The following is a 454014-nucleotide window of genomic DNA, read 5'->3' on the forward strand; positions in this document are numbered from 1 at the left end:
AATAGGAGTCAAATTCTGACCAGTATACAATATTTAATTACAGTGTCAGTTAACAAAAGTATACAAAAGCTTGGAGGCCAAACAGTAAATATAATTTTTTGATGGGGGATAGAATACAGATATTGATAACATGGCCTATGGTTAACAGTACATTTTTCTGACTTTAGCTAATGACAGTTTTGAATATCAGATTACGCTTGAGACTATTCTATAATCCAGACTAGCTTTAAACCCATGGCAATCCTCCTGGTGGCTCAGATTGCAGCTCTGAGCCCCTACATCTGGCTTAGCATTTTTCTTCACTGAAAGAGACCTATAACTTATCAAAGAAGAAATATTTTCACCATTTCTTGAGATAATAGTCAGCAGAGAAGAAATTAAGTCAGAAATTTTAACATCTCATAGGAATTATCTTAATTTTTTTTTCCTGTGCTCAGAACCTCTGTGCTTCAAGGCAGCAAGTTTACCCATTGTGGCTCCTAGTCAGGTTTAGGAACTCAGATTCTCTTAGGAGCACAGCTCAGCAGTCTTTACTCAGCCTTTTCTGTGTCATCCTTGCCCACAGTCTTATCTTTAAGAATCCAGTTTTAGCCTGTCTGCAGGTCTTAATCTAATCTGGGCGAAGCCTAAGGCAAAGCAACTAAATCTTTCCTTTTTAATGTTTTAAATGATCTTAAGACCATGTAAAATTTGAAACTCATTAACAGTCTGGATCTAGTGAAAGACCCATCCAAATTGCCTCATTTCTTCTGAGGAATTTCCCACTACCAGTATTCGCTCCATAGAAGCCAACTTCTGCTACTCAGTGAATGGCTCTCTATTTCAGTCATGGTGGATTGGTGGATCCAAAAATCAGTATCACATGGTGGAGGCTTTCCCTTTTGTAGGGAGAAAGTGGGTAGAGGTGATGTCATTCATTTCTCTGGCTTTAAATTTCCCATATTTATATCTCCAACCAGACTTTTCACTGTAGTTCAAGCTTCTAAATTCAAATGCCTACATGAAGAACTCTCCTGGTATTTCAAATTTAACTCTTCTGAAATTAAATTCTTCCTGCCTCCCCACCCCAACCTGCTTCTTCTGCTCCTCCTTCAGCCTCCAACTCCCAATCTGTTCCTGCTTCAAGCTCCCCTTTGTGAGCCAATGCCTTCATTAGCCTCACTACTCAAGGCTGGAACCAGACAGCCTTCTACGACACTCAAACGCCTTTCCATGTCTGCACATAAAACCCAGTGTGTTCATTCACCTGCTTTGCTATATGTTAAGGATTTTGTAAGCAATAAGTATCCTTTTGTAAGCAAAAGGAGACTTTTCTTGGCGGTAAGTTGAAGATCAGGATGCTGGCAGATTTGGTGTCTAGCTTTATGTTCAATCTTCACAGGAAGGATGCCTTAGGACACCAAGTTCCATCTCTGTGCTTATTTTTGTCAACTTGACAAAAACAAGACTCATTTGGGAAGAGTGGAGCTTCACTGAATAATCCTCTCCATCACATTGGCCTGTGGTGATGGATGTTGGAGAGTCCAGCCCACTGTAAAGAGTGCCACCCCTGGGTGCTGGTCCTGATTGTATAGGAAGGGAACTTTACTAAGGAAGTAAATAGGTTTCCATTGTAGTTTCTTCTTTGTGCCCCATGCCTTGAGTTTCTGCCTTCACTTTCTTTATTGATGGACTGTATTTGGGACATGTAAACCTAGTAAAGCCTTTTCCAAGCTGCTTTTGGTCATTGTTTTTGTCACAACAAAGGAAAAGCAAAGTACGAGAGTTCTCATCACTGAATTTTCTCCCAAAGGCAGAATCTTCAGGTGCTATCGCTTTGAATATAAAAATGAATTACATATGATGTGTTTGGAGGGCACAGGCATTCTTTATATTGCTATTATAAGACCTGTTCTACAGCTAACCATCTTTCCCTCCCTCCACCTTCCAGGTAACATGAAAACCATGATATTTCATGCAAGCTTCTTCAACACATAGAAGTTTCCAATCTGGCCCTCCTTTTTTTTCATGCACAAGCCCTATCCATCCTTTCTCCTTCAAGGAACCAAGGAGACTCACGAAAACTCCACATCATATAATGGTCATGCTTGAAATGGCTTTTTTGGTTTTCGGGTTGGACCAATGATAAAAGTCCATCTCCCAGTTATGACAAGCACTGCCCTGCAAGAGCTAGCTGCCATAGATGATGGCAATATCATATTATGCTTTCCTGTTTCCTGGTCAATGAACTGCTAAGTGAAAGACTGTTGGAACATTTATGTTCATGTCTGTAAGCTCTGAGTCCCTCTTCCAGTTTTTTCTTGCAGCTGGTTGTTGTGTATTATTGTTTCTCTCAGGAAGGATGCTCAGCTCCACTTGCCAAGGCCTCCCGCTCATCATTAGAGTCTCCTGTACCACCATTGTCCCCCCCCCCCCGTACTTACCTCAAGGCCCAACTATTTCCCAGTTTACTGTCTGTTTTCCTGAGAGGCGTTCAAGTTCAGTGAGATGAATGAAGATCATGCATACATAGCCATCCTTTTTTTTTTAAACCCTGAAGCAACTGAACTGATGTTCATGATTATTTGTTGAGTCCACCTGTAACTCAAATGCACTCAACAAAACTTGTTTTATTCTTTGAGCTCTGATCCTATGTTGCTGTCCTTACTATCATTTGCTGATGAGTCTAGTGTTCCAGGAAATTTTTGGTTAATATATTAAGTGCAAGAATTTTTACAATATATAAACTGACCACAGGCCTAAAAGAAATTTAACTTCTGTGACAAAACCATACTGATTTTTGGCATTTTATGGCTAAAATTTTGGCCATTATAAATTTAAAAATATTTTCCATACAACCACCTCTATCTTCTTCATTATTTACTTTCTCTAAAGCTCAGCCTATTACAGACTTGGTGTTACCATATGAAGTGTAAAAATCTCTTTTTGGTAAGGTAAGGTGTATACAGGACCAGTCTGAAAAGTATCACTTAAACCCAAGGCAGCTGATTCAAATGAACCCTATAGGTAAAGAAGAGGCTCAATCTGATGCTCACAGCAGCACTGGAAGACAAAGCCCAGGAGAATCTAAAAGGCGGAAGATGAGTGCGGGGTAACTGGTTGAGAATGGGTTTAAATTTGTTAGAAATTTCACCTGAGATGCATAAGATCACTCAAGCGTTTTTGTTTGTATGTTTTTATTTTGCCTCAGTTTCACAACCAATAATGTACACAGATCTAGAGCAGATGCCGTTCCTGGTTCCATCACCAACAATAGGACCTGGGCTTTTGGAAGATTAGACCTTAAATTCATTTGTTCTCATCTGAACAGTCTTCCAACATTTATTCATTTCTTCTTTCCCTGAAGAAGTATAGAGTTTGCATTGCCTACTTCAGGATTGGGGTGGGGGTGGGGACACTTTTCACTTCTATAGTGAATCTAATTAATGCAAATTAAGGTTGATTTTGTACTTGTGCACTGTCAGTTACTTCACGTTGTAGTGCTCCAACGCTCATACCTAGGGCGTCATATATGCTAGTAAACACAGTGCATATGTGCATGTGGTACGGTTCCTGACATCTACTTAAAGGAGGGCCCAATTCATTCAAGCCACTCACCAAAGTCATCAGAAATAGACTGGGGTAGCATATGATAGCTTCCTTCTCTCTTCTCTGGCCCTCTTCCTCTCTCTTCTTTTTCCCTCCCCTTCTCTTCTTGTCCCCTCTTCTTCCCCATTTCTTCCATCCCTCTCTGTCAGGGACCTGGTGTGTAGCTTTGATTGTCTGGAACTCACAATACACGCCAGGTTTAGCTCATACTGAGACCAGTCTTTATTTCTCTACTTCCTGAGCTCTGGGATGAGAGGCCTGAGTACCAGTCTCACCTTCAACACCCATTTCTTAGGCACTTGTCATGTAGTTTATCCATCAGGTCAGAATTATTTTAGATAATGAGAGAATATGACTTTTATGGTTCCTACAATCAAAATTCTCATTGAACACAAAGACCACATGTAAACACTTAGGCACAACACCAAGCACAGAGGGGTTTTTATGACTCAACAAAATGTTTTCAAATTCTAAGTTGCTTTTATTCTCTGCTGTGTCAGAAACCACATAAATTTCATTGATATTATACAAAGTAAAATATTTAGGGAGAATGGCAAATATCAGAGTACTATATACATTATATATTTTCATAATTTTGAAGTAGAGATGTAACGTATGTACTGTATATCACAGGAAGGTATATGTCTTAGTATAAAAGGACTTTAGAATCATTATTAAGAGAGTTTTGGTGGGAGACAATAATTACATTTGAATGGTGCTTCCTGGTCCTGAGAGTCCATACAGGAGGTTTTTTAGAATAAAGAGCTATAAAAAGGAACATACAGTTATGGACCAACTTATATCTATGACACGGTCAACTCTTTAGAACTAGCTTACCCTTGAGTAAATGAATACCCCAGGACCAGGGACGTCTAGGAAACAGACTGTATACAGCAAAACCTACATCTCTCAACTTGGAATCATGCCTTATCTTAGCCACCAGAAACAAAACTTTCAGAGCTGTTCTTGTGAAGGATATTTCAAAACATTCCTCCATTTGGTCATTCCATATATTGGTGTATTTAAAATATTCGAGTATTTTAAAACAGTAAAGACAAACCGTAAAACCAATGAACTGAAAGTGATAGCCCCTCACTCAGAGGCAGTAGTTTTATTTGTGACTACTGTTTGACAGCAAGTGTCTCTTAGTTCTACTGAACTCCTATTTATCTGGCAAAAATTCAAAGACCCAGGACAACCCATTTATTGTACCATCCTTTGATGCAAAAGGGAAAAATAAAAAGAATAAAAGCAGTAAGGGTGGCTTCAAGAGAAGCATAGTTGTTGTAGTAATCTTGCAAGTTAATGAGAATTCACCCGGGACTCCAGAGCGACTGAGAGGGAGAGAAAGGAGACAGAGGGGCGGGGGCAAACCTCTTCCTCTGCAGCTGGCCCTGTCCCTCATTTGTTGCTCCAATAAGCAGTAATTAGGTCCTGAGCTAATGGTGTCAGCTGATCTGCTGTTTTTAGGCTAGACCCAGAGGAAATCTCCATGGAAACCCTGCTGGACTCGTGTCCCCCCCCCCCCCCCCACCTGGATGCTTCTAGCTCCTTTCCGCCACCTGGCTGCCGCCTGGCCCCGCTGCTACCTCCTCCTGCCTCTAACCTGCAGCCTGCAGCATGCGCACTGCCCCCGGGATCCCTAAATGGGACAATTCTGCCCGTGACGTCAGCGCCCAGCCGTCTCCACAGAAACTTTTGTCCCATTGGCCAATCAGAGAGCTTGGAAGGGGCCTAGGGGTGGGGGGTGGGAGGAGAGGGGAGTGGGAGGGGTGGGGGGTGAGGGGAGAGGCGAGAGGTTTAGTGTGTGGAGCTGCTCACGCAGCGCCCGGGCTGTCAGTCCAGGCTGGGGCCGCCCGGAAACCTTTCGGGAGACGCGCACCCCCGCATCCCGCACCCCGCGCCCCGCACACCCTTGCTCGACCACACACACGCACACGCTCAGCCTGGCCACGCCGGAGTCACTGAGCAGCCCGAGAGCTTCAGGACCCGCTGCAGGCGTAGGACCTAGCGGCGTTCCCACTGGGGCTTTCGCCTGGGAGACCGCAGCGAGCCGCCAGGGCAGGGTCGGACCCCTCAGGAACCGGGCGCAGAGCGGGCCACCGGGCTGGCTGAGCCCATCTTTGAGACTCGCGCGGGCCTCGGCAGGGAGTGCAATAAAGAGGAGCGGCTGCACCAGCAGGACTGGAACTCCCCTGGTTCCAGCGCCGCTGTGACACCCGGCTGGAAATCCTGATGGAGGGATCGCTGACTTCCTTTGCTTGGGAAAATCTTCAGGAGCAACTCCGATTTGGCTCCTTTGAGCAGCGGAGGGGGGTCCATGACGTGGTAGGGGGAAAATAGACAACCGAAACCTCCCGCGTGAACTGAAAACTATAACCTAGGGAGGGGGAAGGACTGCTCTCTGCATTTTATTTCCACGGAAAAGGCAAGTCTCTGTGCGGTAAACTTATTTCCATGTCTTGCACCCACTTCAGGAGAACACAGAGGGTCTTATCTTGGGAATACCGTCATCACGAAGAGCCCCAGCCAGCGGCCTGTCATTCAGCTCCCACAGTCCCCAGACTGGATCCTGGATCCCTGTTTGGGGTACTCCATCGATTCTGTAGCGCTATAGTCAGGTGTCTATGAATACTGAGCGAATTTTTGAAAGCTAACTCTTACAACCTACCTGCGAGGTTGAAATTTAGCTCAATACATCCGAAAAAATAGCATTTTGAGTCGGTTTTAGGATACCTTGGTTGTCTTTAAAATTTAAAAAAAAAAAAAAAAAAAAAAACCAAACCAGGATGTGATAGGCTTGCCAACATGACAGGTAAGAACTTTCTGTCTCTCTAGTCCTGTCGCAGAGAACGCCAAGGTTGAGCAGGACCTAGCAAGAAAGAGTCCAGGAACCCCTGCGCCCTTCGATGCTCGGCCGGTAGTCAAGGGCTGTTTCCACTAGAGGCGAAGCCGTGGCCCTTGGACCATTCGCTGGGGAAGCTTCTAGGGCGCGCGCCAGGAGGCTGTCTTGCGCCCCACCTGCCCTGCCCTGGACACAGCCCTGGGGCTAGGCTTCAAGGGGCCACCTTAAATCAATATTGTGATTTTTAAAAAGCCAAGGAATGGGATTTTAATTATTTAAAAACCCAGCTCCTCTGGGCTAGCTGCTGTTGGGATGGTGCTGGTCATACAGTATTAAAGGGACCAACCGCTAAGAGCACTGGAAAAGCGTCCGAGACATCCTTTGCAGTTACGAACGAACCCGACTTGGTAGCAAGGGGCATTGATTGCTGGTGCCCATCCGGACCCTCCTCCTCTCTCCCTGGGCCTCCCCCCACCCCACCGGAGGCAGGCTCCCGCGGCTTGGCCGGGACCTGGCGTCCTTGCTTCGTGGTCTGGGCTGCATTTTTCATGAGCCCAGGGTGAACAGGTGCGAAGTGCGCTGGGAGCATCCGGCCCACCGCGGGGAAACATGGAGAGCGAGCGCGACATGTACCGCCAGTTCCAGGACTGGTGCCTAAGGACTTACGGGGACTCAGGCAAGACCAAGACAGTGACCCGTAAGAAATATGAGCGGATCGTCCAGCTACTCAACGGCTCCGAGTCAAGCTCCAACGACAACGCCAAATTTAAATTCTGGGTCAAATCAAAGGGTTTCCAGCTGGGCCAGCCGGATGAGGTCCGCGGGGGAGGCGGCGGCGCCAAGCAAGTGCTCTTCGTGCGGGTCAAGACCACGGTGAGCCGCCTTCTCTGTTATTTGTCTGCTGAAGCAGCCAGGAAGGGAGGGCAGAGAGAGGGAAAAGCAGGGGGGGGGGAATGCTGGAGCTGTTGGCTTCTACCCCCCCCCCCCAAACCGTCCCCAAATGCAGTGGCCGGCCGTGATTTCCCTTCTAGAAAGTCTTTGTGGCCCTTTATTTTAAAGCGTCAGGGATCCTGCAGAGCTGGAGGCCCTCCCAGCCTCGGGGCAGCGCTGCTGGACGGTGGCTGGAGCTCTTCTTCACCTAGTCGGGCGGCGCCTGGTGTTAACCCTGCCAGGCCATTGTCCCATGTCCTTCTCTGGGTGTCTGGCGCGTGTCCTACCTCTGCCAGGCTGGGAGCCCAGCCACACGCTCTGATAACATACGATGCTGATGGATAGGCTACTGTGTCTCCTCATTGGCACAAAGCCCGAATGTGGCGGTTGAGGTGGATGTGGGGCTTTCCCCAGGACATTATGGAGTTTTGTTGTGAGTCTGCCAGCGGGGAGACACAAGACAACTCCGAGCGCCTTGGTTGCCCCCTGAGATGCTGACAGCGACTGTTTGGTTGGCAGATAAGGTCCTGGACATTCCTCCTCCCCGCCCCCCATCCCCTCACCCCCTTCTTTACTTGTACCACTGAAGCTTCCTCAGCTAGGCTACGCACAACAAAGAGAGTCGGTTTTGTGCGCGATGATCAAACGGTGTATTTGTTTCTCTTTCTGGGTCGGTTCTGGTCTCCCACCCAAAAAGCTGTACTGAGTGGAGAACTGGCTGTGAGAGACCGGACCAGTATATCTCATTCTAAAACGCAGATGCCCGTGGGGGAGGGGGGTTGGCAGGCTGCTGCAGCATCCGCTTCTTTTGCAAGAAGATGAAAACAGGGGGATCCAAGTAAGATCTCAGATAAGGTATATAACACCTAGCTGCCTCATGAGGGGTACTCACCTTGAGTAGGGGTAGAGGAGCTATCTGGCACCCTTTGTATTTTTGTCTCGCTTTGGGATTTCTTGAGCTTTGCTCCTTACCCCCCCCTCCCCCCCCCTTTTTTTTTTTTACTGGCGACTGTTTCCCTGTGCACAGCTCCCTGAGGATGAAATAAAGGAAGCAGAACGCGTCTGGAGGAGGAGGCTAGCTTTCTCTAAGGTGCATGATTTTGGAGATGTATGCATGAAAGGCTCTTTCAAGCTCCGTCTGGAGGACTCTCTCAGGTTTGGAAAGCAGACCTTTTTTGATTTCCCAAGATTAACTGGGAATGGTTGCTAGAAAGGATGGATACTCCCTTTGGATTTTTTATGGAAAATGTCAAAACAAAGGTGAACCGGGAACACAGAAAAGTTTTCTTTTTTTTTTTCTTTTTCTTGACCTGCAGTCGTTAAACGGTATGTGGGAGGTGGATATACTGCTTTTGCTTTCTCCCGTAGCCCTGAGGGGTGCTAAAGACAATGGTGAGGTGTTTAGCTTGCCTTGATGGAAGAAATTGACTAGGCTGGCATCAGTTGGAGTAAGGCTTATTTACATCTGCCCAGGCAGAAATGTGTTGCAGAGAAGGAACGCTTTGTTTCATTTGGATAGAGACTAATGCTAAGAACTGGACAGAAAAATAACTTATTGTTAAGCAACGTGAATTAGAACTCTAGCTGAGTGAGTAAAATAGTTATATTTATTTGAAGTACTGCATAACTCTGGCCATATAAAATAATATATATATATATTGTGTTCTGTATTATTGCTAGCCAGAAAGTTTTTCAATTCTTCATTCTTTGTGTGTGTGTGTGTGTGTGTGTGTGTGTGTGTGTGTGTGTGTGTGTGTAAAATTTAGATGCTGTGTTTGGGACCAAGAGTTCATGCTTGTATAGATTTAATCACAACTATTATATGTGTTAGAATATGTGTCCCTTTTGAAGACTAATTAAAATTACAAATAACCTAAATTCTATAAAGGTTGTAGAGGCACCATGACAATCGTAGGTGTGAATTATTCAAACCAGCATTCACCTGCTGTGATACCCATATTTTCATGTCAAAAAAAAATACCAATGTGGGGCTGCTAAAGAATTACTACTAAGACATCTAATAGTGAGTGACAGCTGCAGGAGGAATAGTAACGCGGCACGTGTTTCTCTTGTCAGTAAAGATTCCATATATTAACAGGAGACAGCATGATCTGCCAGGTGATATTGTTAAATGATTTCCATGTAGTGTTTAAAGCTCTCAGTATTCCATTCAAGCCTATTTTGAAATGCTGAATAGGATTTTAATTCATGAGCTCTTCTACTGTTCTTGATGAAAAATTTTTCTGTGCTCCTAACACAGAATTATAGGCTCCACCTTCTCTGAGAGACAGCCAATCACAGTTTCAATCAGTTAAAAATAAACAAAATAATATCCCTTTTATCACCTTTCCCAATGTATGAAGGCATTTCCCCTTAAAGACCATGGTCATTTGTCCTCATCGTGGCATGAATACAATCACCAAAAAAGAGAGAAATAATGTTTTATTCTCATCCAAAGCATATGCTTCATACACTGGGTAAAGTGAGGAACTGCCTTCGAATGGTATTTTCAAGTAGTCTTCTTAGCTCCTTGGGGTCTGAGGGATGCTGGCTAGCTTTTCTGTTGGTGAGCTGCACTTGGCTCCTGATGCTGTATTAATCCACTGCTGCTGATAATTAGACATCATTACTACAGCAAAAGGGGAAAGAGAAAGAAGGGAGGACAGGCCTGAGCTAATTAACTACTTTCATTTAATGAAAGAGAGACAGAAAGCAACTGGGAGGGTACATAAGAGCCGAATAGACACACTACATAGGCTTAATTGCAGCAGGACTGCCAATCTCACAGTTAGAGGAGCTTGTTCTTTCTGTCTCCTATTTTTTTTTTCCAGAGAACAGATTCAGCTTTGCAGACACGTTTGCCTCCAACCCTGAACTTTAAAACTGAGCATGCAAAAGAAGAAATGATTTAAAAATAAAAACAACTGGGATGGGATAAATCTGCCCTTTAATATTTACCCTGGCCAAGTCTTATTCTGAGGGAGCTTTCTGTCACTGATGTTTAGATAACTCAGTGGCCTAAATGACACTATTTGGTCACCAAGCAACATCATCCAGTAACTCAGCCATTTTAGGTCTGAATTGGGATCTGGATATATACTCATAGTTGGCTTAGCATCCCATCTGTTTATTTTTTGTTTGATTCTATGCAACCACTTTTAGTACATTGTTGTTACTGTTGTTTTTATTAAAGGTGTAGGAAATTCTGAATAATGAAAGGATGGATACTCTAAAGCTCTGTAAAAAAAAAGACTTAGCAAATATCTGACAGTGTTTGTAACAAACTCAGTCAGAGATAATTTCAAATAAGCAGGAGTGTGGCTGTTTTCTTTATTGTTTTGAAAGTTCATTGGAAACATTTGATCATGAATGGCATTTTGTTTTTTTTTACAACAATGACTGAAACATAGTTACAGTATAAACTGCTATGATAGATTCTACCATTTGATTATATAAATAAGAAGTTTAAAATAATGAGAAAATGTACTTAAATTTTCTTTCTGCATTATGACTAACCTCATTACATTGCATAAAGCACTGGTGAGGATTTGGCAATCCCATGTTTGCAATCCTTCTTTTAGCCTTAGAGTAGTGAATACTGAAGCTGAACAGTCAAATCGTAGAATACTTTGACCTATATTTGTAAGGGAAGACACCAAGGTGTAAATTTTACCTCCCTATATAGTGTCATCTATATTTACTTTACTGTGGAGCATAAAATACATTTTCTCCCACAAAGGAACATGCAGTATCTTTAGTGATGTGATTTAAAAATAATGATTTATTCAGTCTTGCAATCTGTAGCCTCAGAGTTCATACTGTTCTTGCTGTGCATACTACTAATTGGTGACTGTAAAGTGATTATAATGAATATTCATGGACAACATCATAAACAACATTGTGTTAGTTCTCTGACTATGGTCTGGGTCATACATCCTTTATTGTAATCAAAAGGAGAGAAATAACAACTTATGAAGACTTGGCACCTACTTCCTCTTCTGACATCATGCTTTTGGAAACATAGTTTATACTAGAGCTTGATCTAAAATTTGCTAGGAAATAACAGATATCAGAGAGGAGGAACTGTGCTCTTAATCATCTATACTTTGAGTCTATAAAAGAGGCATAAGTTTCCATAGTGGCCATGGTTTTACTAATATATTCTTAGATAGAACTGGTTGCCACTGACAGCCAACACATAGCGTATAGTTTATAAACCATCTGTTTGGAAAGTTAAATAGGGCCCAGAAGTAGTGCCTCAGCAGTCCCTTGTGGCACTGTCATGAGGAACCGGCTATCTCCTGTATGTTTCTTGTCCAGTGCCTGTGTAAGCTCTTTGAGACACTGAGGACATTCAGTGAAGGCCACTTGAATGAGCATCAACTGGCAGGATACTTAGAAATAAACAAACATGAATATAAGGACGAGGCATGTGAAGACTACCCCAGATGAACATCCTCAGAAAACAATTCTTGGCTTTTCTACATGTTCTTCGCCATCTTAATAGTAAATACAATGGAGAATAGGGTGGTCAACACTCAAAATTTCCCTGTTTTCTCCTGTAGACTTCCTGTGCTGCCTGAGTACTTTCCTCAAGATTTTATTTTGTAGACTCACTATACAAGATAGGGAAAGGTGAAGACGCAGATGTCGGGGAATGCAGTAAAACTTTCAAGACCTTCAATCCTGTCTCAGTATCATATAACTATTGTATTTGCTAAATCCTCCTCCTCCTCCTTCTTCTCTGTCTAAATAAGAAAGTTCAAGATGAACTCAGTGTGGTTTAAGTTATATCCACTTCCAAAATCTCTGTATGACAATATATGACTAACAGAAACTAGCTGGCAGGAAGCAAGGCATTGTGGGTGGGGTATAAATCTTTGGGCATCCTTTGATCCTTTGCTCTGCTATTAGTAAAGCTGCCAGTCAGGTAAAGTCTCATAATTGTAAAATGTCAGGATTATGACTTGTCTGTTTTTGCAAAATAACTAATATAACATACTCTACATAATCCATAGTAATGTTGGTTATATCTGATATATTGGTTTATATGTTAGAAGCATATGTCTTAACTAGCATATTCTTGGTACATAGCAAATGCTGGGGAAAAAACCAACAGAAATTGTTATAGATATTAACAAAGTAAAGAACTCCAAGGTATAATTATAAATTAGGCATGTTTTATGAATTCAAAAACATACTGAAACATAGAATTAAAACAAAAGGTGTGTGTGTGTGTGTGTGTGTGTGTGTGTGTGTGTATGTGTATTGTTTGGCTATTTACTGTTATTTTTAAACAAAAATGACATAATTTTGTGAAAATCCTATGCATTCTTGAATTTTAAGATATTCCAATGGATAAATGAAAGAAAAAGACTTACTGAATGTCCAATCTAGACAAGCAACAACAACAACCAATTATGTTGTTTCTTAAAGTGCATATAGCCAAGTCAATTTGGATATATTGATTGATAATTGTATAGGGACAAGCAGAAATGATATTACCAAACTAGAACTGCAACATTATGCTTATCCAAGTAAAAATATATAATATTACCAAAATGTAGCAAAATACATGAAACTAAAATAATTGCTATAGACAAAAATTATGAATAAAACAAAGTGGTTGAATTAATTGCCCTTTTAAGTGAAAAGTTCAGTTGACTATGTCATTATTAACTTTCTCCCATTGTAAAGGGCAGGCATAATTTTCCCTTCTTCAGATCTCTTTGTCACTTAGCTCCCAGTTTATATTGCATTATTAGGTTAAAGTTATTATGTGTTACATATCAAATATTTCTTATATAGTGTAGTTGTGTTCATGCTGTCAAGGTTTTGGCTTTCACAATGTTTTCCTTTGTCCATGTCTACAAGTTTTTCATGGGTTTTTACCTAGTTCTCTTTACTAGTTTCTCATGTTTGGCTAGTTTTTAAACCTGTTACCACTCTTTCTCCAAAGAATAGTTTGTGTGCTGTGTGTCCTTTGAGGCTTGTGTTAATTGGAAGTATTTTTTCTTGGCCTCTGCACTTAGATAACAGCTTAATGATAGATTCTTCCAGTTTTTTCCATCAGAACTTTACAGATCTCTCTTCTATCTTGTTATGAGGAAAATCCCCCTTTCTAGCTTCATAAATTGTATAATTCTTTGGCCTTGCGATGAAGTAATTACTCTAAGAAGCACCAAACTCTTTATCTCTCTGTAATTTCATAGGTGATCTCACTCACGCATTTTCTGTGTTTCCTGAAAATCTGTGTTATATATTCTATTGGGCACTTTTTACAAAATATTTCAAGGTATCTCAACTGAAAATACAGAAAATGATCTTTTTTCCTCATATCCCACCCCAACCTAGGTTCTATAAACTACAATCTCTCTTTGAATTCTCATTTTTTTCCCATGTATAGCAACACTGTTAAGTTTCTATGTAAGCCGGAAGTCTGTGTGGCCTGGTGGATTGTCTTACTTTCTTCTAATAAGCAATTCTCAACCAACTGTTCCTACCACCGGTTTCATAGCTCTTGTAGCTGTGATTCCCACCAGTTACTTATGCACTACAGGAGGTACAAGTTGCTTGGTGATTTGGCCATTTCTCCAAAAAACTGTTTGAAGATAGAGATTCAAAGTGAAGTAATGTGGGATGAATGTTGTTTCCTAGTCAGCTGTTTTGTGACTAGGCATTCCTATTTATGTTCATATGAGAGGGTTTTTTTTCTCCCCTTTCTATATATACATGTCTGAACATTTGCCCATCCCCTCAACTGTGTACTTATTAAAATATATAAATTTAAAAATTTAAATCATTTTATCTGTATAATTAATTAGTGTTAAGCATATTAACACTCAATTGTCTGTTTGAAACATTCCTTTGGAACAGTTCATATGCTTTATACCATTTCCTCCTCCACTTTCCCTCTGACTCCTGGATTTGCCTTTTTGTATCTGTTATTGTGCTTGACACAGTATATTTTATATTCATCTTTGAATGCAATATTTAACCGTATTTTCTTCATTTTTGTGGTTGATAATATTCCATTGAGGATGTGTGCCATATTTTGCTTATGCATCATGCCAATGATTGTGTGAGCTGCTTCCATTTCTTGGTTATTGTGAGTACCACTGCTATGAAATTGGAATACAAATGTTAAAGAAAGCATTGAATAGCAATATATGATATAGATATAGATATAGATATGTGACTGTTGCATCATCTGGCTATTATTATTACTATTAGTAATAATAGTAATTTTTAATGGCATGTTTAATGACAGTTGTAGCCTCTTTCACTTCTACCTCTTGTCAAAAATGAATACTCTTTAAGGCCAAGAAACTAGTGACTTTACTTTCTCTCAGGAGATCTTCAGTGTTGAGGCTAGAGAGATGGCTCAGCAGTAAGGAGAATGTGGAGGACCCCAAAATCAGTGCCTAGCCCCCACAATAGGCAGCTTAAAAGCACCTGAAACACCATCTCCAGGGAATCCAATGCCCCATCTGGCCTCTGGAGGCCTTGAACTCTCTCATGCACTCTTCCATTCACACATTTACACATATGAAACATTAAAATAACATCTTTGAAAACTTATCAGAGATCATATATCTTATTTGAGCAACTGAAAAATACTGAATGTTAATGTGATTAATGATATTATATTGATACTTTATGCTTTCAAGTTCTTACATTAGCTAGATATTTAAATAGTCATTTAAAAGGAAATGTCACCTTTAATCTTCACAATAGTCCTGTAGTGCTATCACTTTCTTATCCATCTATGAAAACTAAGGTCTAAATTAAGGTAGATTTATCAGAATCACTCAGTTTTGGGTAAGAAACTATTAAGTGGGATCTACAGTCCTTGAATTAAGATACTTGTTTCTAAATTTTTAAGTAGAGTACTCTAATATCTAAAAAATATAGAATAGCTCCCCAATATTAGTAATTGCAGATTAATAACTTATACTAATATTTAACACACATTAAATTTGTTTAAAAAAGTGATATATAGAGATGAGCTTTAGATCTCTCATCTCTCTCTCTCTCTCTCTCTCTCTCTCTCTCTCTCTCTCTCTCCCTATGTATCTATAATCTATCTTTCCATCTATTCATGCAAGTTTCAGTATTTTTCCTTATTTTGATAACTTACTTTTCACACTCCCTTGGATACACATGTGACAATTTCTGCATGTATCTGTCATTCTGATCCTTATTTCATAATTGCTTCATCATAGAACACTGTGATTCACACTTTACACTTCAACTAACATTTTGCCTCCTGCTGAATTAGAGGTGCCCTTGTACTTAAAAACAACATCACTAAGCATAACCCTGTAGATTCATGGCATACATAAAACAATTGTGAACAGTTGATGTTTATACTATTAGGGAAATAGCTTCAAGGTATTTTTAAAGGATGCGACATAATCTAGAAAATGTAGGATACAGTAGAGATGATGTTGCAAAGTCATCTGGAGTGAGATTATGAGGCACTTCTAGTGTTTAGATTTTATTCTGCAAGGGATGACAGCTGCCCAAAATGGTATAGCAGTGATGCAATGACTTAAGTAGGTTTGTGGGCACAACTGGATGTTCTCCATGGTTTGTGAATATTTAAAAATACAAATTAAATGAATAAAACAGTGAAGTCACCCAGGTCAACACATTTTTTGAAATAACATTACAGGTAATACATATCATTATTATGTTTCAAACCAATACATTGCAATAGCTGATTACTAATGAGTAATGAAGTGAGGCTATTCACATACCAGATGAAGTGAGGCTATACACATACCAGATTTTTATTAATTTAATAAAATATTTAAAATAGGAATCTGTTAAACTTAGGGAAAAAACAGATAGTGTCAAGCTACTTCATGGTAAATAGAACTTTTGACTTGAGATATATCTGTTAATTGCAGATGTTATGACCAAAGAGCTTCCGGATCTCTTAAGACATTAAGTTTGTGCTTTCAGGCAACAATTCAGATATATTCCTGAGCTGTTTCTTGCTTACATGCTGACTTACATTACTGTCTGGGCCATGGAAGGTCCTATAGGTCTCCAATTTTTGTGAACTGTGTCAGGAAATATTTAGGACATTTCTCAAGTACCTTTATTCTTGAGTAACCTCATCTACTTGGGTGTGAGTGAGGCAGAACCTACACATACACATACTCACAGTCAAGGTTAACCTTAAGACAAGCAGACTTGAGATGTCTCTGGCCTAATAATTTCATTCTTTTGATACCTAGGATTATGGCAAGAAAACACAAAAGAATCTTGTACCATCTCCCAGGCTCTCTTCTCTCTGTTGGTTTGTCTTGTCCAACTTTGATATGATAGTTTTTGTTTTATCTTATATTTTATTTTGTTGTAATTTTTAAGTGGATGAATGAATGAGTGAAAATATAGTCACTAGAGTAAAGGTTAACAAGTGAACTTTCTTGTACACCTGCTGGGAGAGGCAAATCAGTTATCTCCAATGGAGTGGCACTGGGTATATCAAATCCTCCAAGATGAGCCTCATGCTCAGTTGACATATAATTGACTCCACAGGTTTTTATGTGCTTTTCTTTGGTCACAGTTTGTTGTTTTGTTTTTTATTAATCTTTGGGAATTGTTTTCTTGGTTTGGGGGGATTGATTTACTTTTGTTTTTTGAGAAGGAACTTAAAGTTGGGTGGATAGGAAAGGGTAGAGTTTCTTGAAGGACTTGGGGGAGGGGACTAATATGAGCAAAATATATTTAAATTAAAATTTGTTTAATAAATGTATAATAAAATGAAAAATACTGAAAAGTAAAACAGGTTAAAAATAAATAAAAAATTAGCTTGGGATATATTTGACTCCATGGAAATCCTCCTCGGGAGATACAGAGGGAATGGGTTGCTAAGAACTGATATATTTTAGGTTGATTCCATGTCTTGGCTGTTATGAATAGACCTGCAGTAAACACAAAAATGCATGCATCCATTAAACATTCTGTATCATTGCCCTTGCAAATGTATCAACTTAAAAGGGTGCCATTTTTAATATTTTGGAAACCCTATATATCATTTGTTGCATAGATAATATACATTCTCATCATCTATTGGATACATGTATGTCTTTTTTCAAGAAATATCTGTCCAATTGATGCAAAAATACTCAATAAAATACTCACAAACCGAATACAAAAACAAATCAAAGATATCATTTACTATGACCAGGTAGGCTTCATCCCAGGCATACAGGGATGGTTTAATATGTGGAAATCCATCAATGTAATCACCATATAAACAAACTGGAAAAAAACACACATGATCATCTCCTTAGATACAGAAAAAAAATTTGACAAAATACAATACACATTCATGCTTAAAGCTTTGGAGAGATCAGGGATACAACACACACAGACATAAACATAATAAAGGCTCTATACAGCAAGACAATAGCCAACATCAAATTAAATGGAGAGATACTCAAGGAAATTTCTCTAAAATCAGGGACCAGGCAAGACTGCCTACTCTCTCCATATCTCTTCAATATAGTTCTTGAAGTTCTAGCTAGAGCAATAAGACAACAAAAGGAGATCAAGATGAGATCAAGGGGATCCAAATGGGAAAGGAGAAAGTCAAATTATCTCTATTTGCAGATAATACGATAGTTTACATAAGTGACTCCCAAAATTCCACCAGGGAACTCCTATGGCTGATAAACACCTTCAGCAAAATGATGGATACAAAATTAACTCAAAAAAGTCAATAGCCTTTGTAAATACAAATGACAATCATACAGAAATTAGGTGAACTACGCCCTCGCAATAGCCACAAGCAATATGAAATATCTAGGAGTAACTCTAACCAAGCAAGTGAAAGGTTTGTTTGAAAAAAAAAAAGAAGCTTCAAATCTCTGAAGAAGGAGATTGAAGATGACACCAGAAGATAGAAAAGTCTCCCTCATTTGTGGATCAAGAGAATTAATATAGTAAAAATGGCCATCTTACCAAAAGCAATTTACAGGTTCAATGCAATCCCTATCAAAATACTTACACAATTCTTTAAAGACATTCAAAGACCAACTCACAACTACATATGTAAAACCAAAAAACCCAGAATAGCCAAAACAATTCTGTACAATAAAAGATCCTCCAGAGGGAATCACCATACCTGATCTAAAGCTGTACTGTAGAGCAACAGTAATTAAAACAACATGGTACTGGCATAGGAATAGGATGATTGATAAATGGAATAGAATCAAAGACCCAGAAATAAATCCACACACATATGGTCCCTTGATTTTTGACAAGGGAGCCAAATCTATTCAATGGGAAATGGAAAGCATCTTCAACAAATGATGCTGGTCTAATTGGATGTCTACATGTAGAAAAATGAAAATAGACCGATATTTATCACCATGCACAAAACTCAAGTCCAAGTGGATTAAAGACCTAAACATAAAACCAGAGACACTAAATTGTTAGAAGAAAAAGTGGGGAAGAGTCTGGAACTCATAGGCACAGGAGACAACTTCCTGAACAGAAAACCAACAGCCCAGGCCTTAATGTCAACAATTAATAAATGGGACCTCATGAGGCTGAGAAACTTCTGTAAGGCAGGAGACACTGTCAACAGTACAAAGTGACAGCCTACACTGGGAAAAGATCTTCACCAACCCTACATCTGACAAAGATATAATATCCAAAATATATAAGGAGCTCAAGAAATTAAGTATCACCAAACCAAATAATCCAATTGAGAAATGGGGCTCAGAACTAAACAGAGAATTCTCAACAGAGGAATATTGAATGTCTGAGAAACACTTAAAGAAATGCCCAAAGTCCTTAGTCATCAGAGAAATGCAAATCAAAATGACTCTGAGATTCCATCTTACACTCATCAGAATAACTAAGATCAAAAACTCAAGTGACAGCACATCCTGGTGAGGGTGTGGAGAGAGAGGAACACTCCTTCATTGCTGGTGGGAATGCAAACTTGTACAACCACTTTGAAAATCTATTTGGCGCTTTCTCAAAAAACTGGGAATAGGGCTTCCTCAAGATCCAGCTATTCCACTCCTTGGAATATACCCAGAAGATGCTCCAGCACACAACAAGGACATATGCTCAACCATGTTCATAACAGCCTTATTCCCAATAGCCAGAACCTGGAAACAACCTAGATGCCCCTCAGTTGAAGAATGGATAAAGAAACTGTAGTACATTTACTCTGTGGAATATTACTCAGCTATTAAAAACAAGGAATTCCTGAAATTTGCAGGCAGATGGATGAAACTAGATATGATCATACTGAGTGAGTTAACCCCAATGCATAAAGACACACATGCTATCTACTCACTTATAATTCAACACTAACCCGAAAGGGATGCCCCATGAAAGTCTCCACTTAACAGGAGTTTGGAGTAGATGTGGGGCCATCCTATTGGGACTCTAAGTGATAGAAGTATGAGAGAATGGGGAAAGAAAAGGATCCAGAGGGTCCTAGAAACCTACGAGAAGATCATGACGGGTAGATCTGGACCCAGGGAGGTCTGCTAAAACTACTGCACCAGCCAAGAACAATACATACAGTCAAAATTGAATGCCTACTTAGCTCTTGCCAATGGACAGGAAATTATCCACAGTTGTGTGGAGAGTGGGGACTAATTCTGACATGAATTCTGGTGCCCCATATTTGACCACTACCATGTGGTGGGGAGGTCTGGTGGCACTCAGAGAAAGAATAGGCAGACTACCAAGATGAGACTTGATAGGCTGTGACTATATGCTGGCGGAGGAGGTCCCCTTTTGTCACAGACCTAGGGGAAAGGAATAATGTGAAAGAGGGAGGGAGGGAGGAATGGGAGGAGACAAGTAAGGGGATAATAATTGTGACATAATTTGAATACATTAATAAAAATAAAAAATAAATATCTGTTCTGTTATTTGGTCCAAATTTTTCATTTGGGACATTTATTTGCATTATATTGAGTTGCTTGGGTTCCTTACATATTTGAAACATTAATATTGTGTCATATATTTAGTTTTCAAATATTCTCATATTCTATAGGTTATCTTTGTATGATGTTGAGTTTCCTTGGTAGTTTGATAGATATTACATCACAACATTCTATTTTTGCTTTCATTATGAATGCTTGAGGTCATATCTAAAGAATGCCAATGCTCAGACAAAAATTCTGGATTTCCCCCACCCATGATCATACTCTTCTAGTACTTTGAAATTTTTTTGATGTTGAATTTTTATTTCATTTTTATGTAAGTCAGAATGTACCCATTCATATATATAGTGGTACAATGTTTAGCCATGAATAGTTATTTGTGACAACTTACCTAAACCTGATGTCATGACTTTAAGAAAAACGAGATAGACAAAGAAAGAAAAATACTGAATGATCATATTCATACATGATATTGACAAGAAAACAAACAAAAAGGCAAAATAAAAACTATGGCTTTGTGGAAGTACAGAGGAGAATGGGGGTTTACCAGAGGTTTGAGTTATTCATGCTAGGTGAAAACTAGGAGCTGCTCTTTGGAGATACATAGCCACCTAAAAAATAGGATGGAAGAAGAGTCCAAGAGATCTGTTTGTTCTGAATGGCTGCAATGGTTAAGAAGGTGTGACGTATTCATGAAAAATTCAGAGAATGGATTGTCAGTGCTCTTACCACAAACACGGCAATGGTGGTCGAATGCACTTGTCAGTTGACTGGATTTAACCATTCTACAGTGCATGCATACTTCCCGTATTATACATGCACACTTATATATTATATCCTATATAATAAATAGATATATTTTCATCTGCCAAGTTGACGAAATTAAAAAATATAAGAGCAGAGGGCACAGCAGCATGTTGAGAGTACACTTGGAAAACATCTGACAGAATCCTGGGAATTGAAGTCCCACAATTTCAAAGAAATACTTGGTTGGCCAGAGGTGACCTATCCCTTGATTACGAGCAGGGATATCTTTAGTATTCAAATATCAGTGTCCCATGGTGTATCTTTTCCTTGTGGTTAGTGGAAGGAGAGTCTAGTTACTATGTCATAACCATCTAGAAGCAAGTGACATCTTTGTTGGAAGTAATTTTGGGCATGGATTTTTAAAAGCGGTTTTATGCTGCAAATATACTGATTCTAAGCACAAAAAAATGGTACTGCAGATTAAGGCACTTCTGAGTTTGAGTCTTGAAACTTACCTCCCTTCCTACTAACAGCCTTATGGCATAAGCAATAGAATTGTTTCTGTTCTAAAACCAAAAGAAAGAAAGAAGTGGATTCTGCTGGCATCCAAGGGGGGCTTGGAAGAAGGTCTTTACCTAGAGGGGCTTCCTGAGGAGAGACGTATTTAGCATCATAAGAAAAGAAGCAGAAAAGCCAGTTAAAACTTGTTTGCTTTCTGGCCCACAGACATTAGATAATGTATAGGACATTTTGAGGCATTCAGTGGGTAATAATTTGTTATTCAGTAAAAGATAATTAATACATCCACCTTTCATGTAACATTTCCCGAGGCATTAGTGTAGTTAAAACAGTTAGACTGATTACTCATCACTGAAGAAGCAGGTAGAGATAGTTTAAATGCTTATTTACTCTAGTGCTTAAGCACTAACTGTTTTGTGGGTGCTGGTGCTGATGGTCTATAGAAAATACTCTGTAATAAAACAAATAGCTTATAATAAAGCATTTGAAACATTTTTTTAATTTTTAAGTTTTATTTTATTAAATTATTCTTATTACATCTCAATTGTTATCCCATCCCTTGTATCCTCCCATTCCTCCCTCCCTCCCATTTTCCCCTTACTCTCCTCCCCTATGACTGTGACTGAGCGGGATTTCCTCTCCTTTATATGCTCACAAGGTATCAAGTCTCTTCTTGGTAGCCTGTTATCCTTCCTCTGGGTGCTACCAGGTCTCCCCATCCAGGGGACATGGTCAAATATCAGGCACCAGAGTACTTGTGAAAGTTATACCCCACTCTCCACTCATCTGTGGAGAATGTCCTGTCCATTGGCTAGATCTGGGTAAGGGTTTGAAGTTTACCGCCTGTATTGTCCTTGGCTGGAGCCATAGTTTGAGTGGGACCCCTGGACCCAAATCTGCCTATCATAATGTTCTTCTTGTAGGTTTCTAGGACCCTCTGGATCCTTCTACTTTGCCATTCTCCCATGATTCTCTCATCTAGAGTCCCAATAGGATGTCCTCCCCTCTGTCCCAGTTTCCTGGCTAGTGAAGATTTTCATGGGACATGCCCCTTGGACTAGTATGCAGATATAAGTGAGCATATACCGTTTGACTCTTTCTGCTTCTGGGTTAGCTCACTTATTATGATCATTTCTAGTTCAATCCATTTGTCCACAAATTTCGGGAATTCCTTGTTTTTAATAGCTGAGTAGTATTCCATAGTGTATATGTACCACAGTTTCTTAATCCATTCTTCTACTGAGGGACACTTAGGCTGTTTCCATGTTCTGGCTATTTTGAATAAGGCTGCTATGAACATGGTTGAGCAAAGTTTCTTATTGTGTGCTGGAGCATCTTCTGGGTATATTCCAAGGAGTGGAATAGCTGGGTCTTGAGGAAGCCCTATTCCTAGTTTTCTGAGATAGCATCAGATAGATTTCCAAAGTGGCTGTACTAGTTTGCATTCCCATCAACAATGAAGGAGTGTTCCTCTCTCTCCATATCCTCGCCAGCATGTGGTGTCGCTTGAATTTTTGATCTTAGCCATTCTGATGGGTGTAAGATGGAATCTCAGAGTTGTTTTGATTTGCATTTCCCTGATGACTAGGAAGGTTGAGCATTTCTTTGTGTTTCTCAGCCATTTGATATTCCTCTGTTGAGAATTCTCTGTTTAGTTCCAAGCCCCATTTCTCAATTGGGTTATTTGGTTTGGTGGTGTTTAATTTCTTGAGTTCTTTATATATTTTGGATATTAGACCTTTGTCAGATGTAGGGTTGGTGAAGATCTTTTCCCAGTCTGTAGGCTATTGCTTTGTTCTCTTGACAGTGTCTCCTGCCTTACAGAAGCTTCTCAGCCTCATGAGGTCCCATTTATTAATTGTTGACATTAATGCCTGGGCTGTTGGTGTTCTGTTCAGGAAGTTGTCTCCTGTGGCAATGAGTCCCAGGCTCTTCCCCATCTTTTCTTCTAACTGACTTAGTGGCATTTGAAACATTTAATGCCAATGACATTAAGACATACATTTATTTTTCACATCTAAATACAGCTATGTGAGTATATAGTATTCACATATATTTGATATACATACATGTATACATAGTATTTCTGCATCTATATTTATATTTCTATTAAAGCTAGTATTTAAAAATTCTTTCATATTACCAGATCCATACCTAATAAATGCAATGTGACATACTGTTTTCCACAGGAAGAGGAAAACAGAAATGCATGTTTAAAAATGAATTATTATTAACATAATTATAAGTTATATCAAAGATGTCTCAAAATATTTTAGCAAAATGTAAACATTTCTTATTAGAAAGAGCTATTTTGCAACTTAACATAGAAAACATATTTTACTATAAGGTAATATCTTTTAAAATAACCTACCCATTTAACAGAATATAGAATATACCAGTATAATATATGCATATAGTTGTTATTAGAGGGAGATAGAAAGTGGGTTTTCATCTCACTCTTGAGTTTCTTCTGATTTCCTCCCTTTCTCATCATCTGGAGTTTGCTCAAGTGTTCCGTTCTTCCTAATTTGAATCAAGTGTCCATTTAGTGTTGTTATCTCCACAGTTATAGATTTTCAAGTGTGTTGGAGCCATTAGCAAACTGGGAATAGAAAGATTCATTATTTACTTTCAGGAAGATGTAAACTTCATGTGCATAACAAGGAGACACTTAATCTCAGAAAACTAATCTTTCTGGTGTCGGCTAGTTTTCTTCCTTTTAGTTATGTTTTCAGCAATAAAGGCAATTTCATTGAATACTAAATCTCTTTGTTGTGTACAAAGCAGTAGTCATGGAAATCATTTGAAGCACTGTCATTTAAGTTTTTTCTTTTTCTGTTGGCAAGTGGTCAGTGGGAGAGTGAGGTTCTCCCAGACCTGGGTAAGACGGTGAGATACATGGGCCTTTCTGCTAATTTTTGCTGCCAGATGGATGGAGAATTTTAAGGGTTTAATCCAGGGACATGGGGCAAAGCTGACTGGTCCATATGGGGAGCTAATGTCTTGCTTGATCATATCCATGGCATGGTCTATGCAATTGGCCTAATTAGAGGAGATTTTCAAATATACTATCAAAAATTTGCTTGAATATCAGATATGGGTCAGAGTTCTTTGTGGCGTCTGTGCTTATTTGCCTGTTGGTGTTTGCTGAGGTCAGGACCACGAGTTTTGTTATGCTTGCTTCAGCACATTCTTTATAAATCTATTAGTACAAGACAATTAATTTACATGTTGGTCTCCTTAATTTGAATTATGTTAACTTAGAATTAGTGGCAACTTAAACAAGGGTAGGGTGAACTTAGTTTGAACTTTGTAAGAAGGCAGTGTTTTCTAATTTTTTAAAAATAAATTTGTAATTAAGTTAGCAAAAGAAGCATGCTCATAGTGAGAAAAATCTGCCTTAAACTACCTCTATCCACTAATAAAACATTGAGATGTGTATTCCATTATGCCTCCCTATTTAGTAAAGTGTTAGGAACAAGTGCCCTTTACTCATTCGCATTAGTTTTGTTATTTAGCTTCTTTTGGTCTGTGGATTGAAGTGTGATTATCCTGTACTATACGAATACTTTCTCAGTTATAAGTGAGTATATACCATGCATGTCTTTTTGAGTCTGGGTTACGTCATTCGGGATGATCATTTCTAGTTCCACCATTTGCCGGCAAATTTCAGGATTTCCTTGTTTTTGATAGCTGATTGTGGAAATATACCATAGTTTCTTTATCCACTCTTCATTTGGGAGATTAGGTTGTTTCCAGATTCTGGCTATTACAAATAAGGCTGCTATGAACATGGTTGAGCATTTGCCTTGTATGTGGAGCATTTTTTGTGTATATGTCTAGGAGTGATATGCCTGGCTCTTGAGGTAGAATTATTCCCAATTTTCTGAGAAAAGATCAGATTGATTTCCAAAGTGGTTATTACTAGTTTGCATTCCCAACAGCAGTGAAGGAGTGTTCCCCTTTCTCTACATCCTCGCCAGCATGTGCTGTCACTTGAGGTTTTTTTTTCCTTTTCCTTTTTTTTTATTAATTTATTCTTGTTACATCTCAATGGTTATCCCATCCCTTGTATCCTCCCATTCTTCCCTCCCTCCCATTTTTCCCTTATTCCCCTCCCCTACGACTGTTCCTGAGGGGGATTACCTCCCCCTGTATATGCTCATAGGGTAACAAGTGTCTTTTGGTAACCTGCTGTCCTTCCTCTGAGTGCCACCAGGTCTCAGCTATTCCACTCCTTGGACTATACCCAGAAGATGCTCCAGCACACAACAAGAAAATTTGCTCAACCATGTTCATAGCAGCCTTATTCATAATAGCCAGAAAATGGAAACAGCCTAAGTGTCCATCAATAGAAGAATGGATAAAGAAACTGTGGTACATATACACTATGGGATACTATTCAGCTATTAAAAACAAGGAATTCCCAGAATTTGTGGATAAATGGGTTGAGCTAGAAATGATCATAATGAGTGAGTTAACCCAGAAGCAGAAAGACTCAAATGGTATATACTCACTTATATCTGCATATTAGCCCAAGGGGCATGTCCCATGAAAATCTTCACTAGCCAGGAAACTGGGACAGAGGGGAGGACATCCTATTGGGACTCTAGATGAGAGAAGCATGGGAGAATGGCAAAGTAGAAGGATCCAGAGGGTCCTAGATACCTACAAGTAGAACATTATGATAGGCAGATTTGGGCCCAGGGGTCCTTCTCAAACTAAAGCACCAGCCAAGGACAATACAGGCCATAAACTTTAAACCCCTACCCAGATCTAGCCAATGGTCAGAACAGTCGCCACAGTAGAGTGGAGAGTGGGGTATGACTTTCTCACGTGCTCTGGTGCCTCATATTTGGTCACTTGAGTTTTTAATCTTAGCCATTCTGATAGAAGTAAGATGGAATCTCAAAGTCTTTTTGATTTGCCTTTCCATGATGACTAAGGACGTTGAGCATTTCTTTAAGTGTTTTTTGGCAATGTGATATTCCTTCATTGAGAATTCTCTGTTTAGCTCTGTACCTTTTTAATTGGATTATTTGGTTTGTTGGTGTTCAATTCCTTGAGGTCTTTATATATTCTCAATATTAAAGTAGCAAAAGGACAAACACAGCTACAGAGCTTCTTATTCTACTATTGTTTTTTATTTGTTCACTCTTAAAAATATTTTATTAATTTATTCATATTACATCTCAATTGTTATCCCATCCCTTGTATCCTCTCATTCCTCCCTCCCTCCCATTTTCCCCTTACTCCCCTCCCCTATGACTGTGACTGAGGGGGCCTCCTCCCCCTGTGTATGTTCATAGGGTATCAAGTCTCTTCTTGGTAGCATGTTATCCTTCCTCTGAGTGCCACCAAGTCTCCCCATCCAGGGGACATGGTCAAATATGGGACACCAGAGTTCGTGTGAAAGTCAGACACCACTCTCCGCTCAGTTGTGGAGAATGTCCTGTCCATTGGCTAGATCTGGGTAGGGGATTGAAGTTTAGTGCATGTATTGTCCTTGGCTGGTGCCCTAGTTTGAGCAGGACCCCTGGGCCCAGATCTGCCCATCATAATGTTCTTCTTGTAGGTTTCTAGGTTCTAGGTTTCTCTGGATCCTTCTATTTCTCCATTCTCCCATGCTTCTCTCACCTAGAGTCCCAATAGGATGTCCTCCTCTCTGTCCTACTTTCCTGGTAAGTGAAGACTTTCAATGGGACATACATCCCAAGGGACAGGTCCCATGAATTTGTTCACTTTACATCCCATTATAGCCACTCACTTGTCACCTCCCAGTCCCACCCTACCTCTCTGACACCTCCCAACCCTGTTCCCTAGTCCTTAGAAAGGGGGAGCTCTCCTCCCCTATCATCTGTCCTCAGCCTATCGAGTCTCACCTGGACTCCTGCATCCTCCTTCTCTGTGGCCTGGCAGGCTCTACCACCTTGAACATGCCCAATCTCATGTGAGCAAAAGTTTTTTTGTCATCCATGCAAACACTGGCTTCTCAGGCATGAACAAACATATTTAGAAAAAGAGAATAAAGAAAAAGCACAGAGGGGACCAGGAGGAAAAGTGATAAGTGACGTTTGATGAGGCATAATAGTATGTACGGAAGGTTAATAAAAGCAACTAGAGCATCCACAGGATGATAGTCACTGTGGTGGCAGCCTGGCGTTTTACAAAGGCTTATCCTGACTGTGGAGGAAAAACCTTTCCTACTGATGTGCCTGGTGCCAGCATTTAATCAATGCCTAGAATTTATCTTCCTTAAGTCCATACTTATAAAGATCCTATTATTTTGGTCCCTATTTGACTGTGGAAGGAGAAAGCACGTGCTGGTTGGACTTCTGTCAATGGTGGAAATATCTGCTCTATTTATCAGTATAAATAAACAATCAGTTTGTTTTTTTAGATTTTAATATTTTGTGAGTTTTGGTTGAGTGTGAAATCTCTAAATTAAATTAACGTGTGCATATCTCCAAAATCTTACTGCAAGGCAGAGAAGAGCGGCAGAAACAATGACTATTAAGGGGGTAAACTATTGGAGTTCACTGTTAGCTGACTGTCACAGAATTGTGCCATCTGTTTAGCCTGTTTCTCTTGTTCTTCTCTTCCCCTAGTAGATTATTTTCTAAAGCATGCTATCCTTTTTTAGTTATAATGATGTGATGATTTAATGTAACTTTTGATTCATCTCTTTCGATTTTAAATCATTATTACTAACATTTTCAATATGCAAGCATATCATCTCATTAATTATATGGCTCCACAAATAATCAAGTAGCCAACATTTTCTCTACCATTTCCAGGTAATGTTATTCTATTCATTTTCTTTTCAGGCCTTCCTTCTCACAGAATTATGGTGATTACTTATTTTAAAATATATGTGAGTGAAAACAAACATTGAACACCAGGGTCTTTGGTAAACACCAGGACCTTGTGGATGAAAAGTGAGTTTTGTAACCTGGAAAACTTCTTTCAGCTCAGGATATCTAGTTTTTAAGTGCTTGTCAATCAACCATGGATCTTGTTAAATCAAGGCCACCTGAATCTTTGTTTTCGTAAAATGGCCATGTCAGTTTCCCAGGGTGGCCAGATAGCTTGAAATCATCCCATTCTAATAATAACACTAAAAGTCCTGAAAATAGTATGAAGGAATGCTCCCTGTTAATTGTGAAAAGAAATTATTGTCAGGAAGACTACAGAGGGTCCACACATGCGCATCCATGGGCTGGTTCTTACCTTTCATTTCTTGAAGTTAAAGCAGAGATTAGACTTCCTTCTGGATGTGCCCAGTGAGAGAGAAAATATAAAGACTGTCTGCAAGGGAAAAGACTACTGCTAAGTGGGAGGGGTTGGGACTCTCTTTCCTCTCCCCCTTCCTCCTCCTCTGCCTCTTCTCTCTCCCTTCTATCTTCAATGACAGCCTATTGGGATTGCAAGTACAGGTTCTGGAGCCATGTGACTTCTGTTGGTAGTGCCAGCACCAACAGAAGGAAGGAAAACTCACATGGAGGAATCTGTCTCTTTAGTCAAAAGAACAAGAGAAAGGGACAAAAGGGTGGATGTAAGTGTCCGATTACCGAGCTGGAGAGATAGCTAAGTGGTAACAGCAGTGGAAATTCTGAGTTCGCTTCTCAGCTCCCACATACAATCTTGGTTTAGTTGCACTTAAACCTGTACCTGCAGCAGTGTAGGGACAGAGACAGACAGATGATCTCTGTGACTTTCTGTACTTCAGCCTTGCTCCAGATTCAGTGAGGGTCCTGGTCTCAAGGGAAAAAGATGAAAAGGACTTTTCTGGACTCTGCTTTTGCACGCTTGTGCACATGTGTGCAATGAACACACACACACACACACACACACACACACACACACACACACTACCTACTACAACTCCCCTTTTTATGTTTTTCCTTTTCTGATGTGCTTTTCTCTGTGCTATGTTTTCCTGACAATGGCTGTAGAACCTTCTGTTCTTGCCTCAATACAGATTTAAGATTTTTAAGAGAAGCCAAGGTTCTCAGGTCAAGGAATCAGAAAACTGTGTGTGTGTGTGTGTGTGTGTGTGTGTGTGTGTGTGTGTGTGTGTGTGTGTGTGTAAAGGGACCTACACAGTGCTAAATCCCACAGAGAATCTCTCTGAAGTCTAGGTGTAAATCTAATTCATATTCACATTATGAGTCTGCAGAACATATGCAAGGCAGAACATCAAAGTCTCGGAAATGATATAAACCGTTGTGTAAGTTCACAACTGTCCCCCCCAAACACATAAGCAGGATAGATCCAAAGAAGAGAACTTTGAGAAGTAAGCTGAAGTTGAAACTACTATTAAGAAAGCCAGAGCAGGACACCCAAGTTGTAGTAATTTATTGTCTTCCTTCATATGAGGGTATTTTAAATATTGTCTTCTTCCTAAATAATGGCATATGATGACATCAATCTGAGATCACCACAGTGTCACTAAAAATTTGAGAGCTCCCCCCTTTTCATTTGTCATGTAGTCTTCATTGTTATGGTATGAGCCAGATATGATGGCATCTTCAGGCGTATATATCTGACAGACACTCTGACCTTAGATGCATAACATTTACTGCAAGTAAACATTTTAAGCTTATAGTGAAAGTTTTGAGCATTTTTAAGGGGTCTCCCCTATGACTTAATTTAGGTCAAGGGCCAGGGCACACCTGAAAGTTCCAATGAGTGCAACTGGTTAACACTTCAGGGTTTCTCCAGGTGCATGCCAAACAGGAACTGTGAGCATGCCTGCTGTGCATGCCTGAGAGAACACACCAGCTCCCAGTAGTTAAGAAGCCAAGGACTCTTGCTTTTGCACTCAGTATCACCATTTATGCCCTATGACAATAGGCACACACCTAAAGAGGTGGATACCATCCACCTAAAGATGATGGAATGATACAGTAGAATTTATCCAATTTCCCATTAAACTCTTCAAATAAACAGTATTATTGAGGAGACGGTTAGGCCCACGGTGCCCGAGTGGAACACAAACCACCAAGGGCAGGACGAGGACATGCTTGTGTGGTTACTGATATGGTAACATTTATAAGGCTATCTATTACTTTCTTTAGATTTTTTGAGAGAGGGTCTTATGTAGTCAAAGCTGTCACTGAATTTCTATTCCTCCTGTCTCTACTTTTTAAGCACTAGGATTATAAGTAACCTTTACTGTGCCTAGAATATTCTTTCTTTCCTGTACCTATTTTCCAAAGTAAGTTTCAACCAAAATTTACCTTAAGATCCAATTTATGACAACCGAGTGTTTATTACTCTCATCGTGAAATAACATTAAAAATGATAGAAGTACAAAGATGTATGAGCCTCAGGAGGACAGTGAGAGATACTGGAAGGCCTGACCTTGTCCGACAGGTTGCCTTGAGGACTGTTGGACAGAGCACAACGGCCAGTCCTGGCTTGTCCTGTTTGCAGTAGGAGAGCCATAGCTTCTTTTTTAGAGTTTCATCTTCACACTTATTATGAGGTATCTTATTAGGCCAAGGGTGAAATAGGATAATATACTTCTATAGGCACATGCTGTTGACAATTGTTTTGGAGACAAATGATGAAGGTGGCTTCAGATAATATAGGCAGTACTTGTAGGAAACTTAAACAGATCCTATGATATATAAAATAACTTATAGTATATTAGTTTCAAAATATGATCTTAACGTTTGTTAAAACTTAACATTAAGGCTTAGGTAGTGTCAGGCCAATATGGTGGTATCTAGACTCCTGTATTTCTGTGGATCATCTTCAACAAATAGATTCCATCCTTCATCCCACTTGGTGCTTGAAGCTGCTTTAGTTATAGAAGACACACTACCCTGTTCTGTTTTCTAGATAGAACTGTGTGTGTGTGTGTGTGTGTGTGTGTGTGTGTGTGTGTGTGTGTGTTCATTCCGGGGGATGGGAGGCTCTATATCTACCACCACACTAATGAGTTCTTATACCACTGGGGTTCCTCAGTTTACTTTTATAGCTGAATTTAATTACCTTTCATTGTCTCAGCCACATCTATAACCTTATATCTCTTAGGATTGGCACTTTCCCCTCCCCGCTCCCATCATTATTCCCTGAAGTCTCATTCAAGCTGCTGTGTGTATCAATCTCTTGTTTCCTTTTGTTGTTAGTAATTTCTGGGGGCGTGGATGGATCCTCACTTGTTTATAACAATTCTTTGTTGGAGAATATCTGGTGTGATTTTTTGTTCTGTGCTACTACATGCCAAGATGTCATAAATTTTCTTGTTCAGGTTTTGTGTGAGCATAGGTTTTCACTTCTCTTGGGTAAATAAATGCCCAAGAGTGCAGTCACTGCGTTACAGGTGATTGCAAGTTCAGTTTGCTCAGCTGCCAAATGGTTTACAGTGTCTGCCCCCATTTTAGTTTGCTGCCAGCGATGTATATATGATACTATTTGTCTGCCCTATCTGGTTTATAATATGCTGTTAATGTTTTCATCAATGACAACATAATGAAAACCATAACTTCTTTTTATAAGTCATTATTGCATCTTGTGTTGAGGATAGCTGCTACTGCGCATTCATGCCCGTGGTATATCTTATCAAACTTTATTTTGGAGAATCCATGACTAATTTATTCCATCTGGAATCAATAGCTTCCTCCTAACAAGGCTTTGTTGCACTTCTTTTGGGGATGTGTGAATTGTGTATTCTTCCTGTTGGCTTCAGTAATGTCTGCCAACAGCCCCTGAACTAAATGTTTGATTCCCAGTCTGCAAAGAAACTTTAAGAGATAGAAACTGCTGTAAGGGTCTTGAATCATTTGCAATTTGCCCTCGGAGGGGACAGAGGCACCCCAGTATCTTCCTCCTTTCTCCTCTGTTTCATGGCCATGCTTCTGCCATGATCTTCCACCACAAGTTCAAAACTACAGGATCATCCATGGGCAACAACCACTAGAGTTGTGAGCCAGAATAAATGTTTTCAGTGTATAAGTTGGGTATCTCAAATATTTGTTAGAATAAGAAATTACAGCCATTTATGTAACCAAGATTAGAATGTTCAATAGGGGTACGTATTTAGAAGGTATATTTGTTAAATGGAAGCTGTAAGAACAACTATTTTCAATGCTAGTATATGAACAATGAAAGATCAGATTTGATTTTTAACTTTGTAAAAAGAATTTTGAAGTGACAAAAATTGATTATGGTAAATCATGTGCACATGTGATTTATTAGGAACTAATATCACTCTGATGGACTAAACAGCCTGGGCTAAATCTTGTCCCTTAAAACAAGCCCTTCAACATCAAAACTGACTTTAATCATCCTAGTATAACAGGATTCTGCTTTAGTTGCTGTTAGATCATCGCAAAGCAAATTCTTGAGTTTGTAGTTTGAGGGTACCATTTGTCACAGGTGGGGAAGCATGACATTGGAAACACCTCTCTGCTCTAGCACGAAGGAAGATTGTTCACATCTGTGTCGAACAGGGAGCAGAAGAGAAGTCTGTCTGCGTCCTTCCCCCTTTTTACTCCATCTGCATCCCATGCCCATGGAATCAGTGTGACCCATGTTCAAGGGGATTGCTTAAACCTTCCTGGAGAAACTGTCACAGTTACTCCTAAGAGCATGGCTTCTCAGAGATTACAAATTCAATCGAGTGTGCAAAGAGGAATAACCAATACAGGTCCCCAGGTTACTGTACGGTTTCTAACTCAGGTAAATTAGATTTCAACAGATTTTATTTAGGTCAAGACAAATAAAATCAGCATTGTTGCTCTTCAATCTTGGTTGCATTCCAAGCTCAGAACATGCACAATTTAGTAGGATTGACTGTTTAGCTAATAATTTAATGTTCAGAAAGTAGAATAAACATTTTATTACTTCATATATTCCTAAATAAATATAGCTAATACAATTTTTACCTGGACCAAGCATAGATCTACATGAAAGGCTACTTACTCAAACATTAATAATAGAAGACTGGTTTTCTTGGGGCTTTAATATAAAAATTTCATAGTACTACTGATCTATTCACAGATGGAAGTGAAAATATTTCAGTGGTTTTATAATGTAATTCTTGCCCAGGAAGAAGTTTGGAAAATTCCAAGTACATTTTATTTAACTGAGAACTACCATGTAAATGTGGCTGAACTCTGAAACTTACTGGTTATGGACCAGTGTGGGCGTGGCTGGGCAAAAGGAGAGAACTGAGAAAGAAACTGAGAAAAGGGAATGCCATTTTATACGTACCTGAGAAACAATGTGGAGGGAGCGCATGACGTTGTGAGGACTTATTCAGTATACAGCTAAGTCTGAACAGATATTAGTTAGGATGCTCGTGAGAGAGCAGAATAGATGGTCAGTACAACAACACTGATGTGTCCTTAGGCCAGAAACCAAAGACATAGTGCTGGTACAAATGAACTCAAGGACCCCACGTGGGAAGAGATACACAATAAGGAAAGATGAATCAAACATGAGATCTGAACATATGTCAAGTTCAGTGTAAGGAAATGAGAACACTACAGTTGTATTGTCATCTTCTATAGCCACGATATAGTAAAATAACAACTGGCCCTAACAAGGACAGAGAAAAGGATCAACAAGGACTTGAGTCTCCTGTGAAGAACAGCTTCTCAGGTGGAGAGTTCAGCACAATAAAGACTCCGCCTCCCTTGCACTCGTCTTTCCTCAGAGACTGAGCACCAGGGCAGTCCCCTTTCTCTATGACACAAATTTGGTTCTGTGTATCCAAGGATATATCGATTATGGGAGAAAAGCAAGTGAAGGGTGGAGGAGGCTGTGTGGCTTGTGGTCCAGCTGATGACCGCACAAGTAAACAGTATGACTCACACTGAAGCTTTCCACTCTGCTTTCTCCTCTGCGGTGACAGTGGTACTTTCTGTTCTTGTCAACGCTCATTCCTCTGTGAGGAGGCTCTGAAGAGGGTGTCATAATTGAAATCACGGAAATGCTGGCTTTGCCTGCATCCAGATGTGTGAATATGTTGGAAAGAGTTACTTGTTGACAGCAACAGTGAATATTTCCAGCAAAGTTATTCTTGCCTCCTCAGTGTGGGGTTCAACAGCAGTGGGTGATGGGGACCAAAGAGTGGGATGGTTATTTAAAATATGGAAGTTTTTCCTTCAAAACCTGATACTCCTAAGATGAAAAAGAAATCATCAAAACCATCAAAGTGTGTTGTCTTCCAAGGTGGCCACTTTGACAATGCATTGGAAGCAATGAGAATTTAAGGTCTCACGGTTCCAGAGACTTAGAGTTAATGCCAAGTTTCAGGCAGTATTGACCCTCTGATAGCCATGGAGGCAGAGTCTGCCCCAAACCTCTCACCAGATACCTGGCAATGGCTTCCACCCATCACAGCATGATTCTGATGGTCTCGTCTCAGTGTCAATGATACAGCAAACAGCATATTCACATAATTCAATAATTCCTGAGATAAAGGGTGAACTAGAGAAATATCAATTTTAGTTATAGACAAAGTGATTTAAAATGGAAAAGCAGTTAGGGCAAGAGAATAAAGGAGATTTAAAAACACATTCCAGTAGATTGCATAATATGCTGTGTCAAATATAAATTGTAGAAATAACAATAATCTTTTAGCAAGATGAATCTACAATGATGGAAGATATAAGATACATAAAAAGAAGTCTTTACAAGGTCCATGGTAGTGGAACAACAGAGAGTACTAAAGAAATACCTAATGAGCATATACAGGGGGAGGAAATCCCCCCCAGGAACAGTCATAGGGGAGGGGAATAAGGGGAAAATGGGAGGGAGGGAAGAATGGGAGGCTATAAGGGATGGGATAACCATTGAGATGTAACAAGAATAAATTAATAAAAAAAATAACAAAAAGAAAGCATAATAAATTCCTCACCACAAAAAAAAAAAGAAAAGAAATAAAGTAATGTTTAAAGTACAGGAAGAAACAACCTACTATGTCAGATCATTTAAGTATGCAGGTGTCTTATTTGTCAAGAGAAGCAGCAGAAAGGACACAACATCAAAGTCTTGACAAGAGAATACAGTGCATAATGAGACATTTTTATGTTAAAGTTGAAAAAAACTCTGCCATTAATATAGATAGAAATGCCTAGAATGCTGGTTATGGTGGTGCACACCTGTAATTCCATCACTACAGGGGGCAGAGTTAAACTTTGTGAGTTTGACACCAGCCTGGTCTACAAAGTAGTTGCAGACCAGCCAGAGTGGCATAGGGAGGGAGGGAGGAGGGAGGGAGAAGAGGGAGAGGGAGAGGAGGGAGAGAGAGGCGAGGGGGGGGGGGGAGAGGAGCTGTGGGTAGAAGCGGAGGAGACCAGAAATTAATAACCATTTACAGAACATTGGGGTATCATGCCTTCTCACTGACTTCTGGCCTCTTTCTGATGAAAAGGCCCCAATTATCCCCGTTTCTGTTCTGTATACACCATGTGGCTTTTGCTCTCATGTCATCGAGATTTTGTTTTTCATCTTTGATTTCAGCAGCTGCACAGTGATATGGCTTAGTAAGCTCTGCTCTGGTTTCAGCCTCATTTCCTTTGGCCAGGCTCTTGACTTGTACATTTTTGTGTATATTTGTTTCTCACTAAATATTTCCAGTGTCTATATCATTTTCCATCATATAGCTTTCATCGTTACCTTATTTTCCTATTTTTTTGACTTCTGAAGAAGTATATCTCACTGGTTTCCAGCATTCATTATATTCAAAGGAAAAATTTGACTGCATGGCAAAATTTCTAACATAAAATAACTTTGTTATGACTTATGACTTATTTTCTGCTTCTCCAAATGTTCAATTTTATTATTAAATCAATCATTCATTTTTATTTTTACTTAAAATTAGTCAAGTTTGGTCAGGAAGGTATGGGAGTCTTGGAAATTTATTGATCTGTTTTATAGTATAATATATGTGTAATTTTTATAAATAGTTCATATGTTCTCAAGAATTGAGGAATATTCTGGTTGTGAAGTTGAGGCTAAATATATGCCTGTTGGATCTCTTGTTTAATGTTAGAATAAATATTGTGTTTCTATATTAAATTGTATCTAAACTAGGCAATACTTAAGGAAAGACTTGTAACTGACTTCCTATCATAGTGATATATTTGTCAGCTAGTTGATGTGATTCTGTGAAGTTTGATTTATATACAATTTATATTATTGGTGACATACAAGTTTACAATCATGTCTGATGTTTGTACCGCAAATTTTATCCATAATGATGTAATTGTCAATGTACTAATTTGTGTAATAACTACTGTGCTATTACCTATTACTGTGTTTCAATTTTAACCTGTGACCTGATATTTGATATAAGACTTGCAACAGTCTTTGTTGGACTTAAGGTTTTCATATGTCATCCTATCTGAACTTTAATATCTATATAAGTAGCATTGTACAGCTACTCATAATGTTACATGAATGTTGGATCTATAAATCTAATCCAGTGCTCTAGAACTTACAGTTAAGTAATAATTATTTGTAAAGCATTTAAGAGATACATAAAATATGTTGTCATTTATCCTGTTCCACCACCCAGTAAAGGACTGTTCTAATCTACATCCAAAGAGTTTAGTTTCATAGGGTACCTTACAGATGGCCTCTGTCATTCTTATTAAGAGACAGCCAGTCTCATGCTTATGGCGACTAAGGATCAATCAATCTGTTTGTATAGACCCCGATTCCCTACAGAAGCCTGCTGTTAATAAATGTGAATTCCTGCCAGAACAAGAAATGTTGAAATGTATTTAGATACTATCTATGTAAATTGATCTAATGTGCACATAAATACATCGTCCTCTACTGTTTGAATTGTAAATGTAACCAACGATCCTCCGGTGTGGAGTCTGGGTGGAAATGCAATGAGGCTACAGCAAGGCAGAAAGTGGTAACTGGAAATGCACCTCAAGTCTATGTGTCTCCTTCATTCACTTGCATTACGGATGGTCCTGTTACCATTTGGAGATACGTAGTTTGAGCGGGGCATGGAAATATAAAAGTTGACGTTAAAGTATTTTAAGGTTATATGATTTTTATATTGATTTGTTTCAAAATCGGGGTACATGATGGCTCTTCTTGCTTGCCAACTTGACTACATCTGGAATTAACTAAAGCACATGGCTGGCTTTACATGTGAGGGAAATTTTATTTCTTAATTAAATAATTTGAAGTAGAAGACTCACTTTTAATCCAGATCTTTGGAGGTGAGAAGATACACCGTTGAAACAGATCTTTTAAGGTGGGAGGATCCACCTTTTATCTGGGCCACATCTTCTTCTGGTAGCCTGTGCGAAGAACAGAGAAGAAGGAAGCTCCCGCTCTATTTGCCTGCTTGCTCTTGCGTTTCCTGGCACATCCATTCCTTCCCAGGCACTAGAGCCCACTTCTTCAGGATTCCAGGACATACTGAAGACCTGCTGAGCCTTATGGACTGAACAAATATTGGAGTTTTAGACATGCCCATTGTTGGACTATCTGGACTACATCCTGTAGGACATTTTAACACACACACACACACACACACACACACACACACACACACACACACAAATTTTTAAATATATATGTTATCAGTTCTGTTCCTCCAGAGAACCCTGACTAATATAAGGTCCATTGATTTAAAAATACTGGCTGGTTTCTTACAGATAGTCAAGCATTTTTTCCCTAACTCTGAAGAATGACAGTGACATCTTGAAGGAGATTTCATTGATTATATGGGTCACTTTAGGTACTGCAGGAAGCTTTAATAATACTAATTCTTCCAATGCACCGTCTCAGAGAAGTATCAATTTGTTTGTGTCACCTTAAGCTCCTTTCATTGCACACCAGATTTCATTACGGACACCTTTCATCTTGAAAGCTAAATTTGTTCCTGGCATTGTATTTTTGTAGCTGTTGAAAATAGGTTTGCCCTCTTGACTTCCATATCGTACCATAGTGTGTGTTTCTTCTTTATCACACAGTGTTACTAAGTACTCTATTAGCTACAACTGTGTTTTGGTAGTGTTGTCTCAGGACCTCAGGTCATGTCATTTACCAGCAAAGACAGTTTGACTTCCTTCCTCTCAATTTAGATTTCTTTTACATATTTATCTTTTCTGTTGTATATCCTCTTTTGGCAGAATTCCCAGTACTGCATTTAATAAAAACATTGAACATCTTCTCTTTGTTTAGATTTTGGTGTAAAGGTTTCAAGTTCTTGTCTTTCATTGTGTTCCTCGTGTTCTTGTCACCTGGCTTTCATTGTGTTGCCATGGCATATGGTTTTCAAACATATGATCAGACATAAGAAGGAATGTTAAATATATAGCTTGGTGAGCATTAATTTTTTTTACTAGCAACATATCCAAGGTTCTAAAATCATGTTTTTTAAAAAATATAAAGCATGCTTATTATTTGCTGAACAGGTCCATTTTATTTATTTATTTATTTATTTATTTATTTATTTATTTATCTTTTAATGTGGTTTTCCTTTTCTTATTGTTATCCCCTCATTTGTATCTTCCCATTCTCCATTCCTCCCTCTTTCACCCTAATTCCCTTCCCCTAGACCTGTGACAGATGGGGACCTCCTCCCCCACCATATGATCAGAGATTATCAGGTCTCATCTGGATAGCCCGCTTACCCTTCCTCTGAGTGCTACCAGGCCTCTCCACCAAGGGGAAGTAGTCAAATAGGGGGCACAAGAGTTTATGTCAGAGGCAGCCCCTGCTCTATGAAGAATGCACTGGCCATTGGCTAGATCTGAATAGGGCATCTAGGTTTACTTCATGCCCTGTCCTTGGTTGGTATAGCAGTTTGTGCAGGTCCCCCTGGGTCCAGATCCACCACTGTTGATGGTCTTCTTGTGAGCTTCCTGGACCCTCTGGATCCTTCTATCTCCCCATTCTTTCATACAACTCTCACCTGGAGTCCCAGCATCTGTCCCAGTCCCCCGCTGAATGAACACTCTCAGAGGACATCCATGTTGGGCTAGCATAACGAGTCCATTTTAAAGTTCAAATTTCTTAAGATTTGGGTACATCCTCTATGTATATTAATGTATTAGAAATATGGTTTTCCCATTTGCTTTTATCCATCAGTCTATGCAAACAACAAACTGCACAACATTGCATTAAGATCATGGGTGCCATATCCATAAATAAAATCTTCACAGTGGAAATATTCATTTGCATTAAACTATTTATACAGTCATAGACTTTCCCAATACATAAAATGGCTACAAACCTACAATAGCTAAATATGCCATTATAGCTTAAATCTTTTTTTAATTAATTTATTTTTTATTTGCTTTGCATCCTGATCATAGTCCCCTCACTCTTCTCTTCCATGCTTCCCTCCTTCCATTTTCCCACCATCCTTCCTCTCCCACTCCTCAGAAAATGGGGAAACCCCCCACCAACCCACCTTAACACGTCAAGTCACATCTAGAGCACTGAGCATATCCTCATCCACTGAGGCCGGGCAGAGCAGCCCCTCCAGAGGGACATGACTGAAAAGCAGACAGCAGAGTCCATGTTAGAGACATCCCCTGCTCCCCTTACTAGGGGACCTAAATGAAGACTAGGCTGCCCATTGGCTACATATGTGTAGGGCGCCTAGGTCTAGCCCATGCATGGTCTTTGGAAGATACTTCAGCCTCCATATGCCTCCCCTTTTCCAAGGCCCAGGTTAGTTGACTCTATTTATTGGTCTTCTTGTGGAGTTTTTGTCTCCTCTAGATCCTTCTATACTTATCCACAAGGTGCTCTGAGCTTTAACGTTCAGCTGTGCGTGTCTGGCTTGGATCTGCACAAGCCTTGTATATGTTAGCGCAGTATGTGTGAGGTCATACACACACCGAGCCCTGTTGTGTCTGAAAGACAGTTTTCTTAGAGCTATCCATCTTCACTGGCTCTTGGAATCTGTCCACCTTCTCTTCCTCGTAGTTCCCTGAGCCTTGAAGTGAGGGCTTTTGATGAAGATATTCCATTTAGGACTGAGTGCTCCAAAGTTTCTCACTCTCTGCATACTTTCCAGTTGTAGGTAAGGACCCAGTTGTAGTTTAATTACCATCTACTGCAAGAAGCGCTTCTCTGATAATAGCTGAGCAAGACACTTTTCTATGGGTATAGCAGAATGCCATTAGGAGTCCTTTTTATTCAGCAGAATACTAGAGTCAAGTGTACCGTAGGCCCATGACCTGTCTTGTCTCTGGTTCTTGGCCATGTTAGTTTCAGGTATGGATTCCATATTATTGAGTGGGCCTTAAATCCAATATAAACATAGTAAGTTACTCACTTCTGTAAGATTTGTGCAACTATTACACCAGTGTGTCTTGCAAACAGGTCACTACAATATTGGAGGAGGAGTTGTAGTTGGGGGCTATTATTTATCCAAGAGTTAAATTTCTCCTGTAGCAAACAGAGTACCTTTTGGTACCATGTAGCAGTGGGTAATGTTTCTAGTTAGGTACCAAGTGACTTGTGTTTGATGACATATGTAAATGTTGTATTCTGCAATAGGCTCTTAGCATCGGACTGTAGAAAGAAACTAATAGCCTTGTTAATAGCCTGTGATATTTGAGTTTTTTATGGGGAATGTTTAGCCAATGATTCAACAAAATGTAAAGCACTCTTGCAACTAAAGGTTTTACTTGGTGACATAAGATATTTGGTTGGGGCACTGTCTTTGGTAATGTGTCTTTGCTAGATCTTTAGTTCAATATATGTATTTATTTTAGGATGTTTCCAGTGAATTCTCAAACGGCCTTTAGAGTTAGTTGTTCTCCATATTCCTTTCTTTGCCTTTCCCCCACTCCCATTTAATTCTCCAAAGGAAAAGTAATCTTAAGGCATACTTATACTTAGGGACTGAGATCTTTTATTAGGTATGTTAATTTGCAGCAGGGCTAGCTGCCTGTTAGCCAAAGGAGTGGGTGAAAATCTGCCTGTAGGTGGCTAGCAGCTTTTGAGTGTTGCTCAAACCAGTCCTTGATCTACTTTATAGCTTGGCCAGGAATCAGATGATCCACAGGCACTTTAGCTCTTCTAGAGGAAATAATAAAATATTTGTAGTATACATTTGGTAAATAAGATATAAAAGACTGAATGCAATGTCAACAGAGATGCCACTGACTTTTAATTTTAAAAAAATATTTAATTGTTATATTCTATGTGTATGAACATTTTACTTGTATGTATGTATATGTGTGTACTGTGTGAATACCTGGTGCTTTCAGATGTAAGAAGCGGGTGTCAGATCCCCTAGAACTGGAATTTCAAGTGGCTGTGAGCCACCATTTGGGTACCAGAAATCAAACCAGGTCCTCTTCAGGAACAAGTACTCCTAACTCCTGAGCCATCTCTCCCCTTTCATCACCACCTTCTTAACAATAGCCTGTGACAACTATGACCCTAGTTTATTAAGAACAGTGATAGATGGGTTGATGATTTTTGTCTCGGCAGCTGTAGTAATTAATCTGCTGTTAACTTGACTAGATTTAAAACTGCCATGTAAATAATGTACCTTAGGGTTTGTTTGCTGGTGTTTTCGGAAAGTTAAAATGTAGACTCAAATAGAAAGCCATTGCCACTAAACTATGGCCTGGGTCCTGAACTGAACAAACAGGGAAAGGAAAGCCGGGCACCAGCATTCGTCCCTGATTCCTGAACGCAACTATGCAATGTGACCAGCCATGATGTGCTCCTGCTCCCAGGACTCTCCAACCAAAAGAAACCTTTCCTTCTTTGACTTGTTTTTGCCAGGTGTTTGGTCACAATAGTGAGAAAAGTAAGAAAACTAAGGAATGCCACTCGTGTCCAGTGAGCAGGGAGACGGTAAAGATGGGTACACGTGCTCCTGGTTGCTCCTATTTTCTGTGTTGCAACACCATGTCCTGAATTTTCAAAAGTAGAGGAGGTTTGTTGACTTTCTGAAGTATAAATATAATATAGCTTACAAAAAGAGTGAACAGAGTTGAAGGTAAAATTTTGCATATTCAGGACCAATAGATTTGGCAACGTAACATTTCTACCAAGCATCCTTCAAAGGCAGGTTAAACGGGAAATATTTCAAATATCTACAAAAAAATCATTTGATTTGCCTCTGCATCTACTTACTTTTTTCTTGTACATTAGCAGTTACAAAACTGTCTTCTAGTGGCCTGCCATTACTTAGATATGTTGCAAAACAGAGTGGAGCCATGGCTTGGAAAAGCAATCCAAGTGGCATTTCAGAGCAACAGTGAAATAATGCTTTTCATGAAAACAAACAAACAAACAAACAAACAAACAGAACATTTTGTTTCAAAGGCCAGGAAGGTTTCAAAACAAAGTGACATTTTTTTCAACCATGAAGATATCATTTTGCAAATATGTATGACTATTTATCATTAATTTGTAAAGCCTGGTTTTACAACTAAAATAAAGAAAAACATTTTATTCTACAAAAAAACCTGTTGGCTGTCATGTATACCGCACACAGTGTAAAACTTATCATGTCTCCTCTCTGGCTAGTAAGAGGGTCTTTTGAAGCTGAACGAGAGGCCTATCAATGTCCGTAACTTCTCAGTGAAGTAGGAACAAAGTAATGACGTGAGCTCTTTAGCCATGTTGTTAGGAAGGTGATGACCACTTAAGCAAAGCCAGCAATATTTGACAAGTTGAGGAAAATGTGGACTTACTGGAAGACTCAAAAAGAACTTTATACAAATTAAATTTTCATGGAGCTCAGTGGGGAGAAAAGGTGGAATCTGAGAATAATGTGTCTTTTCCTTGGGTGTTTGTTTCTGAATAAAGTCTATTCCTTCTCTGAAAATCACATTTCTAAAAAATCAAGAAAATTTGCCAGTTATCTACTGTGATTTTGGTTACACAAGATGCCTTTCTGTATAATTTTTGTGGTCTTCCCTCTCAATTTGAAATTCATAAAGGGGACTTCATCCCGATTGATTGTAGTTATGGGTTATCTATTGGGTTGAAGGCATCCAGTGTAGACTGGTGGAGACAATTCTCGATGAATCAGATGTGAGCCGTCTGACATCCTCCTGTAGCCAAAAGATGAGGACAATCATAGTAATAATCCATGAAAGCCATATGAAAGTCTTTGTCATGAAGTCCTGAGTGTGTTTAATAACTTTCTTTATTTGGTCCAAAACCAAGAAAAGAGATTGGAGGATTCTTGGAAGGCAAGTTCTGTGATTGTCCACCGCGTCTTCGTATCTTGTGCACAGAGGCACATGGTATGCCTCTCTACCATGGCTGTCAGAACAGACCTAACTTTTCCTTTTATCGCAAAAGTCTGATTACTCACTGTTCAACTTTACAAAATTACCTCCCTCCCAAGTAATAGTTTTGATGTCTCTTCGCTGCCACACACCTCACTACATGCCAGGTGTCACTGGGCTTTCCTCTTGCTTTGTGAGAATTGCAGCTTGGAGAACTCTACATACTAGGTATTTTGGCCACTGTTATCCCTATCATGAAATCAGTGGTTCTTCACAGTCCAAAGCACTGGTGTGCTCTTCAGGCACCCATGTAATTATGCAAGTTAAATATTGTAGGTAGCACATGTAGGGAGGCCTTTCAAGGACATGGAAGACATAAATGTAATTCAGACACAAAGATCATGATTACTTTCATAGCTGACCACGGAGGTCTAAGTTATGGTGATTAAGTACGGTGTAGAAGTGGCCTAATAGGGGCTGGGGAACTGGCTGAGTAGATAAGAGAATGTATCAGTCTTGATATGAACTTAAGTTCACTTCCCAGCAGCCATATCAGGTGCCTCACAGCCACGTGGGATCTGGTGTACTCTTCTGGCCCCTGTGGACACCTGGACCCACATGTTGCTATCCTTCAACATGTGACTATTCCTTCCACATGTGGCTGTCCCTTTCACATGTGGCTGTCCCTCCACATGTGACTATTCCTTCCACGTGTGGCCTTCCCTCCCACATGTGGCTATTCCTTCCACGTGTGACTTTCCCTCCCACATGTGGCTATTCCTTCCACATGTGGCTTTCCCTCCCACATGTGGCTATTCCTTCCACATGTGGTTATCCTTTCCACGTGTGGCTATTCCTTCCACACTGGCTGTCCCTTCTCAAACAGATGCATATGAGGGTGGTCCCAGCAGTAACATGGACTCAGGAGAGCTTGCTCCACTCTTCACCTGGGCAGTGATGGGTGTGGGGAGCTGACTCTGGTGGCATGGGCATAGAAGGGCTGGCAGAGTTACCAACTCAGCTAGCACCCCAGCCAGTATCTAGGGCTTTGATTTGGCCCACCACAACATACGCCCTTCCTATGAACTACTTAAGTGTGTGGAGGGGTTCCGGTCCTATAGAACTAAAGCAAAAGAACCTTCATGACACATGGTAACAACAAAATATCCAAGAAGAGTCTTGATGAATGTTCAGTATTGATGCTGTAGCAAGAACCAAAGGCTGTGAACCAGACCAATGATTTATTATATTTAACATTTGAAAGGAAAACTGTTTGGACAAAAATGTACACTGTGTGACACACAGTGGCATACCACGGCTTCCACTTGGAGACTTTTTAAATCAGTGGAATCGAATCGAAGACCCAGATATGAATCCACACACATATGGTCACTTGATTTTCGACAAAAAAGCCAAATCCATTCGATGGAAAAGGGATAGCATCTTCAACAAATGGTGCTGGTCTAACTGGATGTCTATGTGTAAAAAAATGCAACTGGACCCATATTTGTCACCTTGTACAAAACTCAAATCCAAGTGGATTAAAGACCTCAACATAAAACCAGAGACACTAAGTCACTTAGAAGAAAAAGTGGGGAAGAGACTGGAACATATTGGCACAGGAGACAACTTCCTGAACAGAACACCAACAACCCAGACATTAATGTCAACAATTAATAAATGGGACCTCATGAGGCTGAGAAGCTTCTGTAAGGCAGGAGACACTGTCAAGAGAACAAAACGACAGCCTACAGACTGGGAAAAGATCTTCACCAATCCTACATCTGACAAAGGTCTAATATCCAAAATATATAAAGAACTCAAGAAATTAAACACCACCAAACCAAATAACCCAATTGAGAAATGGGGCTTGGAACTAAACAGAGAATTCTCAACAGAGGAATATCAAATGGCTGAGAAACACTTAAAGAAATGCTCAACCTCCTTAATCATCAGGGAAATGCAAATCAAAACAACTCTGAGATTCCATCTTACACCCATCAGAATGGCTAAGATGAAAAAATCAAGCAACACTACATGCTGGCGAGGATGTGGGGAGAGAGGAACACTCCTTCATTGCTGGTGGGAATGCAAACTAGTACAGCCACTTTGGAAATCTATCTGGTGCTATCTCAGAAAACTGGGAATAGGGCTTCCTCAAGACCCAGCTATTCCACTCCTTGGAATATACCCAGAAGACGCTCCAGCACACAACAAGAAACTTTGCTCAACCATGTTCATAGCAGCCTTATTCATAATAGCCAGAACATGGAAACAGCCTAAGTGTCCCTCAATAGAAGAATGGATAAAGAAACTGTGGTACATATACACTATGGAATACTATTCGGCTATTAAAAACAAGGAATTCCCGAAATTTGTGGATAAATAGATTGAGCTAGAAATGATCATAATGAGTGAGTTAACCCAGAAGCAGAAAGACTCAAATGATATATACTCACTTATATCTGCATATTAGCCCAAGGGGCATGTCCCACGAAAGCCTTCACTTACCAGGAAACTGAGACAGAGGGGAGGACATTCTAGTGGGACTCTAGATGAGAGAAGCATGGGAGAATGGCAAAGTAAAAAGGATCCAGAGGGTCCTAGAAGCCTACAAGTAGAACATTATGATAGGCAGATTTGGGCACAGGGGTCCCGCTCAAACTAAGGCACCAGCCAAGGACAATACAGGCGGTAAACCTTAAACCCCTACCCAGATCTAGCCAATGGACAGAATACTCTCCACAGTAGAGTGGAGAGTGGGATATGACTTTCTCACATACTCTGGTGCCTCACCTTTGACCATGTCCCCTGGAGGGGGAGACCTGGTGGCACTCAGAGGAAGGACAGCAGGTTACCAAGAAGAGACTTGATACCCTATGAACATATATAGGGGGAGGTAATCCCCCTCTGGAACAGTCATAGGGGAGGGGAATAAGGGGAAAATGGGAGGGAGGGAGGAATGGGAGGATACAAGGGATGGGATAACCATTGAGATGTTACAAAAATAAATTAACAAAAGAGAAAAAAAGTAAAAAGAAAATTTTTTCCTATTTTCTTTAGGTTGGAGTTTATAATGGTGGAGGGCAGATAAGGAGGGAATGGGAAATAAATGGGATTGTTGGGAATGATGTGAAATTCACAAAAAAATCAATACAGAATTATGGGAAAATAAGTGTCATTACACGTGCACACTCATGTATTTACGTTACATCGTATTATGTTATTATAGAAATAAGAATGATATAGACTTTTTTTATATAAAGTAACTTGACATTTATTCAAATCAGTAATAGTTTCTTTTTATAGGAATTAACTGAAGCTTTCTGGTCACTGCAGAGGCAATAGTGTTTGATAAACACTGTTCTCCATGCCTTGGGAGTACTGATGTAAGTGCATGTTTTTGTGCAGGCTGTAGCAGAGGACTCATTTGCCCAGTTATATTTTGCTCAAAACTATTCATGTATGATCAAACTGATTTTTTTCAATATATTCTTTATTGAGAGTACTTATACTTTTATTACCATTTATTTACATAAACTCAATTTATCTTTGTAATATAGTTTTATGAGTTTTGACAAATGCATAGTCATGTATACACCCCACAGGTTTAATAAACAACATGAACATTAGCACCCCGCAGCTTCTTTCTCCTCTCTCTTGGAATGGCTACTCCATGCTTTGCATGGATGTGGTGAGATGGATCTGTGCACTCACTCATTAGACTGGTTTGCTTATTATTTTGAAGTCATATAGCATAAGTCAGTTTTTTATATGATCAGATATCTGAGGAGACAACTTAAGGGATGGAAGATTTATTATTTATGCTGGTGTTAAAGGATGTGTATGCCCCATCATGACAGGAAAGGCCTGGCAACAGCCGGATTCTTGCTAATGCCTTGAAGTGGGGAGCAGAGAAAGAAGAATCCTTGGCTGGCTTTCTCTTTACCCTCTTTTGAATTAGTCTTTGACTCCATAGGGTGACTCATATCTAGTGCAGATCCTCTACTGTCAGCTAATATTTCCTGGGCACGCCCTCACCTACTCCATGGGGCTATGCTTATCCAAGTTGAAATGCAAAGTAACCAACACACGGTGAAGGTCTCTTCGCCTAAAACAAGCTTAAGCATCTTCTTCTATGTAACATGTATGTGTATAAATCATAGCTTAAGTGTCACTTTTGGTCTGTTTATTTTGGGCTGATACAATATAAAGCATGGGTCACATTTCATTGTATATTGTGATAAATAGGTTTCCACTAATTTCTATCAAATTCATTTTCATTTTATATCTTTTGTCAATTGAATTGATCTGACTAATTTGGGGTTATCAAGTTAGTGCACATACTTTTGTCAATGGCAAATGATCAACCCTGAAAATATACATACAGGGAACAGACAGAACAGGTTACACACACACACACACACACACACACACACACACACACACACACACACACACGCACGCACATGTGCACACATGTACAGGCAGGAACAATTATTAAACAAAAGAAGCCTTGAATTTGGAGAAGACTGGGAGGGGTATATCATAGATTTTAGGGAGGAAAGAGAAGAAAAAATGTTGTAATTATAATTTAACTTCAAAAGTAATAAAATAGAACAAGTGAAAGAGGGAGATTAATTTTAAATATTTTTTTCAGCCCAATACCCAAATGTACTCATTTGGGGCAGTTTAGTACACTTATTTCTAGACTGCATTCTTCCTGTACTCAATTTATAACAAATCAGCAAAAATATGAAACTACTCACAATGTATTAGTGTATTGATCATTTTATTGACCAAAAATAGATACTGTAAAACTTACAATATTAAAACATTCAACTGGACATTAATAAGAGTATCCCTAGGTCTTTGCAACTTGCACCAGATCACAGCCAACTTTTCCTTCCATCCCACAATGACCTGCTTTCCTTCATATTGACTTCTTCCCACTGTTCCCAGGCCACTGGCAAGTAACCAACTGCCCATCCAACAGTTTTAGCTTTTCTGAATATGTTCCATAAATAGTATGATATAAAGTATCCATTCTTTTGATTTAAATAATATGTCGAGGTTCAGTCTTGCTCTGCATGTCCAAGTGCATCATTGTTTAGATAAAAACTCCTTTACATGAGCATGTCAAACTTCACCTCTACCTAGTTGATGGGAACTTAGGTAGTTTCCACTTTGGCTATCACAATAATAATGACAGGAACAATTGTGAATGAGTGTGTGTGTGTGCGTGTGCGTGTGCGTGTGTGTGTGCGCGCGCGCGCATGCACGCACGCGTGTATTCCCCTTTTCAGTTATCTTGTATATAAAACCCAGGAATAGTTGTTTTAGTCATTGGAGTGACAGTGTATTTTGCCTTTTAAGTTGTTGCCAGGTTGTTCTCAAAGCTGCCATATTGCTTATACTGTTATTTTTCTAAATCCTTGTCAACTCTTGCAATTAACACTTTTGTATTAAACATATTTAAGCTTATTTTTAGCTGACAATCAATTTATTGAAAAATAACCTCGAAGTCAGTGACAGAGCACTTGTGCTTAGTAATTGCTCAGTAACTTATGAATTATTATTTTTGATGTCTCTATTACTTGTCATTAACAACCAAGGAACTCCTCATCTTCTCTCCCCCTTCCTCCTTTCTATTCCCTTCCCTTTGCTCCCTTTCCCTTTATTTTTCCAAATGTTTTTAACTGAGATAGAATTACATCACTTCCCCTCATCCATTTTCTTCCTTCATTCTTTTCCAATTACCATCTGTTGACACCTTTCATGTCCCCAGATCTCAGGTGATTAGCTTTTTCTTTATTATATTACACACACACACACACACACACACACATATATATATATATCTGCAAATGCACACATGCATGCAAGGCACATGCCCCCCCCCACACACACATAATCATGTCATCTAAAGTCTGTTTTTGTTTCTGCACCCTGCACTGGACAACTGATAAGCAGGCTTATCTCTGGAAGACACTAATTCGGCTTCTCTCAGCAATCAACAGTCACCTATAGTTCTTTGTTTAGGGGAGAGATTCTATGAAAACTTTTCCTGTTTCACTTTATCATGTTGATATTTTCATGTTCCTGTCTTGCTAATCAGCAATTTTTAGGAGAGAACCTTATTCACAGCAAACCTCCTCCTCATATTGTGCCTTTTTACAGTCTTTCTTCTTCTACTACTACTATGTTGCTTGGACCATAGCTGCAAAAGCTGTGGTGAAGAGGTGTCCACTGGGTCTGGCCTCTCCACAGCCATTAATCTCTCCATTGTGTCCAGTTTTGGTTTTCTGTGATGGTCTCCACTTGTTGACACTTACCTGTGGAAATGAGGGCAAGATTTATAAAGTAGTAAGAAATTATGCTGGTCTTGCAGAGAGAGAAGGAGAACAACCAATGTTGTTCAACTGAGACCCAAGGAATCTATTTATATTTATCTAAAGTGATATATATATATATCAGATATACTTAGGAAGTTAAGCCACATGGTCTGACAGAAGAACCACAGACTAACAAAAACCTCATAGTATACATGAGAAGCTTCCTTTCAAGATAGCCCAAATGACTCCCCAAACAATATATAGTATTGACTTAGTCCTTGGCTGAGGGTATTTAGGACACATGTCTCAGGTGACATCAACTGGATCAGACCGAATAGACTTTTTCCTGTCTAGCTTCCATGGTTCCAGAAAATACTGTGCAAGGTGTCAGGTAAGGGAAGCAATTAAAAGTCCTACAACACCTATGAGCCCTGGCACTGACTTGTGTGGCAGGATATGCCTAATCAGACCAGTGGCAACCAACAGCTGATTGATTGGACTTCAGACTCACTCAAGAGGAGGGAAACCATGTTTGCTATCTGAAACCAAGCCATTTCCTGGCACTAGTGAGATCATGGATCCTAGAAAAGAATCTACTACAGTCATTTTGCTCTACCAGCATGACCCCTTTCTTTTTAAATACAGCTCTCACTATAAAGTCAGGTTGGCTCCAGACCTTTGTGTATAGCCCACATCAGTGTCAAACAAGTGATGCTCCTATCTCAGACTCCCTCCCTAGTGCTGAGCCTGCAGGTGGGTACCATCATGCTCTATTCTGGGAACTCTCCCCCAGTTTAAAGCATTTTCTGTGGTTTATAGACTAGGTTGGCCACCTGCCTTAGCCTCCTGAGTCACAGGTGCACACCAAAAAAAAAAAACCCTTACATTAGGATTTTAATGGCAATTAATTTAAGTGCCTGTAACCAAGGAATCTTCTTATGTCTGCCAAAGGACTTTGGTGTCCATCAGCACACTCCTTCTATCATCAATCTAAGGGTTAATAGCTTCCCCTAAGTCTTACTGCTTGTGTAGAGCCTTAAGGTCCATAGGAGAGAGCACCTTGGTCCCTTAGTTATTACCTGAGGACGCACATCTCTGTATCTGCTGCCTCCTCAACTCACAAACACACACAAAATGTGGACTATGACAACATGGATACTTCATTAATTTTTTTTCCTTTCAAGCCTTTTATTTTGTTTGCTGCTTGACTCAAGTATTATCCACTAACTCAGGTAATGGCAAAGATAAAACCATTTCTTGCAGGTGTTTCTTGCGGTCTGTTTCCACAAATGGCACTAAAGGAGAAGGCTCTTCACATTGGATGTGTTCTGAGTCTGGTAAACAGCAGTTAGCCTGCTTGGTGTGGCTTCCAGGGGACCAGCAGACTGGAAAAACAGTATGACAGAACCTTGGGGCTGAGGCTTCATAAAATTCCAGCTTCATTCTCTTTTACAAGGCTGCACAGGAACATGACTGTTCATTTTTCAAGGCTACTGCACAGTTACAGAACAGCAGATGGAACACGGGCGAGTTATACCAACAACCCCCCTGTTCTTATCAGGATTCAGCTGTTTTATTGAACTGTTGCTTGAACTCTGTGGATTCTGAGACTCAAACTCGGGTCTTCAGGCTTGGTGATGAGTTCCTTTACCCATTGATCCATCCTTCTGGTCCTGAATTTCATCTTCTTATAGTCAGCAAAATCTGTCCACATTTTTCATTGTCAAGCTCACTCCCACAAGAAGGACCAGCAGCGAAGCAGAACGTTGCTAAGTGAATGGTGTGGGAGAATTTGCCAACTCTTGTGTGCTGTTGTATTCTCTGGGTCATTTCTCATAACCTAAAAAAAATAAGCATTGGAGGAATGGTAACAACGTGACAGTGAACAATTATAATTGAAGTGGCAGTGGACATTAGCATCCATACTGCCAAGGATGAACCTACTATTTCCTGAAAGGATGCTTTTCTTGGTAAAGGTGTAGTTTCATATAACCCAAGTACCACCAAGCTTTGATGTTCATATTATACCTGCAGACTCTGTGAGTGTGGCACTGATGTGCTATTTGGAATTCATAGCACAGACATAGGATGGACACATCAAGGTATAGGGAGTTCCATGGCCTTAGTCACTATATTCTTCACATATTCTTTCAACATTTATTTTGGTGTATACGAGGAGAAACTGAGTTTTCTAAGCAAAAATATTTCTTTGTTTACATAACAAGTAATCAAGATATGCTATTTTATTTATTTATACAAAATAACAAATGAAAAGTAAATATACACTAGGATCTGTTATACATAAGCATTGTACAGTGCTCATATGCATATGCAACAAAATTCTCATCCATTATGGAGATGAGTGTGGGGGCTCCTGAGACAACTAGAGAGACAAATATGCTACAAGAGTCCCACGTGTCTACAAAGCCAAAGAAAATGAAAGTAGTATTGTAATGAGGCACCCATGCAACCTAAGGTTTCCTGCAGCACCACTCACTAAAGTGTGAGAGAAGTGGGTGAGAGGGTTAGCAAAGAGTGGCATGCTTGTATGATGGGATGAAAGTGTATGTGATTGAATAGAGCTTTGAGTCAAGTTTACATTTCATATTAATCAGGAGGCTAATGCTAACAGCGATACAGTTATCAAAACATTCCTTTTTTATTTGAAGCAGAGTGCTAACACAGGGGGTATAAGTACAAATAGAGTGTAACTACTGTTTTCAAAGTTTGTGTGTTTATGGTAAAACATCTTGCAGTTGGCATCCGGTGTCCTACTGGGGTGTGCTACCAAATGCCTTAATATCCAGAAATATCTAAGTACTCTCCTTGCTACTTAGAGATGGAAAGAATAATTCTGCGTATAGCCGTGAAGTCTTAATTCAGGAAAGGATGGTGAAAGTGGAACCTACTTTGGTGATCTCTGACTTTTGTTAAGGGACTGTACGCAAACATCTGTCAGTTAGCATGCCTTTACTTCATCAAGGAGATGGGTGCACAGCTGGAGGGATGCAAGTGTCTCCTTCATCTGCAGATGAAGATCTCAGATCAGCAGATCCCACTGTCATCTGCTCTAGTTTTCTGTTAATTAAATTGTACTAAACTACACAGGCTATGGTTAGCCAGAGACTTGGCTGTCAGTGCTTAGAGGAAAACACAAAGAGAACAATCTGGAGACTTGGCTAATTTATTGTTACTTGAAATTTTGTGATAATGGTAGAGATTAGTGGTAGAGATACTCACATGGGTTCACACCTGGTCCATGCTATTAAATTAATTGCAGCTCAATTCCCTATTTCAAGAGGAAGCCTTATCGGTTGTTTTATTTCTTCCTCAAGTAAGTCTATGGGTTCTATAGAGGGAACTACATTCTTTTTTTCTTAACAGTATCCCCCAGGGTAAAAATAACCACAGCACATGCAAACTTACATACATGTAAACTCTTACAGTGAATATTTAAATTAAATTAAACTTACTATCTCAAGGGAAATCTGATGAAGACTGAGAGAGAAAAAAATATATGAAGTAAAGTGGAAACAATGCTAATGAATTAGCTGAAGAATGACAAGCAAAATGAAGATGGTATATTTTTATATTCATTGAGAACCTGAGACCTTTTACAGAAGAAAGATCAGCATGTAAGGAACTACAATAAAATGAAGATTAGATCATTATTGACCTTTTGCAAGAAAGCTTCATTTATGTGCTTGTTTGGTTTAATGTATATGTTCTGTTGTAAAAATGTACATCACAGTTAGATGTTAATATAGATGTCTTCCTCAGTTGTCCTCCTTATCCTTTTGAGAAAAGACTGGTGTTCTCTGAGTGATCAAATTGATTGGGCACTGAATCCCCAGATCCTCTGGTCTCTCTGCTCAGCGAACCTGGATCACAGACCTGCCCCACTGTGTCTGCTTTTTTTTTTTTTTTTAGGTGCGTGATGGGGATCCAAACTGAGGTCCTCACATCTAGCAGCAAGCTCTTTATCCACTGAACTTATTTCCCAAGGCCCCATCTTTCTGTAATTTCTATTTTAGTCTTAGTGATTGTTCAATGTCTGACAGAGAAAACATACATGGCTTTGATGTATGCTGATAATCCATAAGTCTCTACCTGTCTCAACATTTCCTTTAATAGACTATTAAGTGCCTGACTTAGTTTCCAGCAAGATAAACAGGCATGCATACTTTTGGGGGGGGGAAATGATAAAGTTTAGTTGCTGTTGAGTTGCTGCTGTTTGACATCAGGTCCTGTTTGATAATTCATGGAATGATCTATTATGTTTGAGATGAGACATCTTGGTGATCCTCTCTTAATATTTATTTAGATTTATTATATAGAAATACAAATGTTTATTTAGATGTCTATGTTTAGTAATCAGAGAGCATACATTTCATTTTCTTTTTTTTTTTTTTGTAAGTGGAAAAGTTTGTTTTACTCTGGCATTTTGTGAGTGAAATTGTTTTATTTGCACTATATAAAGTTCTTAAAAATGGCTTAAGATAATAGAAAATATGCCATCTAAACTCCCTTACTCAACAAAATACTTGAGTAGAGTTTTGGATAGAATAATGGCTCCTTGCAGAGATGCCATCCAGATTTTACTCAATGTGAAAAAAAAAAAAGAACAAGACTTTAAAGATGTGGGAAAGTTTGAGATCTTTAGGTAAAACTATTATGTTGGAATTTTAATATGGGACCAATGAAATAACAAAGGGTTCTCTGACAGGGAGGGAGGAAGGTAAGAGCACTTATACAGTAGAAAAGACAATAATTCAAGGATTGCTGGGGAAATTTCAAGATAATCAGCTGCCTTTTCTTCTCCTCATACAGTGTACCTTTATTTCTGGGCAAGCAAATGGTGTATTCTACTGTAATGAAATTAAAAAGTGGCCATTATAACTTTGTATTCTTTTTATGAAATACTTTAGCTCCACTTAAAATTTTATTGGTAACTATTGATACAGATAAACTATAATGTGATTATGTTCTTAAACAGCAGAGTATTAAAACTGTCATCTTTCCATTGGATAAAGCTTCAGATATTTAAAATGTTATAATGCTATCTGTGGATATTATAGATGTAATAGTTTCGTATACTATCATAGTTTTATTACATGAATTAGAGGTTTCCATCAGGTTTCTCTGGGTTTTTAGTTAAGCTATTAGAGTTGAGATAAGATAGATATTGATTCTCATTCAGAAATCTAGACCCAGCAAGACAGGAAAAACACTTACTTCAAATGAGACGAATGCAGATGGCCAAGTGACTATAAATGTAACATATATAGAACTCATTATTCTCATGATTGTCACATGGTTCTCCCTGCTGTATGTAGTTTGTTTTATACATGTGTAATAAAATAAAACTATAAAAAATCAGTAAAATATTATAAACCCCTATAAATAGATATTCAATAAGTTTTCATTTGGTTATCTTTTTTGTAATATATAATACAACTTATTCTTATATTAAATTATAATATTCTTGTTAGTAGAAGTAACATATTAAAACAAAGAAGTTTACAATCTTCTTTTAAAGCCAAAATATAAAACATTAAAAAGATATACCATGTATTATAATTATCCAAATACCTGCCCTCTGTAGATTTCTTGAAAAGCAAAGATGAATAAAAGTGCCATTCCTGGTTACTCACAGGCATTTTCTGTTAGTAAAGATTACATAACTAGTTCTTAGTATTTGCTGATAGATTAAAAATAAGTTTTCAAGTATATTCTTTTTTTTTGCCAACTGTTCAATGCTTTACACACAGTGTAGACACATATGTCTCGTTTGGTTTTGCTTGAGATAAAGTCTGACTAAGTAATGCTGATCACACCACAAGTGAGCTCTTACTGCCCCAGGTCCCTCTATGATGGAATTACAATCATGCACCACCACATGTGAATCATGTTCACCTGCTTGTGTCCACAGGAACAAACAGTACTCGGAGACACAAACACCCAAACAAATGTGGCTGAAGAATGCCAATCTGATGTAACATTCACAACAGATGAAACACAGGAAGAGCAGGGTGCTCAGCAAAGGTCTCAAATGTCACAGGAAGCCCCACAGAAGGCTGAGTCCTTCCACTTAGCTTCCCGTTCTATGATATCTCTACATACTTGCACAGGAGGCTCTCTGCTGTTCACAGTTCTCCATGGGAGGACAAGGATGTAAGATGGAGCTTTCATTGTCAATAGAAACACAGTCTGGGGCTTATTGAGGGGAAATGAGAACTCATATTTTCCCACTATGGCAAATGCAGCGAATTTGGCAATCGAGGGCATGGGTAATATTACTGAAGAGAGTGTAGGGAGATTTCTGCCAATGTGAAAATAATCAGGCAGTTTGGAAAAATTAGTTAAGAAGCATTGTCTTTGTTAATTTCTAAAATAAAACTTTCAGAAGAACCAAGAGATTGATCACCTCATATAACTGGGTATTTCAGAACAAATACAGCAAGAAATATTTATGTTAACAGCTTGTCTTTTAAGAAATATATCTAATTTAAAAATCAACTTCAAAGATGCCTTATGGTTTAGGTTCCAAATAACTGTCTTTACCCTTTCCTGCCCCCTCTGGTGTGTGTGTGTGTGTGTGTGTGTGTGTGTGTGTGTGTGTGTGTGTGTGTGTAATCACTTACTTACATGTCTTAAGCAAGCTATTATACTTTAATTCAACTTGGCCAATACTATTGTTTCTGGCCAATGATTAATATCTTTCGAGGTATTCGGAAAGAAGCTATCACTTAACACTGCACTGATTCATCAAAGATTTTCATAAATATTTAGAAAACCAACTATGCAGTGAGCATACAGAGACACTTACAGCTTACAAATTTATTAATTTCAAATTTTGGGGTATTGTACTAAGAGATTGCCGAAGCTTTTATTATAAACCACCCTGGTTACACCAAGAAACAGTAAACTGTCACTCTAGAAAAGAGCAATTCTCCACTGTGCACTATAGAAAAATTTCTCTAAAACTTTCAAATAGAGAACTTTAAAATAACTTCTTGAGGGGTGTGTGTGTGTGTGTGTGTGTGTGTGTGTGTGTGTGTGTGTGTGTGTGTGTGTGTGTGTGTGTGCGTGCGCGCGCGCACGCACGCGAGCCCGCGCACGCACGCGTTTCCTTCCAAGCCTGGCATTTTGGGGGAGTCGGGCTAGCCTGGCTCATCATGTAGTTTCAAATTCTTAGCGTTTCTCCTTGGTTCAGCTTCTCAAATACCTAGGTTATGGAATGAGCCGTTTTTCCTAACTCCTGGTACCATCGGATGCTTTTGAAATCAAGGAACATGTTTCTCCATGGACTTCTCCACCTAAACAGGCTGTGATAAAGTATTGTCATTAAGTCTTTGAGGCCTTGAGCAACATTAGTTTCTGTGTGCATTTAGCAGTAAATGCGATGCATAAGGGATACACTTATGCCCGTGAGCTACAGCCAGCTGCTTCTGTATGGCAATGTGAATTGTCCTTTAGTGGTGCTTATACTAGGCACTTGATTTGCCAGGCCTGGAGTGATGTGGAAGGACCTGGACCCCAGGCAACTAGAAGGGCAGGACTAATAGAGCTGCAGAGCTCAGGGAGGGATCTGGGGGTTGCGTGTGCTGGAGGCGTCTGCCCTGTCCAGGATGCATAAATCATCCAGATTCCAGAGAAAGCCAGGGAAGCAGGAGATTGCGGGTATCCTGAGGTTAATAGACATCTGGGGAGTGTGAGGCACTTCTGCTTCTGACTCAGGGGCATTAGGAAGTGAAACTCCAGCAGGTCTGTGCTATCTACCCCACAGGTGGCCTTGGCCTTGCTGAACTATGGCTAGAGGGGGTGGGGCACGTTTTCCGTAGTGATGGGGTCTGGTGTGCGTCTTATGCCACACTGAAATCGTGCCTAGCAGTCTCTGTAGGGAAAGGGCACAAGGTTACCTGAGGGGTTAGACCTGATGGTAGGCTGGGTTCAGCAGCATCTTGTCAGCCTTTAGTGTTTTTTGAAAATCTGAGGCTCCAAAGGCCCAGCAGTGCTTGAAGGCCGCTGGGATCTCATCCATGCCTGGGCACTTAGGACACTGAGTGCTAAGAACCCGCAGGAAGAGTCTATGCCATCCATCTCCCCCACCCACCCTCCCACCCCCGCCCAGATGTTGCTATGGCAACCTCTCTGTTTGTGGCTGCAGGTCCCCAGGCTACAGCGCAGCTCCCCCTGGCGGAATGCTGAGTATCAAGCACGCCCTGGTGGCCCACGGAAGAGAGGCCTGGCCTACTGTTGCAGGCTTTGGTCCTCCCAGCCCCCTCCACTGTTGCCATGGAGACCGCCAGGGCAATCTCACCAGTACTGGCTGCATCAGCCACAGCAGCTCAAGAAGAAACAACCTGAGCCCCCTTTGGCCCCAGAGCCTCTTCCAGGAACTAAAACTCAGCAGCTGCCACAGCCAGCCTCCCACAGGCAGGAAGTGAGAGGGCAGAAGTCCAGAATGGGCGGGTTCCTCCTCCACACCTTTCTTTATTCCGTTTTCCATCCTGAATTTTATACCTTGACATCTTTTATGATAAAGAGTTTAGAGCGGAAATAACATTGTTCCCTTTATTCTGCCTGCTACATTCGTACTGTTAACATGTAGCTTTTGATTCCAGAAAACAAAGTGTTGGACCACACTTAATCATCAAGTCCTTCCCAGTCTGTCCTTCCTTTCCTCTCTTCCTCCCTCCCTCTCTCTTTCCTTCCTTCCTTCCTTCCTTCCTTCCTTCCTTCCTTCCTTCCTTCCTTCCTTCTCTGTCATTTCCTCTCCCCTTTCCTGTCTTCTTTTTGGCCATTGCATCAAATGCATGAAACCCCCACTTTTATTAATCAAAATAGATTAAACTTACATGACTGTCTCTAAGCACCAGTCCAAAAAAATTTTTTTGTTTGTTCTCTTGACAAATATTTGATACTGTTTTTTGCCAGAATATCGGGGGCTCCTCGAAGAAAAGGAGTAGGCTTTTTGGAAACTCTTTTTCTGTATTACTTCCCGTGTCACACTCAATGTAGTGCCATAATTGGTCTCTTCTGGACTCTCCTTCCTTCCCGGTTATTGCTTTCAACATTTGTAGGTGATGGGGTAGGGGTAGGGGTCAGAGGACACTGCCTTTGGATTAAACACTCCACACTGATCACAGTCAGGTTACCTGAAAACCTTAGTGCCTGGATGCATCTCTACTGATTACCGATGTGAACACTCTCACCTAAAGGGGACTGATGGAAACACACGGGACCCTCTGTGAACTTCAGTTGCCATTCTTAGCCTGGCATGCTGAGAACTGCCTTTGGTCAGAACCCCTAGCTTCTCAGGTTACTTTTCTCTGTCATGCATCTGCAGATAGTTTTTATTTCATGAGAGCCCCCCCCCCCGCCAGTAAAGTCAGAGTCTCATAATCATGACTTTCTTGCATAGTTCCTCAGCTTTGAGTTGACCAGCCTTTTCAATTCTGCTTTCAACATACTCTTTTGAAGAATCCTAGCAATGGGGGGTGGCTGTTTCTTTCTTACAGTTTGGGAATTCTTTGTTCGGCCACATTTTTCTGTCCTGAGGGTCTTAAAACCATTGGCATACTCTGATACAGTCCAAGCCCGAGGTGAAACTATTGATTTAACTGAAGTGTCCTGGACTTTCTTTCTTTTTTCCCCCCCAAATGTACCCAGGGTTTCCTGAAGAAAAACAAAGCAAATGTCCTCATTGCCATCTTTCTTAATCCTAAGGGTCAGATTTTTTAAAAAACAACCTTTGGTTTTCCTTGGAAACCTCTAGCGCATTTTCTAGTACCCATTTCACTGAGGCTTTGCATATTTTCCTTCCCATCATCCCCCTCTTTCTTCTTTCCTTCATGATAGTTTTCCTTATAGGCTTATAACCAAGATGTAATTTACAGCTGCTCAAAAGCATGGTGTAAAAAGGAAGACTAAGGTGATATGTGGAAATAATTGAGAAGCCTCCTTTTTTCCTCTGTCTACATATTTTATTATCATAAGTTAATTGTACAAAATCAATTGGTTCCATCACAACACTTTTGGAATACGTGGCTAAACTTTGATCACATTCACCCCCATAATCATCTTTTCCCCTCCTTCTCCAAACCACCTCCATTCTAACTTATAGCCTGGCTTCTAAGTTAATTTCATTTTTTTTCTGGATTTCATGTATGAAAGAAACATGCAATGTTGGTCTGACTCTGGCCTATATTACTTAACATGGTGCCATATAGTTATTTTTCTGCAAATGATAAAATTTCACTGTTATTTATGATTGGGTAATCTTCCATGTGACTTTATAACACAGTTTATCTACCGAACCTTCCATTTACATAGACTTACCTCATGACCTGGCTGTCGTGAATGGTGATACACGATACACTATGCATGGAACTCCAGTATCTCTAGTAAATGGAGGCTTTGATTTCCTTGGATATAAACCCAACTTATTTTTCAGTGGAGCCATTGTTTTTGTTTAGTAAGAAACTGCTGATTTTTATATATTCATTTTGGGTTATGATAAGTTAGTTGAGTTTAACAAATTTGGGTGGAGACCAGTATCTTGTTCTTGGGTAGGTTAGTATCATCTGGATATATTAACTTCTTTATTACTCATTTGTGCCTCTTTTACTTATTTTTCTTGCCTTACTTCATTGGCTTGAATTTCATGTTCTGGGACTAGAGAGGTGGCTCAGTAAATATAAATGCATACTGAGTTTGGTTCCCAGCAACATGCCAGGCAGCTCATAGGGGATCCAACACTTACTTTTTTACCTCCTTGAGCACCTTCACCCATGTGTGCACATAATTTTAAAGTGCACCGCTTTATTGAATAAGGCCTGTGAAAGTGGGCATCTGGGCTCAGAGCATGAGCTTCATCTGCTCCCTTCATCGTGTCATTGGCTAAGAATTTGTCATAGCCAGTCTTCATATGCTAAGGTATTATTCTCCTATGCTCAGTACTTTATTAGAAAGTGAACTGAATTCTATTAAGAACATCTTCTGCTTCTACTGAGTTTCAAAAGCACTGTTTAATTCCCATGCACTTACATAGTTTCTTTGATTCTCCTTGCTGTTGTTTTCTACTTTTATTCCACTGTGTTTTAATGAGTTACAAAAGTACTTCACTTTTTCAAAAAATTTCAAGACTTTGTTTGTGAACATAATTATCCATTTTGGATAATACAGAACACTTCTCAAGTACTGAGATTCCCTCCTCCTGTCTCACACAGATTCCATAACAGCAAAGTTTAGCTGCCTGTTTCTGTGCCAGTTTTTAGTAATTATGTCTTTCTTTTCACTTTTCTGTAAACGTTTCTGATTTGACATCTTAGCTGTACTCCTGACGTTGCATTTTTACCTTCTCTCCACTTTTTTTCATTATGAATATTTTCCTGGTTCTTTCTCCTATTTAACCTGTGCTGTCTTTTGAAGACTTTTCTGAACTTTAAAATCCCTATTTGAAAGAAATTTTAATCTATTGCTTTTTTTCTGTATACATTGCAAAGTCAACCTGTCCATGACTGAGCTGTGTCTCCATAGAAAGTGGCTCCTTCCTGTCTGTTTTGTATATTACTTAAGGATCTCAGGAAGTTCTAATCACCTAAGATCTGCTACACAACAAGACTTGGTACATTTGGTCTTACCAGATTTTCCTAATGATATCTTTTGTGCAACAGGAAAACAGTGTCTTGAAACCTCACAGCAGAGAAAGTGGCACATTTATATCTATGTACTTAAATCACAGATTTTTAAAAGTCTAATGCAGACATTATCTGCAACACATTGTTAACAAGTTGGGCAGAAAGCTCTGAACACAATAACAAGTTTGTGTGTTAAAATGAGGATGAGACAAATTCAAACAGATAAATTGCTGGAAAAAGAATCATCACCTAGAGGGAACAGTAATAACAAAAACCTCATGGAGACATCATATTCTGTCCATGCTGCTATGAGAGAATCCCATAGGCTGGATGGTTTTAAAAGAAAATAAAAACATTTCTCACTTTATGGAAGTTGAAATCCCAAGATCATGGCACTGGTATTTTGTGTCTGTTAAGGCTTGCATATCCTCCACAGTGTGAGTACACTGTGTTATTATGTGATAAAAGACAGAAGGGAAAGGAGGGAGAGAGAGAGAGAGAGAGAGAGAGAGAGAGAGAGAGAGAGAGAGAGAGAGAGAGAGAGAGAGAGAGAGAGAGATTTGTCTTCTGAAAAGTCTCATGAGAAGAACATATAATTCTTTTTTAAGGCAGAAGAGCTTCATTGAGTGCATCCATTCTCCGTGCCCATTGGTAAACATCTTACCTTTGAAGAGATTCTATCAAGCCACCGCATATAGAAAAAGGTTGTTTGGTTTTAAAGGATTGACCTAAAGTACTGAAAAGATGAGGTGATCTGTGATGGGGTGAAAATGGGCAGGGATGGCTTTTGCAGGACTTTGTGGGTCTCAACAATTTTGTATTCCCTCTTGTGTGCAATGGGAAGGCAGAGGATGCTGTTAAGAAGGGCAGAAGGAATTGTCCCAGTATATTCGAAGATAATCTGACTTTGGGGTGGAGATTGAATTAGAAAGGTGAGAATTTGGACATGGAAACGAGAAAGAAATATGATGGAACTTTTCCATGAATGTCAGAGACAGGGACGTGGAGGGGGTGGTGAGGGAACAGACAGGTGGTATTTTTAGTGCTCTTTCTTCCTTGTCACCCACTGTTGTGTCTTCATCTCATTTCTGTCCTTAGAGGACTGCATGCCATATGGGGCTTTCTACATCCCAGATCCCTCTACTGCAGAACTCTGATTGTTATTATCCTTAGTCTCTCAGGCCTCTCTCAATGCTAATCACACTGTAAATGGGAAGGAGAAGGTAGAAGACAATAATGAAGACGTTGGGCTCCAGAGTTGAGCATCCCAGAGGCATATTCAAAACAGGTGTCAATACATGTTAGCTTGGTGCTTGGAGGGAGGACCAACTACTCCCAATCACACTCCAGAAAACATCTCAGGAAACCACCTGGGTGAGGACCCACCCTGTATGTTGAATTTAGAACCAAGGTACAGAGTCTAAGTAGGGAGAGTGCCATGGCTAGAGGTTGGGTGAGTGTAGTTGTCAGTGGGATGGTCACATCTTCAAACTTCCCTTCCTGGGTAAACTTTTGTCTAAAAGAATATTTTCTCTTGCTTATTGATTTTTAATTTTGTTTTCTTTGAGACTGCTTTATTATCTTGTTAGTTATAAGGAAGAAAGTGAAGGAGCAATTTTCATTCAGGAAGGAAAGATACAATTCCAAATAATAAAACAAGGAAACCTGGGCCACAGTGCTTCCTGGTGCTCTTTATGCTCTGCTGATTTTACAGTTAGCCCCTGTGGCTTCTCGTCCATTTCCATCTTACATCTGACAGCATTGTCTATTCAAGTGATCTCTCATCATTTTGCGTTCAATTATCAAGGCTTCTCTGTATTGACTGAAGAAATAAATGAATTGATCCTTAATAAAGAGCTTTAACTTTTTCTGTTAAAATGATTAATATTTTCTGTAGTGGATGTAAACATGTTTTTGTTCTTAATTCCAAGTGTGAGATGTGAAACAGACTTGTGTGAGGGTGTGTGATGTTTGTTTGCTGGAAACAGATTTGTGAAAGAACACTTGATGTTTGTCCACTAGAAAAGGAACTGCCCCTTGCAGGAGTATGGTCATTGCCAACTCATAAGCATTCTAGTATGGACTCTGAGAGGTGATAAAGCAGGAGGCTGGGCCTTTTGGTTTTGGTATGGCTTCCCATCATTTGGCTGTTCATCATTCCACTTAAAGACGTTCCTGTAGAGAAACAATCCAGAGAACAGTTTGACCATTCAGGTTCCTTTGTTGAATTGCTAGTTTGCTATTTAACAGGTCTGTTTAAATCCTGACTGTGAATATCACTCCAAGGAACTGCATCTAAAAAGGTCTACTTCTCCTGTTCCCATTAACCTCTTTTCTCTCCTCTCTAGTGTAGGTGGATTGGGAAGGTTTGGCATTATAGAAACCCAAATAAAATAGGTTTGAAAAAGTTCAAAGCCTACAACTTTCTGAATGATCTCTCATTGTCTTCCTTAAGGAGTATATATACATATATAATGTATATGTATATGTGTGTATGTATATATAATGTCTATATTATATGTATACATACATATCAATTGACACATGATATTATATATGTTGTCGGTCTATATATACCTGCTTCAGATTTCACACATTTTTGAGCCACTGTCTTCCTGTCTAACCTAGCCTCACAAGGCACTCACCATATACTGGTGTTACAGGCCTGTGCAAGTGAGGTTGGCTCATCTACAAATTATTAAGGTAGGGTTGATTTTCATCAGCATATAAAGCTATTCTTACCATCTTTCATAATTAAAAACATTATTCATAAACTTAAAGGATGGTATAGAGTTAATATGCAGCTGGATTAAAGAACTCATATAAATAAGGAAAAGACAACTTAAAAACAGGGCAACTGACAAGGAGAAATTTGGAAGGCAAAGACTATGCCAATGATGAATACAGATAATTATTGATCTTCACCTCAAGTCATCAAAGAGGGCGAGAAATTCAGCAGCAGCCCACCTGAGAATGGCCGAATGATGTAATGACATTATCAGTCCCATCAGAGAATGAGAGAGTGATTGACATCCCAGGCGTTAGTGGGGATGTAGGACAAGGACAAGGAAGTACACTTATTGGTCCAGGGTCAATAGTTTGATATGGCCACTTGCAGAAACTCTTCAACATTATCTATAAAAGTTAAATACAGGGCTGGAGAGATGGCTCAGCAGATGCTTTTATAACATGAATTTCAGTGGCCCTGATTTGCTCACTTCCTGTTGGTGGGTAGGCCCTGCGGGCACACAGAAGAAGGGGATGTAGGCTATGCGGGTATGACCTGGTAGGCTATGGTCATATGATGAGGGAGGAGGCCCCCTTCTGGTGGAAGTCTAGGGGAGTGGGATAGGGTGAAGGAGGAAGGGAGAGTGGGAACGGGAAGATACAAATGAAGAGATAACAATCAGGATGTAATCTGAATAAATTAAAATAAAAATTTTTAGGTTTCTAGAACCCTCTGGATCCTTCTACTTTGCCATTCTCCCATGCTTTCCTCATCCAGAGTCTCAATGGGATGTCCTCCCCTCTGTCCCAGTTTCCTGGTAAGTGAAGGCTTTCGTGGGACATGCCCCTTGGGCTAATATGCAGATATAAGTGAGTATATACCATTTGAGTCTTTCTGCTTCTGGGTTAACTCACTCATTATGATCATTTCTAGCTCAATCTATTTATCCACAAATTTCGGGAATTCCTTGTTTTTAATAGCTGAGTAGTATTCCATAGTGTATACGTACCACAGTTTCTTTATCTATTCTTCTACTGAGGGACACTTAGGCTGTTTCCATGATCTGGCTATTATGGTGGCACTCAGAGGAAGGACAGCAGGTTACTGAGAAGAGACTTGATACCCTATGAGCATATACAGGGGAAGGTAATCCCCCTCAGGAACAGTCATAGGGGAGGGGAGTAAGGGGAAAATGGGAAGGAGGGAAGAATGGGAGGATACAAGGGATGGGACAACCATTGAGATGTAACAAGAATAAACTAATAAAAATAAAATAAAATAAAATAAAAATTTTTTAAAGGATCTGGGTCAAGTTCCCAGTACCCTCATGGCAGCATGTAACTGCCTGTAAGTCGTGTTCCAGGTGGTCTAAGTGCCACTTCTGGCCTCTACAGTCTTCTGCATGCACGTGGTATGCATAAAATCACACAGGCACATAAACATACACATTAAAAATAATCTTTAAAAGAGTAAGAGCCAGAGGAGATGGAAGACACCAAGAAAACATGGTCCACTAAATCAACGTGAGTAAATCTCTCATATGTGCTCACAGAAACTGAAGCAGCAAGCACAGGGCCTGCAGAGTCTGTCCCAGGCCCTCTGCATATGTACTACTGCTTTCACTTTAGTGTTTTTATGTGATACCTGAGTGTGTGAAGGTGTGGCTGTCTGATTCTTGTGCCTTCTCTTTGGCTCTTTTCTTTCTGTGTGTCTTGTCCAACACTGATGTGTTAGTCTTTGTTTATCTTATTATATTGCAATATATTTTATTATTATCCCATAGAATCCTGTTTGCTTTGCAACGAGAGACAGAAAGGGGTTGGATCTGGATGGAGGGTTGGGGTGGAGGGAAAACTGGGAGGATATAATAAATTTGTATTATATATTTTTCAATAAAAAGGAAAAAAAGAGAAAACTTACTGAAAGTATCTTTTAAAAAGCTAACTAAATATACATATATTTTGAAGAAATTCCACCACTTGACTGGGTATTTGTACTAGCTAGCTTGATTTCAACTTTATATAAGCTATAGTTATATTTGAGAACCTACTCCAGATGTAAGCTGTAAGCAGACCATCAGGTAGGGCATTTCTCAATTAATGGACAACGAGGGAGAGCTAAGCCCATTGTAGGTGGGAACATCAGTAGACTGCTGGTCCTGGGGTTTTATATATATATATATATATATATATATATATATATCAGGTTGCACAAGCCACGAGCAGCAAGCCAGTAAGCAACAACCTTCCACAGCCCCTGCATCAGCTTCCAGCCTCCAGGTCCCTACCCTGACTTCCTTTAGTGGTGGACACTGATTTAGAAGTATAAGCCAAGTAAACTCCTTCAGCCCCAACTTGCTTTTAGCCATGATGTCTCACTACAGAAATAGTAATCCTAACTAGGACAGCTTCAAAAGCAATGAGTAAGAGACAGAGAAAACTTGCAATAGTATTGTTTCTGACTGGTGATAATAGGAGGCCTTTCTGATACATACCGTACTTACCTTGAAAACAAAGGTTAAATGCCGGCAGATAATTTAATAAAACCGACACATGCTGTACAGGCATGACATCACAGTAGGAACTTTCATGCTCTCCTGAACAGTGAGGTAGTGCTGGTGTTTGGGTAGGCAAGCATGCGTGATGGCCAGGCACAGCCATAAATTTGTGAAGACTACCATGCCGTTAACTGACCTGAGTGCTCCTTGCCTGTGTGTGCTTACCTTGAAGAAATTTATATCATCCTCTACACTTATAATTTTTGCAATTTTCTCTACATCTTCTTTTATTTAATTGATTTATTCAGATTACATCTCAATTTATATCCCCTCACTTGTATCCTCCTGTTCCTCCCCCTCTCTCTTTCACCCTATTCCTCTCCCTTAGGTCTGTGACAGTAGGGGACATCCTCCCCCACCATATGATCATAGGCTATCAAGTCTCTTTTTGCTAGCCTGCTTATCCTTTATCCGAGTGCCACCAGGCTTCCCTACCAAGGGGAGGTGATCAAATATGGAGCACCAGAGTTCATGTCAGAGTCAGTCCCTGCTCTCCACACAACTGTGCAGAATGTCCTGTCCATTGGCTAGATCTGAATAAGGGTTCAATGTTTACTACATGTATTGTCCTTGGTTGGTGCAGTAGTTTGAGTAGACATGCTGGATCCAGATCTGCCTGTCATGATGTTCCTCTTGTATGTTTCTAGGACCTTCTGGGTCCTTCTGTTTCCCCATTCTCCCATACTTCTCTCACCTAGAATCCCAATAGGAAGTCCCTGCATCTATCCCAATGTCCTGGTAAGTGAAGACTTGCATAGGAAATCCCTTTTGGGCTAGTGTCCAATTATAAGTGAGTACATACGATATGATTCTTTCTGGGTCTGGGTTAACTCACTCAGTATGATCATTTCTAGTTCCATCCATTTGTCCACAAATTTGAAGATTTCCTTGTATTTAAAAGTTGAGTGGTAATCTATAGTGTAAATGTACCACAGTTTCTTTATCTACTTTCAAATATTTTCTTAAGGGGATTTCCCATTAACTATTTCATCAGGCTGTTTTCTTTAGCTAGGGGTTTGATCCTCCCTTACTGAATTTCAACCTGCTATTTTTTTCTTATCACACATCCTTGCATATTTGTGTGTGTCCTGTGTTTCTAACAGATTTCATGGTAAATGTGGAAGATACTTCCAAATTGACCATTATCTTCATTGTTGTCATCCTTTTGAGTAATAGTACATTTTGGATTGTAGCAGGGCATTTGGACGTCAGTGGTCTATCTTCTCTTTGTGTTGATGCATTTGTGTCGGCTTGTTAAGACAACCTTGGATATAGTTCTTCAGGAACTCTCAACATTACTTTTTTTTTTTTTTTTGAAACAGAAACTCTCATTGCCCTGGAATTTGCCGTGTAGTCAAGCAAGTAATCAAGGTAGTTGGCCAGTGAGCTTAGCATTCCTCCTCTCCCTATGTCCACAGTAGTTAGTGCATGAGCCTGTGCCACAGTGCCCATTTCTGAAAACAGATTATAGAACTCAAAACTCAGGTCCTTGCACTTGCAAAGCAAATACTTCACAGGCTGAGCTATATTACCCAGCCCTGTGGAGCACCTGACTGCGTTTTTCAGCTTTGCTTCTATGTGTGGTTGTGAGATGACATTCAGGCCATGGGGAACAGAGGGAGTGCTTGGACACAGGGAAGAGAGGGAGTGATGGGAGCTGCTCATTCTTGTTCGTTATCTCCTCTTCCATGGATGTTTTTTCTAGGCTGGGAGATAGCAGTGTCTTGGAAAAGCCTGGCAAGCATGTCCTAGGTGCCGTTGCTGCTATGCTGTAGAGAGATATCAATTTCCATTTTATTTCAGTTTAAATACTTTGAGGTTTTTAAAAAAACTTACAATATAGTCTGTATCTTAGTGCACTAAGTACTTTCTAAATACCAGGCTTCATATACATCTTTGAGTACTCAGTTAGGCTCATGTCTTTCTGAGATGTTCTAGGTCACTGAAGGGGTACAGGCTCTGCTGTCTTCATTAGTCTACCTCTTGCTGTTTTGTAGATATGTTACCTGTATATGTAGATATGTCACAGATCAATTCATTTATCTGTGCTTCAGCATTCTTAACATAAATTGGGACTAGACAGTTATTAGGAAGAATAACATTGTAGTGCCTGTGAAGGTTTAACATAGTCAACAAGCTAAAACTTTTAATAATCACTGATGATATAAAGCTATGGAGAAAATGAACCCTGGGGCCGGAGAGGTGGTCAGTGGTTAAGAGTACCTGCTACCCTTCCAGGGGACCCTAGTTTGGTACTCAGTTCCCATGTCAGATAGTTCATGGGTACATGTAAATCCTATTTCATGTCATCTAACACTCTCTTCAGGTATACATGGATACTGCTCCAATACAAAAATACACACACAGGCACCTATACAGATAATTAAAAATAAAATATGTTTTGAAAGAGCTACTCATCTTGTTTTACAACTCCTGCCCTTCAGTAAACTCATTATTATTTCTTAGTATTTGAAATGGTATGTGAACATCATTAAAATTTGTAACAGCAATTCTGTTTATATGTCTGTAATTAGCACATGCACATACTAACCACACAAACCATCCAAGGGCACAATTGTTTCAATAAGCAAGCATGGAAATTACTGAGTTATTTCCTAGATGAAGGAAGAAAACTACTTCTTAATTGTAGCCATTTGTTCTTTACTGTGCACAGTTTGCTTCCCTGGAAGACAACAACAAAAACAACAAGCAACAACAACAAATAACCAACTCTGCTGGGCAAGACCATAGGAATGGGGCTTATTTCTTACAGTGTGTGAGGAAAGTCTAAAGATCTCTAAGGTGTTTCAAATATACCAGACTTAGAATTTTAGTATTTGCCTTCTAGAATCTTCTAGCAAGTCTCAATCTACAGGACTTCCCTTAAGTTCTCTAATAAGGTGATAACTCTTTTGGGGTTTTGTTTGTTTAGAGATGCTCATTCTTCAACAAGGAGCATCCATGGATATACTTTCCCTCTGAGAGGCTTGGAGTGATGTTCCACCGCCTTCTGACTGGGTGGAGGCATGTGCTGACAGACAACCTGTTCGTCTGTGAGCCGATCTGATCTGCCCTCTCTGTCTAGCTGCTTTTAAATATAGTTGTTCTGTGGCTATAAGCAGTTCTCCGGCTGCTTGTTCAAGAGGAGATTCTTCTTTGCCTTTAAAATTCACTTTTCATCCTGGTTGTAGCCCCAACCCTTCTCACCTCCCTCCCTCCTCCCTTCCCTCCCCCTCCCTCCCTCCCTCCCTCCCTCTCACCTATTCCCCTCTCTTATTCCTCAGAAAAGTGTAGCCCTCCTTCCCATCTACCACAGCTCATCACGTCTCATCAGGACTGAGCTTGTCCTCTTCCCCTGTGGCCTGGCAAGGCTGTCCTGCCAGGAAAAGTGATCAGAAAGCAGACAACAGAGTCCATGTCAGAGACAGGCCCTGCTACCATTACCAGAGGACCCACATGAAACCTGAATGAAGCCTGAGACGTCCGTTGTCTACATCTGCACAAGGGGCCTAGGTCCAGTCCTGCATGGTCTTCGGTTGATGCTTCAATGTCAGCAGGCCCCTTTGGGCCCTAGTTAGTTGGCTCTGTTCGTCTTCACGTGGAGCTCCTGTCACCCCCAGGTCCTTTTTTCTTTCCTTCCGCTTTTCCACAAGACTTCCTAACATCGCCCAATGCTTGGCTGTGCGTCTTAGCATCTGTTCTGAAGTCCTGCTGGGTGGAGCCTCTCAGAAGAGGACTCTGCTAGGCTCCTGTCTGCAAGTATAGTAAAGTATCTTTAATAGTGTTAGGGGCTGTTTCTCTCCCATGGGTTGGGTCTAGGTTTGGCCAGGCATTGCTTGGACATTTCCTCAGTTTCTACTCTATCTGCTCTATCTTTATCCCTGCACATCTTGTAAGCACGGTAAAATTTGGGTCAAAGTTTTTGTGGGTGGCTTGGTGTTCCCCTCCCTCTATATTGTCCTGTTGCAGGCCTGTAATGCCATCACTTCAGAAGTCAGAGGCAGGTAGACCACTGTGAGTTCAAGGCCAGCCTGCTCTATAAAGTGAGTCCAGAACAGCCAAAGCTACACAGAGAAACTCTGTCTCAGAAAACCAAATCCCTAAACCCCAAAGCAAAACAAAACAAAACCAACCAACCAAACAACCAAGCAAGCAAACAAACAAACAAACAAAGAAGAGCCATGCATGGACTGGACCTAGGCTCCCTACACAGATGTAGCAGATGGGCAGCTCAGGCTTCATGTGGGTACCCTAGCAAGGTGAGTGGGAGTTGTCTCTGACATGGACTCTCTTGCCTGCCTTTTGATCCTTTCCCCATGGTGGGCCTGCCTTGCTAGGCTACAGGGGAAGAGGACACCCTGATGTGTCTTGATGAGATGGAGTGGGGGTGGTGTGCTCCTCTTTTCTGAAGAGTAAGTAGGGGAGGGGGAGGAGCAAAAGGGGAGGGAGAGAGGGACAGGGAGGAGAGGAGGGTGGGAGGCCTACAACCAAGATGTAAAGTGAATAAATAAATAAAGAAGTTTTAAAAATTGTTGTTCTTAACTCTGAAGTCTATCTCTCTCAAATTTCCTTTCTTTTCCCTTAAAAGCAGAAACTCTTTTTTCCTCAACCAAGATCAAAGCAAAGCAGAATGGGTCACCTTGCTCTGCCTCTTTGCAAAAGGAGAGATCTGATTTTCGTCTAGTCCTCAGTGTCCCTGAACGCAGACCTTGCTCTGCAAATGCACTGTTTTTTTTTTCATGCCATAGCTCAGATAACCCCTGGGTACCGGCCTAACTTGCAGAGCTCAGTGGTTTAAACTTGGTTGTTGCTCAGCTTTCCAGTTTTCCGATGGTGGAAATTTTCTCTGTTAAAAGAATATCAAAAGAAGTAAACGTATTTAGTCCTGGAAAACGTTGCTTTTACTGTTTGTTTGCGTTTTTGTTGTTATTTTGTTTTGGTTTTTTGTTGGTCTCAAACTTAGCTCTTCTGCCTCCCCTTCCTGAGTTCTAGAATAACAGGCACATGCTGTCACACATGAAATGGTGTTTTTTTAAAAAATGAAGAAAACACTTTTAAAGGCACACACACTGCAACGTACATAAACATCTTGCTGCTGTATTTTAGTTTTCTATACATTTTCACCATTTTTAGTTGAAGACATATAGCTTATGAAATTCTGGAAGCTAGTTTTTTGTGCACTCAGATAGCCTTTTCTCATTGCCATTGAGGAGAGCAGTGGCTTGGCTCTCCAAGGATCTCTGAAAACTATTTTTCACCTCACTTCTGCTAAAGAGACTTTATATTTACATCAACATGAAGTAAAACCGTAGCATTCTAAACATGCTCCATCCCCATGTGCTCATCCAGGCCAGCACTGTTAAGGTTCATAACAACCAGTAAAGCCACTGATGAATCCGTATCAGCAAGAGGTCATAATTTATACTCTTCATTGTCACAAGTGCAGAATGTCGTGTAGTGACAATTATACATGCAGTGTAATCTGACTGTTCTAAAGACCTCCTCTCCTTATTCATCCCTCCTCCCATAACCCCAGCCCACACTAGTTCTTTACTGTCTCTATAGTTATGGATTTCCCGTGAGTATATACATCCTTTGGAGAAACACGCCCTTCATTTAGAAGCATACGCTTTAGATCTCTCTGTATATTTACTTCTTTTTTTGGTAGTAGATAATATTCCATTCTCCAGATGCCATATAGTCCACACACCTACTGGCAGCCATCTTGCCTGTTTCAAAGTGCTGGCACTTGAGAATGAACCTGATATAAGTATTTCTTTTTTAATATAAGGTTTTCTTTGTGTGTGTGTGTGTGTGGATAGAAAAAATTAACTCCATGTAATAAGGGTCAAATAGGGTGAATGCTGAATTATATCTTGAGTATGTTTAACATTCTTAAAAGAAACAGTCAATGTGTTTTCTCAATGTGATATATGCTTTTTATTCCTATGAGTAATGGTTAAAAACTAAGTGGTTTTGTGTTTTGGGTTGGTTTTTAGCCTTTTTGATAGGCAGGCTTACTAGTAAATCTGCAATTCCTAAATGACATACAAAGCAGAACTTCCTTTTAGATACTCCTTTGCCTACTCTGTAATTTTAATCAATAAAGATGCTGCCTAATATGTTTCTTCTTGTTGAGGTTCATGGCCTCTTTGTATGGTGTGAATAACAATGCTTTTTAAAAATTGTATTTATTTTATTATGTTTTATTTTTTAACATATATGTTTATATTATTAGACATGAATAAAATAAACTACATATAATAGGAAGAACCAGGAGACAATCAGAAATTATATAAATGTTATACTCATAGTGATTTGACTATTTGTATTTGGCAAATTTGAGGTAAACATCTATCTTATACCAGTGCTTTTAAACATAGTTTTATTCATGCTTCCCATACACATAACAGTTTATGTTTCAGTTAAGAAATGGATATCTTTTGGTTTTGGAGTTTCTTTGTAGCATTTTTACTTATTTTTTGAGATTGTAAGTTAAGTACAACATCCCTACCTTCCCTTTCTTCCCTCTAAGTCCTCCCATCCTCACGCTCCTTCAAATTCACGGCCTTGTTTTTCACTCATTCTTATTGAGTGAAGTACAAATGTGTATTACATACACATGTATTTCTAGATATAACTAAATAAATTCATCCATGTAATGTTGCTTGTATGTATGTTTTCAGGGCTGGCTAGTTGGCTTCCTTAGGGAAAGCTGCTTTTTCATTCCCAGCATGCCTTAGTTGCCTAGAGTTCTTTGTGGAGGGTTGAGGTCTCATAAGCTTTTCTCCATCTAGTTTGGCATGCTCTTTTGAATCATCTTTTTACAGATCCCATTTGCACAGTCATGCTGGTGAGGCATGGGTGTAGCTTCTGGTATGACCAGGAAACAGTATCTCACAGCAAAGCTCCTGATCTTCTGGCTCTTAGAATCTTTTTGAAACATTCCCTGAGCCTTAGTTTCAGGAGGGTCTTGTAGATTAATCCACTGGGACTTGGATCCACAACTCTTTGATCAGTTTTTTGTAATGGCCTCCATCTGTTATAAAGAGAAGGTTCCTTGATGGTGGGTGTAGACTATGTTTATCTGTTGGTATAAGGACAAATATGTATATACAGTTCTTAGGGATAATGCTGATTGAGTAAATTAATGGTTGTAGATTGTTCTTCAATAACTATGACATCATAGTCTTCCTCTGGCCGAGCAAGTGCTCATTCCAATTAGAGAGCTGTTGGTTACTGCCAAAGTAAGCATAACACTATTGCACCCTTAGAGCTATTGTGCTATGATGGTCATTGATTTGGTTCAGAGGAATGAGAGCTGTGTATGACTGTTGGTCCACTGCCTCCTGTGCCATCTTGCAGGATGATTTCTGGTTCTATGCAAGTTAATCCTCAGCGAGGGAAATTCTTGTCAGTTCAAGCTCAGGGGCCTCTGTTTCTGAAATGGATGGTGTCTTCAGCATTAGGGACTTATTTTCCCCTATGGGCCTTAATCGGAGGTAACAGCAATAGCATGTATGTTTTGGGAGTCTTTTGGACATCCTTGGCCAACAATACACATAAGGGCTTCTCAAGTTTGTTGTTAAGGATTTTTGTTATGTGGTCTTTAGGTTTTGGAGAAAGGACAACCACCTCAGATATGGAAAGTTTATATATATATATATATATATATATATATATATATATATATATATATATACACACACATATATATATATATGTATAATAGGTGGAACTACATGTATTTTAGTTTTTAATTTAGTATATAGAAGTATAGTTCTGAGTTCCTGTGTCTTTACCAACCTTCCTCCTTCTGTGTCTGCTTCTCTCTTCTTTTGGTAAAGAACACTCTTTTTGACTATGCATGAACTGGACTTAAGACCCGTACACATACGTAACTGACGGGTCCCCTACTAAGATGAATGGGGATGGACTCTGTTGCCCGCTTTTCAGTCACTTTCCCCTTGCAGGGTTATCTCACCAGGCCACAGGGGAAGAGGGTGCTGGGGTAGGTGGGGCTCCTCTTCTCTGAGGAGTAGAAAGGACAGATAGGGGAAACAGGGAGGGAGGGTGAGGTCAGGAGAAGAGGAGGGGAGCTATGACGGAGATGTAAAGTGAATAATTAATAAAAAAAAAAGAACTCTGTTTTCCATTTTCTATTTCTCCTATCAGGTCATTTGAATCTTGCTAGTCCTCTTTAGTCTCCTACGTCCTTATTCTGTATTTACCTCACTCCCCTGGCCTAAAGATCTTCCCTTTTTCATTTTTCTGATCAGACCACTTGTACCCTAACATTATCCTATTTCTTCCCAATATCCTATCCTATAAATGGCCCCATTTTACCTTCTTGGATTTTTGTAGTTATGACACGTTCTTTTCTTCAAACATTTCCTCTTCCCTAAACTCACTCAGGCACTTGCTGTTGGTTGTTCTGTTGATCTTTGCCGTAAAACTGTTGTTTCTAGTCTCACAATCATCTGTAGTTTCTCATGTGTTGTTTTAACTTTATCTAGGATGCATTTTTAGTTAATTTTTGGAGGGTCCATATACACACATGTTATGGGCTCTCTACTCCATATTATTTATTAATCTTTTGGATCTATTACTTCTAATGTCAGGCTGTCCTGATTACAATATAGTGAGTCTTGAAGTCAGCTAGTCTAAGGACTCTAGCTGTACTCTCTTTTTGTATTATATTAGCTATTTCTGGCACCCCTGTCTGTTTCCTTCATTGTATCTTCAACATTCTATGCATTTATATAACAATCTCAGGTATTTAAAGCGGTCACATTACCTACAACAAAGTAGGAACTAACATTTGTTGATTGCTTCTTAAATTCCAGGGAAATTCAGTTAATAGTCAAGTAAAATTCAATGTATCAGTAATATAACTATTTTTATATTTCAGATGAAGAGGCTTACCCTCGGTTTAAAAAAAAAAAGGAAATACCCTGTAATGACTCAGGCAGTGAATAATGAAGCATGGTAGTCTGCTTTAGAAAGGCATAAGGATATCTCAAAGCCCACAGCATGAACCAATTTCTCACAATGGAATTACACAAATTAGCCAGGTTATAAAGAAAAAAGAATATGTTTAATTTGACCTTTACCGATTATGCCCTATATACCAAAGACCATCCTAAGAATTAAATTTCCTTTTAAAAAAGTATTCATTCTTTCAAAACTATCATAAATATATGGAATGTATTTTGATCTTATCTGTTCCCCACTCCCTCTTGTTACAAGTCCCTCTAGGACCCACTAAAACATCTCTCCCTGAATTTCATGCCTTGATTCTCCTTCTCCTTGTTCTTCTTTTCATCATCTTCTTTTCGCCACGACCACTGCCACCGCCACCACTGCCACCGCCACCCCCGCCACCGCCGCCGCTGCCACCACCACCACCACCACCACTACCATTACCACTGCCACAATTATCACCATCCCACTGAGTCTAAATAGTGTTTACCATATTCACATTGGTGTAGGGCATGGACAATTTACTACTGCTGTATCTATAAAGAAAAATGACTTTCTTTTGCGCAGAAACTACCAAATGACAAAACCATCTCAGATAATGGTGGAGTCTTGGGAGCCTCATACAGAAATCTTACTTGCCTTGATCTTGTGCAGGTTTTGTATGGGCAACTGTAGATGTTGTGATTTCTTGTTATGTTCAGAAGACAGAATTTTACATCTTATTTTTCTATCTTCCAACTCATAAACTCTTCCCACCTGTTCTTCCATCATGGTACATGAGTCTTGGATATGGAGGGGTTGGTACAGATGACTTATTACTTATGGTTGAGTACTAACGGTTGTGAATCCTCAACACTTTGACCAGTCATGAGTTTCTGTGTTAAAGGCTCCATTGCCAAAAAACATGGAAAAATCACTTTCAAACTGACCAGAGATGTCTCGTCCTGGCTATCTTTCATAGTACTACAAAGTGTAATGCTTTGGGACAAAAGGTATCAATGGTCTTACCCAGTGCTGGGCCCTGAATGCTGAAATATCCTGCCAGTCAAATTGTGCTCACTGGTATAGTAGTGGCATGAAGGTTATGAGGGTAACCAATTGCGTTCTAATGAGATTTAAGAATTACTCTGTAAACACCAACAGCCCAGGCATTAATGTCAACAATTAATAAATGGGACCTCATGAGGCTGAGAAGCTTCTGTAAGGCAGGAGACACTGTCAAGAGAACAAAGCGACAGCCTACAAACTGGGAAAAGATCTTCACCAACCCTACATCTGACAAAGGTCTAATATCCAAAATATATAAAGAACTCAAGAAATTAAACACCACCAAACCAAATAACCCAATTGAGAAATGGGGCATGGAACTGAACAGAGAATTCTCAACAGATGAATATCAAATGGCTGAGAAACGCTTAAAGAAATGCCCAACCTCCTAAATCATCAGGGAAATGCAAATCAAAACAACTCTGAGATTCCATCTTACACCCATCAGAATGGCTAAGATGAAAAAATCAAGCAACACTACATGCTGGCGAGGATGTGGGGAGAGAGGAACACTCCTTCATTGCTGGTGGGAATGCAAACTAGTACAGCCACTTTGGAAATCTATCTGGTGCTATCTCAGAAAACTGGGAATAGGGCTTCCTCAAGACCCAGCTATTCCACTCCTTGGAATATACCCAGAAGATGCTCCAGCACACAACAAGAAAATTTTCTCAACCATGTTCATAGCAGCCTTATTCATAATAGCCAGAACATGGAAACAGCCTAAGTGTCCCTCAATAGAAGAATGGATAAAGAAACTGTGGTAATACACTATGGAATAATCTTCAGCTATTAAAAACAAGGAATTCCCAGACTTTGTGGATAAACGGATTGAGCTAGAAATGATCATAATGAGTGAGTTAACCCAGAAGCAGAAAGACTCAAATGGTATACACTCACTTATATCTACATATTAGCGGGACAAGGGGCATGTCCCACGAAAGCCTTCACTTACCAGGAAACTGAGACAGAGGGGAGGACATCCTATTGGGACTCTAGATGAGAGAATCATGGGAGAATGGCAAAGTAGAAGGATCCAGAGGGTCCTAGAAGCCTACAAGTAGAACATTATGATAGGCAGATTTGGGCACAGAGGTCCCGCTCAAACTAAGGCACCAGCCAAGGACAATACAGGCGGTAAACCTTAAACCCCTACCCAGATCTAGCCAATGGACAGAACACTCTCCACAGTAGAGTGGAAAGTGGGATATTACTTTCTCACATACTCTGGTGCCTCACCTTTGACCATGTCCCCTGGAGGGGGAGACCTGGTGGCACTCAGAGGAAGGACAGCAGGTTACCAAGAAGAGACTTGATACCCTATGAACATATACAGAGGGAGGTAATCCCCCTCAGGAACAGTCATAGGGGAGGGGAATAAGGGGAAAATGGGAGGGAGGGAAGAATGGGAGGATGCAAGGGATGGGATAACCATTGAGATGTAACAAGAATAAATTAATAAAGGAGAAAAAAAAAGATCATAGGTCCTATCTTGTGACTTACTGTGTCATTTTCCCAAATGGTCATGCTGTCCAACTATTTCTTTCGTATTTTGTTTACAACAATAGATTTGTACGGTTCTAGGAATTAGATTTCTAAAATAGTTGCTACCAAGTACCTTTTTTTTAAATGGGCTCTTTGTGTGGAGAGACTTACAATAAAGAGATAAGTTGAAGTACAACAGGTACTATTTTTAAATACTTAGATTTAGTTTACATACACAAGTGTTTTGGTTGTATGCGTGTCTCCACAGCATGTGTGCACCTTTCTAACTATGGAGCTCAGAAGAATGCATCAGATCTGCCTGGAGCTCCAGTCCCAGTGCAAAGGGAGAATGTGAAAATGGCTTAGGTGTCTGCAAAACACAGTGAAGCTCTTTTGAAATTATGATAAATTTAGAAGCAAAACACAATCTTTTTGCTTTGCATTTAGTTTTTTTAAAAAAGAAATTCTTAGTATGAAGCCACATGCACTCTAACTAGGTTGCTACCAGAATTTGTCTAAAATAAAAATCCTTTTTATTCAGGCCTATATCTCATGAGATTGACTGCTTGACTCTCAAGATTTAAAGGATATTTTTATTTTATCCTTTTGTCATTTCTTCCAAAATATATTCATGGTGACAAATTATTGGGTGCGGGAGTGTATACTTTTTAATCTATTTTTGAATCATTAAAGTTGCTGTGAATATTGATCACACATATTTTGTTTGATTTCCCTGGTTCCCAGCTTCAAAGACATGAAAGAGAACTTTTCACACTTTAACCCCATGGTCATGTACAAGGAAAATGGAAGACAGAGCACTTAAACTTTCCAAACACAGGCAATGCTGAAGGACCCTGAGTGATGACCCCGAGGGACAGCTTGAGTGATTATATAAAGTGGGCCTAGCAAAATGGCTTGGTAGGTATAGGCACTTTCCTGCCAAACCTGATGACTTGGTTTTCTATCTTTGGAGCCCACATGGTGAGAGGAGGAGAAAACTGACTCTTAAAAGCTGTCCTCTGACCTCCGAGGGTTGGCATTACATATGAGGGCATCCCATAGAAATGGTTCAAAAATCTTCAAGGAGCCCTACATTTCAACTGAAGGGAATTTTGGTCTCTGCTTCCCTGACAATTATATAAGCTGCTTATGAGTTGGTAGCACAAGGAACGGCACACAAAAGTGCTTTCCTGTTAATGCCTATTTAATCAATGCCCTGGGACACAACTCATTTGTGCTTTAAGGAAGGGAAACAACAGCATGCATGCATCAGAGACTGTTGACAATCCCTGGTTTAGACTGTCTAACCACCAGAGCTCCCGGTGAAGCTGTGTTTTCCAGTGTTCTCTGTGCTGGCAAGCTGGACCTCCTGGTAACACAGTCTTTTGTTTGTGCTGAAAAGGGGATGAATACTCCATGTAAATAATTGTAATTATCTTCTCATTGAAGAAGCATAAACTTGGAATGCAGCACTGTTTTCATGGGTAAATTGTCAATTTTGGAGTGAATAGGATTTTTTTCTCCATCTTTTCAAATGAATAGCTGATGAGAAGTTAATAAATTTTGTATAGAGTTGCTTCTCTCAGACACTTTTCTTTCTGTAGATTCAAAACCTTCATTTTCTTTTTTTGTGGCTCTTATTTTGGCCTGCTTTTCTTTCCCAGAAATATCATCTGGTTAAAATTCTGCCTGCTCTGTTTTTATTGCCTCTTAAAAAATATTTCCAGTAGCTTAAACTCATGAAAGAGCTAAGAAAAAGAATGCTACATATTCAAAATTATAGTTTGATTTATAAGCATATGGCTTTACACAAAATTAGTGAATATCTGTAGTGATCAATACATAAAACTCAAAGGTTGTACCTTGAAACGTTCTTATAAATCACTTAGTCAGCTAGATGCTCTATTGATTGTTTCTATGGTTATTTTGTGAACTGAAGCTTGTAGGTCTAATGGTAAGATCTTTATGGTGAAAAAAAAATGCCAGTTTAGGGCTTGTGATGTTCACTTTAAAATTAACTTATTCTAGATAGATTTTTAAGTTGATAATGATGAGAGATGATTGATATTGATTCACATTCATAATTTTAGACTCACCAAGATAGGAAAGATGTTTTCTTCAAGGCTGATAAATACAAATAGCCAAAACAATAAGAATGTAATATTTATATAATTCCTGACTGTTTCATGGTGGTTATTGCTATAGGTAGTTTTTTTGTATATATGTCTAATAATATAAATTTTTATGTAAAATATTTAATAAAAATAAAACTTATTCTAAATGAATAAATGGTACCTTTCAGTATAATAGAATCTCACAGGTGATTGCAAATTAGACTATTTTCTGGTAGTCTTTGTTATTGTGTTTGAAATTCTTGAAAGGTGATGGCTGAAGACATTACATATGTGTCTTTATTCTCTCTGTCTCTGTCTCTTTGTTTTTTTTTTTTTTCACTATATAATTTATGTGTTTCTCAATTGGCAACCCTTCCTTTTGCTTTTGGCTCTAAATATTTCACTGTAATTTCTATCAATAACAACAGCTACTTTATAATTATAAGATTTTTGCCAGTTAAGACATCTGTCTGATAATAGCTAACTGAAGAGGGAAGAATGTTAAATACTTCACCCACTAACTTCTACACAGTAAATGCAATGATGTATTGGCCTTAGTTAGTTTTGTTCAGTGAATTATATATGAAAAACAAAACAAAACAGGGTATGTTTGCTTAACTTTCTTATATTTTCTTATCTATCAACATTTTCCAGTAATATCAGAAATATTTCCTAGCACCTTAAAGTGTATAGCTAGATGAATTAGTTTATTAAATTTGTGATCTCTTTGCACACCATTATTTCAAAATTTATTCCATAAAATATTCAACAAATTCAGTGATTATGCCATTTTCTCATATTAATTGATATAATATACTATTTATATGGGTTAACTTTTCATAACTTTAGAGTTAATTATTAATATTTTCTTATAAATCAATAGTTGGAGAATTATGAACATTACTAAAAATTACATTAGCTAAACTATTAAGTAATTTATACTAAATTTAAAAATACTGAGAACTTGCCAATGCTCAACTTTTATATAGTGTATTAATTTCTGTGCTCTTGAAGGGATTATTCTGGTATTCAATGTCAAGCAAAAAATATCACATAATGCTGCATTTCTGTTCATTTCCTCATAAGTCTTTGTTCAGTGATCACATAGTCGTGTCTTGAAATAGCTGTGGTGGAAGTGTTGGATACAGAAACCAGAGAGTACTCTAAATCAGGGCTTGACTTATTCATTTATCCATTTGTGTAGCATGGAATTTAAATTCTCACTTTAATGATAAAAATGTGTACATATGTGAGAAAATGTTTAACAGTAAATTGAATACCACATTAATACCCTCGAATATTGAGAAGATGGTGGGTGATTGAGCTAAAATTTCAGTTGTCATCTCATACACCAACCAAAGCCACAAGCTGTCTAAGCATAAAAGGGCAAGAAAACATCTTGTGAGAATTAGTCTCTTACATGGAATTTGTCATTAAAATATATTTATTATCATCATATAAATTTTTAAGACATGCATTTTTTTCTGTGAGTGAAATTTATAACCTTATATACTTGTGTACCTCTTTCATGAGATAATTGCCTAATGTTTACCAGACCCTGCCCCCGTATCTGCTTCTATTATAATATATGTTGAGCCACTTAAGCCTACTTGACACTAATGATTTTGAGTATGGTTTGATTTCAGATGATTTGAGTGACCTCCTTCCATATGTTGGGTATGAAACCCCTTCCCTCATGTATGCAAGGCAAAGTGTTAGCTCTGGTCTACATAACGCCTTTCCTCTTACTTTCTTCTTATACATTCTCATACCTCACATTCCAAATGATTAACAGAGTTAGGGGAGAGTAGTTAATATACCATAGTTTGATGTTTTCCGTAAGTTCAGAGGTGTACAAAAAGTCCAGGTTGTACAACAATCATTATCCTCTAAATTTAGAATAATTTTGTTCTTCCTAAAAGACCTTAACCATTAGTAGTTGAAAGTCTTTATTCTCCCTTTTTCTGGACTATAATTGATCAAATTTGTATCTGTCTTAATTTTCTTATGTCAGCTCCTTCACATTAATTGAACCATACAATTTATGTTTGATTTATCTAACTCAGTGTCTAGAGTGTTTGTTCATTCATAGTTTACCATGAGCAATAACTTCATCCTTTCTGTGTCAGAACAGTATTCACGTGTATGGTTATGCCATATGCATGCATTCCCCATTCCAAAGAAGTTTATATTTCTAGATTTGGATAATAAAAGGTATAGCTATTATGAGACACAGAACCTCTAAATATGCCATTGAATTCATTTTCTGTTGGCCATCTGTTTCCCCACTGACTCCTTCAGAGAAAACTAAACTTTCATTTGCACGTGGTTATCAATTGGAGGTAGCTCTGGGTTAGGAATGGAGGCGTGTGTCCTTTTCTCCTTTCAGTTCTAGGGCCCCATTTGGTACAGACAGGCCTATACAGGCACTGTGCATCTTGCTACAGTCTCTGTGAGTTCATGTATGCCTGATGTTGTGTTTAGAAAGCCTTGTTTCCTTGATGTCCTCCATTCACCCTGAGATTTACACTCTTTCTGCCTCCTCTTCTGCAGGGTTTCCTCAGCCCCAAGGAGAGATTTTTATGGAGACATTCCATTTAGGGCTGAGTGCTTCAAGGCCTCTCACTCTCTGCATAGTGTTCGGCTGTGGGTACCTGCAATATTCCCATCTGCTGCAGGAGGAAGCTTCTCTGATGATGGCTGAGCAAAACATTCCTCTATAAGTGTAGCAGAATATCAGTAGGAGTCATTTTATTTCTAAATTCCTTTGGTAGAACATTAATATTTAGTTTCACTCTAGGCCCTTGGGCTATCTACTTTTAGGTTCTTGGTTACCAAGCAACATTGAGCATTGGCTCCAACTCATGGAATGCACCTTTAGTCAATGCAGATATTTTTTTATTTATGTAGTATACTTTATTTTTTATTTTAATTTTATTAATTTATTCAGATCTCTGGTGCTCCATATTTGACCACCCCCCCTTGGTGGGGAGGCCTGGTGGCACTCAAAGAAAGAACAAGCAGGATACCAAGATGAGACTTGATAGCCTATGACCATATAGTAGGGAAGGATCAATGCAGATATTGATGGCTTATTCCCACAAGTCTTGTGCCACCATTGCCCCAGGGTATCTTGCATGCAGGAGGGCACCCCTGTAGATTGAAATGTTTGTAACTGGTTTGCTGTTTATGTTTTTCATATGGTAGCATGCAATGTATCTTCAGGTACCAAGATCACTAGCCCATCGTGGTCAAGGCTCTAGGTAGGCACCAGTTTGATTTCTCCATATTCAATGAGTTTTGTAGGTGTTGTCTTCAGCAAAGGAGTCTTGCTGTCAGTTTGTAAAGAGCAACCTATAGCCTTGGTGATAGCATAGTCATTTGGGTTTCCCATGGGATCCCCTTTGGCCAATTAATCACTTATTTATAACCCATTCCTACTATTATAGGCTTTACTTGTAGAAAAAAATAGTTCCATGTGAGGGCTTTTTATTTTCTTAAAATTTATTGCCCCTCTCTCTTTGTCTCTCATCATTCTAGACATTATTAGTGTATATATTATGGCTTCCACGTCTGTGTTTTTATGGGATTCCTGAGTATAAGAATAAGTGGGTAGCTGCATCTATATCTGTTTTTTGTACCCTTGGGGGCTCTTTTACTTCTGCTTTTGGGTTGTTGTTCTATTTCAATGTATTTATTTTTGTTTTATCTTTTCTTTTTCTTTTTAAAAATATATTTTATTACTTTATTCATATTGCATTTCAATTGTTATCCCATCCCTTGTATCCTCCCATTCCTCCTTGTTTTATCTTTTCATTGTATATTATATTATTATATAATATTACATTATATTATTTTAGTTTTTTTAATTAATGAATTTAATTATTCATTTTACTCACCCATTGTATCCCCCTCCCTCCCCTTCCTGGTGTCACCCTCCCTCTCTCCCTCCTCCCCCATCCCCACTGTTCTTTAGAGAAGGGGAGCCTCCCTACTCCCAACCAACCCACCCCAGCTCATCAAGTCTCATCAGGACTAAGAACATCCTCTTCCCTGTGATCTGGCAAGGCAGCTCTGCCAGACAGAAGTAATTAAAAAGTAGGCAACAGAGTCTATGTCAGAGACAGCACCTTCTCCCCTTGCTAGGGGACCCACATGAAGCAGGAGCTGCCCATCTGCTACACTTGTGTAGGGGGCCTAGGTCCAGCCCATACATGGTCCTTGGTTGGTGCTTCAGTCTCTGCAAGCTCCTCTGGGACCTGGTTAGTTGGCTCTTTTGGTCTTCTTGTGGCGCTCCTCGTATATCCCAGGTTCTCCTTCCTTACCCTTCCATTTTTCCAAAAGACTCCATACATTTCACTCAGGGTTTGGCTGTGAATCTCAGCATCTGTTTTGATCCACTGCTGAGTGGAGCCTCTCAGGGGACTGCTCCTGCCTACAAGCAGAGCAGAATATCTTTAATAGCGTCAGGGGTGTGTCTCAGGTTGGGCCAGGCATTGATTGGACATTCCCCCAATCTCTGCTCCATCATTATTCCTGCACATCTTGTAGGCAGCATAAATTTTGGGTCAAAGTTCTTGTGAGTGGGTTGGTATTTCTTTCTCTCGATTAGGAGTCTTGTCTAATTAGAGGGTGAGAGGGTGTCCTCTTCAGTCTCCACGACCCCTGCTACTAGGAGTCTCAGCTAGAGTCACCTCCATATCCTCACAGAAGCCTACCCTGTCTTAGGTATCCAGCTTATCACATAGATGCCTCTGCCCATGATTTTTCTTTTCTCTGTGGGCCCTCTGTCTTCCTGCCTCCATTCTCCCCTGGACTGATCTCTGTCCTCATTTCTCTCCGTGCTCCCTCTCCTACCTTGTTCTCTTTCTTCAACCACTTCTACTGTCTATTCTATTTCCCATCTGACTGAGATACATTAAATCTACTAGAAGACAAAGTGTGGAAGACATTTGAACTCATTGGTACAGGAAAGAACTTCCTGAACATAACACCAACATCTCAGGATTTAAGATCAACAATTAATAAATGGGACTTCTTGAAACTGAAAAGATATGTAAAGGCAAAGGACACTGTCAATAGAACAACATAGCAGTCTACAGATGGATAAAAAAATCTTTAACGGTCCCTAATTTGACAATGAGCTAATATCCAAAATATATAAAGAAGTCAAGAAATTAAATGCCAATGAACCAAGTAATCCAGTTAAAAATGGGGTACAGAGCTAAACAGATAAGTGTCACTAAAGGAATCTTGGATGGCCAAGAAGCATATAAAGAAATGTTTAGCATGTCTGGTTTAGGTCTTTAATCACTTGGATGCTAGTTTTGTGCAGGGTGATAAATACAGATCTATTTGCGTTTTCTACATGTAGACATCTAGTTAGAACAGCACCATTTGTTGAAGATGCTATCTTTTTTTCTGTTTTATGGATTTGGGTTCTTTGTAAAAAATCAAGTGTCCATAGATTTGTGTGTTTTTTCTGGGTCTTTGATTCTATTCCATTGATCAACCAGCTTACTTGTATGCCAGTACCATGCCACCTTTATCACTGTTGCTCCACAGTACAGCTTGAGATCAAGGATGGAGATTCTTTTGGAAGATCTAAAACCTAACACATTAAATCTGTTAGAAGAAAAAGTGGGGGAACAGCCTTGAACTCATTGGCACAGGAGACAATTTCCTGAACAGAACACCAATAGCTTAATCTCTAAGATCAAAAACTAATACATAGGAGCTCATGAAACTAAAAAGCTTTTGTAAGGCAAAGGACACTGTCAACAGAACAAAATGACAGTGCACAGACTGGTAAAAGATCTTCATAAATCCTACATTCGACAAAGGACTAATACCCAAAATATATAAAGAACTCAAGAAATTAAACACCACCAAAACAAATTATCCAATTAAAAAGATGGGGTACAAAGTTAAACAGAGAATTCTTAAACAGAGGAACATCAAATGGTAGAGAAACAACTAAAGAAATGCTCAAAATCCTTAGTTATCAGGGAAACACAAATCAAAATGATGCTGATGTTCCATTTTATAGTACTAGAAGGGCTAAGATTAAAAAAAAATCAAGTGACCACATACGCTAGTGAGGATGTGGAGAAAAGGCAAAACTCTTTCATTGCTAGTAGAAATGCAAGTTTGTACAACCACTTTGGAAATCAACCTGGCACTTTCTCAGAAAATAAGGAACAGTCCTATCTCAAGACCCAGATATACCCACTCCTTGGCATATATCTGAAAGATGCTCCAGCATATAACAAGGACATTTGCTCAACTATGTTGATGGCAACCTTATTCATAATAGCCAGAACCTGGAAACAAACTAGATGTCCCTCAATGGACGAGTGGATAAAGAAAAATGTGGTACATTTACACTGTGGAATACTACTCAGATGTTAAAAACAAGGAAATCTTGAAATTATCAGGCAAATGGATGGAACTGGAAACGCTCATCCTGCGTAAGGTAACTCAGACCCAAAAAGAAATGCATGTTATTTACTCACTTATAACTCACCCAACATAGATGTCTTCAGAGAGACTCCACACAGGTGGGCATCAGGACAGATGGTGGAACTCGCTGCTGTAATTTGCGCAGAGTTGAGGGTGGTATGGAAGAATGAATGAGGGGATGGAAGTACCCAGAGGGTTCAGGATCCCCATGAGGAGACCATCAAGGCTGGTGCATCTGGACCTAGGGAGGCCTGCACAAACTGTTGCACCAACCAAGGACAATGCATACAGGGAACCTAGACCCCTGTTCAGATATAGACAGTGGACAGCTCATTCTCCACTGTTGTGGAAGGAGCAGAGACTGCCTCTGACATGAACTCTAGTGCCCCTGATTTGATTTCTTCCCCTTTGTGGGGAGGCCCCATGGGCACACAGAGAAAGAGGAGGGAATCTATCCAGATAAGGCCTGAAAGGCTGGGGTCATATGGTGGGGGAAGAGATACCCTTCTTTCAGAGGTCTAGGGGAGGAGAATAGGTTGGAAGAGGGAAAAAGGTGGGATCAGGAAGATAAAAGTGAGGGATCACAATCAAGATGTAATGTGAATAAGTTATAATCAATTTAAAAGAAGAAATATTCAACATCCCTAGTCATCAGGGAAGTGAAAATCAAAATGATTCTGAGATTCCATTTTACACCCTTCAGAATGGCTAAGATCAAAAATTAAAGATGTAGAGAAAAGGGAACATTATATTATTATTCTTTAGAAGCTTGCTTGTATTATAAGGAGAGACATAAAGGAATAGGTCCCAACTGGGGTCGGGGAGATAGGAAGGAACTGGGACAAGTAAAGGAAGAAACTGTGATCAGAATACAGTGTATGTAAAAATCTATTTTTAATAAAACAAAAACAAAAGAGATAAAAATAAAAGCCTTCATGATGAATAATATATAATGTATATAAAATACACACACACATATATATATAATGTATATAATGAAGAATGAAAAAATAATTGTAGAAGAGAATGAGACAGTCAAAGAGAATAAATACACAATCAAAGTGTGTAAATGTGGAAAGACTATTCTATACTAAAGAAAGTTATCCAGAAGAAGAAATAGGAGGAGGAAGAGGAGGAGGCACATATATCTAAGCACAAGATCTTAAGATCCAAATGTTCAGAACCTTGCATGATCTAGGGAGTGTTTATAATAGACTGTAATAGGCAGTCATTGACTGGCTATTACTACCTCTTCACCTATTGCAAGCAAATGTAAGATACTAGTATTTCTAAAATATTTTGGCTCAGTGTCATGTTTGGAATAAATTTATAAAATAGTCATGTACTAATTACTTTATGTTGCTGTAATAATTTAGGATTTTACTAAGCATGTAGGAGGTCTCTAGTGTCTCTAAATCTTCAGTACATAATTTCATTCTGGCAATGCCATTGAACGTGCCATGTGCACTTCCCTATATCTAACAGTGATCACTTTATTTTATATTGATTTGCTATTTGAGCTTCATCTTTAGAAAAGAATCTCATCACAGTCATTTCAACTTTGATTTTTTAATAATCTTACTCGTCCACCTACCCTTGGCTCCTCCCAGAACCATGCTCTTTGTCTTTCCCACACAACTTTTCCTATTCTTATTTTTTTACTATTACTTTTGTAAAACCAATCCAGTCTAAGTTATGCTGGCCATGTGCACCCTTAAAGATAATTGATTCCCCTTCTTGCAATAGCTCTTGTTGCTGAAAAAACCCTTGGCCCGGGAAGATGCTTGACGCCCAGATCCTCTATCTATCTATCTATCTATCTATCTATCTATCTATCTATCTATCCATCATTTATCTATATACGTCATATACATATAAATATATATTAATAATTCTAGTGAGTAACACAGGGTTTACTAATAATTATCTTTTCAGATACTTGATAAAATTAATAGTTTATCATGTTAAGTTCAGCCAGGTAAATGGATGAGATTCAAGTGAATCAGAGAAATAAATTATAACACTACAATTTTTGATGAGTCTGTAAGTGTGTATTTGGTTATTTAGCAAAGGCACAGGAGTAGGCACTGTACAAATTTTATGATATGGAGAAAAGCAGATGAAACTTCATGGATGAATTTACTAATGAACATAGTCAGAATTTGCATTTGCACTGAGACAGAAGGATTTTCTCTGAGAATGGGGAATACAGGCCAGTGTGGGACCTCTGGGACAAGTTGTGCTTTCTTTAAGCTGTGTGTTTCCAGAGGTCACTGCTGAGTTTCATATATCCCTTGCTATGCACTGGTTTAGTGTCACAAGACTGAGTGATGTTATTCTTGGGACCTCATTTTAAAGGGGTTACCTAAGATTTTAAAGCTGGATGCCATATATGAGATAAGATTAATAGAGAGAGAGAGAGAGATGAAGAACATGAACTTGGGTGTTTATGGGGAAAGGAACATCTGGAGTTAATGGAAGAAAAATAATATAATTAGGATATATTATTAAAAAAGAAGAAGAGATATGAGAAAGGTCAGAAGCCAAATTAGGTATTGCCAGTATCACAAGGAATGTGCAAGGGTGAGCTTTGACTGAGCAGTCATGAGAGACCTGACTGAGCATCCTGTGCAGCCTCTCGTGGGAAGCTCTATGAGCTGCTCCAGACTCCGCTACGCTCAAAGCCTACTGCGAAGCGCAACTATGCAAGTCTATGCTAAGTGTAAGAAGAAAACAGATGTGACCTGCTTTTCATTTCACAGTAGCTCAGTCTGTCAGGGTTGCCACTGGAGATTCATTGACTACTTAGAGCTTTTACTTGAAGCAATCAACCTCTTATGATATCACTTTTAATTTTTAAAACTTTTTTGATATTGAAATTACATAATTTTCCATTTTTCTCTACTTTCCCTAATCCTTCCCATGTACCCACCATTATATTTTTTCAAATTCATGGCCTCTTTTTATTGTTTTATAATATTATATAACATATAGCAATTACATTATAATATATTACATACAATTATATATAGTTGGATATATATATACATATATATATGTTGTTATAAATCTAGCTTAGCATGTATTATGTTATTTGGATTTTCAGAGCTGACCACTGGTTATTGGATAATCAACTGATGTGCTTTTTCCTGGGGAAGGCTATTTCACATAGTTTTCAAGCAACAATGGCAAGGTCATATTACACCAGAGTATTTTTCAGAGTTCAAATAGGCACACTATTGTGCATGCTGTGTTTATGCATATATTTATGTGTGCAAGTGTATGTGAATGTTGGTGTGGATGGATTGTCACATAAGATGAACTGTTTTCATGGAATATTAATTTTTTTCTAGTATCTCAAGCCTACCGTTTAATGTGATTTAGCATCTGCTTACTATTCACTTTTGGCTGGACTTCCACCTGAGACTTAAAAAACCTATCTCTGTGTCAAATTGTGTTTCTTCCAAGGAGCGACCCGAAGAAGAGATAACAGGGTGATACTAGGCACTCCCATGGGACCATCTTTATTTTGTAATGTGATCATTGAAGTGACAAGCACTGCCAGCGTTCACTGGAGGTTTTCAGTGTGACAGAGACTGGGTCACAGGCTTTACATATCTGATATCCGTTAGCGGTGGCAATGTTCCTGTGAAACAGCTTCTGCTGTCTCCATTCTGCAGCTGTGGAAACTTGAAGTTAGAGATGCATAAGTAATTTTCTCAAAGTATGTAGTTTGTATTTGGAAGGTGCATTGTTCACAGTGGGTATTTTTAGTGCGCTGGCTCTCATCCTTCCTAATGTTGCCACTGGCCCTTTAATACAGTTCCACATGTGGTAGAGATTCCCCAACCACGATTTCTTTGCATTGCTACTTCATAAGTGTAATGTTGTTACTTTTACTAACTGTAACGTAAATATCTGCTATACAGGTTATCTGATGTGTGGCTGCAAATGGGTGGCAACCTACAGGTTGCCAAATGCTTCCTGCCCTAGAACATGGCATTTTAACCTTTAGCACATCTGTCACTCAGTCTACAATTGGGCAAAGATGCCTTTATTTACTAAGTTATGATGCTTGGAGAAAGAGGCCCCAGTAAGTGATGCCGTCTTTGTCTTTTATTTTCTAAATACAACAGGTATGACCCAGCAACTCAAATACTGTTGGCATGGCTGAGAAATATCTAGAATGAAATGACTGTAGTAAAAGTTAACAGGTGTTAAAATGTAATTTATAATTTTTAATGTTATGCCAATTGCTAGGAATCATTGTTAAAAAAATTGAAAGATGGAATTGAGGGGTAAATATGATTTACTTACTATTAACCACTTATTTTTCGCAACATTTTATAATTCAGTATGTGTAGTACAGAATTATGGGATTGCTGGGTGTGGTAGTATCTGTGAGAGGCAGCAGGACTGAGAGACTGAGGCCAGGCCGGGCTACAGAGAAACATCTTGTTTTGCAAGAAGAAATAAGGCTAGAACCTCATTCAAGCACCTTCAAAATTTTTTGTTGGAGATGATTTGGTTTATTTTATTAAAATGTTTTGGCGTAATCAACTTTATCTTTCAAATGCCAATAATTTCAACAATCTTATGTGTTTTCTGTTAAATAAAAATAATCTTCATTAATCTTAACGTGTTTTTGTTTGTTTCTTTTCTTCTTTTTGTTGTTGTCTTGTTTCATCTCCAGGATGGCGTAGGAGTTGACGAGAAGTTGTCTTTAAGGAGAGTGGCTGTGGTTGAAGATTTCTTTGACATCATCTATTCCATGCATGTGGAAACAGGGCCAAATGGAGAACAAATCCGGAAACATGCTGGGCAGAAGAGAACTTACAAAGCAGTAAGTGAAAGAGAGAAAAGCGAGAGAGAAAGCATGTACTCCGAGTTGTGTTACTGTGTTTGCATGTTAACACGAGTGCAAAGTGTTAGTAGAACCTTGAATTCAGAACAGGCTAGATCATACCATGGTCAAGCCAAGTACTTATGCCAAAATTTATTATTGGCTGTTTTATTCATAGTCTTACAAGTCTATTGCATGAAGTTTAAACCTATCTCTAGAATTCTTACATTATTTTCTTTAAATACCGGTATGTGTAAAACATAATGTTCACAGTTAACTATCTCTAAACAGGAAGGCAAATTTGAAATGTATGTTCAGTATGTCATAATACATGAATTATATTCTAGAAGATAAGAATATTTTTACAATCATTCAAGTTTCTTCCATCAAAAGTCATATTGGTGTATTTACATATTTTCTATTCCATCTTAGCCGTATAGATAAGAAAATTATTCATTATCTTATGTTCTTTTATATGTCTTAATTCTCATGAACATAATATTAAAATGTTATATTCATAGTACCAAAGTATATGATTTTATTTTTATGTGAAAAATATATTTAACTATATATTGTCAAAATGAAGGTATATTTCAGTTTTGAAGTTACTAATTAAATCTACAGTTTGATATACACATTTTAATCTATATTTTATTTAATTAAAATTTCATAAAACCATATTACTGTAGATATTTTACCCTTTCTAACAAAATTGAAGAGTAAATTACTTTTTGCCAATACAAGCAAAGTGTATGTTGTAAGAGCTTTCTCAGAAGATGAGATAATGTTCCTTTTATGAATTCTTATTGAACTTCGCTTTTGGCTACCTTTATATTAACTGTTTTCAGCTATCTTGATATACAATATCAGTCTGGATCCATTTTTTTTTCAGATACAGAAAAATGTGTGAAATGCTCAAAGTTTCAAATACAGGTACATATGTTTGAAAATTAGCTCTGAGCATAAGAAATAGCTTCTTTTCATAACTATTTTTTGCTATATTGCCAGGATCATATTGAATCTTTGTAGCTGCATAATAACCCTTAATACAATGTTGTTATTTATCCCTCTTTCTATATAGTTTTGTTTCTTGGCTGTTTCTAAATTGCATGGTTTGTGGGCAGGCCCTAGTGTAAGTTCCCTTACATGACTCTGCCACATAAACTTCCTTCTGATTTACGCTTCCCAGGAGACATTTCCTACCATGACTAACGGAAGTGACCTAGCATCGTGAGATATTTTTATGTAGACTAATATCACTGAACATACTCATTCCTCCTGTCTCCTAAACCAGAATTGTTCTTCTGCATAGTAATACAAAAATTATGTATTGATCTACTAATATCACTAACTGTGGAATCTTGGGAGAGTGCACTTTCATGAACTAGCTATGTGAACTTGACAGGACTTTGTATGACAGGAATATACAAATTCAATTAGATTAAATGAAAATTAAAAACAAAGTAAAACTAAAGTATGGTGGGAAAAGCACCTTCATTGCTGGCTGCCAATCATCTTATAGTTACCAAATGCAATTTGAAATAGCTTAGCTTTTAAAATGAATTTGTCAGAGACCTTAAATTCAAGTGGAAACATGAGCAATATCAGACCCACGCTTTCACCTCTCGACTTCTTAAGCGACTGTGGATAACCTTGTTTATGGCCATCACTCAGACTAAACATTTATAATGCATTGGCAACTATGGTTCCAATACATACAATTTTGTATCAACAGTTCATAAAACCCTTTCTGCATTGTAGGGTCGGAGAACCAATTTCAAGAGCCTAAACAGTATCTGAAATTCCTCTTGAGAGTGCCTTATTAGAAGAACCTCTCCTTCTTCATGTCTAAACTCCTTGTTCTAATATCAGGAAAGTTCTTCTTAAACTTTTCCTATGGAATCTCCCAAATGAATTTTAATTAGGAAAAATTTCCATCTTATATAGCTGCAATTCAATGTAAGAAAAAAATCCTGCAATGCCAGTGAAACTGTGCACACGACTATTCAAAGAGTGGAACTCAATGAAAAAAATTAATGTAAGTGTGCCATTAATGGAGCATAAAGCTAAAGAGAAATTGGAATGGAATGGCATAGTTTTGTTAGAGTCAAAGGCTGTTGGGCCAGAGCTTCTCAGTCGTACTGCTGGCATCATTAACTAGAAACCTGTTGCACTGATAACGGTTCCAATTAGGCTTCAGTTTTTTTCTTACTTCTAACACGTGAGCACATAGAGAATGCATGGTTATGTTTATTGACCTTTTTCTCCCCCTTTGTACATGGCCAAGAAACCATACTTGTACAACTAATCATAAAATTATACTACGTCTTAACAATATTACCAATAGATTTAGTGGTCATTTTATTTACTTTGCCTCTTTTTGCAAATATTCTTTCTATATTTCCACTCTGCAGGAAATGGTGGTCTTTTCCTATTGAATTAACTATTGAATGCTATTTGGTTTTCTATCTGCAGTATATCATTCCTTGAAATATCTAGGCATTACACTAATTACAGTTTATTTCAATCTAATTTGGCTATAGAAAATTTGGAAGGTGAATAGGTTAACTCTTGAGCTCTGAAAATCCACAAAAATGACACACTTTGGAATATATAAGGACTTTCATGACTATCTAAGTAGCTGTTTATTATTTTATAGGATGTTCTTATATTTGATAAGTTTGTACATTAACAATTACTATAGCATTGGACATGCTTTCTGTAATGTGTTTGACAATAGTCAATTTGTAATTACCTACATTAAAATAATGGACCATTTAAGTAGCATCTATGCTTGAGCTTAACATATATCTTTGCATGGAAATTTGAATGCAAAACACATCTTAGGGATATGGAATCTTATTTCAGAATTAATAATACAATAATAGTATGCATATATGATTTAGAATACCGCCCTGGTCTCCAGTCCTTCCCTGTACTTAACTTTGACCTAAATGATTAAACAGTGAACACATCACTGTTCCCCAGTTCCCTTACATCACTCCAATTTCACCATAAGCTGAGTGCACCTGGTTTCTAAGGCATTTTTCTTAAGTTAGGGGTCCATCTAATAGATAGTGTGTCCAAGCTCTTTCTTGCCACATCTAAAGAGTAGATGGAGGAAATACAGGAACAGAAGGAAAAACAGTGCCATCAGGTGGGAACATTTACATGCATACATGTGCACACTGTACCTAATGTGCAGTATGAAAAAAGGTGCATCTACTACTATTTTTACACACACACACACACACACACACACACACACACACACACACACACACCAGTTATGACATTTATTTAATTCATGCAGAGATCATATGTGATAGCAAAAATAAAGGAAAATGCTGGATGCCCACCATACTCTAAAATTCAGGGTTAACATTTATTTGCTCTCTGTGGTGCTGTAGGTCATTAGTTACATTTTCATCCTGCCTGAAGTGCATGATGGGGTAAATGGCTTCACATATATTAATGGCTTGATGGATGAAGATTTTGTGATGAGTGATATTTTTGTCTCTACCCAATCAATCCTTGGGATCCTACTAGAAGAATGTACAAGACAGGTGGCCTATCTCAGCTCTGCAGACAAGAAGAGGCCATGGGACCTGCAGTCTCTTAATTTGCTGGTTCTAAAGTTTAAGTCTCAACACAATGAAGTTTCATATTTCAAAAATTAATCTTTGCTTATTAATTTTCCTTGGAACCTATGAACTTAATTTTCTGAGAAATATTAAAACTGGCTTTTTAGTATATTTGCTTCATATATTAGTTACACCTAATAATGGAGTTCATTATAACACTTCCATGCATTTACATGACATATTTCAATTATACTTTTTCACCCATTATCCTCTTTTGTCCCCTCCATTTTTCCCATGAGCTCCACTTTTCCTTTACTATTATTTTCTTCTGATGATCTAGGGAGTTTCATTAGGGTTGTTTACGAGAGCTTCTGAGGGAGCTTTTTCACAGAAGCACATGTACCTCATTGGTACCTACATTATTATAAAAAGAAGATCTCTCCCTTTCTTATGAATCATAAAGCCCCCTCTTTAAAGACTTGCTCTCAACATGAACTAAAGATCCTACTTTAGAGAAACCACCTAGAAATCACATTTGTGCAGATCTTAATTCCTTCTGTGACAATATGTAGGGGAAACATTTACTCTATAGCATCTAGAACACACACCTTTCAAGCTTTACTTCACAACAGTTTTGTCCTATTATTTTGATAAATATCTGCTGTTTCCATGGCCGTGACTTAAACAGGCCATGACCTGTTCTTTTGAACTAGGGATGAATGACAAGCTTGTAGCCTTTTGGTGTGGGAAAAAAAAACTAATCTAAAACACAGTAAGTCCTAATAGTGTATTCAATATCTTTCTGGTTTAAAAAGCTGATGATTCATGAATAAAAACGTGGAAGGACTTTATTCCACTTATTTGTTCAAATGGTTAACAAAGGGATGGTAATATGTGAGGCCATTGGTGTCCTGTGGGAACAAAAATGGAAATACTCACCAAACTAGGCAAACAGGTATATACAGGCCATGCCAGAGAACATGGAGTGTTCATAAAAGCAGATCAACTGACAAGCATCATTCTGAGGTTGATGAGCTTTGCTACATTATCTATAGTTGTACAGGGATAATGATAATGATAATGATGATGGTGGTGGTGGTGATGACAATAAAGTAGTTATGTAGTGTGATTTCACAGTTGTATGATTTTAAAATAGCAATCAAAGAAGAAAGACCTAAAAGTGTCTGTGTTAACAGGCTGTCCATTTTGCTAATATGTTTTCTGGACTATATTAAGTATCTTGAAGATGCAGAGCAACAGATGTCAGGGAACTTCAGTGACACTTTTCATTGACCTAAAATAATGACCACCCTATATATTCTTATGGATTGCTTGTCCATTTACTTTTCTTTGCATCTTCGCTGGAATCACATAAGATATTGTGAACTCCAGTCTTCCCACTTTTTTGTTCCTATACTCTGAAGCACAGTGGAACAGGGTTATTTAGATATTACACTGACCAAATAAGACATGATCTATACACTTATGGGATTAGAACCAGCAAAGCTGTGGTCTTCTACTGGTTTCTTTTCCAGTTGCTCTGATGAAATTGAAATAAACAAAGAAACATGAAACAAAAGCTCAAAGGAGGAAGCTTTTATTTCATCATATGGTTCAAGGTAACACTGTCTACCCATAGCATGGAAGTTAAGACATCAGGGCCTTGAAGGAGCTATTCACATCCCATGCACAGCGCAGAAGATCCCAACCTAGGATATTGTGGTGTCCATAGAAGGCAAGTCTTCTCGTTTCGCCTAAAGTATACAAGATAATCTCCAATGGTTATTCGTGCCCAGAATCTATATTCCAGATGATTGTAGATACTGTCAACTTGTCAGCTGAAATTAACTGTCATGTGTCCCAAGCATCTTTTTCTTTCTTATCATAGTACCTAAAGTTTAGAATTTAGAACTTTACTCATTTGAGTTGAACCATTGACCCTATGTTATTATGAAAACCCTATGTTCTCAGGCAAAAGGAGACTGAGAATAAATTAAGCTGATAGGCATGCTTCGGTTAAGAACAGGCAGAGTGAAGGAAGACATGACAGGGCATGGATGAAGCTGCTGACATCACTGTGTGTGTATGCCCTCTCGAAATGTCATGACATGGCCTGATTGATGTGGGGAATTTTGCCTCCAAAATGAAGTTAGAGAGGCTTCAGATGTTTTATTTTCTAAGAGAAGTCATCCCTTGAGGAAACATTTTAAAGGAGCTTGAACCCATTATCACCAGATTAAAACAATAGATTAAAAATCAGGAAAATTAAGTACATTCCTCATAAAAAAGTAGAAAACTTTGTGTGTGTGGTGTGTGTGTGTGTGTGTGTGTGTGTGTGTGTGTGTGTGTGAGAGAGAGAGAGAGAGAGAGAGAGAGAGAGAGAGAGAGAGAGAGAGAGAGAGAGAGAGAGAAAGAGAGGCAGACAGACAGACAGACAGAGGTGGAGACAGACAGAAACAGAGACAGAGACAGACAGAGAGACAGAGAGACAGAGAGACAGAGACAGAGACAGAAACAGAAACAGGGACACAGAAAGAATTCTCACTTTTCTTACTATTTTGAATTTTTTAAATCTTTGCCATAGATGTAATATAAGAATAGTTTGCTGCTGACATAAAAAGGGATATGGGAGATATGCTGTGAGTCTCAATCAAGTTCATATCCATAAGCCACAAATGAATAACCTGGTTACTTTATACATAATACATTATTTGTATCACTTATTACTGGATATTCTAGGTCCTTAAATAAACAGCCATTCTGGATATCTGAGGTAGGGAAAAATAAGAAGTGCACTATTTCAAATTAACCAATACCATTATATAGACAGTAAATGGATTACCTGGAGCATATTTTCATAGTTTTTTGGAGAGTGTATAGGTAAATACTGTTCAGTTACAGATAGATTACAGGACATTCTGCAAGGCAATTTTGTTCATTTTTATAAATAGCTAAGGGGGAGAACATTATTTTTCCAATACTGCTGTAAAACACAGCTTAGCAAAATGCCTGGCTCATGCCATTTGCTTAATAAATGCAGAATGGAGAAGCTATACCTATGGAGATTTTTCCTTGTTGATTAAACAGCCTGAATAGTTTAGATAAAGCAGTGATAATGGAGTAAGACCTGGCTACAGCCAACTGCTGTGGACATTAGTGGGGAATAATGGGTCCATTAAAGGAAAAGTGCCCTTTACTTCATACATTTTGGAGCACCTCATAAAAACACACAAAGCAAAATTTAATATAGGTCAGGAAATTTTCCTTAGATCATTTTCAGAAACATTTCATACTGGACCTGGGATATAGACATTTGTGGCTATTCCTTGCATTGTTGGATTCATTTCAGTTGTACCCATTAAAAAATGGTGCCACTTCTGAGATGATACTTACATGCATCAGTGTATGTATTTCAGTAACCTGCATACACACAGACATACACACACACACACATCCATACACACATACACCCATATATACACCACACCCATACACACACATATTCATGCATACATACAAAAACATACCCATACACACACACACACACACACACACACACACCCATATAACCATACACAAACCCACCCCCCCACACACATACCCATATACCCATACACACACACACACACACACACACACACACACACACACACACACACACATACACACTTGTACACACCAATATACACACACATACATACTATGGTGTTACCCATCGTGTTCTACATATTGGGAAAAGGTTAAATTTAAAAATCATATGCATCATGCTGCATTTTTTATGTTAGGAAGTCTGTCCTTATTAATTTAGTCAACCTAATAAAGCATGTGCGGAAAAAAAAACCTAAGGTGTGTGTGAGGGGGCGACAACTAGAAAGGAACCAGTGACATGGCCATTTAAATTTTCAACTAGCCATCTTAAATCAGAAGGTCAATATGCTTCACTTATAAAAACCTATTTTTTCCAGGATAGTGGAACACACATCCCAGTAGCATGAACGTCACATGGAGATGTGAGAGCCTACAGAAGTGATTTTTGTCATTGATTAGCATCATATTATATGTCATCAATGAATATCTTACTGAACAATAATGTCCAAGTGAACTTTCATTAACTCTTTGTGTCTACCTAGTAAATTGCAACTTCAGTGCACCCTAGTGGTGAAAGTGAGATGCTGCAGCTTTAAGAAGTTAGGTCTAGATAGATATTTTAAGTTAATAGAGATGGGATATGATAGATATTAATTTTCATTCAGAATTTTAGACTCTCCAAAATAGGAAAGATGTTTACTTCAAGTTTGCCCAATACAAAAAGCCAAATAACTCTGAATGTTACATTTATATAATTCCTGATTGTTTCGTGGCTCTTCCTGCTGTGTGTAGTTTATTTTATTTATGTGTAATAATATAAATATATGTTAAAAAATACAATAAAAATACTCAACAGGATTCACAGTCACTTCAGTGGCTTTTGCTTTCTTGAGTGTCATCATGTTATAAATAAATAAAACCCTGAAAATAATGTAAACAAAACCCTGGATTTCTCAAGGCAAAACAGTGCCTGGATCTAAGTAGCTCTCTTAGTATAGAATTGATGTGGGATATAATTGCAGGAAACAGCATGATATATGGGTCAGAGTGAGGTAATAAAAAGAGGACATCACTAGTTATAATGACAACCGAATGTGAGTCTAAAAATTGGAGTGTAAATTCTGTGCTGTTGTTTTGGCATGTGATTCCTTTGAAGTTGCTGTTGTGAGGACCATATATCATATATGTAAATGTCTTAACACAATGCTTGCTTCAAACATTGTAGTCACTATTAAAGTGATATGAATAGATTTTTTTCTCAAAAACATAAGAATTGTTTATGTGTGAACAAGTGGGAAAATAGATACTTTCTATTTAAGTATTTGCTAAAAAGTCTTTTTTCTTCTGTGTCAACTGTGCTTCACAGTGACCTACACTCATTACCTCCCAGGCATTTAGTCATGGCTATGCCTCACCTGAGAATGGCTTTCACCAGATTATAAGAATCATTTATATTAAAATGTTAATACATAAACACAAATGAGATTTAACTTATTTTTTTATGTGCCACTCCTCACTTACCTCTCTTCCTTCAGTTTACTGGACGTGTCTTCTCACAGCAGGCACCACAGCTGAATTTTGGCATCACTAATACTCTGTCATGGTTAGTAAAGAAGTCCTTAAAGAAGCTGAAAACAGTGATTTAGATACTTCTAAGAATTTGACATTTGCACAAAGAATTTCCCCTTTTTCCACTTTGGTAAACAACATGTAAGCTAAATAGCTATTGCCAGACAAATTTAATAGGTGTATAATACCTACAAAATACAATACAAAACAATACAAATACCATACAAAACAATATATTCCAAGAATATGTGGTAGAATTTGGACACAGACAGGGGCATTTCCACAAGTACTCCATGCCCTTACAAGATTCCTCCTCAAGCTTATGTTTCAGAAAGACAGTCCCAGGCATAATGGTTTGTGAAACAAAGCTCTGTTCATTGCTTGGAAAACTCACTGGTACACATATCAAGCATCTCAGATCTGAGAGATTTTCTAAAGGGGACCGTATGACAAGTTCTTTTTATGTAACATCTCCAAAAAAATAAATGTTCAGATGTCGAACAATTAAGACAATTCAGAGAACATGTGTTGCCTCCGTGTTACATCATCACCCTGCCACTCTCCCGACCTTGCCTGTGAAAGTAAACAAAGGTGGAACTAAAGGGCCAAACTCCTTAGCAGAGTCTCAAAGCCAAAGGGTTATTTATTTTTACCTAATGTGCATGAATGAGTGTGCATATATGCACCATGTGTATCTGGTGCCCACAAAGGTCAGAAGAGGCCATCAGATCCCTCGGAACTAGAGTTACGGAGTGTGAGCCTCCATGTAGGTGCTAGAGATCCAACCCAGGCCCCCTCTGCAAGAGTAGCAATTGCTCCTAACTGTTGGATCATATCTCCAGCTCTTAGGGTCTGAAATATAGACTTCATCGTTTTTTAAAGGCTTAATATTTATTTTTTCATTAAGCATGGCTCTCTCTCTCTCTCTCTCTCTCTCTCTCTCTCTCTCTCTCTCTCTCTCTCCTCTCTCTCTCTCTCTTTCTCTCCGTGTGTGTGTGTGTGTGTGTGTGTGTGTGTGTGTGAGTGTGGTGTGTGTGTGTGTGTGTGTGTGTGTGAGTGCTCATTAGTGCAGTTGCTACTGGATTTGGAGTTATAGTTGGTGGTTAGTGACCCTTTGAGAGTACTAGGAACTGAATTCTAGTCCTCTGCTAGTGCACTAAGTGCTCTTAACCACTGGACAATATCTCCAACCCTAAAACTTCATTTGTTTCCGTCACCATAAGATGGTTAATTTGCACATTCTGTTGTGTCTGCAGTAACTGTATACGTGGCATGTATGCACCCAGGAAATTGCTGGTGACCCATGGATTGGCAGGGCACAGGAAAGACACAGGCTCAGAGAGGAGCTGCGACAGGATGACATAAGAACATGGATGTGACAGAGAACACTAGACCAGGGAGGAGCCTGTTATTTTCCACTAGTCCTACCTAGCCCTAGCAGACTCATGACTGCATCATATTGTACACATTCCTGAGGGTAAATAGAAGTACATTTCCACAATAATGTGCACAAGTGTCTATTATAATGCAGTGCTTCCTGATGCTGGGAGTTCTATAACCAATGGCTTTGCTGAGTCCTATTTTCACTCAATATTTAGGGATTCTTTCATTTTACTATTAGGAAACATTTCTGAACAAACCCTTTTCCTGGACCATCTGCTCATATTTTATTCATCTAGTGTCAGCATTCCCTTTTACAACAATATGTTCCTAGAAACCCAACAGTCTTCAATAAGAATCAACACAAGAATGGCACTTGACTCTTAACTTTGGGGACACACCTTTGGTTTACCTGAATTATGATATGGTCACACTCAGTTTACTATTTTAATTATTGTAAAAATAAAGCCAGTATTATAAGAAAGGGAAAAGAAAAGAAAACTCTTGGCTCAGTAAAGTAGAATGTCTGCCAAGTAAGACGACCTGGGTATGATCCCTAAACCCCTGTAAAACAAACAAACAAATGAGTAGAAAAGAAAAACAAGAGCAAATGCTCAGGCTTGTATTCCCACACTTGCGGTGCAGACACAAATGGATTCTCTCTGGCCAGTGGGGGAAATCTGTCTATGTAACAGGTGAACAGCAGCTTATGTTGACCTCTCGCCTCCATACATGTGTGTGTAAGCTTGCACATGTGCACATGCACATACAAATAGGAGATACCTTTTACTCATTAGGCAACGTGTTTATATTGGAGGCCTAATTAATAAAGCAAAAATTATTTTCAATAAAAATAATTTCTACTTAACTGAATTACATTGTGTTTCTCCTTTGTCTTTCCTCTTTTTGGGAGATAATGTAGTTCAATATTCATCTGACATGGCTCTGGGATGGATGTGTTTCCTCTGTGTGTTTTCCTCTGGTAGAGTTTTGATGGCCAGTGACTTTCTGAGCCTTCCCATGTCTCTGCAAAAAAAAAAACCTGATTTTTTTGCCCCTATACCACATTAAATTATTTCTTGCATTCCATGCCATATTTGAAGCATTTGCTTCAAGTCTTTGAATTGCTTTTAGCTGTCTGAAAAAAATGACCTGAACTGTCTAAAAATATTCCTGCTCACTTTAGTCCTCTGTTGGCTTTGCCAACTTTCATTTTAAATTTGGCTACTTATCATCACATTCTCTCAGAAACACATTTAAAAACCCCCTTTGGATAGATGGATGCATGCTTTTGCTTTTCAACCATTGTTTTCACATTGCATGGTATATCCCATTATGAATTATTGAGACAATTTAGTGGACTATAACAATTAAAGAATAAAATGAAGACTAAAAACAAACAATATTATATATTACTTCCACACACCTTAATTCACATTTCTGCTCTTCTGATATTATTAGCTATTCTTGACCAAATAATTTGTTTGAAATTTGAAAAGAACATTAACCTTCAGACCAAAGCCCATTTTCTCACATATCAAATGAGGCTGAATTTCTTATGTTTTGTCTAGCAACCTTATTTTTGTTCAATATTCAGAGTCTGAAGAGATGGATCAACAGTTACGAGGGCTTGCTGTTTTTCCAAGAGATTTGATTTGGGTTCCAGAACCCATGTCTCTCAACCATTTATGACTTGAGCTCCAGAAGATCTAATGTTTTTATTTGCCTCCTGTGGGCATCCATACATACATACATGGCATAAAAATTAAACCCAGGTTGGGCTAAGTCATCCCTCCCTGCCTCAATTAAGTACAAATGGCTAGAGAAACTGATGGATTGGTGGGAAGATTAAATGTAGAAAGTGATTAAAGAAATAAAAACAACATGGGGTGAAAATAGCAAAATGAAATAATGATAATAGTGTCAAACAAGTAGTATTGTAGGGCTGATAGGAATCCAAAAAATATGAGAGCCCTCCATAGGTCAGCAGCAATGGACTTGGGTGGATAGGAAAGTTGACTAGCACCTTGGTTTTGACATTAGACATATTACAAAGACACAGAAATTCAGTCAGTCATTGGCACAGACATATAGAGCATATAGACACAGCATAGCACAGCCATTCTTGAAATAGTTTTGAATCTAAGTTCAAGGTCCTTAGTAACCACATTTTGATTGACAGCTTGGCATGCCTGGAATTTGGTGTAGTTGACTAAGGCTATTTTTATACTTTTCACTTAGCAGGCCTTACATGTTGAATCTTCATCCAAGAATCTTTCAAAAATCACTTAAAAATTAATCAAGTAATTACCAATAGGTGATTCAAGTATTCTGACTTATTTAGTCCCATTAGTTCTTAGAACCTTATTTAGCAGTATTAGCTAATAATTAAAGTGATTATTCATTCAATAGATGGATGTGGAGCAACTTCATCTTAGCTGAGAAATGTCCTTGTTTTTGCATGGGTCTTCCTTATACAGCCCTGGAAACTATTTCATCTATAGAATCACAATGGTGCACACAGATCTTCTTTTCTTAGCATTCTTAGCAGTTTTGTAACATCTAGAAGTATGTCACATCTGTGGATGTATGTCAGTCATCATATAAAATTTCACTCCCCATCAAATATGAAAGCATTATAGGTGCTTTTAGTCTTAATTGCCTTCTATAAAATGTTACATGATATGTAAAGTAAAAGTTGAGGGACTCTTATTCAATCCACAATGCTGCTCAGAGCTGAGGTCTCTCTTCCTAGACAGAACTTCATCTATACATCACTGTGTGTGACTTTACAAATATAAACAAAGTTTGGATTAGGTTTTCTTTTTAATTCCATTTAGATTATTTTTAAAATAATTTTTCTATAGCTACATTATCCCATTATATACATTTCAGGTAGTTTATTGTTAAAGAAAAAGAAATGAGTTTCACTAGGAAATTATTGTGTAATTTATCCTTTACCTATTGTGAATAAGGTTTCATAGAAGAAAATGACAGAAGTTTGACCTTTAAGAGCAAAGCTTTATAAGGAAATACTGAGTAATATTTGGGGAAATTATGATTGTTTGTTTGTTTGTTTGTTTTTGGTTTTTCAAGACAGGGTCTCTCTGTGTATCCTTGGCTGTCCTGGACTCACTTTGTATACAAGGCTGGCTTTGAACTCACGGAGATGAAAGTTGTGATTCTTAAAGGTGTTAATTCCTATTATGTACATTATATATATGTACATATATGTAATAAATAATGTGATTATATGAAGTTTTTATTGCTCTCCAGATCAGTACCTGAGAAGGTCACATTCTACCCACACATCATATCACTTCACCACTGACGTAGCTTGGTGGCAGAGTGGTTGCCTACCATGCCTGAGGCCCTTGGCTTAGTCATTAGTACTGAAGACACACAAAAGCTCCCTTCCCACGTGAGTGACATTACAGCTGTTTTCTAAGTGGTAGGTAGTCACTGGTACACTTGGATCAACATGGTACAATATTGAGTACAGAATCTTGGGGTTTTCTGAGTTCTGTTTGTTGGTCTATAAAGTGATGGTTCAGGCTCAGTGTAATACACTTTATCTCTCTTTCAGCTCATGCGTTAACTTCACATCTTAGGCTAAGATTGGCATCTAGCCAGTACAAGCCTTTATTCTTCTTCACTTTATTAGCTTTTAACATTAATATTATTCTGAGTTGATGCACAAAATAGTTGATTTCGGTGTGACAGTGTATATATATGACTCTCTCCTTCTTCATGTCTAATCTCCTTGTTCTAATATCAGGAACATATGTATGTGTGTGTGTATATATATATATATATGCATTATATATATATATTCCCCTCATCCCTTTTACCTTCTTCTCCCTCCTACTGATTCCTTTATGCCCCAAGTAACCCCATTTCCTTCTTTTATTCCATATTTAAATGACATGAGTTTATTTAAAATTTGATAAAAATACATAAAAGTAGAGAAAAATCAGGTGTAAGAGTCTCTTTCTCAGCACATTAGCTCCCCCTTCTTCTTACTTCCCTTCTCTCTTTCAACACTTTCCTTTCCCAAACAGCCATGTATATGCACATATGTACACCCGCACACATATCCCGCTTGTGCTTATTTGGGCCTATTTGGTTTGCCACTTTCTGCACATAACGTTCTATTCTTCTCTGTGGCTCTGTATATGCACGGTATGTTCCTTATCCATTCATCTGTTACCGAGTCTCACTTTGTCACCTATTTTGGCTGTTTTCAATAATGCTGCAATAAACATGGATGTGCAAGGATCTGTGCTCTGATGACTTTGATTCTCTCAGGTATTCACCCAGCAGTGGTGTGGCTGGATCCTAGAGTAATTCTAATTTCTACTTCATTGATGAACTTTCATACTGATAGCCCTGGTGACCAACTGTGTATATGGCTTTCTTTTGACTTTAATCTTTTTAAAAGATTTTATTTTATTTTTGGCATATACATTTATATTATTATGCATAAGTAGAAAAATTACATACAGCAAGAAGAACCATTAAACAGTCAGGGATCATATGAATATTACATTCAAGGTATTTTGGTAAATTGTGTTCGGCATCCTTGCAGAACACATCTTTCCTCTCTTGGAGACTCTAAAATTCTGAATGAGAATCAATATCTATCATATCTCATCTCTGTCAACTCAAAACCTCAATCTAGACCTAAAAACATCTTAACCCCTAAATAGCTAAGGTTAATTGTAAGACTAAACTAACTGGTCTTCCACCCCATCAGAGACTTGAGAAGGAATGCAACTTAGTTACTTGAGTGAACCCAAGCGCAGATTAGCCACTTCCAAAATGAGAAGAAAAAAATGACAGAGTTTGCTGCCTAAACAGTCACCCAAAACTCTTTATAACATCAGAGCATCATCTTCAGCCTTCTGGCCCAATATGGACGACAGAAATATTTGTGAGACAGGAACTATTGAGGACTTGCTCACCCTGTCTTGCCAGAATTTGGCCATCAACTCTGCTTGTATCCAAGCTGGCACATTTTTAGGCAGAATTTTATCTGTGGCAGAAATGAGGACATTTTTCCCAGTGGCTGGTTTGTCATATCTTAAGTCATCTCCATAAGGAGGATCTTTGATGCTCATAATCTTGAGATAGGCTAGGTGTTGCCAGGAGTTACCCTGTCTTGTTGTCAGAGAATCTTTAATATATTAAAAGCTTCTTAAAACTCATATTCTGTAGGACTCTGAAGCTTTGAAGCTTATCTAACTATTTTACCTTATCTATCTATAGGATCATATCTATCTGTTAAACATGGATGTATATTCTTGTGGTTAAAAATAGGCTGGTGGTTGACATGACCATGATTTGAACAACTAACAATTGGTTTGTATTATTTAATTGTCCTAATCAGCCTGCAATAGCACATTCCATGTATTGGAAGTAAGCTTTGCATTACAATTGAGCTGTATGGGTTCAATATCTCATATTAGAGTAGAAATGTACATAATGTGTGTGGAGAATAGTCTTAAATTTGAATTGCACATGAATGTATCAAAATCATATTTTGTGTCAATATACAAAATTCTATGCCAATGAATTAAAAAATAACCTCTTTTGTTAATAACAAATATGGCCTTAGGTTGAGGAGTAGATTTAGTAATCTACATTTTGTCCTATCATCCCTCTTTATTTCTATATCCCCCCATTCTTTCTTTTCAACCCCTACCTCCATATCTATGAAAGAAAGATAAAGGAAGAGAGATATCCCTGAGTCCAACCTCGTTTTCACTCTGAATAAGAACAATTATAACTTATAAGCAACTCCCAATGAAAACAAGCATCTGTAGCCCAAGAGAGCAAATATAAACTTATCCAACCCCCTTAAGGGAAATAAGATGTCATTCTCTTAAGGTTTCTTCTGGCTAATTTGGGGCAAACAGTACTTTTGTAGAGGCCCAAGTAAAAATGTGAAACATGGTTAATCAAGCCATGAATAGCATTTGTGGTCCAGTTTCCAAATGTTGAGAAATTCCAGGCTCAATAAAAGTCCTGTGTGGGACAGTCTAAAATACTGGACCAATTTGTATGGAAGCTTTCTTTGAAGCTGTCCTGCTCTGATGAGTAACAGTGACTGAAGTACTTGGGGCTGGAACATGAAGGGTGCAGGATGTCAGCCTGCTGAGAGGAATGAATCCTGCCAGGTCTGATCCAGCTTTAGTGTCCAATTCTTTTGTTCTGAAAACATATAAATTTTCATAAGCATTATACAGTCCTAAATTTATAAATATATGAGATGTACATGATGCACAGGCTGGTTAAGGCTGGTTTTCTGCTCTTAGTATGAGAAGAAGAAAGACATCTGCTAATCTTCATGCCATATGAGGAATGGCATCTAATAATAAGTCACAGGGATTCTGTGACCAATAAGAAGCCTTGTCTATGCATAGACACTCATGTCTCAGCCAGTCTCAGGGCCATTCTTATGTTAGCACTACATGTTACCTGCTTGTTTTGCAGTTTGAATACTTTACATCCTGAATGCAGTCCCTTCCCTCATCATCTTCTTCCTTCATCCCTTCTCCCTCCCTCCCCTAGTCCTTAGACAGGAGAAACATCCACCCCTAACATCTTACCTCTGTCTACAAGGTCTCATCTGTTATCAGTCAGACAAGCCAGAGGTACCTGCTGGCTTGGGCAAGGTCACTTTTGTCTTGATGAGTCCATTCAGTTTTACACTCTATCCAAACAGTGGGGATTCTCTGGCCCAGGCACTCAGGACCATGCTTTTATCCTGACTCGGGATTTGTCTTTCTTTGGTCTTACAGAAATGTGGAGCCAGTTTCTATGTGCTTTTTTATATCTTATTCTTCAGTTTATATACAAATTCTGTCACCCAATTTGGGTCTTGAGAGAGTGCTCACCATCAAGAGCATTAGCTTCCCAGTCATTTGCACTGGTTCAACAAGTCCTGCACATGCCTGTAAGCCTTGCTCTAAGGGCTGCAAAGACAGGAAGAGCTCTGGGTGGGCCAGCTGGCTTCCAGCCTAGCCTGGAGCACAGCATCCTTGGCTTCCAGGAATGACTCTGCCTCAAAGGAAGAGAAGGACACAGGACATCATTGGAGGGGGACAGCTGCTGTCTTCACCAGGACGTGTTTGTTTTAAAGAAAGAAATGAAGTAGATTTATAAATATAACATGCAATAGTATATTAATACATTAAGTCATAAATGTAATTATATGATTATAGTATTGATAGATTGCTAGGTCCAATATCTGAGTACACACACACACACACACACACACACACATATATATATATATATATATATATATATATATATATATATATATTAGTTTTTTTCCTTTGTATGTTTTAATTTTTCAGATGCTAGGGATGGGCCCCAGGACCTAACAAATGTGACACAATTGCTTTACTATCAAGATAGACACGAAACCTACAAGAAGAACATTATGATGGGCAGATCTGGGCCCAGGGGTCCCGCTCAAACTATGGCACCAGCCAAGGACAATACAGGCCATAAACTTCAAACCCCTACCTAAATCTAGCCAATGGACAGGACATTCTCCACAGTAGAGTGGGAGAGTGGGGTCTGACTTTCACATGAACTCTGGTGCCTCATATTTGACCACTTCTCCTGAATGGGGAGACCTGGTGGCACTCAGGAAGGACAGCAGGCTACCAAGAAGAGATTTGATACCCTATGAGCATATACAGGGGGAGGAAGTCCCCCTCAGTCACAGTCATAGGGGAGGGGAGTAAGGGGAAAATGGGAGGGAGGGAGGAATGGGATGATACAAGGGATGGGTAACCATTGAGATGTAATATGAATAAATTAATAAAAAAAGATAGACACCCAGCCTCCAATATTTTGAGTTGGTTTTGTATTTATAGGTTTTTCAGGTTTTAAGTCTCTCTCTCTCTCTCTCTCTCTCTCTCTCTCTCTCTCTCTCTCTCTCTCTCTGTGTGTGTGTGTGTGTGTGCATGCTGCATAGGTGTATGTGTGTGCATGTACATCTATATATAAAGGCCGGAGACGGACATTTTCTTCTTCTTCACCTGTTGTCCATGTTACCCTGTGAGACATGGTCTCCTACTGAAAGTTCAGCTCACAAGTTGTTCTTGGCTGCCTATGCAGCAGACTCCAGGCTTCTTTCTGCCTACACTTGCCAGTGCTGGAATTCTAAATGTGCACTGACACCCAGAGCTTTACACAGGTGCTAGGGATCTGAACTTGAGTTCTCATACTCGCCTGGCAAGAACTTTACTGAGTCATTCCATTTCTTATCAGCCAATGGAAATAGAGCGTCTGTTGGTTTAGCCATGGTGGTACTTACCACATGCCACATAATCAAAGGGGCTTTTAAACAATCTTTTAGTATTATTTAACATAACTGAATAGAGGTATCAACAGAATCAAATGAGAGTATTATATCTTAGATCCTAACTGTCAAGTTGAATTTGCAAATAGAGGAAATGTAAGAGCTTAGTAGTTTATTTTTTTATTTTCATACGTGCTTTGTCTTGGTTGATCTTTCAGATTCACATCCCCCCTTTTCCATCTTCCTCCCCTGAGCTCTTTCTGCTCTGGCAGTCTCCTTTGCACTTTTGCTTTCTTGTTACAAGTATTGTATTACCACTCCCCCACTTCCTCAAAATATTTTCCATTGTTGGGGTACCTTGTCTAGTTTCCTAGTTTAGAACAGTGGACCCAGATATAGACCCATATTTGATGATCGTAGCTAGGGTTTGCAAGAATGCATTCAATTATTCACCTTTCTGAATATTTGTTGCCTCAGGCAAGGTAGTAATTACCACAGCTATCCATTTTCTGAAATTCTCACGTTTTCATTTGTCTTTATCTTTCAGAGTTTTAGCGTCTCTCTCTCTCTGTTGCTGGGTAGCCATGATCACTCTGCTGCTTCTTCTGGGGTTGCCTTTCCATCTTTTTCTCTCTGGATTTTTCAGCTTTTAGCCTGTTTATTTGAACATTTTCCTTTCTTATTGTAATGTAGGAGTTTGTCAGTGATACATCTCTCTTAAAGCCGCTTGTCTTGGATCCCAGCAGTTTGATGCCTTGTTTCTCCATTTCATTCCTTTTAAAATATTTTCCCTTTTTAGCTTATTTACTCATCCTTTGCTGAGGAATTTCCAAGCATTTGTGTATTTACAACATTTCTCCTACTGATAATTTCTTTTTCTTTTTAAAAGGGATTTTTATTTGTGTATATGTGTGTATGTTTGTGTGTGTGTGTGTGTGTGTGTGTGTGTGTGTGTGTGTGTGTGTGTGTGTGTGTGTGTGTGAGCACATGTGCTTGCAGAGGCTGGTGGAAGGCATTGCTTCCCTGCAATGGGGGTGACAGGTTGTTGTCAGCTGCCCATTGCTTACACAGGACATCTCACACTATTTGAAACTGATTACTGTGCAAGGCTTATCACATTAAAAAATCTTGTGTGTGAGAAAGTAATATCCTACTCTCCACTCTACTGTGGAGAGTGTTCTGTCCATTGGCTAGATCTGGGTAGGGGTTTAAGGTTTACCGCCTGTATTGTCCTTGGCTGGTGCCTTAGTTTGAGCGGGACCCCTGAGCCCAAATCTGCCTATCATAATGTTCTACTTGTAGGCTTCTAGGACCCCCTGGATCCTTCTACTTTGCCATTCTCCCATGCTTCTCTCATCTAGAGTCCCACTAGAATGTCCTCCCCACTTTCTCAGTTTCCTGGTAAGTGAAGGCTTTCGTGGGACATGCCCCTTGGGTTAATATGCAGATATAAGTGAGTATATACCATTTGAGTCTTTCTGCTTCTACTCTGGTGCCTCACCTTTGACCATGTCCCCTGGAGGGGGAGACCTGGTGGCACTCAGAGGAAGGACAGCAGGTTACCAAGAAGAGACTTGATACCCTATGAACATATACAGGGGGAGGTAATCCCCCTCAGGAACAGTCATAGGGGAGGGGAATAAGGGGAAAATGGGAGAGAGGGAAGAATGGGAGGATACAAGGGATGGGATAACCATTGAGATGTAACAAGAATAAATTAATAAAGGAGAAAAAATTTTTAAAAAATCCTGTGTGCTTGAGTGTTAAGGTAGCGTTGCTTTTGGGATCCAGTTTTAAACTGAGGTTGTGATCACTTCACTCATCTTCAGCATAGGCTCTCTCTCTCTCTCTCTCTCTCTCTCTCTCTCTCTCTCTCTCTCTGTAATTTTTCTCTCTGCACCTGTATCTCTGTCTCTGTCTGTCTCTTCCCTGTCTCTCTGTCTCCCTCTCATCTGTCTCCGTCTCTTTGTCTCTCTCCCTCTTCCTCCCCCCACTCCTGCACCTCCCTAACATGTAACATGGTAACATGGAATTACTGTTCCTGCCTTTCTCATAGAGTTTTTTCTTTCCCATTTCTGTGACCCATGCACACTGTGATCTCTTACACTGACGCCTTACTTTATTGGGAGCTTTTAGGTTTAGACTGATACATTTTTCCATGATAAAATGATTGTGGGGCATTCTTCTTTCTCTTCCTTGGTTTTAATCATTGTTGACAATCCTGGGAGGCTTAGTTTTAAAGAGATCAAGAAAGATTAAAGATTATGGGTATATTAGAAATAAGCAATATATGCAAAAAGCCTTCGATGGGGTCTTTACTCAGTGTGCCTGAGCAGCTGCTGTGGTCTGTGTGTCCTAGTAAAATGGGATCCACTGGGACCAACTGTTGATGCCCTGCTTCAGTGTGACTCTGCTGCTCATTCCGGTCCTTCCAACGGGCCAACCCTGCATGAGCCAGAATTCCAAATGTCGGATGCAGCATACATCATAACAGGTTCTTGATTTTTACTTTGGAGTTATTGTCAGGTGGATTTTCAGATGGCAAGGACAAAATGGTCACTAATCACACACAAGTGCCAAATGAGTGTATTGGTCTCCTGTATAAAAACAGAGAAAATAGGAAGCAAGTTTTTGGGCTGTTTGTTTGTTTCTAGAACTTTTATTTAATCACTTTACAACTTGATTGCAGCCCCCTCCCTCCTCTTTTCAGTCTCCCCGTAATGCCCTTTCTCCCTTAACCCCCTCAGAGAAGGGGAGGTATCATCCTACCCTGGCATCTGAAGTTGCCCCAGAACTAAACTTTTGAAATTTATTTATTTATTCACTTTACAACCCGGTCATAGCCCCATCCCTTCTCCTCCCACATATCCCTCAGAAAAGGGGAGCTCCCACCCACCGACCCACCCACCCACCCACCCACCCACCCACCCACTGGAGCTCATCAAGTTGCATCAGGACTGAGATCTTCCTCTTCGCCTGTGGTCTGGCAAGGCAGTCTCCTGAAGAGGAAGTGATCAAAAAGCAGGCAACAGAGTCCGTGTCGGAGACAGCCCCACTCCCCTTACTAGTGGACCCATAGGAAGCCTGAGCTCACCATAGGCTACATATATGTTGAGAACCTAGGTCCAGTCCATGTATGGTCCTTGGCTGGTGCTTCATCCTCCACAGACTCCTCTGGGTCCTGGTTAGTTTGCTCTTCTGGTCTTCTTATGGAGCTCTTGTCACATCTAGGTCCTTTTAGCTTCCCCCACCCCCACCTTTTCCAATAGACTCTCCATGCTTTGACTAATGCTTTGGTTGTGAGTCTCAGCATCTGTTGTGAACCTCTCAGAGGACAATTCTGATAGATTCCTATCTGCAATCATAGCAGAGTAACGTTAATAGTGTCAGGAACTGGCTTTCTTTCTTAGAGTGAGTCTTGAACTAAACTTATATTCTCCAATTGAGGCGAGACAAGGCAGCCCAACTAGGGGAAAGGGATCCAAATGTAGACAGCAGAGTCAGAGATAGTCCCTACTCTCATTGTTAGGGGGACACACATGTTGACCAGGCTGCACATCTGCTACATATGTGTTGGGAGTCTTGGTCCAGTCTTTGCATGGACTTTGGTTGTTGGTCCAATCTCCATGAGCTCCCATAGGCCAAAATTAGTTGACTCTGTAGGTCTTCTTGTGGAGCCCTTGACCCCTCAAGCTCCATCTATCCTCCCTTCCACTATTACACAAGACTCCCAGAGTTCAGTCTATTGTTTGGCTGTTGCTCTCTTTATCTGTTTCCATGGGATGCTGGATGAAGCCTCTCAGAAGACATTTATGCTAGGCTCCTTTCTTCAGGCATAGCAGAGTATCATTAATAATGGTAGAGGTTGGCTCTCTCCCATGAGATGGGCCCCAAGTTGGGCCAGTCATTTGTTTACTATTTTCTCTGCTCCATCTTTATCCCTACATTTCTTGTATGCAAGACAAATTTTAGATCTAAGGTTTTATTCATGTGTGTATATGTGCATATTTACACGTAAGTGCAAAAAGAAGCAAAGAGGAATATAGAGTGAATGCAAATTTTAACTGTATTTTTTTTCTATGTGATTTAGGAACAAATAGACATAGTTTAGAGAAAATGGTTTCAAATTATTCTTATTTCTTTCTAATCTCTGCATTTTGAAGTAGATATTTTACATTCTGCACATCTTAATTACACTTTGATAGAGGTTTAATTTCAATCTCAGTGTTGAGTTTTACTTACTTATATCTGGTTAATCCACAGCAGTGTTTAACATAGGCCTCTTTCTCATCTCTGGATTCTTACACATTCTATTTTTAAATTCCTTTTTTTTCTTTGTATATGTTTGAGGTCATAATTTTATTATAACATTTCTTTCTTCTCTATCCACCCTGCAAACACTCCCATGTATCTCCCCTTTCCTTCAAATCCATGATCTTTTTTTCACTAATTGTTATTATATGTGTGTATGTATGCTTCTATATAAATATAATCCTAAGTATAACCTGTTGTGTTCATATAATGTTACTAGTATGTATGTTTGCAGGCATGACTATTTGACATCAAATAACTCTTTGCTGTGCTACTCCTTGGGAAGGATGACATCTCTCTCTTCCAGCTTTTCTTGGTTGCCTATAGTTACTTTTACAGGGTTTAGGCCTCCTGGTCATTTCTTCATCTTGTTTGGCATGTTCATTGGTATCATCCTTGGGTAGCTCATGCTTGAGCAGTCACGTTGGTGCGACGTTGTGAGTTTAGCTTCAGATGCTACTGGGAGACACAATCTCACAGCACAGTACTCAACCCCTTGGAGTTGCAGGCTTTCCACCTCATCTTTCTCAGTATTCTCAGAGAAGTATTTTGTATATACATTTATTGTGACAGGGCTCCACAACCCTGCATTTTGATTGGTTTCGGTTTTTTTTTTTTAGTGGACCCCATGTGTTGCAAAGAGAAGTTTCCTTGATGAAGAGTGAAAACTACACTAATCTGTGGGTATAAGGACAGATGTTTAGACCGTTGTTAGGAATTATACTGGCTTGGTAAATTAGTGGTTGTAGATTCTCCTCCATTACCCATGAGTTCACAAGTGCTGGATAGTTGTTAGGTTTCCAGTACCAGGCGTGGTCTCTCTCTCTCTCTTGTGGACCATGTAAGTCCCATTAGAGAACTGTTGCACTCTTTTTTGTAAGAGTGGATGGGGACAGCAGAGTAAGGCAAACTGATGGCAATGCCAAGCTCAGAATACATGAGCTTTGCAATGTGGAGGTTCAGAGTATGTTACTTCTTCCATGCTGTGCATGGAGTAGCAAAAAATGACCTCATGAGCAAGGTAATTGGTGCACACTGTCTCTCAATGATATTATTGACTACACATTTCCTTCTCCTTTATACTAACTTGAAGTACATCAGTGTTCGGAGCACCCCAGCATATACCTAAGAAATTACCCACACATTTACATTTAATTTATAACTCAGATGTTCCTCCTAACTGGCCAAATCATTTTTCTTGTAGCAATGGTAGGAAATTAGGAGGAAGTTAAATGCCTGCATCGGACTTCTGAGTAGCACTCTCTTAGCCAGTGCTTCACGGAGAGAGGCTTAAAATCTATCCAGTGTACATCACAGTGTTATTTTCTTTAGTAAGGGAAACTTTAAAATGGCTAAGATTAAGCAAATCATCACAACAGGAGTGTCAGCTGCTACTGTAGATCAAGGTCATAGCTCTGAACATCAAGCTTTACATGGGGCTTAGGAAATATTGCTCTGCCAACCTGAGCTATTATAGACATAGATTATAAAAGTTGCATAAAATAAATGAGCTAGGTGGCTCAAGCTCATTCCCAAGTGTGTCATTTTTTGTGTGGAGAGAATAATTTACTGCTGCAGTACGTACTTTAATTTAACTTTTATTCTCTTAAAACCCTTTAAAGCAATAATGGAGAAATGATCGGTATGCAGAATCCAAAGAGCACTGCCTCTTATTGACTCTAAATTTTAAAATGCGGAGATGAAATGAGCCAAATTTTCATCTTGCTATGAGTAAGTGTAAAGATAAATATCCAACAATGATGAAAATAAACAAGAATATCTCTATATATTGTGATTATTTTTCTAAAACAAATGCAGAAACAAAAACCCCATATATCTACCCAGATGCAGCCAATGCCTTGTCCTCCACTTGGCATTGCTGGCTTTTGCTGAGAATCACCTGATCAAGTTGGATAGATATTTCTTGAAATGATGCATGGTTTGCCGTGCATGCCTTCACTGTGCTTCCTGCCATTATGGAATAACGTGTCTTATTGGGAAAGACAGGGGTTATTTCTGTGGGATCTTGCTCAGTCGGCTCCCATATTAACACTGATGTTTTGTGAATCATTTCAGATTTCAGAGAGCTACGCCTTCCTACCAAGAGAAGCAGTGACCCGGTTTCTAATGAGCTGTTCCGAGTGCCAGAAAAGAATGCATTTGAACCCAGATGGGACTGATCACAAAGGTAGCCACAGTGCCCAATAGGGAGATTTGAAGTAATTTTTCTTCATAATGTCCATTTGTATCTTACACTTTTATAAATATGTGGAAAATTGAAGGAGTTCAATAAGTCATATCATCTTGTTTATTCAAGTGGAGAGCAATAGATTCTGAATATCCACTCACAAAGAAAGTCACTCCTAGAAGGCCATTTTAGCTCTACAGTATTTTATATGATTATACACACATATATATAATGCAGTTTTAATTTCCATCATGGTAGTATTTCATGGTATATTACATACACTCAGTAAGGAAACGTCAACACTTTAAATAACCTTTCAAGTCTATAAAATCCTTATTTCCAGAAGTCATAGATTACATGGAATGCCTTCAATTAAAATTTTTATAAGCATAATTTGGCTTTACCATTCATTGAAATTACACAGGTAATTTTCCTAAGCACAAAGTTGTCTCAATAATTAGATTAATCTCATAGGTACATTTAAGATCCTTCTATGCGTTGGAAGATAGGTGACCTAAGTGCCTAAAGGAAAAGAAAAATAAAGGCCAATTTCTTTAGACTCTCAATGTTTTATATATAGGATAATGAATGATTTTAAGTGCTTAATCAGCATATTAGTTTTATTTTTTTATTGCTTGTGATATTTAAAAGTCACTTTATATTAAGAAGTAGTGGATTTGTCCATTCTGTTCAATTGAGCCAACACATTTTGTGGAAATTTGCATGTCATATTTTGTGCAGTTCATAGACAGTGTGTTCATGGTTCTCAGTCATTAACATGCTGAAAATGGTATTTTAATTAGACCCACTAGTTCACCCTGAAGGTGCAGGTGGAGCACAGGTGACATTCATCGCAGATTTAAATTTTTCTGTTGCAGATAATGGAAAGCCTCCTACATTGGTGACCAGCATGATCGACTACAACATGCCAATCACCATGGCATACATGAAGCACATGAAACTGCAGCTGCTGAACTCACAGCAAGACGAGGTAAACCAGAAGCATCTCTGATTGCATCACTCACAAATGGCAACAAAGCTCCACACCCAAGACTGTGGGGTTAAGCATGGCGCCACTTGAAGGCTGTAATTTATATTGTTAATGAAAAAAAAAAGTGTCGTCAGGAACTCATTGGTTTGGAAAGGGAGTAAAGATGGCCCATCCTGGATGCAGAGTTCCTGATGCTTCTGTTTTCCTTGGTGCTATGCAAGAAAGATTCCGTTTCCTCACTAAGTTGCCCCTGAGGCAGTCTTGGCAAAGAGCTGAGAAGTCTGAGCATCTCTACCGAGAGGGAGTCCAAGGACAGGGCACCTCTGAAACTCTCTTCTCTGAGAAACTGCAAAACCAATTTAAATGATGGCAAGTGCAGTTGTTTCCCTACCAGCCACATCTCCATCTTTTTAAGTCTTACGATTTAATCAAGTTTTGTTCAAATAGCTCCATGTTTAAGAGAAAATGTGTTGCAAGTCGTTTTAATTACAGACACTTTCATGTTTCAGATTATTATATCTCATTGGAATCTAAAAATGTACTGTCATATATCAAACACCAATGTGCGTTTACAGATGTTCTCTAGGAATCTAGTTCTCTTTTTGGTTTAAAAAGAAATAAGTGTGTAGATCTGTGTGTGATCTGTGGGTGTATGTTTGTGTATATGTGTGTGTGGTTACATGTGTGTCTTTGTTATGTGTCCATGTGTTTGTGTGTGAGTGTGCATTTATACGTATCTGTGATTATGTTTGTTTATATGTACATGTGCATGAGTGTGTCTGTGCCTGTGTGTGTGAGTTTACATGTGTCTATATGTGTCTATGTATGTGTAGGTGTGTGTGTTTGTGTGAATGTGTACATGTGTGTAGGCTACTTGCATCCTCCATAAGGAAACAAAAGCAATCAACACACTGTACTAAACCCTCATCAACATTCAAATTATCTGTGTTGGAAACAGACCTTTAGCTAATAAGTGCCTTCCCTGAACTTTCCCTATACCAGCAAATATGATCACATATTCACTTTTTTAAAAATTTTGTATTAATTTATTCTTGTTACATCTCAATGGTTATCCCATCCCTTGTATCCTCCCATTCTTCCCTCCCTCCCATTTTCCTCAGAGGAAGGATAGCAGGTTACCAAGAAGAGACTTGATACCCTATGAGCATATACAAGGGGAGGAAATCCCCCTCAGATATTTACTTTTTAAATAAATAGAATTTAAATATTTTTCTTTTTTCCTCTGTACTTGATAAGATTTCAGTCTTAAAACTCTGTAGCATTGTTTTACCTCAGTAGATTTTATTTGGGGTTCACTAACTAAGAATAATTGTAAAGTGGCCAAATTACATTAGCTATTGCCAGATGGCTCACAATAAATGATTGAATTAACAGTGATAAATTCGTTAAACTAAAGACCCCAAAGTCAGATTTTAAAATTGTGTCTGTTTCTAAGAATGAAACAACTGGCATCAGGATCATTACAGAACTGAAAGAAAAATCTCATAGAAAAGTTAAAGCCATCAAATCATCTGTAGAAAACAAATGTGAAGGTCAATTAAGTTTATTTCTATAACCAAATTATAATCAGTTTCATGCCTACCACGCTGCCCATGTTTTCCAAGTCCTTCTGGAGCTAATGAATCATACACATTTAAACTAAAAAGCAGAGCTTTAAAAAATTGTAATATTTGACCACGTCCCCTGGATTGGGAGGCCTGGTGGCACTCAGAGGAAGGATAGTAGGCTACCAAGAAGAGACTTGATAGCCTATGAGCATATAAAGGGGGAGGAAATCCCCCTCAGTCACATTTATAGGGCAGGGGAGTAAGGGGAAAATGGGAAGGAAGGACAAATGGGAGGATACAAGGGATGGGATAAACAATTGAGATGTAATATGAATAAATTAATAAAATATATTAAAAAGAAAGGAAATTATCCTTATCGTCATAGTTTGAAATTATTAAATTTGATGCATGCTGTGCTAAAATATTCAAAGAAATTACTAGTTATAAAGTTTACAAATTTTAGAAAATATAACTATTACTGGTTTGGGAAATCTGAGTAAGATAAGCATATTGAACTGAAATTCAGATGAGGTAAATCTTGATTATAAGTTGTATTTCAATTTAAGTAAGAATCAATCCAATAAATTCACTAGTTTTTAACTCAGTACCTCTTAGGTACTCCTGGAAATAAATTAACAAAAATAAACCCTGTATTTATGTAGCCTGTCTTCCAGTGAGAGCAAAAGACAAAGAAAATAAACAGTAAGATGATGAAACTAAAAAGATGCTAACTCTATTAAAAGAAAAATGGAAAACCAGAAAGTAATCCATTCAGAACGCAAAACAGTAATGCAGAGCTCAACTTCCTGCCTATGAGGTCCTGGGTGTAAAGACAAGCACCCCAAAAGTGAGTAAATGAATGAATGATTGAATGAGGAGACAGATGACATCATTTGAGCAAAACTAAAAGAAATTAAGTGTGCTGTTACTACCTATTGCTGTGATAAAACACCACAACTAAGGCAACGTATAGAAGAAAGTCCTTTTTATCTTATAGTTCCATAGGGTAAGAATTTATGATAGACAAGTGAGTGAAGGAAGGAGCAGAAAGCCAAGGGCCCCCAATTTGAACTGCAAGCACAAAGCAGGGTGTTTAGCAGGAATGGTGTGTGTCTTTGAAACCTACCAGTTTACCCCTAATCACATACTCCCAGCAGTAAAGTCACACCTCCTAAACTATCAGAACAGTGCCACCAATCAGGAGGTGTGTGTTTAAAGAGCTCAGTCTATGGAAGACATTCTGATTCAAGCCACCACATTCTACTTCCTGGCCCTCATATCTTCATGCCCTTATCATAATGCAAAGTGCATCTTGCCTAAAATCAAAAGTCTCTGTAGTTTTCCAGTCTCAAGACTGCTTTAAAGCCCAAAGTCTCTACTGATACTCAAAGCAATCTCTCAACTGTCAGTCCCTGTAAAATTAAGAAAAAAAAGCTAATTACATACTTCCAACAAAATATTACAGAATATGCTTTATCAGAAGGGAGGAATCTGCCCATAGTGAGAAAATACTGAATCAAAGAGAGACTGAAATTTAGCAGTTAAAATAGTATATCCTGTAGTTCCATGTCCAACGTTAAAGGACTTAAGTAGATCAGTCCTTCCATTTTGCTGCCTGCAACATTTTTTTTCTTCTTGGGATGGGAGAGTTGGCTTTAGAATGTACCATAGACAGGATGTCACAGAGGCTGGGGGGTGAGTGGTGATAAGGCCCATAGAAATAGTACTCTGTTTTCTTAGTTCCTTAGTGACAAAGGAAGCAAGAGTGAGGTTGTTGGAGACATTGTCAGAAGTTTAAGAAAAAAATAGTGAGGTTGCAGTTTAGATGGCAAAGAGTGAGGACATTTGATTCCTGATCAGATACAGTTATAAAATAATTTAAATAAATGCCCATGAATATGTTTGTGTGGGTGCATGAGTAGAGTAAGGAAAAACTAGAACTAGTTATTTAAGTGCAATAAAAGATGGCTTCAGTCATTTTATGGGAACCAAGGTCACTGGAAAGCTGGTGAGGAAGAGGTTGATCACTGAAAAGATGCTATCAAAATTATTTATAAATGTCAGTGTAGTGTAAAATGTATTTGTAATTGTATAGAGAGCTGTATAGAAAAGTTGAGCTGCCATAGAAATGGAAATTTACAAATGGACACTTCCAACCTATTGGTCCCACAGATGGTCTTGGTTAAACTGTGGGGCCACAAAAGTCATGAATTTGGAAAAGGATGTGGTGAAGGGGAAGGACTTATAAAGATGGGCATAACAGTAGCTGCGGACAGGAAGAAACTAATCAAAATATATTATATACAAGGACGCAAGTTGTCAGTCAACAAAATTAATGAGTAAAGACCCGAGGAGAAGAGATTATAGATTTGTAGTTGGTGGTGGTGAATATAGTAAACGATTATGGGGGGAACCTGGCATTAAATGTTGGGGAACGAGGTCATTGGGAGCCATCACTGGGGTGAAGACCAAGCAACAGACATAGTCATGGGTTCTACATGAGAACTCTTAGAGTGTGATGAAGTCTTTAAAAATCAGGGAGGAAAGTTCTGAGCTACAGGAAGAAGCATGTTGGTCCTAGGCAAAGGGTAGGGCTCTTTGCTATAGTTTTGTTAAGTATTTTATAAATAGATCCAAACATTTAAAAATGAAAGCCTTGGGTAAGTGGCCACAAGGGATCCGTTCTATCAGCTTCGTCTGTACCACCTAATTTAACAGTTACAATTGGCTCACATGCCATTACCGTTGTGCAGATGGGAAACCCAGGCTTTTCTGTAGCAAACCAGATAAACTGCTTACACCCAAATTTATCTGATATTAGAGCCCACTCTCTGTCTCTTTATAATACATGCATTTTAATTATTAATATTTATTTAAAAGAGTTGATATAAGATATGATCTAGCTAGTGGATTAACTCAATTTATTATTTCTTATTCTGTAAGTGGAAAAATGTCAGAGTGAACGTCTCTGTTAACTCTTTCTGTCACTCATGGCACTCGTTTCCACTTTCTCAGCTATGCACTAAGCTGGATGGTAAAAGACAATTTCATCTAAATATCTAGAAAAATAAAAACAAACGAAGTGTAATTCTTAATAAATAAAAAAGAAATATATAGCTTCATGATGATCCTTCCTTGTAATCTTTTATATATATATATATATTGGGGGGGGGTTCCGAGACAGGATTTCTCTGTGTTGCCTTGGTTGTCCTAGACTCACTTTGTAGACCAGGCTGGCCTCGAACTCACAGCAATCTGCCTGCCTCTGCCTCCCGAGTGCTGGGATTAAAGGCGTGTGCCATCACCACCCGGCTAAAATATGTATTTTATTTATTCAATAAAACTTACATATATATATATATATATATTTCCATTTTGATCATGTCCACTACTTATACCTCACAGTTTTCCTCAGGTATTCCTTTCTCTCTCCTTATTTTATGTCCTCTATTTTAACCCACTGAATCTAATTAGTAATGGCAGCATGTGCATGGATGTAGGGTTATCCAGTGGAACACACACAGCCTATGTAGGGCCACGGGACTCTCTTTCAGTGACTACCCTCTGTAATGGCCAGCCTAGGCACATTCACAGTATGCTACTCTCAGTGGAACCAGGTAATTTTTACAATGAACAGATAACAGAACATGAGAAAGTTTGATACCTTGAAAAGACCTATTTTCCAAATTATGGATGTAGAAGAAGTAGAAAACAATAATTGCCAAAACTCTTTTAGAAAATATTTATGTCCTTTGATAAAGTTAGCTACAGGATGCAATAAAGGAAGCAATTTAAACATGGGGATATTTAAAGTATTATTATGGATAGTAAGTGATTGAATATATTTTAAGACTGAATGATGAAAGATTATCAATAGTTAACTGCCATGTTATTGGGTTTCTTATATACTATGGTGTAGACATGAACCATAGTTCATGAGTAGAGAAGAGGCAGATTCAGAATTGTGAAGATGAATTTTCAGTGAGATTTACATAGGACTGAGAGCTATGGTGGTATTTCAGTGACATGAGCCATGAACTTGCCTGCACACTCACCCCTGATTATTCTACAACAGCAAACAGGTGCTTATGTGCAAAAATTTTCACATGACTCTTCTAAAACTGACCCTGGAGAAACAACCCCATAATAACAACAACTACACTGTCTAATCTCAGAAAAACCTTCCTTTGAAAATTTAACCATTAGAATTATTCTGTTGGCTTTTCTCCAATTATAATTAACTTTATTTATATGTTAGTAAAATAACAATCTTATCTTCAATAAATCTTTGTTATTTCATTAAAAAGAATAGTTCAGTTAAGAATTCGGAAGTAATTGGAATAAAACTATAGAATGAATACATTGCTCCCAAGTGAATTCAGGCTATATAAATATATAAAAACTGATAGTTGAATCAAGAGAATTATGATAAGTCACATACTGCATAGAGTAAAGTTAAAAATTATTTTTAAAATTTCCAGTTATTAATTCACCAATAATAACAAATACTTTAAAGTTGCTTTATGTTGTTATTGTCATTTGTTGTTCTTTGTTATATTTGGTTTTGTTTTTTTTTTTTGAGACAGGGTTTCTCTGTGTAGCTTTGGCTGCCCTAGACTCACTTTGTAGACCAGGCTGGTCTCGAACTCACAGCGATCCACTTGCCTCTGCCTCCCGAGTGCTGGGATTAAAGGCTTGTGCCACCATGCCCGGCTAAAGTTGATATTTCTAAAGATCAAAAATACATGGCAGGTATGCTTGTTGGCTTTTTGTTCAGTTGATTCAAACTTAGACATATTTGGGGAGATAAATATCAAGTAAATCCCTCCATCAGATTGCTTGTAGGCAAGCCTGTGGGGCACTTTCCTGATTAACAGCTAATGCGGGAGGGACCAGCCCACTGTGGGTTGTACCACCACTTGACAGGCATTAAGCAAACTAAGAAAGCCAAGGGAGGGAAGCAGTGTTCCCTGTGGTCCCCACTTCAGTTCCTGCCTCTAGGTTCCTGCTTAGAGTTCCTTAGAGTTCCTGCTTGGCTTCCCTCAGTGGGCTGTGAGTTGAGATTTGTAAGCTAATAAACTCTTTCATTGCACAGACTGCTTTTGGTAATGCTCTCCATCACAACTAGGACAGTAGTTAATTTAACCAGAGATCTTATCATTTGTCCAAACTTCTGAAGAAGTATGCTGCAGGTGTTATTTAATGATGATAAATGTATAGACTAAATGCGTACAATGTCCAGCAGTTTTTACAGTCATTTCACAGAACATGGAGCATGATTGAGACTTTACATCTAGTTCTCCTGTGGGCTTCGACCTTTCCAAACCTACTTTATTTGGGGTTCTGTAATGCTTATACCTTCCTTTCAATCCACCTGCCCTAGATAGGAGAGAAAAGAGGTTAATGGGAACAGAAGTAGACCTTTTTGAACTCAGTTCCTGGGAGTGATAGCCCTAGCATAGTTGGCCAGATTTCAGCAGACCAACAATTCTACCAAAGTTGCTGCTGGAACCTGGAACAGCAGCCAGAACCCGGAGCCCTGAAGCGTTCTCTGGAGCGGTTCTCTCTAGGAGCATCTCAAAGTGAAGCGATGAACAGTCAAACAATACGAAGACTCAAAAAGCCTCACCTCCTGTTTTGAGCTCATATATGTGTCCCCTCTTAGAGTCTGTACTAAGATGTGTTTCAGCTGGCAAAAACAAAGACATGCCCTCCTCACAAGGTGGTTTGTCTTCTAGTGGATAAACATCACCTGTTCTCTCTCATGTCTGCTCCCCATCCCACACTTGGACTCAAAAGAAAACTGTTTACATCCACTATACTCTCTTTTAAATACACACACACACACACACACACACACACACACACAAACACACACACACACAAACACACTCACAGTCTATAGAAATAACTGTATTCAGTTAAATACCATCAGCTGTCTGTGGTATCTATAATAAATACTTGGTTTGGTAAGATAGTGAAGCAGGTGGAAGGTGTTTACTGCCAAGTTCAATGACCTGAGTCCAGTCCTCAGTATGGATGCATATCAGGGAAAGAGGCAAATGGCTCATGCAAGCCACTTTCTGACCTGCACAACAACTGCGCAACAAAAGATAAGTAAATCAATGACAAAACTATACATAGTTACTCATAAAGACAATTTTAGCATTGGAAAGGTGGCTCAGTGGAAAAGTACTTGCCCCTTAACCATGAAGTCGGCCATGTGTGGTTCCCACCCTTATTCCCAACATTCAGAGGCAGAAAAAAAAATAATCCCAAGGGCAAGCTAGCTTACAAACCTCAAGCCAAATCATATGATGTACCCCAAGACTGAAGAAATAACCGCTTTTTTGTAGAAAAAGTTCTTTGCTAAAATAAAAACTACAAAACCAACAGCGTGTTATAATCGGCAAAGAACTACAAACCTTGAAGTACAATGATAAATTCTTTGCTTTGGGGAAGTTGGAGCAAAGTATCACAGTTTCATACAGATGCTTCCTTGATGGAGGGTGATGACTACACTTATCTGTCATATGTTTAGATGTTTGTTAGGAAATACATTGGCTTAAGACATTAGTGGCTGCAGATTCTTCTCTGATACAAGTTCACCAGCACTGAATAGTTAGCTAGGGTTTCAGCACCCTGCATGTTTCCCTCTTGTTGAGTGGGTCCTAAGTCCAATTGGATGGCTGTTCCTTAACATCAAGGTAAGCACGCCACTACTGCACGCTTATTACGCTGATAGATGATGTGGTCAAACGTACCGTAGCTGGGTCTGACTGTTGCTTGTCTCCCTCCTTTGGAAGCTTGCAAGGTGTCATCCATAAACAAAAATGTAGGAACCACTAAGGAATGCTGAGAGTTGTAGAAATAGTCTTTCCCAGGGAAGAGTCTACCAACTGGTTATCCAATATCAAATTGTTATCCCTGAAAACATACATGCAGGCAACATTATTCAAACTCATCAGGTTAGGTTTAAGAATGAATATGTATATGCACATACATACATGCATGTAAGAAAAACTAATGAGCAAAAAGAACGAGGAGAGGTATATGGAGAAACTTGGAGGTAGGAAAGGGAAAGGAGAAATGTAATTATTTTAAATATCAAAAATTAAAATGTATACCAGTTTCAGTTTATTAGTTTTTCACATTCAACATTTTCCTGAATTAGTCATTTGGTAGACTTTTTTTGTCACCTGACTTAGTGAAGGAGTTTTACACAATGTTATATAGAACTCCTTTTGTGATTTCAGTGTTTTACCTTTCATATATCTTTGTATTATTTATCTACATGTAATCATCTACCTTTTCTCTATGAACCATCTATCATCCATATCGTATGTATGTATGTATGTATGTATGTATGTATGTATGTATGTATATATCTATCATCTATCTATCTATCTATCTATCATCTATCTATCTATCTATCTATCTATCTATCATCTATCTATCTATCTATCTATCATCTATATGTCATGTATCATTTATTTATCTGGTATCTGTCTACCCATGACCTATTACATATATATCATCTATACATTATCTATTTATAATCTGTATCTATCATCTAAAAGCTTTGTTTGTAAAATATACTAAGAATTACTTGCTCTATACCAAATGCAGCCAGTAAATCTATACATATATGTTGGTTTATTATTGAAGCCCATCCTGTTTGTGGATGAGAAATTCTTACTGCATTATACAATCTGTGCATACAATATTTTACCAAGTCATTTTGTTCATAGTAAAAATTCAATTTTTCTTTCCATCATGTTTTATGACAACATCTTAAAAGACAAATTTTTGAAGAACTCTTAATACTCATTAATAATACTTCAGTATTTCAGCCTAAGCTAGCTCCCAAACTGCTTCTTTTCTAAACACATTGCTCTCTCTTTACAATGGTACTGTGCATAATATGTTGAGCATCCAAAACTCATAGCATTTCTTGAAGTGATAAAGAGGTTCATCGTTTCTTGTTCGAAGCATCTTTCAGTATGTACCATGTTTTACAGAGTCTGATGATCATTTACTGACTGACTTACCTCACACTGAGCACATAGAAAGAATGGTTGTTATTTTGACACAGTTAAATCGTATGGTGCCTAATGATGTTTTCAAATCATTTCAGGATGAAAGTTCGATAGAAAGTGATGAATTTGATATGAGTGATTCAACACGGATGTCAGCCGTGAACTCTGACCTTAGCTCCAATCTGGAGGAAAGAATGCAAAGTCCCCAGACTCTCCATGGCCAGCAAGATGGTAAGCCTTTCACACTGAAAAAAATAAATCAACAGAGCAATGAGACCCAGAAATGAGTAAGAACCTATAAAAATCAGAACCACCTCTTCACTCTTGTGTCCACTAAAAAGCCCTGTCTCTATGGATACCTTTTCTGGGCATTCAGGTTATGTCATCCACTTTATTATTTTTAGATTTAAGTACTCTTTTCAAAATTAAAGTGTTAGACTGATTTATAAAAAGATGTCAGCTATGAAATCCAGGCACACCCATGTTTTGCTCCACAAATACAAAATGTGCTAAAGCGGTGCGGTTGGATATGCATGCTCATGTTTTCTGGCTATGGTTTCTTGTGTCATCACTTGTTTTTGAGAAAATGAAGAGTTTAAAGGTGATTAATTTTGGTTTGACCTCATAGGCATGTTCCAAATATAAAGGACCTAATATTAAAGGACAATTTTATCAAAGGGTTGCTGTAGGAAGCCTACTTCTCTGAGATCCTTAGCTCTTTTCTTGCTCAAAGGAATGGGAGGAAAGATTGTCATTTCCTACTGAATCATCCCAGAGTGATTCCTGAGTCTTCCTGCTGTTGGTGATGGGAACAAAACTGAACGTTATAGATAAAGTCACTTAATGGTCAGTGCTTTAGTGCTGATACACTCAAGGAACTTTGGGAAATTTTGTGGATTCCTGCCTTTGCAAGTATTAAGTTTGATGCACATGAATATAATAGCAAGTATAGAATTAAGTTTTGTAAACAGAAACCAGAAATTTTAATTTAAACTTGGTTTATTATTTCAATCATGTATTAGTTTTTATGATTGTAAATTTTTTTCTTTCTTTCTTTCTTTCTTTTTTTTAATTTACTCACTTTACAACCTGATACTAACCCTTTCCCCCTCTCTTCCAGTTCTGCCCTCATGCTGCCCTCTCCCATGCCCCCCTCCTTCTTCTTAGAGGAGGGAGTGCCTCTAAGTGCTACCAACCCACCCTATCACCTCACATCACAGCAGGACTATGCACATGCTCTCCCACTGGGGCCTGACAAGGCAACTCAGAGAGGGGACTAGGATCCAAAGGCAGGAAACAGAGCCAGAGACAGCCCCTATTCCATTATTAAGGGACCCACATAATGACCTACTGCACATCTGCTACATATGTGTAAGGGGTCTAGGTAGAGCCCACGCAAGTTTTTTGGTTGTCTCTGTGAGCCCACGGGGCCAGGTTAGTCGACTCTGTAGGTCTTTTTGTGACGTCCTTGACTCATCTAAACATGTCAGTCCTTCCTCTCACTCTTCTACAAAACTCCCTGAGCTCAGCCTATTGCTTGATTGTGGATCTCTGCATCTGCCCCCATCATTGCTGGGTGAAATATCTCAGAAGACAGTTATGCTAGGCTCCTGTCTGCAGGCATATCAGAATGTCATTAATAGTGTCAGGGGTTGGTTCTCTTCCATTCAGTGAGTTTCAAGTTGGGCCAGTGGTTGGTTTGCCATTCCATCAAACTCTGCTCCATCTTTAACCCTAGTCTTCTTGTAGGCAGTAAAAAGTTCAGGTAGAAGGTTATATGTGTGGGTTGGTGGTCCCTGCTTTCCACTGGAAGTCCTGCCTTGCTATAGGGGGTTGTGACTTCAGGCGCTATATCCCTCCCTGTCAAGAGTGTCAGCGCATAGACTCCAGGAGCTTTCCTGTCCCAGAGATGCTCTCCCAATTATTTTCCAGTCCTCGCCTCCCTTCTCTTCCTCCCTCAGTATCCCTACACCTGATCCCCGCCTCTGTTGCCTTCCCTACTCCCTCTTCCACACAGCTCCCCTCCTCTATCTGCTTCAGATTTATCTTTTATTTCCTCTTTTCAGTGAGATTCCAGCATCCTCACTTGAGCCCTCCTTGGGTTCTTTGGGTCTGCGGATTATAGTATGGTCATCCTGTACTTTATGGCAAATGTCCACTTACAAATGAGTACATATGTCACTGCATCAATAGACAGGAGAAAATGCTTTCCTTGGGTTTCTTTCTTTTTTTTTCTTTTCTGAAACTTGCTATTAAAACCTAGTTTTAAAAGTTGTTGGTGTTTCAAGCTGGTTTTGCATTCTATTTACTCCAGAAAGTCTTAAGATATCCCTAGTGTTGAATATGCAAATGTCCCATCATTGGACACCTTTCTTTCCTACATTTTACAATAGTCTAAGTCGAGTAGAAGCTACATCGTGATTTATAAGAGAAAGAATGTTTATGATTATGAAATCAGATTATGTCTGATTTTCTATACAATAGAACAGCTGTTCAGTAGAAAGGGCTTTCATTTGGGAATACTATAAGAAAATTCTTGTCACTCTGATAATAAATAAGTAGATATTTTTTACACATCAACGCTATCAGACTAGCTGACATACACATCATATCTATATCAATCTATCTATATATATCCATATCTATATATATCAGTGAATATACATATATATATACATATAAAATCAATTATCTGTTAATGCATTTTGTCTTTATATTCTCATCCTGCTTACACACAATTCTGGAGTGTGTGAAGAATATACAGTTCAGGACTGTGGCTCTAATCATAAAAATTCATCACTTTCTTGATTGAAATTTCCAGTTGTAGATGTTTGGCTAAGGTACAACTCATGTGATGAAAGTCTATATTGACTTAATAAGATGCCATGAAATGTCATGGGGAAGCACTCCATGTATATTGATGGCTGCTGGACATGACCATTAGTTAGGTCTTCCCCGGCCCCCTTAGGCATTAGGAGTTCTTCCTCATACCACCTCTCTTTCTCTCTCTCTCTCTCTCTCTCTCTCTCTCTCTCTCTCTCTCTCTCTCTCTCTCTCTCTCTCTCTCTCTCCTAGTGCATGAGACATGTTCTCCATCCCAGGCGATTATTGGGATCACCACCTGAAACTAACACAACAAGCTCTTTGTTTTCCCGTCATCTCTGGGAGCTCCCAACCACTTTCCACTCACAGGCATTGGGTGTATTCCTTCACCTCGTGTGGGCACTCACCACTGAGGAGAGAGAATCTCTCTCCTCAAGACCTTCTGCACTCACTTGAACCCCCAGCTTTCTTCTCCAAGCCCTGATATCTGTAAAGAGACTATCTGCTACCTCCTTCTAGCCATCTCCTAATTGCTAACATTCCTCAGGGAATTTATTACTATGTGAAACTATATTATCTTCTCATTCATTACCCTTTCCTCTTTCTCCTATACTGCAAGAATTATTAATTTATAAGCCTTCTTGCACTGTGAGTTTCCTGTTATGTGCTCCATTTCAGATAGTTCTTAGATGCCCCATCATTTAAATAATTAAGGTGTAGCTTTCCTACATGATTATGGTTTGCAAAGGGAGTTTTTTCTATTTTATTTCTTTTTTTTCCTAATAATGGTATTTTCTTAAATTATCCATGCTAACACCACTGTGTAATCTCTTATAACCCTATGTGTGCACACCCATGGGCGTGCACACCTCTCACCCCCTCACACCTTTACACTCTTGTACTATTTTATCATGCTTGTTTTATAATTATAGTGTCTTTATCTTGTGCCATTAATACCTAAATATTCTTCTTTTACATGTAAGATATATATATGTGTACATTTGGGTGTGTGTCTATAAAATGTCCACCTCTGTGTACAAATATATGTATGTGTATTTTTGTATGTAACAGTGAGCAAATAAATAAATAACTTTCATGTAGGATATAATATAATGAAAGTGATCTATCTAGCCTTTATGAGAAATTACTTCACTCTTTAAAATAAAAATTTAAATATATATCTTTCTTAAATGACTGGGATGCTTTAAGAACCAAGTCTAAGTTATCTTTTTTATATTACTTCCTTGTGGATGGTGTATGTTAAACTTTGGGGAGTGGGACCAGGTATGGACTTGTGGCATAGCCTGTTTAGTCTTGCCTGAGTATCCTGGTGTGGGCTCAGCACATGAGGGATAGCTTCCCAGCCTCCACACTGATGATCTCTGACATGTTGTTGCATAAATGTCTCCTTAAAGCTACTGAATGTGTGGTTTCTCCCTAGAGATAAGTGTGACATCTTCAGATGTGACAAAGACATCCTGGTGGGTAGAGTGCCAGCAGTCCTACAGTTACAAGCAACCTTTATAGGGAAGGAGTAAGAGTCTGTGTGAGGCAGAGGCTGACTGTAGAGGAGGGCCCACAGGGAGATGCTGTACAGTGAAACTTGGAGAAAGGAGTAGGAAGTGTGGTATAGGAGACATCTATGAGGCTGAGGAAGTTCTCTGATTATGCTGGTCTATATAGCAGTCACTGACCATACTGGGGGCTCAACATATGATTGTCTGAGTGGGGATCACTTTCAATATTAATAGTATATAATTAAATTTTCAGTAGCTACATGTGATAGCAGGCAGTGCAGAGTAATATTTTATTGTGACAGGGCTCCTTTGCCTGTATCCATAAGTCAAATGTGTCTAAAGTGTTGGGAAAAATCATGGGACAAATTCCTACTTTAATCATTGCTTAAAACGTTCATGTTTTTTTTTAAACTATATTTAAAACCTTTTATTGTCCCTGTATTTTTTGCATGTTATTTTGTTTTGACAGTGTTTCATGCAGCCCAGCCTGGTCTCAAATTCCTAATCTTCTTGGCTCAGCCTCACCATGACCAGCTAAAACCTAAACAAACAGGATTTCCAAAATCTGATCAGACAACATTTTCAGTTAGAGTTAATGTCAAATTGAAAATGTTCTTTGAAGGGAATAAAGTAGGATGCTGCGGCTTTTTTGAAATTCCAGAAACAGAGATGTGGCAGGTTTGCCCCAGGTCTTTATTGAGCAACACATAAAACAGAGAATGAAATCTAAAGTCTTCCTTTCCTGTTCCCATTTAACTATGGCTATGGCAGATTTAAAACCTACTCATCAAATTCTGGTTTATTGAGAAAAGGGAAGGAAGGAGGGAAAATGTCTTGCCCTGGGTTAGGTAATTAAGCAAAGGTCAAGAAGACAGAAGCTGAATGAAAAATTTATGAGAAGATATTTCAAGATCAGCATAGAATAGGGAGTTTCGTTAGCTTATTTGGAGCTCATAAGGCTTTCTTTCCCTACTCAGTAAAAACATAAAGGTAAGACATACATACGTCCCTTCTAAAAACAAAACCAGAAATATAGGAAATACATGAAAATCACAGTGTTTGCATGGGAAGCATGTTACCCTTATTTTGGCTTAAAGAGACCACATTGTAGTGTTTAAATAGTTTAATACACATAAAAGAACATTTTTTTGATTAAATTCACCCAACGGCTCTGCTTCCATTGAGTTTGCTCCTGGAAGCACATGGCCCTCAATGGTGTTATTGAGGCTAGGGAGCTTGCTGTGAATACAGCTTTGGTATTTTGGCTCCCAGAAACATCCCCAGATCTTAACATCCTACAGCCTCCGCCTGGATTTGGAGACAGCCTACTTATGTTTCATCCTATAGCATCCATTTAAAGCGAGCCTAGGTAAAAATATCACACATATCCTGCAAATCCTGTAATAGTTCCAAACAGCATTTTCCTTGTCTGAGTTGTTAGTCTGCCATGAGACACCTGACACAGTTGACACTTGCTTTTTGAGGTGGCCTGTGACAGGATGCCTGACAGGAGCGTCAGCCTTTGGAGTAGATGGAAACTTAGGTTTAATCAAGCATTTGATCCTCTTTGGTAGGGTCAATTGTTTTCTATAAAAGTCTCCTTGCTTTTCTAAGTTAAACACTGTACTACTGTACACTAAGCTACTTCTGATATATTTTATAATGGGATATTTACACCTAATTTAACTAAAAAAATCTTACAGCTGAAGAGTCCTCTCTTTTCGTAGTCACTGTGAGTTGTTGCTTTCTCCTCTTTTGCCTTAAAAAATATGGATGTCAAAGGAAGATGAGGCGCATTCTTTTTCTATTTTTTTGCATTATAATTTTTTGTTAATTAATTCATATTACATATCAATTGTTATCCCATCCCATGTATCCTCCCATTCCTCTCTCCCTCCCATTTTCCCCTTACTCCCCTCCCCTATGACTGTGACTGAGGGGGACTTCTTCCCCCTGTATATGCTCATAGGGTATCAAGTCTCTTCTTGGTAGCCTGCTATCCTTCCTCTGAGTGCCATCAGGCCTCCCCATCTAGGGGACGTGGTCAAATATGAGGCACCAGAGTATGTGTAAAAGTCATACCCCACTCTCCACTCAACTGTGGAGAATGTCCTGTCCATTGTCTAGATCTGGGTATGGGGTTAATGCTCACTGCGCGTATTGTGCTTGGTTGGTGCCATAGTTTGAGTAGAACCCCTGGGCCCAGATCTGGCCATCATAGTGTTCTTCTTGTAGGTTTCTAGAACCCTCTGGGTCCTTCTATTTCTCCATCCCAATAGGCTGTCCTCATTGAGGAACATTCTTATGCTTTTGTACTCTTCATATTAATCAGCTTTAAAACTAAGGATTTACAACAGAAAATGTACATTTCCATTCTTAACACTTTTCTATTATTTTTGTGTTCTTGGGTAGCTGGTCAATGCCTGTGACTGTGGAATGCCAACTCAAGCAATACTGCTGTTTTTTCCTTTTTCACGAAAATAAGGTTTTGTGTTGTGTTTGGTATAGTCATACAAAGACATTCTGAGAAGAGGATCACTGAATGGTTGCACCATTGTGTGAACATTGGTGTGCTTCCATAAATGAAGACAGCTACGATGTCACTGATGGGTGTGCTTTTATGGGAATGCCATCACACACACGTTCTGCCCTGTACTGAATGTTTTGTGTGGCTCACGACTACTACTCCATTATTGGATAAGAACTGGCTACCAGTGCCTGTGTGCTGAGCACATGAGTGTGGAAGTGACTGACTAGAAAAAACAAAGAGGAAGAAGGACATGTACACTGACTTTTCAACAGTCACATCAACTTCTACCAAATGGTAGCTTTTAAAAGATATATCCTAGGCCAATTTTTTATTCAGGATCACATTTAAGAATTCTGCTTGTATTTAGAAATGTATGGTTCATTCATTAGAATTTAAAATTCTCCATTTCTTCATAATATTTGCTTTATAGAAATGTTTTCACATACTCCTACTGGTCAGATTATTTTTTATTTAAAAAAAGCATTGAATTCAAATTTAGTGGTTACTACAAATACAAATAGCATACTGTAAAACCATACATATAATTGTACATACATATGTGTGATCTTACAACAATCATGGTTAATTATAATAAATTGTGACTCAATAAGTATTTCACTATTAAGAGGAAGTATTTTAACTAGAAATATTAACTTGAAAAATTATAATCACATGTTCATATAAAATAAGTTATGTGAGGAATGGTGGCTTAATCTTCAGTATCAGCACTCAGGAGATTGAGAATAAAAAGTCTAGAGACAGGTCCAGGCTACAAAGTAAAACCCTATCTCCCCTCCCCCAAAGCATAAAATAAATAAATATATAAATAAACAAGTAGCTATGTTCCTTTTTGAGGAGGTTACTTTTCTCATTGCAATAACACTATCACAGCATAAGTAGGCAACACTGTATTATCTCTCATGGTTTAGGAACAGATACAATCTATCCTGGTGGCATAGTATGGCAGCAGAAGGTCAGAGACAGATGAATTCTGGTACTCAGCTCTCTTCTTTTGTATCAATCCAGAACCCTACCCCTGGGACAGTGCTGCTCACATTTAAAAAGGATCTTTCTTTGACACACTCGGAAGTGTGTCTACATGGGGAGTCTAAATTTAGTCAAATTGAAGATAATCATTGAACGTTGTGTTGTTTATGTACAGGTTTTTATGTGAACGAAACAGCTGGCCAATATTTGGAACCTAATGTTTCTAATTTCTTTCTTCTGAATAGAAAGTATAATTTACCTATAAAACTATGACTTTCCAAATAAAAATTCAGAACACAGTTTCTGAGATTTTGATGTCTCTTACTTTGAATATCCTCTGGATAAACTAATCCTGCCAAAGTCCTCTTCGGCCTCAAAGTCCCCTTAAGGCCTTTGTTAAGTGAGAACAGTGTTTGCTCTCAACAAGCCTCTTTTAGAATCTAGACTGGGATTGCTACTTTCATTATTCTATATCATAACATATTAGGACTAAAATTAATAGTAAAGTAGAACAGTAGACCTAAAATGCACTCTAAGAAAACATTCACGACACTTATATATATTAATTGTTTTCAACTTTGTTTTTTTTTTTTTAATTAAATAGTTTCTTTGAGACAGTTTGCTTCCATAGTGGGGGTTTCTCCCTCTCTCAAAGATATATATCATGCACAATACACCCTAAATGGGAAGACTGCTCAAGTGTTGGGTAGTCAAAATACAAGCAAATGCCCCATTCAAGACAGAGTTTGGAAAAGTAACTGTTTGCACCTTAAATAGATGGTTGGCAAGAGTAAGTGGTAGGACGTATAATCTATCTATTCCATGTGTGAACTGAAACCTAGAATTGCTAGATAACGTAGTTACAAAAATAAACTAAGTGCTAGAGCTGTATGAAGTTGCCTCATTCCATTGGTCCATTCTAAAAGCTCTAAAATAACCCAAACATTAAGAATATCAAATCTAGTCATACTTGAAATCTGGCCCATTTCTCTCTCAGTTACAAGTAAAATGACAATAGCCCTGGGGAAATATGAATGGAGTCGATTAAAAATAGAATGCTCTAGTTGTGTGATGAATAAGTAAGTAAAGAGATATGAAATAGGGTCCCACATTTTCACCTATTCTAATTTAGGCTGTGTGCTGAACTGGCTGCACAATTCTCCTGTGTTACAATTTATCTTAAAATATACAGACCCTTATGAAGCCTATCAAACTAGATGAGCGTTAGGAGTCAGTGCCTCCTGCCTTATTTCTCACTTCTCCATAGCTGCCCCTAAGCCCCACAGTGGTGGCCGTATCAAGCGCAAAACCTGAAACGCGGTTCTACTCAGCACTTTCTAAATTTCTTTCAGAATGAAAATTCACTTGTGAGGTCATGCAGGGTTCAGCTCTGTCCTTTCTCATGACAGTTGCCATGTGTGGCAGTTCTTTTATAAATTATGAAAATGCCTCATTAGTGGCCTTAGAAATGTACAGTCTGTTTGGGATTATTTGCTGAAAATTGTACACACAGGATATGCCAAGAACATGCATGAACATACATGACATATAACTACTCGGTGTTTATGTGCAGCCTCCCTTTACTGCTCAGTGGATATGTGAGCAACGTTGTAGTAAAAATAGGCTCCTGACTAAAACTGCATCTAATTTGTCTAAATACGATACTTTCATGTAGTTATTAAGGCATATAAACCAACAATAAAAGCATCTACTGATTCACCATTTAATTTAGTTGGGAAATCTAATAAAACATGTTTTTAATAAGAATGATGTAAAACTATACTTCGTGGGAAATTAAATTTGGCAGTTAATTTTTTATGATGCTGAGTTTTAATTGGAAAACCCATTAAAAGTGTTTTTAGTATAAATCCCAAATTCCCCAGAGATTCTCCTGTTTTATGGGAGTCTGATACTTTTTTCTGAACTTTAAGAAATTTTACTTAGCATTTTGTGGATTATTTTAGAAATTTTGTGTGAACTAGATGTATATTTAAAAAAAACAAAATTAATGCACTTAACTTTAAAATTAAACCTGTTCATAAACATGGTTTTGTTCTCCATGTTTAAATCCCAAACAGTTCTGGCTTTAAAATACCTGAAAATACAATAATGCTGCTGTTTTATTCTCATCAAGTTTCTTTAATACCAAATTAAAATGATTTACATGATGAATTTATTTAATTATTACTCTGAGTCAAGGTAGTTAAACTAATGAAGCTTTTAGAATGTGCTCTATAAATACTCAGGTCATAATGTTCAGAAATATAGACTAACTTTACAAGTAATACCAAAGGAGCTGGCAATTAGAAAGTCATTTGCTATAAATTGTAAGGAATTTTGACTCTTAAGTCCTTTAGCTATATTTGCATGTGTGTACTAGTGTACACAGGTATATTTTATCATTGGAAATTCCTTGTAAGTGTATTTCTAAAATCAGGAGGAAGAAAATTTTTTGCTTGCATCTAAAGCCTAAGTATTAAAAATAGTAGCTTAGTTCTGTGTTTACTTAAAATGCATCTACAGGGTCTTTATGTTTGCTGTTCATGTAGAGTTGCATTGTTACAAAATCTGCTCTACTTTCCCCAAGTTAAAACTCTGCATCTTAGCATTTCAGTCACATACATGGTTTTCATGTAAATATGTACAGAAAGAGTTATCTTGTATTTCCATCTGAATCTGGGATCATGTCGCACCCCAAAGACCAGCCCATCTTGGTTAAATCCTGCTGCTTTAACTCAGGGCTGAGACACCCGATTGATCAGGCCAGGGGAGGATGTCAGATGACTTGGGAATTTTTCCTCTAGCTCACTTATTTAGAGATATCACTTGAGGTTTGCCAGTACTTTCATGACCACATTTCATAGTCTGTAAATGACTGTGTGAATCAGCACCTTGGGAGATGACAAAATTGTCTTAAAACTGAGAAGCAGATTCAAGATTTTTTCATTCTGAAGACTAAGTCACGTGTGCCTACCAATATGCAGGTGAAATTCAGAGTTCACGTGACTCTTAGGGAAGACATGTTTTGTGTTCGTGTGTGTGTGTGTGTGTGTGTGTGTGTGTGTGTGTGTGTGTGTGTGTGTTGAGATAAGTTTTTCCTGTCTATCGTTGACTAGCCTGCAACTTGATATGTAGCCCAGGCTTCCCATCCTCTTACCTCAGGATGTCAACTACTGTGATTAGTATTGACCTACCATGCTTATCTTACTCAGATACATTTTGTGCCTGTCTATAAGCCATTATTTGAGCCTTATTGCAACATAAAACCCGCCTGGATTTTCCTTACCTAAGTGTGTTGAGCAATGGCTTTCTTTTCCCTAATTTTGTATGCCTTTAGGAGTAATACCACACGGCTGTATTTTATAAACTTTCAGAGAAAGGCAAACTAATTCTGTATTTCTTTATAATTTTATTGTCCTTGTTTGATTCAGCTGGCTACTAGTTTAAAAACAGTGTTAGTCCTTAGGCAAATGGACAACTCAATAAGTTCAGTGTTGTCTAGGACACGGAAGCTGGAGTCCCATGACAGCTAGGCAAAGAGATAAATCACCTGCATCACAGAGTGAAATTGACCATAAAAATGTTTATTTACTGGGGTGATAAGAATTGTAGTAAGACTGCGGATTGATAAACAAAAAGGGCAGCTGCAGAATATTGAAGAAAGGAGTAGAAGGAGTATTTCACTGTATTTATTACAAAATTGTAATGTGATTGTTTTCTAATCAGTGTCACTTGCCCGTGTGACTGGGCATGTCTTGACACCTTGAAACAAACCTATCTTATTCATTTTTGTGCATTTTCTTCAGCCTGGGACATATGAGAAATAAAAATATATGGAAAAGTAAAAACATTTTTGAGATGAAATCATGATTTGACATTTCCTCCCATTCTGCTTGTCTCTGTAGTAAGATAAATTCAAATGTTATTCAATGTCTTTTAATCAAGTGTTTGGTGATGGGTGCTTTTTGGTGTGGTCCTCTAAACAATGCAACAATAAAGGAGTGAATGAGCTTAAATTGAGTTCTTTAAGAAGGCATCATGAAGGAACTATGGAATCAAAGAATTTGTTAATATGTCTTATGAAATTATTATTTTAATAGCATTAACTATTTACATCATACTACATCCATCGTAAATTTATAATAAAATATTTAGTAATTTTTTAAAAAGAACTGAACTGAGACAAAGTGGCTGTTACTCACTCTGCCAGTAACTTTTGCACTCTCGTGTGTGGGAGTCATCATTTTCTCTACATCTCCGAATGGGTTTAGTGCTCCCTCGTTAAGACCATAAACATGTACTAAAGGATGTGGGATGATGGAAGCCTTGTTCCTATCCTTCTCCCAGCTGGTCCTCTCTCCTTCCAAAGGCTATTTGAATAGCTATATTACACACATGAGGGGTGCTTAGAAAGTAGAGAGATTGTTGAAGGAACAGACTAAGTTTCCTCCTGCAAAAGTAACCCAGAACTCCCTGCCATATTCTCCTGTCATCTGGCATGCACTGGCAGAAAACAAAACAAGATAAACAAAAAAACAAAAGCAAACAAACAAAAACAACTAAGCAAACAAAAAAAAAAACGTAGTCAAAATCTATCAGCAGTTCAAAACCAAACAGTTACCTTCATAATGTTATTGAAGGTACACTTTCCTTCCTCTTTCTGAATACAACTATCTCTTTTGGATCTTGACTGTAGATACTCACATATGTTAGCTTTCCCTCTCTGTCACCAAATATGTAACATAAACAACTTCAAGCAAAGAGAATTCATTTTCACTCATATTTCAGAGGAATCAGGCCCCAGTTGTTAGCTCTGTTGATTAGAGGTTCCCAGTGAGGCAGACAGTCCTGTTGGAAGGAGCCAATGGCTGAAGCTGTTCATCCCATGGTGGACAGGAGACAGAGTAAGGGGACACAGGAAAAGCCAAGGCAAGATTTAGCCCAAAGGCATGCCATCAGTGATGCATTTACTAGAATGTAAGTCTCATTAGTGGGTCAGTTCCGGAAGTGCCCAGAGGTGCACATAACTAACCTCTCGGGCATCTCTCAGTCCATAACAGTTGGCACCATCTAGATGAAGTACCAAGGTATATGTACATACATGTGTAGGTCTGTGGGCATGTGAGTATGAGAGGCAAGAGAGCAGAGGAAGAGACAAGAGTGTCAGGAAGGAGAAGGAGAAGTAGGAAGGAGAGACGGAGTAGAAAGAAGAGAAGGGAAGAAGAGGAGGCCAAGGGTGGAGTGAGAAAGAGACAGTTGAAAAAAGAGCTGTTCCAACAATAATTGCTACTTTCTTTTAAGCATCCTGTAAGAAAACTTTCTTCTTTCTTATTTTGTTCTTTGGACTTTATAAAATTGCTTCATTATATATTTGTGACCTGAAATATCAGGCTGTCTTCTAGAGTTCTCATATTTTTAATGTAGTAACTTCAGCTACTCTCTCTCTCTCTCTCTCTCTCTCTCTCTCTCTCTCTCTCTCTCTCTCTCTTTCAACACAGGGACTTATTTTAGTAACATATTATTACTTTAATATAATAAAAAGCTTGGAGGATATCTCTTAGCATCACATAGAATATGGAGCACAAGGCTTGTCTTTTTTTCTTTATCCAAATCTATGATAAAAGGAAAAAAAAACGGCCAAGGGAGTGAGACCAGGATTTTCCATACAGTGGAGTTGGCGCACTAAATGCGGATCCAAGCATCTTGAGCTTGCCTGCAGCAGGGTACACAACCTTGAAATGCATGCTGATGATATCAGTAGATTGTTCATCTAAAATGCCACGTGCATGGATCTATTAGCAAAATACACCTAAACTCTTCCATAGTATAACTATAAAACCACATTACCTTACCATTGGTTGTAACAGGAAAATGAGCACACATGACGATAGAGGCTGGCCTTTCTTAATTGTTGATTAAATACCACATGTGGTTTACAGAGTTAACTTTGTAAATTTCCTACAGACCTACAATGAAACAGTTAGTCTCTTGATATAGATGAGGTAACACGGGCTCATTAATTAACCTACTATCTCTATACTAGATGCAAGATTAGAGTACCGACATTCACACCATGGAGGCTCTGGCAGCAGCTGTGAGTTTCTACGTTGCCACAAGCCCTCCTCTGTGGTGAAGCCACTCATCGGACTGTGTGGCTATGCTTGTGTCTGCGGCTTAGACCGTTCCGGTTTCAGTCACTGCAGCACCCTCTCGTCGTCTGAACAGAGTTAATGTTCCGACATTTTCGTCTAGCGTATGTTTTTGACTTCACCTATAAGATAACTGCCTTTGGGTTGATTTTGCACACCTCCCACAGCACAGCTGCATTCCTTTTATTTTACACTGTAATATAGATCTTTCAATTTCACTCCTAGCTGCTGAAATCTACTGGTTCGGGGTGGTTTTTGAAGCAGGAGAAGCAAGCTTTAAATTACGTTGATTTCAATAACACATCTCGACAATAATTACTCTGTGTTTAAAATTCCCATTCCTTATTATCTGTTAAAAACGTAATTGACTTCTAACAATTCTTTCACCCTTCTCTCTTCTTCCCCTGCGTAGAAAGGACAATAAGAGATTGTGCCTGGCTTCCTCTATTGCATCCATTGTTTAGGATCTTCTTGTTTCATTTTACTCTGCTTTATTCTAAATAATGAGGCCAGGCTTTGGTGGAGGGTAGAATAGAAACACTTTCATTCATGACTATCTACTCCTGCCAATAATGATTTACATTTTTCTCATAAGCTTTTTATTTTTATAACATTTCGACTTTGCCTCACATATAATAACAATAAAATATTTTTATGAAGACTGCCATTTTCCTACATAAAGCATCACAATAAAGAAGCCGCTTGAAGTGTCAGCCACACAAATGCTGTACCCTAAAATAAATACTTTATGTAACAATAGTGGTCTTCAGATGTAATAAACATACTTTGAAAAGAGTTTATATTGTACGAAATATAGATATTACCCAAAGTATAATTCGTCCACCTGATTAGACACAAATGATAATAGGACACTTGATCCTAAAGCAAGCTTTGAAAATAAAACAAAAGGTAAAACTTCAACAGAAACATGTTGAGGTCAATTGCACCTGTGAACAGGAAAAACAACTGAACAGTAAACATCATTACATGCTTAAAAGACACAGAGGCTTTCAAGGATGTACTTAGTGAATTGAGAAGTTAGTTATCATTTGTAGTTACTACTTAGTTACCTCATATTTTTATTTAAGTGTATTATAATTTATATCAGATTACATTCTGATTGTTATACCCTTGCTTACTTGTATCTTCCTGTTCCCACCCTTCTTCCTTCGCCCTATGCCCCTCCCCAAGACCTCTGACTGAAGGGGGCTTCCTCCCCCACCATATGATGACAGCCTATCAGGTCTCATGAGATTAGCTTGTTTCCCCTTCCTCTGTGTGCCAGCAGGGCCTCCCTAGCAAGGGGAAGTGATCAAACCCCAGGTACCAGAGTTCACATCAGAGGCAGTCCCCACTCCTCCCACAACCATGGAGAATGAGCTGTCCATTGGCTATATCTGAACAGGGGTTTTAGGTTCTCGGCATGCATTGTCCTTGGTACAGTTTGTACAAGCCTCCCTGGGTCCAGATCCGCCGGCCTTGATGAGAGGGGTCCATGCTGTGTCAAGCATGAATGCCTCAGGCCTCGGGCCACCCAGCTAATGCACAAGCTACCACATATTTTTCTGATAGCTGTAAACAGTATCTAGCTCTCCCTGAGTTACATAGCTTGCCAGCTACCCGTTTTTAAAGAGCATACATTTTGCATTTGTATCTATGGATAAATGAGCAGTTCCTAATTCTTATCATGGGAAGAAAGGTGTTACTCTGGGCAAGAATAATTTTATAAATTAGATATCTTGATTTTTCATTCGGAATCTTTTTAGACCCATAAAAATGAGAATTATGCTAATACAAAGTAGCAAATTTAATAAATGAAAATTGTCTATTTTTACTTTTTTCACTTTTGTAGTTATATAAAATATTGGGTTTGGGTGCCATATTTATATATAATCATTGTACTTTGTTCATATTCACCCTATCCTATCATCCTATCCTGTCATCTGTTCCCCCTAGTTCTCCTCCTTATGCCACCTTGTGCTTTCATATCACATAAATATGAGTGCATACGTGTGTGTGTGTGGTGAAATCTAGCTTCTACATGTGAGAAAAAACATGCAGTATTCATCTTTTCAAGTCTCGCTTATCTTGCTCAACACAATGAATTCTATCAATTTCCCTGAAAATAGCATAATTTTCTTTTTTATTATTATTTAATCCCTTTACAGGCTGATACCAGCCCACTCCCCCTTCTCCTCTCAACCCTACCCTCATTCCACCTACCCGCTTTCACCCCCTCCTTCTTAGGAAGGAGAAGCCCCAAAGAGTACCAACCCACCCTGGTCCCTCATGTCACAGCAGGACTAAGTGCATCCTCTCCCATTGAGGCCAGACAAGGCAGCCCAGATAGATAGAAGAGATCCAAGGTCAGGGGTAGCCGTTCCTTCCATTGTTAGGGGACCCACATGATGACCATGCTGCACATCAGTTACTTATGTGTAGGGAGTCTAGGTCCAGCCAATGCAAGCTCTTTAGTTGGTGGTTCAGTCTCTGTGAGATGCCATGGGCCCAGGTAAATTTACTCTGTACGACTTTTAGTGTCCATGACCCCTTCAGTTCCCTCAATCCTTCCTCCCACTCTTCCACAAAAACTCCCCAAGCTCTGCCTATTGCTTGGCGGTGGGTCTCTGCAGCTTCTGGATGAGCCTGTCAGAAGACAGTTATGCTAGGCTCTTGACTTCGAGCATAGCGTCAAGGGTTGGTTCTCTCCTGTGGGGAGCATTTCAAGTTGAGCCAGTCATTGGTTTGCTGTTCCCCCAATCTCCACTCTGTCTTCATCTCAACATATCCTGTAGGCAAAACAAACTTTGTGTCCAAGGTTTTATGGGTGGGTTGGCATCCCTCTTCCTCCACTGGAAGTCTCACGTGGCTACAGGAGGAGGGAGCTTTAGTCTTCACATCCCCAGCTGCTAGAAATCTCAGCCAGTGTCACTCCATAGACTCCATGGGGTCTCCATTGTTCCAGAGATGCTCCCCATAGATTTCTGCTCTCTTTCCTGGTCCTCCCCTTCCTCTGTCTAAATATCTGATACACACCCCAGTTACCCTCCTTATGGTTTTCTCAAACATCTCCCTCCATCCATTTACTTCAGTTGTCTACTTTATTCAAGCATCCTCCCTTGGGCCCTCTGCAGATTCTTTGGCTTACAGCATCCTTATCCTATAGTTAATGGCTAATATCCACTTATAAGTGAGTACATAGCATGTGTGTCTTTCTGGGTCTGCATTACTTCACTCAGGATGATCTTTACTAGTTTCATCCATTTGCCTGCAAATTTCATGATGTCTCTGTTTTTAATAGCTGAGTAGTATTCCATTGTGCAAATGTACCATATTTTTCAGTCTATTCTTCAATTGAGGGACAACTACGTTGTTTCTAGATTCTGGCTATTATGAATAAAGCTGCTATGATCATAGTTGAACAAGTTTCCTTGTGGTATGTTAGAGCATCTTTTGGGTGTGTGACTAGGACTGGTATAGCTTGGTCTTGAGGTAGTTTTCTATTACCAGTTTTTGAGAAATCTCCAGATTGCTTTCTGAAGTAGTTGTACAAGTTTCGGCTCTCACCAGCAATGGAGTAGTAGTCACCTTTCGCCACATCCTCTCCAAAATGTGCTATCATTTGAGTTTTTGTCTTAGCCATTCTGACAGGTGTAAAATGATATTTTAGAGTTGTTTTGACTTGCATTTCCCTGATGATTAAGAATGTTAAACATTTCTTTAATTGCTTCTCTTCTATTAGAAATTCTTATGTTGACAATTCTTGGCTTAACTCTGCATCCCATTTGTAGTCAAGCTATTTGGTCTGTTTGTGTCTTTAATTTCTTGAGTTCTTATATATTTTGGATATTAGCCTTTTACCAGATGTAGGGTGGTTGAAGATATTTTTCCACTCTGTAGGCTGATGTTTTGTTGTATTGACAGTGTCCTTTGCTGGACATAAACTTTTCAGTTTCATGAGGTCCCATTTATTAATTGTTGATCTTAGAGTCTGAGCTGTTGATGTTCTGTTCAGAAAGTTGTCTCCTATGCCAATGAGTTCGAGGCATTTCTCCACTTTTTCTTCTAACAGATTCAGTGTGTCTAGTTTTATATTGAGGTCTTTAATCCATCTGGGCTTTAGTTTTCTGCAGGGTGATCAATATGGAACTATTTGCATTTTTCTACATGTAGACATCTAGTTAGGCCAGCACCATTTGTTGAATTTCTTTTTTCTATTGTAAGGTTTTGCCTTCTTTGTCAAAAATCAAGTGTCCATAGGTGTGTGGATTTATCTCTGGGTCTTTAATTCAATTCTATTGATCCACCAGTTTGTTTCCTTGCCAGTACCTTTCAGTTTTTATTAATATTGCTCTATAGTACAGCTTGTATTTAGGGATGGAACTACCTGCAGAAGTTCTTTTATTGTATAAGATTGTTTTAGCTATTCTGAGTTTTTAGTTCTTCCATATGAAGTTGAGAATTATTTTTTTCAAGTTCTATAAAAATTGTGTTGTTATTTTAATGGAAATTGCATTGTGTCTGCTTTTGGTAAGATGCCTGTCTTTACTATGTTAATCCTACTCATCCATGAGCATGGGATCTTCTTTAGTTTCTTTCTTCAAAGAGCTGACAGAACATTCTCCACAGTTGAGTGGAGAGTGGGGTATGACTTTCACACGAACTCTGGTGCCTCAACTTTGACCATGTCCCCTGGAGGGGGAGACCTGGTGGCACTCAGAGGAAGGACAGCAGGTTACCAAGAAGAGACTTGATACCCTATGAGCATGTACAGGGGGAGGTAATCCCCCTCAGGAACAGTCATAGGGGAGGGGAATAAGGGGAAAATGGGAGGGAGGGAAGAATGGGAGGATACAAGGGATGGGATAACTATTGAGATGTAACAAGAATAAATTAATAAAAAGAAAAATAAAAAAAAGAAAAATGAGATTTAAAAAAAGAGCTGAAATTCTTGTCATACAAGTCTTTGACTCGCTTGGTTAGAGTTACACCAAGATCTTATATTATTTGTGGCTATTATGAAGGGTGTAGTTTTCCTTGCTTCTTTCTCAGCCTATTTGTCATTTGTATACAGGAAGGCCACCGTTTTTTGTTTGTTTGTTTGTTTGTCTTTTTAGTAAATCTTGTATCGAGGCACTTTGCTTGAGACAAAATTGGCTGTTTTCACTTTTCACATGTATACATTGTTCTTTTATACACTGTGCTTTGCTCATATTCACTACCACCCATCGTGGCCCTTACTCCTCCTAGTTCTCCTCCTCTACCAAATATGCCACCTTATGCTTTTATATTGCATATACATAAATGTAAGTATATATGCATATGTGTATATATTATATATATATGATGAAATCTAGCTTCTAGACTTGAGCAAAAATATGCAATATTCATCTTTCCACATATGGCTTATTTTGTTCATCATGATGAATTCTATCCATTTCCCTGAAATTAGTACAATTTTCAAAATAGTCTCTTGTGTTATGATTCCTTCTCATTTTATAAAATAAGCTGGTTTTTTTTCTTACCATTAAACCATGCTGGTATGATTTGCTGCTGAAATATAATGTATTATTATATTATGAAAAGCTTCCTGAGAGTTCTTTGTCCTGAAGATCTCAACCTGTTCTCAAAGTAATAGTGGATGAGAGCCAAGCGACCACAGAAATGGAGCTCAGGTTCCTGTTCTGTAACTACACATGTGTGCCCTGTGTTGGAGGTCAGCCAGGGAGACTCCACATTAAGAGGAACATTTACCTCAGTCACATCACAGAGTCTATGTAAGGGACCAATAAAGAACATAGGCATTTTGTTTGTTGGTGTTTAATTTCTTAAGTTCTCTATATACTTTGGATATTAGCCTTTTGTCAGATGTAGGATGGGTGAAGATCTTTTCCCAGTGTGTAGACTACCATTTGGTTCTATTGAAAGGATTGTTTGCCTTACATAAGCTTTTCAGTTTCAAGAGGTCCTATTTATTAATCTTAGAGCCTGAACTGTTGGTGTTCTGTCAGGAAGTTGTCTCTTGTACCAATGTATTCAAGGATATCCCCCACTATCTCTTCTATTATATTTAGTATGTCTGATTTTATGTTGAGTTCTTTTATTCACTTGGAATTGAATTTTGTGCAGGGTGATAAATATAAGTCTAATTGCTTTTTCTACATGTAGACATCCAGTTAGACCATCATCATTTCTTGAAGATTCTTTCTTTCCATTGCAAGGTTTGGGCTTCTTTGTCAAAAATCAAGTGTCCATAGGTGTGTGGGTTTATTTTGGGGTCTTAAATTCAATTTCATTGATCTACCAGTCTGTTCCTATGCCAGTGCCATGCAGTTTTCATTACTATTACTCTATAGTGCAGCTTGTAATCAGGGATGGAATTACCTCCAGAAGTTCTTTTATTGTATAGGATTTGTTTAGCTATTCTGAGTTTTTTGTTCTTGCATATGAAGTTGAGAATTGTTCTTTCAAGGTCCATTAAGAATTGTGTTGGTATTTTGATGGGGATTGCGTTGACTCTGTAGGCTGCTTTTGGGAAGATGTGCATTTTTACTCTCTTAATCCTACCCATCCATGAGCGTGGGGGATCTTTCCATCTTCTGATGTCTTCTTCCAATTCTTCCTTCAGAGTCTTGAAGTTCTTGTCATACAGGTCTTTCACCTGCTTGGTTAGAGTTACACCAAGATACTTTATACTATTTATGGTTATTGTGAAGGGTGTAGTTTCCCTAACTTCTCTCTCAACCTATTTCTCATTTGTATACAGGAGGGCTACTGATTTTTTTTAGTTGATTTTGTATCCATCCACTTTGCTGAAGGAGTGTTTAGCACCTGTAGGAGAATGGATAAAGAGACTGTGGTACACTACGGAATAGTGCTCAGCTATTAAAAACAAGGAAACCATGAAATTTGCAGGCAAATGGGAAAAACTAGAAAGGATCATCCTTAGTGAGGTAACCCAGACCAGAAATACACACATGGTATACACATACTTCTAAGCAGATTTTAGCCATATAGTACAGGATAAACACACTACAATTCACAGACCCAAAGAAGATAAGTAGAGACGAGGACCCAAGGGAAGACGTTTAAATCTCATTGAGAAGGGGAAATAGAATATATAGCAGAAGTGGTTGAAGAGAGGGAACAAGGTGGGAAAGGAAACTCAGAGAGAAATGAGAGTGGAGATCAGACCTGAGGAGAGGAGGGGAGTACAGAGAGTCTGCAGAGAGAATAGAAAGGATGGATGAAGACATCTCAGTGACAAACTGAGACCTAGGACAGGGTAGGCTTCTAGGAGGATATGGGGTTGACTATAGCTGTGATTCCTAGTAGCAGGGGTCATGGATACTTAAGAGGGCACCCTCTAACTAGACAGGACTCCTAGTGGAGGGAAGGAACACCAACCACCCACAAAAACTTCGGCCCAATATTTACCCTGCTTACAAGTTGTGCAGTGTTCAAGATAGAGATTGAGGGAATATCCAGCCAATGCCTTGATCATCCCAATACTCACCCCATGGGAGAGAGCCAGCTGCTGACACTATTAATGATACTCTGCTATGCTTGCAGACAGGAACCTAGCATAGCAGCTAATCCAAACTAATGTGGAGAATCACACCCAAACATTGGGTGAAGCATAGGGAGTATTGTGGAAAAGTGGGGGTAGGGGGAGGGATAGAAGGACCAGGAGATGACAGGAGCTCCACAAGAAGACCAACAGATAAATCTAACCAGGGCCCAGAGGGACTTGTGGAGGCTGAAACACCAACCAAGGACCATACATAAACTGGACCTAGGCCCCCTGACACAGATGTAGCAGACAGGCAACTCAGGCTTCATGCGGGTCCCCTAACAAGGAGATCAGGGGCTGTCTCTGACCTAAGCTCTGTTGCCTATTTCTTTTTATCACTTCCTCCTCCCCTGTCTCACCAGGCCACAGGGGAAGAGGAAGTGTTCAGTCCTGATATGAGTTGATGAGATGGGGGTGGGCAGGGGACTCCCTTTTTCTGAGGAATAGAAGAGGGAGTAGAAGAAGAGGGGAGAGGGTGGGACTGGGAGGAGAGGGGGGCTGAGATTGAGACATAAAGTGAATAAATAAATAAAACATTTTAAAGTACATAGCCATTTACATCACATATATCAGCTGCTCCTTATGTGGCAGGACTACGTAAGGTGCTCAAAACAGAAAGGGGCCTTCACTATTAATGTTGCAATGTGGTCTCGTTGAGGTGCTTTAGACAACAATTGTAGATTTGAAGGAAAAGAGCCTTCTGAGTAGAGCACCAGAATTACTGGAAATAGGAGAGTGAAAGATGCCTCTCCAAGGAAGTGTTCAAGACCTAAAGGACAGATGACAGCTCACATGTGAGAAGAGATAAATAACAGATGACTCGAAGTGTAGCACAGGCAGAAGTAATGTGTCAAGGTCGTGTGCCCAGAACACTCTCAAGTTATTATAATGGGTCAATGTTTTCATGTCAACTACATTGCACAGCTTTCAATTTCTTTTCTCACGACGGTTCCTTCATACAGATTTCAGATGAACTGCCCTCAGGCTAAGCTTGGTGTAGCAAAAATAATCAATTACTTGCCTTGTAGACCTTACATACTTACCTTTGAGTTAAAGCATATATATATATATGCATGCCCTTTAATTAGGAACAAAATCCTAAACGTCTCAGAAAACAAATTGTAAAATGCATAATTTTATGAGACTATTTTCATCTTTATTGAAAAAGTCAGTAAATGAATCACAGCAAAAGCAAGCTGCTTGGAGAGAAGTGACATGAAAATTCTCTGAGAAAAACTGAGTCGTCATAGCCAGAATAGGAGGTCAACTTGAGAGGGACAGTTCCGTGCACGGCTGTGCATGGTGACCCACTCTCAGGATGACTGTGAACTTCTCATAGCTTCACATTTCATTCTCAGGAGGATGAGTAAAGGGACTTGGAGATATATGCTTTATGATAGAAAGGGTCTTATGGATGCAACAAAGCAGTGTGGGGCTGGCTAGCAGGGACAAAGAACCTGACTGATACTTTGATTAGGTCAAGTGTCCCTCAGAAGTCTAGCATTTTCGGCAAGAGAAGACTTCTTATGGGGGAGTCATTGTTCCTTGTGCAGGAGAAAGAACAGAATAAACTGATCTCCCTTTAAGTCGACCTGTCGCCTTTTCTGAGAATCAAAAAAAAAAAAATCTTCATTCAGCTCCTATGAAGGAGGGGCTTAGGGAGAAGATGCTGGTGCTTCTAATGGAATATGCTCTCTGACCTAGAAATTACTCAATGACCTTTATTGAGTATTTTTCGCAGAATGGAGGTATGGATATAAATATAATTCTACCTAATTTAAAAGAAGAATATCTCTTGCTGTGTGCTGGGAAGCTTTGTACCCTTCATACTTTAAATGCAAATGTTAGCCATGACCATCGCTACGTTGCAACGTTTCACAGCGCCCTTCAGCTACTATCACTGCCATTCTTCTTTTGTTTTGATAACCTTGCGGGTGTCTGAGCATTATGCTCACTGTTCATCTTTGTTCTTTCCTAAGCAAGCATTCCCTACACATTTCCAAAGCTCTTTTCTAAGCCAGATAATGCTTTAAGCTATTTTCTCAAATTCTATTATCATCTAAACAATTATTTCATCTTTGCCTTTTATATCGACTTGTTGTTATATAATCATGCATTACCAAACAATGAAGGTGCATTTTGAGAAATACATAATTAGGCAATTTTTCCTTGTGCAAACACTGTGTGTGTATATATACATAGGTACAGATATATGCACATATATGTATATATGCATATACTGAGAAAAAACATTCATGTGTATGGATATGGGGACATGGTATGAAAACAGGCTTGTGGGGGTCAGAGGACAAGTTCTGGTGTCTGTCCTCACCTTACTACACTGTACAACAGTCTCCTTTGCTATTTTTCTGCAGTAAATGCCAGGCTGCCTGGCTCTTAAGCTTCTAAAGTTCCCCTTGACTCTGTCTCCCACATGGCTGTGTTGGGGTTATAGATGTACAGCATCTGTCAGGATTCTGAAGGTCAAACTCAAGTCCTCTCACTACACGGCTTATTCATCCACGGATCTGTTTGCTCAGGACAAACTCATTTAATGCCTGTAACATATAGTATCAGTTTGTAAACAGGGCTGACTGAAGGTGCCCTGTACCACTGGCTAAATGCTTATATTATCAAGACACAAATAGATCCTTAAAAGGAAGAGCATAAATATGAAAAGGCAGAATTATCAGGTTTTTCACTTTTAATGAAAGCCTAGTGTGTGTCCACTAATATGAGTGTCTGTTACTATCTCTGTGCTGATAGGGTCATGACTCCCTCTTCCAAAATCAATCTATAGGTCTTTCCAATTTAAAGATAAATACAAAAGTTGATCTCATCTGCAAGGGAAATTATGCATTTACTGCTTGCATGTTTAAATGTTAGCTAAAACATTTTTAGATCAGTAAAACATCAACAGGTTCCAAATAACTTGAGATGAGAGGAAGGAAAAGCAAGTATTTAATTATGGGAAATGAAAATCTTCATATTTAAAATGTTTTTAAGTATAAAAGTAACATTTTATTTGATGGCTTAGTGTCAACTTAGAAACTTAGTTTTGTTTTTCTTGGTTTCACAAAGATAGAAAGAGCCGTCCGTTAGTACTTGTACTATCTCGACAGAAAGGGAGGTTAGGAAGTTTGCCAGTTACACAAATCACCACTAGAGGTCTACAAATAGAACACTTCTGAGAATAATCTTTCTTTCTGCAAACGTTTTTAATTAGCTAGCTCAAATGAATGAAGGTAAGTTTCCTTCTCTTTCTCTCCAGCATCATTTGTTTTTGTGGACTTTAGTTCCACCCATGGATAGGATGCCCTGAAGCTGATGGATTTTTATGTTTCTCTCCCTCATATGTTTAAATGCTGAATTGTGACTATTGGTTTGAAGAAAATTTAACTGTTAATGACTGAGTAGCCCTTAGGTGTAATTATATACATATTTAATGTATTTATATATATCTTTGTATTTGCATGTAAAATTAGTATTTATGTGAGTAAATATACCTATTATAGAAAAATAAGTTTGCCTTAATTTTTGTTCAGCAGACTATGTGAATTCCATTTGCTCTTAAGGAATATTCTGTCTAGCAATACACCTTTCCATACCAATTTGTGAATGGTTCTTCAGGGAGTTTCGAACATGCATGCAAATTAAATATAAGCTGAGAGTTCAGCACTCAGGGACCTACATTATACTCAGAGATGTGGCTAAAAATAAATGCTTTTCATTTGATTATGGGTAATAAATGCTACCATAGCCACTATTTAGAAGGACCCTGAAAACATTAAGTGCTGCTATGGTATATGATACAATTTACCTTTTGTATTCTTTCATGTAAAATATTTCTTAGCTCAAATATCTCTGCAAAAAAGGAGGATTTTTATCTTTGTTCCATGCTTCTGGGAAACTTAATTTTACACTACTTAGGGACAGCCTTTTGCAGAAACATGATGCTACTGCCAAAGTATTTGGAAGAGGCCAGAAATGGCTTCTCTTGGCTAATGGGAATGATGCGTTGAATGGTGAGATTTATTCTGTCTCTAGTGACTGCTCATAACAGGCCATGTTCTGTCTTTGCCCGCTGCATTGGTGGGAGCTGCACCTGTACAAGGAAATGGTGATGGGGAGTTGGTAGAAAGGAAGGAGCAGGTAGGAAACACCCTTTGCATGTAGCCAGCTTTTCTATAGTTGGTTCACATCCAACCAGTGACTGCCTAGACCATGTTGGGTCTCTTCTATCACCTTTTTACCTGTTGTGCTTTGGTAATTTTTTTTTCCATCCAACTTCAAAACCACTTACCCTTTCTCCAGCCATCTCCAAGTTTCTGCTAAAGACATTTTGTGAATTTTAATTTTAGTCACTGTTTTCCTCCAGCTCTGTAATTTCCTTTTGGTGTTTGTGAAGGGTTTTTGATTTTCTACCAGAGCATCTCATCAACAAATGGAGTGTCTCCATGTCTTGCTGTAAATTAGCACATTAATAATGATTAGGTTAAAGCCCCAAAGCATGCTGAACTCGGTCCCTGAATAATCAACGAATCATCTTTTATTTATTGTACTTTCCCTTTAATACAAGTAATTTTCCCTAACATCTTACAATGCTTTAATGAATTCTGGGAATGTCTACAACAGGATGATGAGTGACAATGTGTTGTGGCTGTTGGGCCAGTGTTTCTCTGTGCATCCCTGCATGTCTTTACAATAAGACGGTCACCATCTATAACTCCATTGTGGCTGATTTATCAAGTCCGTGGCTTCCCATTTCCCACAGTTACTCTTTTTAATTTTAAATCTATACTTTATGTATGGCAATATAGTGTACATGTTAAAACCACCATAATAGATGGTGTATCAAATGTCTCGTTCTTGCTGCGCCAATGGGCAATAGAATTGAGAAGCAAGCCCAGTTTTCAGTCACTGCCTCAAAGGAATGACACCCTGGTGACATGTCGAGTTCTTTGTTCAAATAACGATTCTTGCTGCTCTAATACCGAGAAAGCTGAATTTGCATATTTATCAAAACGAAACAGAGGGAGCGAAAGAAAGGAAGAAAAAAAAGGAGGGAAGCTATGGAGTTCAAATTAGAAAAAAAAAATAGGTTTATATATTTTTCCCTGACATGTGTGGTTTACCCTGCATTCCAAACCTTCCCCTAAACCTAGTATAATCTCTTCACAGCCTTTCTAAACTATAGACTGTCCCCACGTTCACTCCTGTTTAAATAGAGACAGAGGATCTGTATATGAGAAAGAACATACAATTTTTTCCTTTCTGAGTTTGAGATGTGTTGTGTGATATTATACAACACTCAGATTAGACAAGATATTGTTGTTTTTCTGGATTCATGTTGTTTATTTTATTTAAAATTGAAATGATTTTCCTAATAAAGTTACTCATGCATACTCAGCCTAAGCATGGCAGGCATCTCCATGCTCCCGCAAAGCCGTTCCTGCCACCGCAGGCCTCTGCTGCACGATCCTCTTCTTCTTGTCTCCTGGTCTCTAACTTTTCTTTCTCACTTTTGTCTTAATTTTTCTCTTTGTTTCTTTTAACATTTTAGTGGTCTGTGGCTCTTTAAATATCTTACTTCTTTTTATGATGACTTTTTTAATGCACAGTTTAGACATGCCATCAAATGCCACCTCTTCTATAGTGAGTTTTATTTTTCTCTAAAGCAGACCTCTCCTGTTAAACCTCGACTTAGAGATTCAATTGCCAATTTTGCATTTCCACCTGAACACAAAATTAAAAAAAATTAACCCATTGTAAACTGAGTTTTTCTTTACATAGGGATAATTAAATTAACGTGCCATCCCTGTAAACTTTTCCAGCTCAAACTCATCTCCGTTTTTGTTTTTGTTTTTGTTTTTGTTTTGTTTTTGTTTGTTTGTTTGTTTGTTTTTTGTTTGTTTGTTTGTTTTGAGACAAGGTTTCTCTGTGTAACCTTGGCTATCCTAGACTCACTTCATAGACCAGGCTGGCCTTGAACTCACAGCGATTTGCCAGCCTCTACCTCCCCAGTGCTGGGATTAAAGGTGTGTACCACCACACCTGGCTCCTTCTTTTTCTAACACTCGTTATTTTGCTTATAAGAAAATTCTGATGTTGTTCACCCTGTCTTGAGAGCGTGTCCAGATCTGAGCACTTACGTCTGTATATGCTTCCCTAACACAAACCACAGCCATAGTTTCGTGTTCTCCCGCGGCCACTTCTGGCTCTACTCAGAGCAGACTCAGTCGGGACAACCCCTTGAAGCTGAAATTAGCCCTTCGATGGTGTCCACATGTCTCACAGTAAACTGTAAAGTCATATTACATATGACATAGCTACTGTGTTTTCTTTGTCGATCTTTAAACATGTCAGAGATACAGAAACTGTAGGATTCTCTGTGGTTAGCAGGAATTATGTCAAGGCGCCTCTTCTTTTTCCTTCTGATCCCACAGTTTTCTTCAACAGTTTGTTCCAGGATTGTCTTTCCCCATGGTCTAAAATGATCATCTTATTTAGATTACAGTGCCTACCCATCTTCTCCATTTCATTTTCCTCCATACCACTTGTTTCTGTAATGTAATTTTTGTGTTTCATTTGTTTCCTTTCATACATCTTCAGAATATCAGTGGATAGAAGGGACTTGAACTGGTTTGTTAATGCTGTTTCCTTAGAATGGTGCTTCAAACATGTAATGCTTTTGAAATGTGTTACCATATTAGGACTGATCTATTGATTCCTGTTGCAAGCTTAAACCTTTCACATGATCACACTCTAAAGAGATGAGGTAGTCTGACCCCTTGCCTTTTCTGAGCCTCTGGAATTTTATAGTTTTGGTTATTGTTGTAGAGGGGCTAGTAGATGAAAACATAGTATTATTGACAAAGAGCTAAATGTTACCTTGGAAAAAGCAGCATACATTCATACTATGTCTTTCAGAAATATGTTCTGGTGTCAAAGCACTTTTTAAATAGTCATGGCTATATATAGAAACTCACCACCAGCAAAGATAGGGTGCTTTTAAACTTTAAGAATCAACAACATAAAAAATTTCTGAGCACGTAAATTATGGGAAAATATCTTAGTGTTTTAAATCAGAATTCCTAAAGAACTCAGCAAATTTAAGATTTTAAGATTTTATTGATGTCTATAATTAGTAGCCATATTTTCATCAGCTATAAACTGAAAACTTATGTAAATAGAAAAATTAAGACCAGCCACTCATTAGTTATGAAAGGAAAAAAAGAAAGTTTATATGTTTTATTTATTTATTTATTTATTTATTCATTCATTCATTCACTCTACATCCTGGTTGTAGCTCTCATCCTTCCTCTCCTCCTGGTCCCACTCTCCCTCCCTCCCTCTCCACTCATCCTCCCTTCCCTATTTCTCAGGTAAGAGAGTCCCCCATTCCCATGAGCCCCAGCCCATCAGGGTGCATCAGGACTGAGCATGCCCTCTTCCCCTCTGGCCTGGCAAGGCAATCACACCAGGAGAAAGTGATCAAAAATCAGGCAAAAGAGCCCATGTCAGGGACAGCCTCTGCTCCTCTTACTGGAGGGGCTACATGAACCCTGAGCTGCCCATCTGTGTAGGGGGCCTAGGTCCAGTCCATGAATAGTCTTTGGGTGATGCTTCAGATTCAGCAAGCCCCCCTGGGTCCTGCTGGCTCTGTTGTTCTTCTTATGGAGCTCCTGTCACCTCCAAATCTTCTTCTCCTTTCCCTCACTTTTCCACAAGACTCCCTACACATCATCCAATGTTTGACTGTGCGTCTCAGCATTTGTCTGCAACTGCTACTGGCTGGAACCTCTCAGAGGACAAGTCTGCTAGGCTTCTATATACAAGTATAGCAGAGTGTTGTTAATAGTGTCTGGGTTTGGCTCTTTCCTATGGGGTGAGTCTTCGGTTGGGCCAGGCAATGGTTAGTCATTCCTTCAATCTCTGCTCTATCTTTATCTCTGCACATCTTGCAGGAAAGGTTAAATTTAGAATGGAAGTTTTTGTGAGTGGGTTAATGTTCCCCTCTCTCCACAAAGAGTCTTGTCTAGTAAGATGGTGGTCTCAAGGGACAGGGCATTCTCCACAGTTAAGTGGAGACTGGGGACTGACTTTCACAAGAACTCTGGTGCCCCATATTTGGCCATGTCCCCTTGATGGGGAGGCCTGTTGGCACTCGGAAGAAGGATAGCAGACTACCAAGAAGAAACGTGATGCCCTAGCATCATATTCAAGGGGAGAGGGTCCCCTTAAGTCACAGTCATAGGGAAGGGGAATGGGGTGAAAGTGGAAGGGAGGGAGGAATGGAAGGATGCATGGAATGGGATAGCAATTGAAATGTAATATGAATGATTTTATTTTTCAATAATAAAACAGTATCATAAAAAAAGATGGTGGCCTCTTCAGTCTCTATGACCGTACTAGTAGGAGTCTCAGCTAGAGTCTCCCTCATGCGCTGTGTCATGTTCATCTCTAGGCCTCTATGTTTGTACCATCTGATTCAGAAAGGAACTTCTCAGATTATGGTTGAGCAAAGCACTATGAGCTATGATTCTTTGCACCTGTGATTTCACATTGTTAATTTTTGTGCTTATTTTTGTTGTTGTTGTTTTTTGGAGACAGGGTTTCTCTGTGTAGCCCTGGCTGTCCTGGACTCACTTTGTCGACCAGGCTGGCCTCGAACTCACAGCGATCCACCTGCCTCTGCCTCCCGAGTGCTGGGATTAAAAGTGTGCACCACCATGCCTAGCAATTTGTGCATTGGAAATAAGTTTATCCTGTGAAGTGTGGTTCTGTTTATAGAGATCAACTATGCTTAGACCAAACTCTCAAAATTGTATTTTGAAAATTCTACATCGATATTTAAAACTTTTCCAAGTTGAATAACTATATATTACTTACTGTCAGAAATTTGACATTTCAACCTTCTTTTTTTGTAATATGTTGAAATTTCCTCTGATATTCAGCTGAACTCTTCAACTTAATGTCCTGAAAATTCCTGTAACTTGTTGATTAATCTCCTACTGTGTTTGTTTATGGAGCCATGGGGAAATGGTTTAACAGGTAAAGTGCTTACTGTGCAGATATGTGACCCTAAATTTGGATCACCAGAACTCACATAAAAGCACATCTGAGTTCAGATCTGCAGTGCCCACTTAAAGGCTAAGTATGTAAGCAATATTCTGTAGCCCCAGGATTGGCAGCATTGAGGCCAGGGGCCAAGACTGGTAGATCTTGAGAAAATCACTGGTTTGTCAGCCTAGTCAAAAGGGTCAGCTCCAGATTTGGTGAGAGACCATGTCTCAGAAACTATGTCATATATCAAGGAAGATGCCCAACATCTACTTTGGCTGAACACCCGTGCACACCTATACACTAGTGCTTCTGCACACTCATGTATACACAAGTTTGTTTTAAAATGAAAATCACAGATCATTCTATTTTTCCAATAAAGATTCAGGCACCAAAAACCTCAAGCTAGAAACCGAAGAGCTAAGGAGCTCCTTCTATTTTTCACACGCTGTCTTAAACACGCCTCATCTCAAAGTCCCTCCTACTCTTTAATCCCTGTCAGGTGGTTTCTTGATCCACCTCTTGACCTAGTGTTAACTTTATTAAATCCGGTGTACAGCCAGCTCTTGGACTAAAGGTGTGTTTTAGGGCTGGCTGAAACACACCACAGTCACCTGTTTACAATAAACAGAAAGTTCTTGGATTAAAGGTTTGCATTCGGGCTCAAGCACAATAAACAAAAGACAGATTTTTACAGTTTGCAATCTTAGTGATCACAAGGGGAAAAAAGATCCTGCAACAAAAACTGTACCTATTGTTAAGCCCCAGTTAACAGAATTATTTTTCAAAATTTGCAGAATTATTCTGCTATGAAATAGTGAGTAGATACGAATGTATGTGTATTCTAATTTAAAAAGAAAATGATCTGTTATAGTTTCACTCTACTTCATAGTTCATGGCAAGCCATTGAGAATTTTTGCATGGACCTTATTTGCATGCTAAATTTCTTGTTAGTAGCACAAATGATAAAAGCTCATCAATTTCAGCCTAAAAATCCCTCATTCCTTTTGATGAGACTATATTAAGAATTCACTTTTAGAATGCCTAATGTTTTATATGTTTCATCTCTGGAATTTATAGTACATTGTAACATCACTTGAACTTCAATGGGCAGGTAGAGAGCATGTATTTAACTAAAGAACAGTAGACACCAGTTTATTTGTGGGTTAGGAATGTGTAATTTCGTTCTCACTTTAATGATTTATACCCTTCCCAAAATTAACAGTTGCTCATGGTTACATATTCAAAGGTACTTATAAGATGATGATGGAGGACATTTGAGAGAGAAAGTTATATGTGTGTTCTCTTCTAGGCATGATAGTCTTTCCCATCATTGGAAAATTGCATCTGTTTGAAATTTCTAAGGATCACATTCTTATTTCTTCTAAAGAGCATAATAGCTTCCTTATGTGGATATTTTTTCTAGGTGATCATCTGGCATTAGTGAGGAAATTTAATCAATTTCAGTAACTATAAATTTTAATTTATTACTCAATAAATTTTGTATAGTATGTTTTTAAAAAGATATATTACACATAAGTTAAAATACCATGAGGTAAGAAAGCTCATGTTTTGGTTTGGTTTGGGGTTGGTTTTTTCTTTTTTTTTTTTTTTTTTTTTTTGGTTTGCTTGTTTGTTTGATTTTTAATTTTATGTGTTAAAATGATATCTAGTAAGCCCTTTGGGTAGAAAGAATGGATTCTATTTTGACAATTTATGACAGCTGACTCAAGTTCTTAAATTCTGGAAAAAGTGATGATGACTAAAGACGGACCATGGGAACATATATACCGGTTGGTTTATATTGCTGCTATTTATTTTGTTGAGCACTTCACAGCTCTCATGCACAGTGTAGCTGTACACCCACTGTTGTTCATACTGCTGTGCCTTTGCTTACACTTTTAGAGTCTCAAAGGGTATTTTTCTTGGCAAAGTGGTTCAAGAGCACAAAGCAGATATTCAATAGCTTGGACTGTGTGCTAATCAGGCAGGATGAAATATAATCTAGCATGTTGAACTTATAGGAAAAACTCAATTGTGAAGGGACCTATGCCATATTCTGTCATTGTTACTGAGACTTCAGAAGAACTTCTAAAATAAAGAGTATAGAGCCAGAATGTTTGTCATGTTACAGTCTATGCAGAGTAATGTAAAGGGCACATTGCCAGGCTATATATAGTCTAACAGAACAGGAGAATAATTAGAAAAATATTTGCATATGGTGTAACAAAAAACCTTTTGTTGTCGACCATTTTGCTGAATTCTTCTACTTACTCCATTCTGTTTAAGAAATCAGAGAAGTCAGCTAAGACAGATCCCAAACTCACTTTCCTCTGGCTTAATTGGTCTTTCAACAATACCTCACTTATACATGGAAAGTAAAAGTGCTTCATGCTTCATAAGTGACAGTGTTCTGATCTTTTTTTATTAAGGCATGCTCATCTTTCTGTGTTTTATGTTACTCAAATATGTTAATTCTTTAAAAGCATGATATATAGCTAGCCATTCAATCACACCAGTCAGTGTATGTCAAGAAAAAAAAAATACCGTCCTTCACCTGAGAAAATGGAACTGTTCCTTGTACATTATTGTAATGAAATAATGAATCTCTTATAGAATTGCTAAAATATATTATTTTTAACTCCACCATGAGAGAAAATAATCTATAACATACAGCAATAAACTACTATTAATTTGTTACTTATCACAATATAAAAACAGCCAGCACAGACTGTCTTGAAGGAATACTTTCATGGCACTGTGGATTGTGGATTATGCAAAATACAGGTATTTCAGTGGGGCCTGACGTAAACCTGGTCAAGATCTGTTCAAGATGAGAGGAGATTAGGTATGCCCAGGTATGAGATAAAAGAAACCAATGCTGGTTGTGTACACCTTGTATCCCAGCACTCAGGAGGCAGAGGCAAGCGAATCTCTGTGAGTTCCAGGCCAGCCTGGTCTACAAAGAGAGTTCCAGAAGAGTGAGGGCTGTTACACAGAGAAACCCTGTCTTGAAACAAACAAACACACAAACAAACAAACAAAGGATAAAAGAGAAATCAACTTCTGTTTCCGTTAACACAGTGTATACAAGTAAAGAGCAAACCCACAATCGCCTTACTTTTTAATAGCAATCTCTTCTAGAACACAATTCACAATTTCTTTTGTCAATAAAAACATGTAAATTTTACTTAGATAACTTCTTGCATAATGCCTTAGACATATTTTCTAGGGATAAAAGTTATGTGTGAATAGAAGGGAACAACACTCATGAGTAAACTGAGTGTTGTTAAGCATCTGGGAGGTGGGTGGCCTGGGTCCCATGTCCTGTGGGCTGGCCCAGGTACTGCATGCCTCCCTCTTTGGAATCAAAGGTCTCAAGGGCCCTTTTCTCACTCAGAGGCAGCTACGGCACTTTAGAATAAGACCTGGGACCTAGGCCAGGTTCCCAGCAGTGGTGGAACAGGCCACAGGGCTGCAAAGGCAGTTCCACCATGGCTGTCTGACCTCCAGTGGGTGTTCCTCCCTGCTACTCAACCATTTCAAGCAATCATACTCATGCAAGATTATGAGTGGGAAAGGAAAAGATGTTGTCTCCGGAAGACTAGTATCAGTACCAAAGGCAATGATGTCACTCCATGCTGCTTAGCTGTGAAACTGATTGAATGATGAACACAATTTTTGTGGCACATTAATTATATAGTCAGTCTTGCAAATTAATTTTAATATGATATTGACCTTTTATTTAAACATTTAACTCCAGATATTAATATTTATGTGAATATAGACTTTCAGAATCCAAGTGAATTAATTCTTTGACAGCATAATATTGACATATTTCCCCGTCTGCCTATTTGAATTTTAATATATAAAAGCGTGTTGCGTACTTGAATGAACCTGAACCAGATTTAATCATTTTTTTAGAAAATAAGATGATCTCTCTTTTGATACTAGGCATACTAATCAGATTGAATATGTCTCTTGAAATTTTTACAAACTTCAAATGGGGATTGGTGTTGAAATCACAAGTGTTTCCTCAGCCATATTTTATACATGTATCAGGAAATGTGGAAGCATTTTTTCTACCTTATTTGTAATATTGTAGTAGAGATACTACGGGAAAATTCATAAGGAAGGAAAGACACCTCCCCCTACTCTCTTCCTAAGATGATGGACAGTTGAGATCTGAGGTTCACCATCCAGTGATCAGTGTCTACAGTTCTTAAAAGTAGCTCATCTCTTTCATTGTGCCTCTTCAACCAGACTTCTGTAGTCTTTTTCCTCCTTCCATCTGAACTGTCTCGTTAATTGTTAATATCACTGACTTTGATGTGTACAACAGCCTATTTCAATTCTTTACCCTCTTCCTTTGGTTGTTTCCTTTGTCTCTTTTATCTTTATTGCATGTTTCCTTGTTGCTTCTTTATCTTTTTTTTTGTCTTGGCAGATTTGATGTGTCTTTGAGAATATACAATTTTAATGATCGCCTAGTTATTTCCCCTGGTAATCAAAGTAGTTTCTACCGTATAACATAACTAGAGAAGTTGAAGTAAATATTTTAGTTCATTCTTGAGGTTTAAATTTAATTACAATGTTTCTCCCTTTCTTTTCCTCTCACAAGCTCTCCCATTTCCCCTTCCTTCCTCTCCATCAAATCTGTAGCCTTTTAGTTAATTAATTGCAAATATAGGTATGTATGTATGTACGTACGTACGTACGTACGTACGTACGTATGTATGTATGTATGTATGTATGTATGTTTGTATTTGTCCATATTCATATATTCCTAAATGTAACCTATTCAGTCTGTTTGACGTCATTTGTGTGTGTTTTTGGGACCTACCATTTGACACTGGACAACTAATTGGTGTGCTCTTCCCTGGGAAATTCACCTGTCCCACTCCTAACTTTACTCGGTTGCTTGTAGTTTGTGTAGAGTTGAGGTCTTATGATCTTTTCCCTTTGTAATTTTCCAAGTCTATTTGTGACATCATTGTTCTGCTCAGAATCTCTGACAATGACCAATAACAATTTGTCCTTATACCCACAGGTTAGTGTGGCAAACACTGTAATGTTAACTGTGTAATGGCTATTCAGCTTTTCTAAACATTGTTTCAGTTTCTTTTAAATGCAACAGTATTGGGAATATAGTTTCTACATTAATAACTTTATACTATTACTATTATTCTAACTATAAATACAATAAATGTTTGCTATTATAATAAACAGCCATATTTACATGTACATGGCCTTTATGAATTTTTACTCCAAAAAATGTGGAATTGAGTAGAACAAGATCCTCAGCACCAAGTCAATTGGCTCCAGCAATGTTGGAGGTAACCCTTGAAAGAGTGACCTTTTGGCAGCATGGTACAACAGTCACCATTCCCAAAGGGCATCTTCTGCAAATGGCAATTTTTCCAAGGAGCTCATGAGTTGGTTTCACTTACAGATGCAGGAATAAACCTTACATGAGGCTCAAAAATAGTATTCTTTCCCAGCACATGTCAATTTATTTATTTATTGTTTTCTCAACTACTAGGCATCAAAGATCACCATTAAGACAAACTTACTTATACAACTAACTCAACAAACATTTCAAACATTCTAGTATAAATGACTGAGTAAGCTAAATGATTATAATTATTCATTGTGTCCTCTCTCATTCTCTCTCTTCTTTTTATACTTTTAACATTCAAATGAAAACCTTAAAATAGTAGGATTGCTTTGTTTTGTTTATGCCTTCAAGTTTTCTTCCCTGAGACACTCAGAATATTTAGGGCAAAGCAGCTTTATTCAATCCTTTACATATTCTGAGATGTAAAAAAAAAAAAACAAAACTAAATGTCTGAGAAATGACTTTGTGGCTAAGCATGTAATGCAATAGGTAAAGAGTGGAATTGTTGCATGTATAAAACCTTTATTCTAAGGAGGTCAGGGTTTTTCATATTCTTCATCTCACTTCCACCCACAGCCTTCTTCTGAAACGTTCACCTCAGTCTCATGAGGATTAAGTTACACGTGTGTGTTCCGCATGTGCACCTGCATGAGTTACATGCTTATGAAAGATGTGTGTACATCAACTGCATGGCAATGTGTATCACGAACATCCTTAGTGATTCTCAACAATGATTTTTCTTTACCATGATTAAGGTTTGAAATTTAACCTAAAGTGGACAGGAAATCAATAAAGAATAGAAATGGCATTTGATAAAGTCACCTTCAAGCTGAGTCCAGAGAACTGATGAAGAAGGTGGAGCTTGGAAGAGGAGAACCTATCTCTAAATTTTTTTAGATCAGAAACAGAAGATGGATAGGAGGAGGAGGCTGGGGGATGGAGCTGAGAACAACACAGCAGTCATTATCTGAGCAGACATTATTTAATTTTATTCTTTAGAACCCTAGTTTTCCATTCATTTAATGACTTACTCACTATTATAGTGTGTATGTTTGTAATTTTTTTTTTGGCTTAAATAACATAAATTTATTGTCACATATTCTGGAGGTCAGATCTCTCTAAAAATATGTGTCATGAGAGCTGAAATAAATTTGTTGACAGGGCTGCACTAGCTAATATAAGTTAACCAAACCCAGTAAGGTATCTCAAATCTTTGTTTTTGGTTTTTTGTTTGCTTGTGTTTTTTTGTTTGTTTGTTTGTTTTTATTATTTTTTAATTAATTTATTCTTGTTACATCTCAATGGTTATCCCATCCCTTGTATCCTCCCATTCTTCCCTCCCTCCCATTTCCCCCCTATTCCCCTCCCCTATAACTGTTCCTGTGGGGGATTTCCTCCCCCTGAATATACTTATAGGGTACCAAGTCTCTTCTTGGTAACCTGCTATCCTTCCTCTGAGTGCTACCAGGTCTCCCCCTCCAGGGGGCATGGTCAAATATGAGGCACCAGAGTACATGTGAAAGTTATACCCCACTCTCTACTCTACTGTGCAGAGTGTTCTGTCCATTGTCTAGATCTGGGTAGGGGTTTAAAGTTTACCGCCTGTATTGTCCTTCGATGGTGCCTTAGTTTGAGCGGGACCCCTGTGCCCAAATCTGCCTATCATAATGTTCTACTTGTAGGCTTCTAGGACCGTCTGGATTCTTCTACTTTGCTATTCTCCCATGCTTCTCTCATCTAGAGTCCCAGTAGAATGTCCTCTCCTCTGTCCCCGTTTCCTGGTAAGTGAAGGCTTTCGTGGGACATGCCCCTTGGGCTAGTATGCAGATATAAGTGAGTATATACCATTTGAGTTTTTCTGCTTCTGGGTTAACTCACTCATTATGATCATTTCTAGCTCAATCCATTTGTCCACAAATTTCGGGAATTCCTTGTTTTTAATAGCTGAGTAATATTCCATAGTGTATATGTACCACAGTTTCTTTATCCATTCTTCTACTGAGGGACACTTAGGCTGTTTCCATGTTCTGGCTATTATGAATAAGGCTGCTATGAACATGGTTGAGCAAATTTTCTTATTCTGTGCTGGAGCATCTTCTGGGTATATTCCAAGGAGTGGAATAGCTGGGTCTTGAGGAAGCCCTATTGCCAGTTTTCTAAGATAGCACCAGATAGATTTCCAAAGTGGCTGTACTAGTTTGCATTCCCACCAGCAATGAAGGAGTGTTCCTCTCTCCCACATCCTTGCCAGCATGTGGTGTCACTTGAATTTTTGATCTTAGCCATTCTGATGGGTGTAAAATGGAATCTCACAGTTGTTTTGATTTGCATTTCCCTGATGACTAAGGAGGTTGAGCATTTCTTTAAGTGTTTCTCAGCCATTTGATATTTCTCTGTTGAGAATTCTCCGTTTAGGTCCAAGCCCCATTTCTCAATTGGGTCATTTGGTTTTGTGGTGTTTAATTTCTTGATTTCTTTATATATTTTGGATATTAGACCTTTGTCAGATGTGGGGTTGGTGAAGATCTTTTCCCAGTCTGTAGGCTGCCTCTTTGTTCTCTTGGCTGTGTCTCCTGCCTTACAGAAGCTTCTCAGCCTCATGAGGTCCCATTTATTAATTGTTGACATTAATGTCTGGGCTATTGGTGTTCTGTTCAGGAAGTTGTCTCCTGTGCCAATATGTTCCAGGCTCTTCCTCACTTTTTCTTCTAAGTGACTTAGTGTCTCTGGTTTTATGTTGAGGTCTTTAATCCACTTGCATTTGAGTTTTGTGCAAGGTGACAAATATGGGTCCAGTTGCATTTTTTTACACATAGACCTCCAGTTAGACCAGCACCATTTGTTGAAGATGTATCCTTTTTCCATTGAATGGATTTGGCTTCTTTGTCAAAAATCAAGTGACCATATGTGTGTGGATTCATATCTGGGTCTTCGATTCGATTCCACTGATCAACCAGCCTGTTGCTGTGCCAGTACCATGCTGTTTTTATTACTATTGCTTAATGGTACAGTTTGAGATCAGGTATGGAGATTTCCTCCAGAGGATCTTTTATTGTACAAGATTGTTTTTGCTATTCTGGGTTTTTTGGTTTTCCATATAAAGTTTAGAATTGGACTTTCAATGTCTTTAAAAAATTGTGTAGGTATTTTGATAGGGATTGCATTGAATCTGTAGATTGCTTTTGGTAGGATGGCCATTTTTACTATGTTAATTCTCCCGATCCATGAGCAAGGAAGATCATTCCATCTTCTCATGTCATCTTCAATCTCTTTCTTCAGAGTTTTGAAATTTTTTCAAACAAGTCCTTCACTTGCTTAGTTAGAGTAACTCCTAAATATTTTATTTTACTTGTGGCTAACGTGAAGGGTGTGGCTTTCCTAATTTCTTCCTCTGTAAGCTTGTCATTTGTGTATAGGAAGGCTACAGACTTTTTTGAGTTAATTTTGTATCCAGCCAATTTGCTGAAGGTGTTTATCAGCTGTAGGAGTTCTCTGGTGGAATTTTGAGGGTCACTTATGTACACTATCATATCATCTGCAAATAGGGATAATTTGACTTCCTCCTTTCCCATTTGGATACCCCTGATCTCCTTTTGTTGTCTTATTGCTCTGGCTAGAACTTCGAGTACTATATTGAAGAGATATGGAAAGAGTGGGCAGCCTTGCCTTGTTCCCGATTTTAGAGGAAAATCCTTGAGTATCTCACCATTTACTTTGATTTTGGCTATTGGCTTGCTGTATATAGCCTTTATTATGTTGAGGAAAGTGCCTTGTATCCCCGATCTCTTTAAAACTTTAAACATGAATAGGTGTTGGATTTTATCAAATGCTTTCTCTGCATCTAAAGAGAAGATCATGCGTTTTTTTTATCTTCAGTTTGTTTATGTGGTGGATTACATTGATGAATTTCCGTATATTAAACCATCCCTGCATGCCTGGAATGAAGCCTACTTGGTCATGATGAATGAAATCTTTGATGTGTTCCTGTATTCGTTTTGCAAATATTTTATTTAGTATTTTTGCATCGATGTTCATAAGAGAAATTGGTCTGAAATTCTCCTTTTTTGTTGGGTCTTTATGGAGTTTAGGTATCAACGTGACTGTGGCTTCATAGAATGAATTTGATAATGTTCCATCCATTTCTATCTTTTGGAGTAGCTTGAAGAGTATAGGAATTAGCTCACCCTTGAAGGTCTGGTAGAATTCTGCACTGAAACCATCTGGCCCTGGGCTTTTTTTTTTTTTGGTTGGGAGACTATCAATGATTGCTTCTATGTATGTTTGTAATTTTAAGGATTTCTGATTGTAGGCACTATGATAGAAACTGCATACTCAGTAATGAAATATATGTTTTTACACTCAGAGTGTTCAGTTTATTTGTACTTTTTCAATACTAAAGACAATTAACAAAATGACAACTACATTAGATAGAAGAATATAGATGTGTCAATTTATTCAAAAGAAACACTCTGGCGGGTTCCAGGGAAGGTAGTATGCTTAAGAGTATGAGATAATCTAAAGAGATGACGGCCTTGTATGTAGGACAAAGCAGGAAGAACAATAGAGCATAGAAGGGGAATGGGCCACTGGGGTTGAGGCATGAGTCTGCAGCATCACAAGTGTAGAACCTGGTAATGCGCAGTGTCCACGTGTCCAGAGCATGCTATAAACAGCAGTGGATGCGGGCGGATCATCTTGAAAATTCTTTGTAAGCCTTTTGTCAGCTGAAACCAGCAGGCACATTAGCCAGTCACAACTCCTGAAATTGTGCTCTACGTTTTTAAAATTACACACGGAATTTCAGAGAATATTAAAATGAAGGAAAGTGGGCAAAGCTATTAATAACTCACACTGTCATAATTAATACTGATTTTTATGAGTGTTTTTTTTTACTTCCACTTGATATCTCCATGGCAATGTGCAATTAGAATTGAAATTCACAAGGCGTGATTATTACAATAGAGAAATAGTAGAGTACAGTTTCCTCCATGGTATGTCCCCCCAACACCCAATACACAAAATCATATAATCAATTAGATTGTAAAATTATCTGGAATATAATACAACTAATTTTGCAACTATTTTTAGTACTACTATTATTAATAAATGTACTTTACAAATCTTTCAGAGTAAGACAGATCACTGGGCTATTTATCCACAGGCCCATTCTTATTAAAAAAAAAAAAAACAAAACCCAAAAACATCTAATCAATTGCTTGGCCAGTCCAATATATTGGCAGGTACAGAAGCAGCAGAACTTTTGGCTGCATCTATAACTAATTTTAGATTCCCAAAATAGAAAGAAATTATATTATATGTTATTGTTTTTAAATTTGAGCTCAAGACAATAATACAGTGTTTAATTTTTTTCAGTTTTTGTGACTATCCATCTGCATATATGTTTGTTTGAATTTTGGAAGAAGAGAGAATACAAATATAACCACGTGCACAGGAGGATAAATCCATAGGTGTCTTCGGAACTCCCAATAATAAAAACACTTTGTATTTTTTGTATTGGAGTACAACTAAACATGAGATTATGCTTTTTTTCCCCTTCAGTTTAGTTTCTCAAGACAGGTCTTCTCTGTGTAGCCTTGGCTGTTCTGGGCTCACTTTGTAGACCTGGCTAGGCTTGAACTCACAGCGATCCACTTGTCTCTCTCTCTCCCTGCGTGCTGCGGTTAAAGGCATGTGCCACCGTGCCTGGCTGAAATTAGATTTATAAGGCCTTGTTTCTAATCTTTTCAGCAGAATAGGTCAGGGTTGATCATGACTTTTAAATTTCATCAATGTGTGAAGATAAACTGCATCAAATGTAACTGACCCAAAACGAGTATCACACTGTGCCTAGGCCTTTTCATGGTTCACTCCCAGTAAGTAGTTATGAGTTTACAACACCGCAGACATTTCAGTTAAAATGAGGCACACAGAGTGACACTGGAAAAATCAATGATAAAGGATTCCAGGCCTCCCTTCTCTCTGGAAAGAATGAAGCCAAGAGTAATGTATTTAGGGGAACATATTTTTCCGAACTTTAAACAGAATGGTATAACACAGTCTAATGCAAAAAACAGTCCTGGATCATCACAAAGTCCTGGAAATCATGCCTGCACACATCACGTCCCAGTAGGGAGCTGGTAAGATGTGCCCAGGAGGAAACCTCTCCTATCAGGATTACCCCCTCCTCAAAATAGAAATAAACAAACTATGACTCACATAATTGGAATTCTTTACAGGTTTCTAAGGGGCAGGCAAGTGCTTAACTTTATTTGCCAAAGGTCAATGAGAGAGAAGTATAGTTGGGAAACCACTGATAATCTGAGGCCAGCACATGTCGTCTTAGAACGACAGATCATCTACATTTCCGTAGGCTGATGCCAGGGCAAACACCAGCCTCTGCTGTCTCAGAAGAAATGAATAAGCTGATTTGGTATTTGTGGACATTGGAAAGTAGCTACATACGCTCAATGAAAACAATGTGTATGGAAAAAAATGGGACTGTTGAAACATAGAGGTGATATCAATGACCAATATTCCTAGCCCTAACAGACAGAAGGATCAGTGAGCTTGGACATAGGTGTATAACTGTCTTTGAATAAAAAGAAAGAAAATTAAAACTGAGAGAGTGTGATGAGGACACTGAGCATCATTAAGTAGAACAATATGCCTAAGGTCGAAATTTAAGGGGGAAAAGAGGGCAGGGAATCTATTTAAAGGAATAAGGGACACAAATGTCCAAATCTAAAGTCAGCTCTAACTAGGATGGATAATTCCAGAGAGAGCCCGAGTGAGATAGTTCCCTCAAGCCAACGAAGACCAAAGTCATGGAAATAGGAGAGAAAGAGAGGCATGCATTCTGTCTATGGGCGCTGCTGCAAGGTTAGCAGTGCCCTCTTCAGCAGAACACTTGGCAGACCAATGGCAGCTGAAAGATAAAAAAAAAAAAAAAATTTTTTTTTTGAGACAGGGTTTCTCTGTGTAGCCTTGGCTGTCCTGGACTTGCTTTGTAGACTAGGCTGGCCTTGAACTCACACACCCTCCTGCTTCTGCCTCCCAAGTGCTGGTATTAAAGGTGTGCGCCACCACTGCCCAGCCTCTGTTTTAATTTTACGGTGCTCTAGGAAATAAGGTAGTACTACAAAGCAGAGGTCGGGACCATAAAAGGAAAAACAAAAGGGAAGGAAGTCTAAGATGCCATTGGTAACAAAATTTAGGTGCACACAAAGAATGCAGGAAAAGAGAAAAATAGAAGGAGAAAGAGCTAAGTGCTCCGCAAAGCAAGTTCATGAATAATTTTTGGAGTCTTCAGTAAAAAAAAAAAATACTAAATGAATTTTAAAGCTAATTAAAATTTAATTTTTCCCAAAAATTTTAGAACATTGTAATGTAGCCCTTATTCTTCTGAAATTAATTATTAGACCAAGATGGTCTCAAACTCTGGCATTTTCCAGGGCCAGCCCTCTTTGTGCTGAGATTGCATATGTGTGCCACCATGCCTATTCACTGTTTTTTTTTATCTGGTTTTATCTCTTTTTATTTATTTATTTATTTATTTTTGCCAGTCACATATTGACTAAATAAGGGAAAGAGATGCTTCCATGGGGGCGGGGGGGGGGGGGGGACAGGGTTGGGCGAACAGGAGTGGCTGGGCTAGTATTAGGCAACACAGCCACTAAAACCTGTAAGTGCAAAAATGGGTATTATAATGTTAACACAGCAGAGGCTGGGACATCAGACAGAACACACGCTAAAACAAACATCTACAAATGCAAATATGAACACTGAATTAATGACAAAGGCCCAATTCATCGTGAAAATATGACATTTATACAAAAAATCACAAAATTGTATAGGGATTTGAAAAGGTGCTTGATTCAGAAAGAACTTGCTTACAATACTGAGATACAAGTTTCCAATAATGATTTTCAACATTATATACTTGTATTCAACAATCTAAGCCCAAGCCTGCATCCATGCAGAAGCCTATTTGATTGGTAGTTAGAGCCATATATTGCCTACAGATATGTTTTTTTTTTTAAGTTTTAAAGCACAACAATATTATCACTATCTCATTTCCTGAAGGACCTTAATTGTTTTTTTTTTTATTTATTTAAAAAATTTATTCACTTTACATCCGGACTGCAGCCCCCTCCCTCTTCTCCTACTGGTCCCTCCCTCTTTCCCCCTACGCTCCTCCCCTATTTATCTGAGAGAGGGAGCCCTCCTCCCCTACCAACTGACCCCAGCCTATCAAGTCTCATCAAGACTGCCTGCATCCCCTTCCTCTGTGGTGGTAAGGGACCCAGCTAGGGGAAGTGATAAAAGAGCAAGCAACAGAGTCCAAGGCAGAGGCAGCCTCTGATTTCCTTACTAGAGGGCCCCATATGGATCTGAGCTGCCCGTCGGCAACATCTGAGCAGGTGGCCGAGGTCATCTCTGTGTATAGTCCTTGTTTGGTACAGCAGTCTTGCAGGCGTCCTTGGACCCAGATTTGTTGGCATTGTTGGTTCTCTTGTGGAGCTCTGGTCCCCTCCCAGTCCTTCAATCCCCCAACTCTTCCATAGGACTCCCTGCACTCTGCCCAAAGCTTAGCTGTGAGTCTCAGCATCTGCTTCCATCCCCTGTTGGGTGGAGTCTTTCAGAGGACATCTATGGTGGGCTCCCATCCTGTTCCCTTTTTTCAACCCGTTCCAGTGTCTATTCTATTTGCCCTTCTGGATGAGAATTAAGCATCCTCCCTAGGGTCCTCCTTATTACTTAGCTTCATTAGGTTTGAGGATCGTAATATGGTTATCTTCTATTGTATGGCTAATATCCAATTATAGATGAGTATATACCATGTGTGTCCTTTTGGGTCTGGGTTACCTCATTCAGGATGATCTTTTCCAGCTCCATCCATTTGCCTTTACATTTCATAATGTCCTTTTTTTTTTCTTTCTTTTTTTTGATAGCTGAGTACTATTTCGTTGTGTTAATGTACCAGTTTCTTTTCAGTCTAGGGACATCTAAGTTGTTTCCAGTTTCTGGCTATTACTCTTTTTTGTATATTCAAAGCCTCAGTCTTTCTCTTTTGTACCATAGTTGGTAATTCCCCTTAGGGGAGAAAGGTACCATAGAATATGTGTTCTCAATTTTCTTTATAGTTTTTTTTTTTCTTATTTCTTTCCATCAGTGGCCTTGGGCTCTCAACTTGGTTGCATTTTGCTTGTCTGGTTCCTAGAAACACAATTCAAATATATATTATAAAATTTAGTTTTTATTTTGTTTTAAGTTAGACCTGTGAAGGACTATTACATTCTAGCTTAATCTACCTGCTCATTAGATGACCTTGTGTGTCCATTTTCATGCAGGTGGAAAGGCATAGGAAAGTCTCCTGTGCCTCTTATCATAGCAAAGCATTCTATATCCAATTATATCAAAATAATTAGCACTTTGAATGGTAAAATGTTTTGCTTTTGATTGTGGCTAGACAACAAATGTCTACAATTTAAAAGCGGGATGGATGGCTACCTAATAAATAATTTAAATCTGTGAGAATATATTAGTGTAGTTAGGACCAAGCAGTAATTCTTTTCACTTTGTTTTCCTTGAGGTATGTGTTTTTTTTAACTTCTTTTTAATTTTTTCAGTATTTTTAAAAATAGATTCTTAATAAATTTAAACATTTGACTAATTTAAAGTATAGTTTGTTGTACAATTTAAAATGTGTTGTAATTATGCTTCTGTAGTTATTTTTAATCTTAAAAAATAAGATAGTATCAAAATACAGTTCTTCTATTGTTTAGTCACATTATTTATTTTGTAAAAATATTGCTTTTTTATTATCGATGTTTTAATGTTGCAAATATATAATAGTCAGTTGTTTTATTTATATTTATCATTTGGCATTTTCCTGGCTTATTATTTGTCTACTATGTTTATCAGATATTAAAATTATAGAGATGACATTATCACCGGACTGTCTTGACCCACCAGCTCCCAGTAATAATTACACAGATTGTTATTAATTATTAAAGCTTTGACCTCAGTTTAAGCTTTTTCCCAACTAGCTCTTACAACTTAATTAACCTGTTTATTCTAATCCACGTTTGCTGCCTGGCCCCTTACCTATCAGTCCTGCTGTGTCCAACTTCCTCCACGTCCGACTGTTGAATCGCACACCTCTCATTTCTTCCCACACTTCCTATCTCTGTTTGGGAATCCCACTTTTCTCTCCTGCTTTCCCATAGGCCCCCGGCTCTTTATTATACCAATCAGAAGGCATGGGAAGTGTACTTACAAAACACTGAAACAAGTGATGCTTCATAAAAATAACAATACCAAAGTCTGACCTGTACTCAACTCTCTGCGTGTGCAGAAATGAGCATTTGAATGATGAAGATGATGATGACGATAATAATAATAATAATTTACACAATGCACAAAGAGATTATCCCAACTATCTGCTATAAAAAATAAAAATGTATGCTGAATATTTGCTTTTACACTTTCTAATTAGAAATAGATGGCTTCATCAATGAAGCCTTCCCAGAGTTCTTAGAGACTGTTTGGGAACCATGGTGCGCCACAGCTACACGGTCCTTTCCTATAACTCTCTAGAGCCCAGTGATGTACAGTTATGCATCTTAGAGCCCGCTATTTGAAATTCTATCCTCAAAGAGATGTCAAATCCACTATCTATGTAATAACTAGTGCATGATAGGAATATTTTAAAATTTGTTTTATTCATTGAAAAGTTATTTAAATATTTATCACTATTATTGAAACATACATGCTTCCCACATAAACAAGTTCGTTTTTCTCTAGTATGTTCAGAATTCTAAGATAACATGAATTCAGTGTAGTTGATGTTAAAATCAAATGGATAATATGCAAAATCCTCCATGAATTGCATCACATTCCTGCCCTGCTGTGGACCATATATCAGAGAGAGCACCAACAAGGCTGGGCCTGGTGGGGCACACCTTTAACTCCAACCTTCAATTATTTGCCGCAGAGGCAAGCACATCTCTGTGAGTTTGAGGCCAGCCTGGCCTACATAGTGAATTCTAGGACAGCCAGGGTTGGTACACACAGAAATCCTGTCTTAAAAACCAGAGGCCAGGGAAGAGGAGACAGGAGAGAGGGAAGAGAGAGCGGAAACAAAGTTGAATAATGCTCTCCTAATTATCTTCCCAGGTAATATCTATCATTTACATAGCATCCCCTACATGCCTGACACCATGAGAGAAGTTATTATGTGTACGTATAACTTAAATTCCTGTAAGAATCTCCTGATATATATTACTCTCCTCACTTTGATTTTTAGTAAACGGGGGTATCCCAGTTTTGGAAAAGGCAGAGGGTAGCAGCACATCATTTTTTGGAAGCATCTCCTGCTACAGCAGGAAGAGAAGCTGATGAGTGGGGTCTGTAATCCTTTGAAAGGCATGCACCTAGTTACCTAAAGACAACCCTAGAGGTTCCATCTCCTAAACATCTTTATAGGCATTTGAAGTAGACGCAGAAGTAGCAGCAGAAGCAAACCCTCTTAGGGCGCATATGCAATGACCTAAGGGCGGCCATGAGGCTCCACCCTTTAATGCTGTCATTACCTCCCAGAATTTGATCCATGAGCCTTTGGAAGGCAGTTGAAATCCAAACTGTAGTGATCTTTATAACTCACTCCTGATAAATATTCTGTTTCCTTTCTCTGTGTGTCGCTAAAGATAATCATGATACTGTAATCTATTTGACACACTAATTATTATGTTGAAAAATAGAGGTTCATATAAATTATACCTGGGAGACAATGATCAATCTTACACGCAGAGAAAGAACGCCTTATGCAGATGCCATTCCTGAGTTGTAACTCATTTTCAAAACTCAAATGTGAGTTGTACCATGTTATGACTTACTTACAAGCTTTATAAATAATATTGTCTTCTTGAGGGGACAAGGAACTGGGAATACTGAGTGTAATTGTTCTCCAGGTATCACTCTTAAAGGAGTAGCAGATGGCAGACATTACTATTAGAGCGGGAAATGATTTCAACACCTTTTTTAAGCTAAGAAATTCTTTAGAAATAAGCGATTCTGGTTGGTTGGTTTTGAAAGCATGCCATATGTTGTTTACATGTTTTGGCATTTATCCAGTTTCCCTGAAGATGAGAGAAAAAAAATTAATAAAATCCCTTTACTAATTAGATAATAACAAACATAATGGAAACAGGTGCTGTAGGTTTCTGAATTATGAGACGAACTCTTCAGACAATCCCTAGGAAAGAGTATCCTAGGGTAGGACGACAATATCCATATATCCTAAGGTGGAAATAGCTCAGGGCACACATCTGACAAATGAAACTGCTACTCCTCACTGGAATAAAAATCAAGAGCACAAATCAAAAAGAGCTTTAAAATGCCACGTCTACTTTATGTGAGCTACTAGAGGAAACTGCTTCAACACAATATTGAAATCCAACTAATATCTAAAGCTTTCCAAACCCATTAGGGTGATAAGACAAGAACAACTTTTTCTCCCAGGAGATCAATAGGGCATTGATGCCATCTTGTCTAGGGTTCCTGTCACCTCTGGGTTCCAACAGCATCACAGTCCTGTTCTCCAGGGGCACTGCAAGAGAAAGTCAGGCGTTACAGATCCTCAGCTCAGCCAATAAGGATCCCGGTGGGTGGAAGCAGGTGAGGGTAATGATGCTGTTACAAGCAGGTACTCCTGATATAAAGAGTCAAGAAATGGTAAGATGATGGGAAGGTAACATGTCAGCTGGTTAAGGGATGGAGCAGGAAGGTGGCTCAGCCTTACAGGGCTGTGAACCTGACGCTAAGATGCTCTGCGCTCAGGTAAAAGCTCGACACTGCCGTACTAGTGCTGAGGAGGCAAAGATGGGTGATGCCCAGAAGATGGTAGGCAACTGCTATAGCTGAATAGGCAAGGGCTCGAAGCAATGAGAGACCCTGCCTCAAAAAGATAAGGCAGAGAGCAATTGAGAATAACAGTGAATGCTGACCTCTGACCCACACATTCATGTGCACTAGCCTATATGTACCCTGCCATGAGCTCTCGTGAGGTTGCATGCAGACACATACACACATAAGGAAATCCTTATAATCCTGTGGGGTCTTTTTTTTTTTTTAAGGTAGACCTGTACTACTAAGGGAGAAATTTCCCTCAGGCTTTCTTTCCTTCTATTGAAAGGGTTGTCTGTGTCCTAATTGCAGTACTCATTCTGCCAAAAATGAATGTTCAAAGAATACAGATTTAGAACTATTAAAATGCATTGTCAGCAACAAAGTCTATAATCATGTGTAGTTTTTCTGGGTGAAAATACTATATGAAATGAGACCATGCCACAGGCTGGTACCTGATCTCCATGGGTGTTTCATAGGCACTTACACTGGAGTGTTTTTTCCTAGATGACTGTTGCTAGTTGTGATTGTTCTCTGCTTAATACACGTATGCAAAACGTGGCGGCAGATTTGCTTTTGTTAGCATCTCCCCTCCCCCACTCTGAAAGCTGAAGCCTCCAGACACAGAGGCTGGAGAGAGAAAAGGGGTGTGTGTGTGTGTGTGTGTGTGTGTGTGTGTGTGTGTGTGTGTGTGTGTGTGTGTGTGTGTGTGTTCCAGCGACTATGTGTGTGAGCATATCGCGCCTTCAAGTTCACACAGTGGTAATAATATAAAAAAAAAATCCACAAAGACAGATCTCCCCCCGCCATACCTCAGTTCTTAATGTATTTTTGTTGTTTTGAGAAAACCAGAGTTAAGGAAAATGTGGTAAACTAAAGTGGGGTAATGTTTTAAGAGAGCTTTATGGACCAGTTAGTTGCAAGTAGAAATTTAATGTGGCCGAGAATGGCACTTTTATTAAACAACTATGGGCCCACCATTCTTTTCAGCACTGATTCCCCTGTAGCAAAATACACAGATAATCAGTGTGCCAGGCTCACAGTCAACTTGTTGGGGGATTAAATCCTAAAGGAAGGAACCCATCGCCCTGGAGGAAGACTGAGTGCATGCTTCTGGAGTCTTTGAAGGCTCATCTCAGTAGTCCCACTGCTAGAATGTGCTCTGTTGTCATAGCAACACCATCTCCTGCTTCATACAGGAAAGATTAGCTCTTACTGTGCAGAGCAGAGAATTTAGGGGAAGTCAGACCAATCCCTGGGTGCACTTCCCGGGAAAGGTTGGACCTCGCCTGAGGGATGCTGGATCAGCAATGATAGAACTGGCCTGCCACAGACACTGGTGTTTGAGTTGAAGAGCAGGATTCACCACCGTAAGTGTCAGCTCCTTCTTAGTGAAATACTGAGGAGTGAGGGTTCTGTAAGCCTCTTGGAAGACTGTCCCATGCAGCCGGGAACTCGGGAGCCTGGAGAGCACCTAGTTTAAGGAGCATACTGAGATCACAGGATCAGAAACTTGTGGGACAAAGGGTGGATTCTTTTGAATCCTTTATGTAAATCCGGGGAGTGTGGCCAAATTAGATAAGCAAGGAAAATGCATTGTTTGCTCATTGGCGCTCCATGCATTTATCCCAAGTCTCGTGCTTTGAAAATTAAAACTCCAGAGGGAGAAGGAAATTATTATTTTCATTTCTAGAAAAAGCTGTTTGTCTAAGCAAGTTGTATTTACTTCATTACCAAAAAGTGAAAAGTGATGGAATTTAATTTTGGGACTCTGAATTTCCTCAAGTCCGTTATGTATGTGTGTGTTTTAATAATGCTTTTAGAAACCTATATTCAGCATGGTTCTTTAAGGCAATTACAACACGAGGAAAGGTGTTCCTTAAGGGAGAGTATGTAGTTTGCCTATTGTGTTTTCTGCTGCTACTTTCTTCGGCATGCTGGTGTACAACCCACACAGTGCGTTCTGCTGCAAATGGACTTTGTTCTGGGAGGAGTGTTCTGTACAAAATTTCTTTCATAATAACTTACCTTTTTTTTCTTTTTTCTTTTTCTTTTTCTTTTCTTTTCTTTTTTTTTTTTTTTTTGCTAAAAGATGTGAGTTTGCCATGTCTGATATCAATGTTCATTGTGGAAATGTCTACTCTTTCAAAAAACTTAATTGTTTCAAAGGACATTTTAATCCACACATGCTTAAAGAATAGATTTTTACATACAGTAGTGCTGTTATAAATTCTAATTGGGATTTTTTTAGAGCATACTACTTTGAGAGAATATCTATTTCATTCAAAATACTCATGGTGAAAATTACTGCACACTGCATTCATGATGTTTTGCAGTTGCTTAGATCATGGCTATACATTTATAAATTCGGAAATGAGATTTATTTCTCATGTACAAAAACTCAGTTACTAATGTACTACACGCTACAGTTCACATGACAGCCTGTGCTAAATATAGCCATTATGATAAAAATTCTTAATTACCATTTAAAGTGCGTGCTGGTTTAATTTCTCAGGATGGAAGAGTCTTGGGTGTTGCTATGAAAACAGACTGCACGTCACATATAAGCTCCACTTTTCTGAGACTTATCAATGCTGAGATAAACTGTAGATCTTGAATCTTATCAATGAGTTAATATGCTATCTAAAATTATTAGTTTCGTATGTTAGGGAGCACCCACAGAGTGCTGTGGGCCATGTTCCATTTAACAGTGCCTCGGTCATCACTGTGCAGAGGCTGGCTCTCCTAAGAAATGGAGACAATGCAGGCAGTCAAAAAATATTACAGATCATTTCAGCATTTCTTTGCAATGATTCAGTTATTTTTAAGAGTTAGGAACCTTAAAAGCCACAAACAGAAAGAGGAAAATCCCTCTTCTTTTAGTATCCCCACAAAAGCAAAGTAGAGTAACTGCGTTCTACAGACAGAGCAGATATGAAAGAAAACAAGGGCCAAGTTTAACATTAGTGAAACTTGGGAGTTATGCGTGATACTAGGTTCATACGGGACCAAACAGGACTGAAAAAAGAAGCATGATCAAGAAAAAAGGGGTCAACTATGCTGCACCAGAGTTTGTGTGAAAGTTAGACCCCACTCTCCACTCAACTGTGGAGAGTGTCCTGTTCACTGGCTAGATCTGGGTAGGGGTTTGATGTTTACTGCATGTATTGTCCTTGGTTGGTGCCTTAGTTTGAGCAGGACCCCTGGGCCCAGATCTGCCCATCATAATGTTCTCCTTGTAGGTTTCGAGGACCCTCTGGATCCTTATATTTCCCCATTCTCCCATACTTCTTTCACCTAGAATCCCAATAGGATGTCCTCACATCTATCCCAATTTCCTGGTAAGTGAAGACTCTCATGGGACATGCCTCTTGGGCTAGTGTCCAATTATAAGTCAGTATGTCGTCTTCATGGGGAAGCCTGATGGCACTCAGAATAAGGATAGCAGGCTACCAAGAAGAGACTTGATACCCTACGATCATATAGAGAGGGAGGAGGTCCCCCTCAGTCACAGACCTAGGGGAAGGGAATAGGGTGAAAGCGGGAGGGAGGGAGGAACGGGAGGATACCAGGGATAAGATAACAATTAAGGTGTAATATGAATAAATTAATTTAAAATATAAAATAAAATAAAATAAGAACATTTTAAAAAGAGACCTTGTCAACAAAACAAAAAAAGAAAGAAAGAAAGAAAGAAAAGTAGGGGGGTTATTAAATGATAATACACCATATATTTAAGTATATAATAATTTAAATGTTTATGTAGGATTTAGGCTATTCACTACCTTAACTAGAGTTTTGCAACACTTTTTTTTTGTTAAGTTGTGTTCTGTTTAGAGTTTTTCGTATCTCGTCTCTGTGTTATATCCCTCAAATACACAGTGGCAGCAGCCCTGAGACACATCTTGGCAATTTTCATCTGCCCTTTTCTGCTCCTCGGTAAAAAGTAGGTCGTCTTCAGTGCAGTTACTGCTCAAGTTCTTTGTTATAGTATATCCCAAAGGTTCCAATGCCCAACTGTTGACCCAACATCAAGAGCTTGGAGCCCACTGGGAAAGGCCAGGGTTCAGTTGAGGATTGAAAACACCGAAAGCATCGAGGGATCCTCCCAAGACCTCTTTAATCCGTAAAGCTCCAGACATGGATGCATTCAGGTGGTGACTGGTTACTGAGCAAACTGACTTGTAAAACTGTCAATCATAGTTGATAGTTCATGTGCTATTAGAGAAGAAGTTATAGTAAAGATTCTTAGCTAGAAAGGCAGTGCTTATATGTCAACACTGTTTGCACTTGCTTCTAAAACACAAGTGAAGATTTAATATTGTGAGACAGCATTAGGTTCAAAGGCCACCTGAGAGAAGTATTAAGAAGTAATAACATTTTCAGTTTTGTGATGATGTCAGTAGTATATTTTAGTATTTTGTAAGTTTGCCTTTGACTTGAGACTAACCTCTTGAATACAAAATTTGAACTTGAGTTAAGTGTAAGAAAATGTACAGCCAATGGTGGGAATAGTGGCCAGAGAAGTTGTGGAAAGATGAAAATAATTCTGAAATACATGTGCATAATATGCAACTGGGAATAAGGGCCTGTGAACATAAACGCCCCATGGAGATGCATGTTACACGTTAGTGCATGGACCACTGATATGGGGTAGAGTTGGCAGCAGCGATCAGGACTGCAAGCCTAAACTAGAAAATTTGGAAGCATTGAATTGGTGGGTGGGAAAGAAATCACACATTCAAAAACTATGTAATTTATTCATGCATTCAAATTCATTCATTTGTTTCACCAATAACTGTGTGGCCTCCGACAAGTTGCAGGTGACAAGACAGGTAGTAATAAATGCTGAATTGAGGCTTTCATAAAAACACCCAATTTGGAGGTCATATTGAATAGTCAGAAAAAAATCATAGTATCCTATCAGAGACGACGTGATAACAGGTGTTTAGAAGATAGACTTGGCTGAGTTTTGTGCACATTTAAAATATTAATTTCATGCCTCAAAGGCCCAGGTACCACTACCAGACATGACAAAAGACAACTAAAAGAGGAGATAGCAGGAAATTTAACCTTTGACATCACAGTTTTGCTTATTAAGACAAACTAATAGTCTACTTTATTACCATACCCATTGCTCATGATATAGCTAGCTTCTTTGAGCTGTCATGGTTGTGGGAAACTTCAAAACATCTTCGAGGTTTCTTTGATTATTGTCTTTTTGCTTTCACTTTAATATTTGTATATCATAAAGCAGTTAGACTATGTCATAATAATTCTAATAATTACACTAATTATAAAAAAACAATTCTCAAATTAGCAATTAATTGATGCATCACACTTTTGGCTGTTAGGAGCCAACAACCCTCCTAGTATAGGGAGATTCTGTACCTGTGTTCATTTCTTCTGTCATAACTTTTACAAAATACCTTAAAACAACTGATAGGAAAAAGAATTACTTGGATCATGGTTTCAGAGGGGGCAGTCTGTCTTGGAAGGAACAATATTAGGAGTAACTCACACTTCTGATCAAAAGGCGTCTAAGGCTCTGGGTCCATCACTGCCAGAGTCAGGAAACAAAACCAAGCAGGAAGTGGAGCTAGACTCTATGCCACTAACACTGCAGTTTAACCTCTACTACCCCAGGGTCTCATAGCCTTACCAAAAAGCACCACCCCTGGAGACTGAGTGTTCCCAGCACAGGGCTGTGACAGGGACAGTCATGGTATAAGAAGACTGAATGGAAGAAAAGAGAAGAACATGATTGCTGGAAAGTGTGAGGCAAAAAAGACCACAGTTGAGACAGATTAACACACATCATGTAGAAGAAATCACAATTGTTCTAGAGAACCCTTTAGCTAAGTTGATTCACCAGTGATTGTTTCTCAGATCTTTCTTATAATAAACTGCTATAGAAAAGTTGAGATGAGTCCAGTCTTGGATCCATGAATCAGAAGATTTATGTCTATATAATTATATAAGTAATATATGTAATTATACATATATATTTATATATTTATATATATGATGTAACAACAACTCATGAAAAAAAGAGGCCATGAGTTCTAAAGCAAACAAGTAGGGGTGTGTGGAGGGCTTTGGAGGGATGGAAGGGAAGAGCAAATTTATGTAATTATATCTGAAAAATAAAATAACATAGAACTATTTTTTAAAAGTGATGTCTATGTGTTTTCATGAAGATTGCCTGCAGAAAGATTATAGGAGAGGGACAAATTCTTCTAATTAAGAGTATCCTGCTACAAAAATTCACCTTTTAATCTATATTATATCACTGAAGTATTGCAAAAACACTTTCTGGAACATTCAATTATGTGGTGGTCTGGTTCTGTGAGGAAGCTGATGGTTAGAAAGGTCAAGGGTGTTTGTTAAAGGTATGTAACTAATAAACAGAGGTTTATTCCAGCTTGTTCTTGAGCTAACACTTCTAAGTGATGCGTAGAAGACATCTTGAATGCCCCAGGGAGACATAGTGATGAGGAAATAATTGTTTTTATTGTTCTCGCCTTGGGTATTCATAGGCCTGTGTGGCCCATGTTATGAATACACAGATCATCGCCACTTCCAGTATTTCACAGAAAAACATCCTTCTCCAGGAAGAGGAAAATGATGAAGACAAATCAGAGCTTGATTAGAATGTGACCTGGGGCCTCATATTATTTCTCCATCTGTGAATCCATCCATGCACCCATTCATGCATGTAGTGATTCATTCATCCTTTTGTGGTCCATTCAATGAGCATTTACCATCCCTCATTCCTGCTCCCCATATTCATGAAAGTCTTTCATCTCTCCAAAGATCATACCATTTTTTAAAAAACAGGGACAATGCTCAATGCTCATCAAGTATTAACTCATCATAGCAAGCATCCTTAGATGTGAGAATCACAGCTGCCCCTGTTTTCTGTAATGACGTTAAGGCCCAGAGGCACTGTGACCATCCACACAGTTTGTGAGTGACAGGGCTAGGTCGTCAGTCTATACTTTTCAGAACGTCAGTGCAGGCCTTCTGTCTACAACATTGTTTCTCATATAAATGTGAAGCACATTGTGCTGAAGTGCGTCATAACGTCAAGTGTTGACAAAATGCAGACCGTGGGGCCAGTGCCTGAAAAGGCTACAATACATGAGGCGTTCTGATTCAAAATATACAGACAATAGTCGCATCATGGGATTGCCCTAGAGATTAAAGCAGGAAAGGGTAATGAAGAAACTTCCATACACTGTGCTCTTAATGGATGACAGTAGCCGCTTAGAATTCTTCTTCTTCTCTCAGACAGATGTTTCTTTTTCTTCTTCCTTTTGTGAACGACATTGATTAGTATATGCACCTATAGATTCACATGCTATCTTTTCTCCTTACAGAAAAAAAATTGACAGATATGGATCAATAGACATATTTCCCCACATTTGTTCATGCATAGAAATGGACTTGGATACACAGAAACTTGGGAAGGATCAGTGGAGAAGTCTTCTCAAATTTAGAAAACACCATCTTGGGGTTCAGAAGCTTTGTCTTTGCAGAGACATAAGAGCTTGTTCGGAGGAATGACTTGAGAATTTCTCACTCCTGGAAACCCAAGATCCTCTTATTGCAAAGATAGCTTGCCTTGGTCTCAATAATCGACTTGATTAAATAAATTAAAACGGAAGGCTAAAAAATTAGAGGAATTAGAGGAATCGGTTACTATCAGACCTTAAAAGGAACCAAAAGTGAAACATCAAACTATATGAAAGAATATTCAAAAACCTTACAGACTACATTAAAATATATCCAATCGTTTCTTTGAATTTATGTCTAACTTTATATTTCTATCTAATAATATGCTTTCACTTTCTTTTTTGTATTTACATATACATGTGCTATCAGTCTGTGTGTATGCATGTGAACATGGAGACCAAAGATCACACTTAGGTGTCATTCCTTGGCTAGTTTCCAACTTTTTTATTTGCGAGTTCATCCCTTACAGGCACGGAACGAGCCATGTAAGCTTGGGTGACTGGGTGTCAAATCCTCGGTATTTACTGTTGTCAAATCTCCAGTACTGGGATTACAAATACTACACCATGGTGGCTGGCAGTTTTTTTTTTTCACTCATGGGTTCTGGAGATCAAATTCAGGACCTTGTGCTTCTAACTTAAGCACCTCATTGAGTGAGCCCCTGCCACAGCTCACAAGAAATTTCAATCACATTAATAATTTCATGCTACAGAAAGCCCTTTAAAGAATCCTACTTGGTATTTGATAGACTCATTTTGTCTTATTCCTTTGAATAAAAAGTTACTATAGTATTAGAAATCCCATGGGTATATAGATTAAGCACTATGGCCCGCATTATAATATGGCGATGCAATGATTTGTGGAGCAAACCCATAAGAGATTTCTTAGGGAGAATAAATTAACTTTACTCAGCAGAACCAATAACTCAGATATGTATCTAATAATAGTTACTCTAATTAGAAAAAAATTAAGGAAGAAAAAAAATTCACTTACAATGCTATCCAAATGTTTCTAAAATACTTAAGAATAGTAAAAAGTCCGAGAAGTCATGGATTTAATTAGAGAATATTGTATGTGTATGCGTTATCTCTAGAAATTTCTTTAAGCATGGGCGGAATTTGAGGGGGAAATCGTGTATCTTTTTAACTTGAATTTTTGTTTTATACACATTGTTTAACAAGGCCTCCAGGGATTCTCTTTTCCCATGTAGAAAGTGTGTGCCAATCTGAACACTGATCAGGAGGAGAGCACTGGGGCTTTGCTTTGCCCTCAAATGTTTCCTTTGTTCACTGTTCTTCATGGGGGTTGGGTTGGGGGTGGGGAGAGGCGGTTGAGTGGGGAAAGGCCCCAGGTCGTAATCTCATTCGTTTGTACATTTTTGTTCTTACAAATATTCACAGCAAGATCTCTCAGGCTTTCACTTGAGCTTAGAATTGTAACCTCTTACCTCATCCTTGTTTTCATTCTAGACCACCAACTAGGAACTTCCTTAGCCTTTGTTTTTATAACATTTGCACTACGTATTGTGTGTGTGTGTGTGTGTGTGTGTGTGTGTGTGTGTGTGTGTGTGAAGCTGTTGGTAATGAAAAGAGGGAAGGTGGGGTAGATGGTGGAAGGGAGGGAGAAAGACACAAAGATAGGAGAGAAAAGGAAGATTTCTTTTTAAAAAAGATTTATTATTTATTCACGTGTCTCTGTATTTGTGCATGTACACATACATGCAAGTGCTCACAGAGGCCAGAAGGGGGCATCACATTCCCTGGAGCTAATGTTCTAGGCAGTTTGTTGTGAGATCCCTCTCCCAGCTTGAGTTCTGGAACTCTCTGAAAGAGCAGGACACGTTCCTCACAACTGAGCAGTCTCTCTGGCTCCTGCATTTTCTTTCTTAACGTACCAAGGGAAATGGCAGTAGTAATGAGATATTACTCTCAACTCTAGTATACCAAATACTTAGATCTGAAGAAATCACAAATAAAAATATATTATTGAATTTTGACAGCGAACTATGACAAATAGTTTCATTTTGTGTTTCACATACTAGAGCACACCTGTTTAGCAGATAAAATATTCTGGCATGATTTTACCACCTGAATATGTTCTCTGTACAAACTCTAACCTTTCCAAAACTCAACAATTCTCTTATAATAAAAGCGTAAAAGGGGGGCTGAAGAGATGGCTCAGAGGTTAAAAACAGCTTCTGCTAGCTGCTCTTCCAAAGGTCCTGAGTTCAATTCCCAGCAACCACATGGTGGCTCACAACCATCTATAATGTGATCTGATGCCCTCTTCTGGCCTGTAGGAAGAGTGATGTATACATAATAAATATTTTTTAAAAAGCATAAAAGTTCCACACTTAGCTAAAATATAAAATACGCGTAAGACCAAATTTGGGAGAACCATTTTATCATAGGATAATAGGGATTTCCAGTTGTGTCACTGATACTGGGACATATCTCACATGTACCTAATTAGAAGCAGGAGACTGTACCACACTGTACCATAGACTAATTTTTCATTGCCTGCAGCAAGTCCCAGCTGGATGCAGAAGGCCAGCTGCACACACATGTCCCCTGGTACCTTAGCCTCACCTCTCACTGAGCTTTTCATCCCTATGTTCCAACAAGCTGAGAACAGGCCTTGTGCTTGGCTTTCTTTTAAAATTTAGTTAGCAAAAATTATAAAAAGTTATTAATGGAATGCCAATTTCAGATTATCGATTCATGAAAATTCCTCCAAAAGTACAGAGATGTTCAAAGACAGAGAGTCATGTCTGGATCTCAGATCTAAATACTCTGTCCTCTCAGCAGATAAGCTCTGATGCATGTCAAGTCCATCTCCAGACAAGCTTGGCAGATCTTTGATAGAGAGGTCAAGAGGTATTCATGTGTAACTGTGGTCATCAAGAGTTTGAAGGCATGGTCTTGATTTTTAACAACAGTTTGAACTAGCTGATGAAAAGAATTTTGGTAATGATTTCCTGAAGTTGTTAATGTTTTTGTTTGCACATGCACACCCACGTGCACATGTGCATGTGTGTGCTGTATGTGTATCCATGTGCATGCATATGGTATATATATGTGTGTGTGTGTAGGTGTGGTGTGTGTGGTGTGTGTATGTGTTGTGTTGTGTGTGTTGTGTTGTGTGTGTTGTGTTGTGTATACCTGTATGCTATGGCACATATATAGAGCCAGTTCTACTTTGTGGAATTGTTTCTCTTCTTCCATTTTAATTGTGGTTCTTGGTATTAAATCAGGTCATCAGGCTTGTGTAGCAAGTGCTTAACCCACTGAGTTTTCATTACAGCCTTTGTCACTGTTTTAATGTGATCAGTCACTTCAAAAGCCCTAACACTTTGAAGAGACTAGGATTGACCTATAGTTCTTTATAGAAACTTTAATTAAAACTGTAGCAATAACATCATTCTATAGTTATACAAATGGAAAACAAATGTGTGCCTAATACTATATAATTGCAATTAATAATATACTACTACAATAACTGTGATGATGACGTAGCTGTACAATAACAGAAGCGGCAGTGAACACATATGCAGAACACATATAGAAACAGAGGCCCTGCCAAATTAAAAGTCACTTCACATATTGGTTGGCAAGTGTTGGTAGAGCTGAAATGTGTAAATTAGAGACTCACTGGAGTTTGCTAGCCAAAAGTGAAAACCAAAGTGGTTTTCATCATGCTAATTAATGCTGTATGTGCAATGCAGCTGCAGGAAACCTGTACCACCAAATCCAATGGGAAAAGCGGTGGCGCGTGTGTTGAGAACTGCGACGCACTTCATTCTGTTGCAATCTGATGGGGACGTTATCCACACTAAGTAAAATCCCATAAAACCATAATACAGTGATATCACTGAACATCTAATGTCCTGATGTCCACATTATTTAGGCATTCCATGCGATTATAGAGGCTTCTAGTTCATGCTGTCTAAGAAGCTCATGGAGAGGACTAGCTTTCAGAGCTAAGCTGCTCATCCATGCCATGATCAGCACGGTCCTTGTAACCAAGCATTTAAGTATCTTTAAGATCTAATAATAAGACGGCGGGCTGGGAGGCTATCCTTTGTTTGCAGCTCATGTTTTCAGAATTTGTTTTTAAAAAGCTAGTGGCCTGTGGTATGCTGGAGTGTAAATACAGACCACAAAACAAGACCCGGGACTGAGAATGGCAGTGCCTACATCTCCATGGTGTTCTTTATCCTTTCTGCTCCTTTTCTTTCACCTGCCCATTGAGTACTTTGTTTAGAATTTAGTTAAGCATGGAGTCTTTTACTCTACTGTAGTCCTGACTGCTGCTTTATTTTGCTCACAATGAATTCAGTAGTGCTAGTGAAGGAAGCGCTTGCTGGGCAAGGACGAAGTCCAGAGTTCAGAGCCCACAAGCCTGTATAAATCCATGAAGGTCTGGCAGCTGTAACCCCAGCAGGGGGATGGGATAGTGTCCCACCCATGGCCAAGCTAGGCTACCTAAACAAGCAAGTTCTATAATCAACTAGTGAATGTAATAAATAAAGTAAAATATCAGAGAAGATACCCAATGCCAACTTCAAACTTTAATAAGTGTGCACAGTCATATGAACACACACACACACACACACACACACACACACAAGACAGACAGAGAGAGAGGGAGGGAGAGAATTTCAAAAATACAATTGATTAGGTTCTATTTTTAAGTGCAAAATTATAGGCAATCTAGGACTGTATTTAGACCTTTGCATTTCCTGAAAGATAGCATTCATTATCTAAGTGAGGAAAGTATTTTTAAGGCCTGGAATCAACTACAGCACAGTTTTATCTACTATTAACAGTAACAGTTGCCCACATGGATTTTATCTGAAATAAGCTGTGAGACATTTTCTTGCTTTTCTTTATTTTGTTGGCATATTTACTCCTGTAAATAGATTGGTCTGTGCGTTCTGATGGTTATGTGAAAAACGCACATTATAGTGGAAAATAATTTAAATAAAACCAAATCTTACAATTCCAGTGATGTGTTTTAAAACTCTGAATAGCTATACTCAAACCCACAAAGCATCTTCATATGTAAGGCATGCATAGGGAGGAATGGGTGGGTGGCTGCACGTGCACAAGTACCACGATGCCTTTGTGGAGGTCATGGAACACACTGTGTATCGGTACTCACAGTCTACCTGTTTGAGATGGGACTTCTTTGGTTTTTGCCGCTGTGTACACGTTAGCTGACCCACAAGCTTCCAGGACTCAACTGTATCTACCTCCTATCTCACTTTTGAGACACTGGGATTACAGATGCATAGTATGTGGCTGCCTTTGTGTGATTCTAGGGAATCTACATGAGGTGCCTATGTCCCACAGGAAGACCTTTTCCAATTGAGCATTTCTCCAGCTCTGTACTGCCTTGTGTGTGTGTGTGTGTGTGTGTGTGTGTGTGTGTGTGTGTGTGTGTGATATACGGGACCCTGCTATAAGGCTGAAGCCTGGCATTTCTAGATATACCCTGAGGTTGGTATAAAACTGACAGGCTCTGGGGACTGACTTTTACATGAGCTCTGGTGCTCCATATTTGACTACCTCCCTTTGGTGGGGAGCCCTGCTGGCACTCAAAGAAAGAATAAGCAGGATACCAAGATGAGACTTGATAGCCTATGACCATACAGTGGGGGAGGAGGTCCCCCTCAGTCATAGACTCAGAAGAGGGGAATAGGGTGAAAGTGGGAGGGAGGGAGGAATGGAAGGATACAAGTGATGAGATAACAATTGAGTTGTAATCTGAATAAATTAATAAAAGAAATTTTTAAAAAATGACAGGCTCCCTTTCTCAGCTGGGTTCCCTCTTCATCTGATCTTGGGTTCCCCATATCCCCTAAGAAGAGTCACATATCCCTCAGGGAAGATTATAGGCCTGAACCTTTCCTGATAAGAAACTTGTTCAGCAAGCACCTGGGGATTCCCAGAGACACCCACCTGGCAATTCTCCCCTGCTTACAGGATGAAGTACTGCTTTCTTCTCTTATGATAGGCCTGTTTTGTTACATGTAGTTTATGTATCCCTGGCAACTCTAGCCCTAGTGAATTGACACATTCACCCTCAAACTGTCCCCACTGCCCAAGGTTTATAAATCCCTGATTCACAAATAAAGGTTGGCAGGCTTGCTCTCTTTCTCCACTCCTCCACCATGACTGACTTAGACTCATTTGTTCTGGAGAAGAGAATGCCAATGTCCTCAATGTATAGTGAAGACACAACACTGATAAGGAGAAAATTTCAAGCTGGGCTAGAAGGGGTTAGGAGAAAGCCTAAGGGTCGTGAACTCTAAACCCTCACCTCCCTCTGCTCTAAAAGCTTGGCACCTTAAAAGGTCCACTATGAACCCAGAGTGTCTCTCTTTCTGTGTCCCAAAATGCAGCACACTTCACCTAATTTCTCATGGAAGAAAACACCAAGAAAAGCACCTTTCCCTCTGCACCTACAATTAGAGAGAAAAGGTTTAAAATACAGAAGTAATGTTTTTCAATGGTGGAATTTCAGTACAAGGATAAACTATTGATCTACCTGTCAATCTGGTCCTCTGTGAAATGACTTGCACAGAGCCCATGTATTCATAGATAGCTGCGAGGGCATAGAGTTATCTGTCAGGAACTGAAAGGGTCTTTGAGAGTCTCATAAGACAGAGTTTGAAGATTAGATCATTCTTGTCAGGGTGAGAGTCCCCTCACCATGTGAGCAAAATTCCAGGGACCCTGTGACGGCAAACAGGTCTGCTTCATCAGGATAAACTTCCACACTTGATGTTGCCTCCTAGTGTTAAGAATGATGTCCTTACTGATGTGACTGTTTGCCTTCTCACACTGGCATTACCCTTTTGGAAGAGTCTCTTTTCATGCATCTCCTGTGATTAGATAGATGTTCATCTCCTTACTAGTTTTCATAAGTGACATGAACACTGAGGGTGGGCCTCTCTTTTGAGAAGTCCTCATGGATAAGCCAATGGAACTAGACTATCTTCAGGTTCGATCTTTCTGAACCTCTCTTTCTGGCTTCTACTGCTATCCATCCTCACTCCCTGCGGTTCTGCCTACAACCAGTCGGTTGTTAAGAATAAATGGTATTAATCTTTCTCCTTTGGCCCTTAAACTCTGAAGAAGAAATACTTCTAGGACTAGGACTAAAGAGTTGGCCAAGTGGGCAACTGGGCTTGCTATGCAGGCATGATGATCCAATGCATGCAGTGAACCTAGACTCCTTGTTTAGATCTAGCCAATGTACACTTCATTCTCCATGGTTGTGCGGAGAGCGGGGACTGCCTCTGACATGAACTCTGGTGCCCCGTACTTGATCACTTGGCCCTGGGGGCACACAGAGGATGGGGAAGCAGGCTATCCAGATGAAACATGATAGGCTGTGGTCATATGGTAGGGTAGGAGGTCCCTTTCTGTCAGAGGTCTAGGGGAATAGGGAAAAAGATGGGAGGAGGGGGAACAGGAAGATACAAGCGAGGGAGTAACAATCAAGAAGTAATCTGAATACGTTATAATAAAAATTATACTTAAGAAAAGAAAATAAAAACCTCCAAACCAGGCTGCATATACCTGCAATCTCAGCATCAGGGTGGGAGGACAGGGAGCTTGCTGAAACTCACTGGCCAGCCAGCCTAGGTGAAACAACGAGCCTCCACTCAGTGAGTATCAACAACATGAGGTGAAACGCAACTGAGGAAGACTACCCACCACTCTTGCCTTCATATGTGCTTGTACAGGTGTGCATACATGAACGATAACATCCATACATGAGTGTACATATCATATGCACACAGCACACACAGGCACACTAGTAATTCTGATCCTATCTGATATAAAATAAACCAAGACTCTGCGTTCTGGGTTTCGTTGGCTTAGAAATGATTAGCGCATAAATGTATTTTAAACAAGCATCTCCCTAATGTCTACAGAGTAAACTGTGAGGGCGTTGATACCTTATCTCCCCTTTGTCACATCTAAATCCTGTTAACATTCAAACTAAAAATATAATAAAACTACATGGAAATGTGTTTACATACATAATGCAAATTTACTGCATAAAATTTATCAGATATGACAGCTTGAAGGAATACCCACATCTCATAGTTCTGCTGCTACGGAGTCCAGGCAGGCTCCACTGGGTCTGCACCACAAGGTGGAAATCAGGACTTCAGCTTGGCTAAGCTGCAATGAGGATAGTTTGGATAAAAATCCACTTCTGAGTTTATCTGACTTATTGGCAGAGTTTAATTCCTCTGGATGTAGGGCCGAGGCTCTTGTTTCTTTCCTGACTTGGCAGTAGGATGTCTCTCAATGCCTTATGTTGCCCTGAAATTAGATGAATGTGTTCCTCTTCATTTTCAGGCCTTCAGTGGCCAAAGCCTTTATGTTTTAGATCGTTTTTCTTCTTGGCGCTAATCAGAGGAAAGTTCTATATTAGTGTATTGGTTTTTGTTCATTTGTTTCATGTTTTTCATCATTGCTTTTTTATATAAGCTAGGCTGGCTTCTAACTCATGATCTCCCTGCCTCAGCCTCCCAAGTGCTGGGGTTACACATAGGTACCCCACTTTCATAGAATACCTCTGTAATTCTAAGGGCTCCTGTGATTGATTTATCAGATTCACTTAGATAATCTGCCTGAAATCAGCATGCCCAAGGCAGTGATGTTTGGTGATATTTGCAGGTTCTGGAAATTAGGGTGAGAATCAGTAGATAAGAGGATTATAAGAGTCTCTAATCTAAAATATGTTGGGGTATATGTATGTGTGAAAGTGTGTCTCTGTATATTCAATTGTTCAATTGTTGATTGTTAAACCAGCAGAGAGCTAAGTGCTAGCCTACTAGCCAGATCTTGGTATTGTTACTTCTATGGCCCATCACAGGTCTTACATTTTGTAAATATTTGTCCTTCCTCACTTGCCTATTGGTTGGAATGTAGAGATGATGCTAAATATCTGGGCAGGCAGTGGAGGAAGAATTTCCCAGAGAGAGAGAGAGAGAGAGAGAGAGAGAGAGAGAGAGAGAGAGAGAGAGAGAGAGAGAGAGAGATATGCTGGGAGAGGAAAGCAAAGGCAGCAGTTTCCAAGGCAGATGCAAGAGGAAACAGACAGACATAAACAAGAGCAGAGGGGTGAAAGAACCAGCCACGTGGTGGGTCACAGGAAGAATAGTCAGGTTAAGTCTGGATGGTAGCTGGAAATCTGCCTAGCAAAAAAGACATAGGCTTTAAAATATTTTTTAAAAGCCTCTGTGTCATTATTTCTACCACTGGTGGGTCCAAAAGTCCAGCTATAAATGTATATGTAAACTAGTCTATAAACTCTTTTTATGATATAAAAAGAGTCAAGCCTAGCTCTCGTAAGGACGCGACCAGTTGGAATGAGCTCCTGAGGTAGTCTATCTCTATAAGTAGTTATTGAGTATCTGCCTTGTGCCTATCAAAGTGGGTTAAAATGGATAAAAGAGCTTTCCTCCCAGAGGTTACACTTGAATGCTCCTGAGACAGAGAAACTTAACATTTGGATGACTTTATCTGATGCTTTTTCAGAAATTGTATAAAAATGGAATCTGTATACGATTTAAGCTTTGGTTTTCCATATTCGTTGAAGGTAAAAGAAACATAATAAACACTTCAAATATTCTACTCAGTTATACCCGACTCCTGGCCTCTGGATGTGTCATCTCGACAGCTATAACACCCTCTAGTGTTTTGAATGTGTTCTGTCACATAGCTTGGTACCGCTTCCACATTCACTTCCTACATGTTTTCCTGGATACTCTTACTGGCTTTGACTGGGCTGCTCATGTGAGGTCATCCTCATGTGATTCCTAGATTTGTAGTGAAGTTATGTACAGTTTTACTGAGTCATTGTGTTCATGGGGAGGAGATTTCCTGTCCCACCATATTCTTGATGTCAGTTTTTGTTGCTGGGTGCCCTAATTTGCTGTTAGTATGATAAATAATGTGAGCAAAAAATATGGTGAGGAAAAGTTTTATTTCCCCTTATAACCCCATGTCACAGTCCATCATTAAGGGAATTCAGAACATGAGCTTAAGCAGGAAATGAAGCAGAGACCGGGGAGCAATGCTGATCACTGGCTCCTCATTTTCTTGTTTCTGCTCAGCTAGCATTCTTATTTAGCCCAGGACATCTGGGCTTGGGGTGGCACTGTGCATAGTGGACTAGGCCCTCTTCTATCCATTATCAATCAATAAAATACACTATAAACATCTTCATGGTGATATCAAGGTAATCTCTCAATTGAGACACCCTCAGATAACTTCTAGCTGGGTCAAGTTGATATCCGAAACTAAGTGAGATGTTAGATTTTTCTCCACAGCAAGAGAAATATTTCACTCTAGTAAAATAAATTTTAAGGTTGCGTTTTGGAGTAGTGGTGGTAAAAAAAAAAAAAAAAAAACCAACTGTTTCTCCAAATTAAGCAAAACAAACACAGAAGTTGATAATCTGTTGGGAAATCTATTCTATTGCAGCATGTCTACAGAAGCCATGAAAAATGATCACCTACTAATAAATAAAGATAGTAACTAGAAAAACAATGAAAGCTCAGTGGCAACAGTTTTTATACTTTCTAGGAATTAGAAAATACATTGTTCCTATGACATATTTCCTATGTCACAGCTCCCCATTCTTCTGTGGTAAAAAGAGAAGATGCCTATAAAGATCTACATGTCTCATTTAGGAGGGAAAGAACACTTGGCACCTCTTGCTCTGGGTCATTTATACACCCAACATTTGACTGTTATCCCACACATGATACCATCACACATCACTAAACAATCTCATATACCAAAAGACACTTGTAGTGAGTACTTTACATAAGCTACCTACATACTCCTCTTGCCTAGATGAAACTAAAGGTACATGTAAGTTATTTCTGGCTGTTGTATCCAGGGGTTGTACAGAGAAGACCCATTGTCCTGAAGTGAGATGATCTTTTACATTTTTAGCTCATGAACAATGGAAATACACAATATACAAATTGATGCACTATTGGTTTTGTTTGCTCCCTAGTTTATATTCACCATGGGAGGTGAAAAGTATGAATAGGAGTGAAACATTTGGCAGACATCAAAGCTATCCAGATAAAGTTTGTAATTCAAGGTTTTCCATCTGGTTTCAAACAACGGATTGTACTGATGATGAGCAAACCTCACAGTGGATCCCACAATTTATGGGGCTTGCTTAGAGTAAGGTCTTCTTTTTGCCAACGAGAATAGTGTTGATGCCATCTTCCCTTCTGCAGAACAGAACTAAGATGTCTTCGGAGGCTATGCCTTCTAACATGTTTTGCTATTTGTATTCTTTGGAGGGTTACCATACAAAATCCATATTTGACCCAGATGGTCAAAGCACCCTTTATCTGCTTATCATCATGTGCTCATCCCCCATGATGTGCCAGGGAGATTCTGTGAAGTAGAGAGCTGCCCCAACAGTACTCAGCTACAAGGATCAAAGGGAAGATAGTCAGGATCCTATCCAGCCAAAGGCATTTGTTTTATACGTAAACTTATTACAGCTTGATCTTTTTCTGTTTTTGTATTTCTTTTCATTTGTTGATAATGAAACACTCTCTGATTTAATATTGACAGTAAAAAAAAAAAAAGCACAAACCTCAATTTGTTTTGGGGCTAAGTGTAAATATAGGGCAACCTCCCTTTGTATTACATTAATTTTAGCTTCAATTAGAAGATTTCTTTCTAGAATAACTTATTCTGAATCTCTGTCTATGTGACTCAGTTATCAGTTTGTAAGTTAATGCTAAGCACCCGAGCCAGTCTTCCTAGGAACTGTCAAAGGACCGGCTAATCAAATGGCCATTTACTTCTAATGCATGGTAATAACTTGTTTCTGTGCCCAGTTAATTTGTTTTCAGGTCCATACCCCTCAGGTGGTTTTCTATCAGCTCTCTTTGAATGCACTGGCTGCTGTGCAGTAATTATTGTAGGCCATCTGAACCTTCACATGAGCTTCTGTCATTGTAAATATTGTCTACTGACTATAGCTAAATATTGCATAGTCTACAGTACTGTCTCAGTTTTAATTTATGGAAGCAAATAGCTTCATAAGTCCCTGAATACCATCTACTTTTGCATTATTGCTTCCTCTTATCTATGATGTCGTTCAATCTACTTATGTGTATCTGTTTTTCAATCTTTATCTGTATCTGTGATGTTAGTTTTATGTCAGAACCTAGGCTAGGTTCTACAGAGGAGAACATAGGAGCAGAACCTGCTCAAGACAGTTCTCAACACAAAGGAGACTTATTTGCCCCAGAGGGACAAAGGTCAGGGAATAAGAGATGATGACAGGAGGTAGAGAGCTAGGGAGAAGAGGAAAAGAGCACAGGATAGGGGGAAGGGAGTATTTATTCTGGAGGGACAAAGGATGGCCTCAGGATAGAGAGGCCCACAGGCAAATGACAGTTTATAAAGGGAAAAGTGGAAACCTTATTAGGTTTGTTTTGAATGGGCATGTTTCTTAGGGTAAGCACAAAGGGGCTTTCCAATTGCTGGACTTCAGCTTTTCTGGAGGACTTTAGCAGCAGCCTCAGGTGGAGGAATTGGCCAAATAAGGGAATAAAGAAACCATGGTAGCTAGCTTTAGGAATATAATCTAATGGCTTTTAGCAAGGCAGAGGCAATGGGAAAGAAGGGCATGGCCTGCCAGAGCCATGTTTGCCATGCTCTGGTCTACTTGATCACTTAATGTATAAGATGTAAAATGCCTAGGGTCTGCTAAAATGGCTCAGTGGCTAATGCACTCACCAGTCCAACACAAGGACCTATATTTAGATCCCCAGAGTGTGCATAAGTGCTGGTAATACTATCATTTCACCCTAGAATGTAGAGATAGGGCTAGCCAGACTAGCCATGTAGGTGAACCCTAGGTTTGACTGAGAAACCCCATCTCTATGAATAAGATGGAAGCACATCAGAGCTGGGTCCTACCAGCTCTGAGCCTCCATATAAACACAGATGAAATCATGTGTACACATGCATGTACCACACACATATGCATGCACTCACACACACAGTGAGCCATATAAACATACACACATGAGAATAAAAATAAAAATTTGTAAAATGCTTAAGTTACAAAGATTTAAACTCTCATCGGTTAATAAGGCACATTTTGAAAATCAAGGATAAGAAAACTTTACAAGGATGGAAAGTAAGTCAACTCCCACTGATGTACACCAAGTCAGCATTAGGGAAAAGGACTTGAAACCAGCAATAGTAATGGTAATTATTATTCAGGTACAATTTAAGATAAATAAATTAAGTTGAAGGTTAACTAACTCAAGAATACCTATTCTAGAGTCTGTGGATGGATCAATGCCATGCACACATGTGTGTGCGCGCGCACACACACACACACACACACACACACACACGTGTGTGTGTGTGACTGTGACATATATTATCAAGTTATTATGAAGATATTAAAACAGTACACACATCATATTCCATCAGATACTCAATTCTATAAAATACTAAACAAACCAACGGGTGAACTTAAAATAACGTTTTGGAGATTAGACAATAAGCTTCTGAAATTTATTATGTTAATGTTTATTTTTCAAGAGTGTATCATCTTAGAATCACTAGCATAGTTTTGTCATGGCTCATTTGATAGTTGCTTCCAGGTCACACAGAGATAAATGACCTCTCTGGAGATGAGACAGATGTCATCAATGACTTTCTCCAAGTTCCTTCCTTGAGAGACTTACTAAATTATTAGGGAAACAGCCAAGTGCTTACAGTTCTTTGAAGCCCACACCCCATGTCGTATCATGTAGAAACTCCCCATGGGGCTCCACCTGCCTCTGGAGCTGCTCTATTTATATCTAAATAGAATAAACCTCAACCAGTAGCATTATGTATGAGCGTAAATCTTTTGTTCTTCAAACTCCCCCTCCTGTGCTATCTTCCCAGACACTTTGGTGTCATGGTCTTCATATTACCTGACTTAAATTGTACCTAAATAATCAGAACCATCACTTCCAGGCTATGGGATATGGAAAAGCAGGGATAGTTGTGATTTTTTCCTTCATCTGGAAATGCCTCTATATAAATTTCACCTTATAGGAAACTCTCAGGAACTGTATACTGTTTTGCCACTGACTGACCTGACAGTTTTGCTTTAGCCTAAGATCAGACAAAGCTTTATATGATTTATCTTTGGATTTACCGTGCCCACTGGAATATCTTGTCCAATATGAGTGTTTAATAGAAGTTTATTTTTAACATTTATTTTATTTTATGTGTATGAGTATTTGCCTGCGTATGTGTATATGTGCTATGTGCGTGCAGTGCCACAGAAGCTGGAAGAGGGCGCCAGCCACCCTGGAACTGGAGATGCAGAAGCTTGTGAGCCACCACGTTGATGCTCTAGGCCCTCTGAAAAAACAAATATTCATACTCACTGAGCTATTTTTTCTAGCCCCTAATAGAACACAAAATACAAAATAAATAACCAAGATTACCTTTTGTTGATTAAAATTAGCTTCATTGTTGGATCATTGTGTTGAATTTTAGTTACATGCCTAGAAGAAGCTACATTATATCTACACATTCTCTATATTACCCTTTTGAAATTTAATTTTTTAGAATGAATTAAGGTCTATCAAATGAAAGCAACAGGCAAAATCATATTCTACAGTATTAGTTGAGTAAAAAAATGAAGCGTTATTTTCTCACCCTCAGTAAAATCAATGATTTGAAAACCAGTCTTCTGTACCTTTGCAGTGTTTGTCATATCTGCTTTTATTTATCACAGTAAATGTGTCCTTGGTGTAAATATTTTGACTTCAAGCGCTGGCTTCATTTTCCTGTACATACTCAAGGTTATATTGTCAAACAGTATATAATCCAAAGAACATTGTGCAATGCAAACAAAAGTGACATCTTTTTTTTTTTAGTTTATTCATTTATTTATTTGAAACAAGGTTTGGTTCCATAGCCAGGACTCAAACCCATCTTGCCCTGCCTTAGCTCTCAGGTGCTGGTGTAACATTTCAAACTATGATAATAGATTTCCCCCTATCTTGGGATGAAACCTCAGGAATCAGGTGGGTTTTTTTTTGTTGTTGTTGTTGTTTTGTTTTCTGTTTTTTTTTGTTTTCTGTTTTTTTTTGTTTTCTGTTTTGTTTTTGGTTTTTTGATCCAGGATTTTTTCTGTGTAGCCTTGGCTGTCCTGGACTCACTATGTAGACCAGGCTGGCCTTGAACTCATACCTGCCTCTGCCTCCCAAGTGCTGGGATTAAAGGAGTGTGCCAACACACCCGGCTGGGAATCAGGTTTTAAATTCTTGTAAGATAACAAAAAATGGTCCTGAGAACAGTCTGTCTCCTGCTGTAGAGAAGGGATCTGGAGTGAGAAGAGAGGTCTGGTCCTATCCAGCATGCACTGTGGTTAAATTTTGCCAGAGACACTGAGCATACAGAAGACATCCACAGATTTTAAAGGCACTTTTCACTTTGTAGACAAATTTTGAAAGAACTTTGAAACTTCTTTTCCTTCTGTGTACAAGATGGTATCTTTTGGTACAAGGTTATCTACACTTATATTTTAGATTCAAAGTTTGTTTTATAGGGAGATAAATAAAAAATATTTGAAAGATGTATCAAAGAATAACTTATCCTAAGTGAATATTAAGGATGTAAGGGGTTAAAAACAACAAAAAACAAAACAAAACAAAACAAAAAAGTAGACTGTTGAGAAGTGTAAGCATCCAACCCAGATTTTAGGAGTAAGATTCCAAGGATGCATCTTAAAGTAAGGATGCAGTTTATCTTGCTCATTTCTCAAGGCAGCAGGCCTAAAGGAAATGATGAAGGGGCATGGAGTGTGACTAAAAGGCAGATGTTTAAGAAGTGTACACACACACACACACACACACACACACACATACACAGTAACACATATGCACTTTAGAAAGTGATAAAACTTAGTCAGCTTCAAGGGAAGAAAACTAACCATCAAATCTGGATGCCATTGGAATTAACTTCATGCAAAACACTGATGGGAGCATTCAAAGTAATCCCGGTGTTCCTAGATGCTTACTACCCAATGGCTGAAATGGGGAGGAAAAGAGGAACGATGGGATGGACAACCTTCCTTCTGTTATTACACCTTTTCTACAGGAGCTAGGACAGAGCTAACAGGCACGATGTAAGTCTCCACAACACTAAGATTACGCCATCAGAGCTCTTCTACGGATACATTACATCGGAATATCTCCCTGCTCTCCGCGGGTCAGTGGTTTCCACACTACTGTGCCACCGTGTTCCACATTCTCTTTTGTTGCTAGGTACCCTGGGCAGCCCCGTCCACCCAAGCTCCAAGTGCTGTCCCTCCTTCAGACTTAACACAGAGTCTTGGCTCACATACTAAGGTACTCAGGTTGAATCTTTGAGAGAGGACCCATCTACTTGCAAGCAAGGACCCGAAGACCCTCCCCTCAGCACACACTACAAATAGAAACACTCTCCTCTCAGGGTAGCAGCCTGTTAGCCACATACCAGCAGGCAAGGTGGATGGAGCCAACTGAGTTGGGTAAGACAGCAGGCAACCCTATGAGAGCAGTGAACTAATGTGAGCCAGTCATAACCGGACAATTTAAGATTTGCTAATGTGGTTGAATGAGGCTAGACAATAATAAAAAATTATTAATTTATCATCTAATGTTGATTCTGTGCTCTACATTGATTTATTTAAATGGAAACATCTAAAATTTGTTTCAAATTTGATTTTAAAAGTCTGTAGGGTGAGATGTTACTGTTGGCTATTTAATTACAATTTATGTTAGTATATCTTATATAAATAAACATAATTTACTGATTTATTCTATAAAACACATTGATTTACTTAGGAATCAGATATGTAAAGCTATTGCATTTAGTTACCTTGGCAACATCTGGAGTGAACTACTCCATCTAAAAATATTTCTTGCATTGCTTATATTTTATATGGAAATTCTAATTAAAATGATATTTCTAAAAGATTCCTCCAAATGATAATTCTAATCTAGCCTAATGTACAAGTAAGTTTATTTCTGTACTACCTATACATCATGATTTCAAATTAAAGAAAAACATTGTAGGTTTGATTTTTAACTGTAATAGAAATTGGATTTGTTTTCTGCTAACATGAATTTGGTTTAAAATGTAACAAATATTTATTCTGTATTGGTAAAGACTTCTTAGCAAATCAGGGGATGTTTGATATGTTTTTAGAGGACTCTAGTGAACAAAACGTAGAACATCTGTTTATGAATGAAATAATTATGTTTAAATATATCCATTGTGCTCTCTTTAGACTTTCCTTGAATGAAATAACAAAGAAAACGAAAACCCACTGTGTATTAGCATAAATGCTTCAATTAGAATAAAACAGCACACATATTATTCCAAATTACTTTTATAGATCATTCTTTTTAATTCTGTATTTTAAAATACTACACATTTCATTGCTAATACTTTGGTTTTGTTTTCTCAAACAAATAGCTGTGGAAGCTGCCATTATATTGTTTGTGAACAGTCTCGAGCATTCCTTTGCATATGTTCTAGTGCATAAACTAGTTCTGATTGGAAATATACAGAGTGTAATGCAGAGTAATTTTGCCATTTGAACATGTTTCGACAATTTCACAAAACTCTTCTCTTGCTACAGTCATGTTATTTAAGTTCGCACTATGTGCCTCTCATTAGATCCTGGGATGCGGATGTTGATCCTGGACCCCTGGTTGTCCCCTTTCTCCCCTTCTGTTCTGCTGTTCTTCCTCTCTTCGCCCATTCTGCCCGTCAGAGATGTCAGCCTTTGTGGGTTTCGGTTCTTTTGACTGATTGTCCTTCAACTTTCATCTTACTTCCCTAATACCCCTCCCCGTCTTCAAAAGAGCCTGAAAACATCTTTAAAATAGAATTTGAGAGTCAGGTGTGTACCTGTGTAGCTGTAACCTAGCTAAGGTAGGAAGAGGATGCTGGGGTTGAGGCTAGCCTGAGCTACTTGGAGAGATGCCATCTCATAAGGCAAAACAACATCGGGAAATGTTTTTCCCTGTTACTTCCCAAAACAGCTATAAAATGTTCATGTTTGGTCTGAGTGAATGCCCAGGCCCTCTGACAGATATATCACTTCTTCCTGTTCTCTTCCTCCTTTTCCCATTCTGTTTTTGTTGCTCTCCATGATACCTTTGCCCTAAATAATCTTCCATCCATGGCTTTGTTCATGCTGATTGCCCTACAGGAAAGTCTCTAACGTCTTCACCTGGCAAATGCTTCCTTCCTATCTTTAGGAGTTCAATCTCATGACCATAAGCTCAGAAGTCTTCTTTCTTGTCCTAGACAACACTATATTTCTTTGTATTATGCTTCTTTTTCTGATCTTTAATTATTTGTGAACTCACTGAAAGCAGAGTCTCTATAGGCCATAAAATACAGAGTAGGCCTAAAGAAGATCTGTTGGATAAGAAAATCAGCAGACCCATTTTAGAGTTTCAGTGTGTATTGCTGTGAATGTTATTAATCAATTCCATTACACCCTACAAAACAATGCATATTTCACAATATCTAAAAGTGTGCAGAGATCACAGTGTTTCTCCCTCTTACTAATTTATATTCTTATGGTTAAGATTCATTAATACTCTTAGAGAGAAAGCTTCTCAAATCTGTTCTCTATAACTCTTTATAGTCCATGGTAAATTTGACATAAGAAAAATAGAATGTGCTGGGCGCAGTGGTGCATACCAGTAACCCTAGGTCTTAGGCAGGCAGATCTCTGTGAGTTTGAGACCAGTCTATTCTACAGAGCAAGTCTAGGACAGCCAAGGCTACATAGAAAAATCCTGTCTCAAAACAAAAACAAACAAACAAAAAATAAAAACCCAAAACCACAAACAAGGAAAACAAACAAAAACAAAAAAGAAAAGCAGAATGTAATTGTTCTGTGTAAATTTATCTATGTATTTTCATTTCATATATTAAAACAAAATCAACTCCACTAGGTAGCTTTTCCTATTAAATACTACATGAACTACATTTCCATAAACACCAAAATGAAACATAAGTAAGTATATAATGTTCTATTTTACTTTTTAATCCACTTTTCTATTTTTGTAAATCTGTGCCACTTGTGAATGTTTGTTTTTTTGCTACTCAGAAAAAGCACGTGTACATGTGCATTTTTAACTTCTCAGAGCTACACACAAAGATTAAACTGTCTACTCTTAGATGATCCCAGCACTTGGGAGGCAGAGGTAGGAAGAACTGTGAGTTCAAAGCCAGCCTGTTCCACTGAAGAGTATTCCTAGACAGCCCAGGCTACATAGAGAAACCCTGTCTACAAAACCCAAAATAAACAAACAAAAAAATGAGAAAAGTTACTGAAGTATAATGCCTTACAAAAGTTATAAGTAGTTTTAACATATTTTACATAAATAACGACACTCATGAAGCATGTAGCAGCGTACCCATCTGGATAGGAACACCCTTTATTAGTGAACTGCTCCAAGTCTGAATATTATTACAGAAGAGTAAAATCAAATTGCAAAGCAATTGATAATAATCTCATACTCTTTGTTATATTGACTTTTGTTTCAGAGTGCTTTAGATATTGAACATTGTCTTTATTTGATATCACGGTTGTGCTTTAGTGTGTTTACTAGATTGAAAAACAACAATGGCTGCTTCAGAACAAGGCTACCACCTGGTTAAATAACATGTATGAATAAGATCAGAGGCACAATGCTACACATCTATCAGAACTCAGTTGATAGGAGCTAGAGATGACCTAGCATTATTACTTAAGCTACAAATCTTTTTTCCCAACAGATGATTCTGCTGCAGAGAGCTTTAATGGCAACGAGACTCTGGGGCAGAGCTCAGTTCCTTCAGGGGGAGCACATGGCAGGGAGACTGGGGACTCCAGCAGTGATGGCAAAACTGGGGTGGAGCAGGAAGAGCAGCCACTGAACCTGAGTGACAGCCCCCGCTCTGCACATCTGACATCGGAATACAGGATAGAGGACCAAGGCAGTGATGGGAAAAACAAGTACAAGAACCTTCTAATCTCTGACCTCAAGATGGAACGAGAAGCGAGAGAAAATGGAAGCAAGGTAAGCTTTCATTACAATCACTGAATGGCGTTTACGTCACACACACACACACACACACACACACACACACACACACACACACACGCACACTACTAATCTACTTATAATTGTGCATTATGTATGTTCACAAAACATTACGTCAGGGGCTATAGAGCCAAGTGAAATGTGTCTCGAAGCTGTGGGTATTATTTGATACAGAGAATTGTTTGATTTAATGCATTTCATTTGTATAATCTACTTATGGATCAGTCCCTGGGAATTTGCCAAGTACAATTGTGAAAGGTTTAGTCTCAGTTCACAATTTTGAACAATGAAAGGATCTCTCTCTCTCTCTCTCTCTCTCTCTCTCTCTCTCTCTCTCTCTCTCTCTCTTTCTTCTAGTTTGGATAGGCAAGTGGGCAAGTGAGCAGTAAAGTCAATTAAATTCTCCAGTTTGCTGTGAAGACCTGGGTTTTTATCACTAATTGGCTTTAGGGATGCAGAAGACTGTGAAGCATCAGTGTCCAAGTTAGAGTTTGTAAATCAAATATATACAGAGTATGGTGAGTTGTCAGTATCCAAGGTAGAATTTATAGATTAAATATGTAAAGAATGAAGTAATGGGTCACTAGCCTATTTCAGATATATTATATAACTTTTAGATTGAATATATTAAATTAAATTGCAACCTCTCCATTCTTCATTGCTTTACTTAAATTTTTTCTTATTTATTTATTCATTTTACATCCCGGTCTTAGCCCCCTCCCTCCTTTCTATTCAGTCCCACCCCCTTCCATTTAGCACCCCTCTTCCCTATTCCTCATAAAAGGGGGGGAGCCCCCACCCACCCACCCACCCACCCACTGCAGCTAATCAAGTTGCATCAGGACTGAGTGCTTCATCTTCCCCTGTGGCATGGTGAAGCAGCCTATGCAGGAAAGCATGATGAAAGACACTTCCAAAGTGTCTTACTAGGGGACACCCATTGGCTACATCTGTGTAGGTGACCTAGGTCCAGTCTATTCATGATCCTTGGTTGGTGCTTCAGTCTCCATAAGCTCCTCTGGGCCCTGGTTAGTTGGCTCTGTCGGTCTTGTGGAGCTCCTGTCTCCTTCAGGACCTTCTATCCACTCCTCTCCCCCACTTTTCCACAAGACTCCCTGTGCTTTGCCTGGTGTTTGGCTGTGAGTACCCACATCGGTTTGGAGTTATTGAATGTAGCCTTTCAGATGACAGCTATGTTAGGTTCCTGTCTGCAAGCCTAGCAGAATATTTGTAATAGTGCAGGGGTTGGCTTTCTCCTATGGGTCTCAGGTTAGGCCAGGCATTGGTTGGATATTCTCTCAATCTCTGCTTTGTCTTTATCCCTACAGATCTTGAGGCTGGGTAAATACTGAGTCAAAGATTTTGTAGGTGGTTTGTTGGTCTCCCTCCTCTAGAAGTCCTGTCTAGTTAGAGGGTGTCCTATTAAGTTTCCATGACCCCTGCTCCTAGGAATCTCAGCTAGAGTCACTCCCCCATAGCCTCCCAGAAGCCTACCCTGTCCTATGTCTCCAGCTTGTCTGAGATGCCTCTGTGGAAGGTTTCTCTTCTCTCTGCAGGACAGCTGTTCTTCTGCTCCCCTGCCACCGCTAGGTCTAATCTCCATGCTCATTTCTTTCTGAGTTCCCTCTCCTACCTTGTTTTCTCTCTTCAACCACTACTGCTGTCTATTCTATTTCCCCTTCTGAGTGAGTCCCTTGGGTCCTCCTTTTTACTTATCTTCTTTGGGTCTGTGAATTGTAGTGTGTTTATCTTGTACTATATGGCTAAAATCTGCTTATAAGTGAGTACATACTATATGTGTCCATCTGGGTCTAAGTTACCACATTCAGGATGATCTTTTCTAGTTCCATTCATTCGCCTGCCACTTTTATGGTTTTCTTGTCATTAATGGCTGTGTAGTATTCCATTTTGTAAGCGTACCACAATATCATTAGTCATTCTTCTGTAAAGTGACGTCTAGGTTGTTTGCATTTTCTGGCTATAAGAGTAAAGCTGCTCTTAACATCATTAAGCAAGTGTCCTTTTTATATGGTGGAGCATCTTTTGGGTATATACCCAGGAGTGGTATAGCTGGGTCTTGAGGTAGAGCTATTCCCAACTTTATGAGAAAGATCCAGATTGATTTCCAAAGTAATTATACAAGTTTGTTCCCCCACCAGTGATGGAGGACTCTTCCTTCTTCTCATCTTTGCCAGCACTTCCTGAACAGAACACCAACAGCTCACGTGCTAAGATCAACAATTAATAAATGGGACCTCTTGAAACTAAAAACCTTCTATAAGGCAAAGGAAACTGTCAGGAGACTAAAATGACAAACTACATATTGGGAAAAAGATCCTCACCAATCTTATATCTGACAAAGGGCTAATAACCAAAATATAGAAAGAGCTTGAAAAACCAAACACCAACAAACCAAATAACCCAATTTAAAAGCTGGGGCACAGAACTAAATTCTCAACAGAATAATATGGAATTACCAAGAAGCACTTAAGTAAATATTCAGTGTCCTTAGACATCAGGGGAATGCAAATCAAAATGAATCTGAGATTCCATCTTACATCAGAATGACTAAGATTAAATATTCAACATTTTTAATCTTAAATTTTTATCAGTTTGAAAGTATGCGCACTGGAAATTTTGCTGTGCCTACTTTAAAGAAGCAATTTCTTCATTCGATGCCAGTCACTTTGTTAGCCTTTTAGTACAGCTCATGGAATTGTGGTGCTGAGGGGATACCAAACTGTCATCACAGGATGTCAGATTGCCTATTTTGGAGGTACAGAATGTAGAACTGAGAAATTTATGCCATTCTTCATTTTGATATTCTTGATTCATCCAGGCCTTTGACATGTGGTTGTAGACCTAGCTTTTGACATAGATACTATAAGCAAAAAGTCTTAACTTGGATTAATGTCTTAATTTGCAAAGGTTCTATGCTTTTTTGGAATTGGTTCTGTTTAAATATCTTCCTTGCCAGAGGGTGTGCTGTTTTATCCTCTTTTAGGCATGCCATTTCATATTATTAGACACTTAAGCACATCTGCCTGAGGGACAATGCTACTGCATTTCCTCTGGTAAAATGCACAAATGAATTCTTTGGTGGTTCAAAGTCAGAACACACAGTACAGTACAAGTGATGTTCTAGCGTCTAACATGATTTGAAGCATTGCATACATTTTATAGAATAAAACAACACATTTTTCTTCATCCTACATCATATTGCCTTCAAAAAGTGTGAGTAATCATAAAATGTATGAATATGAATAAGACAGTCTATTTTTCATTATTACACATCTGAATTGTAAGATCTTGGGAGCTTTAGGTATCCATGAGCTCACTCAGTGTTAGAACTACAACCATCTTCATGAAGTTAAAGTTTTCATATTTCAACATTGAGCTTTTTAAGGGCATCTTTACTTCTCTGTTACAGATATCACAAAGAGCCTAAACAATGGCAGAGCTTTCTCTGCCTTTTCCAACGCTGTCTGAAATAAATTTGTTAAATGTTACTTTCATGTCAGTTATTTGCATCACTAAAGAAAAGTTTTGATCTTCTTTGGTATTTGTGGGACTTTCAGGAGCTAAACATGAATGGATATTCATATCTGGTTTTTGGAAGGCCAACCAGCCTTGGGAGTCTTAACAGCAAGATGTTCAATCAAGATCTGACATTTTTTTGTTTATAGAATGCCTTTTGTCATGGGTAAAATCCATTCCGTAAAAATTAGTTAGTTTTTTTTTATATTGAACTATTTTTTAATTTGATATCATGTTTGTACTTTAGATGTTTACTAGATTAAAAATAACAATCTGTACCTCAAAAAAACAAAAAACAAACAAAAAAAAACAATCTGTGCTTGAAATTTCTGAATGCAGCATTTTTCAGGTGAACAAAGCTCAGTTCAAAGCAGAAGCTGTGCAGATATCATGGCCAGTTCTGGTTCTTTGAGACCCTGTGAATTCTGTTCTTCTGCTATTTTTCACATTGACTATAGCTGATACCTTCACATTTTACCAACAATTCTTGGAACAACCCCCAGCTTGGCTCCCTTTTTGGCTCCTGGTTTAAGCACTTGCTCTTGCCAATTTCACTGGTGCTATTTAGAGATCCAAAAAGCAAACTGTTTTTATATGGTGTGTATTAACAACTCTTATGTCTAGAACTATCTTTGGTTTAGTCTTTTCTTCTTTTTCCTTCTTAGCCACTGTTAGTGAGAAATTTGCTAATTAAAATCTATTAGTGATACTAGGTATTGGATTTTTTTTCTAAGCATAAATTTTAGGTGTTGTTAACATGTGCACACACACATCTTTGTGGAAATTAGCACATATGTAAAACTTCTTACTTATATCCCTTTAATTTACTGCAGTCTGTAGGTGTAAACACAGAATGGAGACACAAGCCCTAAGTCTCTTACAAGAGTGAGGCAGAAGTATCATGAGGTTCAGGCTAGTTTGGGCTACATAGTAAGACTCAGTCTCAAAAGGCCTTAGACTAGATAAATAAATAAAAACAAAAACTATCATGTTAGACATCTCAAATGTATAGTTAACATATTTGGTACTTGTTCAGGAGTAGATAAGGTAGCCAAAACAATTCCCAGAAATTACAGACTTCTTTGTAAAGAATTTAATATATATATATATATATAAGATAACAGAGTAGAAATGATTATTTTTGGTGATTTATTTTTATGTGTATATATGCATATACATGTACCATGTGCATGTGGTGCCCATGGAAGCCAGAAGAGAGCATTGCATCTCCTGGAACTGGAATTATATATCCTTCTGAACTATTCTGTGGGTAGTGGGAACCAAATATTTTCCTCTGCAAGAGCTCCAATGACTTTTAACTGCTCTCAAGCCCCTGAAAATTTCTTGTTATGAATATAGATACATATCCATTTCTATGCTAGAACAGGAAGAGCTCAAATTGGGGGAAACTATTGGTATTGAAGTAACTCAGAACTTGCCAGAAGGAAGGAACTGTCAATTTTCTTTTCAGGAGTCATTGTGAATGGCCTTTTTTTTTTTTTTTTTTTTTTTTTTACTTTTTTATTTCCATTTTCAGATATCTTTATATATTTTAATTAATTTATTCAGATTATAATTAAACTGTTATCCCATCACTTGTATCCTCCTGTTCCTTCCTACCCCACCCTATTCCCCTCCCTTAGGTCCATACTGGAGGGGCACTTCCTCCCCCACTATATGGTCACAGGCTATCAAGTCTTGGTAGCCTGCCTATTCTTTCTTTGAGTGCCACCAGGGCTTCTCATCAAGGGAGGTCTTCAAATATGGGGCACCAGAGTTCATGTCAGAGTTAGTCCCTGATCTCCATGTAACTGTGGAGAATGTCCTGTCCATTGGCTAGATCAGAGTAGGGATTCAATGTTTACTACTTGTATTGTCCTTGGTTAGTGCAATAGTTTGAGCAGAACCCCCTGGGCCCTGATCCACCCATTAAGATGTTCTTCGTGTAGGTTTCTAAGATCCTTTGCATCCTTCTCTTTCCCCATCTCCTATATTTCTCTTGCCTAGAGTCCCAGTAGGGTGTCCTCACATCTATCCCAATCTCCTGGTAAGTGAAGACTTTCATGGGACATGCCTCTTGGGCTAGTGCCCAATTATAAGTGAGTATATACTATGTGAGTCTTTCTGCTTCTGGGTTAACTCACAAAGTATGATCATTTCTATTTCCATCCATTTTCCCACAGATTTCTAGATTTCCTTGTTTTTATGCTCCACCACACAACAGGGACATATTCTCAACCATGCTCATAGCAGCCTTATTCATAATAGCCAGAACCTGAAAACAGCTTAAATGTCCCTAAGTTGAAGAATGGATAAAGAAATTGTGGTACATTTATACTATGGAATACTACTCAGGTATGAAAAACAGTGAACGGCCTTTAATTCAGAGAGCAAGATATTGATCTCAAGAGCACTGCCCATTCTGAGCTGGAGATGATTTCATAACAGAAGACCTTGTCATTTTTATGCCAGATTAAATTATGTGCATACTACCTATTTCCTAAATACTTGTTGGAAATTCCATCTCTGAAGTACTATTATAGACATCAGAATACATAAATGAGTGAAGAAGGCTACCTTCATCTCACAATCTAGCAGAACAGGACACCTGTCTAATCCTTTAAGTTACACATTGGGAAAATAAATCGGGTGGAATGCGATAATGCCCACAGGACAGAGGTGATTCTTATAGACGATTCAATGGAGAAATTTATAGAGGAAATTTTAATCCAGCAACATGGCTGCTCTGGCAAGGAATTACATCCAAAGACCTTTCTAGGTCTATGTGATCTGTCTGTAATGCAGATGCTCTCTGCATTACAATATGATCTGGCCAGAATGCAGACACCCTTAGTACATACCATTTAATCCCAAACAATGAAGGAAAGTTTAGTTTATAGAAGGAAGCAGCCGTGTTTGAAAAGTGACATCTAATGATTCTATAGACAGATAAGGTAAAATAGTTAGATAAGGTCTTCAAAAACCTCAGAGACCTACAGAATATGACATTTTAAAATGTTTTTATTATCTTAAAGATTCACTGACAATGAGACAGGTTAACTCCTGGCAATACCCAGCCTACCTCAAAGAGGATGTTGAACATCAAAGAACCTCCTTATGGAGATGGCTTCAAATGTAGCAAGCAAGCCACTGAGGAAAATGTCCTCATTTCTACCACAGACAGAATCCTTCCTAAAAAAGGGCAAGTTTGGATGCAGCCAGAGTCAACAGGACAGGCAAATTCTGCCAAGACAGAGTAAGCAAGTCCTCACTAGTTCCTGCCTCACAAATATGTCTGTCAGATATATTGGGCCAGAAGGCTTAAGATGATGTCCAAAGTTATAGAGAGTTTTGGGTGATTATTCAGGCAGCGAACTGTCTTTGTCATCTTCTCATTTGGAAAGCTGCTAACTTGCACTCATGGTACACTTAGATAATCAATTTTATTCCTTCTCCAGTCTCTGATGGAGCTGAAGACCAGGTAGTTTAGTTTTACAATTAAGCTTAGTTCTTTAGGGGTTAAGATGTTTTAGGTCTAGATAGATGTTTTAAGTTAATAATGATGAGATGTGATAGATATGGATTTACACTCAGAATTTTATTTATTTATTTTCTTTAATTTATTATTTTGATTTTTAGAGACACAGTTTCTCTGTGTAATGTTGGCTGGCCTGGTTCACTTTGTATACCAGGCTGGCCTAAAACTCACAGAGTTCCACCTGCCTCTGTCTTCTAAGTGCTGGGTTTAAAGGTATGCACCACCATGTCCAGCATACATTCAGAATTTTAAAAACAGCAAGATAAGGAAAGATGTTTTCTTCAAGGCTGTCAAATACAAATAGCCAACACACTAAGAAGATACCATTTATATAATTCCTGATTGTGTCATGGTTCTTCCTGCTATAGGTAGTTTATTGTATATATGTGTAATAATATAAATATATATGTACAAAATAAAAGATATTTAATAAAAAATAAAATGACATTTAATTGAGGGGCAAAAGAAGTGAAAAATCAGAGAGAGATTTGGCAGAATGAGTCAGAGATAGGATATGCCCAATTCTCTTGAGAACAAGACATGAAAGAGAGTCTACTTTAGAACAGAGCAGGAAGAGAATAGGAATGGGTTTTACCAGGACAGTTGTACAAAGACAGGTTGCAGAGAGAGTAAGCCAGAGGATGGGAAGGAGCCAGAAGATTAAGACATCTTGCCAGAATTAGTTTGAGGCCAGGCAGAGGCAACTCAGTCAGAAGCCAAGAGAAGCCAGTTCGACTCAGTCAGCTTAGAGAGGAGTTTGGGCCAGAGTAGCTGAGTTAAAGCAGCTAATGAGAGTTCAGAAAGAGCCAAAAAAGGCCTGAGAATGTCTCTCATCTCACCTTCTCTTCTGAGGAAATAAAGACATTTACAGATCTTGGTTCCAGATATGAGTATAGAAGGGTAACGAAAGCATCTAACCATGACGGGGATGGATTAAGCCACTGCTGGGTATATATCCATGAGTTTGCCTGCCTAGCTTAGAGATTCTCAGGGACACAGAATGACTAAAGTCCCTTATTCAAGGCTTTAGGGCATCTTCAGACTTTGGGGTAACGTTCCCTACAGTTAAGTATAATAAAGTTTCCATTACCTTGGTGGTTTATGGAGATTATTCTGGCAACATTGTAGTAGATGGATAAGCTGGGAACTAAATGGAAGGAGAGGCAGAGGTCTGCTTAGAGCTATTACAGCAAGTTATAAGAAAACTAATGAAAACGAAATCATATAAACAGCAATGTGAACGGAAGTCAAAGAGAATAAAAAGAATGAACTCATTTTTTGTTCTGTTTGCAGTGTGTGGGATCTGTGAGTGTGTGTGTGTGTGTGTGTGTGTGTGTGTGTGTGTGTGTGTGTGTGTGTATGTGTGTTTCACATGTGTGTGTCTGGGTGCATGAATGTATATACCCATCTGCATGTGCTAGGTTTTATCTGAAAATATTTTTCTGCATTCAGAATCCATATATGGAATATTCTAAGGTTTCTCGTTTGGGATCAGCATTATTTTATCCTAACACTATCAAGAGAATTTTGTTCCAAACTTTGTTTCATAAGCATTACCTTATAGATTCACATGGCGCTTTCTATCACTTCTGCAAATCCTTAGGTAATTACACCACCACCAATTTCTCTGTTTGTTGGAGACTTCTAAAAGCTTAATAATGTAGAATCACTGAGAGTCTTGGATTTATGGGTTTAACGCTGACCTATTTCACAGTTTTATTGAGAATAATATCAAACAAAAATGATTTAAAAGCATTTAAAGGCCTGAATAGTGGCTAGAAATGCTTGGAAAGCAGAGCTGAATTGGAGGACACTTTTTCACTGATTGCTTATTATTATGCAAATTCACCCAATAGACCAGAAAGAAATCATATTAGCCAATCTAAAGACAAGATATATTGCACTGGAAGAAGTTAGGTGGTATTTGTTTTCTTTGCTCATGGCCACAGTTTAAGGGCAAGTTAATAACATTAAAATTCAGAACTGCAAAGAAATGACAATGAGCTCAGAAAATGAGACCCACAAGGAACTATGAGGGAACCAGCTATACAGAGAGAGAAAGGACAATAAATCACAAATTTAATGTCTACTCTAGTCTAAGAGTTATTAATTGTTGGAACTGAAAACAAATCCAGAATTCTAATGGAGGGAAATATAGAACTCTAGAAATGCCAAAGGGTTGGCATTTAATTGTTTTTTTTTCTAATTTTGAATATTGGTAGCCTAGTCACATTTTACATATTATGGTAAAATATTCTAATGCAATCTCACAAGAATAATGTTTTAATAATAACTGCTGTTACATGTAATAGCATATTTATACTATACTCACATCGAGAGGGGCTTGTGATTACTGTTTCTTGCCTAATATGCAATCTTGGTTGTAATGTTCAAGCCCAGGTCCCAGGATGCTTCTGTTTTTACTTTATTTAATGATATTGTTTCTCCCCCACATGCTCCTTGTCATATTTTCTCAATTATTTTTTCATTTACTTTTCATCAAAATAAATGTTTCCATTCAAATTAAAAACTGTAAAATATTAATTATAATTACCATGAAAATTGCTATAACATTTTTTTTCAACTATGAATAGAAGAATTCAAGGATTGGCCTCTCTTAAGATGCAGGTGCACGAGATATCCTTTATCAGGATGTAGGTTGCCACAGCACCCTGCACACCAAGCCTAGAAGAATGAGTCATTGTCTAGAAGGGCTGGGCTCTACGGATCTAGGTCCCCTAGGAGTGGGAGTGCGAGGGGCAGGGAGGGGGAGTGGATGCCTTATCTGAGTATTTTAGCATTACAGCTCTCCTAGCTCAGAGCTCCCAGTGAAACAGGAAACTCCTACACGATATTAAGTGAAACAGCTTGTTGTGTGTTTATTCTACGGTGAACAAGTACTTTATGAACTTTGGAGAATGGGAAGGGGTTGTTGGGGTGAGCGCGTTTCATTGGCTGTGGCTGGGATGCTGGTGATGCTGGGATGCTGATGATGCTGGGATGCTGGTGATGCTGGGATGCTGGTGATGCTGGAGGTTGCCAGCCTAGGTTTTCCCAGAGCATCAGGCATGGAAGCTGAGAGGGAGTGGTCCCTACTCCTACCAGTCTCAGGATAAGATTTTGCATCTCAGGTTTGAGATTTTGGGGCTTTGGACATGTCTCTGGCTGCACTCTAGGCTCTGTGCCTGTTTTACCCCGGTCACCCAACCTACTTGCCTTTGTTTGTGGGTGTTCTAATTTATTAATATTTAAAATTGATGATTTTTCAGTAGCAAACTTTGTTGGTCTTATGTAGCAATGTTGGTTCAGAAAAGTAATTGTTCAGGATAGAAACAACAGTATCTACTCTTTTTCATAACAGCTGCGGTGAATGTACTTGGCACCATTTCATTGCTAAAAAGACCAGGGGGGTCTGCTCTAACTACTGTACCAACCAAGGACAATGCATGCATTAAACCTAAAACCCCTATCCAGATCTAGCCAAGGAAGAGCACATTCTCCACAGCTGTGTGGAGAGCAGGGACTGACTCTGACATGAACTCTGGTGCCCCTTATTTGGCCACTTCTCCTCGGTGGGGAGGCCTGGTGGCACTCAGAGGAAGGGTAAGCGGGTTACCAGGATAAGACCTGATAGGCTGTGACCATAGGGTAGAGAAGGAGGTCCCCTTCTGTCACAGGCCTAGGGGAGGGGAATGGGATGAAAGAAGGATGAGCTGGAGAGATGGCTCAGAGGTTAAAAGCACTGACTGCTCTTCCACGGTCCTGAGTTCAATTCCCAGCAACCACACAGGGGCTCACAGCCATCTATGATGTGATCTGATGCCCTACTCTGGCCTGTAGATGTACATGCAGGCAGAACACTGTATACATAATAAATAAATAAATAAATAAATCTTTTTTTAAAAGAGGGAGAGAGGGGGAACAAGAAGGTACAAGTGAAGGGATAACAATTTAGATGTAATATGAATAAATTACTTAAATAAAACTTAAAAATAAAAAACTAAGTTTAGGAATTTTCATTTTGACCAGGATGGTAGACACATTGTTTAATGATTTTAACATGGAAAAATGATGTGTATGAGAGAGCATCATCTGGGTCTACTAGTTATGTATTGAATTCTAAATGTTTTATTTTATTTTATTTGTGTGTAGTGTAGGGGGATGCTAGGGCTAGTGCACATGGGCCTCAGGTAGCTAGGAACTGCACACAGATGCCTTTGCCCAATTAGCCATCCTGTCAGCCTTTAGACTAATTCTCAATAATTAAATAGGAGTTAGACTTTTGGCAACAGAGAGGCAATTACAAAAAAAGAAAGACTAGATGAAAACGGCATCAGGGAAGGACAACCGTGATGAGCAGGAAGCAACGAGTCACAGACAGATACATCAGTAAAAAATAGCATGTTGACTGGAGAAAACTCCCAGGTCCTTTGGAGCCTTTAGGGTGTGCACAGCTCTGTGTGTTGTATGTGTGTGTGTGTGTGTGGGGGTGCATGGGCAGACTGGCCTTTAAGGTAGATTGTTCTGGGATCTGTGCTCCAACGTGGCTTTGGGTGACATAAAAAGAATGAAGATTGCTAATTGGACAAGGGCCCAGTGGAGCGATGTGGGATAAGATGGAAAGAGATCCAGGAGATATTTAGAAGTAAATGAGTTATATAGGTGATAGAGGATATAAATGTCACTTGTCGCAGAGTCAAGGAAGTGTCAGGTCTGTTACTGGTGTACTATGTCAGCTGTAACAGGGATGAGCACTTGTGCAAGGCTTCACAGCCAAACCTCCAAGCGCTGTCATGGTAAGAAAAGAAGGTACACACTACCAGCTGTATTTACAGGGAAGAAAACCAGAACCAGGCTGGTTGCTAAGTTGGCCTCACTGTCCCTTCCATGAGTAGGTGATGAAGGGCAGTGTCAATACCAGGTCTCCTGCTTCAGCAAGCGCTGTGTGAACCTGGAAGAGTTCCATGCCCAGCTGAAGAGTAGCCAGTGTTCTTAACCACTGATCCGTCTCTACAGCACCCAGCCTCTTTTAAAAAGCCGTTATGGGGTTAGCAAGATGGCTCAGTAGGAAAGGCGTGTGCTGCCAATCTTGAGATTCTGTGAAAGGAGAGAACTGACTCAAGCCTCTGACTTCCACATGATTACACCTGTGCCTACACACGCACACACACACACACACACACACACACACACGCATGAGTGCATATACAAATGTGATAAAAAGTCATTGCTGCTCTGCTTACCATCACTTGTGCTTACTTTCTCCAATATTTCAATGCAATCACAGGAAGTGGGGCAGAAACAATTTTATTAGCAACTTATAGCTATATCCAGCACACTTAGCCCACAGCACATTTGTTATTTCAGGATAACAAACACAGTAGACCAGAGTCTTTTATAACTTATATCCTGAATAGTGTGAGGTGAATGGGATTTGTCATTTTGCCTGTGTAACAAAATATGCACTTTTGAGTTCCCTTTTAAACATGCAAGAGTTCAGTGAGGTCAATAAAAAACCCCTCAGTGGCCCTTAGCCACCACTGTCTTGCTTTATAACTAACGTGGCTTAAGTTCTAAGTCATTTTTACCAAAATACAGAACCCACCAACCATGAGATTTCATAGTTCAACACAATCTTATTTTGAATGCTTTTGCCTAATGATGCTTATTGTTCCTGTGGGATTTTAATCATGGTTTGTGTGATGTGTATGTACATTTGAGAGAGAGAGAGAGAGAGAGAGAGAGAGAGAGAGAGAGAGAGAGAGAGAGAGAGAGAGAGAGAGAGAGTGTTTATAAAATCTGCTCCTTCTTAGAAATAAGGTCAAGTGGCTAAATATTTTCTTCCATTCTGTGGGCATCTTAGCAACAGTAGCAGAATTTTAAGATAAAATATATAAAATGTTTTAGTTTTGACAATCTAAGATTTTTACATTTCTCATAAGAACCCCAGTGTGATTAGAATTCATTGGAACAATATTAACCTAAATTTGAGAAAAGAACAAAGGAAGAACAATGAAAAGCAGATTAATCAACCTATCCATTCCAGCTGTCTCCGTATAAAAGCTTATATTCTACCTAATATTAAACATCCAGGAACCAGTCTTAAAGGGAACACCAGAAAGCAGTTGTCTGTATTATTACCATTGTTATTCTTTAAGATTTATGTATTATTAATGTGTGTGAATGTGAGGTATGTAGGATTATGAATGTGGCATACATATGTGTGAATATCAGAGGACAACCTTGTGTAATTTATTTTCTGTTGTCTTTTATGTGAATTCCAGGGTGTGAATTCAGGTACCCAAGCTATAGAGTCAAGCATTTTTAATCAATGAAGGCATCTCACAGGCTCCTGTTGTCTTGTATTTTATACTTTTAAAATGGAGATATTGGAGATAGTCTGGCAAGAGGATAACTTCACTTAATGGGCTCAAAAATACAAACTAATTAACTTGTTCCAGGGACTAATAATGCTCTGAGTTTTTACAACATTTGAAGAACTACTTAAAGAATTCCCTCATGTCATCTTCCCACCTGTACATTAGCAGCAAAGGCATTGTTTTTCCTGTTTTATGTCCAGGAAAATGAAATCTATAATATTTTATAAACCAAAAATCTCCAATTTAGCTCACAATTAAAGCACCACAACTGCAATGTAAACTAAGATAACCCTGTAGAGCAGGGGGCAGACTAAATGTAAGAGCCCAACAATGAGGAGAAGAACTGTTAAACACTTTCTTCACTGACATTATAAACAACTGCCCTGGGCCTGTGTGAGGCTGAGCCTGTCTCCAACCAGTCACAGAATAGGGAGGAGACAGTGAGATCCTCATCCTCCCTGCTGATCTACTGGCAACTGAAGGATTCTGGGAAAACAACAGTCATTCCTTTCACTTGTGTACAAAAAGTGAGAACACTAGACTCCAATAGATAGTTCCAAACCTATAGTCATATTCAAATATACGGTTGTGGTGGGGATGACTGAAGTGAGAGGAAGATGGGGAGAGGGGAGAGTAAGTGAAATACGTCATGTGTGTATGTGTGTGTTGGGCTTTAAAAAATAACAAAAAACAACTAGCGTAGCCAATTTGAAAAAAAAAAATCAAAGATCATCTTGAGGATAACCAGGGAGAAACTTGATTGGTGTCACCACCTCAGTTATGGCTCCTATTTACTTCCTTCTCAGAAGCCATATTTATCATATTTATGACTTAGTAGGTCTTTATTATTTATTTTTTATTTTTTATTGAAAAATAAAATCACTCATTTTACATCTCAATTGCTATCCCATCCAGTGCATCCTCCCATTCCTCCCTCCCTCCCACTTTCACCCCATTCCCCTTCCCTATGACTGTGACTGAGGGGGACCTCCTCCCCTTGAATATGATGCTAGGTTATCAAGTTTCTTCTTGGTAGTCTGCTATCCTTTCTCCGAGTGCCATTGGGCCTCGCCATCAAGGGGATATGACCAAATAAGGGGCACCAGAGTTCGTGTAGGCCTTTATTTATTGGCTGCAGATAATAATGTTTAGCCTGCAAACAAGTATAAAGTCCAAACAAAATGGAGTACATTTTTTGTAGACATATACCATAGTTATCACAGAACAGTGGCCCTTACTGGCACCAGAATTTGGAGCTTGTTTAGAAATGACAAGAATGTACCCAACTTATACATTTTTATGTGGGATTCTTTTTTTAATCATTGAAGGGTTTACTGAAATCACAACCAACTTTGCTGCTCAGATGTGAGATCATTCTGTATAGAAGCTTTTGATTTTTCAATCCCGCACATGTAGATGTCTACACGGGCACACAACAGCCTTTCCCCGTCTTTCTCAGTTTAATCTTCCCATCAGCAAAGGAGGGAGCTAGCCCCTGGAGACCAAAGGGACTAGTCTTGATGGGGATTTCTTCTCAGTTTTTTTAATTCTTGTTGATATTTGGAGCTCTTGATACAACATTCTAGAGCAAGTTGCTCAGGACCTGCTGTGCCCAAGGGACTGATAAAGGAAAAGCTCTATTTGTTCTTTGTGATTTGATGCGCAGATGAAAAATTTCACACACAATAACAGAAGTCATTAATAAATCATGTCCTAGTCTTTCCACACTTCAGAAGCCTTATTTGGGAAACTTAATGCAGATTTTTCAGTAGCCTATAAGTTACCTACTGAGATTGGCCACATAGAGGTGTGTATGAAATGCTTAAAGGGAGTAAATGCTATTTACTCTCATTCTTCCCTTGCTATCCCAGCCTTCTTTTAGTTCCACTCACTGTGCAGATACCTGAAACATAAAATTATCATTTCCAGAGGCACTGAATCTATAACATAGTTCTATGAATAGCATGCTCTTATGAAACAGATCCTAGTATGCCTTAAAATCTCTGCTTGTCAAGATATTGCCACATCCTGTTGGAACTGATCCAATTAAAATGTCACTTTTCTGGTATCATAAGTCATAATTAATTCAGTCAGAAACGATGTTTTGTGAACGCCTAGGAGAGAACTGTGTAAACCAGGACAAAGTGACAGTGTGGCAATGCAATGTTCACATCCTGAAGATATTTGCATGCCTGAGGCTGGCTTCCTATCAAATGTTTGTTGAGTGGCAAGTGGCGACATTGAACCATGGTCTTCATTTGACTTTGATCTTAATGCCATCTGCTTTCATGTCAGTAATGTCGTCACATTGTCACCTTGCTTTGCTAAACTCACCAGTACACTGATATCTTTGGACTTAGCCGGTCCTTTTCCAGGTATTATGGTATCTTTCTGACCAGAGATTCCTCAGTGAATATTTTACCATACACAGTGACTTAAATGAGATGAATTTGCAGCCTGTGGGTGTGAGGAGAAAGGCATTATAACAAGCTGGGGAGCTGTGGGGATTTATAATGAAATATGAAGTCACAATGCTAGCTTTGTGAGTTTTAAACCACAACGATATAAATAAAATTAAGCATTTTTAATAGATTTGGTCTTGGTGCTTATAGAAAATTTAAAGCCTCAATATCCACCTGTTATGTTTATTTCTATACTTTCGTTAACTAAGAGATTATTCCCTGTAAGGTCTTCAAATTACTGAAGGCTTTCCAGAAAAATAAAACTAATACAATATAGTATTATATATTTTACTTTAACATATTATATCTTGTGTAATATATGCAAAATAGTATATAATATATTAATATGTAATATCTTATACTGTGTATAATATATAAGGCATATAATTAAAATGTGATATCCAGCTCCCTAACCCTGAGAATTGGGGGACTGGTGGATTAAGCTCTAGTCTAAGTATGAAGGGTAAAATCAAGTGAAGAGTGCGAGTGTCTTAGAGCAGGAGGCTATGAGGCCCAGTTGCTGGAAAGTTATAGATCCATTATTCCACTGCCTTCTGCTCAAGTCTTCTGCAGACTGGATAACACCCTCTAGCTCTGATGATGCAACAATCTACAGTCAACTTGCCAATCAGATGCTAGTCTTTGTAAAAATCACCACCTGCCCAACACGTAGAAAGAAATGTTTCTTCAGCTTCCTGTTATATATGCCAGTCAAGCTGGTTTATATAATTAATCATCAAAGGTTGACTGCTTGTCAGTAAAGTGCTCCTCTTCATCTTCTTAACCTTGCTTAAAGCAAAATTAATGGCAATAAATAGGTCATGATTCTGGATAATATGAAATAGTAATTCTTCTGGATGCAACAGTAAACAGGCTACCAAAAAGAGACTTGATACCCTATGAGCATATAAAGGGGGAAGAAGTCCCCCTCAGTCACAGTCATAGGGGAGAGGAGTAAGGGGAAAATGGGATGGAGGAAGGAATGGGAGGATGCAAGGGATGGGATAACCATTGAGATGTAATAAAAATAAATTAATAAAATAAAATTTTAAAAAAGAAAAATATTTTGTCAAATATATTCTCTTATTTGGGTTTTAAAAAAAGCGATTTTCGAAGATAAACCAAGAAAAGAAAGTTAGCTTCCTTCAACCCACTAAGCTGTCACTGAACTGAATTAATCTCTTTTTAACTTGAAATGCTCATAAATTAAGGGGCTTATCTTCATTGCACAATAAATATTTGTGCAAATACCTGAGTTAAATGCTAGGGATATAGTGAATGATCCCAAAATCAAATGGGAAAATTATCCCAAGTGTTTAGTGTGGATTCAGGAGAAAATCCAAAGGACCACTATTTGGGTTATAACTGTAAATAACTAAACAGCCACAGCGTGTTATGCAAAACCTGAATCAGGGAGAGTCTGAAGTAGTGTGAGTGATGAGAGTGCTCAGAAGCAAAGAAGAAGCAGGATTGAAAAACAGGCAGAGGGCCTAACTAAAAGCAATTTCTACTGAGTACAAAGTGCCTGGACTTTTTCTCGCTGAGAAAAAGAAATGATTTCTAGCATCAAGTAAGATGTGGTTCAGACTCACCAGTGAGGTGTTCAATATCATCAAAACACTAAATTTGCAAAAATGATAAGGAAATATTATTTTCCCATTAAAGAAACACTGATAGAAAAATCACATTTATCGTGCTGGGTAATGAGTTTGCAGAGATAAATAAAACACAGATTCTACTTTTTACAAAGCAGCAGTACCAGTCACATAAGTAATAGAACAGAATGCAACAGTCAGGGAGGATGATTGTGTCTGTTAACGACCTTGGAACCTCCAGAAAACAGCAGCAGAAGCAAAGGGTACTCCTATATCTTAGCACATGTCCTTAGAAAGCTTGAAGAAAGGGTGACTTCCACAACCCAATCACTGAGTAAGTACTATAAAAGCAAAAGTGATTGTGCCTGCCCCTCCTGAGAGCAGAGAATGTGGGTGGTAAGATTCCTGACATGCCTCTTTCTGAAAACTAGCAATAATGTTTGTCCTCAAAGGTCCTCATGTATAAACAGCATTAAGGAATCCCAATATTAAGAAACGTGATCTGTTTTAACCTCTAATATAAGTCATGATTAGTGTGTGCCCGAATTTTAACATGTCATGATGAGAGTTTTGTTTCTAAGTAAGCTAAGGACTTCATCTTCTTTTCTTTCAAACTTTACTTCAGACCTTTTCAGCTTCATTAGCTGCAGGAAACGATTTAGGTGTAAGCCAAAACTCAAAGGAGCTGCAGTGCCGAAGGGTCTTGGGCTTAAACACACTAAAGATCCAGATTTTTTTTATCAGATCCAATAACATAAAAAAGAAAAGGTTTCAAAACAAAAAAATGTCAGCTTTCCAATAACTTTCTCAAAAATTGGCTCAAATCCTTTTGCCTCCCCTTGTAAAAGCCTCATCAAAATTGTCTGCAAATTCTTTTTTTTATGTTTCTTTTTTTTAACGTATACATCTATATTATTCCACATGAACAAAATAAACTATATACAGCAGGAAGAACCACAAGACAATCAGGAATTATATAAATGTTACATTCATTGTGACTTGCCTATTTGTATTTGGCAAACTTGAAGTAAACATCTTCCCTATCTTGTTGAGTCTAAATTTCTGAATGAAGATCAATATCTATCATATCTCATATCTATTAACTTAAAGCATCTGCCTTGATCTAAAAACATCCTAACCCCTAACCTATCAAGCTTAATTGAAAGAATAAACTATCTGGTCTTCAGCTCCATCACAGATTTGAGAAGGAATAAAACTGAAATACCCGAGTGAACCAGAAGTGCAGGTTAGCAGCTTCCAAAATGAAAAAATGACTGAGACAGTTTACTGCCTGAACAGTCATCCAATACTCTGTAGTCTAATTTTATCACAAGAGCATATATTCTAGGTCTGATAGATATGATTATATGTGCATATAATACGGTATATTTTACCATATTTTTACCAATTTATGATATATACATATATATATATATATACATATGTATATATATATATGTATGGTCTTCAGAAGTCTCAGAGACCTACCAAATATTGAATTTAAAGATGTTTTTATTATCCTAAAGAGTCTTTGACAACAAGACAAGTTAACTACTGGCAACACCCAGCCTGCCTCAGAGAAGATGATGAGTATCAAAGAACTTCCTTATGGAGTTGGCTTCAAATGTGGCAAGCAAGCCACTGGGCAAAATTTCCGAGTTTCTGCCACAGACAGAATCCTGCCTAAAAATAGGCAAGTTTAGATGCAGGCAGAGTCAATGGCCGAACTCTGCCATGACAGGGTAAGCAAGTTCTTAATAGTTCTTGCCTTGCAAATATGTCAGATATATTGGGCCAGAAGGCTGAAGATGATGCTCCAACATAGTATCTGCAAGTTCTTAAGCCTCCTCCTCCTGCTGGTGCTCCTTCGTTGGCCCTTTCTCTTCTTGCCCCCCCTTCCTCTCTTCCTCTGTCTCTGGAGCAGCATCTAGTGCTCTTCCAGCCACAGACTGTTTGGGCAGAGGCTTAGTCTCTGAAGACTATCCAGACTACCTGTGCTGACCAAGCTTCTGAGTCTGGGAAGCTTGTCTGTCTGCTGCTTTGTCTCAGCATGGTCTGCCACGGTGAAAGCGTTCATTGCCAGGGATGCCTGGATGTCAGGGATGTTTAAGTGGACCCTTGTTCATTGAATTGTAAATGTGTTCACTTCTCCGATACCAGATATAGTGTTTTCTTCCTTAAAGAGGCCCAGAGCTCTCCATCATCTCTTGTACCTGTACTATGAACCATGTTCTTCCAACCAACTGTTACTTTCCCATGACACTAGTTGTATGTGCTGTTTTCTTCACTATTCCTTGGTCACAATACTGTGTTCCTTTTTGTCAGAGCAGTAATAGGACTGCATGGAGGACTAGGGTTAATGCTGATGGAGATATCAGAACACCAGCTGAGATTAGCTTTTACAATGGTCTCATCATGTCCTGGTTTCCATTTTTGAATAGACAGTAGAGACATATGTTTTAAGAATATTATAAACTCTGATTTATCATTTATATGGAAATCTTTCATGGAATAATATATTTATCTATACATTGTTTTACATTTTATTCATCACTTAACAGATATTTTTGAGTCTCAACACCTGAGAATACCAAAATAATACAATGATAAAGAAAATAGGCCGTCCCTGTTTCTTCAGCATCACAAGTCTGGTTGGGCTGGGGTGTTCTGACAGAATTTCCAGGAGGAATTTTTGGTAGGAACACAATGGTAATGATTTGGATTTGGAGAGTCAAGACCACCTTTGGGGAAGAAACACTATCTCAGTAAGAAACTTGGGAATGCACTGGAGCTGGGCGATGAGCCTGCATCTAATGCAGCGTGACTAATTCTAGGCATAGTCAACACTAGGATAAAGGCAGAAGGAAAGATGTGGGGAGACAGAGGCAATGTTGAGTATTGAAGAATACAGAGTCTCTCTCTCTCTCTCTCTCTCTCTCTCTCTCTCTCTCTCTCTCTCTCTCTCTCTCTCTCTCTCTGTGTGTGTGTGTGTGTGTGTGTGTGTGTGTGTGTGTGTATGTGTGTGTGAATTATGAGTTGGCAACTGGATGAGACAAATAGACTAAGAAGTCATTTGACCTATTTGAAATAGTCTAACCAAGATATTTAGTCATCTAGATTTTAGCATTGGGCAACTGGGTGGATGGTAGTGTAAACCACTAGAGGCAGTTTCTGGGTAGGTAGGTATCACTTCTTCAGTACTGTCTGAGTCCTAGTCTGGCAGTCACTTCTCCTCAGGGTCCTTGCTTCAACATCACTATTTTTTAAATTTTATTAATTTATTCAGATTACAACTCAATTGTTATCCCATCACTTGTATTCTTCCATTCCTCCCTTACTCCTGCTTTACCCTGTTCCCCTCCCCTAGGTCTATGACCAAGGGGGACCTCCTCCCCTACTATATTGTCATAGGCTATCAAGTCTCATCTTGGTAGCCTACTTATTCTTTCTTTGAGTGCCACCAGGGCTCCCCACCAAGGGGAGGTGGTCAAATATGGAGCACCAGAGTTTGTGTCAGAGTCAGTTCCCACTCTCCACATAACTGTGGAGAATTTCCTGACCATTAGGTAGATCAGAGTAGGGGTTCGAAGCTTACTACATGCTTTGTCCTTGGTTAGTGCAATAGTTTGAGCAGACCCCCCTGGGCCCCGATCCACCTGTCACGATATTCTTCTTGTAGGTTTCTAGGACTCTCTGGGTCCTTCTATTTCCCCATCTCCTATATTTGTCTTACCTAGAGTCCCAGTGGGATGTCCTCACATCTATCCCAATCTCGTAATAAGTGAAGACTTTCATAGGACATGCCTTTTGGGCTAGTGCCCACTTATAAGTGAGTATATACCATGTGAGTCTTTCTGTTTCTGGGTTAACTCACTCAGTATGATCATTTCTAATTCCATCCATTTGTCAAAAAAATTCGGGAACCCCTTGGTTTGAATAGCTGAGTAGTATTCCGTAGTGTAAATATACCACAGTTTCTTTGTCCATTCTTCAACTAGGGACATATAGGCTGTTTCCAGGTTCTGGCTATTTTGAATAAGGCTGCTATGAACATGGTTGAGCATATGTCCTTGTTGTGTGGTGGTGAATTTTCTGGGTATATGCCAAGGAGTGGAATAGCTGGGTCTTGAGGAAGCCCTATTCCCAGTTTTCGGAGAAAGTGCCAGATAGATTTCCAAAGAGATTGTACAAGTCTGTATTCCCACTAGCAATGAAGGAATGTTCCTCTTTCTCCACATCCTGGCCAGCAATTGGTGTCACTTGAGTTTTTGATCTTAGCCATTCTGATGGGTGTAAGATGGAATCTCAGAGCCATTTTTACTTGCATCTCTCTAATGACTAAAGACATTGAGCATTTTTTTAAGTTTCAACATCACTCTTGATGCTCACTCCAGTGCCTTTTTGTTACACTTAGTCTCAGGCTTAGCATTTAGTATTCTCCAAGAACAAATTTGGGTCTTCCAGAAATTCTTGGAACCTTCTCTTTTACTTCCATCAAGATTTTTTGGGGGCTAGTGAGATGGCTCAACAGTTAAGGACACTGTCTGCTTTTCAAGGGACCCGGGTTCAATTCCCAGCATCCAAATGGCAGCTCATAACTGTCTGTAACTCTAGCTCCAGGGATTCTGACACTTTTAGACCAATGCACATGGAATAAAAAAATTTTTTTTAAAGATTGTTCTTTCTTCACCTGATCTCAGTATTTACCTGACTACACACATTCATTGGCTTGGTGTGCCTTTATTTGTTGTGATATACCAGTTTCCATGGTACCATTAAAAATGTTAAGTTCAGCAGGACAGGTGGTACAGTGGTTAAGGTGATGGCTGCTCAAATACTAAGTTAGACATGCTTATTTGCATACTTATTTCCTGTATTGGTCTGGCAAGGACAACTATCAATTTTTGAGAAATTAACATGTAGCATGATTTCTAGAATATACTAACCAAATCAGGTAACTAGCTGAACAAATAAAATTAAAAGCTTTTATCTTTGAAAACTAATTACAAACTCTCCTTTCTCATGTTAGAACTTGATAAGCATTCAGCAATAATAAAATTAAATACATGACAACTTCAATAATGTGTAATTTTAGAAGTTACAGTTAACATTTTACAAGAAATTGGGCTGTGCCTGATCTGATATGGTGATTGTGAGAAAAAGTGTGCCTTACAAGTAAGAGTAATTGTGCAAGGATTTCATAGTATGTATTGTGACACTGTGGAATAAAGTGACAACTGAAAATATTTTAAGGTTATATTTTTTTCTGTATAGTTTTATATTTTCTCTTAGGGTTTTTCAGAATCATTTTTTGGAGAAGACATTGCATTCGGGAGTCTAAACCCTCCTGTTTTATCTTAGCTGTTTCCTGTATTCACTGTTAAATGATTCCTCTGATATCAGAAACCACACCCAGCTACAGATCTACAATTCTCTAAAAGTCTTGTTGAATTGTAGGAGCTTTGTTATCATTATTCCTGGGGAAGTTTTGACTCTGTGTCACTATGCCATCCTTGCCCATAGCAAATTATATACACATTGTTCTGAAAAAGATCACACACAAAGCTTTCAGAGTAGACTCCGCTTGAGACTCTTTGATTTCATTTGGGAGTCTCCCACCAGGTACCCAGAGCATGATGGGACATTGAGAACTTGATCCTTTTACAGTATTCAATAGCACTATATCAAGGACTGATTCAGACTAAATTTTCAGCAAGAAGTTGGCCAACTGGAAAGCTGGCTCTGCAGTTAACTTGCTTGTTGTGCAAGCACAAGGAACCAAGTTTGGACTCTCAGCACCCGAGAAAAATCTGGGCATTTCAGTAGAAGCTGAAAACCTAAGTTCTGGGGCTACAGAGACAGGTGGATACCAAAGACTCGCTGGCCAGTCAGTCTCCCTGAAACAGCGAGCTCTACCATCGAAGAGAGACCTTGTCTCACAAACAAACAAAGGGCATAACGAGCTATAGAGGACATTAACAGAAGCTAACCCCAAATATCCAAGACAAGTACACTCATATGCAACTGCAGCTGCACTGCATACACACATATGTGAGCATCCATTCACACACAAGTGGGCACAGGCACACATGGGTACACACACACATAACTGAGCACACCCACTATTCAGCACAAACACATACATGGTTTTGTTCAACTTTGGTAGAAAAGAATGAAATAATTTATTGGAAAAACAGCTTAATACATACTTAACTATCACTTCACGACAACTCCAATAATGTAAATATCCAAAGGGCAAGTACAACAGTTTGTTCATAGTTGGACTCATAATCCTAGCACAGCACAAAGACTGTGATAAGAAACATACTTTAGTATATTCTGAAATCACCCTCTCAATACTCCTACAGACCTAGTTATTTTTTTTTATTTTTTTCTCCTTTATTAATTTATTCTTGTTACATCTCAATGGTTATCCCATCCCTTGTATCCTCCCATTCTTCCCTCCCTCCCATTTTCCCCTTATTCCCCTCCCCTATGACTGTTCCTGAGGGGGATTACCTCCCCCTGTATATGCTCATAGGGTATCAAGTCTCTTCTTGGTAACCTGCTGTCCTTCCTCTGAGTGCCACCAGGTCTCCCCCTCCAGGGTAGGCCCTCTTACATAGCTTCCTGTTATTTGGGCCTCAGGCCAGTTTCTGGAGAGTTTGATTATAGAGGCCATATTTTCTGAAATCGTGTTAGTTATGAAACTAGCACAGACGACAAGTGACAAGTCACGTCTATTTGTTACCTACATACCCCATCTGTCTTGAGATGAGAGTTCTTTTTCAAAATGACAGATAAAATACTCCACGCCGTGATTGGTGAGCACTTTAAATTTGCTTCAGTGGCATGTGCTTGGCGATGGCTCCCCATGCTGATATTTCGTTCTATCCACTGCAAAATTTGAAAACGAGGCTATAAAAATTGTGTCACGGGAATCGGGCAAGGAACTGGATCGCTCACACAGTTCCTCAGCTAACCTTGCTCACACCAACATTAAGATCATGAGTTCCTGTGAATCTTTTAGGTCTGACGTGCACAGGTACTCCCATGTCTGTAAGAAAATCAAAACCAAACCAAAACAACAACCATAACAACAACAACAAGAACAACAACAAAACATTTGCCTATGAATTCACATTAGCCTGTCTATATGCGTATTACACTCACATTCAGAACTGCCTGATGAGAGGCTCGTTTCAGTTACGATGCCATTGTACCAGGTAGCATCATCAACATGAAGGTCCATAGTATAAAATCCATGTCAGAGAGTCTGAAACCATGTTAGCCCTATACATATGTTTTTCACATTACACTCTGATGAGAAATGCAGGGGGAAGGCTGAGGAACAAAATATGTACTCATCATGAGGCAATTTGAGCAAGACTCTGCTATCTGCCCCACAGGAAATGTGAAGAAGTGGCCTGTCCTTGTACCCTCTGCAGACATTGTCAGCCATGCATTCAGCACATTAACTAAACACTCGGCATGTGGAGACACCAAGCCTGAATGCATTTTTATTTGTGCCCATGAATAAAACATTATTTTTAAAATGTTAATGTTTGGAAGTAATGTGTAAAATTGCTAGCCATGTCCTTGTCTCTGCTTCCGACACAATGTTCTGTTTCACGTCAATTCATTCAAGATTTTTAAACTCCAAGGCAAGCATTTTTTTCTCTGCACATTGTGTAATAGACGGCATCCGCACAAGAAAACCAGGGGCCTTGCCTTTGCTTGCAGCCTCTGTCATTTCTCCATTGCTTGCTTCCTGGGGTTTGTAACATCCAGAGATGAACATTCCTGGAGTACTCCTGGTAAAAGTGTATCCTTGTGGATTGGAATGAGGCTAGCTTGTCTTACCTCACATAGAATGGAGTCCACTGCCTATCCCATAATATCCCTTCTTGAAAAAAATTGCTACAATAGAATTCTTACGCTATACAATACATCCACTTAGATTGTGTAATTTGATGGGTTTACTATATCCACAGATAATGCCACCGTTACCATGGTTAATTTCAGAATATTTTTATCACATAAAAAAAATCTATTCAGACAGGCAGATCTCTGTGGGGCCAAGGCCAGCCTCATCTACATAGAAAGTTCCATACTATCCACTTTTATAGTGAGACCCTGTCTCAAATAAAAAGAAAAAAACCTGTCCCTTTAATGACAAACCTTTCCCTCTTCCCTATTGGAAGAGACTTGATACCCTATGAGCATATACAGGGGGAGGCAATCCCCTCAGGAACAGTCTTAGGGGAGGGGAATAAGGGGAAAATGGGAGGGAGGGAAGAATGGGAGGATACAAGGGATGGGATAACCATTGAGATGTAACAAGAATAAATTAATAAAAATAAAAAAAAAGAAACCTAGGAATTACATCCAACTCTATTGCTTTCCCCAGATTAGATGGTGTGTGGTCTCTGCAGAGAAAATTCCTTTCCTAGCACATTTTCAAGATTTAGCCATTTTCTATTACAAATCAGGCCTTGATTCCTTCCCATGACCAAATAGTGCTCCATGGTGTGAACATAGAATCATGTTCTGTGTCCCTCTCATTGCAAGAAATATGGAAAGGTCTGGTATCAAAGTAGAAAAGTACACCTGAGACTGTTCTGAATGTTTTTGCTATAACAATGTGTGTACAAGGCTGCGTTGATATGTACCTCTCCGTACCTATTGGGTGCATATCTAGATGTAAACTTACTAGTTCACATAGTGACTGTGTATAATCATTCTACATAAGGCCTAAAGTGTTGGTGGCATTTTGCACTTTAAATTGCAGTGAATGTCAGCTCTGGGTTTCATATGCTCTCACAAACAGTTGCTGTCTACTCATCTTAGCCATCTTACTGAGCATAAAGTATAACTGCCCTGTGACTCACTGTGTTCCTATGATGTTATCAGCTGCTTTTGTCTTCATCCTCCCAGAGTTATGTGTGTGTGTCTTCTTGGGGGATTTCTCCTCCAATTCTTTGCCATTTTTCTCACTGGATTATTTCTTCTGCCAATTTTCGGTTGTATGTTTGCTTGTATATTTTGCATAACCCGTTATGGGATACATGATGTCTCAATATTCTCTCTGTGAGAGAGAGAGACTGTATTCTCACAGCCCTTTCTGTGGCTGATCCTTTTCCAATTTTGGTAGTCTCTCTTGAGTCACAAATGGTTTTAATTTTGGTGAAACCTAAATTATATAGTTTTCTCACACTCTGATGTGTGTGTTATATTCATGAATCCACTGCTAAATACAGCATGGTACCCTTCACTACCTCTCCTCTGCTAAATACAGCCATGGTACCCTTCATTACCTCTGGTTTGCAGTTTTGGATGCTGATTTTCTTTGCCACCACCTCTTGATGCAAATGTTTGTGACATTGAGTGGCCTTTCATGTCAATCAGTAGATGAGACTTCCGGTTTCTCTGCACATTCTTCATTTTCATCTACTCATAACCATGTTGTCTCACTAGCTGGAGCTTTGCAGACATTTTGGAAACCCAGAAGAAAGAATACTTACATTTTGTTCTTTCAAATTGGGGTTTGCAGTTCTGAGTTGTAATTTAACGTAAATTTGAAATCATCTTGTCAATTTTTATAGAATCTATCTGAGATTTTCACAAGAAGTTAATTGAATCTGGAAATCACTTTTAGATATCGCCATCTTGCCATTACTAAATCTTCTTATCCATTCTTTTCTATTTTCTAATATGTCTTAAAGCCATCTTTTCAGGTTTCATTATTTAAGTTTTATACTTTTTGTTGAATATATTCTCAAACTGAATTTTTATTTTTGATTTCTGTATGTCTTAGGCCTTTGTCGTCATTATTATTCCCTCCTCTTTCCCACTGAGCGAATATTTTAATAATAATTTGACTTAATCAAGTCTTCTGTTCAATTTTAAGGTATTTCACCTGTGGGTTCATTATTTATTACAAGTCCACTACATCAGAATAAGCTTTAGATTTACAGTGATTCAGTTTCAGTAAGACAAAGTAAAATTCTCCTATTTCTCCCTCTTCCCATTTTTCCTTGTACAGTGGTGCTAATGTTTTATATTCAAATTATATACATATTTCACACTTCCATTTTATGCTACAATTTTATTGATTTTGCTGAATATGAAGAAAGAAAGCAGAAACTAGAATGTTTGCAATATTTCTTATTTAACTTTATTATTTCTGGTTCATATTCACTCCTCCTAATGCACTTACTCTCTTATTTTATTTCCCACCAAATCTGGGCTCCCACCAACCTCTTTCTTGCTCTTGTTATAAATATAGGGCTTTTCTATGTGTTATAGACTCAATGCACATTTTATACAATTGTTTTTACCCCCTAAGATAGGAAATAAAATGTCCATGTGCACTGTCATTTGTAACAATGTAACCAGCAGTAATTTATTTTCCATGTGTGTGCGAGGTATGATTTAGTATCTCAAGTTGTTTACCACATAAAATTTTTTCCTGCTGTAATTTTTATGAAGTGGTTCTGTAGGTACAAAGAAAAAATCTCTGTTTTGTGCGTCTGGAAATGCCACTGTTTCCCTCACCCTTCTGCACTATTTAAGTTTATATTTATTATCCCTACATTTTTTTTTTAATTTGAGAACTTTATACAAGCACTGCTTCTACATCACTCCTACTCCTTAATGTTGTGTTCTTTGTTATTGCTTCAATTTATGTGTGTTTATACACACACATGCATATGCATATATATCACATGTGTGTGTGCATGCATATGTATATACGTATATACACATAACTTTCTGAGACCACTTAGCTTTGCTCACATCATCCAGGGCTCACTACTTGGGATTGACAACCTTTATGGGAGTTCATCCCTAGTGAAAACTACATTTCTTTGCCGCAGCCACTGACCACTGGTCATTCTTCATCTATGGGAAGAGGCATGTAGAATTTTTTCCTCTCTACATTGGTATATCAACTGGTATTGTCGTTATGCCAGTCTTGCTCAGGCAGCCATATTGGTAAGGGAACTCTCAACATGGGTGTACTTCTCCCATCCTGTCTAGAGAAACTAAGAGGTAAATGGATCTCTGGTCCTTGCAATCTTTCTGCTTCTCTTTCACACTGTCCTCTGAGTGTTGGGCATGGAGGTCGCATTTCAGATGTATCCATTTGGACTTAAAAACCCCACAGTCACTTATTCTCTGCATCTGCAAATATTTTTGAATCTATGTAAAAGTTTCTATATATTGCAAAAAAAAATTTTTTTTGGTGAGGTGTAAAAGTTACAGCTACGTGTGGACATAAAAATAAGCATGTAGAATGCAGTTAGAAATTGTATTATTTATGAAAATTGCAGTAGTGGGTCATCCGCTTGGATTCATGACTTCATTGGTCTTGTGTGGTAATTGGCCAGCCTTACAGTATCAGGCAAGAATTTCCTCCTGTTGGGTGACCCTTAAGTTCAATGAGACAGCTGTTGGTTTCACTCAAGATAAAGGTGCCACTATCATAGCACAGTGAATATTTTTGAGTCCTTGGTTTTGTTTTTGTTCAGTTTTTACAGTTGCAGAGGAGGGAAGGGACTATTAATTGTTTTTCTTTCATGACATCTTACATAGCACCTTCCAATATTATGAAAAGACAGTCCCTAAGGAGGAGGCATTCAGGCCAGTTCTACTCAACTCCTCCAAGTCCTGTGTCTAAAGTATATAGTGTCTTCAGCAATAAGCTCCTACCTTCAAGTTCTGGAGCATTTCAGGTTTTAGCAGCTGATGCATATCAGATGATTAGTGAGTAGTTCTCTTTGTCAAACAATTAAATGCAGTACTGCATTGCCCAGGAGTTCTTGTTTCTGATGAGAAGTCAGTTGATAATCTCACTGGTGGAATCGCTAGTGAGGAACCCCTTTCCTCTTACTTTTTCTGTATTTTCTTTCTGTGTCTTCCTCCAGCATTGTGCTATGCTGTTGATGCTTCTTGAGTTTCCTGAATGTTAAGGTGATGCTTTGTAAAAAGGGTGATTTTATCCTGATTATTTGAAGATGTTTTGTTTCTTTCCTAGCTACCTCTCCTCTTTTCATATTTCCCTTGTATCCATGTGTTTATGGCCCACATCTCTCTGAGACTTTGTTCAATTCTATCAATGCATCTTCACATTTGAAAATACTCTCCTTTTGCAAGGCCACGTTAAATGTGGAGCTTTTGGAGTGAACATTTCCTTTCAGATATTGTATTTTTGAATGCCAGAATTTTTCCATTTTACAATTTGTACCTATCTATAGCTTTTGTTTGATATGAATACTTACCACATTTTCTTAGTCTCTCTTTTATGCATATCTTCATTTTCCACAATAATTTTATGTCTATTTTTGTGCGTGTATGCAACATCAGTTGTTTTCTTCAGTCGCTCTCCACCTTATTTTTTGAGACAGGTGTTTTAGTGAACCTGGAACATAAACAAACATAGATTTTATGTCTAAATATTTTAAAAGCTTTGTTTTAAAATTTTTAGATTGCACCTTAAACTACACAAATGTTAAGCATATTTTCAGGGTTTGTTATAGGGTGTAGGGAAAGCAGATGCTGCAGTACAGAAACAGCTCTCTCAGGTTGATCTTGGAGTGTCTGTTATTAACATTCCCCCATTAACATTTAAAGATTTATGCATATGCTGATGAGGAATTAACCTCTGAATCTGTAATGTCAAATATTTTCCATAAAAAGCTTACAGATATGTGCTTGAGGAATTTGACTGTTTGCAATTCAAGGTGGCACTACTAATTTCCTCCTAAAAATGATTTTATTAACTTTACTTGCAGATGTATCAAGAATGCAAAAGTAGGATTTAACTATACTTCATGTGAAGTATCCATAGAAACCTATGCCTGTGTATATATTGAATTTTATATATAAGAGCAGCATGGGGTATATGCTTTATATATTTATATGTATGAACATAATAATGAAAGAAAATTTGAGAGACATTGGGGTTCGGGGTGTCAGTGGAGGGGCTGGAAAGAGGAGAAGGGAGGGCATATGATATAAATACTGCAGAAATATGTGAAAGTTAAAAAATAAATTAAAAATAAAATAGATATTTTTTAAAAACCCATTATGTCTACAAATGAGAGAAATGTCCCACTGTCCAGTGCAACAATTCTTTTTGCATGAAGCTTTGAGATTGTAGGGAGTGTGACTGTCATTGCAAAGTCATGCAAGTTTGCATGTGCTTAATCTCAGCACTGAAGTCAGCAGTTCAGTTTCTGCTACCGAGAGAACTTGAGGCAGCCTGGGCTACGTAAGTGATAGGTGACAAATCCTCCCTTGGGCTACACAAAATGGTTATGCCATTCGTCGCCATTCATGCGTGCATTTTAAACTGCTCTTTTATGGAGTCTCTTCAACAATATAAAGTTTGAATCAGTCATCATCTCTGAGAAAAACTAAGTACATGGGGCAATTCCATGCCTACCAAAAACTGGTTATTAAAGGTTTAGTGAATATTTCTTGCTTCCACCTTCACCTCTTAGAGTTAAGTGATACTTTGGGGGCAAATGTGCATCAACTTATTTTGTATATTTTTCATGAATCTATGCATATTACATCTCAATTGTTATCCCATCCCTTGTATCCTCCCATTCCTCTCTCCTTCCCATTCTCCCCTCCCCTATGACTGTGACTGAGGGGGACCTCCTCCCCCTGTATATGCTCATAGGGTATCAAGTCTCTTCTTGGTAGCCTGCTGTCCTTCCGCTGAGTGCCACCAGGTCTCTCCATCTGGGGGACATGGTCAAATATCGGACACCAGAGTGCATCAACTTCTAAGTTAAGCTTTCCCCAGTGGGGTGTGCTGACTTCCTCAGGCTGTGAGACAGGTGTGCTGGGCTTAGACTGAGGCAGGGGGTACATTCTAGACTGGAGACTACGCTGGAGGTTAATGAACAAGCTTCAGAAGCCGAGGAAGGGAAACTGAAGGCTGTGTTCAGTTCTTTGTTTTAATGTGTCAAATATTGGGAGAAACTTGAGTCAAAAGACTGTCCTTAATAAAAATATCAGTAGGCACACGGTGTGTAAGACAATCTGTAAAGGTCATCAGTTATAGTCCAGCAACTGAGAAATGGAGTCTTAGGTGTGTGTGGAGGTACGTGCCTATCATCCAAGCACAGAGGAGACAGAGGGAGGAAAATGAAGTTGAGCAAAAAGGAGCTAAATCTGAAGGAAATATTTTATTAGTAAGATTAGTGAGTAAGTTTATGTGGCTGACATTATGTGAAAGCAAAGATCATTTGGACTGAACAACACAGGACATCATGAAGCCAGACAGATAGTAACTATATAGTCAAGGAACACTGGAGTCATTCAGAAGCGGGCAGCATGTGTAATGGGAAGACTCTTGGTCAGGTGATGAATATTTCCCTCTATGATGGGATGTAAGGAAAAGGTAGAAGATAAACTAAAGGAATGGTGCACTGAGGAGGTTTTATTGATGCACTGCACAGCCTTCAAAATGAGGGTTGTATTGATAGCACAGTGGAGAAGTCAATGTTGCCACGGACAGTGCAGACCTAGGAGTATTGGTTGCAGCCTGGGATCTAGGCATCGATGACAGGCAGATCCTGAGAAAATGTGCATGAGTGGAAACCTACAGTGAATAGATAGGGTCTCACGCTAAGCAGCGAGCTTTCTCTGGCCTGCTGAATGAAGAGAGTGAGATGTGCTTGGTGTGGAGTGACGAGTTTCAGAAGGCAGCTGGGATGAGTTTGGGCAGATGCACAGTACGGCAGGGTATAGCGAGATGTGGGTATCTGCAGGCTGGGTAGTGACTAGATACAATCAAGTGATGTATGAAAACAAACCAACTTCATTCTCCAAAAGGAATTATTGTGGAGTTTTAATTGTAACAAAACTGATGTCTTTTAAAGACCCATCTCTGTCATGATATGCCTCTTGATTTCTTTCACGATTCATACAAAAACCTGGTTAATTCTTTTTCTTTCTTCCCTAGGGAAGACATTCTTTCATAAGACTATAATCTTCCAATTTAGTTTGAAAAAATGTCCCCAGTCCCTACATATTGCCTGGTACATCAGAAGTCCTGAATAAGTGTTTTGTAACCATAGCAACTCATTTAAATTCTTATCTATTATTATAAGTGGGGAAGCAAAGACACTAACATGTGACATAGCTTATTGGACATTCTGTATGCATCAAATACCCTTACTGAACCTCTTTGGTAGCATGCCATTAAAGTAGTAGCAACAGTAATCATTTCTACTTTATTTATTGAACACATAAAAAACATATGCATGGTAAGAACTATTCTAATGAATTTTATTATTAATGATGATTTATTGTATTCCCCAAGAAATTTACCTTGAGTTTTAGAACTATGTTGAGTCAAGGTTTAAAACATGCTGAGAAAAGGATACCACAAACCATCTGCATTCCACGGAAGGTAAATAATATAATGAGCCTGGGTGGATGTTCCTGGTCGCCCTAGTTAGGTCATGCACTAGTTACAAAACCAACTCCCTTTTCCTGATGTGGTAGTGTAACTGCATAAGGCCCCATTGATATAAGCTGAGCGTACATTACCTACTGGCAGCTTGGTGATCAAATACCTTCATTTTCCAGTTTAAGGATGTGTGTGGAAGGCTGGAGAGATCACTCTATGGTTAAGAGAACTTGCTACTTTTCCAGGGGACTTCAGTTCAGTTCCTAGCACCACATTTGCTAACTCAAAACCACTTGTCACTTCAGCTGTAGGAGATCTGATGTTCTCTTTGGCCTCTACATGTGGCATGCACTCACATACATGCATGCGCGTGCGCACACACACACACACACACACACACACACACACACCACATGCACATGCATGCGCAGATGCAAATTTTACTTTTTAAACTTCGAAAAGACAGTGTAAGCCATGATTTTCTAGTATTTTCCCTGCAAATTAACCAATGGCATCACTCACCTCCCTAGGATGCAATGATATGCTGAAGTGCACTCCATCAGTGTCAACAATTAGCATAGAGTCTAACTTCTGCATAGCTTTTCTACTGGTTTCAAACATTTGTTTCAAGCAACTATGGTCAAATTTCAAATTTCTGTTTGGATGGAGATGCCTGGTGGCACTCAGAGGAAAGATAATAGGTCACCAAGGAGAGACTTGATACCGTATGAGCATATTCAGGGGGAGGAGGTCCCCCTCAGACACAGACTTAGGGGAGGGGAGGGGAGTAGGGGGCAAGTGGGAGGAAGGGAGGAATGGGAGGATACATGGGATGGGCTAACAACTGAGATGTAATATGAATAAATTAATAAAAAAATAAAGTAGTGCACGTTCAAAGCAAAAAAAAAAAAAAAAGAAATAAAACACTCAAACTTAAAAAAAAACAAAAAACAAAAAACAAATTTCTGTTTGGTTTTTTGGGCCTTTTTTTGTTTGTTTGTTGTTTGGTGAGACAGGATATTGCTATGTGTGGGATGGCCTGGTGCTTGCTGTGCAGTATAGGTTGGTATCCAATTCATAGTAATCCCTCAAAGTTAATATGCTAAGTACCGGGGTGACAGATGTGTACCACCACAGGCGTTTTATCCTTTGGCTCAGTTGCATTACATAAGGCATAGGACCATGTGCCATGATTGTCCTCTGCCTTCCCCCACACCACGTGTAGCTACCCAGTTGGGAGTTGTATGCGAATCCAGGTAATTGGCTTGAACTGGCACATGGTCTACATCATTATACTTCTGCATTGCCTCAGATTCTGTATTCACCGAAGAATACTTCTTGCATTTTGCTCCTTTACAGTAAGTCTGATGCCTGTGACCACAGTGACTAAGAGAGAGAGGGTCTGCTCCACAGTGATGCTCTTCTATGACATCCTCAGGCCTGCTGTGTATGTTTGGGCCATTTCCTCAGATGAGCTGGCTTTCTCTAAGGTGATCTAGAATTGATGAGACCTCAAACATCACTTTCAGGTGAATGTTTCGTGCCTGGAGTGCCCCTCTAAAACTCTGCTGCTCCCAACTGCCCTGCAGGATAGTTGAAAGTGCTCCAGGCAGCTGAAAAGAAAGGCTTAATGGTAGCTAGGGTAATGCATGGTGGGCAGGGTCCTACTATTTAAGTGTCAGTTTTACTTTCCTGGCAAATAGGGCTTTGTTCCCTTAAGAATAACCAATTATATCTTTCTTATAACAGTATTTTGACCCAGAAGCTAAAATGAGGTGTATCTAATATTTTTTATTATTATTCACTTCAATTCTATTACATTTTTAATTATTTTTTGAGAATTTCACACACAGATAATACCATATTTACATCATTTACACCCATTATTCTGCCTCCTCCAGTTTTTCTATGAACCCTTGAATTCCTCTCAAATTGCTGACCTCTTCCTAATTATGTTTGTTGCATATATAGATATATGCATGTGTATATATGCTGAATTCACTTAGCGATGCTTTAACTTGGCCCCAAATATGATTTCTCCACCTTGACTTATTGGTGAACATGCAATTATATGTCAAAACATATAGAACAAAGCAACCCACCTGGAATTGGATTACCTATGGGAGACTCTCCATAAAAGGAAGACAGATTCTCCAGCTTTTTACCTATGCCTAGGGTTGTGTGAGGGTTAGGGATAGGGTTAGAGTTAGGGTTCCATTGAATTTGTATCCTCACTATCACCAGGTGATGTCTGCTTTGTTTATTGGTTTTGGCCATACTTACAAATGTGTGAGGGTATTTTAACTTGATTTTCTTTTTTCTTCCTTTTTTTTTTTTTTTTTTTTGCTTTATTTTTTGTTTGTTTGTTTTGTTTGCTTTTCAAGACAGGGTTTCTCTGTGTAGCCTTGACCGTCCTGGACTCACTTTGTAGTCCAGGCTGGCCTCGAACTCACAGCAATCAACCTGCCTCTGCCTCCGGAGTGCTGGGATTAAAGGCGTGCGCCACCATGCCCGGCTTAACTTGATTTTCTTAACAACTAAAGAATTTTTTACATTAACATAGCATCTTTTGCTAATTAACCTTAAAAATGTCTGCTGGTAAATTTTGTTGAGTTCACTCTTGCTATTCTTTGTGTTCTCCCTCTCTCAAAATTAAGACTAAAAATATAAACAAACAAAAAAGCTGGTGAGACAAAAAAGGATGGAGCCTGTTTTGTGTTGGTCAACTTTCTGGACATGAGAGCTGCCTTGGAGTGTGATAGGTATTCCCAGTAATGCTCCGTTGGAAAAAATTATGTAACTTAGTAATAACTAATTCAAAATTAATTACCTAACCTAAATCAAAGATTTTAAAAATATTTTATCCACGGGTTTTATTATTTTATTGATAAATTTATTCATTCTTTATGGGGACAGTCTTACTAGACAACTTGTGTTACTAAACTTTTCATTATATTCTGTCTACATGTATATTAACTTTTGACTTTTCCCTCTCTCAAGAGTAAAATTATGCTTTTATCTTTGAAAATATATGCACATTTAAATATATAGTCTTAAAGCCAAATTTCCATCATAGTATTCCAACGTATATATTTGTTCCTCAAAAGCAGATTTTGTGTTATCTTTCATTAGTTTAATTTGCCTTAATTAAAATAGGGATGGTGGGACTGGGGGGTGAGGAGGGATGGGGCTATGACCAGGATGTAAAGTGAATATATAAATAAATTTTTTAATGTATGGAAAAAAAGTTGTGAAAGTAATCCTACATTCTTCAAGATATTTAAGTAATTAAAATTTAAAATATGTTAAAATATTTCAAATGGATCAGAATACTAGTATAAATGCAAAATATAAACTAAAGCTACGGGACAATTTAAAGACTTATGTAAGCTTTATATGAGCCACTGGATACTGTTACATTAAGGGATAGATAAGATTTTAATGTGAATTTTAGGGGATCCAAAATAGCATTCTCAGCAATTCATGAGCCACAGCCAAAGAGTGGTATATGTAACCCAGGACTTTGTGAAGACAGTTTATTTCAGAGAAATAAGATTCACTATAGCTATAAACTGCCATAGGATTGCAATTATACAAAAATCGGTTTCCTTTAAAAATTTTCATGTTATAATACAATCACACTGAAGAAATGACACTTAATTTTTTTTTGATTTCTATTTTTTTTTATTAATTTATTCTTGTTACATCTCGATGGTTATCCCTTCCCTTGTATCCTCCCGTTCTTCCCTCCCTCCCATTTTCCCCTTATTCCCCTCCCCTATGACTGTTCCTGAGGGGGATTACCTCCCCCTCTATATGTTCATAAAACGAGAACCGACACTCAATTTTTTTCTTCTGATGAAAGCTGTTTTTTATTTAAACATTTAAGGCATCTGTGTCATATAAAAAATAAATAATGGTTAATTGTAAGCTAGGTTATTAGTAAAATGCTGTTTGGTATATACTTTTATATTGTACACTAACTTTAAAAAGTTACTCTTACTTAAAAATAAAAAGAATGCTGTTTATTTTTTCCAAAATATTAAAATACTTTAAATCAATATGTCAAATGCCTATAGTTCATTTTAATTCAATCCAATAAATACTAAAGAAAATAATATTTACAAGGGATATATAAATATATACAAGTTAATATATTTTCATTTCATTGATTATATATGGCTTTATTTATTTCTATTATAGCTTAAGAATAAGGAGTAGGGGCTGCTTTTGGGACCCTTTTCCTTCTACTGGGTTGCCTTGCCCAACTTTAATATGAGGTGAGGGGCCTAGTCTCACTGCAACTTGATATGCCATGTTTGCTTGATATCTTTGGGCGGCCTACCCTTTTCTAAAGGGAAATGGAGAAAAAGTAGATCTGGTGGAGAGGTTAAGTAGGACGGGAGGGATTGTGAGGAGAAAAAGGAGAAATGCTGAAGTTGAGATGTAATGTGTGAGATGTATAAAAAATAAACTCAAGTGTATTCTAATAGTTGGCACATTCTGTAAAGATAAGTGGTTATTTGTCCAAATGTGTAAAGCCAATTCCAATGATTATTTTTTCATCAACACATCAATATCCTGATTCCTTCACCTATAAAATGGAAGTGGCTGATACCTACTGGCTGTTTGATGCCTAAGAGGAATCCTGCGCTCATGAGACCATCTCTTTGGAGGGACCAAAGAAGCTATAAATCCATCATCATAATCTCTTTCTGTCTACTTCACGGCTCCTTTAATAGACACACACACACACACACACACACACACACACACACACACCAAATCCACATTAGGATTAGAATTTCATCTCCAATCCACGCACATAAATTTCTTGCTATAAAACAAATACTTGTATTGTATCTCACTCAACATTATGCTACCTGGTCTGCATCCCTAAAATGAAAATATTGAGATAGGGTCACGCCATGAATCTCAGGTGGGGAAAGATGCCCAGAGACCTGCCTGCTGCTGCACAGCATAGACAAGGCTGTAGACACACAGAGGTCTTCTTACCTTACACCATGCTTGCCTCCATGCCACGTGGTGCAGGACGGTAATATTGACCATAGACCTACCCGCTGTCATGCCATGTGGGTGGGCTGTAGACACCTAGAGACTCATCTGTCTCTATACTACACAGCGTAGGCAGGGGTCACCTCGGAGCTTGGCAGCCGAGTGGCCAACCTGCAGCGGGAACAACTACAATGTACAAGTAGGTGGTGGAAGGGTGGGGGGGAAAGAGAGGCACAGCAGTTTAAGCATAATGAGGAGAGACAGAACTGTAGACACAAGGATGAAGAGGAATAGCCTGTTGTCAGTAGCCAGTCCCACCACCTGACATCATGGTGAAGTTCCATGCCATAATACTGCGGAGGACCATGTCTGGGTCCCCGGCCATGCAGTGGCAGTGGTCGATGTCAATGTCCACTGCTCATATTACCAACAGACCATGGGGACATCCTTGTTCTGGGCAGCTGCCTGGGACTAAGTAGATGTCCGAGGGCTGTGCTGATTGGCTCAGGTTGGTTCTTCAGTTTGAGAAGTTTTAAAGTAAACTTTACATTAATTATATTAGATATGTATATATAATTGTATTATAATATACAAATTAATTATTTATAGTCCTCTTGTTAGTCATTAGCTTAGTCTTTAGTACTATTACTCTCTCTGGGAAATAACTCTCTAGTAGATTTTTTTCCATAAACACTTGGTCTTTAGATCTCATAATAACCCTGACTGGTAAACGCTATTAGTAGCCTGCATTATTTTAATTGGTGGATAAAATGGTATCTATTTATCATGTGCAACATAATGTTTGATTGTCCTCAATTTTTAAAGTGAAGTCTGAGAAGTTGAATGAATCATCCAAGGTCACACAGATCACACAAAACAGCCAAATAGAATTCGATAGTCTTTGAACAAATGCTAACAATGTGCAAAACCTTGAACCCATATCATTGGTAATTATGAAAAGTACAATGATGATAATTTACCTTATATTGTGAAAATTGTCTTTTACCAATGCGCTTCATATTTTAAACTCACTAGTTCACTCTCTCCAGGACCTGTGCTGTAGAAACTGCCACAGTTATTCGCGCAGTGAGAGACAGAGAAAGTGAAGAATTGTGATTTGTGTTATGTATCTAGCCTCAGTGCCCAAGCACTCACTATAATCTGATGCCTAGATTTGCCATACATTATTTTAATTGTGGAAAGCAAATGGAATATGTTCTCATTTATTTCTATGATCAAAATAATCTGACACAAACTAAGAGAAGAGGGCTTTATTTCATTGCACTGTTTCAGATGACTCTGAACATATAGTTCAGTAATTTGGCCTCATGTCCTTGAGAGAAACCAGATGGTGGAGAAACTTCTTTACCTAATGATAACTGACAAGAAGCAGAGAAAAAGACAGGAAAAGAGCCAAACACAAGACCCATCCCCAATGACCTCCTTCCTCTTGCTAGGTTGCCTCCTAGAGTTTTCTGAACCTACTAAAATATCCTTAGCTAAGAGCCAGACATTTAACACATACTCCTCTGAAGGACAGTTCATATCCAATATATAACATATTAGAAATAAATTAGCCAATCCTCATAGGAAATACACTACAGTATGATAACCCAATAACTTTACTATGTTTGAAACCAGAAAAAGATACATAAATATTGTGTCTTTACATACTGGATAGAAATCTTCTATAATAAAATGCAATCTAGTGATAAGGTTGGTATCATTGGTAACACGTATTAGAGAAAGCTTTAAAAATATAGACTTTTTCAGACTCGTTCTCTTATGAATATTGTAATTGAGGCTTGAAGAGGTTTTTGAAGAATGTTTTATTTTTTGTATTGTTACAAATTTGGTTTCGAGTTTGCCATTTGTCTTTTAAAAATTTTACAAATACTTTATTCTTATTTATATGTTAATCTAAATAGAAAAATACATCAAGGTGAAAAGTGTAGAAACTAAAGAATATAGAAGAAAATCAATCACATCATTAAAAGAAATAGTAAAATGAGCAAATTTGCAGCATTTAACATATATATATATATATATATATATAATTTTGTATTTTATTTTTAATTTTTTAAAATTTTTTAAATTTATTTTTTATTTTTTTCTCCTTTATTAATTTATTCTTGTTACATCTTAATGGTTATCCCATCCCTTGTATCCTCCCATTCTTCCCTCCTTCCCAGAATTCCCCTCCCCTATGACTGTTCCTGAGGGGGATTACCTCCCCCTGTATATGTTCATAGGGTATCAAGTCTCTTCTTGGTAACCTGCTGTCCTTCCTCTGAGTGCCACCAGGTCTCCCCCTCCAGGGGACATGGTCAAAGGTGAGGCACCAGAGTATGTGAGAAAGTAATATCCCACGAATCTCAAGTCTAGAAGATATAATTTTGTATTTTAAAATGCACATATTTGCCTAATGTGAATGTCATATTTATAGCATCTACTGAACTAAACATATGAAATATATTCTATGATGTTAAGCTTTCATTTATAGCATAGTTCTGCATGGCTGCACAGAAGTTCATAGTAAATCAATCTGTGTCAGATGTTTCTCTGTCTCTTCTTCCCACTCATTCATTGATGTTACAATATCATAATGGAAATAAAGAGGCCAATTCTAGAGAACAAAATTCTCCAAACTTAATCTAAAATAGTAGAGCATGCATAGGTCAATATACTTTGGCATTTGAACCATAATGCTTCCCCAACTGTTAACATAGCTGGGTATAACACATCCCATTATCATAGACTATTATTCATTGTACATCCATGATTTATTTTCAAATATCAGTTCATTGTGTACGAATGAGTTGATTTCTGGGTTCTCCAATCTATTCTCTTAGATCTTTATAACTTTATAACTTCTGTAAGTATTTTTTAACTCTTTGAAAATTTGCCACATAGCCTGGATATCTTTCTGGTTTTTAAATTTCATTTCATTTTTACATTTAAGTGTTCAAAAATACTTAATTTTACATGGGCAAGTCATCCTTCTCTTTGTGAATGTTGTTGCCGTACACTACTGAGACATGAGCATTCTAGAATAAAATCTGAATGCATTTTCTTTACAGTTGTCTCAGCTCAATTCTAACATTTAAATCATTTTCCATATTAAATATAACTATGCTAAAATTTGAGAGGTTATCTAGGCTTCACTGCTTTCTCTCTATGTTTGCTATTCCTGTACATAAATTCTTGTACCTAAAACATATCTGTACTTCACTGGCTTCTAGTTTTGGAATTTGTTTTTACTGTTCTTACAGATAACCTGGGCTTCCCCTGAACCCAATATTCATATTACGAGCTTTGTACTCACTTGTACCTCCAGTTCCAGGTTTTCTGACACACTCTTCTGGTCTCTGTGGGAACCCTCGCATGTTTGGCATACACATAAATAAAAATAAATCTTGAACAAAAATGATAGCATTGTCAGTCTGGGCAGTTGTTCAGTGGTAAAAACCCTAACTTCTCCTTCAGAGGAAGTGAGATCAATTTCATTGCCTACACAATGGCTTATACTCATCTGTACTCCCAATTCCAGGAGATTTAACACACACTTCTTGCATCCACAGATACCAGACATGCATATCATACAAAGTCATATATGCAGGACTGTCACCCTTATATAAAGTAATAATAATTTTAGTCTAAATAATATTGAAATCACAGATATTTTAAATTTAAATAAAATCTAAATATCATTTCTAACATGTGTATTTTTTTTCTGTTTTACATCATGAAAATGAAACCTTTGGCAACTGGCTATATGTCAAATTCTTTCAGTGGTAAATCTTTCATTTTACAAACATACAATGGCCAAATAGGGCAGTGACTCAAATAATATTAAAATTTTATATTACCCATTTAGTTACTATATCTATAAGGTATGAAGTGATATTCCAGTACTATAGAAAATATAGAATAACCAAATCTCTTCTTAGAGAAATGTGTGGTTTTCAAAATATCTCTTTGTAATGTGGCTCAGTGATTAAAACAAAAGAAAGATATAAACATAAAGTTTACAATCCTGACACTGTAAATTGCATTATGTACATTCACATCATTATACCAAAAATCCCCAGAAACTTGCCATTTTGTGGAACTGAAAGTTTATTTCTGTAAGAACTCTCGATTGTCCTCTTGCCCCGGCACCTAGGACCAAGCTTTCTATGTCTATGAATCCGTTCCCTTTGGATTCTTCATGTAAGTGGAACCATCACACCATGAGCTGTTTGGGTTGATTTGACTTACAGCCCACTTAGACAGACATCTTATGAATGTGCGGGTTTGAACATGTCTTTTAGTCCTTGATTTTAATTCTTCTGCAGTACATACCTTGGAATAGCATTTGTGAATTCTATAATTAACTGTTGGAGGATCTTCTGCCTTGTTTCCCGTTGCTGCTGTACTGTTTTACCTTCTCCCCATGGTTCCTAGGCTTCTGGCTTCTCTGTACACTTCCAACATTCACCCTTGCTTATCTTTGCTGTTTTCATAAGAGCTTTGCTAGAATGTTTGAGGTGAAATCTCATTGTGACCTCACAGTTATCCTTTAGTATCTTCGCTCGCCCTCTGTATACTATCTTTGAACAATGTTTATTCAAGTCAATATTTTTAAATCAAGCTAATTATTTTTTTCTCCTGAGGAGTTAAGGGAGTCATTTCTATATTTGTGCTGTGTTTTCCAAACTCAGAACATGCTTAAGTGGTTTTACATTTTCTGCTCAATTTCTTTTAGCTTAGTGTTTATAGTATTCAGTACATTAGTCGTAGATGACTAATAACACTTAGCAGAAGAAAACATTCATATTTATTAATCCAAGAGGAGGATAGAGAATCAAGCCTGAGATCCTCAGTCAGGGCAATGCTTCAATTTGCATTGCCAGAAACCCCTAACGACTGTGTACTGATGAAGGCCCAAGGTCCCCCAATGTGACTCATATGTCTAAAACTAGACATGTTTCATAATGATATAAAAGGAAACCCTAATTCATAAACAGAAACTATTGCCTTATAATAAGTAATAAATGTACGTTGTTATTGTCTGTTAAAATATGACCTGCTTTTATTCTTATGTAAATAAGATAAAGTGTCAGACTGCTGTACCCATGAAGAAAAGATGCTTCATGCTTTTGGGTATGCATTTTAATCATGACAGTGCAGGGACGTTTTCCAGAGAATTTCTCAACACTGAGTAATCAAGGTGTTACATCTCAAAGATGTTCACCTTCCCAGCTTTTAATGTGAGCATGTGTTGCTCTTTCTGGGTCTACAACATGTAGGAAATGTAGAGAAGAGGCACAGAGAGCACAGAGATTAAAATGTTTACAGCCATGGTTTAGTATAGAACAATGTATGTAAAATAAAAGATTGACTTTTTTTTTTTAACTATTGGGCAGATTCCTGCTATTGTAAAAGGAAAAATCCAGCTAAGAAAAGGAAATTATAGCATCCTGATTTTAGAGATTTCATAGCGTACATCATACCAACAAAACAACAGCAAGGCAAAGACAGTTCCCCAGAAGCCAAGGAAGGGAAGTCAGCGCATGTGGTTACCATACCCACTTCAAGGGCATGCGCTTTATGACCAAATGTCCTCCCACGAGGCTCAATTCCTTAAAGACTCCATGACCTTGAAGCAGTGCCAAGCACTCAGACAAAGCAAGTGTTTAAGACCTGCTCTTGGGGAAACATATATCTCCATGTCACCTTTTCTTTTTTTCATTTTTTTTTTAATCCTTCAAAGACAATTTTATCTTAATGTTTGTGTTTGTAGGACATAATACAGAACTGTTCTGAAAGCAGCTCGGACATCTAGCTACTAACTTTGTTCACCTCACTTTATATTAGAATACTAACTACATCTAAAGAGTCTCCCTATCTGATGCCTGGCAATTCCAGTTCAAATGGCAAACATAATTGCCACTGGTTCAGTGTCATGACTTTTTGAGGCACTAATAATTCCAGCAAGAAAACATGCACGAAGATTTACTTAAAATTCTGTATAAAATACAAATATAGTGCTCTCCATGATGGCAGCGAGCAGTGTGGCCCATGTTTAGAAACTCCAGGAAACGAGTCAGAGAATTGCACTGAATTCTTAATCAGGAACGCCAAGCTCCCCACCCCACTACAGTGGAAGTACTCCACAGTTCAAGAGGAACAAAATACAGAAAACCTGTGCACCTCTGAACATGGGAGGAGCATGGACCCCCTAGAGAGTAGACCATCACGGCAGCGGCAGCAGCTGAGGTTGGCAGCTGGGAATGGCTGACAGGTAACCCATTGGGAGAGGTGATTAGCATGGTGACTGCTGCGATTTTTTGCTGGAGAGAGGACTCAGTGCAAGAGTTAGGCCCCAAGACCCAAACTGAACACAGCATGGGGTTGGACTCTGAGATCCTGACTGAGCTCAGTGTGTGGTTTGGTCAGAGAGACCCTGACTGAACTAAGCTCACATGGTTTGGGCCCAAGACCCTGGATGGACTCAGTTGTAACTGGACTAAGCACGTGGGTTGGTCACTGAAACCCATTTGGGTCCAGAGATGTGAACTGGACTCAGTGTGCTTTCAGTTTGTGCCCCATGGTGCTAACTGGACCCTGCGAGCAGTCTGGGCCCCAAAATGCTACCAGAAACCACAGACCAGTGGAGCATCAGAGTTCCAGGATAGGGAAATCTCTGGAGACAGGGAGTAGAGCAGCCATTAGACCCCCTCCACCCAAGCTGTGCCAGTCCCTGGAGAGCCCTGGTGCCACAAGTGGGGCCCAGAAGGCTGTGGGTGCTTTGGCTTGACTCAGTGTGTATTCTGGGACCCAGGGTGATTCCGGGACTCACAGTACAGGGTAACTGGATCACTGGCTGTGAGAGACCCACACTATGGGGCTGGCCTCCTGCTATCCAGACCAGTGAAGCATCAGAACTTCCAGCCTAGGGAAATCATGAGGAAACAGGTGAATCTATCCTCAGACTCTCTTCGCCCAACAACAGAAGCTACCTCCCAAAACCAGAGATGGTAAGATGACTAAAGACCAGCGTAAAATCATACACAAAAAACCCAAAACAATATGGCATCTCCAGATCCCAGCTATCCCAAAGAAAGCAACCCAGAGAACTCAAACACAACTGAAATACAAGAAAGTGACCTCAAATCCTTAGTAATGAGGATGATAATGGAGGATACAAATAAAATTCATAATCAATGCAGAAAGATGCAGCCAAACAGGTGGAAGACATAAAAGAGGCCTATAGAGAGGCACTGGAAAAATTCAGGAAATTTGAATCAACCAGATGAAGGAAATAAATAAACTGTGGAAGCTCTGAAGGCCCATAAAGAGACAATGGAAGAATTTCAGGAATATACAAGCAATCAGATGAAAGAAATCAATAAAACAGTTCAAGATCTGAAGATGAAAAAGGATACAATGATACACAGACAGTAGAAAAACGGGAGCTTGAGAGCTCAGAGAGGAAGGTGAGCAACACAGAGGCAAGCTTTTCTAACAGAATCCAAGAGATGGAGGAATGAATCTCACGTCTAAATCTTAAAGCCATCATTAAAGAAAATGCCAAGTCTGGAAAATTCTTGACACAAAACATCCAAGAAATCAAGGACACCATGAAAAGAAGAAATCTGAGGATAATAAGCATTGAGGAAAGAGAAGACACCAGACTCCAAGGCCAAGAAAATATTTTCAACAAAATCATAGAAGAAAACTTCCCCAATTTAAAGAAGGAGATGCTTATAAACACACAAGAGGCATACAGAACAGCAAATAGAATAAACCAGAAAAGAAAAACTCCCCATCACATAATAAAAACACAAAATATACAGACCAAAGAAAAATATTAAAAACTGCATGGAAAAAGGGCCAAGTAACATTTAATGGCAAACCTAGCAGAATCACACCTGACTTCTCAGAAGAAACCATAAAAGTCAGAAAAGCTTGGACAGAGGTCCTGCAAACCCTAAGAGACAATAGATGCCAGACCAGACTACTATACTCAGAGAAACTATCAATAACCATTGACGGAGAAAACAAAATATTGTATAACAAAAACAAATTCAAAGAGTACTTACTCACAAATCCTGCTTTACAGAAGTTACTGCAAGGAAAACTTCGCCCCAAAGGGACAAGCTACAACCAAAACTACATGGGAAAAAGATAACTAAATTATCGCAAAACCACAACCACACAAATTCTCTACTGGAACCAACATCAAAATTAAGGGTATTAAAATTCACTGGTCATTAATATCTCTCAACATCAGTTCTCTCAATTCTCCAATAAAAACATAGACTAACAGAATGGATGCATAAACAAGACCCAACAGTCTTCTGCATTCAAGAAACACATCTCAGATATAAGGATATTTGCCCTTTGCCTCAGGGCAAAAGGATGGAAAAAATAAATATTCCAAGCAAATTGTCACAAGAAGTAAGCCAGCATAGCCATTTTCATATCTAACAAAATATACTTTCAACCAAAATTAATCAAAAAGGATGAGGAAGGACACTTCATACTCATCACAGGTAAAGTCAACCAAGATGACATCACAATTCTGAATATCTATGCTCCCAATACAATGGCATATACATTTGTAAAAGATCTATTAATAAAGCTTAAACCACACATTGATCCCCACACAATAATAGTGGTAGACTTCAACACTCCACTCTCACTGAAGGATAGGTCACTGAAACAGAAATTAAGCTGAGAAGTAATAACATTAACCAACGTCATGAATCAAATGGATCTAACAGATATCTACAGAATTTTTCACCCAAACAAAAGGGATTATGCCTTCTTCTCTGCACACCATGGAACAGTCTCCAAAATTGATCACATAGTAGGTCACAAAGCAAGCCTTAACAGATACAAGAATATTGAAATAATACCTTGTATCATATCAGATAACTATGGTCTTAGGCTGCACTTCAACAACAACAGAAATAATAAAAATCCCCTACACACTTGGAAACTAAACAACTTTCTACTTAATGACACCTGAGTCAGGGAAGAAATTGAAGACTTTCTGAAATTCAATGAAAGTGAAAGAACAACATACCCAAAATTGTGGGAAACATTGAAAGCCGTGCTAAGAGGAAAATTCATAGCACTAAGTGCCTTTATAAAGACATTTGAAACAACCTACATAAGCAACTTAACCACACAGCTGGAAGGCATAGAAAAAAAAAAGAATCAGAAACACCCAAGAGGAGTAGATATCTGGAAATAATCAAACTCAGGGCTGAAATCAATAAATTAGAAACAAAGAGAACAATCCAAAGAATAAACAAAACCAAGAGTTGGTTCTTTAAGAAAATCAACAAGATAGAGAAACTATTAGCCAAACTAACTAAAAGGCAGAGAGACAGTATCCAAATCAACACAATCAGAAATGAAAAGGGAGACATAACAAGAGACACTTAAGAAATACAAAGAATCATAAGATCCTACTTCGAAGGCATATATGCCACAAAATTTGAAAATCTAAGGGAAATGGATGATTTTCTTGATCAAGTCCAGTTGCTAAAATTTAGTCAAGAGCAGATAAACAAGCTAAATAGTCCCATTTCCCATTGATAGTCTCCCAACCAAACAAAGCCCAGGGTCGGATGGTTTCAGTACAGAATTCTACCAGACCTTCAAGGATGTCCTAATACCAATACTCTTCAAGCTACTCCAAAAGATGGAAATGGATGGAACATTACCAAACCTAAACCTCACAAAGACCCAATATCAGATCAATTTCTCTTATGAGCTTTGATGCAAAAATACTCAATAAAATACTCACAAAATGAATACAAGAACACATCAAAGATATCGTTCACCATGACCAGGTATGCTCATTCCAGGCATGCAAGGATGGCTTAATATATAGAAATCCATCAATATAATCCGGCATATAAACAAACTGAAAGTAAAAATCCATATGATCATCTCCTTAGATGCAGAGAAAACATTTGATAAAATCCAACACCTATTCATGTTTAAAGTTTTGGACATATTAGTGATACAAGGCACATACCTAAATATAATAAAGGCTATATAAGGCAAGCCAATAGTCAAAATCAAATTAAATGGAGAGATACTCAAGGAAATTCCTCTACAATAGGGGACCAGGCAAGGCTGCCCACTTTCTCCACATGTCTTCAATACAGTACTGGAAGTTCTAGCCAGAGCAGTAAGACAACAAAAGAAGATCAAGGGGATCCAAGTGGGAAAGCAGGAAGTCAAATTATTCCTATTTGCAGATGATATAATAGTGTACATAAGTGATCCCCAAAATTCTACTAGAGAACTACTACAGCTGATAAACACATTCAGCAAAATGGTTGGATTCAAAATTAACTCAAAAAAGTCAGTAGCCTTCCTATATACAAATGACAATCATGCAGAGGAAGAAATTAGGATAACTGCACCCTTCAGGTTAGCCACAAGCAATATAAAATATTTAGGAGTTACTCTAACCAAGCAAGTGAAGGACTTTTTGAAAAAAATTCAAAACTCTGAAGAAAGAGATTGAAGATGACATCAGAAGATGAAAAGATCTTCCTTGCTCGTGGATTAAGAAAATTAACATAGTAAAAGTGGCCATCATACCAAAAACAATTTACAGATTCAATGCAATCCCTATCAAAATACCTACACAATTTTTTAAAGACATTTAAAGTTCAATTCTTAACTTCATATGGAAAAACAAAAAACCTAGAATAGCTAAAACAATCTTATACAATAAAAGATCCTCTGGAGGAATCTCCATACCTGGTCTAAAGCTGTACTATAGAGCAACAGTAATTAAAACAGCATGATACTGGCACAGCAATAGGCTAGTTGATCAGTGGAAGCACGAAGACCCAGAAATGAATCCACACACATATGGTCACTTGATTTTTGACAAAGAAGCCAAATCTATTCAATGGAAAAAGGATAGCATCTTCAACAAATGTTGCTGGTCTAACTGGTTGCATATGTGTAAAAAAAATGCAATTAGACTCACATTTATCACCTTGCACAAAACTCAAGTACAAGTGGATTAAAGACCTCAACATAAAACCAGAGACACTAAATTGGTTAGAAGAGAAGTGGGGCAGAGCCTGGAACACATTGGCACAGGAGACAACTTCCTGAACAGAACACCAACAGCCCAGGCCTTAAGGTCAACAATTAATGAATGGGACCTCAATGGAGTAACAGTTCCTTATTTGGACGGGGTGCTGGGTATTTTCAAAGATGTAAAGATGGAAGAGGCATGATATGTAAATGACCTTTGCCTGAAGTAACTCCTGGTCCGTGTGGAAAAGGGTCACTGTGAGAGTTAGTTTTCACTGTCACCTTGACACACCTGGGAAGACAAGACCTTAACTAAAGGGTTACCTCCATCATACCTTGGAGATGTCTATAAGGCTTTTTTGTTGGTTTAGTCATTGACATAGCAGGGCCCACTGAGGACAGTGCTCTCCAAAGGCAGGTGGGCCTTTGATGTATAAGAATGTAAGCTGAGATAGCGCCAGATAGATTTCCAAAGCGGCTGTACTAGTTTGCATTCCCACCAGCAATGAAGGAGTGTTCCTCTCTCCCCACATCCTCGCCAGCATGTGGTGTTGCTTGAATTTTTGATCTTAGCCATTCTGATGGGTGTAAGATGGAATCTCAGAGTTGTTTTGATTTGCATTTCCCTGTTGACTAAGGAGGTGGAGCATTTCTTTAAATGTTTCTCAGCCATTCTATATTCCTCTGTTGAGAATTCTCTGTTTAATTCTGAGCCCCATTTCTCAATTGGGTTCTTTGCTTTGGTGGTGTTTAATTTCTTGAGTTCTTTATATATTTTTTATATTAGACCTTTGATGGATGTAGGGTTGGTGAAGATCTTTTCCCAGTCTGTAGGCTGTCCCATGAAAATCTTCACTTACTAGGAAAGTGGGACAGAGGGGAAGACATACCATTGGGAGTCTAGGTGAGAGAAGCATGGGAGAATGGGGAAATAGAAGGATCCAGAGGGTCCTAGAAACCTACAAGAAGAACATTATGATTGTCAGATCTGGGCCCAGGGGTCCTGATCAAACTATGGCACCAGCCAAGGACAATATGTGCAGTAAACTTCAAGCCCTTACCCAGATCTAGCCAATGAACAGGACATTCTCAACAGTTGAGTGGAGAGTGGGATTTGACTTTTACATGAACTCTGGTGCCTGATATTTGACTATGTCCCCTGGAAGTGGAGGCCTGGTGGCACTCAGAGGAAGGATAGCAGGCTACCAAGAAGAGACTTGATACCCTATGTACATATACAGAGGGAGGAGGTCCCCCTCAGTTACAGTAATAAGGGAGGGGAGTAAGGGGAAATTGGGAAGGAGGGAAGAATGGGAGGATACAAGGGACTGGATAGCAATTGATATGTATTATGAATAAATTAATAAAATATATTTTTTAAAAATGAATGTAGGCTAAGCAAGCCAGTAGGTGGTGTCCTCTGTGGTCTGCATTTCATTTCTGCCTCTAGATTCCTGCCGTAAGCCTCTCAGCTTGGCTTTCCTTGATGATGGACTTTAGCTTGAAGACCAAATAAATCTTTTCTTTTCAAGCTGCTTTGGATCATGGTGTTTTTCATACCAACAGAAAGCCATCTAGAGCAGTCACATTGTTGATTTGCATAATGATCAATGCTTTGACAGAGTTATGCATCGCATATCAGGATCTGTGGATGTCAAGCAATTCTCATATTCTTCCTTACATACACATTTCTCACTATTTACATTGGTTGTATATCTCAGAAAATACAGATATCACCATGTCTCATCGTAAGTATGAGGAGAGCATTGTTGTCCCACTTGTTCTGGGCTTCCACTATAGTGGGAACAAAGAGAACAAACTCCAACACAGTGGGAATGTTTCAAAGTCCAGACGTAGTGATATTATGACAGCAGAAAATCTTGCTGAAGACAAGTGAAAATGTGTGCACAGAAAGTCTCAGCTGAGTGGAGCTAATCACTTTGGCAAAGGCAACAGACTGTAGCTAAGGCCAAGATCTTTCCTTACTCATTGAAATCAACATTTTTATTTTGAGAAAACATGGTATTTCTCTTGTCTTGAATTTTGTAGTTCTTACTATGTTTTGATTTGTTAATACCTTCATTTAGACCTTCTATATTTATCTCTGGAGTAGTAACACAGTTATTGAAAGTAAAGTTTCCAAGCCATGATGATTTTTTTAAAAAATCCATATTTTTGGCAAAGCAAATTTATGAAGTAAATGACTGTCATATTTTGAGTTAGTTGGGGGCCTCTAATGATTGTTTACTGCATCATTCCATGAAGTCAGTCCAGTTGTATATTGTACAGAATGAAATAGTTCTGTAGAAGAAAGGCAAGTACTGGCAGATTTGGGTACCAATACGAGGAGAGAACATCTTAGGTGCTGTGAAGAGAGGAAGAGAGAGGAAATCTTGTCTCTCTTGGTCTGGTCTGAAGGAAAATGAGAATTGAGGTATTCAATAGGTTTTGCTGGAGTTTCAACATTGAAGCCAACTAAATATGAGATCTCTGAATACACTGAATGTAATCTGAATTGCCACAATTGATAGACCCTTCACAAGGAGAGGCAAGAATTTCCATTCCAGAAATAGAATTCTGAGCTCTCAGAGATTCAGTTTGATGCCATCAGGCTACACAGTTCATCAAACTTTAATGCTCCTGTGTGTTTTCAGATCTGGAGGGTTGGGCTTTCTTTATCTCCAATGCCTAGTGCTGTGCTTCCTTCTCAGTTCCAAGCTGAATTAGCTGAATTGTTTGGTTCAGGAAAATGCATTATAACATTTTTCAAATCACGCACAGTACCTCCTAAAGTATATTATGCTTAATATATTTAAAGAGAAACCTTTCAAACTTATTGAATGTATCTTTTATTCTATTAGGTAACTTCATCTTGCTAATAATTCAAACTGCAAAAATGCCCACTTTTAATTTTTTTCTATTTTTAAAACGTAATGCCTCCATTAAAGTGAGTGGTTTTGCATCAGTTTGTCTCTGCTAATGGTACAGTTATACTTTAGTCTAATCTTTGCACTACCTCATCGTAGGTCATCATTGTCGAGAAACTAAAGGAACACTGACTTAAAAGACTCCCTATTGTAGAGGTCATTCAGATGAATTTTTCCTTGCTAACAGATTTGAGAGTTGTCTCTCTCTCTCTCTCTTTTTTTTTTAATGCTATCATCTGTTCAAAAGGGCTGTTCCGTGTGTGTGTTCAAATGATCGTGTTTGAAATCCGTACTATTAGAGCTGGCCTTACACTATTGGTTTCTGGAGCACTCTAGACTAAAATTCAAATTTAAATGAGATATAAAAGGGGTTTTGAGTGAGTAGAGTATGTGTGATGTCACATGGTGGAAGCGTTTAAAGCAGTGGTTCTTATTGTTGCTAATTCTGAGACCCTTTAATACGGTTCTTAGTGTTATGATTTACCCCAAACAGAAACTTATTTTATTGCTATTTTATAATGCAACTTTGTTACTCTCATAAATCAATTATAATATAAATATCTGATATGCAGGATATCTGATATGTAACCACCGTGTAGAGGTCGGTTAACCCCCAGAGGAGTTGTCACCCACAGGTAGAAAATCACTGGTCTAGGGCTTAATTTGAGGCACAGTTGAACTTGATGCATGAGTCTTATAAAGATTCCTTCTGAGCCATGCTGCTCTACCAGCTTTGCTTACAGCCAGTCTCAGTTAAGTCCTCTTTTTATAAAGACTAAGTTGAAGATACATGCCTTTGACAGGGAGATTTGGACCTGAAGTGTTGGTAGTTCCATCTCTTGGAATAGAAGCTCTTTCTAAAGCGCAAATTTATTGAGATAAGAAAGAAATAATCTCTACCATAGGGCCTACAATACTTTCAGATACCAAGATATGTGTTTGTGAAGTTGCTTCCATAACTGCTTTTACATATGCCACTTTCTCTGCTTTTGTGACTTATTCTGATTCTAGAACCAAGCATTATCTCCTCTCCCCAACTCCCATGATCCCTGGCTCTGAAATATCTTTGGTTAGTTCTGCCCTACCTGGGAGACCCTTAATGCCTTGGACTTGATTACTTTTCTATTACTTTTGACAATTTGCAGAGCTATAAGTGAACCATTAATAACCTGCATAATGCTTTGTGTTAGAGTTCTCAAAACAAATAAAACTAATAAGATTAGGAAAACAGGAAGGGAAGAGATGAACAGATAGATAGATAGATAGATAGATAGATAGATAGATAGATAGATAAGATAGATAGGTAGGTAGATAGATAGATAGATAGATAGATAGATAGATAGATAGATGATAGATAGATAGATACATAGATAGATGATAGATAGATAGATAGATACATAGATAGATAGATACATAGATAGATAGATAGATAGATGAATGGGTGGATAGAGGTGAGAGAGGATATAGGAATAGACAGATAGATGAATCAGTGAATTAAGAGAAACTAGAGGTTCCATATTCCTTCATCTGAAAGCCAAAAGCTAGGAAACTCATTAGTAATGTTAGGCATGAGTTTAAAGATAGGTTAAAGCCTATGGCATTAGCCTCACATTGCCTGCACTCAAGGTGACAGACACAGTGGGTAAGATTTTTCTTGCTTCTCTCCCTGTTTGTCCATTGTGTCTCCTAAAGCACCTGATGATGCTTACCTACTCTGGGTGAGGAAAACTTCCTTTCAGAGTCCATCAATTCATATACTCTACATAAACCCCTCAGCAGACATACCTGTGCATCGTGTTTATCAAGTATTCAACCACTTTATTACACACTTGACGCATGAAATTAACCTTCAGATATATGGGATTTATGTGGTATTCCTATTATCATCCTTATTTCTTCAGCCACTTTTTTGTGTGATTTGAGTTTAAAATTTTTTTGTCTTTATTATATGTGTTTGTGTGTGTGTGTGTGTGTGTGTGTGTGTGTGTGTGTGTGTGTATACACACACATAGAAACACATTATATATATATATATATATATATATATATATATATATATATAATACACATGTGTGTTTGTGTGTGAATGTATGTGAATGTGTATTTGTGTATGTGGATGCATTTATGTGTCACCATGTGCATATGAATGTCAGAAGACAACTTGAAGGGGCTTGCTCTAGTTTTTCAACACATAGGTCCTGAGATTCAAACTCAGGTTACCAGGACTGGCAGCAGGTACCATCATGTGCCAAACCATTTTTCCAGGCCAAATTAAATCATTTATGATAGCCATGTATAAATGTGTTAATGATGCTTCACCTGTGCCATTCAGTAATGCAGACACTAGAGCAGTGTGTGAAGTTCCAGGCATCACGTGACTATAGAACCTTAAATACCTCCAACCCACAGAGAGCATATATTACACATACTGTGTCTCAGACATCCTGAGAGTATGTTCACTCTAATATCTTAAACCAAATTTATAATCAGATATTAAAGGTGGACTGGGTTTCCTGTCATTTCCAAGAGGTGTTTTCCATAGAAGTTGGCATTGAGAAACACCATGCCTCATGGGTTATCTCCCATCTACACTGTAGAAGTAAGTGGCCATTTCATGGTCACAGGAGAAAAAAAGCCTAGAGTTAAGGTAATTCACAGACATACTGCTTGGATTCAAATCTTGATTTCATTTGATATTTATAAACACTGAGAAAGTTCACACACACACATGCACATACACACACACACACACACATACACACACACACCATTAGCTTATTGTAAGGCTTAGAATGATGCCTAAGACAAAAGCAATGCTCATTATTGTTAAACGGATGCTTGACAAAGGTTTATTGAGGGAAGAAATTATTCACATAGGTATTAGAGCAATTGAAACAAAAATTGTTTTTTTCTATTGCCCTCATGTTATCTTAAAATTTTTTTTATTAATTGTGTGTTCTCTTTAATGTATTTTTACTCTTATAATGTGTTTCACTCCAAAAAAAAATAACATTCAGAAGTTGAAAAATAGACATGTTACAATTTCCTTCAGTACCAGTATCTTAGGAATAAAAACAAAGTTGTTTTTGAGTGATGATGGTGGCACCTCTTTTCTCTATTCAATTGAAACAGAAGTGGATACAGCATAATAAATTATTCAATAACTTAAATGCATGCTCTATGTGGAAGTTGTACAGCAGGTAATAATGCTGCTCACGGAGGGTCTAAATCACAGGCCACTATTGTAGAAGGGAATAGAAATAATATGATGTTTCTCTAGGCAAAGAGGGTTTCTGAATGAATTCAGAATTTTTTCTTATTTTGTTTCAGTATTAATGTGTATGATACAAAAATTAAAGTATTTTCAAAGAGAGGAGAAGGAGGGGAGAGAATATCTATTTGGGTGAAAACCTACTCTCTTTGCTTCAGGCAGAGCCGCGTTTAACCAAGCACATACCATTATCTTTATGAGACACTTTTGTTGAGCTTTTTGGAAGCCGTTTCTTTGTCTGAAGAGCTGGGATGATGGAGCCTCATTGGATCATAGTCATAAACACAAAGACAATCATTAGACAAATCGTAAACTAATTTTTCTCTTTGTTGTTTACTTAATATTTTTACTATTTGTTTTACGATGTCTCTGAAAATAATAAAAACAACTGCAGAACGGTCATCTTTAAATTCTCTTAGTAACTGCCTTGGTTCCCAAATGCCTTTAGTAACTGCTGGTGTGAGTAGGCCCATATAATATAATCTGTTTTTGAGCTATTCAGTGTCCAGTTAGGCTCTTTATCACCACATACACGTAGACTTCTGTTGGAATCAGTTCTCCCAAACTAACTCTCAAATTAGTCAGCAGATACTAAGAGAAAATATGTGATTATGTATAAAAATTAAGTATCTTCAGGTTGAAAATGCTCCAAATCAGTTTACTTGATGTACAATGGTCCCATTTGCCTATGGAAACATATGCACTCTAACCAACAAATAGTCCTCTACAAAGATCATCCATTGTTAATATATGAGAATGAATTTTAAATATTTAATTATTCAGATTTTAAATTATTTATGTTAATCATGTGGCTTTAAATTTAGCCTGCCCTTAATGCATGCTAAGGTACCAATAAATGTACCAGTAAGGAATTCACGCATTTTTGCTATATGCAAATCAGATGCTATTTTAAGCTGGTTTCATAGATAACTCACAAAACTGTTTTAAAGCATAATATTATTAATACACCCGTACCCAGTAATATTTTTTATAATCTTTACTGGGCACATTAATTAAATATCCTTATTCTTCAGCTTCCAGCATGTTCAAAGAAAATTAATATGGCCAGACTGGCTATGCACTGAAGTCATATCTACTTCCAACAGTATGACTCAATACTTCCATTGTCAATTAATCACAGACTGCTCCATTTATTAATATAAATATTAAGTAGAAACAGTAATTACTCTTGAAGTGCGAAGTTCAATAAAAGTTTTCTGCAGAGATGAAACTGTTCGGTACAGCTATAGACACTCTTGAAATGTTATTGGTGTGATGGAGGAAATAAATTCTTAAATCTATTTGAATTAACCTTGATTAAAAATTTACAGTGCCACAGATCTAGAATTACCAAGCAATACACATGATTTTTTTTTTGACAAAAGAACAAGTTGGAATGAAAACGAAATCATAAAAATGATGGTTTGGGCAGAGGACTAAAAAGAGGCGATATCTCCCTTTCTTTTCAGTCTCCAGCACACAGCTACTCCAGCTATGACTCTGGCAAAAATGAGAGTGTTGACCGAGGTGCTGAGGACCTGTCAGTCAACAGGGGAGATGAAGATGAAGATGAGCATGATGACCATGAGGATTCTGAGAAGGTGAACGAGACAGATGGTGTGGAGGCCGAGAGGCTGAAAGCTTTCAATGTGAGTCCCCCGTGTGGTGTGGCTATGTTCTGACCGCTTCACGTCCATGCTGTTGCTTGTTGCTCAATGCGAATATTTTAGAACCATGTTTGCTTAATTTTCAGAAGGATTTTAAAAGTACATGAAACACTCTTTGCCAAGCAGACACCAGAATTGCTGTGTTTTGTTTAGAGTTTTAAAGCCAAGTGGGTGCTGAGAACTGGAGTTGTGTTGTGTGAGTATGCATGTCTGCCTAGGTTGAAGGGGGCTCAGCTTAGTCCTCTGATGGTGATGCCTGTCTGTCATCAGTTATTTCCTTTGCTTTCTTAGTTGTGCATGACAAAAAAAAAGTCAACTGTTTGTTCTCAGAGATGAGTCCACTGTGCAGTGTGGCAATGTCTCAGTCCCATTTATCATTAAAAGCAAATGTAATGAGTGCTCAGCTGCCTGGTTCTACTGTTATTTTCTGATTTTTTTTCATTCTTTTCTGTCTGTTGGTCTGTCTGATTTCCCCTCTCTCTTCCTATAAATTTTTTTTTCTCTCTCTACTTCTATCTCTCTCTCTCTCTATATATATATACCTAATTCAACCATTTAGAAAAATCTTTAAAAGAGTGTTTGTTTAAATTTTCTGGCTTTCCATTTGCAAAATTCTCCAGTGCATAAACCAGAAAAAAAAATTATTTTTCCTCTCGGTTATCAAGACAGGAAGCTAGGAACAGAAGAGAGCAGTCCTCCAAACCCTTCTCCTCTGTCTCCCTCTTGCCAACAGATGTTTGTCAGGCTGTTTGTAGATGAAAACTTGGACCGAATGGTCCCAATCTCTAAGCAGCCCAAAGAAAAGATCCAGGCTATCATTGACTCATGCAGGCGACAATTCCCTGAGTATCAAGAGCGTGCCCGAAAACGTATCCGTACTTACCTCAAGTCCTGCAGGCGGATGAAAAGAAGTGGTTTTGAGATGGTGAGTTATAAACCGAACACAGCCCTAGACTCCATCCAAACCCCACGTGTAAACCATGGCACTATTTTGTTTCCATCTTAGTGTCTTTATGTTTATTTTTTCCATAATGTCAGGTCAAAGGGGTTTCCATTTGCTCGTGTTTATTCCCCCTTTCTTTTTCATTTTCCCCAAGCATTTATTCCCTTTGTTTATAGGATAAGGACTCTCTTGGGAGACCAGTGCTCACAGAACCATGTAATAACATTTCATAGACAATAAGGATAATACGAGAAAAAAATAATCAGGGAGAAGCCAGTTGTCACATGTCATCTGTGTTTGTTTCCTTTCTGTCCCTACTCAAGGTGCATGTGAGGTTCATGAGTCCTGAAGGTGTAGTTGTTGCTTTTGGCATGTGAGAATGGCTATCTTTTGAATGTAAGGAAATGGGTTCATCTGCTGTCTAACACATAACAAGCCTTGAAACCTAAGATGGGCAATGAAAATCATTAGGTGGAATCTAAGGCCCGGTTGCCCTAGGTATATTAACCCTATGTGGTTGATGATGCGGTACACCTCCCTGTCCTGTTGCACTTTGTAGGGGATGAGTTTGCCTGACAGTGATTATTTGGGGGTAGAAACTGAAAATCAAAATATTATGAACTTCTACTGTTCTTTTATCTACATAAATCCAACAAACATTGACAATGTATGCTTTATGATTTTTCACACTTCTGACTATACGTTTGTGTGCTTCCAAAATGCTAGCTGATTTGTTTCTTTCAGCAGCTATTGAAGCTCCAACCTAGGGCTCTGCGTAGGGTGAGCTACTAGACACGCGCATGCTCTACCAGTGTGCTACACCTCCTGCTTTAGGAATATTTAAAATTTTGTTTTCTCTCCTCCTGCCTGAAAAGGCTAAATAGAAGTCTAGATCTCTCATGCTTGAGCTTTGACCTGGTTGTTTCAGGGAGATGGGTCGAAGTTGCTGAAGATAAGAGAGGTTTCAGCATATGGCTTTATGCTTTGAATTTCATGGAGGTAAACTTCTACTAAATGAATGACAGTATAAGAAATCCCATCTCTTTTCAATGTTCATATTGCCTCTATTCTCAATTTTCATATTGCTCTCCAAAGTAGAAGTGTTGTAGAGTTCATGCTGAGAGCCTATTTAGGGGTTCTGCACCCACTACCTTCAGCTATCTGACTTCGGTAAGTTGCCTCTCTTGCCTGTGCTCAGCTTGCCCTCTACAGACCACATCACCCCCATTTACAAGCTCTGTGAGAATTCCCATCTGCTAGCACAGACAGTGCTTCCTGAAAACCCTTGCAAGCCATTTCTGGCACAAAGTAAGCCTCCAAAGGACCTGAAATAAGAAAACATTATCATATATTATGAATTTGTCATGTGCAGAAAAGTTTCTGGCCCTGTTTTCACTCAGCAATTGCTGAGTCTTTCAAATACATATGTGGTTCTTCTGATATCTATGTTTGAATTTAATAAGAAAATGGCAGGACTGAGTGAGCAGATTTAATAACACAGGTAAAGTAGTGTGAGGTAAAACAAGAGACTTGTTTGAAGAACATGAACCAGTTTCCCTCTTATAGACTGTCTAATTATTATGACTCACATAATAGGAAGCAGATAAGGGACAAAACTAACCTTACCTCAAAGCCCTGATTCTGACATCAGATTCTAGACCACTGAAATTTTTATATAAATTTCAGTTTCTGGGCTGGAGAGATGGCTCAACACCTAGAGGCTAGGCTGACAAACAAAATTCCCATTCACAATAATGTATATTTTAGATTATACTAGACATATTTTACTCTTTTAAAAAAAAATAAAGACAGCATCACATATCAATATTATTTTGCTAGTATTTGACACTACTCATCTTTCAATGTGATCTAGAAATTCTATCCTTTAGTATGATTTATCTTATTTTCTCACGGTATGTAGTTTTATAGTAATCACTTTTTGAAGAGAAAGAAGTCATCACTGAACAGAATTTTCCTGAAATCTATCTCAGACACTTCATTATTTAAAAAAAAATCATTGTCACTTTGTTAATTGTATATGTTCACTTTAGCATAGATGTCTATTTGATAGAAATACCTGCTGTGTCTAGAAGAAAAATGTAGATTAATAACAAAGTCAGTACATTTTACCAACTAAACTTAAACATGCTACCAGGAAATAATATTTAACCTTTATTATTTTCCATCTATCCATTTGTTCATTTATTCAATGTATATCCTATAAATAACACTTCAAAGGTAACAGCAAGAAATATTGTACACATCTGGTTTGTTGTTATGGAGGAAAGAGTACAATTTCCTGGACATTATGAATCCTTGCGATGACCCCTCGTCTGACATGAAGTGCTCAAGTGCAAATGGAAGGGTTTGCTGTAACTACATAAAAAATGTAGATGAAAATGGATACTGTAGCTTATGCAATATCCAGTCACTTTTATCTTCTCTGTTACGTCATCCTCCCTCATGTGCAATGCCACCTTAGCAGTGAGAAACATACTTTCAATAGACATGCTTGGATGTTCCTTTCACTTATTATACGGAGTCTCCTTACTATGGTGTTGTCAATAGGATTGTGTTCCTTTTTAAGAGTCATCTCCATGCAATAAAAAGGAAGAGAGGCAAGAAGAAGAGGAAACATGGCTAGTGCAGAGTAATTAAAACTAACTAAATATGCCCTTTAGATTTGTAAATATTATATGACACCAGGGTTTTAAAACTCAAAGGACTAAAACAAAATAGTTTTTTCTGTCCTCATGCTTTCTGAAGGAAGGTACAAAGAAACTCAGTCATTTTCAGAATGAGTATTTTTTAAAATGCCTCTTGTTCCCTAGGATATATTAAGTCAATTAGGAAAACAAGACATTTCAAGTAGATTTGTAAAAGGTAACTGTCTAGGATAGGCTCATTTTGTAGGAGATTATCTATTGATCAGTAAGCTTAGTTCTCCTACTTACTCGGGGACCTCAAGACCAGAAGGCCCCGCAAAGAGAGAGAAACCCAAAACTGCTGAATGAATTATATGCTTCCTATTGATTTTATGAAATTAAAAGTGACATTCTTGCTTTGTGTTTTATCAGAACAATCATAATTGAGGAACTTAATACTCACGTTCCTTTTCTGCTGCTGTCTATATGAAATCTGTTCCAGTTTAACATTCATGTCATTTTATTGTCTACTGGAATTTAATAAGAGTTATGTTCATGACTATAGATGACTAAACAACTATATACTCAAGCAATTGATGAATATGATTAACCCTATCCTAGCAAGCATTATGTGTCCTAATGAGGGACAGAGCTTAATGAGTCCCTTCCCTGCCCATGACGTTTTGTTGATGAACCTAATATTGTATAGATCTCTTGCTGTACCCATTGAGGCTTTGAGTCCAAGAGTCATATCATATCCAGAAGACTTCTTACACAGAACTCTTTCCCATGCTCTGTCCCTTGCATTATCTCAGCCACTCTTCTTCAATGTTCATTGAACCTTGGAGAGAGTGATATTGATGTCCCATTTGGGGCCAACCACTTGATAGTTGCTTATTCTCAATATTTTCACCAACCATGAATCTATGCAGTAGCTGTCATGCAGTGCAGAAGGAAGGGTCACTGGCAAATTTCTGGGTGTAAACATAGATTTTAGGAGACTGACATATATTTAATTGACTTCGTTGAATACATTCAACAAACATTAGAATATATATACATATAGACATACATAGGTAAATTTTATTAGACTTATTCAGTGAATTTTGATTGCTATAGCTGAAAAGAAAATGTGTCATTCTTGGCATATTGTTTCTAACATGTGAATTAGATTCACTGCATGAAGATTATTTTTTACATATTTTTCTCCAAGCCTTTATCACCAAACTCATGGCATCTTAAGCATTAGAAAGAGATTGTTTAATGAAAACTAAATCTAATAATTTTGATCCAGTATACAGTCAGTAGTCTCAGAGGACTGTAAAAACTCATTGAGTTAAGCAGACATTAAATTAAACCTTGGAAAATTATTGCATGTTAAATTGTTATTGGTTGTACTGTGTGGCTTTGACCTCTTTTAAGTTACTTCAGCAACCACTCTTAAGAACAACGGTTGGTTGTTCCAGTAAATAAATGGGTTTCTCTGAAGGGCTGTGACCGTAAATTCAATAATAGCTATAATAGAAACTGATAAACGCAACACAATCTAACTAAGATGAGGTTGGCTCCTATGAGGGTCCTCCTGTTTACTATATAGAACTGTTTCTCTTTTGTTTCCTAGATTTGCACAGAGACCTTTGTCTCCTGCCGGCTCATGTTTATGTGTATTTCTGTAAAACTTGAATGAAAATATTTAGAAGAAATGCAGTTTAAAAAGACTACTAATGTAATGTCCCTCTTCTATCCTCAATTTTGTCATTATATTAATAATAATCCAAGTTAACTTAGATATCTGATTCAATAATCTCAGCTTCTCAAAATATTATACACTTCATTGTGTCTGAGACCACTTTTCCTTGTAAAAGTTTTTCCTTTAATTTTTAATAAACTTTTGCTTAGGGTATTATCTACTGAATTACTAAACATACATTATAAAATGCCTTATTTTAAAAGTCTCCTAATTCATAGCACTAAGTGCCTTTATAAAGAAATTGGGAACATCCCATATAAGCAACTTAATGACACAGCTGGAAGCCCTAGGGAAAAAAAAGAAGCAGAAACACCCAAGAGGAGTAGATGTCTGGAAATAATCAAACTCAGGGCTGAAATCCATAGAGAAACATAGAGAACAATTCACAGAATCAACAAAACCAGGAACTGGTTCTTTGAGAAAATCAACAAGGTAGACAAACCATTAGCGAAACTAACTAAAAGGTAGAGAGACCCTATCCAAATCAATAAAATAAGAAATCAAAAGGGAGACATAACAGCAGACACTGAAGAAATACAAAGAATCATTAAGGTGCCATCTTAAAGGCATATATGTCACAAAACTTGAAAATCCAAGGGAAATGGACAATTTTGTTGATTGATTCCACTTGCCAAAATTGAATCAAGAGCAGATAAACAAATTAAATAGTCCTATTTCTCCTACAGAAATAGAAGCTGTCGTTAATAGTCTCCCAACTAAAAAAAAAAAAAAAAAAAAAAAAAAAAAAAAGGCCAGGGTCAGTGCAGAATTCTACCAGACCTTTAAAGGAGAGCTAATAATATTGGTACTCTTCAAGCTACTCCAAAATATAAATGGATGGAACATTATCAAATTCATTCTATTAAGCCACAGTCACGTTGATACCTAAACTCCATAAAGATCCAACAAAAAAGGAGAATTTCAGACAAATTTCTCTTATGAACATTAATGCAAAAATACTCAGTAAAATACTCACAAACCAAATACAAGAACACATCAAACATATCATTCACCATGACCAGGTAGGCTTCATTCCAGGCATGCAGAGATGTTTTATTGTATGGAAATCCATCAATGTAATCCACCTCATAAACAAACTGACATGAAAAAACCACATGATCATCTCCTTAGAAGCAGAAAAAGCATTTGACAAAATCCAACACCCATTCATGCTTAAAGTTTTGGAGAGATCAGGGATACAAGGTATATACCTCCACATAATAAAGGCTATAAAGAGCAAGCCAACAGCCAACATCAAATTAAATGGTGAGATACTCAAGAAATTCCTCTAAAATTGGGGACCAAGCAAGGCTGCCCACTTTCTCCATATCTCCTCAAAATAGTTCTTGAACTTCTAGCCAGAACAAAAAACAACAAAAGGTGATCAAGGGGATCCAAGTGGGAAAGCAGGAAGTCAAATTATCCCTGTTTGTAGATGATATGATAGTGTACATAAGTGATCCCCAAAAACTCCACCAGAGAACTCATACAGCTGATAAACACATTCAGCAAAATGGCTGGATACAAAGTTAACTCAAAAAAGTCAATAGTCTTCCTATATACAAATGACAATCATGCAGAGGAAGAAATTAGGATAACTGCACCCTTCACGTTAGCCACAAGCAATATATAAAATCTAGGAGTAACTCTAACAAAACAAGTGAAAGACTTGTTTGAAAAAAAACTTCAAACCTCTGAAGTGAGAGATTGAAGACAACTTGAGAAGATGGAGGGATCTCCCTTGTTCATGGATCAGGAGAATTAACATAGTAAAAATGGCCATCTTACCAAAAACAATTTACAGATTCAATGCAATCCCTATCAAAATACCTACACAAATTTTAAAGACATTGAAAGATCAATTCTCAACTTCATATGGAAAAACAAAAACCAAGAATAGCTAAAACAATCCTATACAATAAAAAATCCTCTGGAGGAATCTCCATACCTGGTCTCAAGCTGTACTATAGAGCAACAGTAATTAATACAGCAAGGAACTGGCACAGCAATTGGCTGGTTGATCAATGGAATCAAATCGAAGACCAGGATATGAATATATGCCCATATGGTCACTTGATTTTTGACAAAGAAGGCAAACCCATTCAATGGAAAAAGGATAGCAACTTCAACAAATGGTGCTGGTCTAATTGGATGTCTACGTGTAAAAAAAATGCAATTGGACCTATATTTGTCACCTTGCATAAAACTCAAATCCAAGTGAATCAAAGACCTCAACATAAAACCAGAGACACTAAGTCAGTTAGAAGAAAAAGTGGGGAAGAGCCTGGAACATATTGACACAGGAGACAACTTCCTGAATAGAACACCAACAGCCCAGGCCTTAAAGTCAACAATTAATAAATGAGACTTCATGAGGCTAAGAAGCTTCTGTAAGGCAGAAGACACTGTCAACAGAACAAAGCAACAGCCTACAGACTGGGAAAAGGTATTTAACAATCCTACATCTGACAGAGGTCTCATATCCAAAATATATAAAGAACTCAGAAAATTAAATAGCATAAAACCAATTAACCCATTTAAGAAATGGGGCTCAGAACTAGAGAATTCTCAACAGAGGAATATTGAATGGCTAAGAAACACTTAAAGAAATGTTCAATGTATTTAATAATCAGAAAAATACAAATTAAAATAACTCTGAGATTCCATCTTACACCCATTAGAATGGCTAAGATCAAAACTCAAATGACAGCACATGCTGGCAAGGATGTGGAGAAAGGGGAACATTCCTTCATAGCTGGTGGGAATGAAAACTTGTACAACCACTTTGGAAATCTATCTGGTGCTTTCTCAGAAAACTGGGAACAGGGCTTCCTCAAGACCCAGCTATTCCACTCCTTGGAATATATCCAGAAGATGCTCCCCCACACAACAAAGACAAATGTTCAACCATGTTTATAGCAGCTTTATTCATAATAGCCAGAAACTGGAAACAGCTGAAATGTCCCTCAGTTGAACAATGGATAAGGAAACTGTGGTATATTTATACCATGGAATACTGCTCAGCTATTAAAAACAAGGAATTCCCAAATGTTGTGGACAAATGGATGGAACTAGAAATGATCGTACTGAATGAGTTAACGCAGATCAGAAAGACTTACATGGTATATACTCACTTAAAATTGGACACTAGCCCAAAAAGCATGCCCCATGAAAGTCTTCACTTATCAGAAGATTGGGACAGATGCGAGGACATCCTATTGTAACTCTAGGTAGGAGAAATATGGGAGAATGGGGAAATAGAAAGATCTAGATGGTCCTAGAAATCTACAAGAAGAGCATCATGATGGGTGGACCTGGGCCCAGTGGGTTCTGCTCAAGTTCTACCCCCACCAAGGACAATACAAGCAGTAAACATCGAACCTCTACTCTGATCTAGCCAATGGACAGGACATTCTTCACACTTGTGTGGAGAGTGGGAACTGACTCTGACATGAACTCTGATGCCCCATATTTGATCACTTTCCCTTGGTGGGGAGGCCCAGTGACACTCAGGGAAAGAGTAAGCAGGCTACCAAGATGAGACTTGATAGCCTATGATCATATAGTGGGGGAGGAAGTACCCCTCAGTCATTGACCTAGCGGAGCAGAAAGGGTGAAAGCAGGAGGGAGGGAGGAACAGGAGTATACAAGTGATGGGATAACAATTGAGATGCAATCTGAATAAATTAATTAAAAATAAAATAAAATTTGGAAAAAAGTCTTCTAGAGCGGTGGTTCTCAACCTATGGTTCGAGACTCCTTCAGGGGCTGAACAACATTGTCATAGGGGTCGCCTAAGACCATTAGAAAACACAAGTATTTACACTGTGACTCAGAACACTAACAAAATACAGTTGTGAAGTAGCAACAAAAATAATTTTATGGTTGGAGGTGTCACCACAACATGAGGAACTGAACTGTACTAAACGGTCGCTGCATTAAGACTTGATAGCCTATGACCATATAGCGGGGGAGGACGTCCCCCTTGGTCTTAGACCTAGGGGAGGGGAATAGGGTGAAAGTGGGAGGGACAGAGTAACGGAAGGATACAAGGGATGGGATAACAATTGAGTTGTAATCTGAGTATATTAATTAAACAAAAAGTTCCTATCTAATGCTTCCATATCAGAGAAAATAACACAGGCATAATTATCAAAAAAATAAGAAAAAAGAAGAAGAAGAGGAAGAGGAGGAGGAGGAAGAGTAAGAGGAGGAGGAGGAGGAGGAGGAGGAGGAAGAAGAAGAAGAAGAAGAAGAAGAAGAAGAAGAAGAAGAAGAAGAAGAAGAAGAAGAAGAAGAAGAAGAAAGAAGGTTGAGCACCACTGCCTTAGAAATTAATGTCAGAGGAATCACTTCCGAAGAAACAGTTTATGCCTTAGTCCTCACCACCAGGCCTGTTAGCCCAGCGTCTTTTGTTTTGTGCCTCACTGTCAGAAAGTCTGAGCCAGAATCTCACCAGGGTCTCAAGTGCCCTTGAGTCTGTGTCTCCGTATGTTTCCATAGTAGATATATCGACTTTAGGGACAAAGTGAGACATCAGTGTTCACAAGGTAAGGAAACTGTGACTCTAAAAACACCGGAAAGTAATGTTAAAGAAAAATTGGGTTTTGAGCAGCGGCTTATAGCCCTTTCTGGTGCTTGTCTCATATCACACAAAGTAAAACAAAGACCTTGTTTTCAGGCCCCTGGTTACATACCAAAGGCCTTTACTTTAAACAGAGCTTACAGATATGTGTTGGAAGGTTAGGGAGAGGGCTGAGAGGGGAAAGGCCTACTCTCAAAAGCCTGATGGTGTGAATTTGAACCCTAGAGCCCTAGAACCCAGGTAAAAAGCTGCATAGGTGGGGCAAAACCCCACCAGCCAGATGAGAGGGGAGGACAGCAGAGCAGCTGAAAGTGCATGGCCTGGTTGGTCAGACTGTGCTCCTCAGCGGACTTAAGAGCCTGTGCCTCAACAGGGGCCAGCCAGAGAACTGACTCCTGCAGATGGCCCTGGGACCTTGACACGCACATTATTAAGTGTGCACTATGTTTGATTGCTCTTGTTCTCTCTCTCCCCACCACACAACTAATTAACTATTTAAAATGTCTTAAAGTGCTTCTTCTTAAGCTGAAAATTCTATCAACCATATAATTTACCTATTCCATGGGTTCTAAACAATAGCTCTGTGGCATCTCTATACTTTTTACTATTTACATCATTTTTTGTATCTTTCTTTGTAACCAATTAGTTTAATGGAAGCTAATCAAAAGCACACTTGGTTTGAATTTCCAGACTCTTACTTGCATTCTTTCTCCCTTTATAGTTCTCAACTCCTTTGCTGCGATCAGAGACTGCAACACATTGTTGCTGATCTTTGCTTGATCTGAGTAATTTACTTATAATATTTCAACTTAATTGCACACTATAATATGCCTCGGGTTTATTCTTACCTTATGATGTCAGAGCTCTTTCACATGTTCAACAGTCTGAGTTTCTGTCATTGAAGCTTTTATTAGTGTAGAGACATAAAATCTTATTGATTCTTCAGATTCTAATCTGAAGAACCCAACTTGGGCAGATTAGAAGCTTCAGAAACAGACTAGAGAGATGGCTCAGATGGTAAAGTTCACACCGTGCAAGCATAAGAACCTGGGTTCACTACAGAATACGTGAAAAAAGGCCATTGGAGTGGTGTAAGCTTGTAATCCCAGCTCTAGAGAGATAGACATGCAGATTCCTTGGGGGTCACTTGTTTCCCAACCCAGTGACTTTGCAAACTTGGAGCTTTGAGAGTCTCTGCCTTAAGAGAAAGTGGGCGGTGCCTCTGGTACATGTAGACACACACACACACACACACACACACACACACACACACACACACACACATGCCACAGAGTCATCTAAAAGATTCTGTGCGCTCCCACTGTTGCTCGGAATAAACCATCCTGCTGCCCCTGTCTCCCTGCTCACCTGCCTCCATAGGACATTACTCTACTAACCACGCCCACATTTTATATGTTCTGTTTGTCCCAGACCCCAATAAAGTTTCAATCAGTTGCACATGCAGCTGATCCACCTTGCCCTGTCAGCTTCTTCAGAAAGGGACAGCTCACAAACTACCCCACTCTCAACCTATTTCCACCAGCTGCTCAGATTCATACCATCCAGACTCTGGTCCTTACCACCCTGCTCTGGATTGATTCTTACAAAGACCATGTAACTCATTTGTACCAACTTCTAGCGTTGAATTCCCTACATCAACCCCAAGTTCTTCAGTCTCCCAGCTTCCTGATTTACCTGTATTTGCTTTGGGGAACTACCTTTTATGGTGTAGGTGGTCATGGGCTGTATGCAACCCTGACCACCACCTCAAGCTTCTCTTGGTACTGTGTTCTACAGGAGAGAATCAGTCACCAGCAAAGGCTTGGTATTTCATCCAGACGTTGATCAGTTGCTGATCTCATACATGGGCAGCCCGTACTTTCTACGACTCACTTTCTCCACGGATTCTTTACCTACCATAACTCTACCTGCCCCTTAGTAGCTTACCTGGTTGCTAAAATGGCTGTTGTCATCTTCATCACTGCCCAAACATTCAGAATGAGGCGCCCACCACTCACTAAATACGGCTTACTCCGTGGTATATTTTCTAAGGAGAGACTGCCCTTTTCTATCTTGTCTGCTATTGTTTTATTCTCAGCCCTTCATAGCTTCTGCCCATCTTCCTGAAGTCTTCTAGCTTACCTTCTTGCTTGCACCTTATGCAAGTCTCTGTCCCCGGGCTACCTAAACAGAAGCAGAGGTGGCGTTATAGACACCTGAAGATTTTTACCTCTTTGACTCCTTTCTAAAGAAAAGACGATAAAGCTAAACATTTTAGCTAAAAGCTAAAAGAAAAGTAAATGAGACCAGTGTGGTGGTGCAAACCTATAATGCCCTGCCCTCAGGAGGTGGGAGCAGCAGGCTTAGGGGTCCATATCCTTCCTCTCTGGCAGAATTCAGCAGCCTGGTATCCATTAGACATTGTCTCAAAAACAAAACACAAAGTCCAAAGTACTTGATGCATTCAAAGGAGAAAGGATGCTTGCTACAGTTGTGTGTGTTACTACAGAAACATCTGAAGCCCTAAACCCATTTCTCTTGATGTCCCTGTAAACACTTTGGATGCACTTGCGAATCAAGGCTGCTGCTTAAACTGGCTTTTCCTGCTCGCCCTGAGTCCTTCCAGGAACTTGGAGCTATGGAGATCCATTTTTAGGATCCCTGGTGTCTTTGTTCACAGAGCACATTCCTCAGTCTTGCATCCATGCTATGCAGCTTCCCCATCTCAAAATGTAACCTAAACCCTACCTCTTAGAAAATGGCTTCCTGAAGCAAGGAGACTAGAGTTGAGTAAAACACAGTTTACTATCGAGTTCCTAATCTGATCATATGATATTTCAGAGATTCAAATTTCTAAATGAGACAGTTCTTCACCCACTATGTGTGATAATATTTGTAAATATTTGATGTATGGTCTGGTAATTTTTTACCTTTTCATCTAACACTTTCCAATTTTTCTTTTCCTACCATAGTCTAGCATAAAAAAATTACTATTGCTTACATTAATATTTAGTTTTTTGGTCCATAGATTTTTCTCAAGGATTATGGCTACTACTCTCTACCCATTATTTCCTAAGTATAATTGAATTGAATAATAGTTATATGGTAAAAAATATACCCAATTTACTTTCAAAAATTATCATAGACTCACTTAGCTTAAGCATGATGCTAAATATCACAATATTTCCTCACATATACTTCTCACCTTCCCACTCCAGACACAAATACTTAATAAAATATGGATTTAAAATATCCTTCAAAAAGGAAAACAAGTATATTTGTAAACGACTAAAAGAGCATCAAAACTTAAAGCCACAGTTATAAACACTTCCTGGGGTAGGACAAGAGCCTAGAAGAAAAAGAGAACATTAAATATCAGGGCTGGAGACCGAATGATGATTCAACTACAGGATATGTGAATTTAAGTTTGTAGTCAGGGTGAACTATAGACTGAAAATTGTGTATAAACAGGAGACCCTGAAATAGCTACTATTTCATTTCAGAGAAATAAGCCTCCATCTCCAACTTTCAGAAGTCACAGTAACAGGTATTATATGCCTTGAAATTGAAACCTTACCAGGTGGGTCAAATAGACTAGAAAAGTCAGTCAAGGAGAAAAGTGATAGCTAGCATGTATAAATAGTAAAATTACCATCTTTTAAGAAAGTGGAGGTGGAGGAAAAGAATCTCAAATAAAGATAGATTTCTTTAGCAAGTCAGAGAATAAATTAGAAAAAGGAACGAAAAATGTTCTAAGAGAAGATTATGTCTGATTTGATCAAACCATGTAGTCTATAGCAGGGCAGGGAGGCAAGTAGTCATCAGTAGAAATAACTCAATGGTGTACCAAATAGTATCACAATAATTCAAGATGGAACAGAGACAATTTTACATTTACTAGGAAGAAACCGCTGTTCAAAAGCAAAAATCTGTCAGACAACACTTGTCCATGTGATGTCAGAGGAGGCTCTTAAATTACTAAGAAAAACATGCTCCAAAAGGTTTGTTTGGTTTTTGTTTTTTAATCAAAACTCCTTTTAACTTACAAATTAATGATGAGTAAACTCGACATTCACTGTGGAGAGAAGGAAGATAACACAAAACTAAGCAACTCTATAAAACTAAAGTTTCTGCTCACAGGTCAAGGAGAAAAAGAAACCTAGGAAGCAGTGGGAAGCACTGATGATAGTTAGGGAAGGAGCCTTGCGTGGATCTTTATTGTACATTTTTCCAACCTGTGGGTTCTTCATCCTTGAACCTCACTTTCCTCACTGGATGAAATGGAACGATAGTGTTTATATTGATGATAAAACCCGACATCATGAAATAAGAGCTGTCAAACTCCTGCCTGGGGCACATGAAGGGTGTGGTAGCATGTGTTCTAGAAGTTTAGGTTGAGTTCTGCTCTTCTAAATCTACTATGTGTCTCCCCTGGGTGAACTACTAAGATAGGACCAGATGTGTGCTCATCTGTGTAAATCACCCTTCTACGGCTGATCTCAACTCTCTTTGTTTCTTTGTATAAATTTCACTTCGTGGTGCATCTTCTATAATTGTATTGTATTCTGTCTTATTGATGTTACCTATATGCAGTCTTAGCTTTTGAAGAATTTGACTATTGTGCTTTTTAAGCTTGTTCATCTCTGTAGCACCCCCACTGTCTTAAAAGTGCAAGGACTTGTTCATGAAAGCTGACTAATTCCCATTCAACTGAATTCAAGATGTTGAGTGAAAGCGTGAGTGAGTGAAAAAAATATCTAGTAGTGTGTTACTTTATCAAGGAAAGCATGTGTAAGTTAGGTGGCTTTTATTGTGTGGCATGCTTCAGTGTTTTCCATGTAAATTTCTAAAACATACTGCTAACTGAAAATCAAGAGTCATATATTTAAATATTGATATTTTTCCTCTAACGATATTTACATGATATTTAATTTTAACTCTCCTTTGACTTTTGGCCCATCCAGTTTTATTTTTGTGTTCTTGGTAATTATTGTGAATAAGTAGTTAACAGTAGTGACTGTCTATAAGTAGAATTATCATACAGGAAATGGCAATGGAAAAAGATGCCATGATCTATAGTTATATATTATTATATGTAGTAATACATAACCATATGTTTGCAGAACTAAGTGATGTTTCTTAGTGAAGACTAAATGAAGGGTCAACTAGTTAGAAACAATAGCATATTTTTGCTGTCTTGCATCTCAGCCAGCATTATTCTTGGTTCACATTAGCCAAACCATGCTGCTAAGAATGCAAGACATTAAGTTGCAACTTATTTGTCAAAGATCATTATTCATAACCAATAATACTCAAAACCAATGTCAAGACAATTTTACTATTAATTTATAAATTAAAGGTTTTACTTATGTACATGGAGTGGCTCAGACCTGTCATCTCAGCATTGAGGAGGCCATGGGGGAAGGATTGTTGCAAGCCTGAGGTCAGGATCCTCTATAGTAAGATAGTGTCTCAAAACATGAAAAACAACAAAAATTAAACTTCCACTACAAGCTAAGATGACAATTATTTTATATTCTACTTTTATTTAAAATGTAGTTTTGAGCTCCTTTCAAATCAATCAAGGTCATTTTTTCTGGATAACTGTGCCATTTCTTCCCCATGGACCCATCGGCCACAGCTCTTCTTCTTTCCTTCCATTCTCAGCTGGGTTCATCTGTAATAGGCTACCTGTCAGACAGGTCCTTTCTATCTCAGAAGGTTGCCCTTGGCGGTTCCTACAGCTTGAAAACTAAGAGTAATCCTCAAACAGCAAAGCTCAGATCCCATGGAAGAACTTTGACTCACCTCACCTACCCAGATAATATACTCCCAACCAGTCACTGGCAACTAACAGATGAGCGTCTATAACTTCTTCGCCAAAATTCAAGCGGCCAGGTGAAATCAGTAGGGCTTTTTTTTTAATTCAAAACTAGATTAAAGACTTTTAGGACAGTCAAACCACTATTTAACCACATTCACAAGCCTTGGTTTAAAATCTTGAGTTACCAATGGTTCAGGATTCAAATAATGAGGCAGAGGACGGCCATGGTAGGGGAATGCAGTTCTGCTTACTGCCCTGGCACTTCCTCCCGGTGCGTGCATCCTGGGAAAAGCACAGAATGACGACCATTTTAGTGTTTTAAAATGTTCACAGAAATTGGAAATAAGAAATACTAAATATCCATTTTGTCAAATAAGTTTACTATGTTTGGAAAATATTTCTTAATATTAGTTCAGAATTTCTGGGGAAAAAATAAAAAGCTATTGCTGATGTTTTAAGATCCATGTTCTGGATATGGAACTAGCGCAAGCTAAAACAGAAGGCATAGGCATGTTCCTTTCTGTGAATATGACACATCTCTAAATTCTAAATTTCACTCGTTAAATATATTTGTTTAATAAATGAATATGATATTGACTTTCCATACAAAGAACTCCTGAATACACTGTGGCGTGCTGTCCCTATTTACTGTTTAATTACTGCATTAGCTATTTTTATCACTGTGACAAAATGCCTGGTCAAAATCTAGTTAGCACATAAATGATTTAATTCGGCTTGGACTTCAAGGAGGTCCAGTCCTTTATGGCATGGCGTTTGTAGGGGTGTGAAGTGATTAGTCACGTGACATCTGCAGTGATGAAGCCGAGAGGGATGAATGCTGGAATGCAGTTCTCTTCCCTCGTAATGTGGAATCACCTTCACAGACATGGCCAGGGTTCTCTTAGATGACTCTACTTCCAGTCAGTCTGATAATCAAGATGGACAATGACATTGACTGAACCTCAGTTTTGTAGTTTATAAAACTATAAAAAATGGTTCCTAGCAGACAGGCTCAGATGAAGTCACAGAAAGGCAACATAGCCAGGAATAGCCAGCTGATTGCTGACAAACACCCCGCTCAGTCCAATACCATTGATAAGCCATCTCTACTGGTGTCTATAAGCCATAGAGATAGGCAAGTAAAAGGGTCCCTTAGGAGCTTAATTTTTTGACATAGCTGTCATGATTATGCCTTTATGTGTTGATCTACCACTTGGAGAAACAATGTATGTTTATATCAAACAAATTGCATGATTTTATGACTTTTAAATAATTGGAATGAAGAGGGGAATGTTAATTCCAAGATGCTACCTTAATTTCCATCACTGAATCACTTGCAGATTCTACTTACACCCTTGGTGGATGTCACAGCTGCTTCCCCCATGTGGTCTTGTCTAATATTTGACTGAGCTGCACTCACAAAGCAGAGTCTGGAGACCACTGTGGCATTAATCCATGAGTAGATTTATAGCCTTCACTTTTTGAAACTTTTTATAATTATACAATATTCTACATGTATGCCCAAACACCAGTGCATCTTTAAGTTGTTTAACATGTAGTTTTAAAGTTAAAAAATTGGCACCATTTTTTTTATACATTTCCCCTGGTTCTGAAAAGGAAGAAACACGTGTGTGGTGCCAACAGAAATCACATCTTAAGTTCCAATTAAAATGTGACTTTTTCAACTCCAAAGCTCTGTGTGACCATTTAGCCATCTGTTGGATGACACAACCCCACTGATTTGAACCTAGATAATTATGACTGTAGGAACAGTGCAGGGGAGAGTTCATCTTGGGTTCCAGTTGAGAATGACTGTTAATTATGAAGAGATAATTACTGAGAGCTTATCTCACATGCAGGGGGGAAAAACATCAAATTTCTGGTTTAGGTGTATATCACACACATGTGCGCTCACACTCGCGCACACACACACACACACACACATACATGTATTTGTCTACAATTTTAATAATTTCTTGAAATATTCCTTTAAGACGCATATGCCCCATAATATGTCTACTTAAATCACACTCAGCAGGAGAGGTGCTGTTCTTCCTAAATTCTTCCTTGGATTCTCTGTGTTTTGTTCTTGTCTCATTTGCTACATGAAAGCATTTGTGTTTTGGCCAGTCTTAGCTACAAAGATGGGCGCCTTTAGCCCTTGATGCTGTGGGTATCTGACTAAAGCCCTTAGCGTACTCTGAAGTTATTTCCTCAACTAGAACATCAAAACTGGAATTAGCCCTCAACTGTTAAGACTGTTGACACAAAGGAGGGTTCAATGTACCATTGTGCTCACACTGCACGACAGGGAATGTTTGAAAAGAACCCAGTGCCACAGATCCATTTTCTTCTCATCTTCTTGATATGAATAACTGAGCCAGGAAGTAGATAAAAGACAAGCCATGAATGAAAACCAAGGGATGATTTTCATCTTTGCTATCATATCATCAGATCATCAGGTGAAATATCATTGAACTATGTCCTGGACACCAGAACATTTACTATTGACCCACCAGTGTTAGAAGCCAAGAGCTTTGTAGAATTATTAGCTCATGTAGAATCTTCTGCACCTTCATTCCAGGCATGTGTGGTACATGTGGAGTAATCGATTGGCAACTCTGGCTATTCCAACACTAAAACTGTGTGCCTCTAGATAGTGGTAGGACTTGATCTTTAGGAATTAATAGAGAAGTGTGCAGGATGGAATTAAAAGACCTGAAAATAAAGAAGTTAGAAAACCCCTCATATATACTTTGTGGCAAAAGAGAATGAGGTTCGCTGTAATAATCCTTCTACCCATGTGTTTAGTTAAGCTCATTGTACTTCTAAAGTAAAAATAATAATTTGTTGTTATATAACTTATAATTTGACATTGTCCATGCTTGAATCCTGGTGAAGCTATATGCTTAATGGACCGGAGGGAGTCATATGATTTCTCCAAACATCTGTTTGGTTTCTTCTGACATGAACTCTGGTTTTCTCTAAAGAATGAATAATGCAAGTACTTTTCTCAAAAAAATGTTTAGAAAATTAGACAATGAATCTAAACTTTTTGTATGATGTTATAAACACCCTAAGCTACCAATATGAATTAACTATTACTGAGTGTGATTCATCTGGAAATTATGTTCACATGACACTGGATTCTGCTTAGAAATAAACATAGATTATATATTTGAGACTTAAGGAATTTTGTAAAAACATCTCAACACAGCAAATTTTACTGATTCACTTTGCCCTTCTGTCCAGTGAACCTGAATATATTAGGGTTATAATACAAATTTGTAAAGGCTGACTTTCATTTGTTTGTTTTTGGGTCAGCACATCAGTTTGCATTTAAGGGGTTTTATTTCTTTTTATCTCTTTGTCCATTAATTGTCTAGAAGTTATAATTAAGCAATACAATGTAAAAGAAAGAACAGAGAACAGGAATTGAGGAGGTCCAGCTTCTAAACATAGATCTGTTTGTCCTACGGCAAATTAAATCTACCTGGCTTTCGGTTTCTTCAGACTTCTGGAGAAAATGAGTTGTTCCTGTGACTTCCCTTCGGAGATTGTTTATAGTGGTCGCATTATGGTCCCAAAAGAAACTCAGAACAGCTCAATTTTCAAAATTGTAACTTGCAGCTGTGGGCAACATTGAATCCCGTGTTCTGCTTATCTCCCCACTTACCAAAAGAATGGTTTACTGCTTTTATTTTTGAAGTTAAACTTCTCCTAAGTCTGAGGCCTTCAATTGTCAGATGACCTTAAAAGGATAATTTGTTCCACTCAGGCAGAACTCACTTCTTGTGCCTGAATCGACTTGTCACCCATGTGGTAACGGCCCTCCAGTCCCCATGATTTATTCTAAAGAAAAGTGTGAATGTTTTTTATGAAAACCCACTTTTACTCTTACAATAAAAACCACATCACTGCTTTTAAAAATTAAAGAGCAAGAAATAAAATTTTATGAAATAATTTTAGCTAAATGTTTTTTTTTCTTTTGCTTTCTCTTCTTCTTGTTCAACAAACTTCTTGTCCAGCAAACTTTTATAATTAAAAAGAAAGCATTCTCAACATATATTTAAGAAACTCGAATGGTCATTAGTAAAATTCAATGGACTTATTAAATTGTATAACTTATATCTAATTTGGAATGCAGATGCCTGACAAAGAGAAATACAAAGGTAACAAGAACCAGGAATATGTATTCCTGTGCCCTTTGTGACCATTGTTGATTGGGTTATGAAAAAGAGGTTGCTGATATGTAATTTAGGTTGACAATTCCATTCCTGGAATCAGATGAGTATCTAATAATACAGATAGGCCTTTATGAACTCCTAACTCCCTTTTGAATAATACCACCTATAAATCAAATGATTTGTTTTCTTGTTTCATAATGGAATATGAAATAAGAGTTTATTTCCACTTCCACTGTAACTCTACCTCAGAGGAAGTTCCATAGAAAAGGACACGGATGGTGTTTCCATATGGTTTAGATTATAATGATTTGCTAGGCAGTGGTCATTACTTAATGGGGGAATGATTTTATGCCTTAATGTGTAGTTGACTCTGGACGAGAGTTTGTTTTCCATACTTGAAGTAGACACTGAAATGAAGCAGCCCAAGTTTTGACACGAACTTTCTTCAGGGTTCGCCTCGGTTGACCCTTATCTCTGTTCCCAAGGCAAAAGCCCAGCATAATTTTTCTCAGAAATGCTTCTCACATGTGCTTCCTGTTTCAAGGATGCTGTCTACTCTTTCTTTTGGAAGGTAACTTTCGAACAACGTGGTGCTTTATACTCAGATGTCTCACCATCGTTCCAGGCATTTCACAGGGTCAGAGGAGAATAATGGGGCCACCCTTTCCTCTGACCCATGGATGTTTACCTGGAAGTGGAAACCACACGGAAGCAGTTGAGAAGACTCGCAAATTTCCCTTTTAGCTCATAGCACATCAGAGCCTATTTTGACACCACAGAAATTCCTTCCTGTATGTGCTTAGAACTGTACACTGACCTAGAGAAGCTTTGTGTTTCAGTTTCCTAAAGCACATTCTATATGACAGAGTCACTAAATGAGACATATACAACAAAGGCATGATCAAGTTTGCTAGTAAAGTGCAAGTGTGTGAATCATATCAGGGACTTCTAATAAGTAATACCAATGCAAGTCTAAAATGGTCATTCACTGGGTAAATAACTCATGCTTAAGCCCAGTGTCATGAGTTCAAAGCCCTGAATCCATATTGGATGAGAAAACTAACTTCTGGAAGTGGTTTTTGACTCAGGCATTTTTCCTGGCATTCTCACTTATGCTTGATGTGCACAAGAATATTTCTTATCTAAAAATAAACAAATAGCCATATGCATTTTGTGCCAAGGCTTGGAAATCCCTGAAGTAGCATGCTAAAATATATCCTAGACTTCCAGAATACTTAGATTTTTGCAATTTCACAGTATTTTATTATTATCTCTCTGATTTAATTTTAATGTAGCTTTAAAATCTATCATTTGCTTATCGTAATTAAAAATGTGCTATATCATTAAGTATTTCATCTCTCAGTTAGATGGCTTTATATGTAATTGTGTGAAAAAAGAATGGAAAACTTTTCAACGATTAGAGTAAATGATCTGGAGAGTTGCCCACATTTTATAGTTAATTAGCTTAGTTGGGAGAGTAATTAATTTCTATGTAGCCTATACAGAAGACAGATTTACAACACATCCCTATAAAGTTATTAGTATAAACTTATACTACATAAGTAAAGGAAAAGATGAATTTAAACACACAGGAAAATAATCTCACATATAAATCACAACTGTGGGTATACAGAAAACATTGTATGGCTGACTGAATTATTATCTTGTATTTAAACTGAACTGAGAAATGTTCCCGGTAGGTTAGCCATATGTATTTTTCACAAAATAGAACCTCAGTAAGCATTTACCTTATGATTATTGGAATATGGACATGGTGACAAGCACCCATGATATATTACTCTGATAATGAGATGGGAGACAGAGCAGGAGATACCATGGTAACTCCTGGACCAGCCAGTCTGGCATATAGTGAGAATGTAACAACAGATCCTTCTCAATCAAGGTGAATGGTGTGGACCAACATCTGAGGTGGTCTTGTGGCCTCCACGTACATGCTATGTAAGTTCACACACACACACACACACACACACACACACACACACACACACACACACATACTTTAAAAAAAATAAAAGCAGATTAAATACCATGGTGTGGTGTCTGACAGCTTTTTTTGTTTGCTTGCTTGGTGACAGCCCTGTCTTTTGTTTTTTTGTTCTGTTTTGTTGTGCATTGTCATGTCCATAAGAAAATTAAAAGGCATGTTTTATTTGCAAACTATGGTCAGAAGCCTTGCCATTGCCTGTTCATACTCCAAGTTAATGACCCTGAATAAGTACTTATGACAACGGAGGCACGGGGAAGGAATGATGGAGCTGTGTTAGCAGCTACAGCTCTAACCTCTAACTAGCTTTCATTTTTCATCTTTAAAATTTCCATTTCCTCTATTGAAATAGATTCTCCTGCACATGTTGATGGTCTCCTGAGCTCTTCTGACTTGTGGTCTGTTAACGATACTGTTAATAATTTCTTCATATTCTTTCTCTCTTCTTTTTTAGTCTCGACCCATTCCTTCCCACCTTACTTCAGCAGTTGCAGAGAGTATTTTGGCTTCAGCCTGTGAAAGCGAGAGTAGAAATGCTGCCAAGAGGATGCGTCTGGATAAACCACAGGTACTGAGGAGTGCCAAGGAGTGCACATTCGTGAATGGATCTAACACACAGAGTTCTGTTCTTATAAACTTGGATCTGAAAAATGCTGTGCTCTGGTGATCCATGAATATCAAGCAAACACCCCCAAAAAAAAAAAAAAGTCTATGGTGAAAGGAGGCAATAGCGAAACTGAATTCAACTTCCTGCTAGTATTAATTTAATGGCTAATTAAGGGATTCTTGCTGACTGGTAGTCATATTATTCAAATTTCCCTTGTCATTTATGAGTGGGGCTCGATTGTGTTCATTTGTAATGAAAATGAACCTTTCTTTAATGCTGTCTGGTCTGTACTGCTATATAATTCTAAAATGCTTGAGAAGGTTACTATACTATCAATGACAAAAGATTATTCTCATGGAAATCAGAGTCAAGAATCTCTGAAGATTAGAAAGTCATAAGAGAGGTCCTAATCTTAAGGATATCCGTGTCCTGGCCTTACTCTTCTTGTTAATTATCTACCTATCTGTACAGTGTAACATGTGCGTTTTCGGTGCACTGTTCACTTGAGTGTCCCTTGGTGGCTCTGTTAGTTCTAAGTCTTTCCTTCCTATCTATACAATAGACTTCATTCACTTCCTTCTCTGTCCCCCTCTGAATTTTTCCACAGTGAATGATCTAAACTGCAGTGTGTTACATTATATAGGCTTTGATAAAGGCTTGCTTTATTCTAATTAAATTTTACAAATAAAGAGGATACTTTATACTTGTTGCAAATTACATGAGTGCAGAGTAAATTGTTTGTTCGGTGTTGTTTTTCTTATGAAGAAAGAGCAAATAAGTTTTCTTTTTCAAGATTGAAATAGCTTTTAAATATTTCAGAATGGCATTATTTTACATATTTATTATTAGTGTACTTATAATCCTGAATGAAGCAAAGGATGAAGCCTATAGTTAAACAAAATACAGTATCAATGTTGGATTAAAACTATTTAAAAATTCCAATTTTGGATTTATTGATGGTGACATCAGTATATATTTATATGTCCATGTCATCAGCTTGGTCAACAATTTATCATCATTATAATGGTGCAATTCACCATAAGGTGGGATATCACACTTATACACACTGACATCTGGCATCTTGATTAGCCTGCACATTTTTAGAATAAATTCACTTCATTTTGATTACCATCTTTACCATAGCTAATTAGACAGCTTTCAACAAGTGAGGCCAAGTCTGTGTGCTTCAGTTTCCTCATGAGAAATAATCAATAGTAACAGCCCTAATTCTCCAGGTTGTATGAGAACCTTAAGAATAGGGTTCATGTTGACATGCTCAGTATTGCTCTGGGAACAATGTAAGGTAAGCAGCAGCAAGGGCTGCCTAGAGGGCTGTCCTGTCAAGGTCCTTTGACATTGCCTTGGCAGCACTGAACTACCAGTGAGCACCCATAGTTGGATGTCTGATGTCTAAGTGTCTTGTCAGACACAGTCCATTGGAGAAAATGTCTGAATTCTAAACCCTAAAATACTAACATTCTAGAATTGAAAGGACTGTACTACTAGAGAGACAGCCACGTGCCCCCACCTTCTGACCCTAGAATACGTTTTCACAGTATCAGAAATGCCCCTATTTGATGAAATGGGACAGATTTATGTGGCGTTATAGTCTATGTTGTCTTGCTACAGCATCCATCACGACAGGTGATACACTGGTATGTGTTCAAATCAGTTCATTCTTCTTGGCCTAAGTTATAAAAGTAAAAAAGAGAGATACCTAACTCATAAAGTCAATGGGTTCCTTACGTTTTATGAAGGAAGGAAGAGTATAAATTATATCTCATATATTGCTAAGTGTATGCACCACATACCTGATTAACTTGAGCAGTAGAAACATCCAACCTTCCATACCACTCACCTCATTCACTGTCTTAATTCCAGAAAGCTGTCAGTGTCGAAGGCCTTTAAATCAGGCTAGTATTTGTTTCTAAAAGCACCAAGAAATTAAAGAAAAACTACCGGCAATATTCAGGAATGAGATTGCCTTCTGTTGTTCCTCAGACTGGGATGGACGGGTACCACTGGTCTCTTGACTCTCCCATCAAACTTGCTCTTTTGTTTTCTCTGTTTGCTCACACATCGTGATTGTATCAAGAAAATTTGACTACTTTGGGATGGGAACATGTCCAACATCACGCCATGTAGGAACATTCTTTCCAAGTCCTACACGGGTTCAAAGTCTCAAAATGGATGTAATATGTACGAGCCCAATATTTTAAATTATACCCTATGGGCTAGGAAGATGGCTTGGAGAGTAAGTACTTGCCTTACAAGCCTTAGCACCTGGATTCAATCATTATAACCCACAAAGAAAGCAATAGCAAATGGTGTATGTACTGGTAACTACAAAGCTAGGGAGGCATAGGTAAGCCGATTGCTAGTGCTCTCTTGCCAGATAGCCTATCGTATTTTGTGAGTTCCATACTAGTGAAAAAGACTGCCTCAAAAGAAAATATAAGTAGCCTCAAAGGAAATGTAACTAGATAGCACTAGGAAACAATATCCAATGTCTTCCTCTGATATCCCCCTTCACATACTCACAACCACTTGAAATTAAATGAATAAATTATAATTTATACGTTTTTTGGAAATCTATTAGAAAATTCACAAATACCACAGCCCTAAAAAGTAGGTAGTAATAAGCTCATAAACATAAAAAGGAGGTCCAGAAAAGTGTGAAGACCAATACATAGGTGAAACTGCATGAAAAAATTAATCACCTACCCATTTTATTCTCTTAAAGCACATTTGAAGTCTTTCTGTTATCCTATAGCATCTTTTCATTGGTTATGTGCCCACAAGGAAACACCAAGGCCTGATTATGTACCCTGACTGTTAGTTCGGCATACATAGGTAGTATTTCAAAAATTCCTAAACTCTTTATTCTTACAAGCTCTGTGGGTCTCATTTGAGATGCCACACAGAGATTTCTGCCACACGATTCTCCTTCCACCTTGGCACTGAGGAATCACAGTCACGTTGAATTCAAACGTATTCCTGGTTATTTGGCTCTTGGTCTTAAGATCATGCTTTCTGTGTGTACCCTTAATCAGAAACAACAATTCTTAGACTCTACCCAGGCTCTGGAGGTTTTTCGTCAGCCTCCTCCGGATGAAGGCATGAAATTTCAGAAACCAAAAGGTTAAAGTCTGTGTTTCTGATAAGCCCCACACTGACCCTTTGCTGCCACTGGCTGGCCACCTGGTGAGCTATAATCATGTCCTACATAGTTTATGAAGCTTGATGAGTTAATTGGATTTTATGGAGCTGTTTGAGCTACAAACATGAAAGGTGTTATGAATGTGCTAAATTCTTTCTTTCAAATGTCCAGTTCATATAAATCTAGAGAAAGCTGATTATTATGCAGCACAGGCCGGAAGCCAGCCAGTGGCAAGGACAGAAGCCCAGAGCTTCATCAGACATCGGAGTTCACAGAACTGGAGTGAGTCAGTGTGCCCACCGGGACACATGAAGGGCATCTGTTCCTGCACAGGAAAATCTGGAATTTGTGATCTAAATTTTCCCTCAGTTTGGGTTAAAAAATAAAAAAGGAGCAGTGCCAGACTTCATTTTTAAATGCCTCTGACAGGGGAAACTTACAATTTTTTTTTCTTCTTTCTTTTATCATCCCGAATTTTGTTGTCGTCCTTGTTGCTGTTTTGGTTGATTTGGATTGTGTTTGTTTGTTTGTTTGTTACTGTCATTTTCTTTTTTCCTTTGACACAGTCTCTCTCTTTAGCCCAGGTGGCCCCATTCCTTTGGCAAGGCACTGGGTTATAGGCAAGTGCCACCACGTATACCTTTAAGTGTCAGCATTCCCTCTTCCAGTTACGTAGGTTACAGGGCAAAGAGGAAGAGATTGGAAGTGGATCCTAGCTGGACATTCATTTCTTATTGATGGTTCCTTTTTGCTCTTTTTGAGGACTGCCACCCACTTGATTCACATGCTTCATCAATGATTAACATAAAGATTTTGGGAAGTGACAGGTTTTTTTTTTATCTGTAGCTGCCACTCTCCTAGTTAGATTAGTTAGTGACTCCAGAGAAAAGTTCTACAATGGAGCGGTTGGAAGCTTCCACAGCAGCATTCTAGGAGGTGCTGTCCTTGAAGGATAAAGCAGGGGGTGCTGGGAGACGGCCCTTGTGCAGTTACTGGAGAAAGTGGGAAGTCAGTCCTTGGTTCTGATGTAACTCCTTTTGATTCTATTTAAGAAAAGACAAATGGGAGGGTTTGGCATGTCGGTTGCTTACTTGGATCTAATAAAAGGTGAGGGAACAAGGGAACAGAAGAATAAAATAATAAACAGTGATTTTCTTACTAAGCTAAAAGAAAACAATATCAAAAGCAAACTGGTGACAGAAATCCTGCATGAGTGTATTGGCTGAAGACTTAGAAACGTCTAGAAAGCCCGTAGTTCCTTACTCTTGTATTTTTTTAATACTTTATTAATTTATTCTTGTTACATCTCAATGGTTATCCCATCCCTTGTATCCTCCCATTCCTCCCTCCCTCCCATTTTCCCCTTACTCCCCTCCCCTATGACTGTAACTGAGGGGGACTTCCTCCCCCTGTATATGCTCATAGGGTGTCAAGTCTCTTCTTGATAGCCTGACATCCTTCCTCTGAGTGCCACTAGGCCTCCCCATCCAGGGGGCATGGTCAAATATGGGGCACCAGAGTTCGTGTGAAAGATGGCAGTGCCCAGTATGCACCATATCTGATCTTGTATTTTTAATTTAACAGGGATGCATTCACTGACATGTGAATTTTTTCATGCTTGGTCCTTTGCTCTTCTAGGGCACTAGTGTGTGGGCCTGTTATTAGGAGACATGGCATTATAGGTACAAGCACTGGACTTGCTGTGTAAATGAGGATAATCTTATTACATTTTATTTTGTCTTGCACACATTTGAAAACTACCAAAAACAGTGACAAAAATCCCCACCCCCGCTTTCCCTATGTATACATAGTGTGCATATGAGTATGTAAGTGTCAAGGCATATATGTAGAGATCAGAGGACAACTTCATCTTCTACCCTGTTTGAGACACTGTCTCTTTGATGTCCACCTCTGCGCATACCAGGCTAGGTGTCCTGTGAGATTTGGAAGACGCTCTTGCCTCTGCCTCCCATCATACTTTAAGAGTGTTGGCTGTACAGACACATGCTATGAGTTCTGGGAGTCAAATCCCCATACTTCCAGGGATGCTGTTTTATCCACCGGTACCCTAGCTCCATGGAACAGTTTTTGTAATAGGAAGCCTTTTAAACATTACTCCAGTTTTATTTCCTTAAGATGAGTAAGTTTGAACATACATTGAATTTAAAACAATCAATTACAAACTGTTGTAGTAAATGGGATATGACTTGAAATCTATTATTTGAGTCTCCTTGTCACTATTCATAGGCTTCCTTGCTCTTTATTATGCTCCTAGCATTCAGTATTTTGGAGAAATCCCTTGTCTTCAAATCTTTTAGCATGTTTCAACATTGCTCTTCCAACTACAGAATAACATGTACTACATAAAGAAAACAAAGCACCATTGAGGGTTTGTTCTTTATTTTATATTTCATGATATTTGGCTCTGTGTGTGTGGTACAGTATGTGTTGTCAGACACCAATGTCCTCATTAATAGCAGTATCAACTGAGGACACAAGAAAAGATACAGCATTATCCAAGGCCTCTCAGACTTAAGTCTAAGGAAACTGCCATGATATTTTATAGAAATGGACAAACCAATGTTTAGATCCATTGAATAAATTTCCCACTGTCACAAGCTGGCTTGGAAAGATGTCCTTCTATAGACTAGTCATCTTACATTTTATGACCATCCTGACTGTTAAAATTTTATGCTATTTCCAATCATCTAGCATTGATTTTGACTATGAAAAATTAATAAAGTTTACTGAACATTCTACCCTGCTTTTATAGCACTATTGTTTCTTAACATTTTAAGGATGAAACCTCCTAAAAGTTGGGAGCATTACACTATAGCTTCCATTTCCTCTGCTTTCTGAGTACCTTTTATGTCACAGTGAGTCTTGTGGGATGATTGGAAAGCTTCCTATTACTTCATGAATTTCTTTTCTTAGATTACTAAGGCCACATTATACTTTCCCTAATACAGTTTTCATTTATAATGGACATCTCGCCTAATATGTCCAGGATAGTTTCTAAGTAGCAGCATTATTAAGTGGAAGAATCACCAAGGCTTTTAAAACTCTCAATAAACAGAAGGTCCATAGCCTTGTAATATCTGCTTTGCAAATCTGATATAAAAATTAAATTTAGTATGAATTGACTATGGTCAAAAAGAATATTATCCTCTAACATTCATATTAGCAATGCCTTAAAGGAAAGTAATAAAGTAGCATAGTAATAAAATAGTGTCTTAGTGTGTAGATATGTGGACACTAGGACACTAGCAGCAGTGATAAAGTCAGCAGGTACTTGTTCCTGAATGTCACATTCATGAAAATGCAGAAACTGAAGTGTCCTCTGCTTCTGCACATGTGCAAATTTGATGGGTCAGTGACACATGTTTTCCAAAAGTAACAATTCAAGTGAAGCCATATAGTAGTCTCTTGGTTGACATACTAGTGACATCCCTGAGATACTCCAACAGATGTGGGAATACAAAAACACAAACCTCTTACTATTCCTAAACAATCAGCTTAAGTTTTTACCTCCAAGCATTCAAAATATGCTCTTTGGCTATATATATAGGTCTCTCCCTGGATTTTTCAATCATGTGGGAATAGAGATAATCACACAGTACTCCATGCTGTATGTCAGGCTTTTGTGACCCACCACCACCCCGTGCTATACCCTCTTTGATGGCAAGAGGTGCTGCTCTACACTGTCCCCAAGGTTTGGGGATACTGTCTCCATTGCTGTGGAGGAAATCACCTGGGACTTGGATGTAGCACTGAGTCATGAGTCTTCAGCCCAGTGACTTTCTCCCTCTCAGTCACTCCCATTTTAAAAACACTGAACTTGAGTCCCCAAACCGTCTAGTTGTCAGTCAACTTTGTGCATATTATGGCAGATGAATTTCCCTTCTATCCTTCTTTTAAAAAAAAATTCTAGGGCTTTCAAGGTAGACATTCATATGGTATAAGATAAACATAATGGAAGTCCTTTATCTTCATTGCTTCTTGTTCTTGCTTTGCTACGGTTGCTATGTTGCTAGGGATGAGGTCATTGGGTGTAAGTGACCATATCTGTTAGACTTCATTCAATAAGTTAAATTACATGTGAATGTTAACTCCAGCTTTATTTGTGCTCAGTCATTATACATAATGTGCTATTTTAAGTGTCACCCAGTATACAGTGATAATCTTTTCTCATTTGGAGGTCTCCTAGCCTACATTCGCCTGATCAATTTAACAGGGACACCGCAAAGTCCAATATTTGCTACAGAAAGAATGACAATAGAATGTCAGTTCCCAATGTCTTTTGTGATAACTCTGTTTATGAGTTTTCATCACATGGTCGTGGACTGGCTCACAATACCACACTGTATTGTGTATAGCGTGTGATTCTTACTTCCATCGATGGGTTTGTATTTAACCATCTGTATACTCACATGGACTCTAAGATTCTAGGCAGCATTTAGTCAATTACTTCCCATGTAATATGTTCTCCATATGTGAAAAGGTGCATGTGTTCTTCATATGTGAAAAGGTTACTAACAATTTCATCTCACATAATGGTCTTAAATTTATAAGCAAAATGTGGTGGGCAAATTAGAAAACCCGTCCAGAGATTGTGAAGGCAACATCTCCTTTCCTGTGCCAGATACTGGAAATGGTCACATGCACATTTTTAAAGAGTTAAACTATGGAAATATTATTTTCCATGAATATATTTTAAAGATGTGTTTGTTTGCTTCGTTTTATGTGTCTGAGTGTTTGCCTGCATGTATGATGTGCGTATGGCATGCTTGATAGCATGAAGGCAAGAAGAGGTCACTGGATTCCCTGATACTGGAGTTACAGACAATTGTGAGCTGCAGCGTGGGTGCTGGGAACTGAACATGGGTTTGCTCAAATAGCAGGCAGTGCTCTCAATCACTGAGCCATCTCTCTATTCCATTATATAGGTTTTAACTAATGACATTTATTTGACAATCTCACATGTGTTCCTAATGCATAGAGTTTCCCATTCCTCGTCATTTCCCTATGTTGTATGACAGACTTTTCCTGGGGAGACACAGGAAAAGGTGTCTACTCATGCCAGGCCAGGAACCAATGACGGACCAAAGTATGATACCACCGAAGTCCAACTCAGTGAACCAATGAGTTTTATTGCGGTCACTTACAGGAATATGAGTGAAGGGTTCCTTACAGGAGCAGAAATGAACCAAAGACAGCTGCATCACCAGGCTCAGGGTGGGTGACTGCTCATGAAAGCTGAAAACCTGGCACACACTGTATAGCCAGAAGGCAGCTCAAAATATCATAGTGCACCCTTTCCAGGTGGCTCTGATGGCCTGATCCTCTTCCAGACCGCCTTTGTTTCTTTTAGACAATTCTGCTGCTGTCTTCCAGCGGGGGCTCAGCAGTCCTTAAAGCTCATTACATTATCTTGAAGAAAGAGAGGCCTTAGAGAATCTGGTTAGCTTCTGTGACTTCTTGAAACTATTGAGAGTTGTGTACTTTCTGCCTTAATGAAATTTCCTGCAGATTGGAATGCTTCAATCATAAACAAGCTTGCTAAACATTACTCTGGACGCCATCCACTCAACGAAGGTAAAGCAAAGATATATGCCCAACTGCAACATTGTATACGATATAAAAGCCACATAGACAACAGTACATATTTGTCATTTGTGTTTTAAAAACTGAGTTCATTATGCACGTTTCACAATGGTTGAGTGACATCAAAGTAGTGTCCATGGTATTTTGAAACAACTCTGCAGAGAAAAAAATATTTAACCACAGCTCTGCTGGTATTTTGTGAGCAAACTAACTGCTTTCTTTGTGTTGCGTCAGCATTAGCTGCGTAATGGCGCTCGACTCAAACAGGAATGAGTTTACATTTGTGTTCTTAAATGACAACTCTTTCCTGGCCATTTTTAAACTTTGTTTTTCTGTTTATATGAACGACTCTTTTTCATGAATTTTAAATCATTGGACTCAGTAAGGAATGATTAATGGAAATTTACTTTTAAATCCATTTTAAATGATTTATTTGGCAAATATACATTGCTGTATGATAGACACATTTAGCCAATGCAGAAAAGAGAGAAAAGTTTCCTGAGAGTCTGCTAACACCATCTTTTTCCTGACCAAGCTTGGTATTTTATAGTAGTGGATTTTTAATTCTGGCAAAGTCATTAAGCAGTCATTTTAATGCTCACTTTGAAACTGGGTAAGGCGTCATTTTTCATTAATAAATTCTCATTATATTAAAGATCAATGAAGCATGGATGGTTCATAGAAGGGGATCGGTGGGTGGCTGTGAGCCAGCAAGGAGAGAGACTGCGAAACCTACCCGGGAAATTGAGAGGTCTTCAAGCGGAGAGACTGTTTCAGGTAGACCTTGAGAAATGAGTTAGATGTTGACAGGCAGGAAATCTTTCAGATATATTCCTGACATATAGAACATTTCCAAACAAGAAATGCCCTTTACCATAAAAAACAACTGCCTTCATAGGGCAAGCTTGGTGTGTGTGTGTGTGTGTGTGTGTGTGTGTGTGTGTGTGTGTGTGTGTTCATGTATGTGTGTGTTCATGTGTGTACAATACACATACATTGTGTGCACATGTGTGTGGAGGTAAGGGGTTGACGTAGGGTGTCTTCTGCTATCTACTATAGTTTTGAGACAGGGTCTCTCATTGAACCTGGAGCTCACCACTTTGGCTAGACTGGCAGGCTAGCAAGGCCCTGGGAACCCCTGTCTCTGCCTCTCCAGCCCTGGGAATATAGGTATGTGGCACTACGTTGCCTTTTTTATGCTAGGGACGAAAGTCAGGTCTCTATGCTTGCAGAATGAACACGTTATCATTTAGCCATTTCTTCCACCCCAGCAAGGTATTTTGGATAAGAAGTGATAGGACATAGAGTTGGGTGTTGAGGATTGAACTGGATTTTCAGGGTTATGGGGTGCCCTATGACATCATACGTACATCGAGTGCCTGCGTGGGTTCCTTTCTCCGGGAGGCTGGGCTGAGAATCTGGTCACAGAGTTTTCTTCAGCCTTCGGGAAGCTAGCTGAAGAAGACTCCATCCTGAGAACTGGTGGTGAAGGAGACCTTTTGGGCAGGGAGGGAGCACAGGGCAGCTGCCTGCCTGCCTGTTGAGACCATAGAAATCTGCGTCCCTTCCAGAGGGGAAAGGAGGCATCTGGCTTGTGAAAGGCCCAATTACACTTTATTAAAATAAAGACAAAAAGAGTCAAACAACTAGATTTTAATTCACTAAGTTTTTTTAAAAAAGGACAAGGACAGAGAGCTACGGGGAAGGGATGGAGGTTGCACTAACAAACCTTCCAGCCTCCAGGTTTTTAAACAAAGCTTATTTGAATACCAAGAGACACTCCCAGGACACTTCCCAGGCTTGTCTCCAGGGTACTTTCTATATGTTTTTCTTCAAAAAGCCAGCTTTTGACACCTTTCCTGTGGGTTAGGATCTGCAAGGAACTATCTGGTGGGTTGTTATCAACAAGAGGGTCTGCTCACCTATGTCTAAGCATTATCAGGAGGGAGAGTCTCCGCCTGCCGACAAGGCCCCACAGACATAGAGTTGGGTACTGAGGATTGAACTGGATTTTCAGGGTTATAGGGTGCCCTGTGATATCATACGTACACTGAGTGCCTTCCAAGCAAGAGTGGTGAAGAAACATGACTTCCCATTTCTAGAAAGTTTCAGAATCAGGTGTGCTAGAAGGTGTCTGTCTATAAAGAGTTACCTCATACCATGTATTTTTCCAGAATTTTTCTATATATTAACTACAATTTATGGTATATGCCTAAAACAATTATAAAACCCATTTGCTACAAAATAAGCATATGATCAATGTTTCTACAATAAATGCAAATAATATTGAAATGTCATTTGTTTATTACTTCAGTCTAGCTCAGCTAATTCAGAATATTTTGAATAACTTGTGTCCACATAGTTACATACAAAATTACTATTCTACCTTAAAGTTATTTTATATCAAAAAGCAGACATGACATTTGTATTTAAATCAATTAGGTAGTTTTTTTCATTTTAAAAAAAAGTGAGTTTATTTCTGTTTGAAGTGTGTCCTTATTTTTCTCATGTTTGTACATAGCAAATGATACACCAGTTTATGTGTGCCTAGTTTTAATATAGCCATATTATTCTGTCTGTGTGTCAATAATAGTGTGAGGCATATATAGATCAAATTGCTTCTCTCTTGGACAGATGGAAGAAGGGGGAGTTCAGCAATTTACTTTGTGTGATCTCTCTGGATTCTTTGGGAATCTGGACACAAGCCACACTTTCTGATCATTTTCTTTCTCTATCATTCACTTACTTTATTGTTTGCTTTTCTGACCTTGTGAACAATTCTCACATATTTAAATAGAAAGCAAATGGTATTTTTAATTTTGGGCTTGTCTTTTGTTTATATAATGTTATCAATCAGAAGGTGAGAGATGGCACTGTATAGGAAGAATGAGTGGATTGAATTCAAACACAGAAATTCAGCATCACATGTTGATGATGCTTTTTATATCAAAGCAAGAAAGCACACCATTGACTGAGTTCTCCGTGATCAAGGCACTTTGCTAGTGTTACTTTAGAGCAGCTATTTTTAGGCTTAAGATAAATGATGAATCTGATATATTTGTCTCGTGCCAAATAAGTTCGTTTTTATCATGTAATTTGTTCACTCATTGTTCTATCCTTTCCCCTTAATTTATACACTTTACACACCATTAGTTACTGGGAAGGAACAATATTACATAAATTGGGAAAACTACGCTGAAGTCACACATCTCTTATGAAGTTAGGAGATATCAGAGCTTAGAAAATTGGATCATATTTGTCAGACAAAGAGATTTTGTGACTCTTGGCACCGCACATGAAGTATGCACACTGAGACTAGCAGCCTCAGGGAATACACGGTGGACACACAGTCAGTCTTAGCTTGAGACTTGAGTGAGCATTGCCAGGGCTTTAAAGGAGCTGAAGAGTGCCCTAGGTAAAAATTAGTTTCCCTCCATTTTCATCTGTTGTCATTCTTTCCATGTGCTTTTTTCATGACAAAAGTAACTATACCTTCAGCTTTGAACGTGGATGTGGTCACTGGTCCTACTGTGTACATCAGAGCATTGGGTACAGGCTTCTACAGATGAAACAACAGAACAAGTGGTCCTCTGAGGCAGATCCTCAAACAGGTGTCTGCTTCAGATTAAGCTCTTCCTTGGTGGATTGCTTCTCTCTCATAATGGTGTGGGAGGGCTGGTGGCCTTTGTCCAACAGCTTTGTTTGACTGGGGTATTGTAAGTTTCTCAAATTTCCAACCTCAGGAAGCTCAACTTTATGATGCTCTCAATGTACTCCACTGTGCCAACAATAATTTTGAGGAAAAAAATATTTGCCTGGGGCAATCCAGTGACTCCTACGTTTCTACAAGGCACCTGCATTTACTGTCACTCACACTCTGTTAATGCAACATATGGAAAACCATTGCCAGTGTGTCAGGGTTCTGTGAAAAGAGGTTTCCTATTATCTCATTATCTGCGAATTCACCAGGAATTAAAGCCAGGCATGGTGGAAGTCAAATTTATTAAGATCAAACACATCCTAAGTAATGTTCTGTGCTTACTGCAACAATTCCTGGCTTTTTTTTCTCTGATTTTTTTAAATTGAAAAATAAAATAATTCATATTACAACTCAATTGCTATCCCATCCCGTGCATCCTCCCATTCCTCCCTCCCCTCCTGCTTTCACCCCATTCCCCTTCCCTATGACTGTAACTGATGGGAACCTCCTCCCCTTGAGTATGCTGCTAATGTATCAAGTTTCTTCTTGGTAGTCTGCTTTCCTTTCTCCAAGTGCCATCAGGCCTCCCCATCAAGGGGAATGGCCAAAAAAGGGGCACCAGAGTTCATGTGAAAGTCAGTCCCCAGTCTCCACTTAACTGTGGAGAATATTCTGTCCCTTGGCTTGGTCTGGGTAGGGGATTGATGATGACTGTACATATTGTCCTTGTTTGGTGCCATGAACAGAACAAAGCGACAGCCTACAGACTGGGAAAAGATCTTCACCAACCCTACATCTGACAAAGGTCTAATATCCAAAATATATAAAGAACTCAAGAAATTAAACACCACCAAACCAAATAATCTAATTGAGAAATGGGGCTCAGAATTAAACAGAGAATTCTCAACAGACAAATATCAAATGGCTGAGAAACACTTAAAGAAATGCTCAACGCTGTTAGTCATCAGAGAAATGCAAATCAAAACAACTCTGAGATACCATCTTACTCCCATCAGAATTGCTAAGATCAAAAATTCAAGTGACACCACATGCTGGCAAGGATATGGAGAAAGAGGAACACTCTTTCATTGCTGGTGGGAATGCAGTCTAGTGCAGCCACTTTAAAAAGCTATCTGGCGCTATCTCAGAAAACTGGGAATAGGACTTCCTCAAGAACCAGCTATTCCACTCCTTGGAATTCCTGGCTTTTTTATGTCAGAAAATGTAGTGGAGCATTCTTGCAGCTGACAGACACATGTACATGAGAGGGCCTGCCACGTTTTGGGTTTTGTCTCTAACCTTTATGTTTTCTAATTCTTTTATGAAAATATAATTGAAATTTAATAGATATTATGGCTCTGGTGTCTGGATAGAGACCATAAAGCCAGAGATAAAAGAGGGCAATAGCTAAATGTGAAACCTGAGAAAGACTCTATCTCATTATGAGCAAAAAGCTTGTATGTCTAAGGGAAGAAAATCCTCAGGCAAGTCATGTAAGTAGGCATACTCTTTCTCTAATAATGTCTTTCTTTTGATAACTTAGTTATTTCACTACAAGGTACAACATAAAAGAGGAAACTGTCTTCAGCTGAGGTATCTGAGAAGTCAACAGAGTAATGTAGCCCAACTGACGCCCTTAGAAAACATAGAGGGCACAGATAGGACTAGTGAGGGTCCTGTGAGCCTGCGTGGGCATGCGTGTGAGGGTGCTAAAACTGAGACTGCAAACATGTTCTCAGGGGAAAAAGTCACTTTTTATAAAGCATTTAAGGTATGAAATGGTATATTCCAGAATTTATGGGGGGACATTGGTTTTTAAAATGAGCATTCACTATGCAAACTTCGATAATCTGAGTTGGATTCTCATGTGTAAAAGTTGGATATGATAGCATGGATCTAGAATCCCACACACCTCAGATGAGATGTAGCTTGTAGGCCAGATTGCCTGGAGTACATGAGGCATAGTGGCCAGAACCTGCCTCAGCACCGTGGAAGGAAAGGATCAGTTCCGGAAATAATTCTCTGACTTCCAAATAGGCAGCGTGGTACATTCTCTTTCTCTCTCTCTCTCTCTCTCTCTCTCTCTCTCTCTCTCTCTCTCTCTCTCTCTCTCTCTCTGTGTGTGTGTGTGTGTGTGTCTGTCTGTCTCTCTTTTTCTTTCTCTGTCTCTCTCTGTCTTTCTCTTTGTTTCTGTTTCTGTCTCTGTATCTGTCTGTCTGTCTGTCTGTCTGTCTCTCTCTCTCTCTCTCTCTCTCTCTCTCTCTCTCTCTCTCTCTCTCTCTCTCTGTCACACACACACACACAAACACAAACACATGAACATGTATCACACATACTATGGGCACACATATGCACTATAAGACAAAAAAAGTTAAAGCTACAAGAAATGTTGTAGATCGTTCTGTTCAAAAATTTTATTTTAGCATACAAGAGGCCCTGGCTTCAGTCCTTATCAACACGTAATGATAACAACAACATTAAAATTAAATGAATATGCCCATAGATAAATAAAAGCCAACCTATTTTTCATAAAAATAACACTCCTAAAAAGGTTAGATTTTCCATTCCTCCCCTTTTCTTTTTTTCTTACTTCTTCCTCGATTCTTTCTCTTCTCCATACTTTTTCGGCAACTCACTGCTCATGTTACTAGAAACATAATTTTCCTGTAGAAGGATATCAAAAGACAAGCGCAGCGTGTGAGATTCATCTCCCTTTTGATTGCTGGACACTATTTGGAGTAGTGGAAATAAGAATGCTTCCTAAAATCCAGCTCTCGGCATGTAGGAATTTGAATATTACTAAGAGTGCAGAACCCTGAAGGCCATGTTAGTTTAATTCAATTGCATCTTTATACCATTAATTATTGCCTATGAAGCTAGTTTCAAAAGTCCAATGAGGTTTTCAAGAAATCCTTGACACTGTCCAACTGCCCTTGAGTTTTCTTAAAGTCCACACTGAACCTGTTTCTAAAAGGTAAGACCCTTTCTGTATGCACTTACATTGAACTAACACCTATTGATTATTTGTATTCTAGTAACTGCATCTGTTAAAATCATTTCCTCTACTCAGATCCAAGCTTACATTCTAATGTCTTCACCTCTCGGTATCATTTTCAAGGGTCAGCGCATAAAGGAGACCATGAAGAGGCAGCGCCCCACACAGCATCATACGTTTGCATCATACACGTACATTTGCTGGTTGTTTAAGAGTTCGAGTTTGAGTGCACATATGTTCTTCTTCTGCTTAGGTATATCAGACACAAAGTAGCATGTGTGTTGTGGCTTTTGTTAGTCACAGTGCAAAAGTTGTAGAGCCAGAACTGGGTTATTTTTTGTTCACGGTTTTTGTCTTTCTAAGTAACACTGGATGGTTTGAAGGTGTTGAAATGTGGTGGTAACTAACTCTTCCATGAGTAAATCCACTTTCTTTTCTCAGTCCCTGCCCCACACCTGGGCTTTATTATGTACCACCCTCAGGGTGTATCTGCTGGAAGATGCACCCCCCCCAACATGAACCTCACAGAGTGAAGTTCTTTTCTACCTCACTATATAGGGACAGCTCTGAGCACAGCATATTTTAATACTTTACCTGTGTCCAGCTAACACTCTAATGGCTTCGAGTATCATTTTGACTAGTGTTTGACTCTGTAATTTTTTTTTTTTATCATTCTGTGGGGTTAAAACAGCCTAGCTTTTTTCTACCACTCTGAGCCCTGAAGACACTCGGATTCATATTAGAATGAGGATAAGCATTTAATAGTAACTCTAGGTCAGCTTGATGTGGCATGAGAAATAGTCTTAGGGAGGGAAAGAGACTTTCCACAAAGTGCCCAATAACACGAAGAGTGCCTGAGCCTAAGGATGTGACCAGTTACTCATCCATATTGATGCTATAGTTTAAAATGCCAGGTGGCAACCTAGCAAACATGACTTTAGCACCAACTAGGGGAAAAAATCATGAACACAACATGAGAGGATCCAAGGGTATAGAGCACAGAGCAGACAAAGAATGCTTCAACATTTAGTTCTTGGCCACTGTTGCTTTTCACTGCTCTGCAAGAAAAAGAAGGCAGCTATTAGGTTCCTGACAAAGCAATTATAGGGAGGCACAGATGCAGGGAGCTGACCTGACATTTGCCCCCTGGATAGTTGTCATAGCAGCAGGCTGAATAGAGCAGTTTGATATAAGTGCAGGCTGCAGAGGACATTCCACGCCAAATGCATCCCATTAAAGCATCAATATACAAGGATGGAGATGAAGCCTCATGGCAGACAACTTTTCCCTTTATTCAGCTCTGATCTATTGCTTCAAATACACATTCCATGAAAGATCCACTTTTAAAGGCAATGACAATTTGTGCCCTTGAAGGTGTGCATGCATACCACAAGTGTCTCTAATATATAGCTCCTTGGGAAGAATGTATTTTTAAACAAAGCTGCTTTAAAATTTTTTTCATTCTTGAAACTATATATGACCTTCTTACAAAATAATATGCATTGTGTCTGTACTCCATTATTTACTTTGTTTTTTCATAAACATAAACATACATTCTTACATATTATATTATATTATATTATATTATATTATATTATATTATATTATATATCTGAAGACTATATGCAAATGTAGCTACTTAAAAGTATGTATAAAATACTCACACATATAAAAATGTATTAGGCACACATTAAAGAAAGGTATTGTCAACCTGCTAAAGGAGGTTTATGTCCATGAGTTATGCCTGGTGTGGAGCTCTGCATGCAAAGAATTTAATCAATTCTCACTCTGTTTCAGAAGGAAATATTTGCAAACTATCTTTGACTTTTCATTTGTGAAGATTAGAGGTAGGTTTAATGTAATCATTTATGCATCACCAAAATTGTATGTTATTGGTGAGAGACTAATCTCTCTCTCTCTCTCCCTATCCTTTTCTACTTCCTGTTCTCCCTTTCACAGTATAGACAAACTCATAATAAATGATATTTTCTTTCAAAATACAAAGAAAGCAAGAACACAACAGAAACAAATCATTTAAATTGAAAATTACAAGTCACATTGGGCATTGGGTATAGTAACTAATTTGCACCCCTAATGCCACACTGGGTGGAGGCTTGTTCTTTCTTAAATACAACAAATGTACATGCACCCTATTGTGCTGTCACTGTTGTTCAGGTTAAAACGTGCTTCTCCCAGGCACTGACACAATCTGTTCTTCAAACACAGCTGGGAGCAACAGTGCCAGGTTGATTTCTCCATGTCCTGTATCTGAAGCATGCAGTGTCTCCAGCAATAGCGTCTCACCTGCAGTTCTGCCTAGAATAACGACAATAGCTTGTACTGTTTTGGGAGCAGGAGCCTATGTGACCCCAGTGACCAGTGACACAAGGGACATAACCTATACCTGGCTTGGGCTTTTGCTTGATAGCTTGTGGCTTCTGGGAGAGAGCTACTGGTGGAAGGAGAATCTGTTTGCTTCAGGGGTGGCCCCGATAGGCGGCGTGCTCCCTGCACAGCTCTGCATCCACGGAGAGGCTGGAAGCACTAAGAAGACTGTGGGCATTTTAAAAATGATCGATGAGATTGGGAGGTAAAGTTGGCGGGTGAATGTTAGGGGTTGCAGGATAGGGATTTGATCAAAACACCTTATATTCTGTATGAAATTCTCAAGTAGTGAATCTCAGGAAATTATTTAGTGGGAAAATGACTCAGTTGGTAAAGCCCTGGCCAGGCAAGTGTCAAGCCCGGATCTGGGATAACAAGAACCCAGTGGATACTAAGTGGAGTGGCTGAGGTGCCCCTGAAATTCCAGTGCTCAGAGAGCAGAGGCAGAATCCCAGACTAGATAGAGTGGTGAGTTCTGGGTTTAGTGACAGACCATGTCGCTATGAATCAGGTGGAAACAAGCTGAGGAAAATTCCTAGAGTCAGCCTCAGGCCTCCACATGCAGGAACAAACTAAGACACACCAGAACCCTGAAAGGCAAGAAAAGCATAGATCATATACAGCTGTGAAAAGGCACTGGCACATAAAAATTATGAGGTGCATAATTTTTATTAGTTTTACATTAGATTCTCCTAGACTTCAAGATGCTCAAATTGGTTTTTCTTCTTGTGTAGAATGCATACAATGTCTACACAGCAACTTCGAGTGTGTTACTATAAGACTAACCAAGACCAACAAAGCCCTATTTAATAGTATCTTGAAGGATAGATACCATAGTACCTTTTATCCACTTCAACACCTAAGACAGTGAGAGAGTGGTTCTGGGGTCTGGGCCAGCCTAGCGTCCTAGCACAGTCTGAGTCCAGGCTCCTGAGCAGCACTGGAGTGTGCTTACACACAGCTCAACTTACCATACAACTTACTGTAGTTTCATTTTGCAAGTGGTTCACAAAATGCAATTATTCTTTGAATAATTTAGGCACATAGGAATTAAAAATATTAATCATTGTAATGAATTGGAAACAAAAATGAAAAGAAAAGTAAAAAGAAAATTGCTTATCAGCAAATCTGCCTCCTACAGAGTGCCTGGGTTGCAATGAACAAATCCTGTAAGAGGCAAGTTCTGAAGTGAAGGCAGTGCTGAGTTCACAGAGACATTTTGTATAGCTCCATTATTTTTCATGTTATTTAATTTTTTTTTGTAAATGCTGTTTTTTTTTTTTTTTTTTTGAGTTAAAACACACCTCATCCTCAATAGTTGGAAGACATTTGGGCTTTCTTTTTCCTTGGTGGACTGAGTGCATCTTCATATGCTGAGAGGAAGAGGGTTAATGTGAGGAGACCATGATGAGATGTGAAGTGGGTGGGCATGTCTAAAAGCCTCTTCCATGGGAGATTGTTCTAGAGCCTGGAATGTGATAGCAGAACCAAATAAGCTTTCATTAATCTGAAAAGAGGAGCATAGAATTCAGAGTGTTCGGAGAGTGTTTGCTCTGTCACAGCCACCCTCTATATGAAGATGTTTCCTTACAGCTCAACACAGCTGCTCATGTTACAAGGCTGTAGTCTACAGCAAGAGTGTAGGGTTGGGGTCGATTAGATTCCTGCTGTACCATCTATAATGACTCTATGTTGAGCAATAGTGCAAAGTGTTCTCAGCCCATAGAAGTCTATTTCTCCCTCTAAAGCTTGAGAAAGATTGATTTTCTTGTTTGTTTTGTTTTATTTTAGTTTTCCATCTCACTTAACTCATGTGAACATTGCAGAAGCCAGTAAGCTCCGCACTACCTCAGGATACACATGAGGGAGAGGTGGTGTCTTCACTGGGGAGCGCTTCTTCCTTGTACATTAGAGCCCTGATGGATCCCAGCATCTTTTGTGTTGCCTTCTTTAATTAAGCCTGGCTCTCTCATTCCATGCCACTCATTCGTTCACCATACCCTGCCCCTCTTCAAGGCACACAGCAGTCTCCCTTCTCCCCTACACACATTCATGTAAGCTGTGACTGTTAGTACATCACACTGTTAGTGATGGGAGGAGAAAGACCATCGACTCAAATCATCATGGCCAAATTAATTAAAGTAAGCAATTAATTGAGGCAAGTTCTTTTTATTCATATGCTTGTGCTACCTCCCTCTAAAGCAGGACCGGATGTCAGCATTGGATGTGAAGGAGGCAAGGCTTTTACAGGTTTCCAAATAGGGGGTGTGCTGGGAAAGACAGGCAGGTTATATGAGCAGGACAAACAAGTTAGTCCAAATGACCTTTTTAAATAAAGACATTGTTGTAAGATGGGCATAAAAAGGTAGTCATATGTTGTCCTAGAACCTTCTGGAAAAAAAAAAGGTAGGGGTGCAAATGGTTACAAACAACTTTTTGAAACAAAGGCATGACTGATATTCCAAAAACAGGCAGTGCAAAACCATTTGTAGCTAAGGTTATAGATGGGGCATTGCCCAATCCTTGAGAAACAGATGAAATCATAAACAAGAAGGAACCTAGTTTGTCTTTAGTATAAGATGGCTTCTAAGCCCAAGATGGAGGTAGATGGCTCTCATTCCCCTTGTCTTATATGTTCTTGTCAAATCCCCCATAGGATGTTAGTATACTTTTCTTGGGGGAAGCAAGATTCATAATGCATCATAAAATACATTTCTCACTCGTAAATTATGCCTGTTTGGTTACACTGATAGAACAAATATTTTATTTTGAGCCCATAAAATCTTGGTATCTCAATAGGTATTATAGGAAGACATTTTGTCTCCTTTGCCAGGAGGTTACCTGGGATTTAATATTTCAGCCCTTTGTTGAGGACTAGAGAAGGTGTGCGTAATCTCCTTCATAACTGCCTCTTGCTGAAATTAAGAATCCATTGTCAGGATTCAAGAAGGCCGCTCAAAGGTCAGGTGGGAGTTGGAGCAATGAGGAATTCGTCAGAAGCATCTGATTTGTTGACCCAGATGAAGAGACAGGGAACAACCACATCGACTGGAATGGTTTACATAAACTCTCAGCAAGTCCAGGGCTTTCTGGTTTTGTAGGATGCACTGGGGCTGGCATGCTGTAGATCACCTCGGGAGCAGTTTGTAGTCTGATACTGATGTCTGGATGGTGTCTACCAGTGGGGTGTAGCTCTGCCAAGACAGATACAGCCTAAAGAAAAATGTAAAGAGAACCTTTATATTGGAGTTTCCCCCTCAGGAATAGGCAAAGGACAGAGAAACATAGGCTATTTATAGATAGGAGTCCTTATCTGGAGTCCATTGGACCTGTGCCTATTAGTATGGCAAACCTTGCTGTGAGTTAGCCTTTTTTTATCAGTTGACCCAACAGCTCTAGAAAAGTAAGGCTTGTTTGTTGTTGTTGTTGTTGTTGTTTTGTTTTGTTTTTGTTTTTGTTTGTTTGTATGTGAAATACATTGATCAGGTAGCTGCTGCTAAAATAATGAAGCTACAGTTAGCCACCAACACCACCAGAGATATGAGAAGGATAAATTATAGCAGGAAGTACAATCCAAATGGCCTACATATCAATTAAATTGACAGAGACTTACACACTACCTAGATGGTTGCTCTAGGTCCCTGTGGGCTCCGTGGCTTCACTAGGGGCAGTGGTTATAGGTCTTTGGCTGCTATAGCTTACAGCATTAAATGTGCAGCTACCACAGGGCAGCATCAGCCTTTGGCTCAGATCTGACAGATTTTCCAATAGAGGAGGAAACCGGGGGGTGGGGGGGGTGGGTTATGTTACTTTGACAAGGCATCGTAGATCAGTCAACCCACAGTGTTCACTGTTGGTGCAGGGCCCTGGTGAAAGGTGTGGCATGAGATAGTTTCCCCCAGTGGTTAGTGTTCCCACAATAAAGCTGGAATCATCTGTGCACCATCTGTCTTCTTTGGGAACCTTAAGGTTGTCATTAGGAGACAGAACAAATCTCTGTCTGTCATATTAGGCTTTTTCATTAAATATTTAAAATACCACATTCAACAGATCTCTGTAAAGTTTTGAGGGCTAATAAGTAAATAAACTGTACTTGTTTTTAGTTATTTGTTCTAGGTTTAACTTTAAAACACATTCAGGAGGCTAAATAAAGCTTCTCCTTTATAAGTGAATTACATTTGTAAAGAATTTGATTGTTTATAAGGTGACTATTAATCTGCATGTCTTAATTATCTTTAACAGTTTATGAACTAGTAGCTTTTTATAAGATTAGTGTTGACATTTTTATCCCTGTTAGGTTTAGCCTTAAAAGAAATAACAATTTTTTTAATTGAAACTCTTTTAGTATGAAAACGAAAGTTGAAATTATAAATAAGTCCATAAGGAGACTCACAAGTTTACTTTTCTGGTCCTTTCATAGTGTATCAGTACAGAATATCACAGTTTCTTGTATGACTCATTGTATCAAAATAGCTAAAGCTTTAAAAAGTTAGCAAAAACGAGGAGGTTAGACACATTTTAAAAATATTTTTTATTAATTTATTCATATTACATTTCAATTGTTAGCCCATACCTTGTATCCTCCCATTCTTCCCTCCCTCCCATTTTCTCCTTACTCCCCTCCCCTATGACTGTGACTGAGGGGGACTTCCTCCACCTGTATATGCTCATAGGGTATCAAGTCTCTTCTTGGTAACCTGCTATCCTTCCTCTGAGTGCCACCAGGCCTTCCCATCCAGGGGACGTGGTCAAATATGGGGCACCAGAGTTCCTGGAAAGTTAGACCCCATTCTCCACTCAACTGTGGAGAATATCCTGTCCATTGGCTAGATCTGGGTTGGGGTTCTAAATTTACTGAATGTATTGTCCTTGGCTGGTGCCATAGTTTGATCAGGACCCCTGGGCCAGATCCACCTGTCATAATGTTCTTCTTGTAGGATTCTAGTACCCTCTGGATCCTTCTATATCTCCATTCTCCTATGCTTCTCTCACCTAGAGTCCCAATAAGATGTCCTCCCCTCTGTCCCACTTTCCTGGTAAGTGAAGACTCTCATGGGACATGCCCTTTGGGCTAGTGTCCAGATATAAGTGAGTATATATATAAAAAAACACATGATCATCTCCTTAGATGCAGAGAAAGCATTTGATAAAATCCAACACCCATTCATGTTTAAAGTTTTGGAAAGATCAGGGATACAAGGCACATATGTCATCTTAATAAAGGCTATATACAGAAAACCAATAGCCAAAATCAAATTAAATGGTGAGATACTCAAGGAAATTCCTCTAAAATTGGCAACAAGGCAAGGCTGCCCACTCTCTCCATAGCTCTTCAATACAGTACTGGAAGTTCTAGCCAGAGCAATAAGACAACAAAAGGAGATGAAGGGGATCCAAATGGAAAAGGAGGAAATCAAATTATTCCTATTTGCAGATGATATGATAGTGTATATAAATGACCCCCAAAATTCCACCAGAGAACTCCTACAGCTGATAAACACCTTCAGCAAATTGGCTGGATACAAAATTAACTCAAAAAAGTCAGTAGCCTTCCTATATACCAATGACAAGCATGCAGAGGAAGAAATGAGGAAAACCACACCCTTCGCATTAGCCACAAGCAATATAAAATATTTAGGAGTTATTCTAACCAAGCAAGTGAAGGACTTGTTTGAAAAAAAAATTCAAAACTCTGTAGACACATTTTTAAGTCAGTCTCTACCAGCATGAGTAGACATTAGATAAGGAGAGACACTCTATAGGCTCTTTTGGCAGCTTAGCCATCGTCTTGCTCCAGCGTAACACAGGGATATCCCAGTTCCTGCAGTTTAGCAGTTGGCCAGCTACGAAGGTGAGTACTCGGGATTCCAGTGTGTAGCACTGAGCTTTTCTCAGGGTGAGCCTTCAAATATAAAATCCATGTTCTGGATTGACATACAGTTAGCAAAAACAGTTAGTTAGAAGCAGACCTACAGGAGTTAAAAAACAAGATTAGCTCATTTGAATATTTGCCCAGTAACTATAGACATTGAGGGATTGGGTCTTTGTTATAAGATTACCTATGCAGCCTTTTAATTATTGACCGTGTGTAATTTTTAAATCAACTTTTATTATAGATTATACAGATTTTTAACCATAAATAATAAAATTTAAAGTCCTGAGGTGTATCATAGCAAAAAATTATAGGCAATTAAACTAAACCAGTAATCTAATTTTGCTCACCTGACATAAGACTGAAACTTTCCAACTCCACAGCCAGCTTTTCGATAGAGTAAAAGAACATGAAATAACACCCTTTCAATAATACCCATACCCTAGAGACCTTTGAATCACAGATGAACTAAATCCAGGGACAGGAAAGCTCAGAGATGTAGAATTTTGTGCTTTGGTTATCAAATCAGCCACAGCAGTGGCTTTGGGCCTGGGTGGAGGGAGAGCACAATTGGTGCACACAGGGTGGCGTGCTAGCTTAGCGGGTGTCCAAACTGCCCAACTCTTTCCTTAGATTCTGTCTTGAAACCAACCCACTCACCAACCATATTTCTTTCAAGATCACAAAAGGTTATTTTCTTTTCAAAGCTGATGGTCTGAGTGATAATCTGACCTTCACTCACAGGAATGTTTGCCACGGTCTCTTACTTTTTGACTATGTAATACTTTATACTGCTCTTGATTTGTAGGACAGGATGTTTATTTCCTTACACACTTTGACAACACTCTGAATGTAGTATGTCCTCCTATTCTCAACCTAGAGTTTTCTGGCACTTGGCCTTCTTCATGGAAGTTTTCTTTCATTCTGTAGTCTTGTGAACTTATATTTTATCCAGAATGCGGTTCCTCACAAATGTATTCCCAGCAATGCTTCTTTCTGAAATTCCAATCCGTTTCTCTATACTTCTCCATGGGTTAATATTAACTGTAATACATTTAGGGTATTCCAAGCAGATATCAGCATAAGTCCAACGCAGTCTGCGGTTGTCCCTTCTTCCCATCTTGCTTCCTGATGCAGGTGCCATGGCTCTGCATGTTCCTTCTCAAGCACTACCCACACACTCACACATCCCACCATCTGCCAGGAACCCCAACAAGCCTCACAGCCAGTTGGGAGATGATCCTGGAGAGGTGAACAATGAGACTTGAGACAGTACTCTCTTTGTAGGCTTTGGGTCATGCCCTCCTGGGACCAACCTCCTGGTTTATTTTTCTTACACATTGGACATAGCAAAACTTTGGGGGAAGGAACATGTCCACATGGCAATTCTCATATCAAAGCTTCAAGGCTGTAAACATCTAAATTCCCCTTACAAAGTAGCAAAGCACCTATGACCTTTACAATAAGAATGAATTCTATTGGCTGATAAAGAGAACTCAGGAGGACCAGGGCCTGGAGGAAGTGTCTGTGATAAGCATAAGGACAGGTTGGTAGAGGAGGTGAAGTACATGGGGGCGCTTTCATAGGGTTGTACCTTATTAACTAGGAGATAAAGTCCAGGGTTGTGTTCTCCACCACCCTCAGAATATTGGAGGGAAATCAGGTGGCGGCTCTCTCCTAAGAGCATAGCAAAGGATAGCCAGGGGCTTTGACCACATCACTCCCGCATTCCAGATGAACCAGGCATCATTCATTTCCTACTGTTGAAAAAAAAATAGGCCTGTGTGACTGACAACCCTCATGTCCCCAGTGTTTACTCTATGCTCTGCGTCCTACAAGTTCCCTGATAGCTGCTTCTGGCCACAGCATTTTAAATTCCACAGCCTGCTCTTTCATATTCTGTGCCTTAAAGTTTGTCACTTATACTTCTACCATTTGCTGTCATATAAAGTGCACGTTTTGCTTGTCTGCTTTGCACTGGCCGGCTTTACTCCTGACTAAACCGAGGCTTTGAGGGGAGAGGGCGTTTGATGGTATTTGGTCATGACTCTGGAACTCTTCCACCATGTACACAGAGTGGAGCTGGATAAATGTAGAATGGATGAACGAATGTCATTGTTTGCTTTCTCTTCTCAGGCAGATACCCCCTATCTGTTTTACTTCACTGCATGGTTTGGAAATCTCCTGTACTTGGTGTCTCTCAGCTGGAAAGGAGGGCTGTTTGGGTTGGAATAAGAAGACACTGTAGTTAAGCTTCTCGCTTGGGAGCAAGGGCTCCATGTCTGCCTCTTAGATCCTGAACTCGCAGAAAAATACATCACCTAAGCCTTTTTCACCTCCCACAAAGCCATAGCTTAATGATTTCTAACCTGTAGGGATGTTGTATGGCTGAAGTAAGCAGGTTGGACGTGCGATAAAGGCCTGATAAACACTGTCAGATAGCACTTCTCTTCCTCTAAGCTAATGGCTCTCAAACTTCCTAATGCTAGGACCGGTTATTACAGCTCCTCAGGTTGTGCTGGCCCCTATCATAAAATTATTGTGTTGCTACTTCATAACTGTGATTTTGCTGCTATTATGAATTATAGAGTAGATGTCTGATATGCATGGTATCTGATATTTCTGTAACACCCACAGAAGACTTAACCCTTTCTCCAAATTAAAAAAAAATTTGAGGGGGCTGAGGATGTAGCTCAGTGGTAGAGTGCTCACCTAACATGCAGACATCTGGGTTCAAATGCAATATTATGAAAATGACTGAGTGACTGAAACCTTAAACTTCATCCTAAAAATATCATAGTGTGATGAATAGTCACACTTTCATATTTACATGTTGCTTGGTCTTCTCTTGTTTTCTTCAATATTTTTGAAAAATATCACCAACTAACTAGTCAGTGCCCTATTAATTAGTCTCTGCCTTGTTACTCTACATACTATGGCTTTTATTGATCAGACCTGTCCCCTGACATCCAAAGATCCACCCTTCCATGTTGTCAGTCAAGTCCTCTAGGCTTTGGCTCTGTTATCCCATTAGATGGGGGGGGGGTCTTCTCAATGGTGGTGTGGTGCTGCCTTCCCATCTTCGTGTTGCCCAGCAATTTGTTCTGTGTCTAAAAAGCCACTATGATACACATTTAAAAGTTTCTCCCACAGCGAATGTGAAGTGAATTTGCCATAAGTAGTTGCTGTTCAACACTTTTAGCCAGTGTTAGAATGTCACTTTGTAAAGTTCAGTGACTTACATTGCAGCTGGGATATACAATGCAATCTTAGATTTTTTTTTTAATTTTTATATTACCTTTCTTTACTATACAAAGAAATCTTAGGTGGACTATGCAATCCATCATGTAAAAACATTTCAAATGTCAAATGCAAGAATATACCTAAAGCCTCTTTTCCTAATTCTGAACAAATTACAATATGTTATGAAGTTCCTGTACTTCTGTACACTGATGTAGGAGTCAGAGTTTTACCAAGTTGATGTCTTCTGACGTGAAAATTTAAATCTGTTTGTGCCTCTTCCCAAAATGTTATCTATATATGATAAATGCCTTCGAAATGCTGAGAAAAGGCAATATCCAGCCAGTTGTATCCAGAAGAGAAACACAGACCAGAAGGAGGGTGTAAACACAACTGTGCAGCGAGCCTGGAGGACGGCCTTTCCAGGCTGGACTAAGGTCTCCAGAACAGAGCCGGTTAGGGATGGTATTTAGTGGTGGTCATACCTAGTAGATTAGACAATGCAGGAAGTAATCACAGGGGTGGGGTGGGGGTTGGGGGAGTGGTGGTGGCATATTTGCATTAGAATTTAGAAGGATTCAGTGATACTTTACAAGGCAAACAATACCCCCCCACACACACACACACATAAATTGATATCTAAGGAATACAAACGTAGAATAAACGTCATTGCTTGATCGCTGATTCAGCAGTTTAAAAAAAAAAAAAAGCAAGAAACAAAACCACTGCAATTCCAAGACCTTAAAAGACATCTTCAAAATAAATAACTGAGGCGTGCTTCACGAGGGGTTCATGTGCACACGTGGGTGAGAGACAGAATCAGGAGGACATGGTGAAGCTGACAGAGCTAGCAAGTGAGAGGCCGTTACCACAGAAACACCAGAGCAACACAAAGGAGCTGAGGGTCCTTGGGAGGGTCTGTCAGACAGATTCTGGAGTAGTGGGTGGAGGGAGTGAGCAACTGCCCGCCCCAGGGCATGGCAAGAGAGGCCAGAAGGAAGGAAATTCCTCAGGCATGAGCACCTCTGACCCCACCACTCTTCTCAATGCTGACATTGGTGTCACATCACCAAGTACAGAAGCTGATCAGGTTCATCGTGCCCGGAAACAAAATCAGGGAGTTTATGTGGATGGGACAAATTGATGCACAGGAAAGCAAAAGTGATGATGCATCAGAAAAATTTGTTTCAAGGAAATTCATATCTAAATTCTATCCTTATTTGAACCAACTAAATGAACATAGAAAGTATATTTAGAGGTCTTTGTTTATTAAGGTTTAATATCAACTGTAGAATATATTTCTGTGCAGTTGGGGCACATGAAGATACAGGTATGCACACATGTGTGAAAACACACTCACACTCATGCATAGGGTCTTCTTTTATGTCTTAAAACAAATATCTTATCATTTCTTTTTTTAATTTTTTACTCATGTAAAATTCTTAGAAATAAATTCTTGGACTCCCATTCCCAATCGCTTTGTCAGTTCATCCAATTTTACTTTTATTATTAGAGGTTATCACTGTCTAAAATAGTTTTGTACTTTACACATTTCATTTCTTGCCCCATAATCATATAGGTCTCATGAGGGTAGAAAGCCTGTCTGTTTTATCTTCTGATTGATGGACACACAGCAGGTAGTTGAGTGTTTATCCTGATAGCTGGAAGGCATTGACAGAACATTGTTTAAACAATCTTCACTTACAAACAAAATTAGATCAGAAACCATCCTGGATTATAGTTAGGAGATTTTTTTTTTTAAGGTGCTAGGACATGGGTCTTTAAAACAGAAAACTGAATAGAGATGAAGAACAGAATTCAGAAGGCAGAACAAATTTCATCTGGAAACTTGAGAGAGTGAAAACAGGCCTAACCTTAGGCCTACTATCCCGTAGGTGCTCATGGAGTCTTTGGGTAGCTGCACCATGCAGTGGTTCAAAACGCAGGCCTGAGCAAAGGCCTCCATCATAGATTAGGATTTAGAGATCCTTGCTATAAAATCACTAGATATCACAGAAGCAGCTTTGCAAGGGGGTTGTACAGAATGGAGACTTCTAGAGAATCAAGTTGGAAGGAAAGAGTTGCTGGTTATTCCCAGTGACATACAGTATTTTAATTAAAAATCTTGAGGGAGGGAACTACTGATCATGAAATTCAAGTAGTTTATGAACTTTTATTAGTATCATATATATCATATATATGTATATATGTGTGTATATATATATATTATAGCAAAGAATTCCTGCAAATTGCCAACTTTTTGACAAATGGGTTTATTGCAAATAGAATAAAACAATTAACTATGCATCTTACATATGAAACAATATATGCTAGTAATGCTTGTCTCCTAACTATAATAATAAAACCTATAGCATTCTACATTCATAGCCAATGTACTGGGTCAGCCATGCCACAAAACCAGGAAGCACACAAAGGAAACATTACTACTATTAAAGTGGGGACATAGCAGAGAGCATAGGGCTGAGAGGCTACCTAACACACACAGGCTTAAATAGTGGGTTTTTAATTCATCACCAGATTATTTATTTTTAGATCATTCAGTGGCTTCTCATGCATGTTCCTTTTAAAATTTAATTTCACATTAGTATAAAAATCATTATCCCCCAGTGATTTGGGCTCTGCCATATTGATGGTTTTCTAATTACCTTAGTTCGACTGATTCATAATTAATATACTTCAAGTACCAAAAAATGGATGGGTGATTTTTTACACCCAGTTTAAATTATAATAATCTATAAGCTCTTTTTTCTAATGTGTAGAAATTAAGATCTCAGCTTCATGGCTCTTTCGAGCTATACAATCCCCATGGTAGTGTCTTTGCTGTGTGATTGAACAGCATGTTCATCAAAGGTGGCCGTGAATGAATCAATTATGTAGAGCAGCCTTAGGAGGGATTGTTTTCCATTCTGCTTACTCAACCATGCGGGCACACCTGTCTCTAATTTTCACACTATCAATGATTGCTTCACAGCATCAGAGCTCAAATAACATCATTAGGCAGGATTTCCTACCTTTTCAGGGGGAAAAAATCATGAAGAGATGGATGTCTTCTATCATCTTGGAATGTGTATCTTTCACATTTCTGTCCTCTAAATAAATTTAGTTTTCTTGTCAGTAGTAAGAATTCCTGCCAGGCAGTAGTGTTGCACACCTTTCATCCCAGCACTCAGGAAGTAGATCTCTGTGAGTTCAAGGCCAGCCTGGTCTACAGAGTGAGTCCAGGACAGCTAGGGCTACACAGAGAGACCCTGTCTTGAAAAAAATTTAAAGAACAAAACAAAACAAAATAAAATCCCAGTGTCACACTGGGAGCCATGTCTGAGAGACACATTTACTTCATGAACCATCTTTCTGCCCAAAAAGTAGTTTTCAATGAAGACAGTCAAACTTTAGGTAGCATAATAACCTCATAGATATATAGAGGATTTCATACTGTAAGAGAACATTCTAAAAGAGAAGAAAATCATTATATTATTATGAGAAATCACCTTTTATTCCTAAACTATACTGAAGATTAATGTTAAAAAATACCTCCTGCTACAGTATCAGGATAATTATCTTTAAAATCCTATCTTTTGACAAAATTATAAGACCTAAGCTATGGAAATATATTTATTCATTTAAGTGCAGGAGTTTTACTCAATCACTAAGGGGCAAATTGCAACATTTAAATTGAAAACTGCTAACAACCAGATCTAATGTGCATGATGGAGATGCTCACTTGTTGGTGATTATGCACTACACTGGTTTCTTCTGAGCAACACGTATCTACTATAATTTGGTTGAGATTTGTATTAATGTATTTATTTTGTAGTTTTTGAAGCCACTGAGTCTTAAAATTTTGCTTTACATGCACACTCACATAGACAATTCAAAACTGCTATTATTTGGCATTTTTAGTTATGTTGTTTTGTGTATTTTCTATAAGCATATCATTTCTATAAGAAGAATGAATTGCTAACTTCATGATCTATATGTTAGACACTATAAAATTTTACTGAGCATACAAAGTAACAAGTTTTTAAATGGTATTTTTGAACATGCTTAGTTTGCGTCTACCTCCTTCTCTCTCCTCCGCATCTCCTTGACCACTCCCCAGTTGTAGTGCTCTGTTCCCAGTAAGTTTCTTTTCTATGTTCATATGTAAATATGAATATGTAAAGAACTAAAAAAATGCAAAACTACCACTCAACATATTTCCAATAAACTAAAATAGTTTTTTTTTAAAAAAAGAAATATCTAATGAATTTCTTTAAAAGCATTTAGCACCCTTGGACATTACAGATATGGAAATTATAATTTCTTTGATATTCCATCCCAACCCAGTCCAGGTGGCTACCATCAAGGAACCTTTATTCTTTTTGTATTTGGAAAATAATAGTTATTTACATTTAGAGAATACAGTTTGATGTTTTTATATGCCTGCACAGTGCAAAAGGATTCAGTCAAGCTAGTGGGAACAGCCATTGGCTCACTCTCCTAACATTTATTATGCTAAGATACTTGAAACATAATTACTTTGAAATATAAAATCCAGTGGCCATCATTACCGTGGTGTGAGGGGCATCTCAGTGCTGCCTTCTCCGACTTGAGCTCTTGCTCCCCATTCCTCCCCTCCCCAGCCCTTACATACCCTCTCTGATCATGATTCCATCTCCAGTCAATCAGTGTGGCTTTATTGGTTTCCACTTGTGCGCTAGGCAGAACTTTATCGCTCATGTAGGTTGGTTTGTTTAAATACCTCTACAGAGAATATGTAAGACAAAAACCTCAAAGGGCTTGTTGAATCACTGGCAGTAATTATCCTAAGAGTTTGGTTTCTTCGTTCAGAAATAAGTATAATCAGCTCATCATTGCATGACCCAGAGTCAATGAATACATGTCTTTCTATAGGATCTGTCTGTGTTGGTAGGGGAGATTTCTTTCAACCTTGGCATCTTAACCACTTACAGACCTCTAGAGAAGAAAATAACACGGAATCCTTGGGAGTGCGTGCAAGAAATCAATTTCTGAGTGTTAGCAAGTCTGTAAGGATGGAGTTAGTTGACGTCATCAACACCTCTTTCTATTACCCTGCATAATATGGCTAGGCATTTACAGGGAGATAGTTGCTTGTTGGTTGAAGAGCATTTTCAGTGGAACTCTGGTTCTCTCTGCTGTTTCTTCAATGTCCCTTGAAAGCTCTTAGCAATGTATTTATTTCTGGGATGCCCTCAAATTGGGGAGAGAAGCTTTGAGAAGATAAAAATGTTTGCAGTGGTTTACACGTGGGCTGAATTGAACTTGCCGGCCTCATTTGTTCTCCTAAAACAAGGGAGGAATTTAAAAATATGTATCTTCAATAAAAAGTGTTCTATCATATGAACCACAAAGAACATGTAGGCACAGTAGAAATCTACAATCAGCTTACAGAAAATTGGGGCAAACTGAAGCCTGCCCTGTGCCCACATATTTACTGTTCTGTAGCAAATAGATCATTTGTGGCTCAAGGTTCTTCACCTTGAACAGGTGAATCAATAATGCCTTGCTCTTTAAACACTCCATGATGTTCCTAAAATGCAAGTCCATGGATTAAGAAAAGTGTTTTGAAAACTCTGGGGTGTTGTAAAAATAATTGTGACAAGCAAGCACAGGCTGGACACAAGTGTCTCTGACTCCATCCACAATCCACCTGGTTTTTCTCTCCTCTTTATAGACAAAGTAGTCGTGAAAATTAATGTTTAGTAAAGAGCAGATGACACAAAAATCTAAAAAAAAAAATGTCCGAAGTCTTGAGAGAGGAATTTGTCTGTCTGTGAACCGTACTGAGTGAAAAGCTCCTTACGTGCCTGAGGAGACTAGATTCTCCTTGTGTAGTTCCTCAGGGAGCCAACAACTGTGGCCCTCCGTGTTGTTCTGCCTGGTTTCTGGGCCTGAAACACAAAGGACTTCAAAGGACCCATGGCAACCTGACAGCTTGCATTAAAATCTCCTCTCCTAGTCCACCCCAGCCTTGCCCCCGATGGAAAAACAAATTTTTATTCTCTTAGAAGCCCATTTTCCACATGAAATGCAAATGTATATTCATCTGGAAGGTAGGGAAGAGACACAAATAGATGGGTCAAAGTAATTATAAAAGTAAACAAAACCACTTCTTTAATCTGTTGAATATTCTTATGAAAGTGTGTGTGTGGCTGTGTGCAGTGTGTGTATGTGTGTGTGTGTGTTTCATGTGTGTGATGTGTGTGATGGAGTATGTGTTGGTGTGTCTGTGTGATGGTATGTGCTGTCCTGTGTCTGTGTGTGTGTGTCTGTGTGTAGTGTGTGTGTGTCTGTGTGTAGTGTGTGTGTGTGTTTCATGTGTGTGATGTGTGTGATGGAGTATGTGTTGGTATGTCTGTGTGATGGTATGTGCTGTCGTGTGTGTGTGTGTGTGTGTGTGTGTGTGTGTGTGTGTGTGTGTGTGTTTGTGTGTGTGTGTTGTCTGGTTCATTCCATGTGGTCATTCGGTTGCTGATCCTTATTTTTATGCATCAGAAGTTTTAAAATATTTCTAAAGAAAGAGGGTTGTGGTTTTTCTTGTTAATTAACTAAATGTACTTCATTGTGTAGCTACGAAGCTTTGTAGCATATTAATATGACCTTCTTTTGAAAACAACATTCATAGGCACTCCAGGGGTGAACTGGTAGTTATGAAAATGTTGAACACTCATTATTAAAATATTAATTACTAGAAGTTGATGACAAAGGTAAAATGTAACTTCAGGGCATATGTACCTTTTAATGTCATTAAAATCATCTCTCTTTGGAAGTGATTATCATTCAAGACAAAACACATGAATTAACAGTCATTAAACCTTTGTCCAAAAGACACTGCAGAATATATTTTATTGGCAGATTTGTATGTTTTATTTCTCTATGTATAGCGGACTGCCAAAACACTATTACACAGATCTATGTTTGAATACAAATAAGCCCTACAAAATGGGCTTTGGTTATTAATGGAATTAATTACTTTCCTCTCCAGGACAGCTACAGCCATTTAGAACAGCGGTTAATAAAGAAAGAGACAAACTTTAAAATAACTCATTTAATAATATAAATTAATTCTACCATGCAAGGGATACATAAGAAAACACTGCAGTGAAAATGGTCCCTCTTTTATGTAACAGTCTCTCTTCTGTGGGAGCACTGTCACTTTCACACAGGACACGAGTATCTCAGAAGAGCTATTGCTTTCCTAAAACCGGAAGCCTGGATTATTTGCTGTCTGAGTGGTAGAACTGAAGCTAGCCCTGCACAAGTACCGCAAGAAGAGAGAACATTCTGCCATCTTTTCAGATTTCAATAGATGAGTCTTTGCAGAAAGAATATTTTAAAGCTGAGCCATTTCCATAACACTTTGATGCAGCCATTCGGTGAGTTCAGCATGAAATAAAGCTGGGCTGTTAATCTGGCTATAGAGAAAAAACTGCAGTATGAGACACGCCAGTATCCCATAACTTTTAACTTCAGGGAGACTCTCAGATGTTTCCTCTAAAAACCACCCAGGTTCCATAGAGACCAGTGTAAAAATATAACACTTCTATAGGAGATTGGTATGTGCATAGAAAAATTAATGAGTGTATTACTAGCTTTGCATTACTATAACAAAACCCCAGATGTAATTATAAGTTTATTTACCTCACACTTGGGGAGATGGCAGCATGAGAACAAGTGCTTTTGTTGCTTCTGGTCTAGGATTGTCTGGGTTGCAAGGGCTCAGAGAACAAGGCAGAGCAAAACCATTTACATCCTGAACCATGAAGCAGAAGAGTAGCCAGGGTGGCTGAGATCCCACAGTCCTGTGGGAGATCTGTTCCCAGTGAGACTTTAGGATGTTTAAGTAGGCCTTCCTGAGGCTGGCACCTGTTCCCAGTGACCTCACCATGGAGACCAAGTTTATAACTCCTGGGCCTTTGGGGGAATTCAAGCACCAGCTATGGCAGCATGTAAACATCATAGGTCCATCCATCCATCCTTTATGGGCTCTAATAAGCTCAGGCAAACAAGATGTATACCACACCTATGTTATGTGGAGGACTTAATATAAACAAGTTGAGCATATCTAGACTGAACTGCTCGGGACCAGGATGTATCTGGCTTTGTAGTGTTTGATATTTTTTTATACTTGCATGGAATACTGGTTGAATGTCCAAAATGTGAACATATTTTTAAAAAGTCCTAAATCTAAAATGATCAGAATTTCCACCTACCAAATGGAAATGTTGGCATCATTTGGACACTCAGTTTCAGATTTCAAGGCACTTTAAAAAAAAATTCCAAATGGTATGTTGATAGAACCTAGGTCCATACAGACATGCCTACACTGGAGAGTGTATTAATTAAGTCTGAGATACACCACGATATGACTGGATTATTTCAATCCCCAATGTCAAATCCAGTTGGCCCCATGGTAGCTGTTTGCGTTCTGCTAGCACTGACTTATTACTAACTCTTGTTTACAACATCACTCTCATTAGCTTGATTCCCTGGCTCCTGCTGGCTATGACCTACAGCAACAGATTTCCAGAAACACCATCTTCAGTTTCTCAGATTATTAACACTCATTTATTATGGGTAAAACACAAATTTATCTTGAGTACAATACAAAACAAATTAATATTTGCCTGTATGTCAAATAGTAATATATTCAAAAGTTCAGTTATCAGAGGTGGGCCTCATGACTCCACATGGTTTTCTACAGAGAACCAGAGTATAAAACCTCCTCTGGGTGCTTTTTCATTGGCAAAAAATAAAAAATAAAAATAAACTTAATAAACTAGGACTACCAATTGGGCAGTCATGAGAGTACAGCTGGCGGCAGCAGCAATTCTTGATTCTCTCCTGGTCTTCGTTTGACTTGATGAAAGTTTCTCCCAGGAAAATACTCTTCAAAGCCAATATACTTTCCCAGGGTCTGTGCTTCAAATGGCAAGCTTTGCAGTTGCCACTCAACCTTCCAATTGTGCATCCATCTCAATCAGCTCATGTTTACATTAGACAAATTTTAAGAAGCATCATTTTTGTTATTTTTAAAAAAATTAGGCATACTTAGTAAATAAATTATGTTAAAATTCCCACTTCATGATGCACAATATTGTTTCCCATTTCCTCTCTCTCTCCCCATCTTTACTTAGAAAGTAAAGTCATTGGTATTATGGGAAGTAGATTGGAAATCATCACATTTCAAGCTCTCTTTTATAACCTTACTGAAAATAAAGCTATAAACAGTATGCTCCTTGTCCATGGGCGAGGGTAGCAGACTCATCTGAGCTGAGCACATCACAGTAACAAGAACAGAGCCATGTCAAGTGTTCATCATGTGAAAGAGGACAACATCAATATGGCAGGTAGCTGCGCTATGGAACAATAGAAAACGTATAGAAAAATATAGAGAAAAATTCCATGTTTCTTCTTTTGAAGCACTTGGGGAAAGATCTGACAGTACGAGGTCTACTGTGTTCTCATGTGAAGCTGTGTAAACCACTCCTGATGACGAAAAACTCACCTCTGAAAACGTATTAAAAATCTAGCTATAGCTATATTTTTTTCTCATTGAAAAGGGAAGAAGGCCAGGGATATGGCTTGGTGGTAAGGACCTCATCTTGCTCATGTGAGGTCATTTCCAACATGGAACAGTGAAGGAGAGGATAAAGTCAGAAGAAACATAAAAAATAATGTAAAAAGCAAGTGAAATTAAATTATTCATGCTGCGCATATTTCAAACCTTATGAACTCATAGATAAAGAGAAACTCAATCTATTTTTATTGAAAATATAGTATTTATTACAAACTAAGTTTTTATTCCCTTATAAGTCAACATTTTTTTCAATGGTGTAATGATAGTTTCATGGACAATGGTGAATGCATAAACAAACATAAAGGCAGAAACTGAAGGGCCTCGGTGTTTGCTAACGCTTTTGTCAGGCTCCTGTAGCGCAGACAACAGACTTAGCGTAGAGTTACTACTTAATAAAAAAAATGATGATGCTTGTGAACTATAAATAAAAAGGGAAAGGGGGAAGGAAGAAACAGAAAAAAAGCATTGGAAGGAGGGAAATAGGACACGCACCGAACAAGCAAAATAATAGGTTCAGATTTTGTTAATTTTTTTACCTTCCTCTTTAATTACTTTCTGTGTAATTTGAGTCCTAGTCTGTTACTTAAACTTGTTTTCTATTCGTGAAAAGCCACCCTCTCTCTCAGTCACTTCCAAATTTTTGCAGGTGAATACTATTGGCTACAGATTTTAGGCCTGTGCTCCTAGTTCCCTGCCTCCTCATCCTCTCTCCACACAATCTTGGGGACCACCACTGTACCCCACTATTCTGTGCCTTTGATTTCTCAGCCCCCTTCTATGGGTGAGGTCACGCTGCACCTGCTCTATCGCAGAGCATTTGTTCAGGTACGAAGTGTCCTCAGGCTCCATCAGTTTCACAGCACATGTGAGGGGTTTTCCCTTTTCAAGGGTGACATTTGTTTCCTTTTCATTCACTTGCCAACGGTCCTTTAGATGCTTATGAAGTGCTCTCTATTATTTTTTCTCTGTCCAAACAGCTTTTATTATTTTATTTTTATTTGGCAAAAGATGGTGAATATAATCTTTAAATTTTTTTCCTTTCAAGAATTTAAATTTATGTTGTATAAATTAAGTAAAAATAAACTTTACAACCATTGGTCCTAGGCCGGCCTATACAATAATTTAAAGTCCTCAGCCAAGATAGTTGGATGTTACCATACATGAATTTACACAATTACAATGTTTGGCTATTTGTGTGAATATTCAACATCATTTTATGTTCTTTTAACAATAACACATGGTTTGAAATGTCCCCCAAAAGTGTTACTGAGAGTATGAAGAAACAATATCTAAATATGAAGCTAGTTGGAAATGGTCAGTTTTTTAAATGTATAGCCTGCCCACACTGTTGCCTTGTGGTCTCTCTCCCTCCCTCTCTCTCTCTCTCTCTCTCTCTCTCTCTCTCTCTCTCTCTCTCTCTCTCTCTCCCCCCCCCTCTTCTCTCTCTCTCTCAGCTTTTAGCAAAGTTGGAGAAAATATGCATATGAACTTACTGTTCGCTGTATGGAATTTTATTATCCAGTGCACCATGTGGCTGACATTGACAGTTTGCAAGGTGAAGTTGCACAGAGATGTCACAATGACAGAAGGATGTCTTCTTGCAGGACGAGGCTACTCCTGCTGACAAACAGTGCAAGCCAGACGCAGCCCAGGCCACCTACTCAACATCCACTGTTCCAGGCTCCCAGGAAGTATTGTACATCAATGGCAATGGGACCTACAGTTACCATAGTTACCGAGGGCTAGGAGGAGGACTGCTAAACCTGAATGACTCTTCTAGTAGTGGTGAGTCTTTATAACAGATTGTGTTTTGTGTGTTCATTTTGGGGCTGGTAAATTTTCTAAGTCTGAAAGAAGAAAATGGATATACAGCTGTAAACTAGCCGGTGACAGTGGGGTGAAAAGAAGGCTATTTGAAAACACAATGTTTGTCTTCCTGCCTGGATGTCTCCCTCAGTTGTCACAGCCTCTCTGATAAGCAGCAATACCATGCAATTGAATGATTGATGTTTTGTATTAGGGAAAAAATTCAAGTAGAGTAAGAGCAATTTTTCTCAAGTAGTGATTCATTCTGCCTCGGGTGTTGTAAGAAGGCTTTGTCAATGATTTGCCCTGAATGATGCACTAGTTTCTTAATGTTCATAGAGGTTCATGAGTTGGAGAGTTTCAGGCAATGGGAACCTTATGGAATTCCATTGCTTTCACTAAAAACACATGAAATGAAACAAATGGAAGCCACCATGCCGCCCCAGCCATTATGTTAGCATCAATAACGCTCTTGTCAGCAGTGAGTGATACCCATAGCCAGCCGGTATTTGCTCATGTTTTAGGAATTTCTTAGATTTTTATATTTTACAACATCTCAAATGAATCGGAGATTTAAATGCTTGATATAGAATTATTTGTATCTTAAGAAATGTATATATGCAGGTAATTTTTATGCCTAGATTGTAAGAAAATTTTTCTTAATTATACCTAAAGTACAAGTAGAAATAATTTAGATTGTATACATGCACACACACACACACACACACACACACACACACACACACACACACATTTTATATGACAAAAAAATCCACATGAGTAAAAAGACAAACAACAAATTGTAAAATTATTAGTTACTTATACTACAGAAAGTGAATCAATACATATATCCTTAAAAATTAAATAGGGAATATACCTAGCTTCATAATACACAGTGATAAAAGCAGAGGTGGGGTGGGGCAAACCAACTTGACCAGTGATGGCTAACATTCACAAAGCCCTAGTTTGAAGTCTCAGTCTTTCCACCTCTTCATCACAGTGTTCCCTAAGCCACACTGGGGTGGTTGAAGTGTTATGCTCAGGGCTGGGTCCTCAGCTGTCCCTTTTCCCCCTATGTCTCTGCAGCCATGGGTCTCTGCATTCATTATTGTGCACTAGAGAGAGAGAAGAATTCTCTGACCAAGGTAGAGAGTAATCTTTGGGGGGGGGAGGGGGAGGTGGGATAAAAACATTTTGCTTTGAGATGCGTATCTTCTCGATGGCCTGACACCCCTTCTTTTATCATTTAAAACATTTTTATTGACTTTTATTAATGTTTCTTGTTTGAATGTTGGCTGCACCAAATTTTAGTTATTTCTGTAATATCTGCAAAGGAAAATGATAACTTGGATTCTCTTGGTGGTGCAAATGAAAATAAATAGCAGTAAACAAAACCAGTGTGTGACTGGCATGGGAAATTAAAACAAACCAAGATGGCCTGCCACTATTCCTACATAGCCAGAATCATTTATTTTTGCTTCATAAATGGCTAATGGTCCATTTTGTGGAACCATACAAGAAAATGTGAGACCTCTTATTTTCAATTAAGAGCCTTAAGACATTAATGACAGAAAAAGAGCACATAGGCTCTGCCCAGCCCACTGTGCTCCCAGACTTCACCTGATTCTTTTCTTCTCTAGTGTCATTTGTTGGTCATCCAGAAAGTCTATTACTTAGAACTCCCAGGTGTAGTTATAAAACCTTAGAAAACTCCTGAATTTATCTCATGAAGTATATACCACAGTGAATGTGCAAACACATACACACAGACACACACACACACACACACACACACACACACACAGAGGGAGAGAGAGACAGAGGCAGACAGAGAGAGAGAGAGAAAGAGAGAGAGAGAGAGAGAGAGAGAGAAGAGGAGAGGAGAGGAGAGGAGAGGAGAGGAGAGGAGAGGAGAGGAGAGGAGAGAAGAGAGTGTGTGGTTTTCAATTGTGGAATTCTAGCCACATCAGAATTTTATAACAGATGCCAAATATGCAGCTGTATAATTGATGGAAATGCAACTTTTACTAACTCATAGTTTTAATGTAGATATATGGTAATGTGTTGAGAGCCATTTTGTTTGGTACTCTTCCCCCTCCTCCCCCTAAAAGTCTTCACTTGAGTGGTAGAGACTGATGAAAGAGGCTACAGGATCCTTAAACAGCAATCTCTCTCCACCAGGATCTCTCTGACTTTTTAATTTAAAATAAATCTTCCTGGCCTGGAAAGATGGCTCAGTGGTTAAGAGCACTAGTTGCTCTTCCAGAGGTTCTGCGTTCAATTCCCAGTAACCACATGGTGGCTCACAGGCATCTATATTGGTATCTGATGCCCTCTTATGGCATGCAGGTATACATCATATACATAATAGATAGAGACATAGATGCATAGATACATATGTAGATACATAGATAGATACATAGATAGACAGATACATAGATACATAGATAGATAGATCTTTATAAAAAGTATCTTCCTGCCAACCTCTTATGTTAGTCAAAACATGAGAGGAGAAGCCCAGACTTTGTGAAATCTGGGAACCGAGTGGGTTGGGAAGAGCCCTTCACTTCTGTTCTCTGGAAGCAGTGTCCTGGACCTCACTTTTCATGTTGTTCACCACCCCTTTGGTAGGTTTGCTTTTTGAAGGCTATAAAATAAGAAGCAGGCATAGGCAATTAGTAGCTGGTTTATGTTAAAAATGTGTAAATTTGAGACCATTTACCGCATAAATCCCCAAAGCTGTGTATGATAAGATGAAGGTCACTTAAGGACACCACAAAGAATAGCTTCCAAGCCCTGCAGATGGCCTATGTCCTGCTGGGACAGCCCAGCAGGATTAACCTATTGGTTTGCAACACTTTGAAAATGAGATGACTTTCTTTGAGCTGTGGCTTTGGACTATAAAACAGCTAAAATATACTCTTGGCAAGCAGCCACTTTACACTGACACCAAAGAGAAGCGTTCTAGTGTAGAAGGACTCTGGCACTCTCTGGTGGGGGTGGCCAGGGGAGCTGATCAACTCTATGTTATAAAGGAACTCAGAATAGCTTTTCATTCTCCAAGAATCTAGATTTAATTTTAACACCGGGATTGTTTACACCTGTCTTGGTTTTTGTTCAGGTTTTCTTTTCAAGTACGGAAAGACTTCTAGGTTGACTAAATACATAATTTCATTTATCTTGGGACTATCTTCAGAAGTCATATGAATGTAAACTATTGTGACTTAGTACTCTATTGTCTATTGTTTCTTCTATTACATGTTTGGAGTTACGGAGAAGGAAGCTATACTATATAAATATGCATGTCTTGAGAGCTAAAAAGAATACAGCAAAAAATTAGCATAGAATTAGATGCTAATGCCATAGCCAGTGCCTGGCAACTTCGGCAGTTGAAGTTTGAGAATTCTTCGTTGGGGATATATGCATCTGTGAAGTGTGGAGAGCGGCAACAACTTTGAGGAGACCACACTTGAGTTAGGTTAAGGATTAGATTAAAGATACATCTTACTTTGTTTAAGACAGGTGAAGACATTCAAAATTCACACCATTAGCTGGAGAAACCACAATATTCTGCAATCTGACAGCAAAAATCTGACAATATGGACTAAGGGACAAAAGAAGTTTCTAGAACTGCTTGAATCACGTTGTAAATAACGTGAGTCCTGCAAATTATACTATATCCAAGAAGAATGTGAAAGCAGATTTGAGAAAAGGAAATATTTCGGTTACACTTAGATACAGTGTAACATATTTTGGGTTTTCTTTGTTCTAATCATTGTAACTTTAACAGAAACGGGTTCAATAAGACACAGCCTGATTACCTTAAGAAATGTATAGAGAAAAACACTGAAATAAGAGCTCTTTTAGGGTTTGGAGAGGTGGCACAATAATTATAAACATTTTCTATTCTTGCAGAAGAGTCAGTTTCAGTTTGCAACACCCACTTCAGGCAGCTCACAAGAGTCTGTCATGTCAGCTTTAGGAGACTCAGTGACTTCTTCTGGACTCTGTGGGATACTCTGTCCCCAACAGAAAAAACAAAATAAACATGTTTTAAGACAATCTTTGTTTTGCTTAAATGTCAAAACACTTTCAGTCCAACCTTTTTCTACTGCATAGCTCATTAAACACTTATGTGTTTCAAGTATATTCCCCTCAATAGATGTGCACTCTGAGAAAGTGGAGCCTCCACCTCGTCCACGATTTCATTCTTCTGAATAATGCCAGTTACATGTTAAGTACCTAATCACTGGCTTAGTTGGAACTAATATTATTAGAGTTTGTTACGTCAAAATTAAAGAGATACAGACACACCATCATTTATGTGTTTTGGATGCTAGGGGTGAGTGGTTTATTTGCAAGAAGGCTGGAGATGCAAGTCTACAGTATATCATGTGTTTTGCATATGTGACTTCCTTGATTTGATCCAGCACAAAAACCAAGCAAAAGCAAAAGAATGAGTAAGAAGGAAAAAACAAAAACAAAAGAGAGGAAGAGTCCAGTTGATTCATTGATCTGTCGGTCTACACTGGTTTTAGTAGCATTTAATAAGCTCAGTTTCATTTTGATCATGATAGCAATTGGGAAATCTGGTCTACATTGGAGCCTTCAGCAAGGAAAAGAGTCTGTGACCACTGCCAGCGTGCCCTTCAAATCTTTCAGGAGCCAACCCACCATTTGTTCAGAGCTGGCAATGGCCTGCACCCAACAATCCAAATTCTCAAATTGGAGTATTATCAAAGTGACAGCAGTTACAATTTGTATAAAGAATGTGTTCAAATTAACCAAATGAAAGAAGCAAGAAGCAGTGAGTCATCCTGTCATTATGCCTTCCATTGACATGGGATGTTCTGTCAGGGAGCTCACATCTCATCATCTACAGAAGACAATCATGGCTTGCTAGTTTCCCATTGGATCCCATAAGATGAAATTATGTGCAAAAGGCATCATTTGTTTTTGGCTGTTTCCTCTCCACACTCCCCACAGGGAGCAGACTTTTTGTTGTTTTCTTTCTTTTTTTTTCCAACTCTGATACAAAGTAGGCTGATACACAGACCAAAATGTAACAGGATCAAATTGTGGCAATAATGAGCCTTAATAACTACGTCTGTATGATGATTTCTAGTCTACGTGAATCTCTGCATTCATTTTCTTCCTTAGTTTGTCAAAGCACGAATATGTGGGATTTCTGCTTTAAATGTTCTTTTGATCAAAGCCTGCCGTTGAGTGTAGGACTGGTACACTTGGCCATAGGCCTAACTAGACCTGGTCACCATAGTCACAAGACTGAAGCCTCACTTTTTATGTGCACATTTTCACTAGTACCTTAACTCTCAGCCCTCACAGCTGTTATTATACGAAATGGTCAAGGGATCCGTTGCAGTCATCCACCTCCCTTCATGCCTCACTAACAGTTTTCCCTCAGTTCATTAGAGCAAGCTTTCTCCTACCATGCTGCAGCAGTTGCTGGGTTACATTGTCGCCAACTTCACCAATTTTCAAACCTGAAATGCTTCTACACTTTATACTTTCTGGATTTTATGGGCATATTTGAATACCCTGCTGATTAGAGCTTTGAAGTGCTTGCGATCTTGACCTATGGCAGAAGATTCACATCACCTTGTGTCTTCATAGCACCCTGCCTTTCCGGGACTTGCTTTTTAGTCTTCCACGTATTTTTCCATGCTGCACCTTAATTTCCCATTCTCCTTCCTCCCTTTGTCCCTTTCACTGTCTTGTTCTGTGCACTGCTCAAGGTGAAGCTCACTAGCTGTTACTGTTTCTTTTGCAAATGTCTGCATTCTAACCTTTCTGAGCCTCACATTTTATATCTAATTTTTGACCAGATGATCAAGCCAAGAGACCTTAAGTTAATGCAAAAATGGCTTTCTCCTCCTCCCTACATGTTTTATAAGACACTGCTTATCTGACCTTGGGTATAAGTAAACTTCCCTGTACTTGACTCATGCCCCCTGTTAGGACCCTTGAAACACCTCTGCTAATTCTCCAAGTCACTTCCCAGCTCAGTTTTCTTCCTATGTGTCCCCATAGTGCAGCACACAGATTTATCATGTCTTCACCAATTCATGATACATATTTTCCAGGGAGAAAATGGCATGGCTTGACGATGCACAAGATGACTTGTTCATGGCTTCCCTGTGTAATAAGATGGTTCATGTTTGGACTCAGTGGATCCTAAATGGATACACATCATGGACACCTATGTGAAAAGATTTGTCCAGTGACACGTTCCTCTTTGGACATTGTCACTAATTCCAATTAAGCATAGGAAGGATAGAAGTCGAGGGTATCTTTTGTCTTATTCTTTTCTTTTTGTATGTGTATGTGTAAGTTGTGTGTGTGTTAGTGCACAAGTGCAAGTAAGCAGATGCACATGGAGGGCAGAGGACAACTTAAGGGGCATTCTTTAGGTTCAGTATCAGTTACTTTTCTGGCGCTGTGATAAAACATCATGACAGAGGCAACTTATAGAAGAAGGTTTTATTTGGGCTTACAGTTTATCCAGGGAGATTAGGGTCCATCACCACTAAGATGGGGAAGTATGGCAGCAGGCAGACATGGTGGCTGGAACAGGAAGCTGATAGAGCATGTATCAAAATTTGATACCTTATGAGCATATACAAGGGGAGGAGGTCCCCCTCAGTCACGGTCATAGGGGAGGGGAGTAAATGGAAAATGGGAAGGATGGAAGAATGGGAGTATACAAGGGATGGGATATCAATGGAGATATAACATGAATAAATTAATAAATATATTAAAAATTAAAAAGAAAGAAAATGAAGCTGATATTGAAAAACATATCACTTCAATAAATTAAAAGTTGAATTATCATACTACCAGAAAAAAAAAAACTGGAAGCAGAGAGTGGACTCAGACTAGTGCACAGATTTGAAACCCCCAATTAACCCCAGTAACACCCTGCCTCCACCTACTAAACCCACACAGTAGTGCTACCATCTGTGGACCAAATATTCAAATGTCAAAGAATATGGGGACATCTCGCTCAAACTACTACAGGTTCTGTCCATCTTTTTTTTTTTTTAATCTTTTTTTTAAAGAGTTCTCATACTGACCTGACCAAGTGGAAGGTAGGCTGGGCCTTGGAGACTCGTAAACCCCAGGGTCTCCGCTGTATCTGCCATCCTAGCGCTAGGATTCTATTCACATTTTACCACACCTGACGTTTTTCATGTGAGTTCTGGGTATCTAACTCAGAACCTCATCCTGTAAGGCAAGCATTTTGTTAACTGAGCCATGCCCACTGCTCTGAAGATATCTTCTTAGTGTCTGACCTCTTTTTCTTAATACCTTGAAGATTACAATATTGAAGGAAGAGAAACTATTCCCTTCAAATATTTCACAGAAATATTTTGAAACGCATGAATTCTGCCTTAAAATATGCTTGGCTTTTAAGCTTGTGGTTCAGGGGGGGAAAGTGATTAATGTAACCATCCAGGGATCTAGCTTTATCCTATTCTCTCAATAAACCATGATGGTTTGACAGTCACATGTAAAGAACTAATGCTTGCGAGTGGGGAGGGGGATTCACCTCTTTTTTTCTTAATTTGTTCACTACATCTTGATTGTAGCCCCCTCCCTCGTTGCCTTCTGGTTTCACCCTCCCTCTCTCCCTTCTCCCTCTTCCCCTAGTCCTCAGAAAGGGGGAGCCCTCTGACCCCAGCATGTCAAGCTTCATGTGGACTGCCTGCATCCTCTTCCTCTGTGGCCTGGCAAGGCTTCCCCGCCATCTTGATTCACCCTGGCTGAATATCCCTGCTGTGTGAGAACCGTGTGAGGTCTATAACAAAAAGCTCCATAGCTAATGATTTTATAGACTGGTGTCTGAAAGTGATTCACAGAAGCTACCTAAGCCCCTACAGTGAATGGGCAGGCCCTTCACATAATGGGAAGACGTCTGCAATGACAATTTATCTGACAAGGGTGACTTATGTGATCAAATTGGAGTCCATGTAATTGGGAGTCTGCAGTTATTATAACTCAGTCTGAGGACTTCTGCTTGAGTTGTCAAAGCATAGTGAAAAAAATTTTTTTTCTTAAAGCAGGGGAGGCAGTTTGGTGAGTAATGAGTATGCTGTGCAAGCATGAAGATCTGCGTTCAAAGACCCAGAATTCACATAATCACTAGAACACCCAGTCCCAGGTCTAAGGAAGTAGAGATAAGGGATCCCTGAGGCTAGTTGCTAGGCTCCTCAATCAGAAACAGTGAGCTCCAGGTTCAGTGACAGACCCCGCCTCAAAAACATAGATAAAGAATGACAAAGAAAAATATTCAACGTCAACCTCTTACTTCTGATGCATGGGGACACATGTTACGTATGTGGATGCACATCTGCATGCAAACACACAAAAACATCATCAATATAGTCGGAGTCAGAATTTTTCTACTAATAGATTCAACTTGTTGCACATGATTTACGTACACACGCATGCATATTAATTTTTATTTATTGTGTTTATGGGTATTTGCTCTGAATGAATAGGATCACCTGGGACTGGAGTTACAGATGGTTGTGAGCCACCAAGTGGGTGCTGACAACCAAACCCTGGTCCTCTAGAAGATCAGCTAGTGCTCTTAACTACGGAGGCACCTCTCTAGCCTCCTATTTTGATATTTTTAAGATACTCTTTCATTATTTATTTTGGTTCTTTGAGACAGTCCTTAGTGACACAGACTAGCCCTGCAGGCACTAAGCAGTCCTGGTCTTTCTGTCTACACTGCCCATGTGTCAGAACACAGTTGTATCCATTACCCCCAGTCAACTGTCTACATTTTAAACTCATTTCTCTAATATGTCCCTTTGATTATTTTAATCAAGGTAATTTTCTACTAGAAACTACTCATTGTATCATGTACAATGTACTCATTGTCTCATATATATATATATATACATACATACGTATATATATATTGAACAATATATATATTGTTCAAATAGTTTTATCTAGATCTGTGGGATCCAACATGACAGTCATTTGCCATAGGTTGACTATTAAATAGAAATATGCTAGTTGAAATACATTTCAAGTTTCAGACCTTTTATCATAACAGGTTTCATTTCAACTGTCCAGTAGCCAAAACTGTTGAGAAGCCAGTGTAGAGAGTGGCAGAAAGGGCAGTGCCGCTATCACAGAGATTTCTATTCAAAGGGCTGGTTCACATGCTCAGCTCTATAGCTGTGGAAATTTGTCTCTGCATTGACTACAGCAGACATGCTGCCGTGGATGATTTGTGCAGTATTCTTTTCTCAATGAAACAAGTTGGTTTGATCGACAAAGAAACTTTTTTCCCTTTTTTTTTAACATTTTTTATTAATTTATTCATGTTACATTTCAATGGTTATCCCATCCCTTGTATTTCCTCCCCCTGTATATGCTCATAGGGTATCAAGTCTCTTCTTGGTAACCTGCTGTCCTTCCTCTGAGTTCCACCAGGTCTCCCCCTCCAGGGGACATGGTCAATAATGAGGCACCAGAGTATATGTGAAAGTCAGACCCCACTCTCCACTCAACTGTGAAGAATGTTCTGTCCATTGGCTAGATCTGGGTAGGAGTTTAAAGTTTACCGCCTGTATTGTCCTTGGCTGGTGCCTTAGTTTGAGCGGGACCCCTGGGCCCAAATCTGCCTATCATAATGTTCTACTTGTAGGTTTCTAGGACCCTCTGGATCCTTCTACTTTGCTATTCTCCCATGCTTCTCTCATCTAGAGTCCCAATAGGATGTCTTCCCCTCTGTCCCAGTTTTCTGGTAAGTGAAGGTTCCAGAACACAAGAAAATTGTGGGGTAGGGGGTAGTTCAGTATGTTCGTCTCCTCTAGAGAGTCAACCATGTTCACAGCAGCCTTATTCAACAAAGAAACTTTAAGGACGATTCTTTAAAAGCCCCATTTTTTGGGGAGACTTGAGAGATGGCTCAGTGGGTGAGATACCTGCTGGTGCTAGCTCAAGAATATGAGTTTGAGACCCCAGAGCCCCAGCTCTGGAGGAAGAGTGCAGAGTCAGGAGGACCTCAGACGCTCACTGGTCAACCATTCTTGCCAAACCTGTGAACTTCTTGTTTTAGTTAAACACCTTGTCTCAAAAAATCTGGAGACCCGTTGAAGGAAAAACATCAAAAGTCAACTTTACATACATACATACGCACAAACATGTTCACACTCACCTGTGTACGTGCACACACGCACCACACTAATTGCACATGCTCTGCACACACAGATAAAAAAACAGAAGGAAAAACATCTGTGGTTCTAGCTCAAGATGCTTGACTGTTAAATAACTTTCACACATCTGGGAGTTCTAAGTAAAGTTAATTCCCATTAGTAGCTCCAATGGGGAGCTAGTTTCTAATGTGGCAAAGGTGTTAAAAACTTTTTTTAATAAACTGGAGTCACCTCAAAGTTAGAAAACTAAAAACAACACAAATGTTAGGAAGGTTCAACTGTGCCATGATTTGAGCAGCTGTTTAGCTGAAGGAAGTCAGACTCGGGATTTGAAACCTAGGGACACTTTTCACACATCACTCTGTTCTCTTTCCAGCTTTCCCATGTGGATCAAAATAATCACCTGGAATTCAGTTGAGTTCTTGAATTATTTAGACAGTATGGTATTGAGATAACTAGGGATTTGGAGAGATGAGGCTTATCCATAAATTTTAATGACTGAACAGGATGCTAGTAATTTGCTCAAAAATCAAAGAAATTATATGAATTATCTGCAGAGTTCATATGAAGTACTTTCAAATTACCACCTAGCTTTCATAGCCTTTACTGGGTTCCTGTAGGTCAGGAAACCCCAGTACAGGCTTTGACAGGCAGGTGATTGACCTGGGCTTTCCATAACTATCCAGGATGTGTAATTGGGTTTATAGTTCAACACTGAGCAGGTTCTTCCCGGAGAGCCTGCTCTTTACTACAGTGAAGGAAAATGGATTTTATGTGCTCTTAAGGTTCCCTTGAGGATTCTGCACTGTGCAGAGCAGGAGAGGGATAAAGGGGGACTCCTTCGTGCTCTGTGTCTGCTTTCTTGAGCCTGCTGGTAAACTGCACAAGAGTTCTTTGGGTGACATGAGGTTATCGAGCTTAGTATGGGCTGCTTGCCTTGCACAGTGCCCTTGGAGTGTTGACAAATTCTCTGGGGATCCATTTGTCCAAACCAGTTCACTCCAGAGAAGCTCTGAGGATGTGGGGAGTGGGGGTAGGGGGTAGTTCAGTATGTTTGTCTCCTCTAGAGAGTCAGTGCTAGTACCTTCTGTAGGTAGTTTGGACCCTCTCATTTTCCACTTCCGGTTTGGATGCAGATGGACCTCGCAGTACAGGCAGGAGGCCACTAGCTTCCTCTCACTAGAGAGCTTTGTCTTCCTGAATTGCTCCAAGTTGGCAGAACACTAGTGCCTTTACCTTTTCTCTCATGTTAACATGTTCAGTTGCAGTGCTGCTGTCCTCTGTTATTTCAAATCACATAGTAATTTTAAATGACCTTTGGCTCTTGACTGACATTTAGATGGCTACCTTGAAAGGCCTCTGTCCATCTGTGCCCAGTGACCCCATGGCTGGAAACATGTACCTGTACTCAAAGCATCCTACTCCATGAAGTTTGCTTTCCTTAAAGCGTGGGCCACTCACACAGACTCAGAATTGATTACAAAATTCAAGATGCGGCAAGCTGGAGAGATGGTTCTAGGGCAAAGAATGCTCATTGCTTTTGCAGAGGACCCAGATTACATTACTAGCACACATGTGTTGGCTCACAACTGTTTGCAATCCCAGTTCCAGGGGACCCAGTGCTTCCCTCTTACCTCCGTGGGCATCAAGCATGTACGTGCATACATATAGTCAAAATATTCATATACATAAAACAAGTGAAATCTTTAGAAATGCCTAGCAGTATAGTGTACCCTTAATTGTTCTTTGGTTGCCCTTATACATATATAACATGAATATGAAGTTTATGGAATCCTGTGATTATGTTCTACTATACAAAATGATTGCAAGGATGGTTATATATTATAAAAAGTCTTGTTCCAAAAATCATATTCATAAACAGTTTGTCCAAAAATGGTGAGGAAGCACATTCTATGTTCCCGTGCAAGCAGACCTATTTTATTCTTTGCAAGAGTTTCCTGATCTGAGACCTACGTCACTTCCAGTGCTCTGTTATACTATGATTTGCTCCTGTGGTTTTTCCATTTCTTATAAAATATTAATTGTATTCCTAAGCCATTTAATATTGAAGGAAAAAAAACCTGGGAAAGTGCCTTAACCATAAAAGAAAGCTATCAACTCCTTCTCCAGTCATATGCAGGGGGAAAGCTTTGCATAGGTCCACAAAAGCAATTCGGCTTCACTTTCAGATCTCTGGAAGCTTGATGAAGGAAAGTGAATATTTGATAAGCAATCATGGAAAGAAGGCAAACATACACACTCTGGCTCCAAAACACTCTACTTAAATTTTGATGTGCCTTAAGTCTTTATAGTTTACTTCTGACCTACACTGACAAATGGGATAAAAGGAGCTGCCGAGGGCTGGGAAAATGTCTACGTGTATCATGCATCTGAAATCCCAGCATTTCTATAGCATATGGAGACAGGGGAGTCCCAGCTAGCCCGTCATTGCATCAACAAGAGACCCTGTCTCAAACAAGACAGAAGGCAAGGGCCCACACCCAATGTTGCCTTCTGATCTCCACACAAGCTTCCACCACAAACACACACAAGGTGTGAAGCCTTTGCTGGCATAAATACCTTATTCTACCTGATTCCTGCCTCTCTCATAGGTTTTGATGATTGTGGGTAGAACAGAAACATTCCTTTTGAGTGTGCAAGAAGAGCCAGGCTTGCTGACCTCCATTTCAGTGTGATGACTCACTTAATGATAGTCTGTGCACTGGGTTCGTGTGCTTTCTTCTTTTATGAAGTTAATGTCTGCTAATCCTTAAATCATTTGAATTCAAAACCAACAACAACAACAAAAATATGTTCCAGAAGTAGGCCTTTATTTCACCTCCACTGTCAAGGCAACCAGAGTTACCATGACTGTGGCTACACAGCCTACTTATCATCTCAGCGTCATCTTAAACCATTTGCTTAAACTCTCCATGTCTCCCTTGGCAAAAAGTAAAATATAAATGAGTTTTGAAGGTTGTAAATATAGATAGGTCACACTAAAATTCTTATGATACTTTGTCTTATACATATATAACATGAATGTGAGACTTACTGGATCCTATGTGTATGTTACATGACGTAAAATCACCTGCATGACTGCTGTCTCCTTATAGAGCATTTTGACAATAATTTAAATCACTTGAATAAAAATGATGTATCATATATCACTATGCATTATCAATAATGATGTAAACATTGAAAAAATATGTAATCATATGCTTTAAAACAGCCTGTGAAGGCTGGGAGTGGTGGAGCATGCCTTTAATCCCAGCACTGGGGAGGCAAAGGCAGATGGATCTCAGTGTATTCGAAGCCAGCTTGCTCTACAGAGAGAATTCTGAGACAGCCAGGGCTATACCTGACTCAAAAAATAAACAAACAAAAAACAAAACAAAAAACAGCCAGTGAGGGCTGGATGGATGAATCAGTTCTTAAGAGTTCATATTGCTCTCGCAGAGACTGATGGAGACTGATACTGGGTTCTTAGTACCCACATCAGATGGCTCAAAACTACATGCAACTCCAGTGTCAGGGCATCACGCCCTCTTCTGGCCTCCACAAGTACCTACACTTATGTGTATATTACCCACACACAGACACATGCATAGAGGTGCAATAAAAAGTTACACAACTTTCAATTCAAATATATGGTAATTCAAATATACAACTCTACCATACCTTGGGGAACTTTTAGTAAAAGTATCTTCCTATATAATAATAACCAGAGTGAGAATCAATGTTGAACATTGAATAGTACTGTAAATTTGTTATGTAGTTATTAATTATCAATTTGTCAATTACTAATAATTTCAACTCTAGAGACATATATCCTCAATAATTATCATGTATCTTACCTTATTATTCTCCAGTGTTTCTATGTTGGTTATACTTTGCTTAAGTTTTTAAATCACTGTAGAACTAGCAAATCAAATCACTAGAGGATAAATGTGTGTGTTTAGTATACAGCCGTGGTTTTCAACCTTCCTAATAGTGACACCCTCCGATACAGAATCTCATGTTGTGGTGACCCCTAACCATAAAACTATTTCATTGTTACTTCATAGCTGTAATTTTGCTATATTCTGAATCTATGTAAGTATCTGATACGTAGGATATCTGATATGCTACCCCTAAAGGGGAGTTCACAACCCACAGTTTGAGAACCATTGGTATACAGGAATTTAAAATACTCATATTTTCATTAAATATACAGAAATAATACAACTCCTTTCATAGCTTATCTTTATAATAAATTAGATAATTATCTCAAAATTTTTAAGGTAACTGAGAGCACCAGCCCTTTAGAGGTGAACTCTTTAATAAACTTTTAAATGTAACTATTAGTATGTTTGTATCAGTTTGACTTGGCCAGAGGGTGTCCAGTCATTTCACTGTTTTGGGGATGGGAAACATCCAACCAGTTGAAGATCTTACTCACACAGAGGCCTTCACCTGTGTGAGGCCTTCGGAGCTTAAAGACCTCAGAACTCAGACCTTTGCTCTCATAGGACCCAAGCCTCCTCCCCTGCAGCTAAACGGTACCTCAGCAGTTTTGCTCCTTCTCAGGCCACAGCTTCCCCACTGGCTTGGCTGCAGATCTTAAGATTTCCCAGCCTCCAGGCTGCATGTAACAGTCAATGTTTTATTCTGTGTACCTGCATACATAGAGATGCCCAAAGCATGCACATGCACATACACACACACAAACATAGTAAACACACACATATGTTTACAACTTGTATTTATGAAGATCTATAGCACAATGAATCATACCAACAGGAATAAGTCCCTAAACTTTAATAATGTTAATATAAATATTCTTAATTCTTTATGATATCTGACATTTTAAAGTAAAATTATATAGTTACTAAGAACATAACCTTGTATGGCTGGGGAAATTGCCCAGTTTGCAACGTGTTTGCCACGCAAGCAGGAGGAGCTGAATGTAACTCACACAACCCACATTAAAAACAACCCATGTGTAGTGGCATGCGCTTTCCCTCCAAGGCCTGGGGGGAGGGGCTGAGAGAAGGGGATCCTTAAGGCTTACCAGGCAGCCAGCCTAGTATAAACATGCCCAAGGCCAGAGACTCCAAACATAGGACGGACGGCTGCTGAGGAATGACATTCAAGGTTGTTGTCCAAGTTACACGCGCATGCGCACACATTCACATATAACCTCACTTACTAGGCCACCTAATACAAATAATTTAGTTCTATTGTTCCTGCTTTATCAGTCTAACGAACAAAGGTGGTGAATCTCAGAGGATGAATAATTTAGCCACCTCACATAGTAGAGAAGCTTCCAGAGCAGGACTCAAACCCATGTCTTCATTAGCTGATTTGCTTGATTGCTGTCTGTTCATTTTTGTGTGTCAATTAAATGAGATTTCACTGTTTTGAGGTGAATTATATACTGGGTCCAAATTCATCAGCTGAATTTGCTACTTACTTAAGTTGTCAGTGCGGTAACACAGATAGGACTTTACAGCTTATTTACATTTTTATTCAGTATTTTTATTATTTGATAATTTCCTAAAATGCATTTGCATAACATGGGCCTCCATCCCTTTCCCTAACTTACGCTGGATCTAACCCCTACATCCTCACCTTTTCCAATGACTTGTCCTCTGTTTTCTTTTTTTCTAAGAAGTAAAATCACACCCTGTCCAGGTTTTGCTGCCCATAAGGCTGCATGGGAAGCCTTACTTATATTTTTAATTGAATGTTTATTTAAATTTAATATTTTTTACTTAAAACTTTTTGAGAATGCTACCTGTGCGCACTATATCTACATTACTCCCAAGTCCCCCTCGCCCCACTTTAACTCATGTGTCCCTCCCCACTCGCTCTCAAATCCATGGCCTCTTATTTAGTTTTCACTGTTATGTGCTGGCACACACAAACACACGTGTATTTGCAACCTGTGCAGTCCTTTAACATTGCTTATGTGCATACCTATTCAGGGTTGACCATGTAAGATTAGGCAGTCCATCAGCGGTCTTGTCCCTGAGGAAAATCAGTTCTACCCTTCTCCACAGCCACTGGTCATCCATAACTTCTTTTTTTAACCTAGGGATGGCACGTAATGAAATTGTCTCCATCAACACTGGCATCCACACCTCCTGGTATTGGCATTATTTGATCTTGTATACCTGGTCATAATGTGGAGATTTTGTGGGTGCAGTTTCCCCTATCATATGTAGAGATACAGTCTAGCAGGCTACATCCTGGTATGCTGCCTTTTATAAAGTCTCTGTCTCTCTTCTACTCTTAGGCTTAGGTTGTGTTGTATTAGTTGGAGTTCTGTTTATAGGTATTGTCTTTAAAAAGTGAGCTTAGACACAAAACTTAACTGAAGTAAAATGGATCAAGACAATGGAGAAAAATGTTGAAATGCCAGTTAAGAGTGCTTACCACTCTACAGAGGACCTGAGTTTTGTTTCTATTTATTCTTAAAAACCAGCATATGTAAACATATAATTTAATGTATAGCACATCATATAAACACATAGTAACAAGGTCTCATTAGGTAGCCCAAGTTGGCCTTAAATTTTGTAACCCTCATACCTCCAACTCCAGATTGCTCAGATTACAGGTATCTGCCATCATGCCTAGTTCAAAATGGTAGAATCTTTTTAAAGGCAGGTCAAAGAGATTTACATTATAAAATCTTCACATTTACTTTAAGATAATCATGAGCAGATAATATGTGAGAGGTTGGTATTTATAGTTTTCATGAAAATTCAATATTGAACATTCAAAACCTCCTTACCATAGCAGAGCTCTAAGATCATATTACATGAGACACCTGAATCTGCCAGTAAATCCTGTATGGATTTGATGTTAAAGTTTGGTAGGAACGTAATTTGTTGAAGAGAAAATGCGATGTCTATTGTTCAGCTTTTTTTTTCAATGATGGTAAACATCTCATGACTGTGGTGCTTACTTACTAGTTTCCAATCTCAAATATGTTTCATATTTTGTAGTATAGAAAGCCTATTCATTGGAGGCCTGGTGATGGGTAGCCTATATTTATTAAGTAGAAAGGGAAAAGTTGATAACGTAAGGAAAACAAAGGTGATGGAAGCTCAGTCAGAAGAAGCTTTGGTTATTCCTAATTGGATTGACAGATAATATTTTTAGACTTAGAGTGCAGAAATGTACTGAATGTGGAAGGACACCAAGTCTTAGAGAGAATCATAAAAACCATAGTCTTGGTGCTGGAGAGATGTCTTAGAGATGAAGAGTGCTTAATACTCTTGAGGTGGGCCTAGGTTTTGCTCCCAACCCCACATCAGGTGGCTCATAACCACTTGCAGGTCCAGTTCCATGAATCAAACATCCTCTTCTCTCCCAGGATTCTGCACATATGTAATGCACATAAATGCATATAGGATATATATATATATATGTATAATATTTTTAAAATTACAGTCATGCAAATAATGGAAAGAAACCTATTTTATGTATATAGTGAAAACAAACAATAATCCAAACTTAAGCAAAAGATTTGGGGCATTAATGACTCAGCTTGTAATAATGAAGAGAAATAGTTACACAGGAAGTAACAAATATCTTATCCCATGTACCTCACCAATCTGCCTATAAATTAATAAATGAAATCAACAAAATCACAAAGGGGAATGACACCCACCCACGATCATAGCCAAAGAGTATAAAACACTTCTCCCATAAAACAAGAGATAGAAAAGAAAAACATGTGAGAAATAAATTAAAATGCAAGGTTATATGAGGAAACATGCCTCCAGCTTTATAACAATGCAGAATCATTGAAATATTGGCTAATTAAGTAAAGAAAAACCACCATGGGATCTTTAGCATGCTGGAAGCATTCCATCCAGAAGTTATCAAGTCTCTATTGATAGTTATTGATAACCAAGCAGATAATAAGTTTGCACAGTGAAATTGGGCTAGTATTTTAACACCTATTTATAAACAATAAAAAGTTGATAAACTACAAACTTTAGAACTGTTTTCTTTTCCTAAATGTAATATATATAATATATATATATATATATATATATATAGTGTGTGTGTGTGTGCGTACACACACGCGAGTTCACACACATGCCCACACACATACTATAGCAAGTTATGTATGTCAGAAGACAACTTGTGGGTGTTGGTTCTTTTCTTTTGCCTTGTAGGTCTTAGGGCTCAAACCAGGGCTGTCATGCTTTGTAGCAATCATCTCTACACATGGCTTTATATTATAATGTCAATAGTAATGTATGATCATGAGGATGAACAGGAACAGAAAAGTTGTAGCTTAACAGTAACATGCTTGTGTGTATCAAGTTGACAAGGGGGCAGTTGTGCTAGCTAGTTTTATGTCAGCTTGACACAAGCTGGAGTCATCAAGCGGAGGAAGGCTCAATTGAGAACATTCTTCCATAAGATCAGGCTGCAGGCAAGCCTGTAGGGAATTTTGTAAACTAGTGATTGATGTGTGAGAGCATAGTGCATTGTGGGTTAGAGCATCCCTGGGCTTGTGGTCCTGGGTTCTTTAAGATAGGAGACTGAATGAACCTTGTGTAACAAGGCAGTAAGCGGCACTCCTCCAGAGTTTGTGCATTAGCTCCTGCCTCCAGGTCCCTGTCCCAACATTCTTTAATAATGTAAGACTGAGACCTCTAGAGAGATCTCTAGTCTATTCCCGGAGTCCCCACTAAGAGACGGAGTCCATTGTCGATGCAAATGCATAGGAATAGGAATTTATTGAGCCATCGCGATGGGGTCTGTCCAGCTCTTTCAAGCTGCAGACCCCGAGAAACAGAGGCACAGGCCTTTTATAGGTTTTAGACAAAGAAATGAGTTTTACAGTATGTGATTGGTTGGCATTTGGGCAGAAAAGCTGCAAGCAGGGAGTTACAAGTCTTGGCGTTTGGTGGTTGGATAATGGGTGGAGGGGCAAGCTGACCTATGGGAAAGATTGGTTGAAGCAGTCACAGGGGGCTTTTAGGAACTTTTTTAGTTGGGGAGGGGTAGTGGAAAATTTAAACACAGCTGGTTGCCCTTGAGTCTGAGCACAGACTGAGACCTTGAGTCAAGTTGGACTCTTCAAGGTTTTTCCTGTCCCTGCCACACACATACAGTGATCTGATATCTGTCTGTCCTCGGTTCAAGCTGGACCCCCTAGAAATGTGTATGTTTTGGCCTTAATGGAGGTCTTTAAAGGAGGACTGAGTAGGCTGACTTTTACATTTTCCCAGACTTTGGCATTAATGGGGGTCCTTAAGGGAGCTGGTTCCTTCAATAATAAACAGTGATGAAGAAACAAATCAAATAAACCCTTTCCCTCTCAGGTAACTTTTGTCATGGTGTCTTATTACAGCAATAGTAACTCTAAGATACTCACTGAGACATCTCACTGGCACATGTGTTTTTTAAATTAATATATAGTAATTGTACATATTTGTAAAACAGTGCATACAGTAAGTAATGATCAGATCAAAGTAATTAGTATTCCCTTATCATTTCTATGATATAATCATTTAGCCTAAGTTAGAAACAGAGAAAATGCAAAAATAAAAAGAAATATGTCCGGAATTACTGCAAATAGGAAGCAAGCGATAAAAAGACCAAGAAAATCAAAAGCTGAATATTTGTAAGGATTTAAAATTATCTGTGAAGACAAATCAAAAGAAAAGAGCATAGAAAGATAATAAAGCAGCAATGAAAGGGTACTAGAGAGTGTATTCATGCCACTCAATGGAAGATCCTACTGCAGAAATATTAACTCCAAGAGAAATAGATTTCCAAAGTGGACCTGAAGAGACATCAGGCACAAGAAGTATTACAAACACTTTCCTATTCAAGGTGCCAGATCCCGTGGTTTGCAGACAATTTTATCAAGACAAACAGGGCTAAGTAAGCTCAGTTTTAGGTGAATAAATACAAGCGGGGTTGGGGGAGGGGGGCAGAGAAAGTACCAGGCTCATTTTATGACATCATAGTGATCCTATGAGGAAGGATATTCTCAATTTCTGGTACCACTATCTTTTGGAATATAAACAAACTCAATGCCTGTTGACTCTGATTCTGTATTAGTGCGGTAGTTCAGATGTTGTTTACCATTGGCAAATATTCAGTTACCAGGTTAAGGAAGGGTCATGCATGAGACGTCTGGAGTAAGCCAGCATGCAGTAGATGTTTTATGTATTGCATAATGTAGCTAAAATATTCATTGGTGAATTTCCTTTACCTTTGGACCTTTATCATTGTTGAATACGTCTATCCAACTTCCGCTCCCCTCAAAAGAGAAATGAAGCCGCTTGTAGACAAAGTTAACATCCAAACAGCTTGCTAGACTACAGAAGCCGTTCACTTACATTAGATTATTGGGTTTGACTTCAATAGTCAAAGTCATTTCCAGAGGGGGGAAGATCATTAAAAACTACTGAGATTAGGAAATGGACAGTGCTGAAGGGATGTGGAAAGTAGGATCCTGCCAACGTGAGTGGTCACTTAAAACCCGTAAGCAACTGATCGCAAGTAGCTTTCTTTGCCTCTTGAGGACTTAGAATATTTGCGCTGCATCTCTGTTGCTTACTCCATGTACAATCAGGGAATTGGTGAGACTGGAGAACTGGTGTCTGCTGATAGATATGGATTACGTATTGCCAGGATCAATTTCATGGCTGAGAAAGAAATGACTCAGCACAATCTAATGCGAGATCAGCTAAGATGTGAGAGGCACAGAGAGCTATTTGGGCAGAGGTTTAAATTGTATTGAAAGAGAGATACACCCATTCTTTATGGTAATAGTAAAAGCAGGATGGGAAACATCCCACTCTTTCACCTGTTGCTGAAACACTGTTGTCTTTAAACTTAATCACCACCAATTAAACCATCTTCGTTCTGTTCAATTACAACAGAAATAGAATCTGTGTAGTGGGTAGGTATGCATGTATGGGGGGCGGTGTGAAAGTGGATGTGTGTGTGTGTGTGTGTGTGTGTGTGTGTGTGTGTGTGTGTGTGTATCCCAGAAGACAATCTCAGGTGCTTTCTTAGTTACAGTTGCTATTCCTATCATGAAACACCGTGCCCAAAGCAATGTGGGAAAGAAAGGCTTTTTCCACATCACAGCTCATCACTTAAGGAAGTCAGGACAGGAACTCAAGTAGGGCAAGAACCTGGCTTCAAGAACTGATGCAGAGATCACGAGGGAGTACTGCTTACTAGCTTGCTCCCCAGGGCTTGCTTGTAGAACCCAGGGCCACCAGCCCACGAATGGCACCACTCACAATGGTCTGGGCCCCTCCCCCATCGATCACCAGTCAAGAAAATGCCTTAGAGCTGGATCTTATGGAGCCGTTTTCTCAGTTGAGGCCTCTACCTTCTGATGAATCTAGCTTATGTCAAGTTGATGTATAAACAGTGAGTATAGGTGTTGTTCCTTAGCTCTGTCTACCTTTCCCTTGAGATAGAGTCTCACTGGCCTGGAGCTCAAATCATAGGTTAGCTGGCTGACCAGCAATTCCCAGAGATCTGCTTGTCTTCACCTCTCCCAACAATGGGATTCCAGATGCCCAGGTGTCCACTCTCTCATGTGTAACATTTTGTGGTATGTGTTAGGGATTTGAATTTATGTCCTAACGCTCAAATAGCAGACATTTTCCTGACTGAACCATCTCCTAGCCAAGACACTATATTTGTTTACTATTATTTATTTTATTTTATATGTTTTGCTTGCATGTATATATGTGCTCCACATGTAGGCCTGGTACCTGTGGAGAGCAGAAGAGATTGGATCCCCTATCATGAGAGTTACAAATACCTGTGAGCCACCATGTGGGTTCTGGAAATTGGATCTAGATCCTCTGTAACAGTAATCTCTTCACCTACCTCACTATAATTTTTAAAAATTTAAAGTAGACAATGGTCTTCAAAAATGTAGTTCTTGCTGCAAATTTTTAAGAAAGATTTCCTATTACGGCAACATTATCTGAAAGGAAATTAACACCAAAACACCATTACAAAATGACACAGTTTAGAACAAGAAACGAAAATGTACCATAAACTGGCAGTAAATAGTCAACTGATAGATTTTATTTTAGAAATGAAAATAAATAATTATGACTGTATCCTTTCATTTAAATATTAAGACTCATAAATTGACAGGTATTTATAACTTAAATATACCTCAGACCTTCAAAAATGAATCATGGCTCTATTTTTGCTATATAAGATTTAGTTTTCTAGAAAAAAAATAGGTTAACATGACATATCCTTACGTTTGATTTAAATTTTAAGAATCATCCTAATGAGTAAGTCCATTTCCCTTTGACCAACAGGATGATAAGTAAGTGTGGCTTTGTGGAGTTTTGTAAGTATTTGCCTTAGCTCTGTTACTGCAGCTATTTTCTCTTTGTCTTTTTGGTCATTGTGTTTGGTCCTTCTGACTCACTGACCTAGCTCATCTATAACCATGTTCTTGGTGATTTTTCTTCAAAAATAGTTTTTTAGACTTCATTAAGTTCTACGTGTTCATCAAAATTTGAACCTTCACCTTATAAAGAACACAAATCCTGATTATAGGATGGCTGTGCTTTGAGTTAAACTGAATCAGTCGAATATAACATTGAATCATTGAGGCAGGAATCAAAGAGTGATGGTGACACTGGAGAGGGGCTGTGTGAGTGCTCATTGAATAAGCCTCTATGACATATTTTTTCTCTTACTGAATCCTATAGCATTAAAGATGTAAATAAAAAACATAGCAAGAAATAGTTTCTTATGCTTTGGAGAGTGGGGTGGCTAATGAAGGTTTAGAGATTATGAAGTTATCTCAGATGTGCATATGCTAATAAACTCAAAGCAAAACTAAAACTCCATCCACTAGATTAATATGTCTCCAGTTGTAAGCCAAGTGAGGCCCCGTGTTTCCTGTCTGTAATCCCCAGCACTTTGGAGGTGGAGGCAGAAGGATCAGAAACATAAAGTCATCCTTTGCTGTATGATAGGTTCAAGGCCACCCTGGAGTACTTGATACTCAGCCTCAAAAGCTATACCAAACTACAACAATCAAAATTTATTAAAAAAAAAAAAAAAGAATTTCAAGCCACAGGTACATGCTAAATAAGTCTTAAACTGTGATGTTTACATGAGGTCCCTTCATACCCGAGACAACCAGAACCCTTGTTTAACCCTATCTTAAATCCAGTTCAGGATTCATCAATCCCACTTCACTCCACCTTCTAAGAGAACAGTGTAATTTGCACAAACTTGAGACATTTATATCACTGAGGGGAAAATCCTTCCAACTTCTTTCATTCTTTAGTTTTTAAAAATATGATTATTGGGCTTCTTGACTGTAAAGTAAACCCAGGTTAGGAGAGTGTCCACCTGCCATCTGGAACCCTTGCTATGCCACTATGCTAATATGGATGGAAAAGAAGGTGGAAAGGAACTGGGAGTCGAAGAGGGGAAACCATATTCAAGATACATTAAATGAAACATAAATCTATTTTCAATAAAATGAAAAAAATCCACTTGGGACTTTACAGAGCAGACAGCCTTTGTTTGAGCACAGGTTCAATGACTCCTTTCCACAAATGTGACAAGCCATGCCTCTTTCAGCTTGTCATATCGATAACATGAGTTTGTAAATAGCAGACCAAATGGAAGATAAACTCTGCCTGAAAAATCAAAGCTCGGAAAGGCCACGACAGAAGCAGAAGTGTGATTCTCTCAGATGTCAGAGTTCCTCATGCAGATCTTTGGTGGGCTCTAATTAAATTTCAAGGGAAGCTGTTTTCCTCTCAGGAGACCTCTGCCTCCTTCAGGAATGATGGCAGAGGGGCTGGGTATCGACCGTCTCCCTCATGCCTCAGGAAGAGATAGTAGGAAAACGGCATCCCTTGTCTTAGCTCACAAAAGGAATGATATTTTCTGAGTACCGGCACATATTTATGCTCTGCTAAAGCACTTCCAAGTTGCAGAATCATTGAAGGTTGGGATCTTAACTATTGTGAGATGCTCAACAATACTTTGGTCAGTTACTTCTAAACTTAGAAATTATCTCCCAATTTTATGAATTTTAATGAATGCTTGCTGAATTATAAAGGCAAACATGACTATAGAATTTTGATGTGAAGCATCTTCTCAATGCTATAATGTCAGAACTCAAGATTTTAAACAACTTCGTATTGCATTTCAGTATAAATTGCTAAATGCTGTGCAAAATCAAGACCACCAGTCTTGGTTTAAATATATAAAGAAATACCGAGGATGGCTGACTGTGTTTTGTGCAAATACAGACGCAGCTAAATAGCAAAAAGCAGTCCAGCCAGCATCTAGTTCTGCAGGGCTGTCACAAGAACTGCTTCCCAGCTCCATTTAAAAGAAAGTTTCAGTCTAACCTGTTGTGAAACTAATCCATCTGGTAGGAAACACTACCAGATATAACGAGAACAGAGGTCTCGACCAACTCATTAAAAGAAAAGAAAAATAAAGAAGAGGGGAGGGAGGGAAAGAAGAAGAGAAAGAAGGAGGGGGAGAGAGAAGGGAGGGAGTGAAGGAGGGAAGGAGAGAGGGAAGGAAGGAGGGAGGGAGGAGGGAGGGAGGAAAGGAGAGAAAGAGGGAGGGAAGGAAGGAAGGAAAGAGAAGAAAGAAAAGTGTAAACCAAGTCCTTAACATACACCTTGAACTTTGTCCACTTTAAACACCGCCCAGAAATCTCAGACCCCAGCATCTCCACTTCTTAAGAGGTTGTCATAGTCTCTTTACACGTTGCTGTGATAAAATGCTGACAGAGTGGTCACTTAGAGGAAAAGGGGTTTACTTGAGCTCACAGTTTCATCATCCGTCTTTGGAAGCTCAAGACAGCAGAATTTGGAGCATCTAGTCACACCCACAGCCAAGAAGCCGAGATGCAGGAATCACTGCATGTGTGCCTAAACTCATCTCTCATTCTCCATTTTCTACACAATCCAGGACCCTGCCCCGGAGGCGGTGCCCCCCCCCCCACAACAGTCAAGATAAAGTTCCACATATTTACCCACCCGCAGGCCAACCTGACATAGGCAACCCCTCACTGAGACTCTCTTTCTAGATAATTCATGACTGTGGTAAATGGACAAATTATCTACACAAGACCTGCATAGTAGCAAGCCACGCGGCATGGATGGGGGAAGGGCTCACACAGCCTCACCCTTGGCTGAGAAGCTTCTGGTAACTGTAGGTAGTCAATGCTACAGTGGGTGGCCTTACACCAGTGTCCAGGCAGGCAGCACTCGCTGGACTCAGTGGGTTTTTAAAGAAGGAATTAAAGCTTCAGGTTGGGTGGGGGGGGGGGGGTGGGAGACTTTTAAGGAGATGTGGAAGGAGTAGAAGTGGAAAGGACGGGAATGGGAGTGCGGGCAGGGACAGCATGCATCTCATAAACATGTGAGATTGTCAAGAATAAAGTTTTACGTATAAAAACATTAAAATATAAATTCAAGTTTTTTCAAGGAGGTCATTAAAATTCTGAATTGATGGGAGTTACGGTCTTTGTCAATAAATGCCGCAAATAAAAATGTTTGCAGTTCATCACTTCAAACCTGGTGCACTGAAGCTTCTGTGAAAATTGAATCCTGCCAGGACCTTGTGTTCAAACGGCTTGAGTCTTCCCTATAACAAGGAGTGATGGCTGGAGGCTGCCCAAGATACCTGAAAAAAAAAAATCCTCAAACACTCTTGTCACACAACACCACTCTGTATACAGAGAGCAGATGCGTTTGATTACCGAAGGCACGAGTTTCTCATGAAAGTATTCATGAATAAATTCAGTCGTAATTTGATGGGTGCTCACATGTGAGATGTTAGAATAAATACTATTCCTGTCTTACTTTTGCCATTCTTTTCGTCTAGGACCCACGGATCTCAGCATGAAGAGGCAGCTGGCGACTGGCTCGGCACCCTCTAGCAGTTCAAACTCCAGACCTCAGCTGAGTCCCACGGAAATCAACGCCGTGAGACAGCTTGTCGCGGGATATCGGGAATCGGCCGCGTTTTTATTGCGCTCCGCAGATGAACTGGAAAATCTCATTTTGCAACAGAACTGAGGCAAATGGTGTCCGTACTTCCTGAGTTCTAAATTTGCAGTTTCCACTAATGACATTTGATTTCCCAGCAGAGATACTCCTGGTCTTGCTGCACAATATTTTAAGAGAAATACTTCCATCGCGCCACGTTGTCCTTGATCCATATACTCTGGTGTGTTAAGGAACTTCAAAGGAACTCTGACCTTGAAGTACTTGAGATGCTCAAATGTGCCCAGCCTGTTGCTTTTTGCTTTATTGTGTCAACATAAATATCATAAGCAATTTTTAAAAAAGGCTGCGTATTCTTAATTCAAGGATAAAAATGAAGAAGTTTGTGGTATTCAAAAAAAAAAAGCTCAAGATCCAACTGAATTATTAGTGGAATTTTCTACTGACTTATTGGACTGAAAGCTGAAGTATCTGGAGAAAAAAAAAAGGAAAAAAAGAAAAGCCAAATTACTTGTTGCTATGGGATATGACAACAATGAAAAGGATCTTGTATTTTAAAAGAAAAAAATGTAATTTTTATAAAAAGAAAACTTGTTTTTCATTCAAAATGGTCATTTTTACTTTGGTAACTTTTTCATAGGTCCTAAAAGAAAACTGTTTTTTGACAAACTACTGTAATTACCCTTTCCAACACCCCTTTTGCCTTCTCCTCTTTCCAAATTCTTTCTACAAAGGAAAAAAAATAACACTCAATGCTGGAAAACCCTTTGCCTACTTTCTTTAAGACATCCCATTAGGGAACTACTTCCAAGAGATGCTTGCATTTCTATACTTACACCAGTCTCAAAACACCCAGGCCGCCACGCGGCACCTTACCACAGCAGTTTTCATCACGGAGATTTCTAGACGTTATTAAAAAAGGCGTGTTGAAAAGAACACAGAACCCAGCACATCCTGCTTTTCCTTGGAGCTGCTTGGAGCTGGACCTGCTGCTGTCTCACCAGCAACCCTCCAGAGCAGCGCCCCGGATGTAGATGACTGAATGTTGCGAGGTTGCACGTGACAATCTTAAACTTTGCACTCTTGTGTGTACTTTTCATTTCTTTTGGAAATAGTTTCCAGAAAAGGCCGTTATGTCTACTGATATGATTTGTGTAACTTAAGGTATTTTTTTTTCCTTTGCTAAAATTGCGATCTCTCAGCAGACAGAGCTGCATCTTACAATGAACTCTCCCATCTCCTGTGCCCCGCGCTCTGCCATTTTCTCCATTCCTCGTGTTAGACACACACAGACAGAGTGGTGTTTTCTGTACACTGGAGCAAGCCTATTTTTAAAATATTTAAGGAAAAGTGCTTTAGTTCATGCTTGTACTATTTTCCTTTCTGTTGAAGTACAAATTCTTTGTGCATTCTCGAATTTGCCTTATTTTATGTAGAATCTGCCATTCGGTTTTTGACACTGAGTTGAAGGCATCAGTGGTATTCCTTACCTACTTGTTACATATAGTTTTTCAAGTTCTGACTGTGATTGTGACCGGGTAATGTGCACTTTTTCCTGTAACTGTGGACATTGCTATGCTTTTTTCTTCGAGTGTTTCTAGAATTATTGTTCCTTACAGTTATGTAAACAAAAAACAAAAAACAAAAAAAATCAAAAAAATTTTTGTGATACTGTTGGTGAATATAATGTGAAAATCTTATTGAAATATGAGTATTTTGGAAATACATAGATGCACAGACATCTTTTAAAGGTGTGAATTTAGAGTTTGCTTATTTAATGAAAATTTTAAAAATTTGAGGGCTGGTATAATTTTTCTCTGTTTTTGTTTGGTTTAATAAACAGATTTCCGTGTTAAAACAATGATGCTGAGGATGTCTACACTTTTTTGTTTTGTTTCCTATAGCACTAAGGGTCAGACCCAGAGTTTCCTGCATGCCAGGCAAGTTCTTTGACCCTGGGATGCGTCTCTACATACTTATAAAAGTTACTATTTAATATTTTTTTAAATATTAAAGTGTAGCCTTTTGCCTACATTTGAAAAAAAACCAGAACTCCAATTTTCCCCTAAATATTGCAAAGCTGACACACTCAGACTAATGAAAGCTTCATTTAAAGAAGAGAAGGGAATCAGCAAGGCCAGGCTATTGTGAGAATTGTTCACATCTGCTCAAAAGATGGATTTTTTTAAAGCTTTATTCATTTTTTTTCCAAATAAGACTTGACTCTCTTAAGCAGTCCTGACTCCTGACTGATGCATGCCTCAAAGTTAAGGCAAGTTGGCTCAGTGTTAAAGTATGCGCGCTGCAAGCATAAGGACATGAGTTCAAATCCCCAATGACCACATATGAACCCAGGTTTGGCCACAAATGCCAATACTCTGGCCAGGCAATCTAGCCAATCGGTGATCTCCAGGGTTAGTGAGGGATCCTATCTCAACAGAATAAGGTGAAGAGCGCCTGAGGAAGGTACCCAGTGCTGTCCGGTGACATCACAGTAAGTAAACAGCCTGACCTGGTTCAGAAATCAGCACTCAGACTTGGGTTTGGCATGAACACCAAGCCTTCTCCATGACGACCGTGGAATGCAGCAGCAAACTCAATCTGAACTCTAGTAAGTCACACTTGGCTATGCCTGACTTATCTGCCATTCTTGCTCCATGGCTGTTCAGAAAAGCCCCCGTGTCTTCTGTATGTGTGACTGCATAAAGAGGACAGCATGTTCCCGTCATCTCCTCAAGGAGGCGGTGATGAAATCATAGTCTCTTTTCCTTTCCACCTGTGGCTTGCACCCATCAATCAGCCTGACCTCTCTGTATTTGGGCACAATGAGTCAAAAGATATAAGCACAAGATGAGCCAAGCTTGATCCCCTTTGACCTCCACATATGTGCTGTATACACACACACACACGCACACACACACACACACACACACACACACACACACACACACACACACACACAAAATGTATAGCTGAACATTCTTAATGAGAAAGCACACCTTGAAATAGCTACAGAGAGCGTACAAGGATAAACAGCAGTCACCACATCTTTCTAAACTCTGTAGCTCAAGTAACTGCATGGGTAGAGTGAGCATCGGACCTAGTGATGGCCAGCATGCACTGGGCTCCCACACAAAGGGAGGCATCCCGTGCCCTGTGCTTCTCACAGTGACCTTGGAGACTCCGCACAGTCTATCCCCATTTTATATAGTACTCTAAAAGGGCAGAAGTCTTGTCAAGGACACAACTCTAGAACTGAAGGCAGCCTTTGACACAGCCACTCCTGGAGATGACCCTCTCTGTGGATGGCTATGCTGTCTCCCGTGCTACTAAATAATTCCGTTTTGCACTGCACCTCAGAGCCGGATGTCCATAGTTATTCATTAATCAATTTGATGAAATTCTTCTATGGTTACTGAATTTCCTTCAAGTGATAACCTCTAGAAATGTAAAAAGCTGCAGTGCAACCTCCCACTGGTGGCTGGAGAGATGACTCAAGCGTTAAGAGCATTAGTCTGTTGTTCTTCCAGAGAACCTGGCTTCTATTCCAAGCACTCATATTGCTGCTAATCACCATTTCTTACTCCAGTTCCAGGGGATCCAATGCTCTCCTTAACCTCTATAGGCTACAAGCATGCAACTGGTACCAGACATAGAGTGAGGCAAAACATGCATGCACATAAGATTAAAAAAATACATATTTAAGAGAAAAATTGACAAGTGGTGGTAACCAAATACATGTAAAATAACAGTTGATGCCAATATAAGTGGGACCTTTTTTCTTTTCCTTTCTTGTTTATTATTTATATTTGTTTATTTATTTATTTATTTATTTTGGACAGAATCCTGCCTTTATTTTGTTAGCCTCCTCCTGACTATGGGGATGGCAGATGTGTACTATCACAGACACAAATATTTAATATTGAATCTTACTGCAAAATAAAACAACCCAAAGGCACCATCCATGTGAACCATTTTATGAATCCTGAAACCATAGATGCAGGTACCATCCAAGTATGTATCTTTGTGTTTCAAGCTTACCTCTGCAGAAACACTAAGAGCATCTGAAAATAAAGCCTACAGACAATAACATCCATCTTTTCCAACATTTGTGGAAGGCGGAATTTTGGTAAGCAAGAATTAAGCACAGGCTAACTTATAGAATGTCGCATTGATGGCAGCTCTCCTTCAAGTTTGGGTCTCTCCAGAGGACTTGGGAGAGACTCCACTTCCTTCTCACTCCAGTTTCTGATAGTAAATATATATATATATATATCTTTTTCCCTCTTCAGATGGAGTCCTATGTGGCCCAGGCTACCCTCAAACACAAAACTGAGACTGACTGACCCCGAGTACTTCATCCTATCTGTTCTACCTGCTACATACCAGGACTGTAGGCATGCTCCACCACAGTTACCATATATTTTGCTAGGAAATGAACCTGGGTACATCCCGCATGCTAAGGCACGCCTTCTATTCCCAAAGGTGGGTGCCTTCCTTCTATCACACTTCAGCTCTCTGGTCCAAGATTTACAGGCCACCTGTGTGTGTGTGTGTGTGTGTGTGTGTGTGTGTGTGTGTGTGTGTGTGTATTTTTTTTGATAGATAGTCCTGTCTCCATCCTAGAACCCAGACCGATGTTGTCATAACTTCTTTGAAGCTGACGTTGACCCCTTCTCCCAAACTCATGAATATACTTTGTACATCTGAGTGATACGGGATCATCTCATTATATTAAAGCCAGCTAATTAGAAATCTTCTATCAACACACAAGTTTAATTTCTTCACTTAACATGTAACAGAACATCTGTGGGCTCTCCTTAGGATGTATGCTTCTCTAGGGGCCATCATCCACCTCTGCAGTGCTCTGATTTTACTTCCTTTTTTCTGTTAAATACCTCTCAGGACCATGTTCTATTTATTCCTCCATTGCAGAAAGACATTATTCAGCAGTATGTCTTTATAAACTGTCACCAGCCGAGGCCCCTGCTTTCTCTTTTGTAAAGAGTATTGTCTTACAGAGATCCTTTAATGGAGTGTTTCTGGAATTTGTCATTCTAGTTCGATACAACAAATGTGGTAAGTGGTAGAGCTAAGCCTTCAAAGGGAAATAAAACAAGAGCACTTCTGACTTATTCCTTAACCTTAGTTTCTTAGAAGCCCCTTCTATCCAGGCAATTCCCTGGGACCTAATTGTGCATCTCAGCTCATTAAGCCAGTGAGATGCATGAGATTCCTGAGCTCATTTACATCCCATAAGCTACCCACCTTCATCCACGAGACTCATAATGTAAGCATCAGTGCTGTCCAATTTACTTTGAACAAAAAAATATATACTTAATATCTGATAGCATTAGAGCTAGTGATTTGACCATAACCCATCTACAGAGTTTAGGATACTCATGGAAGCTTAAAACTTCAAGTTCTTTGCCTCAAATTCCTCTCTGGATCCATTGTGTCTGGCTCTTCTGTAAAAACTGCATTTCCTTTATAGGAGTTTCCATAGTCGTGGTGTCTCTATGCAGCAATAGAAACCCCAACTAAGACGGTCCTCAAAAATCTATTTCTCCAATAACTGATTTGCTACCCCAAATGACCTACAAGAACAGAGAAGTCGTTTTCACCTGATGTTACAACCTAAAGTTACAGCCACATCACATGGCAAATTTTTAAACATTTTTTTTAACTCCACAAAGCAGAAACATTTGCTATAGCAAATATGTCAATCCTTTATGGAAGCGCAGGTCTCAAATGCCAGGCCAAACACAGAGAAGGTTGGAAAAAGAAGGCAATGTTTTCTCTACTGGGCTCTGCGAGGTGTGGGGGTTGCGGGGGGCCTGGGGGCAGGAGGCATGCGTTTGACAATGAGGCTGAAACTTTATATGCTCCTGGTTTTTCCTACTTAGTGGTCAAATGGAGGATTCTCATGCACTCTGTTACTGTCAGAAGATTTAAGAAAGATGTGTTTGATGTTCCCCGTGCGGTCTATGAATCTGTGATGCTTAAATCAACAGCTTGTCAGGATCTATGTTCAGGGAAGAGAAAAGCCTCTGAGCATGCGTGTGAAGAATTGTCAACGTTAGGTTAGTCTCCGGGCTGTGTGGGATATTCCTGATTGGGAACACTTAGACAGCAAGGCCCGCCTTAAGGTGGGCAGCACAGGCGCAATTCCACAGGCTGGACTATTGGAGTGAACAAAAAGACAGTGAGCTGAGCCCAGCATTCATCTCTTTCTGCATCCTGACTTTGAAGACAAAGCAAGTAGCTGCCTCAAGCTCCTCCCACCGTGACCCCCAGACACGGTGCACCTCCGAATCCCGAACCTTCAAACTGTGAAACAAAAATAAACTTTTCCCCGCACAGGCTGGTTTTTATCCGAGGTATTTTATCCCTGCAACAGGAACGGAGATGAATACGGTTCCGTGTAGGGAGCAGAGAAGGGCTGAACCTTGCCTGCACATTGGCATCCCGCCTTGAGCTAGTCTCCTTCTTCCGTCATTAGTATGCAGCTGGCCTATAGAGGTTTCCAACAGCAAAGGTCAAATTATGATTTTTACATAAGATCGTTGGATTTACAAACTCATCCTTCTGGCTGGTGCTTTCATAACGAGGAATATATAGGATTTCCTTCTCAAGTAATTTCCCCCACAGAATTTAATTGGTGTGTTCTCCGCCCCCCCCCCCCCCCAAAAGCCAATTATACAAAAGGAATCTTTTCTGACTATAGTAGCACTATAGTAGCTAGGCCAGGTTTGCTGCTGTCCAGCCCTCTGGCCAAGGACTTCTAGAAAACTCATCCCTCATCTCAGTCCCTCAGAAGTGGAGGCAGCAGAGAAGCTTGGCCATGGAAGAGGGGACCGGGTGTTTCTCTGATCCTTTGTCTGTGCTGAGGGAGTCTGAAATCCCTAAGGAACAGAGTAACAGCTGGAAGTGGGCAAGGCCTTTGGAGGGATGTAGTCACCTCTAAAGGGAAGGCTACGCACAAGGGCACTGTGCTCAGTGGCCTGTCCTGCCAGCCTGGAGCATTTTCTTCTCATTAATCTTAACATTGACTGGTGTGGTGACAGAAAAGGCCAACTCCGCTGACATTTTCAAGGAATCCTAAGCACTCAGACGGTAATGGATGCTGGGGAACCTCCCCAGCTCATCTTAGAGAGCCAATATGTCTCTCTTTGATGTCCCCCTTGGCCACCCTGCCACGCACCTTCACACACCTCCCTGAATATCAAGCAGGCTACCGAGGGCTGAGGATATTTTGGTATACATAGCATGCAAGGGCAGCTTTCACATTCATGTTTGAAGAAATGCAAGTTTTAATGCACAAGTTAAGAACCCCGTGGTTAGGAAATGGTATTTAGTTGCTTTCTGAAACTTGGGCTCAGAGTTTGGGCGCTTTTAGTTGCTCCAATCAAGACAAGAAACCGGCTTCAAATCCTAAGCACTATGCTCTTTTTCTCGTGAAAATTTTGGTTTATATTTATAAGCCATCTTAAAATGACCAGCAAAGATTATGTATTTGCAATGCACGAGGCAAAGCTTTGATATATGTGTTTAATGTGAAATGGCTGAAACAAGAAATTTACCAAATATATTACTTCACCTTATTTTTTTCTATACAGAGAAAACTTAAAACCAATAGACTCTCCTAATATGTTTTAATGAATTTTTAAAATTATTGGTGTAAGATAAATATGTCAGGTGTTAAATATGAATACATCATCTTCAAATCAAGCACATTTTAGTGGTATCCCCTATTTCCCCCATATCCTTGCCTCCCTACCCCTTATGCCTTTCTGCCACCCCAATTCTTCCTCATCATCTGTTATTGCCCTCTCATAGTCTTATTTAACGACACTTAAACATGTGTGTGTGTGTGTGTGTGTGTCTGTGTGTGTGTGTGTGTCTGTGTGTGTGTGTAAACCTGTAGACATTACAGGCTAGGACCTTCTTAGAGGGAGAAAATGTGTGGGTTTGTTTGTGGCTTGCCCTGTTATTTCAAATTTTCCATTAGTTGTTCCTTTTGTGTTATAACATATTATCTGTATGGTAATTGATTACAGTGCCAAGCCTCAGACATATGAGTAACGTAGGTGGCATTAAACCAGACTGTCTTGTAGTTTTTCTTGTAGGTTTGAAGGATTTTTTTTTCCCTTTCCATAATAAAAATTCATTAGGAAAGTTGTTCAACCAGAATGTATTAAACGCCTCCAACCTGCAGAACCCCCTGGTGCTCTCAGATCAGAGGAGGGAGATTTAGATAAAATGTGAACATGTGCTTGGGGAAGATGTGCAGCTCACTGAGGAGTAACTGGCACCAGGCCCTGTGCTCAAAGCCACCAGTCTAGATCCGTTTGACCAAGTGGAAAATGAGAATAAGATCTTCCTCAAACAGAAACATGGCAGGCAGTGTGAAAACAGGGGCTCTGAGGCACACGGAACAAAATTTGGAGCCCAGAAAGCTATTCTTTCACATTCCCATTTGAATCTCTCTGGTAATGTTTAATTTTAGACAATAACAATTCTTCTCAGATGTAAAAATGCCAAGTGCAGGTTAAAAACACAAGAGCTTGACCCCAGTATTGGACATTTTTAAAAATTAGTTAATTTTATTTTTAATTTGTTCACTTTATATCCTGATAGTAGTCCCCCCCCCTACTCCCTCCCCCCCGCCTCATAGCCTCCCAGCCCCACCTCTCTGCCCTCATCCCAACTCCCAGCCTCCCCTAGTCCTCAGAACAGGCGGGGGGGGGGGGTTGGAGGATGGAGGGGTGGGGGGAGAGCCCTCCTTCCCTAATATCTGACCTCAGCCTATCAAGTCTCATTTGGACTGCCTGCATCTTCCTCTGTGGCTTGGCAAGGCCATCCAGCCAGGGGGATGTGATCAAAGAGTGAGCACCAGACTCCACATCAGAAGTAGTCCCTACTCTCCACACTATGGGGCTGACAAGGAGACTGTGCTGCCTACCTACTACTTCTGAGCAGAGAATCCAGGTCCTCACCAATCACGGTCCTTGGTTGGTGCATCAGTCTCTGCAGCACCCCCCTCGTCTGCCTGGATCCATTGGCTCCATTGGTGGTCATGGGGAGCTCTTGTCCCTTCCAGATCCTTCTATCCCCCAGCTCTTCCATAAGACTCCCTGAACTCCACCAGGAAGTCTGGCTGTGAGTCTCAGCATTTGGTTCGATCTCCTGCTGGCTGGAGTCTTTCAGAGGACATCTATGGTGGGCTCCTGTCCTGTTCCTTCTCTTCAACCACTTCCGTTGTCTATTCTATTTGCCCTTCTGAATGAGAATTAAGCATTCTCCCTAGGGTCCTCCTTGTTATTTAGTTTCTTTAGGTCTGTGTACTGTAGCGTGGTTATCCTGTATTATGTGGCTAATATCCATTTATAAGTGAATATAGACCATGTACATCTTTCTGGGTCTGGGTTACCTCACTCAGGACAATCATTTCTAGTTCCATCTGCTTGTCTATGAATTTCAAAATTTCCTTGTTTTTAATAGCTGAGTCATATTCCATTGTGTAAATGTACCACAGTTTCTTTATCCATTCTTCCATTGAGGGACATTTAGGTTGATTCCAGATTCCAGCTATTATGAATAAAGCTGCTATGAACATAGTTGAGCAAATGCCCTTGTTGTATGGTGAGACATCTTTTGGGTATTTGTCTAGGAGTGGTATGGCAGGGTCTTGTGGTATAACTATTCACAATTTCCTGGGAAAGCACCAGATTGCTTCCCAAAGTGGTTGTACAAGTTTGCACTCCCACCAGCCATGGAGGAGTGTTCCCCTTTCTCCATATCCTCACCTGCATGTGCTGTCACTTGAGTTTTTGATCTTCACCATTCTGGTAGAGGTAAGATAGAATCTCAGAGTTGTTTTGATTTGCATTTCCCTGATGCCCAGGGATGGTAAGTATTTTTTTAAGTATTTCTAGGCCATTTGATATTCCTTTCTTGAGATCTGTACGTCATTTTTGAATTGATTTGGTGATGTTTCATTCTTTGAGTTCTTTATATATTTTGGATATTAGCCCTTTGTTAGATGTAGGGTTGGTGAAGATCTTATCCCAGTCTGTAGGCTGTTGCTTTGTTCTGTTGACAGTGTCCTTTGCCTTACAGAAGCTTTTCAGTTTCCTGAGGTCCCATTTATTAATTGTTGATCTTAGAGCCTGGGCTGTTGGGAAATTGTTTCCTGTGTCAATGAGGTCAAGGCTCTTCCCCACTTTTTCTTCTGACAGATCAGCATGTCTGGCTTTATCTTTAATCCACTTGGACTTGAGTTTTGTGGAGGGTAATAAATATAGATATATTTGCATTTTTCTAAAGGTAGACATGCAGTTAGACCAGCACCATTTGTTGAAGATGTTGTCTTTTTTCCATTGTATGGATTTGGCTTCTTTGCCAAAAATCAAGTGTCCATAGGTATGTAGGCTGATTTCTGGGTTTTTGAGTCAGTTCTATTGATTCACCAGTTTATTTTTCTGCTAGTATCATGCAGTTTTTATTACTGTTGCTCTATAGTGAAGCTTTGGGTCATGGGAAGATGGTGGGCATTGCCACCTTGCCCAAGTAACAGAATAATGTTCCTGATAGGGAGTTAGGTTCAGAGGGTAGAGTGCCTCCCCCAGAATGCACAGAGACTCTTGTGGAGCCTCAGAACCAAAGTAACTTGGCACAGTGTCTTATACCCAGAACTCAGGTTGTAGGGACAGAAAGTTCACAAGTTCAAGGTCATTTTCAGCTCAGCTCAAAGCCGGTCCCAGGTGCATGAGACCATATTAAAAATCCATTCAGATAGCCCTAGTTTACTAACATGAGATTCCTACTGGGACTCCATGAACAGCAAAAACAAAAGAGCTATAAAACATTCATAAACCCTGGTGTAGCTTTGAATTTGTAAATTCGTTTGCTCACTTAGTCTGCACGTAAACATTTAAAAACTTGAAGAAGTGATATTTGAAAAATATCTTTTGGAAAATTTTCATTCGTATTTGTGTCCTATGTATTCAGTTCTATTTTCAGCTTTAAAAACTGAGCCCACTGTTTAGAGAAAACAACAGGCACCTCGTCAGCTGCGAGGCTCTCGCCCTCCCCTGCTCTGCCATGGATTGCCTCCATGTGCTTTCTAGAATTTTACTTGATTGCTTGATAGGCCCCTAGGCTGGCACCTTTATAATGAAACACTGACAATTTCAATCCTGATGGCACCGTCCTCCATCCCGGACCCCATAAGCTTTGTACAGGCCAGTTTTCTTTTCTGACTCTGAATGAAAGGTCAGTGTGTTTGTACTACCCCAACATTGCCTATGAGGAAACTGAGGCACCAGCGGGGTGATCATCTGTCAGCATCCCTTGAACATCTCAGACACCCTCAATGCTAAGGTCTTTATCCTCACATATCTGTGGGGTTATCACGCGATGCCATCTTCGTTTCATGCAGGAGAAAGCTAGAACACACAGACAAAAGGAAACTTGGCCTTGTCAGCAATGTTTTCAGTAAAGGTGGCCAACTTAGTGACCTCTGCAACACTCTGCACCAGTGAGCCAGCAGTTTACATCAAGACTAGCTTAATGAGTTCCATGTGAACATGCATATATGCCAGATTCCCAGTCCATTTTGTCTGGATTCTGAAAGCCATGCTGAGCATTCTGAAATGACATGATTTTGCTTCACTGCATCCGATGAATGACAACCCTGTTGTGCTTCTCTGAAATGTGAGGCAAATGCGTTTTGAGTATTTTAAGATTCATTTTATACCTTGAACATTAGACTCAAGGAGCAGAAAAAGAAAAAATGAGAAAGAACTGTTTTCCATGTGAGGATGCTGCCACTTTCTCTGGTGACTGACAGCTTAGCTCCTGCTTCTCCAGAGCAGGTTGCAGCAGGCACTGACCTTGCCTTCAAGCCCCACCCCCATCCCCACTCTCCACATGAGGCAGCCCCTTAGTCCAGGAGTTTCTTCAGAATCCTGCCTCTTCCCTTCCTTTGCTCACCACTTGCTAGGCTTCCCCAGGTGGTCCCCTGACCACAGCGTTATACTCACCCATGTCTCTCTGACATCACACAACACTTTTTACAAACTTATCTGCCTGTATTCAATGAGCAAAGTTAAGGCACCCAATGAGTCTTGCCTTTGAGCATACTCTTTCCTCTCTACTCTCTCCTGGTCCCCTCTCTTTCTTATAGATAATCCCCACCTATCCTGAAACAATCTTCCATTTACATGCATAATTCATCTATATATCATATATAGATATCCAGTTCTACTTATGAGAGAAGATGTCAGACTGGTCTTCCCGAGTCTGCCTTCTTGTCTCCACCATGATCTCCAGTTCCACCCATTTTTCTGTAAATGACACTATTTGATTCTTTTTTTATGGTTGAATAAACTCCACAGGGTATGGACATCATATCCTCTTTTTCCACTCATCAATTGAAGAGCACCCAGGCTGGTTTATAATGCACTCTTTTGAACAGTTCTACAGTAAGCATGGGTGGGTGTGCAGGTGCCTTCAGTATTCTCCACTTGAATTCTCCCAGGCAGTTCTCACTCCCAAACTCGCTGCTATCAGTTGGATGGAGCTAGGTGGCCGGGGTCAGGCCCTGTGCTTCAGGATATTATCATTTCTGCCTCAGAATCTGGAAGGGACAGGAGCCAGGGTGAGCGGGTAAGTGGGTATGACAATACAGTTAAGTCACTATGTGCTGCTGAACTCTCACAGATGGTTTTGCCATGTAAGTCAATATTTTGAGCGCTTCTAAGCTAGACCAGAGAAAAGGAAAAGATGCGTCCCAAATGGGCGTGTCAAGGAAAGTGGCAGCCTGAGAACCAGGGATGGAGAAGTGTTTCTTGCAAGGTGAGTTGTAGAGAAAGAAGTTCTCAGCCTCATCTCTCTTCATTTCTGTACCCATCTCACTCCACAGAGACTCCATCCTATCCCACAGAGCTTACCTGTAACAGAAGAATGGTCCCAAGCCTCTGGTTTACAGTAAGAAACTATCCGGTGGCTTGGCTGTGTCCTCTAGCAGGCAGCAACAGTAAAAGTCTTTCAGTGCTCACTGTACAACAGGGCAGCAGTTGATGACCGTTTTCGCTGCAGTATACTGTAGTTACTGGTGCTTTTATTAACACAGCCATAAACACACACACACACACACACACACACACACACACGGGAAGGATTGTAAGCTTTGTCACAGGTGAAAACAGTCTTGGTGGGCTCTGCCCTTGGACACACCTCAGGTACTCCTTGAGATTAACCTTGAGATAGACAGGGTGGAGCCATCCTGGACCTGGAATTCAGGAAGCAGGAGGGGGAGGAGGGGCACTCCACCCGGATTATTGTGTTTCTAATCAACCTTCCATGGGAGGAGGAGACACTGGCATGTGAGAAACACAGGCAGAGAGGATGAGAGGGGAAGCAGGTTTGGACCGAGCTTGAGCTCACGTGGATCGGGAAACAGATCACCGAACAGGCCGAATCAGCGCGCAGGCCAGAAACACCTGGGACCCATCCTGTGGAATGGATACTGGAAGGTTCACTCTTCTTTCCCTTTAACCTTTTTCCCTCTTGTGTAAGATAGTTGGGTTGTATAATAAAATTTAATTGTTAAAAAACAGAGCCAACACACACACACACACACACATACACACACACACGCACGCACGCACGCACGCACACACACACACATATACACACATACACACACACACACTCTGGAATAAAGATCTTCAAATTCAGGTCAGCACATCAAATGTGTCGAGCACATCATTTTAGTAAATAAAGTTTTATAAGCACACAGAGGCTAAATGTACTAAGTGTTAGGTCTCAGATCCAGGACAAATGACTAACAACTGAAGTGCCTATTTAACCTAAAGATTCTTCTACACTGTGCCCCCTACCCTAAACTTTTTCAGCCTTGGGCTGGGCTGCCCTCCCTCCATCTGCCCTTTGCCCTTCCCTATATAATCCAGCTATTTTGGCCAGCCTATGCTGGTCTTTTATTTTTTTATCCCTCTTATCCTTCTGGCCTCTTGGCTCCTGGCTCCATCCCCCTCCACCCTCCTCTCCTCCTTCCCCCACTCCTCACATCATCTGGCTCAGGGTCATGTTTACCCTGGACCCTTTAGATGCCTCTGGCTATGCTCTCCCTCAAATCTACAATAAACCTTCCCCTCTACCATACCTAGAAACTCGTGTCTTTCTTTCTTTCTTTCTTTCTTTCTTTCTTTCTTTCTTTCTTCCTTCCTTCCTTCCTTCCTTCCTTCTTTTTCACCGGAAAGCCAGGCATTTTTTTTCTTCCTGGCCTTTTGCAGAAGATCTCTGTGAACTCCCAGTTTAGAAGCTCATTTTGTTTGTGTCACATTTTTATTGCTGTGACAAAGTGCCTGACAGAAACAACATAAGGGAGCGACTTATTTATTTTATCTTCTGTCTGTAGTCTTTGGCTCCTGATGAGGCAGAATACCAGCATGGATGGCAGCAAGAACACATTGTTAGTATTCTGCTGCAATCTGCCTACCTGTGATGTCATCCCTTACCTGCCACAGGGGTGTGACCCTGCCCAAGGCTATATAAAAAGGACTCTCTCTCTCTCTCTCTCTCTCTCTCTCTCTCTCTCTCTCTCTCTTCTTTCTCTCTCTGGTATCCCTCTCCTTTTTCTTTCTCTCTCATTACTCACTTAATAAACATCATAAACTATAATATCTGTTGCCTGGCATCTTATTATCTTTTCATCTTATTTTCTTTTTATTAATCATAATACACGTGGCAGAGGCTGCACACCTCATGGTGAGCAGAAAGTGAAGAGAGGGTGTACACTGCAAGCTCCTCCCTTTTCCCAGTCCCCATCCTGTAGGATGTGCTGTTGGCATTCAAGATAGAGTCTCCTCTCTCAGTTCTCTCTGGAAGTGTCTTCTCAGACGTGCCAGGCACACCATCACTTCACTATGCCCCCAGGTGCTTCACAAATCAGTAAAGTTGATGATCATAGGTCACAGGAATTTGATACTGTTTCAGGATTCAGGACAGTCACTTTACTGCCACCTGTCCCTTCTGAGGTTCTCAATAACTGTGAAATTGTTTCTGTCAGAATATGGAAGTTGCGAGAAGAGCCATAGGTTGAAGAATTGACAGGTTGATAGTTCACCCACCAGAAGTCTTTGTTCTGTTTCTGAGGCTAAGACATCTATGAGCTGTTCCTGGGACGTGGTCATTATGTCACACTCTTAACAGGAGGAGTTCTCAGTGCCAAGCTGTGGCTTTAAAAATGTGCTGTGTAAAAAAAAAAAAAAAAAGTGCTGTGTAAAAAAAGCAACAAAGCAACTTGTATGTAATTTGGGGACTGCCTTGGCCTTCAAAACGATTGTCCTCACTGTTAACCTTTCAGTCTCTAACCTGATTCACACCCCATACCCACCAACACCAACACCCCAGGCCCCACACAGCAATTACAGCTGCCTGAAATAATGTAAGAGGGGAAACCCTGCTGAAGGATGCAAAGTCCCTGCAGGCAGAGCTTTTGCTCTGCTCATTTCAGTAGTCCAGGGCTTGGGAGAGCTGCATTCCTCATAGCTAATGGATGCAGAGAACCAAGCCCCCCTGTTCAGCTGTAGCCAACGGACAGCTGATTCTCCACATTGGGGGGCGGGATCTGCTGAACCTCTGACATGCACTCTGGTGCCCACAATTTATTTGGTCATTGCCCCGTGGCAAGACAGCCTTGAGGAACACACAGGAAGAGGACGCAGGCTATCCTGATGAGGCCTGATAGGCTGTGGCCGTGGGCTAGGGGGGCCCCCTGCATCAGAGGTCTATGGAAGGAGAATAGGGCAAAAGAGGGAGGAAGGGGCAACAGAAAGATAAGGTGAGACTGAGGGGATAACAATCAAGATGTACTATGAATAAATTATAATAAATAAAATTATATATATATATATATATATATATATATATATATATATATATATATATATACATACACACACACACACACACACACACACACACACACACACACACACACACATATGGATACAGCCCAATGGGGGTGACTTTTATGTAAACTGACCAGTCGAGAAAATGCTGCCCTAAGATTTGCCTGTCAACAACACTGTACTGCATTTTCTTACTTCCTGATGTTTGGCCCGAGCTCACTGTGGTTGGTGCCACCTCTAGGCTCGTGGTCCTGGGCCCTGTAAGAAGTCAGCCTGAGCAAGCTCAGGGAGAAGCTTTTGTGAGCCGCACTTCTCCACGACTTCTGCATCAGCTCTCAGCTCCAGGTTCCTGCCCTGGCTACCCTGCGTGATTGGTGATTGACCTTGGTGTGGCGGTGGAAGTCAACTGCACCCTTTCCTAGCGAGTTGCTCCCCAGCAGTAAAAATCCTAGCTGAGAAAAATTTGCGCAAAATATAACATCCTGACAGAGTGAGATATACAGCAAAAAAGGCCTTTGCTCATTTACCAGAAGTGAAAAAATTCCCTCCCAAATTCTGCAGTGCGGAAACAAAGATGTTCATTTGTTGCAATATAGTGTTTTGCAAATTGTCACTATCTGTCTTTTATGTGCTTAGTTGGATAAGCTGGGGTTCATGCGGGGGTTATAGGGCTGGGGCGGTAGGCGCCACCAAAACAGGTAATTACTTACCTCCAGCACCAAAAGAACAAGTTTCTCAGTAGTCCCTTCCAAGTGTTCATGGATTGCTACATCCTGCCCCCTACTGGTCGAGAGAGATAACGACATACAACGATGGGCTAAATTATCTCACCTTAAAAAAAAAATCGAAAACAGTATTTCTATTTAATAGAGCAAATTTCATCATCTAACTGCTTTCCATCTGCCCTTTTCTCTCTACTTTGAAAAGAAAAACAGCTATGAAAAATGAGTGTAAGATAGTCATCAGGGAAAAGCTGCAGAGGATGTCTGAAGCAAAAATAATCCTTTACTCTTGCTGAATTTCTTTTAAAAGTCATTACATTTATTTACTACACACACACACACACACACACACACACACACACACACACACACACACACATCAGAGTACAAACTTCAAAAATGGATTCTCCTTCGCTTCCACCACTTGGATCTTGGGGATTAAACTCAGATCCTCAAACTTGGTGCTACTCACCTTTCCCCACCAAGCCACGTTGCCATCCCTAGTGACCTATTTTTAAAGTGTGAGGTTTTAAAATAATTAATTCCCTAAACTCCCAGGACCTGGCATCCTCTTAAATAATGTTACTGTAAAGGCCAAACACGTCTCTGAAAAATTAAACTAGTGAAAGTTAGAGGCCATGCTTCCATTTCCCATTTATTAACTTGTCTTTGACTTCGTTTCTCTTAGCTCTTAATTTGTGCAGTAAACCCCAGGTGTAAGATGGTGAACATAATTGAATACAGCCACTGATTTTAAAAGTGTTATTCTTGTAACCCACTAGATCTCTTTTACTGACCAAAAGGAGTGATGGATTCACTCAGAGCTTGACTTTGATTTTAATCACTTATTTATTTTACAACCCCTCCACCCAGCCCTTCCTCCCCTACCTACCCCACCCACTCCTCCTCTCTTTCTCTTCAGAACACAGGAGGTCTCCCATGGATAGCAACCTGCCTTGGCATATCAAGTTGCAGAAAGCCTATGTGCATCTCCTCCTATTGAGGCTAAAGGAGGGAGGCCAGTTATGGGATAGGGATCCAAAGGCAGGTGACAGAATCAGCTACAGCCCCTGCTCCTGATGTCAGGGTTGCACATGAAGACCAAGCTATACAACTGTAACATGTGTGCAAAGGGCCTAGGTCAGGCCCATCCATGCTCCCTGTTAGGTGGGTCAGTCTCTCTGGACCCCATGGGGCCAGGTTAGATGAGTCTGTAGGTTTTATTGTGGTGTCCTTAACCCCTCTCAGAGCCTGACATTTTAATATGGATGCATTTGTCCTTTTTGGTTCTACACCACACTCTATAGAAAACTATGTGTCCATGAGAATAAAAGTAAACTATCCCTGCCTGTCAACCCCTGGGACCATCCTACAAAACATGCTATCCTGTTCTTTTTTTCTTCCTCTTTGTTTTTCTTTTTTTAAAAATTTAATTAGTTTATTCAAATTACATCTCAATGTTTCCCCCTCATTTGTATCCACCTGTTCCTCCCTCCATCCTGCTTTCACCCTATTCCCCTCCCCTAGGTCTGTGACCGAGGGGAACCTCCTCCCCGACCATATGGTCATAGATTATCAGGTCTCATCTTGGTAGCTTGCTTATCCTTTCTCTGAGTGCCACTAGGCCTCCCTACCAAGGGGAAGTGGTCAAATATGGGGCACCAGAGTTCATGTCAGAGTCAGTCACCACCACACAACTGTGGAGAATGTCTTGTCCCTTGGCTAGAGCTGAGTAGGGGTTTGATGTTTACTGCCTGTATCATCCTTGGTTGGTGCAGTACTTTGAGCAGAACCCCCTGGGTCCAGATGCACCCATCATGATGTTCTTCTTGTAGGTTTCTAGGACCCATTGGATCCTTCTATTTCCCCATTCTCCCATACTTCTCTCACCTAGAGTCCCAGTTGGAAGTCCTCACATCTATCCCAATCTCCTGGTAAGTGAAGACTTTCCATTTGGGGTAGTGTCCAATTATAAGTGAGTGTATACCAGGTGAGTCTTTCTGGTTCTGAGTTAACTCACTCAGTATGATCATTTCTAGTTCCATCCATTTGTCTGCAAATTTTGGGATTTCCTTGTTTTTAATAGCTGAGTAGTATTCCATGGTGTAAATGTACCACAGTTTCTTTATCCATTCTTTGACTGAAAGGCTGTTTCCAGGTTCTGGCTATTACAAATAAGGCTTCTATGAATATGGTTGAGCATATGTTCTTGTTGTAGCACTACATATCTTAAATAACTGGCTGAATGAGCCAGCTAAACACCAACTTTTGAAAGTTCTTCCACTGTCTTGCTTGAAATGTCTAATGTGTAGCAAGACAGTCAAGGAGATGTGCAGGTGAGGTATCACTTGGTGCCTTCAATCCATTACTTTATACATCCCAAGAGCCTCCCAGGCTGATACAATTTTCACTTTGAGTGTGTAGGATGCTACCTTGTGGTGAATGTATGGTTCCTTTAAGGCACCTGGGACGCACTGCATTACTCCAGCTTACAAACATTTTTTTTGGAATACAGAAAGAGGAAGCTTTATCTATTGGTGGACTCTTATAAGCCAAGGCAGAAACCATATGGTTAGAAGCAAACACTCTAGAGGCAGCTTGCCCCAGTTCAGAGCCCACCTCAATATCTTCCACCCTGAGCGAACTAGTTTACCATATTTGCCTCTGTTTCCTTATTTGCAAATCTTGATGCCTGTAGTACCTAACTCACGGGGCTGTTATGGAAGTAAAAGAAGCCCACACATAGCATACATTTTAAAAATAAACCCTTAAAATTGACACATAATAATGTTTTAAATATAACTATGAAAACTATAAATCTAGCAGTTCAAAGAATCAATGTTCAGCAACAGATAGATATGATCTGTAGAAAGATAAGGTAAAATAGTTAGATAAGGTCTTCAAAGACCTCAGAGACATACAGAATATGGCATTTAAAATGTTTTTTATTATTTTAAAGATTCACCGACAATGAGATGGGTTAACTCCTGGCAACACCCAGCCTGACTCAAAGAGGATGATGAGCATCAAAGAACCTCCTTATGGAGATAGCTTCAAATGTTGCAAACAAGCCACTGGGCAAAATGTCCTCTTTTCTACCATAGGCAGAATAGTGTTTTTGAAAGGGCAATCTTGGATACAGTCAGAGTTGATAGCCAAACTCTGCCAAGACAGGCTAAGCAAGTCCTCAATAGTTCTTGCCTTACAAATATGTCTGTCAGATATATTGGGCCAGAAGGCTGAAGATGATGCTCCAATGTTATAGAGAGTTGTGGGTGACTATTGAGATAGCAAACTGTCTCTGTCATCTTCTCATTTGGAAAACTACTAATTTGTGCTCCTCGTTTACTCAGGTAATCAATTTTATTCCTTCTCAAGTCTCTGATGCGATTGAAGGCCAGGTAGTTTAGTTTTACAATTAAGCTTAGTTGCTTAGGGGTTAAGTTGTTTTAAGGTCTAGATAGATGTTTTAAGTTGATAATGAAGAGACATGATAGATATTGATTTACACTGAGAATTTTAGACATGCCAAGACAAGAAAAATGTTTTCTTCAAGGCTTACAAATACAAATAGCTAAAATGCTAAGAATGTAACATCCATATGAGTCCAATTGTGTCATTGTTCTTCTTGCTATAGGTAGTTTATTGTATATATGTGTAATAATATAAATGTATGTGTAAAAAATAAAAAACAATTTTTAAAAAGAAAAAAAGGGAATCAATGTTAATGCAAGTATCTATAATGAAAAAATTGACCACATTTTACATAAATGCAGGCAGGAAGTGTTCTTGTTTGTCAACTTGGTTATATCTGGAATCAACTGAGAGACACATTGCTAGGTGGATTAACTTCACTAGAATGGGCAGCACCTTCCAAGGTGGGTCCATACATAAGCAGAGCTGTTTTTGCCTGTCTGTCTTTGTTCTTTGCATGTAAGGACATCTACACTATTGTTAACACTGCCATCATGATTGACACAGAACACAGCTAGTTTGGCTTTCCAGTGTGGACTGCAGACTAGAAGCTCTCCAGCAAACCTTTAGGCCTTCAGTATCACATTAGGACGCCTCAGGTATCTGACTTTGTGGAGTGAGCAGCTACTAAGTTCATGGCCTCTCCAGCACTCAGAGCACCAGCCTGTTATCATGGAAGATAATCTAATAAATCTTCTTTTTGAAAAATATGGTTGATAGATGATATATACCAATGATGATAGATACATGATAGATACATAGACGATAGATAGAGATAGACAGACAGACAGACAGACAGACAGATACATGGACATATATATATATATATATATATATATATATATATATATATATATATATATATGCATTTTTCTAGTCCTGTTTCTCTATAGAATTCTATTATAAGTCCCCTCCCCCCTTGGGAGACTATAATACAATTTTAATAATATTTCTCTTATTTGGCACTTTTTACAGTAAAATTAGTCTTTTGCCAACACACCTCTAAATCTGATATTTTAAATAACTTTGAAATCTTCTAATACCTTCAAAATTTTAAGTGTTCAGATCAGTATTGTATACTGAGCGTATCCTCCCACCCAGTTGCCTGCCACTCTCCCATTTCTTGCCTCTGCCGAGTCCAGTTTGTCTCCTCTCTTCCTCTAAACATCCCTCTGCTTTCCTTCAAGACACCTGCAACTCACATTTGTTTCTGATTCTCAGCAGTTGACAGAGACAGAACTCAATCCTTCCCTTTTTACCCTAACAGACACATCCCAATCACTTTCTTCTTCTTCTTCTTCTTCTTCTTCTTCTTCTTCTTCTTCTTCTTCTTCTTCTTCTTCTTCTTTTTCTTCTTCTTCTTCTTCTTTTCTTCTTCAATTAAGTCATTATAATGACTTTGCTTGTCATCATTTTTCTTAATACATTTCAAGTAAATGAGCAAGATTCAAGTTATAAATCAAGCAGGCTAACCTAAACTTCGCCTGTTTGGCAAACAACTCTGGAGAAAACTACTAGATATTCTGCTTTCATGTGCTCTTAAATTTGGTCACTTCACCTTGAGAAAGCACACAACAGTATATCTTCTTTAGTGCAAGGACAGCTTTAATTAAACAAACAGACAAACAAACATTTCTCCATGTGACACTGCTTAATAATCCATCAGTCTTAACTATTTAATAAATACATACCGTGAAACATCACATGTATTTATGTGTTCCTTGCTCACTGGCACACGCATGGATGAAGAATGTAGCAGCCTCATTTTATCTGTAATCCCAGCATCTTAAAGTCTGGGTCAGGAGAATTTCCATTTCAAGGCAGAGGACATTTGTAGCCCACTGGCCTTCAGCTTGGCATAAATTGAAAGCAAAATTAGAAGTCTCAGTCTAACAGAAAATTGTAAGAGGGAATTCAGTGTTTCTGAGACCAGATGCCCTGCACTGTGACTCTGTAGTGTGTAAAACAGTTGAGCTCTCTGTTTTCATGCTACCTTGTCTAGGGTGGCTTGTTTCACAAGAATAGATTCTATATTGAATGTGTTCAACTTGTCGTGTATGAGAATAGCACCTCTTATAAAGCATCACCCATGAGACACAGATTGACAAATTGTTCCTAAAATGAAAATTGGTACCACATTATAAATGCCACAATGTAGGCTAGGACCATATGAGCAAATGAGTATGTTAAGAGCATATTAGAAAAATTAGGCCTTAGAACTCATCAATCGTGCCTGAAGAAGGTTGCAACACTCTCAACAGGACCCCAGGAACAGGAAGACATCTAAATGGATAGGACATTACTATAACTTTGTCATTTGACCAGTTTGTATGTGCACCAAGATATAGACAGAGGACTCCTAGAGCTTCATTTCAGCAACATTACCATTGCTGGTGTAGCTGACTCTAATTGTCATGCACTGTCTTCCTGTTTGTCTGGACCTGTTTCTCACCTCACCACTATAGCTTTGATAGTCCTCAACCTTGTCTCTGCAGTTCAATTCAATATTGATGCTTATCTCAAACCTGTGACCCCATGGCTTGGTTCTGTGACAGTTTATTATATAACTCTCATATCGAAACGACTATCTCTACATCTCTTAGAGTCTTTTGCCTCTAGTTGCAGTAGGACTTCTTTGAATTCATTGACCTTTGCAAGGTGCCCTCTTCAAGTCTTTTGTAGACATTCTGTAACTGACACGTGTACATATAGATAGATGAACTTACTGTGTGATGTAAGGTCAGAGAGGTAATATTAAGTAAGTAGAACATGAAGGAAAGAAATTGTGTTTGCCAATGTTATTTGTCAAGGGAAACTGAACCCCTTTGCACAGTCAACAAAACTTGTTCCTTGGTGACTTCTCACATTGTGGAAGGATGCAAATCAAATACATCCTTCATTTTTGTTCTTGATATAGTGATTTCACAATCACAGAGGACAAGTTGCTCAGAACGAGTCCACGTGGTTTCCCAGGGACTCTTAAAATTCTCTGCAGAGACTATGGGGAAAGGTCTTGAAAGTGATCTCAAGACTTAAGTTTTTAAGCAGGAAGTAAACAAAGGTTGTTTTGAGCAACAGGAGGATGTATCTGTGGCTCTTTAAACACATGCTTTCTGGGAAGGGGGAGTGTCTGGGATGCAGCAAGGGGTCATTTCTACAGTTCTCCAGTTAGCATCTAGGAGGCTCTTCACATTTCAAAATGGAAGTAGGAGATGGAGGTGTAGCTCAGTGGAAGAGAGCATACTTAACATACACAAAGCTTGTACCAACCCTTGGCATCAAAATACAATGGAGGTTTGTAGGTATAGTCCCATGCACTCTATTGGATTCTTTACCTGACAATAAACAGCTGATTGGCGTAGGGCTGAGGCAGGAAATTGGAGGAAGGAGTTCCAGTCTGGAGAGGAACTGGGACACTGAGGACAGATACATGAGACTCAAGCAGAGGAAATCAGCCACATGGCAGAACTTAGAATAAAGAGGGATATTAGTTATGTCAAGTCAGGAGATATGCCTTGCCATATTGGCCTAGGCTTAAATCTATTTAAGTCTCAGAGTTATCATTTCCCAGAACAAGGGCCTGGGTGAAAAACACAAGTTACAGAAAACCCTTTCTACAGAGGTTGTAACCCAAAAGGATCCTCAGAACCAGAATAATTTTTTGGGAAACATTGGCAGGTGATGCTAATAAAGTCATTGACAGAGAGAATTCTAAAGACCCACGTGTTATTAAATGTGCCCATAATGCAGAATAGTCATGCTTAATGGGCAGAACTTTTTTGTTGCTTTAAGACAACATCAAATGTAGCCCAGACTGACCTTAAACTCACATTTGGATGTGTACAAATAATACAAAATATGAATTTTAGAGTCCCACAATTCATGAACACAGAGCTGTTCCCCTTCGCATTTTCCAACAAGAGTCACTTTCTGCTCACCCTTAGAGGCCTCATCATACTGGAATGCAGTCATCTCATTTCAACTCTTATTTGTCATTTGTTTCACTTGCTTTTCTTTGACTATTTTCTCCATTTATTAGTGTCATTCTATACCACATAGCTCTTTGAAAGTGACTTTAAACTCTTGGAAACAGGGCAGTTACACAAATAAATGAATCAATGCAATGCTATGTTTTTTTGTTGTTGTTAGAATTTAGTGTTAGAACTATAGGTCTCTCAGAATGGACCAAAGGACATTTTCCCTTTAGTCACTGATGGACTCACTCATTTTAATATTTTCTTTGTTGTCTTTGAACAACACTAAAGGGTAAATAAAGACACTGTGGTTTAGCCATTATATATGTATATATATACATTCATTAGGGGTGTGTGTGTGTGTGTTATGTATGTATGTGTATGAGCATTCATGCTCCTGCTTTGTATCATTTTCCACTTTATTCCCATGAAACAGGGTCTATCACTGAAGTTGGAAGTAATATGTCAGCTTACAAACCCCAGAAATCCTGTGTCTGAATGTCCCAAGGCTCTGGAGCTACAGGAATGCACAACTTGTCAACCCTTTCTTTCTTTCTTTCTTTCTTTCTTTCTTTCTTTCTTTCTTTCTTTCCTTCTATTTTCTTTGAACCTCCTTGTAGTCATCTTTCTTTGGATGTAACTTCTTTCCCCTACTCTTTTATTAAAAATAGATTGTTTTCTCATACAATACAATCCGAATACAGTTTCCCCTCCCTCCATTTCTCACAGTACCTACATACCCCCTCTTCTATATAGAATCCCCCCATTAGAAAAGAACAGGCTTCTAAGACTTCTAAGAGATAAATAACAAACATAACAAAATAAGTCAACGCAGCAAAAACTATCAGATCAAAGCTGGACAAGACAACCTAACATAAGAAAAAGAGTCTCCGAAAGTAGGCAAAACAGTCAGAAATCCACTTGTTTTCACAGTGAGGAGTCTCTTAAGCTAACAGCAGAGAACCTGGTGTAGACCCATGTAGGCCCTGTGTTTGTTGTTTCAGGTTCTGTGTGCTCTTGTGTACCTTGCTTGGTTGATTCAGTGTGCTTTGTTCTTGTGGCATCCTCCATCTCCTCCAGCTCCCACACTCTTTCTACCTCCTCTTCCTCTTCAGGGAAGGAATTGATGAAGACATATTATTTAGAGTTGTGTATTCCAAGGTCTGTCTCTCTCTGTGTAACATCTGTTTGTGGGTCTCTGATTTTTCTAATATGCTACAAGAGGAAGCCTCTCTTATGAGGCTGAATAAGGCACCAGTCCATGAGCATAGCAGAATAGCATTTGGAGTTATTTTGTTGCTCCTTCCACCCTTAAAAGCCTTACAATTGTAGCTGTCTCTCACTTCATTTTCTCCCTCAGTCCTCTCTCCCATGATTCTCCCATAGATCCCCCTACTCCAACTCCATCCTAACATAAAATCTGTTCTATTTCCCCTCACAAGACATCCACATGTTCCCTCTAGCCCTGTCCTCCATGCCTATCCTCTGTGGATCTATGAATTATAGCTTGGTTATCATTTATTTAATGGATAATATCTAGATATAAGTGAATACATACCACCTAACTTATCTTTCTGGGTCTGGGTTACCTCAACTCAGGATGATTTTTTTTTAGTTCCATATATTTGCCTGTAAATTTAATGTTGTCATTTTTTAAAGAACTAAATAATGCTTGCATTGTGTAACTATACCACGTCCTCTTTATCTATTCTTGAATTGAGGGACATCCACGTTATTTCCAGTTTCTGGCTATTATGTTTAAAGCCAATATAAACATAGTTGAGCAAGTGTCCTTGTGGTCACATTGAGCATCCTTTGGGCATATGCCCAAGAGTGTTATAACTAGATCCTGAGGTAGATCAATTCCCTTCTTTCTGAGGAACTGTTACACTGGTTTCCATAGTGACTGTACAAATTTGCACTCCCATCAGCAATGGATGAGTGTTCCCTTTATTCCACAACCTCACCAACATGATTATCTTAGCCGTTCTGACAGGTATAAGATGGAATCAAAGTAGCTTTGATTTGCATTTCCCTAATGACGATAAGATTTCTTTTGTTTCTGTTGCTGGTGATATCCAGCCTTAACCTGTGATGGTCAAGTATGTTACAGGGAGTTATTTCAATTTTCTTCAATCTATTGAGACTTACTTCATGACTGAGTATGTGGCCAGTTTGAAGGAAAGATTCATGGGGTGCTGAAAAGAAGGCATACTCTTTTGTGTGATGTTCTTTTAATATCTGTTAAATCCATCTGCTTTATAACTTCACTATGATCCTGCATCTCTGTTTAGTTTTTGTATTAATGACCTGTCTATTGATAACAGCAGAGTACTATGTCTCCCACTATTAGTGTATTAGGGTCAATATGTCTTTAAGCTTTAGAAGTGTTTCCTTTACAAACATGGGTGCCCTTGTGTTTGAGGCACAGATGTTAAGAATTAAAATGTCTTCTTGGTGAATATTTACTTTGATGAGTATGTTGTGTCCCTTACTTATCTCTTATGATTAGTTTTGGTTTGAAGTTTATTGTTTCTTAGGTCAATTTGTTTGCAATACCTTTTTTTCCAAACCTTTACTCTGGGCTAATGTCTATCTTTGATATTGAGGCAGACTTCTTGGGCTTAATAAAAGGGTGGGTACTGTTTTTACATCCATTTTGCTAGTTTGTGTTTTTCTATTAGAACATTTGAGAATACTGATATTGAGAGATATCAATGACCAATGATTGTTCATTCTTGTTATTTTGATGGTGATGGTGATGGTGATGGTGTGTGTGTGTGTGTGTGTGTGTGTGTTGTGTGTGTAATATATACTTCTCTGTGGTGATTGAAAGTTTTGCTACAAATATAGTCTGGGTTGGCATCCATGGTCTCTTAGAACCTTAAACATATCTGTTCAGGTACATGCTACTTAGTCTTTTTCCTTTGCAGCATTTAATATTTTTCCTCTACACTTAGTGTTTGATAATTATGTGCTGAAGGGACTTTCTTTTCTTACCCAGTCTATTTAGTGTTCTCTATGCTTCTTGTACCTTAATAGGTATCTCCTTCTTTAGGTTATGAAGATTTCATTTTATGAATTTGTTAAAATTATTTCCTGGGCCTTTGATCTGTGTTTCTTTACCTTCTGTGTTCCTATTACTCTTACATTTGGTCTTGTTATAGTGTCCTAGATTTTCTGCATGTTTTATGTCAGGGAATTTTAGATTAAACATTTTCTTTTATCAATGTATCCATTTTTTCTATCTTATCTTCAACACCCAAGATTCTTTCTTCCATCTCTTATATTCTGTTGATAGAGCTTGCCTCTATAGTTTCTGTTTGAATTTCCAATTTTTTAATTTCCAGGATGTTATTGTATATACTGTATAAAAAGTCAAATACTGATTCTGTGCCTCCATATCTGGTTGCTGTCCTTGTCCTGAGAATCTCCTGTCTCAATGTTATGTGAACATTGCTCCTCAATCATTCCCTGATATGTCAGTAAAGAAGCTTAACAACCAATGACTGAGCAGGGGGAGAGAATAGGGCTGGGCTTCTTGAAAGCCAGGGGAGGGGAAGACATAGAGAGGAAGTTTTGACTCAGCCTTAAGGAGGGGTCCAGGAGACATCATGATAGAGCAGCTGGAGCAAATTACCTTGGAAGGTTAAAATAAATTAATACTGCTCAGTTGTTGTGCCGTATATTAAATAATAGTCAAGTCTCAATTATTTGGGTGCCAGGAAGGTTAATAGCAAAATTGCAATACAATTTTAAAATATACACTAACAACCATGGCCTCAGATATACAGGCAACTTCCAGTTTTGAATAAGAACACTTAGCATGTGTATCCTCAGATAAATTGTGCATATACTTCCTGGAAGGAGCTGAAGGCACCTAGCCTTAGGTTGATATAAGGCTTGACTATCAGTTATAATATTCTGGAGAAATAGAACCCATCACTTACATAAATCCAGGACAGTAGGGTCTTCCAAGTACAAAGTCCTGAAAGAAGAGTTGAAGATGCGGGTTCCAGTCCACATGAGGGAAAAGAGAACTGTCCTGACAGAACCCCTCCCCATCTCTGTTTTAATTCAGGCACTCATCAGAATGGGTGATGTCACCACATGGGGAAGACCTGCTTTCCTATGTCTATGGACTCAAGTGTTAATCTTAGCTGTAAATAGTAGCATAGATATAGTAAAAAAAAAAAAAATGTTTCTCAGCTATCTATCTGGTGGCCCTGTGGCCAAGTTGACACACAAAGTTCTTCACTGCAGGTGTGAACTTAATATCCATATTATCTTTGTTAGAGTTTCTATTTCTGTGATAAAAACAGACAGGAGATTCTTAGAACAAGGACTCATGGCACAGGAAGTTAGTCCATGAGTGAAATATGTTCTTGGCAACAGGACGGGAGTGAGTTGCTAGAGAGAAAACACCTGTCCTTGAACACATCCAGGATGTAAATTATTTCCAGGCACATTTGCAAAGCAAGCCTCAACTACTATTTGTCCCATGGTAAACACTACCTTAAGGGACCTGTGGGGATCAATTGGGATCAGAAGCTTTCTTCAAAGCTGTCTTGGGAGCTGTCCTGTTTTGATGGGGAACAGCAACTGAAGCACTTGGTGCTGAAACATGAAGGATGTAGGATGTCAGCATCCAGCATACTAAGAGGGATGAATCCTGTCAGGTCTGATCCAGCTTTGATGAACGCTTCTTTTTTTTTCTGAAATATAATTTCTCACAAGCATTGTACAGCCCTAAAATCATAAATGTATGAGGTGAGCAGGGTACACAGAGCAATTAAGGCTAATTCTTGCTCTTTGTATGAGCAGAATAAAGACATCTGTAAATCTTTTTTCATGCCATACAGAGAATGGCATCTAATCCTAAATCACAGGGATTCTGTAACCAACAAGAAGCATTGTCTATGCACAACTACTAATGTAACTAGTCCACGTAACTAGTCCACCAACCAGTCCAGCTGGTCAGTTATTGGGGGGCCGAGGGGGGTCGCAACCTGTGGTTAAAGATATGGGCGAGAAAGACGCAGGGCTCAAGCGAACAGTAGCTTGTCAAGAGCCGTTTATTGAGGGTGGGGGCAGGCTTTTTAAAACCTGCTTTAGGGAGGGCGGGGTAAGCGGGGAGAGTAAATGGAAAAGTACAAAATCTTCTGGGGTTGAGCTCCGGGAACATTTGCAAGGGGAGGGGTCTTTCCTAGGTGAGACAAAGCAGAATGTCTCTGTGGTTATCTCAGGATCGGATAGCTCTCTTCTCAGGGCTAAGCCGGATGCCTTGCATGCCTAATGAGTGGCCCAGCAGGATGTTTGCTGCAGATGCTGAATGGGTGGGGGTCGGCCACAGGCCGTTTGGTCCCTGGCACTAATGTACCACAACCAAGTTCCCTGATCAACCAGCGGCTACCACCCTTACCTCTCAGGGCTCTAGCATTTATGCCCTTTGAAAAGTTCCCAGAATTCTGAGCATCACAAAATCACAAGAAACCATTCACAGCTGGCAAAACCATGCTTCTGATAGAGTGTGAGGTAAATCATAGCAGCTGCTGCAGACGGCCTGTAGCAGCCCCACATTCCTACGTATCAGATGAAAAAGAAAATATGCGCTTATAATATTTCTGTGTTTTCTTTTAAAGAAACCAAAATTTCAGAATTTTCACCACATTTCCCCCATCTGCTTTAAGCACTTAGTTGTTCTGTGTGTATCCAGAAATTATAAACCAAGACATTTTCCGTGAATAAGTGCTTTTCGTGTCAGGGCACAAGGTTTCCAGACCTCTCCAGCTCTTTTCACTGGAGCAGGTTTGCCTATTCAGGGAAAGCCTGAATAATCCTATCACCTGAGTTAAATTGCATTTCTCTTTTTACAAAGGTCATAATTTTAATTTCTCCTTGGAATCTTCATCTATAATTCCCAGATACACAATAAATCCTTAGGAAGTCAACCCACTCCTTCCCAAGATCATCCCTATTGTCTCTGAGGGCAGTGGACCATAAACTCCAGTAACTTTATAACCTTGAGTTTTAGGGGATAGATTTTTTTTTACCTGTGCCCAAATCTAGAGCCACACTACCTACAACAGTTTGCATTAAATCTCCAATACCAAGTGGAAGAATTTTTTAGTCTGCGTGTCACTCTTTGGTGACAAAGAGTCATGATATTTGCTGTGGGGCCTGAGTTAGCACCCCCACCCCCCTACAAAGTCATTTCCTGATGGTAAGGAATTACTCAGAATCTCTCTTTTGGATCTGTACTCCTGAGCCCTTATGGTGACCTTTGCCACATCACATACACACCCCAGGAAAGACTAGGTGTTCTTTCTGTTTGATATCTGTGCTTCTTGGTTTGGTCACAGTCTCTTTGCAAATGACCATATTCCCTCACAATCGAAGCACTGGATATTTTGATATCCAAAACCTTTAAGTACAGTTTGACCTATAAGAGTAGCACAGTACACATAGGACCAACGTCCTTTATCCATTTGTCCATAGGTGTTGCCTGCACTTTTAATGGTCTATGGTCTAGTGTCTCTTTTACATTTGGTATTCACAGTTTCAAATGCTAAGGTCTCTGTCAACACCTGCAGTGTATCAGGGCCTGATATGGATTTGTTCTTTTTTTTTTTTTAATTAGTGAATCTTCATTGTATAGTCTTTGTAAATTAGGTAGGCTTTTTCTCAGACACCTTTACTCTGTCCCAAGCTCTTAAAGCAACTGACATTGTTCTACAGAAGCATCATCATATAGAATTTGTTCTTTCATATCAGAATACTACACTTCACTCAGCAACTGGGATTTTATTATATTCATTCCCATCACTCTATTTTGGTGTACAGTTTTTGCAGCTTCTTCCCTTTACCATGTTAATCATTGCAACGGCAGACTACCCTCTAGTACAGGTGTTACCAATCCCCTCCAGTCTTGGGGAATAATTCTATTTTGTGTAGCCCACTTATTTAGAATTTTTTTTCACATAGGGTGAGTGTATCACATGTGAAATCATGACCTCTTTAGACTACGTAAGAGCTATCCTGTCTATAAGATGGCATCCTATCTTTACGTCGTAGTCTTGTTTCATACCATTAGTAAGCAAAAGCTATTTGACTACTGGGAAAGCTGATTGTCATTTCATAATACCAGCAGTCTCTCCTTCCATTCCGGCAGTGGGGTTGGTTCAAGATTAACTCTTTCTCTCAAAAGGGGCTGTTTCATTAGAGTGTTCTCCTGGTTTTTTTCAGCTTTTCTCTGACCTAAATACCCTCTGGCACAGTTTTTTTCCCCCTCTTTCCTACTGCAGGAAATTCCCATTCTCTTGCTCAGTCACCATGACTGAGCCCTTTTGTTCTCACTACTCCAGGGCTCCTTGCTTCCTAAATGCTACCATATCAATCCGCAGCCTCTGCAGTTGTAAGGCCACCTTGGCAACACTTTCAGAAAAGAGAGCAGAGTGATCCCCTTTGTTTTTGTTTCTGTTTTTGTTTTTGTTTAAGCCATTTTTTTCATTTCTCAGGCCCCTCCATTTCTACCTGCAAGGTTTCCAACCATTCAGACATTCTTCCAGCCATTTTTGAAACAGATTATACAAAGAAGGAAAAGAAAAAAAAAACAAAACAAAACCAGAAAATCACATCTAGGAACAAACAATGGAATATGCCAATAGCCACAGCTTCAATAAAGTTTTTGTTGGCTTCCGGGGGGAGGGGGGGAAGCCTATTCCTTCATCTCTTGCAGTTTCCTCTATGACATTTAAAATTAAAGTTCTCATTTTATTTTTGACTACTGAACCTCACATTGAGACACCACTAGTAAGTAGTCTTTACTACTTTGTGGGTTTGTTCCCCACTCTTTAAACCCCAACCCCCTTGTTTCATCCCCATCACTAGATGGGAGAGAAAGAAGGATGGAGGAAGATAGAGAAGAGAGAGAGAACCCTGACTCTAATTTATTTCTATTTGTTTCTTCTTTGAGCATAACTGCTAACAAACAGCAACCAACCCTCCTGAATGACCGCCAACCACTAGCCATGCCTCTTGAGGCCCTAACATTTATATACAAGTTAGGTCCTTAGTTTAGCCAGTGACATTGTTTTAGTTTTTATATTTATGTTATATGATTACTAAAGTTACTAACGTTTCAGAAAATTGAAGGATCCAAAGGAGTTCCTCAATAATTAGCAATTTTCCTCATCACAATATAAATTAAAAACAATGATTTCTGGCTTAAAAATCATTTTAGAAAAATTTGAGTTAGTAAAACTCTTCTAACATAAAATTTAAAAAGTATAAATAAATCAAGATATGTGCACAAGAGATCTCTGAGCAATCACTTGTGTACTGAAATTACAAGCCCTGGGCATTCTCCCATATTCTGTAGTTTAAGAGGATGGATGCCTCTTCAGATGGCTGGGCATATATTTGACTACCTGCATACTTGTAAAAGACTTTGATACAGGACTGTTTAAACTAAAACAAACTATATGTCCTATAAATATTTTGTCAAGTTTGAAGCCAAGGGTGCAATTTGACAATTCTTTGACATTTCAGTCACTTTTTCGCAGTGATCCTAGACTCGGAGTGAGTGAGGGATTGATTGGCAGAGGCAAGGAAGGTTCACTTTAAACTCCAAGGTCTTTCACCATGTTTTGTGTTGACTATGAGTTAGAACACTGCTATCCAGAAGGCCCACAGAGGGGCTGGGAGCTAGCTTGCTGTTTGCTCTTCCTGGGGCATGGCCTCAGAATATGCTCCATCTTCACAAGACTGGTAAATGTTGGATCTTTAATATCATCTACATAATGTATTTGCTGCAGGAAATGGAGTGCTTTAACTTAAATAGAAAATGAATGCTCAGTTAGTTTGAAGACATAATCTCTGCCTCTAGTTTTCTTCTACAGATCACAGGAAAATGTCACAGTACTTCTAATAGACCACACTTCCATTGTCATACAAAGTTCCTTGACAGCCCACATACAAAGCACCCCTACGATTGTTGGGAGAATTTTCACTATTTTATTTTATTTTTCTTCTGCAATAAAAGCTTCACGAGTTCACTAGGTAGGATGAAAATTTCTTTATAATGAGGTAATACATCTATACTAATCAGTTGTTCTTTTTCATTCATGCTCACATACACAAAATCACAAACAATTATTTTAATTAGTACAACCATTATTCTCAATTCATTTTCTCATTAGCTGCCTCCCCTGAAGATTCCTATATATTAACATATTTATAGTATTACAAGAATTCAGTTTTTATCCTCATTGGTTAGAACACTACTAAACGACATTTATGAAATCGCTTTGAATGTTAAAATATGTACAGTTTTAGGCCAAAAAAATTGATTCAGAAGAGTAGACAATTAACAACAACAGCAACAACAATAACAACAACAACAACAAATTGTAGGTCTTTATGTTGTCATTTATTTAGAATTCACTTCATTCAATTACCTGTTTAAAAAAAATGAGTTAAAGTACATTTGCATAGCAATCAGTAAACATTAGCAGTTGCTGTTTATTTACAAAGAGCCAGGCTCTATTTTAAATATTTTACCTACAGTATCAAATTGATATTTTCAGTAACCTCACTGGATTTAATGTTAAAGGCAAAGCCTGCAGAGATTGACAGTCACTGAATAGCCTTCAGCTCACAGCTGCAATCTAAAGAGATCAAAGCTGGACAGTCTCTCCTATACCCATTTAAGATTTTATTATTTTACTTTTATTTATCTTTGTGTGAGTGCCATGTGAGTACATGTGTGTGCATGTGCCAATAGAGACCGGACAGGGATGTTGGGTCTCATAAAGGTGGAGTTATGTGCTTGTTAACTAGCTAATGTTGGTGCTGGGATCTGAATTCTGGTCCTTCTGATTGAGCAACAAGTGGGCTTAACCACAGAGCCATCTCTCCAGACCACAGTGTTTTCATCAGGACATTGTTACATTTCCAAGACATTTGTATCATTTCCCAACACAACCAAGATCTCTGCCAAGGACTCCAGCAAAAGAACAATTAAACAAGCCCCCAAACCGGAATTCAGACACCAGAAACACATATGACATAGTCATTAGCTGTCTTAAATCTACAGTAGAAAGAATATTTTTCTTTCTATTCCTTCTCTAGTCTTTATAAATATGGCTCTAGGAATTTTCTATATGTTTATTTTCTTCTCTGCGACGAATAATCTCTATTTTCTTTGCTATGTTTTCACTCTCCACATAGTTAAGTGTTAGCTTCCCTTGTGCCCCTTCTAAGAAAAAAGGGCAGGCCTCATGTCCAGGAGTAGTTGGTCAACACAAAACAGACTACATGAATTGTATGTGTGTGTATGTATGTGTATGTGTGTGTATGTGTGTGTGTGTGTGTATGTGTACTTTTTGTTTTATTTTAATTTTTATGTACTTTGTCATATATTTTTAAAAAAATTTTTCTGTTTTAATTTTCCATTTTTGTTGTTGGTGGGGTTTTGGTTTTGATTTTTGTTTTGTGTGTTGAGAGAAAGGGAGAGGCAGGACACAGGGAGAGACAGAATATGAAAGGCTCAGGGAATAGTTGGGAGAGAGAAAATAATATGGTTAAAATATAGTGAAAAAAAGTTGGTTTTTTTTTTTTAAGAAAACGACTTTTGCTTCTACTGTGTTGTTTCCTACAAAAATACAGTCTTACTTCCCTCATAAATCAGCTCTGTCTGATTTCTATTTGATACCTTGTGGTACTTCATACTATCACGGGAGAGAACTGTTTTTAACTGGCTGAATTTAACCTGCTTTCACCCCACGTCCTTTCATCCTTCTCTTTTTGTGCACAGCAGGAACAAAGGTCTGCTCTAGTTCTTATAAAGCCCATATTTCACACCTGGTACTTTTTGTGATTAAGAAAATCAGCTTCTCCCAGTGGGGTGGAGAATGTTTGACAGACAAGTTAGGTTCTAAGCAGAATCTTGAAAATGGCGGCACAGTTTGTGTCAAGCATAATAACATCAGGATTCTTTTATGACAGTTTCCAAATGCTACCTCAATTACAATAGTGAACATTAATGAGAGTATATGGCCAGGAAAACTGGGAAGTGGAAGGTCCCACGTGGCCTGATAAGTCTCCTGAGCAATAAATGCCCGGGGTATGAACTATTTTTCTGAAAGATAAGGACAGCACATAAAACAAATAGTTCATAGCAGTGTTTCCCACAGAAAATAATGAGTCGGACACTGAGTGGGCTTCTGCGGCTCTAAATGCCATGAGCAGTGACATTTCCACTTGGGTGACTCAAGCAGCCAGGGTGTTCTTACAGTGAACTTTGTATCCTGGAAAAATCCCAGCTGGGTTTGAAATCGAGCAACGGAAGGAAAGCTGATTTCCTGTAGGGCTTGGTGAGGCGTGCTACCGTGAGTGTTCTTGGTCCGCATTTTTTTCATGCAATTCCTCAGACACCTCCTATGGAGTTGACTTTGCCTCCATGTCAGAGATGAGAGAGCAGAGGCTGAGGAGGTCTGGCTGAGTTGGCACGTGGCTGCGACACAGCGCTACCCCACGGAAGCAACCAGTTCCTTTCGGAGATTTGAATGGTGCAGGCGTGACGACGCGTCTATGTGTAGAGTAGGGATTGCATTGCTTCCCAGTAGGCCTTGCCCCTTTACTGTCATTCACGTTTCAGAATCAGAATCTGTTTGTATTTATTTACCATTGACTTAGCATTGGTTTATTTCCCCCAAAATGCATATGTTCTAAAGATAGCCAAGCAGATGTTTTGTGACAGCCATTTTAGTATGTGTAGGTTTTGAAACTTCTCAGTGGAGGGTAGATGGAAGAAAAAGAGGTATTTAGGTATAAGTTGAAGCTATTTAAAGTCATCAGCTCTGTGAGGCTTCCATGTCTACAGGCAGAACACCAGGCATCTTTTCAACAGTAAGCTCTAAAGGCAAGAGAGAAAGCACCACAACTCCACCATTTAGACCTCTTTTTAGGATTCACTGTCTTTCAACAGGGCTAGATTTTTTTTTTTACAGTGGTCGCTAAGGCTTGCCAAGCATGCTTGGAAAAGATGTTTATGTGTCTTCCCTGTTTATCTGAAGGGTTTTACCAAAGAGAAAAACTGTGATCTGGTTTTTAGAACACATTGGGATCTTTATTTATTACACAGAATTTTTCCACGACTAATAAGAAATACACTAAACGTTAGCAATACGGCACCTCTGCAGCTGGTTGCAGGGGACTTGACAGTAGGACCACAGGGCATATCTTAAGCCAACCCAGAAACTCAGGTGTCAGCAGGACACATCATCGCCAACAACCAGGATGCTACTCCCCTGAGACATGTGTGCTCTGGGTCACCTCATAAGGTGACTCCTCTCTTTTTTCTTTTTCTGTCTTCCTTTAGACAGTCTCTGTATCCCTCACTAATAAAACCTCTCAAGGGACCTGCCACGTGGAGTGATTTGTGAACCCTTGACATAGCTCTGCTGCCTAAATCTCAACTTTCAAGATTCCAGGTCACAAATGTGTTCAGAAAAATGGAGGAGGAGACAGAGTGGTATATGTCTGCAATCTCAGTATTCAAGGATAGATGCAGGAGGATCACACATTCAAGGCCAGTCTGGGTGACATAGTTGAGATTCTATTTTAAACAACAGAAAACAAAATGTAATGCTTATGCTTTGACTTGTGTCTTTTGACATTGTAACAGACTGAATGTAGTATGCATTCAGAAAATAAAACAAGATAGAACCAACCAACCAAACAAACAAACAAAAAACCTTTAGGTGCTAAACTTTGGCTTTTCTTGGACTGCCTGAACAAGGCACTAGGCGATTATAACGCCCACCCGTCAGCTATGGTCATGATTCTCAGCATGCTACAGTGGCCCGAGCTAAACTACATCGCTTGGTAGCTCCACTAACTACGTGTTCCAACTTGAAATGTTTTTAATCTATGGTGAGCTTATCAGGACAAGCCATCAAATGGCTCACAGCCTATAACTCCAGTTCCAGGGGATCTTATGCTCTCTGGCCAGAATAGTGTCAACACAATTTACATGTGGCATGCATCAACTTGAGTACGCATAGACATACATAGAAATTTAAAAAAAATCTTTCAAACTTGGCAAAAAAAAAAAAAAAGGAATAATACATCTTATCTCTAGACAACAGTCTATATTTTGAGGGTATTTTTAAAAATATTCTTCAAATTCAGCTGATAAGTATGAAGCTGTAAACATCCTCAAGAAGCTTCTCTCCAGCGGCAAGCAGACGTGCTTGCAGGTCCTGTCTTGGCAGCCCTTGGTTTGGAGTACAGTAGCTCTGCTTCCTACTCTGTCAGCTAAACCTACCAAAGATTAAATGCTATGTACATAGTAGCCAGTTAGCACAGGCCTTCGTTGAATACTGGCAGGTGTTTTCATGAGCTGCCCCACCCCCACCCCCACCCCCATCTCCTCACGCAGGCAGTCAGCACCTGGCAACCTGAAAAATAAAAGCTATGCTCTTTAATTGCTTTGAAACAGCAGGAGCAGCAGCTGCGGCCACCAACATGGTTAAGTAAACAACAGGTTTTTGCACCTGCTGGAACAAACTCTTGACCTTATTATTGACCAATCAGGCGAACCCAGGTAGCTTAGCCCGAGAGCAGCAGCAGCAGCAGCCTGGCATTGTTGATTATCTGCCCCACACCTGTGATATCTGCCTGGTTCTTGCCTCCCCTCAGGATTTAATTCGGTCCCTTCATTGAAAATACAAGGGATTGAATTGGTCTCATGGCCACTTCCTTCTTGTTTTTCTTCCTTTCTCTGCTGTCTTCTTCTAATTTACCATTTCAGAGTTGGCGACATCCCTCCTCCGAAGGTCCACAATCGAGCCGACTCAATCTTTTGGCTTTCACAAATAGAAAAACTAAAAGACTGAAACAGAGATATAGGTTTTAATGATGTTGATAAGCCATCATTTTGGATGTTTATATCTTATCTCCTTACTGAATAAATCAGCAAGCTCATTTAGAGCAAGCGGAAATGACGTCACATTGAACTCAACCTACCACAGAGTAAGGATTGCTCACAGTCCTCCGTACAAGTGAGTACACACAGAGGTTATTTTTGAGGTTTTGCTTGGTTTTTTGTTTTGTTTTGTTTTGCTGGGGGCAGGATTGAGATAGAATTTCTCTGTCTTGGCTGTCCTGACTCTGTAGACCAGCCTGGCCTCAAACTCACAGGGATCCTCCTGCCTCTACCTCATGAGTGTTGGGATTAAAGGCGTGTGCCATCATGCCTGGCTAATGGAGATTCCAGGAACAATGGAGGAGAAAGAAACCAGTTACTGATGAGCGCCATCTCTGGGCTGCATCTTTCATGAGTGTGTTTGTTTTCCTGGTTCCAGACCTGAGTTTTAGGGAAATATATGCTTTCCTATGATGTCTTTTAGGTAGGGAATGACAGCGTACAGGGGGCTAACTCAGAAAGCAAGTTTCAAAGGCACTGGATGCTAACAAGGCTTTGGACAGTGTTCATCTGCCTACACTTTACTCCTCAATGGTCCTTCATGAGACTGATTGTAATCTGAACAATGTTCTATGTCAAGGTCTTCGTTTTATGAAACAGGAAGTATACCATTAACAACCGGAAACATAAAACAGTGTACACCGGGCCTTGAGAGGAAGACACAGGATTGATTACTGTGACTCACCAGAGAAAATACAGAGAGCTGGTGTCGGGTTCTTTCATGTTCTTTGGAAGCATGTGGAATTTGCATTGAAGAGAACAAGGATTGTACAGGCCTGTGGGAAAATCATCAAAGCCTTTTTGTATCCTAAAAGGTGTTTTGTATATGGCATATTTATGCTATTTTGATTTTAAAAATGCAATTGTGGGCTGGTCAGAGTTTCAAGATTTTCATCCAATGAAATAAATTCGTGATTACTATTGATTGGGAGAGTATTTATCCAAAATCAAAGTATATTTCTTTTCCTCCTACTTTTTAAAAACTTGACAAGCTATTTTTAATAATATACTCACAACAGGTGACCAGTTTTCTATATCAAGCACATATATCAAGATATTTTATTTTAAAAAAGATATTTGATTAAAATAACACATAAGTTATGTGCCTGATACATAATACATGAAGCATTCCTGTTAACACAGAAGAACAAAAAATAGTATAAACTAGACAGATAAGAGATCATTGTGACTCATGGTACAAAATAAGAAGAAAGTAAGATTTCAATTTGAAACCTCCAAAATAAGACATACAAACTACTAAAAGTCTCTTAGTTCACACATAAAAAACACACTCGATTTATTGAGGACCTTTCAGGGTCTTGCTGAATTCACACTATTGGATTTCTGAAACAATTGACTTGGCCTAATCAAGATCACATGTATGTAGTGTTTTAAAACATGAAAATACCATTATGACCTTCCATTTTTCCACTTCTTTTAATGTCTGCAGCACTGTTACAAAAGAAAGTAGATGTTTAAGTTCTCAAGTAGAGCACACTGTGAACTGGATTATATCAAGATTAAGGAGCACCTGAAGTTTGTAAACATTAAAGTATTTGATCCTGATTTATGTAATACGATATTTATTGTCATTTTCTATGTATATGCAAGTATAAGTTTATATACATGAAAGCATGTAGATTAACCTGATTAATAATCTGGGGCTTTTTGCATCAGGTTGTTGTTGTTACTAGCATTCAAAGGGCCCCTAAAAGTAGGCTGGAGTGGTGCATTGGGCTCTTCAGTTGCTTTCCACCTACTTTTTAATGAGACATGCTCTCTTACTAAACCTACTAATTTATCTAGACTGGCTAACCATCAAGTGTGAGGAATTCTCCCATACCCTTCTTCTGAGAACTGGGGTTATAGGCATGTGCCACCCCAATGAGTTGTGGTATAGGGGAGCTGAAATAAGACCCTCATGTTTGTACAGCAAAAACTTTACCCATGGAGCCACCTTCGAAGCCCCTAAAGTGACATTATTTATTGTGTAAAGTCGGCTTCTCACCTGCGGTCTAGAAACAGTCAATGCACAGCACACTGAACCTTATTGGAAGAGAATTTCTCACCCCCACGAAGAAGTAGCTTTCACTGCAGCCACCACATATGTCTTCCAGAAGAAACCAATGTGAATCACTGTGCTCAAGTCAAAAGGAGATAGTTAAAACTTTTGGGAGTTGATAGCCTTTGCAATTGAAACTGATTCTTAGGTACCCAAAATGCCAATGGTTATGGCCTAGGTCATCATAGTTAGTCCAGCTTAAGTTAGTCTCAGCTACCCTGCAGGTTGATGTGACCTGTCTCTGGATGCATCACTGCAGTAGAATGACTCTCCCGCTCTAGAATCTCTGACCCATAGGGTAAACCATTCTTTTAGAAAAAGCTCACATGATGGCTCAGCAGATCAAATTGTTTGCCTCCAAGCCTGACAAACTGAGACTTTCAAGGTCGAAGAAGAGAACCAACCCCAACAAACTGTCCTCTGAACACTACATATCCACAATGGCAATGGTGGTATGCGCATGCACAGATGACAAATAGATAAATAAATAAAATATAGATATTTTTAGAAAGTTGTGGTTCTCATGATGCAATACATGGCATTAGGTTTTTGTAAATTGCACCATGATGAGATTATTTGTAGCCTAGAATATAGCATACCTGCATATTGTTAGTTAAAAAATAAATTTACTAACTGAAAAAAAAATGAGGTAAGGAGGGATGTCAGAGGCAATATTGCATTGGGGAAAGGATGTTTGCTAGTTTTCTGCTTCAGTCTGCCTACCTGTGATGCCACTGCTTACCTGCCATGGGGGCGTGGCCCTGCCCAGGGCTATATAAAAGACAGTCCCTCCATGTGGCTCTCTCTATCTCTCTATCCCTCTACCTCTCTCTCTACCCCCTCTTACTTTATCTCTTTCTCTTTTCTACCTCTCTCTTTTTGGGGTACCCCTTCCCCCTTCTCCTTCTCCCCCATGCTCATCTAATAAACTCTATAACATAGTGCCTACTGCCTGGTACCTTGTATTCTATCATCCACCTTAATCTTTAATTTTTATATATAACAATGTTAGATATTTGTGAGGTAAATTTTAAAAAGCAGAAGTGATGTTACTACTATATATGCATCCCTTGTGATGAAACCTACTACATATGTATACCATATGTAAATTGAAAACTCAACATGTGAAACTATCATGACATATTGGAAGATGGTATAAACTATTGTGGAACTAGCCTATCGGTGATTTCAATCATAGCTGTTGCCTTCCCTGTTCCTCACCCCGAGTTAGTGAAACAACTTACCCATTGCCACTTGCTACTTAGTTATTTACATAGCTGGGAAAGCTGTCATTTTTCAGAAGCCAAGACAATATATGTGAATATGGAGCCTACAGAAATCTGGGTGTTTCTGATATTCAGAAAACATGTCACTCTTTTATTATGTTGGTGACACTATGCTTATTATAAGTGATCATTGGAAGTGGCCAACATTTGAGTACTCTTAACAAGACATATGTAGACTAAACGGTGACTTTCAAAATATAGCTTGATCTTGTTTAGTGGAAATATAAAGTTTCTACATGTCTGTATAGAAATATTAATGTTTGGAGAGGGGAACAGAGGGAAGCTGGGTAAACAAAGCAGTGTAGTAAATCAGCCCTTACTGTCTCTCACAGCCAAGACCTCCTGTGATGTTCCCCAGGAGGGGACTCTCCTGATAATCCTTAATTTGACAGCAAGAATGGTGTGTGCTTTGGTCATCAGAGGATGATGGCAGGATGGTGGAGACACAGAGTACTTCGTTACTGTTGCAATGTGCTTTTCTCCCCTCCCCCCTTACCCCCTCCCCACCCCAATACCTAGAGCACATCTGATTTCCCTGCTCTCTGTGGCCAACACCATCTGAAGAAGTGGGTTCCACATTATAAAGCTACCACCACCAACCACCTCCAGCAACAGCTTCCCAGTGGCAACTATAGAATGCCCTTTGAACTGATAAGGGAGTTTAGTCAGGCTGTGGGATAAAAAGATCAAGTATGAGAAATCTACTGAGTTGACTGTGGCCCAGGAAGCAGGAAAGGTAACTACAGATCTTCATTTTTCCCTTAGTCCCTCTAACTACAGCCGCATGGTCTTATCCCCAGCTCTGCAACAGAGCGTCTGCTTCAGACTCCCTTTTAACACTTGGCTGGATCATCAGTGGATTCCACAGATCTGCTCTTAACCCTTTCCCCCCATCATTTCTTCATCTTAGTCCCTAACTTTAACAGATACTCTGTGGGAAACCACAGAGCATCCCTGCCAGAGAAGCCAGTAAGGTAACTACATGCCATCCTGGATCTGCTTCTGCCCTCGGAGCATCCAGTCACAACTGTGCACTGCACCAAGCTGGACTGAAAGGATGAAGCTTAGCCAGGCAAGTAGGTTACTGAGAACCGTGGTCATCGGTGACTTCAGGGAGAAACAGCCTTCTCCAAGGTGATTTTCAGTGGATCAGGTCTTTATTGGTGGGCATAAGGGCTATATAAACCTTGGGGAGTGAGTAGGGGTTTTCAGGGTGAGTGAACATCATTGGCTGAGGTGCTGGGAATGCTCCATTTGCATGGAGAGAAATTCCAGGTACTGCCTGGGTATTTCCTTATAAGGAAATAGGAAGTTTTAACCTGAAACCTGGCCACCAGACTATATTGACTACCTCAAGGGTTGCAGAAGTGACGGTCACACCCAGAGCAGGGAGGGAACAGTCCTTACTCCTGCAGTCTCAAATTAAAACATTCTGGATTTGGACCTGTCTAGACCTCACTCTTGCTCCATGCTGTCTTCCCAGTTGCATGACTCATCTGTCCCACAACTGCAGATCTTCACTACTTACAAGTACAAAGCCCTAGTCTCCTCCCCAGCTCTGTAAAAGAACACCTGGTGCAGCTTTCCTTCCCATTTCCCTTGCATCACACAGCTCTTCCCCTTCAACCTTTCTCCCCTCCACTTACTGCTTTGTCCCAGCCTCTAATTCCAACAAACACTTCATTTGAACCCACAGGTCCTATGACCGTGGAAGTAAGAAGGCTAAGTAGAAAATCACAACTCCTTCAATTTTTCCAAGTCCAATACTGAAGTCACTTATATGTGAATATTTGCTGGTAAATCAATAATAACAAAGCTATAATCCGAGGACCACATAGCTGAGGTGTAGACTAAGGGACTATCTGGGGAGGTGGGATGGTAGGGACGACAGATAGATCTCCATAGGAAAGGGAAATAGAATAAATAGCTATGGATGGGTGAGGTGGTACGGGAGGATCAAAGCAGAGAAAGGATGATGAAGAAATACATTAAAATTAAGGGGAACTTAAAGAGTAGTATGGAAGCCTAACACAATAGAAGTTTCCTGAAATATCTGCATATATACGAAGGGGATCTAAATGAAATCACCAAATAATGGAGGAGACAAAATCCCAACTGGCCATCGCTTGTCACCCAAGGAAGCTTCCGGTACCATGATTGGGTTACATATAATTGAGTTGTTGGGCAAAGGGGTCCCATGGGAACCTCTAAACAGCCCAGGCTGTTTCCAAGGCTATAAGTTGCTCCCCACAATCTAATGGCAAGGCTGCACTGCTGAAGACAACACCTAGATAACTCATTGAACATGAAGAAGTTGAGCTGGTGACTACACAGAGCCTTAACCCCTATGTTTTAGCATCTTTGGTACAGGATTTTAACTCTGTATGTTAACAAAAGAGAATGGAAAACACCAAGACAGCCACAAACTGTGATCAAGCCACAAACACTTGATCAACAATGGTACCCTCCCTCCAAGTTATTTTAGTGCAATGGTGGCACAATGCTTGTAGGAGTTGGCAACCAATATCTGACTTGACAGAAGGCGTGCTCCATGAGATGAAACCCATACCCAACAGTGCTCAGATGACCAACAACCTGAGAGTAGATAGCCCAGGGACCTAGGTCAAAACAAATAATCCTGGCCTAAAATTTTTAAAAGAAGTAATAAATAAACAAACAAAAAAGCCAACCAACCAAACAGCAGCAGCAACAACAACAACAACAAAACAGTGATGAAATGATTCCTAATGACATTCTGCTATATTCATAGTTCAGCGTCTTGCTCATCCCTCATCAGAGAAGCTTCCTTCTGCAGCAGATGGGAACAAATATAGAGACCCACAGCCAGGCATTATTCAGAGAGTGAGAGACCTTTGAACACTCAGCCCTAAAATAGACGTCTTCATCAAATCCCCCTCCTCAGGGCTCATGGAATGTCTCTGAAGAGGAGGCAGAAAGATTGTAAGAGCCAAAGTGGATTGATTACATCAAGAAGACAAGGCCCTCTGAATTAAAATGGTCAAACGTTCCTCACAGAGACTGATGCAGCGTGCGTGGAGCCTGACTGGCTTGTGCTAGGTCTTCTAAGTATATATTATGGCTTTAAGTTTAGTGTTTTGTTTTTTTTATGGGTTTCCTGAGTGTGCAAATAAGTGGGTCTCTTGTTCTTGTTTTTTTTCCTTTTGTGCTCATTTACCTGTTTGTTTTGTCCAGTTCCAATGTGTTAGTTTTGTTTTATCTTATTGTAATATTATATTATGTTATGTTATATTATATTCTCTTAGAATAATGAGACACACAAAAGAAGTAGATTTGGATAGGATTAGAGGTGGGGAAGAACTGGGAGGAGTAGAGGGAGGGGAAACAACAAACAAACAAACAAATAAATAAATAAGAAAAGTAAAAATGTTCACTGTGTCTCTACATTATACCAATATATAAATTAAAATCCAACATGATAAAAGGGGTGCAACTTAACAATGTATTCCAACAAAACCCTTCAGTAAAGTACAAACTCTACTGTTTAAAATACCAAACACCCACAAGAACTTTCAAAGTAGACATAATTGAATGAAAGACATTGTGTTTGTCGTGTTCCTCCTCCGCCACTTCTGAGCAAGTCCACCTACAGACTGACTGCAACACTTCAAATTTCCAGTTTGGGGGCTGGAAAGTGGCTCCATGGTTAAGATCACTTGCTTTTAACCAAATTTTAGTACCTAACACCTTTAAGAAGTTGCTTACGACCTTTCATAATTAGCTTCTAGGAGACCTGACACCTCTGGCCTCTGAGGGGAACACACACCTTTTTAAAAGAAAAAAAATCTTTTAAAATATGTTTTTACAAATTCTTGCTTTTAAAAAATAAATATTAGGCCAGCATGTTGACATACGTTTGCTCTAATAGTAGTCATGAGGCAAAGGTAGAAGAATCAGAGGTTAATGGCAGCCTCTGGTAAATCAGTTTGAGACCAGTTGGCCTATAGGAGACCCTATTTCAAACAAAAATAGGTACTAATATGTTGATGCTGAAATTTACATGAAAATGAAGAAGGGATAGGAATGCAGGTCAGGGACTGCCATGTCTTCTGCAGCTGTCATTATATTTTAGTCATCTGCAGGCTCCGTGACCCCAGTGCCTTGGTGGAGCCTTTTCAGAGCTCCTCCTCCTATTTACACTGTAATTCCAAGACCATCAGGGTCCATCGTCCCAGAGATGGCTCAACATCTGTTTCATTACCCAGCTATGTGGTCCAAGATGGCAGCACCGGATGCAACTCCTCACTCTACAATATTCTGCTTTAAAACTTTGGTTTAATCATTAACAGTAGAAAGAAGCGTGTGTGCAATATCAGCCCTTTAATGGAGGTTCTGTTTGCTCCAGTATGCCCAGTAGCAGGAGAATCGATTCCTTAGGACTTCTACCAATATTTTATTTATGGAGACCAGTGAGCTCACAAGCAGATGCAATGTATTTTTTCTAACTTTGTCAATGTCCACAAAGAAATGGCCATCTGATATATATATATATCCCCTCCCCCTTTTCCTTTTTAAAAAATGTTGACACTTTTAAAAAGACATTACATCATCTCTTGGCATCCATTGCTTTTGGCAAGAAACCAGATCTTATTCTTGCTCTTCTGTAAGTGTGGAGAACTTTTTTCATCTGGCTATTTTTAGGACTCATTTCTTTATTGCTTTTCAGCAGTGTGATGAGAATGTGCCAGGAATGGCTTTCTTTGTATTTACTCTGAGTACATACATGATGTAAAACTTATTATCACTTATCAACTTGACTGGTTCTGGAATAAACTAAAAGGCAAACACCTGGGCAATCCTAAGAGGGATTTTCTTCTTTGTTTTTCTTTTCTTTTTTGAAATTATTTTTAATTTATTAACTTTACATCCCGATTGTAGTCCCTACCCTCATCTCCTCCTGGTCCCACTTTGTCTCCCTTAACTCCTCAGAAAGGAGGATTCCTGTGTTCCCTATCATTTGACCTCAGCCTATCAAGTCTCATCTGGACTGCCTTCATCTTCTTCCTCAGCATCCTAGGAAGGCCGCCCCACCAGGGCGAAGTGATCAATGAGTGGGCATCAGAGTCCATGTCAGAGGTAGCCCCTACACCCCATGTTAGGGGACCCACAAGGAGACCGCATCATCTGAGCAGGGGGTCTAAGCCCTCACCTTGCATGGTCCTTGGTTGGTGCATCAGTCTCTGAAGCCCTCCCCCCATCCCTCCACTCCGGGCCCAGGTTTTCTTGATCAGATTATTTGAAGTGGGAAGAAGACCCAGCCTAGAGGTGAGCAGCAGCTTCCTGGGGAGGCCCAGTAATGATGGAAGAAGGAAGTGTGCCACTGTCGCTCCCGTTCAAGCTCAGCACCAAGCTTATTCCTGTCGCCACAGCGATCACAGCTCGAGGCTTTCGGCATACACAGAAGACCAGCAGCTCTTGGGGAGTTCTCCAGGCCTTCAGAGCCACACTGGGACGGCTGAGCCAGCCACCCTGGAGGACTCAGCAGCTACTGAGTTCTTCAGGAGATCTTACTGTGTAAGTTGTGTGCTTGTGTGTGTGCGCGCGCGCTTGTGCATGTGCATGTGCGTGTGTGTGTGTGTGTATGTGTGAGTGTTCATTTTTATCAATTTTGTTTCACTACAGAAGCCTTACTTAGTTGTACTTTTCTTTAGAAATCAAAGCTGGATATTTTAATCAAAGTTTTTTTTTTCAAATATTCTTTAATATATATTTTTTATCTCTCTTCTTTTCTTGGTGCCCCAATTACACTAATGGTAAAATGATGGCTATTATCTGTGAAAATGATGTTCTCACCTTCAGTTTTTATTCTTTTGACTCCTGTTAGTCTGATTGACAATGACCCCTTTTAAATGTCCATGATGACCCTGGACTGTGATCTGCTCTTCTTCTTGCCCTGGAAGCACTATTCCAAAATACTGTTTTTGGCCTTGAATTTCATTTGATCCTTTTGAAGACTTCACATAATTTCTTAAAATTCTTTGCCTCTTCATACATCACACCCTTACTTTCCTGCACGTTTCTAATATACCTAGCGTGTTGTATATGCTATGCATATTATGTTATTATGTGTCATCATGGCTGTTTGTTTAATAACATGCTCTTGTTTAATAACCACTGCCTCTCTATCTTCTGTACATTTGTAAGTTGTTGTAATGTTTTGCGTGAGAGAATGTGTCTACAAAAATGAGTGTGTGCACATGTGTGTGTATGTATTTGCATGTTTTTGTGTGTATATATGGTGCTTGCATCTTTTCTAAAATGTAAAAGCACTTAAGGACACGAACAGGCCACTTAGTCGGGAGCATGCTTTCCATGTAGGCACGGAGATGTGAGTTTGAGCTCCACACCATGCCACAAAACCCAGGGGGGCGGGGTGACTGCTATGCTCCCATTGGTGACAAGATTGCTGAGACTTGCTGGCCAGTGAACCTGGCTTAATTGTTGAGCCTCAGGACACACAGAAACCCCAACTCAAAACAACCAACATGAATGCTCTGAACCGTATCACTGAAGCTGGCCTCTGTTCTCCCAGACACCTACACACGTGTACACACAAAAATACGTAAGATGCATCAAAAAAGAGTTTAAAATTAAGTTTTTGAAAGAAAAAAAAAAAACAGAAAGTAACCCTTTGCTGTGTCAGTGTTTGGTAGCCAGCGTGAAGTAGGGTGACTCACCCAGTGGGTAGAGCTGGCCTGGAGGGCTGGAGGACTGCAGATTTCCTGGTGGCAGATATGACAGGGGACTACAGTTCTTCTTGCTCCCCAGCATCTCTCTCCTCCAGTTCTGTTTCTCACCATTTCCTCCCATCAGGGAATTAGCTGACAGAGGCATTCAGATCCAGGGGGTCTGGACCATTTGACATCTGACTGTTTTCTCCTTGCTCAACCTGTCTAGTGCTTGGGCCTTACCCTCCTCAAGGCTGCCATTGTCCTCAGCGCTCATTCCTAAGAATGGAACAGCAACTGTCCCTTACCCTCAATCAGGCGGAGACTGTAGAACGTTTATGGTTTTCTGTTCACAGTGCCTCACGAACTTTAAAAAAGTTTAACTATTTTTTGTTCCCTTGTTACCTAGAGACTTCTTGTCTCAGGGCAAGTATGTAAAGATGTGACTCACAGATACACTATCTGCACTCAGCCCAGACACTTTTGTGAAAGAAAACGCCAAGCAATAGGATTCCTATAAGTTAATCTAAAAACAGCAGACTATAACAATTGGCGTACCACTCTTTTTTTTTTTTTAAAGGAATTTATATTTAAAAAAGATGATTTTTTTCTGATTTCAGAGGTAATCACTATTTATATTTTGACAGATATAAATAAAGATATTTTATCATTGGACATTTACTACGTTTATAGTCATGGTGGTATGTACATCTCTATTTTCATTTTAAAAATAGAATGAAATAGCCCATACCTCTGTGCAATGTGTTTTTCAAACAGAACATGTGGAATCCTACCCTTCTTCTGTTTTTTGTTTGTTTGTTTTTAATTTTTCACTTTGCATCCCACTTGGAACCCCTGCTCCTCTCCTCCCAGTCTCCCTCTGCACATCTGCTACATATGTCCAAGGGGCCTAGGACCAGTCCATGCATGCTCTTTGGTTGGTGGTTCAGTCTCTGTGAGTTGCCATGAACCCAGGTTGGTTGTCTCTGTAGGTCTTCCAGTGGAGTCCTTGACCCCTCTGGCTCCCTCAGTCATTGCCCCAACTCTTCCATAGGACTCTTCAAACTCTCTCTAGTATTTAGCTGTGGGTCTCTGTATCTGCGAAGCCTCTCACAGGAGTTATGCAGGCCTCCTGTCCACACACAAAGCAGAGTAACATTAATCGTGCCAGGGACTGGCTCTCTCCCATGGGATGGGCCAGTCTTTGATTGGCCACTCCCTCAGTGTTTGCTGCATTTTTGTCCCTGCACATCTTGTAGGGAGGACAAATTTTGGGTTGAAGGTTTTGTGGGTGGGTTGGTGTCTTATGCCTCCACTGGAAGACCTACCTCGCTAAAGGAGGTAGTCGTTTCAGGCTCTATACACCTTTGTTGCAGTAGTCTCTGCTAAGGTGACACCCTAGACTTCCTGGGGCCTCCCCATCTCAGGTCTCTGGTAAATCCCAGAGCTGCCGCCACCTCTGATTTCTAGTCTTCCACCTGACCCTCTCTCCTTTGTGCTCCATAATCCGAATCCACACCCCTACTCCCTTCCCAATCTCCTCTCCTATTCAGTTCCCTCTATCCATCCACCTCCAATGCCTATTTCATTTCCCCTGCTGAGTGACATTCAAGCATCCTACCTTGGGCCCTCCTCATAACAGCTCCTTTAGGACTATGGATTGTAGCATGATTCTCCTATACTTTGTGGTTAATATCAGCTTACAAGTGAGGATATAACATGCATGTTTTTTGGGGGGGGTTGAAGATGATATTTTCTAGTTCAATCCCCTTTTGTGCAAATTTCAAGATGTTTTTGTTTTTGTTTTTTAATAGCTGAGCAATATTGCACGGTGTAAATGTACCACAGTTTCTTTATCCATTCTTTGGTTGAGGGACATCTAGGTTGTTTCCAGATTCTGGCCATTTCAAATAAAGCTTCTATGAACATAGTTAAGCAAGGAACCTTGTTGTATAGTGAAGAATTTTTGGGGTGTATTCCAGGAGTGGTATTGCTGGGTCATGAGGTAGAGCTATTTTCAATTTTCAGATTGATTTCCAAAGTGGTTGTACTAGTTTACACTCCCATCAGCAATGGAGGAGTGTTCCCCTTTCTCCACATCCTCACTAGCATGTACTGTCACTTGAGTTTTTTATTACAGCTATGCTGATAGGCATAAGATAGAATCTCAGGGTTATTTTGATTTTCATTTCCCTTTTGGCTAAGGATGTTGAACATTTCTGTAAGTGCTTCTCTGCCATTGGAGATTACTTTGTTGAGAATTATTTGTTTAGCTTTCTGTGCCATTTTAAAAAATTAGGTTATTTGGTTTGTGTCTAATTTCTTTTGTTCTTTATATATTTTGAATATTAGCCCTCTGTAGGATACAAGGTTGGCGAGGATGTTTTCCCCTTCTGTTGGCTGCCATTTTGCCCTTTTGATAGTAGTGTCCTGTGCCTTACAGAAGCTTTTCAGCTTCAAGAGGTCCCATTTATTAATTGTTGCTCTTAGAACCTGAGCCGCTGGTGTTCTGTGCAGGAAGTTATCTCCAGTACCAATGAGTTCAAGGCTATTCCACACTTTCTCTTCTATTAGATTTAGAGTATCTAGTTTTAGGTTGAGGTGTTTGATCCACTGGACTTTGAGTTTTGTGCAGGGTGCTAAGTATGGATCTTTTTGTATTTCTCTACATGCAGACATCCATTTGTTGAAGATGCTTTCTTTTTTCCACTGTATAGTTTGGGCTTTGTTGTCAAAAGTCAAGTGTCCAGAAGTGAGTGGGTTTGTTTTCGGGTCTTCAGTTCAATTCCATTGATCAACCTATCTGTTTCTATGCCAATACCATGAGGATTTTATTACTATTCCTCTATAGTACAACATGAAATCAGGAATGGTGATACCTCCAGAGGTTCTTATATTGTGAAGGATTATTTGAGCTATTCTAGGTTATTTTTTTTTCTTCTATATGAGGTTGATAATTGGTTTTTCAAGATCTGTAAAGAATTCTGTTGATATTTGGGTGGTATTTGCATTGAATCTGTAGATCTTCTTTGGTAAAATGGCCATTTTTACTATGTTATTTCTACTGACCCATGAGCATGGGACATCTTTGCATCTTCTGATATCTTCTTCAATATCTTATTTTCAGAGACTTGAAGTTCTTGTCATTCAGGTTTTTCACTTCCATTGGTTAGAGTTCCACCGAGATATTTTATATTATGTGTGGCTATTGTGAAAGTGTGGTTTCCCTAATTTCTTTCTCAGCCCATTTATTGCTTCTACATGGTGGGGTGGTGGTCTGTGACTGATATTTTTAGTTAATTTCATATCCAGCCACTTTGGTGAAGGTATTTGTCAGCTGTAGGAGTTGTCTGATAGAATTTTTGTGGTTGTTTAAGTGTCCTATCATATCATCCGCAAGATAGCGATACTTTGACTTTTTACTTTCCAGTTTGTATCCCCTCATCTCCTTTAGTTGTCTTATTGTTGTATATAGGACTTAAAACACTATATGGAAGAGGTATGTATGGAGAGAATGGGCAGCCTTTTCTTGTTCCTGATTTAAGAGGGATTGCTGTGAGTTTCTTTCCATTTAATTTGATGTCAATAAGCTTGCTGTATATTGCCTTTATTATTTTTAGGCATGTGCCTTGTATCCATAATCTCTACAAAACTCTTTAACGTGAATGGGTGTTGGATTTTGTCAAAGGCTTTTCAGAATCTAATTAGATGATCATGTGATTTTTTTTCTTCCAGTTTTTTTATATGGTGCATTACATTAATGGATTTTCATATATTGAACCACACCAGCATCCTTTGGATGAAACCTACTTGATTATGATAAGTAATAATTTTGATGTGTACTTGGATTTGATTTGTGAGTATTTTGTTGAGTGTTTTTGCATCAATGCTCATAAGGGAAATTGGTCTGAAATTCTCTTTCTTTGTTGGGTCTTTGTATGAGTTAGGTATCAGATTTGACTGTGGCCTCATAGAATGAGTTTGACAATGTTCTGTTTGTTTCTATTTCATGCTATAGTTTGAGAAATATTGGTATTATCTCTGTTTTGAAAGTCTGGTAGAGTTCTAAGCTGAAATCATTTGGCCCTGGGCTTTGTTTTGTTTAATTTGGTTGGGAGGTTTTTGATGACTACTTCTATTTCATTGAATTGTTTAGCTGATCTTGATTTAACTCTTGTGATGGAATCTATCAAGAAAATCATTAATTTCATTTAGATTTAACAATTTTGTGGAGTACTGGCTTTTGAAGTAAGATCTAATGATTCTTTGGATTGCCTCAGAGTTTGTTGTAATGTCCCCCTATTCATTGCAGATTTTGTTAATTTGGATATTGTTTCTCTGCCTTTTAGTTAGTTTGGCTAATAGTATATCTTGTTGATTTTCTCAAAGAACCAGCTCTTGGTTCATTGATTCTATCAATTGTTCTATTTGTTTCTAATTTATGTGTCATTTAAGTTTTAATAATGTTTGTTTTTCAAATGTGTGTGCCCTTCTATTTGGAGTATAGATGTTCAGAATTGAGATACCCTCTTGCTAGATTTTTTTCTTTGATGAGTATGAAGTATCCTTCCCTATTTCTTTGATTAACTTTGGTTGAAGGTCTATTTTACTAGGTTTTAGAATGGCTACTTCAGCTTGCATCTGAAACAGCTTTTTTAAAAAACATTTTTCCAGTCCTTTACTCTGAGAAAATGTCTGTCTTTATTGCTGAGATATGTTTCTTGTATGCACAGAATGATGGATCCTGTTTATATAACTATTCTATTAGCCTGTGTCTTCTTATTGGAGAATTGACATTGAAAGAGATTAGTGACCAATGATTGTAAGTTCCTGTTATCTTGTTGTTGTTGTTGTGTTTCTTCTTTTTGTTTTGCTTTGTGAAGTTACTTTCTTCCTGTGCTTTCTTGAGTGTAGTTAACCTCTTTTGTTTGGAATTTTGCTTCTAATATAATCTATAGTGTTGGGTTTGTGCATATATATTGTTGAAATTTGGGTTTGTCATGGAATATCTTGTGTTTTCCATCTATGGAGATTGAAAGCTTGCTGGATATAGCATCTGGGTCTCACTGCTGAGTATAGATTTCTGTGGTCTCTTAGGACCTTCAAAATATCTGTCCAGGCCATTCTTGCTTTTGGAGTCTCTGTTGAGAAGTCAGATATAATTCTGATAGGTCTGCCTCATGTGTTACTTAGCATTTTTCCTTTGCAGCTTTTAACATTCTATCTTTTTTTCTGTACATTTACTATTTCTATTTCTATGTGCCAGAGGGTTTTCTTTACTGGTCCTATCTATTTGGAGTTCTGTAGGTTTCTTGTATATGTATGGGCATCTCTTTCTTTAGTCCAGGGAAGTTTTTTCTATGACTTCGTTGAAAATGTTTTCTGAGCCATGGAGCTTGGAGTCTTCTCCTTCTTCTATCCCTGTTATTCTTAGGGTTGGTCTTTTTATAGTATACAAGATTTCTTGAAAATTTTTTTTCAGGAACTTTTTAGATTTAACATTTTCTTTGACTGAGGTATCAGTTTCTTCAATTGTATATTCTATGCCTGAGATTCTCTCCTCCATCTCTTGCATTCTGTTTGTAATGCTTATGTCTATAGTTCCTCTCCTCTCCCCTAAGTTTTCCATGTCCAGGGGTCCCTCAATTTGTGTTTCTTTATTGTTTCTATTTCCATTTTACGTCTTGAACCATTCTATTGATTTCCTTCCCCCATTTGATTATATTTTTTCTGTATTTCTTTAAGGTATTCATTTGTTTCCTTTTTAAAGGCATCTTTCATATACATAAAAATAGACTTAAGGTCATTTGCTTGTGTTTTAACTGTATTAGGATATCCAGGGCTTGTTGTAGTATGATTATTGGGTCTGATATTGTCATATTGCTCTGGCTCTTGCTAGTTGTGTTATTATGCTGGTCTGGGGTTGGCTGGGTATTTTCTGGTGCCTACAGGACTCCTCAGGAAGGCACATAGGGCCTGTGTTAGAAGCTGGAGTCATGTATCCCTGAGGTCTCTTATAGGCTTACTTAGGAAGGTAGGTAGAGCCATGGGACAGGGGCTGGAACTCAGGGAATAGCACACAGCTGTCTTGTGGTGGATGTGTGTCAGTTGGACCCCCAGGAAGAGCACTGTGGTGGGGGCGTCTAACCTGTAGGATCCTGGGGTTAAGTTTGACACATGTCCAAGAGAAGGCAGGTAGGACTGAAGCCTGTAGGTTGGATCTCTTCTTCCTAAAATCTTATTCTTGGTCATTGTTTTGGAGGATATTTTTTCTTTGGCAAACTTTATTTTTACTAACAGACCTACACTGATAGTCATTTAGGTTGCTTCCATTTTGGGCAAACAAAAATTTTATAGTAATATAAACCATTTTATTCCATTTATAGTAATATAAACCATTATTATAGTAATATCAACCATTTTAAGAGAATAATTTTTATGGGATGAGACATCTTATACTTTCTCATATGCAGAATCTAGCCACCAATATATGTGCATCTATATAAACAAATGTACCTGTGAGTACAGATTAACACAAAGAGAATAAGAAAGGCCAACCTTTCTTATTGGGGAGGAGTAGGGACTGAACGCTGATACTACATCCAAGTTATGAAAGAAGATATGAAGCTAATTGTTTTTCTAGTTTGAATTCTATTATGGATTTTTGTTCTGATATTAGTAATGAATAAGTAAATAAAATATATTCAATACAAAAATCTAATATGATGGTCCACAGATTTCATTCTGAATATCAATTCTCACTATATATATGCTTATTGAGTTGTATAGACTTTGGGGTCTGATTAATTTCAGTGTGCAATGTTTTTTTTTATTAATTTGAAGGGTATTTTTTATAATAAAATTACAACAATTTTAAAATGAGAAGAAGTATAGATTTAATAGATATACAGGCAGCCAAGCAAGCTAAAATATGTTAAGGAGATGACATACCAGAGCAAAGTCTTCACTTTTGTGCTTTCTACATAATGGTCACCCACACAAGCTTGTTAGTGATTGTTTACATGCCTGCTCTTAAATTATCTTTTCACCAATGATCTAAGATATTTCATACAGAGTTACAAATGTTAAAAAGTGTTCAGGAAATATTAGGAAGGGGTAGATTCTATTAGTCATGGATGCTGTGCTGACCCTGGAGTGGGTACCCTTGTGCAAGTTTTTTGAGTCCCATGTTCGAAAGTAAAAATAGATTCATAACCACTGTGTGTATTGTCATACACATGACATGCTTGTAAAGCAGTGAGTCACTCAGGAGAGGCATGCTTGGTAACTTCTGATGACCCTCCTCGTTTTCTTAAAAACACTGGTCATGATGGAGAGACAGTAAAGACGGAACATGCAGTTTACAATCAGTCCTGAGAAGCTGGAGAGATGACTCAGCAGTTAGGAGCACTCGGTGTTCTCTCGGATGACCCAGGTTTGGATCACAGCACTAATATGCCAATTTATAACCACTTGTACCTCCAGTTCCTGGGGGGATTAGTGAACCTTTATGGCCTCTATTTGTAGCAGGTATGCACATGGGATACATTATATACATGCAAGAAAAAATACAAGTACACATAAAACATAAAACCTTTAGAAACACTGTTCATGAATGACTTAAATTTGATTAGGGTCAAATTTTTACATTAAATGGATGAACTCTATATATTTTCTAAAGTGGTCAACCTCAGCAACAAGGAAGTAGGGTTGAAATATGATATTATTATTATTATTTAATCTTGTGGAGGACTATGTAGAATAAGCATAGCTCACATAAATCAAATATGTTATGAAACATGGGCTCAGCAGAATATTATTCTTTTTTTTTTTTTGGTAAACTACTAAATATTCTATGCAGATTTTTCCCTCTATAAATATTAAACAATAAACAATGGGGACTATCTAGCTCTGTTGCGTATTGAATGGGTCAGTCAAGGTACAAAAACGAAAACCAAACCACTTCTATTCTGTGCTCATTCTCCAACACATTCTAACAGCATTCAGAGTAATTTCCTGACAGAATCATGTCTGTTCAAACATTTATTGTTGCAGCTATGTATGAAGAGATATAGTGACTAGGGAATGAAACTGACTGCCGCCAGTGCCTTTTGATACCACATGATGTGAGCACAGAAGGGAGGGAGCTCAGATAACCCACCAGTAAGCCCCTATTTTAGCAAAGAAGCCACCTTAGGTTTTTAGTCACTCCTGTGACCTTTGGAAATTCCTGTTTTCCTAATGCACCTGACATGCCTGAGTGAATCAGGAATGCTGGAGCAGGGGACAGGACTGATAACTCTCCCCCACTGGCCTCCATGCTGCTCACAGAATTTCCATCATGATTGGCATTTCATCAACAGTCCAAGTGATGGCAACAGTGACAAGCTGAGCCAGAGCCATAGAAGAAAACAAACTCACCCCAAAGCAAGTTAGACAGGAGCTATAAAGATAGCTCTGTGGGTAAAATGCATGTCATGCAAGCCTGAGCTCGAATCTCCACAACCCATATAAAGAGCTAGGTGCTATGGCACACATTTATAACCCCAGTAGGAGACAGAGACAGGAGCATGCCTGAAGCTTACCAGCCTCCTGAAGTCAGGGAGCTCCCGGTTCAGAAGAAACCTTATCTCCGAAAACAAGGTAGAGACTGACAAAGGATGACATCCATGATCTTCACCTCTGACCTTCACGTGCACAGACATAGGCAACAGGACTGCACACATAAGTGCACATACACACACCTGCGCACACACACCAACACATGGGAAAAGGTAGCAAAATAGAAGGCCTACCAAGATTCTTTTAGTAAGAACAATAAAAGAAAAGAAATAAAACCCAGCCTGTCCCTTCCATCCAATGCAGATCTACACACAGGCAAACACCACGACCCCTTCCCCAGCCCTCAGCTGTCTGAGTCTGTGTTCAGACACACAGTAACTACTCCACAGAGGCTGACCACGCCATCACTCACCCTACCTACAGAATTAAGAGGTAAAGCCCTTGCAAGTGTGGGAATGCAGGCTGACAATCTGTTCCTCTTCTCGAGTCTCAGCATTTCCGCTTGCCATAGGAAGGGGTTTCTCTCCAGGCTGCACCTCTCCTCTCCAATCTGCTTGTCCCAAACCCCAGGCCCAGCAGTTGTAATAAAGCTAGATTGTAACCAGGTTCCTTTGGGAGCCCTGTCTGGGGAGCTTCTAAAACAAAGCAGATGACCCCATCACCTTGGTTTGTAAGACTTGAATATAAACTGTGAGTTTCGCCATACTGGAAAAAAAAGGGAAAACATATAGTCAAGTCTATTGTCCAGTGATACCCCTAATAGACCGGCTGATTTCTTCATCATTTAGAACTTTAAAAATACAGTTATAGATGAAACAAAATAGGTAAGGTTAATTTATAGTAGTTATCTTAGGATTCTTTTTGGTATAACATATTGAACAACAGAAAAAGATAACCTTGCAATCCATTGTTCAAGGCATTGTGAGGTTAGCAGTGTCCCAGAGACCTCTACCAAGAGATTTTCATAACAAATCAGTGTCTATAAGTCTCATTAAGACTTCTTTTCATTTCTTTATACTTTCTCTTTAATTTTTATTATTTTATCACTTTGTAATCATTGTACGTTGTACCAGGTTTCATATGAGGTTTTATTTTAAATTACAGAGTACTAAGTGTTGTAGAACTTCCTTAACTCACTTGCCTCTTTGTTTCACCAATCTATCAGCAAACATAAGGATGAGAGAAAAGATGCAGGGAGGGAGGGAGGGAGGGAGAGAGAGAGAGAGAGAGAGAGAGAGAGAGAGAGAGAGGGAGAGAGAGAGAAGAAAATGGCCTATGGCCTCTCATTATAATTATCACCCACAATTACTCAAATTACATTTATGAGTTAGAATCCATAAGTACAATCACAAGAACTCAGAGATCTGAATTATTTGAGGCATATTCAGCTTCAAGATAAGAAGGCTGAGTCTCTTCACAATCCAGCAGGCTCCTGACTGCATGGCACACCGGCACCACCAGGAGAACAGCTGGTAAACAGCTGGCTTCAGATAGCCTGGCGACACTCTGCAGAGTGCTCTAACACAGGGCGTACTTCTCTATCCTTCTAAAAGGCTACAGCCTGGCAATCAAAAGGAGAGTCACTATGTAACCGCCTGTCCTATTTCTGCCTGATAATGCAGATGAAAGGCTTTAATTCTGGATATCTAGGAGAACACAAAGCCTCAGAGCTCTGAAGCATCGATTCAGTGGTGCTGCTAATTAAATAGCTTAATAGGCAATCTGTACCTAGCGAGATTTATGAGACTTTCGCCTAGGCTCAGCACCCACCACTTCACTCTCAGCTGGTCATGTGGTGCCCAGCAGGTACACCGACACATTCAGTGCAGCCAGGCATTCTGCTCACAATGCAGACTTTGGCTTTAATTCATATCACAGAGACCCGGCAGTAACAAACGTCCCACTGCCCGGCTATCACCTTTTTCTCCTGCTCTTTATGCCCCTAGGATATGCTCCCTTCCCCGTGTCTTCAGCGTATTTCCATCTTTGCGAACAATGTCCCAAATGAAAACACACTGAAGATTGTTGTTACTAAATAAAAACAGAACAAGGTAGAAATGGCACAAAGTCATCTAAGTGCTCTTGCCTTTCAACTTCCCAGTCTTCTAAGTACATAAGTTGTCCAGTCCCTGGCTTTCAGTAACCACACCTCAATTGCCTGTTGGTGGCCGTGGACCTGTCAAAACTGATTCACTGAAGAAATTCACTCCCCGCAGCACATTCTGAACCACAAACACCCCACATTCTGAGGCATGTGACTCCAGACCCACAGGGCACCTTTGCATCTCAAGCAACAACACCTTCCGATACTCTTCCTGGGACATTTGTCTACTGGGACATTCCACCCAGCTCCTCTTCTTAGACAATTACTTCTTTGTCACATTCGTTCACACTTAGCCTTCTACCTAAACCAGATTTCCCAGAATTCAAGCCTCAGTCCTTCAAGTCAATCCCTCTGTTCTTTCATATGATGTACAGTCCAGACACATTCTCATGATACAATGGTCTGAATCGTTGATAAAGTGATGGCCCTGCAATATTAATCTTCAGCTCATATATTTTCTCAAAGTTTCAGAATAACTTGTTTATCCGTTGTCTATATTTCCAGTGTAGATCTCCCAAGGGCATAACAGACTCAGTGATTTAAACAGAATTTCATACCTTTCTCCTCATGGTACTCTCCTCCTTTCTGTGATACTTCTAGGTATTGGCATTGTTATGAGCAGAACGCTGAAGTTTCAAGGATATTCTGACCACATACGCCCTTTCCCAACTACAGGCACACACACACACACACACACACACACACACACACACACACACACACAGTGACTCCCAAATCTAGTTAATTCATTTCATGAATGTAGATATCTCTCAACTCTGTTCTCCATCATTTCTGCAGTTAGATTAGGTCTCTAATGTGCTGGTGCCATCATCCCCTCGAGGGGATTCTATTTTCTCTTTCTTGCCTGTCTTTCCTTGTTATAGATAGTGACATTAAGATAGTCTCTACAAAACACAAGCCACTGCTGCCAAAATACCTCAAACTTTCAGTGTTTCTGTGATCAAGAGTCTGCAAGCTTCATGTTGGGATCCTGGATCACCTAGCCCTGATTTACTTCTACCACCTACATGGACCTGGTACTTCTGCAGTTTCTTAGTTGTCTACCAGTTCTTGTCTGTGCCATGCTCACCTAGATTGCTACTCATCCCTTTCTTAGAATATTTAACATCATTTCATTTGCTTAGAAAAGTCCAATTCAATAATCAAGAAACTAAGCCTGAGGATATTTTTTAAAGACTGAATTTTTAATATGCTCATATTTGTAAAGATTGTGTGCTTTTAAAGTTATGTCTTATATTGTGATGTCAATATTAGAATGCCATCTTGGGGATAAATGGGAAAGGAAAGGTTCTAATTGAGTTAATGTTGTTTGTGTGTGAAATTGAGAGGGGTCAGTTATGATAGCTTATTTTATGTCAACTTGGCACAACCTAGAGTTGTCTAAAAGCGAGGAATCTCAGTCAAGTAAATGCCTCCATAGGATCTGGGTGAATTTTCTTAATTAGTGATTAATGCAAGAGGTGGTACTATCACCCCTGTGCTGGTAATTCTGAGATCTATAAGAAGGCAGGCTGAGCAATGCCATTTGGAGCAAGCCAGTAAGCAGCACTCCTCCACTGCCTCTGCATAAACCTCTGCCTCCATGTTCCTGCCTTGTTTGAGTTCTGGCCATGACTTCCTTCAATGATAACTGTTAACCTGGAAGTGTAAGCTGCAATAAACACTCTCCATGAGAGAGAGAGAGAGAGAGAGAGAGAGAGAGAGAGAGAGAGAGAGAGAGAGAGAGAGAGAGAAGAGAGAGGGAGAGAGAGAAGAGAGAGAAAGGAGAGAGGGAGAGAGAGAGAGAGAGAGAGAGAGAGAGAGAGAGAGAGAGAAGAGAGAGAGGAGAGAGGGAGAGAGAGAGAGAAGAGAGAGAGAGAGAGAGAGAGAGAGAGAGAGAGAGAGAGAGAGAGAGAGAAGAGAGAGAGGAGAGAGAGAGAGGAAAGAGAGGAGAGAGAGAGAAGAGAGAGAGGAGAGAGAGAGAGAAGAGAGAGAGGAGAGAGAGAGAGAGAAAAGAGAAGAGAGAGAGAGAGAGAGAGAGAGAGAGAGAGAGAAAGAGAGAGAGAGAGAGAGAGAATGGAAAGAAACGGAGTCTATGTGGCTTTTTCCAAAAATCCTTTTTGGTGTTTTTATATTTACTTATTCATTCTGTGAGGTGTCTGGTCAGAGGACACATGTGGCAGTTGGTTCTCTCTTTACACTGTATGGGCACCCAACTATCAAAATCAAGACATAAGGCTTGGTGGCAAGTACACTTATCTGCAGAGCCACCTTGTCTGCTATCTAAAAGACAACTTTAACCCAGTATCTGACCTACTTGATGACTCTCTGTGCTTATGTACTTACATGTTTCTTATCTATCACATTATTATGAATTTCTGCTTTGATGTCATTTTCCCATCAAATATGAAATACCATTATGTAAAACAACCACTCTAACAGTCATATCTACAGCCAGTCAGAATACATTGCTTGTCAAAAAGTGCAGCTCAGCTCCACTTATATTTCCCTAGAAGATGTGGTGTCACATGTTCTCCTGTGCATTTACTGTTTTAAACTGGTCTAGTTCTGCACTCTGGGTGAGTCAGGTGGGAGGGTCCTATCACTCTCTAGAAACACACCATTCCCTTGATTACTTTTGGAGTTGTAAACAGATGGTCAGTTATGAGTTTCCTGTAGGAATCTCCACTTTCTCTTCCCCTAAGAGTGTATTGAGATACACTCAAAGATGTCTTAAGGAATACTTCTTGGACAGAGAACATGTGACATAACCACAGATCTTTATTTATTTTGAATGTTTTGAGGAAAAAAAAACTCATAGACATTGACTAAAATAACTTTGAAATACTTCTCTAATATTTATTACTGGCCTTTTCATTTACTAATTCATCCAATTTTTGAGTTTTCATCAGTTAATATGCTAACTTCTTTGATAAAGCTGTACCTGATAGTATATACCTGTACCCCCAATTACTCAAAAGGCTGAGGCAAGAGAATCTCAGAATAAATAAATAAATAAATAAATAATCTATATTATGACTTTAAATAATATACCTCCTGAATTAAATATTCATACTTCCACTATGAAACTGATAGAAAAATAATAATAAAATTGGCTTTTTAATGAATAAATTTTTCAAATAATTTTCAAGGGCTTAGACCTCTCTCTGCTGCTGACTCCATCTCCCTGACCCACCTGGGTCACAGACAGCAGAAAGCCAGAAGAAGCAGGAGAGCCAGGAGACACAGCACAGGTAAGCTATATGCAGGACCCAACTCCCATTCTCCTCCATCCCAAGCAAGCCTGTGTAGGGTCCTAGCAGCATTAATCTTAGAGCCCGATCTACTGCTGACTCCATCAGCCTGACCCACCTGAGACACAGACAGCAGAAAGCCAACAGAGGCAGCAGAGACCCACCTGGAACAAAGACAATAGAGAGCCAGCAGAACCAGCAGAGATGAGCTGTTCATAGAACCAACCCCCAGCAGAGATGAGCTGTTCACGGGGCCAACCCCCCCCCATAGTTCTCCTTCCTCAGGAGGCCTATCTCAGGCCCAAAGCAACATTCAGCTTAGAGTCTTCTCCACTACTAACTCTTAATTTGCCTGACCCACCAGGGACAAAGCCAGCAGAGGGACCACCAGGTCTGCTAACGCCAGAGACAACTAGCTAACTAGAGGTCAGTGTAAGAACACAAGAAACAAAACCCAAGGCCATATGACACCACCAGACACCAGCCGCCCTACCACAACAAGCCCTGAGGATACTATCACACTTGAAGCATAGGAAAACAATCTTAAATATGAGGTTATAAAAATGATAGAAACCTTAAAGGAGTAAAATAAACCCCTCAAGGAAATACAGGAAAATACAATCAAACAGATGAAGGAATTTAATGAGTTGCCTAAGAAATACAGTAAAATACAATCAAATGAGAGAAGGAAGTCAATATAACTGTTCAAGACCTAAAAATGGAAATAGAAGCAACAAAGAACCACAATATGAGGCAATCCTAGAGACAGAAATCCTAGGGAAGAGAACAGACACTACAGGCATAAGCATCACAAACAAAATACAAGGGATGGAAGAGAAAATCTCAGATGTAGAAGATACAAAGTCAGTAAAAGAAAATGTTAAATCTAAAAAGTTCCTGACATAAAATATCCAAGAAATCTGGGGCACTATGAAAAGACCAAACCTAAGAATAATAGAAATAGAAGGAGAAGACTTTCAGTACCAAGGACCAAAAAATATTTTCAACAAAATCATAGAAGAAAACTCCCCCAACCTAAAGAAAGCATTACTAAACATATAAGAGACTTACAAAACACTAAATAGACTAGATCAGAAAAGAAAATCCTCCTGTCACATAATAATCAAAACATTAGATGTACAGAATGAAGAAAGAATATTAAAATTGACAAGGGGGAAAGACCAAGTCATATATAAAGGCAAACCTATCAGAATTGTCTATGATTTCTCATGAGAAACTTTAAAATCTAGAAGGAGCTAGGCAGATATCTTACAGACTCTAAGAGACCATAGATGTTAGCCCTGGCTACTATACCAAGCAAAACTTTTAATCACCATAGAAGGAGAAAACAAGATATTCCAGGATACCCTCTCCCATAAAAAGTGTAAACAGTACCTATCCACAAACCCAGTACTACAGAAGATACTAGAAGGAAAACTCCAACCCAAAGAGTCTAACTACACCCTGGAAAACACAAGAAAGAAAGAAAGAAAGAAAGAAAGAAAGAAAGAAAGAAAGAAAGAACGCTACATTAGCAAAATCATAAGAAAGAAAACACAAACACACACTATCACCACCAGCATCAAAATAACAGGAATTGACAACCACTGGTCATTGATGTCTCTCAACATCAATGGCATTAACTCCCCAATAAAGAGACAAAAGCTTTTTAGATGTGAATACAGGATCCATCATTATGCCGCATAAACACACACACACGCACATGCACACGCACACGCACACGCACACGCACACGCACACACACACACACACACACATACACACACACCTCTAAGTAGTAAAGATAAATATTACCTCAGAGTAAAGGGCTAGAAAAAGGTTTTCCAAGCAAATGGACCAAGGAAGCAAGATGGAGTAGCTATTCTAGTATCTAATAAAATAGACTTTCAATCAAAACTAATTAAAAGAGATGGGGAAGGACTGTTCATACTTATTAAAGGAAAAATCAACCAAAATGCTGTCTCAATTCTTCACCTATACATCCCAAATGCAAGGGCACATTTGTAAAAGAAACATTACTAAAACTTAAATCATATATCAAAACCCATACATTCATAATGGGAAACTTCAATACTCCACCTTCACTGATGTATATATCATAGAGACAGAACCTAAACAGAGAAATAATGAAACTAACCAATGTCATAAAACAAATGGACCTAACAGATATCTACAGAACATTTCACCCAAACACAAAAGAATATACCTTATTCTCAGGACCTCATGAAACCTTCTCCAAAATTGAACATATACTCAGTTACAAAACAAGCCTCAACAGATACAAGAAGATTGATATAACCCCTGCATTTTATCAGACCAGCGTGGATTAAAGCTGGAACTCAACAGAAAGCTTACAAACTCATGGAAACTGAACAACTCCCTACTTAATGACCACCGGGTCAGAGATGAAACAAAGAAAGAAATTAAAGACTTGTTAGAATTCAATGAAAAGAAGACACAACATTCCCACATCTATGGGACACAATGAAAGCAATACTAAGAGCAAATTTCATGGTGCTAAGCACCTTCATAAAGAAATTGGAGAGATCACATAGTAGCAACTGATCAGAACACCTGAAAGTTCTAGAACAAAAAGAACCAAACACACCAAAGAGCAGGAGGTGACAGGAAATCACCAAACTCCGGGCTGAAATCAATAAACTGGAGACAAAGAGAACAATACAAAGAATCAATGAAACCAAAAGCTGGTTCTTTGAGAAAATCAACAAGATAGACAAACCCTTAGCCAAGATAACTAAAAGGCAGAGGGAAAGTATCCAAATTAACAAAATCTTGAATTAAGAGAGGGAAATAACAACCGTGCTGGTGAGACATAGAGGTTTTTGGGAAAGGAAGCAGTCAGAGACCAGAAGATGAGGAGATGAGGGAAGAAGAGGAAAAGGCAAGAAGCAGGCACCATGGGTTCAGCAGAGTAAGAAGCACATGGGTGGCATGGATGGAGGATTTGGCCCAGATGATGAACATTAGCAAATATTTTGGGATTATGGATGGGAGGTAGCTTGGTAGAAATTATTAGCAGTAGATGGCATGGGATGGAGACTGGAAGTTATTGGAGGATAGCTTCCCCCCTGCCCCAAGTGAACCAGGGCTATTTTAAAATATGACAGGTGTCTGTCCATATGTTTATTGATTGATAGTGGATTAGAAAAATACCACCACCATCATCATAATAAATAGCCTAATAATAAATATTTATTAGGCCCAACTTTTAAATTAACCACAACAGCAAGGTGGACAAAATGGGACAAAGATTTAATGTTTTTTTCATAGACCCATGCAATGATAATTTTAGTGGGCATTTCCCTTCCTCCCAAAATAGGAAAAGGGGGGTGAAAAAGAGAGAAACATAACAGAAACAGAAAATCCTCAATGTCATTTTGGTTGGGTTAAGAAATATTTAGGAAATTATTCAGGCATACTTTTGAGTGTTTGTGAGGGTTTTTCCAAAAAGAGCTAAGAAAGGGGAAGACCAACCGAATATAGACTTCATGATTTTATAGTCCTGGATCAGCACTAAGTAAATAAGGGGCAAGCAAATGCCAGTTGAATATAATAAGTCTCCCTTTTTCTTCTTTCTTATCTGAGGTATCAGGAGTTTCCCCCATAGCATCCTGACACTTGAATCTCTGCCACGCCTTCCCTTGTCCCTTGAAATTGCCTCTTGTCATATATTTGGCCATGGTAAGAAGAAAATGAACTGATAGTCAAAATCTATACAGCTTGGATAGCTGCAGGTACCAGAAGCTTGTGGAAATAGTGACAGTTTTAGCCATGATCCCCATGTTGAGTGTTGGGTGAGTGCGCATGTGAGAAATTACCAGCAGACACAATGTTGGCTGTGTTTACATTTTCATATGTTTTACACAAAAGAATCATATTATCTATTTAGTTTTTGCCGCTGGGGTTCAAACCTATGACCTGGAACATGCTACACATGGGCTGTATCACAGATCTCTGTCCTTACTATGCGATGGATTCTCATGGTAAGCAGCCAAGGAAAGCCACCCACTGTGTAACGAAAAAGGAAAGCTTGAAATAATCCCTGTATACTATCCATAATAAAGGCCCCTGTCCAGAAAAGATGAGAAGACTTTAGCAGATGCTGGTCTTAGAGAGGCAGAAGAGGGGGATTATACACCCTTGGAATTGTTGTTTTTCTATTGTTGTGACAAAATATTAAACAGAAGCAAGTCAAGGGCAGAAATTGTAGTTTGGATTGTAGCAGAGAAGGCATGGTGACTCAGGTGACTGGTGTGTACCTAGGTCTATGACAGTCTGTGTGGTGACCCTACATAAGGCATCAAGAGGAAGAAGAAAGTACAGGCGGAGAGAGGGTTGACTTCAACTCTCAGGACCTGAGTCCAAATAATAACACCTGCTGGCTATGCCCTACATAATAAGGCTCTCAACCTCACCACCTAGGACCAAGTGTTCAAACACAGGAGCCTATGTGTGACATTTCTTCATCTTCAAGACATAACAAATTCCAGATATCTGATCATTGTAAAATCTAAGAAAGAGAGCAGAAAATACACCAGTGTGGAAAAAAAAAGAGTTAAGCACATTAAAATCCAGGAACTCAAGACTACTTAAGCAATTCAATTTACTAATTAATTACAGACTGTTTACCTACAGGGCTCCTCACAAACATGTCAACTATGCTCTAACATAATAATGGATTCTTGTTGAAGCACAGACAATATTTGGGTAATTCTTTGGGAAAATCAAAGATAGAATGAGAGGCTGAATGGTGGGATTCTGGGCTACAGGGAGCACTTACTGCTCTTGCAGACAACCTGGGTTCTCTTCCCAGAACTCATATAGTAGCTCATAACCATCTGTAACTCCTATTCTTTGGGATCTGCTCCCCTCTTCTGGTCTCTGTGGGTAAGCATCCATACATGCAATCAAAACATTCATGCACATAAATACAAATTAATATATTACAACAGGCTTAGGAAAACTTCAAGTCCTTGGTACCTAGAGATGTAGAGAATATATATATATATATATATATATATATATATATATATATATATATATGTTCAATACAATGCCTATCAAGATTATTCATAGCCTCACACCTAGGTACTATTATTTAAAATTGAATCAACAACATAAACCGAGAGAGAGAGAGAGAGAGAGAGAGAGAGAGAGAGAGAGAGAGAGAGAGAGAGAGAGAAAGGGGGGCGGGAGACAAAGATGGTGAAATTGACCAGTCTTTTAAAGAAGACATATTTTCTATTATGTACAATATATTCAAAATGCAATGTCAGAGGGGTTACTTTCCACCTGGTCCTAGAAAAGTAGCACTACCCACTACCAAACTGAAAGACTATAAGCAAAGAAAATACAACCCAATATTTCTCTTTGGTGTGTTTCCGATCTGCAGTGAAGTGTCAGCAACTATAATCCAACAGGAAAAAAAAAAGCCTTGCCTCCTGAACAAGAAAGCTTAGTCTTTGTTACAACATTGGTTTGACATTCAAGACTAAATTATTATAATCCATATCATAATGCTAATGAAAATAACATGCAGTGATATAAACTGATGCAGAAAAATTGAGGAAAACCTAATGCTTTTTTTGTGATAAAATTTCTTAACACACTAAGAACAAAAGGAGCTTCTTCAAGTTAATCACACTTCTCCAGGTAATCCACAACTAACAGCATGCTTTTCTGTCCCTGCAATAAAACACCATGACCAAAAGCAACTTAGAGGAGAAAATATTTATTTTAACTTAAAGTTCCAGAGGAACATCATTCATCACATCAAAGAAGGCATGGCAGTAAGAGCAAGAACCCAGTTGGTAGGCAGGGAACAGAGAAATCTCATTTTCTCCAGACATGGAAAACAGAGAGAGAGAGAGAGAGAGAGAGAGAGAGAGAGAGAGAGAGAGAGAGAGAGAGAGAGAGAGAAGAGGAAATAGAGGCAATTCATAAAACTTTAAATCTTGCCCCAGTGACACATTTCCCTCTCAAGACTCTGCCTACTGAAGTGTCCATAACCTTCCCAATCTGCATCATCAACTGTATACTAAATGTCTCAGCACATGAGCCCATCAGGGACATCTTCCATTCCAACCACCATGCCAGGTTATTACACAAAGTCAATTAATTGTCCACCTACACAGCACCAGTGAGCAACTGGAATGTATTAGTAAAACTACAATGCTATTAACAAAAAAAACTGTATATAAATCTAGCAAAATATGAGGAAGAAGTATAGCCATAAAAGCTCCAGACTCGGATTTTAGAAATATCTAAACAGATGCAAGTAAATGGAGATAAGTTTCCTGTTCAAGGACTGGAAGTTTGATACTATTGTCAGTTTTTGCCAGTATGGTTTATACATTCAATTCAAACCCAATCAAGAGTACAGCATGCTAATTTGTAGGTATCGACAAATTTATTGAAAGTTTATATGGAAATTTAGAAGACCCAATGGAGAAAATACAGCATTGACAAAGAACAGAAACACAGAACAGGCATTATATGACCTGAAGACATTTTGTAAAATTAATAATGAAGGCAGCATGGTATTGAAAAAGAAGAGACATATTGATCAATAGAACAAAGTAAGAAGCCCAGAAACTGATGCATACAATAAAATCAGCTGACCTTTGACAGCATAGTGAAGCAGGCCAATGGAGAAATGATCCCCTAACAATGGTGTTTGAGCAACTGAGTGTACAAAAAGCAAAATGGACATAGTCCTTTTATTCTTTCATAAAGAGTAAATAAAAATCAATGAGATACCTTAATATGAATGTTAAAAGTGTTAAAATTACAAAAGTTTTTGAAGCTTACATAGAAGTTAATCTGAGCAGCCTTTGCTTTTGAGGGGAGGCTCCAGAAACAGTGGCAAGAACACTCTCCTTGGCTAGATCTGGGTAGGGATTCGAAGTTTACTGCAAGCATTGTCCTTGGCTGGTGTCATAGTTTGAGCAGGACCCCTCGTCCCAGATCTGGCCATCATAGTGTCCTTCTTATAGGTTTCTAGAACCCTCTGGATCCTTCTACTTCCCCATTCTCCCATGCTTCTCCCACCTAGAGTCCCAATAGGATGTCCTCCCCTCTGTCCTACTTTTCTGATAAGTGAAAACATTCATGGGGCATGCCCCTTGGGCTAGTATTCAGATATAAATGAGTATATGCCATTTGACATTCTTCACAGTTAAGTGGACAGTGGGGTCTGACTTTCACATGAACTCTGGTGCCCCATATTTGACCATGTCCCCTGGATGGGGAGGCCTGGTGGCACTCAGAGGAAGGATAGCAGGCTACCAAGAAGGGACTTGATACCCTATGAGCATATACAGGGGCAGGAGGTCCCCCTCGGTCACAGCCATAGGGGAGGGGAGTAAGGGAAAAATGGGAGGGAGGGAGGAATGGGAAGATACAAGGGATGGGATAACAATTGAGATGTAATATGAATAAATTAATAAAATATATTTTAAAAAAGAACACTCTCCTTGAAGGCAGAACAAGTCACACTTAGTATAAGCAAACTTGTGCTCAGAAAAGTATACAGTAAAAGAAATAAACTACAAGCAAGAGTTTTAGACAAAATATGTACAAAATGCAAATTTATAAATTTATGTGTCCCAAGTACAAAAAAAATTCATTTATATGTGGATGTGCATGCATAAGGGAGTATATTTGTGCATGTGTGTGGGGGTGCTAGACATCAACCTTGAGCATTTTCCTTAGGCACCATCTGCAATTTCTTAGTTGGGCTCATACACTGACCTATAATTTGCTGATTGTCCTAGATGGTGGGATGGCCAGCAAACCCCAGGTGTCTACTTGTCTCTCCCTGTGCTGAGATTGCAAGCCAACACTACTATACCAGTTTTTTTTTTTTTTTTGGTGTTGGTGGTTAATCAATTTTACATTTATTTTTTAATTTTGAAAATTATATTTTATTAAATAATTGAAAATTCCATACCTGTGTATGCTGTACATAACCGCCACATCTCCACCTAACTCCTCTCCACCTTTGCTCCCTCACAATTTCATATGCTTCCTCTTTCTTCTCCCCCTGCCCCACAGCCCAGGAAATCCACTTCATACAGCCTATATGCTCATGGATGTACAGCCAAATGCTAGAGCATGGCTGACCTACCAGAGGGCACACTCTTAGAGAAAACTGACTTTCCTTCCCCCAGAAACCATCAGCTGCCAATAGCTGCTCAGCTGAGGATAGGGGCTCAGGAGTATCTCTTCCCTCCATGCTTGAATGCTGACTGCTTCTTACAGTATTTCCACCCTTTCTCCCTTGATGAGCCCTAAGCCTTGGAAGGTATACATGTAACACTAATGCCCCACTTGTGACCAAGTATCCCACATTCATTTATTCTCTGCACTGTGAGAAGTTGTGAGTTTATGTCTTAGTCGCTGTTCACTGCACAAAGAGTTGTATCTAATAGAGGGACACTCCTCTATGCCACCATCATTTATGTGTATTCTGAAGGGCTGAGCTCAAGTCCTCAGGCTCATACAGCTATCTCTTTACTGATAAAACTATTGGCCAAGCCCAAAAAACACTTCAACAGTAGAGAAACAGTTGTGCAAAACTGGAGCAAAGATCTCCACAGAAAACTCACGAATGCAGACATCAAGAAAAAAAGAAGTGACAATATCAACTATCTTTTCAAAAGTTGGAAATTAAAACACCAAGACATTACTACACATAGATGGCCAAGCTTAGCCAACATTTGCAACATAAATGAAGAGACAAAGGCCTTCTCAATCCTTGTTCATGGAAACTCAAGCAATGCAGCCATTTTAAAAGACAGTTTGGCAGTTCCTAATAAGGCCAGACACAGTCTTATTCAGTATAACAGTTACAACTCATTTTATCACTTAACTTTTGCAAAAACCTTGCAATGAACGACTTCCAGCAGTTGAGTGGTTGGTTGGTTATAAAGTAGCTTTGATACATCAGACCAATGGCATATTAGCTAAAGATGCTAAAAGATAAAGTGTAAATGTGGGAAAATAAGAGGATGGAGGAACATCTTGTAATACAAAGCTAAGCAATCTTGGAAGACCGCAAACTATAAGATTCTGAGTCTATGGGAGTCCCAAAAAGACATAACTCTGGAGACAGGTTATGGATATGCCTGTAATCTCTAGCACTTGAGACACCAATGAAAGGAGAAAGCAAGTGCGTGGCCAATCCAGCCTATATAGTGAGTCTAACATAAGATACCCTTTATGACATGTTCTCAAACACAAAAATAAGGACCAAAGCAAAATAAAAAATAACATAGTGTGGAGCCAGCAAAAAGTCGTTACTTCTAAGACATTGGGGGGGGGGGAAGAGGAGGAATTTAATAAGCAAATCATCAGATTATTTTACAGCATGAAAATTATTTTGTAATTTCATTGAGATTATTTCAGAATCTTTGTCAAAACCCATAGATGTTTACAATAAAAATTGATATTAAGAGTTGGGAAATTCAAAAGATCTAATTGTGTGCACCCCTGTGAAGTAACCTCACAAGGACAATCGTGTGATGACTCAAGCCACTTGGAGAACGAATGAAGTGCTAGACTAAACGCAGTCAAGGCTTCACTTATGCAGTAGATGACAGTTGATTATGTTGTTGCCTGGTGTGGTGAGGATGAACATTCCTGTTATAAAATGGAGCTGAACAATTATACAGTTGGGTGGGAGCCAGCTCTCACTGTGGAGTTAGAATTTACAGTTGTAGAAGGGGAGGAGAGTAAGTTGAACCCTAGAGTAATGAAAGAATCTAGGAAGAGTTGGGAGGAGATGAATATGATCAAAACAAATCATACAAAACCCGGAAAGAACTAAGTATACTATATATTTATGTTGTATACATTTATATGTTATATATAAATGTAATTATTTTATATAGAACTATAAATACTATATACATATATAGCATGGTCTTTGGAGGTTCTATGCATTTTATATACATATATGTATTTATTATATGTACACAGACATAGGTATTTACATACTGAGGTATTTACATAGAAATTTATACACATGAAAAAATATGACCATTAGTGTCCCCTTAATCTCTTAGTTGAAAAGACCTAGAGATAATTATAACTTCTTTTTCTTCCCACCTCCTTCCCTCCCTCTTCTCATCCTGTCCCCCCACTCCTCCCTCCCCCCATGTGTGTTTATTTTTTTGTTGCCTTTCCATTGTTCTGTTCCAGAATACCAGAATGCTCCATCCAAAACCAATTTAGGGGAGAAATGATTTATTTTAGTTTCCAGTTATACAAAGGGATCTAATGCATCACCACTAGGAAAATATGACAGGAGACAGGGAAGGCATAGAGGCAGAAATAAGAAGCTGCTCCATCCAGTGGACGAGGGGGATTGGGACAGATGCTGGGTCTCAGTGCTAGACTCTCGGTGAGAGTGGTATGGAAGAATGGGCAGATGGAAAGACCCAGAAGGCTCAGGAGCCCCACAAGGAGACCATCAAGGCCAGCAGATCTGGGCCTGTGTTTATTAATGACCGCAAATATCTCATTCATGAATATATGACAGTGACAGGGAAAACAGTACAAAGCATGTAAGAAATCTTTTGGTTATTCCCTTAATTTATAACTGCTTATAAAGGTTAATGTGCACTGGTGTTTGTTTTGAAAATACAGTCATGTGAAATGTCTGAAAATTTCTACTCCAGTGTGGCTAAGATGACTTTCTCTGAGGAATGGCATGGCTTTCTAGCTAGTCATCGACATGCTCACCAGTTGTCAATTCTGTTTCCTACACAGACTACATATTGTTTTTTAACAATGTCTTCATCTATAAGAGGAGTTTTCTTTAGCTGCAAAACTATAAAATATGAAGGTTATCATAAAAGGTGTCACATTAAAAACAACTTCAAACTACTACATCACATTTGACTAAATTTAACATTTGAATTCCCCTCTAGCTAGTTCTCCTCAGCTTGAACATAAATACTCATGTTGTCTGCACATCTCAGAACAGTGTATGTAAACTGTCAAAGTAAATAAAGAAGTAAGAGTGACATTGTGAGTGTGGTAAAGCTTAAATCCTAGGTATCATCCCACGAACTCCACTCTATGCTCTAGGAGGCTGACCAAAATAACACTCTAGATTCCTAACAGGCCACGGGACACTCATGGCAGATTCACTTGAGCACCCAAAAGAACAAACTCCAGACAGTCTGACACATCCAGACCTCAGCACAAACAAATTTATGGCAGAAAACAGATGGTTCTGCCCAGTCATGGGAAGAACACAGTGGTATAAACATAGGGTGAACATTTCTACAGAAATGGAAGGAGTGAGTCAAATTCCTTTTTAGTAGCTCTGGAAAGCTATACAGAGAGGTGAAATGAAGACCAGATTCAATTGTCCACATCAAAATAATAGTTCCTGGTGTGTCTTTTATGAGCATTGTTGAGAGAGTTCTGGTAGATGTAGACCAAAAACTTAACGGCCATCTGGATGCTCTCATGTGTCATGACTTGTTGATATTTCTTTTTCTTTCTTTCTTTCTTTCTTTCTTTTTTTCTTTTTTTCTTTTCTTTCTTTCTTTCTTTCTTTCTTTCTTTCTTTCTTTCTTGTTTTTGTTTTGTTTGGTTTGGTTTGGTTTGGTTTGGTTTTTTTAGATTTTTCAAGACAGGGTTTCTCTGTGTAACAGTCCTGGCTTTCCTGGACTCACTTTGTAGACCAGGCTGGCCTCGAACTCAAATCAATCCACCTGCCTCTGCCTCCCAAGTGCTGGGATTAAAGGCATGCACCACCACAGCCTGGCTTTGTTGATATTTCTTAATCCAGAGATAAAGAGAATGGGACTAGTCCATTTACAATAGTTTATCTTTAACACGGTGGCAGTAGATTATCTAGTGTCTCAAAGGACCCTTTCAAAAACTGGAAACTTATGTGTTTCTTTTTCTCCCTCTTTCCCTCCCTCCCCTACATCTCTCTCTCTCTCTTTCTTTTGTTTTGTGAGACACAGTTTCACTATAAAGCCCTGGCTGATCTGAAACTTTATTTATTTATTATAACTTATTCAGATTACATCCCAATTGTTATGCCCTCTGTCTTATCTTCCCATTCCCATCCTCTGCCCCTCTTCCAATCTATTTCCCTCCCCTAGACTTCTGACAAGATGGGGCCTTCCTCCCCCATTGTCTGATCACAGTCTATCAGGTCTCATCTGGATAACTAGCATCGCAATGCCTGCAAGATTGCCCCACCAATGGGCAGTGATAAAATTGCAGGAACCAGAGTTCATGTCAGAGGTAGTTCCTGCTCTCCCTGCTCCCCACATATAGAATGAGCTGTCTGTCAGCTACATCTGAACATGAGGTCTAAGGTCTTTGCATGCATTGTCCTTGGTTGGTGCATCAGTTTGTGCAGCCCCTCCACCTGGTCCAGATCCACTGGCCTTCGTGGTCTTCCTGTGGGGCTCCTGATCTCTCCAGATCCTTCCATCCCCCAACTCTTCCATACAACTCTCAACTCAAAGTCCAGGTGCAAGTTCCAGTATCTGTCTCTAACCACCACTAGGTAGTATTTCTCAGAGGACCTCTATGTTGGGCTAATATTCACTTATAAATGAGCATATACCATGAGCATATGCCATCCATGTCTCTCTGGGTTGGGGTTACCTCACTCGGGTTGATCTTTTCTAGTTCCATCCATTTGCCTGCAAATTTCGAGATGTTTTTGCTTTTAACAGCTTTATAGTATTCCATTGTATAAATGTACCACAGTTTCTTTATCCATTCTTTGGTTGAGGGCCATCTAGATTGTTTCCAGATTCTGGCTATTGCAAATAAAGCTGCTATGAATGTAGTTGAGGAAATGTCCTTGTTTTATGGACATCTTTGGGGTATATGCCAAGGAGTGTTATAGCTGGGTCCTGAGGTAGCACTAGTCCCAATTTTCTGAGAAAGAGCCAGATTGATGTCCAAAGTGATTGTACAAGTCTGCATTCCCACCAGCAATGGAAGACTGTTCCTCTTTCTCCACATCCTTCCTTTCCAGAACGCATTGTCATTTGAGTTTTTGATCTTAGCCATCCTGATAGGTGTAAAATGGAATCTCAGAGTTGTTTTGATTTTCATTTCCCAGATTACTAAGGATATTGAGCATTTCTTTAAGTGTTTCTCAGCCATTCAATATCTCCCTATTGAGAATTCTCTGTTTAATTCTGTACCCCATATTTTAATTGGATTATTTGGCTTGGTGGTGTTTAATTTCTTGAATTATTTCTATATTTTGGATATTAGCCCTATTTTATATGTAGGATTGCTGAAGAGCCTTTCCCAGTCTGTAGGCTGTCTTTTTGTTCTTTTCTAAGTTTCATGAGGTACCATTTATTAATTGTTGATCTTAGAGCCTGAGCTATTGGTGTTCTATTCAAGGAGCTGTCTCCTATGCTAATAAGTTCAAAGCTCTCACTTTTTGTTATAAAAGATTTAGTGTGTCTGATTTTATGTTGACGTCTTTAATCCATTTGGACGTTATTTTTGTGCAAGGTGGTAAATACAGATCTGTTGGTATTTTCTACATGTAGACATCGAGTTAGTCTAGCACTTTTGTTGAAGATTATATCTTTTTTCCATTGTATGGTTTTGGTTTCTTTGTCAAAAATCAAGTGTCCATCGGCCTATGGGTTTATTTCTGAGTCTTTGTTTTGATTTCATTGGTCAACTAGCCTATTTCTATGCCAGTACAGTGCCGTTTTTATTACTGTTGGTCCATAGTACAGCTTGAAATCAGGGATAGCGATTCCTCTGGAAGATCTTCTGTTGTACAGGAACTTTTTTTTTTTTGGCTATTCTGGGTTTATTGTTTCTCCATATGAAGTCAAGAAGTGATATGTCATGGTCTGTAAAGTATTGTGTACAAATTTTAATAGGAATTGCATTTAATCTGTATATTGCTTTTGGTAAGATGGCCGTTTTTACTATGTTGATTCTCCTGATGCGCAACATTGGAAATCACTCCATCTTCTGATATCTTCTTCAAGTTTTTTCTTCAAAGATTTGAAGCTTTTTTTTAATACAATTTTTCACTTGCTTTGTTAGCGTTACACCAAGATATTTTATTTATTTATTCATTTATTTACTGTGTATGTGTGTGTTTGTGTATGTGTGTCTATAGTGAAGGATGTAGTTTCCCTAATTTCTTTCTCAGCCCTTCTGCCATTTGTATACAGGAAGGCTACTGATTTTTTTTTTTAGGTTGATTTTGTGTCCAGACGCTTTGCTGAAGATGTTTATCAGTTGTAGGAGTTCCTTGGTAGAGTTTTGGGTTTGATGTGTGATTTAAACTTTAGTAATGGTTCTTTTATGAATGTGGGTGTTCCTGTATTTGGGGCATAGATGTTCAATATTGAGATGTCATCTTGGTGTGTTTTTCCTTTGATGAGTTTGAAGGGTCTTTCCCCATCTCTTTTGATTACTTTTGGTTGAAAGTCTGTTTTATTAGATACTAGAATGGCTATTCTAGCTTGCTTGTTGGGTCCATTTGCTTGGAATACAGTTTTCCAACTCTTTACTCTCAGGCAATGTTTCTCTTCATTGCTGATTTGTGTTTCTTGTATGGAGCAGAATGAGGGGTCCTGTTTTTGCATCCATTCTGTAAACCTGGGTGTTTTTACTGGGGAAATGAGGCAATTGATGTTAAGAGATGTTAACAACCAGTGGCTGTTATTTCCTGTTTTTGTTGTTGTTGTTGGCTATGTTAGTGTGTGTGTGTGTGTGTGTGTGTGTGTGTGTGTGTGTGTGTGTCCTTTCTTTTGGTTTTATAGATGTGGAGCTATTTATTCCCTTTGTTTTCTTGTGGTAGTTAGCCTCATTGGGTTGGAATTTTTCTTCTAGTATCTTCCGTAGGCCTGAATTTGTGGCTAGGTATTGTTTAAAGTTGGTTTTGTCATGAAATATGTTGTTTTCTCCATCTGTGGTGATTGAAAGTTTTGCTGGTATAGTAGTCTGTGTTGGCATCTGTTGTCTCTTAATGTCTGCATGACCCTTGTCCAGTACCTTCTGGCTTTTATAGTCTCTATTGAGAAGTAATGTCTAGTTCTGATAGGTTTGCCTTTATATGTGACTTGATCTTTTTCTCTTGCAGCTTTTAATATTTTTTCTTTGTTCTGTACATTTAGTCTTTTGATTATTGTGTGGCAGGAGGATTTTCTTTTCTGGCCCAATCTATTTGAAGTTCTATAGATTTCTTGTATATTTATGGATATTTCTTTCTTAGGTTAGGGAAGTTTTCTTCTATGATCTTTTTGAAAATATTTTCTGGGCCTTGGAGCTGGGAGTCTTCTTTTTCTTCTATTCCCATTATTCTTACATTTGGTCTTATCATAGTGTCCCAGATTTCTTGGATGTTCTGTGTCAGGAGCTTTTTAGATTTAACATTTTCCTTGACTGCTGTATCAATTTCTTCAATTATATATTCTACTCATGAGAGTTTTTCTTCCATTCTTTGTATCCTTTGGTGATGCATGGGTTTGTAGTTCCCGTCCTTTCTCCTAGGTTTTTCATTTCTGGGATTGTCTCAGTGTCTTTTTTCTTCATTGCATCTATCTCTGCTTTTAGGCCTTGAATCCTTCTTTTATTCATTTCCTTCCTTGATTGTAGTTTCCAGTCTTTCACTAATTTCCTTAAGCAATTTGTTCAGTTCTTCACCTCACTCTTTGTATATTCCTATTCTAATTTGAGGGATTTATTTTTCCTCCTCATTTTCATAAGCTCAGATTTGAAATCTTTCTCTTGTGCATCAGATGTGATCGTATTTCCTGGGCTTGCGGTGGTGGGACGTCTAGTTTCTGGTGGTGTCAAATGGCCCTGGGAATTGTTGCTTGTGTTCTATGCTGACCTCTTCCCATTGTGATGTCTCTGGGGTTAACAGGTGTAGTGGTCTCTGATGGTCTGAGAGTTCTGTGGTAGGTATAGACATTTGGGCTTCGGTCTTGGCCCAGGTCATCTCCTCTAGTTTCACTCTTAGCATGCTTGCTCTTTCTGACAAAGGTGTGCCAGGCAGCTAGGGAGCAGGCAGAAAGAAAACTGAGCAAACAACTATCCTGTGGCCCAGCCAGCCTCCTCTGAGGTGAGGACAATTGGACTTTAGACTCATGCCCAAGTCACCTTCTCTGGGTTCACTCTCTGTTTGCTTGCTGTTTCTGACTTATGTGGGACTGGCATCTGGGGAGCAGGTGGAAGGATATGTGAGCAGAAATCTCTACCCAGCTGGCCTCCCAGGGGTGGAGGACAATGGGACTTTGGTCCTACACCAAAGCCATCTCCTCTGGGTTCATTGTCTCTGCTTGCTCACTGTTTCTGACAGAGGTGGGTCAGACAAATGAGGAGCAGGTGACCAGAGTATGCAGGTACCTCACACATGCATGTGAGTGGCTAGACTTTGGAGACTGCACTTACACTGCAGGGATCCAGAGACTTTTTTGTGGATTATTCTGGTGGCCCTGAGGCCAGACCCAGCCATGTTCAACACAGTGTGGAACTCTCTCACCTGAGAAACACTACCACTGGTGTTTTGTAGCTCTCAGTTTGATCCTTAGGTCACTGTGCAGTCACTGCTGTCTTGCTGATTTGACAGGGTGTGTGATCTGTGCTGCCATCTTGGATCTCCTGACCTGAAACTTTCAATGTAGATGGATAAGGCTAGGCTCAAAGTGACAGAGATCTGTCTGCCTCTGCTTCTTACATGTGGGAATTAAAGACATGGAGTACCATGACTGCTAAGCATTTATTTTCATTTTTAAAGAATGAGTAAGACCAGACAGCTTAGTCTTTCAATTAAGCTTAGTCGGTTAGGGATGAAGATGTTTTTAAATCAAGATAAGTGTTTAAGGTAAAAGAGATGAGATATGACAGATATTGATCTTCACTCAGAAATTTAGACCCAACAAGATAGGAAAGATGTTTACTTCAAGTTTGCCAAATACAAATAGCCAAATCAATATGAATGTAACATTTATATAATTCCTGATTGTCTCATGATTCTTCTTGCTGTGTGTAGTTTATTTTATTCATGTGTAATAATATAAATGCATATGCTAAATAGAAACATAATAAAAACAAAAAAGGAAAAGTAGAAGAAGAAATGCTGACTATTGCTGAGTAATGAATTAGTGGATGTACTCAGGCCTATAAGAGTTGTGCAATTAGCCGAGCACCTTTAATTAGCTAAACACTCAAAAGGTGTCTGAAGGAAAAGAACATAGTACTCACAAAGTCAAATGTGATGTTTTAACTACACACAAATGTGCACCACATGACTCTACTATATGGAATTAACTAAGCTAATTTATTTGTTCCATGAAGAGCCTTTGGTTCAGGGCTGAAATGTACATATAGACTATGTACAATCTACAATAATAAAAAATTCATAACTCTAGTTGGTTCATCATAAGGGAAAAATAACAAAAATGGAACACAAATTAAAGTTCCCAAAGCTTCACTTTTAACCAGTAGGAAATATTCTCTTTTTAAGTCAGATGCTCTTGGTGAAAATCTAATAGAAAATAATTATTAAGAACATTAAAATTCATAGGGTTTATTTTAATTCATCAAAAACTTGCTTTTATCCCCTTATTCAAATGGCTTCTGTGGAGAACAGATGAATAAATTTAAAAGGTAAAATGGAAAAGAAAGACTCCCAGAACTGACACTAAGTTTAAAAGGTGAGAGAACGGGAAAAATAGAATTAACCTATATGCAGACCTGGGAACTGAACTAGGCTCATATGTCTACAGAGAACCAAAACACATCCTTTTCCTTGCACCAGACAAAACTTTTTATCCTCCATGTAAGTTTGCCTGTCCATAGGTACTCATAGAGCTCCACCATCCAATCTACTGTTTTCCAGAATGGTCTATGACTGAAGCAGTTCTAGAGTTATGTCACGTTGTGATGAGGGGCAGCCATGACATGAACATCTTCTTATCCTCTACATCATGTGTGTCAGAACCACTGGATCTGCCTATTACACAGACAGCTTTTTGAATCTCATTCCTCATATGTCAATTCTGATGGCAGAAACTCAGGATCCTCCAAGGTGAATCTCAGCTCCCCAGAGAAGCTCTGACCCAAGCCAAGATGGTTGATTACCATGTAAGATGTACAGTTACCAGGGCTAGAGATACAGCTCAGTAGTTAATGGTCCTTGCTCCTCTTTCAGGGGATCTGGGCTCAATTCTCAGCTCTTATGTTGCATCTCACAACCATCCCTAACTCCAGAGTCAACTGGATATGATGCCCTCAACAGGCACTGAATGCACATGGTTCAGTTAGATGCACACAAGCAAAACATTCATACTTGTAAAATAAAAATAAGTATTCTCTAAAAGATATTCAATTACTGAATGTAGAACTTGAAATAAAACATAAGGACATAACACCTGAATTTATTTAAATACAAAATTAGATAAAATATATTTAAGAATATCACAATATCATTAAACATTTAGCAGCATTGGTTCAATTTCAAACAGATTTTAGTATAGTTGGAAATAGTTTGTTTGCAAATTATTCTCTCTCTCTCTCTCTCTCTCTCTCTCTCTCTCTCTCTCTCTCTCTCTCTTCAAAACAACCATGACTGGTGCTGAATTTGAGGTAAAAATATGAAAATACTGCATTAGCACTATACATGTGATAACTGTGCTTTATTGTCACCCCAAGTCATTCTCCAAGCTTTGTTTTTAATGTTGTAAACTACCTGGAGAAAAGTAAAGAGATAAAAGGAACAGAAGGAAAGGAGTGATTGCAGGAAATCAGCAAATAAATGCTCACACGAAACAGAAGTGACTACCTCTACTGTTGGACACATCCCTGACTTGTTTATACAGAATTAGTAGCTCCATCAATAAATCTGATGAACTGTTACTGATACAGGACTACAAAATCAAAGTTTGATTGACTGATTTACTACCATAAAGAAGCACAATTCAAGTGAACATAAACTCGGTTCTTCTTAATTTAATGCAATGAAAACCACACATTTCTGATTATGTCAACAGAGGGGAATTAAAAGCTTACTCATTCTAGGTTTGTATGTAGCTAATGCCACAAGAGAGAAATGAAGAAGAGACCTCCACTTACTCTGAGTCACATCCTTCCAAAGCTAAACTCTGACTGACAGCCTTCTAATCAAAGAAGTAAACAATTTAAAAGTCTCACTTGACTACCCACTCCAAAAAAATGATGGAAGAAAAGATAATGCCTTCCCCTATGCTTTGTTGCCCTCTCTCAAGGATCTCCATGCTCTTTCTCTTCCTGAGAAATTATTAGCCCCACAGTTATATTTAGGCTTCCCAGTCTGTCCTGTTGCTAGATGGTGTTCAGTCTCCCTATATTAAGTAGTAAATTCACATTTCTATATTGGAAAGAAGCTGGAGATGTTCCTAGTCCTCTGCTCAGAGTCTTTCTGCTTAGTCTCACAGGAGAGCAGAACCATTGCTTTCTTGAGGCAGGCTGATTTTGGTTTCAAATGCGCCCTCCCTGGAGAAGCTGTGAGTCATTTAGCTCAATGAAAGGTCTGTAAAACAGAGGAAGCCGCCACTGGGTGGCAGCAGAAATTTGATAAATAACACTGCATGAGTATGATCTCTTCCTGCCTCTGTCTGTTTGCTTAGCGCATCAAAAGGCAACTTTATTATCATCAACGTATCTTTTTCTAAGTAATGCTCATGGAATTACTGCTATGATGGAAACAGGGTACTTAGTTTTGAGGAAAACAAACATTAGAAGCAATAAATTTTACAACTCAACTCTGTGAATACATCATAAATGTTAATACTATTCAGGATGATGTCAGTTAAACCTAGAGTAATTCCTAGTTACTAAAGACTTCTATTACATTATAATTTTGCTCACAAAATTTATGCATATTCAGAGAAGAAATACTGAAGAAGTCAGTAGTTAATTACTTAATGTCTCTAAATTTAGATTTAAATGTCAATAATCATTTTTTACCATAATGTCATATTTACCATGTAAATTATTGAGGTTAGCTTTACATAACTTTCTGATTTAATGCACTGCAAATTATATCCTTTTACAATTATATATCGTTTCATAATTTTATTTAATGAATATAAATACACTATGTCCTCCTGTTGCTAGATCAGTTGAAATAACTAGTTCCTTTTTGTTAAATATTTGCCAATATTTCAAATGCTCACTCTTACAGAAAAAGGTTGGTTTCACAGGGAAGGTAGCTAATGTCGGTGTTCGGTCTTCCAGTGCTAAGTGGCAAAGTCCTATTTCTATGTTGGAGTGACTCTGGACCTAAGTCTTGATACCTTCTTCTGACCATTTCCTGCCTAGAAGCATTTTATAGCAGCCCCCCGGTCACACCCTGAAGTCCAGGATTCATAATCCTAACAAGCTGGTTGGCCCATTTCACATTTCATGGCAGCCTGAAGTTTCAGTCACTATTATGCTGAATGACATCATCTAGTCAGAGGGCCTCAGAGGTCACAGTACGAAGGAAGGCACAAGGGAAGGAAACCTGTACACTGAAGTTATCACAGTTTCTTTTACTAAATGATGATTTACCTTGAAGCCAGAGTCGTGTCACAAAGCAATGCTAGCAGACATCCATCATTCATTTCTAAGCCTTGGAATGGATTGTTTTAAATTAACATTTTTATATCTATTTTCATTCTATTGGTCTTTCTCCCTAGGCCCCTCCCCTCCCCTCCCAACCACTTGGTCACTTTCCTTGCCATAACACCCACCTTTTACTTTCAAGTCACAGACAATTCTACTTTGCTCTTTATTTTCTCCTTATTTCACTTTCAAATCCTTTCCCCTTCTTGTTGTTGTTAATTTACCACTATGGCCTAATAATGCTTATTATCAGGCCTATGATTATTATTATAGCAGTATGACCTGCTAGCAATCAATCAAGACACAGACACTTGTTATATTTTAAAATAGCCTTAGTTAACCAGGGGCAGGGCAGATATTATTAATCCCCTAAACTATTTCCCATAATAGGGCACGTATGGGATACCTGCCCTTATTCCATGCTGTCTGCTTCTAATAATTTCTATCAAGCTACCTCCCATTCATAATTCCAAATACTTGTTAAAGTTCTTCATCTGGGCCAAATTCTTCATTCATACTGACCATGTGCTTCTCCTCCATCTAACCCATGGTGGTGGCTTTCCTTCTTCTTCTCTCCTTGGGCCTCTCTTCTTCCAAAGATTCTCTCTGTCTCCCCATGCCCAGGAACCTTCGCCATTCCTTTCTCATTTGCCCTGCCCAGGTGTGACAGCCTTTTATTAATTAACATCAAAATACATCTGACCCACACCTTCTCATGGCACTCTTTCTAGTTCCATGACCCCATATATATAAATTAAAATTTTGATCTGCATCTGTGTATTAGAGAATACATGAAGTTATGTCTACTTATGAGTGAATTTTTTTTTTGCTTAATATGAAGCTCCTAGGTCTATCTAGTTCCCTGAAAATACCATGATTTCATTTTGTTTGAAGGCTAAGTAAAATTCACTGTGTATGTGAACTGCATTTTCTTTCTTTGAGTTTTAAGGGTTTGTTTGTTTTATTTTATGTGCACATAAATGGTCACTTATGCATGCCAGAGCTAGCAGTGTCAGAAGAGGGCAGCAGATTTTTTGAACTGGAGCACAGTCACTGTAATACTTCTGGTAATAGTGTAATTTTTGCAGTATTGATTATGCCAAGCCTAGAGGACAGACATTCGCTCAATCGTCTACAGCATCTTCCATTTCTTTAGTGCCTTAAAGTGTTCACTTTCAAGGTCCTTTATGACCTGTTTACATGTTGTTTTTGAAACTTTTATAAATGGATCTTTTCCAAATTCCATTTTTCAGGAATATATAATTTATATACAGGGAATCTACTGATTTTTGAGTGTTTGCTTTGTGTACTGGTATTCTGCTGAAAGTATTAGATCTATGTTTTCTGGTGGAACCTTTGGTTTTTTTTTGTATTGTTTTGTTTTCTTTTGGTATAGGATAATTTCATGTGCAAACATAGATAATTTGATTTCTCTTTTTCTCATTTGGAATTCCATTTCTTTTCTTCTCCTATTCTATTATTTGGATAAGACATCAAACACTGTATTGAATAAGAATGGAAGCAGAAGGCACTCTTCAGCAGTTCTAGATTTTAAAGTAAGTGTTCTACTTTTTTCTATTTGGTACTATGTTGGGTATGTAGTGTTATTTTATTTATCATGGGGACATAACAAATATGAGCCCTGAATAAAGTAGGTTTGGAAAAAGTGAAGCCTACAATCTTTTCTATTTCTATCAATTTGTCTGAAAATTGCACAATGTCTTCTTTTTAGTAGCTGAGTAGTATTCCACTGTGTAAGTGTACCACATTTTCTTATCCATTCTTTGGTTGAGGGTTATCTCGGTTGTTTCTAGTTTCTGGCTATTATAAATAATGCTGCTATTAACATAGCTGAGCAAGTACCCTTGTAGTATGGTTGAACATCTTTTAGGTATATGCCCAAGAATGGTATAACTAAGTCTTGAGGTAGATCTAATGCCAATTTTTTGAGAACCTGCCAGATTGCTTTCCAAAATAGTTATACAAATTTGCATTCCCACCAGCAATGAAGGGGTGTAATTGGATCATTTGGTTTATTGATGTTTAATTTCTTGAGTTACTTATATATTTTGGATATTAGTCCTCTTTTGAATGTAGGGTTGTGAAGATCTTTTCCCATTCTGTAGGCTTCTGTTTTGTCCTATTGAATGTACACTTTGCCTTGCTGACACTTTTCAGTTTCATAAGAACCCATTGATTGATTATTGATTTTAGTGCCTGAACTGTTGGTGTTTGCTCAGGAAGTTGTCTCCTGGACAACTTCTACACAGTAGTATTAAAGGCTATATCCCACTTTCTCTTTTATTAGATTTAGTGTATTCAGTTTTATGTTGAGGTCTTTGATCCACTTAGATGTTAGGCTCCCACTATTAATGTGTGAGTTTCAATGTGTTTTTTAAGCATTAGTAACAAATCTCCTATGAATTTGGGTGGCTTTGCATTTGGAGTATAGATGTTCAGAATTGAGACACCATCTTGGTGTATTTTTCCTTTGATGAGTATAAAGTATCTTTCTCCATCTCTTTTGATTATTTTTGTTTGAAAGTCTATTTTTTAGATACTTGAGTTTGCTTTTTAGGTCCATTAGCTTGGAAAACCTTTTTCCAGGCCTTAACTCTGAAGTAATGTCTATCTTTGTTGCTAAGGTGTGTTTCTTGTATGCAGCAGAATGATGGATCTTGTTTTCACATCAATTCTGTTAGCTTGTGTGTTTTTATAGGGAAATCGAGTCCATTGATGTTGGAGAGATATTAATAACCAATGATTGTAAATTCCTGTTATTTTGATGTTGGCGGTGTGTGGGGAGAGAGAGAGAGAGAGAGAGAGAGAGAGAGAGAGAGAGAGAGAGAGAGAGAGAGAGAGAGAGAGAGAGATTCCCTTCTGTTGGTTTTGCTTGTGTGAGTGCAGCTGTTTATTTCCCATATTTTATTGGGAGTTGTGAACTGCCTTGGGTTGGAGTTTTTCTCTACTATCATATGGAGGGCTGTATTTATGCATAGATTTTGTTTAAATTTGGTTTTCTTGTAGCATATCTTGTTTTTCCATCTATGGTGATTAAAAGTTCTGCTGGGTATGGAAGTTGAGATGACAGCTCTGATCTCTTGTAGTCTGCAACATGGCTTCCCAGGACCTCTGGCTTTTGAAGTCTCTGTTGAGATGTCGGGTGTAATTATGATAATCCTGCCTTTATATGTTATTTGGCCTTCTTCTTTTGTAGCTTTTAATATTCTTTGTTTTTTTCTGTACATTTACTGTTTTGGTTATTATCTGGCAGGAGGGTCTTCTTTTCTCGTTCAATCTATCTTGTGCACTGTAAGTGTCTTGTATGTTTATAGGCATATTTTTTCAGGTGAGGGAAGTTTTCTTCTATTGTTTTGTTGAAAATACTTACTGGGCTTTGTGATTAAGAGTAGTTGCCTTCTTCTTCTTCTTCTTCTTCTTCTTCTTCTTCTTCTTCTTCTTCTTCTTCTTCTTCTTCTTCTTCTTCTTCCTCCTCCTCCTCCTCCTCCTCCTCCTCCTCCTCCTCCTTCCTCCTCCTCCTCCTCCTCCTCTTCTTCTTCATTTTCCCCATCTTCTTCCTCTTCTTCTTCCTTTTCTATTTCTATTATTCCTAGATTTGGTCTTTATATACTGTCCCAGATTTCTTATACATTTTATGTCACGAACTTTTTAGATTTAACAGTTTCTTTGACAGATTTTTCAATTTCTTTAAGTGTTTCTTCTATGCTTGAGATTCTCTCTTTCCTGTTTTGATTGGTAATGCTTGAATCTGTAGTTCCTTTTTTCCTCCCAGATTTTTTATCTCCAGGATTCTCTCAGTTTGTGTTTTCTTTATATCGTCTATCTCCATTTTCAGGTCTTGAACAGTTTTATTCAATTCATCCACCAGTTTGATTGTATTTTTCTGTATTTCTTTAAGGGATGTATTCATTTCCTCTTTAAGGGCCTCTATTATCTTTATAAGGTTGGATTTATGTTCATCTTATTGTGCTTTGGCTGTGTTAGGATATTTCGTGCTTGCTATAGTAGGATAGCTGGGTTCTGGTGTTGCCATATTGCCCCAGATCTTATTGAATTTGTTCTTATGCTGGTTGTTGGCCCTTTGATGTCCCTGGTTTGAGGTGGAAGTTCTGATGCCAGTAGGATTCCTTTGAGAGGCAAGCAGTGCCTTGAGCCATGGAGTTCATGCAACAGCCTGTTGTTCACTTCTACTGACCCTCTTGACTAACTAAATTTTCTATACATTTAGATTTAATCTCAGTATTCTTCCACACTATGGATTGTTACATTGGTCTTCAAAATATTCCAAAATTATTTGATGTTTGGGGCATGCTTACTGATATTTTGTGGTATATATACATTTATTTATTTGTGTGTGTGTGTGTGTGTGTGTGTGTGTGTGTGTGTGTGTATGTATGTAGGTAGGTAGGTATATATAATTATTTGGACTTTATCTTCCATCTTGAAAGTTGTAATTTGTTTTCCTGATTGATCTTAGCTGTTGCTGATGATTTCTACTGTAGATTTTATTTGTTTCATTGACTCTTATGTCAGGCATTTTTATTGTATTCTTTTTCAATTTCCTTGTTGAATTTTTACTTCATGTTTTAATGTTTCTATTCCAATTTGCTGAAAGCATCTACTTTTCCAATTTTCTGTCTTAGGTCTTGAATTGATTTCCTTACTTTATCCAACTGTCTTTTTTTTTTTTTTTTTGAGTACTCTAGGTGATCATTGATCTTTTAAAAGTAGGTCTCTGCAATCTTTATTTGGTTTTCAGCTATCTCAGTTTCTTCTGTTTTTAGAATTCAGGGTCTTTGAACCTGTGGGGTGTTGTAATGGCTTGTCTTACACTATTTCTATTTCTTTGTTTCATTTTGTACATCTTCTGAGAAAGATGTGTCATCCAATTTTGATCTATCCCCCTTCACTACTCTTTTGTTTGTTTTATTTTCATGAGGATCCTCTTGGTGAGTGAATTTGGCATAGATTTATATTTCCATTGATATTTAACAGAGATGCCAATAGCAGAAACAGCTATTGTGTTGATTTGGTTGCAATCCTAAAATTAATTTATAGTAAATGAAACTCATACAGTTCACTTGTGTCCTCAGTAAAGTTCAGACACAGCGACTCTATGGTCCTAATTAGGATAATGCAGTCCATAAGATTTTAGAACTAAAGGTAACAATATTAAAGGGGTTAAATGAGGCTGAATTGGAAAAAGGAGAAAGGCTGATATAAAGTAAGAAACAGATGAACAAACATACTATACTTTGAGATGTGAGAAACAGGTAAGAAATACTGTAGCATAGATGCAGAATGAGGAAGAGAGAGCACTCCTAACAGGCTGTCTAAAAGCTCACAAGAAACAAAATGAACATAATCAAACAGCAGAAGCACAAAAGTTAAATAAAAATAAAAATAATAAGGTGAAATAAAAATGGGTGGCAAGATAAAGTTGACCACATTGCAACCTCTATAAGTATATCCTCCTCACGGGATGCTGTGTCTACCTCCTCTCTAAGACCCCATAGTGTTAGAGGGAGGTGCTTCTCTCAGTATTTCAAAGTTAAACTAGGGTGTCCTTTAAAATACAGGGCGTTTTATGTCAGAGTCCAATTTCTACTGGAATTTCCTAGTCTGAAGCTCCCTGCCTGACAGCTCTAAACTTGTCTCTGCTGTTTTATGATCTTCTTCTTCCATGTATAGCAATGACAGTGACTCTGGAGGAAAATGGAAGGCCCACATATCTCTGTTTGCTTTTGTCACTAGGAGGTCTCTTTCACAGCCACCATGCCTATCCGGAGAGTGTACCAAGTTCTGTAGTACACCTTCACAATCCTATGTGGGTTCCTGTAACACATATCTGCTTCTTTCTCCACAGCCTACTCTACCTCAGCTGTACTATCACATATACTGTACTTAGCCCATGTTATGTCTGTCCAACACTGTAGCACTTGTTCTCAATATGAGACCATTCCTTGACAGGTTCTTCTGACTCTGGTGGAGCATTGTATGGTGAGGCATTGGATTCACTGCCTGTATGCAAAGAAAATCCCACTTCTGCTTATTAGTTTTTCTTCAGCTCTTTCTCTTATATGAATATATCTTTTATCCAATCCATAGAAGTGGCCATTTTTTCTTTTTTTTTTTTAAATAACTTTTACTGGACATCTATGATTTACACTTCATACACCAAAATCCCTCTCCTTCCCCCAGTAAAATAAAACAGACAAACAAAAAAAATCTTGTCACAGAAGCTGTAGTGTATCACACAGTATAGCCTTTTGTCTACCTATGTTTACTTTCAATGTTCATTGCTAAGAGTCATAGGTCTGGTTGGAGGCTTACACTGTCATTACCAGATCCTCACTGGGACTGCTGTCAGATATCCCATTGTTACCATGTGTCGAGGAGATTCTTAATCTTTGAATCTGCAGATCTGGCCCCTTCATGTGTTCCAGCAGGTCATACATCGGCTAGATGTTGGGGTGAGGTTCACTCAGAGGCCTGGATCAGAACCACTCCCTTGTCCTCAGGGCAGGGCCCACTCTCCTGCTCCCATGTCATCAGGGCAAGATTGGCTCACCTGCTCCCATGTCCTCAGGGCCCTTCAGGCCATTTTACCTGAAAGTCTTCATTTCTAATTTTATGATTCAGTCTTTAGAGACACTGTAGAGATGATACTCCTCTGTCAACATTAGAGAAGATTTCTTGTAAGAATAGAACCCAAGCATTACAGTAGGCAGTCTACATGTATTGTCTGTTTCACAGTGGCATTCCCAAGTTACCCTACTACCATCTTTACTGACAAGATTCCAAAATCAAAAAACACGGAGTGTGATAAATGTTGAAGTCTGTGACTCTATGATCCATGTTCATATTTTGACTCTGCCAGGCTCTATGCAGAGACCTAGTAGTCTGAAAGGGCAGACTAGTGTCTTCCTTGTTCAACACAGGGAGCATTTCAGAGATGACACTGGTGTATACCACTACATAGACGTCAGGAAATTTAATTAATTTTTTTGTTAGATTTTAAGCATTTGCATTTGAGATTGTTGACTGCAGTGATACACATATTGTTCAGAAATTTTGGGGGAAGTGTAATAAAATGCTCCACTGAACAAAAACATATGCATTTTATCAACTCCTCTATCCCTCTGGTCCTCATACTTCCTGTTTCAGACTATAACCCCTGACCACAAACTCTTACGTTTTCTTTGTGTATCAGTTCATCTGACCTCCAATGCATTGAGCATCCTTACTCTTCAAAGTAAGGCAGACTCTCTCACTGCAGTGGTCCTGAAAAGCTGGAAGGGACTAGATCTCCTCACCACTGAAAAGGGAGGACTTTGCTTATTCCTCCAATGGACTTTCCACAGACCCCTATGGCAAAAAGTGCTTCTATCCCTAATCCTTCTCCTTACTTATTGCTCCTTGCTTACCAACCTTTGTCCACCAAAACAGAGACTCACAATTCCTAGATTGCTTCAGCCTCAGAAGTTGGGCACCAAGCTTACTCCAGTTATATCCAATGTTCCTAAACAGCAAGAAGTACCTCAGTGAGTACACAGTGCACTGTCCTGTTCCAACCAGTCTTAATTTTGATGTTCCTCTTCTAGTCAATAAACAAACAAACAAACAAACAAAAGAGGAATGTTGGGCAGATGGAAAATTACTAAAGCTTCACTCCTGACTGTGCTCTCCTCTACCAACTCCCACCCCAGTCCTCGATGACACAACCACAACTGTAGTTTTCCGCCTCCATGTGTGCATGCTCCTGCTCACCTTATGTAAACTTCCAGCTGTCTCTGGTTCCCCATTTTGTGTGTTGGCTTGATAAATCTCTCAAATGAGACCTTGTGGTGTGGTGTGTCTCTGTGATAACTGTTGCATTCCTGAAAATCTTAGGTACACTTTCACTCTCCTCTTCATGCTTGCAGATAAAAATATAACTGCTCAGCTTCCTTCTCCTGTCACCATACCTGCTGCTTCCTGCCATGCCTACCCACCATGATGGACTCTTATCATTTCAGAATCATAAGCCAAAATGAGTTATTTTTTATTTTCCCTTAGCCATGATGTTTTATCACAGCAATATAAACTAATGGATATATAACTCTAGTCATAGCACAATAGAGTGTTTTGGACAAGGAGGGTTTAAGAAATGAAAACTACATTTTCATAGTTCTGGAGGGCAGCCTTTCTAGTGCTAGGTTCCAGGGTTTCTGATAATGCATCTCTTCCTGCTTTGCAGATGAAGAGCTTCTCAATGTACCCTGACATGGCTGGTCCTCAGTGCTCGTGAAGAGAAGCAGATAGGCATCCCCTCCTCCCCTATCATCCTTCCCTATGATATTTATACTTCTACTGCATTAATCCAATCCTTAACACTCAGCAAATGCTCATGACCTCCTATAAGCTTACATTCCAGATGGAGTCACGCTGTGGGGTATGTCCAGAAACAATTCAGTCCCAAGAACCTTCCCAGTAAACTCTGCCCTCAGAACCTTCTATACACCCTGGTATAAGACTTCTTGAGACCTTATTGTATTTTCTTTTCCTCTCTAGCATTTAACATTTTCAAAAACTATTATCTATGTAATGTATTTAATAAAATACTCATCGCTTTGCTCTCCTTTAGTGAAATCAAACTCATTGTTTTTTACTGTACATTACAGTATGTGTGGCATTCTTTGACAGAGACTGATACAGAAGAAGCCATAGCACCCACATTTCTTAATGTGCAGTACTGCTGACTGTGTTGCACCTGAGGGAAGCTGCTTGAGATACCAAGTTCAGTGAGATTTCACATTTGTTCCTGGGTGCTTTCAGTCCACTGACATTTATGTGTCACTGTAAATAAATGATAGGTCTCTAAAACAATAAAATATGACTCAGGGGTATGATCAAAGAGAAAAGAGATGTCTCTATTATGCAAATCCAGGGAGATATCTGCTACCCATGCAAACCTCAGCAGATTTGCATAAATCTATTTGTTGAACTACAAGTCAGAAAATCACAGTTTCCATTATTAAAATTATTTTACATTCCTGGCGATATTTATACAAGCCAACTGCAAATCAGAAGAAAAAGAACAAATCTCTATATTGTGGTGTATTTTAAACATCCGTCATCACAGGTATGAGGCAAATGGCACCAATCCCCATGACAACAATTTAATACAGAACTGTGGAACTGTGGTAAGAATAATCACTTACCCAGTTCTGTCGTTCCTTTCTGATATATTAGTTTGATATGCATTTAAAAATATTTACTAGGTCTTGGTCATAGAGATTTCTACGTCAAGAAGTGCCACATTTAATTAAGTTAGTAATGGAGTTTTTGCCTGCTTGGTTTTAGGTTCTATTAGTATCCTCTTGTTAATTTGAATGGAGAATTATGGAAAAAGAGGATCTTTATTTGGAAAGTAACATTAATTTTCTTGCTTGGGGTCTTGCAACAAAAGAGCTCTAATGCACATTGTAGCCTGCTAGTACAACAGTGAGCAGAAAATGAAGCGAGCAGATGCTGGCTTACCTTCTCTGGTGTATCACGCATGGCACAGAACCACAGTCCTGAAGCAAGCTCAGCCATCTGTGCTGTTTGCTCCAGATGGGCTGAAAGAGATGACAAAACCATTGCCTATACACAAGGGTTTTTCTCTCTTTCCATTTTTCCATTTTAAACGAGAAAAGTGTAATTTCCCTAAACAGGAGACACTGAAGATATTGTCCTTTCGTATACTACATTGCTCGTTTTATTTTGAACCTGGAAATTAAGCTGTAACTTTAAAGCAGACTCATTACAGTAGTTACCTTTATCTCCATCGACAGAACACAGGAAAGAAAGATTTAAGGAATTTGTTTTGTTTTGTTTTGTTTTCACAGTGACAGGGGTTTTACATTGTGGTTGATTAAGAATGGCATCATGGGAGCGGTAGCTGGTTGAGGCCCCTCTTGCCTCCTGGGTGAAAGAAAGCAGAGAAACAAGGAACAGAGGATGGGGTCAAGGCAAGCTACACCCTTAAGTGCCAAGGACACACACAATCAGTGACTCACTGCCATAAAGCAGGGCACGCCTCCTTTCACCACTTTCCATTACTGCTATCACACTCTGAACTCATTGGGGGATTGATCCATAGATCAATCCCAGCTCCTGTGATCTATTTGTCTCTGGTGACATGATGGCAGATAACCCTAAAAATGAACTTAAATCCTACCAGAGTTTGTTTCTTCATCTTCTTCTTCATTTTCTTCTTCTTCTTCTTCTTCTTCTTCTTCTTCTTCTTCTTCTTCTTCTTCTTCTTCTTCTTCTCCTTCTCCTCCTCCTCCTCTTCCTCCTCCTCCTCCTTCTCCTCCTTTTCCTTCTTCTTTTTCTTCTTCCTCCTCCTCCTCTTCCTCATCACTCCCTCCTCCTCCTCTTCTTCTACTTCTCCTTGACACAGGGTTTCTTTGTGTAGCCTGCCCATCCTGACACTTACTCTATAGACCATGCTTATCTCAAATTTAGAGATCTGCCTGCCTCATCTCCCAAATGCAAGGATTAAATGTGTCTGCCTATATAATATCTCTGTTTTTTCTTTTTCCTTGTTCTTTTTAACTTTTTATTGAAATGAATTTCACATCATGAACTCCATACCACTCTTCTCCCTGTACTTTCATATTTGCAACCTCTCCTACAAAATCAAATTAGAAAAGATAGAATAAAAAAAATGTCATGTCATGGAAGCTGTAGTGTATGACAGGGTATTCTTTTTGTCCACTCATCTTTACTTGCAAATGTTCACTGTAACAAGTCATTAGTCTGTTTTGAGGCACGTGGCTTCTGCTACACTATCAATACTGGATGTCGCAGGGACACCTCTTGGATATTCCTTGGTTGCTGAGTGTTGTGGAGATTCTGAAGCTTTGGTTCTGCCATTTTCTGTGTTCCAGCAGATCCTAGATGGGCTCTATGTTGGGTTGAACCAACTCAAAGCCCTGGGTCTTGGCCTGGAGGTAGATGAGTTGATCAGCCCACAAGCTCACCTGTGCCCACACCACCAGGGTGAGTTCTTCAGCACTGCGCCCAGCTAGTTAACCCAATGCCACAGCCTGCAAGGGGCAGGATCAGCTCTCTAACTCTCATGTCTTTGGGGGTCAGCTCTTTTGTCCATTTGCTACCAGAGAGAGCTCTACTATGCTGCCTAGGTGAGGTGCATGGCCCACTGTCTCTAGTACAGTCGGCATTGAGGGATGAGGCCAGCATTCCCTCTCAGGACTTTGGGGTCAACTCACTTTCCTGCCACAGGCAAAAGGAGGCAAGGAGAAGCAGCTCTCCCTCACCCATGCCATCTCACAGCAGAGGATGGGGTGGGGCCAGCTCTCCATCAGGCCATCAGGGCTATTTCCCCTGCAGCCCAGCCACCAGGGTCAGCTGTACTGTGCTGCCCAGGCTAGGGGCAGTGCCAGGTTTTTGGAGCTCACCCCCATGCCATTGCTTTATTCCTGACCCTAACACCAGCAGGCTCTCCCTGGGCATCCATAGGCTACTAGGGCCAGGAAATAGGCCAGGTTTATATCTTTACTTCTCCCTGCACTTCTCTAAGTCCAAACCCCCAGATCTGTAGCTAACCTTCTGTGGTGGCCTCCTCTCGCTCTGCTCCCCTTTCTGAGGTGACTAAGGAGACTCTGGTCAAACAGCCTGCTTTCCTCCCTCTGTGAAGCCCCTCCACGGCCCCAGGCCATTCTCATTCCTAAATGTTAGGTCCCAATGCCCCCCAGACCCACATTTTATCTGAGTCTTCCAGTGCCTATACCCACGAGGCAACACATGGCTAACATACTCTCCCAAGAAACAGAGAGGAACCAGAAACCAAAAAAACGAAACACCCACCCAACAAAGACAGGACCAGGCATCAGGACCCAGAATTATAAGCTTTCCAAACCCAGATGCCTAGACATCAGGGTAAAAACACAGCAAAACCAGCTAGGAAACTTGGTCTCCACTAGAGTCAAGCAGGTCTGCCACAGGAATCCATGAATATTCCAACATAGCTGAAGCACAAGAAATGGCTTCAAACAGCATTTATGACTATGGTGGAAGTCCTTAAAGAGAAAATGAATGAATCTCTTAAAGAAATCTATGAAAACACAAATAGTGCAAGAAAATAAACCATTCAAGAGTTGAAAGTAGAAATAAATAAAGAAAACCCAAATTGAAGGAAATCTAAAATCAAAATATTTATGAACTCAAACAGGAACCACAGAGGCAAACTTCATCAGCAGAAAACCAAAGATGGAAAGATGGAATAGGAAGTCTCAGGATTTGAAGACACAATAGAAGAAAGGGATACAGATGTTGAAGAAAATGCTAAATCTAAAAATCTCCTGGAAAAACTGGAAAAAAAAAGGAAGAAAGAAAGAAAAAAGAAAAAGACAAAAGACAAAAAAGAAAGATAGATAGAAAAGAAAAGAAAAACAGGAAATGTGAAATACTAAGAACAGACAAAAATCTAAAAACTATAAACCCAGGTCAAAGTCACAGAAAATATTTTTAACAAAATTATGGAAGTAAATTTCCCTAACCTAAAGAAGGAGATGGCTATCAAAGACCACAAAGGATACAGAACACTAAATAAACTGGGCCAGAGAAGAAAGTCTCCTCTTCACATAATAATCAAAATGCTAAATGCACAGAACAACAACAACAAAAAAGAACATTAAAAAGTGAAAGAAAAAAAGACCAAGTAACATATAAAGGTAGACATATTAGAATTACACGAGCTACCTTGTCCTTCTGCCTGTTGCTCTCTCTTTAATTTTTTCTTTTTCTTTTTCTTTTTTCTTTTTTGTCTTTGTTTTGTAATTTGAGACAGGGTTTCTCTGTGTAGCCTTGGCTGTCCTGGACTCACCTTTTAGACCAGGCTGGACTCAAACTCACAGAGATCCTCCCTGAGTGCTGGGATTACAGGAGTGTACCACTGTACCTGGCTAAAATTTTTTCATGTATTGAAAACAGATTCTATTCTCACACAATGTATCTCGAATAGTTTCCCATCCGTTTACCCCTCCCAGGCACTCTCCACTACCCTTCTCCTCCAGATCTACTTCTCTTCTGTCTCTCATTAGAAGAGAACAGGTTTCTACAAGGTAATAACCAAAACTGACAAAATATAATATAATATAAAAGCAATCACACAAAGGCTGGACAGAGCAACTCAACAGAAGTAAGAGCCCCATGAGCAGGCAAAGAATCATAACCTAACTTTTCCACACACTCAGTAGTCCATTAAAAAAAAACAACACTAAGCTGAAAGCTATAATATATACACAGAGGACCTGGTGCTGACCTATGTAGGCCCTGTTGTTGCTGCTTCAGTCTTTGTGGGTTCATATGAGCCTTGGTCAGTAGACTCAGGCAGCCTTGCTTTTATGCTACCCTTCATCCCCTCAGCCTCTTATATTATTTGTGCTTCCTCTTCTGTAGAGTTCCCTGAGCTCTGAGGAGAGGGATTTGATGGAGATGTCCCATTTAGAGCTCTGTGTTCTAAGGTCTCCCCCCCTGCCTAATGTCTGGCTGTGGGTCTCTATATTTATTCCCATCTGCCACAGGAAGATGATGACTGCATTGTCTCTGATGATGGCTGAATAGGGCACTGATCTATGCGCACAGCGGAATGTCACTAGGAGTCATTTTATTGTTACTTTTTTTTTCTTTAGACCAGCAGTATTTGGTTTAACCCTAGGTGTGTGGGCTATGTAGTCTTGATTCTTGGTCACCCAAACAGTGTCTGGTATGGGTTCCCTCTCAGGGAGTATGCCTTAAGTCAAATCAGACATTGCTTGGCTACACCCACAAGTTCTCTGCTACTACCGCACTAGGAATCTTGCAGGCAGGACACATAGTAGGTCAAAGGTTTTGTGGCTGGGTTGGTATATGCATCTCTCTTTTGGTAGCCTGCAGAGTACCTTCTTACACCAATGACACTAGAACCTAAGGGACAGGCTCCATGTAGGCTTCAGCCTGACTTCTCCGTGTTCAATGACTCGTGTGGGTATTGTTCTTAGCAACGAAGCCCCATAGTTTGCAAAGTTTGCATTGTCTTAGTAACAGTCTGGGTTGTTTGGGTTGTTTCCATAAGATTTCCTTGGTCAACCATTCAATTGAATGTGACCCAGTCTCACTACTGGAAGAATCCTTCAGTGATAAGATATGAACAGGCAAGATATGGCAAGATATGGGATACTGTCACCTGATTGCTAGGAGACCTCATTAGAATTGCATTCATACATTTTAGGAAGATGCCACTGCACTAGGCTTCCATCTCATTTCTGAAATGCCCTTCAGTTCTAGCTGTCTTTCCTCACTATCTCTCCCTCAGCTCTGACTTTCATCTGGCGGCCCCACCTAAGCCTCCAATTTGCATCCTGCCCTGATCCCAGTCCACCTATAAATTCTATTCTAATTTCCCCTCCTTAGGATAACCATGTGGCCCGCACATTTCCTTCCTCTATACCTAATCAATGAAAGAAGGATTTGGTTTTAAAAATTCAACAAGACTGACAAATCCCTATCCAAAACAATTAAAAGTCAGAGAAAGAATATCTAAATTCACAAAATCAGAAATGAAAATGGGGCATAGCAACAAACAATAAGGAAACATAGAGAATAATAAGGACATACTTTAAAAATTTGTACTTCATAAAATTGGAAAAACAAAAGGAAACAAAATAAAAACAGAAACAACAAACAAAAAATGAATAATTTTCTTGATAGGTCCTACTTACCAAAGTTAAACCTGGATTAGATAAGCAATTGAACAGATCATTATCTTCTAATGAAATAGAAGTAGTAATTAAAAGTCTTTTTTAAAAAACCTAAGGCCATATCGTTGTAGGGCAGAATTTTACTATATTTTCAAAGAAGCTCTTATGCTAATACTCCTCAAGTAAATATAAATAAAAACAGAAGGAACATTGCCAGTTCATTTTATGAGGTCATATTTACCATGATACCTAAACCACACAAAGTCCCAACAAGGAAAGAGAATTAATGACTAATGTATATGTATATACATATATACACATACATACATACATACATACATACATACATGTATACATATACGTATATGTATATGTATGTATGTATAGTTGCAAACTGAACCCAAGCAAGAATTCATGAACTATCTATGCACAAACCCAGCCCTACAGAAGATACAAGAAAGAAAACTCACACCTATGGAGGTTAACTACACCCTCCAAAAAAACCTCACAGGATATAAATAGCTACACTATAGCAAAACCAAAAGAAGACAAGCACACAAACACACTACAACAATCAACATCAAAATAAAAGGAACTACAGTCACTGGTCATTAATATCTCTCAACAGCAATGGATTCAACTCTCTAAAAAAAAAAACCCAAAACACCAAACCAAAACAAAAAAAGACACAGACTAACAGAATGAATACATAAATAGGACTCATTATTCTACTGTATACAAGAAATACACCTCAGTCCTCAGCCACAAAGATAGACATTACCTGAGAGTAAAGATCTAAAAAAAAAAAAAAAAAGTTGTCCAAGCAAATTGATGCAAGAAGCAAGTTCCAGTATGCATTCTAAAATATAATAAAATAGACTTTCAGACAAAATTAATCAAAGAGATAAGGAAGGACACTTCAAACTCAACAAAGGAAAATTCAACCAAGATGATATCTCAGTTTTGAATATCTGTGCCTCAAAATCAAAAGCACCCATATTTGTAAAAGAACTATTAATAAATCTTAGACCACATATCAATCCCCACACATTAACAGTGGTAGACTTCAACATCCCACTCTCACCAAAGAATAGGTCAACAAAATAGACACTAAACCAGGAAATAATGGCACTAACAGATGTCATGAATTATTAATGGACTTAACAGACATCTACACAACTTTTCATCCAAACGCAAAAGAATGTACCTTCTCAGCACCTCACGGAACTGTCTCCAAAATTGACCATATTGTCAGACACAAAGCAACCTCAACAGATACAAGATGATAGAAATACTACCTTATATCTTATCAGACCACCATGGACTAAAGCTGGACCTCAACAACAGAAGAAGTAACAAAAAGCTTACACAGGCATGGAAATGACCAACTATCTACTCAAGGACAACTGGGTCAGGGAAGATATAAAGAAAGAAACTAAAGACTTCCTAGATTTCAATGAAAATGAAGGCACAACGTATCCAAAACTAAGGGACACAATGAAAGTAGTGCTAAGAGGGAAATTCATAGCAGAAGTGCCTTCATAAAGAAATTGGAGATGGTTTGGAGACCAGCTCTCAAGAGCTGGTTCTTTGAGAAAATTAACAGGATAGATAAACCCCTATCCAAACTAACTAAAAGGCTGAGAGACACTATCCAAATCAATAAAATCAGAAACAACAACAAAAAAAAGTGACATAACAACAGACACTGAGAAGATCCAAAGAATCATTAGATATTACTTCAAAAGCCCATATGCCACAAAAAAATTGAAAATCTAAATGAAACGCAATTTTCTTGATAGGTTCCCCTTACCAAAGTTGAATCAAGATCAGGTAAACAAATTAATAGTACAATGTCCCCTAAGGCAATAGGAGCAGTCATCAAGAGTCTACTAGCCAAATAAGCCCAAGGTCAGATGGTTTCAGAGAAGAGTTCTATTAGACCTTCAAAGAAGAGATAATACCAATTCTCTTCAAACTATGCCACAACATAGAAACAGAAGAAACATCACCAAACTCCTTCTATGAGGCCGCAGTCACCATGGTATCTAAACCACACAAAGGCTCAACAAAAGAAGTGAATTACAGTCCAATTTCCCTTATGAACATTGATGCAAAAATACTCAATAAAACACTCTCAAACCAAATCCAAGAACACATCAAACATATCATTCACCATGACCAAGAAGGATTTATCCCAGGTATACTGAGGTGGTTCAATAGATGGAAATCCATCAATGTAATCCACCATATAAACAAACTGAAAGGAAAAACAAACACATGATCATCTCCTTAAATGCCAAAAAATGCATTTAACAAAATCCAACATCCCTTCATGTTAAAAGTCTTGGAATGATCAAGGATATAAGGCACATAACTAAACATAGTAAAGGCAGTATACAACAAGCCAATAGCCAACATCAAACTAAATGGAGAGAAACTTAAAGGAATTCCACCAAAATCAGGGACAAGACAGGGCTGCCCATGCTCTCTGTAGCTACTCAGTATAGCACTAGAAGTCCTAGCGAGAGCAATAAGACAACTAAAGGAGATCAAGGGGAACGGAGACTGGAAAGGAAGACTTCACTATCACTATTCATGGATGATACGATAGTGTAAATAAGTGACCCCAAAAAGTCTAACATAGAACTTCTAGTCCTGACAAACACTTTCAGCAAAGTGGATGAATACAAAATTAACAACAACAAAAAAAACACTAGCCATCCTGTATACAAAAGGCAATTAGGCTGAGGAAGAAATTAGAGAAACAACATCCATCACAATAGCCACAAAAAGCATGAAATATCTTGGTTTAGTGGTAACCGAGGAAGTGAAAGACTTGTATGAAAAAAATTTCAAGTCTCTGAAGAAGGAAATTAAAAAAGACATCAGCAGAAGAAAAGATCTCCCATGCTCATGGATTAGTAGCATTAACTTAGTAAAAATGGCCATCTTACCAAAAGCAATCTATAGAATCAATTCAATTCCCATTAAAATATCAACACAACTCTTTGCAAACCTTGAAAGAACAGTTCTCAAGGTCATATGGAAAAACAAACAAACAAACAAATAAACAACCAGAATAGCTAAAACAACCCTGCACAGTAAAAGGTCTTCTGGAGGAATCTCCATCCCTGATCTCAAGCTGTACTAAAGAGCAACAGTAATAAAAACTGCATGGTAGTAGCACAGAAACTGACTAGTGGATCAATAAAATTGAATTGAAGACCCAGAAATAAAACCACACACCTACAGACACATGATTTTTGACAATGAAGCCAAAGCCATACAGTGGAAAAAAGATAGCATTTTCAACATGTGGTGATGGTCTAACTAATGTCTACATTTAGAAAAATGAAAATGGATCTATATTTATCGTTCTGCACAAAACTAAAGTCCAAGTGGATCAAAGACCTCAATATAAAACCAGACACATCAAATCTATTAGAAGAAAATGTGGTGAAGGGCCTTGAACTCATTGGCCTAGGAGACAACTTCCTGAACAAAACACAAAGAGCTCAGGCTTTAAGATCAACAATTAATGGTACCTCATAAAACTGAAAGGCTTCTGTAAAGTAAAGGAGACTGTCAATAGAAGAAAACAACAGTGACAGTCTACAGACTGGGAAAATATCCATATATCTGACAAAGGGCTAATATCATATATATAAAACTCAAGAGATAAAACACCAACAAAATTCAACTAAAACTGGGGTACAGAGCTAAGCATAGAATTCTCAACAAAGAAATATTTAATGGCTGAGAAACGCTTAAAGAAATATTCAACATCCTTAATTATCAGAGAAATGCAAGTCAAAACAACTCTGAGAATTCATCTTTCTTTGTTTTGTTTTTGTTTTATTTTTCAGATCATAAATCAATTGTTATCCCATCACCCTTATCCTCCCATTTCTCCCTCCCTCCAGCTTTCACACTATTCCCCTCCCCTAGGTCTATGACTGAGGGGGACCTCCTCTCCCACTATATGGTCATAGACTATCAAGACTCATCTTGGTAGCCTGCTTATTCTTTCTTTGAGTGCCACCAGGTCTCCCCAACAAGGGGAGACGGCCAAATATGGGGCTTCAGAGTTCATGTCAGAGTCAGACCCTGCTCTCCACATAACTGTGGAGACTATCTGTCCATTGGTTAGATCAGAGTACCCATCAGTATGGCTAAGATAAAATACTCAAATGATAGCACATGTTGGCAAAGGTGTGGAGCAAGGGGAACACACCTCCATTGCTGGTGGGAGTACAAATTTGTACAAACACTTTGGAAAGCAATCTGGAGGTTTCTCAGAAAAGTGGGAATAGTGCTACCTACAGATCCAGCTATACCACTTCTGGGCATATACCCAAAAGATGCTCCACCATACAAAAAGGATAGCTGCTCAATCTCCATGTGGGTACCCTAGTAAGGGAAACAGAGATTGTCTCTGCCATGGACTTTGTTGTCTGCTCTTCAATCACTTCTTCCTGGTGGGTAGGCCTTGCCTGGCCATGGAGGAAAAGGATGCAGGCAGCCCTGGTGAGATTGATAGGCTGGGGTCAGTCGGTAGGGGAGGAGGCTCTCCCTTTCTGAGGACTAGGGAGGAGGATATGGGGGAACTGGGAGAGAGGGTGGTACTGAGAAGAGATGAGGGAGGGGACTATGATTGTGATGTAAAATGAATAAATTAAAAATAAATAAATTTTTAAAAATTAGTAAAACTTTAAAGAGAGATGATTATCTATGGCTAGAGAAGAAAATTATTTTGTTTAAATTTGAGATTGTATTAAAATACAATAAATAATAAAAATAAAAATAAAGTTACAAGTTTTCCTTTTTTCCCCAAACCCTCCCAAATATTCCTCTCTGTGCCCCTTCAAATTTGTGGCCTCTTTTTAAACACATTAATTGTTATTGCATGCATATGTATATTTTCATATACATATATATCTTAAAATATAACCTGTTGTGTCCATAAAATGTTTTCGGGTGTACATTTTCAGCACCAGCCATTTGGACAATGTGTGCTTATCCTCTTCTCTGGACCACATCACTGCTCACTTCCTGCTTTCCTCTGCTGCCTATAGAGTTTCCAGTGATCTCTCTCTGCCTCTGCAGCACTGGGGTTACAAGGGCCCACTCCCACGCCGGACCTTTTCAAAGCATGAGTTCTGCAGATTTAACAGATCGTCATACTTGCAAGGCAAGAGCTTTACCAACTAAGCCAGTTCTCAGCCCCACCCTGTATTCCCGGTGCTCGACAGGCATCTGTAAGAGAAGAGGAACTAGGACACACACGGCCTCTAATTTGAACATATATATATGTATAAAATATATATGTATATATATTAATATATATGAAACCTTTTTATTGCCGAATTGTCTGTTCAAGTTACCAGCTGAACTCCCATAATCTTTTTTCTTCATAGAGAAATATTTGATAAAGGTTTTATATAAAAATGTGTAGAATTGAAAACAAACAAAAATGCTTGTTGAGTCTGTAGGCTAAAGGAAAAAGGTATAAAATATCTTAGAAGCTCCTTTTAGAAGCTATCTTAGGGCACTCTCTCCAGGCCTTTCAATTTGTTTTGAAATTTGAAACGATAGGGAGATGTTTACATTACAATATTTACATTTTCTGCTTAGTTGGAAACACATAATCGTTGCATGTTCCATGGAGTGAATGCACTCAGAAGTTCCTGTTTCCTCATTGCTGAGGTAACTCTACTTTTGTAGGTCAGGAAGAACTGGATACTAGACACCAAGAAATTAAGCAAAGTGTTAACAGAGCCTTGATCCTGCACTGACTTCTCCTGTGTTCCTTTACTCTTGAAGAGTGCAAAGGTGTGAACACTGCTTTCTTGAAGTTAGACTGTGACTTACAGTTGGAGAGGTATGTTTCAGCCACGAGAGTGAAAACTATTTTCAACTCAGAAGCTTGTGGAAAAGATGGAAAACAAGGTAAACTTCATGCAACTTTCAAGTATGTGTCCATGATAGTTTTTGAAAGTAGCCAATATTCTTACTCCTACGAGCGTGTCCACTAATCTACTTAGGAAAGCCCCAAGGCAGAATTCTCACACCTTCCTTTATGCCTTGGGACGTTTACTTTGAATCATGCAGAAATTATTTCTTTCTAAAGCAAGTGAAGGCCGAGGCGTGGCTCAGCAGGCGAAGCTTCCTGTGTAAACACTAGGGCACAAGCCTAGTTCATCATCATCAAGCACAGAAATGGTTGGGCATCCACAGCCATGTGTACACATGTGTATTCATACAGACACATAAGATCCCACACATGCAAAAAAAGTATATACACACACACATACATACCACACACATATGTACTTCTCTCTCTCTCTCTTATACATGTGTGCCTTTGTGTGTGAGGGAGAAATCTGGGTTGTAAGAGAGTAAATGTGAATTGTTACTTAGAATAGTAGTGTAGAAATGAACTCTCCCATTAAGGAAGGCGCACACAGTGCCCATAGCATAGCCCTCCTCACTGACAAGCCTGGATGCAGTTGTGGATGCTGCAGCTTCATCCACACTGAATCCTAGCCAGTCACACAGGTTTGCCATCACAGAGACACTTCTTGGTTTGGTGGGGACCTCTTAGGATAGATCAATTCCTTCCATGACCAAGTTACTTTTAACATCAGTTTGGCTTATGAACAAGTACCATGATTCTATATCACTGAATACAGACACAACACTTTATTTGACGTAACATAGGCTTTGTCTACAGGTTAGGGCTGTCTTCTCACTTGTGAGCCTCAATGGTATCTAATTACTCGAGTGACTTGGATGAAATTGTTCTGCGGGACTAGCAGTCATTGCTCACCTTGAATTTCTGCGTTAGTTACGACATTTGATGAGGCCAGCTTTTCATTTTTCTTATCACTGTGTTTGTCAGTTGAGATCTTAGGTCTAAGTGATCTAGGGCAAGAAGACTCCAATTGCTTTTATAGACTGAAAAAAATATCTACTAGGATATTTATCCAATGGTTTTATGTAGGAGAGAGCTCACTTTCCTAGAGTGGTTGCTTCTATTTTGGTTTTTTTTTTTTTTTAAGATTTACTTATATTTTGTCTGTAGGACTGTTTGGCCTTCACTCCTGTCAGGGTACCATGTGACTGCAGTGTCTGTGGATGTTAGAGATGGTTCTAGAGCCCCTGGTTCTCTGTCGCATGTGATTCTGAGCTATTGCTATCATGTGCACTGATAATCAACCTGGGTCCTTTGCAGAGCAAGGGCTTTTCTTTTCTCTTTTCTCTCCTTTCTTTTCTTTCCCTTTCTTTTCTTAAGACAAGGTTTCTCCCTTGGCTGCCCTGGACTTACTCTGTAGACCAGTCTAGCCTAGAATTCACAGAGATTTGCCTGCCTGTGCCTCCCAGAGTGCTGGGATTACAGCATGAGCCACGGTGCCGGCTGAAAGGGGATGTTCCTAGACACTGAGCAATCGCGCTGTGAGTCTGCTTCTCAAGGTCTTAGTTACCTCGGATGACAGCTAGATAGGTAGAACTAAGGAGCCACTAGACCCAGATAAAGGCCGCAATGGACACAAATAAATCCTAAGAAAGATTGTTACTCAAATTGGGTCCCAGTAATGGTTAAAATAGAAGAAAAACCTATGGAATTGCGTATTCATATCCATCTCATGACCATGAAACATATAAAACATTTGAGTCATTTTTAATAAACATCAACCTAAGGGATGATAAGATGTTCAATTTCTTCCTAAGGATTGTGTGTGTATGTGTGTGTGTGTGTGTGTGTGTGTGTGTGTGTGTGTGTGTGTGTTCGCACCCTTGGCGAACTGAAGACCTTGGTGGATCTGCTGAATCTTCAGTTACAGGTGGTTGTAAGTCACCCAGTGTGGGTGCTGAGAGGCCAAGGAGGTGGCTTCCTTGCAAGAGCAGGGAGGCATCTTAACTCTGGAGCTATCTCTTCAGCCCTGTGGTTTGTTTAACTTGACATAGTGCATTTTTAGATTAGGTCTATGGAATAAATGTAACACAAGGCCTTGCAAAGGGTTGTGATTGAAAATAAAATGAACTATGTTGTCAACTGTTTAACAGTTACTGAAAACAACGGAATGCAATTTAAACCCAGGCTCCAAAAGAAAACACTCTCTTTCGCCATCTGGTGGTGAAAGACAATGTTTTCTGCGTGCACAAAGCACAGTTGCACTCAGATTTAACAGCCAATTATGTTTTATGGTTTCTGATTCATTTTACCAGAAAGATGCGCTTATTTCCTTACCCTAGATAAACATGACTGAGGCAATTTTGTTCTAATGGTTTATAGCACGGAGTACAAATAACTACAGCTTCAATGGTTCAGCTAGGATACCATATTAAC

General features: G+C 39.0%; 1 protein-coding gene across 16 annotated transcripts; it reads left to right on the top strand.

Annotated features, from left to right (window-relative positions):
• Positions 1 to 5375: 5375 nt before the first annotated feature.
• Positions 5376 to 350046, top strand: NOL4 (nucleolar protein 4). Of its 16 annotated transcripts, none has more exons than XM_084778257.1 (12): positions 5376 to 7306; positions 8391 to 8453; positions 91815 to 91964; positions 116793 to 116904; positions 117783 to 117895; positions 127601 to 127733; positions 203844 to 204127; positions 260841 to 261020; positions 261772 to 261963; positions 283432 to 283545; positions 321767 to 321947; positions 348050 to 350046. In XM_084778257.1, the coding sequence occupies exons 1-12, from the start codon at positions 7043 to 7045 to the stop codon at positions 348241 to 348243; spliced, it is 1980 nt and encodes a 659-aa protein (XP_084634383.1). In that variant the 5' UTR covers positions 5376 to 7042; the 3' UTR covers positions 348244 to 350046. The 16 variants fall into 16 exon arrangements, with proteins under 16 accessions (XP_084634383.1, XP_084634391.1, XP_084634393.1 ...); XM_084778265.1 differs by having other exon boundaries at positions 260841 to 260972; XM_084778267.1 differs by lacking the exon at positions 261772 to 261963.
• The last annotated feature ends 103968 nt before the right edge of the window (positions 350047 to 454014 follow it).

This window comes from Acomys minous (genome assembly GCF_964271855.1).
Source record: "Acomys minous genome assembly, chromosome: 4".
NCBI classification, from domain to species: Eukaryota; Metazoa; Chordata; class Mammalia; order Rodentia; family Muridae; genus Acomys; species Acomys minous.

Excerpts from the sequence above, each read along its gene's own strand:
- NOL4 (XM_084778257.1), top strand. The coding sequence starts at position 7,043 with ATGGAGAGCGAGCGCGACATGTACCGCCAGTTCCAGGACTGGTGCCTA. Across the intron at positions 8,454-91,814 it reads GGAGGCTAGCTTTCTCTAAG|GATGGCGTAGGAGTTGACGA; the intron begins GTGCATGATTTT and ends TTTCATCTCCAG. Across the intron at positions 204,128-260,840 it reads CGAGAGAAAATGGAAGCAAG|TCTCCAGCACACAGCTACTC; the intron begins GTAAGCTTTCAT and ends CTTTCTTTTCAG.